The 576,716-nt window shown below is 39.4% G+C and overlaps 4 protein-coding genes across 9 annotated transcripts; 2 read left to right on the forward strand and 2 right to left on the reverse strand.

Moving 5' to 3' along the window:
- Window positions 1-9,887: 9,887 nt before the first annotated feature.
- Window positions 9,888-72,714, forward strand: LOC126482299 (phytanoyl-CoA dioxygenase domain-containing protein 1 homolog). The gene is made up of 5 exons (XM_050106317.1): window positions 9,888-10,020; window positions 54,674-54,817; window positions 63,669-63,933; window positions 69,010-69,255; window positions 72,049-72,714. The coding sequence occupies exons 1-5, from the start codon at window positions 9,997-9,999 to the stop codon at window positions 72,240-72,242; spliced, it is 873 nt and encodes a 290-aa protein (XP_049962274.1). The 5' UTR covers window positions 9,888-9,996; the 3' UTR covers window positions 72,243-72,714.
- On the reverse strand, window positions 53,360-395,811 carry LOC126482298 (transcriptional protein SWT1). 5 transcript variants are annotated; one of them, XM_050106316.1, is made up of 20 exons: window positions 395,592-395,811; window positions 375,568-375,633; window positions 352,129-352,621; window positions 329,287-329,418; window positions 323,350-323,451; window positions 319,620-319,718; window positions 307,368-307,466; window positions 292,747-292,946; window positions 289,861-290,050; window positions 271,552-271,716; window positions 243,795-243,901; window positions 226,193-226,340; window positions 217,505-217,596; window positions 199,212-199,416; window positions 190,517-190,635; window positions 157,651-157,802; window positions 152,105-152,245; window positions 149,808-149,975; window positions 136,581-136,663; window positions 53,360-53,399 (listed from the first exon to the last, which is right to left on the reverse strand). In XM_050106316.1, exons 1-20 carry the CDS (start codon window positions 395,757-395,759, stop codon window positions 53,371-53,373), a joined length of 2,958 nt encoding a protein of 985 aa, XP_049962273.1. In that variant the 5' UTR covers window positions 395,760-395,811; the 3' UTR covers window positions 53,360-53,370. The 5 variants fall into 5 exon arrangements, with proteins under 5 accessions (XP_049962273.1, XP_049962270.1, XP_049962269.1 ...); XM_050106313.1 differs by lacking the exon at window positions 53,360-53,399 and adding an exon at window positions 111,022-113,840; XM_050106312.1 differs by lacking the exon at window positions 53,360-53,399 and adding an exon at window positions 114,435-115,372.
- Window positions 395,812-396,206: 395 nt separating this feature from the next.
- LOC126480986 (uncharacterized) lies at window positions 396,207-472,958 on the forward strand. Of its 2 annotated transcripts, none has more exons than XM_050104425.1 (6): window positions 396,207-396,521; window positions 421,047-421,192; window positions 424,393-424,560; window positions 445,721-445,869; window positions 461,442-461,577; window positions 472,252-472,958. In XM_050104425.1, the coding sequence occupies exons 1-6, from the start codon at window positions 396,335-396,337 to the stop codon at window positions 472,339-472,341; spliced, it is 876 nt and encodes a 291-aa protein (XP_049960382.1). In that variant the 5' UTR covers window positions 396,207-396,334; the 3' UTR covers window positions 472,342-472,958. The 2 variants fall into 2 exon arrangements, with proteins under 2 accessions (XP_049960382.1, XP_049960381.1); XM_050104424.1 differs by lacking the exon at window positions 396,207-396,521 and adding an exon at window positions 419,769-419,973.
- Window positions 472,959-564,133: 91,175 nt separating this feature from the next.
- Window positions 564,134-564,781, reverse strand: LOC126481876 (uncharacterized). The gene has a single exon (XM_050105836.1). It carries the CDS (start codon window positions 564,779-564,781, stop codon window positions 564,134-564,136), a length of 648 nt encoding a protein of 215 aa, XP_049961793.1.
- Window positions 564,782-576,716: the final 11,935 nt, after the last annotated feature.

Raw genomic sequence — 576,716 nt, forward strand, 5'->3', positions numbered from 1 at the left:
TTATTTTTTGGGGCAATTCATCAAGCCAAGTTAAAGTTTTCCGGGCACAAAAATGCGCAGTAAGAGTTATATGTGGTGTGAACTCAAGAACATCTTGCAGAAGCCTGTTTAGGGAACTAGGGATACTAACCACTGCTTCCCAATATATTTATACCTTAATGAAATTTGTCATTAAAAATATATCACTTTTTCAAACCAACAGCTCAATTCATGGAATCAATACTAGAAATAAGAATAATCTTCACAAGGATTTAAAGTCACTTAGTCTTGTACAAAAACGTGTGCATTATTCAGGGACACACATTTTCAATAACTAGCCAGCAGCCATAAAAAGCTTAACAACCAATGATATTCAGTTTAAGAGAAGCCTAAAGGATTTATTGGTGGCCAATTCCTCCCACTCCATTGATGAATTTCTCAGTAGAGCCAACTGATATATATATATATAAAGTACAATATAACTTCTGCACAATTTCAGTGCAGTAATGTGTTCATTGTAAATAAGTGTGTGTGTGTGTGTGTGTGTGTGTGTGTGTGTGTGTGTGTGTAAGTACAATCTAACTTCTGCACCAGTTCAGTGCAGTAATGTGTTCATTGTAAATAAGTATTTAGTAGTTGTATTAACGTTTATTACATTATAAATAAATAAAAAACTTTTTTATTTTAAATTCAGTGCATTAGTATTTGTAAAATGATTCTTTCATATAGCGCTCATTAAAAAATGACGACCATGCCACTTGGGACCTTGTTTGACTTGTAAATATTTGTCATGTTTTGTTGTTTTTCTGACATGTTCCACATCCTGGAGGACCTCCTCACTACGGATCAATCGGAATGAAAGTAAATCTAATCTAATCTAATCTTCTCAAGGACCATTCGCTCCGCAAATGGAATGGGAAGGAAGGGGAAATGAAACTTTGTGTATTAGGTACCCGCCACCACACGCCGTACGTTGACTCGAGTAGAATATCTTCATTGACGAGTTCCGCTTCGAATCGAGCCCCGATGATCAGCGAAGATGTGTCTGGACACAACCCGGACAGTGGTGGGATACTAACCTATAACCCGCCATACGACTCCACAAGCAGGAGTGATGCCCTAGGGTGTCATTTCTTTTCCCAGCAGGACCCCTTTGGTTGTCACCCGCGGCGTCCTTACAGCACAGCGTTACGTTGATGATACTCTACGTCCCGTTGTGTTGCCCTTCATGACAAGCCATCCTGGGCTTACATTTTAGTAAGATAATGCCTGTCTGTATACGATGAGAGTTTCTACTGCTTGTCTTCGTGCTTTACAAACTCTACCCTATAGGCAGGGCCTCCAAACAGTTGGGGATTTTCTGTAGTGTTGGCAGGAGAGCCAACACTGTTTTTCTAGAGGAGGCCGAAATGCACGCGTTTAATTACACGCTGACTGGCGTTAGGTCTGGAACAGGACAATATCTTGAGAATTGCAAATAAAGTAAGTAGTTGATGTAATACTTAACTTTAATCCACAATTGTAGAACATCTCTCGTTACGGTACATGCTTCATAATATTAATTATCAATTGAATACGACGCCTTGCTAGGTCGTAGCAAATGTAGCTGAAGGCTATGCTAACTATCGTCTCGGCAAATGAGAGCGTATTTGTCAGTGAACCATTGCTATGAACGTCGGCTGTACAACTGGGGCCGAGTGCTAGTAAGTCTCTCTAGACCTGCCCTGTGGTGGCGCTCGGTCTGCTATCACTGACAGTGGCGACACGCGGGTCCGACGTATACTAATGGACCGCGGCCGATTTAAAGGCTACCACCTAGCAAGTATGGTGTCTGGCGGTGACACCACATTTTCAATGTCAATAAACTTCACCAGCAGCCGTATACTTAAAGATATTTTATTTCATTCTGAAAGCAACCAGTTTCGCCATTTCATTTTACCAATTTTATTCTGAAAGCAACCAGTTTCGGCATTTCATTTTACCAATTTTATTCTGGAAGCAACCAGTACCGGCATTTCATTTTGCATATTCAGGCCTCATATGGTTTATCCAAATAAACGAACTTCTCGTGTAGCGCCATAAATCACTGGATATCGCTAATTCTAATCGTCATAAAATTGCTTCATACGAAGACGTGACAGCAACTGAGCCCACCTACAGTCCATGCTTTCAGAATAAAATAAAATATATTAAAGTATACGGCTGTTGGTGAAGTTTATTGACATTGAAAATTACTTACCATCCGATGCCCACTGGCCATGATGGACCAGCAGAGGTTTCGGGATTTTGACTATCCAACTCATCAGTTGAACAGATTTTGCTACGATATCCCTCAGGAGGTCATCCAACAACACTGTCAGTCAGTTATAAGCCTTATAACTGCTGGCGTAAGAGCCAGAGTTGGACAAACACATTACTGACTTGCTCAGTTTGTGAAGCTCTTTCTCTGGAATGAATCATTCAATTTTTCTGAAATTGTAATCATTTGTCTGTCTGTACATGTACATCACCTCTACCTATTTCCAATCCATTCGGATAATTCCTTCGTGGTGCGTCGTTCTCTCTCTCTCTCTCTTTTTTCTTTTTTTTTTTTTTTTCGTTGCCTGCTATGTATAATAACAGGATCAAACAGTCTCCACATGTGCATTATGAGTATAGCTGACACGTTACATTAATATAAAGACGTGGCACCAGAACAAATGTGCAATGTTGACTCCGTTATACGAGACTTTTGCACTAAATGAGCTCCACATGTGGACGTAAACATCATAGATTGTTCATGATACACGGTATCTGTATACAAGGAAGAGCCCGTACCGTAGCAGGCAGAAGACTAAACCGATACCATGCGTCAGGGCTTACAAGGAAGACAGTTCTGTCATATGGCTCTGCTGGGGCGTGTTGATTATAGCAGAAACCACTGATCGATTAACAAACTGATAATATAGGTAAGAATGATTTGAATGAATGGCTAACATAAAAAACTATATATGATACAAATCATTTCCCTAAGTGCCACACAGCTGTCTATATGTACTTTGGAAGTGGATGGATGGATGGATGGATATTAGTGTCTAACGTCCCGTCGACAACGAGGTCATTAGAGACGGAGCGCAAGCTCGGGTGAGGGAAGGATGGGGAAGGAAATCGGCCGTGCCCTTTCAAAGGAACCATCCCGGCATTTGCCTGAAGCGATTTAGGGAAATCACGGAAAACCTAAATCAGGATGGCCGGAGACGGGATTGAACCGTCGTCCTCCCGAATGCGAGTCCAGTGTGCTAACCACTTTGGAAGTGGCAATAACATACAAACTATACAGGATGTTTCACAATTCATGTTACACGCTTGAAGAGGCTGTAGAGGAGACTTGATAGATTAAGTTTTAAATAGGAACCGATGTCCGGAAACAACATCCAACGACGCTACAGAGCGTCGAAGTTGTAGGTGCTGGCGCGTGTAAATGTATGTATACATACAGGGTGATTCTATAATGACGCTACAAACTTTCTAGGATGATTGGGAAGGATAAATATATCAATATGAGATAAGGATCCTTGTACCGGAAACGAACAAATCGGAAGTTATAAGCGAAAACCATCCTGACAGAGTGATTCTGTAATGACATTACAAACCTTCTAGGATGATGGAGAAGGATGAATATATCAATTTGAGATAAGGATCCCTCTACCGGAAACGAACAAATCGGGAGTTATAAGCGAAAACCGTCCTGATACCTCTGACAGTGGAATACATGTACTGGTCCTGTTGTTGCGAAGATTGTGCGGTAGGCAACCTTCAGATGTGGTAGCGTGGACCAAAACAAGGTAAAAGTGTCCAGTAAAAGTGAGCTCTAAGGTGCATATCTGATGAACTCTGAGCACTTTCTCATGTTCACTCCTGTGAAACACATTTCCTCTATTGACAATTGAGGACTTCTACAAAAATGCTTTAACATAAATTACTCATATTACTTCACTATTGGGATATAATATTCTAATAAGGAGTTGGATGGCATACGTTTACGCACTTCTAATTTACTCCCAATACTGAATTACCTATAGACCTTCATATTATCCAGCTAATCCTCGGGCTATTCTTTACACATACGTTCACATACTCTCTTTCATAAGACATTTATGTACGGAAGGACATAATTACCTCAATCTGTCTAACGTTGAATGTCAATAGGAGTGATTATCATAGTCACATACGGTAATAAAACATAACTAAGGGCCCCTACACATGTAGACCTCTGGCTACATGCTGCTTGACCCTTAAGGGACTCTGAGTTGTGTCGGCATTTTGCATCAAATTATCGGATAATGTAACATTTACAAGCTCTCTTATCATATTGTGAATCCTAACCTAATACGGGGTGTTCAAAAAGTCTCTCCGCAGTGCCGTATGATTGTTATCCGCGCGTGCCGTATGCCGCAGTGAATATACCGAAATGAAACTCAGTGAAATACAAGTTATTAATTTATTGAATATTCATTTTTACGTACAAATTTTCACATTCAGTGTTGAAAGTGTCCCCCCTGTTGTTGAATATACAATTCAATTCGTCTAACCATGTTTCCAAACACAAGCTGTAACATTTCTTCTGTAACAGAAGCAGTAAAAGTGAATATTGCAGTTTTCAATTCATCGATGGGTTTTGGACGGTTTTTATAGACAGTTGCTTTCAGTGCACCCCAGAAGAAAAAGTCAGGTGGTGTTAGGAAAGGCGATCGTGGAGGCGTGAAATTGTGCCATCACCAAAAACATCAGCAAGCAGTGACATTGAAAAGCGAGCTGTATGCGCGGTTGCACCATCTTGTTGAAAATAACCGTTCAGTATTTCACTTAACACAAGTTCTCCTATGAATGGGTAGGCACTGCGGAGAGACTTTTTGAACACCACGTATGTATCATGCATAAAAAATATATGCCACGTATAAAACATTTTTCGTTTCAAGCAAATAATGATTCTATGCTGGTGACATACGTAGCTGATGTGTGGGCTGGTATTATTTACAGCCTTTCTTTCTTATTAAATAAGAATAATTTTCTCAGAATTACGAGAGGTTTTTCTTATTAAAGGTTTGTTTTGGACGTGTCTTTTGCACACTGTTTCTTAAAATAATGGTGAAAAGCCACTACATGTTTCCCAACGGCTTCTAGAATCCTCTTAACATGGGACAAATTACTTTACAGGGTGATTTTTATTAATGTTTAAAAACCCCCAAATCGACGGGGATGACGCTGAGACAGTTAATTCAATATAAGACACATGGGTCGTTAATTTCGGGAAATGCCCCAAAAATGGATGAGAAATGTTGAACAGTTGAATATATGACGTCACCAAAAAATGTAACTCGCCGACGTGCAGCGGTTAGGCTTGGGTGTGAAGGGATAATTGAGCTTTGCAATATTCGCACTGGAGCAAACGGTGCAAATTTCGAACAGCTTTTGTAAATGAGATGTACTGTAAACGTGGAATAAACAAAATTCTTGTCCTCACTGTAAACAAGGCAAATCCGTTCTTAGTTTGTGTTTCTTTCCTTTTTTTACCCTATTTTTTGTTTACGGACATTACTTAGTAAACGAACCGTAGGTTATTCACTGGTAACGGCGCATTTCGGAAGCTTATACTCATTTGCTTGTGACGCAATACGGTAGGCTTTGTTGTACTGTACCTTGCAATAAACCGGCGGAGACCGGTATACAAAATAATAAATCTTACCTCAAAGTAAACACATAATTGTCTAAAGCAAAAAGCACTACCTGCCAGATCCAAAACGCGAACCCTGAGCTCCACGTGCTGCAGTCGCGCACATGAGCATAGAGAGCTACACCGAAGTGAATGCTTGACTTAGGTTGGAATGATCGGGTGCGACAGACCGATAGGCTCAACCGCCGCACCTGGTGACGTCACATGTTCAACATTGTCTCCCACTTTTGGGCTATTCCCCAACCTTTGCGGTACCATGTGTCCTATGTTGAATTACTTGTCTCAGTGTACTCTACGTCGCTTCGGATGTTTCTAAACGTTAACAAGAACCACCCTGCGGATTTCATGAGAAAATTTATACTTCAGTGTGCCTGTAATTTTCTGTAATGGTATTAATAATAATCTGTAGTTCGTCATATAATGACATGTGTAATAGAGACGTTATGTCCCTTCTAATTCATGAATTTTTGCCGCTGGATAGCACTTTTGTAACTTATTTTAATCCTACATAACTGTTATGTTATCCATTCATTCAAAAAAATTATTTATTACTGCACTTCGTCAAATAATGACATATATAAATTATATTACTGCCGCTTTCAAGGTACTTACAGACCGGTGTGTGGCTCGTAGGAAACTAATTTTAATCATTCATAGTCTTTCTTTAGTTATCCATTCATTCAAATTATTCTTACTATTATTACCATAGATCGTTAATTGAACAGTGGTTTCTGCTATGATCAACACGCCCCAGCAGTGCCATCTGACAGAACTGTCTTCCTTCTAAGCCCTGACGCATGGTGTCGGTTAGTCTTCTGCCTGCTACAATATGGGAACTTCCTTGTTTACGGATACCGTATGCCATGAGCAAACTATGATGTTTACGTTCGCATGTAGAGCTTACTTAGTACGAAAGCCTCGTATAAAGGAGTAAACATTATATATTTGTTCTGGTGCCACGTCTTTAGAATAACATAGCGTGTCAGTTATGTTCATACTATGCACATGAGAAGAATCTTTGATTCAGTTGCTACACATGGCACACGAAGATCACATAAACTTGGGTACGAATTGTAGTCTCAACTCTACTTTTTTATGACGTATTCATACACTGTATTGTATATATATCATCGTGATTTAAATATGCCTTAGAGATAATTTTACATCATTGTTTCATCAGGTTTTATAATAACCAATGCTGCTTAAAGAAAATTATGATGATGTGGCCCAACAACTAGTGATGTACATTAAACAAACAAAAATGTGATATGTCCTTTGTGATAAAACTATTTCATATTAACAGTTTACATAGAATTTTTTTCTTAAATGTATCTGTGTATGTATTACATATCTGAATATGGCTAATTACTGTAGACTAAGCTAGTTAACAATAAAAAAAATATACTTGCGATCTTGACCAATAAAGGATTTTACACTATGTGATCAAAAGTATCCGGACACCCTCCAAATGATACGTTTTTCATTTTAGGTGCATTGTACTGCCACCTACTGCCAGGTACTACATATCAGCGACCTCAGTAGTCATTAGACATCGTCAGAGAGCAGAGTGGGGCGCTCTGCGGAATTGACGGACTTCGAATGTGGTCAGTGATTGGGTGTCACTTGTGTCATACGTCTGTGTGCGAGATTTCCATACTCCTAAACATCCCTAGGTCCACTGTTTCCGATATGATAGTGAAGTGGAAACGTGAAGGGACACGTAAGCACAAAAGCGTACAGGCCGACCTCGTCTGTTCACTGACAGAGACCGCCGACAGTTGAAGAGGGTCATAACGTGTAATAGGCAGACATCTATCCAGATCATCACATAGGAATTTCAAATTGCATCTGGATCCACTGCAAGTACTATGACAGGCGGGAAGGTGAGGAAACTTGGATTTCATGGTCGAGGGGCTGCTCATAAGTCACACATCACGCCAGTAAATGCCAAACGACGCCTCGCTTGGTGTAAGGAGCGTAAACATTGGACGATTGAACAGTGGAAAAACGTTATGTGGAGTGACGAATCAAGGTAGACAGTGTGGCGATCCGATGGCAGGATGCGTGTATGGCGAATGCCCGGTGAACGTCGTCTGCCAGCGTGTGTAGTGCCAGCAGTAAAATTCGGAGGCGGTGGTGTTATGATGTGGTCGTGTTTTTCATGGAGGGGGCTTGCACCCCTTGTTGTTTTGCGCGGCACTATCACAGCATAGGCCTACATTGATGTTTTAAGCACCTCCTTGCTTTCCACTGTTGAACAGCAATTCGGGGATGGCGATTGCATCTTTCAACAAGATCGAGCACCTGTTCATAATGCACTGCCTGTGGCGGAGTGATTACACGACAATAACATCCCTGTAATGGGCTGGCCTGTGCAGAGTCCAGACTTGAGTCCTACAGAACACCTTTGGGTTGTTTTGGAACGCCGACTTCGTGCCAGGCCTCACCGACCGACATCGATTCCTCTTCTCAGTGCATCACTCCGTAAAGAACGAGCTGCCATCCCCCAAGAAACCTTCCAGCAGCTGATTGAACGAATGCCTGCGAGAGTGGAAGCTGTCATCTAAGCTAAGGGTGGGCCAACACCATATTGAATTCCAGCATTACCGATGGAGGGCCCCACGAACTTGTAAGTCATTTTTAGCCAAGTGTCCGGATACTTTTGATCACATAGTTTATCTGACTTTACAACTTCCTTCTATTCCATAGAAGAATTTCTGTTATTTTACCTTGAAAAGATGTTGGCTGGGAATTAATCTCATCTGTTTATGGAAAAAGAAGATTTAGAAAACAGTTTCGGAAATGAAAGTAAGTGGACTCATTCCTCATCATTATAATTTATCGTACACGTGATCCATGCAACATGAAAGTAACTTATTAACTATTTAACTAGCCACTTTTCAGACCTTAACGAAACTTTTTCTCGCTGACAGCGCCTACAAAATGATGAAAGTAAGAGGAATTTTTCGCTTACTACATTCTCGCTGTTCATGCAGTAAAACTTCAGTATCAGGCATTACATTTTAATTTACGAGGAAATTTTGTAAGACACTTGGTCGATAGTTTGCCCTGAAGTAACAGTCTCCCAAGAGCACGCACACATTCGATGTTATCGTCGGGTTTTTTAGTTGAAGGTGTTTCTGTGCGAGGTTTATCTTCAACATGTTCTTGGCTTTCCAAAAATGAGTTGTGCCGGCAAAGAAGTTGTACTCTTGGTAAGTAATGTTCCCCAAAGGCCTATTTCAACTTTTGAAAGGTCACACTCGCGGATTCCCCTAGTTTAACAAATACTTCATTACATAAGCTTGCTCTAAATTCCGCTGTTCCATTTTCGTAACACAAAATTAAAATGCAACTTCATGACGGCGCTCTCAAAAATCACGTGATTACTGTACAGAGCTGAAACTCGGACTGAGCTTCTGGAAGGGATGGACACTCCAGTCTACACAAACAGACGAGCACTGTGTTGTCAGATCACTCGTAGTGTTGTCAGTCTCATTATTTTTCTCACACTCCTTCACTACTAACTATTCGCAACAAATTTTGTAGAAAGTATCCACATATTCCTCTGAATGCACTTGCAAAATTAGATTATTGTACGACGTAGTTCAGTAGACATGACTTTGCACAAAACACTGAGAAGCGACAAAAACTAGCTTTTGATTGAAACGGAGCGCAAATTACCCAGACTATACTCGTGCACTGTTAGATGATGAAAACACTTTGCGACTTCCAACAAACCTTAAGAATAATTTCAAATATTTTGAAAGCTTTATCACTTACTTGATTAACATCAAATATTTAACACATTAAATCATTTGTAAGATAATCAGAATTTGGAATCTGTTTTATACATGAGAATTCGATTCTCTAAAGAATAGGGGATTTATTATTACCACATAATATTACGAAATAGAGAAAGTAAAAAACTTGCGAATTTCTTTGTTTGGGCATCATTAAGGGCACCTTGCCGGCGGTCATACTGACACGTGCACTGAGCAGTAAGCTCCGTGAGCCAGTTATAAAGTAGTGATTCGCCAGATGAAAAATTATGCGGAGGAAGTACGGCGAAGAGCCCTATTTTTTGCCTAGCGTCGATGAATCGTCGCTCTCAACTTCCGCGGGACATCAGCGTTGCGAGAATGCCCCCTGGAGCCCGAGTTTCCCGAAACACCGCTGCGCGGCGCTGGGGTAGAGCGCGGTGTGAAGTTGTGTGGCAGCGCGAGCGCGCCGACTCCCGCCAGTTGCCGATGCACGACGGTTCTCATTGGGTGCCGCAGGTTACATCTGCCTGAGCCTTCACAATGCACGACAGCATACGGACCAAGGTAGGTGCCAAACTCATTGTTGCATCGCGTGGCTCCTTACCTCAGCTTTCTAAATACTTGTTCCCATCCTCGAGTGTGTAACGACCCGATTTCGAAGCAACTGCATTTTATACTGTGTCGTTAAGTTTTAATGAACGGGAAACATCGTATTTCATTCTTTCTGACCGTCAAAGTGAATATTCGAAGATAAACTTTCTTGGATAACGCTACGTGAACAACGGCGATTTGTCGTTTCCGATTCTGTTGGATGCCAGCACCTCTGTTGACAGAACACTATTATGCTTTAGTGTAGACGCGTGTTTCCACAAAAAAATGGTTTTGAAATGAGAAAAAAATTGGTAGTTCTTTCTGCAAAGAGATATAAATTCATCTGACTCAGATTAATTACTTACGTAATAGCAAACTAGTATTAGGGCACTTAATGTACACGTGCTGTGAAATGTTCTATAGACAACACTATGCCATTTTGTGATACTGCCATTTGTTCTTAACATTCTCTTCACGAACCGAGCGTGGGATGTGTGATCATTTCCGTGTCTCCAGCCGATCTGTAATTCCTGAATTTCTCATTTATAATCAGCTGAAATACTGAAACTAATTTTCTGCAACACTGTCAGAATATCTCCAGCATTTTCGTATAGTCATCACGACAGATAGAGATAGTGACCTCCTCTGTAACCTCTCTAACCTATTTTGGGCGTCAGAAACTGGAGCAATATTCCAGCACACATCATACAAGCGTTTTGTAACAGTTATTACCAATGATGAACTGCATGTATTCCAGCATGCTACCAATGATCAGTAGACTGATAGCCTCCTGTGTTTTAACTCCGTACGCTTTCTGTTTTATCTTTAACGTGAGCCTATTGCAACATCAGTGTAAATCACTGGAAAAAGCTATTTTGTGACTGCGTCCCAAACTATATAAAATAATAAGCATTAGGTGTCACGTTGTTTCGACAGTTCATTGTTAGTATATCTGGAGAAATCAGATGGGTGTAACCAGACCAAGAAAGTCTCGTCTGTGTCCTAATACCGTGTGACACTCTCACGAGCTAGTTGAACCACGATCCTTCAGATGAACTGGGTAATTTTCTGGTTTATAAGTAATGTCTTCGGCTAACCGTTCCTGTCGCAACACCTCATAGACAGCGAGAATGCATGGATATCATTCGTGTGATATGTCGCTTTGCGCCAGACAATCCCAAAGACTTTCAGCGCGATTCAAATCTTCTGACTTTGCGTTTTCATAAGTGATTACTGCTGAGTGTTCCTTCTGACAAGCATATTTACAGCCATGTGGACAAGAGAATTGTCATCTTGGAAACTAGGGCTGGTGATGGTAGGGTCCTCATTAGGATGTAGAACGTACGCCAAAACATGGATGTCCATCAGCTGGATGTAGCCATTCTGCTTAAAGGTATCAAACAATCCTTTAGTGCGTAATGAAAATATCACAATGCCTTCATCAGCTTCCACAATACCTTACATCTAATCCTTACAGAAGATTTGGTAAAGGCTAGAAGAACAAAGAACTGTGTTCCATTCACATTTAAGCTGAAATGCGATTCATGCACCTCCAAAGTACAAGGTTTGTGTCTATTCATCGACTGTAAGTGGACACGCTAGGGTGCAGGAGTGAAAACGGTTGGCTTGCGTGTAGTTCCAGTCATGCCCCTGCAATGAAAACATTTCCAATGCGTTCCACCGGAATCCATTCAGGGCGACAGTGACCCCTTATAGCAATTTGTTCTTTATATCGTAGCATTTTTAGCCACGCCAAGAGGAATATGTTAGCGGACCCATTCCTAAGATAATGCTCAAAAATAGACGTGTAAAATCAGGCATTTCCCTTCTAGAATGAGGTTTGTTGTACCCAAAGACAGTCATATCCCTTTACCATTGCGCTTCACGTTACAAACGGCAATTTGTACAGACACTCTACTGTACTAATTATGAATTAAATATAGGTTCGCCTTTTTCCAAGTACACAATTATTATTTTCCTTTCATATCCAAACAAATTTCATCACAACTGTGGCATCTTTAATTGTTTTATCTTTCATTTTTCATTATATAAGTAAATACATATTTTAGTTAGGGTAAGAAATATATTACATCGCATTTTGAAGTTAGCTAAATAACTTATGCATTTTAGCTTTTATTTACATTGCGTGTGCTCTGTGGTGGCAAAACGAAATCAGCTATGTCATCTGCAAACATTAGGACTGTTAGGCTATCGACTGCACTGAATTTTCGTTTATAAACACAGCCTTTAAAATACATATTCCCGTAAAACAGTGCCGTATGTCCCTTTTTAGCCTTAGTGTCGCTGCGTTTGGATTTCCTGCACTGTGGCTGGTTTTTATTTGCCAGCCAAATTGGGCGTCCTCCCTTGGCGCTCGAAACATTTGAACACTGTTCCCGACAGCCGAATCAATTGTGCCCTGTTACACCTTGTTAACTGCACGCGTTTATAATTTGATTCATTGTTTAGACTTTAGAGTATTGCGTATGAACAATTGGTATATTTATTGATGCCACAAATCCAACTGAAATTTAATAGACATTAATGATCTGTGCTTTTGGTGCAATGTTCACCACAGGCTAAAACTGTACACCTTGCCAGGACTCGCACACGGATTCCCTACTTTTGCGTGCTGCGCTCTTCCTACCGTGCGTTTAGAAACTGCAGCAACAACCTAAACAACTATCCCTCGAAAGGTAATCCACAGTTTTGTTTTCAGTCAGTTGCTATTAATTACTGCAGACAATTTGCTTCTAAAACTTTCATACGTATCCGCATATACTTGTAATAAAACCATGGAACGAGGCGGTGAGACACTACACCTGCATTCCGAAGGGCGACAATTTAGATAGCCTGCTGGTCGTTCAGATTTAGGTTTGCACTGGTTTCACTAAGGCAAAAGCCGGGATACTATCTTCTAAAACAATAATTCCCCAATCCTTACTTCTCCACCCATTTCTCTCTATTTTGAGTTTGTCAGGTTTCATTTTTTGTTCACTCCGATATTAATCTGCCACATTCGATGTGTTCTATTTCGATACAGCGAGCCTCGGCTTTGAGCCAACTTAAGACACACTCTCCAGATATACATTAGTGTCCATTAAAATTCCGACGCCATGAAGACGACATGCAAGAAACGTCAAACTGATACGAAGTGCACTACATGCTTGCATTTCAGCGCAACCGCACCAAGTACGTAGACTAACATCATCAACATGCTGGATATAATGAAGGATTACGCAGCAGGTTTCTCATTCAGAAATCGCATTTGAATGTTGTTCTTTGGTGAGGGGATACATAGTGCAAAAAGGAGAGCGACTGCCAGCAAGTGTCACACTTCGACAATTGCAGGGTCTTGACCTATCTAGTATGGTTTATCGTTACGCAGTATTTGCTTCTCACGATGGTTAGAATTGCACGACTGTCATGCGAGCAACGTAGATAGTTTGAGCAACGAAAGGTACGTAGCGACTGGAAAAAAAGCGCAGGTCATTCACAGTTTCAAGAAGGGTCGTAGGACAGATAGACCTGCATCATTGACGTCAGTGTGTTGTAGAATTATGGAACGATTTATGCTCACGTACTATGACGTTTTTGGAGAACGAAAATCCCCTCTATAAAAATCAACACGCATTCTGCAAACAGAGATCTTGCGAAAATTCACTCGCTCTGTTCCTCCACGAGAGCCACAGCGCTTCAGACGTCGGCGCCCAGGTTGGTGCCATGTTCTTCGACTTCAGAAAGGCATTTGACACCGTCCCACACTGCCTTTTAGTGAAAAAATGTACAAGTTTACTGAGAACTGGACGACATTTTCGACTGGATTTAAAACTTTCTTGCAGATAGAACTCAACACGTCTCTCTCAACGGAACAAAATCGACAGATGTAAAAGTAATTTTCGGAATGCCCAAGGAAGCGTTAGTGGACCATTACTGTTTACAGTTTATATAAATTATCTAGTAGAAAGCATCGAAAACTCTTTAACGCTGTTAAATGCAGTTATCTATAACGTCGGAGGAACTGGCAGTTTACCTTGAACATAAATAAATGTAACACATGGCGCATGCATAGGAAAAGAATCCACTACTGTTAAATAGTTGGAAAAGCAGATGCCAGACTGAGATTCGTAGGCAAAATCTTAAGGAAATCTAACTCATCCACTACAGATGTGGCTTACAAGGTGCTGTTCATCAATCTGGGACCCTTACCAAGTAGAACTGATAAAAATGGTTGAGAAGATCCAACGAAGAGTGGCATGTTTCGTCACGGGATCGTTTCGTCGGCGCGAGGACGTTACAGAGATGCTTAACGGACTCCAGTGGCTAATAGTACAAGACATGAGTTGTGCATCAAACATAAGTTTGCTATTCAAATTTCGAGAGAGTATTTTCGGGAAGAGTCGGACAACATATTATTTCCTCCCATATATGTCTCGCGAAATAACCCCAACGAGAAAATTCGAGAAATTAGAGCTAATACAAATGCTTGTCTACAATCATTCTTCCCACTCACCATTCGCGTATGGAACGGAAAGGGGGGATCAGTTGGTTGTACCAAAAGTAATCTCCGCCCCACACCGTCATGTGCCTTGCTGAGTATTCATGTAGATTCAGGGTTTCCATACTCAACTCCATGCAAGAGCTCAACGATACCACGTGACTAGCACCCGAGAAGACATACGTGTTGTTTGTTCGCCCATGCAGGATCGTACAAGGCAGCAGGGATGATACACCGACAGCAATGCGCCAGACAACACTGAACGCAGGGGTGGTACCACAACAATCTTTTCAAACGAGTCTGACAATAGCATCACGATGGATGTATCCATGTATGGAGGTGCTGAGGAAAACGTTACCACGTTTCATTCATCATCGTCATACGAGCTCAGCATCCAGCATGATACTCTGCGATACCATTAGGTTCCTAATACCACTTCTGGTTCGCATAGCTCCTAATTAGGACAGCATGCGTTACACTTGTCAAGGGTGGTGGCTGTGCTGTAGCTTCGAAGTCTCCGTGACATTATCTTTCAACAAGATAACGCAAGACCACATTTTTCCCGTGTTATCCTGACCTAGCTCGATATAGAAGACGTTCTATTGTTACCCTCGCCAACACGTTTTCGAGATCTCTCGCCCACTGAAACCGTCTGGTAATGGGTTGTTGGGCGGTTGACATGCCACTACTCGGTGATCATGACGACTAATCAAATCTGGCACAGGGTTAAAACAGGGCGGAATGAGGTACCTATACCTGTCATCCAAGCTCAGTTCGATCCAGTACCCAGCCGGGTTTTGGCCATTGTTGCTGCCAGAGGTTGCAGCCCTATGTGTTAAATTTCGCACCCTGTACACACTCAAAACACCTAAAACTTTAATCGTGTATTTTTTCTGCTATACTGTAAACACAGAATAAGTAAAATTTCGTTGTTTGCTATCTTTCCTGTTGTTGGTATTTCAATGGCTTGTAGCGCACGTAAGCGAACGTTAACTATGATGTACTCACTGTTGAAATTTCTATTTATTTACTATAAGGAATCGATACACCATGTTCAATATTTAGTGATGGCTAGCGCATACAAAGTATTACGGAACATGTGTAGAATCAAGATAAAGAAGGAATAAGAAAAGGTTAGCACATCATCGAAATGAGAATTAATAAGAAAAAGACAAAATCTATGGTGATAAGTGCAAGATAAGTAAGAACAACTATAAAGCTAGGATAAGAAGATATAGAACAAGTTAGTGCTTTAAGATATAGTGGAAGCATTATCACGGAAGTCATGAGATGCAGTAAGGAGGTAAGAATGGATTTAGTAGTTGCCAAAGTGGCATTTGATAATAAGAGGAGATTTCTATGTGGGAACATGAACAAGGATCTGAGGAAGAGGTTGGCGAGGTATTTTAGGTGTAACGTAGCGTTATACGGAGCCATGACATGGACACTGAGGAAAGAGGAAGAAAGAAGAATAGAAGTATATGAGATGTACGTTTGGAGGAGGATTTAAGGGATAAAATGGGGAGACAAATTGAGAAATGAGGTGTTGGAAAGAGAGAGAAATTTTAAAAGTAATCAGGAAGAGAATACACAAATGGCTACGACATTAGATGGGAAGAGGTTTTCTACTGATTGATGCTGTGGAAGGAACATTGAATGGAAGACGAAGAAGAGGACGCAGAAGATTTCAGATAGTGAATAGTATAAGGCTAGAAAACAATTACAAGACGACGAAGAGGACAGCAAATGACAGGACTGCATGGAAGGCTGTATCTGAAGACTTGGCTTAAGGCCGCGCGCTGTGGCCGCGCGGTTAGAGGCGCTATGTCACGGATTGCGCGGCCCCCCCACCGGAGATTCGAGTCCTCCCTCGGGCATGGGTCTGTGTGTGTTGTTCGTAGCATAAGTTAGTTTAAGTAGTCGTTATATGTCAGTTGTATATTTATCTGGCAGACAACTGTCGAGTGTCTGTGCAGTATAGTGTTGTTTTGGATGATTATGGAAGAGAAATGGAATACGTGGCTGAAATCGGTGACAGCACGTAGCCTGATCCACTTGACTAAGAGTCCAGGCGGACGGTGCGACTGGCTAATCGCCATCATCAATACCATTAGTTTCTCCACCTGTGGGTCCAGAGCTTGCCGTACATTCTGAAAGCTAAAACCGTTTTACGTGTGCACCGTAGGCTGTCAGATTTTTTCAAACAGATGAAACTTTACTGTGTCCAGGTGAAATGAATAGATATCACACATACTGTAATCGTATACAGCTGGATTTTTTTTGAAAGTCAAGTTTATTCAAACTGCATTGGATTCATAGATAATTAACGCGGAGTGCGATTCACTACGTTAAGTGGAGGTCAATCTGATTTTCTCATAATTACTGCACAATGATTTTTTCACGTTGACAACAGCGTCATACCGTGTATCTCAGAATGCTGCTGATTAGGATAGACCGTTTATATACTGAGATTTTAACCAGTCCTGGTATTCGTCCTTACGACTCGCTCAATGTTACATTTGTTTCTGGTCAATCTGTGTCATTGAAGTTCACGTACACCTTAATCCCTTTAGACTCCTCCTCGCATAACCTACACTTCTTAACTTTATCTATGTGGATGCAAGTGTTAATTTCCAGCCATACGTATTAACCAGAAAGTCATCCTTAACGGGAAACGCTGTGCAGTGCTGTTTCCCCAATGAATACACATGAGGTCCTTACTGTTCAGCAGGCGATGTGTTAGTTATACAAGGGCTCCCGAGTCGTATCATCTGACGCACTTCTTATCGAGCCAAGTATAGCCTGAAGACGGACGCGACCTGTCAAGATAATCTCCAGGCCCTGACCCGCCTCAGTGAGTCTATAACAACAGCTCGATTACGAGTGTCAGAAAATTATTGAATGAGGTTTGTTGACTGCTCAGATGTCACGATCGACGTCTATGGTTCCATTCCCCAATAAATTGCTAATATTATCTGTTAATTTAGCTTATGGCGGGACACAGGATATTATTACACATTAAGCAGCAGGTGTAAAACCGTGCTACTAACAACAAATAGATGAAACATAGAACAGAAATAGTCGAAAGAACTCTCGATTAGCGTCAGGGCGTCCTTTGCATGCCTGGATATGATGCTAAGCTACACTCCAGCGAAATATATTCGATGATTTGGATGTCTCGTCGCGATTGCAAAATGGATCGCGCTTTTTTTGTTTGGTTTTTGAGAATCGTAATAGCTGTCTCCCATCTCCACTGAGAGAAATCAAAGTGTTCTGATTTATTGCGCTTGTTTAGATCGGTTTGTACTCATAGTGACGCTTGGAGGATCAATATTTGTCGCCATTTATGGCTGAGATGGATGAGATCGCCAGCGATAACAATAACTCCACACACCGCAATCAGTGCGTCCTTGGTGATATTTTTTTATATGGGCTCTACGCCATGGTCTAGGCATGTTCCTGCACTTAACGTTTTTGTTCCTAATGCTGGAAACATCATCAGATGCTATAAAGACTTAGATCGTAGTTTTAAAGCCAACTGCCTCGCCGCGTAGTTAAGAGCGGTTCTTGTGGGATCGTCGAAGTGGATGGGTGACCGTCCGGGTCTGCCGAGTGCTGTTGGCAAGCAGGGTACATTCAGCCCTTGTGAGACCAACCGAGAAGCTACTTGATTGAGACGCATCGGCTCCGGTATCGAACACTAACAACGACCGGGAGAGCAGTGTGCTGACCACCTGCCACTCTACATCCACATCAAGTAGCGCCTATCATCCGAGGATGACACAGCGGTCGGTCGGTACCGTTGGGCCTTCCGAGTCTTGTTCAGAAGGAGGACTATATTCAAACTCAAATAACTGGCTTAGTCTTTATAGCCTCTGAAATCTCCAACATCTGGAGACGTAACCTTAGGCAGGGAATAACGCTCATACTACAAAAATTATCAAGGGTTTACGTGCTGCCATCGTTGTAAACTAGTAGAACAAAGACTTCAAGCAAAACACTCACTGAACGCTAATACCATTGTCTGTGCCTAGACACATATACCGGTAGTTGCTGTGAGACGTAGAGGCTGTTACTTATCTTAATGTTGCTGCAACCAGGACAACCATGGCACCGTGGGTCAGTTTCAGATGCTCAGAAGTCATTCTCTCAGAGAGAAAACTTAAGTCACTACTTGTATTGTATGTTAACCGGGGACCTAGAAACGACGGAGAGGCTTTGTCCCCGCCGCAGCCGCAGTGGTCCACAACCCTATGACGACTACCGCAGTCCACTTCACCCCTCCGGCGCCCCACAGCGAACCCAGGGTTATTGTGCGGTTCGGCCCCCGGTGGACCCCCCCCCCCCCCCCAGGGAACATCTCATACCGGACGAGCGTAACCCCTATGTTTGCGTGGTAGAGTAATGGTGGTGTACGCGTACGTGGAGAACTTGTTTGCGTAGCAATCGACGACATAGTGTAACTGAGGCGGAATAAGGGGAACCAGCCCGCATTCGCCGAGGCAGATGGAAAACCACTTAAAAACCATCCACAGACTGGCCGGCTCACCGGACCTTGACACAGAACCGCCGGGCGGATTCGTGCCGGGGACCAGGCGCTCCTTCCCGCCCGGAAAGCCGTGCGTTAGACCGCACGGCCAACCGGTCAGGCAAGTCACGACTTACTTGCAATATACTGCAAGTCCAACAAAATGATATCCATCCGATCATTTACCAGAAAACTGCAGCGCTAATTGCAGCACATATATATTGTTTCTTTCACGGTTTCCCCACATGAAGTCCATTTTGCCCGTTGAAAATGTACATTTTCACTTACGTTAGTGCCAAGCCCACCAGGGCAACGAAACAAGTCAATACCAACGCATATTGACCGACGCAGCCTGACGAGTAATATCTCATGTACAAATTAAATACCTCTTTGGTTCAATGTCATTACAAAGTGAACTTCTTATTGGAGTTCAGAGTCGTTCAAAAAATAGTGATTTATTTCAATTATGTATTCATATATTCTGAACTTAGTATACTGCGCTAGCACCAGTTATACCTGACACAAATTTTAACCTGCACAGATAATTAATTCCCAGTGCTGTTACGGATCTGGCTCTGAGCACTATGGGACTTAACTTCTGAGGTCATCAGTCCCCTAGAACTTGGAACTACTTAAACCTAACCAACCTAAGGACATCACATCCATACCCGTAGAGTGCTGCTACGCTCGTTCGCATTCCAGGACGAACCTTTCGGGCTGTAGTGGAGTGTGCGACGTTGTGAAACTTCCTAGCACTGCGGTAAAAATATGTGCCGGGTTCGAGTCGTGTTCTGGCAGTAAGATGTAATCTGCCAGCAAGTTTCAAATTTTGCTACGTTCCTATAAAATAGCTGGACTACGTTTTCGCTGATTTACAGAAAGGTGGCATTTTGTCACAAGAATAACTTTTGGGTCTTTTTTCATTATTTAATGAACGAAACAGTTTAGATCACGCTTTTATCTATGACTGATTTCAGCTGAATTAGGGAACCTTTAGATTTACCTCTAAAATGCAGGACTGATCCTTTTCCCACTTTTCCTCTTCACTGTTGCCTTGGCAATCCTAATGGAGTGTTTTCTTCTGAACGTAGAATTTTATCTGTTGAGACTTTATTTTTGACTTTACTGTGTCTGTTGGGAATGTTTTGTAGGTTCGTTTGTTGTCGAACTGAATCACGTGTCGGAAGAAGAAAGGAAAAGCAAGATCAGGGTTTAACATCTTTTAGACGACGAGACTAAACGCAATCACGAATTGGGAAATGAAATTGGCCGTTTAGTTTAAAAAAGTAACGACTCCACCATTTGTCTTACGAAATTTAGGGAAATGACGGAAACCTTATCACTGTGAATTTTGGATGATTACGGAATGAAATAGAATGACCGTGTTGCATTATTGGCCTGGAGATTGCGTTTGGAGTAGCCTGGTGAGAATCTTTCTAGTTGACGCCAGTGTGCACATAGTGGCGAGCTGATAGACAAGGAACAGAGAACTAAAAAATATTTTAAAAAAATTAAAAAAGAATGAAAGAGAAAATAACTGAAAACTGATAGATGAAGTCACGAATTAACTTGTTATTTCTGTGTCTGTTTCGTGTTTGCTGTATTATTCTGTAATATACACGGTGACTATAATTAAAGTTAAATTTTCAAACCGCTGTAGAAATAACACCACTGGTCAGAATAACGTCAAATTGCAACGGAATATTGTCGGAGAAGGAGAAAAACGTATGACAGAAGAAAAATAAATAGTTACAAAATGTAGCAATAGATGACGCTATAAGCGTCAGAATTTAATAGTGGTCGCCTACAAATGACAGATGAATCAAATTTTGAAACCACTGTAGAAACATGCCTTAGGTGTACGTTTGACGTTAAACAAACTGTACTATTCAGTGTGCATGGGTGTACAAGTGTGATACTGTTAGTTACGTAAGCCCATCCACCACAGCAAGGTCATGTCACATTGGATGGGAAAAATAGGTTTTTAATTGTCCTGAGGCCAAAAACCGCATAAAAAGCATCGATCAAATCAAATCGGATTATTAATTTCCGTGTGACTGGCGCAAAACACGTTCAATATGCTGTCCACCGTTTTCTGCAACAAGTTGAAATCGAGAAACAGCATGTTCCACAACTGATCGAAGTGTTTCCGGGGTCACGTTCAGAATGTGTCGCGCAATGTGTGCCTTCAATGCAGCTAAATTTGCAATCGAAACACTGAACACATCATCTTTCAGATAGCCCACCAGCCAGGATGTCACACAGATTAAGATCAGGTAATCGGTACGGCCAGGCTGTAGGGGAATGGCGGCTGATAATTCTAGCATTCCCGAAATGGCGCTTCAGCAGCTGTTTAATTGGATTTACAACGTGCGGTGATGCGCCATCTTGCCCAAAAATGATCCCATCCATACAGCCACGCTGTTGGAGAGCTGGAATGACATGGTTGCGCAAAAGACATTCATAGCGCTTACCAGTGACGGTGCAGGTAGCAAGACAGGAAGCACCTGTCTCTTCTAAAAAGTATGGCACTATGATAAATGATGCCGTAAACCCGCACCACACAGTGACCTTTTCAGGATGAAGTGGTACTGGTTGATTTGCGTGTGTATTTTCCGTTGCCCATATTCGATAATTCTGTGTATTGACATATCCTGTCAGATGGAAGTGGGCTTCGTCTGTCCACAAAATCTTCCACGGACAATCATTGTCCACTTCTGTGCGAGGGAGGAATTCTAAAGCAAAGGTCTCTCTTGCTGGCAGGTCAACAGGAAGCAACTCGTGTACATGGTAATTTTTGAATGGATAGCAAAGAAGGATGTTTCGTAGGATTTTATGCACCTTGCTCAGGGGTATGTCCAATATTCGTCCAATTCTCCGTGCACTACACGTTTGCACGCCACCACTCGTCTTCTCCTGCATTGCTGTGATCACTGCTTCCATGGACGTCGAATCAATTCGTTTCTTCCCTCTACCAGGTTGAGCACCAAAAGAATCCGTGTTTTCGAATTTCCAAATCATTTTCTCTTAACTCACAGCAGCCATCGTACCAACGCCTTTTTTCAAACCTTTCAGTGTCCGGAACTTCTGCAGAGCGGCGTATGCACAGTCACCATTTTTGTAATACAGTTTTACAAGAAGAGAGCGATTCTACGTTGAGACAGTCATGGCGAACGTCGCAGACGCCAAAGGAGGAAAAGCCGTGTACCCGGCGTGTTTATACCAACTTCAATGGGTCGTGCGCATGACAGTTGTTTTCATTTACGTATTCTGACACATGCAACGCCATCTACTGGTCAATTTTCAAACTATTTTTTTTCTTCTGCCATACGTTTTCCCCTTTCTCTGATAATATTCCGTTGCTATTTGACGTCATTCTGACCAGTGTTCTGACAGCGTTTCGAAAGTTTAACTTTAATTATAATCACCCTGTATTATACAGTGCACTGAACGCTGAGGAAGTGGTGCATCATTGGAAACTGAAGGAACACTGACGGCAATGCGCAATGAAAACAACATAGATCTACGGATTGGTGTAAGGCACGGTTTCTGGCTGTCACCAATGAAGTTGCTGTTTGGAATTTTCCATATGACATTGTCTTCTCAAAGAAGCAGAACTGCGTCGGTGGTTTAAAGGAATTTTTAAGCAGTTACAACGGAAATACAGTAAGCACCGTTGCTGACTCTTTCATACTTTCACACACTGCTAAAACTAAACGCAAAACTATATGTAGCCAAGTAGCTATATGTTCTTGCACACTCGCATAACGTACACCATGTTATTCCTACTCTGTTAGGCGGTTATCTTCGTGCCGGATAGTTCTTTCCGCCTGCCGAATGTAACATGTAATGTTGGACGGAATAAGCGGGGAGCATATTGCGAAAGTTGCTATAAATACGCTGCATTCTGCCTCGAGGAAACGAGGTTGACGCCCCACGGGCTTTTCAAGACGTCTGGTGGCTAGTTGATTAGTTGGTTGGGTCTTTCACTGATCATCTTCAACATACGCACTGACAGGAACACCTGGTGTGTTGGTAGAATGAAATGGTAATATCGACAGTTTTCAGCTGCTAAAAGTGGCAAAACGTAATCATTTGGAATAAACTGTCTATAAAACTGTGCAGCATTGATATAATATCATCACGTAAAAGTAAAATATTGTGAAACAGAAGGCATAACAGATTCAAAGTTTTTATCTAATCTGCCTGACAGAAAGCAGCGGATGTTAGTTCCGTACCGACCATAACAGGCATTCAAAATTTGAAGCAATCAGACGTGGTGAACTTCATGGTTCTATTTTAGGTCTTATGTTTCTGATATACATTAATGACCTCCATTTGAAAATTTTCCCCCTTCTGCAGACGATACAAGTACTGAAATAAAGAAGTATTACCAGCCCCCTTTAACAAAACGGTTCTGGTATGTGAACACTTAGTAACGTTACTGTAGTAAATACAACACCCTGAGCAAGGTCACTTACAGTCAAGTCCGAAACAACATAGCGACTCGATCACAAACTCGGAAACGCTTTATTGGTGATGACAGACCAGTCCTCTTACTGAAGGGGTAACTTGCGAAATATCTGAAAGCATAATTGTATGGTTGGCGGCAATGGGTTTATCATTGCAGTTCTAAATAACTCAGTACATGCGATTCACTAAATGTCATAAAATTCCACAAGCTATAAAAACAGTCTTCTCAAACATCTGAATACAAAGTGTAGAAACTGTTAAGATCGTGGTCTATTTGCAGTCACAATAAAGTAATTGGAAAATCCACTGCTGAAAAATTAATAAAGCATCTTAGTTCATCTACACCCTGAAATGGCGAAAGCCATGGACAGCGATATGCTCTTATTCAGATGGCTGCAGTGTCGCGTAATCGAGGCATAAAGAGCAGTACGTTCGCTGAGCTGTCACTTGTACTCAGGTGATACGTGTGAAAAGGTTTATGACGAGGAGATGGCCGAGCGACGGTAACAATCAGACTTTGAACGCGGAATGGTAGGTAGAGATAGACGCATGGGACAGTCCATTTCGGAAATCGTTAGCGAATTAAATGTTCCGAGATCCTCACTGTCAAGAGCGTGCCTATAATACCAAATTTCAGGCATCACCTCTCGCAACAGACAACACAGTGGCCAACGGCCTTCACTTAACGACCGAGAGCAGCAGAGTTTGCCTAGAGTTTTCAGTGTTAACAGACAAGAAACACTGCGTGCAATAACAGCAGAAATCAATACGGCATGTTCGATGAACATGTCCATTAGAACAGTGCGGCGAAATTTGGCGTTAATGAGCTATGGCAGCAGTAAGAGTGACGCCTCATCGCCTTCAGCGCCTATTCTGGACTCGTGACCATATCGGTTGGATCCTAGACGACTGGCAATCTGTGGGCTGGTCAGCTGAGTCCCTGTTTCGGTTGGTGAGAGCTGATGGCGGCGCGGTCCGCACGAAACCATGGACCTCAGTTGTCAACAGTTGTGGTGGCCGAGTGGTTCTAGGTGCTACAGTCTGGAACTGCGCGACCGCTACGGTCGCAGGTTCGAATCCTGCCTCGGGCATGGATGTGTGTGATGCCTTTAGATTAGTTAGGTTTAAGTAGTTCTAAGTTCTAGGGGACATGACCTCTGAAGTTAAGTCCCGTAGTGCTCAGAGCCATTTGAACCATTTGTCAACAGGGCGCTGGTGGTGGCTCCATAATGGTGTGCTGTCTTTGCGTGGACTGGACTGGGTACTATGGTCAAACTGAGTTATTCATTGACTGGAAATATTTATTTTTGGCTTCTTAGAGAACATCTGCAACCATTCAAGCACTTCAAGTTCCCCAAACAACAATGGATTTTTTGAGGACAGCCATGCGTCATGTCACTGAGCCACAATTGTTCGCGATGGCTTGAACAACATTCGGGCGAATGATCTGATCACCCAGACCGCCCGACAAGAATCTCGCCGAACATTTATAGGAGATCACCGACAGGTCAGTTTGTGCACAAACTCCTGCACCGGCAACACTTTCGCTAGAGTCAGTATGGCTCAATGTATCTGCAGGGGACTTCCAACGACTTGTTGAGTCCATGCCATTTCGAACTGCCGCAGTACACTGGACAAAAGGAGATCCAATATGATATTAGGATCTATCCCCTGAAATTTGTCACAGTGCATTTTCAGCACTCATGACTGCTGCAAAATATAGACGATTTAAAAATGAAGAAACTATTTCATTCTGCATATGTAGATTTACTAACAAGTTATGCAGATAGTATCTTCAGAATACAGAAACATGCTGTAAGAAGTAATGAAGGATTAGCTGCAGAGACCTGTTCAAAAAGCTTTGGATTTTGACAACTATTATATGTACTGAAACTTCTTGGCAGATTAAAACTGTGTGCCGGACCGAAACTCGAACTCGGGACCTTTGACTTCCGCGGGCAAGTGCTTTTGGAAGGTGGGAGACGAGGTACTGGCAGAATTGAAGCTGTGAGGACGGGTCGTGGGTCGTGCGTGGTGCTTGGGGAGCTCAGTCGGTAGAGCACTTTCCCGCAAAAGACAAAGGTCACGAGTTCGAGTCTCGGTCCGGCACACAGTTTTAATATGGCAGGAAGTTTCATATCAGCGCACACCCCACTGCAGAGTGAAAATCTCATTCTGGAATAAATGCACTGCCTGAGAAAAAAGGGAAGGGAAGAAGAAAACGTATTGAAACATCGTGGTGAGATGGTATGTGGTGTTATTTTAGTAATTACAATTTTGAGCCAAATTAAAAAAAATACTTATCAGTATGGCGTTGCACCCGCTCTGGTGTGGGTGAATGCATTGAATCGTTTGGAAAAGGGTGTCGTAAAGCCGTTGCCTCCTCTCCTGAAACAAGCTGGCCCACAACTGTTGTAATTGGTCCTTGACAACCTGGATACTGGTTACTAATATGTTCTATCGGAGGTAATGTGGTGGTAAGTTCCTTTGGGACCAAACTGCTGAGGTCATCGGTCCCTAGGCTTACACATCACTTAATCTAACTTGAACTAACTTACGCTAAGGGCAACACACACACCCATGCCCAATGGAGGACTCGAACCTCCGACGGGCGGAGCCGCGCGAACCGTGGCAAGGCCCCCCTAGACCTCGCGGCTACCCTGCGCGGTCCGGAGGTAACTCTGGGGATCTTGGTGGCCACGGAGGTACCTCAGCATCACGCAGGTAGTTCATTAAGACATGTGCCATGTTGGTACGAGTCCTGTACTATTCAAAAGTGGCATAACGATGCTGTCGCTTTGGAACAAGGGATCCAGCATGTGCATGGCGTACCGTTCTGCCATCAGAGTTATTTCAGCCACATCAGCCGTGGCTTGAAGTCATACCCGATGGTTTCCACACCACGACGGCACGAGTAACACCACTGAGTCTCTTCAAAACGTTGAAAGAATGTGACGTCTCCCCAGGTCGCCTCCATATTCGCCGACGTTGGCCATCCGTGGTGATACAGAAGTGCGACTCGTTGCTGAACACAATGTGACACCATTCATCAGCTGTTAATGTTTCTCGGTCACGATACCGCTCTAAACGCAGCAGTTTGTGCTGTAGTATTAACGACAGCCTACACATTAGACGGTTATTCCTCAGTCTGGCTGTTACTAGTCCCCGACACAGAATGTCGCAAGGAATCCATTACTTGTTCTTGGATGCCAGGCGCACATATAAAGGAGTTACGATGTGCTTGCTGCAGAATACGTCGATCCTCTCTTACAGTGGTCAGATGTGGTCGACCGGAACTTTGGCGACGAATATTCCCACGCAGTCCAGCATCGGAATGGCTTCAGAAGAAAGAGGTCAACAACTGACCAGATATTCGCATTGCGCATGATACTTGAAAAATGTTACAAACATCAAATTAACATACACCAGCTTTATATCGACTTTAAACAAGCCTACAATAGCATCTCAAGAGTGGCATTGCGGAATGTAATGGAAGAGACTGGAATACCTAAGAAGCTCATTAATCTTTCTACGATGACCCTCAGCGAAACCAACTGAAAAGTAAAAATACAGGGAGAAATCTCCAGAGAAGTGGAAGTGAAGAAGAGACTCATTGCTATTCAACCTTTGCCTAGAAAAAGTCATAAGTCAGATAGAGTTAAATAAAGGAGGAATCTTATTTAATCGTGCATTGCAGTACCTAGCCTACGCCGACGATGTGGCATTACTCGCACGAAACACTGCTGTGCTAGGCGAGGCCTATCAACAACTGGAGAAAGATGTAAGGGAACTTGGCCTGATAGTCAATATCGAAAAGACCAATTATATGTCAATGACTAACCAACAAAACCTACCAAATCTCAGGATAGCCGACAGGAAGTTTGAAAAGGTGAGAGGCTTCAAGTACCTTGGGTCGATTATCACCGAGACAAACGACATTGGCAGTGAGGTGAAAGCCAGAATAGTAGCAGGTAACAGATGCTACTTTGCCGCATTACCCATGCTTAGGAGTTCGCTGCTATCACGAAAATCTAAAATCCTCATTTACAAAACAATTATAAGACCAGTTGTTATGTATGGTGCCGAAACGTGGACCATGACTGTAAATGAGGAAAGGATCTTCAGCATTTAGGAGAGAGAGGTGCTACGTAAAATATATGGCCCAATATATGATCAAGAAGGATGGTGCATTCGTACGAATGCAGAACTACAACACCTTTATAAAGAACCTGGCATTATCACTACCATTAAAATAAGAAGACTGCGGTGGGCAGGGCACGTGGACAGAATGGAAGAAGACAGAGCATGTAAGAGGATCTTTGATGGCAAGGATCCAGGCAGACGGCGGAAGGGACGCCCCAGAAAGAGATGGGTGGATGGAGTTGAAGAAGACATGAAAAAGCTGGGTGTCAGAGGATGGAGACGGAAAGCCATGGATCAGACAGAATGGCAGAATATTGTGATGCAGGCCAAGACCCTTCAAGGGCTATAGAGCCGAAGAAAAAGAAAGAAAGAAAGTCCAGCATCAGATCACTTGTCACATCCGAATGCCCCACAGATCTGGATACTGCACAGCTGGTCAAATGGACATTCACAATGACGCCCCTTTCAAAGACTGCAAGGTGCTTATAACGCTGTGTCACATATGAAATCTCAGTATCCCTCAGTGATCACTCAAGATCTGACTTTGTTCGCGCCCCTTATGTATCTTACCAGGCCTGGTAACAACACCAATCACGAACAACACCAACGCATTCTGGCGACAGCTCTACCAGGCACAGGGAACTGCACCTCTAATTATGCACATACCCGCCGATGGTGTGTACGTATACGAAGTTACATTGACATCTGACCGCGTGTATCAGTTTTTTTTTTCTCACGCAGTGTATATATACGGTATCCTCTTGTCATCTCAATTATTTCTCTTCTCTCGTTGTTGTTGTGGTCTTCAGTGCAGAGACTGGTTTGATGCAGCTCTTAATGTTACTCTATCCTGTGCAAGCTTCTTCATCTTCGAGTAACTACTGCAACCGACATCCTTCTGAATCTACTTAGTGTATTCATTTCTTGGTCTCCCTCCACGATTTTTAGCCTCCACGCTTCCCTCAAATAGTAAACCGGTGATCCCTTGCTGCCTCAGAATGTGTCCAACCAATCGATCCCTTTTTCTAGTCAAGTTGTGCCACAAATTCCTCTTCTCCCCAATTCCTTTCAGTACCTCCTCAATAGTTACGTGATCTACCCATCTAATCTTCAGCAGTCTTCTATAGCATCACAACAGCCAGTCCCCGAGCTGATAAAATCTTCCACCTGGTCGGGAATGGAACTCGGATCCCTACATATCAGTGAACCCCGCTGATCACTCATTTACGAGGCGAAATCTTTTTCTGAGAAAATAGTGACAGGCATGAATGTCACACTAGGCTCTGAAACATCTACAATTACTTTAAGCGGTTAACATTTGTACAGAAAAATGTCACATGGGTACACATGTTGTCAACATCCTGCTAGAGCGTATTAAATGCCATGTAGGTAAATCAGTTGGCGTTTTAAGAATCAATTAAATTAAATGGTTCAAATCGCTCTGAGCACTATGGAACTTAACTGCTGAGGTCATCAGTTCCCTAGAACTTAGAACTACTTAAACCTAACTAACCTAAGGACATCACACTCATCCATGCGCGAGGCAGGATTCGAACCTGCAACCGTAGCGGTCGCGCGGTTCCAGACTGTAGCGCCTAGAACCGCTCGGCCAACCCGGCCGGCTCAATTAAATTACTTTCTATTGGACAACTCCCTCTAGTTCATTGAAGGGTTCACGGAGATTCTTAAAATTGATATATCATTTTATTTCATAGTCAACATTACTACTGTAATGGAACGATCTTTCATATTCATAAGTCATTTCATTGAACCGAACTTTTAAAGGATGTATAACTTTTACTAATTTCTGCAGCCCAGAGGCCCCTCTGCGCAAAATCCATGTAACATGACGTAAAATAATAACGCCAGCAGTTTCTGCATTCCCGTTACGGACAAGGAAGTACTAGAGTTAAGTGAAGACAAGCCGGAATGTGTGCCTTTCCGCTTATAAGCTGGGAAGTTTGTTACCTAAAATAAGTTGTCGAGCTACCATTGAGTAGCGCACGGAACATACTTGGTATGCAGATTGTGTTGTGTTTACACGAAGATCAAATGACACAGTCCGAAACTGGTTGCATTAACGAAAACACTTCAGTTGCGGCACTGGTTGAAAATGAAATGGCTCTGAGCACTATGGGACTTAACTGCTGAGATCATCAGTCCCCTAGAACTTAGAACCACTTAAACCTAACTAACCTAAGGACATCACACACATCCATGCCCGAGGCAGGATTCGAACCTGCGACCGTAGCGGTCTCGCGGTTCCAGACTGTAGCACCTAGAACCGCTCGGCCACATCGGCCGGCGCGGCACTGGTGGTTTATTGCAAAGATTGACATAATATCCTCGGAGAAGATCTGCAGTCGTCGTAAAACAGATTTTGTTGTCCGTCTAGACTGCTTTAATTTTTTTGAATCGTCGGTTTCGATTCACATGAGCTATCCTCAGACCTGTAGATTAAACAAGTAATCAGCATATCCTGTACGATATACAACTTTCCTTTCACACCATACTGTCAGGTATAAAATATCGTTTACTGTCAATACACTGAGAGAACAAAAATCACGGGATCGTGATACACACTGAGTATACAGATGGCGCTAGCATCGCGAATACAAGGTATCAAAGGGACATCGCGTACACAAGCTATTTAAGGGAACTGCCTTGTCGGAGCTGTCAGTTGTACTCAGACGATTCATGTGGAAAAGTTTCCAACGTGGTTACGGGTGCAAGACGGGAATAACAGACTTTGAACGCGGAATGGTAGGTGGAGCTAGATACATGGGACATTCCATTTCGGAAATCGTTGGCGAATTCAATATTCCGAGATCCTCAGTATGAACAGTGTGCCGAGAAGAACATACAGGGTTATTACAAATGATTGAAGCGATTTCACAGCTCTACAATAACTTTATTATTTGAGATATTTTCACAATGCTTTGCACACACATACAAAAACTCAAAAAGATTTTTTAGGCATTCACAAATGTTCGATATGTGCCCCTTTAGTGATTCGGCAGACATCAATCCCATAATCAAGTTCCTCCCACACTCGGCGCAGCATGTCCCCATCAATGAGTTCGAAAGCATCGTTGATGCGAGCTCGCAGTTCTGGCACGTTTCTTGGTAGAGAAGGTTTAAACTCTGAATCTTTCACATAACCCCACAGAAAGAAATCGCATGGGGTTAAGTCGGGAGAGCGTGGAGGCCATAACATGAATTTCTGATCATGACCTCCACCACGACTGATCCATCAGTTTTCCAATCTCCTGTTTAAGAAATGCCGAACATCATGATGGAAGTGCGTTGGAGCACCATCCTGTTGAAAGATGAAGTCGGCGCTGTCGGTCTCCATTTGTGGCATGAGCCAATTTTCCAGCATGTCCAGATACACGTGTCCTGTAACGTTTCTTTCGCAGAAGAAAAAGGGGCCGTAAACTTCAAACCGTGAGATTGCACAAAACACGTTAACTTTTGGTGAACTGCGAATTTGCTGCACGATTGCGTGAGGATTCTCTACCGCCCAGATTCGCACATTGTGTCTGTTCACTTCACCATTAAGAAAAAATGTTGCTTCATCACTGAAAACAAGTTTCGCACTGAACGCATCCTCTTCCATGAGCTGTTGCAACCGCGCCGAAAATTCAAAGCGTTTGACTTTGTCATCGGGTGTCAGGGCTTGTAGCAATTGTAAACGGTAAGGCTTCTGCATTAGCCTTTTCCGTAAGATTCTCCAAACCGTCGGCTGTGGTACGTTTAGCTCCCTGCTTGCTTTATTCGTCGACTTCCGCGGGCTACGCGTGAAACTTGCCCACACGCGTTCAACCGTTTCTTCGCTCACTGCAGGCCGACCCGTTGATTTCACCTTACAGAGGCATCCAGAAGCTTTAAACTGCGCGTACCATCGCCGAATGGAGTTAGCAGTTAGTGGATCTTTGTTGAACTTCGTCCTGAAGTGTCGTTGCACTGTTATGACTGACTGATGTGAGTGCATTTCAAGCACGACATACGCTTTCTCGGCTCCTGTCGCCATTTTGTCTCACTGCGCTCTCGAGCGCTCTGGCGGCAGAAACCTGAAGTGCAGCTTCAGCCGAACAAAACTTTATGAGTTCTTCTACGCATCTGTAGTGTGTCGTGACCATATATGTCAATGAATGGAGCTATAGTGAATTTATGAAATCGCTTCAATCATTTGTAATAGCACTGTATTTTAGGCATTACCTCTCACAACGGACAACGCAGTGACCGACGGCCTTCACTTAACGACCTAGAGCAGCGGCGTTTGTATAGAGTTGTCACTGCTAACAGACAGGCAACACTGTGTGAAATAAGCTCGGAAATCGGGGTGGAACGTACGACGAATGTATACATTAGGACAGTGCGACGAATTTTGCCGTTAATGGACTGTGGCAGCAGACGACAAACACGAGTGGCTTTGCTAACAGTACGACATCGCCTGCATAGCCTCTTCTGGACTCGTGACCATATCGGTTAGGCCCTAGACGACTGGAAAACTGTAGCCAGGTCAGATGAGTCCTGATTTCAGTTGGTAAGAGGCGATTGTAGGATTCGAGTGTTTCGCAGATCCCATGAAGCCATGGGCCCAAGTTGTCAACAAGACCTTGTCCAAGCTGGTGGCGGTTCCATAATGGTGTGGGCTGTGTCTGCATGGAATGGACTGGATCCTTTGGTCCAACTGAACCGATGTTTGACTGGAAATGTTTATATTCGGTACTTGGAGTCCATTTGCAGCCTAGTGCATCCTAAACAACGATGGATATTTTATGGATGACAGCACTTAATGTCACCAGGCCAAAATCGTTCGCTATTGGTTTGAAGAACCTTCTGGACAATTCGAACAAATGATTCGGCCATCCATGTCGCCCGACACGAGACATAAAAAAGGTCAGTTCCTGCACAAAATCCTGCACCGGCAAGGCTGCCACAATTATGGGCGGCTATCGAGGCAGCAATGCTAAATATTTCCAACGACTTGTGGAGACCCTGCCACGTCCAGTTCCTGCACTACATCTACATATACATCTACATTTATACTCTGCAAGCCACCCAACGGTGTGTGGCCGAGGGCACTTTACGTGCCACTGTCATTACCTCCCTTTCCTGTTCCAGTCGCGTATGGTTCGCGGGAAGAATGACTGCCGGAAAGCCTCCGTGCGCGCTCGAACCTCTCTAATTTTACATTCGTGATCTCCTCGGGGGGTATAAGTAGGGGGAAGCAATATATTCGATACCTCATCCACAAATGCACCCTCTCGAAACCTCGACAGCAGGCTACACCGCGATGCAGAGCGCCTCTCTTGCAGAGTCTGCCACTTGAGCTTGCTAAACATCTCCGTAACGCTATCACGCTTACCAAATAACCCTGTGACGGAACGCGCCGCTCTTCTTTGGATCTCTTCTATCTCCTCTGTCAACCCGACCTGGTACGGATCCCATACTGATGAGCAATACTCAAGTATAGGTCGAACGAGTGTTTTGTAAGCCACCTCCTTTGTTGATGAACTACATTTTCTAAGGACTCTCCCAATGAATTAATTTTATATGATCATTCCACTTCAAATCGTTCCGTACGCATACTCCCAGATATTTTACAGAAGTAACTGCTACCAGTGTTTGTTCCGCTATCATATGATCATTCAATAAAGGATCCTTCTTTCTATGTATTCGCAATACATTACATTTGTCTATGTTAAGGGTCAGTTGCCACTCCCTGCACCAAATGCCTATCCGTTGCAGATCTTCTTGCATTTCGCTACAATTTTCTAATGTTGCAACTTCTCTGTATACTACAGCATCATCCGCGAAAAGTCGCATGGATGGTTCAAATGGCTCTGAGCACTATGGGACTTAACATCTATGGTCATCAGTCCCCTAGAACTTAGAACTACTTAAACCTAACTAACCTAAGGACATCACACAACACCCAGCCATCACGAGGCAGAGAAAATCCTTGACCCCGCCGGGAATCGAATCCGGGAACCCGGGCGTGGGAAGCGAGAACGCTACCGCACGACCACGAGATGCGGACAAGTCGCATGGAACTTCCGACACTATCTACTAGGTCATTTACATATATTGTGAAAAGCACTACGCTGGGCAAAAGAAGTCCGACACGGTATTAGAAATTATGTCATGACTTTTGTCAACTCAGTGTATATTCCCATTGATAAGCTGCTGAATGCAACTATATTCAAAATATTAATAAAGCAAGTCCAGTTTAATTAGTCGTTATGTAACATCAAGTAAAGTATCGAAACAGTTAATCGTATTGATGGGTTCACAAAGAGGCGTCTAAGCGGGAGTATTTATTACCTCGTTCATATTGACAAATTTCACATTTGTGTGTTTTGCGTCTTTCGTGTATCTGTTCGGTGTGATTACCATGAGTGTTTAGAGAAACACACTGTCAGAAATGAAAATTGTTGTACCATGAAGCGCCAGTTCTGTATGTATCAAGCTTTGTGTATATATTCATCACATAACAAGTATTAAATGGACAAACTTTCATTCCATTTAGACCTGTTGTCCATCATCATCAGTTTGAGATGTGACCCCTATGGGCACGAATATGTCTACTAAATACCACCTTGAGGAATTTCTTGTTATGGCTGACATACTCGTATATGCTGCGTCACTTGAGGAAGATTGCTGGCTGGAGACTGGGATGAAAGTTTATGTCTACCCATCGCGTCTGTGAAATGCTTAATGGGTGATAAGCCAGAGACGATCGCGTCTGTGACATGCTTTATGGGTGATAAACCAGAGACCAGGCATGCCAGTCAAGTATTCATAAATTCCTCAAAACGTGTGTGGTGTGAACTGCATTGGTCTTGCATTATCCTGTTGGAGTATGGTAATTGGTACCCAGGTCATGAACGGTCTGACAACAGGGTTTATCATGAAAGGCTATGGGGGCATGTCGTGAACCGTGCTTGGATAGCTGTCAGTAGAGCATTTCCCGGCGAAACGCTAGTCCGGGTTTGACACACAGTTTTAATCTGCCGGGAAGTTTCAAATCAGCACAGACTCCGCTGCAGAGTCAGAATTCATTTTGGAAGGTTTACCATTCTTACTACGTATTGGCGATCATTTGGCCTCCCTTCAACAATTACGAATCGGTCGTACTGCCATGTCTAATAGCTCCCCAGGAGAGGCGTTGGGCATCAAGATGTAGTTTACTGATAAAATTCCGATAGCGTACGTTCCTATAAGAGTCAGCTAATATGGTGCTGCCAACTACACACATTTCACGGAAAGATCATGAAGGAAAAATTAGGGACATTTGAGCTCTCAAGTATCATTCTTCCCATTTACCATTTGCGACCGTAACAGGAAAGAAAGGGTGGGCATACAAAACGCACCCTCCGCCACATACCAAAATGTGGCTGTCGGAATACACATTTCGTCGAAATCTGGAGAAAAATAACGGTAGTCTTTAACCAACACAGAGAACATGCTAGTTTTATGGGAGGATATGATGTGATGGGCCACATTACAATTGCAAACAATTTTATAGAAAGGGTGTAAACCACGAGTTCGTGTTGGGTCTATGCATGTTGAGAACGCATTTGACACGGTTTAGACAAAATGTAAATCAAAGAATTGATTTCTGTGCGCGTAAATTCATTAAGGAGCTCCTGCAATACCGCTGCGCCTGTGCGCACAAAATTAATACCTTTAATTTAAAAAAAATTAGGGATGATAGCTACACGTAATGAGATCCATTTTTTGCAGCATTTAAAGAGATTTTCAAATCGCAAAACTGCAATGAAAAGGAATATAAACATCAATGGAGAGAGAGAGAGAGAGAGAGAGAGAGAGAGAGAGAGAGAGAGAGAGAGAGAAGTCCGAACACGTGGCATCGCAACTTCGACGTTGTCGGCTGAAGGCTCAGTGTCTCCACCTTTCTAATTCACGATAGTGCAACACCGTACAAGGCTGTGAAACACCCGCATTACTTTAGTTGCAACAAGAAATATGGGAGGAAATAAATAGGATCCTTCCACAGCAGTTACAGTGTTGTCGGAAGGCTCAAACAACTTCTAGTTGGTATGCCCTTTACCACATATGAGGCAGGCACAAAATTTGGTCCTGCTGTTGTTCCTGAGATAGGAGAGTATTCGATGCTCCTGAGACTGTTGTTGTTTCCTGCAGCGCTGTGTTTATCAACACTATATAATTATGCTATAACCTGGCATATACGTATTAGGATGGTCATTATTTTTTTGAATTTCACTTTTCTTCACCAACCCCCCCCCCAGTTCTTTTCCTTTTGTTTTAAGAAGAATTTTAAAACTTATTTTGTTGAAACTGAAGACGAGGAACTCGAGCCGCTGTGGCCGACAACTTGCATCATGCCACTATGTGTTGTTTATTACTCCTTATACGTGCGCTTGACTGCTGTTGGTTGTTAATAGTCCGCTGGAATCTTACATTAATTTCAATTTACGCTGTGTGATATGTCACCTTAAGATTTTTCGTAACCTGTTTAGCATTAACCTAGGAAATGTGTGCCTTCCAAGAAAAAGGAATATTTTTTAAGAAATCTAAATCTTTGCTTAACTTCTTCAACAGTTTCAGTGAACTCGTCACTCCGCTTCAGAGTGAAACTTTCATTTTGGAAATATCCCCCAGGATGTGGCTAAGTCATGTCTCCGGTATATCCTTTCTTCCAGGAGTGCTAATCCCCCACAAGTTTCGCAGGAGAGTTTCTGTGAATTTTGGAAGGTAGAAGATGAGGTACTGACGGAAGTAAAGCTGTGCAGAGCGGCCGTGGATCGTGCTTGGTTAGCTCAATCGGTACAACACATTTATGCCAAAAGCAAAGGTCTTGAGTTCGAGTCTCGGTCCGCCACATAGTTATAATCTACCGGGAAGTTTCATATCAGCGCACATTTCACCGCAGAGTGAAAATTCCATTCTGGTGTATTATAGCGGTCAGACATACGCATTAGTAGGCTTATTTTGCATAAAACTCATTTAGGTTCTAGAATGCGTAATATTGTAGGACGATAAACCAATGTTTCGACCACTTTTCTAGATCCTGATAAAGCCGATTTTCAGCAGAGTTCAAACTCTTGGTGGGTAATATACACCCTGCTGAAGTCTATCTGCGATACAGGGCGAAATAGGCCCTACTGCATCATCATTTTACGATATGACGTGGTTCACAAATAAGAATTTTATAGAAACCTATTCAAGGCGCGAAGCCCGCTAACATAACCGAGCAAAAGTTTCTTATTCGAAAATAACCAAATGTACGGTAATTTAGTGTTGAGCTTAAATGTTGGTACACTGATTAAACAAATAACACATGAGCCAAATAACATTTGAGCAGCAGACACCGAATAATACATCGTCTCGGCAGGACGTGAAGGAAGAAGCAGAGTTGTCCACGACGAATCGCTGGCGTGGTGTCAGCAACTCATGCGCCAGCAGCCAAATGAATGAGATAGCAGCAGCAGTGCACCGCAACGCTGGCGGCTTCGCGTTTTGCAACGATGCTGGCACGTGCCTTGGAGACCAGTCTTAGTCATCAAAGATCGTTAAAATAAAAAAAGCTACAGTTTTCCACGTTGGCTCAGGTGGTATTTTGTTAAATGATAGACTTAAGGTACGTTTACACTGGGATACATGTATCGCGACATGTATGAGCGACATGTCAATTTGACATGTCGCGATACATCACCTCATACAAAAATTCACGGAACTTGTATGCGGACCCTCGAGCTCATACATGTCGCGTATACATTTTGTATATCGCTTTTTGGCCATATACGCGACATGTATGAGCGACATTTGAAGAACTCGCGCATGCGCAGTACTATCATTTCCTGTCGTCTTGTCGACTGCCGCTTATTTCGACGATTAGCGTATGCGTAGTACCAGGCTCTTTGGCGGCTGTTTGAGTTTTGAAGGTGCCGACTGTCGTTTCGACGTTAATGTATCTGCATAAAATATCAAAAAGTGCCATATGCAACATTATTCTTCGTGTTTGCGAGGCCATTGTGCAAGTTTTATCCCAAGAAGTGAAGGTAAAAGTTTTATATATATCAGAGTATGTCATACATTAAATAATTTTTTCATGCATCTGGCACGTATATCAATGTTTTGCTGTTATTCCGGCGGCCTTGCGTGATAATGTTGACAACGGATGCCGACAATCGTGTGTGAGACGTCGGCATTAGCAATCGCGCGACAATGCAAATGTTTTGTCATGAAATCTTCGTTTTACGAGGAATCCCCAGTGGCTAAAAAACGGAGTGTTACTGCCAACTGATCCTCTGGTGGAATCGCTTCCCGAAAGTTTGTGTTGGTTTTGGACACAAGAAGAGCCACAAGTGATAACAAACCGCGGAAATCCTCCATACTCATCCTAACATAATTTCTAAAATATGGCGTTAATTCGCGAGAAACTCTCTGTGCCACCATCTACGCTTCCTCCGCTTTTTCTTCCTATCATCTTCCAAAAGAGCAAGTGTATCAGCACATAAAAATGTGAAAACTTCCAAATCGTCGTCGGAAGCCATCGCACAGTGATACATATCAACCAGTGTAAACGCACGCTCATACATGTATGAGGTTGATACTTGTCAACTCATACAAGTCGCGATACATGTCGCAAAGTCGTATATACATGTATCTCATACATGTGCCGATACAAATCGCAGTGTAAACGCACCTTTACATCAACATTTTCATCGCGTCCTCGTACCCCTAAATGTTGACAATATGGTTCAGCTTTCGACATGATGGGAATGCATTGCTGCTAATTCGGTGACATTTATAGCTATTGTATTTAATGAATTCATTTACAAAAAATTTCCATAACTCAAGGGAAAACCAATAAAACAACAATAAGCCATATACGTATCCAGCGACTGTGGCAGAATTTGTCTACTTTCTATGGCACGTGGCTTGGTACAAATAAAAAATTATAACACGACTCCGGACACTGAATTAGTTTTAGGAAGTAGAATATCTTTGAAGCGTAGAAACGAGATGTCGGTTTAATACAATACTTTGAGACCGCGGCGCGTAATTTAGCGCTCCTTGCGGTGCCACTCTGTACTATTAAGTGCAAAATTTTGGAATTCATTCCGTGGTACCGTAATTTTATAAGCGAAATAGTACATGTATGAATTTGTAAGATACGCTGTTACTGAATATCTTTTCGAAATCATGCCTAACATTTGCACGTCGTGTAACAGCGCACACGAAAGCAACTAAACTACGAATATATCTTTCTTTCGAGTGAGGACTGTTGAAAAAATTATCTGTTAGTGATTTTGTCCCTGTTGAACACCTCGGCTACTTGAAAGGTGCGATAAGCAATAACATCTCCGCTATTAAGTGCCTCCAGATCTGCGACGGCCTTCATTGTATCTCCTGAATAACGAACACTGCTGCAGTTCAAATGGTTCAAATGGCTCTTAGCACTATGCAACTTAACTCCTGAGGTCATCAATCTCCTAGAACTTAGAACTAATTAAACCTAACTAACCTAAGGACATCACACACATCCATGCCCGAGGCAGGATTCGAACCTGCGACCGTAGCGGTCGCTCGGTTCCAGACTGTAGCGCCTAGAACCGCACGGCCACTCCGGCCGGCACTGCAGCAGTCATCCAACCATTACCATGTTGATATTTTATCATTCTGCTCCCGAGTAAAGTTAAGAACACATCCGCAAAACACGGACGGCTCTTGCAGAACCAACTTGCGCTCCAACGTTACTACTCAAGGTCACTTTTATATTGTCAATGAGCTTATACAACGTCTGGTGGGAACGCCTAAATCTCGTCCTGTACTGTGACATCTCCGTTCGCCGTCCAGTGCTGTTGCACGTGAAGCTGCACTACTACTGACGCCGTCTTTCCAGAGCAGAAGGAACTCCCACGTGTTTAACTTTACGTGGACATTTGATTTAGTACATATTTTACGCAAGGTATCGTACTTCCCAAAACACGGCGGAGAGGTGTTCAGTTTGCTTCACTCTGTTCGGGGGGTTGCCTCTCTATAGTGTTCTCTCTCAATAAGTACAAGTAACGAAAATATGATAAGTAATTAGAGGCGGTTAATCCATACAGCACGTGGTAACTCGTGCCATAGGCCCCAACTCGCACAGCTGAGTTTTTCCACTGAAGATTAACCGTAAGCAGTCCGGAAATAAAAACAGTATTGCTGTCTAGGGCTATGTGCGCGCGATCATCCGGTCTACGGACGTTAAAGTAACCTCTGGCGTGCCACAGGGGAGTGTTACGGGACCATTGCTTTTCACAATATACATAAATGACCTAGTAGATAGTGTCGGAAGTTCCATGCGGTTTTTCGTGGATGATGCTGTAGTATACAGAGAAGTTGCAGCATTAGAAAATTGCAGCGAAATGTAGGAAGATCTGCAGCGGATAGGCACTTGGTGCAGGGAGTGGTAACTGACCCTTAACATTGACAAATGTAATGTATTGCGAATACATAGAAAGAAGGATCCTTTATTGTATGATAACATGATAGCGGAACAAACACTGGTAGCAGTTACTTCTGTAAAATATCTGGGAGTATGCGTACGGAACGATTTGAAGTGGAATGATCATATAAAATTAATTGTTGGTAAGGCGGGTGCCAGGTTGAGATTCATCGGGAGAGTCCTTAGAAAATGTAGTCCATCAACAAAGGAGGTGGCTTACAAAACATTTGTTCGGCCTATACTTGAGTATTGCTCATCAGTGTGGGATCCGTACCAGGTCGGGTTGACAGAGGAGATAGAGAAAATCCAAAGGAGAGCGGCTCGTTTCGAGACAGGGTTATTTGGTACGCGCGATAGCGTTACGGAGATGTTTAGCAAACTCAAGTGGCAGACTCTGCAAGAGAGGCGCTCTGCATCGCGGTGTAGCTTGCTGTCCAGGTTTCGAGAGGGCGTGTTTCTGGATGAGGTATCGAATATATTGCTTCCCCCAACTTATACCTCCCGAGGAGATCACGAATGTGATTCGAGCGCGCACGGAGGATTTTCGGCAGTCGTTCTTCCCGCGAACCATACGCGACTGGAACAGGAAAGGGAGATAATGACAGTGGCACGTAAAGTGCCCTCGGCCACACACCGTTGGGTGGCTTGCGGAGTATAAATGTAGATGTAGACGTAATTCAAAAGCGATGGAAATAAAATACCATCGACAATAAATTGTGTCCATTTTCGAACGCTCGTCATTCTACGTCATTTAATAACGTTTTACTTACTATAAATTGGTACGAGAGATTCATCTGTACGTTCTGTTCCACTCTTGTCTACTGTGCATTATTACAAACTTGCGATGCAGTATAGTTGACAGACTATGTGCTTTACAAAGTTAACAAACAACAGCAAAAAATCACTTGTTGATGTAGCTCATAGTACAGTTGGCGAAAGATTATCATTGGCACCTGGCAGAGCCGTTGCTAGTTTCCATCTACAAAGCCAAAGGGCTTCAGGTGAAAACGATAGTCGCCTATAGGGCTACAATTCAGCGGCGTTGCGCGGTTCGTGAGCGTTGCCATAGAAACATATACAAAATCGCACTGTGTGATTAGTTGAGATAGACGCGCAAACCAGGTGCGCCAAACCCATTTCAACTGTCAGAGAGAAATTCTCTCACCCAATTCTGTAGCAGCTAACGTTGTAGGCCGCCAGGTGAAGTCGGACAACGAGAATACTCCGAAAGACTTGACAGCTGTTCGTTTGGTTTAAGCTTAATGATAATCTAGTTCTCTTAGGCCTACTTCTGTTTTATGTTTCTTTCATCTACAGTGTGCCTGTATAATACATTCATCTATCATGTTTCAACGGATCTGTTAAGTCATCTTGATTTAATGTTTAATACATTCAGATACGTCGGTATGCTCATTCACTCCTGCTGAATGTCGTAATGTTAGGTTGTCAGCTTCCAGAGTTAGATCAGGCCCACCTGACAGGTGTCTCATAAGGTTTTGCTGTGCGGCACAGCACTTCAGACTGCGTCACGAAATTTTGTTTTATCCAGAGGTCTAAGCAACATGAGTTTTTAGTATGAAGCATTCTAACGTGAGCTGTAATTACTCGTATTTTCAAGCAATTTTGAGACTACAAGATAGCGCCTGCAACAGCGGTAATTCGAATGATGGTAAAAACTCGGAACAGAGCTTACACTAGTCTTCCAACTCACAGAGTATGTGCCCCAAATTCGAACGACTAGGACCGAATAAAACCTAGGTATTTGACAATATGAAGATTTGTCCAGTCTTCCAGTGCTGTTAACTAATGTGCATACCATCTATTAGTGCTTAAATTGGAGAAATTAAGTTTGATGTTCCCTTCACAAAAGTGCTAGTCTAGGGCTCACTTCTGGAAAAGGAGGGAGGGAATCACAGTTTGATACTGCACCCCCCCCCCCCCCCCCGCCCCCCGCCATTTTCCAAATATAACTTACATTACCATCACTTTTAACGGACCACAAACGCCAAAGATTTTAGAAATTATTTCAATATATTATTATTATATTAAAACATTTCGTATCATTTGTTTGTATCGGTGTTTGATACTATTAGATCAGAAGTACCCTGACATCCTTATCCAATGCGAATTGGCCGCTATATATCAGGTGAAGCGGACCAACACCGACTCAAAGGAAGGCCTCGTCGCTTGTTGGTGACGTCACGTCAGCTAGGCACGGCGAACGCCAGTCTGTTGCAGGCAGAAACGCCTGGGGGTGCTTATCACTATAAATCTCTTATTTTTGGACAAAATGTTTGGCATTGTTTTGGAGTCTGCAGTTTTATTTAGATGAAAGATTTTCTTACTATTGTAAAGCTGCAAATGAAGATCATAGTTCTGTATTACTGTCGAAACAAACGTAGATCAACATGAGAAGATGCTTTGCCCCATTGCAAGCTTCGGAAATTTTACATTCAAGTAACTATATTTACTTGATCCATTTTGTTATCGAATCTTATCCCAACCCCCTTACAATTAACTCGTTTGTTTTATTTATTTTCGTTTGACACCGTCACTGGAAATGTGAACTAATTTACATGTGTAAATGTCCAACTGTTGCCAGTCATTAGATTACAGTCGTTTTCAACGAAAGGAATTCTAAACAGGAAACAAAATAGCTTCATACATCGAAAATACTGCTGAGCTTAAACTTTTTTAAACATGCACATTAGAAAAGATAAATATTCCCCTCTTGCAACTGAAAGGAGAAACTTTATAAGATAAAAAAATTTTATTTGATAAAACAAGTATCTCTCTTTTGCCTCTTCTTCTGTCCCCCACCCCCTCCCCCAGCGCGTACAATCGCAAGATATTTCATTAACCCTCAGTGCTCCTCACCCCATGTCAACCAAGATACCTAAAGAAGAGGACCAATATGTTCACAGTTTCTTGTAAAGGCAACTCAGTGCAAAAGTAACTTCCTCAGATTTACAAATAAGGTAAAGAAGCACGAATGCTGTTGCTGCTGGACCATGAAGTTGTTTTTGTATGTCAGTCCTTCAAACAGGTGGAAATTTAAGTTCAGGAGTACGCTATTTGTTAAGAAGTGTAATGAATTGCACAATTAATTGACTGCAGAAATCTCTCAGAACATTGTGTGTTGGTCAACTACCGCCAATTGTTTCACATTTTCCTGTGTCAGAGAGGGGGACACCACCATTATGAGCATGCCTGCAACAGACCTGGCGTTCGCCGTGCCTAGCTGACGTGACGTCACGAACAAGCGCCGAGGCCTTCCTTTGAGTTGGTGTTGGACGGATCCGCCAGTACGGTAGGAGAGGAGGTGGGGCTTATTGTCTTGTCAGTAGAGAATTTCTAACAGCAGAATGGGTCAAGTAAAAATGTTGTATCGTTTCCACCGACACTCGGAAAAGATAGTCTTTCCGTTATTTTATTTCTTAGTTGAGCATCTGTCCGTTTCTGTTTTGCCTTCCCTCACGTCCTGTGATTTACGGGCTCCAGCTGTGGACCCACGATCGGTGTCAGATTTTCTGGCAGCAGATTTTGTCAACCAGTGAATGGGCATCTTGGCTGGAATGTTTTCTACAGCCAGTCAGGTCGCAAACCAGTTCACGTGGGTTAATCCTCAGGAACGAAACTGTTTTAGTTCAAGTTTGTAATTTTTAAAGTTTCTAGCCATTTTTAAGATTCTCAGTTCCCATGATACTCTGTTCTCCGTAAATCAGCTGAAAAATTTAGAAATTTATGCACTGCTGTGCAAAACTTACAGGCGAGCTAAATACAACAAAAATGGTTCAAATGGCTCTAAGCACTATGGGACTTAACATCTGAGGTCGTCAGTCCACTAGACTTACAACTACCTAAACCTAACTAACCTAAGGACATCACACACATCGATGCCCGAGGTAGGATTCGAACCTACGACCGTAGCAACAGTGCGGTTCCGGACTAAAGCGCCTAGAACCGTTCGGCCACAGTGACCGGCTAGATACAACAACATAACGTATCGGCAACTCGATGGAAATAATTGGAAGTGCTGAAGCATGTTGCCAGACGTCTCCCAGTCGTGCACAGTAAACTGGACGTCACATGCTGGGAGGTCAGCCTGGTTATAGCACCAAATGGGGCTGGCCCCGCATCACAGCGCAGTCGTGAGTACGGTAAAAGACACTGAGTGTCAATCAGCGAAAGCGGGGTGCACTGTCGCGGGATTCTTCATTACAACATGTTCTGGATACAACATCTGGGTGATTTCACATGGGGATGAATTATCGGGAAACTGGAAGAAGGACGAAGTGTGATATTTGTAGCCCAGGAGTTTGGTATTGCTCACAGCTTCGTTTCACATGCGAAGAGGTGGGCAGCCATAGTCAACTATAGAAGCAGAAGACCACTACACCGTGCAAAAGGCAAGAAGGGACACACATCGGACAGAGGGTGCAATTTGCAACCACATTTTAAAAAGACTGCAAGGCACAGAGTCTTACACTCAACAGCAATAAGGGAACTGCAATCGTCTCTTTGCTCGACTACCAATATGTGTTCCATTGACATCTGTACATCGGCGGCACTGTTTGCAATGTTGCCAAGATCGTAGGGACTGGATAAATGAGAAATGGAGCCACATGCTCTTCTCAGACGAGAGCAGATTCAGTCTCAGTAGTGACTCTGGCCATAAGCTCATATGGCGAGAGGTGGAATCATGTAATGCAGCCAGGAACAGTGTCAAACATAATCATTTTTGTAGTGCAGTTGTTATGATGTGGGGAGGCATAATGTTGCAGGGACGTACTGACTTCCAAATCTTTGACCACAATACACTCACCATCAATGTTATTGTAACACTGTACTCCTTCCCTATGTGCATCTTTTCAGTGGTGGATTCGGCCCTGATCTCAATGTTATGGATGACAATGTGCGACCACATCGAACAGCTTAGATGGAGGAGCTCTTGGAATGACAGGGTATTCGGCGAAGGTACTGGCCTCCCTGTTCCCCCAAGTAAAATCCCATCGAACATGCGTGGGATATGCTATGGAGATGTATTACAGCAAGTCCGCATACACCAATGACCATCCGACTGTGGTGGTAGAGGAGTGGAGTGTCTTACCACAAGAACTCTTTACCAGTCTTGTGGCCACTGTGGAAGAACTTTGCAGAGGAAGCATTGCCATTTGTGGTGAACACACATCCTATTAAGAGCCATATCCCATCTTCTGTAATGTCCAAGGGAAAAACGTAATCATCGTGACTTCAGAGTAATTGTTGTCCTCTTATCCTTTAATGAAAGTGTCATTTCTGTTCGTCTCATTGTGTATTTCATTGTTACCTTCTGTACCATATTACAGCAGTTCTTTCTTCAGGGTGTCCCAAAATAATGTATACACTCTTTGAAACTGAACATCTCTTTAATGAAAGGGGTTAGAAATGCAATTTTAGTGGTGTTAGGTGTCTCATGGTCCGTCTTAAGGTGGTGAAGGTTCAAACTGGTGTCCGTCCATCGCAATACACCGTCAACAATGACTTATGACTGAGCGACATGCCAACTTTATTGTTTCCAACGGAATAGCATCACAGACTTGCTCAATTTGCTCTGTAAGATCATCCAGTGTGTGTGATCCCGCAGTGTAAACTGTGTTCTTGAGAATACCCCACAGAAAGAAGTCTAGAGGAGTTAAATCTGGAGATCGAGAGGGATACTCCATACTCCCTCTTTGTCCTATTCATCTGGCGGGGAATGCAAGATTGAGAAATGCCCTTACATCCAAGTGAAAGTGAGATGGCACCCCATCCTGTTGAAAATAACCATCTTCATTTCCAAACACAACACTAAGACCAGGAGTTATCATTTCCAACATTACCAAGTACGAGTCGCCTGTAACAGTGTTGTCAAAGAAGTACGACCCGATTAACACTCTAGAAGACAGACCGCACCAGACTGTTACTCCTGGTAGATTAACGTGCCTTTGCTCGGTTATGTATGGATTCTCCCTGGCCCAGTACACGCAATTATGGCGGTTAATTGGATGGCGCTGAGGTGGGGTGCTGTGGAAGTATACTGATGTCAGACGCTGTGTCAGTCAGGAAGTGGGTGTTGTCTAAAACGTCTGTGACAAAAATGCATCTACCTCCTATTGGGGTAGTCATGGTCAGAAGGCAACTTGTAACACAGTGGGCGAGTGCGTCTACTCCTGCCCACAGGCAGAATTTGGACAATTTTTGTGCCTTGTGCATCATATGTTCAGCGGTATCACCATGCAGCATCAGCATTGTCCAATTCAGCCATGGTTGTTAGTTGTGACAGCTGAACATTGATAGTGCTGGGATGGTTCAGCCATCATGCTGTAGCAATTGTGGTGAACCAATGTTGTGGTGTGGCGTGGTGGTTGTCCTAATACATGTGGGCATATATTCTTTTGGCTAATGTGATCTGTCTTCGGCTGGTTGCTGCTCATGGGCTATCAGCGATGTCTGGACCAGAGTTGGCAACTGTATGAACCAGGTAGCTCACAAAGTGTGAGCATTAATGACCTCTGTGTCAGTCAAGTACCGAAGGTAGCACCATGGTTTTGATGGAGTGCTATCATCAAGGCATGCATCGTACAGCACTTGAGACAGTTTTTGTTCCAGTGGGTGTGTGAGTTTTCTCTGAATTACTCGTTTCAGTGTCTCATGTGTATTGGAGGATGGTGGTGACAGGATGACATCACTTGCTAGTTTGGTGTGCTGACCTCAGTGACACAGCAGAGCGATGAATTTTTCTGAATTGTCTGTAATGTCTTGGCGTGCAAAAAATGTTCAGCTGTAGCAAACCATAACATCATGTCATCTGTGCAGAACGGCGGGAACTTATGTTTGGCCTTGTGAGGAGGCATGGTGTGCTCACACCTTACATGCGTGTCGCATGTTGTGGTATATAGTTGCTGTGCCGTCCGTTGGAAAGTGGCTGTGGTGTGATGGCAACATGGTGCCATGATTGTTTGTCAGTTGCTGCTGCTATGTCTTGATATGAAATGCCGCCTAATGTGAGTCCGTGGAAGCTTGAAATGCAGGATAAGAACCATGGCTGACTGGTGAAATTATGCCGTTGAGGATGGCGCTAGTGGTAATCACCATCAGATGGATGCCGATTGACAATGTGAGAGTGGAAACCCATTATTGTTGTGGTTGTTGTTGTTGTTGTTGTGCATCAGCAGTGTGGTGGTCAGTCAATGGTTTGTCCCTTGAAATTTTCTATACAGTGAGAACTCGTGTTAATGTATACATGGAGCACTGATGTATTGTTCCTATTGTAAAAACTGTATTGTTGCAAATTGTTACTGTCAACACACAATATGCACTAGTAACTTGAGGTTGATCAAAATTTTCACTCTGTCACTAGCCAATGTTGCTTCATACATCCGCGATGCTCGCACCAGTGTATGTCGAATGTTTGGCGAGATGATGTTGTATTAAGTGTCTCATGGATGCGGATGATCATGATCACGAGCATCACTCACGTATTCATGACTCGGGGTATCAGTGTGATGCACTTTCACATTCTAGATGATACAATAATGAATTATTACCAACCTGCATTCTGTACACACAGTTTTATTTCCACTTAGTAAACTACATAGTATCTGTTTGATATGAAAGGTAAAATAGTCCTTCATTCGGATCTCCGGGCGGGGACTACTCAGGAAGACGCCGTTATCAGGAGAAAGAAAAGTGGCGTTCTACGGATCAGAGAATGTCAGATCCCTTAATCGAGCAGGTAGGTTAGAAAATTTAAAAAAGGAAATGGATAGGTTAAAGTTAGATATAGTAGGAACTAGTGAAGTTCAGTGCCAAGAGGAACAAGACTTTTGGTCAGGCGAATACAGGGTTATAAATACAAAATCAAATAGGGGTAATGCAGGAGTTGGTTTTATAATGAATAAAAAAATAGGAGTGGGGTAAGCTACTACAAACAGCATAGTGAATGCCTTATTGTGGCCAAGATAGACACGAAGCCCATGCCTACTACAGTAGTACAAGTTTATATGCCAACTAGCTCTGCAAATGATGAAGAAATTGAAGAAATGTATGATAAAATAAAAGAAATTATTCAGATAGTGAAGGGAGACGAAAATTTAATAGTCATGGATGACTGGAATTCGGTAGTAGGAAAAGGGAGAGAACGAAACATAGTAGGTGAATATGGATTGGGGCTAAAAAATGAAAGAGGAAGCCGCCTGGTAGAATTTTGCACAGAGCACAACTTAATCATAGCTAACACTTGGTTCAAGAATCATAAAAGAAGGTTGTATACACGGAAGAAGCCTGGAGATACTGATAGGTTTCAGATAGTTTATATAATGGTAAGACAGAGATTTAGGAACCAGGTTTTAAATTGTAAGACATTTCCAGGGGCAGATGTGGACTCTGACCACAATCTATTGGTTATGAACTGTAGATTAAAACTGAAGAAAATGCAAAAAGGTGGGAATTTAAGGAGATGGGACCTGGATAAACTGAAAGAACCAGAGGTTGTACAGAGTTTCAGGGAGAGCATAAGGGAACAATTGACAGGAATGGGGGAAAGAAATACAGTAGAAGAAGAATGGGTAGCCTTGAGAGATGAATTAGTGAAGTCAGCAGAGGATCAAGTAGGTAAAAAGACGAGGGCTAGTAGAAATCCTTGGGTAACAGAAGATATATTGAATTTAATTGATGAAAGGAGAAAATATAAAAATGCAGCAAATGAAGTAGGCAAAAGGAATACAAATGTCTCAAAAATGAGATCAACAGGAAGTGCAAAATGGCTAAGCAGGGACGGCTAGAGGACAAATGTAAGGATGTAGAGGGGTAAGATAGATACTGCCTACTGGAAAATTAAAGAGACCTTTGGAGATATGACAACCACTTGCATGAACATCAAGAGCTCAGATGGAAACCAAGTTCTAAGCAATGAAGGGAAAGCAGAAAGGTGGAAGGAGTATATAGAAGGTCTATACAAGGGCGATGTACTTGAGGACAATATTATGGAAATGGAAGAGGATGTAGATGAAGATGAAATGGGGGATACGATACTGCTTAAAGAGTTTGACTGAGCACTGAAAGACCTGAGTCGAAACAAGGCCCCCCGGAGTAGACAACATTCCACTGGAACTACTGACGGCCTTGGGAGAGCCAGTCCTGACAAAACTCTACCATCTGGTGAGTAAGATGTATGAAACAGGCGAAATACCCTCAGATTTCAAGAAGAATATAATAATGCCAATCCTAAAGAAAGCAGGTGTTGACAGATGTGAAAATTACCGAACTATCAGTTTAATAAGTCACAGCTGCAAAATACTAATGCAAATTCTTTACAGAAGAATGGAAAAACTAGTAGAAGCCAACCTCGGGGAAGATCAGTTTGGATTCCGTAGAAATGTTGGAACACGTGAGGTAATACTGACCCTACGACTCATCTTAGAAGCTAGATTAAGGAAGGGCAAACCTTTGTTTCTAGTATTTGTAGACTTAGAGAAAGCTTTTGACAATGTTGACTGGAATACTCTCTTTCAAATTCTGAAGTGGCAGGGGTAAAATACAACGAGCAAAAGGCTATTTACAATATGTACAGAAACCAGATGGCAGTTATAAGAATTGAGGGACATGAAAGGGAAGCAGTGGTTGGGAAGGGAGTGAGACAGGGCTGTAGCCTATCCCCAATGTTATTCAATCTGTATATTCAAGCAGTGAAGGAAACCAAAGAAAAATTCGGAGTAGGTATTAAAATCCATGAAGAAGAAATAAAAACTTTGAGGTTCGCCGATGACATTGTAATTCTGTCAGAGACAGCAAAGGACTTGTAAGAGCAGTTGATCGGAATGGATAGTGTCTTGAAGGGGGGATATAGGATGAACATCAACAAAGACAAAACAAGGATAATGGAATGTAGTCGAATTAAGTCGGGCGATGCTGAGGGAATTAGATTAGGAAATGAGACACTTAAAGTAGTAAAGGAGTTTTGCTATTTGGGGAGCAAAATAACTGATGATGGTCGAAGTAGAGAGGATATAAAATGTAGACTGCCAATGGCAAGGAAAGCGTTTCTGAAGAAGAGAAATTTGTTAACATCGAGTATAGATTTAAGTGTCAGGAAGTCATTTCTGAAAGTATTTGTATGGAGTGTAGCCATGTATGGAAGTGAAACATGGACGATAAATAGTTTGGACAAGAAGAGAATAGAAGATTTGGAAATGTGGTGCTACAGAAGAATGCTGAAGATTAGATGGGTAGATCACATAACTAATGAGGAAGTATTGAATAGGATTGGGGAGAAGAGAAGTTTGCGGCACAACTTGACATGTTCTGAGGCATCAAGGATCACCAATTTAGTATTGGAGGGCAGCGTGGAGGGTAAAAATCATAGAGGGAGACCAAGAGATGAATACACTAAGCAGATTCAGAAGGATGTAGGTTGCGGTAGGTACTGGGAGATGAAGAGGCTTGCACAGGATAGAGTAGCATGGAGAGCTGCATCAAACCAGTCTCAGGACTGAAGACACCAACAACAACAACAACAACAGTGATATTATTGTTCAAAGTCCCCACAAGTCAATAGGGAGAGAAAATATGCTAAATAACCCAACACTCTTTTCTTTATGTCAGCATATGAGAGATATTTATAAGAGCAAAATATAATTGTGAGGGTCTGCTGATAAAAATAATACCTCCAAACTTTTTATGTGAACACTGTTAAAGTGTTTCTACATAAAACAAACTTCATTGACATTCTACATCTTTATTCTTCCTGTCTACAGATTTACTTGTCAACATAGTCCTCCTTGCACACACACGTTTCTTGCATCAAGAGACGTTCTTTGATACCATTACTGTACAATGTTTGACCTTGTTGAGAGCCATAGCATTACCTCTGCTTGCACAGCCTCATCGCTATCAAAGTGAAGTCTTTGCAGGTGTTCATGTTTCAGAAACAGATGAAAATCAGATGGAGTCAAATAACGCTTATGATCAATGACGGTGAACCCTGGGCATCAACTTGTTGCAGATGTCACAGCACTCACGTGTGGTCTGGAATTGTCATGCCGATGGACAGAGTGCTCCATGTATGGTTGAACTCTTTCAATTTGTGCTTTCAGTGTTCTGACGATCTCTTATGCACCAACATATGTTACACACCATCACATTACACACTACAATTTGGAGCCCTCTAGTGGCAGACAGTTGCAGTATGCGTCCGCAAAGCAGTATAGGCGACTCAGTTAGTGGCAGACAGTTGCAGTATGCGTCCGCAAAGCAGTATAGGCGACTCAGTAATATTCATGATATATAATGGCAATAGGAAAATGTTGTCTGTGATACTTGATGATTTTGGCCTCATTCGACTTATCATTGAGGGAACTAAGAAAACTGATGATACAACGACATGCCTGGCAAACCTAAGACCTAACACAATCAAATTTTTTTCTGCAGCACATCTGTTGTGAAACTCAGATCCCATTTCACCATTTGGTTCAGCTTCTAGTGAGTTCCAATTTTAGTCAAATGGAAAGCAAAAATGGGAACAGTTAAAGTATATGGCTTGTATATGATGATAACAACAGTGTCCTCAAGAATGTGAAATAATTTTGACACTGATTTCTATAACTGTTTTTGAAGTCATTTACCCAATAGCGCAGCCCCTACAACAATTATTTCAGGAGACTGCATACATTATATGGGCTATAGAGAAATTATTCTTGCATATTATGTTAAGACCCTATAAAAAGTCCCAAACTAAAGATTGTTTCCAATAACTCAACAAATGATCTAACTGTCTGTTAAAAGTAACTGGAACCTATCAGGCTATATTGTTAGAAAGCTCCAAAATATAAATAACTTAGCTGCTGTGTTATGTTATGTGATAAACAGCTTTAGTGCAAAAAATGACAGATACTGTAGTAATTTCTCCAGTATTCATAATGGCAATCTTAAAATTACCTATCTGAAATCGTAAACATTTTTGATGATGGTTTCACCTCAGTTGGCAAAACTGTCCGCAGTAAATAACAATCTGCATTACAGTTTTGAGGGAAACACAGTGCATGCTATTACTTCGCACAAATTAAAAGGTCTCTGCCCCCCCCCCCTCCTCCTCCTTCTGTTTCTCTCCCTGTATCTTACTCTCCTTCTCCTGCATCTATCTCCTTCTTTACTATGTCTAGATCTAAAGACATTGGAAAATGTACTTGTATGGAATAAATGAACAAAAACAATTGTTATATAAATTAAGAAAGTAATCTCACGTAACTGATAAGTACATAAACAAGACATCGCTAAGCTTTTGGGCGATGTACTTCACAACTACTGGATAGGCCCCCCCCCCTTCCCCCACATTCTCTCTCTCTCTATCTCTATCTCTATCTCCATCTCTGTCTCCCTCCCTCCAGACTGCATTGTAATGCTATTGCAACACCGTCACAATGTGACGTGGCAGAAAACTGTAATACTTCCTGCTTTTAGGCACATCCAAAATTATTAGATCGGTAACAAACACTACTCATATAACAGAGGGGACGAAATATGCACAAAACAACTCAATAAAATTCTCTCTTATAGTCTCCTATTGCGACAAAAGAATCACTCAATGTTTCCTTTCTGTTGCCTTTGAGAACATATTGTCCCTATCAATAGAAAACTGGCTTGCAAAACATTCAAATGGACTAGTGAAAAAGCTTAAGACAGCTTCTATTTTCAGAGAACCCTATAAACAGGTAGTAACAACTTGTAATGCTGTCTGTAGCCTTTTTCAAGACTCAAACTGTAGTGTTCAATACACAAAAATACACAGACAATGATTTTCTGAGTCTTCAACAAGACTGTAAAAGTTATTATGGACAAATAAACCATTATTATTATTATTTTCGATTATTCCCATTTAAGAGAGCATTTGAACTTGAATTCCTGTATGATGATTGTTTATGTTTTTTCTGAGTCCAAATTTTCTTCATGTGTTCACTGTGTTGTTTCTTTCGCTCCGCTGTCCATTTGCATCCTGGTCTCTTCTGTGTTGTGGTGTCAAATTTATGTTTTTTGATGATGTTCCTGAATTCAGTTCTATTTTCTGCATCATTTACTGTTATGTGTGCTTGTCTGAGGTCCTCTTCAACTTCTTTTATCCATTTTGTTTTTCTCCTGCTTGAGTTGATGACTTTAAGAATTCGCTTTGAAATTCTGTTTTCATTCATCCTGTGGATATGTCTGTAGAACTGCAAATAAACCATTATTATTATTATTATTATTATTATTATTATTATTAAGAAACACTATCAATGATAGAGAAATAAACAACAAAAGAGGAAATTTTATAGGAAGACACTTCTAAACCAGGAAGCTCTTGTCACAGTGATTGCTCCAAGTCATTTGTTGTAACGATTTTTTTTAAGCAGCCATAAAAAAGTCTCAGTCCCAACCCTGTTAAAAACCTGTGTAATGCTGATACTTAAATAATTTTCTTGGAAGAAATACACGTAACTACAATATGGTTTTTCCTTCTCCTGAGAGCTATGGAGGTTCCCCTTGCCCCCAGGCTTGGCATTGCTAAGATTATGAAGATGCAAGAAACAAAAAGAAAATTTTGCTGTGGAGGTGGCAGCAGCTACAAGAAATAAGAAATCTATTCCACAACATAAAACCATACACTCATAGACTCTTTTAAAATTAAGGTTAACTCTTCAAAGACAAAGAACACTAAGACTGACTGGGTGTCACATGACTTTAAATTTGTTCATTCTATCATAGGAAGTATTTACAACATGGAACGTTTATTTATTTTCGTTTACTCCATCTTATTGTGTAATTCATTCTCCATTGTCACCTATTTAATAAAATTAACTACTATCTGGACCAGATAGTAAAATCTGGATAACCATTCTTCTGCTTTTGCAGTGTCTTCAGTGTTAGAGACTCAAAGCTGAAATCATTCTTGATTTCATGTATTGACCAACACCTCCAAGCCATGACATCTAAAAACAAGCAGCTCACAGCAGATGGACACACTAAACTTGTCATTCCTTCTTGCAGATTTGCTGTGCCCATGTACCTTACATCACCTGCACATAATAATAAACCATTTGTCTGACAGTATGTTGTCTGAAACTTAACTACTAATAAAACTGTTTATTAAAGGTTACAAACGTCTTTCATAATTTAGAAGGACCAAGGGCATAACCTACAATTTAGACTTTATGCCAATATTCTCATTTCTGTGGTATAAAAAAAATGCATTTTATTTACCTTTTCTATAAAATGTGTTAAATTTTGTTGTTTTACAAACACATATATGCACACAGGCTTGCACATACACCCACGCATGCACGCGCATGTGCATGCGCGAACGTGCACGCGCACGCGCGCGTGCGCGCACAGTTAAATGTAACACATACCACATCAAAATGTTTATAATTTATATTATCACTCAAACATGCAAACTAACAAGCTATTAATTAAATTTTTTAAACACACATCTGCATGCAATTTGCAGTTATTACAAGATGGATATGTCATCCTGGATGATTTCTTGTCTGATGCTGAAGTGAAGGAACTCAAAACTGCGGGAGAAGAGCTTACTGATGATTTACCAGAGGAATCTTCTCGAACAGTTTTCAGTACAACACAACCCAAGCAGGTTAGCAGGTACTTTTGTTTTTCGTATTGTCTTACACTTTTTGTTATGCAATTGAGAGTATGATTTACTGTGTATCCAACATTATTAATATTTAACTTTGAAAACTTGTGTTAAGTCTAGCGTAAACATGGCTATTACAAATGCCATTTCAAATACAGAAAAATCTTTAAACAGTCACTTTCTCACAATCATCTAAATGTTTCAGAGGATTATATCTTCATATTAAGGTACATTTATGTAAAAATTATTTTTAAATGACTTGCTCTTAATCCAGTTGATGATGAAGATGTATTCACCTGAACTGGATAGCAGAAATATAAAATGACAAGTTAAAAATGTTGTCTGATTTCAGTTGAGTTTACATCTAGTTTAAAGGATGGAAATGGGTAATGCAGCAGAATGCAAATTTCAAGTTCAAATAACATTTAGTGTGGTTCCAGAATACAAGTGGATACCTTTCAAAGGAAGATTGAGGTTTTTGGCAAAATCTTTCAGAACAGTCACTTTTAGGTGGTAATGAATGACAATGAAATCTGCTGCATGTTTCATACATCAGGTGTTATCATTGATTTTAGTGTCATATCAAAGAGAGAGCCCTTTCGAGAGTTTGTTTGTTAAGCAAGAGAGCTTACAAGAAAGAAGCATAGGAAGTATATGGAAAGAAAAAGTCTGGAACGGCTACGATGTGACACAGATGACGAATTGCAGCTATCAGAGACTGAACACACAGATGCAAAAAAAAAAAAAAAAAAAAAAAAAAAAAAAAAAAAAAAAAAAAAAAAAAAAAAAAAAAAAAAAAAAAAGGCTCTGAGCACTGTGGGACTTAACTGCTGTGGTCATCAGTCCCCTAGAACTTAGAACTACTTAAACCTGACTAACCTAAGGATATCACACACATCCATGCCCGAGGCAGGATTCGAACCTGCGACCGTAGCGATCACGCGGTTCCAGACTGTAGCTCCTAGAACTACACGGCCACTCCGGCCAGCTGCAAACTGCAGGGCATTAATAATGAACTGCAGGTGTTCAAGATAGAAGCTAAAAACTAAAAACTAATGCGGTGCATGAGGAAATGAGAGGGGAAAAATTGTAAAAATTATGAAGGACTTGGATGATGAAACTTGGCCAAAAAATATTAACTCCCAAAGTAGCCCAAGTGTACATAAAGAAAAGGTAACCAAAATAGAAACAGAGAAGGAAGCTGGAAAGAATAAAAGGAGAGGTAACAAAATTATCTGGCAATTGTTAGAGAAAATCACATTTTGGAGACCATATATATTTATTTAGTTTTCAAATTTATATTTCTTTCTGTATGTAGTCATCAAATGATGGCTTTTACAAACATCATATTTTTACAAAGATATAGTACATATCATATTTGAATACAAAGGTTTAATACATCAAATATGTGACTAAAAAGATTAACATATAATGTACACATAATTATTTCAGTGAATATAGACATTTATTTACAAGAGAAAATTTTAATATTGTTTTAAATGGATCTCCAGTATATGCTCTTACTGATTCTGGCAATTCATTGTACAACATTGAGCCACTATTACATAGACTGCACTCTGTTACATTTAATTATGTTCTTTGTCTGTAATAACTGTTCTTATTTCTTGTATTGTGATTATGTACATTGTAGCATATGACTGTGTTGTCCTGATGGCTTATATAAACAAAGATGATGTGACTTACCAAACGAAAGCGCTGGCAGGTTGATAGACACACAAACAAACACAAACATACACACAAAATTTCAAGCTTTAGCAACCAACGGTTGCTTCATCAGGAAAGAGGGAAGGGGAGGGAATGACGAAAGGATATGGGTTTTAAGGGAGAGGGTAAGGAGTCATTCCAATCCCAGGAGCGGAAAGACTTACCTTAGGGGGAAAAAAGGACAGGTATACACTCACGCACACGCACACACACACACACACACACATATCCATCCGAGATACACAGACACAAGCAGACATTTGTAAAGGCAAAGAGTTTGGGCAGAGATGTCAGTTGAGGCGGAAGTACAGAGGCAAAGATGTTGTTGAAAGACAGGTGAGGTATGAGCGGCGGCAACTTGAAATTAGCGGAGGTTGAGGCCTGGCGAATAACAAGAAGAGAGGATATACTGAAGGGCAAGTTCCCAAGTTCCCTCTCCTCTCTTCTCGTGAGGTATTTATTCTTGATAAGGGCATCACAACAGGACACACACACACACACACACACACACACACACAATGAGTGTAGTGAGATATTTATTCTTGATAAGGGCATCACAATAGGTCTCTCTTATCCCAAATTACATATCAGCCAGTACTGTAGCACCAGTATTCTCTTCAACTGCACATCAGCAGCACAACCACACAGCTTAATTCCATAACTTATAAACATAGAACACTGTTTGTAGTGTTTCATTACACACAATTTTAGATAGTTGGCTAAGCAAATACAATGCACTGCTTATTTTCCTGCACACGTAGTTAACATGATTTTCCCACTGAAGATTGCAATCAAAGTGCAGATAGTCTTCATTGTCTCTAAACAAAATTCCACAAATAGCTCCTTCAAATCTGTGGCACAAGTTGCCTGATGGGAACTACAGTAACTGTCATTTTATAATATTTGCTTTTAGGCCTTGGTTATTAAAATATTTAGTCACCTTATGCATCTTATGTGTTAAAAATACATTAAATACTCCTCATTATCACCATACAACAGTAGAGAGGTGACAAACATCGTCAGCATAAGCATCTTGGGGGACACTGGCATTGACACAACAGATTCCAAACAACCTGATAGATGAAACAAGTATTCAGATCTTTTCTGGTCTGCAGCGTGGTCTGTTAAATAGTACAGGATGCTGTCAATTTTGACAGCATGCCAGAGACCATTCATGTTTATTGACAGGTTTTTTGTGGTCATAGTATCACTTAAGATACTGGAAACTGCCTGGCAGATTCAGACAGTGCATTGGACTGAGACTCGAGCCCATAACATTGCCTTGTCAACCATCTGTGCCAAACTGTAGACCTTAAGGTCAAAATTAATTTCTTTATGTATGCCATCATAGCCGAATGATTAGCGTCACTGCCTCCTGTGCAAAAGGACCCAGGTTCGAGTCCTCTGCAGACTTTTTCGGGGAATGGAGGTCTGGAACAGGTTCCACTCAGCCTCATGAGGCCAGATGAGGTGATGCTTGAACAAGGAACCAACAATGTCACCAGGATTCATCTAGTGACAATAACAGCTGGAGGACTAACAACCTGCTGAGCACATGTCCCATGATCAAAGATCACTCCTCATACTGTCTTGTACACATCAGTTGGCCAGTCAGAACAGGTCCAAGGTCTGTGTTTTATGAATAAAAAAAATCATGATTAAATGTCAATGACTTTAACAGAAGTAGATTTTGACAGATCTCCAGAATCTTGTGCCTTCACCACCATATCAGTAAGAGGGCTTGACTACAAACAATCTGCATGCTCGATGCCGACAATGGCATTGAATATAACAATGAAGGCTTCTGTGCTCATTTTATATGTCAAATCATTTAGACACTTCCTCCTAATATCTCGGTTTTCAAATTACAGAGACATGAGCTGACCCTCCAAGATAATCACCATCCATCCAGTCTAAACTTAAACTTGTGTCTTCTCCTTTTCATTTTCACATTTATCTTCTGCAGCATTCCTCTCCTCACAAGGCCTTGCTGTACTCTCGTTCAGGTTCTAGATCAACCCAAATGTCCACCCCCTTCCCCTTCTTCACATAATCAACCAGTGACACTGAGTGATCGAAGAAAGCTTTGTGAATACCATCTTAATTAGGTCAAGTCTAGTAAATCAATGTGCTGCTCATAACATTCATGATAGTGATAGCAAGCAAAGTAGAAAAATCTCAATGTTAACATTTCAGCTGCCACAACTTACTGTATTCAGGTTAGTTATGTTCATTGCAATAAGTTCCTGATTTTGTGTGTATGTTATACTGAACAGTTCAAAATTTAATGTCAACTATCAACAATAAAAAAATTTATGGGGTTCAATGGCCTGTTGTAAGTCTTCCAATTGGACGCCATTTCAGCAACTTGCATATCCCTAACTGACCCCATAATCCTACTGGGAAAAGGGATTGACAGATTAATGTGAAATCTGAACTACATGCCATTCCTGGTGAATCGTAACATCATTGAGAGGTGAAGGATAGGTTGAAGGCAGAGTAAAAAATTTCTGTGGTTTCTCTGGAATTCAATTCCATAACCTCTGTTTCCAGATGCATGCTTTACCACTAGACCCCTAAATTATGATTTAATTGTTCTTAATCACTCAGGTTGTAGCCATCTCGCTTGATTCTTTTGTTTGTGTGATCTTTGTACATTGAAGATTCCTGGTCAGATGATACCATATATATGTATTTGTCTCACAATTCTTTCACGTAAAATATTTGTCTTTTATTATGAATACCAGAGACTGCACAAACACATAATTTAATTTCAAAAATCTCTTTATTTAGACCTGATAGTGAAAATACAAGTGCTAGGAAAAATTACTCATGAACAAAAGTTCAAATGAAATAGAGATAAGTGAATTGGCCTCTTACTGGCTTCAAAGTCTTGACAACATATCTGAAAAGTGAAAAAAATTTCAAGCCTTCCCACTGATTGTTCCTTCACCTAGATTGGTGAGTAAAGCAGAAGAGTACGTGCATAAGCAATTTGAATATCATATTGTCTCTTTCTTGACACAGGATCTTGAGTGATTTTTGTGCTACTTCTTTACTGGTATCAAAATGGAGGACGACAGAGAGAAGATCAAAATACTAAATTCCATATTCCAAAACTGTTGCACTGAGGAAGACCACAAAGCAGTCCCTCATTTCAACTGCCACATAAGCACCAAACTGTCAGATATTGAGATACATGAGCATGTGGTAGAAAATCATCTAAAAACACCCAAGAGAGGAAAGGCAACTGGATCTGATGGGGTTTTATATGACTCTTGAGGTGTTCCATTGCACTTTGATTTAACGCAGTTTTTGTATTCTTGACCATGAACTTTTGAAAGATTATGCTGTATTTCTTCCCCAATTGTATTATTATTGTAATTAAGAAGCTCAGAATCACAGTTATAACTTCTTTTAAAGAACAAACCATGACGTATCATGAGTAGAATATTCTAATTCTTTTAAAGGACATCCAACATCCATTTGGGTTAATAAACTGTATATTGATAACAAACATGTCCGTATTGAACTTACCACATCAGTAATCTCTGTGAATCACAACAACCCAACACAGCTTATCAACACATAATGAACATTAATAAAAGATTTCATTTGTCTCTTTACATCATGTAATAACCACAGTCCAAAATATTTATATATCATCTCAGCACTTCTGTGCCTCGTCAACAGATGTAGATGATCCTTGGAACCTATATTTTCATACCCAACCAACTATTTCCTCTTGCAAAGCTGCTGCAGTTGCCATCCCATCCTGAAGATATACATCATCCCTCGGCATGACTCACCACATGCAGAGAAAATAACAATTCTGGATGATCTGTGCTCTTACGTATGGTACCTTATTTTATTGGAAAGGCTACCTGTAAAGATGACACATTGAGTTGCAGACAGAGACAACAAAAAGTCTCTTATGATTAAGCTTTGTATTCATGTGTATGAGTCATCAGTATGAAGATGTAGGAATACATTTTGCTCCTCTGTGGTGGTTTGTATCACCACACTCTACATAGAGTTTGAAAGAACTTACTCCTACCGCTAGTCTGTCATATTTCAGTGGAGGGCTGAAGGAACCTTAGTGACTGAAGAAAATTACAGATCATTCTTCTTTTCAAGAAGTCATCAAACAAATACACACACTTACGCAACCTATTCCACTGATGTCAATCTATTGTAGAGTTTTGTGCTCATATACAGGGTGATTCAAAAAGAATACCACAACTTTAGGAATTTAAAACTCTGCAACGACAAAAGGCAGAGCTAAGCACTATCTGTCGGCGAATTAAGGGAGCTATAAAGTTTCATTTAGTTGTACATTTGTTCACTTGATGCACTGTTGACTAGGTGTCAGCGTCAGTTGATGCTAAGATGGTGACAGCTCAACAGAAAGCTTTTTGTGTCATTGAGTACGGCAGAAGTGAATCGACGACAGTTGTTCAGCGTGCATTTCGAACGAAGTATGGTGTTAAACCTCCTGATAGGTGGTGTATTAAACGTTGGTATAAACAGTTTACAGAGAATGGGTGTTTGTGCAAAGGGAAAAGTTCTGGACAGCCGAGAACGAGTGATGAAAATGTAGCACGCATCCAGCAAGCATTTGTTCGCAGCCCAGGAAAATCGACTCGCAGAGCTAGCAGAGAGCTGCAAATTCCACAATCAACTGTATGGAGAGTCCTACGAAAAAGGTTAGTTATGAAACCTTATCCCGAGGCGATGGATCGGCCGCCAGGCAGCCCGTGACAGAGCACTGCATCACTGGCCTCCAAGAAGCCCTGATCTTACCCCCTGCGATTTTTTCTTATGGGGGTATGTTAAGGATATGGTGTTTCGGCCACCTCTCCCAGCCACCATTGATGATTTGAAACGAGAAATAACAGCAGCTATCCAAACTGTTACGCCTGATATGCTACAGAGTGTGTGGAACGAGTTGGAGTATCGGGTTGATATTGCTCGAGTGTCTGGAGGGGGCCATATTGAACATCTCTGAACTTGTTTTTGAGTGAAAAAAAAACCTTTTTAAATACTCTTTGTAATGATGTATAACAGAAGGTTATATTATGTTTCTTTCATTAAATACACATTTTTAAAGTTGTGGTATTCTTTTTGAATCACCCTGTATTATGACCTTTCAGGAGACAAAAATCTGCTAAGTAGGAACAATTGGCATCCACAAGCAATGGTTTTGTGAAACCCACCTCACTCTCTCCATTCTCAAAATACAGAAAGCAGTCAATACCAGCACCCAGGTTAATATATTCCTTGACTTTCAGAAAGTGTTTGATACAATTCTGAAATGTCATCTAATGAACAAAATATGAGTGTAAGGAACATCGCACCAGCTCTGTGACTGGATTTAAGAGTTGCCTGCTAAAAGAACACAGTATGTAATTTTAACCAAGAGAAATTTTCAGACATAAAAGTAGCTTCTGGCTTGCCACAGGAGAGTGTTACAGGACTATTACAGTTGACAAAATATAAAAATTATCTAGTGAATAATGTCATAAGCTCCACGAGGCTGTTTTGCAGATGATGTTGTATATAAAAAAAAGTTGCAATGTTAGAAAACTGGAGTGAAAGGCAGGAAGATCTGCTGCAGATCAACACTTGCTGCCAGATGTAAAGTACTCTGCAAAAATAGTTTAATTACATGATTGCTAAACAATTACTGGAGATAGTCACATATTCCATATTCACTAGAATTACAAATGATTTACAAGAAGTAAAGAATCACACAGTCCAAGAGTAGTCTTCGTCCAAGGCAGTAGTTGTCATCACAGGGCCACTGGCGTAATATGCAGATCATATGGAGAACAAACAAGAACTGCCTTTCCTACTTTTATCAGGCAGCTTGGCCATGGGATCCCACCAGGTGATGCAGCTATTGCCTTGAGGATGTGGCTTCTATTGAGTGTTTGTCTTGAGGTAACCACCTGCAGCTCGCAGCGCCATAAGTGGTGTGGAAGGCAAGGTGGTGGTGGTGGTTAGTGTTATCGTCCCGTCGACAACAAGGTCATTAGAGACGGGGCGCAAGCTCGGGTTAGGGAAGGATTGGGAAGGAAATCGGCCACGCCCTTTCAAAGGAACCATCCCGGCATTTGCCTGAAACGATTTAGGGAAATCACGGAAAACCTAAATCAGGATGGCCAGAGATGGGATGTGGAAGGCAAGTGTGGATCCAATATGCACTGTTGTAATAACTTCCTCTTGCTGTCAGAGTTGTCACATAAGAATGATTTAAAGTGGAGTAACCACATGAAACTAATTGTGGGAAAGGTGAGAGTCACTGGACAAATCCTCAAGAAGAGTAGCCTGGCCATGAAAGAGATTGCTTACAAAAATCTACCAATTACTGAGTATTGCTTTTCAGCCTATGACCACTACCATATAGGATTGATGGAGCAACAAGAAAAGATCCAAGAGGAGTGTTGCCACAGATTCATTTGGTAAGCATGAAAGCATCACAGAGATGCTCATCAAACTTCAATGGTAGGTGCTACAAGAGAGACAACGTGGATCACAAAGAAGTTTACTGTCAAAATTCTGAGATAGTATGTTTCTAAAAGAGTTGGGAAGAATCAATCAATATACTGCTTTCTCCTATACATATCTTGCAAAAAGATCACGAAGGCAAAATTAGAGAGATATGAGCTCACTTAGAAGACTACCAACAATTGTAATTTCTACACACCTTTCAAGATGGGAACAGAAAAGGGGAGGGAAGTGGTACATGGGGTATCCCCACCACATACTGTACGGTGACATGTAGATGTAGAAAGTTTTAACATATTTCCCAATCTCTCCCGTCCTCACTGTTTCTGTTGAGGGAGTCTCAGGTACCAGGGGCTGCAGTTTGACTCCCATCTGTGGGTGATAAAGGAGCTTTTGCCATCTGTCAAGATAGTAAGACAACTTCTAATTGTATTTCTCTAGTTCCAAATAATAGATCAAATGCTTACTGTAATTCTTCACACAAATATGAACATCAAAATGGCAAACAGCTGAAAGCTGTGTAAAAGTGTGTTATTTAATATATGTTCTAAACACTTAAGGCATTACATATTCTAAAATTAACTATAGAATCAAAGTATTTGTTTATCTGTTTCAGAATAAAGATAAGTACTTCCTAGAAAGTTCAGATAAAGTGAGTTATTTCTTTGAAAATGGGGCTGTTGATGAGTCTGGAAAACTGCTAGTGGATGCAAAAGTCTCCCTGAATAAAGTTGGACATGCTCTCCATTTACTGCATCCAACATTTGAGAAGTACACTTTCAGCAATAAAGTGAAAGAAACATGTTGGCAGCTAGGTTTTTCAGAACCTGTTATTGTGCAAAGTATGTACATTTATAAGAACCCTGGTGTTGGTAGTGAAGGTGAGTTGAAAAAAAAAGGATTTAAATATTGTTTAAATTCAGTAAATTTGAAAAATCAGAAATGATTTCAAATGTTTATCTCCTCAGCTGTACACCATAAAAGCAATTTCAGCATTCCTCCATTTCCAGCAATCTAATGAGAAATCACTGAACAAAAGTTCTCACTCACTAACAAATTTTAAAAATATACAAATTGATTAACAGCTCCATGCAAACTAATGAATCAACAGACTTTATTTCACAAACTATCAAACTCCTGCAGTTGAACATTCTTGATTGGAGATCGGTTATCAGTAACAGCCAACAAATCTTTGTAGATTTGTAAAGAGATGTATGAAATGATCAAGTCTATGAAATATGAAAGAAGAATGAAGTGAAAATAGTTACAAGGACACCAAAAGATGGTAGAAAATCCTGACATACACTGAACAAAGGGCAATGATAAAATGAGAGGAAAAATTAGCAAGAGGTGCTTTGCATTCGAGACTAACCTTCATATGAGAAATCTTGTGGTAGTAGGATAACAGGAAAAGGGCATGAAAAGAGAAGGGTGGGGAATTCAAAATGAAGCACATAACAACAGGTAGTTTGAATAAGTAAATTTTCAACCCATATTTTGCAGAAAACAACTCTGTTGAGGAAATAATCCACACACAAAATACCTAAATACATTGGTACTCATACTGGTAACTGGCATGCTCACAACTACATTAACATTTACATCTCACAAGACTGTCATATGTACTTGTGTAGTACAGTCACGTGTGACAGTTGCGTTTGCATGCATGTTGTGTGCGCGTGTGTGTGTGTGTGTGTGTGTGTGTGTGTGTGTGTGTATTGTTGACAAAGGCTATTGGCCGAAAGATTGAAGTGTGAAAATCTTTTTGTTGTGCCTATCTGCCACTCGGCATCTCCACTATATGGTGAGTGGCAACTTTCCTTCTCATAATATTGTCATATGTACTTCTGTATTTTTATTGTTGTAATGCCATGTGTGCCTAGTGAAAATACTATAAAGTTTTTCCAGTGTATACAGTGTACCATCTACTGCATTCTCATTGCGAATTTTGTTTCCCTATACCAGCAAATGAAAGCCTTCTTACTATGGCAATGCTTTTGCACTGTGAAGACTGTAAAGCAAGCATTTAATATGAAGAGGTAAAGTACTTAATACGGAAATAGGGAGGCCTTTGTGGGAGATTATTTTACATAACAGTAAAATCATGTAGATCATGTGTGTTTCTCATACAGAGTAACAGCACTAAAGAAGCAGCTTGACTGCTATCACAGCAAATAAGAAAATACAAACCCTCTGTAAATAGCTGTTAAGCAAATGAATTTCGTTTTCATCAGCTGTGAGACTGTTCAAGAGATGAATCTGATGGCTTAGAAAGTTTCACATATATATAAAAAGCTGCAATAGATTTCAAGATCATATAAAATATCCTTTAAAAGTGTTCTATTTACAGAAGTTCAAAATAGGGAACTTATAATTTTAATCTGGGTGTGATCAAACAATTCACGTCACATAATATACAAGTGTAGATAGTTTTAAAAATGTAACTTCAGTAGGAAGCAGTTAAGTGAAGTTATTTTTGTGAGAATTGAGCAATACAGTCGGAAAGAAAGATTGGAAAGTGAACAGAGGAAAGAACAATACTTAAAAAGTTAAGAGTGAGACTGATGTAAGGTATACATGTGATATGACGCACAACATTGAGAGACTGCACTCATTTCTTCCCTTTTAAATTATATGAAATTAGTTGATTTTCTTTTCTCTTGCAGTGCCAAAGCTAAGTTCTTAAGTCCACACTAGAAAGATTTTGTTTTCTACAAGTCTGGAAATAGTAAATACACAACAAAATATGATAAATGACATTAATGGAGCAAAATTATGATCAGTTGTTTTAAAACATTCAACACTTCTTGTGGCAGTATTTCAAAACTTTAGGCACGGCTTTCTTCACTTCTTTGCATATCGCCTGCTCCAAATATTCACCTGACTTTTGCTATGTAAGTTTGGTGAATCATTCTCTTATGTTAGAGTACTGGAGCACAGTTTATCAACAATTTGACATAAAAATATATTATCTGTGTGTAACAAGGGATGATAAAATAGGCTGGACTAAAATAGAATTCCTAATCTACAAGCATTACTTTCACTCTTCAAAGGCAGGTAAAACTATAAAGGAAATATCAGATATGCCATATATCACAAAATAATAATTAAGGTTAACAAGCACAAATGTTATACAACTAGATTCAAAGGTTCAAATTTAAAAAATACAAGTTAATTCTGTGAAACAGGAAAGAATCACTTGTTCAGCAACAACTATAACAGCACGAGCCAGAGCTACACTAAAAATAGCAGTGGACAGTTCCCATTGTCGATTTCATTTGTTACCAGCATACTGACTCTCTCATTTTTGACAGTTAAAATCAGCTTTTCCTGCCCTTCTAAAACTTTCCTTTGTCTTTGTATGTTTTTTATGTCACTTGTCTGTTATTAAGTTTCTGTTGGGAGAAACACATAAAAAATAACAATGTTTCTAGCCTTCAGAGGCATCAAGAGGAGTAGTAGGTCAAAGATCTCATTAGAGTAAAAAACATCTGCTAACTCTAATTCAGATATGATGGAATGCGGGAACAGAAAAACAAACAAAGAACAATTATTGTAGAAAAAGAAATATAATGGCAAGAGGAAGCAATAACACAGTTGTTGTTGCCTTCTGTCTGACATACTGATTTCACGCAACACCCCAGGATATTCTACACAGTGCAATCTTTTTCATACCTGCATCGCTGCTGTAAATATTCCAGACTACATCCACACGAGCATACTTACTGTATTGTGTATCATTCAGATTTTACTTCTGTATGAGACTGCACTACACACAAATACTTTTACAAAACACTTAAATTCATATTACATGTTAAAACAGTTCTCTTTTTTAGAACTGCTTTTCATGCTACAGCCACAGTCTACATTTAAAAATTTTTCTGCTTCAGCCATCATCAGTTATTTTGCTACGACAATAGCAAAACTCGAAGGAGAGCTTCTGTGAAGTTTGGAAGGTAGAAAATGAGGGACTGGTGGAAGAAAAGCTGTGAGGACAGCTACAAACCTGTCTCACTCAATTTTCAACTGCTGTCATGCTTGGGTAGGTCAGTCAGCAGCACACTCGATTCCAGAAGGCAAAGGTCTCGAGTTCAAATCTCATTCTGGTGCACAGTTTTTATCTGCCAGGTAGTTTCATATCAGTGGATGCTCTTCTGCGGAGTGAAGATTTCATTCTTGAATAGCAAACTTCATCTACTGTTAGTGTCTCATTTTATAACATAATTTCCTCAGTATCATGTGATTTAAGACGATTACAGCATCTTACTTTGCATTTACTTTTGCTGTCTTTTCAGTGCACTGTACATTTGGTTCAACTGATCTTCAAACTCCTTGGCCTTCTCTGACAGAATTATGAATTCATCTGCTAACTTCTAAGTTTTTATTTCTTGTTCCTGTGATTAAGTTCCCTTTACAAATTTCTTTTCAGTTCCCTTTACTGCTTGCTGAATGTACAGACTGAATAACATGGAGGGTTAGGCTACAAACCTGTCTCACTCAATTTTCAACTGTTGTCTCTCTCTCATGTTTTTTGACTCATATTACTGCAGTCTGGTTTCTGTTAAAGTTGAAGACAGTCTTTTGACAACAGTACTACTACTTTCAGAAATTCAGAGAGTGTGTTCCAGTCAATGCATGCAATTAAAGTACAAAAAAAATCAGAATAACTAGGTATCCATGGGAAACATATCTCCTTCAACACCAAATTCATCAACATCTATATGACTATCCTTTCCTAGTGTTTCCTCTGTCATAACTACTTAATCTACATATGCATAAAAATCCCCCTACCCTCAACCAACATAGCACCTGCTTAAAAGAGTCACACACAACCCCTTTGTCACTGGAAACCATTCAGACTTTGGTCATCTCATCCAATTAATCAACCACAGATCCAACTTCCTCAGACAAGTTCTGAAATGAGATTACCTCTCCCCATTATATTGCCCACATAACTCACTGTCGCCTTCCACCACCCTCCTAACCTTCAAAACATCCTTGTACAGCCCTATAACATTCCAGAGCAGTGTATCTACCTCAAGTTCCTAATACTGCAACTGTTCCCGTCGTATGAGCTGTGACACACACCTGCACACCTGCCTACTACTACCTACTTCAACCATACCACAATTGAAAACAAACAACGTTAAAAGTAGGGCAGCATACCACATTACTCATATGATTTGCCAGAAAATATATGTTCACTACACACCTGCCATCAAAGGGGCAGGACATACGATTGGACAAAAATTTAATATTGGTTTTGAGGATGTCCATTCTACAATTGCTTAGCATTCTCCACAGTCTGACAAAAGACCATGAATCCCAGATACATTACACAGACATATGAATCTTCTGACCTGAACTTGAAATTTGATTTGCTCATTCCCTCTTCTCCTCTATAGGTGCTTCGCCTGCTTTCATTTTTCTTCATTTCTTTTCTCTTTTTTCCTTCTTGTTCATGCTGTCATCTTCATTTTTAAAACTTTTTATCCTAAAATTGCATAATTCTTTTCACTTGGTATTCTTTGTCCTTCCTCTAATCCATCGTCCCCTCTTGTTGTCAACCTCTGTTTGCTATCTCTTAACTGAAGATGACAGCTTAGTTACTAATGTACTATCTTTGACCTCCTACTCTCTTTGAGATCTTTACCTTCATCTCTGATATTTTTATGCATATCTGTCAGCATTGCTGAATGTTAAACCTCCTGAAGGTAATAATTTAGACATTTCATGAATTGAATTCATATTTGTCTATCACATGTTTAAGTTTCTGAACATTTTAAATTTCAAGATTTATTTTTGTTTCTATTTGTATTTGTGTTAGCTCTGAACCACAATTATTAGTTACTAAGAGTTATTGTACTACATTCAAATAATTGCTAGTGAATTAAATGAAAAATTCTTATGCAATTGTTATGTCACGTTTCCAGCCAAGAATTTTTTTTTTCTTTAAGTTGTAGCACACCAGGATGCAACATTCCTTCACACTGAACCTACTGAGCTTGTGGGGTTTTGGTTTGCTCTTGATGATGCTACAGTGGAAAATGGTTGTCTGTGGTTTGCACCTGGATCACATCGCAGTGGAGTACACAGACGTCTCATACGAAATCCGGATCCAAATTCAGATGAGCTGTTAATTTTCACAGCACCAGCTCCCCAGTATCAGTCATCAATATTTCAGCCTGTACCAGTCCGTAAAGGTATGGTTCTGTAGTTACCAGTTCTGTCTACTCACTTTTTAAATATCCTAATGATGTTACACACTCATCTTTCCCTCAGATGAAGCAATTTTTAGCATAAAATTTCTGGAATCTAATTATAATCAATTATTCCTAGAAAAAAATGATATAATTATGTCAAAGCAAAGACCAAACTTGTGCTATGGTAATTTAAATAAAAGTAAGCTGACCCGACATTTCATAAAAGGGAAAGAAGAAAATGTGGAGTATGATTCTATTCATTCTTATAAGTAGAGGAATAAAACAATAAATACACAAAAACCATACACCCAGTTGTTAGTTATGTGCATTCCAAGGATGAGGCACGTGTCTCACTTTTAAATCTGTATGCTTACCTCAGAATTACGAAACTCTCTCAATAGTTGTTTGATAACACCAGTGACAAACTTCCAGGCATCCTTATGCAAAGCAAAGTCTTGCTTGAGTTACTTCTTGGATACTTCAAATGTATACATAGTAGAAAATTAAAGATAATTATTGTATAACATAGGGCTTTGACTGATAAATCATCTGTCTTACTGATTTATATGCAAATTACATTACTACAATGTAAGTATGTCTTATTTCACATGGAAAAAGATACTATTCAATAGTATCCTTTCTACATTTCTGTTCACTGTACAGCAGTTACTCTTTCTGTTTTTAGTTGTTGTGACCTTCAGTCTGAAGATTGATGCAGCTCCCTGAGTACCCTGTTGACCAATACCTTCTTTTAGTCAAGTTGTGCCATAAACTTCTGTCTTCCCCAATTTGATTCGTGCATCCTGATTAGTTACTTAATATGCCCATTTAAACTTCTGCATTCTTCTCTAGCCCCACATCTCAGAAGCTCTACATCTGGTTCTTTCAGTTTATCCAGGTCCCATCTCCATAAATTCCTGCCTTTTTGCAGTTTCTTCAGTTTTAATCTGCAGTTCATAACCAATAGATTGTGGTCAGAGTCCACATCTGCCCCTGGAAGTGTCTTACTATTTAAAATCTGGTTCCTAAATCTCTATCTAACCATTATGTAATCAGTCTGAAACATTCCAGTGTCTCCAGGTCTCTTCCATGTATACAATCTTCACTAATGATTCTTAAACCAAGTGCTAGCTATGATTGAATTATCCTCTGTGCAAAATTCTACTAGGTGGCTTCCCCTTTATTCCATTGTCCCAGTTCATATTCACCTACTACTTTTCCTTCTCTTCCTTTTCCTACTATTGAATTACAGCCCCCCCCCCCCCCCCATGATAATCAAGTTTTCGGTTCCATTAACTATCTGAATAATTTCTTTTATCTCATCATCATACATTTCCTCAATCTCCTCATCTGTAGAGCTAGTTGGCATATAAACTTCTACTATTGTGGTGGGTGTGGCTTCATGTCTATCTTGGCAACAATAATGCATTCGCTATGCTGTTCATAGTAGCTTATTCACATTCCTACTTTTTTTACTCATTATTAAACCTACTCCTGCATTACCCCTATTTGATTTCCTATTTATAACCTTGCATTCATCTGACCAGAAGTCCTGTTCCTCCTCCCACTGAACTTCACAAATTCCCGCTATATCTAACTGTAACCTAACCATTTCCCTTTTTAAATTTTCTAAACTACCTGCCCAATTAAGGGATCTGACATTCCACGCTCAGATCTGTAGAATGCTAGTTTTGTTTCTCCTGATGACATCTTCCTGATTAGTCCCCATCCATAACAACTGGGAAGATCCACCTGCTTTGTTGCAGTTTCCACAAAAACGTATGAAAAATTATGTTCATAAACTTCATGGTCATTGGTCACTATAACAATTTGATGTTAACATCCAATTTTATTTAAGAAGACGTTTCATTCTTGAACAGAATTATATGAAAATGTTACGTGGAAACATACAGTAGCATTGCTGTGTCGGTAGTGGTCCATTGGCTTCCTCAAACCTGTGAATCAGTCTATGCAGACAGTAATAGAGATACTTATTGTTTAATATGGGTTATGAAAAAAAATGCATTTCTCACGCATAAAAAGCATTACCAGAAATAAAAGCTATGGTTAGTCCCAGAAAATTTTAATTACAGGGTGGGATCTGGAACATGGGTCTGTCAATGTTTAGTCTCACACATACCCTAGAACCATCAAGTCACATTCAGTAATTTTGTGTTGTAAAGAATCCACAAATGAAAATAACACAACAAAAAATGTACTGTGGCCATTGGCTGCAGAATTACTTTGACAGCAAAGACAGCTAAATTTAGTTTTTGTGATGGATTTTGAAAGCTTAACTTTTCGTTCCTGTGTAACCTTAATTATACTATTTCTGTCAAAGTTCATAAATAACTTCACATGTAATAAAGCTAAGATTGATATGTGTCTGTATCTAAGATGTCTAGGAGATGAACAGTGTCAGACATCACATAGTATTCCTATTACACCATTTTTTTAAAAAAATATTTAAGCAATGATTTGTCCCCTAAAATTGTGCCAAAGTACTAGCAAATGGAATTTTCTCAGGTCTCTATCTTCAAGTGGATAACAATATAAAGAGGAAAAAAGTTAGCATCACCTCCAATTTAATGTCTCATGAGTGCATATATTTTGGCTTTCAAGATCTATTCTAGTTAATAGCAGACATTCAGTACTAATTTGGTCACTTTTACTGTGCATGCAGAGAATCCCCCAAATCAACTTGATAAAATATTGCCAACAGTTTCCTCTGTTCTGCCTTCATTTCATATTGTATGTGTACGAGTACGATGGATATTGTCCTTCTTTTCACAGGAACATGTGTGCTGATCCATGGGCAGGTTGTTCACAAAAGTGAGCACAACAAATCTCAGCATCCTCGGCATGCATATACATTCCACGTATTTGACAAAAAAAGAGCAAAATATTCACCTGAGAACTGGCTGCAGTTGAAAGAAGGATATAACTTCCCTGCCTTATACAAAAGTGCACCAGTCTCGGACGTCTAGACACTGGTTGAAGGTTGATGACACTTACTGTGACAAAAGAAGTCTCCCGAGCAAAAACCAAGTATTGTGCTCATTTCTCCCACCAGCAACAACTGTTCTTAATAGAAATTGTGGATGTTGTACAACGAGAATCAGGTGTAATAATTTTGTTTTGGGCTTTGCTATTAGTCATCTTCTTAATGGACTCAAATAACTTTGTTCAATTATTTTGTAGACACAATGGAACTCTGATATTGTTGTTATAGTTGACGAATGCTGATGATCCAGAGCAGTACCTTATGTTTGTCTGTCTATGTAAAGAAAGGAATTACTGCAAGACATGCCATCTGGTATGACTCAACAATTAAATGCAAAATTCCATTTGATATGAATGGCTGTGTATCTTTCATCTGTGTAAGTGATCTCAGGTGCAAACGTTTCTCTATATTTGTTATTTAACAAACTTTTATTTTAATAAAGAATTAAGATCTGAGTGGTTTTCATTGTACTATAATTATGTGTTGTGTCTCTATTTCTACACTGTGTGTTTTCTCATTTTTTAAATTCAGGAACTTAGATAATTGATAATTGTATCAATTCAGAAAAATTATCTGGATGAACAAAGCAGAAACTGAAGAACAGTTTAGATTTATCATAGGACATATTTGCTATTATTTCTAAGGCCCAAGTGAAATGATGCAGTAGTAAAAACAAAGGAGTCATATTCAAGAGGAGTGAGACTCAAATTCTCAACTGATATTCCTTATTTGGATTGGCTATAGTTTCTTTAAATCATTTCAAATTGATGTTGTGATTATTTATTCAACCTGTTTTTGGTTTCTTTTTCTTCATCGTCCTTGTACAGTATTGATTTGCGCTGTGTTTCTCATTTGTCAGCGAGACTTAATGTCCAATTCTCCTTCCTTTTCTCCTCCTCATTACACAATATTGTGAGACACATCTGGCCCAGCACATGTGAAGATAACTTTAATGTCATATGATGTCTCCCAAGGTATGGAAAGCCCAAACACAGTTTTTCATAGTGCCATTAGTTTCAAACAATTACGTTTTTGCTTGTGAGGGTACAATTATCCATGGCACAAAGTATTACATATGTTTTAACAAATATTCTGTCAAGACTTTTATGGCAGCAATTTCATCAGGCAGATACATTAAGGAATGGAAATGCTGACTATAAATGGAAAAATTCCAAGAGTATTGTAAAAAAACACCGTAGATGCTATGTGAGGAGAGTGTAAGATCAGCTATGGGTTGACAACCACATTAGAAAACTATTCAAAAAAAAAAAAAAAAAAAAAAAAAAAAAAAGAGTGCTTCACCTCAGAATTAAACATATCCAAAGATTCAAAAACAACCAAAAACTGAATTAGAAAAAAATTAACATCATGAAAAACCACACGTGAAGTGTGCAATGAATCAAAAACTTGTGGTAACTACCCTATTAGATGCAGGGATCATACCTAAATGAAGGTGACACATTGATATGACAGTACTGATTTATTGCTCATTATCCAACATACAACACATCCTCGTGGTACAAGGTTCTAGAGTGAACTGACTTCTTCGTAGCCCACCCAGATGCTGCAGTCAGCTGCGTGTGTTCCCTGGTCAGAGGTGCTACTTATGCTGGTGTCCCCTCAGAGCCTCCCTCCCAACACTCACACCCCTCACCCCTTCCTGTAGAGTAGAGCACTGGGGTGCAGGGGGGGCAGGGGGGGGGGGGAGGAGTGCTGGTTGGTGAGTATCATCAAGCAGATGGGTCATACAGAGCAGGACACAGATGGATCATTTCTCGACGATGGTCCAACCTGATAAAAGTGACCAACCATGTCATGGCCAGTTACGAAGCAGAACACGGTTGGTCCAACTCTCATTGTGGACTGACCTGCAGCACTAGTGCTGTACAGATGATACTGTGCCAAAGTTCGAGGAGTTCGATGAGGGTGACTGCACTGAGATTCGCTTGGCACAGGCAGGGATGGGGGCTGGGGTGTCTGAAATGGTGCATCAGGAGGAGGATCTGAAGCTGTCGCTGATGTATTGTGTAGCAGATGTTGTTGTCATTCCATAGGGTCTGTAATAGTGAGTGCTCCATCTGCTGACAAATGAGAAGACATAGCAGTGTAATCTACTTTCCTAGGTAACTGTAATGTGAGTGGGAGTTGTCAAGCTATCTGTCAAGGCAGGCATCCACTATTGGATCACTGTGTACAAGTTTCACATGGATGTTCTCTGTAAGAGTCTCTCATGTTCCATTTGGTGACGACTGGCTCCTCAGAGTCTGAAATAGCTGTCTGCATATCAAGGGGTAATTAACCACGTGGGTCATAGTCTGTTCCTTCTGGGTCCTTATCATATGCAGCTGGGTGTTTGTGCAGAGTCCAGGCTCATTTTAGGATGTTTAATGAGACCATTGTTGCTTTTCCACCGAGCAGGATTTCAAACATATGAGAGTTCATTTTAAATCGTTACACGAGCCTGTGTAGGATGGCTGTAAAGCTGGCTGGATCATATCATCACATAACTCACAGTTACTAAGTTCCTTACGCACAAAAACTTTCGGATTGGTATCCAAGGTAAGAGATGGTAACTTGCAGGGCACGTGAGTGATTCTCCTTATAAGATTTCATGTAGGTCTTTCTTGAATACTATACAAACACTTGGTAGTACCCATGGCAAGGCTTCCATCCACAGTCACACTTGGAACATGAGTCAGGTTTTTAGGGTTCTGTGCTACCACTCCATAAGCCTGTTACTCTGAGTGTGCTGTCATAAGATTACATGAATGGCACAGATGTTGCAGAGTGCCTCGAATAGAGGAGACTCATATTGTCTTCTCTGGTCTGTCATAATGATTTCAGGGGAGCAGAATCAAGCTACCCAAGCAATGATGAACACATATGCTGTTGATTGTACTGTAATGTCCTTACTGGGGACAGCTTCTACCCAACAAGAAACTCTGTCAGTAACTGATAGTAAGTATCTGTAAGCTTCAGATTCGAGAAGGGGGCCAACCAAGACTAGGCAAACATGGAAAAACCCTGCTCATGGTATATCAAAGTGCCTGATTTGATGTTGTGTATGACGGCCAACTTTGCTGTGCCAGCAAGCCAAGCAAGCTTGTGCTCAGCCTCGACAATCACTTTTAATGTTCAGCCAAACAAAATGTTCAGTAATGAGTGGTACTGTTGGCCTAAACCCTCGGTGCACTCCAGATGTTTAACTGTCCAAAAATTGTGCACCACGTGGATGTGAGGACTAGTGGCCAATTTTTGTTTTGAGACCATCGCATAGTATTTGGATGTTAGTACCAGGGTGAAATGCGGCAATGTGCTGTGCACAAATGACCACACTTCAGATACACAATAGTTTTAAGAACTTCATGTGATACCTAAGATTATAAGATGGCTTCAAAAAGAAACCCTGTTGTTGCCAACCAGAGGATGCCGAAGGGTAAAAAAGTGGTTTGTTTGAAAACACTTTAAATTAAAGCAGAGGACCAGAGTAAAATTTGCAGACGACTGTAAATCAAAAGTGTATTTTCACAGAAAGCAACAGGGAAAGTATAAGGTAACATGTGTCTGTTTTAAGGGCAGATATAGTGGCTGACGTCACAAGTGGTTTGGGGAGGGGGATAGGCAGTGGTGACCATTGTGTTAGAGCATAAGTACACATGAACACCCTAACTTCTAATATCTCAGCAGTTTTTTTAATGCTGTTGAACATAATGTAGATGCGGTAATCTCATATACACAGCACAAAATCTACCACACTCTGCTGTATTGCTGCTCCTCTATAAAACTCCTTCATAAGTACACCTTCAATTGTGACCATTTTAAGCTCTTGTGCATGCCCAACTGGCATGACATAATTGCCTCAAATTCACATGGATTTGGTAAACAATGTGCACATTTCATAGCATGCAAAGCTAGCATTTATCACTCCACCAGAGGCTGCCAAAGGGTAAAAAAGTGGTTTGTTTCAAAAAACTTTAAATTAAAGAAGAGGGTCAGAGTAAAATTTGCAGAGGAGTGTAAATCAAAAGTGTATTTCTCCAGAAAGCAACAGGGAAAGTATAAGATAAAATGTGTCTGTCTTAAGGTCAGAGATAGTAGCTGACATCACAAGCGGTTTAGTGGGGGAGAAGGAACGCACAGCTCGCCATTGTTGAGGACTAGTGGTTAGATTGGGCAGCCGTACTGATGGCTGGCAGTTGTGCTCCCGCAAGATTACCAATTAAGCTTTGCTTTTTGGCTAAATCTGCATAAGACTGTGACAAAGTAATGTTCACGTAGGTGGTGAAGTTATTTTGACTGTGAATAAATGTTTATCTTCATATGTGACAATTACTGAGGTATAGATGCAAATGGTTAATTGAGCAAAGCTCAGTGTACACAACACCATGAACACAGGAAGTCAGCTCCTGTGCTTTCTCCTGCTGTTGCAATTCTGTTTTTGTCTTCTGCCAATGATCATTATGACCAATTGGTTACAATCATGCTTATTTTTATGTGGGGTATCAAGTGTAAGCAAAGACTGAGTCCCATGGCATCCGATAATAAAGTTCCTGGTTTTTGAACTAAAAGACCCATGTAGCAGCTGAGTGAATGATATTAAAACGATCACAATTTGGATTAGCATTACTGAGACAACAACCAAAGGTAATTGGTATCCGACAGTGGTCTTAAACCCACATAGATGGGCATAGCCGTCTAACTGCTATCTGGCATGCATACTGTGATTTTGCAACTTGTTGGTAATAAACTGTATCAAAGGATTTTGAGACAAACGAGGCTCTAGAATATAATTACTTTTATCAGAACTGGATTGCATTATTTAGTAGCAATGGAATTCCTCTCCAAAACCTTAGTTCTATGTATTTACTAAGTACAGAATCCACAGGGTGCTGAATAATGTATGAGGGGCTGAACTGCAGGTAAGATTACAGGTCGAGGAAGTGCAGAGGCTGATTACGCTACCACCATGCAGGTAAGTCACAAATAGGATGTGCCACGCACCCCAGTAAATCTACCACTTACCATACCAGACAGTCCAAGGGGTCCAGTACGTTATAAGTTAGGGTTTGCCATTCCACAGAGGGGATGTTACAAGGGCCTGTCAGCCTTTCTATACAGAGGCTGGTGGAATCACTGTTAAGTAAGTCCTTAATGGTCATAGTTCTGGCTCTTCTGAAAGTTTGTTGTAATCTAGTTGTCAAGAAATAATATTGATCAACAACTCAAAACCTGTGACTATGCCATCAGCAGCATGTAAATGACGGACATCTGTCGTATGTTGCACAACAACATCAAGATGACAGAAGTGATGAGGAATATCATATTTTGAGAGGTGCCATATGTTATCTGTGAGTGGCTTGTGATCTGTATAAATAATTATGTACCTTCCTTCAATATCTTCTGTAAAATATCTAACTGCTTCACAGACGGCAAGTAATCCATGATTGGACATGGACCATTTTGACAGCGAGGCCATGAGTTTTTTTTTTTAGAAGAAGCAAAGCAGCTGTGCTTCACCTGCCACAACTTATTGTAAGACCACTCCAATGCCAAAATCGATAGATCAGTTGTGACAGCAAGCTATGCATTGGGTACTGGGTGGACCAAAGTGGTTGCTTTTGCAAGGCAGTCTTTTGCTAGTGTGAATGCTTCTTGCATTTTGTTGCCCCCTCCCCTTGCACATCTGGCCTGGTGAGAGCACCAGTGAATGGGATTGTATCACAGCCACCTGTGGCAGGAGACACCAAAAAAAAATTTACAATGCCTAGACAGTGCTGTAGGTCATGGTAATTCTGGTAGTAACTGCTTCTTGAGTTCTGTTCTTTCTGAGGTAGGTTTGATCCATTTTGCATTTTGTATGTGTCCAAGAAAAGTAACTTCAGGTTATCCTCATTTATGATCACACCTGTGTGCTGCAGGACAACTAGAACTAGTTCAAGATGCCATTCACAAACTCATGGGGTTCCATAAAATACTGGGATATCATCCAGGAAAGCATAACTAAAGTCAAATCTGAAGGGACCTCCATCAACGAACCACTGTCCAGTCTGAGCTGCATGCTTTGGTCCGCAAGGCATGAATAGAAAATGAAAAAGTCCAAACTGTGTGATTACTGTGGTCTTAGAGACATTGTCTTGGTTTATAGGTATTTGGAGGTAAGCTTTTCTGCAGTCGGATCAGAGCGTGGAATGTCAGATCCCTTAATCAGGCAGGTAGGTTAAAAAATTTTAAAAGGGAAATGGATAGGTTGAAGTTAGATATAGTGAGAATTAGTGAAGTTCAGTGACAGGAGGAACAAGACTTCTGGTCAGGTGACTACAGGGTTATAAACACAAAATCAAATAGGGGTAATGCAGGAGTAGGTTTAATAATGAATAGGGAAATAGGAATGCGGGTAAGCTACTACCAATAGCATAGTGAACACATTATTGTGGCCAAGATAGACACGAAGCCCATGCCTACTACAGTAGTACAAGTTTATATGCCAACTAGCTCTGGAGATGATGAAGAAATTGATGAAATGTATGATGAGATAAAAGAAATTATTCAGGTAGTGAAGGGAGACGAAAATTTAATAGTCATGGCTGACTGGAATTCGAGAGTAGGAAAAGGGAGAGAAGGAAACATAGTGGGTGAATATGGATTGGGGAAGAGAAATGAAAGAGGAAGCCATCTGGTAGAATTTTGCACAGAATATAACTTAATCACAGCTAACACTTGGTTCAAGAATCATAAAAGAAGGTTGTATACATGGAAGAATTCTGGAGATACTAGAAGGTATCAGATAGATTATATAATGGTAAGACAGAGATTTAGCAACCAGGTTTTAAATTGTAAGACATTTCCAGGGGCAGATGTGGACTCTGACCACAATCTATTGGTTATGAACTGTAGATTAAAACTGAAGAAATTGCAAAAAGGTGGGAATTTAAGGAGATGGGACCTGGATAAACTGATTAAACCAGAGGTTGTACAGAGTTTCAGGGAGAGCGGAAGGGAACAATTGACAGGAATGGGGGAAAGAAATACAGTAGAAGAAGAATGGGTAGCTCTGAGGGATGAAGTAGTGAAGGCAGCAGAGGATGAAGTAGGTAAAAAGACGAGGGCTAGTAGAAATCCTTGGGTAACAGAAGAAATATTGAATTTAATTGATGAAAGGAGAAAATATAAAAACGCAGTAAATGAAGCAGGCAAAAAGGAATACAAACGTCTCAAAAATGAGATCGACAGGAAGTGCAAAATGGCTAAGCAGGGATGGCTAGAGGACAAATATAAGGATGTAGAGGCTTATATCACTAGGGGTAATATAGATACTGCCTACAGGAAAATTAAAGAGACTTTTGGAGAAAAGAGAGCCACTTGTATGAATATCAAGAGCTCAGATGGAAACCCAGTTCCAAGCAAAGAAGGGAAAGCAGAAAGATGGAAGGAGTATATAGAGGGTCTATACAAGGGCGATGTACTTGAGGACAATGTTATGGAAATGGAAGAGGATGTAGATGAAGATGAAATGGGAGATACGATACTGCGTGAAGAGATTGACAGAGCACTGAAACAAGGCCCCGGGAGTAGACAACATTCCATTGGAACTACTGACGGCCTTGGGAGAGCCAGTCCTGACAAAACTCTACCATCTGGTGAGCAAGATGTATGAGACAGGCGAAATACCCTCAGACTTCAAGAAGAATATAATTATTCCAATCCCAAAGAAAGCAGGTGTTGACAGATGTGAAAATTACCGCACAATCAGTTTAATAAGTCACAGCTGCAAAATACTAATGCGAATTCTTTACAGACGAATGGAAAAACTGGTAGAAGCCAACCTCGGCTAAGATCAGTTCGGATTCCGCAGAAATGTTGGATGACACGAGGCAATACTGACCCTACGACTTATCTTAGAAAATAGATGAAGGAAAGGCAAACCTACATTTCTAGCATTTGTAGACTTAGAGAAAGCTTTTGACAATGTTGACTGGAATACTCTCTTTCGAATTCTAAAGGTGTCAGGGGTAAAATACCGGGAGTGAAAGGCTATTTACAATTTTATAAGAGTCGAGGGGCATGAAAGGGAAGCAGCAGTTGGGAAGGGAGTGAGACAGGGTTGTAGCCTCTCCTCGATGTTATTTAATCTGTATATTGAGCAAGCAGTGAAGGAAACAAAAGAAAAATTTGGTGTAGGTATTAAAATCCGTGGAAAAGAAATAAAAACGTTGAGGTTCGCCGATGACATTGTAATTCTGTCAGAGACAGCAAAGGACTTGGAAGAGCAGTTGAACGGAATGGACAGTGTCTTGAAAGGAGGATATAAGATGAACATCAACAAAAGCAAAACGGGGATAATGGACTGTAGTCAAATTAAGTCGGGTGATGCTGAGGGAATTAGATTAGGAAATGGGACACTTAAAGTAGTAAAGGAGTTTTGCTATTTGGGGAGCAAAATAACTGATGATGGTCGAAGTAGAGAGGATATAAAATGTAGACTGCCAATGGCAAGGAAAGCGTTTCTGAAGAAGAGAAATTTGTTAACATCGAGTATAGGTTTAAATGTCAGGAAGTCGTTTCTGAAAGTATTTGTATGGAGTGTAGCCATGTATGGAAGTGAAACATGGACGATAACTAGTTTGGACAAGAAGAGAATAGAAGCTTTCAAAATGTGGTGCTACAGAAGAATGCTGAAGATTAGATGGGTAGATCACATAACTAATGAGGAGGTATTGAATAGAATTGGGGAGAATAGGAGTTTGTGGCACAACTTGACTAGAAGAAGGGACCTGTTGGTAGGACATGTTCTGAGGCATCAAGGGGTCACAAATTTAGCATTGGAGGGCAGTGTGGAGGGTAAAAATCGTAGAAGGAGACCAAGAGATGAATACACTAAGCAGATTCAGAAGGATATAGGTTGCAGTAAGTAATGGGAGATGAAGAAGCTTGCACAGGATAGAGTAGCATGGAGAGCTGCATCAAACCAGTCTCAAGACTGAAGACAACAACAACAGTAACATGATGCTGAAAATAGTGGTGCCCACTCAAGAGTGTGTAAAGTCTTTAATATTTTGAATTGGATAACTGTTGTGCATCATTCAAGCAATGAGAGTTGTGTAATCACCTCAGTCTCTCATGGAACTGCCCTTTTTCTGTACAAGTATTATTGGGAAAGCCCACGGCCTGTCTGAAGAGTGGAGCATCCCTGGTGGTATTAGTACATTGACTGCCAATTTTGCAGCCCAAAAGAGAGCAGATGCCAGCCAACATTCTTTGTAGCAGAATGGTGGACCAGGTGTCATGAGAAGGTGCATCATACCATCATTGATGGCACATGGTTTAACTTCCATTTGTACCTGGTTGGGGGATGGGATCGTTCACTTATTTGATTCCCTGAGAGATGAGACAGAGTGTGCCTTACTGACCTGTGTTCATTGTGGTGTGCTTGTGGTCATTGACTGTGTAGCTGTGGGTTTTAGCAGCAGTGAGACATGGTTTGCCAGGGTGGGCACAGGGGATGTAGTGGTGACTATGGCTGAGTGAAGTGTGAGCAAAAGATTCTCGCACTGCTTGCATGAATGCATTAGTGAAGCATACACATTGGTTCAGTTATACTCTGCACTAATATAGCACTGCATTGTCAGTGTGGAATGCATCCAATGATTTGCGGGTGTCCAGATAAGGCTGGTTTATTGTCATTAGGTTCTTCATCATTGTAATGTGCTTTGTTAGTGTGTTAGAGTACATGTCATCATCATGCTGATGCCCAACAGGCCATTAAGTAGTTTCTGATGGATAAGGGGCATCAAGCTGAAGGGCACTGGGACGAGTTGTCCTATGTCATGATAATGTGGCACTACATTTTTTAATTCCAGTGAAACGTGAAAGTGCTATAGGAAGTGGACTCCTATCACCTGTTCACTCATGTCAGTAATTAAGAAAGTCCAATGAAATTGTTGATTTGAGCTTAGTTCCAAAGTACAGTTAGTGGTTCAGTGTATGGTGACATATGAATCATTTGTGGTATAAAACTGTAGGGATGTTACACCAGATAGTGTTGCATTTGTGTCCTTCAGTAACATACTGGTGTCTGATCTCACATCAGTGAGGAAGTATTTATACATGCTTCAATCAAATATATAGAGCCTTCCACCAGACAGTGGAGTGGTGAGAAGAGAGGATGGCTCATGTGTTGTGGGCACTGATGGCTTGATGTGTACAGCATGCCAGTGCACCTACTTTGACACATGTTTGGAGTGTAGGTAGTTGCAGGGAGACCAGCAGGTATTGGAAATATCACCACACCGTATGTAGCACCACAATTTGACGGCCTTGAGGTGGTGGTCGCATTTGGTGCATCACTGCCGACTAGAAGAGCAGTGGTGTATGGGTCATGCAGGTCAGTGTCCTGTTTGGGGGTGCCGACATCACTGTCGTGCACTTTCAACACGTCAGAGTGGTTCAGTGTGGATGATGTTCAACTGACATCCAGTGCTGAGTGGTATGTTATTCTCCTCGGCATTGATGGCTTTTTATGCTGTGGCACAAAGAACATTCTGTCGACAAGGTGATAGCTGTGGCAGAAGCTTGACAATCCATGAAGTTCATAACACAGTGTGTAGCATGGGGTTCAGGTCAAGTAGTGTCTAAAGCTGGTGAGACAGCATTTGGCAGTGAGTCGTTCATCACTGTTTCTCTGTTTCAGTCGTTGTTCTGGGATGTGTGACTAGCGTTGTAGCAAGGCGTATTTTACCACTTCATATTTGTTTTATTTATGTGGCAAAAAGATGACATTGTGCCCATGGTTCCGGCTGGAAAGATGACAACTTGGGTTGTGTGCAGAGTCTATAAACTGTAGTATGACCAAGTTGTGTTTGCGCTCATGCTAACCATAAATGGTGACTGTATTTCCTAATGGATTTTGTAATGTGGTTGGCACAGGAGACCTGTCCTGCTGAATCATGAACTGATGTACTTGATGCCAAACTTGCACAAATTCCAGCAGTAGATTGTTGTATAATGACCATCTTTGTGCCATACTGGAGCATACATTGTTTTGTGAAGCAACATCCATGGTAGTATTTGAGCACTGGTGTACAGTTATTAAACTGATGATGCACATCACTCATCCTAATCTGTGGGTCATCATCTTTGGGGGGGGGGGGGGGCAGTAAGCTGAATTGTTACAGCATATTATCACGATAGGGAACAGAACATCTCTCCAATACGTTAAGCGGTTATCACAGTTGTCTCGACCCACCAACGTGGTAGTTTTCCCTCTTAGACGCAGAGGTCATATCAGTAGTGGAGATAAAACATTGATATGCCAGTACTGCTTTATTGCCCATCAACTGACATATACGACATCCACACCCTACAAGGTTCTAAACCAAACTGACTTCTTTGGAGTCCACATGGAGATCGCAGTCAGTCGTATGTGTTCTCTGGTCTGAAGCATCACTCGTGCTGGTGTCCCTGCAAACTATAATGCTGTTTACTGACCTTACATAAAATTTTATGACGTTCAGCCTTATGTTAAATCAGTAAATGCATAAAAGTCATATGTCCAGACACTCAGTGACCACAATACCACTGAAACAAGCCATGACAGAGAGAAAGCTGAAATACTAAATTCCTTTTCCCAAAATTGTAAAATTATGAGACAGAATTTCTGGTCAATACTTATCATCAGTAGGTGAAAATGTCAGTACTGCCAAAAAGACACATACGAAAATGCGTTGAGTATCCTAGCCTTCAGTAAACCACAAATTGACTGTGTATTACTATATTTATTTTCTATATTATCTAGATTTTGGCTTTTACCTTTTATGCCATTATCAAGAACAATGCTAAAAGTTGTTAGACCATTATTATGTCATATCTGTTAAGGCAGTCCAAAGCCAGAAAACAAGTTGCTTCCTCAAGGAGGACAGAGGGTGGGTTGGTGAAGGTAACAAAAATAAGGGCAGCTCCCTCAGACACCAGGACGAGAGGAACCCCTCTGTTGTGAGGATGACCATATAAAACTAATAATAGGAAAAACAGGATAGCAGACTGAGATCAAAGAAATCTCAGGAAGAGTAGTGTGCCCATGAAGGAGGTAGCTTGTTTGACTGTTATTTGAGCACTGCTTGTTGGTCTTGGACCCTTGCCAGATAGGACTGACAGAGGAAGTAGAGAACATTAAATGAAGAGCAGGATGTTCATTAAAGATTTATCCAGTAAGCATGAAAGCATTATGCAGATGCCCATCCAACTACACCAGCAAATATTACAAGAGTGGTGTTGTGCATCATATTGTGGTTTACTATTGAAACCCCAGAAGCATACATTCCTAGAAGAACCAACTAATACCTGTATACCGTTTCCTCCTACAATAATTTCCTAGAACCCCATGAACTTAAAATTGGGGAGATTCATGCTCACACAGAGGCTTGAAAACAGTTGTTCTTGTCAAGCATCATTTGCAACTGGAACATGAAAGAGAAAATGTAGCAGTGGCACAAAAGTACTCTCCACCATGTTAGAGTATGGATGTACATGTAAGAAGTCAAGTTTTCCATATGTTGGTTAACACTGTAAGCTATGTTCTGTTCCTTGTGTCTTTTTTCCCTTGTTTTCTCGTACTGTGAAGCAGACAGAAATCACATGCTGGCAAAACCTACCAGTAGAGTTATCAGCTCAACATAAAATACAGGGAACGAAATCATTGCTTAGGAGGGGACAAACCAATCTTTTGTTATGCTGTGTAAAGTAATAAAATGGGGCACTATTGTACAGGCTATGAATTGTGTTTTGCAGCCAATCTACTGCAATATTTTGTACAGAATATCTTTTGCCTGAACTGGAAAAGAAGATTCATTACAGAACAAGCTGAAAGCCATGGATCAGGGCTGTCAGATAAATGCCATATTTCTTGATTTCCATAAAGGATTTGACTCAATACCACATCTATGCTCATATGGTGTATCGAGCAAAATTTATTACTGGATTGATTATTGTTTGGTTAGAAGGATACAGCATGCTATCTTGAATTGGGGGGAGGAGGGGGGGGGGGGGAGCATTGATAAATGTAGAAGTAACTAAGGGTGTTCTCCAGGGAAGAGTGTCGGGATCCTTTCTGTTCATGAATGACCTCGCAGGCAGCACAGCAAACTCAGACTTTGCACAGATTATGCAATTATCTATAAAGAAATACTGTCTGAAAAATATTCAGTCAGATCTTGATAAGATTTCAAAGTTGTGCAAATATTGGCAACATTAAATATTCAAACAAGCAAAAATTCTGTACTTCACAAAATGAAAAAAAATGTAGTATCCTGTGACTACAGTATCAATGACTCACAGCTGGGAATGGTCAACTCATACAAATACTTGTGTATAACCCCTTGTACAGATATGAAAAGGAGGAATCATATGGGCTCAGTAATGGGTAAAGCAGTTGGCAGATTTCACACAATGGGAAGTCTAAGATGGAATAACTACAATATTATGAAGAGGATAGATTGCTAGTCACCATTTAGAGAAGATGGTGAGTCACAGACAAGCACAATGTTGACATTGTGAACTCTTCTCTTTCTTCTCCTTCTCTCATTTTTCTCCTTCATTTTCATATACACAGAAATCACAGCAGCCAAACATAGCTATCAGAAGAGATATCAGCACAAGATGAGGTACAGAGAATGCAAATCAGTGCCTAAGAGGTAATGAAATAATTTTTATTGTGCTATGTAAAGCGATAAAATGGGGCATCAATGTGCAGGCTATGATTGTGTTCTGTAGAATACTAGGAAAATGCAATCAGCCCACAAAGGAGACTGCTATTTACAACGAAAGCCTTTTTACAAAGTTTCAAGACTAAGTTTTCAATGTTGATTCTAGGAATATACTGCGACTCCCCACATATTGCTCCCTAAAGGGATGTGAGGAAAATATTAGCTTAATTACAGCTTGCACAGATCCATGTAAACAGTCACTCTTTCCACACTCCATATGTGAATAGGATGTGAAGAAGCACTTATAATTGGTAGACTGGGAAATATTCTCTGTCATGCATCTAACTGTGGTTTGCAGTGTGTGGCTGTAGATGTAGGATTTCAAAAGTACTCAATAGGCAATAAAAACAGCAGGAGCTATGGTTGTATAATTCTGTGGTAGCTAATAAAGGCCATCAAATTTAGGGTTGTCAGTGACCTTACCAAAAATTTTGAGCTAAATGTGATTAAAACATTTGAAAATTACATTCTAAGAGTGTAAATCTCTAATTGAAGTCTCATTCACTCTGACTCACATTCACGCATTCACCAACACAAAAACACAATACATAAAACTTGTAGTATAGTCATTGTGTAAAATACACTGTTTAAATATAAGTAAAATGGCTATGCAGTAGATACAATCATAAAAGTGGTGCTGGTAATTGACTAACCACTGAGAGGGGTGAAGGGAGGTGAACTGGGTCTGTCACAATGACAGTATATTAACGTGGTGCCTATTAATGTAAAGGGAAAAAAAAAATCAAACATAATACCAAATATTAAGATACATACTGAATTATATTGTCATTAGATAAGAAAAAGGACACTTTATCTGCTAATCAAGTTGTCATACCATGTAAAACATATTCTGCTAAGATACAGCATGCCAAAATTTGCCACAGGCATCACATATGGTCGGGTGTTCTGACCAGAGGAGAATCTGGCACAATCTTGGACATTATCTTATCTGCATGAACATTAATATTACTTCCTTTGCCACAGGCATCACACATTGTTGGGTGATCTGACCAGAGGAGAATCTCTCACAATCTAGGACATTATCCTATCTGCATGAACATTAATATTACTTCCTCTCATTCCAGTGACCAAAAGGAGAAATGCCACAGCTAAGTCATTTGCTTAAATGACCACAGCTTCTTCCTTAAAACAGTGTGTGATGCCATGTCTCAACAGCAAAGCGACTATGCTTAGTGTGGTGCCACAATATGGAAAATTTTAGCCTTCATGAATGCACACTTAGATGCTTCATCTGCAAAATTATTTCATTGTTACCCAATAGAATGACAGTCCTTTCTCTGCTTCTGCAGATGAAGAAGGGAGTTCTGAGTGTTCCAGACTTGTTTTTCTAATGGATACATGCAATAGGTTGTCTGGTGGGTGTTGCAGGTGGGTAACCTGCAGGTTATTGGCATTGTGCAAATATTAGTATAAAGATACAAAGCTGCACTGTACACAGGACAAACTAAAGTCTGAAGCAGGGTTGTGAACAGCATGTGGTCGGATAGACCAGAGGATGATCCAACTGCTAGCAGACAGTTGAATTAGGACTTCCAGTAGTTTGTCAATCAGTTGCATTTTTCCAAACTGCTAGTGAAATGATGCAATAGCGCTTGCAGTAGTTTGTCAATCTGTCACAATTTGCTACTGATTGGGAGGGATTTGTTTTTTTTTTTTTTTTTTTTTTTTTTTTTTGCAGGGGGGGGGGGGGGGGGGGGGGGAGGAGGAGAGGATGTCTGAAGTATCTCTCGGTGTGCCCAATACTGAACAAACAAAATTGCCTGCCTAGGCTGATTATTGATATTCTAGTTGGTGCCTCATCACTGGATTAAGAGGATTAATCCCCAAATGTGGGTACAGGTGAGTGGAACCAATACCAGTTTGTGCCTGCTTGCGAGGCGAAATGGCTGGCTGGAGCTGGGTCCCATGACAACTTCATTTTTTAATTCGCTTCTACGCGGACCAGCTGTGGCAGTGGAATGTTGAATTCTATTAGCCTTCATAACTCGCAGGAAAGGTCACAATGATATTTCATTTCCACTCATTACCAAGTATAAGATCACTTAATAACATAAGTTAGGGTAAAGAATAAAGTACTCTATACTAGGATGGAAAATATCCAATAGAAAATTTCCAAATAACTGATGCAATCTGAATATAAATATAACTTATAGTTTGATTTCTTTGCAGTTTAGTAGCAGACTTCAAGAGAGTGCAAGGTAACTACACTTGGAATTCCTCCAAAAGGCATGAGGAGAAGTGGCCAAGCCAGCAGCAGGAACATTGATACTGGCAAAAGGTGTATCACTGGAGGGACTTACATGGATTGCTTGAACTTATAGAAGGTTGGCATATGGATACTCTTCTGGCAAAACCAAAAACTAAGATGCAGTTTGAGTCGGCTCAGGACGATGGACCTATCCGCATCTCTAACATCGTGAAGGGGGAGAGACATGTACACAACTGTCAGGCAGTAAAAGTACTGTTTGGATAATAAATATATGAACTAAAATTCTTGTAATAGATTATCCAATTGGGTATAAGATCATCACAGTTGGTGTTAATAAAGGTTTTATAATAAAGTTTGCAATGAAAATTGATATACCTGAAGATACAGGGAGGGTAATGTTTATCAGTAAGGGTAGTTGTCCCTTGTTTGAAAAAGATCATGATGAGGGTCGACTGAGTGCAGAACATGTCACTGGTGGTGGTTACATCTCAGTGGAGCAATAAGCTGAACTGATTGTTTAATTGATGTTGCCAAGCGGAATAAGTACAATTGAGTAGAAAGTTATGAATATAATAGAGGGAAACATTCCACGTAGGAAAAATATATCTAAAAACACAGATGATGTGACTTACCGAATGAAAGTGCTGGCAGGTCGATAGACACACAAACAAACACAAACATACACATGAAATTCAAGCTTTCGCAACAAACTGTTGCCTCATCAGGAAAGAGGGAAGGAGAGGGAAAGACGAAAGGATGTGGGTTTTAAGGGAGAGGGTAAGGAGTCATTCCAATCCCGGGAGCGGAAAGACTTACCTTAGGGGGAAAAAAGGACAGGTATACACTCTCACACACACACACACACATATCCATCCGCACATACACACACACAAGCAGACATTTGTAAAGGCAAAGAGCTTGGGCAGAGATCAAGCTCTTTGCTCTCATAAGCCCATCCTCAGGTGTCGCAACTGTGCTGTGGCCCCGAGCACTGCATCAGATGTGTACTACGCACGGTGTGCTACCTATGAGTGTAGAACAGATGAATTACCCAAAAATATGATGCCATATGAAAGCAGTGAATGAAAATAGACATAGTAGGCTAATTTACTGATATGTTTATCACCAAAATTTGCAATAATATTAATAGCATAAGTAGCTAAACCTAATCATTTCAGCAGATCCTCAATGAGTTTCTTCCAATTCAATTTTTCATTGATGCACACACCCAGAAATTTTGAATATTCTGCCTTAGCAACGGACTTCTGACCAAAGTCTATGTTTATCATTAGTGTTATGCCATTTACTGTACAGAATTGTATATATTGTGTTTTTTCAAAATTTTTTGAGAGTCCATTTGCAGAGAACCACTTAACAATTTTCTGAAAGACATTACTTAAAATTTCCACACCTAATTTTTGTTTGTTGGGTGTGATTATTACACTTGTATCATCAGCAAAAAGAACTAGCTTTGCATCTTCTTGCATGTAGAGTAGCTAGTCATTAAGAACAATAAGGAATCCATGACTGAACCCTGTGGGTCACCATTCTTGGTAAATCCTAGTTAGAGGACTCAGCTGAGTTTTGCAGGCTATCCATACTGTTAATTTCAACCTTCTGCATTCTTCCAGTTAAATATGTATTAGACCATTTGTGCACTATTACACTCATATCCCAAATACCTAAGTTTATCTAGATTTGTACAGGCAAAAGCCTTGGAGAGATCACAAAATATCCCAATGGGTGATATCCAATTATTCAGAGCATTAAATATTTGATTAGTGAAAGCTTACATACCATTTACTGTTGAGAAGCCTTTCTGATAACCAAATTGGAATTTTGTTAGTATTTCATTTTCACAAATATGTGAAGCTGCTCTTGAATACATTACTTGTTCAAAAATTTTAGATAAAGCTGTCACAAATGAGACTGGGCAGTAGCTGTTAGCATCAGACCTATGCCCCTTTTTTATTCAATGGTTTAGCAATAGCATATTTTACTCTATGTTGAAAAATGGCCTGTTTCAGTGAGCTACTGCATATGTAGCTGAGAATTCTACTTATCTGTTACAAACACACTTTTAGTACTCTGCTGGAAATGCCATCAATTCCATGTGAGCTTTTACTCTCGAGTGAATTTATTATTTTCCTAATTTCAGTTTTTTGAAACAGCATAGGTGCTGCCTCTTACATACACAGCTTTCCATTTTCTAATGAATAGCTGGATCCTATTTTTTCTACAACACGTAAAAATGACTATAAAAATAATTCGTACAATTATGTTTCACAGTTTTCTTAGGGAAACTGTTTTCAAATGTACTCACAAAGGTGTGATGAAATAGGTTAAATTTTAAATCAGAATCAGGTTTCCTGTACACCTCATCCCAGACTGACTATTGCAAGCTTTCCCTCAATTTGCAATTGTTAAATTGTTAATTGAATGTGCTATTTTGGAGAACTATTTTCCATTACTGTATGGAGCTACATCATATACTGTAACTAGCTGTGCATCATGATCAGACAGATCATTTTTAATGGGGAAAGTTTTTATCTGATTAAATTTATCTTGCTCTATAAAAACTTTATCTATCAGTGCACTGCTTTCTGTACTATCTGAGTACGGAAATGAATAACTGACATGAAGTTGATAGAACAAACTAATACGTCAAGGTCAAGCTTTCTATTGGACTCTGTCAGAAAACCTACACTGAAATCCCCACAAACAATACTTTGCTTTCCTCTGCCTGATAGATAGCATAACAAGGAATCCAATTTCTTCAAAAATAGCTTAAAATTTCCCAATGGGGATCTATACACAGCTGCAGTTATAAAAGTACCATTATTTAAGCACGCACGCACGCACGCACGCACGCACGCACACACACACACACACACACACACACACACACACACGTTTCTATATGTTACTCTACATGCACTATTTTTTTTAATTTCTAAATTTTTTACACTGAGATAAATTTTAACATGTATGGCAACTCCTCCTCTCTCCACGTGCTGAAATCTTATATCCACCTACATTTACTTTTCCCATATCTGTGACTATATGATGCTCAGACAGGCATAGAATATCTATTCCACCCTCAGTTTCTAAATCTTCTAAACAAACAAGATGATTATCTACTTTGATTTTTAATCCCCTGACATTCAGATGCAATATACTAACATTATTTGTCACTGTACTTTTATGAGAATCTTGTATATTTTAGCATATCTAGCATTTGCCTGTCTGAGCTTCTCGTTAAGCTTAATTTCATTCAATGTTGAATCACTGGACACTGATCTTAGTCACCTATGTTACTCTGAGTAGTAAAATGTCTTCAGGATATCAAAGAAGAAGAAGAAGAAGAAGAAGAAGAAGTGTTTTACATCACCCATTTGAACCGAATAATTTTGATGAGACTTACTTGCAACATGTAATATCATCTCAGTCTTAATAATTTTTAAAGTAAGCAATGAATCTCTACACAATGTCTTTTTCTTATTTTCACTACATTTTTGTGTGTTCTTTTTATTATTGGTATGCATTCACACTTTGCAGAGTTTAATTGTTTTTGCTGGGTGCTACAATAATCTAATTGCATAATAAATGCTCAATAATTAACAAATAAATAATGTAATGTCTGGTTCATTCAATAAATCAGTCGAATTGTAGAACATTATGACAACTTTGACCTGCTAATAGGCTAAATACTAGGTATCCATATATCTTTGGAATGTCCTGAGCCTCTATCATAAGTTATTTGGGCAATTCAGCTCGTAGTGAGAGAACAGTATAGGCACAATCGTGTTATATGTTTACAAAACATCTCTGTGGAGTTCTAAGTGTTTCATTGGGCATTGAAGCTATGCAATGCATGCTTGTAAACATTTCTAAAGTATAATCTTGCAATAATGTCTGACACTTTGCATGTAATGTTTGTACATATGAAGAATGATGTTTCATATGGTGCTTTGTATAATAATTGCCTACACCTGTTTTTCAGTTAATCTGCTGTGGAACTGGGGACCTGAAGAAAGTCACATTCATACTCAGAATTAATTGTCTTTAATAAAAATAAAGTAGTACAGCTGTGTATTGTACGGTGCAATTTTTAACATTCATCAAAGCTGTCCAGCACTGTGTACACAAACTATTTCTTATTCTATGTAGTTTCAACTGAGAGGAATCTGTTACAGATCACCCTATGGAGAACCATTTAAGCTTCAGATATGCATATAAAATATTGTCAAACATCTGAATATTGTATTTTGATACTAATTATTAAGTGAATTACACAGTAGTTGATAAGGAAGTTCTGGTTAGAAGCCAAACAGAAAGCTCATGACTGCATCACATTTAAGTACACATAGTATCCAGACTGTAATTGGTAGGAATATTTTTGTTAACATTGAAATCACTAATTAGTTAAATTCTTTAATGACTACCAATGTAGAATTTATACTTGCCTCACATTCTGTTCATATTGTATGCATTATTTAATCAAAGTTTGCAGTATAGTAGTAAAATACTTGCAACATTGGTTGTAATTAAAGAGAAATTGCAAAAAGGTGGGAGTTTAAGGAGATGGGACTTGGATAAACTGAAAGAACCAGAGTTTGTAGAGACTTTCAGAGAGAGCATTAGGGAACGAATGACAAGAAAACGGAAAGAAATACAGTAGAAGATGAATGGGTAGCTTTGAGAGATGAAATAGTGAAGGCAGCAGAGGATCAAGTATGTAAAAAATCAAGGGCTATTAGAAATCCTTGTGTAACAGAAGAGATACTGAATTTAATTGATGAAAGACGAAAATATAAAAATGCAGTAAATGAAGCAGGCAAAAAGGAATACAAACATCTCAAAAATGAGATTGACAGGAAGTACAAAATGGCTAAGCAGGGATGGCTAGAGGCCAAATGTAAGGATGTAGAGACTTATCTCACTAGGGGTAAGGTAGATACTGCCTACAGGAAAATTAATAGAGACCTTTGGAGAAAAGAGAACCACTTGTATAAATATCAAGAGCTCAGATGGAAAATCAGTTCTAAGCAAAGAAGGGAATGCAGAAAGGTGGAAGTAGCATATAGATGGTCTCCACAAGGGTGTTGTACTTGAGGGCAATATTATGGAAATGGAAGAGCACGTAGGCGAAGATCAAATGGGAGATATGATACTGTGTGAAGAGTTTGACAGAACACTGAAAGACCTGAGTCGAAACAAGGCCCCCGGAGTAGACAACATTCCATTAGAACTACTGATAGTCTTGGGAGAGCCAGCCCTGACAAAACTCTACCATCTGGTGAGCAAGATGTATGAGACAGGCAAAATACCCTCAGACTTCAAGAATAATATAATAACTCCATTACTAAATAAAGCAAGTGTTGACAGGAGTGAAAATTACCAAAATATCAGTTTAATAAGTCACAGCTCCAAATACTGACATAAATTCTTTACAGACGAATGGAGAAACTGGTAGAAGCCAATCTTGGTGAAGATCAGTTTGGATTCCATAGAAATGTTGGAACACGTGAGGCAATACTGACCCTAAGACTTATGTTACCTACATTTCTATCATTTGCAGCTTTAGAGAAAGCTTTCGACAATGTTGACTGGAATACTCTCTTTCAAATTCTGAAGGTGGTAGGGGTCAAATACAGGGTGTGAAACGCTATTTATGATTTGTACAGAAACCAGGTGGCAGTTATAACAGTGGCATGAAAGTGAAGCAGTGGTTGGGAAGGGAGTGAGACAGGGTTGTAGTGTATCACCGATGTTATTCAAGCTGTATAATGAGCAAGCAGTAAGGGAAACAAAAGGAAAATTCAGAGTAGGAATTAAAATCCATGGAGAAGAAATAAAATCTTTGAGGTAAGCCGATGAGCATTTGGAAATGAGCATTTGGCGTCATTGGCTGGGAGGCCCCTTATGGGGCAGGTCCAGCCGCCTTGGTGCAGGTCTTATTACATTCAACGCCACATTGGGCGACCTGCGCGCCGGATGGGGACGAAATGATGATGAAGACAACACAACACCCAGTCCCTGAGCAGAGAAAATCCCCTACCCAGCCGGGAATCGAACCCGGGCCCATAGGACGGCAATCCGTCATGCTGACCACTGAGCTATTGGGGCGGGGGCCGATGACATTGTTATTCTGTCAGAGACAGCAAAGGACCTGCGAGAGCAGTTGAATGGAATGGACAGTGTCTTGAAACGAGGCTATAAGATGAACATCAACAAAAACAAAATGAGGACAATGGAATGTAGTCTAATTAAATCAGGTAATGCTGAGGGAATTAGATTAGGAAATGAGACACTGAAAGCAGTAGATGAGTTTTGCTATTTGGGGAGCAAAATAACTGATGGTTGAAGTAAGGAGGATATAAAATGTAGACTTGCAATGGCAAGGAAAGCGTTTCTGAAGAAGAGAAATTTGTTAACATTGAGTACAGATTTAGGTGTCAGGAAGTCCTTTTCCTCAAAGTATTTGTATGGAGTGTAGCCATGTATGGATGTGAAATGTGGATAATAAATAGTTTAGACAAGAAGAGAACCGAACCTTTCAAAATGTGGTGCTACAGAAGAATGCTGAAGATTAGATGGGTAGATCATGTAACTAATGAGAAGGTACTGAATAGAATTGGGGAGAAGAGGAATTTGTGGCACAACTTGTCTAGAAGGACGACATGTTCTGAGGCATCAAGGGATCACCAATTTAGTATTGGAGGGCAGCGTGGAGGGTAAAAATCGTGGAGGGGGACCAAGAGATAAATACACTAAGGAGCTTCTGAAGGATGTAGGATGCAGTAGTGGAAATGGAGAAACTTGCACAGGATAGAGTAGGGTGGAGAGCTGCATCAAACCAGTCTCTAGACTGAAGACCACAACAACATCATATTACAAATGTAAACTTATACTGATTTCCAGTTATAGCAGTCATTTTGAATGATGTGGCTACTATTAAACGAAAGCATAATAGGTTTCTAACTCCAGTTTATATCACGACAGGCACAACTTATATTTTCCTTATAAATTAATCAAATGTAATTTGCATTGTTAATTTCTGTATGTAATCTTGTTTCATGCTTCTAAATTGTTTATTCCACAAACCACTTACAGATACCCATCAGAAAATAATGCACCTAAATTATACTGTTCACAGTTTATCTCTGTATTAATTTTCTATTAAAGTTTTGTAAATTTGTATCTTAAACAATACTACTGATTGAAACTTCCTGGCAGATTAAAACTGTGTGCCCGACCGAGACTCGAACTCGGGACCTTTGCCTTTCGCGGGCAAGTGCTCTACCAACTGAGCTACCGAAGCACGACTCACGCCCGGTACTCACAGCTTTACTTCTGCCAGTATCTCGTCTCCTACCTTCCAAACTTTACAGAAGCTCTCCTGCGAACCTTGCAGAACTAGCACTCCTGAAAGAAAGGATACTGCGGAGACATAGCTTAGCCACAGCCTGGGGGATGTTACCAGGATGAGATTTTCACTCTGCAGCGGAGTGTGCGCTGATATGAAACTTCCTGGCAGATTAAAACTGTGTGCCCGACCGAGACTTGAACTCGGGACCTTTGCCTTTCGCGGGCAAGTGCTCTACCAACTGAGCTACCGAAGCACGACTAACGCCCAGTACTCACAGCTTTACTTCTGCCAGTATCTCGTCTCCTACCTTCCAAACTTTACAGAAGCTCTCCTGCAAACCTTGCAGAACTAGCACTCCTGAAAGAAAGGACACTGCGGAGTCATGGCTTAGCCACAGCCTGGGGGATATTTCCAGAATGAGATTTTCACTCTGCAGTGGAGTGTGCGCTGATATGAAACTTCCTGGCAGATTAAAACTGTGTGCCCGACCGAGACTCGAATTCAGGACCTTTGCCTTTCGCGGGCAAGTGCTCTACCAACTGAGCTACCGAAGCAAGACTCATGCCCGGTACTCACAGCTTCACTTCTGCCAGTATCTCGTCTCCTACCTTCCAAACTTTACAGAAGCTCTCCTGCGAACCTTGCAGAACTAGTACTCCTGAAAGAAAGGATACTGCGGAGACATGGCTTAGCCACAGCCTGGGGGATGTTTCCAGAATGAGATTTCACTCTGCAGCGGAGTATCTGCTGATATGAAACTTCCTGGCAGATTAAAACTGTGTGCCCAACCGAGACTCTCATTAATGAAATGACATGTGGACAATTGAGTGGATGTTTACTTTGTGCAAGACTGCTGCCTGATATCACAATCCTACAAAAAAGCTAGGTACTTTCATCACTAATGTTTTTCAGTTGGTTTGTTAGGGGTTTTTAGGCTGTGTCTGAAACCTGTGTTAGGATTGTACTTTGTTTCGAAAAGTTTGCGTGTGATGAATTTGTATTTTTTTTTTTTCAAAATGAGCTACAACAATGTAATGATCAAGTAGAGCAACTTCAGTCATCAAATTCAGAGTTAACTATAAGGAAGGAAGAATATAGTGAACATAATTCAAGCAGTATCTGTTCACCGCTTCATGGATTCCATCACCCACATCCATTAAATGATCTTTTTGATCTGTCAACAACACTGCTTGGTGACAAACTGTCAGAACAAAATAACAGTATAAATAAAAATTTCGAGCAAAATGGAATAGGTTTAAAAGAAATAAAGGAATATTTAACACAGATTAATGAAAAAAGTTAACTGTGCTGTTGAGAGACTCGACAAAGCAGAAGCTGAACTAGGTGCTTTTAAACAATTTATTGATATGGAATTGGAAGTAGTGGATAAGAGTGTTACTGTTGCTGAGGAGAGATTAAGAGAAACAGAGGAAATGATAATTAGAGAGTCAGAGCAGGATATCAAGCATATGCATAAATTTTTTAAGTTAAATTCACAGAATTTAGAGGAAAAATTGGAATTAAGTAAAACAGAAATAAGGAAAGAGTTAGTCATTGTAAGTGGAAATGTTGAGGACTGTAACAAGTATATAAATGTAGTTAACTCTGAAGTTAATCAATTAGAAACCAGTTTTTACACTAATAATTGTTTGTTTGGTAATATGTACAATAATGATTTTGAATTATTTCCCGGGAGATCATGAACTCCATCTGGTGGATTTTTCATGTCAAGGCAAACATAGTTTCACACAAAGTATCCTAGATCATCTAAAAGTCAAGTTAGTAACAAAGTTTTTAGATGAAGCAGCTCTGTTCTGGGTTAGGCAGCATGTTAACCCAGACACATCATTTAAAGATTTGGAAAGTTGTTTCTTATTAAACTTTCGTCAGGGACAAGTAACCTAGGATTAAGAGTGAGTTTTCAAATGGTTCCATTAACATAGAAGATAAAATGAGAATGAGGGAGTTCTGTGAGAGACCATTAAGAACATTAGCACATTGGATAAACCACTAGACAAGCTTATTCAGACTGATGCCTTGAAATGTAGATCGCCAATTAGAGTTCAGTGAGGATTGGTTTGAGGGCAAGATGATTCAATGAAGGAATGGGAGCAAGCAGTCTGAAGTGCTTCAGGTGCGAACGCATTCTGCATGCATCTTCCTGTGTCAGACCACATGGAAACACCGGCGACACCATGTCTGTTTCCATGTCGACCTTGGGAATCGGCTCTGGTGGCAGTGCTTACAGTGCTGATAATACTGTCACCAGCGGTTGCTAAGGAGCAGGTGATGGAATCCCTGACAATGGTATTGGAAGCAATAGAGAAACTGGTGACTCGGCCACTGAGGACAGATGCCCTCACCTACGCAGGAGTGGAGAACTGGCAGCACCGGATGATGTGATGCCCAATGTGGACGGGCCTGGAGGTGATGGTGTGACATCAGGGGGCCTCCGGCTGTTCATACAAAGTGAAGCTGATCATGGTGCCTCAAGCACCGGCCATCCTCCCCCGCCACCCCTAGCATCTGTCAATGACAGCTGGAATTCATTTAGAGCAACATCCCAAACTGCATGTCCTGACAGCCATCCCAGCCGGAAGATGCACAGCAAGCTGCATGTGTTGGTGTCCAGGTGGAGGATGCAAGAGGTATAGCAGTCTCCTCAGCTGGCACATATGGAATAGCTCCACCGGGCCCTTCTCGCTCAACAGCGTGAAACAGTATGAGGAGACAAACCGAGCTAAGGCAACGTCAGATGAAGAGTTGGCAACATACATCTTCGTGTGAGTTTTTAATGTCCGCACTTGGTGTTCCACATCACTGTTAAGACTGTGGATGGAACAATGGGGCGAGGAAGTGATGGATACCACCGGAAATGCATAATACCATGAACTCTTGCGATGAAAATTGTGGACCGTTACCATTGTCAGACACTAATGTCGTAAGCAAGCATTTGAGTGGAAAAAATTTGGACCAAGCTATAACAATGGCAGTTTTGAATATGGAAAATGAATTACATTTGGAAAATGAGAATGTATGTCAATGAGCAACAGCCTAAGTGTTGAGAAAAAGGCCAGCAAAATCCACATGAAGATGGTCTCATGCATGTGAAGGCATCGGCCAAGGAGACGATGATGCCCAAGGATCTGCTTGTGTGTCGTACACAGTGAACAGGAGGCAACCAAGCAAACAATGGCACCGCCCAAGCTGGGCCAAAATGTGTTTTGACGGATCAATGCTTTTGAGTGTGATACACCCCAATGATCTGCATGTAATAAACAGAGAACCTCTGAGCAAAGCACTGAGGGAATCACTACCTGAGGGGTCACGTGATTCATGTCTAAAAGCAGAACACCATTCACAACAGAGAATTGATGTTGAAAGAAGATAATTATGGAGGAGGTCAGACGCATGAGAAGACGGTGAATCCGCCTAACCATGTTGTATGAATGTTATACTCCAAAGCTGCAACCTCCATGATCGATGTGCTAGTGAGAGGGAAACCATAAATTGCCTGCTGTATGGTGACATCAATGTGGAAATAAAGCAATTCCTCCTGAACAAATCCCGGGTTCGGACAGGCCAGCAGGAGGGGCATTTGAGTGCTGATTCGTAAGGTGTAAATGAATCTTGTGGTTGTAATGCAAAAGGAAAAGAGCTCAACATCGAATGTGATGTACCACTTTATCTGGTAACGATGCAGAAGGAGTGAAGAAGGAACCCTATGGCTTGTGATCGGTGACCAGGCAGAATTTGGTACTATAGAGAAAAGCACAGCATATACAATGGCCAAAGCTTCCTTTTCTATCTGAGAGTACCTAGTTTGAGCAGGCGTCAGCATTTTTTAGGTGTAACCATGAGGTTGCTTGGAGTGCTTGGAGTCATCGGGATATCCCTGGGCCAGTGCCACCCCTTACCCATGCTGTGAAGTGCCCATCACATAGACCAAGTGGAGGCCTGGTTGGTACATCACTAAGCATGGCACAGATTGCAACATGGTCTTTAAGGGTGGAAAACACACTTTCACAAGCTGTGATCAGCAAAACTGAGTCCCTTTCCACAGCAACACATGTAATGGCTGCATGACTGTTGCTACCTCATGCAAAAATTTATGGTAGTGCAGGACTTTGCCTAGAAAAACCTAAGTTCTTTGACTGATGTAGGATGTGCCAGAGAGACAATAGAAGAAACATGTTGCGGCAAGTGTTTGAGACCCTTGCAAGGAACTTCAAACCCAAGATAAACGATAGAAGGTTGAAAAAAATTGACATTTTTCTAAATTACATTTCAACCTGGCCACTTGGAAGACAGAAAAAAAAGGGTACACAGATTCTGTAAACATTCCTCGTGGAGGCACCGAAAACTGCAATATCGTCCAATTTGTCTGCACACACAATCACAAACACTATAAGTAGCTTCAAAAAATGTTGAAAAATAGTGGTGGTGCTGACAACTCCAAAAGGCAACCGCAAATTTTGGTACAGTCCAAAAGAGGTGTTGACAACCAATATATGGTGTGACTCTGTATCTAAAGGGAGTTGTAAATTGGCATCCAACAAGTAAATTTTTGAGAAATATTGACCACCTGATAGCTTTGCAAAGAATTCATCTGGGCACTGTATTACGTATGTATCCGGTATAGATTGTGCATTCACAGAAACCTTCAAATGACTGCTGAGGCATTACCAGCACAACGGTTTCTGTACTATACCTAAGGCAGTAGGCCACCCATTCTATGACTAAGGGGGCAGACTACTCACTCAATGCAATAGGCTGAACAACACTGGATTCCTGGAGGTGATCTAATTCATCATTGACTTGTTCGCAAAATGTCACTGGAACTGGATGGATCCGGAAAAAACTAGGCTGAGCAGAAGGTTTCATAGTGATGTGGACTTGAAAATTGTTGGCACACCCCAATCCAGGTGAGAACAAAGACGAAAACTTAGAACACAATGTATTTAACTGTGTATATAGCACTTGTTCAGAGACTAATTTCATTCCACCTGAAATGCTAAAACCAAACTACTTAAAAAAAAGTACCTACTCCAAAAAGATTCTCTGTATGTGCATTATCTACAACAAGAAATGTAAGTGACCAAACTATTGATTTGTAGGTCACTGAGGCACAGAATTGGCCAAGAATAGGAATATTGTGTTTATTATAACTTATTAACTTTTGTGACGAGGAAGCAGATGGGAGCCCAAGTCAATATAAGTTTGTGAGTTTAACAAGGTTGCCGCAGCTCCTGTATCCACTTGCATGTGCAGGACTTTACAAACAAATCATAACATCAATGAAAAGCTTGTTTGGCACAACAGAAATAGCCAATACAAGGTTTAGGTCCGTATCAGCCTCAGGATCATTGTACTGAATTTTTGCATTACGAGCAGAAGCAATGTGACCTTTTTCATTGCAATTATGACAGATAGCCCAGTGTTTTGGGCAGTCTGGGCACTCAGGATTAACAAAACAATAAGAGCACAATGGAAGTGTGGAATGCATATGTCGATGTTTACTGCCTTGTTTACTTTGTTGGTGCGGCTGCTGCTGGAAGCGAGGCTGGCCACCTTGATGTGATTGTGTGTGGATCGCCGCAACCATGTCTTCCACCTGAAAACGATCTGAAGCTTGTTGTGGAGGAGAGGGTTGGATTGCTCATACCTCACTCCATGACTCAATTTTGTTAACCGCAGGTTGTGACACCTCGAACTAGTGTGCAATAGTTAAAACCTCAAAGAGGGATGGATTTTCACACAATAGGTTACGCTCTGGCACCTCATGATCCGGAGCTAAACAAATAATAGCATCTCTCACCAGCTGATCAGCATATGGCACATCGGACACGAAATGATGATGATGATGATGACACGGACTCATCGTATGTAGAAAAGGCATCTATGTTTTTAGATATATTTTTCCTACGTGGAATGTTTCCCTCTATTATAACCATATGATTTATGTAATTTTTATAAGAAGTATACTAAAATACAAGTACTCAATGTACCTTGTTTACGTAATTTATTAAAGAACAATAGTATCTGGGAGTGCACTAGTGACTGTCAAGCATATTTTGCTGAAATTAAACACCAGTTATGCAACATTGAGATATTATACAGAACAGATTTGTCTTTACCATTTTATTTGATGACAGATAGCAGTGATTATGGGTTGGGAGTTCATTTATTTAAAGATAATTTAATTAATGGGAATATTGAACACCATTCTATAAGTTTTGCAACTAGAACCTTACAAAAACATGAAAGCACTTACATCATTACAGAATAGGAATTATTAGCTATTGTATGGGGATCCAAGAAATTTCGAATTTATTTAGTTGGGCACAAAGTAATTGTATACACAGACCACAAAGCCTTATGTTATATTCAAAGATCTTAATTATATCATAGTAGAATTATGAGATGGGTAGTATATCTACAATAGTTTGATCACATAGTACAGTGTATCAAAGGAGAACAGAACGTAATTGCAGACCCATTATCTAGACTACTGATGCAGTACGGAAATAGGAATTACAATGGACAAAGTGACAGAAATTTCAGAATCATGTACATTCAAGGTATTACGGGAGAAAAAGAGATAACTAAAATTTGTGAACAGCTAAGGGAAATCAGAATCATGATGATGAAAGGAAGCTGGCAAAAATTTATTTAGGTAGGAGGGGGTTATGATAAAATCAAACAGCACTATTAGGTACATAATGGAATTTTGTTTAGAAGAGACAACCTAGGCTCATATAGCTGGATGGCCAGAACAACATATTGACACCCTTATTAAGTACGTACACCAGAGTTTTGGTCATTGTGGCACCATGCAATAGATTCAGAAAATCCAGGAAATTATCTATTTTAACAACATTAGTAGGTGAGTAAGGAAATGCTTAGTTTCTTGTGACAGATGTCAAAGGGTCAAGACTACAGATCAAACACACACAAGTTTAATGCAAAAAATTACACCACAGAACAACCTAGAACTCATTGGAGCAGATTTATTTGGGCAACTGCCTCTTTCATACGAAGATTACACTTATAATAAAAACAAAGATGAGGTGACTTACCGAACAAAAGCGCTGGCAGGTCGATAGACACACAAACAAACACAAACATACACACAAAATTCAAGGTTTCGCAACAAACTGTTGCCTCATCAGGAAAGAGGGAAGGAGAGGGGAAGACGAAAGGTAGTGGGTTTTAAGGGAGAGGGTAAGGAGTCATTCCAATCCCGGAAGCGGAAAGACTTACCTTAGGGGGAAAAAAGGACAGGTATACACTCGCACACACGCACATATCCATCCACACATACAGACACAAGCAGACATATTTAAAGACATTTTTCCCACGTGGAATGTTTCCTTCCATTATATTGAAGATTACACTTATTTATTTATAATGACAACTAGTAAGAAGATTACTCATAATATTACTCAAGATTACTTTCAAAAGGTAGATACACCAAAAGCTATTTTGTCAGATAGTGGAAGTCAGTCCACATCAAATATTTTGAAAGATTTTGTTAGAGAAAGGAATATCACACACATACTTATTTCTGTTTATTCACCTTCATGTAATCCAACAGAGAGATATATATATATATACGAGGGATGTTGGATGCTTATGTACAAAATATTCTAGCAAAGATCATACTAATTGGTATTCTATCAGTCAGTTTGTAGATATTCTGAACAGTTTACAACATTCTACAACTGGATTCGCGCCCTATGAAGTACACTACAGCAAGAAAACTGCTAATTTATTAAACAAACTGATTAATTATCCTGTTTTGTACAGTGTTGTCTGTGGATGAGAGAGAAGACATGGTTAGGACAAACATGCAATTAAGTCACAGTTAGAGAAAGCAGAGACATGACAGAAACTTGAAAGCTACACAATTTACAGCAGGAGATTTGGTTGGCATTGACAAAAAGGTACGAGAAATCTAAGGCTATAAATAAAGAGATTAAAATTTTTTTGATGTTTTTGTAACACAGTTTCAAATTTTACACATTCCACGTCCTAATGCTTACAGACTAATTTACCCTAAATCTAGGAAACTATTTGGACTCAGGAATATTACACAATTGAAGCCTTAGCACCAGTTATGTGTTTGAAAATTGAAATTGATCCCTCAGGGTGATACACATTCTTTGTGCATTATGCATGTGACTTACACAGGGTCCCAGCCATGTGACATTTGTTTCTTCAGTTACACTTTATCATTGTCACACATCCTCAGACATACATCTACTATTTAAGCATGGACCTAAGATTATGTACATGTATACTTGAATTATTGATTATTTTATCTTGGAGAAGTTTTGCATCAGTTGATTTCAGATTTGTGTTGCATATGAAGTTTACTACTATGATATGCTCTGTGTGTTGTACAAAAGTGTCAAGTTCAGATGCACATTTATGCAGCAAATTACATCACTTTTACACTCTTTATGAAAATATGATGTCTATCATAGCCTACTAGCAGAAAAATATTATGTCTAGGGAAGGATTAACCAGAAATTATATCAGGAAGTTGCTAAGTAAGACCAAATATGAATATAATGCAATCTTTTGAGTTTAGTTGATAAAGCATTTACACTATGAGACTGAAGTTGTAGGAGAGATATACGGGGTGCACATAAAGTCCGGGAACACTTTCAATTATTTATTGCACAAGAACCAAACATTGTACGGGTATCACACATACGTCATTTTGAAGAGAAACCCTGAAAGTATACCACCACAGTGTAGTTTGGTAATTTGCCGATAGTCAGCACTAGTTGCAAACATGGTGAGTTCAGGTACGGAGCAAGCTGTTTCAAGCAATGGACTCCCCGACCACCAGATCTCACTCCGTGTGACTTTTTTCTGTGGGGACCCATTAAAGATCAGGTGTATGTACCATTTCTACCATGTGATGTAGCAGAGCTCTGGGAGAGAATATGGGAAGAGAATGCCACAGTCAAAGATGCCGTCCTAGGACAGGTATGGCAAGAATTCGATAACAGTACTGGTGTCTGCCGTGTCACTCATGGTTCGCATCTAGAATGTTTGTAAGAAAAACTTTCACAGTTTCTGTTCAAAATGCAATATGTATAACATCTGTACAACGTTTAGTTCTTATGCAACAAATAATTGAAAGCGTTGTCAGACTTTATATAAACCCTGTACATATACTTACTTGTTTTCATTATACTTTTCAATGCCCAAGCTGATCTTCCGTGCAGAAACTACACATATAAACAATCATCTCAGCGATTTATGACACGATTTACATAGTATGCTTTGTTGTGATTACTTTGAATCTAGGAGTTGAAATGAGCTAATTTTTCTGAATACTTTTGATACACAGTTTGATTTGGTCAAACATTATGCTGAGCATCTAGCAAACTATTTGTTACACAACACCCTTCATAGAGCCATTTAAGATACAGAAATGCATATAAAATATTGTCAAAATTTAAATATTGCAATTTGGTACTAATTACTATGTGAGTTATACAGCAGTTAATAAGGAAACACTGGTTAGAAGCCAAATAGAAAGCTCATGATTACATCACATTCAAGTATACTTAATATACCAGTGTTTAAGAAGGGTAGTAGGAGTAATCCATCGAACTACAGACGTATATCATTGACGTCGGTTTGCAGTAGGGTTTTGGAGCATATACTGTATTCAAACATTATGAATCACCTCGAAGGGAACGATCTATTGACACGTAATCAGCATGGTTTCAAAAAACATCGTTCTTGTGCAACGCAGCTAGCTCTTTATTCACACGAAGTAATGGCTGCTATCGACAGGGGATCTCAAGTTGATTCTGCATTTCTAGATTTCCGGAAAGCTTTTGACACCGTTCCTCACAAGCGAATTCTAATCAAGCTGCGGGCCTATGGGGTATCATCTCAGTTGTGCGACTGGATTCGTGATTTCCTGTCAGGAAGGTCGCAGTTCGTAGTAACAGACGGCAAATCATCGAGTAAAACTGAAGTGATATCAGGTGTTCCCCAGGGAAGCGCCCTGGGACCTCTGCTGTTCCTGATCTATATAAATGACCTGGGTGACAATCTGAGCAGTTCTCTTAGGTTGTTCGCAGATGATGCTGTAATTTACCGTCTAGTAAGGTCATCCGAAGACCAGTATCAGTTGCAAAGCGATTTAGAAAAGATTGCTGTATGGTGTAGCACGCTAAATAAGGAAAAGTGTGAGGTGATCCACATGAGTTCCAAAAGAAATCTGTTGGAATTCGATTATTCGATAAATATTACAATTCTCAAGGCTGTCAATTCAACTAAGTACCTGGGTGTAAAAATTACGAACAACTTCAGTTGGAAAGACCACATAGATAATATTGTGGGGAAGGTGAGCCAAAGGTTGCGTTTCATTGGCAGGACACTTAGAAGATGCAACAATTCCACTAAAGAGACAGCTTACACTACACTCGTTCGTCCTCTGTTAGAATATTGTTGCGCAGTGTGGGATCCTTACCAGATGGGATTGACGGAGGACATCGAAAGGGTGCAAAAAAGGGCAGCTCGTTTTGCATTATCACGTAATAGGGGAGAGAGTGTGGCAGATATGATACGCGAGTTGGGATGGAAGTCATTAAAGCAAAGATGTTTTTCGTCACGGCGAGATCTATTTACGAAATTTCACTCACCAACTTTCTCTTCCGAATGCGAAAATATTTTGTTGAGCCCAACCTACATAGGTAGGAATGATCATCAAAATAAAATAAGAGAAATCAGAGCTCGAACAGAAAGGTTTAGGTGTTCATTTTTCCCGCGCGCTGTTCGGGAGTGGAATGGTAGGGAGATAGTATGATTGTGGTTCGATGAACCCTCTGCCAAGCACTTAAATGTGAATTGCAGAGTAATCATGTAGATGTAGATATACAGACACTGTAACTGGTAGGAATATTTTTTGTTGACAATGAAGTCACTAATCAGCTAAATTTTTTAATGACTACCAATGTTCACTGGCAATATAATAGTAGAATATGTGAACATTGTTTGTAATTAAAGAGAAATTATGCAGTCTTTTATTACAAATGTAAACACACACTGATTTTCAATTCTAGCAATCATTTTGAACAATGTGGCTACTATTAAATGATACTGTAATTAGTTTCTAACTTCAATTTATATTAGAAAAATGACACAACTTATACTTTGTTTATGTATTAATCAAATGTAATTCACATTGTTAATTTATGTATATTATCTTGTTTCACACTTCTAAATTGTTTAGTTCACACACCACCTACAGATACTCATCAGAGAATAATGTACCTACATTATACTGTTCACAGTTTATCTCTGTATTAATTTTCTACTGTAATTTTGCAAATTTGTATCCTAAACAATACTACTGATTGTTACTAAAAGTATAAATAGCATATTCATTACACAGATTGCAGCCAGTTTTTGGAGTGTCAAGATGTAGTCAGTTTGTAATGCCAAATGTTCACTCCTGCACACCATCTATGCAGTAATAAAATAATTCATTGCAACTCCTGAACTTTCACTGATCAATTTCCCAATGTGGCATGATTGTTACAATTTCTTACTGCAACATATTATGGACAACGGACATCAGCAGCAAAGCAGTTATGAAGATCTAACAGTTGAGTATTAAATTCTACTGCTCTGTTTACATCACTCGAGAACTATATTGACATTTTCATTCTTATTAGTTTCAGTCAACACTTTCAGTACAAGCACACTGAGTTGTGTATCTAATAGAGGAACTTTTTTTTATTATTCATTTTTGGTGAGAGTACTCAATGACATTTCCAAGTGAACATTATTATTTAACAGTTTTAAATGATTGTATTTACTCACATTCCCAGCAATGTTACAAATGTATGCTATAAGGTCTTTGTTGTCCTAACTACCTGTGGATTATGTTCAAAGAGAGCATTTGTAACTGGTATACCATTCTTTTCTCGCTTTTGAACTTCACCAAGGTACACATTATCAGTTTGAGTTATACTGTATTTATGCACCTGTGTTGGAAAGTTAATTGCTGAGAGCAAACTGTAGGAGCCAAATAAGGTTCCCAGGCATAATTCCTATCAGAATGTTAGAAAATCTACCTAGAAATCACTACAGTCTATTGACTGGTTGTTGCTCAGACAGCATAATATGGAATCCAAATGCCTCATAAACAATTCACAATTTCCCAGTGGGTATCTATATACAGTTGAAAATAAAAGAGAACTACTTCTATATGCTGAACTCTAAGAAATTTACTTGTTTCAATGTTTTTGACCTGTGTTCTGTCTTTATATATATGCAACAATGCCTCTTTTTTCTATGTTAGTTCTACATGAGTAAGATGCAAGATTATAATGTGTTTATTTAGCTTCTCTGACCATGTGGTTATGGGGTGTTCAGGTAATTTATTTATTTCTTCACTGTACTCTAAATCTCCCAGACAGACAAGAAGCTCTTGTATTATATTACTCAATCAACTAATATTCAGATGAGATCAACTAACCTTACTTTTTCGTGCATTCTTAAGCATTTTATGGGGTTTCTGTTATTGTAACTTCTTTCATAACAAATGCCTGCATTCTGACTCTAAACTAAAACTGATACTCTCTTGACATCAATAATCACAGGTATCTTGCTTTACATGATAGAACCCCCCCCCCCCCTACACAAACACACACACATTTTATGCAAGAAATCTATCTTTCTCTCCCTTATTGAGGTGTAAGCTATGTCTCTGGTCATACCCATCTCCCAGTTGCAGAACTCAAACTTGTGTCTGCAGTTGCTACACCTATTCCATACATGTTAACCCCAATGCTGCAGTTCCTACTCCTTGGTCCACTTACTATCATCAATTGATCATCTTTATCAAAATCCTTACACACCTTCCTTAAGTTCTCTGTCACATGGCTAAGGCTATAACTTAGCTTTACAACATTTATGCCCTGATCCTAATTTGTTCTGTACCATCCGCCTTACACACCTGCCATGGATACTACCTACCAGCAAGACTCTTTTCTTTCCAGCCTCTTTTGTTACCAAAGCATGCTTCGTTTCTTTGAGAAAAATCTGCTATACCCTACTGTGACCTACAGCTGGCTGAGGCTCTTCCCCTTCTACTTCAGGTAAAATGTCAAACTTATTCGTTACTGGAAGCTTAAATGTAGTTGAAGAAGTAGAAGAGCTATCCCTTTCACCCATTATTTGTTATCTTTGCCCAGTTTCCTCAATATTTTTCTCCCTTGAAACTATCTAGTTCAAATTTCACACAGTGTTAACTCCGCCTGAAATGCACAAATCTTTGCTTCCTGTTCAGCAATTCTCTCGTCTTTTTTCAGAGCCTATAGTTCCATGGAGAGCCTCACTGAGTTCCCATTCAATTTCCTACAGCAATCATCCCAATGGAACAGCAATCCACAATCTTCACATACAGCTACCTGACTGAGTACACTACGGCAACATTAACACTTATCACATGTTTGCAACATAAATTTAACACTTGAGAAAAGAACTAAATCGTTTAACTCAATTTATTGTACAAATTTTCACTTCTTAAAAGCCACAAAAATCAGGCCTACAGATTACCACTTCAGGTGTTTGTTTAACACAAAAAATACGTTGTTTTGCACTTAAAAGAAGAAGTCATGATAAAAACAAGAATTCAGGTAACTGAACTACAAAACCTCAGATCACAAATCCTAAATTACCAAAATGAAAGAGATGTAAAGGAACATACTTTCATATAAAATATGCTTCAAACAATTACTTTTCCCTACTAAAATCGCCTATTTTTGACTAGTAGCACAGAGAAGCTACACACAATCTCAAGCGTCGAGTGTAGAGAGGATATTCATGTTAAGCTCTTTACTTATAACAGTTACAAGGTAGCAGACTACATCAGATGGTAGTGTATTCTTTCTGTAGACTGAATTAAATGGAGAGTGATTTCTATAAATTTTCAAAAAGTTACCACTGTTCCAGATTCCATCCCAATGATACCTTCATGGACCAAATTCTTCTTTTTCGCCACAATAGTAGATGGAGAAATAAATTACAGAAACATGCATAAGTAATTCATTTGATGAATTAAGTTGCATCTTTTCTCTGTAGTTACTATTAATTACTGAATGCAAAGGTTTTTGTCATGTGTCATACTTGTTCTTTATTGACAATAATCATGGATAATAAGCAGATGTTGTAGTGTCATCAAGTTTTCATAGTAAAACATACGGTGGCTCTCGAATTAACTGGTAACTTTTTTTAAATTTGTTCAATAAAAATCTTAGTGGTTATATACTTACCTGGCGTGGCAACTGTTCGAGTTAACTGAAAAAGGGCAAGTGACTCAAGTAAAGAAATTGAGTATAGCTAATGCAGTTAAAGGTGGAAGGTGCAGCATATGTGAGGGGCTAAATTTATATGTATTTTAACTTGGTATTAACCCCGTAGGGAATGAGAGATCACATACTAAATGAGTAAGCTGATTAGAATGAAGCAAGTTATAATTTTAATTTTTAGTTTGATAATATTTGTTTGTTTTGATGCTGTTTGAGTTTCTTCCAGGATACAACATGGCAGTTTGCTGTCCAAGGCAGGAACTGGAATGGTACATCCAGCAGTAATTTAACCAAAGCTGGTCACCAAGCAGAAAATGGCAGATCAAGTCATGAAATATATCCTATCTTTGTCAAAATAAACATTCAACATGGTATTGTGCAAAAACAAATGCTACATGGGTTGAGCTCTTGTTGTGAGCATGTGTAGTTCTTACAGACGAAAGCAGAGTTCAAAATAAACGAAGTTCTTACATAAAGAAGTCTCTCTGTTTCAATACAAAGTATAATGGAAAATAAAGAATCTTATACTTTGTGATAATAATTATTTATGGAGCAACTGAACTGAAGGGATATCACTGAGAGTTCAGCTATATAAACTGAAATTTCAGCTTTTGGCCATCTTCAGTTGAACAATGGTGCAACAGGAAATGCTTATCTTTGGAAGTTTATCTGACAAACATAAAAAAGACCAAAAACTGAACTGTGAACTCTACAATTTGTTTTCACTGCTTCTGATAGTGTCATGAATCAATTCAACTAAGGGTTTTTATCCAATACAAATGCAGATTTTACTACCTTTATATACTTCATTAATCATAATACTATCAAAAAACACATTAGATGGTCATCATAAATAACTGTTAAGTTGAGCAAACTTTTTTCTTGAATTATACACAAAAATATAACACTTCTACAAATTAACAGTGTACCAAAATAGCTTTAGATAAGTAATTATTAGGAGTATGAACATCACAGTTTCTAATACTTTGCAAAAGTGATATTTAACTGTAAGTTCTCTGTACATTATATTAAAAAAAATATTCTATTTCAATATCATTTATTCACATGAAGTAACAAAAGAAATACATATACAGAAATACACTTTCCACAAAATGACTAGCAATTTTATGGTTTGACTGTGGATTCACATATTGGTCCATTTAGAGTTTCTTTGAAGTAACATTTACAATAATTGACATATACACACATTACAAGGTTTGCAGCCTCTAACAAATATCACAGATATATATACTGAAGTGGCCCTACATTCAGTAAATAATACAAAAAATATATTCATGTACACAGTTCATGCAAACAGAACTTTACAGTGTAAACAAGATGTGCAGTTGGCCCTGCTCAGTTGATCACCACAATCAGATGTATTGCTATCATGTCAGGTGGAGTGACAGTTGGAAATACTCTGGGAGATCACATTCAAAGTTGAAGATGCCACTAGTACAAAGCAAGTTAAATGGAAAAATTCTTCACAGTCAAACCTGCAAAGTGGTTGAATACGTCTACCAGTTTATGAACAAAGAAGCTGAGTTACATGCTCCAATGAGACTACAATCCACATTGAAATGAGTAGATGAAGCAACTGGTGTTTCATTTACTTCCATCTGGCAAACCAAGAGAGAACTGGAAAGAGTCCACGCAGATGAATTCTCAACATGTTCGACGCACATAAGTAAATGCCAAAAATATCTTGGAGGCTCAGTCTAGGCAATTTTAATGAACATGTTTGTCTCCACATGGCAAATAATTTCTACATTACAAAGAAAGGAGATCCAATTTAAAGAAAAGGTATACAAAATTAGAGAGTTCAATAAATACCGAAGGAAGTATAAGCACACTTCACAAAATTCTTTGAATTCTAAGATTCGTGTACAAGCAGAATAAAGTCGTATCAGGTAAAAACAAATAACTTACTTGAAAAGTATCAGAGAGTACAGATGTGAGTGTCGTCCAATTGTCTTTGCGGATGAGACATATGTTGACACTTGTTGTACAGGTGGAGTAACAACTCATTATAGGGTGTGCTGAAAATGATTTCCTGGTTAACATAGAAGATAATTCTTTTTCACAAGGACATGCTGAGACACCAGTTATATTCAGTGATCCAAATGAACAAACCAGGCCAGGGTGCTTATAAAACAGACAGTATTTTAATCAAACACAGTCATGCCATATTACGACTTTCTCTGTATCATCCAGAATTAAATCCTATAGTGCTGATATGAGCAAGTATCAAGAACAGTGTTTCTGAACTTAACGTGGCAATCTGAATAGACATATTACTAAAACTTATAAATGAACAAGTTCTTTCACAACAAAATAAGACTGGAAGACACACTGTGAGAGCATAAAGAAAACTGAAGAGCAGTACATTTCAAGTGAATGATTATTGGACTAAACACTGGTGATGATCATACACGTGGGAAGTGATTTGAATAGTGATAGTCACAGTGATAGAAGCAATGATGTTTCCACAGGTAAACATGAAAGTAAATCAACTGACACTGTCAGTCGATATGAAACAGACATGGTTGCAGAAGTTGAAGAAACACAGCCTGGAGCATTTTCTAAATGTGTTCTTACATGTGGCAATAGTGACAGAGAATGATTCATAGTATTAAATCAAAAGATGAAATGTATTACTTGTAATGAACAACTGTTTCTTTAATTACTCAAAAGATTTGTAAATTCCTTCTTAATAGATGAGCTACTGTTTGCTTATGACTGAATAGTATATTTCATATGGATATACTTGTAAAATAAACCCTTTTTACACTTTCCTATGTATAACACTACTGCCTCTAGTCTCACTGCTCATCCGTTGTACCAAAATACTCTTTCCCTCCCTTGATTTCCCCTCTTGTACATATGTGTGTCCTGTGTGCATGAACTGTAGTAAAAAGCAAAACAAAAATGAAAATTTTCCTTTCACAAACAAATATGGTTCTATGTACAGACACACTCAGGTATATACAGGTACAAGAGTCATCAAGTGCATTTTCTCTGGCATTTTGGGAGGTCTTTGCAATGTGTAGATGGAGTCAGCACAAACAAATACTGCACATCACACATTTCATGTGACATCCATTTTCAATAGAAAGGATTTGTTTGTTTCTTGTCACAAGCAAAATTATTTTAAGGCAGAATTTTACATGCTTACTTGACATACCAATCCCAAATTACTCTAGTGTGATATTCATTTTAACAATATTTCATAACAGGGAGAGTAAAACAAAAATAATAAATAGTACTCCAACAGCAACTAAAGTGCTGATGCTGCACGGCACGAGCAGGCAGCACGGAGCATGGTAGAATGTTAATCAAGGCTGGAGTACTGGCAATTCTTAGAATTTTACTGTCCCTGTTGATACATATTGATAAAATGAATATTGCACTAGACTAAGTTGGTACCACTTTAAAAAAAATAACACCTAAAAATCTGATGTAGAAATCATTTTAATGGTAATGGGAAACAAACAGATACTTTCCATAGGCAATAGGCTTCAAGTGAAAGTTTTGTGATAAGCAGTATTTGTTAGAGCTGGCTCCACTACACATTGCAAAAACAAAATTGCAAATATAAGCAAAAATACAACAGAAAGTGAGCCTGATAACTCTTGGGACAGACACTCTGTGTATATAAGACATATGATAAGGATGATACAGACTTACAAGACATACAACAAAAATTTACAACTCTGAGAGTCAATAGCTGCAGGTAAGGAGAGATATTTTACAATTTCAAAGAAATTCAGTCAGGGATATTTATCAGTATCACTGAACTGTTCTTCCATTTCCACATCATCCAGTGAAATGCTGTTATTAGCACTATTATTGTTGGAGAAAGGGATGAGGTCTAAAACAGAGAAATCAGAAAGAAAATTGACAAAATTATAGCAGTACTGCCACACAGCCACAGAATTAGTGTTACTCTTGAAGGTACAACAGCAGGCAGTAGAAGCAGAATTACAAAACTTGTAAATAAATAAGTACATAAAATACAAATAATTTGACATGTTCTAAGTATTAGTGAAATGTGCAAGTGTAGCACGCAAATCACAAAAATTAAATGCGTACAAAAATCTCACTTCTATATGATTTTCCCTGCAGAATACAACATTTATTGGTTAGCAATTTAGATTAATTTTCTAATTCAGCATTTACACGCATTGTACTTTATGTTAGCACTTTTGTTCGTATTCATATGTGATGCTATTTTGTTTTAAATTAAAATAAAATTTTGGTTAAATACTTATATTCACTTGCTCTAACATGTTTGGAAATATGACTGAAAATTGATTGCAGTAATACTAAAGTAACATATAATCTATACAGTGAACAGAAAATAGTGTAAATAAACAGTAAAATTACATTGTTTGTATTGAAGATAGTTTACAAGAATGAATGAATGAACTGGAAAAGAAATGAACACAAGAGTAAAATTGGTGTGGCTGCTTCTAATAAATTAAACAGTTTTCAAATCTGAGCTTCTCAAGTGTCTGAAAAGGAGTGCTTGCAATCAATGCTAGTACTATCAACCCACAGCAGTGTCACAAGGATTTTAAGTACTAAACCATTGAAATACTGAGGGATGTTCAGTGAACAATGAGAGATGCAGAATGGGGCTTAATAGGAAATATAGAAAAACAAACCAATGAGTCAGGGAACAGACCATGGTGGAAGACTTAATTATGACTACAATTAAATTGAAATGTAGGTGGCTAGGGCATGTAGGCAGACAAACAACAGTTTGTACATGTAAGAAGTACTTTGATGATTTCTGAGAGAGGAAAAAAGAATGAAACAGTAACCTAATCATGTGTAGATGATATTATAAAACATGAAGGTGCAACATGAAAGCTTGTAGGGGAAGTCCCTAACACATGAAGCATTATGGAGGAGATCTTTATGAGGCTGTTAACATCACTAAAGAACAATTTGTACAACTTTTTTGCAAGCTTGGAATGTCACCTTAAGCTATGCCAAGATTCAACAAAATTAATCACCTTCTCATTAGTGGAGAGGCAGTTTATTACAAATGTGGATTATGCTCACAACCTGGATTTGCTGCATCCTGTGATCTTGCAACCCGTTTTTAAATTAAGATTGAAAGCACTCATTTTCTGTGCCTCTTGTACCTTGTGCTCCTAACTTGCTCAATAGTATTTTACTATTAACAGTGTCAAAAGCTTTGGACAAGTCTAAAACAATGTCTGCAACACAATCATATCCATCAAGAGCTTTATCAGTCTCTCTTTCATGACCGCTTTATTATTTTTGAGAATGAAGGTAGCAGTGAAAATGGCCTATAGTTTTTAGTGCTTTCAATATTACCTTTCGTTAGAAGGGCAGCACTCGTGTATCCCTTAGGTATCCTGGAAAAAAGCCCTGAAATAAAGGGTTCATTTATTGTGTTTGTTAATTGGGCTTGGATGCTATATACGCACGCACTCAGAATAGAGACAGGAACTTCATCTACACCTGCTGACTTTTTATTTTTTAATTGTTGTACTGAATTCCTAACTCCAAACTCTGTTCTTGGGAACATCATCACTATGCTTGCGGTGTAAGTTGTTGTGGGTGCTGCATGTGTTTTAGGAAGATTTTGCTGCAGCTTCTCCGCAATATCAGAAATAAAAAAATGATCATTAACAAAATTAACAAATTCCTGAGGACATTCTATTACTTTATTCCCATCTCAGATATGTATATTGTTATAAGTGTGTCTGCCTCTTCCAGTTTCTTTTTTTATAACATCCCACGTGATTTTGCTTTCATTTTCTGCGTTGTAACAGTAGCAGTAATAATAATAATAATAATAATAATAATAAAATTAAAGAGACCTTAGGAGACAAGAGAACCACTTGTATGAACATCAAGACCTCAGATGGAAACCCAGTTCTAAGCAAAGAAGGGAAAGCAGAATGGTGGAAGGAGTATATAGAGGATCTTTACAAGGGCTATGTAATTGAGGACAATATTATGGAAATGGAAGAGGATGTAGATGAAGATGAAATGGGAGATACGATACTGCGTGAAGAGTTTGACAGAGCACTAAAAGACCTGAGTCGAAACAAGGCCCACGGAGTAGACAACATTCCATTGGAACTACTGACGGCCTTGGGAGAGCCAGTCCTGACAAAACTCTACCATCTGGTGAGCAAGATGTATGAAACAGGCGAAATACCCTCAGACTTCAAGAAGAATATAATAATTCCAATCCCAAAGAAAGCAGGTGTTGACAGATGTGAAAATTACCGAACAATCAGTTTACAGCTGCAAAATACTAACACAAATTCTTTACAGACGAATGGAAAAACTAGTAGAAGCCGACCTTGGGGAAGATCAGTTTGGATTTCGTAGAAATACTGGAACACTTGAGGCAATACTGACCCTACGACTTATCTTAGAAGAAAGATTAAGGAAAGGCAAACCTACATTTCTAGCATTTGTAGACTTAGAGAAAGCTTTTGACAATGTAGACTGGAATACTCTTTTTCAAATTCTAAAGGTGGCAGGGGTAAAATACAGGGAGCGAAAGGCTATTTACAATTTGTACAGAAACCAGATAGCAGTTATAAGAGTTGAGGGGCATGAAAGGGAAGCAGTGGTTGGGAAGGGAGTAAGACAGGGTTTGTAGCCTCTCCCCGATGTTATTCAATCTGTATATTGAGCAAGCAGTAAAGGAAACAAAAGAAAAATTCGGAGTAGGTATTAAAATCCATGGAGAAGAAATAAAAACTTTGAGGTTCGCCGATGACATTGTAATTCTGTCAGAGACAGCAAAGGACTTGGAAGAGCAGTTGAATGGAATGGACAGTGTCTTGAGAGGAGTATATAAGATGAACATCAACAAAAGCAAAACGAGGATAATGGAATGTAGTAGAATTAAGTCGGGTGATGCTGAGGGAATTAGATTAGGAAATGAGACACTTAAAGTAGTAAAGGAGTTTTGCTATTTGGGGAGCAAAATAACTGATGATGGTCGAAGTAGAGAGGATATAAAATGTAGACTGGCAATGGCAAGGCAAGCATTTCTGAAGAAGAGAAATTTGTTAACATCAAGTATAGATTTAAGTGTCAGGAAGTCGTTTCTGAAAGTATTTGTATGGAGTGTAGCCATGTATGGAAGTGAAACATGGACGATAAATAGTTTGGACAAGAAGAGAATAGAAGCTTTCGAAATGTGGTGCTACAGAAGAATGCTGAAGATTAGATGGGTAGATCACATAACTAATGAGGAAGTTTTGAATAGGATTGGGGAGAAGAGAAGTTTGTGGCACAACTTGACCAGAAGAAGGGATAAGCTGGTAGGGAATATTCTGAGGCATCAAGGGATCACCAATTTAGTATTGGAGGACAGCATGGAGGGTAAAAATCGTAGAGGGAGACCAAGAGATGAATACACTAAGCAGATTCAGAAGGATGTAGGTTGCAGTAGGTACTGGGAGATGAAGAACCTTGCACAGGATAGAGTAGCATGGAGAGCTGCATCAAACCAGTCTCAGGACTGAAGACCACAACAACAACAACAACAACAATAATAATAAAAATAAGAATATAGATTTTACTGTCTTTAGGCCATTACAGCAATTGGCAATGTCAAATGAAGATACAATTTACAATACAGTGTGATAAAGTATTGACTACTGAAATATTTTAGCTTATATTACAGTAAATGTACAGTGGGTCGTCTATTGGATTACTGCATTTTATAGTTGAAGAATTCATTGATGTCATAGAATGGGTGGGCAATTAACCATTCATGCAGCCTTTCTTCGAATGTATGATCAGGAAGATCCTGTATAGCATGGGGCAGCTTATTAAATAGTTTGAGCCCTATGACTTCATAGCTACTTATTGACTTTGATAAACTGTGGTGAGGCATGTATATGTGTTTGAGGCGTCTTGTATTGTAACAATGTACATTTTCTCTACATTTCACATCTTGTAGGTTCTTCTTCGTATAGAATAAGACGTTGTATGCATACAGGTTTATTACTGTCATGATTTTTTGTTCAGTAATAAGGATTTGCAGTGAGCCTTATGTGAAGAATTCGTAATTATTCTAATGGCTTTCTTCTGCAATAAAAGGATTTCATGTATATGACTACAATTACCCCACAAGATAATGCCATAGGATATTATACTTTGGGAAAAATGCAAAATAAGATGCTCTGATGTATGTTTCAGGTACACAATTTCTGAGTTGTCTTAATCAATAAATTACTCTAGATAGCTTACTACTAATGTAGTTTATATGTTGGTCCCAGGATAACTTTTCGTCTAAATATACTCCCAGGAATTTAACAGAACTAGGGTCATCAGATAGTGGCTTGTCTCTTATAGTGAACATTATCTGCTGAGTTTTATTTTCATTTCGCAAGAAACCAATTATCATCATTACTGATAAAAACTTCCTGGAAGGTAAAACTGTGATTATTGGTTGTGGGGTTACCCGAAGTTGGATGTCTACTGTGATCGTCAACCCTCATTAGAGATGCTAAAAGACAACACCTAATGGCAATTTCTTACCATACCTACAGATAAGCTGTACAGTGCTGTTGAAAACAATGTCCCTTGACTACAGGTATTGTTGATGAATGACGGCCGACATGTCAAGTGTTTGTTTTGTTAATTATTGCTTTTGTACCACATTAAGTGCCACCTGATGGTCATTTTGTGCACTTTTTTACTTTCAATAAAACCCCATGTCATTTCACATGAGTGCCAGTTTTTACCTCTGTACCTCCATTATTTCAGACAATATTGAATTTTCAAATGTTAATGGACTTTTGGGTCATCTGTATTTTCCTTAGCTGCTGCAGTAGAATTTGCTACTTTTGGAAGCGTCTCCTCAAAAATTAATGTAAACAATGTGGAGAATATGGAGTACTTTGCATTTACATTGCTTTCTATATACATTTCATCCCTGGTTTGATTTGTCAGTGCCCAAGAAAAAGTATGTATCTTATGATTTGAGACAATCTTTTTGCAGGTCTGCTGTTTTGCCGGTTTCACTAGACAGTCTTTAGCTTTATCACCTATCAGTAATGATCTGAAATGCCCAAGATCTTTTATAAATACTTTACAATTTTCCTTGTCAATATCCTTAAGTATGTGGTCCATAAATAAATGAAAACTTTTTGAAACCCTCTTAGCACTATTTACCATCTGCACCATGACAAAAGAGCTCAAAATGTTTACGAAGTTATTAATAATTTCACCCTCAACAATCGAGTTAACATTCATGTCTACATTTATTATGATGTTTGTTCTGGGGTCTGAAACTCTCTTCAGGACTTCAATTAATTTGTTGAAATAAGCCTCCACATTACCAGCAGTTGAATGTAAACACAAGAATGATTAACTTTCTATATGCATCTAGTGTTGTTACTTCAGTGTCTGCCAATTTAAAATGTTTATCTACACTAAATGTAGGTGAGCTTATCTAGCTTTAAAATGTATGCCATCCCTGGATAGATAGATGATCCGCTCCCCTTTAAGGGGGAGCACATTCATCTGACGATAGCACTACATGCTGCAATTCATTAACTCTACACCAGTACTCTGTAACGCACACTACCGTATTGCTCCAAGACTGTAATTCAACTTCAAGCTGGTATACTTTATTTATAACTGACTGCACATTTTAATGAATGATAGATAATGCTGAGAAAATTTCCATGGTGCTTGTGCAACTTGTGTGTGGTACACATTCTATTTCCCACATACATAGCGCAGAAGTCTCTAAGCTAGTTGAGATACTTTTAAGATAGGGGAGCCTATTGTCATGCTTTATCCTAAAACAGGCATAGTTCTCCTACATGTGATCACAGGTATTTCACAATGGGTAGTCCCACACTCACTCACTATACTCTCACTAATCAACTATACCAACCTCTCCTTTCAAAATTTCAGATGCAGAACATGTGTAGTGTACCTCTATCTCCCGATTTTCCCCTCTGGCAACAGCACAATGTGCGCCCATCAGCAGTTTTCAGTGTCAACTTCAGCTCTTCACTGACATGCCTTGGAGCACTGCCAAGATGATGCTGATAATTCTGCTGAAACAGCTCTGTCTGGCTTACAATGGTGCCACCAGTTAGGGAAGCTCTCTTACTCAGGTCATCACCTATAGTGTATGTCCTGTCTCTAGGCAAGCTGTTCCCCACCCCACTCACTCACTATCACTATGTGGTCATCTTTTGTGAAATCCTTACACAAAGAGCAAAAAAATGCCACCACCTGATCCAGCCCAGCACTAACCCTAAAAATGTTGGTGACTTGATGCTTCTCCCCTAACTACTCCTGTAATTTATATTAAAATTCCGTAAAATTCTCCTGTAATTGATGACCTACACCTCTGCCATGACTGCTACTTGCCTACATTATTCTCTTCTTCCCAACATTAGTGGTATTACCAACCTTCTTAATCATGGGCAAAGTCTGCTGCACATATCCTACCACCTTCAGGATTCTCTCTCCTTGACTATGGCAGCTGAAACCTGTTGCTGGTAGCCACAACAAAACTGTCAGACCACATTCTGCTCCTGTTAGACCTTCAAGCAACTCCCGGTTGCCAACACTGCCTTCACAACTACTTCCCTCATCCTCACCAGCTCTCTGCTAGCTTGACCCAACTATCTTCCTTTCCTGCTCCTCTATTAATCTATTCCTGCTGCAGATATTGTGGTTCCAGGAAAAGGTCTCAGCGATCTCCCCAGAGTTTTCCCTACTACATCCTGCCTCCCCCCCCCTTCAGTGAAACCATTTACTACAGCTCCCAAAATGCATCAGACTACTCTGTTCCTTACAACAGCTTACTCATGATCAAATATTATCCACAGCAATGGAAAAAAAACTTAAATATGAAACACTAATGGAATATTATGTAATGCATTACATTTATTTCAATATAAAAAGAATGTAACAGACGCTAGTGTGTTCAGTTTGTGAGTATCGCAAGTTCAGTGACATCAGATGAGAGGTTGTTCAAAATGGCCAGGCAAATGTAAACAGATGCATGTCAGAAGTCACACCTAAAACCAATTTAAAACAACTCAAGATATCCCGAAACCTTACACAGAGGTGAATATATACAGTTCACTACTAACACTGAGTTCAGTATATACGCAAAAGTCAGATCTATAAATCGAGTATTGGAAGCTCAATGTACCCACAAACCCACAATATGATACACATTAAATACACTGCAAAAGGTATTCAAAATGTGAAAACACACAGGAAAGAACAAAAATACAATAAAAAAAACAATCAAAGGTTTTATAATCATGCTTGTCACTTGCCATCATCTTGTCAAATATGGACAAAAAATTAGTTACCCCAAGGGGACACCATGCTGAAACCATGTAGCACCACCTCTAGCCTTGATAATAGTCTCGCTTCGGTGAGCGAGTCCATAATTTTCTCTGCGTGTGTGATATATAGAGCCGGTGCCACTCGCTATTGATTAGATCTGTTAGGGCTACCAAATTGTGGCGATTTTCATTGGTACATTCCACCCACTCTTTCAAATAATCCCAGATGTTTTCTTTGGAAGTAAGACTGGGTTATTTAGTGGGATAGTCAGGTATACAGTAAATGAAGCAGGCAAAAAGGAATACAAACATCTAAAAAATGAGATCGATAGGAAGTGCAAAATGGCTAAGAAGGGATGACTAGAGGGCAAATGTAAGGATGCAGAGGCTTATCTCACTAGGGGTAAGATAGATACTGCCTACACAAAAATTAAAGAGACCTTTGGAGAAAAGAGAACCACTTGTATGAATATCAAGAGCTCAGATAGAAACCCAGTTCTAAGCAAAGAAGGGAAAGCAGAAAGGTGGAAGGAGTATATAGAGGGTCTATACAAGGGTGATGTTCTTGAGGACAATATTATAGAAATGGAAGAGAATGAAGATGAAATTGGAGATATGATACTGCGTGAAGAGTTTGACAGAGCACTGAAAGACCTGAGTCGAAACAAGGCCCTCGGAGTAGACAACATTCCATTAGAACTACTGAAAGCCTTGGGAGAGCCAGTCCTGTCAAAACTCTACCATCTGGTGAGCAAGATGTATGAGACAGGCGAAATACCCTCAGACTTCAAGAAGAATACAATAATTCCAATCCCAAAGAAAGCAGGTGTTGACAGGTTTGAAAATTACCAAACTATCAGTTTAATAAGTCACAGCTGTGAAATACTAACGCGAATTCTTTACAAACGAATGGAAAAACTGGTAGAAGCCAATCTTGGGGAAAATCAGTTTGAATTCTGTAGAAATGTTGGAACACGTGAGGCAATACTGACCCTACGACTTATCTTAGAAGCTAGATGAAGGAAAGGCAAACCTATGTTTCTAGCATTTGTAGACTTAGAGAAAGCTTTTGACAATGTAGACTGGAATACCTTTTTCAAATTCTGAAGGTGGCAGGGGTAAAATACAGGGAGTGAAAGGCTATTTACAATTTTTACAGAAACCAGATGGCAGTTGATGGCAGCTATAAGAGTCGAGGGGCCATGAAAGGGAAGCAGTGGTTGGGAAGGGAGTGAGACAGGGTTGTAGCCTCTCCCCGATGTTATTCAATCTGTATATTAAGCAGGCAGTAAAGGAAACAAAAGAAAAATTCGGAGAAGAAATAAAAACTTTGAAGTTCGCCGATGACATTGTAATTCTGTCAGAGACAGCAAAGGACTTGGAAGAGCATTTGAATGGAATGGACAGTGTCTTGAAAGGAGGATTACTCTTATACCACTCCTGACAGCAACACTAAGTTTTTCTTTTGTGACATATTTTGATTAGTAATAAATAGACAATAGCTACATGAAATGGCTAATTTCTTATTCATGTCGTATTTCATTACAATTTACGAGGGTTGGCACTTAAATAGTGGCAACTGTTTATTCACAACTGATAGAAAAGAGTTACATGTTTGCACCTGCTACTGTCCTTCAAAGTAGTCGCCAGCGTTGTGTAGAACCATTTGCCAGCGATGTGGAAGGCGTGGTAAACCGTTAGCAGAGCCTGTTCTGTTGATGGTGCGAATGGAGCCGTCTACTGTCTGTCAAATCTCTGCAACAGTTCTGAAGCAAATGCCACGAAGTGGTTCTTTCATCTTTGGAATCAAATCAAAGTCACAAGGACTTAAGTCCGGGGAGTATGGTGGATGGTACAGTACATCCCAGTCCCATCGACCAAACAGAGCAGCCACAGCTTGAGCTGCATGCGCCTGTGCATTGTCATGTAAAATGATGGGTGAGTTGCAAAGAAGTGTCACCGCTTCTTTCACAAAGCTGGTCGCAGGTGATGCTCCAAAAATGAACAGTAATACTGCGCATTGATGGCCTGCTGTGGAGGAACGTGATGTGTTAGGATAACACCATCACAGTCGTACACGAGAATGACCACAAATTTAGACCGCTCCATTCGCACCATCAACAGAACAGGCTCTGCTAACGGTATACTGCACCTTCCACATTGCTGGCAATGGGTTCTACACAATGCTGGTGACTACTTTAAAGGACAGTAACAGGTGCAAACATGTAAGTCTTTTGTATCGGTTGTGAATAAGTAGTTGCCACTATTTAAGTTCCAACTCTCGTATTATTCACGGTATAGCTTTCGGACTGCTGATAGTAACTGTACATTTGGTTCTTTTGGAAACATTTTCTTTAAAGGAATATTCATTATTAATATGTGTGCAAATAGTTTTCTGTTTCTAAATTGGTATAGTTCATTTGAAAGCCATCATTCTCTTTTTTCAACAAATATTTTAATCTATTGTTATTTGCAGTCAAAATTTTGATGTTCTGCAACACTCCAATCTTAAATTGTGATTATTTCCAAAATGCAGTGCCAAAGATCCGTACCCTTGATTTTTCTGATTGCATTAAAACAACTTGTTATATTATTAGTTACTCCAATTAGAATTGTAGACTTAGAGAAAGCTTTTGACAATGTTGACTGGAATACTCTCTTTCAAATTCTGAAGGTGGCAGGGGTAAAATACAGGGAGTGAAAGGCTATTTACAATTTGTACAGAAACCAGATGACAGTTATAAGAGTCGAGGGTCACGAAAGGGAAGCAGTGGTTGGGAAGGAAGTGAGACAGGGTTGTAGCCTATCCCCGACGTTATTCAATCCGTATATTGAGCAAGCAGTAAAGGAAACAAAAGGAAAATTCAGAGTAGGAATCAAAATCCATGGAGAAGAAATAAAAACTTTGAGGTTCGCCGATGACTTTGTTATTCTGTCAGAGACAGCCAAGGACCTGGAAGAGCAGCTGAACGGAATGGACAGTCTCTTGAAAGGAGGATATAAGATGAACATCAACAAAAGCAAAATGAGGATAATGGAATGTAGTCGAATTAAATCGGGTGATGCAATGAGAATTAGATTAGGAAATGAGAGGCTTAAAGTAGTAAATGAGTTTTACTATTCGGGGAGCAAAATAACTGATGATGGTCGAAGTAGAGAGGTTATAAAATGTAGACTGGCAATGGCAAGGAAAGCATTTCTGAAGAAGAGAAATTTGTTAACATCGAGTATAAATTTAAGTGTCAGGAAGTCATTTCTGAAAGTATTTGCATGGAGTGTAGCCATGTATGGAAGTGAAACGTGGACGATAAATAGTTTAGACAAGAAGAGAATAGAAGCTTTCGAAATGTGGCAGTACAGAAGAATGCTGAAGATTAGATGGGTAGATCACGTAACTAATGAGGAGGTATCGAATAGAATTGGAGAGAAGAGAAATTTGTGGCACAACTTGACTAGGAGAAGGGATCAGTTGGTGGGGCATATTCTGAGGCATCAAGGGATCACCAATTTAGTATTGGAGGGCAGGGTGGAGGGTAAAAATCGTAGAGGGAGACCAAGAGATAAATACATTAAACAGATTCAGAAGGATGTAGGTTGCAGTAGGTACTGGGAGATGAAGAAGCTTGCACAGGATAGAGTAGCATGGAGAGTTGCATCAAACCAGTCTCAGGACTGAAGACCACAACAACAACAACAATTTTACTGATAAATTTTCAGAGTCCCCTTTTTATTAACATTACTCTTCCATATTGTGACTGTATCTCATTTAACTTTCCCCTTTTTATTTTATTGTCTAGTGTGTATTTTACCATTAAGTGATTCTTGTATTGTGTGTGTCTATAAATAGGCATACCACATAAAACTACAAGCAGTCAAGGTCTAGCATAGAACTCGTGAGCAATCTAAATTTTTTTAAGTCTCCACATAGTATTCAGCTACTATAGTAACTATGTTACCTAGTCTGTGAGGATCACCTAAAATATAAAGCTACTTAGTTCATGTTTAGCAGTCATTAATATAAGAAGTTTGTATCGAGCTCTCAAAGCGTACAGTCTGTGCCCAAATAATCTACATTAATGTCTTAGTCTGCCATGAAAGAAATTTGTGATATGGTGCTAAGTGGTACAACTTACTGACATGGTAAGAGTATTTAGAATCCTGCCTATTACAAACCTGATGATTATTAAGGAAACACATTGAGTAAATAAATATGAACACATGGAAAATCAACTGATACAGTGCAGTGCACTTTATTTAACAAATGTTCATCAAATACATTAATATTAGGAGGACAATCAATAACGGAAGACCAAGAGACACCTGAGGATTACACCAGATTAGTAAGCTTACAGATGTTGCCACAGGGTGAGGCACAGTGAAAAGAAAAAATGACAATTTTTAAATTATGGGAGTGACAGTGAACTATGTATAAACAGTCCTTAAAGTGTTAAAGGTGGCAACATGTATGAGTGATTCACAGCACAAGAGACGAAAATAATTAGATGATTTGTGAAGTATTTATGAGAAAAGATATAAAAAGTGGGTTCAATGACTATTGACAAGATGAGTGACACAAATGTTTGATAGTAAGGATCAAGGTTTAGAAACCAAAGATGAAAGAAATGCAGTGGAACCTCACTTGACGAGCACCTACCATAACACACAATTTGCATAACAAACACGACAATTTGGAAAAAAAAGACTTGCTTAACGAGCGATGTTTCGTATAACAAGTTACGACAATTTAGTGTGACATCACCAGCCATTCGTGCGTGGCGGCGGAAACGTTCAACAAGATGAACACCTTTCACTGTCGGCAGTGGAGTATGAACAAAGTCTTTAGTATGTACTGCAGTCTGGGTTTAGTTCTCCTTCTGCTTCTTAGTGCAGCTTGTCTTCACAAATTTTTCTAAACTTGTGTTCACATAGCGTTTTTTTGTGCGCAAATTTTAATAACATTTGTAGAAATGTCCCGGAATATAAAGCCGCAAGAAGGTGGCCATAAAGGAAAAAGAATGACCTTAGAAATGAAATGTAAAATCACTGAAAATCGCGAACGTGCTGTGAGCAATGCTGATTTGGCATGCACATACAATCGGTCTATATCAACTATTTGCAATATCCTCACGAATAAGGACAAGGTTAAGGAGATAGAAGATTTGAAGGAAGTGACAAGAGTATCTAAATAACCGTTTTGTATTCTGGACGATGTTGAAAGGTTGTTCTTAAATGGATAAATGAAAAGCAATTGCAAAGTGATATTGCTAACGAGAACTTCATTGGTGAGAAGGCAAGAATGATTTTCACCGACCTCGTTAAGAAGGCGCCAAGATCATCAACGGCTGAAGAAGTGTTTAAGGAAAGCCGTAGCTGGTTCAAGAAGTTTAAGAGAAGAACTGGCATTCACAGCTCTGTGAGGTACAGTGAAGCAACCAGCTCTGACACAAAGGCAGCAGAGAACTTCATCAACAACTTCAAGATGCTTGAAGATTCTGAGGTTATCTGCCGCAACAGGTTTTTAATTGAGAGGAGATCGGTTTATTCTGGAAAAAAATGCTGAAGCATACCTTTATGACAGCAGAGGAGAATGCATTGCTAGGTCACAAGCCAATGAAACACTGTCCCACATTGCTATTCTGTGCCATTGCAACTCGCGATTTGAAAATTAAGCCGTTGCTTGTTTACAATTCAGAAACTGCATAAGCCTTCGAGAAGTGTAAGAGCAGGTGAAATGTGATGTGGAGATCCAACAACAAGGCTTGGTGGCACGTGATCTTTTTTGTGATTGGATTAATGAAGTGGTTGGTACTTCGGTGAGATGAATCTGCCAATCCATGTCTTGCTTGTTACGGACAACGGTCCTGCCCATTCTCCTCGCCTACAAGACCACCTCCTTGAAGAATTTCAATTCATCAAGATACTATTTCTGCCTCCCAACACACCACCATTACACCAGGGGATGGGCCAGCAGATTATTTCTAACTTTAAGAAGCTCTAAAGTAAAGCACCCTTTGAGCATTGCTTTGAGTTGACTGAAGCCACCAATCTCACTCTGAGAGAGTTTTGGAAATATCAGTTCAACACTGTTTCCTGCTTCAATATGATCGAAAATGCATGGTAAGGGGTTAGCAAGAGAACTCTCACTTCTGCTTGCAAGAGGCTGCGGCCAGAGTGCATTGACGAATGTGACACACTTGATGCAATCCTTAAAGCCCAGTGATGGTCTTCCACAAGATCTGTTTGCTCCTGCTATTTTACTGAGTAATGTGCACTGGGGCAGATGGGAGTGGTCCATACGATGCAGATGTCCTAACCACTGCAGGCGACGTTGCTTGAGTGTGGCAGTGATACTTTGTTGTTTTGCAGTTTTCAGAACCATATCATTTGTCACATGATCCTTCCATGATATTCCCAAGATGCTCCATAAGCACCACAGGTGAAAGGTGTTGGGCTTTCATTCCTGTTTGGCATACAATATCCAAGTCTCAGCTCCATACAGGAGAATACTCAGCACACATGATTGATACACAATAATTTTTGTCGACAATGTAAGATGTTTGCTGTTCCATGCACATGTGCGAAACTTTCCGAAAGTGCTGGCAGCCTTTCCTATTTGTGCATTTATCTCGTCATCCAGGGAGAGATCTTCTGCCATTATTGAACCAAGATAGCAGAATTTATCAACTACCTTCAACAAGGAGCCATCCAGTTTGATGACAGGCGGATCCGTGTATCCTTGTGCCACGACAACCATCTTCTTTACATTAATAGACATGGAGAAGAGCTTGCATGCAGTAGAGAATTTATCCACAAGCTCTTGCAGATTGTCTTGAGTACGCGCTACAAATGAAGCATCATCAGCATATAAAAGGCTATTTACAAACAAGTCCTCTTGGAAGTGCTTGGATCTGAGTAGAGAAATGTTGTAGAGCTTCCCATCAGCTCTGGTATACAGATGAATGCCCAGGTTAGTTTCACCAAAAGCGCGGCACTCGCAGTCGAGCAGCCGACCCGAGCGGAACGCTGCTCTCTGCACCTGGCGTAGCTGCCCGCTGATAGCTCCTCGGGGTGGTCTCTAATAAGCTGCAACTGGCGTAGCTGCCAGTGACGCTCTGCTGAGCGGCACGAACCCGCGCAAGCCGCTTAACGCTTTCGGGCGCTAAGTGGCAAGAGCTTCGGCTCAACTTCCTGCAACTTCGGTTGCAAATCTCCCCAGTGGGACTCTCCCGTTCTTTGGTAGGGTAATCTCAGTGTCAGGGGCCCGTTCACGTCGGATAACCCCGCGCACTGTAGGCCGCTCTCTTCAGCCCGCGCTCTCTTGCGCCGCGCATTGCACTCCGCGCAGATAGGTCGTAGGGACACCCCTCTTCTGTAGGAACACGATACACAGCGCTTCTGCTAAAAAGCAAATATTGTAGCTTCGTGAAAAGAGCAAAATTGTCTTGCATCCATCCTTCCCTATCCAAATAAATCCTCCCGAAACAGCAAAGATGTCTGATCTTTCCTGTGCTTCCCCACCACTCACCCGCAGCAAAGCTGCAGCACAAGAGGTGGAAATGCCGGCTACTCCCGCCATCATTTCCGTCCCACTGTCCATCTTCCAAGAGCAGGTTGCCTTGAAGGACAAACAGATCGCGGAACAGCTGGAGCTGATCGCAGAGCTGATGGGCAGTGAAAACACACAGACAGAAACACCCACACCACACACACAGGCACCTGCTGAACAACAGAAGGACATGCCCCCTATTTCACCTCTGGCGGCCCAGGCACCGACGGAACCGGATCCAGAGCCGACAGAGGACACAACAAACACAGATGAAGATGGACCGTGGCAGCAGGTCGGCCCAAGGCGCAAAAAGCAGCCAAATACGCGAACAAGTGAGCCCACAAACTCATGAAGCAACGGCCGAGCGCTGCTGCCAACACCATCTACATCGCGAACAAACAACAATAACAACACAGGGACCAACACAAACCACCCTGCGACTGCAGCAACCACAAATATACAAGCAGTCACGCAGAACACAAACAACACCACAACTGGCTTCCCACCGGTCATCATTCACAACTACAGAGACCTAAGTCTCCTAAACAAGGAATTTAACAATCAGCACAGCCCCACAACATACTACTCTAAGCTCACCGGGGAACATGCCGCACTGTACGTGGCGAACAAGGCAGACTACACAAATCTACTGGACTTTCTCAAAGAAAGGAAGGTAGAACACTTGACGTACAGGACAGTCCTGGAAAAAACACAGCAGTACGTGATAAAGGGGATAGACTCACGAACCCCGACCGACACAGTACACAATGAACTCTCTGCTCTCGGGTGGGAGTGCATTCGGGTAAACCGAATGTCAGAGTTCGGCACAGCAAGACCGTCTCATAACTACATGGCGGAATTGGCCGACATGGCCAAGTCCCGCGACCTGCTGAAGTTAAAGCTATTTCTTCACATGGTCGTCAATGTAGAGGTTTACAACATGCCGCGCACCCCCCAACAATGCCACTACTGCCAGCACTTTGCGCACACGGGTATCAGATGCGGTCTCGCACCCCGCTGCCGCATTTGCGCTGGCGGTCACACGACCCAAGGCTGCAAACTCCCCCATACAACACCTCGCAAGTGCGCCAATTGTGGTGCTGTCCATCCGGCAAACTACAGAGGGTGCATTGCTTACAAAGCAGCTCTGAGGCGCAAAATCGCGAAACATGCGAAACCTACCGCCATCACAGTTCCAAAACCGCCCCCGCACCCAGTAAGAAGTGGAATATCCTTCGCTGGAGTGGTCGCTGGCAGCCCCAGCAGCGCGGGACGGTCAGAGGAGCCCCAGAGCTCAGAACACGCTCGGCAAACACCCCCAGCAACAGACACACAACACCTGACACCAAACCCGCACCGGGCACACAACACGAAACTAGCAACCCCTGAGATCGCAAACTGCAGCCCACCACAGGCTACAGAAAACGCACCTACACAGGGACAACCACAGCGCCAGAGGAGGAGGACGAGGACGAGAAGGAGAAACAGCCGCAGCACGAGGAACACAACCACACCACAACAAGTACACAGACAACAGGACACCAACACTCACGAATACAACCCGGACACCAACTCAACAACCCACATAACACACCCACTCACCACAGAGAATACACAGGCGCCCACAACTGCCACACAAACAGCCGACTCTCAGGCCAGCCCTCACCAAACGCCAACACTGGAACAAGCGGCCGCTAACACGATCAAAAACTCGCAGGCCGACATGACCAACATTACGACAACATTCCAGAGAATAATGGAAACATTATTCCCCGGACGCACGACCACCGAAATAGATTATGGGGTGTGTCTCACAACTCTTCATGCAGTTCATGCCGGGTACGCTCAACTGGACTAGCTTCCAAGCCACTATCACACCGCTTTTTACACTACTACATGGATAATACACCACACCAGCCCCGAAACGCAGACTTAAACACAATCTCACAGATCCTGTTTTGGAATGCCAATGGGATCGCAAGCAAAAAAGCCGAGATGGCCGCGTTCATGGAGCGAAAGGGTATCCGAATCGCTCTTGTGAACGAAACACTGCTTATGCCTCGCAAACAACTAAACTTCCCAGGGTATTGTGTCTATCGTACCGACCGAGCGGATGGCAGGAGGGGGGGTGGCACGGCAATCATCATACACAGAGACATAGAACACACGAACATCGAGCTCCCAGCACTTGAAAGACTAGAGGCTACGGCCGTCAGGGTCAAGTTCAACGGGGCCAACACCACACTGGTGTCACTATACAACCCTCCTAAAAACACAGTAACACGTGATATCAGCACAGTACTCAACATAGCACCGCGGGTAATAGCCACTGGAGACCTCAACGCAAAACACCCTGATTGGAACTCACGAATACGAACCTTCAACAGCAAGAAACTGTACGAACACGCACTAGGCCGAAACTACATTATACTTGGGCCGGACGTTCCCACGTTCGTGCCTACACAGACTCGACATAGGCCAGACGTGTTAGACGTAGCCCTCATAAAGGGCATCACATGCACACTCAACCTAACGGTTGAAAACGATCTGGACTCGGACCACATGCCTGTAATACTGCACATGGAAGAGACACTGCAGGACATCGAACCACGCAGGATGCTTAACTACAAGCGTGCGAATTGGACACTGTTCAAGGAAACGCTTGATAGTCGCATTCCTGACACTCACGAAATTAACAAGACACAGCAAATCGATGAGGCTGTGGAGGCTCTCACAACTGCCGTCCAAGACGCAATGACTGACACCATTCCATTTGCAACACCAAGACAACACTCGACGGCCCTGCCCCAGGAAATCCTGGGCATTATCTCAATGAGGAAACCTCAAGAGATACTGGCAGCGTACCAGGCGCCCGTTCTATAAACTGCACGTCAACAGACTCCAGGGCATAATACGGAATAAAATAGAAACATTCAGAAATGAGCAATGGGGACAGAAACTCGCTGGGCTGGATACCACACGTCCTGGCGTGTGGCAGCTGGCCAGACACTTCACCAGGGAGAAACATTACATTCCCATGTTACAAGGACCAGACGGCCCGGCCTACTCTGCGACAGAAAAGGCAGAGCTTATGGCCACAACACTTGCAGCGTCCTTCATGCCGAATCTGGTTCCTTCAGACCCAGCATTCACACTTGAAACGGACCAGGAGGTTACATGACTTGTAGCCCAGCCCTCGCGCAACGAAATAAGACGTACTAGCACAAATGAAATCACATGGGCTATCAAGCACACCAACGCTAGAAAAGCCCCTGGGCCTGATGGCATTCAAAACCGTGTCCTCCAGGAGTTCACGGATAAAGCCGTAGAATACCTCACACACTTAACGAATGCCATCCTGACACACCAACACTTCCCTGACTTTTGGAAGGCGGCCAAGGTCCTGATGTTCAGGAAGCCAGGGAAAGACCACTCCCTCCCCCAAAATTACCGACCCATCAGTCTGCTGTGTTCGCTCAGCAAGATTGTTGAGAAGGTAATACTGAAACGTATCACTAGGCATTGCATCGCCAACGACACCCTAAGACCGGAGCAATTCGGATTTAGGAATCACCACTCGACAACACAACAACTCCTCCGCGTAGTCGAACATATAACACATGGCTAGAACATGAACAAAGCCACAGGGGCCGTGTTCCTAGACATCGAAAAGGCTTTCGATCGTCTCTGAAACAACGGACTCATACGCAAACTAAGCAAAGCTGGATTCCCAGACGGACTCGTAAGTCTCATACACTCATATCTCACGAACAGATGTTTCAACACTAACGTGCAGGATAAACAATCAACACAACACGGTATCCAAGCTGGAGTACCCCAAGGGAGCATCCTAGGGCCCATCTTGTTTAACCTGTACATTAATGACTTCCCAGCGACACAAAACACGATGTTAGCCGTCTACGCGGATGACACAGCCATCCTCGCGCAAGACTGGAAACCATCGAACATCAATTCACGAATACAGACAGCACTCAGAACAGCTGAGCCTTGGTTGGAGCGATGGCGTGTTAAAGTAAACGTCGACAAGTGCGAAGCAGTTCTGTTCACACGCAGACCGAAACTACTGCGCAAACACCAACACTGTAGACCAATAACACTACATACACGCCCAATACGTTTCCGAGAGAAAGTCAGGTACCTTGGTGTCTGGCTGGACCGGAAACTTACATGGGGGGACCACATCGAATACGTTGCCAACCGAGTGCACGCGAGGCTCAAACAGCTCTACCCAATGCTCAACAAGGAAAGCACACTGAATAGGAGGGTGTCAAGGTCCTTATACATGACACTGATTAGACCTCTGATGACGTACGCAGCTCCCGTCTGGGGATATGCAGCTCCCACACGACTGCGCCGCCTGCAGATCATACAGAACAAGGTGCTACGAATCATTAGCAATGCTCCACGCTACACACGCACCGTGGATCTTCACCATGAATACCGCCTTGATACCCTCAAGGAAGTATTCAAAAAACACGCCACACGACTATGCAGGAACTCGAGACACTCAAACAATCCTTTCATCCTCACTCTGGGAAACTATGATCACAACCACAGGTGGAAACACAAGCGGCCAAAGACACTGCTAGCTAGGGCATAGCCACCTATGGTTAACTAACATACGCAAACAGCGACAAACGTCGGCAAGCCCCTGCATATCAGCAACACTGACTGGCAACTACCAGCTGCTATTAGTGCCGACCAACAGGCCACAGCAGGGACACCGACGAGCTCACCCACAGACGCACAAACAATCTGCCAACATTCCCTCACACTGTGCCTCCGGTATATGACCTATCGGCCACAAGATCGATAACAAACCTAACTGTTGCAGGATGCTGACGCTGAACGAGGACTCTGTACCAGCACCCAGCGCCAGCCGCCGAGCAGCACAAACGCACAACGTCAAGGTATCGACATGCATGATACCCACTACTAACAAAGCCTATCCTTACATAACCTACCGCAGGCAGCAAGACAATTAATTTATATGGGATGGATTGTTTTGCTTAACAGCTGTTTTGTACTGCTCTTGCCGCCCGACCTAACTTTCGCAGAGGTTTTTTTCCCTTGGCACTTTTTTTCCTCTGCCCTTCAAACCGCTACCCTTCGTCAGATTTCGACCAATCTATCTCCAGATGAGTGCATATTAATGGTTAATCCTAACCAGACGTACGCAAACATCGCAATACCCACATCCTGCGACACCTCACTTTAGTGAAAACTAACCCTTATGCAGAGATGGCAGTAGACCTTTTGTGTTGGCCATCATGCCGGTGTGGGCGTGGAGGGGCTCCACCTCTATTTAAAAAAAAAAAAAAAAAAACCAAAAGCAACTTTGGGGAGTTTATAACAGCAGAGGATAATGCATTGCCCAATCACAAGCCAATAAAAGACTGTCTCACATTGCTATTCTGTGCAAATGCAAACAGCAATTTGAAAATTGAACCACTGCATTTTTACCTTTCAGAAAGTCCACAAGCTTTCAAGAAGTGTTAAGTCCAGAATAGCAGGTTAAATGTAATGTTATGTCGTATTTTCACCAAGTGTTGAAGTGTCGGTAGAAACAAATGAATGTAGATAGCTTCCTAGTATAAAAGAATTAGGTATGTATTGGGAATAGTAAGGTACATAATACTGAATGTATAATTTTCTTAGAATAAAAGGTATGAATAAGATAAAACTTTTAGTACTTTTTCCGCATGGAAAGCATTATTGTATTTTGCATTAATTTATATGGGATGGATTGTTTTGCTTAACAGCTGTTTTGTACTACAAGTAAGATTATGGAATGAACTATGCTCGCTATGCGAGATTCCACTGTACTTACTTTGCCTGATAATGATCAGCTTTGCTTTAATTTCATTGTTAAAATGTATAATGTATGTAAATATTATTCACTGTTTCAAAATTTTAGTATAATTAATGATTTGTGGTAAATTGAATGGGCTGACTGTACTATGCATTTTTGTGAGTAATTCTTCTTTTCCATTGGAGTATTTCTAAATTCAGTACCATATTATTATCATAGGCCTGATTTTTCTGAATCCATCTCCCCCCCCCCCCCCCCCCCCCCTGGATCGCGCGCGTCTGTGTGTGTGTGTGTGTGTGTGTGTGTGTGTGTGTGTGTGTGTGTGTGTAACTTACTATGTGGAAAGATATCCTTTGAATGAAACACTCCCTAGCATCCTCAGACATGGGGTGGGGGAGTCAACAACAAGACACACAAAAATTATCAAAAGGAAACCATCTTATTTTGGTTACAGATAGTGAGTACACGTAACAGCACAGTTCACAGCACTTGAGGATGAAGACTGGGTTGGTCATCAGAACACTGTGCTAAAACTGAATCAACAACTCAGCTGTGCACCTGGGAGCACAAAACATATTGGTGTCGTATCAATAATTTTTGCAATTGCTGAGCCAACTGTTGACAGCTGTGATGACATTTAATAAATACGGGTAGGGTTGGCAGCCAGAAGGAGCAAGATGTAAAGCATAGGTCTGGACCACTTAGCCAAAATCCAACGAAACTTGGTACACATATGACTTAACACCTGGAAGAAAGAAATGTTGTGGGATTAGGATAGTCTTAGCAGTAAAAGCTATGTTAGGATTGGTATTTCAGTTCCCCTCACAGTTGTCCCCTCTTTGGCAGCCCCTCTTAGAGGTCTGGATGAGATGCTAATCTGAAATATTTGGCCAATGAAGAAATCATCATGATACTTTTTCAATTTCAGGCATCACTTCCTGCGGATACACATTATTTGTATTTAATTCAATGAAATATATTACCTTCTATTGATTCTTCCACCTAAAGGGCCAGTTTCCTATCCTAAGGGGGTGGTCTCTGTTCCTCTGCAATCTTTGACAAAGCTGTTGGCTGAATGAGGGTGACTCACTATCCCAGACTACTACTTTTATTCAAAATCTACGCTGTGGTTGGTATCCAATCATAGACCTGACACCTTTTTGTTAGTAGCCAATACCATGGTAATTCCAGAGCCAATTTTATTGTCTGAGGTAGGCAATGATGCCTTCAATACCAGACTCGTAATGTGACAAACTGCACAAGGTGATAACAGTGTACATGCAGCTCTGGACAGACGGTCTCTTGCAACTGGTGACTATGATGTCTTCAAATTTATCACGTTCTGTCATCTTCTCTCACAAATATATGAGTGTCTGTCCTCATTGGATATAAAGAAACAACTGAGAAAAAGTCTATTCACATTAAATATAAACTAACAACTGAGGAATATTTTTAAACATACCAGTTCTGACAGCCATGTACCTCATAAGATAGCCCTTCACAATGAATACTTTTAATTTCAATCCTGTGAATTTATCCTACTGAATATAGCGTAACCAAAAATAACAGAGGAATTTACTGATGAAGCACCTATTACAATTTGATGCATTCTTATAATCATGAAAGACAGTATAATAGAAACCATAGACCTCTTTGATTCAATTCACTTAGGTAGGAGCATTAATTTTAATTTAATTAAGTTTGTGAGAAAGGGCACTATATCAGAATACAGCTTCAGCATTGCAATTAACTTTTTCTTCAGGTTTTCGGGTACATGTTTTCTAAATCTCTTCCACAACATGAATACAGAACATATGTGTCTTACTGCCAAATACCCAATTTACCTTTAGGTTTCTCTATAAGCCATGTAGTTTAGAAAATTTTGTTTGTACATACCTTTTTCAGAAAAATGATCAACAGCTTGCCTCATTATAACTCCACAATTATGGAATTGTTCTTTAATTTCCTTAAATATATCACTGTGGGAGAAAAAGAAATAAATTACAATTACAGATTTGATGTAAGACTTTGCAAAAAAATATAATTCAACATGGTCTAAGTCTATGAAATGGATGATAAATCTAGTGCATAAAGTAATTAATTCTATGATCCCAAATAGTTGTCATTTTCCTTACAGCTATAGCAGTTACTTTATAATGAATAATTCGAGGCAAGCTGCAAATACTATAATTAGTACTGTTTCTTCTTTACTACAAGCTTGTTTCAGCTATAGCGCCACTCTCTAGAAAATGTCTAGCTGGAATAGACGTCCATACTGCATTTACCTGAGAATGGTGCTGTAGCCAAAACGTGCTTATAGTAAAGAAAAAACAACACTAATTAAATTATTGCAGCTTTCCTGGAACTATTCATTGTAAACTGTCATTTTATGATGTACTCTACACTGTAGACTGGTCACATCATATTGCTATCAATTTCAGAGTCATGTGAGACATCTTCACACAGCTGTTAGGCGTGCTTGACATAATAAATTCAACACAATACATTTGCTTGATTTCAGCTGGACTCTGTTACAAATACTTGTCAGATCTTGCTCTGCAGCTATCTGTCAGCAAGTCTACTGATACCACAAAAAGTCAGCTCATTAAAACCAGGCCAACTTGAGATGTTTCCTTGGCAGTCAAATGATACAACATATACTCTGACACACACACACACACACACACACACACACACACACACACACACACACAGAATGAGAGAGAGATGGTGGTTGGTTTGTGGGGGGTTGAAGGGACCAGACTACAAAGTCCATCGGTCTCTTTTTCCACGACTAAAAACGCCCACGAAGAAGAAAAAGAACACAGACGACGAGGGACAACACAGAACAAGAAAGTCATAGACAAAGAGCACAAAAGAAGAATTAAAAAACACACAGTGTTACAGTGGTTGGCCAACCACGGTAACAAAAAAGGAAAAGTCAACCACCAAGAGACACACTAAAAACCCCAATCTAAAACCGTAGGCCAAAGGCCAGACTCTACACAAAAAAAGACACAAACCCTCAGATCAAGCGATAAAATCCCCCTGCATGAATAAATCTCAAAACTAAGCCTGCCATGGCAGCATCATCTGTTAAAAGTGCAGGGAGCATATCAGGCAGTGTAAACTGCTGCCAGAGTGCAGTGAAAAGCACACAGTCCAACAGCAACACAGAGGCAGGTCCTCGTGGCGCAATAAATGCCCATGCATCAGCCAGGTATGGCCAATGCGTAGCTGGCAGAGAACAACTTAGTCCTTGCGAGAGGCTCACATGGAGGAGCACCACACACCTGTAGTTTCCTTGATAACCCGAAGTTTGTTGGGTGAAGGCAAGTTGACCCTTCATCACTCCGTGTACCAAGGACCTTCTGCCGCAAAACTGACTAGAAATCGCACTCCAAAAGGCCAATCTCCAGGGCCTGTGCACGGTCAGCCTGTTTGGCCAGCGTGTCACCACATTCATTACCCGGGATGCCAACATGACCCAGGGTCCACATAAAAACCACGAAGCGGCCGCAATGGGCAAGAGTATGGATGGACTCCTGGATAGCCATCACCAGACGAGTGCGAGGAAAACACTGGTTGACAGCTAGTAAATCGCTCAGGGAGTCACTACAGATAACAAAGGACTCACCTGAGCAGGAGCGGATATATTCTAGGGCACAAGAGATGCTATCAGCTCGGCAGTGAAAACACTGCAGCCAGCCGACAATGAGCACTGATCAGAATGATCCCCAAGAGTAATAGCCCATATCATGTAAGAAACAGATTGCCCAATCACGTGGTCTAGCAGGCAACCCTTGTCAGGGAACAGCCACCAGGCGGCAAAAGCGTCACACCCTTACTTGTGGCACCAACCACTAGACGGCACTCCGTTCTGTGAAACATGTGGCAACATCGTCCGAACGCATGCAGCTTTCCACCATTTGGCATCTGTGAAGTACAGCTGTTTCTGACATACTGGTGGTAGTGGATCGAGTCGTCATGCCGAGGGCCTGGGAGTATATCAACTGTGGAAGGAGTAGACAGACAAATCCTGAACTAAAAAGTTCAGATTTCCCGTCAAAGATGAAGAAAGGTTACGGGAGTGGATTTTAAATTCAGGTAAATCAATAAATCAGTTACGAGTAAGAATTAATAAAGAACCCTAAGCATTCGATCCTATCTAAATTTTGTCGATCTTATATTCTGATATAACGTGGCAGCCCTTCCTGTACAAGAATCATATCATACAATTTTTAAATGAAATCTTTGCTGCGATTTGGACTTTTTTAAACTGTTTATTCACTCACTATCGTAATTTTGGCTGTAGAGGCATTTTTGTGTGCAATGTGAAAACTGAAACCAATATAAGATATGGATAACACAATGCAAAGCATAGTGTGGTAACATTTGGTAAACAATTTAAGAAGCATTACCTTACACAACCTTTCCCTTGGTACTTGAAAATGGCTCTAGAGCTGAAATCGCAACAGTGAAATAAATGAATAATAGCCGTCATCTAACTGCTAGGTCATCGGTCCCTCTAAATCCTGGTATATACTAGAGCGAATGAAGTGAACGAGTGTAAAACCTCGTTTACACTGCAGCAAACGAGTATTCATAGATAATTCACCAATGTTCACTGCCATTCGTTTATACTTGTGAACAAGCGTTTATACTGGAATGAAGGGAGGAGAATAGAAGAGAACGAGCATAACATGCAAACTATAGATGCTGCCTATTTTATTTTTTTTTTATCTGTGCGCTAATAATCCTCACACAGCTTTCACTCTAAAACAACACTACTTATAGTAACAGGTCTGCGCGAGTGCGGATATCCCCAGTAATAACTGTGTTGCAGATAAAAGCGTACGTCTGTTGCGAATACTTGCGGGTTATCTTTAAACTGTACAAAGTAAATTTTTAACATAATTATGGTTTGCCATTGTGGCTCTTCAAAGTTGACACCGCCAAAATATACTCCAAAAATACGCTTTCACTTGTATGTTACCGCGTTTGCAGCCCCCTTTCAACAACAATCCAAAATTCATCGTTTTGTGCCACTTTTATATCATTTACGATAAGTTACATGCAAAGTAAAAGAATGTAAATTTGAAATGACTGTCACTGAAATATGTCCAGCATTAATTCGCATCATAAAAGAGTGCGGATTTTGAGAACCTTCTAGTGTTAACCTGCACGTGGAGATCTTTTTTACCACCATAATCCGTATGAGAAGAGCTGTATAGCATGGAAGGCGAGTGTAAAACCTATGTGACTGCAATACAGTCTGCATTTAAACAGTAACTCGCGAGAAATGTTTGTGTGTTACTTTTCATTTATTTCATTTCGCATATGATTGTGAGAAATAAACTTGGTTTGTAGAATTACAGGAGCTAATCTATATCCTTAGATTGAGAACTCGGGAAAAACCACAGCCGATCATGAGCTACAGTCAGCAGTGTGACGAATTCATTTCGCGCTCAGAGCTCTAGCCAAACGCAAATCAGCGTCATTCGCGTCACCGAAGATACAGCGTTGCCAATTCCGCGACATGGACAGGTCAATTAGCATTGTAGCGTCGCCTGCGACATCTGTTGACTGAAGGAAAACTATTTTATCAGTTGCCTGTTCTACTGTAAGGATGGTCAATCTGTTTCTTATGTGATTTGGGGTAATAGTATAACCAACTGGACTAGTAGCCATCGAACCGGCAGTATACGCCACGGCAGATCCATGAAATGCAGCAAGGGTGGAAACAAAGCGGCAGCGTAAGGTCTCAGGAGGGACCGAGTCCTTCGGGCCCTGTGCCAAATCCAGCCGAAGGCATGGGCGGGGCACACACCAGGGGGGGGGATATGAATAGAGAGGTGGAAGAGGGAGAAACTCAAGCCCAGGGAGAAGAGCCCAGACACAAACAGCGATCGTACACCCTGACCAGGACTGCCGTTCTGGAAGATGGACGACAGAACTGGGGAACAGGAGACGGTAATTGGGATGCCCGGGCAAGCTAAAAAGATGTGCAGCATAAGCAGCCAGAAGTCAATGGCGCCAGATCCGCAATGGAGGGACACCAGCCTCCATAAGTATGCTGTTTACGGGGCTTGTGCAGAAAGCTCCAGTTGTGAGTCGGATCCCACAGTGAAGTATGGGGTCAAGCAACGGCAACGCGATGCCGAATCTTAAGCAATGCTCCCATAATTGATATGGGACTGAATCAACATCTGTTACAATCGTAGAAGGGTAGACCAATCGGCACCCCAGCTGGTGTGACTCAAGCAACAAAGAGCATTAAGATGGTGCCAGCACATTTGTTTAAGCTGCCGAATATGAGGTAGCCAAGTCAACTGGGTATCGAAAACCAAGCCCAAAAACCGATGCATCTCCACCACAGCAAGAGGTTCACCATCAAGATAAAGCCGTGGCTCAGGGTGAACAGTGCGATGCCGGCAGAAATGCATAACGCAAGTCTGCCAAAAACTAGAAGCCATGTGTGACGACCCAAGGTTGCGCCCTGTGGATAGCGCCCTATAGCTGCCATTCAGCAACCGCAAAGCCATTGGAGCTATAGTACAGGTAAGAGTCATCAGCATACAAAGAAGCTGATACAGACGTTCCCACAGCTGCAGCTAGCCCATTGATAGCAACTAAAAAGAGGCAACACTCAAGACAGAGCCCTGCGGGACCCCATTCTCCTGGACTTGGGAGGAACTATGGGAGGAACCAGCTTGCAACTTGCAATGTGGTATTGTATGCCTTCCGCATGTCAAAAAAGATGGCAACCAGATGCTGATACGGGCAAAGGCCATACAGATGGCAGACAAGATTATCGGCGGCAGAGCGGTCCTTACAGAACCCATCCTGTGACGGAGCCAGAAGACCCCGAGACTCAAGGAGCCAACTCAACCTCCGGCTCACCATATGTTCAAGCAACTTGCACAAAACGTTGGTGAGGCTAATGGGGCGGTAGCTGTCCACCTCAGTGGGTTCTATCCAGGCTTCAACACTGGCTTTCCCGCCACTGAGACGGGAACTCACCCTCAACCCAGATACAGTTGAAAAGGTCTAGGAGGTGTCGTTGGCAGTCCACCGAGAGGTGTTTGAGCATCTGATAGTGGATGCGATCCAGCCCAGGAGCCGTATCAGGACAAGTGGAGAGGGCACTATGGAATTCCGACTCACTGAATGGAGCATTGTATGATTCAGGGTAACGCGTATGGAATGAAAGGCTCTGAGGTTCCAACCATTCTTTCAGGGAGCGGAAGGCCAGCAGGTAATTTGTAGAAGCAGAACTCTGGGCATAATTCTCTGCTAAGAGGTCTGCAATCATGTCTGATTCAGTACAGACTGCTCCATTCAGGGAAATCCCAAGTAAACTGATAGCCATAGAGTCATCTAATCTTGGCTCAAAACTGTGATGGAGAGGTACGGGTGCCAATGGTGGAGACATACCTTTCCCAGCACTCCAGCTTCCATTGGCAAATAAGGAGTTGGGCTCAGGCACAGAGTCATTCAAATTCAATGAGGTGGTCCAGTGACAGGTGCCACTTATGACGGTGGAGGGCCCGCCTGCGATGGCGAATCGCCTCAGTGATCTCTGATGACCACCAAGGCACAGTCCTCCACCAAGGGGACCCAGAAGAACAGGGAATTGCACATTGCGCTGCAGAAAGGATGCTAGTGGTGACCGCGTGAACCACCACATCAATGGCGTCATGAAAATGAGGCTCAATAGTGGCAATGGAGGCGAACGAGTCCCAGTCAGCCTTATTCAAAGCCCATCTGGGGAGATGCCCAGGTGAGTGACGCTGGAGCAGTGACAAACGGTAGAAGGCCAGGGCTGCAGACCGAAAGGTCGATGGCTGAGTACGTGCCATGCGCCACACTGAAATGTGTGGAGGCACCATCATTTAAAACAGAAAGGTCAAGCTGTGCCAACACTTGCTCAATGACAGTGCTTCGGCCTGTTGCCACCAATCCACCTCACAAAGGGTTACGGGCATTGAAGTCGCCCAGTAACAGGAAAGATGGCGGCAGTTGGGCTATCAGCGCAGCCAATACATGCTATGCGACACCACCATTTGGTGGAAGATAGATACTGCAGATGGTTACAGCCTGCAACATCCACACCCTAACAGCGACAGTCTCTAAAGGAGTTTGAAGAGGCACATGCTCGCTTCAAAGAGAGTTAAGGACGTAGACACAGACTCCACCAGATACTCTCTCATAAGCTGCCCAATTCTTATAATAACCCTGATAGCCACAGAGGGCAGGGGTTCACAACACCAGAAACCAAGTTCCCTGGAGTGCAATGCAAAAGAAAGGGTGAAGGCTGATAAGTTGACGGAGATCAGCATGGTGGTGGGAAAAAACCGCTGCAATTCCACTGGAGAATGACACTGTCCACGGCCGAAAAATGCATGAAGGAACCAAGGAGTCATATTACACCGCTGGGTCACCTGCTGCCACTGATTGAGTACCTGTGAGAGTGACATCCATCGTGTCTGAGGGTTCGGCGAGATCTAGGTACTCAGCGGATGCCAGAATCTCCACCTCATCCTCAGATGCAAAGCTGGTAAGTAGCGGTGGTAGTGGTGGGGGTTCCACTGCAATAACCTTGGTCTTAGGGGCCTTCTTTTTCGACTTTTCTTGCTGATCCTTTGGTTTCTCTGGCTGGGGTGGCTTCACGGATTCAGTTTCCAGGACTGAGGATGGCCATGAAGCCTTACGACCTGTTGCTTCTGGACACTTCAGCCACTGGCGTGCATCAGCCTTCCCACTAGGAGAAACCTGGGAAGGGAGGGACACAAGAGACCCCTTCCAAGCGACACTTCTCCAGCTTAGAAGTGGGAACAGGCATTCCCAATGGTTGGAGGGGGGGGGGGGGGGGAGTGAGGGGGGGGGGGGGGGTTGCTCCCAAAGTAGGTGGTGCAGGAGCAACAGGGAGGGAAGCGCCCCCCACCATCAACGGGGCAGGTGTAGTCTTCCGGCTCTCTGAGAGATGACTGTTGTAGTTGGAGCTGATGGGGCTAGGGTTAGAACAGTGGCAGCGGCAGCATAAGAGGAGGTCATATGAACAGGATGGAGGTGTTTAACCTTCTGCTTAGCCTCAGCGTAGGTCAGTCAGTCCAGGGTCGTATATTCGAAAGATTTCCATCTCTTTTTGTAAAATCCTGCAGTCTGGCCAGCAAGGTGAATGATGCTCTCCACAGTTGACACAGATGGGAGGCTGGGCACATGGAGTATTGGGGTGTGATGGGCATCTGAAATCTTGACATATGAGGCTGGAAGTACAGCGGGAAGACATCTGGTCGAACTTGCAGCACTTAAGGCACCACATTGGGGAAGGGATATACGGCTTGACATCACAGTGGTAGATCATCACCTTGACGTTCTCAGGCAATGTATCACCCTCAAAGGCCAAGATGAAGGCATCAGTGGCAACCCGATTATCGCTTGGACGCCGATGGTAGTGCCGGACGAAATGAATACCTCTTCACTCTAAATTGGCGCACAGCTAATCATCAGACTGCAAAAGAAGGTCCCTGTGGAATATAATACCCTGGATCATATTTAAACTCTTATGGAGCGTGATGGTAACAGAAACATCCCCCAACTTGTCACAAGTGAGTAATGCCCGTGACTGGACAGAGGATGCCGTTTTTATCAAAACTGACCCAGAGCGCATTTTGGACAAGCCCTTCACCTCCCCAAACTTGTCCCCTAAATGCTCTACAAAGAACTGAGGCTTCATCATCATGAAAGACTCCCTCTCAGCTCCCGTACATACTAGGTACCGGGGCGAATAAGCTTCACTGCCAGCTGTAGCCTTTCGTTCATCCCATGGTGTGTCCAGGGGGGGGGGGGGGAGTGTTTGCATTAAATTGAGGCCTCGAATGCTTAAGAGACTGCTGGTGGTTGGCCACCAGCAAGAGATGATGTATCACGCTTCATTGTGGATCATCCGCTCTGATGCCACCCACTACGACTAAGGGCCCTCCCCACAGGCGCCAACCAGACTCAGGGAGGTCCACCTGGCACGATGGCATGGCCACTGCTCGGAGTCCTGATGCCCCTGGGAGATAGGCATCTACTCCTTGGCATACGTGGGGAGTTAACGGTACAGGCATCAGCAGAGCGATCCCTGTGTTGTCAGGGGGCTACAAACAACAGGGTACATGGTGGCTCCACCACAACGGACTGGCTTCCGTGCTGGGTATCAGGTGCAAGGAAGTCCCTGGACATCGTCGGTGCAGAAAGCGACACTGTATATTGCATGGTGGAAAACGCACCCAGGGATGTATCCTCCCCCAAGAGATGGAGCGCTCTTCAAAAAAATTTTGAAATTGGAGGTCAAACCCTACAGGGGACCATCACATAAAAGCCAAAATGTTGGAGACTCCTTTTAGTCGCCTCTTACGACAGGCAGGAATGCCACGGGCCAATTCTAACCCCGAACCTGCAGGTGAGAGAGATAGAGAGATTCATAATAATTTGGTGATTGACTTTTTTCTCACTGTTTAAAACTGCCCTCCCAGCTTAATTTCTGTCAAACCTCTCTTCTACTTATCAAACTTCAAAGAGGACTTCCTGCATACTTCGCTACAGCAACATTCCTAAAATAGTGTTTCATGAAGAAATGACTTAGCACACACTCCAGATTCATTTTGGAAACAACTCTTTGGATGTTAGTTGGAGTTTCACAATATCCTTTTTTCTCAGGAATGCTAGTCCAACTGAAGCTGTAAGAGCGGCCATGATTTGTGTCTGTATAGCTTTGTTGACAAGAGCAGACATACTCGCTATCAAATCGGCAGCCAGAGGGATGAAGAAGATGCCAAGAGCATCAAGTTCTTGGTATTCCTGTTATTGTTAGCAATATAAAAAAGAAGGAGAATTATAACTTATTTTGAGAAAAAAAAAAGCAAGCTTTTAGTCAGTACTGAGATCTTCAAAGGTCAAGAGTAGTAATCTGATCTTGTTATTAAAAGTTAGTTATGACGTTACATGATGCTGCGTGCATTGTGTTCAAATAAATCTTTCACGCATTTTTTGGAATTAATTTGAAGAAAATGGTGTTCTGGTTTTTCTTTAAAATTTTGTGAAGATAATCTATGAAAAAGTGGTAATACTATTTTACAAAACACACTGATAAAGATGGGATTCAATTCGACATTTCAAAAAAGATAGAAGTTATCTTTGGATATTAAAAATCTTATGCAAGAGGGGAAATGGGCTTTGTTAATCTGATTGTGATATGAAATCAGTCTAATGTGATAACTGATACTCAAATATGCTTTAGTTAGAACATTCTAAACGGTTCAATGAAGTGAATGTTTAAGTTTAAATATAATCTGCATTTAATATGAGAGGAGGATATTAAGTATCAGAAACTATATCACTCAACTGTGCAGAATTAATGACCTCTGGTGAAAACAAATTACGTGGTTTATAAATAAAAAGTGCAGCTGTCTGAAATTTCATGATGTAGGCCAATATCTCTTCATTGTGTGAAGAATTTTCAAATCAAAGAGCCAATGTTTACAAAAAATGGATGATACACTAATTGTTTTTTATTAAAAGAAAGATAATGTCACTAACTGAGTTGAGGGATCAAAAGAATACTGCAGTTATGGGTGATCACTGGGTCAGTACAGCAACAGGACAATGAAGGAATTCGGATGTGGCTGATTTCATAATTGGTGTGTGTAAATAACATTATTTACCTGGTACATTACAGAACTAATTCCCACATTCAGAATTTGAAAGCTTGTAAGAACCTAGCGGTATTAAATTACCTTCGGATGTAAGTGAGATATGATCCATATGGTTGTAAATTACAATCTGACAAAGAGTAAGTATGTCATCTTAAGTATGTACTGCTGGCTGAATAAAGAGGATATCCCACATTAAGATCACTACAATACTACTATGAACAACACGTGAATCCAAATCAGGACTGGGTCACTAACTACTTCCCGCTGAGCAATACACACAAGGGCAGGAAAGCATAGTTAAATACTATTGGTGAAGAATTACCGTATTTACTCGAATTTAAGCCGCACTCGAATCTAAGCCGCACCTGAAAAATGAGACTCGAAATCGAGGAAAAAAAATTTTCCCGAATCTAAGCCGCACCTGAAATCTGAGACTCAAAATTCAAGGGGAGAGAAAAGTTTTAGGCCGCACTTCCAAATCGAAACAAAGTTGGTCCATTGTAATACGAGACACAATTTAGGTTGAATGAATGATGATACAGCTGTAGAAGTTTGGTTCGAGTCATAAGCTTAGCAGTTAAGCTTTACCAGGTAGCCGTTGTTATGCGTCAAGCGCTCCATCCGTATTTATACGGGTACCCTTCCTTTTTCACGTGCTTCGTCTGGTTTGAATTGATTGCTTATTTTTCTTTGATCTGACAAGTGCAGTTCTCTTTGTTATAGGTGTTTCCATCACTCAAAGCTGAAAATGCATTACTGTACTGTGTCATGCATTGTTTGTTGCATTCTGAAAATGAGGGTTTATGGCCTGTCGCCGATCGCGGCATGGCTTGCTTTTGTGCACGCTACCGCCGCTTACAATTAAAAAACAAAAGAAAGGAATCGTCTCATTAGTGAAACAATGGCAAGAGACTGCTATTCGTTGCTACTTACACTGCTGCTTTCTTTGATAATTATCAACAAGAACCAAATAATAGACTGCGTATGATAGAAGATGTTCTGAACGAGAATTTAGCGAAAATTTTTTCCGTTTGAAAATCTTTGCAGACGCCTCTTTAGTACATTACATTATGCACAGAAATTAGAGTCATCTTAGATTTAGAAATCTAGTCAATTGCCGTGCTTCATTTCTGACTGTATCACTATTAGGCATAAGAATAATACGAATATAAACATGACATGGTATGTATATTCTTCCGCGTCTGCTGTTGTCTCACTCTAGTTTCGTAGTTTATTAGGCGGACAGGATTTAAATGAGATAGCAGCAAACACGAAAGAATACATGGCAAAATGTTTATATTCGTATTATTCTTATGGTGAAGAGAATACTGCATGTGATTCACAATTCATAAAAGTTCCTATTAGCAACCATTTCTTCTCACAGTTAGGAAAAAATTCAGAAAGCAGAGTTGGCCATATTGACAAATATCCCAAACAGTCTTGCCAGTCGGATTTTCGTAGTACATTGAAATGCTGCTACGTTCGAAGAGGAACAATACGGAATTTGTATTTACTTCGTTGGATAATGTATGAAAATGCAGTGGTCGAAACTCGGGGCGGAGAAAAAAAAGCTCGTCTTCCACATTTTTTTTTATTTATTTACTGATGCAGAGGTTTTGGTGCCAGTATTTGTCTTTGTGCCTGCGAAGCATGCCTGCGTAGCGCTACATATATTCGACGACAGAAGTTAGTTGTGGCGGCACCTACCAACATTTTTCAGAACTTCCGCTTACTTTGCACTCGATTCTAAGCCGCAGGCGGTGTTTTTGATTACAAAAACTGGAAAAAAAGTGCGGCTTAGATTCGAGTAAATACGGTAGCCCTGTCACAGAGCTGCATTACAAGCTCTGCATCATGTTTTGGAGACATCCTTAGGCCAAATAGCTTTAAATGATTTACAGAAACCACAGAAAATCTAAATCTGATTGGCTGGAAGGAGATTTAGACCTCTGTCCTCTTGAATGAAAGTTCAGAGCTTAACTATTTAAGTATATGATCATTGTAGAAGTGGAGATGCCAATCATAAACACCTGGGTCCCTTGACAAGTTACAAAACACTGTAACTCTGAAGACTGGACACACAAGCAAAAATTATTTCTGAGAACTGTCTATATCAACTTTTGGCAGTCCGCAACTATTTTGTGTGCCCCAAACAGCCATAATTTTTTGGTCACTATAAACGGAACAAATATGGCAGAAATTTTAAGTGTTTTCATATAGAACGTAGAGCTCACAACAAACCATTTGGAAAAAGAAGCTAATAATTCCAATGTGACCTGTAGGTAACAGTTTTAACAATTAAGATCCATTTACATTGTTGGTCATAGTACAGTGTGGGCAGCTTCGTTAAGGCTTGCTGAGTGGCATTAAATTATCTCTTATGCGTAGCTACGAAATCCCAAGTCAAAAAAGAGAAAGTGGTCCAACAGTCAGGAAATGAGCTTAGGGGAGCTGAAGTAGGGCTGGTCCACTACTTCTCATAGCAAGGTCCAAATGAAGATGGTTTACAACTGCCTGTCTCCAACCATCAAGCATGTATCTGTCTCATGTGGATGACCGTGATGAGTAAGTGTAAGACGTAGTGTTGGGCTTATGTTGTTTTGGATGAAGGGAAGGAAGAGGGTGAGACCCGGTGATGACACACATGCTACTTCTCTCGATTAACACCAAGGGGGCTATTGGGCTTAACATCCATGACCAATGGACAGATCACTATCAAAAGTGTCACATGCCCTCTTTTCATGAGATACCGCAGAGGTTTGGAATTCAATGCAGGGCATTGGCACAAAAACTGCTGATCAGGAACAGTGCACCACCATCTCTCCTCCCCTTGCCAGCTGAATACTAACAGCAAAAATTTTCCACCACCAGGATTCAAACAAGCTTACCTCTAAGTCTAGTACCGCCACACAGGTGACTTTGGCTAAGGAAACTGATAAAATCCCATTTATTTTGTTCTTGATTTTTGTCTTCTTAAATAAAAATGTTCTTGATTTTTGTCTTCTTAAATAAAATTGTGCTTTACTATTTCTTTCACTAAATTATAATACACATTACATTTTAAGTTAATTTTTGAAACTGTTACTAGCAAAACAAAAAGTTACCAAACTTACTTTCTTTTCAAAACCTTTCATACATGAAGATTGGAAGTATGTGTAACCCACAAGACACTCACTATTTAACAATGCAGCCCACTGGAATGAAATGATTGAGGACCTCTAATCTATACTGGGTGTGATAAGCAACTTCATGCAACACTTTAGCACTATCCCTTCCTGCATGAAGTCCCTAAAACTTTTGAAAAATTGGGCACTCACTGTGCGTCCAATACATTCATTGTTTCATAACAAATATTAAAGGAATGGAAACAGAATAGATATTGTGACTGATGTATTAACTTTAATTAATACCTACAGCTCACCTTGTTTCACTATCTTCAAAGAATGAGAACATATCCTCAATAGTGAACCCCACCTGCTGCCCTGATGAAATTAATCTGTACAGTTCAGAAAAATCTTTGAACATATGGTCCATTACTGGGACCATTTCTGGAGAGTGCATGGCCTGGGCTTCTTTAGCTCCAGCAACACTAAAAATAGAAGAGCATCGCAATTTTTGTACTACATGCCTACAAGAAATTTCATTCACAGTTAAAAAATAAATAAAAATTCAGTATCCAATATTTAATACAGTTGTTTCATTGTGTAATATCACATATCACTTCTTATACAAGGAATTCCATATGAAATAACTATAAACGAAAATGTAAAGTACCATGAAAACATAAAAATATGCGTAACAAAGACTTAATACACCGATGAAAAGAACTACCACCAAGAAGATAATTAATGCACAGTAATGAAATTTTGGGAATACATTTGTCTAGGTAAAATATTTAAGTGATTAACGCAGCAAGATCAGAGGTTAATGTAAGTTCACGGTAAGTACCCCAGGAGCAACAGTGTCCCTAATTTGCTGGGAAGTGGCGGAGCGGTCCCCTACGGCACTGCGTAGGATCCTATGGTCTTGGCGTGCATCCGTGCGTCGCTGCGGTCCGGTCCCAGGTCGACGAGCACGTGCACCTTCCGCCGACCACTGGCGACAACATCGATGTACTGTGGAGACCTCACGCCCCACGTGTTGAGCAATTCGGCGGTACGTCCACCCGGCCTCCCGCATGCCCACTATATGCCCTCGCTCAAAGTCCGTCAACTGCACATACGGTTCACGTCCACGCTGTTGCGGCATGCTACCAGTGTTAAAGACTGCGATGGAGCTCCGTATGCCACGGCAAACTGGCTGACACTGACGGTGCACAAATGCTGCGCAGCTAGCGCCATTCGACGGCCAACACCGCGGTTCCTGGTGTGTCCGCTGTGCCGTGCGTGTGATCATTGCTTGTACAGCCCTCTCGCAGTGTCCGGAGCAAGTATGGTGGGTCTGACACACCGGTGTCAATGTGTTCTTTTTTCCATTTCCAGGAGTGTATATGTCAAAGCTGTGCTCTATGGAACTGCTGGTCAAGTTTTCCGATACATTTCTTAAGGTCCCATGCAACTATACCAACATCAAGAGTGTGTTACAATAGAGGAACGTTTTTCCTTAAAAGTGTTCAACCTATCATTCTAGTGTTGCAGACTGTTTCACTTACTGTGGATTTACAGCCTTTCTTGTTTCAGATTCAACAAGATAATGACACTTGGCCTTGTTACTTTGGCATCATTTTTGCACATACCTTAGTAGCAGGTATTTTGATCATGGTGGCTGGTGTTTCTTACCTGACTGCAGCAGATGAAGCCGAGCTACAGTAATGTAATTCAATCTACGAGCACAGCACCTGTTCTCCAGTTCTCATTTTTTTCCTACTGTTTGGGTTTGAAAATAACCAAGACAAAGATTTACAGTTGAGTATCATTCTTCATCTTTTGATTTTCAATATTTCATCATGCAGTTTGTTCAAGTGAGGATGGCATTTAATAATTTTAACTCTTGTCGGTTTCCAGTTTATTGTACCATTCGACATAGCTAGAATCTGCTTACACCTAAGATTGTGACATATGAGTTTGTGCTGCTAAAGTGAGCCACAGAGGAGGATGATAATCAATTATTCGTGTCAGTAGTTAACAGCTGATTCCACTACCTACTGGTGGTATGGAGCATAACAGACTTAGGAAGACAACTGTAAATTTGTGTCCCCCCCCCCCCCCCCCACTCACAAAAAAAGGGCAAAGTGTGATATGAATGTGAAACTGTCCTCAGAATGGACTGCTTTCACATGTTGACTGCACAGTGGAGCTCTCTCTCAAGAGCTTCCAAAAATTACAACAGTGACTGCAGTCTGCCTGTGTACACACTTGGCTTTAAATACCAGCAGGCTTTATACAAAAATACTTCATATACTTTTGCAAGAGGCTATGAGAATTATTAGTTACAATCTATTATTTATAATGAAGTTCTATTACAGTCCTCTCTCTTGGCCACAATATTGCTACACACACTGATGCTGAATTCCAACTGTGGTATGTTCCATGTATGCAAAATTTTATGACAAAATTAACTTTGTGTATAAGAGAAAGAATCACAGTCACAATTTTCAACTGTTGCATTGACGGTTCAGAACATCACATTCCGGATACCTCGCATACAATCAATTGATGATGGAAGGATATGCTCAAATCTTTCACTGAAGTGGGAGTTACAAAAAATATAATACTTTACCTTTCCATTATTAAATACAGGTTTGATACAGGCCCGTAAAAATATGACACCCATGTTTTTAAATCATCTTCAGAGAGTACTACCTGTAGTCTTGCTTGTACCAAACTCTGGTCATGAGCTATTACCATCCGCAGTTGTTGACTGAAAACAAATTGTGGAAAAAAAAAATCAGTAAAAGTAAACAAGAATAAAGAGACAGACAGTATAAAATATCTGTTAAACAAAAATGAATAAAATTCAAAAAAAGCGCAATAAGATATTTGAATGACTGAGTGTCATGAGCAAAGGGAGTCATGGCAGGACAGGCTAAGAGGGAATCAACAAAGACATCCTGGCAACTGATGGAATTTGAAAATTCAAGAAGTCAAAAATAGCTCATAAGACCAGTCAATGACACAAAGATAACAGGAGCATAGAAGAAAATAGAGGAAAAAATAGCTATCAATGGAGAATGATGAAAGCGGAAAGATGAACAGTTGATGAAATCACAAGAGAAGCTATAAACCATAAGAAAAGTAATCAGAGCAGAAGCTGAAGAAAAATTAGGGTGTACAGAAAAGTAGCAGAAACAAAAGAGAATGTAAAATGGATGTAGACAGTAGCAGAGTGATTAAAGTTGAGGTGGACGGAGGTGGCTCAAATCTAGAACAAGTTTCCACCAATGCCAATCCGGTACTCGCAGAAAGTTCCAAAAATGCCTATATGATGGTGCATACAACAAGGACACAAGATTTTGATTGCACAACATGTTCTGGAGAAGATTACTGCTTGTTATTGTACAGAATCTGCCTGTGCCTTGAAATAAACTAATCAAGAAGTTCATTTCAGCATGTTTTGCACTCAGAAATAGTTCTCATTGACACAAGGACAAGGGTGTTGGTTTACTATCCACGTTTCCACCCCTGTTGCACTTGGAATTATCTTTTGGGGCAATGCATCAAATTAATAAAATTTTTATTCAGCAGAAGCTAGCAGGTAAAATATAGTGTAAAGCAGATAACTGCACATCTTGCAGAGGCTTCTTTTAAAAGCCTGGATTTCTTACACTAATATCTCAGTAAATTTACTCCTTCATGGTATTTGTTAGTGGCAATAAAAATTTGTTTCAACTGAACTGTGATTTACACAATCAAAATACATGATATAAAAATAATTTCATGCATTTCGATTCATTGTTTAGGTTTTAGAATAAAGTTATGGGCTCTGAGGCATCATAAAGTCCCTTTGTACGCAAAACAAGAAAATGGAAATCTCTAAAAAATCAAAAGAAAAAGAAAAAAATAGTTTGTACCCTCTCCCACAAGTTACACAAGTTACCTGGACTAAGGATTGAAAAATCTTGCTAGCAACATAATATGAAGCAATGTTCATTGCAGAGCTGTATGGCAAGTAATAGTGTACTGTAAACAGGCACCTAAGTAGTAAATTATTTTCTTTGACAAATTCCATTGTATTCATGTAAATATCGAGCCGAGAGCATAAGACCAAACAGTAGCTAATTAATGTAACAGAGCAAAGCACAGGTCTTTTTTTCCCCCAAAGTAGAGACATTCCAGCTACTTTACTAGGTTACATTTACATGGCATAAGCACGAACAGTAATATGCAGTACAGTGATAGTCGATTTTTACTGCAGTAATAGATGGATACTGATTTGAATTTTTTACTATATCACTTGGTTAGTTCTACATCTCTGAAAGTTCTGCTTATTGATGGAACTTACTGACCACAATGAACGAATGAATGAATGAACTCGCGTTCAACGAAAGCTTATTTTACATTATGTTACCACAGACATAGACACAGGCAATATGCTTTATGATACAAGTTGCATTATGAGCTACAATCCAAAGATGGCTGTTCAGTAACTGAAACAGATTATCTCACTGATTCTTTATTTTGTGATATAGACAAATAAATTTATAGTGAATTATAAGGGATTACTTGTCTCCTCAATTGAATATGTCATTTCTTACACACAGGACAGCACTGTAAAAAATTATAGATTCAGAAAATTAGCAATGGAAGCATATCAGACAATGTGATCCATAACATTATAAGAATTTAGCGCAATCATCCTTTGTTGGCTTTTACACACAAGATTTTATTGGTAATATGAAGACTCGGAGCCTCAGCAACTAGGATTTGTGGTCAGTTTTGATGCTGTGTCATTATTTAGCAAAGTTTCATTCACAGAGTTCTTGTCCCAGATTGCAAAACAGCTTAACAAACAGATTACAATCTTGTTTCAGCACTTGCTCTCCTCAACTTATCTTTATGAACAAACTGACTGGGTTGCCATCAGAAGTCCCTTGCCTCATTTGCTGGCCAACTTTTTTGTTGAAGATTTTGGGAAAAAAGAATTGGACCCCACATTTAAAGCCTGTCACCTTTAGGAGGTATGTGGATGACAGTTTAGTAGTGTGGCCTGATGTTGTGAGGAAAAACTTCATTAATTCTTGGACCACATGAATTCCAATCATGGGAACATCCCATTCACTATGGAGCTTGAAAAGGATGGATGTCTCCCTTTCCTGGGTCTCTTGCATCTTTGTAAAACCAACAGCACCCTGGGATATGGTGCCTTTCACAAGCTGACACATACAAATCTGTGCCTGCAAGCCGGTCACTGTTATCACCCAGTCTCAAAAACACTTGTACACACGGCACGTATGACTGCTGATTAGGACTATTCACAGGAAGAACATGAACATCTCAAAATTCTTTGAAGATAATGGCTGTTCACCATGGAAGATCCACAAGCCTTTGCAATTTAAACTGGTGGTGACTGCCCCCCACTAAGAAGCTGATTGAGAACAGTTTAAGTTCATGGCATTCCGAACATATTATATTCTTCTAAAATATGTCAGATCCTCTCTAAATATAAAGTCAAGATCATATTTTGCCAGCAACAAAGACAGCCATTCTCAAACACCTCCGAAGAGCTGCTTGACTAAAGAAACATCAGTATTATCAGGATTCTGGTGGAGGGACTGGCAACCTGCTGATGACATGTCCCTTCTAGAAAAATGTTCAAATGTATGTGAAATCTTATGGGACTTAACTGCTACGATCATCAGTCCCTAAGCTTACACACTACTTAACCTAAATTATTCTAAGGACAAACACACACACCCATGCCCAAGGGAGGATTCGAACCTCCGCCGGGACCAGCTGCACGGTCCATGACTGCAGCGCCTAAGACCGACTGCCTTCTAGACAACAACTGGCAAGTCGGAACAGACCTAAGACGTAATCTGTGAGTGGCATTTGTAAACAAACATTTTAAGGTAATGCTGCACCACCTTTGCTACTAATCTTCTACATCTGCCTGTATTTTAAAATGAGATAATGGCAAAATCTTGGTGAATGGGGCAATTTTTGCAATTCTCTCTTTGTTACTACTACAGCTCTGTTCTATCATTACTACACTCCTGGAAATTGAAATAAGAACACCGTGAATTCATTGTCCCAGGAAGGGGAAACTTTATTGACACATTCCTGGGGTCAGATACATCACATGATCACACTGACAGAACCACAGGCACATAGACACAGGCAACAGAGCATGCACAATGTCGCCACTAGTACAGTGCATATCCACCTTTCGCAGCAATGCAGGCTGCTATTCTCCCATGGAGACGATCGTAGAGATGCTGGATGTAGTCCTGTGGAACGGCTTGCCATGCCATTTCCACCTGGCGCCTCAGTTGGACCAGCGTTCGTGCTGGACGTGCAGACCGCGTGAGACGACGCTTCATCCAGTCCCAAACATACTCAATGGGGGACAGATCCGGAGATCTTGCTGGCCAGGGTAGTTGACTTACACCTTCTAGAGCACGTTGGGTGGCACGGGATACATGCGGACGTGCATTGTCCTGTTGGAACAGCAAGTTCCCTTGCCGGTCTAGGAATGGTAGAACGATGGGTTCGATGACGGTTTGGATGTACCGTGCACTATTCAGTGTCCCCTCGACGATCACCAGTGGTGTACGGCCAGTGTAGGAGATTGCTCCCCACACCATGATGCCGGGTGTTGGCCCTGTGTGCCTCGGTCGTATGCAGTCCTGATTGTGGCGCTCACCTGCACGGCGCCAAACACGCATACGACCATCATTGGCACCAAGGCAGAAGCGACTCTCATCGCTGAAGACGACACGTCTGCATTCGTCCCTCCATTCACGCCTGTCGCGACACCACTGGAGGCGGGCTGCACGATGTTGGGGCGTGAGCGGAAGACGGCCTAACGGTGTGCGGGACCGTAGCCCAGCTTCATGGAGACGGTTGCGAATGGTCCTCGCCGATACCCCAGGAGCAACAGTGTCCCTAATTTGCTGGGAAGTGGCGGTGCGGTCCCCTACGGCACTGCGTAGGATCCTACGGTCTTGGCGTGCATCCGTGCGTCGCTGCGGTCCGGTCCCAGGTCGACGGGCACGTGCACCTTCCGCCGACCACTGGCGACAACATCGATGTACTGTGGAGACCTCATGCCCCACGTGTTGAGCAATTCGGCGGTACGTCCACCCGGCCTCCCGCATGCCCACTATACGCCCTCGCTCAAAGTCCGTCAACTGCACATACGGTTCACGTCCACGCTGTCGCGGCATGCTACCAGTGTTAAAGACTGCGATGGAGCTCCGTATGCCACGGCAAACTGGCTGACACTGACGGCGGCGGTGCACAAATGCTGCGCAGCTAGCGCCATTCGACGGCCAACACCGCGGTTCCTGGTGTGTCCGCTGTGCCGTGCGTGTGATCATTGCTTGTATAGCCCTCTCGCAGTGTCCGGAGCAAGTATGGTGGGTCTGACACACCGGTGTCAATGTGTTCTTTTTTCCATTTCCAGGAGTGTATTTATTTTCTGTAAATGTATTTTTATTCTATGTCTATGTATATGTTTTTAATTCTATGAATATGCCAATTTATTCTATATAATGTATTTGACTTGTTCCATGTCCAAGAGGTTAGCTCACACTTACAGATCTATCAAACAATGGAAAGTATAGTTTGGAATGTCAACAGTATTAGGGAAAGGATAGATTGGTACTCACCACGAAGAGATGATATGTTGAGTTGCAGACAGACACAACAAAAAGACTGTTACACACTGAGCTTTCAGCCGAAACCTTATTCCGAAAGAATACACACACACACACACACACACACACACACACACACACACACAAACCGCTCTCTACAGCCACTCTGGGCAAAATCTGGCCTAAAGGTTTGATAGAAAGCTCAATGTGTAACAGTATTTTCATTGTGCCTGTCTGCAGCTCAATATGTCATTTTTATGGTGAGTGGCGACTTATAAATCTAAGCACATGTATACCCATAAACAAGTAAAATAAATAAGAAGAGTATGTATTGCTATTGGACTGGTTAGTGCTGGACTGTGTCTAGGCAGATGTTCAGATTTTCTCAATTTTTGCAGTGTCTTAAGAATTAAAATGTCTTCAACAAATAAATTTATAAAAGGACAATGCTTAGATTATTACATACTACGTATATTCAGAAGTCATTATAAGTGATATCTGAACTTACCAAAGCTCCACTAGAGCAATGCATATCTTTCTAATGTTTTCAACAACAACTAGGTGTTTGGACACGACCCAATCAGGGGATGGTTCACTGAACGTCACAGAATTTTTCAGCTCTGAACGTGAAAATGGATTCTCACAATCACTGATTAAATTCTGAAAGAGACCAATGAACTATTATGTCACACTGATGACAGACATTATAAATTATGGTACCAAAATTTAATAACATACAGCATCTGATAGGTTGGAATTGATTCCAACTTAGAAGTGATGAGAGAATTACATATGTCACAGTAGAACACCAATTAAGGTAATACATTCTGTAAATATTCTATTAAGTAGAAATGCTTTTTTCTTTTATAATATTCCTATAGTATTAATAGCTAAACACATGTTTTGCTATGAAATTTAGAGAAGCATTTGTGCATATCACTGCTCCAGTGGCAAGTGTATGTGGTCTTCACCTGCAGCTTACATCTTTATAGTATTACGTGGTTTGGGTGGAGACATTTTTCAAAATATTGATGAGAGAAATACCTGCTGTAGCAATATTAGCAAATTTATCATGCACTGAGAGTAAGAAAGGGGATACATATTTGTGTAGAGACATACGTGAGCATCAGATCCATAAATTATACAACTGTTGTTCTTACGTGTTGCATCATGGTAACAAGGTTTCCATACACTTTCTTAAGGTCAATACAGGATTGAAAAGTGGTGTATAGAATACAAATAATGGAAGGATCATTCATCATATAGTGACATGTTGAGCAGTTGACAGGCAAGACTGAAATTATTGTTCAGCTTGGAAACAATGTCTTTCCTCAGAGTTGACAGGCAAATAAAACATACACATACACAAACAAGACAACATTATCCCAGCTGGTGATATTTTCTGTGCACTGTAGTCCAGTCAGGTTTAGGCATCTTACAAAACTTGTAACCAATGCTCTTTACCGTATTACATGGTGACTCTAAACTAATGCATTACCTTGTGAAATAGAGCTTTAACTTGTATCCTACTGCTAGTATGGAGTTTCAGTGGCTTCAAAGGTCTCAGCAACACCTCAGGCGTGTTTACACGAAGTATAAGCCTATAGTGCATGGAGGGAGAGCGAGGAGGGTCGGTAGTGGTAAGAACCGTCCAATCACATAATCACCGCATAGGCTTCTCATTAATGTGGTAACATCTGGATACATTATTGTTATCAGTTTCTCCAGTGAGGACACTGACTGATATTTCAAATCTCAGACATCCTCTCATATTGTGGCAATTTTAGGGAAAATAACTGAGGGCCACAGAGAAGACCTACTGAGGCACACATTTATTTCATCAGCCACATTCCTTTCCACATCTCCTTTAAAGTTGTGTGAAAATGTTCTGTTAATAACACTGTGACGCTACACTTGTAAACGATAATGCCAACATTGATGTTATAACACGATCATGTGAAATTACTGAAAGATTCTTAATTTTCTACACAGGTGCTCTTGCTTGAAAGTTATATCAAGACTGAAATGCTCTGAGGACTCTAGTAAGGCCTCCTGGTAATCAGAAGTGAAATTTTTGTGCATTTATGAACAACTTTTGCAGCTACTCAGTATCATATAGGGTCACTTTGTGGTATATTTTTCTGAGTCACTTTAAGTTGGTTCTTCTGTGCTCTGTCTGTGTATCTAGCACTACAAATTTTGCTTTCTCTTTTGAGATTGTACTAGTGTATCACCATGAGATACCTTGCCAGAAGACTCAATAGAACATATGGGATCTGAGCCAGACAAAACAATCAAGTCCGCCAGTCAGTCTCTTTGTCCATTATATATAATGTCCCCTGAGATACCTGGTGTCTACATAGGTCATATACGTCTGTGGACTTCCATGAGTCATGGAATTTCAGAAGGACTGTCTCAAAGATGAGTTACTCTATCATTGTTAAACAAAGTGAATAAATTATGTTAGCAACAATAAAGGAGAATCTTTTGATATGTAATATTACAAAATGCTACTGATAATTTTAGCCATTTGAGCTTATTCTCATAGTGAGTACAGTAACTCTCATAATAAGAAACGTTTGATAATAAAAGAGTAACAAATTATGCTCAACAATTAATGAAGTTGAAGATTTAATGCATATTATCATGGTACATGCTTCTCTAAGCCACATATGTCTTCTACTTTGTGGTTCTCTATTTCTATGCTCCATCTTCCAGATTGAAATTCTATCCCTCCACCAATTGGAGCAGCATTTAAATTTTAAATATTATTCAGAAAACTACTGAATCCCACACTACCAAAGAAGACTACTGCAACTAGACCCCCCCCCCCCCCCCCCCACACACATACACACTGTAACTTTGCACAGCACCTGGACACTGTATGGCAGACCTACTTCTCCTGCAATTTTCTAACCTAGGGGAAAAACCAACCCCACGGTCAGATACTGAGGACCACACAATGCTGACTGACTGCTGTGTAATCCACTGCCATGAGGCATAATTTGGATGCAGCATGAAGTGGCATTGCGTCAGCACACGGCTCTACCACCCATTATTGGCTTCCTAGACCTTGGAGCTGCTGTTTCTCATTAAGTAGCTACTGAATTGGCATCACAAGGTTAAGTGGACTCTGATGCAGTCCTACCATAAAGGAAAAAAACACCAGCAGTACCAGGAATTAAACCTGGATCCTCCACATGGCTGTCAGACACACCGACCACTCAGCTGCAATGGGTGACATAGCTGTTAACCTAGCCTCCAAAACCCCTAAACTGCATAAATGTCAGAAGTATCCACAGACTTATTCTTCTGTCTTGAAACCAAGTCAATTAGGACTAATTAGCAATCCACTCTCCTTCCACGTCAGATATAACCACAGAGTTCACCTTTGGTTTGGAAGCCAAATCATTTAGGACTAATCAGCAAACTGCTCCCCTCCATTTACTACCTCCAGTGGAATCACTTATTTTATGCCTATTTTACTAATCAAAACACACTCAAAAGCCAAAACTAAACCTTTGCTGAACCAGTTTATACATTCACCCAATTACTCTGCCATTCCCATCCATCCTTTCCTTAGCAACCTTCGAAGAATTCCTCAGTTACAATATTGCTTCATAGCTCGTTTCAATTACACCAACCCAAAAAACTGGAAGAACAAACATTCATAGTATCAAAACAGATTCTGCCCTAACAATCTACCCTTACACACAAGGCTCCACCAAAATTGTGATGAACCACAATCATGCCAAGGCAAGGGCAGGTACACGATAGTTAGTATAAGGGGAGGGACTAGATCTGGAGGTATGAAGTATTTTTAATATTTTGGAAGACAAATGTCGACTTGTAAGTAGCCATAAAAAAAATCCAGTTATGACCCACTTAAAAATACCCTGTAATACTGACTTTTAAATCATTTTTTTTAAAAGAAAAAAACACCTGACTACACATTTTTTCCTATGTTGAAGAGCTTAGGTGATTCGGGGGGAGAGGGGGGGGGGGGGGGGGGGAGAGAGCACCCCATCCCCCTCTCCCCCACCCATAGGCATGGGCACATACCTGTCACAAGTTGCATACACTGCTTTGTTTGTGACACTTCTGTTTACTAATATTCCTGTATATCTATTTACTTCTTGAAGTGCATGGTAGCAGGATTTTAAAACTTTCTAGCTTACAAGTACATAACTGTTTCTATTTGGAACTGCCGAGAGTGTTTTGTAATATGCAGTTTAGCAGGTGTGAAGGTAGTCTGCAAAAAGCTGAATTTAAAGGTATCATAGGAATATAGTAATATAAATGAATAAGAAAATAGAAAATAGCAATGCAGGTAAGCTACTATGAACAGCACCATGAATGCATTATTGTAGCCAATATTATGAAAAGGAAAGTTGCTACTCAGCATGTAATGGTGATGCTGAGTCGCAGATAGGCAAAACAAAAAGACTGTCACAAATCAAGATTTTGGCCAGTAAGGTCTTCATCAAAAATAGGACAAACACACACACACACACACACACACACACACACACACACACATGTGCAAAAGCAACTCACACACACACACGACTGCAGTCATGTGTGTGTAAGTTGCATTTGCGCGCGTCTGTGTGTGTGTGTGTGTGTGTGTGTGTGTGTGTGTGGGTGTGTGTGTGATCTATTTTTGATGAAGGCCTTACTGGCCGAAAGCTTTATTTATGACAGTCTTTTTGTTGTGCCTATCTGCGACTCAGCATTTCCACTATATAGTGAGTAGCTACTTTCCTTTTCATAAATTTGTTACATTGCATCCTAGATTTTCCATTGTTTGACTATCGTAGCCAAGATAGACATGAAGCCCACACCCACCACAGTAAAGATTATATGTTAACAAGCTCCACAGATGGTGAAGAAAGACTGAAGAAATGTATTATGGGACAAAATAAATTATTCAGGTAGTTATGGGAGATGGTAATTTAATTGTGATGTGGGACTGGAATTAACCAGTATGAAGAGGAAGAGAAGGAAAAATAGTAGATGAATATTCAATGGGGGTTGAAAGGAGGTTGTGTATGTGGAAGAGATCTGGAGAGTAGCTACTTTCCTTTTCATAAATTTGTTACATTCGATCCTGGATTTTCCATTTACATATACACAACAAGGTTTCAGACTGGTTATGTAACAGGAAGACAGAGATTTTGGAACCAGATTTTGAATTGTAAGACATATCCAGAGGCAGATGTGGACCCTGATCACAATTTTTTGGTTATGTACTGTAGATTAAATCTGAATAAATTGCGAAAAGATAGGAAGTTAAGGAGATGGGACCTGGATAAGTTGAAAGAGAGAGAGAGGGGTTGTTGACAGCTCCAGAGGGAACAATAGGCCACTACAGACTTGCACATGGGTAGCTTTGAGAGGCAGCAGAGGATTGAATAGGTAAAAAGACAAGGCCTGGTAGAAGCTCTTGATAACACGAGGGATATTGAATTTAACTGATGAAAGGAGAAAATATAAAAATGCAGCATATGAAGCGCATGAAAGGGAATACAAACTTCTAAAAAATGAGATTGATAGGAAGTGCAATATTTCCACACAGGGATGGCTAGAGGACAAATGTAAGGATATAAAAGAATATATCACTAGGGGGAAAGATAGATACCACCTACAGGAAAATTTAGAGAGGCTTTCGGAGAAAAGAGAAGCAGCTGTAAGAATATCAAGAGCTCTGTTGAAAAACCAGTCCTAAGCAAAGAAAGGAAATCTGAAAGGGGGAAGAGTATACAGAGGGTCTATACAAAGGAGATGAACTTGAAGGCAATATTATGGAACTGGAAGAGGAAACAGATAGAGATGAGATATACGATACTGCAAGAAGAATTTTACAGACAGCGAAATACCTAAGTCAAAACATGGCCTTGGGAGTAGACGGCATTCCATCAGAACTACTGACAGCCTTAGAAGAGCCGGCCATGACAAAATTCTTCCATCTGGTGTGCATGATGTATGAGACAGGCAAAACACCCTCAAACTTCAAAAAGGACATACTAATTCCAACCCCAAAGAAACTGGGTGTTGACATGTGTGAATATTGCCAAACTATCAGTTTAATAAGTCATGACTGCAAAATACTAACATGAATTTTTTTACAGGAGAATGAAAAACTGGTAGAAGCCAACTGTTGGGAAGATCAGTTTGGATTCCAGGTGAGACAATACTGACCGCACAACTTATCTTACAAACTAGGTTAACGAAAAGCAAACCTACATTAATAGCATTTGTAGACTTAGTGAAAGCTTTCGCCAATGCTGACTGGAGTACTCTCCTTGAAATTCTGAATGTAGCAGGAGTAAAGTACAGGAAGCAAAAGGCTATTTACAGCTTGTACAGAAACCAGGTGACAGTTATGAAGAATCGGGGGGGCATGAGAGGGAAGCAGTGGTTGAGAAGGGAGTGAGACAGGGCTGTAGGCTACTCCCAATGTTATTTAATGTGTAAATTGTTCAAAGAGAAGAAGTAGAAACTTTGAGGTTTGGTGATAACACTGTATTTCTGTCAGAGACGATAAATGACTTGGATGAGCAGTTGAGCAGAATGAAGTATGTTGTAAGGAGTTCATAAGATGAACATCAAAAAAAGCAAAACAAAGATAATGGAATGTAGTCAAAATAAATCAGATGATGCTGAGAGCATCAGATTAGGAAATGAGACATTTGAAGTAGTAGATGAGTTTTGTTATTTCGGCTGCATAATAACTGTCAATGGCCAAAGTAGAGAGGATATAAATGTAAGCTGGCAATGGCAAGAAAAGTGTTTCTGAAGAAGAGAGATTTGTTAACACAGATTACAGATTTAAGTGTTAGGAAGTGTTTTCCGAAAGCATTTGTGTGGGATGTAGCCATGTATGGAAGCAGAACACTGACGATAAATAGTTGAGACAAAAACAGGACAGGGGCTTTTGAAATTTGGTACTACTCAAGAGTGCTGAAGATTAGATGGGTAGATCACATAACTAATGAGGGGATACTGAATGTAAATGGGAAGAAAAGAAATTTGTGGCGCAATCTTACTAGAAGAAAGGATCAGTTGGTACGGCACATTCTGAGACACCAAGGAATCAAGTTTGTAGTAAAAATATTTCTGTTACTGGTCAGTCAGATATATGTATAGTGTTTAATAGCCACTTTCTGAGCATTGCTAGTGAATTAAATAAAAACTTAGTTTCTACAGGGAATCATATAACTCTTTCTAAGAGTGATGTCTGAAGTACTACTCTGTAATACTGACAAGGGGGAGACTGAGTCAATAATTAAATCACTAAGACTAAGGACTCTCATGGATGCGATGGAGTGCTTGACAGAATATTAAAGTACTATGCTGCATATGTTAGCCCTGTACTTAGCCATAATTGTAATTTTTCCTTTAAAATGGTCTGTTTCCTCAACAATTACTCAGTAGTAAAGCCACTTTATAAAAATGGAGAAAGGGATAATATAGACAATTTTAGACCTATTTCCATGCCATCAGTGTTTGCTAAAGTTATTGAAAAGGCCGTGTATGTAAGGATAATAGATTGTTACATTTCATTTAATTTGCTATCAAATGTGCAGTTCAATTTTAGAAGTGGTTTAACAACTGAAAATGCTATATTCTCTTTTCTCTGTGAGGTTCTGGATGGATTAAACAAAAGGTTTCAAATGCTAGGCATCTTTTTTGTGTTAACGAAGGTATTTGATTGTGTTAATCACAAAATATTGCTCCAGAAGTTGGACCATTATGGAATATGGGGAGTAGCTCACAATTTGTTCACTTCTAACTTTAACAACAGACAGTAAAAGGTCATTATCCACAGTGATGAAAAAGCTATGATGTGGGGTGTGAGTGGGGCATGGTGAAATGGGGGTAGCCCAGGGAGGCTTCTCCTGTTCTTTATTTATATAAACGATGTGCCCTCTAATATTAGAGGTGATTCTAAAATATTTCTGTTTGCTAATGACACTAGCTTGGTAGTAAAGGATGTTGTGTGCAACACTGGTACTGTTTCAAACAGTGCAGTTCATGGTCTAAGTTCATGGCTTGTAGAAAATAAACTAACGCTAAAACACAGTAAGACTCAGTTTTTACAGTTTTTAGCACGCAATTCAACAAAACCAGAATTTTTATTTCACAAAATGGGCATGTGGTTAGTGAAACTGAACAGTTCAAATTTCAAAGTTTTCAGATAGATAGTAAACAGTCGTGGAAAGCCCACATTCAGGATCTCGTTCAAAGATTTAATGCTGCCAATTTTACTATTCGAACAGTATCTGAAGTAAGTGATAGTTTGGCATGAAAAGTAGTCTACTTTGCTTATTTTCATTCACTTATGACATATAGTATTATATTTTGGGGTAACTCTTCCCATTCTCAAAGGACATTTTTGGCTCAGAAACAGGTGGTTCAGGCAATAAGTGGTGTAAGTTTGCAAACCTCTTGTTGACCCCCATTCACTAGTTTGACAGTGGCCTCTCAATATATGTATTCTTTACTGCTGTTCTTTGTTAACAATATCAGCTTATTTCCAAGAATTAGCAGCTTTCATTCAGTTAATATCAGGCAGAAATCCAAAACTTCATTTGGATCACACTTCCTTGACTCTTGTGCAGAAAGGTGTAAAGTATACTACTGTATCCATTTTCAGTAAGCCATCACAAGGATTCAAAAATCTTAGGAGTAATCCACACACTTTCAAATTGAAACTGAAGAGTTTCCTCATGCGTCACTCCTTCTATCCTACTGAGGAGTTCCTTGAAAAATTAAGCTGATTCCTGTGTTATATAGTTGATTGCATTTACATAAACTTATGGCTTATCTTTTTTGGGTTCGAAAACATTTTATTTTATGTCATTACATTTTATTTTATCTGTTATTACTTTTATGTTGTAATTTAATGCACTGACACATTCCACCACCTTGGAGATTTGCTCCTCAATTTGGTCCTATGGAACTGGACATGTAAAATAAAATAAATCACCAATATAGAACTGGAGGGAAGTGTGTGTGTATGGGTGGGTGGGTGGGGGTGTAATCGTAGAGGGAGACCAAGAGAAGAATGCAATAAGCAGATTCAGAACGATATAGGTTGCAGCAATTATTTGGATATGGAGATGCTTGCACAGGGTAGAATAGCAGAGAGTGCTGCATCAAACCAGTCTTTGGACAGAAGACCACAATATTAATTGAAAGTAATGGAGTATCAAACTGGTAGAGTTACATTTGAGGTATGATACTGTGTGCAGGTGCAGGGAAAGCTTAGACAGTGAAAGTTGCACTTGCAGTGTTCAGTACTAAAGAAGTAAAGTAATTAACAGAATGCAAGAGAATTGGGACATTCGTAACCCCAATTACTTTTTCATTTGTCCCACCGCAAGTCTTGATATCACTATACAGAGTGATATGACTGTGGACAAAGTAGGAACTGTGCTACACTTTGCAATGAAGTGATTATAACAAATCATTTGTTCATTTATTAGTTACACGTTCGATGCATGACAGCCATGATAAACGTTATGGACTATGAACATAGAACAAATCTGGACTATCTGGGTTAAACAAATAATAATATAAAAAGTAATAATCGGTGAAGTAATTACTATATTTATTGACAGTATGTTTCTGCATGTGTGGTACCTCCCCAAAAAGCTTTTTTTATACACCTAATACACCTCAATACGCACACCTTTAGTGCTGTGGCAGACATCCAATTTACATTCCACTTCTCTTGAAGTGTTTTGCAGCACTGCACACTAACATTTGCGATAGCTGCACAAATGTGATGGCAGAGATCAGGTAGATCATGAACTGATATCTGGTACACTTGACTCTTGATAAACCCCCAAAGAAAAAAAAAATCAAGTGGCGTAATGTACCTCTCCCAATCCAGCGACCTGGGAACTCATGGTTCCAATAAATGCCTCACAAATAGGCATGGTGCGACACTTTGTTGAAAGATCATGTCATAAGAAAGTTGTGGCGCAAGATACTGCTCCAAAATGTCTATATACATTTTCACATTAACTGTATGCTCCACAAAGAAGAATGGGCCTAAGAGGTGGAATCCAAAATTCTCAGGAATGGTGCTGCCATCTGGAAAGTAGGAGTAGTAGAGCTTTGCACCAATAGGTGGTGAGAGATGCATATCTGATGACTCAGTGTGCGGAGTGGCATTTGGCTGGGAGAATGTGTTGTGTGTCTACAGTGATTTCTCTAATATGCTGTGTTTGGTGTGTGGTGATTTTATGATGCATCTGTGGACCTTCGTCAGACCGCATCTGATGATCCAACCTTCTTGACGGACTTCTGCTCCACGAGAGAAAGTGTATAGAATGTCTGCTGTGGAGTCCACATGGCTACCGATGCCTGTTTATGTGAACAAAGCAGTTACATACCTGTGTAAGAGGTACCAACTGCTAAAAGCAAACTCAGTAAACATTTTCAGTTACCATACTTGTGATAGCAAACTAATAATAAATATCTCAAATACATCTCAAGTTATTACATTTTATATCATTATATGTTTTGCCTGGGTAGCCCGTATTTAAAAAAGAATGAAAGAAAGGATGATGAATGAATGATGAAATGACATTTATGTCGTCAGAATTAAACTGTTCATTTGATACAAATCCTAAGAATTCTGAATGTAATTACAGTACAATTTAAGATAATTGTCAGAACCACAAATTAAATCATCTAGTCTGTTAACCATTTGCACTTCAGTGACACGGAAGCAGAACAGCAGCATCCTCATCACAAACTACTTAATTTGCTTTACTCATCCCTGAACCTATCACCTAATGCCATCTCTTTTTCACTCTCACCACCTTCTATTCATGTGTCTGTTAAATGCATTCCAAAATACATAAACCCAATCATCACAGAGAACCAAAATGTGCCAGGTGTCTGAGTTTCCACAATCTTCTGCCCCAGTCACCAACACGTTTGGCCCACCCTTGACAGCAAACCTCACTACATTAAAGACATCAACCCCTTTCTCAGTTACTTCTTCACTGTTCATGCCATGCTGCCACCAGATTCCCTACATCTCTCTGCCATTGCCAGCCATTTCCTTATGCACATGCTCCAAGTTAATGGTCAAGTTACCACTGAGTACTATCTTTTACAACATCCTGCATATTTCAAGCCCTCCATCTAATTTCCTGTATAATAATATCATCATCACCATCATCATCATCATCATCACTATCATCATAACCAGCCAGTACCAAAGAAAGATCTCCTTCAGGCTCCACCATGCATTACAGTCTTCTTCCGCCACATGCACCCACATTGCCTTTTATGTTTTTCAGTTCCATATATCCACCTTCCATTAGGTCATAGCATTTCTTTTCTCATCTCTGTGAATTTAGTAAAGAACTTATTTGATCCATTCACCAGCTATTTAGCTGGCTATAAATTATGGCTCCCTCCATTTAATTTTGATTACCATTATAATTAAGTTTTCTACTCCTGCTGTTTTCTGATACATTTATTTGCTTTCTTGACCCTCCTAGTAATTGTGAATATGCATCTTTCCACTGTTCACTGAGCAACACTCGGTTATTGAATGAGTTAAAGCTGCTAACTAATGGTGACTGTAAACCTTCATGGAAGACAAATTGGAAGTCTTATTTTGAGAAACACCTTTTCAGTATACTGAAAACATCTGAGGCAATTTTTACTCTTCAGTGCAGTTCTTTGGCTGTCCAACTAGTCATCATCATCATCAACTGCCATAAGTACAAAAAATAGAAACAACTTTTATTACTTGCTTGTAAATATGAACTATTTGTTTCTTTGTTGTTGTGATTATACTTTATTATTGTTCATTCCAATTGATTTTCAGTTCTATTTTCAAATTTGTGCTAGTAATCTCTTCCAATTGAGAAACACAAAGAGTACAATATCATCACCGAATTCAGGTGGTTCAGATACGTTCAATTAATAAATATGCCTTCTTTTTTTTCCCTTCTGTTTAAGAACATGAAAAATTCTTCGAGGACTGCTGAGAATAGTTTAGTAGATGGGGCATCATTTTGCTTAACTTCCAGAATGTCATTATTTTCATGATTAATTACATGTTCATGTTCTAGCTTACGAACTTTACACATTTAAAGAGATCACGCTTGAATGCTCTTATCTCTGTTAGTAGCTAAGTTGTTTGATATCTTGTTGTTTTGTTGGTGGTCTTTACTTGGGCTACTGATATGATGCAGTTCTATGTAATAGATGGCCGCCGCCGAGTAAGTGACGCCAGAAACCATTTCCAGAAAGTTAAGTGATTTAGACAGGAATATAATTTGGTTTAACGCCGACAACAAATTAATTACGTGCATTAGTGTATCGTTTAGTCTTGCCATTAAAGGTTTGACTTTTCTTTGCGTATTTTTTCAGAAAACACGAAAAGATCGTAACTTCGCGAAGTCGCGCTTAGGCTTAAATTTTGTAAACGTGTTTGTTTCTTGTTTCACGGTAATTTAACTAGTTTATCGGTAACAAATAAGTAAACTACCGTAAATAGCATATAACTTCATTGTTTTAATACAGGTTTCAGAAAAACAGCGTAACTTTATATCAGAAACTTGCCTACATACATTTGTTTATAGGCTTAATTCTCGTAACGTTTTTGGAGAATCAAAGTTAAAGTATCTCATTTAATTGTCCTTTTTTTTCATTCCATCGAGTGAAATATATAATAAATAGCGTATACCTTCATTGTTTTAATACAGATCTCAGAAAAACAGCGGAATTTTAAATCAGGAACTTGCTTATATACATTTGTGAATAGGCTTAATTCTTGTAACGTCTTTTTTGATTTTCGGTAATTTAATTGATTTATTCTAGCTAAAGTATTATTTTTGCCATGAGTGAGAAGTGCCTGACTTGCCGTAGAATTGTTAGTTCCGGGGTTTGGTGTGATGGATGTAGTAGTTTTTTTCACTGGAGGGACTGCAGTGGCGTGGGTGTTGGGAAAATGGATCAGGCTCATCAGTGGTTATGTAGGATTTGCAGCAGAGATAGGAAGATAGTGGAACAGGAGGGGAAAATTGCTGCCCTTCAGGCTGAGCTAGATCAGGCTAGGGAAGATCTGGACAGGTTAAGGAGGGAGAAGGGCAAAGAGAGGTGGGAAGTGGCAACAGGTAGTAGAAGGAACAGGCCTAGAACTAAGTCTGACAGTTTTGTGGTGAATGTCAAAAATAAGTTTGACCTGTTGCTTCAGTTAGAAACTGATGAGCCTCAAGCAGAGGTAGGTGTAGACAGGACACAACAAACTTTCAATAGGAAATTGAAAAAGAATGTAGAAAAGTCATCAAAAAGGAAGAAAGTTTTGTTGTTAGGCAGTTCTCATGCCAGAGGTGTAGGCCAACTTCTGCAGGAGGAATTAGGACCAGAATACCAGGTCACAAATTTTTTCAAACCAAGTGCTAGTCTGGATCAGGTGACAGAGGATTTAGGTTCACTCTGTAAAGGATTTACCAGGGAAGACACCGTGGTTATTGTGGGAGGGCCAGGGAACAGCATCGACAGAGATCCTGGGTACAGTATAGAGTGTGACCTGGTAAAGATTGCGTCGGCATCGAGACACACCAATGTTGAATTTGTATCTGTCCTGAGACGCTATGACCGGCCTCATTTGGACTCTTCTGTTGGGAGAGTTAATTTGGAGTTGGAACGGCTGCTTGGGTCGGGTGCGGGGGCTCATATTGGTGTGGTTCCTGTTGATTATCTCAGTAGGTGGGACTATACCAGGCATGGCCTACATCTCAACAGGAAAGGGAAGGGGAAACTGGCTGGGGTAATAGCAGGAAATTTAAGGGGGGGAGGCACTGCCATGAATGGTAAAATACCAGTGGTTACAGGTGTTGGAGCAGCACCTTTTTTAGGATAGGTAAGACAGAAAGATGTCAAGTTCTACAAGAGGTCAGGATCGAAACAAATCTTCAGTTTAGGAAAGAAATTAAACAGCACAATTCTAGCACATTTGATCACCAATCACAGCTATCAATTATAAATTCTCACCAATCACCAGAAATTTTATCTCCACCAAGTTGTATCTCAGTCCTAGGTAATTGCATTGATGAATTAAAGTCACCCAACCCAGTTGACATAATCTGCCTCTCTGAACACCATGTGACCACTGGTATAGGAACTAGGCCTAAGCACAATGAGAAACTCAGACAGGAGAGTACTGCAAATGTTAGAATAAGGAAAGGTTCTCATAAAAGTATAATTAAAAATAATGTAAGTATATTTCATCAAAATATTAGGAGTTTAAAGAATAAAGTAGATGAGCTTCTGGTTTGTTTAGAAGATTTAGAAGCTGAGAATGAAATAGATATACTATGCCTGTCTGAGCATCACATTGTTACTGATATGGACAAGGTAAATGTAAGTGGATATAAGCTCTCTGCACATGTAATGAGAGAAAATATGGAGAAAGGAGGAGTTGCCATATATGTCAAAAGTTATCATTGTGCAAAAAGTATAGAAACAAAAAAGTTTTGTGTAGAGAAACGTATAGAAGCATGTGCCTGTGAGCTTAAATTAAATAAAGGCACATTTATAATTGTAACTGTATATAGGTCCCCATCAGGAAATTTTCATCTATTTCTGAAAAATTTGGACTCCTTGTTGTGCTATCTGTCAGACGGGGAAGCAAATTATTATTTGTGGGGACTTCAATGTAGATTCTCTGAAAGAGGGCAATAGGAAAAATGACCTTGAAATATTACTCGGTTCTTTCAATTTGACACCCATTATTGATTTTCCTACTCGGGTGGTAAAGGATAGCAGCTCACTGATAGATAACTTCTTTATAGACCAAGATAAGTTTAACCAGATAAATGCTCAGCCTGTTGAGAATGGTCTTTCTGATCATGGTGCTCAGCTAGTTACAATATATGACATAGCTCCATTCAGCAATACTAAACAGTCCTCCAAAGTAGTACGTTCAATCAACGATTTAACAATTGCAAATTTCAGGGAAAGCCTACAGCAGTTAGACTGGGATGAGGTGTACCGTGAACCTGATGCCAATTTAAAATATAATTTATTTCATGACATTTTTGTAAATGCATTTGAAAACTGCTTCCCCAAGAAAATAGTTAAATATACTCGTAAGAAACCTTGTAACAAACCATGGCTTACTAAGGGTATAAAAATATCTTTTAACCGGAAAAGGGAAATGTATCTGACAGCAAGAAAGAGTAGTGACCCAGAAACTATCAAAAATTATAAAAACTACTGTGTTATATTAAGAAAAGTTATTAAAAAATCCATGAGTATGTGTATCATGTCTGAAATCAGCAACTCTGATAATAAAATTAAAACAATTTGGAATATTATTAAAAGAGAAACAGGTCAACCAAGAGCAGAGGAAGACAGTATTATGATCAAATTGAATGAAAACTTTACGAACAAAAAGTCAGAAGTTGAAAATATTTTTAATAATCATTTTCTAAATGTTGTGGATATAGTAGGATCCAGGTGTTCATTAGAAGATGCTAGGCTGTTAATGGAAGAGGCCATACCTATGCAATTTGATACAATTGAAATCTCACCCACTTCTCCCTCTGAAATTAGGAAAATAATAAACTTGCTTAAAAGCAAAAACTCACATGGAATTGACAGCATTTCCAGCAAAATACTAAAAGCTTGTTCTCAACAGATAAGTAAGATTCTCAGCCACCTGTGTAATAGCTCTCTAGAACAGGGCATTTTCCATGATAGACTGAAATATGCTATTGTTATACCTTTGCATAAAAAGGGGGATAGATCTGATGTCAACAATTACCGTCCAATCTCCCTTCTAACAGCTTTATCCAAAATTTTTGAGAAAGTAATGTATTCAAGAGCAGCTTCACATATCTGTAAAAATGAAGTACTAACAAAATGTCAGTTTGGTTTCCAGAAAGGTTTTTCAACAGAAAATGCCATATATGCTTTCACCAGTCAAATTTTGAATGATCTGAATAACTGAACACCACCCATTGGGATTTTTTGTGATCTCTCAAAGGCTTTTGATTGTGTAAATCATGAAATTCTGCTAGACAAGCTCAAGTATTGTGGCATGAGTGGGACAGTGCACAAATGGTTTAATTCGTACCTAACTGGAAGAGTGCAGAAAGTTGAAATAAGTAGTTCTCGTAACATGCAAAGATCAGCACATTCCTCAGACTGGGGAACTATCAAGAATGGGGTTCCACAAGGGTCAGTCTTGGGTCCTTTGTTGTTGTTATTATATATTAATGACTTGCCATTCTATATTCATGAAGAGGCAAAGTTAGTTCTCTTTGCTGATGATACAAGTATAGTAATCACACCTGACAAACAAGAATTAACTGATGAAATTGTTAATACTGTCTTTCAGAAAATTACTAAGTGGTTCCTTGTAAACAGACTCTCACTGAATTTTGATAAGACACAGTACATACAGTTCCGTACAGGGAATGGTATGACGCCATTAATAAACATAGACCTTAATCAGAAGCATATAGCTAAGGTAGAATATTCCAAATTTTTAGGTGTGTCCATTGATGAGAGATTAAATTGGAAGAAACACATTGATGATCTGCTGAAACGTTTGAGTTCAGCTACTTATGCAATAAGGGTCATTGCATATTTTGGTGATAAACATCTTAGTAAATTAGCTTACTACACCTATTTTCACTCATTGCTTTCATATGGCATCATATTTTGGGGGAATTCATCACTGAGGAATAAAGTATTTATTGCACAAAAGCATGTAATCAGAATAATAGCTGGAGTCCACCCAAGATCATCCTGCAGACATTTATTTAACGATCTAGGGATATTCACAGTAGCTTCTCAGTATGTATACTCTCTTATGAAATTTGTTATTAACAACCTAACCCAATTCAAAAGTAATAGCAGTGTGCATAACTACAATACTAGGAGAAAGGATGATCTTCACTATTCAAGATTAAATCTAACTTTGGCACAGAAAGGGGTGAATTATACTGGCACTAAAGTCTTTGGTCACTTACCAAATAGTATCAAAAGTCTGACAGATAACCAACAAGTATTTAAGAAGAAATTAAAAGAATTTCTGAATGACAACTCCTTCTACTCCATAGAGGAATTTTTAGATATAAATTAAGAAAAAAAAATTTAAAAAATAAAAAATAATTTAAAAAATAAAAATAAAAAATAAAGAAAAACAAAAAACACAAAAAATAAAGTTGTTATATTAACTTAAGTATGTTGTTAAATTAACCTAATTATGTCATGTACTGGAAAATTCGACTCGTTCCACATCATTACGAAATATCGTATTCATGATCCATGGAACTAGTATTAATCTAATCTAATCTAATCTGTATCCTGCGCAAATCTCTTCAGTCCTCTATAACTACTACTGCAATGTACATCCACTTGTAACTGCTTACTGTAGCCAAGATTTGGTCCTAAAAACTAGTGACAGGCTATGTGCTCTTACCTATATCTACAAACCATGCATCAATTAGCTACAGATTAGTGATTACCTATGCTACTGTCTACTGTTAATCTGCATATCCTCATCATACTTATTTAATGCATAAAGGACATTAAATATAACAACAGTAAAAAAACAGCCTATGCACATGAGCAGCATCCTACTATATGTAATCCAATGATGGTACATAAAATTTTCCCTTTGAATATAGTTTGCAGTCACGAGTTAGTGGTTAATGGTGGGAAGGAAACTTAATGAAATCTGCAGTTACTCAGGCAAGCATTGAGGCAAACATGTACCTTGTTGCCTATTAAAAATAATATATATACTGCATTGTGTTTCTTTGTTAAAAGCTTTGTGCAGCAAGACTAAATCTTTGACACATATCACAATGAGCTGCAATTGTTCCTTTTTCAAAGTGAACAATTTTGTGACACAAATTTTATTCACCACACTACACTCCACTTCACTAACACATTAACTATTATTTGGTGCTTTATGATGTATCTTATCAATCTGTCCCTGCTTTGAGTCAAGTTGTGCTACAAATTTCTAAACTACCCATCTAATCTTCTGTACTGTTATCCTCTACATTTTACTTCCATACAAGGATACAATTGAGATAAATACTATCAGAAAGGACTTCCTAACATTTACATTTACATTATATATACAAAATATCTTTATTCAGAAGTACATTTCTTGCTATTTCCTATCTGCATTTTACATTACAGTCAGTCTGCCATCCAAATAGCAAAACCAATCAACTAGTTTTAGTGTCTCATTTACTAACCTAATTTCCTCAATGTTGCCTGATCTAATTCAACTATAGAGTTTGTTATCCTTGCTTTACTTTTGCTGATGTCCATCTTGAAACCTCATTTTAAGACATTAGCCATTTCATCCAACTGCTCCTCTATGTTCTTTGCTGTCTCTGAGAGAATTGCAATGTCATCATCATTTTATTTCTTCTACCTGAACTTAAATCCCTTTCCAAATTTCTTCTTCGTTTCCTTTACTGCTTGCTAAAATGCACAGACTGAATGGCATCGGTGATAGGCTTCAACCTGTCACACTCCTCTATCACTGCCTTTCTTTCATATCCACCAATTCCTAGAACTGCGGTCTGCTTTTTGTACAATTTGTATGTATTTTTCACCTCCTCTACGTAACCCCTGACAACTTCAGAATTTTGAGGAGATTTTTCCAGTTAGTATTGTCAACCACTTTTTCTAAACTTATAGACACTATAACTGTGGGTTTTTCATTCTTTCTTCTATCTTCTAAGATAAATCATACAGTCAGTACTGCCCACATGTACCTATATTTCTCCAGAACTCAAACTGATCCTCCTTTAGTGTGACCTCTACCAGTTGTTCCACTTCTCTGTAAACCGCATGCGTTAGCATTCTGTAACCAGCACTTATTAAACTGACGGTTTAGTAATACACTGTAGTGCCTCGAGAATTTTGGTGTAAGTTCTAGAGACACTCAGCTTTCCTCGGTCTCGAACACCCGATATTTTAAGTACGAGAATGACAAAGTGGAGACGTGTCTACCTCGCCGCTGGTTTTTTGTGTGCGCAGGATGGATGTGTATTGCGAAAATACTGCAATGGTGATGGTCGATCAGCATGCACAAGTGTTTGCAGTGCACGCTATGGAAGCTGTATGTCCAGTACAAGGAGCAAGCATGCTCTATTCTTTGATGGTGTAACAACTGTATTGTTGTGAACAAATGAATTATATACTGAACTAAAGACACTTACATTCAACTTTCTGGTGTTGGACTTGCGAGAAGCAAGAACTGGTTTTATAGGGGTTATTAAACCAAACATATTGTAATTGTATCTGTTAGTATCTAATGGTCCAAGACGGGGTTGACTCACGAGAGTTGAACACTTGTGTGAAACTTGTGAAGTAGTTTTATTGTGGAGATGAAAATATAACAGGGTTGAACAAAAGTATCCTGAGAGTACAGAATCATTTCAAGAGTAGAAAAGAAGGTTATTTTGAAATTCCCTTAACCAGCTATAGTATTTGGAGAAGCAGAGTTTGTGAAGATCGATGCAGCCGTCTGACCCGAGAAGAAAATCGGCTGCACGCAATATGTGAGTCAACTGCGAGAGACGTGTGAGTCTTGCACCCTAGTACCACACTGTCTCCTGTTGTCCAAAAACCGTTAGAACACCTTTCAACACGTGCTGTGGTATCAGGATTACTACAGGCTTCTAGGAGTCTGGTGGTATTTTATCTGTCCTCCAATCATGTGTACTAGGTGGAACAGTTTTTTTGTGGTGAGTTCTCCTGAGGATTTTAATAATTCTGAGGAAATGTAATCTATTCCAGTTGTCATGTTTCAAAGTAGGTCCATCAGTGATCTATCAAATTCTTTTCGCAGAATCATGTCCATCTCTTCCCTTTCATATTCCTCTTCTCTTCTTATAATAACTTTTTCATTCATTTATATAGTCCTTCTACATATTACTTTGACATTTCACCCTTCTTTTCTATGGATGATACTGGCTTGGTATCTGCGGTCTTCCTTTTCATACAGATGCTTCTCTTTTATCCAAAGTGTCTTTATTTTTCTATACTTGCATCTACATTTTCTATTGTGATACATACATCTACAGCTTTGGATTTCCCATTCAATGCTTTGCCTTTTTGCACTCTCCATCATCTCATTTTTTAGACATTTGTATTTCTTTTGCTTGCGTCTTTGCTGAGTTTTAATATTTTACCCTTCCGCCAACTAAATTAAATATCGTGGGTTATCAAAGGATGTCTACTAGGCCTTGTCTTTTTACCTATTTTTTTCCTCAGGTTCCTTTGCTACTTCTTTTGAAGTTAACCTTTCCTCTGTCCATTTCTTTCACCTGTTCCAGACAGTCATTGCCTCAAGCACCTTTTGTAGCTCACAACAACCTCTGGTTGTTTTACCTTATACAAGTCCAGTTTTCTTAATTTCTGGCCTCCCTGCAATTTGCATTTCATATGCAACAAATAACAGTGAGAATCTGCATCTGTCCCTGTAAACGTTTTTCAGGCAACAAACCAGTTCTATAAGTGTCCTCCATGGATACAACCTTCTTTTCCAGCTCTGGAACCAAGTGTTTGGAATAATTAAACCATACTGTGTGCAAAATTTTACCACGCTACTTTCATTCCTTCCTTTAATTTCACACTCTCCCACTATTTTTCTCCTTTTCCTTTTTCTACTAACTCCAGTCCCCCATCACAATTTATTTTTCACCTCACTTAATGCACTAAACAATTCTTTTATCTCAACAAACATTTTTTTCAGTTTTATGAAAAGGACAGATTGCTACTCACCATACAGAGGAGATGCTGAGTCGCACACAGGCACAACAAAAAGACTGCTACAAGTGAGCTTTCGGCCAAAAGGCCATCTTCTAAAGTAATGTGTGTTTGTTGTCTACTTTAGAGGAAGAAAGCTCACGTCTTGCAGTATTTTTGTTGTGCCAGTCCGATACTCGACATCCTTTCATAATCTTGCCATGTTGTTTTCAATCTGTTTACCATTTATGAGTGAGGAAGTGGGTGCCTTAGATGGCTAGCAACAGTGGCAAGGAGAGGGAGGGACTTCCTCTCCTCCTCCACACAGTCCAAAGGTCAAGCCCAGAACATGACTACTCTTGTTCATGCAGCTGACGTAGGTTTATGAAATTGCATAACATAATATTTTGATTCACTTATAATTACATATTTTGTTAGTAGAATTGTGTTAAAGTAAGGAGTACAGGATCTGAGCATCATCAGATAACTAGTTTCCCTGAAAAATGATGTTACATGGATTTTTGCATCCAGCAGGGTTTCAACATGCAGAGTTAAAATCTGGATAATATGGGTAATTGACATAAAAATATTATATATAAATGTACTGCAAAGTTACCTTCCACAATTTTTGAGATTTCAAAGGAAATGTAAATTTTGAAATACAAGTAACAAAAACATAACAGATTATCCCTGATTTAGGCATCAACTACCATAGATACACACAGATAAAAAAAAAGTTTTGCATCACCTCAGTTCCAGAGTTCTGGAACCTGTACAGAAAATTGGAATAGAGATCAACATAATCGTCATTTCTGCCCTTTTTATTGCTCATGAAAACCACACACTTTCATGTTGTACCATGATACAGAAAGACATTCAGAGGTGGTGGTCCAGATTGCTGTATGCACCAGTACCTCTAATACCCAGTAGCACATCCTCTTGCATTGATGCATGCCTGTATTCGTTGTGGCATACTATCCACAAGTTCATCAGGGCACTGTTGGTCTAGATTGTTCCTCTCCTCAACAGCGGCATAGATCCCTCAGAGTGGTTGATGGGTCACGTCATTCATAAACAGCCCTTTTCAATCTATCCCAAACACGTTCAATAGGGTTCATGTCTGGAGAACATGCTGGCCACTCTAGTCGTCTCCTGAACTAAGTCATTCACTATATGTGCATGATGGGGGTGCGAATTATCGTCCATAAAGCCCAATGCTTCACCAATAAGCTGCTGAAATGGTTGCACTGTCAGGATGGCATTCACGTATCATACAGCCATTACAGCACCTTTCATGACCACCACCAGCGTATGTTGGCCCCACATAATGCCACCCTAAAACAGCAGGAACCCCTCACTTTGCTGCACTTGCTGGACAGTGTGTCTAAGGCATTCAGCCTGAGCGGGTTGCCTCCAAACACGTCTCTGACGATTGTCTGGTTGAAAGCACATGCGACACTCATTGGAGAACGTGATGCCACTCCTGAGCGGTCCATTCGGCATGTTGTTGGGCCCATCTATACTGCGCTGCATGGTGTCATGGTTGCAAAGATGGACCTTGCCATGGATGTCAGGAGTGAAGTTGAGCATCATGGAGCCTACTGTGTACAGTTTGAGTCGTGACACGACATCCTGTGGCTGCACGAAAAGCATTATTCAACACGGTGGCGTTGCTGTCAGGGTTTCTCTGAGCCATAATCTGTAGGTAGCAGTCATCCACTGCAGTAGTAGCCACTGGGCAGCCTGAGCAAGGCATGTCATCAACAGTTCCTGTCTCTCTGTATCTCCTCCATGTCCGAACAACATCGCTTTGGTTCACTCTGAGACGCCTGGACACTTCCCTTCCTGGCACAAAGTAACAATGTGGACGCAATCAAACTGCGGCATTGACCATCTAGGTATGGTTGAACTACAGACAACACAAGCTATGTACCTCCTTCTTGGTGGAATGACTGGAACTGATTGGCTGTCGGACCCCCTTCGTCTAACAGGTACTGCTCATGCGTGGTTGCTTACATCTTTGGGCGGGTTTAGTGACATCTCTGAACAGTCAAAGGGACTGTGTCTGTGATCAATATCCACAGTCAACGTCTATCGTCACGAGTTCTGGGAACTGGGGCGTTGCAAAACTTTTTTTGGTCTGTGTAGTTTGCAGTGCCAACCTTCTGTCTACAGAATGATTCTAATGCAACAAGTTACGAAAAAACTGATGCAATTCATGACCAAATGGACAGTGCAGAGAATAAAAATCACACACAGTTAATTTAAAAAAAAAATAACAATGCATTTACTAAGATAAAAAAATGTAATTGAGATGAAATGTTCTTTATAAATGGATCTACAGTTGGAAAAATTAGGGTGTCAATGCAGTCTCAATTGGTAAAGTTATTTGTAATTTAGTAAGCCAATAGGACCCTTTTAGGGTACTGAGAGAGGTGCATTGGCAATTTAGAAATGCTCATTCTCTTTTATGATTGGCGTCGAGGTTACATAAGCAAACCCAGAGCTGCCTCAAGGGTACATTCATTCATTGAGTTTTGTCAAAAGAAAGAGACTATTTTACCTCTGGAATTCTTTATTCAGGATGAGACTATCACCATTAAACAACACAGTAGAACTGCTCCTACTCGGGAAATTTAAGGGTTGTAGTTCTCCTTGCCATCACCTACCCTGCATTACCAATAAAGTGGGGCCATGTTGGCTAATACTACACTGGCAGAGCAATAAATCATCAGACTCTTGACTTTACAACTGCTGAAACACCTGCTGTCCCTCTTCATTACCCATATGTTAGTCTTACTGAAGTAATGTTTTCCCCCCTCTACTGTGGCACCTAGTTTTGTGTTGTGTGGGAGACCTCTCTACTCTAAAAGTGTGTATTCTTTGATTCTTTGTTTTGTTTCTACTTTGACACAGTGTGTTGTTATTGTGTGTCCATGTTGTTATTAAAAGCATATCATTCTTCGAAGTGCAACAAAATGTCATGTTTATTTCTTACAAATATGTGCAACAATATATGCTTAATATTAAACAGGAAAAATATTAAAATGGAAAATTTATTTGGCCACTAATTTTGCAATACTTTTGGAAGCATCTTCTATTTAATATTATAATAACATTTTAACAAAAAATTCAGTTAATATTAAATGTATCCTTAGTTCACCACAGTACATAATGGACTCAAATGCGAATGCTGTGAGAACTATAGTAATCATTCACTGGACTATTTTTTTCTTTTAATAAAGGTATTTTTTAGACAGCAAGATTTGTAGATTATGGCCAATATGACACTTAACGAGGAAAACGAGAGTAGTCCTACAAATATTTGTGATCTGTCAAGAAACTATCATAAAGAAACATTTTCAACATCGTTTAAAGGCTTGTCATTATTAAACTGTATACGATACATGCCAATGTCCATCATTAGCAGAAAGAGATGAAACAGTCAATGCATTTTGACACTGTAAATGGAACAATGCATGGGCAGTTCATGTTGTCTGAATAGCACTTGAAGAGGAACCTGCTATTCATGTATGAAAGACAACTGATAAAAAAAAAAAAAAAAAAAAAAAAAAAAAAAAAAAAAAAAAAAAAAAATTATATCTGGGAAACTCTTTTATCAATGTTTAGACAATCTTCATTGCAATTATTACATAAGCTATTCAACTTTTTCTTTGAAATTAAAAAAAAAAAAAAGGATGACGTCACATCTGTAACAAAACACACGACACTATCTGAAAACATTTTTGATGTCTTATGCAATACAAAGCTTCTTATTGAGAATTTGTGTCCTTTTTACAGTTTACTAGCTACACACAGAAACTCAGGCAGGTAGCACGTTCTACACAAAATCAAAATAGGATGAGAAACAGCGCAGACTGAAGAAATTCACAACAGAGTGTAAGAAGAAAAAGAAGAAAGGAACTTGCTCATGTCTATATTGCAAGACAGTTGAACATATCATTGCAAACTTCTGAAAATGTATGGCTGCATAAAAAATAAAGGAGTCAGCTATCAATAATAGTTTTAGTTCCAATTTAAAAGTAAATGCCAAATAAAACATATTTTTCAGCACTAGCTTGCTAGTTCATATTAATTCTGATAGTGCTGATTCTTGGGTTTCTGATTCTGGCAGGACACACCACATTTCACCAAATGAACAGCATTCTGCTACTTTTGAAAAGTTTCTGATTCCATTGCGTATCTACATCTACATGGGACTGGCGGTGTTAATATTGAAATCAAACAACGGAAATCCAGGATGGAATGTAATAATATTATGAAAAGGAAAGTTGCCACTCATCATACAGCGGACATGTCGAGTCGCAGATCGGCACAACAATAAGACTGTCACAAATAAAGCTTTTGGCCAATGAGGCCTTCATCAAAAATAATCTATACACACACACACGCACACACGCGCACACACACACACACACACACACACACACACACACACACACACACACAGTTACACATGTGACTGCAGTCTCAGGCAACTGAAACCACACTGTGAGCAGCACCACCAGTGCATGATGGGAGTGGTGACTGGGTGGGGTAAGGAGGAGGCTGGGGCAGGGAGGGGGAGAGAGAGTATGATAGGAGTGGTGGACAGTGTAGTGCTGCAGGTTAAACAGAGGGCGGGGGAGAGGTGGGGAGAGGGGAGAGACCGCTCATCACTGCAGATGCGACAACCAGGATGCCCCACTGTGGCTGGTTACTGTGCCCCCACTGAGAGAATTTCTGCTCTCATAGACCAACACCTTCAACCTATTACCTGTAACCTACTCTCCTATATAAAAGATACCAACAATTTCCTCCACCAAATCTCTGCCCAAGACCTTACCACTACTGAACACTACCTTTCCCAATGCCTGACGGATCTCAAATCAACAACCTCCTTCCTAGTCACCACGGCCAACAATATTCTCACCCACAAATACTTCCCTTTTCAAGGCATTACATACAAACAAATCCAGGGTATGGCTATGGGCATCTTCAAGACACCATACTATGCCATGGGTCATCTAGAGGAATCCTTCCTGAACACCCAGAATCCTAAATCCCTAACCTGGTTTGGATTCACTGACGACATCTTTGCGGTCTGGACTGAGGGTGAGGACACACTATCCACATTACTCCAGAACCTCAACAACTTCTTCCCCATTTGCTTCATCTGGTCCAACTCAACCCAGCAAGCCACCTCAAAGATGGCTACATCAGTACCTCTGTCCATATGAAACCTACTAACCACCAGCAATACCTCCACTTCGACAGCTGCCACCTGTTTCATACCAAGAAGTCCCTTCCATACAGTCTAGGCACCCATGGTCATCGCATCTGCAGTGATGAGCGGTCCCTCTCGAAATACGCTAAGGGTCTCACTGAAGCCTCCACAGACCCTAATTATCCTTCCAACCTTGTACAAAAACAAATCTCCCATGCCTTATCTTTCCAGCCTCCCACCACCTCCCAAAGTCACACTGTCCGGCCACAGAGGAGTATTCCCCTTGTAACCCACCCAGGACTGGAGCAACTGAATTACTTTCACTGCCAGGGTTTCAACTACCTCTCATCATGCCCTGAAATGAGAAAGGTCCTGCCCACTATCCTTCCCACCCCTCCTACAGTTGTATTCACTGCCCTCCGAATCTACACAATACACTCGTCCCATACATCCTCCCACCACCACCTACTCCAGTCTGGTCACAAACATCACCTATCCCATCAAAGGCAGGGCTACCTGCGAAACCAGTCATGTAATCTACAAGCTAAGCTGCAACCCATATGCTGCATTCTACTGGGCATGACAATCAACAAGATGACTATCTGCACAAATGGCCACTGACAAACTGTGGCCAAGAAACAAGTGGACCACCCTGTTGCTGAGAATGCTGTCAAACATGACATACTTCACTTCAATGACTGCTTCACAGCCTGTGACACAAGGAATCTTTCCACCAACACCAGCTTTTCTGAATTGCGCAGGTGGGAACTTTCCCCGCAATACATCCTATGTTCTTGTAACCCTCCTGGTCTCAACCTTCATTAGTCATTGTCCTCATCCATCCAGCCCCTTCCTGTTCCCATTCCAGCACTACACAGCTGTCATTCCACCATCACACCCAGTCTTTTTACTTCTCTCCTTTTCCATTACCCCCCCCCCCCCTCCCCTCTCCCCAGCCTTCCATCTAACCTGCAGCACTACACTGTCCGCCACGCCTACCATACTATCTCTCCCCCTCCCCACGCCAGCCTCCTCCTTACCCCCATCCACTTGCCACTCCCATCATGCATTGGTGCTGTTGCTCGCAATGTGGTTTCAGTTGCCTGAGACTGCAGTCGTGTGTGAGAGTTGCTTGTGTGTGTGTGTGTGTGTGTGTGTGTGTGTGTGTGTGTGTGTGTCGTCTATTCTTGATGAAGGCCTTACTGGCTGAGAGCTTTATTTGCGACAGTCCTTTTGATGTGCCTATCTGTGACTAAGCATCTCTGCTATATGGTGAGTATTAATATTGACATATATATATAAACAAGTGGATATCTGCTTTGCTAGATAATGTTCAGTATGTACCTGATGCCAAACACCAACTTTTCACCATTCATCAAGCTGTGCAATGGGGAAATAATGTGGCTTATAATAACAAAGGTGTTATCATTCAAATATATAATGAATCAGTTGCAACAGGGAAACTTGTTCCTTCAATGTACATTATGAACAAGCATGTTTGTCATCCAAATTCAAAAAGGAACATTAACTTAGCAACTTCAGAAGAACAATTATAAGACTGGCATGAGAAACTTGGTCATCAAGACAATAACCATGTGTGAGGCATGCTCTCTTGCTTCTGAATATCAGTTCATCATTTTGTGATGGATGTGTTCTTGACAAATCCCACTGCAAACCATTCAGTCCTTTCAGAGACTGGCCACAAACTGCTGATGAATTGATTAATGCTGATGTTACTGGACAATTTCTGCCAACTCGATAAACAATTTTCATTCTTATGTGATTTTTCAAAGTTGACTGTTCTCGTTTCACTTGGATATACTTAATGCAAAGTAAATCTGAAGTAATCAACAATTTGAAAACATTTTGAAGGTGTGTCCTGCTGGTCATATGGTAAAAGTGTTTCAGTCTGTCAGTGGGGGAAAGTTTAAGTGAAATGTGGTAGCTGCAATACTATGAGACTGTGTAACTTAGTTTCACCTTACATGTCTGGATACATCTGGGCAAAAGTGTGTTGCTGAACAAACAAATCAACAAATACTTGAATTAGCTCACTCCATATCATCACCTAGTGAGTTACCTAAATTATTCGGACCATTTTTCTATTCAATCACACTGGGAAGTCAAATGCTCCAGGTAAAACACCTTTTGAGTTGTGGACTGGTAATGTATTAGACAGATTATGTTTATTTGCCCAAGAAATTTCATTCCAAGTTCTATGACAAAGCTAGACCTTGATATTTTATTGGTTATATGAATGAGAAAGATGGTAATAAAGTGCGTATCACATCAAAACACCATGAAACGTAATCATGCAATGGTGCTTTTCAACCACAAATGTTATCTATGGTTGGGAGTTTGATTAAGCTGGTATTTAAGTCTGTACCTGAAGAAATAGGGGAGGAATGTGACTTGATTAGTAATTCTTGGTCCAAACAGAATTCAAATCTATTATCGATCAAACTGAGATTAGTAATTGAGAATGACTGGATGTTTTATTAAATCATTGTCCAATTTGTAAAACACACCCAGTGAGGTTTAGTGATTACGAATTAGGATGCCAGGCTCACCAGCCTCCAAAAAACAAATGCATTGGTTTGCCTTACAAAAGCAATCCATGAAGAGCTAACACCGACAAACTTTACCAAAGGTATGAAAAGTAGTGACTCCAATAAGTGGTTTAATTCAATGAAAGAAGCAATGAACGTCTTTGAAGCATATTACACCTGGAGTTGGTAAACAGCTTAAAAGTTAATATGTGATTAATAATCGTTGGGTACTTCAGGTAAAATATAAACCTGACCACACTCGTTTGGTTGTTTCTGGTATGTTTCAACACAGAAGACACGACTATGATGAAAATTTTAGTCCACTTTCTTGTTATGACTCTTTTTGTACTTTAACAACAATTGTAGCTGAAGAAACCTACAGGTTTTGTCAATTATAAGTTAGAATTGCATTTCTGTCTGGGGACCTGGACACAGAAATATTTATGACTCAGCCAAGAGGTTTCAGCGTCGGGCCAGGTTATGTTTTTTGTCTTACCAAGCAATCATTATAAGAGATCCCTTATGATCATCATCATCATCATCATCATCATCATCATTATCAGAAGCAGCAGCATCACTGGAAGTTAGGGGAAGTATCGAAGTAAATACAGAGTTTTGTGTTCTGTAAAACACTACAAAAACCTCTCTGCTCTAAATCCATTTAGTTTTTGCTTTGGCACAGTGTATTGTTGTTGTGTGTCCATGTTTCAACAAAAATTGCATCATTTTTAAAAGTGTAATAAAGTGTCATGTTTATTTCTTGCTAGAGATACATTCTTAGTTCATTCACTTCAAGTCTGCGTCTCAACTGATGGAATACAATGTCTGTGTCAATTGCTGCTCCACAACTCATGCCACATGAATTCTTCCCACTAGCACCAACTATTCTGGATAACACAGATGTTAGGCATCCTTTCAACACATCCTTTGCTCCCATAACCCTTCTGGCCTCAATATCTGCTAACCTACTGCCCCCATAACTTCTACCCTAAAGTTTTTTCTTCCTGTTCTGTCACCCTCTACATCATATTCATCATGTGCCACATGGCACCAGCTCCAGTACCCACGTACCGCATGCCTAGCCCATGCACCTACCATCCCTCCCTCCCCCATTTCTAGTCAACAAACATACTGTCTTCCTCTGAAATGCTAGTTACCCATTCTCAACCTCTCTTCATGCCTTCTGGCTCTTTCTCCCTGTACCCTTCCCACCTGACACATTTCCCACCCCACCTTAGTCCACCTACCATCGTAATTTAGTGGCATAGGTGTTGTTTGTGTGTGTGTGTGTGTGTGTGTGTGTGTGTGTGTGTGTGTGTGTCTGAAAGCTAGCACGTTTTCTTTCTCTTTTGTGTGGGTCTGTCGACAACCCAACACTTCTGGTATTTGTTGAGTGCTTTCCTTTACTCCCAAAGTATATATATTGGGATATAAAGTCTTCCACACATAAGTTTTTTTTTTTTTTTTTTTGATAATCCAATTGTTTTAATCATTTAAGTTCACAGTTCTCCCATTTTTGCATTTCATATAGTCTTATAAACATTTTAAAATGGTTCAGTTCAGCATGTTATTTTTTGACTCTCTTATAATTTTCTTGAAACCCGTACCCGTTGCTTTGTTCCACATTCTTTTACTTTTGTTGTTTACCCTCCACATACCTGTAACATTTTTTTGTTGTTTCCATGTTTGAGAAGATAGTTTCCTCTTTGTTTTCTTCTGAAAGAAAGTGTTATGGATGGACCTGCTGTTTTCTTAGCACATTCTGCCTCTATCAAATTTGGTACGCTACTCCATGTTTCCCTCTAATTTCAATCCTACTTCTGGACTGAAATCTCCCACCATCATCTAGTTATTTGATTTTCTATTGTTTATCAGTTTCTGATGCTCTTTGTACAGGTATTCTACCTAAAAGGAGAGCAAATTGTTGCATAAATTCTTCCTTAATCAAGTTATCCTGTATTCAGGTTCCTTATATGTCTGTAATACTGTATTTTATTTTCTTATTTAAATAAAGAATACACCCCAATCTCTCCCCTGCACTGATAATGGTTAAAAATATATTTCCTGGTTTTACTTCTGTTTAACCTTCATTCTATTGCGACGCTTGTGATAACTCTACTGTAAGATTGATACACTTGATATTATTATTTCCTCTTCCATCTCCACTGAACTATCTCTGGGTCATAAAGTTATGCAATTTACTGTCCGTCAATAAAATGTAGAGGAGGCAGCTTGGTTGTCCATTTAACCAAATTTCATACTGCAGGCACATTCACAGAAAAATTTGGGGAAGGTCATAGGTTAAAACCACCGCATATGTTTCCTCACATCACTATTCCATCCAGGTTAGAATACTGATGTCCTAGGATCTCTTTCGTAGCAGTAGGTCCATTGTCAATCTTGCCACGGCACACTAGTAGCTTACCAGAGCAAAAATGACAACAACAACATTAAATCTTAGCAGAGCTATTCTCACACCCCTCTCATCCCAGGCTTCACTGATTTTAAACCTCTGAGATCAGGTTTGCCGTGACCATTCACATGCTGTATAAGTGGAGGTAAGAGACCTTAAGTCAATATTGGTTGTTTGCTGTAAGTTTATATGTGACTCAAATATATGACAGTTACAAACATTGACTCACCATGTGTTCTTTCGTGCATGTAGATGAAGAGCTCTCACATATCGGGTAACCCGCAAGGTGATCCATCAAGATGGTTCCTTTATGTGTAACAGCTGTATAACATGAATGTCTGGATTAGACACAAGAGCCTAACATGTCCGATCCCCTTAATCCCCACTAAAAGTTTAGTCGCTCTGCTCCCAGTACTTAGTAGAGACACCTTTTTGCAACCATTCTTGGTTCATATGAACACCCCTATCCTTGCTCAAAACTACTTCTCCTTTGAAGATAAAACTACAAACAAGTGGGCAAAATGATTAGACATGAAGCTCTCATTAATAATGAGATCATTAGAGGTTAACACATGTTCAGATTGGACAAGGATGGGGCAGGAAATAAACTGCAGCTTATTCAATGAAATGTACCTGGCTTCTGCCTTGGCTGATTTACAGAATCAATGAAAAACCTAAACTGGATGTTCAAACATGGATTTCAACACCATGGATTTCCTTATCTACAAACATGGAGGTGGACCATCCAGCAGAACCCTTACAAGTTGCTCAGAATCCTAAACTTCTCATATAGTTAAGTTTCATATAAGGCCAACCAAGAACAAAGAGTGCCAGAAGTCCATTACTTTCTTGTACCACAGATATAAAGATGTCCTCCTTCCATCTCTGAACGACACCTCTATAGTGATTCTTCTCTTGATAAGGTGAATGTCTCTCTCAAATATCCACAGCTGTTTCCCCTCAATGATGTCTAAAGATAAAATTCCCATGATCTAATACTACAACCACATATTATAGCCAGCCAGAAACAACCACTCCCTCAGTACACAATACCTCCCTGAAACGAAACGACTGTTCCACATCCTCCAGTAGTAAACAACTTTACTTCATTGCATACTAAAATGAAGAGTTGACCACTTGTTGAATTAACATCACTAAATTGTAGTCAAGGGCAAGTTTAATCACAAAATTGTAGAGCATGTTACTTGGCACAACTTGATTGACTTCAATGATACTCCAGTCCCTGTCATACAAATTCTCCTACCTCCTCCTCTCAAAATCAACTTTTCTCAATTGTGAAGATGGAAACTGTCCTTACATACATTATTTGGTCCACAAATTCGCCTCACCTTGAAACTCACTAACACTTTCTCAATCTACCTTTGTGCCCTTCCTAGTCCCCAGTACTGCTCAAATCATATTTCCTGCTGCACTCTTCCCCCTAAAGCTTCTTCCCTAGTACTGTTCAAATCTTATTTCCTACTACACTCTTCCCCCTAAAGCTTCATATGTCTCTTCTTGGTCCCATGATTTTCATACATTGCTTGGCCATGTATACTTTCGCCACTGTTTTCTTAGCTTATCCTTGTGGCCCACTAATCCTCCACTCCCTCCCAAAAGTTCATCCCCATTGCTTTCATGTACAAAATACCATTAAACGTGGCTGCAGTTAGACGAAATTCTCTAGCCCCTCATTTTCACCCCACACCCCTCCCACATTCAACACATTCACTCAGTCCAAGACAACCACCCACACCAGTCAAGTTACAGTATGAGATAGTATCTTTGTGCTGTATGAATATGTCCTAAACAAGAGTGTAAATTCAGAAACTGAGCTACAATATGGAATTTTTTGTTAAAATATGTATCTACTACTCAATGCTTCTCCCATATAGTGTGTTGCCCTTTGATCTTATACTATTGTTACACAATAACTACTGATAGCTTGAAATAATCTATATTGAACTAGCAAGCCACTCAGAGTTCACATGGATAGCATCTATGGCCAGATGACTCGTTTATAATATGTAGTGATATACACAACCCTTCCTCCTGAACCAGTCTATTTATTAGTGAAAAATGTGTCAAAATCCCTACATTAATTCCTGAGATTAGCTCTGGCATACAGACAGAAAAATGTGATGGGGGACTTTAACTTATAATATGTATAAGATGTGGACTAGTCCATGTTGATTAACTCCAGATGAGGCTTCATGCTCCTTCAACAACAGTTCTTTTACACAATGAAAAACATTAACAGCCCGCAATACACTAACCACTAATCTAACATCCTCATAGAGAGAATTGCAGGTAGTATTAAGTGTGCCCAATTAACTAAAATAATTTATTCAATATTTCTAAGAAGTGCCATGAACTACTTATTGACTAGTGTAAGCATAAAGTTGTGACAAAATACCTCTAAATATAACTGTGCTTCTTTTATCAATTTACTGTAGAGTGGTTTCACAAACTCAGAAGTAAGGCGTGCAAATCTGATTGCAATGTTCTTCACATCTTCTATGGATATTCTACAACCTGTTTTGAAAAAAAGACTGAAAATAAGTATAATACTCAATATTTTAAATATTTGTAACAGAAGACGAATATCAATTTATATACTGGTAAAACAGTAACGATTGGAACAAGGTTTCTAGATACACCTTTTTAAAAACACCGTTGTTTCACTAGCTATTGTATTTTTTTAAACAAGACTTTTGACAGGAGAGGAGCAGGAAAAATGATAAGATCTATTGGTTCTGAAGGAAAGCAGAAATTGCTCTAAATAGTGAATATGGAGAGTAAGCTTGTGCAGAAGACTATTCAAATATATCAATTGACAAAGAGCTGAAATCTGAAACTTGTGGCAGATTAAAACTGTGTGCTGGATCGACACTTGAACTAAGGACCTTTGCCTTTTGCGGGCAAGTGCTCTACCATCTGAGCTACCCAAGTACGACTTACAACCCATCCTCACAGTTTCACTTCCACCAGTACCTCGCCTCCTACCTTCCAAACTTCACAGAAGCTCTAATGCTAAATGTTTTGCAGGAGAGCCTCTGTGAAGTTCGAGTCTCGGTCCAGCGCACAATTTTAATCTGCCTGGATGTTCGCTATCAGTGCACACTCTGCTACAGAGTGAAAATTTCATTAAGGGTAGCAGTTTTAATCTTTGCTGTTACCTAACTATAGATGTAGAATAATTTGGTACACCTTTCACATATACACTACTGGCCATTAAAATTGCTACACCACGAAGATGATGTGCTACAGATGCGAAATTTAACCGACAGGAAGAAGATGCTGTGGTATGGAAATGGTTAGCTTTTCAGAGCATTCACACAAGGTTGGCACGGGTGGCGACACCTACAACGTGCTGACATGAGGAAAGTTTCCAACTGATTTCTCATACACAAACAGCAGTTCACCGGCGTTGCCTAGTGAAACATTGTTGTGATGACTTGTGTAAGGAGGAGAAATGCGTACCATCACGTTTCCGACTTTGATAAAGGTCAGATTGTAGCCTATCGCGATTGCGGTTCATCGTATCGCGACATTGCTGCTCGAGTTGGTCGAGATCCAATGACTGTTAGCAGAATATGGAATCGGTGAGTTCAGGAGGGTAATATGGAACGCCGTGCTGGATCCCAACGGCCTCGTATCACTAGCAGTCAAGATGACAGGCATCTTATCCGCATGGCTATAACGGATTGTGCAGGTACGTCTCGATCCCTGAGTCAACAGATGGGGACATTTGCAAGACAACAACCATCTGCATTAACAGTTCGACAATGTTTGCAGCAGCATGGACTATAAGCTAGGAGACCATGGCTGTGGTTACACTTGACGCTGCATCACAGGCAGGAGTGCCTGCGATGGTGTACTCAACAACGAACCTGGGTGCAAGAATGGCAAAATGTCATTTTTTCGGATGAATGCAGGTTCTGTTTACAGCATCATGATGGTCGCATCCGTGTTTGGCGACATCACAGTGAATGCACATTGGAAGTGTGTATTCATCATCACTATACTGGCGCATCACCCGCCGTGATGGTATGGCGTGCCACTGATTACACGTCTCGGTCACCTCTTGTTCGCATTGATGGCACTTAGAACAGTGGACGTTACATTTCAGATGTGTTACGACCCGTGGCTCTACCCTTCATTCGATCCCTGCAAAACCCTACATTTCAGCAGGATAATGTATGACCGCATGTTGCAGGTCCTGTACGGGCCTTTTGGATACAGAAAATGTTCGACTGTTGCCCTGGCCAGCACATTCTCCAGATTTCTCACCAATTGAAAACGTCTGGTCAATGGTGGCCGAGCAACTGGCTCATCACAATATGCCAGTCATTACTCTTGATGAACTGTGGTATCGTGTTGAAGCTGCATGGGCAGTTGCACCTGTACACACCATCCAAGCTCTGTTTGACTCAATGCCCACGCGTATCAAGGCCGTTATTACGGGCAGAGGTGGTTGATCCGGGCACTGATTTCTCACGATCTATGCACCCACATTGCCTGAAAATGTAATCACATGTCAGTTCTAGTATAATATATTTGTCCAATGAACACTCGTTTATCATCTGCATTTCTTCTTGGTGTAGCAATTTTAATGGCCGGTAGTGTATATATCCAAGACTTGAGTAACAATTACTCCATCATTATTAGAAGCTATTTCCCCCACATCATGAACCTCCTGATGGCATTTTTGGAAAAAATGTCATATTGTGTTTACCAGTTCCTTTTTTTTCCCTAAGTTTGTATCTGGCTGCAGACAATTTTCTTAATATTTCAAAGTCCAGAGATTTAAATGTGTTTCAAAATGTAATACTATGTTGGTTCTAATCAATGTGTTCCTAATTTGACAGTCTGTAAAGACGTTCCTCTTCTGACACAATACTATTAATATTTGGATAATGGAAATCCCTAGTGGGAACAGTAATCAAAGTTTAGAATTAGTGATCTCTCATGCCCAGCTGATTGTTATGTGACACAAGGACAACACATATAATTTCAATAGTTTTCAAGCTAACATTCAATAGTTTTCAAGCTAACACTCCTTTTCCCAGTTTAAATACTCATTCTCACACACAAATTGAGACAGAGACCTAAAAAAAATCACCCCTATCTATGACGATGTGCTCCATGGGTGGGTATCTAAGTGGATGTGAGTGGCAGCGTGTGCAAGAAGCAATAGCTCACAATCTACTGAGAGGTTTCTTGTTGTCATAAGTATTTGAGTATCATATATCAATCAGTTACAGATGAGCGGTTACCTAAAGGTAACCACGCCCAAGTATGAGTTTTAGAAATGAGCAGAACAAACATGGATGGAACAATGAATATACTTGCTTGATATTTTCAAAATTTCTTGAACTGTCCTCCTCAATTTCTAAGTTAGTAATTCCACCCCCTACATTAAACTCAGAAGATGGTACACCACTAACAAAAGACGATATCAGAGTTGTCATTATAAAAATCTAAAAAACAATGCAATTGGAGAAGACCTGCTAATAGAACTGCTGAAATCCATGGAGCCATTTACCCTTGGTGACCTTCAATGAGTCATTGGCAACATCTGGAAAACTGATAAAATCCCAAATGAATGGGAAACCGCACTGATCCATCTGCTTAACAGAGTAGATAAGAAGAGACTAACAACCACAGAGGCATGATCCTCCACTCAATTTCTCGATTCATTCTCTTAAGTGTATTTTCAAATAGAGTACAGGAAATCCTGAACAAACAACTAGGTGGATGACAAGAAGGATTTAAAAAAGCTGCTCTGGTCCTGAAAAGATCTTCAACTTTTCTCAGTGCTTCTCAGAACATTATACTACTATTTAAAATGAAAAACATTTCCTATTGTTCCACAAAATTATATCTATTTGGTGACAACTGAATATCACAAACACAGATGAAAATGATGTGCAAATTCCACTAATACTATTTGTAAAGACGACACAAAAATGTCAGAGTGTTTAAATAGGAAATCAGAACATTTTTGACCACATAGAAATAATTGCATTAACTAAAAAAAGAGGGATAAATGAAGCATTTATGTGGAGATACATTTAACAATTAATGAGAAATAAGAAGAATTTACAGCCTGAATCTAGTATTTGTAATGAAAACTCAATTTAACAAAAGAGAATATGGGAACTGAGTGTGATCATTTAATACTAGGATGGCATTTGTGTCTTGTGTTTGTTCATTTGCAGTAAGGTCACTTTCTTCTTTTCTTAATCTCCCACTTCCCTCATGTTCACATAGCATAACAGCAAAGTTCTGCCTAAATGACCAATATACAGTTTCTCATACTGCTTGCAAGTACCAATGGTTGCAATCTGTCTTTACTAATGAACAAAAATTTTTATGTGCTACTGGTATTATAAAATGCAAGTCTGTAGTAGCATGACTTTAACTCTTTTGCAAGGCTGCCTAAAATGTTGCCAATATGAGATTTTGCACCAGGCTTGGTAGCTACTGAGTGACTGCTGTTGGCCAGCATACAGAAGTGGTGTAATTTTATGCCTTTTCTTTTTTTTAGTAGTGTATTACCAATCACAGCAGAGCTATAGCCATTGCTGGATAAAGGAACAGATAAGAGGCAATGCACCAGTGAATGGAAAGCTACATGTCTGCGGCTGTGTGGATGCTGGGAGCTTACAGGGATTACCATATAAGTAGCTATGTTTTTTCTGTAAATGCTAAACAAATGACTTCTTGCATTAATATCTATATTAAGGTCCAATAATGTGGCCTCAGTTGCCTGAGACTGCAGTCATGTGTGTGCGAGCTGTGTTGGCGGGAGTGTGAATGGGTATGTTTGTCATTTAATTTTGACGAAGGCCTTACTAGCCGAAAGCTATATTTGTGACAGTCTTTTTGTTGTGCCTCTGTTATATGGTGAGTAGCAAATTCCTTTTCACAATATTGTTACATTCCATCCTGGATTTTCCGCCATTTCATTAAGATCCAAGAAAGTTATGGAAGAGCCACCCAGCTCTACTGTAAACTGAATTTGCTTATGTTGTGAGTTTAAACGCTGTAGTAATCTATCTAATTGTCAAATAGTACCAGTCCACAAACACAGCAAATTGTCAACATATCTGAATCAGTACTTAATTTTGCAATTCAATGAATTTAATGACTCTTTCTGTAAGAAAATTTGTTCAAAATTGTCCAGAAAAGTTTTTAGTTAATGTAACTATTTCTATGTGACAAAAATATAATATTTTCCTACGAAGACTCTCTGCCATTTTTGTATCTTTTAGACAAAAATATCTGTGTATGTGGCACATCATGTTTATCTGTGCTTGCGACATTCAGTTGCCTCCTGAAGATGGTCTGAGAAGCCAAAAGCCCATTCATGACCAAATAGATACAATTTTGCAAAACATTAAGCAGCATTTTTTTCTTTTTTCATTTTTAATATTACAATCAATAACCTGCCACAAAAAGCTGAGTAACAAGAAAATTACACAGTCTTTCAAAGACTGTACTCAATACAGTGTGCAGAGATACCAATAGCAGGACTTTGGAATCTAAACAAGCTAGTGCATACAGCCACAGAGACCCTACCAAATAAAACTTCCAAGATAAATATCACAGGCCAGGTCTCTTGTCCCTTCAAAATTAAGACTAGAATGAGACAAAGTGATAGCCTTCCTCATTCCTATTAAAAAAACACACTAGTGCAATTTGGAATTCAGATCTGGAGATTGACGGAAAATCTAACCTGCCAGTGGAAAAATTGTCAATTGCCTGGCATTTGCTGATGACCTTGCAGTGTTATAAGAAAACCCAGAAGAAGCAAACATACAAATTAACTTCTTGGGAAAGACTGCAAAGCAAAGAGTACACAATATCTCAGTTAAAAAGACCAAATTTATGACAAATTACTGACATCGTGCAAAATTTATATTCCTGGAAACAAAGATAGGGCATACAGAAGTGGTCAACAAGTTCCAGTACCTCACAGAGTCTATACAGGAGAATGAATTAAAAAACAGCTACTGGGGACTCAAAGCAAGAGCAGAAGTATATTAGGAACAAAGCCCAGATTTGGAAGGGTTTCAAGTAGATCTAAGAGAAGTGGATGAAATGGGACAGAAGAACAAATGAGGCATTATTAGTACACATGAGACAGTATGTGATAACAATGTTATGAAATGCCGTGCATAAAAATGGGATTTTTCTACAGCTCATCTCGGGTTCTGTTGGTGATAGAAAGATAGGGTCAAGGGTTTTGGATAGCCCTTGGGCTAGGGATCATATGCCTACCCAACAGAAGGTTAGTCTTACAGTAACTACCCTACAGTACAGCGTCAAAGTTTGAACGTTACACACTTTCTGCAGCTTAGTCAAACGGAGCACATCAGCTGCATTAGATGTGGCCTATAATGTACCTAAATGGGCTTATGGGGCCACAGCAAACCACAGAAAATTGCTCAAATTTTAGTGGTATGTTCTCTGGGCATTTATTTAGAAGTGTCATCTTCCCGTTTTCAAAAATCTTTATCCATTATTGAGTAACATCCCTAAAACATGGTTTGTAGGTACCAACACTAAGCTGCGGTTTCCAAAACGGCTATACGCAGCAAATGGCTGTCAATTTTGCTATATATTTCTATGACACCAATCTCCAACAACTTTGAAAATTTTCTTTACATCTTTATATGTTTCTGTGATAAAGAAATTCAAAGTTAACCTACTTGTACATGTAACATACACACATAAAACCCGACGTGAGAAGAAAATATAGTTTATTAAGAGACATAGCACAGAGAAATATGCTGTAAATTGTCTCTGTTATCATGAGAAAGTTCTGGGAACCCCATGTTGTAGTAATGAAGCACACACAAAATTTTTGTAGTGTAAAATTCAGTCGGAGGTGTAACGTTATTTGTATTTCACATAAGTACTCTATCAAAATTTTACAGCCTCATAAAGTTCTTTTCATATGAGTGCTGTAGCAGGGAAAAGAAGGTATAAGTGGAAAAATCCTCCTAATGGAGCCCAAAAAAGGTGAATATAGTACCCATCCACTCCTACTTGCTCATTCTCACTCACTCATAGTCCTAAACTCGTTACTGTTATCTCATTGTGTCTCTCGAACTGCCACTGTCTCCTGTCTCACAGCCACAGTCTCCTTCAATCTGTCCAACTACTATTGTCTCCTCTCACCCTGACTGTCTTCCACTTACTTCTACTATCTCATTCATTCATTCCTACTGCTGCTGTCTCTTCTCAGTGACACTAACTCTCTCTTCCATGTCAACAGCATCATATACTCTGTCTCTCATTATCACTGACTCTCACCAACTTCTATTATCTCCTTCTCTTTAGTCCTTTCCATTGATGCTGCCTCCTTTACTCTTTTCCTAGCACTGTTCTGTCACTGTCAACAATGATTCACTGCCATTGTGTTCCTCTCTTCCTCTCACACTACCACTGTCTTCTCCACTCTTTCTATACTACCCATAAACACTGTCTATTATCTTCCGGTAATTATTATTTTTCCATCTCTTTCCCAGTGCCACTGTCTCCTTCTCTCTCAACATTAAAAAGCATGTACACATATGCATCCCAAAATTTTTGGGAAAATTTTTTAAGGTGCTAAGGAAGGTAGAATGAGGTAGCTGGTAACCCACTTTTTGGCCAGAGTCTTTTAAACAGGAGCATACTGGCTTTTTTGTGCTCCAATAGGAGTATTTTTCCGCTGGTAAAGTTATTTCAGTCAACAGTCATAAAATGCTCAGAAAAAGAAATAACACTTAAGGTCTTAAATCAAAAGATAAAAAAACCAAAAACCAAGAAGACAGAAGTCATGGTTATAGACAAGAAGGGAGGTGGAGGTAAGACTGGCATAAAAATAGACAGAGAACAACTTGAGGAAGTAACCAAATTTTGCTATTTCAGTAGCACTGTGGAGGAAAACAACAGATGTTTCAAGGAATTCAAGAGAAAAATGTCAGTGGCCAAGAGTACCTTCTAAAATAAGAACAACCTTCTATTGGACAAGCACATCAGCTTCCAAACTAATAAAATATTTGTAAAGACCTTCATGTGGTATATCCTGACACACAAATGAGCAACGTGGAAACTAGAATTGCAGGAGAAAGCTCACCTCGAAGCTACGGAAATGTGGTTTTGGAGGAGAACTATAAGAACTATCTGGACTGACAGAAAAATGAAAAATATGATCAGTGAGGTGGGATGTTCTTCCCACATGGAGATGAAGAGTACCACTGAAGAGAGGAATCTGTGGATGCAGAGGTATGGCTCACCCTTCTAAAAATAAAAAAGAAGAAGAATACCAACTTTGACTGTCTAGTCATTATCAATAGCCCATAAATACTGCTTGGCTGATGGCTGCATCAGAACATGCTGAGAGTCAACATTTCATTGAGGCTCCTATTAGAAACTCACTTTGCTTGCAATAATAATGAAGTAATATGACGATTCTCAAGAATATAAAATTTATCTCATCATTTTCTACCAAAACTTTTTTATTTAATCAAAAGTCAGTGAGTAGTAATCCAGGTAAACAATGCTGAACTCAGCACATTGAAATTTTTAATTCTATAATCTCATAGCCAGTGTTGTTCGTCTTTACTCTTCTCATACTGTCGCATCCCACAAGATATTTCAAACTGCTTACGTAGAAAATGTAACCTTATTTACACAGGTTAGGCAGAATTTGCAAATATTTGTAATAATGGCTCAGCAGATGCCGAACTCCCACCACTTGCAGATATTTCTGATGAGCTAATCACTAATGAAAGGAACTGCAGTTCAACATGTCAATGCTGACATTATTATTTATAACTGTTATAAAGGCACATCATAAATTATTTTTCTACATATACTCTATGCTAGTACACAATAGCAAGGAAAAGCTATAACCAAAAAGAGAACAATGATGCAGTCTTTTCCATTTTTTAGTTAGAGTGAAAGTATGGAACACTAAAACAATAAGTTCAATTAATTCTGAGTAATTGACACTATATTTAAAAAATGAAACTTACGGATGGAAACACTACAGAAAAAAAAAACTGAGGTGAATGTTAAAGGTCATGCAGAATTTGGTAAACACATATCACCTTGATTTTTTTCATGAGGAGATTCACACAGTTTTTTGAGTTCCTTCACTGTAGCCAAGCTGTTTTTGCTCATTACCAGTCCGAACACAGCCATCCAGTGCTGCATCAGACAGGTAAAAATATCACTGAGAGAAAAAGGTGGCTTCACACAAATAACATCAATCCACTTGTCACCATATGCACTTCCCATTTCTTGCACAATAATCTGTAAAAAATTTATACATAAAAATACAAAAATAGTTTCGGTGCTAATGAGAACAAGAGAAGGAAACAGTGTAAATCTCAAATTCTCTGATCTATACATTTAATGTAGTCAGTCATCATCAAAGGAAGCCATCATTCCTACATTAGCATACATGAATATATAAACAGAGTTTCACAATACCACCAAAAATCTTCCGCTGTTATGCTTAGATGTCATTGGATCATTACAGATGAAAAACCAGTACTTCATTAACTAACATACTCCCTTTGCCATCAGAACAGGCAGGTCTTCTCATTCTGGGGTCTGAGTGACCTGGCCTTCCTCGTTAAGCTTACCCAATGTATCCCTCTCTCCTCCCTATGGAAGGAGCTAATTACTTCTGAAAGCTATGACAGTGTTATGTATTTTCACATGTGCCTGTCAGCAATAATGATATTTCACCTACTGAAGGTAAGTGATGGCTAGCAATTTTGTCTCTATTTTTATTCTTCTCAAGTGAGATTTCCCTCTGATACACTTTATATCATCTCATATTTCTTAAAACAAAATATTCCAATATTATATTTATTCTGTAAAAACATTAACTGTTTCTAACCCCCCCCTTTTTCAAAACTTTACAAGGAGAGGCTCCAGTAGTGGGACTGACTATCTGAAACCAAAAATATGGTTATGTAGGTTAACATCCCAGATACCACATCCTGCAGCCATTCACCCTCGGAGGCCCTTGTTTATGAGTAACTGATGAAAAACATTTCAGAATTTTGCATAACGCTCAGTAGCATTAAATAATTGGTTTCATACATAAGAGGTTGTGGGTTCCAGTCTCGGCAGGTAAATTATTGTTGTTGTTGTGGTCTTCGGTCCTGAGACTGGTTTGACGCAGCTCTCCATGGTACCCTATCCTGTGCAAGCCTTTTCATCTCCCAGTACTTATTGCAACCTACATCCTTCTGAATCTGTTTAGTGTATTCATCTCTTGGTCTCCCTCTACGATTTTTACCCTCCACGCTGCCCTCCAATGCTAAATTTGTGATCCCTTGATGCCTCAGAACATGTCCTACCAATCGGTAGCTTCTTCGTGTCAAGTTGTGCCACAAACTCCTCTTCTTCTCAATTCTATTCAATACCTCCTCATTAGTTATGTGATCTATCCATCTAATCTTCAGCATTCTTCTGTAGCACCACATTTCGAAAGCTTCTATTCTCTTCTTGTCCAAACTATTTATCGTCCATGTTTCACTTCCATACATGGCTACACTCCATACAAATACTTTCAGAAATGACTTCCTGACACTTACATCTACACTCGATGTTAACAAAATTCTCTTCTTCAGAAATACTTTCCTTGCCAATGCCAGTCTACATTTTATATCTTCTCTACTTTGACCATCATCAGTTATTTTGCTCCCCAAATAGCAAAACTCCTTTACTACTTGAAATGTCTCATTTCCTAATCTAATTCCCTCAGCATCAACCAACTTAATTCGACTACATTCCATTACCCTTGTTTTGCTTTTGTTTACGTTCATCTTATATCCTCCTTTCAAGACACTGTCCATTTCGTTCAACTGCTCTTCCAAGTCCTTTGCTGTCTCTGACAGAATTACGATGTCATCGGCGAACCTCAAAGTTTTCATTTCTTCTCCATGGATTTTAATACCTACTTTGAATTTTTCTTTTGTTTCCTTTACTGCTTGCTCAATATACAGATTGAATGACATCAGGGACAGGCTACAACCCTGTCTCACTTCCTTCCCAACCACTGCTTCCCTTTTATGCCCCTCGGCTCTTATAATTGCCATCTGCTTTCTGTACAAATTGTAAATAGCCTTTCCTTCCCTGTATTTTACCCCTGCCACCTTCAGAATTTGAAAGAGAGTATTCCAGTCAACATTGTCAAAAGCTTTTTCTATGTCTACAAATGCTAGAAATGTAGGTTTGCCTTTCCTTAATCTTTCTTCTAAGATAAGTAATAAGGTAAGTATTGTCTCACATGTTCCAATATTTCTATGGAATCCAAACTGATCTTCCCCGAGGTCAGCTTCTACCAGTTTTTCCATTCATCTGTAAAGAACTCGTGTTAGTAATTTGCAGCTGTGAGTTATTACACTGATAGTTCGGTAATTTTCACATCTGTCAACACCTGCTTTCTTTGGGATTGGAATCTGAAGGTATTTCACCTGTCTCATACATCTTGCTCACCAGATGGTAGAGCTTCGTCAGGACTGGCTCTCCCAAGGCCGTCAGTAGTCCTAACGGAATGTTGTCTACTCCCGGGGCCTTGTTTCGACTCAGGTCTTTCAGAGCACTGTCAAACTCTTCACGCAGTATTGTATCTCGCACTTCATCTTCATCTACCTCTTCTTCCATTTCCATAATATTGCCCTAAAGTACACCGCGCTTGTAGAGACCATCTATATGCTACTTCCACCTTTCTGCTTAGAACTGGGTTTCCATCTGAGCTCTTGATATTCATACAAGTCATTCTCTTTTCTCCAAAGGTCTCTGTAATTTTCCTGTAGACAGTATCTATCTTACCCCTGGTGAGATAAGCATCTACATCCTTACATTTGTCCTCTAGCCATCCCTGCTTAGCCATTTTGCACTTCCTGTCGATCTCATTTTTGAGACGTTTGTGTTCCTTTTTGCCAGCTTCGTTTACTGCATTTTTATATTTTCTGCTTTCATCAATTACATTCAATATTTCTTCTGTTACCCAAGGATTTCTACTAGCCCTTGTCTTTTTACCTACTTGATCCTCTGCTGCCTTCACTACTTCATGCCTCAGAGCTACCTATTCTTCTTCTACTGTACTTCTTTCCCCCATCCCTGTCAGTTGTTCCCTTATGCTCTTCCTGAAACTCTGTACAACCTCTGGTTTAGTCAGTTTATCCAGGTCCCATCTCCTTAAATTTCCACCTTTTTGCAGTTTCTACAGTTTTAATCTACAGTTCATAACCAATAGATTGTGGTCAGAGTCCACATCTGCCCCTGGAAATGTCTTAAAATTTCAAACCTGGTTACTAAATCTCTGTCTTATCATTATATAATCTATCTGATACCTTCTAGTATCTCCAGGATTCTTCCATGTATACAACCTTCTTTTATGATTCTTGAACCAAGTGTTAGCTATGATTAAGTTATGCTCTGTGCAAAATTCTACCAGACGGCTTCCTCTTTCATTCCTTACTCCAATTCCATATTCACTTAGTACTTTTCCTTCTCTTCCTTTTCCTACTATCATATTCCAGTCCCGCATGACTATTAAATTTTCATCTCCCTTGACTACCTGAATAATTTCTTTTATCTCATCATCATACATTTCATCAATTCCTTCATCATTTGCAGAGCTAGTTGGCATATAAACTTGTACTACTGTGGTAGGCGTGGGCTTCGTGTCTATCTTGGCCACAATAATGCATTCACTATGCTGTTTGTAGTTGCTTACCCACACTCCTATTTTTTTTATTCATTATTAAACCTACTCCTGCATTACCCCTATTTGGTTTTGTATTTATAACCCTGTATTCACCTGACCAAAAATCTTGTTCCTCCTGCCACCAAACTTGCACTAATTCCCACTATATGTAACTTTAACCTATCCATTTCCCTTTTTAAATTTTCTAACCTACCTGCTCGATTAAGGGATCTGACATTCCACGCTCCACTCCATAGAACGCCAGTTTACTTTCTCCTGATAACGATGTCCCCCTGAGTAGTCCCCACCTGGAGATCTGAATGGGGGACTATTTTACCTCCAGAATATTTTACCCATGAGGACGCCATCATCATTTAACCATAGAGTAAAGCTGCATGCCCTCGGGAAAGTCTATGTAATATACCTATTTGAATGCTATTGAGTGCCACACAAAAGTTCGAAACTTCTCACCCCACAAATGATGCCCCGCCACGGTGAATGGCTGCAGCTTGTGATGCCTGGGATCTTAACCTACATTACTGTACAGATGGTTTCAAAATGTTGATCCCACCACTAAGGACCTCTCCTTGTTACTTATCTTAGATGATCATTCAAGTAAAACTACATTTACAGCAATTGTAGAGTTAATGGTGACTTTTGAAAATTTTGACTGGAACACACTCTTTGACATTCTGAAGGTAGCAGTGACAAAATACAGCAAACAAAGGATTACCTCCTATTTTGTACAGAGACCAAACAGCAGTTATATGAACTGAATCACATGAATAAAAAGCAATAGTTGAGAAGGTACTGAAACAAGATTGCAGGCTATGCCCAATGTTATTCAATCCGTACATTGACCACCTCCTAATGGAAACCAAAGAAAAATTTGAAAAGGGAATTGAAGTTCAAGGAGAAGAAATAAAAATTTAAAAGTTCGACTATGTCACTGTAATTCCATCTAGGACAACAAAGGACTTGAAAGACGTGTTTAATGGAATGGATAGTAAAGTGGGAAGAAAAAAAAAAAAAGTACAGTCTGCTCACCAGAAGAAGAATGAATTCTGAGGGTCAAGAGGGGAATGGAGGAAGCTCCCTCCCTCCACCGACTCCCTTCACATAGGCTGCTGAGGGGTGAGCTGGGAACAAGGCTCGCTCACATCAAGCAATGCTGGCACTATACTTGTGCTCACTTGTATATTTATGTTCGCAGAGGCATTAACAATGGCATCTATTGGCTGCCATACCAGCTCTCAGCTGCTATGTATTCATGGCTAGGAAAGTAACAAAAGCTTTCAGCATTCATAATTGTAATTGATAGTTTCATGTTGAATAATGGTGCTTGCTGCAACTTATCCCATCAGTTCTTATAGACAATTCAAAATTAAAAACCACCAGAAGTAAAACTCATATCATGACAATAACCACTGTTGTTGTTGTTGTTGTGGCTTTAGTCATGTACTGGATCATAGGAAATTCTTTCTTGTTTATCACTCATAAATGGCTGCCCACTAAGGTACAGGGTGACAATTATTGAACTATATGAAATAAAACCGTCATAACTTCTGAAGAGTTTGCTTAAGGATGTTCAAACTGTGTGATTGGCTGCAAGGCATAATGGGAATTAGTATGTGCGTATGGTTTGGTTTAGTGAAGAAGCCCACTTTCATTTGGATAGATTAAACAATAATCAAAATTGGCATATTTGGGGGAATGAGAATCCGCATTCCATAACTGAGAAGTCTCTTCACCCTCAACAGGTGACTGTGTGGTGTGCAGTGTGCAGTCACGGAACAATCAGTGCGATAATCCTTGATGGCACGGTGACTACCAAGCAGTAGGTGGAGGTTTCAGACGATGATTTCATCCCCATTATCCAAAGTGAGCCTGATTTTGAAAAGATGTGGTTCATGCAAAACAGAGCTCGACCCCAACCAAGCAGGAGAGTGTATGATGTCCTGGAGGAGCACTTTGGGGACCACATTCTGGCTCCGGGGTACCCGGAGACCACTTACAGGGGCCTCGATTGGCCGCCATATTTTCCGGATCTGAAAACATGCGCCTCCTTTCTGTGGGGCTACATTAAAGACAAGGTGTAGTACAGCAATAACCCAAAACCATTGCTGATCTGAAAACAGCCATTCAGGAGGTTATCAACAACATTGATGTTCTGACACTTCAGCAGGTCATGCAGAATTCTGCTATTCGTCTGCACCACATCATTGCCAATGATGGCATGCATATCGAACATCTCATAACCTGAATCTGAATATCTGTAGTGATGTTTACATGTTGAATAAAATGTTTGCATGCCTAGTTTGTAATTAATTCACTTTTTCATATAGTTCAATAACTGTCACCCTGTAAATGACTGCAGGATCTGTATTATCTGGGACCATAACATATACAACCATGTAATTGGTTTCAAAATGTCTCCTTGTAAGGGGAACAATACCAGGACAGCTTCAAAGCCTTGTTGAAGTGAATAGTTATAATTGAAATTTACCTCTGTTTGCTGGGAGTTTATGGTGATTTTCTAGGATTATATTGGCAAAATTTCCGAATTCTTCTCGCAATGCTGAAGCTTGCTTTGTATATGTCACTGCTTGTCTCATTGTGCTCTCCTGCTTGTAACATTCACTGGCATTATTAATTATTTTCATTGCTCCACTCTGTAAAGTACTAACATTTGCCCACATCTGACAAGTGGAAAGTGTACCTGGCTCTGCCCTTGATGCACCAGAAACCTTTTCGTCCTTATCAGTAAATATATTAATGCACACTGCAATACAATACAGCACAACAATCACTTCACAAAGGCTACATAAACAAGGTTTTAGATGAGACTGATGATGTTGGCAGTGGACGAATACAAAACATGAGTGGCTGTAGGAGAGAGAATATAAAATGCACACAGGTATTAGCAAGAAAAGTCCTTCTGAAAAGGCAAATCTTTAACACACAGAGTAAATTTAAGTGATAGGAAATGTATTCTGAAAGTATTTGTGTGGAATATAGCTTTGTATGGGAGTGAAATGTGGAAGATCAGTACACACAAGAAGAGCAAAAAAGCTTTCAATATGTGGAGCTACAGAATGATGCTGAAGATTAGATGGAGAACTCAGATAACTAACAAAGAGGTACACAACGGAACTAACAGGGAAAGAAATTCATGGTACAACATGACTAAAATAAGAAATCGGTTGACAGGACACATCTTGAGGCATAAAGGAATAGTCAATTTGGTAATGGAAGGAAGTGTGTTGAGGTAAAAATTGCAGAGGGAGAACAAGCCTTGACAACAGTGTGTAGGTTTAAGCTGATGCAGAGTGCAGTAGTAATGCAGAGATAAAGAAGCTTGTGCAGTATATACTAGTGCAAGAGCGCATATTCCACTTGTCCTCAACCCCCCCCCCCCCCCCCTCCTCCTCCTCCTCCCACCACAGAAAGGAAGAAAGATAGTGTAGTTAGCTGCTTTTCTTTCAAGAAAATGATTTAAAAGTTAGTATTCTGTAGTTTCTTAACAGATTCGGAACTAGTACTTTCTCATGGCTATCTATTTACAAGTTGCCACTTGTCTTCTAATCTGCACAAACCAGTTTTCAGACTGAAGACCACAACAAACAATCAGTTACAATGTAGTTCTATTGAACCACTGGTAAAATTACCTTTCCATTCATACCTCATTTATTTTGAACTAGCTGGGGGTCCCTGGCTTCACTCAGGGACTTGATATGAGATAGTGTGGTAGTTGGAATAAAATGATAAACATGAGGTAAAAAATTTTTGTTGAAAACATATACTTTAACAAGTATTGTAAGTAGTTAGAATAAGACATAAAATTTTATTTTTATTGAAAACATATTCTAACTATTTACGATACTTGTCTATAAACAACATTTTTTATTTTGTCATCTGTGGTATATAAGTACAAATTTTTCGAATTTCCTATTTGAGAGCAATGTGCGTATAGTTGACCCCAAGAGAAGCAGGAGTCTTTGAGGCTGATGCTGGAATATTTTAAAGTTTTTCCTTGAGCTTTGTCAATTCTAAAACTGTAGGCTAATTTTATTGGAAATTTCAGTCTTTTAAATTGGAATGGAAGTTCAGTGGAGATCAGTGGTATTCTGGGGATAAATAGTGTGTGTCCTTTATACTTTCCAGTCATAAGTTAAGCTTTAATGATGTTATTTGATGGCTGTTTCATGATCATCCTTGCTCCATTACATAGTATTGGTGAGTCGAGACTTTTGAGTAGTATGATCAGAGAGCCAATTTTAAGTCAAAGGCAATGTGATGGCATTCATGGTACTTGCAAAGAGTTTAGAAATTCTGTATGGAAATTCACAGTTTCTTCAACATTTGCCATCAATCAATTTGAATATTCTCGCTTCATCGGGAATTTTCTTTTTAAAATTAAAGTTGATTTTGTCGACAATATTGTTTTAGTAGCCAAAATTGCCCATCAAATAGCCAGTCCGGATTGGTATAGTTGTGAATAATCTTTGGATAAATTTGGTCGATGAGTTCGTTTTCAGCAGTGGGTATGCTGCAGAAATCACCGTTGAGTTTAATGAGAAGGGTTTTCTGGTCAGTAGAACATGTGCCTTTGCCTATTTGTAAAAGTTGTTTAGCAAAATGTGCTGCTGTTTTGTTTTATGATAGTTCAATTCTCGTATTTTTTGTTACTCGCAGTGACTGTTTGAGTGGCCTGAGACGTGATTTTTTTAAAGCTTACATTGAACTCGTCTGCTGGTGTTGATTTGGGGATAACTGGAAGTGTTTCTCAAAAAACCCCTGCAATGTGAATAAAGCTTCTCCCATCAGTTCAGCGTTTCCTCGTAAGTCTTGTAATATTCTGTCCATGGCTACCAGTGATTTTTTATGTGCCATTGTGCATTTGTCCCAGAAGATAATTTTAGCTTGCTTTACAAGTTCACGCTATCCAGATTCCTTTGAGATTTTACATACCGGGAATTATTCTTTTGGTATATCCAACAGTAGTAGTGGGGCAGATGGACATTTTGTCCTCCTTCCATAAGTGTGGCTGCAATACCGGATGACGCCAGTGCAAGGGTGATGTGTTGTTTAGCACGTATTTCCACTCACAATAGATTTATTAGAAATGTTTTCCCGGTGCCACCTGGTGCATCCGAGCAAATAACTCTGCCAGTGTTTTGTCGATCCAGTCCAAGATAATGTTGTAAATTTCCTTTTGTTTGTCATTGTGGAGTGGTTTGTTGTGAGCAATCTATTGAAGTCATTTGTTGACATTGTAGATTTTTTCCTTCGCAATTTCAAAGTTTAGCACACTGATAGCATCTTTTCACGACACTTGTGTCCCAAGTTGTACTAAGGTGTGGTTGTTTATTGCTAAATATTTATCTTCTAGGTAAATAAATATATCACTGAGGATGTCTTCAGTGAATTCAATGGTCAGTTCACGATGTGCTTATCAAATTTGGTACAGTACGTCATCACCCATACTCTGTTTGAAGGAGTCCCATAGATGTTTTGGATTCGATGGGTTGCATGTTGTTAGAATTATGGCAAATAAGCCTCTCATTTGTTCAGCTGAGGCTGTGAGTGAGGCTTCTTGTAGTGTTAATTCCCTTGGCTGTCATTCTTCAGTAGTACTAAGCATTGGCATGCTCCTCTGTATGGCTGGTGCAGGTAACCATCAACAGTCTTGTGATCTGTGAAACTTGTTGGTCCCCGCATTTCAAGTAGCAACATCCAGAGATAGAAACATTCAGCGATGTTCGGACGTACGGTGTATACTTGGCCTAGTGCGCCAGTCTTCTTGATTCCTTGATGATCTTCAATTGGAATTCTTTGTTTTCATCATTGAAAGATTTTGCTTGTTTTGTTCCGAATTTAATAGATAGGAATGTCGACATATGGTCATGTTTTCGTGGATGGGTCCATTTGGCACAGTTGGTAAAAAGCTGTTAATGTTGCATTCTGAGGTGGTTCGCTTGCAGTTTTTCTGGCAGTATCTTTTGTGAAGTAAACTCTCTGTCAACCCTCCAAATGTACTGCTAGATGTTGCACAGTTGGTTCACGTTTGTGTATGAGAAAACCAAAAATCCACCATGCTGCTCCTTTAGTGTTGATGTATCTTCCCATATGGTACATGAGGATTTCGTCATTTCTGTTTTGTTCTTTGCTGTCTCTGGTAATTTGAAATACTGCCATGTCACTGCCTTTGCTCACATATTTGCAAACACGTTTGATGGATTTCACTGAACTGCAATATTCTATGTTTATGTGTGCTTGGAACATTTTGGAAAGTGTGTTATATGGTACTACCCATTGATTGTCTATATCCAGTTGCTGCCTTGTATCCGTATTTTAGCTGTGAAGCCTTCGCGTTTGGGTGATCATGATCTATATTTGGGACAGCCATCAACTTGTGTAATCCAAGTATGGTTTCGGGTATTTTTTGTACAATTTCCTTGACACATACATGGTGTATTTGGGTTTAATGGCCCACTAGGTCCATGAATCACATTTTTCACAACTATGTCTTACAGTTCTGGGTCTTCCTGTGAATTGGGAAATTCAGCTTGAACGATTTTGTCGATAACCATGGGATGAATTCTGTCTTGTAGCCACACGAGATTGTGTGAGTGAGGCAGTCCTCATTTTTGCCATTCGGTTGTGTACATTGAGCATCTAACGGTTCCAGAGATGTGGTATTTTGTGATGAATTCAATAAATCTCATTTGGTTTTGTCAGAAAACTCGGGCTATTATGTCATGCTAATGCATAGGGGCTTGTCCTTATCTTAGCTAGTTTTGATTTACGTCCAAGACAAGTTGCATGTGAATGTTTCGAAGAGGTCAGGTTGTCCATATTTTCTGATGTAGGTCACGGCTTCTTCAGTCTCTTTGTGCATGTGTTTCAGACTTCCTATGTATGATGAGGGTAAGATTAACATTGTTCTGAAGTCCTCAATGTTTCCATCATTTTGGATTGTCTCAAAGGTGGATGTATTCTTCCATGTGTAGTTTCTCCTCATTCAGTCTTGTGTAAAGCATCCATTCTACTTCTATTTTTGCATACATATCTACAAGCAATAGTCAGAATAAATGGTGAGTGTTGAGAATGTGATTCTATGTTTCATTGTCTCTGATCATTAAGCGGTAACCAAAGACTCCTTGGAAGTGACTTTTTTTGTTTGTTTCTACACCTGATTCAGGTTGGATTTGTTCCACATTAAAATTATATCCATCCTTTGCGTGCAGAAATATTAATTCGTATTGGAGGGCATCATATTAATGGTGCATCTCTGCAACACATTGTAGCCTTCTCTTCTTCATTGTACAATTATGTCTGGGCTCGTGTTTTCATTGTCCACAATCACAATGGCAACTTCGTCTATATGAAGTGCATTAAACTGATGTTTGTGTTCTCCAGGCGGTCTTTTGTCAACTAAAATTATAACTTTATAGTCATCAGGAATCATTCAGTCTAGTGCTGTTTTGAATACGTGAATCAGCTGATTGTATTTGTGCAAGTTCCTCTGTACATCTTTGACTACTTCTCATCTCAATCTATTGATGTTTGTGCATCACTGATCAATTTATGTTTCTTTATTTCCAATGAAATATACAAGCAGAAATTTATGGTCTTCAATTGGTAGTGGTAGTAATGATGCCCTGTTGTGACAGATATGTCCTTGGATGGAAAAAATGTAATTGATTTTATTTCTGTTAGCACTGATCGAAGTGCGCCGTAATATGTCATTGGAAGCAGGCACTGTACACTTTTCTATTTGATTCTGGAGTTCCCCGGGTCATTAATGGAAAAATTCCTGCAGAGGTGCTTCCAGTGGTGGTAATCAAATTTTTTCATTCATACAACAGATTCCTTGTATTTCTCTACTGAATTTTTTCAGGTTGCAAAACTGGCAGGTGTTACCCATTTTTCCGATTATGATATGTTTGTGTTTGTAACATTCTTTCGTTGGGTCATAATGGAATGCTTCATTTGTTAGGCTGTACTGTTTACTTGTGCTCGTCTGCACTTCTCGTAGGATGATAATTTCAGAGCTGGCTTGACATTTCATTGTTCTTACGTTTCTCTGCTTCTCATGGTGCTCATTGTCGTTCACTAGGAACTTAAACATGCTTTGTGCTCTTTATCTTATTCGTTTTTTGTGTTCTTTTTGTTTTCACCATTTTGCTTCAGAACGAACAAGATCTGCTCCACTTTTATGTTTGAGCAGTGTCTAAAATGAAAATAAAATCAACTTTTTACTAAGAAATACGCTAAGTACACTTTACACACTTTTCGTACTTTATTTTCAATTTATATTCAGTCACTGTACACTTCAACTACTCACACTTCACTGTTTGTTTCTATTAACTCACTGCGCTACTTTTTAGGTTCCTGCCTTCATCACTGATAAGAAACTGATGTCGGAACCTATGACGAGTCTTGTTTTACGTACTCCTACCAATGGGTAGCCCCACCAATGGTGAATTCCAGAACATATAAAAAAGGCTTTAAATGGTCCACAATGTTTCAGAACATTCAACAGTGTTCTGGAATGTTCCACAATGATCTGGAATATTCCGGGATGCTCCCGAACATTCTAGAATCTTCCCATATGTTCCAGACTATTCCCGAACATTCCAAAACATCCTGGATGAATGTGGAACATTCCAGAACATTCTGGAACATTGTGAGTTCCTCTTGAATGTTCTGGAATGTTCTAGAAATTTCTAGAGGGCGAAACTTCCCACCTCTTATATCTTCAAATGCATGCCATTCAGGTAAAAATGGGAATCTTCTTCATGGATGGGAGATAGAGGTCTACCACAGCATATAACTCCCTTGATCATACCTGGCCTTGTTTCTGAGTTTCAGCAGCACGCACACTATACACTTACTTTTATAATAAAATATTGATTTTGATGGCTATTAGTAGACAACATACAAAAAAAGAAGTCTGTAAGAGCTCATTACTAATGGTCTGGAAAAACTGCAAACAAGACCAGCATTCAAACTCAGATATCTGCATTTTGTGTCTGACTGACATACAGCAATGTCATTCCAGCAGGCCTCATTAGTTCTCAATTTCAACCTGCCTCTGAGTTTCTGAGTCCTTTCCAAATTCCAACCCCCTCACAGGATTTCAGCTGACCATGTAGGTGTCTGCATTGTAAAGGAATGCTAAAGAAAATGACTTAACAACAGCCTGAGAAATGTTTCATGACTTAAATGTCCAGAGTGAAAGAGTATTCCATTAATGAGCACTCATAACAATTCAAAACAATATAGGTGGAGGAAAAAATTGCAACACAGTAAATAAATTTGTATTTTGATAAAAAGTTCTTTCACAATGTATAATTGTCAATGAAAGAGGCATATTTTTGCTGGCCATCATGTGTAGCAACGTGCTGAATTTAATTCCATATCTCTCCACGGCAACATGTAAGACAGCTTTGCTGGGTAGGAATGTTAAGGTCATTGATTCCAATGGTGTTTAATCAAAAAGAGATCATCTACTGGCAATGAGTTTTATACCCGCCCTTCTGTCAGCATCATAACTACTATCAATAACAGCGCAGAAACAAAATTGAGCTGTTGAAGTACACATATTAGCTACTGACACAGTACCACCACAAGTGTGACAGGCTAAAATAGAGTATGTAATGTAAGATAACGTGTAGAGCGCTAATAATTTCTCTGGAAGAGGTTCATGCAGACAATCTTATTGCATCCTGTGTGTTATCAAACATGGTACAATGATTTCGATCACTAACTGCCAAATGCAGGTATTAAGTTTGTTTCTAACATCTGTTGAAACTTTAAATTTAATATTTTTGAATTCTAAAAGATCCAAAATCTTAGGGCTTTTTAAAAAAAGAAAAACATGTCATTATCTATACTACTATATGAGGACAAGTCGTCGTTCAACGTTCTCACCAAAAATTTCAAAAAATTCTTTAACCAATTTACTTCAAGCTTTTAAACGGTACTGTAATGAGAGAGAAACCACCACACACACACACACACACACACACACACACACACACACATTTAAACCATTAGACAAATTGCTTCTCTCATACATAATTTTAGACAAACCTTGCATAGTACATCCCCATTATTTTGAAATCAGATAAACCGAAAGCTGACTTAATTCATAATTTCTGTTCAGCCCTAACTAATTACACTGAAAAATCTACTGCTTAAACTGAATTTCAGATAATTCGTTCTGCAAACTAAAATTTGGTCACCACATTAAATGTTCCATATCTTATTCTTCATCTAAACTGGATTCGTGCTGCGTGCTACGGTATTTTCCGTAATGCATTCTACATGATTTTTCACAATAATGTACTGTACTGTAGTTTTGCAACCATGGTCCAATTGCTTGCTTGCTACTCACGTATTACTTTTAAAGGACAGGAAACAAGGGTGGAGGAAAATAGGGGTTGGCCACAGATTGCACACGGCACATGAAACACAACAATCCAGAGAGCTTCCTTTCCCTGTTTGTATGTGAACAGTGAATGTGTCCCCCCCCCCCCCCCCCCCGCCCCCTTCAATTCATGCTGCCGAAACAGAAACGAGCTCATCATGCTCTGACACAAAAAAAAAAGCAGCAAATTCTACATATGGTTGACAGTGGAAAGAAGACTAAAACATAGGTTGCAGAACACCTCCAGATCCCGAAGTCTACTGTCTCAATTATAAGTAGTACAAGACAGAAAATAGTGGCAAGTCTGGCAAGCTGTACATTCAATGGAAATAGAAAACGCACAAGGACAGCCAAAGATGAAAAAGTGGAGGATTCGCTGTTTGAATGATTCCAACACATACGCTCGTAGTAAATTCTGTTGACCGGCTCCACGTTTCAAAAAAAGGCTTGTGAAATTTCCCATAAAGAGCCAATTTCAAGGCTTTGAGTGTTCTAAAGGCTGGCTATGGCATTTGCAGAAGAGGCATAAAATCGTTGCTGTCAGTGTCTGTGGGAGAGCACATAGAGTAAACAACGAAGATGCCAATGAGTGGGCACATGAATTTCAATCCAAGATCTTTCATTTGTATCACCCAAGAGATGTGCTGAATATGGATGAAGCTTGCATTTTCTATAACTTCATGCCTGAAAAAATGCAACATGTTAAGGGCGAAAAATGTCATGGAGAAAAATGCAGCATGGAGAGACTGATGGTGGACTTGAGTTGTAATTCAGATGGTTCTAAGTAGCTCAAACAGTAAGGGTTTGTAAAATACCAAAATTCATGTTGTTTTAAAAATGTTAGTCTATTCAACCTGCCATGTCATTGCGAGAATAACAAAAAAGCTCAGGTGACCAAATCAATCTTCTGTAGCTGGCTCTTGAAAGTTCAACAACAAATGGCAGTGAAGAAGCAAAATATTTTGCTAACTTTGGACTGCAGCTCGACACATCAGTTCAATGACATGCAACTTGTGAACATCAAAATTATCTTCTTACCAGTTAACACCACAAGCCATCTGCAGCTACTGAATGAAGGAATAAACACCTCAATGAAGTGTTATTAGAGACGTCAACTTGTTAAGGCTGCCATCAGTACACTTAAACTACAAGAAACAGTTCCACATAGGAATCTACTATGAGCTATCCGCAACACATCTGCTGCTTGGGACAAAGTTACAACAACCAGCAACTGATAACACCACTGAAACTGAAGAGGAAACTCATGAGCCTGCATCTGAACTTACTCATAAATGTGGATACACCATGGATTCTGCTACTGCTCTTCTACAGGCTTGCACATGGTTGGTGCCCTAGTGTACTGTCAATAAGGAAGGAAGGACACAGACAGATGACAACATCTATGCTGCTGAAGAACCAGTAATCATTTCTGCTGATGATACAGAAGAGTATGATAATGCATGACTGTCATTCTGAGGAGAGACATGAAGATATGACACCAACATCCTGTGCGAAAGTTGCAGCTGCAATAGCTGTTCTTGAGAGATTTTCTGCTGCTTCTGATATCTCCATGGCATTCCAGGCTGCTCGGGGCATGTTATCTTCAGAGAGTGCCCACAACTAATAACAGTCTGACAAACAACAATTACTGATTTTTTCAAATTAATGTACAGAAGTGAAATGTATAATGGATAAGAACTGTTGTAAACTAAAACATGTGTTCTGATTGAAACTTGGTGTGTTAAAGAACAATACAAAAAAATGTTTGTTAAGATTATCATTTGTTGTATGAAAAGCCGCACTAATTCAATGGATACAATATTATTTCACAATATTTATGTAAATGTATCATTTAAAAAAAGATGAAAAACATTTTAACTCATGTACACATACTTTCTCAATTAAACAAATACGATAAATACTATTGTACATATAGAGTGTAGTTATTTTCATTTTTTTCTTGGAGGTCATGAAGATAATGCCCTCTCATTCATTGGTACCCAAAACAAGACAAAAAGAGAAATCAATGGTCATATATTTTTTACAAATACTTTGTTAATTCGACCTTGGTTAAACCAAATTGGCTATTTTTTGGTTCCTTGAAATTCAGTTAAATGATGGTCTGCTAGATATACAACTATACACTGCTTTGTTTTAATATAAAACAGAAAAGTAGTGTTTATGGCTTATTGGCTTATGATAGAATATTACAGTGGAATCTGAACCGTCTGACAGTTTGTAGTCTAACATGTTCACAGATTAAATCTTTGAGAAATACTGTCACTGTTCACAGATTAAATCTATGTGAAACACTTTCATTGAAGGTACTATTCACATAGATCCAGCAGTGGCAGAGGTCTCTCATACCAAGTATACCAATGATTCCACCCAATTTGCCCATTCATTTCATGCAACTTCAGTTTCTAATCAAAGTATCATTGGCAACAGCAATAATTAAGGCTCAAGTTCAGAGAGAGAAGGGGGAGGGGGCGGGAGGAGGAGGTGGACAAAGAGGGGAGCTGGGTGCACTAGCTCTATATAAAGGATGTCTCAAAAGAAATTTTGATGTGTCGAAATAAAATAGAGGTTGAAGTCTATCGATCAAATTTTTATTTATTATTAAACCATAACAGTTTAGGAATTTACTTTTTAACAATAACGACATTTAAATGCAATGGAGCACTCCTATGGGACTCATTTAAACGAAGAACAAAATTTGCATGACGGCTTGGCATGTAGACACTGGGATGACTGCCACTTTGCTATGGATATTTTCTTTCAATTGCTCCACAGAAGTTGGATTATTTTCATAAACATTACATCTGACATATCCCCATAAGAAAAACTCCATGGGGCTCAAATCTGGACTGCATGGGGGCCAATTTATGTCACCCTTCCTGGAAATCAATCTGCCATCTTGCTGACATCATGTTCTTTGGTTATACCCAGGAAAGTTTTGCAATTCAGGTAACAAAAAGTTATTTAAGATAGTCACATAATGTTCTGAATTCACTGTAACTGCATGACCCCTCCTGTCCCTGTAAAAGTACGGGCCAATTATTCCTCAAGCCAACATTGCAGCCCATAGAGTAACTTTTGGTGACTAAAGGGGCTTCTCACGCTTCTGTTTAGAATTCATTGCACTCCAGTAGCAGCAGTTTTGCTTACTGAATGACCGTTTAGGTGAAAATGAGCCTCATCAGAAAGCAAGATGTTGTTAAATGAAGGGCAGTCAGTCACATCATTAAAGAACTGTAGCATACGTCTGGCATTGTAAGGGTTTAATTCTTGCTGGATTTTGTAAGTGTGCAGTTTAACGTCTTTTTCCAGAAATCACCGCAGTGATGATCGATGTGCATTTAAAAACCTGCATGATTACAAATGGAGAGGTTAGACTGATTTACACTCTCCATGGATTCACTCACTCTTGATGACCTCAAGTGCCCAGATTTCAGTTTGGCAAGTGTTGGATCAGTCTCCTCATATGTTTTGATTCATTTCCTGATAATTGTTACACTTGGAGCATCATTTACATTACACAATCCTTGATCACTGCAAAATTTTCTCCACACTGTAGCCACCGAATCACAGTTTTTGTAAAATTCTCGTACACAAAACGCAGTCCGCTCCGGAGAAGCACTCCACGTCAACTGAATTGCTAAAGAACAAGCAAGCGATGAACATAGCCCCCACTCTCCTCTGATTTGTTGTGCATGCACAGAGAGCTCTTCAAATATAAACTTTCTTTTGAGACACACTATACTTTAACATATAAATAAGAATGTTCTCAGTTCATGAGAGAGTTCAACTTCACATGTACCACTACTGTGTTTATATAATAAACATACTTCCAGTATTAAGTGTTAATGATCACTGACAATCCTGCTCTCAATTTTGGCACATAATTCTGGAAACCAAGTAACAATACAACTTTGACATAGAAAGTCCAAATAACATTTTAGAATGCTTATCGAAAAAATTACTGAATCAATAGTACAGATTTTGGGAGTGTTTTGTTACAACAATTAAAATTCAACCAGAATCTCTTTAAAGAAAATCTATAAATTTTAATGCAGTAGTTTTATTAAGTTAGACATTCTTGAAATTAGTGAAAGTGGTCAATAGTATATCTTTGAAACAGCATACATGTGAAGTCAAACCTTAAGGAATAAAACATGATGAAGATGAGATAAGAAACACAAATAAGTTGGCATGGATGGGGAAAATATTACCTTTGAAAGTACTTCTTTTGCACAGTGCATCAGATTTGTGACTAAAATATTAACTTTTACATCAGATTCTTCAAATGATGACTCTCCTGGATCTGAAACAAAACATAAATTTACAAATACAGAAAAGATCATTCTCATGCCATTACACGAACAAAAAGATTTCATAAATCAAAAAGCACCCCATCATTGTCTTTTTAGACCTATTGGCACAGTTTGGATCAACAGTCAAGTAGCACACCAGTACTAGATGAAAATACAGAACAGTAGTTCAGCTACGCTAACTGTTTGAAATTTTCTGGAGTTTTTTGTTATTGTTGTTGTTGTTCTGGTCTTCAGTCCAGAGACTGGTTTGATGCAGCTCTCCATGTTACTCTATCCCCTGCAGGCTTCTTCATTTCCACGTAACTACTGCACCCTACATCCTTATGAATCTGCGTAATGTATTCATCTCTTGGTCTCCCTCTACGATTTTTACCCTCCACGCTGCCCTCCGATACTAAATTGGTGAGCCCTTGATGCTTCAGAGCATGTCGTACCAACCGATCCCTTCTCCTAGACAAGTTGTGCCACAAATTCCTTTTCTCTCCTTTCAGTACCTCCTCATTAGTTACGTGATCTACGCATCTAATCTTCAGCATTCTTTTGTAGCACACCATTTCGAAAGCTTCTATTCTCTTCTTGTCTAAACTATTTATTGTCCACGTTTCACATCCATACATGGCTACACTCCATACAAATGCTATGAGAAAACATTCCTGACACCTAAATTTGTACTCGATGTTAACAAATTTCTCTTCTTCAGAAATGCTTTTCTTGCCTTTACCAGTCTACATTTCATATCTTCCCTACTTTGACCATCATCAGTTATTTTGCTCTCCAAATAACGAAACTCATCTGTTACCTAATCTAATTCCTTCAGCATCACCTGATTTATTTAGACTAAATTCCATTATCCTCATTTTGCTTTTGTTGATGTTCATCTTATAGCCTCCTTTCAAGAACTGCCCATTCCATTCAACTGCTCTTCCAGGTCCTTTGCTATCTCTGACGGAATTACAATGTCATAGGTAAACCTCAAAGCTTTTATTTCTTCTCCATGAATTTTAATTCCCACTCCAAATTTTTCTTTCGTTTCCCTTAGTGCTCAATGTATAGATTGAATAACGTTGGGAACAGGCTACAACCCTGCCTCACTCCCTTCCCAACCACTGCTTCCCTTTCATGCCCCTTGACTCTTACAACTGCCATCTGGTTTCTGTATGTCAAAAGCTTTCTCTAAGTCTACAAATGCTACAAACATAGGTTTGCCTCTCCTTAATCTATCTTCTAAGATAGGTTGTAGGGTCAGTATTGTCTCACGTGTTCCAACATTTCTACAGAATTCAAACTGATCATCCCCAAGATTAGCTTCTACCAGTTTTTCCATTTGTCTGTAAAGAATGTGTGTCAGCATTTCACAGCCGTGACTTATAAAACTGATAGTTTGATAATTTTCACACCTTTCAACACCTGCTTTCTTTGGGATTGGAATTATCATATTCTTCTTGAAGTCTGAGGGTATTTTGCCTGTCTCATGTATCTTGATCACCAGATGGTAGACTTTAGCCTCCCAAGGCTATCAGTAGTTCTAATGGAATGTTGTCTACTCCCAGGGCCTTGTTTCGACTTAGGTCTTCCAATGCTCTGTCAAAGTCTTCATGCAGTATCATATCTCCCACTTCATCTTCACCTACATCCTCTTCCATTTCCATAATATTGCCCTCAAATACATCGCCCCTGTATAGATCCTCTATATACTCCTTCCACCTTTTTGCTTTCCCTTCTTTGCTTAGAACTGGTTTTCCATCTGAGGTCTTGATATTTATACAAGTGGTTCTCTTTTCTTCAAAGGTCTCTTTAATTTTCCTGTAGGTGGTCTAGGGGTAACGTCTTTGATTCATAATCAAAACGTCTTCGGTCCCGGGTTCGATCCCCGCCACTGCCTAAATTTTGATAAATAATCAGCATTGGCGGCCGAAGACTTCCGGCATAAGAAGTCAGCCTCATTCTGCCAACGGCCTTGTCAAAGAGGGCGGAGGAGCGGATAGAGGTTCAGGGCACTCTCTTGTCCTAGGGGTGGGAAACTGCCCCTAAAGGCAGAAGAATCAGCAATGATCAATGACATGAGGATGCAGAAGGCAATGGAAACCACTGCATTAAAGACACGTAACGTGTATCCACAGGACATGTGGCTTGTAATTGAAGGAGTGTCATGATGATCTCTCCATTGGCAATGATTCCAGAATAGTCCCCCATTCGGATCTCCGGGAGGGGACTGCCAAGGGGGAGGTTACCATGAGAAAAAGATTGAATAATCAACGAAAGGATAACGTTCTACGAGTCGGGGCGTGGAATGTCAGAAGCTTGAACGTGGTAGGGAAACTACAAAATCTGAAAAGGGAAATGCAAAGGCTCAATCTAGATATAGTGGGGGTCAGTGAAGTGAAGTGGAAGGAAGACAAGGATTTCTGGTCAGATGAGTATCGGGTAATATCAACAGCAGCAGAAAATGGTATAACAGGTGTAGGATTCGTTATGAATAGGAAGGTAGGGCAGAGGGTGTGTTACTGTGAACAGTTCAGTGACCGGGTTGTTCTAATCATAATCGACAGCAGACCAACACAGACAACGATAGTTCAGGTATACATGCCGACGTCGCAAGCTGAAGATGAACAGATACAGAAAGTGTATGAGGATATTGAAAGGGTAATGCAGTATGTAAAGGGGGACGAAAATCTAATAGTCATGGGCGACTGGAATGCAGTTGTAGGGGAAGGAGTAGAAGAAAAGGTTACAGGAGAATATGGGCTTGGGACAAGGAATGAAAGAGGAGAAAGACTAATTGAGTTCTGTAACAAGTTTCAGCTAGTAATAGCGAATACCCTGTTCAAGAATCACAAGAGGAGGAGGTATACTTGGAAAAGGCCGGGAGATACAGGAAGATTTCAATTAGATTACATCATGGTCAGACAGAGATTCTGAAATCAGATACTGGACTGTAAGGCATACCCAGGAGCAGATATAGACTCAGATCACAATATAGTAGTGATGAAGAGTAGGCTGAAGTTCAAGACATTAGTCAGGAAGAAGTGGGATACGGAAGTACTAAGGAACGACGAGATACGTTTGAAGTTCTCTAATGCTATAGATACAGCAATAAGGAGTAGCACAGTAGGCAGTACAGTTGAAGAGGAATGGACATCTCTAAAAAGGGCCATCCCAGAAGTTGGGAAGGAAAACATAGGTACAAAGAAGGTAGCTGCGAAGAAACCATGGGTAACAGAAGAAATACTTCAGTTGATTGATGAAAGGAGGAAGTACAAACATGTTCCGGGAAAATCAGGAATACAGAAATACAAGTCGCTGAGGAATGAAATAAATAGGAAGTGCAGGGAAGCTAAGACGAAATGGCTGCAGGAAAAATGTGAAGACATCGAAAAAGATATGATTGTCAGAAGGACAGACTCAGCATACAGGAAAGTCAAAACAACCTTTGGTGACATCAAAAGCAACGGTGGTAACATTAAGAGTGCAACGAGAATTCCACTGTTAAATGCAGAGGAGAGAGCAGATAGGTGGAAAGAATACATTGAAAGCCTCTATGAGGGTGAAGATTTGTCTGATGTGATAGAAGAAGAAACAGGAGTCAATTTAAAAGAGATAGGGGATGGATCCAGCATTAGAATTGAAATTTAAAAGAGCTTTGGAGGACTTACGGTCAAATAAGGCAGAAAGGATAGATAACATTCCATAAGAATTTCTAAAATCATTGGGGGAAGTGGCAACAAAACGACTATTCACGTTGGTGTGTAGAATATATGAGTCTGGTGATATACTATCTGACTTTCGGAAAAGCATCATCCACACAATTCCGAAGATGACAAGAGCTGACAAGTGCGAGAATTATCGCACAATCAACTTAACAGCTCATGCATCGAAGCTGCTTACAAGAATAATATACAGAAGAATGGAAAAGAAAATTGAGAATGCGCTAGGTGACGATCAGTTTGGCTTTAGGAAAAGTAAAGGGACGAGAGAGGCAATTCTGACGTTATGGCTAATAATGGAAGCAAGGCTAAAGAAAAATCAAGACACTTTCATAGGATTTGTTGACCTGGAAAAAGCGTTCGACAATATAAAATGGTGCAAGCTGTTCGAGATTCTGAAAAAAGTAGGGGTAAGCTATAGGGAGAGACAGGTCATACACAATATGTACAACAACCAAGAGGGAATAATAAGAGTGGACGATCAAGAACGAAGTGCTCGCATTAAGAAGGGTGTAAGACAAGGCTGTAGCCTTTCGCCGTTACTCTTCAATCTGTACATCGAGGAAGCAATGATGGAAATAAAAGAAAGGTTCAGGAATGGAATTAAAATACAAGGTGAAAGGATACCAATGATACGATTCGCTGATGACATTGCTATCCTGAGTGAAAGTGAAGAAGAATTAAATGATCTGCTGAACGGAATGAACAGTCTAATGAGTACACAGTATGGTTTGAGAGTAAATCGGAGAAAGACGAAGGTAATGAGAAGTAGTAGAAATGAGAACAGCGAGAAACTTAACATCACGATTGATGGTCTCGAAGTCAATGAAGTTAAGGAATTCTGCTACCTAGGCAGTAAAATAACCAATGACGGACGGAGCAAGGAGGACATCAAAAGCAGACTCGCTATGGCAAAAAAAGGCATTTCTGGCCAAGAGAAATCTACTAATATCAAATACCGGCCTTAATTTGAGGAAGAAATTTCTGAGGATGTACGTCTGGAGTACAGCATTGTATGGTAGTGAAACATGGACTGTGGGAAAACCAGAACAGAAGAGAATCGAAGCATTTGAGATGTGGTGCTATAGACGAATGTTGAAAATTAGGTGGACTGATAAAGTAAGGCATGAGGAGGTTCTACGCAGAATCGGAGAGGAAAGGAATATGTGGAAAACACTGATAAGGAGAAGGGACAGGATGATACGACATCTGCTAAGACATGAGGGAATGACTTCCATGGTACTAGAGGGAGCTGTAAAGGGCAAAAACTGTAGAGGAAGACAGAGATTGGAATACATCAAGCAAATAATTGAGGACGTAGGTTGCAAGTCCTACTCTGAGATGAAGAGGTTAGCACAGGAAAGGAATTCGTGGCGGGCCGCATCAAACCAGTCGGTAGACTGATGGAAAAAAAAGGGTGGTATTTGTCTTACCCCTAGTGATGTATGCCTCTATATCCTTACATTTGTTCTCTAGCCATCCCTTTGTTCTCTAGCCTTCCTGTCGATCTCATTTTTGAAACTTTGTATTCATTTTGGTTGCTTCATTTACTGCATTTTTATATTTTCTCCTTTCATCAATTAAATTCAATATTTCTCCTGTTACCCAAGGATTTCTACTAGCCCTCATCTGTTTACCTAATTGCTCCTCTGCTGCCTTCACTATTTCATCTCTCAAAGCTACCCATTCTTCTTCTACTGTATTTCTTTCCTCTGTTCTTGTCAATCGTTCCCTAACACACGATCTGAAACTCTCTACAACTGCTGGTTCTTTCAGTTTATCCAGGTCCCCTCTCCTTAAATTCCCACCTTTTTGCAGTTTCTTCAGTTTTAATCTATAGTTCATAACCAATCGATGTGGTCAGAATCCACACCTGTTCCTGGAAATGTCTTACAATTTAAAACCTGGTTCCTAAATCTCTGTCTTACCATTACATAACATATCTGAAACCTTCCAGCGTATCCAGGCCTCTTCCATGTATACACCCTTCTTGCATGATTCTTAAAACAAGTGTTAGTTATGATTAAGTTATGATATGTGCAAAATTCTACCAGACGGCTTCCTCTTTCATTTCTTACTCCAATTCCATATTCATCTAGTACTTTTCCTTGTCTTCCTTTTCCTACTATCAAATTCCAGTGCCGCATGACTATTAAATTTTCATCTCTCTTCACTATCTGAATAATTTCTTTTATCTCATTATATATTTGTTCAATCTCTTCATCATCTGCGGAGTTAGCTGGCATATAAACCTGTACTACTGTGGTAGGCATGGGCTTCGTGTCTATCTTGGCCACAATAATGCGTTCACTATGCTGTTTGTAGTAGCTTTCCCGCACTCCTATCTTTTTATTCATTATGAAACCTACTGCTGCATTACCCCTATTTGATTTTGTATTTATAATTCTGTATTCACCTCACCAGAAGTCTTGTTTCTCCTGCCACTGAACTTCACTAATACTCACTATATCTAACTTCAACCTATCCATTTTCTAACTCTAACCTACCTGGCCGATTAAGGGACCTGACATTCCACGCCTCAATCCATAGAATGCCAGTTTTGTTTCTCCTGAAAACGACATCCTTCTGAGCAGTCCCCGCCTGGGGATCCGAATGGGGGACTATTTTACCTCTGGAATATTTTACCCAAGAGGACGTCACCTTCATTTAACCACACAGTAAAGCTGCATACCCTCAGGAAAAATTACGGCTGTGGTTTCCCCTTGCTTTCAGCTGTTCGCAGTACCAACACAGCAAGGCCATTTTGGTTAATGTTACAAGGCCAAATCAGTCAACCATCCAGTCACTCATCCAGGCTATTGCCCCTGTAACTACTGAAAAGGCTGCTGCCCCTCTTCAGGAACCACGTTTGCCTGGCCTCTCAACAGATACCCCTCCATTGTGGTTGCACCAACGGTACGGTTATCTGTATCATTGAGGCACGCAAGTCTCTCCACCAACCGCAAGGTCCATGGTTCTGGAGTTTATTGCAATGAAATTCATACCAACAGCTGAAGATGAAATAGTTAGTAAAAATGTTTATAGGCAAGAATAAAACTGTGTAATGAAGGAGCTCATAAATTCGCTATCAGTAGGCATGTATATTCCACATGAGGCAGACCATATATGTGGGGTATGTTGGTGTACAAGAAGAAGGCATCAATGGTCACTAGCAAGCAGTAAACAACTTTGCTGTTGTGTGTTCAGTCACTGTTGATGTTCGCTTGTTCTCATATCACTTTGCACCTGATCATTGCTTACTATCTCTCCGCTTGTGTGTGTGTGTGTGTGTGTGTGTGTGTGTGTGTGTGTGTGTGATCTTTTCTGTGCAGCTCCTTTAATTAGTTGAATAGTGTACAATTGTATGGTGTAGTAAAGTCTTTTATAGCTGGCTTTCCTTCTGCTAATACCTTCACTATGAGGAAGTTTTCTTCTACTGTTAAGTTTATAGGATAGGCTGTGGCTGAATATATATCTGTTTTAGGTTGAGTAATGGTTGTGGGCTATTAATTGGTCAGCAAATGTGCTATGGAGCTGTTACTTTTTACAGCTTTGATGTTTCTGAATATCTAGTATTAAAATTCCTGCATGTTTGTGTGCCTTATGTATACTGACTGACAAGAGTTGCTTGTTAAGTTCGTGCATGTCTAATGTGTTGCTGGTCTGTTGAATTTATCTGTGGGTGTTTCCTGTATTCTCATTTTTTTCTATGTTGCATTTTCTATTCTGTGTCCAATTTGAGATCCCTGTTTCCTTAAAATGAAGTGAGTACAGGTCATTTTGTTTTGTGTCTGGGTTCTTGCTCTGTTGTGTTCTGTGCATGGTCACTATCTGTCATTCAAGTTCTTCTGTGTTGTTGTGAAATATCACATGTGCATGTACCTTGTTCATTCTCTGTCCTTTCACATATTTTTTGGTTTGGTTTCTCTATGATACGGGTATCATAATAAATCTCTATTGCTTTTTGTTTTGATGTATTTAGCTCTTGTGTTTAGTTCTGTTTGTTTGTGGTACTCTGTTTATTCTGTGAAGAATGAATCTGAAGCTTGTTTGCTTCCTTTTTTGTGTTGTAATGGATGGTTTGATAGTGAATGGTGGTGCTTATGGTGTGGGTTCTCTGTATACAGTGAAAACATGTGGCAGTGTTGATGCTACGGTTATAGCACATTAAAACAAAAGAATTTTTATGATCTCATTCATAGCTGTTACTTTTGCAGCAACTTGACTCCCATATAACCTAGCTCGCGAGTCAATGATTATAATTATCACACCAATTATGCACATTTTGTAAACTGTCATGGTATTCTGGAGCAATTGACATCTGCATAACAGTGTCATAAGCCAATACTGAACTTCTGAAGATGACAGATTAACCTGTTGAATCCAGTAAAGTACAAAAAAGTATTTCAATTGTGCAGCTGATGACTAACTTATCACAGATCTAAGTTTGGTGCAAACAGTAAGTTTTGCATAGACAGTGATGAATGGACCACAATTGAAATTTAATGCAACACATTAAGTGGAGTTCTAATATAGGAAAACATTTTTCCCAGAAAATAAAGTGTAAAATCACAAGTACTTCCAATATATCTTGTGGATTAAGATCACAAAACAATTTTAATTTCGGTTTATCTTCCAAGTTTGCTATCATGCACATGTCCGTTCTGTCTGACAGGAAAAATCTGTGTGTGAATTTCAGTCTTACTCTTTAGCTTGAATTTAATCAATTTTTTCACTTGTGATCAACAAAGGCACATTTATATTCATATTATAATAATTGCTTATATGAAAGCATGGAATCTTGTATCAGATATATCTGTATCGTGACAATGCCAATCATAATTATAACAAAACATGACAATACTGATTTCTTTATACTTACTGGAAGTAAGTGTCTTTGCCGCTTCTGGCTTATTTTTATTCTGTTTACTCAATTTTTCTAAGTAATTCTTTAAATCACTTTTGCCAACTGCATCAATTCCATTTACCATACATTTATTCTGCAAATTCTTGTCATCACTAAGCAGCAGCTGAGAAATAAAATTAAATGTACTGTCAGAGTGGTAAAGATTTTCTATTAATTATCATATATTCTTATTAGACATGTAAGAGTGGTGTACTGGAACATCTTTCAATTGTGCAAAACAGGAGGAGCAACAGTAGGTCAATGAATGCAAACAAACCAGTAACTCTGAAAATAATCAATTATTGATAATATAATGTATGTGGATAGATAAAAAAATCTACTCACGAAGTGGCAGCAGGGGAACACACACACACACACACACACACACACACGCACACACGCACACACGCACACACGCACACACGCACACACACAAAAGAGTTTAACTTTTACAAGCTTTCAGAGCGAGTGACTCCTTCTCCTGGCAAAAGAGTTGAAGCGGAAGGAAGAAGGGCGAATCAAGAGGACAAAAGGACTGGAGAGGTTTAGCGAAATGAGTATAGTTCAGAAAAGTCACCCAGAACCCCGAGTCAGGGAAGACTTGCCGGACGTGATGAGAAGGAAAGACTGATTGTTGGGAATGCACCAGATGAGATTTGAAAACCCGAGAGCTTAAAGGTGGAAGATAGGGAAATATGCAAGACAGAGATTACTATTAAAACATAGTGCACGAGTTAAAAAGAGTGACAAGCTAAGTGCATTATATGTAACAGAGGTGGGAGGGTGTGAAATCATCCAAATGTTGTCCCTGGGCCATGTTGTACTGAAGAACAGCTGTCAAATTGTTCTTACCTTTATTGGTGGTCTTTGTTTTATGGGAAACAGGCTGTGGTCCAAAGTATGATTCCTGAATGTTTGGTTTTTCAATGTGGGAGACATCTTCAGAGACTTTAACAACTTAGAAAGCAGTTACAGTCTGAAATGAGCTCAGCAAGCCTATGTGTTTATAAGCATCCTTGCGATAGCTGGTTCATGATGTCATCAAATTACTGTCTATGATCGTGCAGTCACACCAAGTTACGTTATGGAGCTTATAATGGAAAAGAGTTGGTGCTGTTTTATTTAGTATTAAGGCCCACAACTTGTCTAATTTTAATCCCTTTTCTTTTTTGTTAAAGTTGGTTTTGCACTTTTGAATTTCTGTGGCCTGTCTGTACATCTTAACACAGTAGTGATTACATTGTGAGAAAACTACAGTATCAGAGAAAAAAATTTGGTGGTCGCTAGTCTTATTGCATGGCTTGCTGATTTATCCATATTCTACAGAGAACAATTGCTCTTGTGCCCCTACTGAAATTACTAAAAAGCATTAACACCCATCTTGTTCCCTTACTACCAGTGGTTTCTGCCACCACTTTTTTAAAAATATTTGTGGCCTTTGCATGAAGCCACTGGTGCTACTGCAAGACAATGCCACCTAGTGGTACAATGAGGTACTTCTATGACTGTAGTGCACTGTAGCAGTCACTTACAGTGTTCAAAGCAACAGTCCGCACAAAGACTGTGATCCATGACTGAAGGGATTGTGATGTTTTTTCTCTTTTTAGCTATCATACTGAAGTGATCAGTGACTATGAAAGTAAGAATCACACAAGCCATTGTTACAGAAATCTGACTCTGGACTACAGCTTTTAAGAGCAGTTTTGAAATGAAATCACTGGACAGTACATACTTCTGATATGAATTTATTAAATTGTAGGGCCATTTTTGTTTGTTATGTGGACTATAATTTGTTTCAAGTATTATGAGTTCATGGAAGTTTTGAGAAGTGGGAGTGTGTGTAAGAAAAATGCGAAATTACTTTCAAATACATCTCATGAAATGATGGATTGTTGAGAGCTGAATGTCATAGTCCTTTAAAAAAACTGACTGTTCTTGTACTCATTGCTTACTATGATAATACAGGTTAACTTTCCGAAAAATTTTAAAATTATATTCCAATGTTAAACCACTTCCTTAACAATAATTGACTGTTTACTTTTTGCCAGTTCCTTGTTGTATTTATTGCTTACTATAATGACAAAGGCCATTTTCTGGAAAATTAAAAAAAAAATTATATATTATTGGAACTCGGAGAGATAAGGAGCACAAAAACAACTGTCGGCTGGGAAATATGGATAAACCGGCAGTGGCAGATCACACACTGGGGTCAGGGAATCACCAAATTCATTTTTCTAATACTGCAGATTTATCAACATCTGATCACTACTATGCTACAAATTACATAGACATCATAGAAACTAAAAAAAAAAAAACTTTTTACAGAAAAGAAGGACTGAAATTTGTCAATTTGTGAGCCTTAGTATAAAGTATAGTATATAAAACAAACAGTGTGAATCCCTCCCCACTACAAGCTCCATAACATATGTCGGTGCAACTCCACGAACCTAGGCAATGATCTCGTGATATCACGAAATGACCATTGAGTGGCTACTTATAAGGAGTTTGGCTTGCTGAGGTTGTTTGAGAATGTAACTGCTTTCTAGGACATTAAAGCCAATGCAAATGTTTCTGACACTGGAAGATGAGATGTTAGGCAGAGGATTACTGTATTTATCCAATTATAAGAAAACTAAAATAATCAATTAGTGGCAGCAGGTAAATGCACACATAAAATGATTTAAATTTTTACAAGCTTTCAGAGCCAGTGGCTCTTTCTTCTGGCAGAAGAGTTGAAGGGGAAGGAAGAGGGGTGAAGGAAAAGAATGGGAGAGGTTAAGGGAAAGGGGTACAATTTAGAAAAGTCACCCAGAACCTTGGGTCAGGGGAGACTTACCAGATGGGATGAGAAGGAAAGACTTATTTTTGAGGACTCCACCAAACAAGATTTGAAAACCTGAGAGCTTAAAGATGAAAGACACCGTAATATGCAAGACAGAGATCACTACCAAAACATCATGCACAAGTTAACAAGTGTGAAAAGCTAAGTATGTAACAGACGTGGGAGCGTGCACAATGAAAAATAGACAAGCAGAAAATGAAAGACGTAGGGAACCAAAATGGAGTGAAGAAAGGAGTACTTACTGTGAACAAATGCTGAGACGGAAGGCATTAATGTAAATTAAGACCAGGTGGGTGGCAAGACCCAAGGACATGTTGTAGTGCTAGTTCCCACCTGCGGAATTCTGAGAAACTGGTATGAGGGGGAAGAATCCAGATGGTGCATGTAGTGAAACAAGCACTGAGGTCATGACTGTTATGTTGTGCAGCATTCTCTGCAACAGGATATTGTGTGTTGCCAATATATACGCTCTGCCTATGCCCATTCGTCCTGACTGATAACTGGGTGGTAGTCATGCTGCTGTAAAAGCCCAAACAGTGTTTACATTACAGTTGGTATATGTGTCATTTCACAAGTGGAAATGGAAATGAGCGTTTGGCGTCATTGGCCGGGAGGCCCCTCGCGGGGCAGGTCCGGCCGCCATATCGCAGGTCTTATTACATTCGGCGTCACATTGGGCGACCTGCACGCCGGATGGGGATGAAATGATGATGAACACAACACAACACCCAGTCCCTGAGCGGAGAAAATCTCCGACCCAGCCGGGAATCGAACCCGGGCCCAGAGGACGGCAATCCGTCACGCTGACCACTCAGCTACTGGGGCGGACATTTCACAAGTGACTCCCCTTGATAGTATATGTTTTTCCGGTTACAGGAGGGTGCATAGTGCAGGTCTTTCAGTGGGGATGGTCACAGGGGTAGGAGCCACAGGGTACGGAGATGTGTGCAGAAGGAGCATAGGCTCTGACAAGAATATTGCGGAGATTGGGAGGACGATGGAAATCTGTTCTAGGTGTCGTGGGAAAATTTTTAGATAGAATGGATCTCACTTCAGGGCAGGATTTTAATAAATCAAGCCTCTGCCAATGTAGTTGATTGACACATTCCAGATCCGGATAATACTGAATCCCCAATGGTGTGGTCCGAAGCTGTTTCGTGGAGGGACCAGCAGTACCAGAATTGGATGTGATGGCCCAGGAAATCTGCTTTTTAACTAGACTGGTGGGGTAATTACATATGGTGAAGGCTGAGATGAAAATGGTGGTGTATTGCTGTAAAGAGTCTGCATCCGAACAAATATGTTTGCCTCGGATGCCTAGGCTGTATGGAAGGGAACGTTTGATATGGAAAGGATGGCAACTGTCAAAATGTAAGTACTGTTGTTTGTTGATAGGTTTAATGTGGACAGAAATGTGTAGCTGGCCTTCAGTGAGGACGAGATCAACATCAACAAAACTGAATTTAGAACAGGACCATGCGAAATTTAATTGGGAGAAGATATTCAGAGATTCCACGAATTTTAGCAGGTCAGCCTCACCGTGAGTCCATATGGTAAAGATGTCATCAATATCTAAACCATACCATGGGCTGAAGACTTATGGATCCCAGGAAAGCCCCTTCCAAGCGACCCATGAAAAGGTTGGCACAGGAAGGTGCCATCCTTGTTCCCATGGCCATGCTTCTGATATGACTGAATGTCTGCCTTTCAAAGGCAAAGCAGTTGCTGGTAAGTATAATGTTGATTAAGGTGAGTAGACAGGATTTCACAGGTTTGGAATCAGGTGGACACTGACAGAGGAAATGTACAGCAGCAGACAGACTGTGTACATGGGGGATGTTGGTATAGAGGGAGGTGGCATCAATGGTGACAAGTAAGGTGTGTGGTGGGAGTGGGACGGGCACAGATTTCAGACAATCGAGGAAATGGTTGGTATCTTTGATGTCAGAGGGGAATTTTTGTACTATGGGCTCCAGGTGTTGATCAACTAATGCAGATATATGTTTGGTGGGTGCTGTGAAGCCATCAACTATAGGACGGCCAGTATGATTGGGTTTGTAGATCTTAGGAAGAAGGTAAGAGGTAGGGGAGCTTGATTTGGGTGGGGTGAGAAGTTCTATGGATTCAGGTGTTAGTCCTTGTGAGGGGCCTGAGGTTTTAAGGAGACACTGCAGGTCAGTTTGAATCACAGGGATGGGATCTTGATGACAGACGCTGTATGTAGAGGTGTCAGGCAGCTGGTGTAGACCTCCACCAACATATTCCTTTCAGTCAAGTACTACAGTTGTAGATCCTTTGTCTGCTGGGAGGATAATGATGGAGTCATCAGCTTTAAGGGAATGTAGAGCCTGGAGTTCTGCAAAGGACAGGTTGGGGTCATGTTGTTGGGACCTGAGGAAGGGTTGTGAGGCAATGCTAGATGTGAGGAATTCTTGGAAGGCTTCTAAAGGATGATTCTGAGGTAGTGATGGTGGATCAAGTTGGGATTGTGGTCGTAACTATTCAAGGTAGGGTTCAGTATCAGGATTGCTGTTCAAAAGTTTTTGGGATTGGGTTCCGAAGTGATACTTCCAGTTGACATTATGTGAAAAGGGAAGTAGGTCCTTCACAAAAGCAGCATGGTTAAATGAGACCCGTGGATAATACAGATAATTCTGGGGGAGAGAGTCCTTTGGATGAGAGGTTGAGAACACTGTGTTATTGTGACTGGTTTTTGTGATTATGAGTTATTAAAGGTCTGGGAGGCAGCGGTGTAGGCTGTGGGATGTTAAGGAGTTTGGCCAAGCTCGATTTGTAGGAGAGGAGTGGTGGTTCATGGTGTGGCTGTTTGGGGAGCTGAAGAGGGTCAGGAAGGGAAACACCACTGTTGAGGTATTTTAGGAGAAGGGAGGGTAGCTTTATGAGGTGGAGTGTGGCATGTCATTGCAGTCTGGAGTTGGCCTGGCAGATGATACCATCTAAAGAAACATGAGGGGCAGATAACCGCAGGATTTTGTAGAAGGAGAGAAGTCTGGTGGAGTGGAAACTGGCAGATGAGGCATAGAGGTCACAGATTAGTCGGGTAAGTGCAAAAGATTGCTGTATTTGAAACTGTAAAAGAGGCTGGTGTAGAGTAGGATTACAACCAGAAACAGCGACTTTCAATATTAGGACTTTGGGGGTAACTCCAAGGGACAAGCAAGTTTCAGGAAACAGAATGTGGAACCTTAATTTACGTAGTGCAAAATCATGTTTTCATAAAGAATGGATGTAATATGTGATGGGATGCATCGTGGCAAGAGAGAACAGTTTGGAGTGTTGGAAATGGTGGCAGTGGCAAAAAGTATGGCGCAGGGTGGGAAAAGTTAGAAAAACAGAAAAAAGCAGGGAAAAAATTTTGAAACATCAAAAAAAGTCGCACTAATATCATGAGATCAAGCAACAGTTAACAAGAGGCAATGAGTGGGCGGGAACATCTCGCCACAAGAGTGATCTATATGATCCGAAAAAATGATTGGAAAAAAAGCTGATAGGCAAAATCGTGAAAGGAGATGAAATTTTAAAAACTGGCCATATGGTAAAATAAAATCACAGGAGATAACATAAACAACATTGCTTGGCAAATAAGGTAATGTAGGAGACAGCAGTAAAAGTCAATCAGAGCAGTCTGGGGAGAAACAAACACACAAAAATGTGAAAGAATTGTGTATCAATAAGGAAAGTGTAGGGCAAAGAAAGAAATAGCTGTCAAATTTGAAAATAAATCAGCGAGAGATGATCAGGAGAATTCCCTGCAGTATAGTCAACTGCAGGCAAATTTGTAAGTAACAGTGGAATTCTTATACATAAATTTGAAAACAACAATGGGCCTGTCTACATGCACGAGAACTAGTAGTAGAAAAGTTGTAGGGGCAAAGTGTTGATTAATTTGGGTGGTACAGATAAATAAATGATTAAAAAAAAGATCAGAATACTAGCACAGAAGGTAGAAAGCAGATGATAGTTTCAACAAGACGGACGACAACCAAGACTGACAAGAGGGTACATAAGAAGGAAAGATGGCCACATGAGCTAATATAACAATGTTGTTGTTGTTGTGGTCTTCAGTCCTGAGACTGGTTTGATGCAGCTCTCCATGCTATTCTATCCTGTGCAAGCTTTTTCATCTCCCAGTACCTACTGTAACCTACATCCTTCTGAATCTGCTTAGTGTATTCATCTCTTGATCTCCCTCTACGATTTTTACCCTCCATGCTGCCCTCCAATACTAAATTGGTGATCCCTTGATGCCTCAGAACATGTCCTACCAACCGATCCCTTCTTCTGGTCAAGTTGTGCCACAAACTTCTCTTCTACCCAATCCTATTCAATACTTCCTCATTAGTTATGTGATCTACCCATCTAATCTTCAGCATTCTTCTGTAGCACCACATTTCGAAAGCTTCTATTCTCTTCTTGTTTAACTATTTATCGTCCATGTTTCACTTCCATACATGGCTACACTCCATACAAATACTTTCAGAAATGACTTCCTGACACTTAAATCTATACTCGATGTTAACAAATTTCTCTTCTTCAGAAACGCTTTCCTTGCTATTGACAGTCTACATTTTATATCCACTCTACTTCGACCATCATCAGTTATTTTGCTCCCCAAATAGCAAAACTCCTTTACTACTTTAAGTGTCTCATTTCCTAATCTAATTCCCTCAGCATCACCCGATTTAATTAGACAACATTCCATTATCCTTGTTTTGCTTTTGTTGATGTCCATCTTATATCCTCCTTTCAAGACACTGTCCATTCCATTCAACTGCTCTTCCAAGTCCTTTGCTGTCTCTGACAGAATTACAATGTCATCGGCAAACCTCAAAGTTTTTATTTCTTCTCCATGAATTTTAATACCTACACCGAATTTTTCTTTTGTTTCCTTTACTGCTTGCTCAATATACAGATTGAACAACATCGGGGAGAGGCTACAACCCTGTCTTACTCCCTTCCCAACCACCGCTTCCCTTTCATGTCCCTCGACTCTTGTAACTGCCATCTGGTTTCTGTACAAATTGTAAATAGCCTTTCGCTCCCTGTATTTTACCCCTGCCACCTTTAGAATTTGAAAGAGAGTATTCTAGCCAACATTGTCAAAAGCTTTCTCTAAGTCTACAAATGCTAGAAGCGTAGGTTTGCCTTTCCTTAATCTTTCTTCTAAGATAAGTCATAAGGTCAGTATTGCCTCACGTGTTCCAGTGTTTCTACGGAATCCAAACTGATCTTCCCCGAGGTTGGCTTCTACTAGTTTTTCCATTCGCCTGTAAAGAATTCGTGTTAGTATTTTGCAGCTGTGATTTATTAAACTGATAGTTCGGTAATTTTCACATCTGTCAACACCTGCTTTCTTTGGGATTGGAATTATTATATTCTTCTTGAAGTCTGAGGGTATTTCGCCTGTTTCATACATCTTGCTCACCAGATGGTAGAGTTTTGTCAGGACTGGCTCTCCCAGGGCCATCAGTAGTTCCAATGGAATGTTGTCTACTCCGGGGGCCTTGTTACGACTCAGGTCTTTCAGTGCTCTGTCAAACTCTTCACGCAGTATCATATCTCCCATTTCATCTTCATCTACATCCTCTTCCATTTCCATAATGTTGTCCTCAAGTACATCGCCCTTGTATAGACCCTCTATATACTCCTTCCACCTTTCTGCTTTCCCTTCTTTGCTTAGAACTGGGTTTCCATCTGAGCTCTTGATATTCATACAAGTCGTTCTCTTATCTCCAAAGGTCTCTTTAATTTTCCTGTAGGCAGTATCTATCTTACCCCTAGTGAGATAACACTCTACATCCTTACATTTGTCCTCTAGCCATTCCTGCTTAGCCATTTTGCACTTCCTGTCGATCTCATTTTTGAGACGTTTGTATTCCTTTTTGCCTGCTTCATTTACTGCATTTTTATATTTTCTCCTTTCATCAATTAAATTCAATATTTCTTCTGTTACCCAAGGATTTCTACTAGCCTTCGTCTTTTTACCTACTTGATCCTCTGCTGCTTTCACTATTTCATCCCTCAAAGCTACCCATTATTCTTCTACTGTATTTCTTTCCCCCATTCCTGTCAATTGTTCCCTTATGCTCTCCCTGAAACTCTGTACAACCTCTGGTTCTTTCAGTTTATCCAGGTCCCATCTCCTTAAATTCCCACCTTTTTGCAGTTTATTCAGTTTTAATCTACAGGTCATAACCAATAGATTGTGGTCAGAGTCCACATCTGCCCCTGGAAATGTCTTACAATTTAAAACCTGGTTCCTAAATCTCTGTCTTACCATTATATAATCTATCTGATACCTTTTAGTACCTCCAGGGTTCTTCCATGCATACAACCTTCTTTCATGATTCTTAAACCAAGTGTTAGCTATGATTATGTTGTGCTCTGTGCAAAATTCTACCAGGCGGCTTCCTCTTTCATTTCTTAGCCCCAATCCATATTCACCTACTATGTTTCCTTCTCTCCCTTTTCCTACACTCGAATTCCAGTCACCCATGACTATTAAATTTTCGTCTCCCTTCACAATCTGAATAATTTCTTTTATTTCATCATACATTTCTTCAATTTCTTCGTCATCTGCAGAGCTAGTTGGCATATAAACTTGTACTACTGTAGTAGGTGTGGGCTTCGTATCTATCTTGGCCACAATAATGCGTTCACTATGCTGTTTGTAGTAGCTTAACCGCATTCCTATTTTCCTATTCATTATTAAACCTACTCCTGCATTACCCCTATTTGATTTTGTGTTTATAACCCTGTAGTCACCTGACCAGAAGTCTTGTTCCCCCTGCCACTGAACTTCACTAATTCCCACTATATCTAACTTCAACCTATCCATTTCCCTTTTTAAATTTTCTAACCTACCTGCCCGATTAAGGGATCTGACATTCCACGCTCCGATCCGTAGAACGCCAGTTTTCTTTCTCCTGATAACGACATCCTCTTGAGTAGTCCCCGCCCGGAGATCCGAATGGGGGGCTATTTTACCTCCGGAATATTTTACCCAAGAGGACGCCATCATCATTTAATCATACAGTAAAGCCACAAATAATACTAATAATCAATTATTGATAATGTTATATAAACAGATAGATAAAAAATCAGCTCAAAGGATTTAAATTTTTACAGGCTTTCTTAGCCAGTGCCTCCTCCTTCTGGCAGAAGACTTGAGGGGGGAGGAAGAGGGGTAAAGGAAAACGACTCTTGAGGCTTAGGGAAAGGTGTACAGATCGGAAAATCACTCAGAACTCCACGTCAGGGGAGACATACCAGATGGGATAAGAAGGAAAGACTTATAGCTGGGGACTCCACCAGACAAGATTTGAAAACCTGAGAGCTTAAAGGTGAAAGACAGCGTAATAATGCAAGACAGAGATCACTACTAAAACATCATATACGAGTTGATAAGAGTGAAAAACTAAGTGCAGTGTATGTAACAGAGGTGGGAGGGTGGACAGCAAAAAATTGATAACTCAGAAAATGAAAGATGTAGGGAACCAAAATGGAGTGAAGAAAAGAGTACTTACTGTGAACAAATACTGAGACAGAAGGCATTAATGTAAATTAAGGCCAGGTGGGTGGCGAGAACTGAGGACATATTGTAGCGCCAGTTCCCACCTGCAGAGTTCTGAGAAATTGGTGTCTGGGGGAAGAATCCAGATGGTCTTGTAGTGAAGCAAGCACCGAGGTCATGACTGTCATGTTGTGCAACATGCTCTGCAACAGGATATTGTGTGTTGCCAGTGTACATGCTCTGCCTATGCCCATTCATCCTGACTGATAACTGGGTGGTAGTCATGCTGATGCAAAAGACCGAACAATGTTTACATAACAGCTGGTATATGACGTGTCGTTTCACAGGTGGGTCTCCCTTTGTTAGTATATTTTTTGCCGGTTACAGGGCTGCAATAGGTGGTGGTAGGAGGGTGCACAGGACAAGGTTTGCAGCAGGGATGGTCGCAGTGGTAGGCGCCGTAAGGTAGGGAGATGGGTGCCATGTCGAAGTAGCTGATTGATACATTCAAGACCAGGATAATACCAGGTAACAAATGTTGTGCTCCAAGGTTGTTTTTTTGGAGGGATCAGCAGTACCAGGATTGGATGTGATGGCGCGGGAAATTTGCTTTTTACCTAGGCTGTTGGGATAATTATGTCCAGTGAAGGTTGAAGTGAGAGTTGTGATGTATTTATGTAAAGAGTCTATATCCGAACAAATACATTTGCGTTGAATGCCAAGACTGTATGAGAGGGAATGTTTGACATAGAATGTATCAATCAGTTACTTTGACAAGGTCAGGACTTACTAAAATCATGTCCTGAAATGAGATCCATTCTGTCTGTGATTCTGCCCACGACACCTTGAATAGCTTTTCGTCACCCTCCCAATCTCCGCAATATCCTTGTCAGACCCTACGTTCCTTCTGCACCTATGTCCCTACCCTCTGGCTCCTACCCCAGGGACCGTCCATGCCGCAAGACTTGCCCTATAGTCCCTCCTACCACCACCTATCCTAGCCCTGTAACTGGCAAAACATAAACTATCAAAGGGAGAGCAATCAGTTTTCAGTCATGATGAATGGGCGTAGGCAGAGCGTGTATACTGGCAACACACAATATCCTGTTGCAAAGAATGCTGCACAGCGTAACAGTCATGACCTCAGTGCTTGTTTCACTATACGCACCATCTGGATTCTTCCCCCTGACACCAGTTTCTCAGAACTCCGCAGGTGGGAACTAGCACTACAACATGGCCTTGGTTCTCACCACCCACCTGGTCTTAATTTACATTAATGCCTTCTGTCTCAGCATTTGTTCATAGTAAGTACTCCTTTCTTCAATCAATTTTAGTTTCCTACATCTTTCATTTTTCGACTTGTCTATTTTTCGTCGTCCACCCTCCCGCCTCTGTTACATACAATGCACTTAGCTTTTCACTCTTATTAACTCGTGCACGATGTTTTAGTAGTGATCTCTGCCTTGCATATTACCCTGACTTTCACCTTTAAGCTCTCAGGTTTTCAAACCTCGTCTGATGCAGTCCCCAACAACAAGTCTTTCCTTCTCATCCCGTCCGGCAAATCTCCCCTGACCCGGGGCTCTGGGTGACTTTTCTGAACTGTACCCCTTTCCCTAAACCTCTCCCGTTGTTTTCCTTCACCCCTCTTCCTTCCCATTCAACTCTTCTGCCAGAAGAAAGAGCCTCTATCTCTGAAAGCTTGTAAAAAATTTAAATCCTTTTGTGTGTATGTTCACCTGCTATGGCTTGGTGAGTAGATTTTTTATCTAGTCATTTCAGTTATAATGACAAGATTTTTTGCAAAAGTCCCTATTCAGGAAATACTGGGGCATCCTATATCCGCAGACTGCACTCTTGCTACTGGGGTTAACATTATTATGTTGTTTAATATAATATGTAGAAGTTGTCTCTGCATTTACATATGAAGCTTTGGCTATTGCTGTTATGTGCACATTTATTTTGAAGAATTCAGAAGGGCAAGGCACGGCAAAGGATACTCATTTTCAAACAGGCTCAAGATTTCCCAATATGCTGAAATGCTCAGTACAGTATAGACATTGCTCAAACAATCGTGTGAAATTTGACTCACACGGTGCTAGGGTAAGAGATACACTTCAAACTATGAACTAGTCACTATTGCTCTGCTTAAAATTTGATAATGTTGTGAAACACAGGAGGAAGTAGCACTAAATTCTGTCATTTTGCTAGCTGTTGTATTTGAACCATTTTTTGCAATAAAAGTTGCCATATATGTATGGCTACCATGTACAAACATTAATGCTGCTTTTTAAACACTTAACATAAAGCCCCCAAGTATCATGTTTTCATTATTTTGACAGAAATTTAAAATCCCAAGTATACTCCGGCAACTTAGGAAGAGATCTTCAAAAAAAAGAAAACACTGTTTATATCCATTTCAGCACTGATAATCACATGTTCAATTGCTAGAGAGCATCAGGTACTACATTTGTAGCCTGGCTGTCATTTTTTGGTTGAGGTGGTTGCCACTAGATATTGTCTTTACAGCATGCCACTTTGGATACTCGAGAACAAAACGTATGCTTCCAGACTCTCTCCTATATTGTTGTTTAGACAATGCCTTCAAAAAAGCATTACTATAGTGATATTGAGTCTGACAGTGAATTTAGCAGCCCAGAAAGTGAAGAAGAATATAGTGTTATTTCACAAGAGACTGAAAGTGATGACAGTTCATCAATTGAACAACAATCGCTCACCACTAGTATGAGATAAATACATCCACTGTGCTCCAGCCAGCTTCTCAAAAATTTATTTTCATACGAAACTGTTGTGAAATATATGATTAAACTTCCCAGCTACACAAAACTAAAAAATGTCTTCAAGATTCAGGATATTATAGTCAAAGTCCACTGCCTGAGTATACTCTGGATTTTATTATTGGTGATTTTCAAAATTTTGTAACTTGCTATTTTGAGCTTTAAAAGCCGTCTTTATATGTCTATATGTAATTGTAGCTAACACTTGGTTTAAGAATCATGAAAGAAGGTTGTATACATGAAAGAACCCTGGAGATACTAAAAGTTATCAGATAGATTATATGATGGTAAGACAGAGATTTAGGAACCAGGTTTTAAATTGTAAGATATTTCCAGGTGCAGATGTGGACTCTGACCACAATCTATTGGTTATGAACTATAGATTAAAACTGAAGAAACTGCAAAAAGGTGGGAATTTAAGGAGATGGGACCTGGATAAACTGAAAGAACCAGAGGTTGTACAGAGTTTCAGGGAGAGCATAAGGGAACAACTGACAGGAATGGAGGAAAGAAATACGGTAGAAGAAGAATGGGTAACTTTGAGGGATGAAATAGTGAAGGCAGCAGAGGACCAAATAGGTAAAAAGACGAGGGCTAGTAGAAACCCTTCGGTAACAGAAGAAATATTGAATTTAATTGATGAAAGGAGAAAATATAAAAATGCAGTAAATGAAGCAGGCAAAAAGGAATACAAACGTCTCAAAAATGAGATCGACAGGAAGTGCAAAATGGCTAAGCAGGCACGGCCAGAGGACAAATGTAAGGATGTAGAGGCTTATCTCACTAGGGGTAAGATAGATACTACGTATAGGAAAATTAAAGAGACCTTCGGAGAAAGGAGAACCACCTCCATGAATATCAAGAGCTTTGATGGAAACCCAGTTCTAAGCAAAGAAGGGAAAGCAGAAAGGTGGAAGGAGTATACAGAGGGTCTATACAAGGGCGATGTACTTGAGGACAATATTATGGAAATGGACGAGGATGTAGATGAAGAAGAAATGGGAGATACGATACTGCGTGAAGATAATGACAGAGCACTGAAAGACCTGAGTCGAAACAAGGCCCCGGGAGTAGACAACATTCCATTAGAACTACTGACAGCCTTGGGAGAGCCAGTCCTGACAAAACTATACCTTCTGGTGAGCAAGATGTATGAGACAGGTGAAATACCCCCAGATTTCTAGAAGAATATAATAATTCCAATCCCAAAGAAAGCAGGTGTTGACAGATGTGAAAATTACCGAACTATCGGTTTAATAAGTCACAGCTGCAGAATACTAACGTGAATTCTTTACAGACGAATGGAAAAACTGATATAAGCCGACCTTGGGGAAGATCAGTTTGGATTCCGTAGAAATGATGGAACACGTGAGGCAATACTGACCCTACGACTTATCTTAGAAGAAAGATTAAGGAAAGGCAAACCTACGTTTCTAGCATTTGTAGACTTAGAGAAAGCTTTTGACAATGTTGATTGGAATACTCTCTTTCAAATTCTGAAGGTGGCAGGGGTAAAATACAGGGAGCGAAAGGCTATTTACAATTTGTACAGAAACCAGATGGCAGTTACAAGAGTCGAGGGATATGAAAGGGAAGCAGTGGTTGGGAAGGGAGTGAGACAGGGTTGTTGCTTATCCCCTATGTTATTCAATCTGTATATTGAGCAAGCAGTAAAGGAAACAAAAGAAAAGTTCGGAGTAGGAATTAAAATCCATGGAGAAGAAATAAAACCTTTGAGGTTCGCCGAAGACATTGTAATTCTGTCAGAGACAGCAAAGGACTCGGAAGAGCAGTTGAACGAAATGGACAGTATCTTGAAAGGAGGATATAAGATGAACATCAACAAAAGCAAAACTAGGATAATTGAACGTAGTCTAATTAAGTCAGTTGATGCTGAGGGAATTAGATTAGGAAATGAGACGCTTAAAGTAGTAAAGGAGTTTTGTTATTTGGGGAGCAAAATAACTGATGATGGTCGAAGTAGAGAGGATATAAAAAGTAGACTGGCAATGGCAAGGAAAGCATTTCTGACGAAGAGAAATTTGTTAACATCGAGTGTAGATTTAAGTGTCAGGAAGTCGTTTCTGAAAGTATTTGTATGGAGTGTAGCCATGTATGGAAGTGAAACATGGACGATAAATAGTTTAGACAAGAAGAGAATAGAAGCTTCCGAAATGTGGTGCTACAGAAGAATGCTGAAGATTAGATGGGTAGATCACATTACTAATGAGGAGGTATTGAATAGAATTGGGGAGAAGAGGAGCTTGTGGCACAACTTGACTAGAAGAAGGGATCGGTTGGTAGGACATGTTCTGAGACATCGAGGGATCACCAATTTAGTATTGGAGGGCAGCGTGGAGGGTAAAAATCGTAGAGGGAGACCAAGAGATGAATACACTAAGCAGGTTCAGAAGGACGTAGGCTGCAGTAGGTACTGGGAGATGAAGAAGCTTGCACAGGATAGAGTAGCATGGAGTTTGCATCAAACCAGTCTCAGGACTGAAGACCACAACAACAACACATGTAATACCATTCATTGCAGGATGTTTTCATTAATAAAATATATATATATATATATATTTTTTTTTTTTGAAATGTTGTTGTTATGGTCTTCAGTCCTGAGAAATTTGGTCACTGTTCAAGTATTAGAACACTGGATAAAAATGTTACTGTATGACTATAATATTCGGATGAAGCAAGAGTAAAATTAATCCAGCATGAACTGTCTAACAAACAAAATAAATCACATCAAACTGCAATTGTTGTCGTGAGAATAAATTACAGCAGCAAGACCCATCATGGAAATAGTACCAACAGACGTCAGTAGATAGTAGGATGTGCCAAGTTCAAGAATTGGACTGAATCACGATTGCAATCTTTTATTTATGTATTAGTGGCTGTTGTTACATACGACTTGCACACTAAAAGATATTCCAGTCCTGTTTCAAGCACAGCACTACAGAAAGGTTGGACAGGGAATGGTGATACCAGCTTGGCTGAGCATCAGATGAGATCAAGGAGTGGAGTAGTGAGCGGACAGTAAATTACATCATGTTACCAACCATTGGAATCTATATTGCGTACTCTGGCTTTCTCGGAAAATCCACCATATTTAAACTGAATCCATATGTAGCTGAAACTGAAATGACTTTAAAATTCGACAAATACTCAACAACAGTATTCATTTCTGCAGGAGATAGGAAAAGTCTACATAGGGGCCAGTGGCATATTTAAGTGTTTCATGCTTCAATGTTGTTGACACTCACCGGGACATAACGTGAACAAAAGGTGGTGTGTCAGCTGCTGATCCTACCCGCCAATGAAAGAGCAGCATACAGACAATGCGTTTGTAAGCAAGAGAAATTGCAACATTCTCATTTCAGTACAGATGCAAAATCTAATATGTATCTGGATAAAAACAGCTGTGTTCTCAGGTCCCACAGTAACCACAACCTCAAAAATTGCAACATATTCACGAGAAACAGTCAAATATTTACGACAATGACAATATAAATTGCACAACTCTGCTACTGGGATGATGGCTGAAAATAGTGGTACCACAGATGACAGGGTAAGTATGCGAAAAATGTAGAAAAGAAAATGATCAACATAAACCATTTCTTTTTGCGTATTTTATTTCTCCTTGTGTTATCAAAATGTGGACAATCAATAAATGACACAAATTTATAATAGTTTTAATGTTATCTTTTTAGGCAGATATTTTACGTCAATAAAACAGTTTGTAATTTTGATGTGTCAGAATATGTTAAAAATAATTTTTTCTCAGGAAGCCTCTTGAAAGAAATCAGCATAATCTTTTACTCGGATAATTATGGTAAGCCTCATCAATAATGCAAATACTGGCTGTGAAATCTTGTATTCTATGATGTCCTTACCTTTGTGCACAGTATGTATGAAAGTTAAACTATAACAATAATGAGTGAGGACTAACACTGAAAACTTCATCATATTTCAACAGTTTCCCTGTGTTAAGTTTCTCACATTCGGAGAGTGTTGCTGCTCCACAGCTGTTACTGAATTAATGAATATCCACTCCAATTTTTAAAAAGTTCTTTATTTTACTTCATAACTAGATTCAGTTATTATATTGAAGCCATTTTCTACAGGAATCTGAAAATTGTGCTGTCCTGAAGCAATGTCAAATCAGTTTTCTGGTACTTAAAATGGCCTACTATCACCATGGTTTGATCTGCATGGGACATCTACAAAACACATTTACAACCTACTGTTCATGAAGGATACAATTTTGTCTTTCTGGGCTGGAAATAAGTACAATTAGAACAAACCAGAAATGATACACGTACACAAAGGTCTTTAACTGAGATGCACCTTCTACAGCATAATGTAATTCCTGACTAAAACAAACCAACTACTACATATTACCACTTTGCGGCCCAGTCCCATTTGTTGTAGGCAGCACTGAAGAATGCTGTTGTCAGGATTACATAAACCACTAAGAGCATCAGGGCCAGCGTCGGACACGGTCTGTCCTGAAAGTATATACAAAAATTTACTGCTAGTTTTTCTTATTAAAAACATTAACTGGAAATGTCGCATAAACTTTAGTTTCTGAACACAGATATTTAAAACATATAATGCAAAATTTGCTGGCAAAAACACCCAATACACTGAAGTATAAATAATGGAAATATTATGAACATTTATAAATCAACAAAAATATATTTCTGTTGATACAGTAGCACAAAATAATTTAGTGAACTGAGGAGATCATATATGTCCACTAACTGAAAGGTTACTAGTAAAAAAATAGCTTCAGATGATCATAACTGAGCACACACATAATCTTATATGAAACTACTACTTCATTCCAACTTTTCTACATGGGTAGGCTAGCCTCTTACCTCTCAAAGGTTATCCTGTATTGTTTATCTGGGTATCCTCTGTGTCTACAGCAGAATTTTGTAATCAGTCTCATAGACTTCATTAATCTGATGTGTTCTGCCCACTGGCATTTACAGTCTTCTAGTCTATGCTTCAAATTAAAAGTGTAAAACAGTTGTTTTATCATAACATTACAAACTTGATTTCTCAAGATAGGCCCCCTTGGCTTGTTTTTACAATCTCTACTTTGCTGTTCCAAACTTGCTTTACTTTTGACTTGATAAGTAGTGGTGTGGGCCGGGAATATTCCCAGTGGAAGGGAACTTATAAAATGGGAATATTGCTGGGAATACTTCTTTGGACCGGGAAGATTCCCAAAAATTGGGAATTGATGAAAATTTTTAGATGTTTTAACACTTATTAACAGTTAAATAACTTTAAAACTAGGTTAACTAAATAAATTCATACATTTTAATCCAAGCTTTATCATTCCATGTATTAATTCCCTTGCAAATTCCAAGCAAAATATCATTTACCATAAGTCTGGAGGAAAAAATAATTTAACATATTTGCTAGGCATACTATTTTTAGGCAAGTTGAACCCCACATTTCTCTGGATGAAACATAAACTTCCAAAACATTTCTCTGGAGGCATAATTCTCAAAACATTTCTCTGGAGGCATAATTCTCAACAGCTGTCATCTGTAGTATTTTTTAAATTTTCCAAATGAATGACGAGAGGTGTTTCACTTTCAGAATTCAAGACTCCCCATTTCCTGCGATGAATTATGATTTATAAATTTATTTTCCGAAATATCACTATCGCTTTCACTTTCAGAATCATTAATTAATATTTTACCATGTTCAATGTCAATTTAATCACTTGTATTTTCAAGTACATCATAAATCTCGGCCAGTTTATTTGCATAATTTTTCGGTGAAATGCCATTTTCAAAGACTGATGTTTACAAAGCTCACATGAGTTTAAAACAAACTTTACAGACTAAAATACCTCTAACACTGACAGAAAACTTAACTTCCCTGTGTATTTTAGTAACTTTAGTTACTCACTAGATGGCATATCAATATTATAAACTTGGTTTTTCTAAAGGTTGAATATTTCAACGTTGGCAGTTCTAGGAAATGTAAGAGTCGTAAATTTTGATGCTTGGCAGTTCTAGGGCTAATTCTTTGACATTTAAAACATCGACAACCAAAAAATGTGTATTTCAAACAATGAGGTTAAGTCCAGATCCATATAAACCTAAACATAAAACCTACCCAAATATTTTATTTATAATTTAAAATAGAATGTAGGAATACTCAAATTTCAAAAAAAAAAAAAAAAAAAAAAAAAAGGGCTAATGAAGTTGATCATAACCACGGTTTAGGTCTTAAGGGTAAATTAATTAAAATGATCTGTAATAGGGAAATTTAGGTCTTACATGACAAAAGAGGAAATTCCCCCCACCCCCCCTTTGATAACTGCATCACTGCAGAGACAGCCATATTGTTTTTTCAGTTGGTAGTTGTGTTTGCAAGCTAAAGAACCAGTTTCATTAGAACTTTGTGTGAGAGGACTGTGTGAGATTGTAACATTTACGTGGCAAATGAATCAAATAACTTTGAGTAGGCCTGCTTCCTGTTTGTTCATTGTTGTGTTTCCATTCATTGTTGCAAAACGGTCAAGAAAAAAGGAGTAGTCTGGACTTCTTTAATATTAAAGGAAAAGGTGTTGTTTATAAGTATTGTACTCAAGAATACAAGTAAGGTAATTCAGTTAAAATGGAAACGCACATAAAAAATGTATCAAATGCCCTGAAGGATTGAAAAACATTTTCACTGTCAGTAAACCAACACCTAGACCTTCAACCACAAAGGACATCACTCAATGATTAACAGTGGATGCACATTCAAATATAAGGTCAAGCTTTTTTAACCTTGGCTCGTTTAAATTCAGCTACATCTCCTTGCAAGTCACCAACACCACCTCCACCAATGCCTTGGCCAAGTCTCCTATCTGAACACTCTTCTAGTTCGGGATCTGCAACTATACCAATTTACAGTCAAGGTTCATCAAGAGGAACAACCGCATTTTTGGATCGCAAGGAGAACCAAACAAATGTAAGTTCAAATCATTTAAGACCTACTATTCTTTGGTATGAAAATGGGTGGTTTATTGTAGTCTTTTGTGCAGCCTATTATATTAGAGGCCTAAATTGTTTTTGTGATGTTAAACAGTAAAAATGTTGGACGTATTCCATTGTATTAAGAAGGCAAATTACAAACCAACAGCTAAACTGGAAACTTTAGTGATTTTCCTTAACCCTATCAAAAAGATAGATTAGCATCCCCTAGCCTAATTATTTCCCACCATTTAAATACCACAGAAACAAAAGTAGGTTAGCTACAGTTTGTAAAACAAAAGAAGTTTGTAAAACAAAAGTTTGTTAACAAAAGTAGGTTAGTTTTTCGGACTGAACCCTCATGCTAATAGAATATGGCTTTACTTCTCCTTTGACAAATAACTATTTTCACCTTTAGGAGTAGTAGGCCTAGGTTGAAACTGCTCTTTCGAATCTCATAACAGTTTACAATGCAGTGTGTAGTGTGTCTTTTGTAGAATAGAAATATTTTAATTCTGTACACTGTAGGTGTAGCTGTCATATACTGATTATTTTTTTTAATAATTTTTACTTGGGATTTGAAATAAAGTAAAAAGTAGGTTTATGGTTATCTCATTTCTCAAAAGCAATTTGCAGGAGATGCAGAACCAATCCTTAGCTAAAGCAGTTTTTGTAAGCAGATCCCCGTTATCTTTGATAGAGCACCCACAGCATATAGATTTTCTCCAAAAATTGAGACCTGTTACTGTCAAGATTTCAAATGTCTACAACTTATCTTGAGGCTCAGTATAAGAAATGAAAGAAGAAATAACAAAAATAATTCAGTAAACAAAAAAATTACATCTTCAATGTGATGGTTGGAGCAATATCAAGAACGAGTCTATATTTAATTTTGTGATTTCAAAGCCAGAAAGTTTTTTTATTTCAAAATGAGCAAAACCAAGAGACATAATGGCAAATACCTGGAAGAGATCATTAAATCTGTCATCGAGAAGTATGGTCCTGATACGTTTTTGGTGTCTATTGCCGACAATGCTCCAAACATGAAGGCAGCCGTAGCAATCTTGACAGAAAAGTTTCCTCATATAGTACCATTAGGCTGCATTGCTCACCTTCTCCATTTACTGTGTGCTGATGTCTTAGGATGCCAGACTGTTCAAAGTTTCTTTGCAGAGTTGATAACTGCAGTAGCCAGATCGCTTGGCGGGATGACACATCCAAATGAAAACACATAATCTCCTCCCGATCGAACTTAGGATCCGGGCCCACGGGAAGACGGGAAAGAGTGTCGGCATTGGCATGCTGTCCGGTAGGGCGAAAATAAATTTCATAATGGTACTTAGAGGGGAACAAGGCTCAGCGCTGCAGTCTGTGGGCCGCCCTATCCGGAATCTGAGAGGCGGGGCCAAATAACAATATTAATGGCTTATGGTCAGTGATTAACTGAAACTTCATGCCATACAAGAAAGGGTGGAACTTGGTAACAGCGTAGACAATGGCCAAAGCCTCTCTGTCCACCTGGGAGTAATGGGCCTGCACAGGACTAAGAGTTTTAGACGCAAACGTCAGTGGCTGCTCGGAGCCATCCACGTTGCGATGGGCCAGGACTGCCCCCACCCCATACTGCAAAGCATCTGTAGCCAGGACCAGCGGCTTATTGGGGTCAAAAGTAGCCAAACAAGGTGCTGACGTGAGGAGGCCCTTCAACGAGGTGAACGCGCGCAGGCGACCAATCAAAAGGAACACCCTTGCGCAGAAGGCAGTACAGGGGACGGGCTATGGTGGAAGCCATGGGAATGAACCGGTGGTAATAGGCAATCTTGACTAAAAAAGCTTGTAACTTCTTCAGCGAAGCGGGCCGCAGAAGGTCGACGATACCTTGGACCAAACTTCCCAGCGGCTGGATGCCGTGCCGAGAGATGGTGTAGCCCACATACTCAATGGACGGTGGGAAGAAGTTCGACTTACGCAGGTTGCAACGCAGGCCCATGGACCTGAATTTGAGAAAGAGGGTTCGAAGGTTGTGCAAGTGTTCCTTCATGCTGCGGCCTGTGACAATTATGTTCTCCAGGTAATTAATACATTGAGGGATTGTCGATGTGACGTGCTCAAGATAACGCTGAAATATCGCCGGGGCACTGGATATTCCGAAGGCCAACCACTGGTATTGGTAAAGGCCAAATGGGGTGTTGACAACTGCCAGCCTTTTGGAGGCCTCATCAAGTGGTATCTGATGATAAGCCTCCAAAATATTTTCGATTTTGGAAAAATATTGGCTTCTCGCCATGGCGGAGAACAATTCATCAGAACGAGGCTAGGGATAGTTGTCCACCACCAATTGGGAATTAATGGTGGCCTTGAAATCGCCACAAAGATGTAATTTTCCTGAGGGTTTGCTGACAGTAACAAGGGGCAAAGCCCACTCACTAGAAGAAATGGGAAGAATGACCCCGAGGGCTGTCAGCCGGTCTAGCTCTGCTTTTACCTGAGGGCGGAGAGCCAAGGGGATCTGCCTCGTGCGTAGAAAACGCGGGCGAGCCGACACCTTCACGTTAAGTGAGCTTCAAAGTCTGAAACACACCCCAGGCCCTCCTCAAAGATATCCTTAAAGTCAGAGGTCAAAGATTCCAATGATTGATAGGGAACGTCTTCGGAGACCAACTGTATGGTGTCTGCGATAGAAAAACTGAAAGCTTGAAAGGCATCCAATCCAAAAAGGTTAGCGGAGCTCGCATCACTGACAACAATAAAAGTAAGAGGCTGAGTGACTGATCTGTAAGTAACGTCGGTAGTGAATTGACCCAGTAGGGGAATGAACTGTTTACCATAACCGTGGAGACACCGGTAAACTGCCGCGAACGGGGGCGACCCAAGGTCGGAGTACGTTTGTGCATTGAACAAGGAAACTGCCGTGCTGGTATCTACTTGCAGTTGTAATCGGCACGACCGAACCAACACCTCGATAAAGAGTTTGTGTGCCGATGCGGCGGGAGCCTGGCTCGATGAAACTTCCTGAATGTCAACGTCCATGTCCTCTGTACCTGGTTCCTTCGATTCATTTGAGGCTGAGCGGCAAACTTTAGCAATGTGTCCTTTTTTATGACATCTGCTACAAACGGCCCGATGCTGGGGGCACTCCGACCCATCATGATGTACACTCCTGGAAATGGAAAAAAGAACACATTGACACCGGTGTGTCAGACCCACCATACTTGTTCCGGACACTGCGAGAGGGCTGTACAAGCAATGATCACACGCACGGCACAGTGGACACACCAGGAACCGCGGTGTTGGCCGTCGAATGGTGCTAGCTGCGCAGCATTTGTGCACCGCCACCGTCAGTGTCAGCCAGTTTGCCGTGGCATACGGAGCTCCATCGCAGTCTTTAACACTGGTAGCATGCCGCGACAGCGTGGACGTGAACCGTATGTGCAGTTGACGGACTTTGAGCGAGGGCGTATAGTGGGCATGCGGGAGGCCGGGTGGACGTACCGCCGAATTGCTCAACACGTGAGGCGTGAGGTCTCCACAGTACATCGATGTTGTCGCCAGTGGTCGGCGGAAGGTGCACGTGCCCGTCGACCTGAGACCGGACCGCAGCGACGCACGGATGCACGCTAAGACCGTAGGATCCTATGCAGTGCCGTAGGGGACCGCACCGCCACTTCCCAGCAAATTAGGGACACTGTTGCTCCTGGGGTATCGGCGAGGACCATTCGCAACCGTCTCCATTAAGCTGGGCTACGGTCCCGCACACCGTTAGGCCGTCTTCCGCTCACGCCCCAACATCGTGCAGCCCGCCTCCAGTGGTGTCGCGACAGGCGTGAACGGAGGGACGAATGGAGACGTGTCGTCTTCAGCGATGAGAGTCGCTTCTGCCTTGGTGCCAATGATGGTCGTATGGGTGTTTGGCGCCGTGCAAGTGAGCGCCACAATCAGGACTGCATACGACCGAGGCACACAGGGCCAACACCCGGCATCATGGTGTGGAGAGTGATCTCCTACACTGGCCGTACACCACTGGTGATCGTCGAGGGGACACTGAATAGTGCACGGTACATCCAAACCGTCATCGAACCCATCGTTCTACCATTCCTAGACCGGCAAGGGAACTTGCTGTTCCAACAGGACAATGCACATCCGCATGTATCCCGTGCCACCCAACGTGCTCTAGAAGGTGTAAGTCAACTACCCTGGCCAGCAAGATCTCCGGATCTGTCCCCCATTGAGCATGTTTGGGACTGGATGAAGCATCGTCTCACGCGGTCTGCACGTCCAGCACGAACGCTGGTCCAACTGAGGCGCCAGGTGGAAATGGCATGGCAAGCCGTTCCACAGGACTACATCCAGCATCTCTACGATCGTCTCCATGGGAGAATAGCAGCCTGCATTGCTGCGAAAGGTGGATATACACTGTACTAGTGCCGACATTGTGCATGCTCTGTTGCCTGTGTCTATGTGCCTGTGGTTCTGTCAGTGTGATCATGTGATGTATCTGACCCCAGGAATGTGTCAATAAAGTTTCCCCTTCCTGGGACAACGAATTCACGGTGTTCTTATTTCAATTTCCAGGAGTGTATATAGCACGACGCACAGGATGGTAACAGGGGCCGGCAGCTGCAACTCTGTTTATGCGCCGTGCAGGAGCGGCCGTAACACCCGGATTGTACCGCTCGCACGTCGTCCACTCCGGACGCAGTGGACGCGGCTGTGCCGCCCTGAACCGCCGCAACATCGCACCACACTTCCAACTGTTCACCTGCGGCGTGAGAGACTTCATACGATTGAGCAATGGACAGGACTTCCTCAAGGAAAGGGTCTTCCAACTGCAGGGCCCATTGCCAGACCTCCCTATCAGGGGCTGAACGAACAATGACGTCATGCACCATAACGTGGGCATACAACTCTCGCGACTGCTCCGTGACAAAATGACACTTGCGACTAAGACCGTGCAGGGTACGACCCATGCCCGGTAAGACTGATGGGGCTGTTTCTTGCATTGATAGAACTCGACCCAAGCCGCCACAACATGCGTGTGGTGGCGATAATATGAAGACAGCAAGGAACACAATGCGTCAAGAGACATGGACGAGGGTTCCTGCAACAGCGCTAGCCGCCGCAAAACTTGGTACAGCGTGGGAGATATCCAAGACAAGAAAAGAGCATGACATACCTCCGCATCGGCAACATGAAATGCCTGGAAATGCTGCCCAAGGCAGTGCTGGACACTAAAATGGAGGGAAATTTGCTCAACCCTACGAAACAACTAGATGCCATAGGTTTTACATTTGTTTGTGTGGCCATCTTCCGCAGCAGTTGTTAATATCTGTTATTATAGGGTATCTGTCTTGAGCTGACTACAATGTAATTAAAAATAATTACACCAGACGTGTTTCGCTTTTATTTACAAAGCATTCTGTAAATCGGATACACGTGTTTGTACAATTTTTTTTATATTCTTTTAGGTTAAAAACAGTGTTTTCTTTATGAAGTTAGTCTGTAAGCTTCTTACGGTGTTTCTTTACATAGTCTGCACCTTCCCCTCTTGCTACCAACGGTTGATGTCGATAGGCTTCATTTCACATCTGCAGTTTTTGGCATTTTGCATTATTTCCTGCACTGCACTATTTATAATTGACTTTCTTAACTGTTTTTCATTCATCACTGCTATAGTGTTTATGCCTATTTGTTTATTTTCGTTCACATTGTGAGTGTCGCCAACCTATGAAACAATTTTGTGTGTGTGTGTGTGTGTGTGTGTGTGTGTGTGTGTGAGGGAGAGGGAGAGGGAGAGAGGGAGGGGGAGGGGGAGGGGGAGCTAGAGGGGGAGGGGGAGAGAGGGGTGGGGGGGGAGAGAGAGAGAGGGGGGGGGAGGGGGAGCGAGAGGGAGAGGGAGATGGAGAGAGAGTTAGAGAAATTAGCTTGTTGTCCTGTATGTACCGTATTTACTCGAATCTAAGCCGCACTTTTTTCCGGTTTTTGCAATCCAAAAAGCCACCTGCGGCTTAGAATTGAGTGTAAAGTAAGCGGAAGTTCTGAAAAATGTTGGTAGGTGCCGCCACAACTAAGTTCTGCCGTCGAATATAAGTAGCGCTATACAGGCATGCTTTGCAGGCACAAAGACAAATACTGGCACCAAAACCTCTGCGTCAGTATATAAATTAAAAAAAAAAGATGGAAGATGAGCTTTTTTCTCCGCCCCGAGTTTCAACCACCGCGTTTTCATACATTATCCAACGAAGTAAATACAAATTCCGTATTGTTCATCTTCGAATGTAGCAGCATTTCAATGTACTACGAAAATCCGACTGGCAAGACTGTTTGGGACGTTTGTCAATATGGTCAATTCTACGTTCTGAATTTTTTCCCACCTGTGAGAAGAGATGGTTGCTAATAGGAACTTTTATGTATTGTGAATCACATGCAGTATTCTCTTAACCATAAGAATAATACGAATATAAACTTTTTGCCATGTATTGTTTCGTGTTTGCAGCTATCTCTTTTAAATCCAGTCTGCCTAATAAACTACGAAACTTGAGTGAGACAACAGCAAACACGGAAGAATATACATATCATGTCATGTTTATATTCGTATTATTCTTATGCCTAATAGTGGTACAGACAGAAATGAAGTACGGCAATTGACTAGATTTTTAAATCTAAGATGACTCTAATTTGTGCAGAATGTAATGTACCAAAGACGCGTCTGCAAAGATTTTCAAACGGAGAAAATTTTTCGCTAAACTCTCGTTCAGAACATCTTCTATCATACGCAGTCTATTATTTGGTTCTTGTTGATCATTATCGAAAAAAGCAGCAGTGTAGGTAACAACAAATAGCCATCTCTTACCATTGTTTTGCTAATGAGATGATTCCTTTCTTTTGTTTTTTAATTGTAAGCGGCGGTAGCGTGCACAAAAGTAAGCCATGCCGCGAGTGGCAACAGGTAGTAAACACAAAAAAATGGTTCAAATGGCTCAGAGCACTATGGTACTTAACATCTGAGGTCATCAGTCCCCTAGAACTTAGAACTACTTAAATCTAACTAACCTAAGGACATCACACATATCCATGCCCGAGGCAAGATTCGAAACTGCGACCGTTGCGGTCGCGCGGTTCTGGACTGAAGCGCCTAGAACCGCTTGGCCACACCGGCCAGCTCGTAAAAACGCATTATCAGAATGCGACACACAATGCATGACACAGTACAGTAATGCATTTTCAGCTTAGAGTGACGTAAACACCTAAAACAAAGAGAACGGCACTTATCAGATCAAAGAAAAATAAGCAATCAATTCAAACCAGACAAAGCACGTGAAAAAGGAAGGGTATCCGTATAAACACGAACGGAGCGCGTGACGCATAGCAATGGCTACCTGGTAAAGCTTAACTGCTAAGCTTACGACTCGAACCAAAATACTGTAGCTGTATCGTAATTCATTCGACCTAAATTGTCTCTCATATTACAATGGACCAACTTTGTTTCGATTTGGAGGTGCGGCCTAAAACTTTTCTCTCCCCTTGAATTTCGAGTCTCAAATTTCAGGTGCAGCTTAAATTCGGGAAATTTTTTTTTCCTTGATTTTGAGTCTCATTTTTCAGGTGCGGCTTAGATTCGAGTGCGTCTTAGATTCGAGTAAATACAGGTAGACAGAGACATGAGAGTGGTGGTGGTGGTGGTGGTGGTGGTGGTTGGTGTGGTTGGTGTGTGTGTGTGTGTGTGTGTGTGTGTGTGTGTGTGTGTGTGTGTGTGTTTCTTTCTCTCTTTTTTTCGGGGGGTGGGGGGGGGGGGGGGGCAGAAGAATGACAGGGATGGCCTGGACAGTGATTATGGGACAGATCTGGGAGGAAATGGTAGTGGTAAATGGAGCCTGTGGGTATATTTGTACTTTTAATGTTATATTAACTGGTCAATCAATTTAAAGTTTGTCAAGTTGATCTGATCATTTATGGGTTGTTTCTGTTATGGTTTTTTTGGATGTGGTCGTTTTCTTGTAAGGTGAGGTGGTGTTTTTTGTCATTGTTTATCCTTATGATTTCCATGTCTGTGTCTCTGGTTGTAATTTTATGTTGGTGTTGCTGTAAGCTTTCTGCAAAAGTTGTTGAATGATTTGTCGTATACTTCCATGCTCTTGCATATTCTTTGTATCTTGTGTCAAATGTTCTCCTGGTTTGACCTAATGCATTTCAGTTGGTATATTGCTGATTTCTGATACAGATCAGTTTTTCCTGTTGTTTTTTTGGGAAATATTTCCGAATTCGGTGGTTGGTTTGGTGTGTCATTTTTACGCCTTGTTTTTTGAAAATATTGGATACTCTGTGTGTGTATTTGTGGTTGTATTTCATTGTGTACCATCTTTTATTTTCTGTTTCTTTCACACTTTGTGTTGTTTCTATTCTTGTATTTTGTGTCTTTCTTTGTGCGTGATTTTGTCCTTGTGTTGGTGACAGTTGGGTGTTTGTTCTTTTCTCTTTCTAGATTTTATTGTTCGGCTTTGTTACAAAGTTCCCTCTGTATCCATTGTTTGTGGCTATTTGTATTATAGTATTTATTTCTATTTTGTAATTGTCTGTATCTAATGGTACTGTGGTCAGTCTGTGGAGCGTGTATCTAAGTGCTGCCTGCTTTTGAGAATTGGGGTGTTGTGATGTCTCGTGTATAATTGTGTCTGTTGTTGTCGGTTTTCGGTATATGGTAAATGTGTGTTGGTTGTTTTGAATCTTTATGACGATGTCCAAGAAATTTAACTGTCTAATTTGCTCTTTCTCTATTGTAAAATGTATCTTATCATGAACAGAATTTAGTCTGTGTGTAACTGGTCAATTTTATTGTTTGGTTCATCTAGAAGGCACAAGATATCATTCACATATGTAATCCAGTATAGAATGTTGTACCTATTTGGCACTATTTTTTATATATAATCTGGCAACACTGGATTCAAGTTGCAGCAGCAGTGCGCTGATGTGACGAACATGAATAGTGGGGATTCACAAGCTTGCCAATATTGTCTCCCTCCCGCCCTACTATCACAAGTCCAGAATGATTGCCTAGCCTATGACACATCATTGCAGTCTACGGTGCCACTGAACTTGAGCTGAAGGTGATTAGAGTTACCGGTAACAGCACAAAACTTTTGTTAGTATCTAGTTTCAAAATGAAAAAACAAGAAGAAAGTTCAGATGACGAGTTTCAGGGATTTAAAGGTCATATCAGTTTCATAAACTAAGATTTTTTTGTAATCTAATAACAAAAATGGTAAAAATGATACTTTTTTTAAAAAAATTGCTTAAAAAATTAAGGCGTGTCTTACAATCTGTAGCACCTTATAGTCTGTGAAATACAGTATGTCTCTGTTAGGGCTGGATTTTAATGACAAGTTATGTTTTTTTCCTTAACTCTGGAATGATTTTTACAACAATGTATGCATGAATCCAGGTATTGTAGCGTAGAAAAATGTATTTTTGCTGTGCATATAAAGTTGTATTTACACCTTTTATAGTAATACATCATACTTCAGCCAACTTTTGCCAAAAATGCATGTACCTGTCATATCTTTAATAAGGACATAAGAACAAGATGAAAATGTTTCAGGTGATGTTACAAACAAACAAAACATTTATTACAAAGCTTTATTTCTCAGTACAACAGCACACAGGCAGGATAACACTGTTTGGTGCACTGATGTAAGACACTGTCGTGTGGGAGTCAACAACATGCTCTCAGAGCTGACAAAGGTGGCTTCTGATGTAATAAACATTGCACACACTATTCAGTTTAAATAAAAATTCAGTCTGATTCAACATGCTGAAAGTAAAGTTCTCCAACAGCCTGATGTTTCTTCAGGGATCTGTTCATTGTTTTGGATGGAAGTTCTTCAGCACTGACAGAGAAATTTTATTTTGTAAACTATGTGAAATTCAAGTAAGTGCATAAAAGCACCTTAATGGGTGACAACACTGTAACAGCACCAAATAAAACAGTTGTGTGAGGAGGAGTGCTGAAAATGACAACAGACAAATGCTGTTATTTGAGGAGACAAGACCATCTTTAACTGTACATTATTCTTCAAGTATTTGTGTGAGATGATAGTGTCTTGCAATGCCCCACTGGAGAAACTGAAGAATTGGTAAAAGTGACCAGTGGCATACTCACACATTTCGTGCAGCAATGTTGTCAGCACCTGCTGTGAGATATGATGGGAACAAAAGAAGGTGTTTCTGCTGTTTGTGTTACACAGCCAATGAAAGAGCAGCAGGCAGACAATGTGTTTTGAAGTAATACATTTGGAGGAAAGGGTGAAAAACCCTTGCAAACAAGGATTATAAATGTAATTGTTTGAGACACGAAACTGTGCTATTATCTGCAAACCCAGGACAGCATTGCAACCCATGATATACTCGAAAAAAGCAGTGACATACTTCTCTGTTCTGTTTTGCTACACAATTGACCTGTGCAAGCACACAGATTACGTGACTCAAAAATTAAAGCATAGGAGAAAGTAGACGGCTCAATGTTTAGTAACATAACCTGTGGCTCTATTATTAATGCACACTGATCCGTCTACCGTCTCCCATGATTTAATTAAAAAACACTGATCCACTTACTCAATGTGCTTGTGCAGATTGACGATGTAGTCATTTCGTCAAAGATATTAGTGTTTTTGTCTCCCATCGCCAGCAAGGTCATTAGAGACTGAGCACAAGCTTGGATTAGGCAAGGATGGGGAAGGAAATCAGGTGTGCCCTTTCAAAGCAACCATCTGAGCATTTGCTGAAGCGAAATAAGGAAATCATGGAAAACCTAAATCAGGATGGCCACATGAGGGTTTGAAAGCACTTCACAACCACAATCAATACATGTTTGCATCTCTGCAATTAATCCTTGGGACATGGATCAATCAGCAATGTTGCCATGTAAAACTAAATCATTTAACTCAGCCCATTTTATAGCACTCACTACCATAATCACAAAATATTTCTCTCAAAACTCATGAACATACCAAAAAACAGCAAACAAGACAATAGTTTCAATTTTGGTGCTAGAAATACATTGCCTCTCATTTGTTATCTAAAGAATCATCCCATTTGCTATGCAAACTGATGTGTTGCTAACCTATGAGCAGTAAATAAGCACAGCTGTAACTGCTGCTGGCTCTGATCTAGACTTTTGCCAAAAAATCCATGCTTCAGACAGTTCTTGGATAAGTATGTAACATATCCAATTCCAAATGAATCTACATTGAGAAAGAACTATTTCTACATCTGATATGAGGAGGTGCTCAACTAAATACAAATTAGTGTTGCTGATGAAAAGGTACGGGTGTCCGCAGATGAAACCAACAATGTGGGAGGGCATAATGGCACAAATGTTATTGTTGGTGTTCTATAAGTGGCCAGGCCTGGAAAATGTTCCTCCTAACATATGAAGCTTTTGAGAGAGTAAACAATTTGAAAACTGTCATTTTGACAACTCAATGAAGTTACTGTGGATGGTGTGAACAGACATAACATTTTCTGCTATTATCAGATGGTGCTTCATATAAGGCTAAAGCAGCCAAGGAGCTTCAGATTCTCTATCCCAATATGTTGTGCTTCATTTGCCTTGCACATGTGTTACACAGAGTTGCACAAGAGGTGCAATCAAATTTCCCTGCTGTTGCAAATTAATTTACTGTGGCAAGAAAATTTATGTGAAAGCTATGCTACATATGGAGAAATTCAAGGAAAAAGCACCTACACTCCCCCTCCCCCCCTCAGCCCATCCTTACTTATGGTCTTCTTGGCTTAATGATACTAAGTATTACAGTGCCAACTACACCAAAATAAATGCCATCTTCTGTGAGATTGACAGTGCTGAATCAAATGCTATCAAAACTGTGAAAGAAGTCTTTACAAATACCTTGTCTGGAAACTTGGCATACACCAACACCACCTTTTCAGTGGTACCAAAAGCCATCACAATACTGGAAGCTGCTGGTACTTGGCTGTGTGACAACCTGGATATAGTGCAACAAGAGCAGAGTAAGTTAGGATGAGCTTGTGGTCATGTGGCTGAGAAAATGAACAAAACATTGTGAAGTGTTCTCCAGCAGAATGTGCCTGTAAAAAGATCTGTGCACTAAAGCATACAACTACCACCATACCTTAGCAAAAGATCTAGCAGGGAACCAGAGAAAATTCTGGTCTTATGTAAAATCATTAAGAGGGTCTGAAACTTTCATGCAGTCACTCATTGACTAGTGAGGGGTGACAGCAGACGATGGACGAAAAAAAAAAAAAGAGCCAAAGTTTCAAAATTTCATGTTCAGGAAATTGTTCACACAGGAGTATCATACAAACGTACCTGTGTCTGACCATTGCACAGACTCCTGATTCTGTGCTCTGGAACAGTACTTGCCTAACATGTGGATTATTGATGGAAAACACCAACTATGGTTTAACAATGGAATTCTGAAAATGCTGAGGGAGCAAAGGCTGTTGAACTCTTGGTTCAAATAAGAATGCACAAACAACAATAGGCAAAGGTTAGCAGAGATTCCTGAGTCTGTAAAAAGATCTGTGCATAAAGCACACAGCAACTGCCACCATTATATATTATCAAAAGATCTGGGCATGAACCAGAGAAAATTCTGGTCCTATGTAAAATCACTATGTGGCTGTAAGGCTTCCATCCAATTGCTCGTTGGCCAGTCTACCATAACAGTACAAGATAGCGAAAGAAAAGCTGAAGCTACAAAATTTTTCATTTAGGAAATCGTTCACAGAGGAAAATCATATAAACATACTGTCGTTTGACCATTGCGCAGACTAGCAACATAGTAATAGGAATTCCTGGAGTAGACAAACAACTGAAAGTGATGAAAACAAGTAAGTTGCCAAGTCCAGATAGAATCCCAAATTGATTTTACAGAGAGTACTCTATGGTACTGGCCTCTTCCTTAGCATGCATTTATTGCATATCTCTCACACAGCACAAAAGTCACAAGCAAATGGAAGAAAGCTTAGGTGACTCATTTTTCTAAGAAGGGTAAAAGAAGGAACCCACAATATTACAATGTAATATCCTTAACATCGGTTTGCTGCACAGTTCTTCAACATATTCCAAGTTCAATTATAACAAATTTTCTTGAGACCAAAAAGCTTCTGTCCACAAATCAGCATGGTTTTAAAAAGCAGAGCTCATGCAAAACTCAGCTTGCCTTTTTATAACATGATATGATGTGTACGTTGGGTGGTTGGGCAAGTGCAGATTCCATATATTTAGATTTCCAAAAAGCATTTGACATGGTGTCCCATTACAGACCATTAATGAAGGTATGAGCATATGGAATAGGTTCCCAGACATGTACCGTATTTACTCGAATCTAAGTCGCACTTTTTTTCTGGTTTTTGTAATCCAAAACACCGCCTGTGGTTTAGAATCGAGTGCAAAGCAATCGGAAGTTCTTAAAAATGTCGGTAGGTGCCGCCACAGCTTAGTTCTGCCGTCGAATATATGTAGCGCTACACAGACATGCTTTGTAGGCACAAAGATAAATACTGGCGCCAAAACCTCTGCGTCAGTAAATAAATTAAAAAAAAAAAAGGTGGAAGACAAGCTTTTTTTCTCCGCGACGAGTTTCGACCATTGCATTTTCATACATTATCCAACAAAGTAAATACAAATTCCGTATTGTTCATCTTCAAATGTAGCAGCATTTCAATGTACTACGAAAACCCGACTGGCAAGAATGTTTAGGATATTTGTCAATATGGCCAACTCTACGTTCTGGCCTATCTGTGAGAAGAGATGGTTGCTAATAGGAACTTTTATAAATTGTGAATCACATGCAGGATTCTCGTCACCATAAGAACAATACGAATATAAACATTTTGCCATGTATTGTTTCGTGTTTGCTGCTATCTCATTTAAATCCTGTCTGCGTAATAAACCACAAAACTAGAGTGAGACAACAGCAAACGCGGAAGAATATACATATCATGTCATGTTTATATTCATATTATTCTTATGCTAAACAGTGATACAGTCAGAAATGAAGCGAGGCAATTGACTAGATTTTTAAATCTAAGATGACTAATTTCTGTGCAGAATGTAATGTAGTAAAGAGGCGCCTGCAAAGATTTTCAAACGGAGAAAAATTTTCGCTAAACTCTCGTTCAGAACATCTTCTATCATACGTAGTCTATTATTTGGTTCTTGTTGATCTTTATCAAAGAAAGCAGCATTGTAAGTAACAACAAGTAGCAGTCTCTTGCCATTGTTTCGGTAGTGCGACGATTCCTCTCTCTCTCTCTTTTTCTTTTTTTTTTTATTTGTAAGCGGCGGTAGCGCGCACAAAAGCAAGCCATGCCGTGATCGGCGACAGGCCGTAAACACGCAGTATCAGAGTACGACAAACAATGCATGACACAGTACAGTAATGCATTTTCAGCATAGAGTGACGTAAACACCTATAACAAAGAAAACTGCGCTTATCAGATCAAAGAAAAATAAGCAATCAATTCAAACCAGACGAAGCACGTGAAAAAGGAAGGGTACCCGTATAAATACGGACGGAGCGCCTGACGCATAGCAATGGCTACCTGGTAAAGCTTAACTGCTAAGCTTACGACTCGAACCAAACTACTGTAGCTGTATCGTCATTCATTTGACCTAAATTGTCTCATATTACAGTGGACCAACTTTGTTTAGATTTGGAGATGCGGCCTAAAACTTTTCTCTCCCCTTGAATTTTGAGTCTCTAATTTCAGGTGCAGCTTAGATTCGGGAAATTTCTTTTTCCTTGATTTCGAGTCTCATTTTTCAGGTGCGGCTTAGATTCGAGTGCGGCTTAGACTCGAGTAAATACGGTAAGTATTCTTAAGTTCTTAGGTTCTTAAGTAATAGAACCCAGTACAGTGTCCTCAACAGTAAACATTCTTCAGAGTCAAGGGTATCATCAGGAGTGCCCAAGGGAAGTATGATACGGCCATTGTTATTTTCTATCTGCATAATTGACAGGGTGGGCAATAATCTGTGGCTGTTTGTTGATGATGCTTTGGTGTACAGGAAGTTATAGTTGCTGAATGACTATAGGGAGATATATGATGAATTTGACAAAATTCCTAGTTGGTTTGATGAATGACAGCTAGCTCTAAATGTGGAAAAATGTAAGTTAATGCAGACGAGTAGGAAGAACAAAGCTGTAATGTTTGAATATAGCATTAGTAGTGTCCTGACAGACACAATCACATTGTTAAAATATCTGGGCATAACGTTGTAAAGCGATATGAAATGGAATGAGCATATGAGGATTGTGGTCGGGTAGGCAAATTGTCAACTTTGGTTTGCTGAGAGAATTTAGGAAAAGTGTGGTCCATGTGTAAAAGAGACCACATATGGGACACAGGTGTGATCTATTATTGAGTACTGCTTGAAAGTTTGGGATCTGCAGCACATCAGATTTAAGAAAGACACTGAAGCAACTCAGAGGCAGATTGCTAGATTTGTTACTGATAGATCTAAGCAACATGCAAGTACTATGGACATGCTTCGGAAACTCAAATGGGAATCCCTTGAGTGAAGGTGGCATTCCCCACCCACACTCCCTCCCAAGGAACACTACTGAGAAAATTTAGAGAAATGGCATTTGAAGCTGACTGCAGAACAGTTCTACTGCCATCAACATATGCTTCATGTAAGGACCACAGAGATAAGATACAAGAAATCAGTGCTCATACAGAGACATATAGACAATCATTTTCCTCTTGCCCTATTTGCGAGTGAAACAGGAAAAGAAGTGATTAGTAGTGGCACAGAGTACCCACCGCTAAACATCACACAGTGACTTGCAGGATGTATGTAGATGTAGACATACAAGTGTTAACTAATTTGGAATACTTTAAACACATGGTGTGCAGTAGTAAAAACATGGTTTTATTGTTTGTATGGCTGTTATTGTTCTCTGTACTTTCTGGTTTCTTTACCAATCATACGTTGTCATATCAAATATAAGTGCTAGTTTCAAATACTGCAAAAAGTAAGTATTATACTCCAAAAAGTAAGTACCACACACACATTTTGTTCAAAAGAGGATTTTGTATTACATGCTTTATGAAAAAATTAACAAAGATATATTTTACATAAAGTCATATTTTAGTTTTTAAGGTTATATTTATGTAAGTTTTAGGTCATAAAAACTTGCATATTTTGCTGTTTTTAGATCATTGAAATCTGGTCCCTCATCATTATGTTTAAATTCATGATGTAATACCAAATTCTGCAACAAACACAAGAAGTATGAGAGCAGTTATGTGGCACAACTAAGCAGTGGTTTGCTATAAATGTGCATGATGTGCTCTTTTTGAATCAGTGGGGACAAATTTCCCTTTCATAGGACCTGTATAAGTTCTGGTTACTGGTGGAGATAAATAGCTCACAAATTCTGTATAAAAGCAGACTAGGACACCGTCATGCACTTGGTATGATATGGGTGACTGGATAGCCAAATGACTTATTAAAAGTTTGAAGGACTGGCTCAATCCAGATATAAAGAAACGATCACAGTGCTAACTGAAAACGTGTCAACATAGCATGAATAAAACTTGCTTCATGCTAAAGGTGTTTTGATAGAAAATCATATCTGGAGCAATAAAAATAATTCATCATGTATGTCTCTAGTTGAGAAAGGATAATTCTCTGTCAAGTCATGGTTTGGAAATGCAAATTCACCTAAGATACATATACATACATACATACATTAATCCTTGTTCTAAAGATCATGAATAAGACATTTCGTAATGATGTGGAATGTGTCACTTTAACATAAGTTTTCTTTACACAAAATAATTAATTCTTTTTTCAGTTACTACTCCATATCTAAGAATTCATCTATTGAGTAGAAGGAGTTGTCATTCAGAAATTATTTTAATTTGCTTTTAAATGTTGGTTGGCTATCTGTCAGACTTTTAATACTATTTGGCAAATGACCAAAGATTTTTGTGGCAGCGTAATTCACCCCTTTTTGTGCCAAAGTAAGATTTAATACAGAATAGTGGATATTATCCTTTCTTCTAGTGTTGTAGCTATGCACTTCGCTGTTATTTTTGAATTGGGATGGGTTATTAATGACAAATTTCATAAGTGAATATATGTATTGCGAAGATACTGTGAATATCCCAAGTTCCTTAAATAAATGTCTGCAAGGTGATCTTGGGTGGTGTCCAGATATTATTCTGATTACACGCTTTTGTGCAATGAATACTTTCTCTCTTAATGACAAATTGCCCCAAAATACAATGCCATATGAAAGCAGTGAATGAAAATAGGCATATTAGGCTAATTTACTGATTTGTTTATCACCAAAATTTGCAATAACCCTAATAGCATAAGTAGCTGAACCTAACCGTTTAAGCAGATCATCAATGTGTTTCTTCCAATTCAATTTCTCATCAATGCACACACCCAGAAATTCTGAGAATTCTACCTTAGCAACAGACTTCCATTTATAGTCTATATTTATCAATGGTGTTGTGCCATTTACTGTACAGAGATGTATAAACTGTGTTTTCTTAAAATTTAGTGAGAGTCCATTTGCGGAGAACCACTTACTAATTTTCTGAAAGACATTATTTGCAATTTCCTCAGCAGATTCTTGCTTTTTGGGTGTGATTGCTAAACCTGTATCATCAGCAAAAAGAACTAACTTTGCATCTTCATGAATACAGAGTGGCAAGTCATTAATATATCTTAAAAACAATAAGGGACCCAAGACTGAACCCTGTGGGACACCATTATTGATACCTCCCCAGTTAGAGGACTCTGCTGGTTTTTGTAGCCTATCTGTACTGTTAATTTCAACCTTCTGCATTCTTCCAGTTAAGTATGAATTAAACCATTAGAGCAATGTCCCACAATACTTAAGCTTATCAAGAAGAATTTCATGATTCACACAATCAAAAGCCTTTGAGAGATCACAAAATATCCCAATGAGTGATGTTCGGTTATTCACTGCATTTAATATTTGATCAGTGAAAGCATATATAGCATTTTCTGTTGAAAAGCCTTTCTGAAAATAAAACTGACATTTTGTTAGCACTTCAATTTTACAAATATGTGATGTTACTCTTGAATAAATTTTCAAGAATTTTGGATAAAGCTGTCAGAAGTGTGATTGGGGGGGTAGTTGTTAGCATCAGATCTATCCCCTTTTTTATGCAATGGTTTAACAATAGCATATTTCAGTCTATCTGGAAAAATTCCCTGTTTCAGTGAGCTACTAAATATGTGGCTGTGAATCCTACTTATTTGTTGGGAACAAGCTTTTAGTAATCTGTTGGAAATGCCATCAATTCCATGTGAGCTTTTACTTTTGAGTGAATTTATTATTTTCCTGATTTCAGTAAGAGAGGTGGGTTGAATTTCAATTTTATCAAATTGTGTAGGTACTGCCTCTTCCATATACTGCCTTGCATTTTCTAATGAATAGCTGGAACCTATTTTCTCTACAACAATTAAAAATTTGTTATTAAAAATGTTTTCTACTTCTTACTTCTTGTTAACAAACTTTTCATTGTGTTTATATATAAAAACAAAGATGAGGTGACTTACCGAACAAAAGCGCTGGCAGGTCGATAGACACACAAACAAACACAAACATACACACAAAATTCAAGCTTTCGCAACAAACTGTTGCCTCATCAGGAAAGAGGGAAGGAGAGGGGAAGACGAAAGGAAGTGGGTTTTAAGGGAGAGGGTAAGGAGTCATTCCAATCCCGGGAGCGGAAAGACTTACCTTAGGGGGAAAAAAGGACAGGTATACACTCGCACACACGCACATATCCATCCATACATACAGACACAAGCAGACATATTTAAAGACAAAGAGTTTGGGCAGAGATGTCAGTCGAGGCAGAAGTGTAGAGGCAAAGAAGTTGTTGAAAGACAGGTGAGGTATGAGTGGCGGCAACTTGAAATTAGCGGAGATTGAGGCCTGGCGGATGACGAGAAGAGAGGATATACTGAAGGGCAAGTTCCCATCTCCGGAGTTCGGATAGGTTGGTGTTGGTGGGAAGTATCCAGATAACCCGGACGGTGTAACACTGTGCCAAGATGTGCTGGCTGTGCACCAAGGCATGTTTAGCCACAGGGTGATCCTCATTACCAACAAACACTGTCTGCCTCTGTCCATTCATGCGAATGGACAGTTTGTTGCTGGTCATTCCCACATAGAATGCATCACAGTGTAGGCAGGTCAGTTGGTAAATCACGTGGGTGCTTTCACACGTGGCTCTGCCTCTGATCGTGTACACCTTCCGGGTTACAGGACTGGAGTAGGTGGTGGTGGGAGGGTGCATGGGACAGGTTTTGCATCGGGGGCGGTTACAAGGATAGGAGCCAGAGGGTAGGGAAGGTGGTTTGGGGATTTCATAGGGATGAACTAACAGGTTACGAAGGTTAGGTGGACGACGGAAAGACACTCTTGGCGGAGTGGGGAGGATTTCATGAAGGATGGATCTCATTTCAGGGCAGGATTTGAGGAAGTCGTATCCCTGCTGGAGAGCCACATTCAGAGTCTGGTCCAGTCCCGGAAAGTATCCTGTCACAAGTGGGGCACTTTTGTGGTTCTTCTGTGGGGGATTCTGGGTTTGAGGGGACGAGGAAGTGGCTCTGGTTATTTGCTTCTGTACCAGGTGAGGGACTGCGTCAGCTTTCAGACAACACCACATACAAAGTTTGCCAAGGTAACCCCATTCCCGATGTCCAGGCGGAGCTCCAAGGAATCCTCCGAACCTTAGGCCCCCTGCAAAACCTTTCACCTGACTCCATCAACCTCCTGACCCCACCGACACCCCGCACCCCTACCTTCTACCTTCTTCCTAAAATCCACAAACCCAATCATCCCGGCCGCCCCATTGTAGCTGGTTACCAAGCCCCCACAGAACGTATCTCTGCCTATGTAGATCAACACCTTCAACCCATTACATGCAGTCTCCCATCCTTCATCAAGGACACCAATCACTTCCTTGAACGCCTGGAATCCTTACCCAATCTGTTACCTCCGGAAACCATCCTTGTAACCATTGATGCCACGTCCTTATACACAAATATTCCGCACGTCCAGGGCCTCGCTGCGATGGAGCATTTCCTTTCACGCCGATCACCTGCCACCCTACCTAAAACCTCTTTCCTCATCACCTTAGCCAGCTTCATCCTGACCCACAACTTCTTCACTTTTGAGGGCCAGACATACCAACAATTAAAGGGAACAGCCATGGGCACCAGGATGGCCCCCTCGTACGCCAACCTATTCATGGGTCGCTTAGAGGAAGCCTTCTTGGTTACCCAAGTCTGCCAACCCAAAGTTTGGTACAGATTTATTGATGACATCTTCATGATCTGGACTCACAGTGAAGAAGAACTCCAGAATTTCCTCTCCAACCTCAACTCCTTTGGTTCCATCAGTTTCACCTGGTCCTACTCCAAATCCCATGCCACTTTCCTTGACGTTGACCTCCACCTGTCCAATGGCCAACTTCACACGTCCGTCCACATCAAACCCACCAACAAGCAACAGTACCTCCATTATGACAGCTGCCACCCATTCCACATCAAACGGTCCCTTCCCTACAGCCTAGGTCTTCGTGGCAAACGAATCTGCTCCAGTCCGGAATCCCTGAATCATTACACCAACAACCTGAAAACAGCTTTCGCATCCCGCAACTACCCTCCCGACCTGGTACAGAAGCAAATAACCAGAGCCACTTCCTCGTCCCCTCAAACCCAGAATCCCCCACAGAAGAACCACAAAAGTGCCCCACTTGTGACAGGATACTTTCCGGGACTGGACCAGACTCTGAATGTGGCTCTCCAGCAGGGATACGACTTCCTCAAATCCTGCCCTGAAATGAGATCCATCCTTCATGAAATCCTCCCCACTCCGCCAAGAGTGTCTTTCCGCCGTCCACCTAACCTTCGTAACCTGTTAGTTCATCCCTATGAAATCCCCAAACCACCTTCCCTACCCTCTGGCTCCTATCCTTGTAACCGCCCCCGATGCAAAACCTGTCCCATGCACCCTCCCACCACCACCTACTCCAGTCCTGTAACCCGGAAGGTGTACACGATCAGAGGCAGAGCCACGTGTGAAAGCACCCACGTGATTTACCAACTGACCTGCCTACACTGTGATGCATTCTATGTGGGAATGACCAGCAACAAACTGTCCATTCGCATGAATGGACAGAGGCAGACAGTGTTTGTTGGTAATGAGGATCACCCTGTGGCTAAACATGCCTTGGTGCACAGCCAGCACATCTTGGCACAGTGTTACACCGTCCGGGTTATCTGGATACTTCCCACCAACACCAACCTATCCGAACTCCGGAGATGGGAACTTGCCCTTCAGTATATCCTCTCTTCTCGTCATCCGCCAGGCCTCAATCTCCGCTAATTTCAAGTTGCCGCCACTCATACCTCACCTGTCTTTCAACAACTTCTTTGCCTCTACACTTCTGCCTCGACTGACATCTCTGCCCAAACTCTTTGTCTTTAAATATGTCTGCTTGTGTCTGTATGTGTGGATGGATATGTGCGTGTGTGCGAGTGTATACCTGTCCTTTTTTCCCCCTAAGGTAAGTCTTTCCGCTCCCGGGATTGGAATGACTCCTTACCCTCTCCCTTAAAACCCACTTCCTTTCGTCTTCCCCTCTCCTTCCCTCTTTCCTGATGAGGCAACAGTTTGTTGCGAAAGCTTGAATTTTGTGTGTATGTTTGTGTTTGTTTGTGTGTCTATCGACCTGCCAGCGCTTTTGTTTGGTAAGTCACCTCATCTTTGTTTTTATATATAATTTTTCCCATGTGGAATATTTCCTTCCATTATATTTTCATTGTGTTTGATAGAAATACAGTCTTCCTGTGCTCTCGGTTGCCCTGTTTCCCTTTTCACAATGTTCCAAATTGTTTTAATTTTATTGTCAGATGTGCTAATCTCAGACATAATGCATGTACTTCTGGACTTTTTAATAACTTTTCTAAATACAGTGCAGTAATTTTTATAATGTTTCACTCTTTTGGGATCATTACTCCTCCTAGCTATAAGTTACATTTCCCTTTTCTGTGTACAAAATATTTTTATGCCTTTAATAAGCCATGGCTTTTTACATGGTTTCTTACAATTATATTTCACGGGTTTCTTAGGGAAACTGTTTTCAAATATGCTCACAAAGGTGTCATGAAACAGGTTAAATTTTAAATTAGCATCATGTTCCCTGTACACCTTGTCCCCGTCTTAACTGTTGCAAGCTTTCCCTAAAATTTTGGTGTTAAATCATTAACGGAACGCACTATTTTGGAGGACTGTTTTGCGTTACTGTATGCAGCTATATCATATACTGTAACTAGCTGTGCATCATGATCAGACAGACCATTCTTAACAGGAAAAGTTTTTATTTGATTAAATTTATCTTTGTCTATGAAAAAGTTATTTATCAGTGTGCTGCTTTCCTGTACCACCCGAATAGGAAAATCAATAACTGATGTCAAATTGAAAGAACCAAGTAATACTTCAAGGTCAAGCTTTCTATCTGACTCTTTCAGAAAATCTACATTGAAATCCCCACAAACAATAATTTGCTTTCCTTTGTCTGACAGGTAGCACAACAAAGAATCCAAGTTCTTCAAAAATAGTTGAAAATTTCCCAATGGGGACTTATACACAGCTAAAATTATAAAAGTGCCTTTATTTAGTTTAAGCTCACATGCACATGCTTCTAGGTGTTGCTACACACAAAATTTTTTAGTTTCCGAATTTTTTTCACACTATGACTGATTTTAATATATATGGCTACTCCTCCTCTCTCCATAGTGTCTCTACTTACATGTGCTGAAAGCTTATATCCACCTACATTTACCATTTCCATACTCGTGACTGTATGATTTTCAGACAGGCATATTACATCTATTCCACCCTCAGTTTCTGACTCTTCTATACAAACAAGAAGCTCATCTACTTTGTTTTTTTAACCCCCTGATATTCTGATGCAATATATTAACATTATGTTTTAGTGTGCTTTTATGTGAATCTTGTGAAATACTAACATTATTTTTCACTGTACTGTTATGAAAATCTGGTGATATTTTCACATCTCTAGTACCTGCGTGTCTGAAATTTTAATTAAGCTTAATTTCAATCAATGTAGGATGATTGGATACTGATCTTAGCCTAAAAAAGTACTTAGACTTCTCCGTGTTTCCCAGTCATGTGCCCTCAAATTTGTCAGAGAGTGTACCATCATTTGCAAAACACATACTTTTAATGCTGTTCTACATAAAATCAATGAAGACCTCCGTAACAAAGTAGATCTTTTGTACACATTTCCCGAAAACTGTCTTGAGTAGCTTGTTCGGTAGCCCACACGCAATGAAAATGTGCATAGCTACAAACACACTACACTGACAAAAACTCTGTAGCTACAGACAAGCTGGACCTTATCAACAGCATCAGTATACAGACGGGGATTAGTAATCATGATGTCACCATAGTGAGTGTGGTTACAAAAGTTTATAAATCAGTTAAGAAGACTAGTATAGTGTTTCTGTTAGAAAGAATGGTTAAGCAGTTGTTAGTATCTCACTTAGACAATCAACTGACATCATTTAGTTTCAGCGTGATTGATGGTTTGGAATTATGAGCAAAGTTTAAACAGACTGTAAATCATACTCTGGAGAAGTATGTGCCTAGCAAGTGGATTGAGGATGGAAAAAACACACCAACATTTAACAACAAAAGTCACAAAATACTGAGGAAACAAAGGCTGTTGCAGTCTCACTGCAAAAGAGAGCATGGAAATGAAGACAGGCAAAGGTTAGAAGAGATTCATGCGTCTGTAAAAATATCTATGTGAGAAGCATAAAACTACCTCCACTTCCATACCTTAGTGAAAGATCTGGCGATTTGTGCAACAGACAGTAAAAAGACCTATGCACGAAGCCAAGTACCCAAGAAAATTCTGGTCCTATGTAAAATCGTTAAGTGGCCTAAGGCTTCCATCCAGTCATACTCTGGAGAACTATGGGCCTAATAACCAGATTAAGGATGGAAAAGACCTCTATGGTTTAACAATGAAATTCACAAAATGCTGAGGAAACAAAAGGCTGTTGCACCCTCACTTCAAAAGAGAACACACAAATAAAAACAGGCAAAGGCTAGTAGAGATTCATGCATCAGTAAAAGATATATGCATGGAGCATACAACTACCACTACCACCTTACCTTAGCAAAGGTCTGGCCAAGAGCCCAAGAAAATTCTGGCTCTACGTAAAATCATTAAGAGGGTCTAAGGCTTCCATCCAGTCACTTGTTTACCAATCTGGGATGGCAATGGAAGATAGCAAAACGAAAGTTGATGACTTAAACAAAATTTCTAGTTGGTGTGATGAATGGCAGCTAGGTCTAAATGTAGAAAAACATAAGTTAATGCAGATGCGTAGGAAAAACAAACCCATAATGTCCAGATACAGCAATATAGTGTCTTGCTTGACACAGCCATGCCATTCAAAAATCTAGCCATACTGTTGCAAAGTGATATGAAATGGAATGAGCATGTGAGGATTATGGTAAGGAAGATGAATTGGGAGACGTTTGGGAAAGAGTGGTTCCAAGAGGCCATATATAGGACAGTAACGGGACCTGTTCTTGAGTACTGCTCGAGTGTTTGGGATCTGCACCATGCTGGATTAAAGGAAGACATCAAAGCAATTCAGAGGCGGGTTGCAAGATTTGTTACTGGCAGGTTCGAACAGCATGCAAGCCTGATGCTGTGGGAACTCGTATGGGAGTACGTGGAAGGAAGGCAACATTCTTTTCAAGGATTCAAGAAACACTATTAAGAAAATTTGGAGAACCGACATTTGAAACTGGCTGCAGAAAGATTCTACTGCTACAAACATACATTTTGCACAAGGATCATGAGAATAAGAAGAGAAGTTAGAGCTCATAGAGAGGCATATAGATAGTTGCTTTTCCCTTGCTCTATTTGCAAGTGGAGCAGGAAAGGAAACAACTAGTAGAGGTGCAGGGTACACTCCACCATGCACAGTACAGTGGCTTGTGGCATATGTATGTGTACGTAAATGTGTATGTGTATGTATATGTATAGGTATATGTAGAGGTAGACTGAGACAATTGAGTTACCTATGACTCGAGGATGTTTGGTTGAAAAACATTTGTGCAGGAATGTAATGGCCTTCTGAGCTCGTACTGCTGTCATCTTGCTCTTTGTTACATCTCTTCTGTCCTTTAAAATATCCAGTTCATGTAGAACCATCCACGGTATGATGAAAACTGGACAGCCAATTCCTGTCACAAAAGAATTCAATATATTTGAAGATAAATTAAAGTATTCATCTAATGGACAAAATAACATGTGACTTCAATAACTGTTTAATCAATGAATAAATATTTAATATTTTGTTTGTGCACTATTTATTAAGTCTATGGACCACCGTTCGCTATCTGATAACTTTGCTCATAGTTCTCCCAATGGTAAAAGTTATTCAGCACTTTAATTTAAATTTCACTTTTGAAATGTTGCAAAATAAAATATGTTTATAATATAGACTAATACCCAAAATACATAAAAGGACTTTTTGGTTGAAATAGAACAAAATAGGACACTCACAAGGAAAATTACCACAACCACCAGTTGAGAAACAACAATGAACAAATTTGAAAAAAGAAAAAAGACCATTACAACAGAATGCTGTATTAATGCTGAACAAAAGAAAAAAGAATCAATGAACGATCACAACATGAAATAATCCTTTCAAGTTACACCTTTCCTCATTTCTCTAAGAATTCAAAATTTGAAAATGGCAGAGGTATCAAAATGATTATACTTGCAACTATCATTAACCTAAGAATGCTTCAAATAAATTTACCAGGACTGCACTATTTCATCAATGTTGAGCCAAATTTATCTGAGTGGATCTCAGTCCCTCTACTATGATCATAAAAACTAGACAGCATTTACAGTCTTCAAAAGATGATACTGTGACAACCATGGGCTACCATCTATATCCATATACAAAGATGTTCTCCACATTTATGTTTGTAACAAGTAATATTGTGGATATGTAAATTGATGAAATGGAAATCACATCCAATGATCTGACAAAAACTTATATACAAAATATGAAATAAAGGAGCCTATGCTCAAACCAATTCATATGTAATACAGTTTCAAGTCAACATATGGAATTGGTCCCAAATTTTAACCAAATATTTTCAAATTAAGCCACAAGTGCTATAGCTACAGGGAAGAAGGTTCCAGGATAACTATCTATAGTCTAGTTCTGTTTCGATTACAAGAGCAGTAGCAAGAAGATTGTTGAGCCTGTTTTTAGTCAATGTTTAACATGTCTGCCATAATTAGCTGTCAACATGTGCACTTTCAAGAAACAAGTTTACATGTAATCTTGGAAAACACACACAAAACCAAACTCACTTTGTGCTTTTTCTAGAAGTCTTGTTTTTTTGGGAAGTCAGATGTTACCATTAGTACACAGAGATACTCTACAGAGGAGGTCAATATCTTAACTAACAAGGTATCAGTAAGGACTCAGATTTTAAAGAATTAAAGCCCTTTAAAAATTTTGTTAGGAAACTTTTGAAGTGACAGCGTACATAGTGAAAAATTATCATGACACAAAGTGTTCAAAGTCAGAGATGCTGTAACACATGTTATATGGTGTTAGCATGACTGCTAGTGTAGTTTATTCTTGTTTTCCTTGGTTGATATGTTGTAAACAGAGATGTTGTTTATTCACATTTCTGTATGCTATACTTTTTAAACATTGGAAACATTTATTTGTGACCCTGACATGATCATAACTACACCAGTTACAACGTGATTAGTAAGAAACAACTATGCCACGTGACATGATCAAGACTCATCTGTGCTGCCTGATGAGTTTAAGCAACCGCATCGGCTACAGTGTGTGCATAAATCCTACATGCTGTGATATGAACGTGTAATGGCTGTGCACCAATTTCCTACATGAATTATATAGAATGCTAGACTTTACCAATGGCAGCACCACCAACCGCAGATGAGAAGCAAGCAAACACAGTAGTCAGCCACACTGCAGTGCAGCCACCTCCATTCTGCCAACGAAATCTGGTGCTTTGGTTCATGCAGTTGCAGAGCCTTTTTGTGCTAGCATGTATTACACTGACAGGATCAAATACAGTTACTGTGTATTTCCAATATGAAATCTAGTTCAACTGCACTTCATCAACACATCCACATTATGAAATTGGTTGACATGCCATGTGACTATCTATCAAGTGTGTATTACCTATGTGTGAACTGATTGTCACCTAATCAAGCACTATTAGAGCGTTTTAATAAGCCTGACTTGAAAATTAACTTGGTAGTAGCTGCAGAATCCTTAAACACATTTTCAGTTTGAATATAATAAACTTTCTTGAGACAGGGAACCTTATGTCTATGAATCAGCATGGTTTTAGAAAGCATCGTTCCTGTGAAACTCAGCTTGCCATTTTCTCACATGATATACTGTGAACTATTGATGAAGGGCAACAGGCTGATTCCATATTTCTAGATTTCTTGAAAGCATCTGACACGTTGCATCATTGCTGGCTGTTAACAAAGGTACAAGTGTATGGTGTAAGTTCACAGATACACATGTAGCTCAAAGACTTCTTACATAATAGAACACAGTATGTTGTCCTCAACAGCGTGTGTTCATCAGAGACAAGGGTAACCCTAGGAGTGCCGCAGAGAAGTGTGATAGGCCCAGTGTTGTTCTCTGCATATTTAAATGATTTGGTGGACAGAGTGGACAGCAATCTGTGGTTGTTTGCTGATGACGCTGTGATGTATGGCAAGGTGTTGAAGTTGAGTGACTGTAGGAAGATACAACATGACTTAGACAAAATTTCTGATTGGTGTGACAAATAGTAGCTAGCTCTAAGCGAGGAAAAATGTAAGTTAATAGAGATGGGTAGGAAGGACAAACCTGTAATGTTCAGATGCAGTATTAGTAATTTCCTGCTTGTCACAGTCAAGCTGTTTAAATAACTAGGCTTGATGTTGCAAGGTGATATGCAATGGAATGAGCATGTGAGAACTATGGTACGGAAAGCGAATGGTCAACTTTGGTTTATTGGGAGAATTTTAGGGAAGTGTGGTTCACACGTAAAGGAGATGGGATATAGGATGCTGGTGTGGCCTATTCTTGAGTACTGCTTGAGTGTTTGAGATCTGTACCAGGTTGGAATGAAGGAAGACAATGAAGCAATTCAGAGGCAGGTTGCTAGATTTGTTACTGGTATGTTCAAACAACACTTAGATGTTATGGAGATGCTTCAGGAACTCAAATGGGAATCCCTGGAGGGAAGGCAACATTCTTTTCAAGGAACATTATTGAGAAAATTTAGAGAATCAGCATTTAAACCACCAATACACATTGCACATAAGGGCTGAGAAGATAAGAAATGAGAAATTAGGGCCCATATGGAGGCATATAGACAGTCATTTTTCCCTCGCTCTGTTTTTGAGTGGAACACGTGAGGGAGTGACTAGAAGTGGTTCTTGGTACCCTCTGCCACACACCATCCAGTGGCTTGCGGAGTATCTCTATACATGTATATGCATAAACTAGTCTCCAGACTAATATAACGAAACTGCTAGAGAATTACAATACAGAAATACAGTTGCAGGACATTCTAGTCATGCTACCAGACACACACAGGCATACACATTTAAAAATGTACTGACTATGCACATGTTACTGTCAGAAACTGCGAGATTAGGGAAGTTGCTCCAGACAGAACAACTAGATAATCTCACACTGTCGCAGCTGCTACATTGCCTGCAAAAATTAGTGAACAGTGCAGTCAGCAATGACATTCTGAGAAATATTTGGTTGTCACGCCTACCATCAGATGCACAAAAAAATACTCACAATGTGCCCCGGAGAATTGGATGCACTTGCACAGATGGCTGAACATACTGTTGAAATGTATCTATCTGCAAGTACAATCGTGATGGCACACAACCAAATGATACCACTTTGGCAATGTTTGCACTGTTTCAAGCACAGATGGCAGGACTTAAAAGTCCCAGCTTTGCAGGGGAGTATCAGATGACAATGACCCTATCGCTTAGCACAAAGTTGTAGTCACTTGCCATCCACTAAAAAATTATGCCGGTACCATAGATGGTTTGGTACAGAGGTAAGAAAGGAACATAGGAGTGGATGTCTCGGTTTATGTGGCTACCCACTCGCATCACCATAGCCGTGATGATTATCATCTGTCTCGTGCTAACAGCTCCATCATTCAGACATATTGATGGGTAAAATTAGCCCTCAACCTGAGTCTCAGGTGCAGATCTAATTTTCGGTTCATAGTCACCAATGCAGTGCACCTGATACTAGTAGCAGATCTCTTGTCATTTTTTGAGCTGCTCCCAAATGTTCGACACCATCGTCTTCTGGGCATTACGACCAGCCTAAGCAGCCAGGGTCAATTTCATCACAGTGACTGTGCTGAAATATGAATAACAGCAGAATTGCCATACATTATACTTGTTACACTGTTTCCAGAAATTAGACAAGTCATCCACATTTGAGCCAGTGCAAGCCATGCTTGTCTGAGGCAGTCAACATAATATAGTCCACCCCATACCGATAACACCAGGTCCATCGATTCATGTGCAACCACGACATTTGAAACCCAAAAAGTTCAAAACAATGAAACAGAAGTTTGTCTTCATACTGACACAAGGAGTCTGCTGACCACCTAGCAGCAGCTGGGCTTTGCCACTTCTTATAGTGGCAAAGAAAGCTAATGAATGGCACCCCTGGGGGTGATTTTCGTCAACTTAACAGAAAGACTACACCTGACTGATACCCTGTGCTACACATCGAGGACTTCGTGCATAATCTGCATGATAAATATGTCTTCTCTACAATAGATAAAGTGCATGCATGCTACCAAGTACCAGTCACACCAGAAGACATCCCCAAAATGGCTGTGTGTACCCATTTGGACTTTTCAAATTCGCCAGTATTCATTTGGTCTATGTAATTACTCATAAACTATTCAGTGATTTATGGACAAAGTGACTTGCGGCTTTGACGTCTGCTTCATTACATCGATGATGTGTTAATAATGTTCAGTTCAGAGACAGAATATCTAGAACATTTACACTACCTTTTGGACCATCTTCACTTACATGGCTTCCTCATTAACCTGGTGAAGTCTATTTTCAGAACAACAGAGCTGCACTTCCTGGGCCACACAATTAATACCCATGGAATACAGCCTCCACAGGAGAAGATCGAGGCATTAGTCAATTATCCACAGCCATCAACAATATGCAAGTTACATCAATTCCTGGAAGTCACAAATTTTTATCGTCACTTTGTTCGGAATCATGCTCTCTTAGCAGTGCCTTTAAATGGATTCCTATGAAGGGGACATAAATCTGGCGACAAAGGAGAGTGAACTGATGAAGCACAAGCAGCTTTTGATAAACTGAAATTCGCTATCACAGACCCCAGCCTGTTGGCACATCCAGTCCTGCAAGCTCCTCTTGCCCTTATGGTCAACGCTTTCCTGACAGCAGTAGGTGCAGTACTGCAACAACAGATGAATCAATGCTGGCAGCCATTGACATTCTTTAGCAAGAAGCTTTCTCCAGCACAACAAAACTGGTCTATGTACAATTGTGAACCATACGCTATGTATTCCACCATTAAAAAGTTTCAACATGTGCTTGAGGGGCAATAATTTACCCTAGTTACTGACCACAAGCCTCACACATACAAGTTTTGACAAAGGTGTTACAAAGCATTGCCATACCACCTTCATCAATTAGATTACATTGTGAAAATCACAAGCAACATCATACATGTCAACAGAGAAAGGAAACTGCCGGCTGGTGCCCTATCTCGAGTCCAAGAAATGACAAGCATTGTGGATTACGAAGTGGTAACAGCAGCACAACAACTCGATCCAGAGTTACAAGAGATTTTAGCACAACCCACTGATCTACAATGCATATCCCACAACCAACAGCATCTGTATGGATATACTGTGATGTATCAACACCCTTTTTTGACAATTGGTTTCTACCAAAAAACCATCACTTCATTATATCCACGGGTCCATCGCACTACCAAATTGGTCAAACAACCATTCGATCGACTGAGTTTAAGAACAGATTGTCAGATTTATGTGCGGCAATTCACTGCCCATAAGGGCAATAAAATTACTCCACACGTTCATAAGCCTCTCGGTACATTTCTACCACCTCTACATCTACATCTACATCCATACTCCGCAAGCCACCTGACGGTGTGTGGCGGAGGGTACCCTGAGTACCTCTGTCGGTTCTCCCTTCTATTCCAGTCCCGTACTGTTTGTGGAAAGAAGGATTGTCGGTATGCTTCTGTGTGGGCTCTAATCTCTCTGATTTTATCCTCATCGTCTCTTCGCGAGATATACGTAGGAGGGAGCAATATACTGCTTGACTCTTCGGTGAAGGTATGTTCTCGAAACTTTAACAAAAGCCCGTACCGAGCTACTGAGCGTCTCTCCTGCAGAGTCTTCCACTGGAGTTTATCTATCATCTCCGTAACGCTTTCGCGATTACTAAATGATCCTGTAACAAAGCGCGCTGCTCTCCGTTGGATCCTCTCTATCTCTTCTATCAACCCTATCTGGTACGGATCCCACACTGCTGAGCAGTATTCAAGCAGTGGGCGAACAAGCGTACTGTAACCTACTTCCTTTGTTTTCGGATTTGCATTTCCTTAGGATTCTTCAGTCTGGCATCTGCTTTACCGACGATTAACTTTATATGATCATTCCATTTTAAATCACTCCTAATGCGTACTCCCAGATAATTTATGGAATTAACTGCTTCCAGTTGCTGACCTGCTATTTTGTAGCTAAATGATAAGCGATCTATCTTTCTATGTATTCGCAGCACATTACACTTTTCTACATTGAGACTCAATTGCCATTCCCTGCACCATGCGTCAATTCACTGCAGATCCTCCTGCATTTCAGTACAATTTTCCATTGTTACAACCTCTCGATACATCACAGCATCATCTGCAAAAAGCCTCAGTAAACTTCCGATGTCATCCACAAGGTCATTTATGTATATTGTGAATAGCAACGGTCCTATGACACACCCCTGCGGCACACCTGAAATCACTCTTACTTCGGAAGACTTCTCTCCATCGAGAATGACATGCTGCGTTCTGTTATCTAGGAACTCTTCAATCCAATCACACAATTTGTCTGATAGTCCATATGCTCTTACTTTGTTCATTAAGGACTATGGGGAACTGTATCGAACACCTTGCGGAAGTCAAGAAACACGGCATCTACCTGTGAACCAGTGTCTATGGCCCTCTGAGTCTCGTGGACGAATAGCGCGAGCTGGGTTTCACACGACTGTCTTTTTCAAAACCCATGCTGATTCCTACAGAGTAGATTGATAATGCACATTTGGATATAATAGGATATTTACCACTATCTGAGTGGTACATCCTGTCTTACCATAGTAGATCGATTTCTTGATGCTTTCTTTGACACATACAAGGAAATATCTCTCTTGAAATGAATGAGAAAGAAATGCATTGTCTGAAAGATTTAAAATCGATATCAAATTAGCATTCCTAGCTGACATAACTCTGCAGCTCAAAAATCTGAATTTGTCATTGCAGGGCAAAGGGCAGTTAACAGCTGACATGCACGATGAAATTTGAGTGTTCATAGAAAAGTTTTGTTTGTTTGAGAGGTAAATAAGCAATGAAATTTTAACATTCTTCAATTGTGTTTAAAACAACCTCAAGATACCAATTTCGATGCTTACAAAGCCATGATAAAGCAGTTCACCACACCTTTTGAAACAAGGTTCTGATAAGTCACCACTTTCAATACGGAAATGAAATTGTTCAGCACTCCTTTCTCACTTTCACCCGATGATTTTCCACCACCATGACAGTTAGAAGTTACAGACTTGCAAAATTCGACTTTGCTGAAAGACAGATACTACAACATGTGGAATTTGTCATGGTGGTATCATTCATTACTGCAAAAACATTTCTCAAGTTGTAAAATAATGGTGCGCAGTTCATGTACATGTTTGGATCTTCATATTGTTGTGAGCAGCTTTCTCAGCAGTGAAAAGAACAAAAACGAGGGAACAATCTTTTCTTCAGGATGTGACAATGAAGAGCATTCTCCAAATCAACACAGCAAACACTTTGATGCCTGATATTTCTGCTCTCGTTTCGAACAGAAAATGTCGAATTTCAGAACCCAAATAAACATATTAAATTTCTTTTAAAACATTTATTTTTTATTTATTTTGCTAACTTTCTATTTCTCTGAAGTAGCATGACACTTTATTATAGCAGCAAAGAGTATTAGGTTGCCAGTCACATAAGGTGCGGAAGGTAGATCAAAAGGCTCATCATCTGCTGTGCCACTCGCTGCCGTATCATTTGATTGTTAACAACCAGTGGGAATGCTCCACGGAATAGTGGGTGCTCTGCAGCTCAACAGAGAGCTTACAAGCTGAAACAGCTTGGTCTGTACAGAATGCAAAAAGCTCCCCAACAAACGTTAGTCATTCATACAGAGTGACGATTACCGAACTGTATGAAATAAAATTGTCATAACTTCTGAACTGTTTGCATTAGGAAACTCAGACTGCACAGTTGGCCATGAGGCATGATGGGAATTAGTATGCGCATGCATGGTTTGGTTTAGCAACAAAGCCAACATTCATTTGGATGGGTATGTCAATAAACAAAATTGGTGCATTTGGGGGACCGAGAATTCACATTTTGCGATTGAAAAGTCTCTTCACCCTCAATGGGTGACTGTGTGGTGGGCAATGTCCAGTCACGGAATAATCCATGGAATATTCCTCGATAGCAAGGTGTCTACCGAATGGTACGTGAAGGTTTTAGAAGACGATTTCATCCCCATTATCCAAAGTGACCCTGATTTCAAAAACATGGAGTTCATGTAAGATGGATCTCCACCTCATTGAAGCAGGAGTGTGTTTGATGTTCTGGAGGTGCACTTTGAGGACTGTTTTCTGGCTCTGGGGTACACAGAGGACACCAGGATGGGCCTCGACTGGCCACCATATTCTCTGGATCTGAACACAGCCAACTCCTTTTTGTGGAGCTATATTAAAGACAATGTGTACAGCTACAACCCCAAAACCATTGCAGAGCTGAAAACCACCATTCAGGAGGTCATTGACAGCATCAATGTTCCAACACTTCAGCAGGTCATGCAGAATTTTGCTATTCGTCTGCGCCACATCATCACCAATGAAGGCACGCATACTGAACATGTCATAACCTAAATCCGAACATCTGTAGTAATATTTACATGTTGAATAAAGTGTGTGGATGCTGTAGTTTGTAACTAATATTTTTTTCATATAGTTCAATAACTGTCACCCTGTATCGGGAAATTTTCAGAGAATTAAAACAGGCAACAGTTATGCCTCTGCTAAAGAATGTAGGAGACACAAAACTACATGCTCATTTCCTTGCTGTCATCATTCTCAAAAATAGCAGAGTCAGTTATGAAATATGATGATGATGAAGTCCCATACTCCGTGACTGAGCGTAGGGGAACGATCCAGGAAACCCGCATCGCCGTACTCCGCAAGGTCCTAGTGGAGGTGGTTTGCCATAACCTTCCTCTGATTATGAAATATAGTTTAAAGAATACATACAACTTTCTAAGTGTGTCACAGTTTATATTTCTGAAGTGACAGAAGTACAGAACCAGCCATAGTAGAATTTAAAAAAATGGTACTTGGTGCTCCTGACAAGGACAGGTGTGTCAAGGCATAAAGCTTATGCACGACTTTTGATAATGTTAATGATATAATTCTACTAAATAAGTATGAATTATTATACATAATATGTGTAGCTAACAACTGCTTTGGCTAATACCTAACAGATAAGGTACAAAGAACAGAGAAAAACAAATGTCAAATAAGGCTGCACTTCTACCAAAATACATTAATCAGAATGATAAATGCTCCTATCATAGCACAAAAAAGGTGAATATGTCCTGGGCAGAGTTACGGATGTAAAAGAAGGGAAGTAGCTTTTCAACTTATCTGGCAGCTTCAAAGATATTTAAATCAAAACATCTTGACATATTCAAACTTTTTTACTTGTTAGCATTAGCACCCATGTCATGTAAAACAAAGCATTGTGTTAAGCATGATACATTATGTCATCCACCCCTAGGAATAAATCCACCCCCAGAAATTTCATCCCCACCAGAAAACTTTTTTTAGCTATTATTTTTATGCTTTTCATCCACATGATATTATATATTGTTTACTATGGGTTGCGAAACTTCTGGATTTTGCACAGAATCAGACTTTGGCTAACAAACTGCAGGATGTAGGTATGCCAACACCTTGCAGCTAAGAGAGTTCAGTGAGCTGGGACATAGTGTTAACTTGCAAAAAAAGTGCAAATATGTCAAGATGTTTTGATTTAAATGCCATTGAAGCCCTGCCCGATAAGTTCCCTTCTTTTATATTCCCAATTCTCCCCAGGACATATTTTCCTTTCTTGCACTATGATAGGGACATTTTTCATTGTGTTTCCCAACTTTTACTCTACCTTAGTTTTGACAATAGACTGCCACACGTAGGCAACTGATGCAGATTTTCAAGTAGTTAAAGTCCATCCTTCTTGTAGACGTGGCACAGTGGCTGACAATATAAACGATGGAAATGGAACATCATAGCCATGTTTTCAAAGTATTTATTATTCACATGACTAGTTTCAAAATTGAAGAGACCTTTGGAGAAAAGAGAACCACTTACATGAATATCAAGAGCTCAGATGGAAACCCAGTTCTAAGCAAAGAAGGGAAAGCAGAAAGGTGGAAGGAGTATATAGAGGGTCTATACAAGGGCGATGTTCTCGAGGACAATATTATAGAAATGGAAGAGAATGTAGATGAAGATGAAACAGGAGATATGATACTGCGTGAAGAGTTTGACAGAGCACTGAAAGACCTAAGTCGAAACAAGGCCCTGGGAGTAGATAACATTCCATTAGAACTACTGACAGCCTTGGTAGAGCCAGGCCTAACAAAACTCGACCATCTGGTGAGCAAGATGTATGAGACAGGCGAAATACCCTCAGACTTCAAGAAGAATATAATAATAATTCCAGTCCCAAACAAAGCTGGTGTTGACAGATGTGAAAATTACCGAACTATCAGTTTAATAAGCCACGGCTGCAAAATGCTAACACGAATTCTTTACAGACGAATGGAAAAACTGGTAGAAGCTGACCTCGGGGAAGATCAGTTTGGATTCCGTAGAAATGTTGGAACACGTGAGGCAATACTGACCCTACGACTTATCTTAGAAGAAAGATTAAGGAAAGGCAAACCTATGTTTCTAGCATTTGTAGATTTAGAGAAAGCTTTTGACAATGTTGACTGGAATACTCTCCTTCAAATTCTGAAGGTGGCAGGGGTAAAATACAGGGAGCGAAAGGCTATTCACAATTTGTACAGGAACCAGATGGCAGTTATAAGAATCGAGGGGCATGTAAGGGAAGCAGTGGTTGGGAAGTGAGTGAGACAGGGTTGTTGCCTATCCCCGATGTTATTCAATCTGTATATTGAGCAAGCAGTAAAGGAAACAAAAGAAAAATTCGGAGTAGGAATTAAAATCCATGGAGAAGAAATAAAAACTTTGAGGTTCGCCGATGACATTGTAATTCTGTCAGAGACAGCAAAAGACCTGGAAGAGCAGCTGAACGCAATGGACAGTGTCTTGAAAGGAGGATATAAGATGAACATCAACAGAAGCAAAATGAGGATAATGGAATGTAGTCAAATTAAATCGGGTGATGCTGAGGGAATTAGATTAGGAAATGAGAGGCTTAAAGTGGTAAATGAGTTTTGTTATTTGGGGAGCAAAATAACTGATGATGGTCGAAGTAGATAGGATATAAAATGTAGACTGTCAATGGCAAGGAAAGCGTTTCTGAAGAAGAGAAATTTGTTAACATCGAGTATAGATTTAAGTGTCAGGAAGTCGTTTCTGAAAGTATTTGTATGGAGTGTAGCCATGTATGGAAGTGAAACATGGACGATAAATAGTTGAACAAGAAGAGAATAGAAGCTTTCGAAATGTGGTGGTACAGAAGAATGCTGAAGATTAGATGGGTAGATCACGTAACTAATGAGGAGGTATCGAATAGAATTGGAGAGAAGAGAAATTTGTGGCACAACTTGACTAGGAGAAGGGATCGGTTGGTGGGGCATATTCTGAGGCATCAAGGGATCACCAATTTAGTATTGGAGGGCAGGGTGGAGGGTAAAAATCGTAGAGGGAGACCAAGAGATAAATACACTACACAGATTCAGAAGGATGTAAGTTGCAGTAAGTACTGGGAGATGAAGAAGCTTGCACAGGATAGAGTAGCATGCAGAGCTGCATCAAACCAGTCTCAGGACTGAAGACCACAACAACAACAGTTTCAATGCTACATTTGTGTCATCTTCAGGTGCTATTATTAACCAATTAAGTATTCCCAGTCATTGGCTCATGTATCATAGGACCCATACAATAACTAGGTGCTGTGGATTGTAATTCATAAGGAGTGCATACTCGAAATGTTAGTCACCAAGATGTAGATTTTTCTTGACTCTAGTGATGACCAATCAGTTGTAAGTTTTCTATTGTCTTTTGAACCCTGGTGCCTATATCATGCAACAGATAAAGCTTACACAAAACAACAGGATGACCATTAATTAAATGTTTTTCTCTATCTTCTTACAAAATTTGAACTGATTCACACAAGTCTGAAACATGTGGCACACAAATGTATTTACTATCTGAATGACGCTAGGTTTTTGAAAGCAAGTTTCCAATTTTATTCAGGGTGTATACATGGAAAAAAAAAAAAAAATCCCGGATTTTTCCCAGATAAAAATACACTTTCTCCCAGGTGAAAATACACTTTTTCTGTATTAAGTGACAGTATACTTTTCCTTGGAGCAGTAAAACTTATCAATCCTTTGAATGGTTACGGTTTTATACACCAGTGTAGATGTTTTGGAAAGAAAGATCTTCGATATGCAGCAACATGTACACTGCATATTTTCATATTACAGAAGTATAAATTTGAATTCCACCATACACCACGTTACTTTGCGGAGCATTGAAATTGAAATTCCGATGCGCTTTTGTAAGCCAGGCATAGCTTATGTCATGTGATCTCACAGCGGATATTCAGGGAATAGGACACATGATGTAGTCAGCTAATGGTTTAAAGTAATATACATAATACTGCTGCAAGAAAAGCAAAGCTTTCACATATAATATTGGTCCTGAAGATTAATAAGCTGCAAGAAAAGCTAAGCTTTCACATATAATATTGATCTTTTTTGTGCATGTTACACTGTAAGATATATCACACAAAGGTACCAGAAAAATTTTTAATAATGACATAAATGTCTGATCTTCTGGGCTCGAAATTTTTCTAAATGGTCATCCTCAAAGAGCTGATTTTTAAATGAGAGTCAAATGCTCTGCGATTTAAGAAATTCATCATACATTCTCGCACATAGTTCAGCTCACATAAAAGGAAATTTACTTTGAAAGTAATGCTTTTCAAACAACCATTCACAATATTCTCCTGTGACCTGTTAGAGATAGGATCATTTCAGCAGCTGCCAGAGAGCACAGGAAAACAGGCGTCACCGCGCCTGCACAGGTATGACGATGCAGGAAGCCCATATGTTCATAAGTGTAAAACATTATAGGATCTTACATTATGCCATAAACGAAACAAGACATCAGAGGATACTCCAAGAGCTTCAGAATTTCGTGAACCATACTAAAATGCATAATTCGGCTTACAGTGCAGATTCGGATGTAAATTTTCTTGGAGTACCACTACTGTATTATCTCGTGTCTGGTTCTTTATTATGGAATAATGCCATATGTGCTAGAAGATGGAAAGATGCACTTGTGAAATGCAGCAAACAGTTGAAACTAGCCAACAGTGTGGAATTTTCAAATAAATTGGCTGCCAAATTGGCTGCCTCAGCGGAAAAGATTACTAAAAGCCAAATTTCTTTACCAAACCGACAAAAATAACTTCACTGTTCTGAAAGGCAATAAATGCTTGAATGTCAGAAAGGTGGAAATAAAATATGATCAGAAACTAATAACATATTTTAGCCTTCCGTAATTATGTGAATGTATTATAATTGATAGCTCTCAGCCACAGAAATCCGTTTTGTTATCATTTGATGTGAGAGCAATAAATGAAAAGGAAACAGCAAAAATCACTAAACGTAAACTCGGGTCACATGGAGACTATCCACTTCCCCACTGCAACTCAGACTGCTCTGTGCATCAGCACCGGATCAACTATATTTCTGAACCGCGGCAATACTATAAATAGTGGTGTGGTGGCCCTCCCTTCCTCCCTGGAGCATTTGAGGTAAGACACCAGAAATTTTAAACAAAAACAGAGACAGACAGAGAGAGAGAGAGAGAGAGAGAGAGAGAGAGAGATTTGACTTTTCAAAAATATGTTGATTTTATAGTGCACATATTTCTGAAGAGTCTGATATATACAACATGTGTTCGAGGAAATGTAAGATATTTCAGTTTGTGGAATTCAAACGTATAATATTTTGTAATGGTTGCCATCAAAGTATATTCAGGACAGTGGAAATTAAAATATCCTGTGGTGCCTCTCCTGTTCCCATGCGGCCAGTTTGACATCCAGCCCATCAGTCCCCCACCCCCTTCTCTCTCTCACATAAATAAGTAATAATAATAATAATAATAATAATAATAATAATAAATAAATAAATAAAAACTCACAATTAATATTGGATGGGATTATTTGTAACTCGAAGAACAAGAACTCTTCAGAAAATTTGCACTCTTTATTTCCTATTAGCTAATAACCTGCATTTTTTGTGCAACATAAAATTAAATATAAGATACATGAAACCAATAAAGACAAGTAAGAAGCAAGACAGAACACATTTCCTCAATCCTTATGTCCTAGCATTTTTCCCTCTCTAACCTTGCTGCAGCTTCACTTGGCATGCTTTCCTTTCTGCGAAAGACTCTATTACCTCATCAAATTTCTTCAAACGGTTTGCTACACGAAAAAACAAAATGTCGTCATTTAATACTGAAAAAGCCTTTAATACAAATAGTTTTCTGTGTACATGTATTTTGTCACTGTCTGCTATATAAAATGAAATAGGCCTGTCTAATACCGCAGCAATTGTAACACACGTCAAATAAACGAAACTTTTGGCACAAATGCTCACTTTTTTTTAACACGACAATATAATTCATGAAGTATCAATATCAACTGCCTATTAGGCCTGCTATAAGTAAAAAGCTTTACGTTTGGAAATAGTTTCACACTTCATTCACACACTCCAGCTTCTCAAGCATGAGATCAAAAAGTTGTAGTATGAAATTTTGATATAAATTTGGAATCGTTATATTCTTCCATAATTTGTGTGATGTCACTGTTTCTTCTCCTTCCTTGTTCTAACAAACAATCTTGTCATCACTAATTCTGTAACTATTCCTGCCAGTGTCAAAACTTATTCTCCAATTAACTTCACTAACCCTGCCAGAATCACCAGCTTAGTTATCCCACATTTATTGTCTGTTTCGGCATTATTATGTGTTCGTACAACGTGTTTCCCAGGATAGAATTCAGGCGGCTGCTACTGGCGTCTGTACAACTGGCCGTCTAGTATACTGATCGAGCCAAAAATTTTCTATCAAAATTTCATTTTCTTGGGTACACCGAGAAAATAATACATAATATTTCTTGCCTGCTATTCCTGTTAGTCGTTTATTTCCACTCTGGTAGTCTGAATGTATGGGTTTTTCTGGTAATTATAACAACACTGATTATTCACAAACCACATAAACAAACAGTTATTGGTATTCACCTGTTCGGCTTTATTTCACTCAGCTCGTTTAGCCCCACCTCCTTCTGTCTGCAGTAAAGTTTATTTCTAGAGGCGACGGGGATTCCTCTAACAGAGACATGACATCCACTATGCACGCATTCAAAATTAAACTTATGATTCTTTCAGAAATAAACTTAGAATATGTCCAAAACCCAACAGTAATGCGTTTTAATAATTATATGAATAATCAATAAACAATGTGCACTGGATACTAAGAGCTTTGTGAAACAAGGTTTTTCTCCCTCAAGAATATGAATTTGGTGCCCTCCCCATGAAATTGCTGCCCAGGGCAGATACAACGGTTTGCCCTCCAGTGAATCTAGTAGCTTGCGTGTGCCACCCACTTGCAACTGCTCAAACGAATCTAATGCAAACAGTTGGGACGCCACGTTCATCGGAGGCTGAAGCATTGTACAGTCTTCCTAAAGCCTTTGACACATTTTGCTGTTGGCAGATGCTTGTACGAGCACTGTGTTTTGTTGTTGTATAAGGCACACTTCCTTTGCAACTTGAGTTTTATTTTCGTTTTCTTTCTCTCGTTCATATTTTATTGATGCAATATTATTCTGTAGTAGTGAGATAAAATAATATCCTTTGTTAAAGTATTGTTTCTTGCCAGTCAAAATTACAAAAATTTAACCGAAAACTAAAACAAAACAAAAATTCCAGGTCTTTTCCCGGTTTTCTCCTGGATGAAAAAATTCCTGGGTTTTTCCCAGACCGTATACAACTTGTTATTGTAAAAATGCATTTTTTATTTATGTGAATACTTTAAACCATTTTTGCACATTCAATTCATGTAAATATGATTTTTACATGTTACATTTACCTCAACTTTAAACTATCATACCCGAACAACTGATGGGGATTATTGGATTAAAAAAAACTTCTTTTGACTTTATTCATTTACCTTCCTCATTGCAAAGTTTAAACCAATTTGTACTAGCTTAAAGTATAGAAATGGCACACTTCAAAAACCTCCAAGAAAAATGCATCTTTTGCAAGTAATTTGAAACACAGAAGCAGCACACATATAAAAACCTTCAAGAAAAACATGCTTTTTGCATGTAAAATCAGAATAGTGCACATAAAAATGGTGCCATTAGCTGAGCATTAATTTCAGTCCAGTTAACATCTTTTGCAAAATGAATTAATCAATATGCGGAATTTGACTACATGACAGCTCCAGTTCATCATTCAAACCAAACTGTAGCTGCAACATAGCTGCAGTAAGACAGATCTTCAAATGGCTATACAAATGGCCACTAGCCAGGGACAATCAAAAACTTTTTACCCCATGTTCTCAGCTACAATAGGAACTGAGAGCCAAGACCTCCAACCCCCCAACAGCAATTCTATGGGCGGCCTTCTCAAACATATTTGTTACAGCACTTCCGTCCTGAAAGAATATTTCTTGAGGCACTATAGATGTGCCCAATAACGAAAACAAACAAGGGAAAGTTCAGGATGGAATAACATCAATATGGGAAGAATCAAACAATGGAAAATCCAGGATGGAGAGTAACAATATTATGAAAAGGAAAGTTGCTACTCACCATGTAGCGGAGATGCTGTGTCACAGATAGGGGCAACAAAAAGACTGTCACAAATAAAGCTTATGGCCAATAAGGCCTTCATCCACACACACACACACACACACACACACACACACACACACACACACACACACACACGTCTCGTGTGCAAACACAACTCACACACACGACTGCAGTCTCAGGCAACTGAAAAGTGTGGTTTCAGTTCAAATACACTGCGATAGTCATGCAAAGATGAAGAAGCTTTTACAGGATAGTCTGGCATGGAGAGATGCAGCAAATCAGTATTTAGACTGAAGACAATAATGTGTCAACCATCATTTATCTCCAAGTGAAAAGCTGCCTGTCATAACTTTCATTTTTCGTTTGTTTCCATTCAGAAATTTCCATTATCATAATAACTGATTTGACTATGTAATGAGAATATCAGGCCCACAAAAAGATATAATGTTAGAAATGGCAAGTGAGCAAAAAGAAACTGACAGTCCTAGAACATGTAGGATAAACAGCATCAAACACTAGTATATCAATAGCTGAACTTTAGAAAGATGCACCATCTAGCATGAGGTGGTTTTGTATGATTTGTATGCAAGAGACTAAAATGCCGTCAATAAGTTTAAGGAGCGGATTTATTCTAATTGTCAGATGAACAGAAAATTATGGCATATAATTTGGAGCTTATTCATACAGAGTATTCTTATGTCATTTAGCTAACAGTATAAAACATCTTTGACTAGAAAACTATAGTGGTTCTTGTGATATGGCCACTATTCATGCAGTTCTGCTCATCTTTACAATGAACTGATGATTACCTGTTTCTGTTTATACAGTCTGGAACAAAATACAAACTGAAACAAACCTTCTACATTTGTATTGCAAAGCTTGTCAATGGACTGACAGTTGGAGACCAGGACATTGGTGTCCGAAACAATATACAAATTGGATTTTGTATCAGGAAATGAAGATGGTATTATTTCACAAATCATTTCCTCTATTTCTTCAGGGTTCACACCACCTGCCTTATGAATTTCTTCTCGTAATTCTTGAACCTAAAGAGAAACATTACAATCAAATTTCTGCATAAAAAGTAAGTGAATTTTGTAAAACTTCACATAAAAATATACAAAATGAATTTATGACTGATGTCAAAAATAATTAACTTTAGCTGACTTATTTGGCATTACTCTTGCTTTTTGTCTTTTCCTGAGTACTATACGGTAAATATTTTTGCCATCAATTTTAATCAGTTGGGTCCAATTCATTTCATGCACATGCCTCAGTATTAGTGTGATCAAACAGTGAAGAAAAAGCCCTAGAAATACTTTGAACAGTTTGCAAAAGGGATAAGCACAGCTTTTGATGACAGGACAGATGGGATAAATGGATTCCATTCCAAGGAGAGAGACAGTGTCGAGGGGGGGGGGGGGGGGGGGAGCATCCAATCACCCCCTATCACCAAAATTACCACAAACCATATAACAATGCCAACTTTGTAGAGAAACAGGAAAAAGATGAAGAAGAAGAAGAAGATGATGAAGAAATTGTTTCATGAATGAAAACATGCCATTGCAGATCATACACTGATGGTTAAAAATTATTTTGACAATAATAATGTTTCCACAATAGAACGTTCACCTTGATTACCCCTACTGATGGCTATAAGTTTCCACAGCTAAAAATAAAACTTGCATTTCATGAACTCTAAGTAATGAGGGGCAAACATGGTGCACAAATTGAAGATAGTTTTTGATAAAGATTCCAAGACTCTCACAAAAATTGTGCATATACTGAAACTTATATTTGTATGCAAGAAGGAAAGAATATGAAGTAGAACAGGCCTTAAAACATGCAATTATTATGATTCAACTGACTGTGGGTACTTACTGGCTCTAAATACCGTTATAAAAAATTCCAGAACAGAGTACACTTATCATCTAAAAATTAAATAAGCACTTGATGCTTCCTGCTATCAGACATGCTTTGGTAATTAATGTACGTTCTCAGTTGAATAGGTGACCACACACTTTGAGATACAAATGTAGGGTGGAGGTGTAGAGAACTATTTGTCTACCACAAATAGTGTAACGTTATCACAGTTATGACCAAAAGCATGAAGTTATAGTAAAATGGTTGGCAACTGCATATTACCAAAAGATCAAAGCGCACTGCATTACGTGAATGTATCATGACAGCAGACTGGGATTTCACTGAAATAATTTCATTTTGTTGAATTTCACTGATTTCATCCCCATTTATTCCATTCAGTTTGTTTCACTGACTGCAATTCAACTGATTTCACTTACACTGCTTCATACAGTGCAATGAAGTGAAATTGATTCAAATGAAATAAATTATGTTGAAAAATAAGTTTGGTAGAATTGAGTGCATCGTAAAGCAGGAGGGTGTTCCCTGCAACAGGGCATAGGCAGTATTAGACATCTTGGAGAGAAACTGTGTCCGAGTCTACAGTGAATGGCCCACGTATTGATCTATAAGCAAAAATGAGGAAAGGCATCCATTCATAGTACAAAGACACACAAAACATCGTTTCTCTCCCTCATTAAAAACACACACACACGCCCGCGCACACACACACACACACACACACACACACACACACACAGCTGTGGTGCTGACCTGGCAGTCACTGCATATTTATGAGTTGCTTATTGGGCAATGAGCAGAGACAGGAAGGGACATGGTAATTGGAAGGATTAGGAAACTATTGGTTGGTAGGAAACAATGAGACAGAGTTCTCAGTGGCAGTGCAAATCAGGGATTACAGTTTGGTAAAGTTTTCTACGTTGTTATGTGTGTCTCTGCACCATGCATCAATCAGCTGCAGGCGAATGGTTGCTTACCTCATTTTTGTTTATTGTTTCCATCCCAGAATGTCCATTATTATGTTGTTAATCCAGAGATTAATCTCACATAGAACATGTTAATGGCTGTCAAGAGAAAACTGTGAAAATGGAAAAAAATCAAGACTGACTGTGATAATTCCTAAAACTAATAAAAACTAACTTCAGGACAATATCTCTGACAACACATGCCAGATCCCAAATTATGACATCTAAGAAAATCAAATTGCTCATTTAGCCTAAAGGATGACATCAAAACTATAAAAAGATAATACTTCCTAATAATTTTAACACACTAGTATCCAAAAGTTCCTAATTGTTTTTGAATCGTGGAATTTCAGTCAAAATTGAATCTCTCTTCTAATAATCTGCCAACATCTGTACAATGGAAGATAAGAACACAAGAATATATCACTACCACTCCACAAACAATGTACGCAAAGCCATGCACAACTGCGTCAATGGCATCAAAAAAATGTAACTAGTAACAGCCCTTGTTTACATAATAAAATTGGTTCAAATGGACCTAAGCACTATGGTACTTAACATCATAATATTAAAGTTAAAAGTCAACTGAGAAACTGTGCATATTTCATTTGATCATAAAGCTAAGAAGTTTTTATGTTCCTTGTTCTGTTTTACTGCTCTTCAGAATGTGAATTTATTCCTGCTCTTTATTGGTAGAAAGTATTACATACTGTTCACTGTCACATCAAAGCAGCATACATCTATGAAAATCAGACAAAATACCTCAAAATAGTCATTAACGGTTTATGCTATCATCTATGAACATCACAGAAGAGTTACTGAATCCTATCGTAGTTTTATGATTGATGAACTTCTGACTGATTTTCTTATCTGAGCCTTTGATAAAGGATACTCACATCCATTAGCATTTGTTCTTCTGCTTTCAAAAACTCTGCTTCATCATTGGTTCTGTGTGAGTCATGTACAACAACACAAATTGGTTGTTTAGGTTGCACATTCTTGTTCTGATTTCCTTGCAATGTTTTTTGATCTTTTTTCAGTTGGTCCTGTAAAACTTTCAACCGATTAGCAGCTACATTCTTCTTGCGACGTGAACCTACAGAAATATAAGAGGCATAGTAACTAAGCACAAATACATGCTGTAAACAATGCAAAGAGAAATTTGGTAAGAATACTTACAAACTTAGCAAACATTTCACATGAGAACATTCTGATTCAACGTGAATGAACAGCAAACAATTTTGAAATACAGTATAATGGGAAATGCAGAACTGTTCACATTATACACAAAGCCACTGGTACTAAACAGTCACGCAATAAATATGTAAAAAATTCTGTACACTGAATGAAGGCTGGATAAACAAAAATCTGATCATAAATATACAAATTACTGTAGCGATTGCCAGACAGTAAACAATTGCTCTTGTAGCCTTTCTTGTAGAAATATCTTTTGTACATGTATGCTCTTAGCAGCCACAATGATAAAGAGTTGGCAGTTTACTCAGACACAAAAAAAGAAGGCATCCCTTCAAAATTTAACTAAGAGATTAAATAAATGGCACTCTTTTTACACCAAAGTCTATCGTAACAGTTGTGACACTCCGTTTCATGTATGTTGCCCACTATGATAGCAGCATGCCAAGTGGCCAGCAAGTGACACTTCTTAGCGTGGCATCAGATAAGCATGAATACTACCGTTTACAGTGAATTGTAACATAGTTTTTACAATAAGGAGTATACGTAGTGCCATAAAAATTGGCAATAACTAAAAAGTGACACCATATGTGTGATTTTTGAGTTTCTGGGAGGAACAAAACAGTAGATTATAGGACAGTTTATATACGATTCTCTTGTAAGATACTGGTATTTACTGAAAAATGTCATTTTTCCATAACAACAAAAACCTGACCTTTTACAGAAAGTTATCTTATATCTACACAACAATGTGCAGTTTTGTTAGCTACAATTCCAACCAAATCACTGAATGTGGAACTTAGGAAATATGTATGGAACAAAATGAGAGGAAATGATCAACGAAATAGATAATTCTCAGCAGAAGCAAGATTATGTTCTTGCAAATGGAGGGAACAGCCTTTCACCAAACTACAAAAATATGTTTATAATTTTGTCATATGATGATATTTAACAACAGATAACAAGTTGCAGCCTATACAAAATGATGTGATGGTACGTTCAGAACCAAAATGTGTAAAGTGAAACCAAATCCATTAAGTAGTGAAGAAAGACTGCTAAGTGACACTTGAGGAAATAGTACAAGAAACAAATATGTCGTACCATCGCAATTTACAAGCACACATAAGAAGCATAGAAGGACCCATTTTCAGATGGAAAAAAAACTACCTTTGACACGCATGATTATTGTTATGTATGAATGCATGCTTTCGCGGTGATATCTGTTAATAAAACATTCTTGGGTTTCAAGCCGCGTCAAGTGGTATACTGCCCACAAGCTTTCGGCAGAGATCTCCTCTGCCATTGTCAGGTGGATGACTGTTGTGTGGTTGTCATTGCCGTGCTTATATAGCTGCACCATCGCTCGTGACATCATTGATGTTCAGTCCCGCACCATATATAGTAAAGTTTTGGCCACGCGACCGCCAGGCCCCGCTTCAACTCCCTCAACCCCGGATCCCACACTGTACTCAGCTGCAATCCACCGTATCTATTGAAGGTGTTGTCAGAAATTCTAATCTCTATGGCCACGTTTACCCCGCTATCCCAGAATCCATTAGCCCCTTTAATAGTAGACGTCTCATCGAATGCAATTTGGTGTACATTTTCCAGAGCATGTTCTGCTATAGCTGACTTTTCGGGATGGCGCAGATGGTAACACCCTTTCATGTTCTATGCGGCACTGTTCAATAGTGCGGACAGTCTGGCCGACATAGAACTGCCCACATCTACACGGCTTCTTGTAAATTCCTGGCATTCTGAGGTCTAAATCATCTTTCACAGATTTCATTAGTTGCTGGATCTTTGCCAGAGGCCTGAAGATTGTGTCTATTTTATGTCGCTTCAGGAGCCGACTAATCTTCCCTGTTGTCGAACCACAAAACGGTAAGAATGCAACCTCCTTGGTGTCTTCTTCAGAGGTCTTCTTCCTTTGAGGCTTGGATGATACTGCTTGCGAGATCTGTTTGTGTTATAACCGTTTTCATTAAAAACTTTGTGTAAGTGGCTCAATTGTCTTGGCAAGTTTCCAGCCTCTGAAGCAGTTTCAGCTCACTGTGCTAAGGTCCATCAGAACTGACTGTTTCTGTGCTGGGCGATGGAAACTGGTGGCGTGCAGATACTGATCCATGTGAGTGGGCTTGTGGTAAACGCTATGACCTAGAGACCCATTGGGTTTACGGCAGACAAGCACATCCAAGAACGTCAGGGAACCCTCCTTCTCTACTTCCATTGTGAAGTTGATGTGGTAGTGGATGCTGTTGAGTTGCTTCAGGAACTCTTCTAACTTTTCTTGTCCATGTAGCCAAATGACAAAGGTATCGTTGACGTAGCAATAAAAACATCTCGGCTTTGCAGGAGCTGTGTCCATGGCGATGTCTTCGAAATGCTCCATAAAGAGGTTGGCTACTACTGGAGCTAATGGACTTTCCATTGTCAGTTTGGTTAAAATATTCTCCATCATGTAAGAAATATGATGAGTCAGAGTGCACTTAAATAAATCGCTGACATATTGACTGGTGTTGAAAAAGCGGATCGTAAGTTTCCAAGTGATGTGGCTGAGGAAATTCATAGAGAAACGAGCCATATTCTTTTAAAATCCCAACAACCAGCTTCAAACATGACTAGAACTGAACACAGTGGCCTCCCTGCTCTCTGGAATGATCCTCTCACCGTCATCCTACCAGCTGACAAGGGTAATGGAACGAGCCGACTATGGCGCAAAAATCTACATCTACATCTACATCTACATTTATACTCCGCAAGCCACCCAACGGTGTATGGCAGAGGGCACTTTACGTGCCACTGTCATTACCTGCCTTTTCTGTTCCAGTCGCGTATGGTTCGCGGGAAGAACGACTGCCACAAAGCCTCCGTGTGCGCTCAAATCTCTCTAATTTTACATTCGTGATCTCCTCGGACGTATAAGTAGGGGGAAGCAATATATTCGATACCTCATCCAGAAACGCACTCTCTCGAAACCTGGCGAGCAAGCTACACCGCGATGCAGAGCGCCTCTCTTGCAGAGTCTGCCACTTGAGTTTGCTAAACATCTCCGTAACGCTATCACGGTTACCAAATAACCCTGTGACAAAACGCGCCGCTCTTATTTCGATCTTCTCTATCTCCTCTGTCAACCCGATCTGGTACAGATCCCACGCTGATCAGCAATACTCAAGCATAGGTCGAACGAGTGTTTTGTAAGCCACCTCCTTTGTTGATGGACTACATTTTCTAAGGACTCGCCCAATGAATCTCAACCTGGTACCCGCCTTACCAACAATTAATTTTATATGATCATTCCACTTCAAATCGCTCTGCACGCATACTCCCAGATATTTTACAGAAGTAACTGCTACCAGTATCAGACGGATGTTGGAGGAAGACACATACCAAAAATTACCTCGGGACCCAACATCCAGAATAGTGAGGAAGACTTCAGAGCTTCTCAAATGGTCATCGCTAGAGGCGAATACTATTAAGAACCTCGTCCCCAAGGCACCAAGGCACCAAGACCGCCCACGTTCTATGGTCTGCCAAAGGTGCATAAGAAGGACACACCATTGAGGCCGATAGTAAGTACCATCGGATCGCCGACTCATAAACTTACTAAACATCTGGCCACCCTCCTCTCTACGTCCGTTGGATACTGTAGACACCATATAAAGAATACAGCGAACTTCACCAATCGGATTAAAGGTTTGCGACTTGCTGATGGGGATATTATGGTTAGCTTCGATATGGTTTCTTCATTCACATATGTCCCCATGACAGACTCTACTGACTTGCTGTTCCAGCTCTTTGACGACACCATTGTGGATTTATTTAAGCACACTCTGACATCGTCATATTTCTTAAATGATGGAGAATATCTTAACCAAACTGACGGCGTGGCAATGAGAAGTCCATCAGCTCCAGAAGTAGCCAACCTCTTAATGGAGCATTTTGAAGACATCGCCTTGGACAGGGCTCCTGCGAAGCCGAGCTGTTTTTATCGCTATGCCAACGATACCTTCGTCATTTGGCCACATGGACAAGAAAAGTTAGAAGAGTTCTTGGAGCACCTCAACAGCATCCACGACCACATCAACTTCACAATGGAAGTAGAGGAGGAGGGTTCCCTGCCGTTCTTTGACGTGCTTGTCCACCGTAAACCCAATGGGTCTCTACGTCATAGCGTTTACCGCAAGCCCACCCGCACGAATCGGTACCTACACGCCACCAGCTTCCATCACCCAGCACAAACACAATCAGTTCTAAGGACCTCAGTACAACGAGCTGAAACCGTCTCAAGACGCTGAAAACTTTCCAAGAGAATTGAAGAGAATTGAGCCACTTAACGCAAAGTTTTTAAGGAAAACAGTTACAACAACAAACAGATCATCCAAGCCACAGAAGAAGACACCAAGCAGTTTTCATCCTTACCTTTTGTGGTTCGACAACAGGGAAGATTAGTCGGCTCCTGAAGCGACATAAAATAGATACAATCTTCAGGCCTCCGGCAAAGATCCTACAACTAATGAAATCTGTGAAAGACGATGTAGGCCTCAGAACGCCAGGAATTTACAAGATACCGTGTGGATGTGGGCAGTTCGATGTCAGCCAGACTGTTCACACTATTGAACAGCGCCGCATGGAACACGAAAGGTGTTACCATCTGCGATATTTCGAAAAGTCAGCTATAGCAGAACATGCTCTGGAAAACGGACACTGAATTGCTTTCAGTGAGACATCTATTATTAAACAGACTAATGGCTTCTGGGATAGCGCGATAAACGAGGCCATAGAGATTAGAATTTCTGACACCACCTGCAATAGATGTTGGATTGCAGTTGAGTACAGCGTGAGATCCGTTGTTGAGGGAGTTGAAGCGGGCCCGGCAGTCATGCGGCCAAAACATTACTATATATGGTGCAGGACCGAGCACCAGTAACGTCATGAACAACGTCACGGCTATGTAAGCATGGCAATGACAACCACACGACAGTCGTCCACTTGACAATGGCAGAGGAGATCTCTGCCACGTGGGCAGTGAACCACTTGATGCGGCTTGAAACCCAAGAATGTTTTATTAATGATTCTTGTTACTTTATCAATAGACTAGTCATATTTCTATTTGTTTAAGATGAAACCACCAACATGTGAGATCTTGACTATGATGATGATGATGATGATGATGATATCATCATCTTGACTATAGGTTTTAGAAACATCAGATTTTTGTTCAGTGGGCTGTTTGTATGGTAAAAGAAGTATTTCATGCTGAAAAAACCATATACAATGAGAATTGCTTTATAAAAACAACCTGTTATTGTTGTTGTTGTTGTGGTCTTCAGTCCTGAGACTGGTCTGATGCAGCTCTCCATGCTACTCTATCCTGTGCAAGCTTCTTCATCTCCCAGTACCTACTGCAGCCTACATCCTTCTGAATCTGCTTAGTGTATTCATCTCTTGGTCTCCCTCTACGATTTTTGCCCTCCTCATTAGTTATGTGATCTACCCATCTAATCTTCAGCATTCTTCTGTAGCACCACATTTCCAAAGCTTCTATTCTCTTCTTGTCTAAACTATTTATCGTCCATGTTTCACTTCCATACATGGCTACACTCCATACAAATACTTTCAGAAACGACTTCCTGACACTTAAATCTATACTTGATGTTAACAAATTTCTCTTCTTCAGAAACGCTTTCCTTGCCATTTACAGTCTACATTTTATATCTTTTCTACTTCGACCAACATCAATTATTTTGCTCCCCAAATAGCAAAACTGCTTTACTACTTAAGTGTCTCATTTCCTAGTCTAATTCCCTCAGCATCACCCAATTTAATTTGACTACATTGCATTATCCTCGTTTTGCTTTTGTTGATGTTCATCTTATACCCTCCTTTCAAGACACTGTCCATTCCGTTCAACTGCTCTTCCAAGTCCTTTGCTGTCTCTGACAGGATTTTAATACCTACTCCGAAATTTTCTTTTGTTTCCTTTACTGCTTGCTCAATATACAGATTGAATAGCATCGGGGAGCGGCTACAACCCTGTCTCACTCCCTTCCCAACCACTGCTACCCTTTCATGTCCCTCGACTCTTATAACTGCCATCTGCTTTCTGTACAAATTGTAAATAGCCTTTTGCTCCCTGTATTTTACCCCTGCCACCTTTAGAATTTGAAAGAGAGTATTCCAGTCAACATTGTCAAAAGATTTCTCTAAGTCTACAAATGCTAGAAACGTAGGTTTGCCTTTCCTTAATCTTTCTTCTAAGATAAGTCATAGGGTCAGTATTGCCTCACATGTTCCAACATTTCTACGGAATCCAAACTGATCTTCCCCGAGGTCAGCTTCTACCAGTTTTACCATTCGTCTGTAAAGAATTTACGTTAGTATTTTGCAGCTGTGACTTATTAAACTGATAGTTCGGTAATTTTCACATCTGTCAACACCTGCTTTCTTTGGGACTGGAATTATTATATTCTTCTTGAAGTCTGACAGAATTTCGCCTGTCTCATACATCTTGCTCACCAGATGGTAGAGTTTTGTCAGGACTGGCTCTCCCAAGTGCTGTCAGTAGTTCTAATAGAATGTTGTCTACTCCCGGGGCCTTGTTTCGACTTAGGTCTTTCAGTGCTCTGTCAAACTCTTCACGCAGTATCATATCTCCCATTTCATCTTCATCTACCTCATCTTCGATTTCCATGATATTGTCCTCAAGAACATCACCCCTGTATAGACCCTCTATATACTCCTTCCACCTTTTTGCTTTCCCTTCTTTGCTTAGAACTGGGTTTCCATCTGAGCTCTTGATATTCATGTAAGTGGTTCTCTTTTCTCCAAAGGTCTCTTTAATTTTCCTGTAGGCGGTATCTGTCTTACCCCTCGTGAGACAAGCCTCTACATCCTTACATTTGTCCTCTAGCCATCCCTGCTTAGTCATTTTGCACTTCCTGTCGATCTCATTTTTGAGACATTTGTATTCCTTTTTGCCTGCTTCACTTACCGCATTTTTGTATTTTCTCCTTTCATCAATTAAATTCAGTATCTCTTCTGTTACCCAAGGATTTCTGCTAGCCCTCGTCTTTTTACCTACTTGATCCTCTGCTGCCTTCACTATTTCATTCCTCAAAGCTACCCATTCTTCTTCTACTGTAATTCTTTTTCCCATTCCTATCAATTGTTCCCTTAAGCTCTCCCTGAAACTCTGTAAAACCTCTGGTTCTTTTAGTTTATCCAGGTCCTATCTCCTTAAATTACCACCTTCTTGCAGTTTCTTCAGTTTTAATCTACAGTTCATAACCAATAGATTGCGGTCAGAGTCCACATCTGCCCCTGGAAATGTCTTACAATTTAAAATCTGGTTCCTAAATCTCTGTCTTGCCATTATATAATCTATCTAAAACCTTCTAGTATCTCCAGGGTTCTTCCATGTATACAAACTTTCTTTCATGATTCTTGAACCAAGTGTTAGCTATGATTAAGTTATGCTCTGTGCAAAACTCTACCAGGCAGCTTCCTCTTTCATTTCTTAGCCCCAGTACATATTCACCTACTACGTTTCCTTCTCTTCCTTTTCCTACTGTCGAATTCCGGTTATCCCATGACTATTAAACTTTCGTCTCCCTTCACTACCTTAATAATTTCTATTATCTCATCATACATTTAATCAATTTTTTCATCATTTGCAGAGATAGTTGGCATATAAACTTGTACTACTGTGGTAAGTGTAGGCTTCGTGTCTATCTTGGCCACAATAATGCGTTCATTATGCTGTTTGTAGTAGCTTACTCGCACTCCTATTTTTTATTCATTATTAAACCTACTCTTGCATTACCCGTATTTTATTTTGTATTTATAACCCTGTATTCACCTGACCAAAAGTCTTGTTCCTCCTGCCACCAAACTTCGCTAATTCCCACTATATCTAACTTTAACCTGTCCATTTCCCTTTTTAAATTTTCTAACCTACCTGCCCGATTAAGGGATCTGACATTCCACGCTCCGATCTGTAGAACGCCAGTTTTCTTTCTCCTGATAACGACGTCCTCTTGAGTAGTCCCCGCCCGGAGATCCGAATGGGGGACTATTTTACCTCCGGAATATTTTACCCAAAAGGACGCCATCATCATTTAATCATACAGTAAAGCTGCATGCCCTCGGGAAAAAGTTACGGCTGTAGTTTCCCCTTGCTTTCAGCCGTTCGAAGTACCACAACAGCAAGACCATTTTGGTTAGTGTTACAGGGCCAGATCAGTCAATCATCCAGACTGTTGCCCCTGCAACTACTGAAAAGACTGCTGCCCCTCTTCAGGAACCACACGTTTGTCTTGCCTCTCAACAGATACCCCTCCGTTGTGGCTGCACCTACGGTACGGCTATCTGTATCGTTGAGGCATCCAAGCCTCCCCACCAACTGCAAGGTCCATGGTTCATGTGTGGGGGGTGGATGGGTGGGGGTGGGGAGGGGGGGCGGGCAATATGCAAAACCATAAACTAATAGCTACAACAAAGGATGGAGAAATAGAGGTTAATGTCCTGCCAATAAAGTCATTGTAAATGGAGCACATGCTTGTATTGAGGAAGTTAATAAGCTGTGGTCATTTCAAACAAACTATCCCAGCATTTGCTTTAAGTATCTTTGGAAAACCATGGAAAACCTGAATCTGGGTGGCCTGATGGAGATTTGAATTTCTTTCCTTCCAAATGTGAGTTCAGTGTCTTACTATGGCACCGCCTCACTCAGTTACCACTGCAACAGTTAGGAATTAAATATCAGTGCTAACTGTGGTAACATCCTCTGTGTAGAAAGTATCTGTTTCCTTACAAAACAGACTCTTCCCACATATGAAAAAAGAAAACTACTGAATTGGAAACAATTTTCGCCGGCCAAAGTGGCCGTGCGGTTAAAGGCGCTGCAGTCTGGAACCGCAAGACCGCTACGGTCGCAGGTTCGAATCCTGCATCAGGCATGGATGTTTGTGATGTCCTTAGGTTAGTTAGGTTTAACTACTTCTAAGTTCTAGGGGACTAATGACCTCAGCAGTTGAGTCCCATAGTGCTCAGAGCCATTTGAACCATTTTTTGAAACAATTTTCATCAGATAATAAAGTAAAGAGATTTTTCCTCATGCAATGAAAATCTGAGAAGTTAGAAATGTTTCATAGTATAGTTGCAAAATATTCTGATGAGCAACTGCTGATTTTTGCTGTTACAGAAAAGAAAATAATGACAACCAACAACATCAACAGGAGGAATGGATTCATCCCATGTTAACTCATGCAAATTATGGATACTGTTTTTAAATAAATTACAATAAAAGCTATCAAAATTTGTGAACTACTTTATGATGAACATTTTGTCCTATTTTGATGAGTTGTATTTCGCAACGAGGTCATATCTCATAAAGGAAAATAAGTAACTGAGGATCAGTATATCACCAGAGAAAAGACTTATGTGGTTACTTTAAGGAAAATAAAATGTACAACAACATCCTATTTCAGTAGTGACTGACAGTGAAGCAAAGATGGACAGTAGACCGGGAAGGTTTTCTGTTAAATGCGTGTGTAGTACGGCTGTGGCATCAACCACTGTGCAGAAAAGCACCGAACCGCTGTGCAGAACACATTCACAAGATTTTCCTTTAATTTACAACATTTTTTATACTGCTGGATTGTAATACATTTCCACTTTAACCAACACTGTCCTGTACATGAAACACACCATTGTCATACAGTCTACCCTACATGAAATAAATGCTCAATTGGATCTGAATCCTTAAATTGATTGCAGCAATTAAGACAAAACTACTTCATTAAATTATCATTCACAGTGGCACATAAATGATATGGCATCCATAGGCATGTTCCTTCATAAAAGTTGTTGACGCACCATAGTAGATGTCATTCATTCAAAATAAAAAATGGAAAAAAAATGAGGAAGTATAAAAATTTATGGCAAATGTTTAAGTATAGGTTATATATTAGTTTATATATCTTTCAACAACATTGTGAAAAGGATAGTTGCTACTCACCATATAGCGGAGACGCTGAGTCGCAGACAGGCACAAAGAAAGACTGTCAGAAAATCAGCTTTTGGCAACATGGCCTTTACAAATGTCTGCTTGTGTCTGTGTATGTGCGGATATCAAGAGTGTTTTCCGCCGTCCACCTAACCTTCGTAACCTCATAGTTCATCCCTATGAAATCCCCAAACCACCTTCCTTACCCTCTGGCTCCTACCCTTGTAACCGCCCCCGGTGTAAAACCTGTCCAATGCACCCTCCTCCCACCACCACCTACTCCAGTCCTGTAACCCAGAAGGTGTACACGATCAAAGGCAGAGCCACATGTGAAAGCACCCACGTGATTTACCAACTGACCTGCCTACACTGTGAAGCTTTCTATGTGGGAATGACCAGCAACTAACTGTCCATTCGCATGAATGGACACAGGCAGACAGTGTTTATTGGTAATGAGGATCACCCTGTGGCTAAACATGCCTTGGTGCACGGCCAGCACATCTTGGCACAGTGTCACACCGTCCGGGTTATCTGGATACTTCCCACTAACACCAACCTGTCAGAACTCCGGACATGGGAACTTGCCCTTCAGTATATCCTCTCTTCTCGTTATCTACCAGGCCTCAACCTCCGCTAATTTCAAGTTGCCGCCGCTCATACCTCACCTGTCTTTCAACAACATCTTTGCCTCTTTACTTCCGCCTCGACTGACATCTCTGCCCAAACTCTTTGCCTTTACAAATGTCTGCTTGTGTCTGTGTATGTGTGGATGGATATGCGTGTGTGTGCAAGTGTATACCTGTCCTTTTTTCCCCCTAAGGTAAGTCCTTCCGCTCCCGGAATTGGAATGACTCCTTACCCTCTCCCTTAAAACCCACATCCTTTCGTCTTTCCCTCTCCTTCCCTCTTTCCTGATGAAGCAACCGTTTGTTGAAAAGCTTGAATTTTGTGTGTATGTATGTGTGTGTTTGTGTATCTATCGACCTGCCAGCGCTTTCGTATGGTAAGTCACATCATCTTTGTTTTTAGATATATATATATATATATATATATATATATATATATATATATATATATATATATATATATATATATATATATATATATATATATATATATATTCTTTTTCCTTTTTTTGCTCCAGGATTCTTTAGGAACCTTTTTTTATGCTGAGCAGGAAATTACTCTATTTCTATAGTGATATTTGTACCACTATTCGTTTTAACAACTTCTGAACTTCTGCTACAGGGAAGTAATAGTTATTTGTTGTCACATATGCCTAATTAGCACAAAAAAAAACAACAATATGACCTGTTTTGTTTTACAAGATGTGAGAAGTCTACCTTTTTGCATATGGTATTGAATATGCATATGGAGAAATACTAACAAAGCAATGAGATCAGGGTATTCCATTGCTATTGTGAGAGATCTGACTTTAATAACTGAAAAATATATGACATTATCCATAATAATTACGAATTATCTAAGTTTTCTGTTAGTTGCTCCTTGAGCCAATTAATTAAGTTTGGATGATTAATCTTCTCATGAAAATCACTTGTTTCGCTCAGTTTATAAACCATGAGACTGATCAATATGAAACCAAATGAAGTTCCAGCACACAGGCCAATCACTCCTTCATACATTCCCATGTGGACAGCAAAACTTCCTGTAATCATTCCATATTCATCCCTGTTTCATCTAAAACTAAAACTAAACTCCATCCGAACAGGCCTTGGAAGGCCCAATAGTACTGAGTGGCCACCGTGTCATCATCAGCCTACAGGCGTCACTGTATGTGGATATGGAGGGGGCATGTGATTAGCACACTGCTCTCCCGGCTGTATGTCAGTTTATGAGACCGGAGCCGCTACTTCTCAATCCAGTAGCTCCTCAGTTTCCCTCACAAGGGTTGAGTGTACCCCGCTTGCGAACAGCTCTCGGCAGACTGGATGGTCCCCTATCCAAGTGCTAGCCCAGCCTGACAGCACTTAACTTCGTTGTTCTTATGGGAACCAGTGTTATTACTGCAGCAAGGCCGTTGGCCATGTTTCATCTGATGTATCAAAATTGTATGTTCACAATGTCTCTTAAAATCAACATCAAATAACAATGGTGCATTGTTCCATAATACTTCTGCCGCCATTAACTTTCTTATATGAGAAACTAAGAACTCTAAGGGAAGGAGAGATTGCTGCTTACTAAATAGAGAAAACATCGAGTTTAAAAAAAAAAGAATATTCAGCTTTCAGACTAAGTCCTCCATCAGAAATAGAAAACTCATACACAATATAATGAAAAGGATAGACTGCGCCTCATCATACAATGGAGATGTTGAGTTATCTCCACTATATGGTGAGCAGTGCTCTATCCCTCTCATATATCTCTCTTGACCCATTGTAGACACATGACAGGGGCTGGTCAAATATTTACCAAGAAAAATTGCCAAACAGCCACACATTTCACTAACTTATTTTATTTAGGCAACCAGTTTCAGCATTTTCATTATATTGTCATTATTCCATCCTGGATTTTCCACTGTTTAAACTCGCAAACTTTCGCACAAGCACACCACATGCAAAATGACCACTGTGTCTCCGGGATTTTTCATTATGTCTCCCTGCGAATCAATGGCTCCTCTAGGCGGCAAGTAGCAATCTATCCTTTCAATATTGTTGTTATTCAATCCTGGACTTTTCATTGTTGGAAACTAACACCTCTTACACATATTAACACAAAACTATTGCTGTCACTCAACAATACAGCCTCACAAACAGCAACACACAGTTTTGTTACAATGAGCAAATCATTGAACCTTCTTTTTAGAAACCAAACTTTTCTGCACAGGTTAGTTGTTAGTCTCAGTCATTATGGAGCATAAAATATAAATAAATACACAATCTGGTCAAAAGCATTCAGACACCTACTGCTCAACATTAAGGTGGGGTGTATCCACACTTCATCTTTATGGCGGTTTAAAATCTGTTGCAGGCACTTTCAATGATGTATCTGAATGTCTGTGAAGAAATTGCCGCCCATTATTCTTCAAGAGCAAAAACCAGAGAAGGTAGTGATGTTCGACACTGTGACCTGGAGTGAAGTCAACCTTCTACCTCATCCCAAAGGCATTCCACTGGATTCAATTCGGGACTCTGAGCAGGTCAGTCTTTCAGGAATGTTAGTGTCTGCAAACCACTTCCCTACCGGTGCTGCTTTATGACAGGTTGCACTGTCATGCCGATATAATTAAGTTTCATCTCTGAACTGCCCTTTTACTACATGCAGTACCTGTTGCAGTAAATTGTGTGCATATTCTTCTGCATTTAGCATATTCTTAAGTGCAATAAGGAGACCACAGTGGAAACACTGATAAAACTCTCATATTGTAACACCACCTCATCCACACTTCACTGCTGGCACTACACATGATGACTGGTGGTGTTCTCCAGGCATTCGCCAAATTCAAACTATTCCATCAGATTGCTACAGGGTACAGCATAATTCATTATTCCAAATCACTCATTTCCGGTTGTCAACTGTCCAGTGGTGTCTCTCTTTACACCACCTCAAGCATGGCTTAATGCTGGCAACATAAATGGGTAGCTTATGAGGAGCTGATTGACCATTGTACCTTATTGTTTTTAACTTCTTATTCACAGTCATTGTGCTAGCTGGCCTGCTGGTAGCACTCTGGGATTCATGAGTGATTCCTTCTGCTAATTCCATGCAATTTTTTACAACCACCCTGTGCAATGCTCAGCAGGCATTGTCAGTCAGTGCATGATGTCTTCCTGGTCTTGGTTTAGCTGTGGCTATTCCTTTGCATTTCCATTTCACAAAAACATCATCAACAGTCAACGTAAGCAACTTTAGAAGGACTGAAATGTTTCTGATGGATTTGTTATTCAGGTGACATCCAGACACTAGTCCACGTTCAAAGTAACTGAACTATCCTGACTGACCTATTCTGCTGTTACTGCTTCTCTGTTGATAACATAATACTCACCACCTCCTTTTGTACTGGTGGGTCCATTTCTCATGACATCTAGTGGTCAATTGCGCATTACACTGGAGTGTCCAGATGCTTTTGATCAGATAGTGTATGTTATATAAAGTAACAAACAACAAAAATGAATCATAACAATTGTGTTACCAGCCGTACGTGGAATCTGGGATCGACTGTGTTGACCTAAGGTAGCAGAGCATTATGATAGTGGTGAACAAGACAGGAGGCAGAAGCAGCAAACTTCTCTCTTCAGTTTTGAACAACACTAAGCTATTATTCTGCTTTAAATCTTTGGTTACAAAGTTTATTACCTTTTTGAGGTGAAAATTGTTTATATTGTTTGGTACTAATATTCTGCGTGGAAGATACACGACTCCCATCAGAAACAATGTTTCCAGATATGTGACTTCCTGTAACAACAATGGTGGTGGTGATGATAATAATAATAATAATAATAACAATAATAATAACCTGAAAAACATTTTAAATGACACAGTAATATTAAGGATTGTGGCAAACAGTAATTTATTACAATATCACAGTGACTGAAATAGTTTAGAAAATGAAACCTATAATTTTTTTCCATTTTGATGCGTCATAACTGGGACCAGCTGAACAGCTCTGGGATGCAGGTCATTCTCATGAGTCTGTTTCACCCTGCTTTGCTTTAAAGCTGTCTGAGGGTATTCCCTCCTATAATAGGTAACAAGTTAAACTACCTACTGCACCAACACTACATAGAGTTCAATGAATTGATCTTGCAACACTCAACAAAATAATGTCATAAGAGGGAAGCATGAGTTAGCCTGAAGCATAGACACAATTTCACAAGAAGGTGTATTCAGAATGAAAGAGAGCTTATTCAAAAATCTGATAATCAGAAGGTACTCAGTGCCTCGGAAGCATGAAGTTGGGCAATACTACTGCTCAGCTAGGCTTTTTCAGAAGCCAACTAAACACGAAATGCGAAATGAATGAAGTCATCACTACCCAACGGTAACACTCAACTGCTACAACCTGTTGTCTCTTCAAGGGCAGTGGTGCTACTATTGGAGAAGTAATGGCCAGCAGACTCCTACAAACACCCCCTCAAATAAGATACACACTTGCAGACGTAAACAACCATATCGAGATGTGAAAGTGATGCCGAACACTGCGGTTTCCATCAGCTGCAGCACCAGATGAAATATTCAGTTCGCTGCTAACATGTTCTGTGCCATCTCCTGAGTCGGCAGTTGCTGACGATGTCGTCATCATCGACGTAATCAAGGGGCAATAGCCTCCTGCCTGCTGTATCACATCTCTGTACTAAAATGAATAAAAGATTATTGTATACAGGGATGTTTCAATGATGTCTCACCAAGTGGTTCCCGTCATCACCATCTCTACAACCCAAGTTCTAGCGAGGAAGTGAACTACTAACAGCTGATTCCTCCGCCATCCTCAGGTCATATCCCAATCCCAATATTACAACAATGAATCAATCCATAATGGCCACTGTGCACCATGAGATCGAGTGATGCCTGGTGGCATTGCAAGCACATTACATGACAAGGGACATACATAAGCTGAGCAGAGACAAATGAGGAATCCTTCTAGTAATGATACAGACTGCAAATATGGAAATCCACTGACATAAGTGACTTTGACAAAGTGCAGATTATGGGCCAGTGCCTGAGAACGAGCAGCTAGCAAATGACGAATCTGGCCAGCTGTTCACATGTTGTATTATAAGTGGGTTGAAAGATAACACAATTATGAGTAGGTGACAAGGTATCGGATATCCACACCTCATCACAGAACATGGAGGTCGGAGGCTTGTTTCCTCTGTAAAGCAGGATATGCAGAGATCTGTGGCATATCTGAGGACAGCTGTTGAAGACAAAAGTGTTTTGGAGCATTCTGAATTTGGGGCTCTACAGCAAATGATCACTTTATGTTCCCATGCTGACCCAACGACTCATCGATTATGAACGCAGTAGGCATGGAATCATTGAGGCTGGAGCATGGATCAATGTAAATGTGTCACCTGGTCAGATGAATTGCTTTTCTTGTTACACCATGTCAATGGTCATGTCTGGATACCCCATCATCCAGGTGCTTGGCTGCTTGAAACATACACCAGAAGCACAGACACAGGCAGATGTGGTAGTACCATATTTACCTGAGTATAAGACGATCGTTAATGTTAGATGACCCCCCTTTTTAAGAGACCTCTTGAGAAAAATTTATTTTCAACATATTCCAACTAATCAAAATTACAAACTGTTTGACTGACATAAATCATCTGCCAAAACATATCTTTAAAAATTCACAACTACACTGTCACAAATATTTGGCTGTTTCCTCTGAGTATGTTGCTATTTCTGGGGTTGTCATAATGGAGGGACCGGAGAACACAGCTGTTCTTTCTGAATACATATCGGATTTCGCTTCTACACTGATACAAGAATTTTGCAAGATCTCTTGCTTCCAAACATATCACTTGCCTGCTGCTCTCTCATTGGCTGTTTAGAACCGGCTGACATTCCCTTTCATTCCTGCCATGTGTCACGGTGATCGTCTGCAACATTGCAGAAAGAAACAAATAAGTACGCCGCTGGCCCATATTTAGATGTATACTTTCTACTGCAGAAATGAATACTATTGTTGAGCATTTGTCTTCTTTTAAAGCCATTTCAATTCTAACTACAAATGGGTTCAGGCAAACTGCAGTTTAAATGTGGTATATGTTCATAAAAGGCCAAAGTACATGGTGTAGATTCCCTCGGTTGGCAATACGATAAAATTTGTTGCTCACTCATCTCTCCCCTCTCTGCAATCATTTTCGATCTCAACCAAGCTGGTGCCACTGTTCCCCTTCCAAACCTTCAGCTGTGCTGGGCTTGAGCAATTGTGAAAAACAGACTGCAATATCTTCTAGTGTGCTGGTTATCTGGAACACCGCCAACTAGTACATCAATAAAAGATTGCAATTATGATTCAGTCCCATTCTTGAACTTTCGTTCATCCCGCTACCTAGCGACGTCTGTTGGTGCCATCTCCATGACAGATCTTGCCGCTGCAATTTATTCTTGCGATAATAATTACAGTCAGTTTAATACAATTTACTTCTTTTGTTAGACATTTCATCCTGGATTAATTTTACTTCTTGTTTCAACTGATTGTCACAATTATGTTCTAAACCTGATTACAAGCTGGTAACATTCTTACCCATTATTGTAACACACGGCTAGTGACTGAATTTCTCATTTGCAATCCATTTAGTAAATCATTAAAGTCTCTCATACCCAAATAAAATATTGGTCTGGGTTCTGAATCAACTAATGTTTTTTGAAGGTCAATGGTTCCATTTTTGAATGTTCCCTGTACTTAAAAAGTGACATTAATGTTTGTGTAAAGTTGTCCACACATGTTTGAAAGCATTTACTGCAAACTTGTTCAAATACAGGAAGAATTTGTAACATGATACAGTTTAATGCTATTTCCTCCTGTGTTTCCTAAAATCGCCAAATTACAATCAGAGCAATAGACTGTTGTAGGGGCTAGCTCATAATTTCTCAAGTATCTCTTGGACCAGCGCTGTGTGAAACAATGTCAAACATTGATACTGAATTGAGTGCTTTGGCGTATTGGGAAATCTCAAGCCTGTTGGAACACAAGCATTGTTTGCCACGCCCTGCCCTTCCAAATTCGTCAAAATAAATGCGCCCATGACCTCCACAGCCACAGCTTCATCTCATGTAAGATGACCCCTATAAATGTAAGACTATTCGTAAATACTCTAGTAAGCAATGTAAAGATGTTGACCTAAACAGCAATAGTTTAATCTGCGAGTATAAGACGACCTTGTATTTTTTAATGATGAATTTGGGGAAAACCCTCATCTTACAATCAGGGAAATATGGTATTATACTATGGGAGACTTTTACTTGGGTTGCCATGGTATCTGTTGTTGTAATTGAAGCATGTTGATAGCAAGGACTACATGAACATTATCGTGGACCTTCATTCTTGATGTCTTCCCTGACAGCAATGGCATCTGTTACCAGGATAACTGTCCACGTCACAAGGCAAGGATTGTACCACAGTAGTTTGAAGAGCATTATAGTTAAGTCACATTGATGTCTTGGCCACCAAATTCACTTGATCTGAACCCAATGGAACACATATGAGACTCTACCAGGTGACAGCTCCTTGCCCACACAATACCATCCAATAAGTTATGGTAAATACATGACTGTGCATAGGCATATGGTGCCACTTAACTATCAAGGCCTCAATGATTTCATGCAATGGAGAATCGTTACCATTTTTCATTTCAAAGGTGGAAAATGCTGTTATGTAAGTAGTCATAATGTTTTGGCATTGGCTCATCAGTGTAGCTCCTAAATGGCCTGTCATATGTGATGCCTTTATTTTTCTCCATGTGCTAACTGATTGCCACAATTTCCCAAATTCTTTTTCCCTTCAATCAAATTCAAAATTCACCATTTCTAGTTCACCCTGAAGGGCATAAATCTTCCCCATTCTCATGACTCTTTTTACCTTGCATGCAGAATGGGAAAGCTTTCGAGTCTTTTCACAACAATCACCTCAGTGTAATATCAAACGACAACACTCACACAGAGATTAATGTGCGACACTCTAGCAAAGTCAATGAAGTACTGAAGGAAAAAAAGGTTAATGAAATAAAACAATAAGAATCATGTACAACATGAGGTAGGAAAACAAATAACACAAATGAGGCAATTTCTTTAAGTTTGTAATGAGCTGATAATATACAGCACCCAAATTGTAAACAGTTTCAATAATTCTAGTAAATGTTTGAATGATTTATTAGTGAATAGAAGGGCATTCCAGAACAACACGACTAATCTTCAACTACATCACCAAAGTAAGTTATTAGTATTATCATCTCCCTTAACAATAGATTTTCTAATGGCTACCAAGAAACGAATAGTGAAGTCATCAAATTTTGCTAGCTTGAAATTTTTATACAGCAAGTCACTTACCGAGTGAATCCCTTTACAACTGTAATTTCCTAGAGACTTAAGTATGCTGCTATAAAGCTAAGTATGCTGCTATAAAGCACTTTCATAAGAATGAGATAAAATATTAGTAAATAGCTGCCAACTATTTTTACTGTTGTTACCAGCATTTACAAACAAAACTCAGCAAGTCATATACGATATAATTTATGAAAACTTAACACAGACAAACAACCTAAGTGACATATTGTTTATATTTAAAAAATGATTGTCACTTGAAAAGGCTATATATCTTGATTGGTGGCATAGTAGTCAACAAATCAGATATTTTTGCAAGAAGGAATAATTTTAAAACTAGCTACTGCTATTGATTTGTAAACCATGACAACTGCATGTAAAAAGGTCAAACATTATGGATTTAAAAGGAATGTTCACTTAAGAAAGTTATAAAATTATAGGATATAGTTGCTTGCTATGGCTTACCTTCAAGAGGAAAATTCTCAGTACTGTCAATAGATACTTATAAAAGTACAAGAAACTGACATAGTTCACCAAGGTTAAAAAGGAAGGGTGGGTCACTCAGAACTCAAGAGAGACAGACTCACCTACTGTGAGGACGATACCACACCCTTAATCTTCTTTTCTCCTCATACAATACAAAGATCTCTCTCATACTGGAGTCTGAGTGACTTGTCCTTCTTTAATAACCTTCTTCAATGTGTCTTTCCTCCTTCCACAAAGGAGGCATAATGGCTACACAGATAGTTTCTTATACTTATATGTGTGTTTATTGGCAGCAATAAGAAATATGCCTTCTGAAGGTAAGTTCTGCCTTGCCATTCAGTCTCACAGTTTTAAACATGGGTGACACAGCAGGTTGATTGTCTTCATCTCACCTACATCACACAAAGTACCATGCATCACTTCCATGTCCATCACATAGTAGTAAGCACACTTAATTTAAAGCAGTTAGATATAATGTGCATTTCTGAAAAAAAAAAATCTGGTCAGTGGGCAGCTGCAGCAGTATCTAAATCCCGTCTACACGACAATAAAATTACCTGCTTTCAGAATTCTATGTCTGATCATCTACACAAGTTGGCATGACTGCACACTGTGCAAGGAAATGTTCTCTTGCACTTAAGCTATCTTCTTGTTACATGTGCTAGTTTTCTAATGGTATTTTAGCACGCAATGTTAATACAAAGTCCATTGTTCGAGGCCATTCATTCCATACGCTTGTTATATTATACTTCACCTGTCTGCTAAAAATGAAGTCTCAAGCAATCACAATCACAATTTATTACATTGTATGACATATCGGTAATAGAAGTTACATCCTAGAATATTTTCACAACAGAATGTGCAGCCAATGCTGGACAATGGTTGACTACTTTTCTCCACCAAGCCAATCCTTCTCATGGCAACAATCAGTTAAGTTTTACAGCATCAGCTGCTACTTTTACTTCGGTGTCTGTAAATACATTAGTACTGTTGCTGTTTAATTTACTGTAGAAAACATCTAAGATTTAAATTTAGTGAATGAGATACAGTATACATTGAAAGGAAATGCACATTATCACCTGGTTTCAACTTACATTATTGGGGCTTCACAGACATTCAACTGCTCATAAGTGACAGGTATTCAACTAGATTTTATCCTGAATGGCTTATTTTTGAAGTTGCTTGATATGGAATGGAGAAAAACTCAGTGACTACTGCCACTAACTGCTACTATATTAAGCACTTTTGACCTCAAAATGAACTACGTCCCTGTGACTTCTGAAATTTTCCCGGCGTATTTCTTCTTCTAATAATTTCCGGGTATGGAGCCGGACGGGATCCGGCTGCATACCCGGAAATTATTAGAAGAACTACGTCCCTGTTTAGACTTACATTACATACTAGTAGCATTTCTGAACTTTTACAAATACATCAAAATATGGTGATAGGAGCAGATGCTCTAATAAACCAATTAACAAACAAGTTGACACAAAAATTGATCAGGGAGCCAGACACCATTGCAAGATTTCTTCTCCGCTGGTTACTGTTGCTACGTTTTCTCATCAATCAACTCTCAAAGTAACATATTTCATATCTCCCCAGATTTCATCATCCCATCTTTTTCTTGCCGAGAAAGGTGATTTCCCCTTGTGGCACAAAATATAGAAGCTTCAAGGGCCAACACAAGGCATTCATGGTAACAACATAACCTGCTCATCCAAACTGTTTACTCCTCATTAGGTTCACTATGGTTCTATATAAAATTCCTCAAGTTCATATTTATGCTGGATCCATCACTGTGTACCAGACCACAGTTTTCCCCTAAAATCTACCCTTCAGATACGACCAAATGTTTGTACTACAGTTTCTGAGCATTCCATGTTTTACATCCATGTAACAGCATGGATCGCATTATAGAGTCTTCTATGAGGTTTGAATTGTCTCAACGGACTGTGTGGATTCAGAAGTTGGCCTGAGTTCCCATACACAGGCTGTATAAGAAGGAAAACATCTGCTTGCAACACAATAATGCCAACTGTACAACAGCTTTTTGGTTATAGAACTCATTGCAAAATTTGACAGTACTGTCCTACCACATCCATCATACAGTTTGGTAGCATCTTCACACTTCCACCTCTTTGGGTAAATGAAAGATGAATTACATGCCCAACAGCTTTCACACTCTGCTGCTATCATCAAAACAGTAAGACAGTGGTTAACATCAGCTGATTCTCATTTTATGAATATGGTATGCAGGCTCCTGTGGTATGCAGGCTCCTGTTCATGTTGAAAAAAGTGCATAAGAAAACATGATGACTATACGGAAAAGTCACAGTATGTATCTGAAAACTTACTTTCTTAACCATGTTATTCGGCTTTCTGTATCAGCTGTAGTTTCGATGCACAAGTGGGAGGGCTTAGTTTTGAAGGACCAACACTTGTATTTCAGAGAATGTATTTTTATCATATCCTGTGTGAGCACTCATTCCCTCCCATAGTTATGTGTTCTAAGTTCTAGGTTAAGCAGTCCAGTTACAAACAGGGCTGTCAGATTGCTGATATGCCTATGATTGCGGTAGCTTTATAATCATACTCAGAATGGCCAACAGAACTGAGTGAATCTGAACAATCCGAGGTCAAACCAAGATTGATCTCGTATCACCAATCTGATGGACAATGTAGTAGACATAGGAAAAACCAAGTTAAGGACATTAGGCTTCAGAGTGATATGTTTTTGAAATTACTTCAAGCATTGTGTGTCCCTTTTTACATGTTCTCATGACAACTACGTCCCATTTAATTGTCTGTAGAACCTGAAATCAAACTTAAAACTGCACACATTATTTTGGTTAATTTTTAATGGCATTTTGAAGCCTGCTTTCTGGTCATCACACATGGTGTTCGCGCATCTGATGAATAGTCTTACCAGTTTTTACTATGCTAAGACAGAAAATAAGTACAATAGCTGCTCCAGGGAGAACCAGCCAAACAAACCTCCTGCATTTAATTTATAGTGTAAAGACTTCATGACATTGCAGGAAATGTTTGTTGATTCTGGCGTTTCTTCAATTTCCAGGTATAACACTGAATCATCCAGACATACACTGACAGGAAAAAATTGCAACATCAAGGAGGAGTTGTGCGAGATAAAAGAAAGTTGGTAGGCGTGTTTCTACATCTGAAATATGATCTCTATTCAAATTTCATGCCAGTCACATATGAGTGGCTCCGATAGCACCACTATGAGGATGCAAATCAAGATTACTATAATACACACTGTAGCAATACGAGTTTAGTTACCTTTGAGATTGGATTTAGTGAGTTGATGCTAGTCAAAAATACCTTCAAGGTGACACAAACACCATCATCAACACCACACTCAATTTGAATGAGTCATGCAATAGGGCTACAAAAATCTGGATGATCTTTCTGTGATACTGCAGAAAGACTTGGCAGGAACGTAGCCACTGTACATGATTGCTGGCAATGGTGATTACGAGGATTTATAGTTGCAACAAGACCAGGTTCCAGATGGACACATGACACTACCGACAGTGAAGACACTATGTTCGGCGCATGGCTCCCATGCATCGTATTGCATCTGCAGCAGCAATCTGAGCATCAGTTGACACCACAGTGACACAATGAACTATTACGAATCAGTTACTTCAAGGATAGCTCCAAGCCAGATGCCATGAAGTTTATGTTCCACTGACCCCAAACCACCACCTTGTGTGACTTCCATGGTTTCAAGTGAGAGCTCGTTAGAGGGCACGGTGTAGGTCTGTTGATTAGGAGGCGGCCAGCTGAGGGCCTCCAACCAACCTGTCTGCCTGCCAGACACACTAGATCTCCACCTGGAGTTATAGCCTGGGGTGGGATTTTGGATGACAGCAGGAGTACTCTCATGGTCATTTCAGGCACTCTGACTGCAAATTCGTAAGTCACTTTGGTGATTCCACCTTTTGTGCTGCCATTCATGATAACCATTTCAGGGAGTATTTTCCAACACAAAAATGCTCACCCACATGACGCTGTTGTAATCCAACATGTTCTATAGAGTGCTGACATGTTGTCTTGGTCTGCCCAATCATCAAATCTGTCTCCAATCGAGCACATACAGGATACCTTCAGATGACAATTCTAGCATCGTCCGCAAACAGCATTAATTGTTCCTGTATTGACTGACCAAGTGCAACAGGCATGGAACTCCATCCCACAAACTGACACCCAGCAGCTGTACAACACAATGCCTGCATGTTTGCTTACTTGCATTCAACATTCTGGCAGTTACACCGGTTATTACTGTACCACTAGTTCACCATTTTCAAAGGCGGATCTTGTACGCACATTAACCTATGATCTTGAAATGTTAATCACTTTAATACGTTACCCATACAAATCTATTTCAGAAATTTCATTACTCTACATAATTATTTTTTGGTGTTGTGATTTTTTTCTGTCAGTGTATTTACTTGATTCTTATTTTATCATCTCCATGAAATATTCTGAATAATTCTCACTTAAGATATACCAATGTGTCTAGGAAGGTTGTTCCACAAACAAACAGCTACCCTCACCTTTCACAATCTGAACTATGTTGGTGTTTAATATCATATTTCATTAACTTAGTGGTAACAATAATCATCTTCTGAAGTGGTAGATGGTTTAGTTACTGATTCAAATTACACCTGAGAATTAATACATTTTATCATGTGCATTCTTCACATTGAGCTACCAACACTCAGAACAAAACTGAGTAACATATTCCTAAGATAACCTTTTCATCTTGCATCCTTGATTCAATACCTTGTAGGAGTAGTCATAGAAGCCATTTTGGGAATACCAAGTGGTTCACAAAAAAAGACTCTACAGAGATTTTAAATGACCTGTAATAGCACGTATTAAAATTCTGATTATTATTTAAGAATTAATCAACAGGGGAATAATCAGGGAAAGACTGAATGCACTCATTAGTATTCTTCCTCAATGGTTTAAGTGGAGATGGGATACAACTGAAAATGCAGAACTGCACAGTCATTTACATTTGCACATTTGTTTCTCCATCAACTTCCATAAATATCATTCTTATTGTGAATACTCTATTTTATTGCCTTGTCTGTGACATACATAAATTGGTAATTAGGTTTCTTTACACATTTTCACATTTCACAATAATACTGAAAGGCTACCTGTACAATTTTATAAAAACAACGAAAGAAAAACTTTTTTTGTACAAACTGTTTCAGTATTTCTCAAAATTATTTGCTTTAAAATTAATATACTTTTCCATGTGTTCAAATCAGTTCTGGAAACATTTTTTCCACTCTGGTGTTGATACATTAAAAAAGTGGTTTTGTAAGGATTTGACAGCTTTCTGAGGCCATAAAAATTGTTGATCACTAACCACAAATTTTTTATATATAAAAAAGAATAAGTCTTTAGATGATAAATCACGTGAATATGGACAATGAGACATGAATTCAGTGTTTTTTTTCCACCAAGTAACCAGTTATTAGATGTGGTGTGTGATGGTTGGCAGTGTCATGATTAAAAATGATTTTTGGTTATTTGGTCATTTTTCCTGATTTCACTGATGATTGGGGCTGACAATTTGTTTATCGTTCAGCATTAACTCTGCTTTGATCAGTGAAAGAAACAGGCAATCAGTTTTTTAACCACTTTGAAACATCCACATAGTCAACTGCTGCTTAGCTTCCAACTCATATGATTTCATTCAACTTTCTTCTCCTGTTACAATACTGTACATGGATTTCACATTTGCTTGCTCAAATTTTTTGAGCATTTCCTTACACTAACTGAAATGAACCTGTTGTTGAGCTTCGGTCAAATTATGCAGAGTCCATGAGGGCAGTTCTTTTACACAGCTAAATGTTCATGCAAAAGCAAATATACTGCAATCTTTGACATGCCTAAGGATGCCTTTGACTTGCAGTTCTCACGCGTAGACTCTTTTCAATCACGCTGCACACAGCATCAATGTTTTTCAAACAACAACTAATTTTGGCCAATTTTCAGGAAATTCATCACCAAAGAATACACAATCGTGATGAAATTCCGCAAAAAAATTGTAGACATTATTCCTGGGAGATGACTAGTTACCAAAAGTTGAACAAAATGATCTGGGACACTCTTCTTGAATTAAACCTTTACAAAAGTCACTAAAAATCACCCAATGAAAATTTAAACATGAAATTTCCACTCATTCACAACATTGATTTTTTTTTTTTTTTTTTCTCAGAACAATAGCAATATCCAATCTCAATAGCACCATCAAATGAGGAGATTTAAAATTTTAAAAGACAACACTCCAACCTGATCCAACCCCACACCTACAGAGGTTGTTTCACAATCAAAAGTGGTAATTTGGAGACGCTCATTTCACAGTAACTTTTTTTGTCACTAAATTAAACTTCCATTGTAAGCTAACAATGATAACTGCATAGCTGTGTTCTCTCGTGTTTTCTCAGCACATCGCGTGTTCAGCCAAGTTGTTGATTCCATTTTCATGCACAGTATTTAAAGGGCTGAACTGGTCTTCTCCTCAGGTATTGTGAACTGTAAGCACTGCCATGGCTCCACCCGAAAGCATACCATTAAGTGCATTATTTATCAGCATTTTCACCTAAAGTTTAATCACAATGACAGACCTTCTCAAGACTGAATCTGGACACGAAATTGTTATTCTCTCCTCCTCTCATCTTTACATCAAACTTTTCTGGTCCTAAAATAAGCAGGCACTGATTTCTTGCTGCATTTCACACTAGGAAGCTCTCCATCCAGCCCAGATACTGACAGCTGTTGAAACCTAAAGTATTACTATACAAAATAAAGAAACATCCCCACATATGAAACTATTAAAGCCCTAGTGATCAACGGCTGAGGTATTCTCTATAAGGCATTAGAGTTTGATGCAAACATAATAAGAAGTGGAAATCACATAATACTAGGCACAGAAAGCAGGCCAAAAGTGCAAAATTGATAGCAGCGTCATTTCTGGGGAAAATCTAACTGTATATTGACAGGAACATTTTAGGGGCTTATTACCTTGAGGAGGTGAAAATTGTTCACTCCGTTTCGTAGTAATACTGTCTGTGGGAGAGATGACTTTCCTATCAAGAACAGTATTTGCAGCCCTGGCATTTCCTGTTAAAAAAATGAGTTCTATAAGATTAATATAATGTATAGAGAATTAATATATGTGGGAATGAAAACAACAAATACTGCACTCACTTATAACAAGCAGGTGATCATTCATGGTGTATCACAGAGTTTGAAGGCATAATTTAGAAATGAATTTGGAAAAAGTGTCATACTATCATAAAGGATAAAGTGATTGATTTTCTTTACGTAACATAATCACATGAGCGTTTCACAGTACCATAACTGATTTCGGCCAACCAGCAGGTTATCTTCGGACTGTCAATAGATAAAAAGAGGAGACAAAAATCATTATAGAATCTATACAGAGTACAAAACTATTTTTTTATATTGCAAATTAACTTGTGGAAATTGTGTATGAACAAAACAGCTTTGTACAGTAGGGACCAACTGAATGAGGCAGAGTATTTGTTAAGATGCTGACCGCATATTCAGGATAATGGGTGTTTGCTCTCTCCAGTCATCTTGATTTAGGTTTTCCTGAATCTTTTCAGGTTCTGGTAGCAAGGCCATGGCCAACCACCACCCCATCCTTGTAATAATATCCTTACATCCTCTACTTCTACTTCTTCTTCTTCTTCTTCTTCTTCTTCTTCTTCTTCTTCATCCTAGCCTTTTCCCATTTATCTATGGGATCGGCATTGTTTATGCATTTTGGCATATTAGTGACAGCAGGTGGTTGGGTGCCCTTCCTGACGCCACCCGTCCCCATCTGTATGCGTCTAGAATAAAGCAAGTGTTCAGGTGAGAGATCATTTTGTAAAGATTTGCCCATCATGTACTGAGGGGCAATGTGGGAACCAGCCCAGTATTTACCTAGTTGGATGTGGGAAAGCACCTAAAAAGCACAATCAGGCTGGCTGGTCACCGACCCTTATTATTAATCCACTGAACAGATCTGGGGCACACATGCTTCCCCGAATCCCAGAAGCAGTGCATTAATACTCTCAGCTATGCGAGTAAAAAAATAAAAATTAAAAATCAAAAAATCTTTACACACTCATTGGGTGTTTACTTTCGAGCTGTTTACTTTCATTGTATGATGATGACAAATGGGAATCACTATCAGATGATCCTTACTAAAAAACAAATAAAATAAAGTCAGCTAAGAATCTGTCTCCCTAAAGATAAAAAACAGCAAGACTATACTTTATGATACAGGCTGTAAGTGGTGATATAATGTTCACATTACACTGTCAACAATACTAAAGGCAACAGTAGATAGAGGGTAATAGGTGGAGTGAGACCCTCTCTTTGTTTATTCATACTTACCTATATTTACAAAAGGAATAGTTACTTTGACATGATTTGCAATTACATTCATTAGAAAATATTACATGATTTGATATTTTTTGAAAATTTAAAGATAAAGGTTCACAAGGCCCATGGATCCGAAATTAGCCTATTGTGGGACTGAAATGTCTTTCACTCGATGTGTGAAGGTGAACACTAATTTTAATTCTGTAAGAGCTACCAAACACAAAGCTTTCCTTTAAAATTTTGTCTATTTCTTAGTTAATTTTGTATATAGAACAGTCAATATCATTAATGAAAGTTCAAATGTATTTATTCACTTAGCGTAATTTTATTTGTGAGCACATAGTTAGAGTATGTGCAGTGTTCACTTTTACTGACGTTCATCCTTTTCAGTAAACAGAAAATTTCAGCTGTCAATTTTCTTATTCCGTTCTTTGGGGAATTTCTTAGTTGAGTTAACTTCAGTGATGATATTTTGTTGCAAAAAAAGTCTGTTTTTTTAATTATTTTTCATCATGGCTCAAAGCTCAACTTCCTTTGTCAGCTTTTGAATCTAAAAGTTTTTCCTCATAGTCCCCTACTTAATTTCTGCATTATCTTACGTGGAAAATTTTTTATTGCTATAATATGCATGGTGCTCGTAATACTTTTTACCTCTGACGAATACTGAAAACTGTTTACATTTATACCGTTTGGCTATTTCACAAGTCACTTTAATTTTTGCTATAGATTTTTGGGCAGTATCACTATCTAGCTTCTCTCTGAAATTTTATTGCTGTTCCTTCTAAAGCTCTTCTTTGTCACTATTTAAAACAACATTAAATAAAAACTCCGCTGCTTTTGGTTTAACGTACCCACATCATCATTTACTAAAAATCACTCCCCCCGTTCCACCATCCTTCCTTCGCCCTTTTTACAAACACTGAAATTTAAAAATTTAAAAAAAAATCATGTCACATTACTCTACTGAATGTAGCTATAAAATCTTCCGAGGTAGTTATTTTTTTCATGAATATACATGTGTATGAATACACAAAGAGAGGATTTCACTCCTTCTACAAAAACTTGACCTTTGCCTACCGCTGTCTTTAGCATCGTTGACAATAGAAATGTTGAATGATCATAATTTGTACCATATGCCTTCAGGTACAATTTTAGTATTAAAACTTTCTGGCAGATTAAAACTGTGTGCCGGACCGAGACTCGAATTTGGGACCTTTGCCTTTCGCCGCCCCCCCGCCCCAATTGCTCTACCAACTGAGCTACCCAAGCACGACTCACGCCCCGTCCTCACAGCTTTACTTCTGCCAGTACTTCGTCTCCTTCCTTCCAAACTTCTGCAGGAGAACTTCTGTAAAGTTTGGAAGGTTGGAGACGGGGTACTGGCAGAAGTAAAGCTGTGAGGACGGGGCATGAGTCGTGATTGGGTAGCTCAGTTGGTAGAGCACTTGCCTATGAAAGGCAAAGGTCCGGAGTTTCGAGTCTCGGTCTGGACACTGTTTTAATCTGCCAGGAAGTTTCACATCAGCACACACACCGCTGCAGAGTGAAAATCTCATTCTGGAATTTTATTGTTTTTATCGTAAGACATATAGACCTTATAATGCTTTTTGTCTTCTCTTTTATCTACTGATGGTGTGAAAATGACCAATGACTGGCCAAAACTGGTTACAGTATTGTGAAAAACTCCTGTGCTTGTATTGTATAAAATATAAAACAATTGTATCAAAGGAAAATTTGATAAAAAAAAAAAAAAGAGACAGAATTACTGCCCAGTGCTTACCTTCAGGAGATGAAATGTTTAGTACTGCCATTTATGTACAAATCATGACATTATCCTAGATTTTGTAGCTATTAGTTCCATCCTCAATGGATGAAATAGGGATGGTGAGAAGATTAAAATAGAAAAGAAGGTTGCTAAGATCCCAGGATGAGGGGGACCCACCTGTTGGGATACTGTTGTTCCTTCTTTTACTTTTGTGTGCCTGTCAGTAGCAGTAAACTTTCCACCTTCTGAAGGTAAGTATTAACTAGCAATTCTGTCTCTTATTTACTAAAAAATAAAACAATATAGACATGAATTGATCGCAAGAATTTATGGAAAAATAATTTTGATTATTATTCAAATTTTACAAATAACATGTATAAATGATGATTTCAAATACAGAAGAATATTTTCAACATTGAAAACATTTTATAACTAATCACATTCCAATCTCATAATGACAGACTTCCTTGAGTCACATTGTACAATATTTCTTGAAATTTCAAACAAATATTAACAGAACCCATTTTGCCTCACTGTATCTGTAGAAAAAGCTTACATCCCACCCAAAAGACTTGTATGAGGGGCTATTACCTTGAGTTGGCAAAAATTTTTCGCCCTGTTTAACAGTATTACTGCTTGTGGGAGAGCTGGCCTCCCTATCAGTAACCGATGGTTTTGTAGCCCTGGGACTTCCTGTTGAAAAAAAGAGAAAATAGACAGAGGCTGCTTGTAATGTAGAAAACACACATTCAAACAACCACATCTCACACACCCATACATGACAATTGTCTCTGACAATTGTGCCTGATGGGAGAAGTAAGATTTCAATCTTTTTGTTGTGCCTGTCTGTGACCCAACATCTTTTTTCATAACATTGTCATTATTACATTCTGGATTTTCCTTTGTTCATTATCTGGCAGCGTTTCTCGAGCTTGGACAATGATTGGCTGTGTAAGTGTATACTTCCTAAATGATTCCTCTTCAACATGCAAAATAATTTTAATTCAACAAGAGCATTTGATTGTATGGAACATGTAATACTTTTGCATATGTTGGAACATAAATGATTAGGAAAAAAGCTAAACAACAGTTCACTTCGTATCTGGAAAATAGGAAGCAGAAGGTTGTCTTCCAGTGTCTGCAAACAGGGAATAGTTTTGAATCTCAATGGGGTCACAGAAGATGGGAGGGGTAGGGAGCAGGAAGTGTTACAGGATTATGTTGTGATGCCATTGCTATTCTTGGTATATATCAATGATATGCCACTAAGCACGACACATGACTCAAAAATTATTCTCATAGTAACAAGTGTTACTGTATAAGACTTGGAGTATAACATAATTGGTGCAGCTAAGAGGGTAATCAAGGACATCAGGATGCAACTTTCAGAGAACAGATCAGTGCATTAACAGCAAGAAAGCACAATGCATACAGTTTCTGATTGGGGGATTGGTTGTGTCGGGGAAGGAGACCAGACAGCGAGGTCATCGGTCTTATCGGGTTAGGGAAGGACGAGGAAGGAAGTCGGCCGTGCCCTTTGAAAGGAACCATTCCGGTATTTGCCTGGAGCGATTTAGGGAAATCACGGAAAACCTAAATCAGGATGGCCGGACGCAGGATTGAACCGTCGTCCTCCCGAATGCGAGTCCAGTGTCTAACCACTGCGCCACCTCACTCGGTCATACAGTTTCTGACTTGGAAATCTTGTAGAAGTGAAATTTTATTATCCCTAGGTGGTTAAAAAGCCAGTGAAGTTGACCATTTTAAACTCTTAGGACTGAGAGACGATGGATAGCTTTCTTGGAAGTATCACAATTAAAATCTTGTGCAGGAACTGAATGCTGCTGCCTTCACTAGAAGAATAGACCAACTGTCTCTCACACTGAAACATGAAGGCTTGTTTACTTTGCTTACTTTCAGTCTATTATCTCATATGGCGTTATATTTTGGAGCAACTCTACATGCTTGCTTAGAATATCCTTAGCTCAGAAAAGAATGGTCAGCTAATCTGCAATGTCACTATACAAATTTCATGTAAGCCTTTGTTTGAGTGTCTCACAATTCTAAGCCCATCATTGCTGGGATATGTATTGACAATACTGACACATTCAGGAGAAACTGAAAATTCAATCTGCAGACAAAAAATGGAAAAACAATATGCACTCAGATATACTATCTTAAGCACTTGAACAGAAAGGTGTGACTTGTTTAGCCAGTCCAATTTTCTAAAGGCTTCCAGAAGAATTGAAAAATTTGACTGATAAATTCCAAGTATTCAAATCTTAGTTGAAAGTTTTCCTCGTGGCACCCTCCTATTCTGGACAGTAGTTCCTCTGTAATGTGTTATTTATTTGTACACCATCTCACAATTTTTTTACGTCTTATACTGTTTATAAATTTTCTAATCAGTATTATGTGGGCCTACTCACTTGTTCTATGACCAAGTAGCTTCAGCTTGTATAGTCCCACAGAATCTGGTAAATTAATTAAATAATTAATTAATTAATAACCAGTTTTTTATGGGTGACTGGGATATACAGGAAAATAACAGGCATGTCAAATTTCCACAATTATAGAAAGAAACAAGTTTGTTGTCAGTGGAGTTATAATGTGAGGAGTCTTATTACAGTTGGATGGGCATCAGACATATCCATACTTTCAATCATGGATGGAGGAATACTGTTAAGATACGAAGATGATTCACTGCAAACGTGTGGGTGAGTTTTTAAAGGAACAGTTGGTCCACACTTATCTTCAATGTCTGGAATACGAGTCATAGCACACACAGATTAATCTCTCAGAAACGAAGATATCAACCATACTGACTGAGCAATAAAATCCACTGATTCAAATAATGTAGAGCATGTCAAGTACACAATGAGGAGACAAACTGCTGCTCATCAATTATCACCAAGATCTATTCCACAGCTCTGTGTTGCTCCTCCTCAATAATGGAATTAACTGCCAATACAGCCAATACAGCCTATAATATCAATGTCAAACAGTATTTGTCATAGTTTGGTTGTTAACAATGGATGGATTGTAGAGAGCAGAAAATGGTCAGTGCAATATATGTCACCTGGTGAGGAGTGATTTGGGGACAAGAAGTTCCACCTTCACCACACACACTGCTGGACTACACTAGTGGTTTGTACTTTGTACCAAGCATCTACTCTAGCACAAGTAACACAAAGTAATGAATACTTAAGGTGTCGTGGATGTAACAAGTCAAATGTGGCACTTGGGATGCACACAGAATTGTTTCATAACTCCACCACATTGCTATACTGGAGCCGAGGGTGGTTTGAAAAGTCCTCGGAATCACCACGAGAGATCAGCACTAGCGTAACGAGCTGCTGATGTGATATTCATTTGACTGTTGCCTGTAAACACGTGCCACATCAGTGCTCTTGGAAGAGAGCTGTTGAGGTGACTTGGCTCTGTTGTAGTGCCCGCGTAGTGGTTTGCGAAGATGGGAAAAATCGAGATTCGAGCTGTGATTAAGTACTTCGTAAAGAAAGGTATGAAAGCAAAGGACATTCATGCTGATTTCCAGAATACACTGGGGAACTCTGCTCCTTCATATTCAACTGTTGCCAAGTAGACAAATGAATTTAAATTTGGTTGGGAGAGCTTAGATGATGATCCGCACAGTGGTCGGCCAAGATGTGTCACTACTCCAGAAATTATTGCAAAAGTGCACAAAATGGTCATGGAGGATCGCCGATTGAAAGTGCGTGAAATTGCTCACGCTTGCCAGATGTCGTCTGAAAGGGTATATCACATTTTAACTGAAGAATTAGAAATGAAAAAATTATCTGCAAGATGGGTATCACAACTCTTGACGCTGGATCAAAAACAAGTGCCGTTGCCGTGGCAAAATTACATGAACTAAGGTATGAATTGTTGCCACACCCACATTATTCGCCTGATGTGGCTCCATCAGACTTCCATCTCTTCCCATAATTGAAAATTTTTCTTGGTGGATGAAGATTCACTTCAAACGAAGAATTGATAGCCGGAGTTAACAACTGTTTTGCAGGCCTAGAGGAAACTCATTTTCGAGATGGGATCAAGGCACTGAAACATCGTTGGATCAAGTGCATTAATCTACAAGGAGACTACATTGAAAAATTAAAAAAGTTTGAGTGATGTAAGTACTATTTTTCAATTCCATTCTCAGAACTTTTGAAACCACCTGCATATTCTGCACATTGTTACTAATGTAGGTTATGCATTAGTCTTCGGGGTGCACTCAACCTCGTGATGCCAACTGAGGAGGTACTAGATCGAATAGTAGCGGCTACGGTCAAAGAAAACCACCATAACAACTGGGAGAGCAGCGTGCTCACCACACACCCCTCCTATCTGCATCCTCATCTGAGGATGACATGGCGGCTGGATGGTCCTGATTAACCACTTGTGGCCTGACGACAGAGTGCTATTTATGCATTAGTCAATTACAATTATTAGTTCTCCAGTGGTATATGACATACCAAATTAAATATGAAATGTCTTGTTTTATACGCTACTGCAATTGCAAACTTTATAAGGGTTTAGTAATCTATGGTTAAGGAACCATGACAGTGTGGTCTGTTGTTTAACTTCAGGTTCAATCATTACTCATGTGTTCGATAAATCCCATTTCTATAAATCATAGTAGCAAATTTGTGTATGCAGTCGCCATATTGTATGTTTCCTTAAAAAGTCTTCCTCTGAGTTTTTCAAGCATGAATCATTACCACCTTATCCACTTGACTTTCTGCTGCAACAACAGTCCATCAGTAAACAGGAGACATTGTGGGTGCATAATTTGGACATACCAAAATGCTCTTGCACAATTCTTCGTGTTCTTGATCTCTACAAGTGTAATATAATAACCTTCACCCCAATATTGAGAGCACCATTACTGTTTCAAGAAATCCACAGAATCAATTTCCAGCTGTCATCCTGGAAGTCACATTCTCTTCAAAAACACTATAAAACAAAAGGGTTACTCTCCTAAACTGAAAGTTGTTTTACATACAAATCATATGAAACAACTGAACAAAAAGCTATTATGAGAAGCCCATCCAGGAATAAGGTTTGTTAATAACTTTTTCTTTCCTACTGTTTTCATTTGTGACCACAGAGTATCACAACATATTATCCATGGGCACATATTATCTCCTTTAACTAATGATAAAAGTATAGGAATAAAACAAAATTTCAGTTGAATTTATAGTGTAGATAGCTAGCAAAATATTTGGAAACATTAACTGGTTGTTCAAGTCAAATTGATTATCATTCAATTTTGACAAACCTCAGCACACTTGATCCAGCACTTTTCATTGAACTCTAGAAGCTATATAAGAAGAGTTCTCGACCAACGAAACGCAAGAAAAAGAAACTGTTAAGTTTTTGGTACTGCAGATAGATCACAACCTTATGTGGAGAACATACAAAAGGACAGACATACAAAAGGACATCAGTTCAGCTACATTTGCTATATACATCATTACTGCTATACCTGATTTAAAAATGATGGAACTTGCTTATTCTACATATTTCTAGTCAGTGATGTGTTACAGAATTATTTTTTTTATGAGGACTCAATGTACAGAATGCAGAAATATGTTATAAAAATCTCTTTTCTCACTTAATAACAGTAAGATCAAAATAAACCTCTACAAAGACTGATAACATTAGTACAGAAAGGAGTCAGACACATGAATAAAAATGTATTCAACAGCCAACTAAATGTCATATAGATAATGTGGTGGAGTTTAAGACTGAATTAAACAACTTTATGTTGTGTAACTCCCTCTACTCCACTAAAGATAACTTCACAGAAATTCTTGTACAATTAAATTTTATAATAAAATCACACAATAAAAACTCCAGGTAGGAATATCAACAGTGTAGGAAAAGATAAGAGTGTTACTTACTGTAAAGAAAACACATCAAGTTACGGACAGGCACGAGTAAAAGACACTCACATATAGCTCTCGACCACAGCCTTTGTTAGGTAAACACACACACACACACACACACACACACACACACACACACACACACACACAAACACACCCCTCACGCACAAACAATCGTCAACTCCAGCATCTTGGGTCAATAAATTTAATAATTACCATTGGCACAGTAATGCGATAGTCTTTCATAATGTCAAGACATTTCACTATATGAGACTTAAGTAAAATTTATATCTTTGGAAAATTACTTTCATGTTCCAGAGACCCATTTCTGTGGGGTCCATAGAATATGACTAACATAATGTAAAGCAGTGAGATATCTGGTTACCACTGGTCATTCTTTCACATTACAACAATTTATTGCTGTTTGAATTTACTGTTAATCAAACACTGCAAAATGACAGCTGTTACTTGGAACTGGTATTTTCTGACTGTCATTTCAAATGGATACGAAGTTGACTTTAAGAGTGTAGTTGCTTGCTTGATGACAAATGTATAAACATCACATGTAGTAATGTTTTTCATATGATACAGATTAAAAAGTTTTCAAAATACTTACGTTTTTCTGGCAAAGAAGTTGCAGAGATGTTGCTATTTTTTCTTGGTGACAGAGTTTTCTGTTTTTCCAGTACCTTCCTTAAACGAACCAACCTCTGTTCTGCTATACCAGCAACAGAGCCAGTTTTCCTTGCTGAAAAATCAAACTCATTTATTTATGCTCTGTGCCCTCTGCAATTGTGAAACATTACATATACAGGGCTATTACAAATGATTGAAGCGATTTCATAAATTCACTGTAGCTCCATTCATTGACATATGGTCATGACACACTACAGATACGTAGAAAAACTCATAAAGTTTTGTTCGGCTGAAGCCGCACTTCAGGTTTCTGCTCGAGAGTGCAGTGAGACAAAATGGCGACAGGAGCCGAGAGAGCGTATGTCGTGCTTGAAATGCACTCACATCAGTCAGTCATAACAGTGCAACGACACTTCAGGACGAAGTTCAACAAAGATCCACCAACTGCTAACTCCATTCGGCGATGGTATGCGCAGTTTAAAGCTTCTGGATGCCTCTGTAAGGGGAAATCAACGGGTCGGCCTGCAGTGGGCGAAGAAACGGTTGAACGCGGGCGGGCAAGTTTCACGCGTAGCCTGCGGAAGTCGACGAATAAAGCAAGCAGGGAGCTAAACGTACCACGGCCGACCGTTTGGAAAAGGCTAAAGCAGAAGCCTTACCATTTACAATTGCATCAACAATGCTTTCGAACTCATTGATGGGGACATGCTGCGCCGAGTGTGGGAGGAACTTGATTATCGGCTTGATGTCTGCTGAATCACTAAAGGGGCACATATCGAACATTTGTGAATGCCTAAAAAAACGTTTTGAGTTTTTGTATGTGTGTGCAAAGCATTGTGAAAATATCTCAAATAATAAAGTTATTGTAGAGCTGTGAAATTGCTTCAATCATTTGTAATAACCCTGTATAAGGCAATGATTTTTAGCCACTTAGGTGTACAAATTTGTTCAAGGTATTATACAAATTAGAAAAAAGCTGCCACCTTTGATTTGTCTAATTCTTCCTTTGCCAAATAAAACAATTATGATCCCATTCATATATTTGTACAAGACTCACAAGTGCAAAATGCTAACAAGATTACCATGATAATTATTGTTCAGTTAAACTGAATGCACATGAATGTTCTTACTATCAGCTAAAGGGAAGGTTTGAAGTTTTGACCTCAATCTTATGCACAATTGATGCTAATCATATTCTCATCTCATCATCTTCAGCAAGTCTTGTGTAAAACTTACTTTCAGTTTAGAATTGTTTGCTGGACCTACACTAAGATTTTGACACCTCCTCAGCATCAACTTTACCAGTATTTAATTCTTACGTTCAAAATTTCACAGGAGCTCTCCACATAAGTTGCAACACTAGCACTTCTGCAAAAAGGAATATTGTAGAGAAATGGCTTACACACAGCCTGAATGAATCTTCCCCTCTCCATTGAAGAATGAAATGTTTTGGAATTTTCTGGCAAAGTTAAACTGCTTGCTGGACTAGGACCCAAACAGGGCTCCCTGCCTTTCGCAGGCAGTGCTCTAACCAACTGTGGTGTACAGAAAAACTTGTTACTCAGCTTCAGAACTCAACTCTGACAGTAGCTGCCCCCTACAGGATTATTAAGCTATTAGTTTGTATGGGTTACACTATTATCCCCTCTGTAGAGTATTACTTAATATTGATTTTGATATCTACAGCTGTCGCTGATTTCTAAAGGAACCACAAGGAACTTCCAAGTACTTTCTTGGTTGTTCTGTCACAAATGCCTGTTCTGCCAGTTTTATTTCCCCTGATGACAGATACTTCCTTTAGCATAAATTGTGGCACCTTTGGAATGAGATCACAACAGAAACTAGAAATACAATCTGCCATATGAAAGCCTTTCAAATCATAACACGACTAGTGCAATCATCAGTCAAAATACTTGTTTGATGCAGCTCTCCATGCTAGTCTGTCCTGAGCAAGCCTCTTCATCTCTGGCTACTTCATCTCTGGCTAACTACTGAAATTGTTACCCATTTCAACCTGCTTACTGTCAACCCTTGGTCTGCCAGTACAATTTTTATCCCACACACTTCCCAGCACTACCAAACAAACTATATATTAATGCCTCAGTTTGTGTCCTAACATATAATTCATTCTCTTAATCAAGTATTGACATAAATTTGCTTTCTCTTCAATTTGATTTGGTACTTCTTCACCAATTTTCTGGTCTGTTCATTTAATCCTCGGCATTCTTCTATAGCAACGCACATCAAAAGCTTCTGTCCTCTTCTTGTCTGTACTGTTTTCACTGATATTTCACTTCTGTACAAGGTTACAATTCCTAACACTTAAATTTCCAGTAAATGTAACAATTTTCTTTTTCATAAAAGCAACTGTTGCTGTTATCAGCCTGCATATTATATCTTTTCTATTTTGGCCACCATCTGTAGTTTCACTGCCCAAACTTTTAGTGCCTCATTTCCTTTTATAATTCCCTCAGTAATGCCTGATTTCATTTGACTAAATTCCATTGCCTTTGTTTTACTTTTGTTGGCATTCATCTTTTTAAAAAAACTCTTTTCAAGACATTATCATTTTGTGCAAGTAATTGTTTGATTTTCTGTAGTCTATCTCTTAGCAAATATTTAAGCGTACACCAGTTACAAGTGATTGATAAGAGTAAACATGCATGTCGAATTGAGGCATTTTTCGCAATAGTATTTCATGTAACAGCCCATCAACAAGTAAGAGTAAACTGAATCATCTATTGCTGATGATGCAATATTGAACAACCCAGTTCTTAGGACTCATTTCCACCACTGACCAGAGAAAAGACTTATAAAAATACCAGTTTAGTCTCTGAAAGGCAAATACTCTAGGATTTACAGGAGTAATTAGAGGCAGGCTTCGATCACATCAGGCAGTACTACCTCAAGGGAGTTGAAGAGAGACTACACCTGACATAGACAGCCACTTCTAATGCAAGTTCAATAGTCCCTAGCCATGATGACACTGGCAATGGCTGTGACTGAGCAAATATCAGAATTTAAAGACTTCACAATCTTGAGGAAACTTAATCCTGTACTTTTTAAATGTCTAAGACTGAAATACATTTGTGGTAAAGGATCGAATTTCTGTGTATAGAGACACCAATTATCCTATTTCTCAGTCTGTACTGCAATGTCCTTGCTGGATACAAACTTGACTAAAGGTCATACACAATGTGACCAAAAGTATCCAGACACCTGGCTGAAAATGACTTACAAGTTCGTGGTGCCCTCCATCGGTAATGCTGGAATTCAGTATGGTGTTGGCCCACCCTTAGCCTTGATGACAGCTTCCAGTCTCGCAGGCATACGTTCAATCAGCTGCTGAAAGGTTTCTTGTCGAATGGCAGTCCGTTCTTGAGAGAGTGCTGCATTGAGGAAAGGTATTGATGTCAGTTAGTGAGGCATGGCACGAAGTTGGCAATCCAAAACATCCCAAAGGTATTCTATAGGATTCAGGTAAGGACTCAAAATGCAGGCCAGTCCATTACAGGGATGTTATTGTTGTGTAACCACTCCGCCACAGGCCGTGCATTATGAACTGGTCCTCGATTGTGTTGAAAGATGCAATCAACATCCCTGAACTGCTCTTCAACAGTGGGAAGCAAGAAGGTGCTTAAAACATCAATGTAGGCCTGTGATGTGATAGTGCCACGCAAAACAACAAGGGGTGCAAGCCCCATCCATGAAAAACATGACCACACCATAACACCACCATCTCCAAATTTTACTGTTGGCACTACACATGCTGGCAGATTGGCAGATGATGTTCACTGGGCATTGGCCATACCCACACCCTGCCACCAGATCGCCATGTTGTGTACCATGATTCATCACTCCACACAATATTTTTCCACTGTTCAGTCATCCAATGTTTACGCTCCTTACACTAAGTGAGGCGTCATTTGGCATTAACCGGCATGATGTGTGGCTTACAGCAGCCGTTTGACCACGAAATCCAAGATTTATCACCTCCTTCCTGACTGTCATAGTACTTGCAGCAGTGGATCCTGATGCAGCTTGGAATTCCTGTGTGATGGTCTGGATAGATGTCTGCCTATTACACATTACGACCCTCTTCAACTGTCGGTGGTCTGTGTCAGTCAACAGACGAGGTCAGCCTGTACGCTTTTGTGCTGTACGTGTCCCTTCACGTTTCCACTTCGCTATCACATTGGGAACAGTGGATCTAGGAATGTTAAGGAGAGCGCAAATCTCACATACAGACATATGACACAAGTGACACCCAATCAGCTGACCATGTTCGAAGTCTATGAGTTACGCAAAGCGCTCCATTCTGCTCTCTCACGATGTCTAATGACTACTGAGGTCATTGATATGGAGTACCTGGCAGTACGTGGCAGCACAATATGAAATATGTATGTTTTTCGGGGTGTCTGGATATTTTTGATCACATAGTGTATGACCACAACACAGCAGAAAAATCCAGATCTAGCCTTGCTTACAAAACTAATCCATCCTCTTTCCCCTATACAGCAGTCAGAAAACTGCATTTGAACGAAACATGACATGAGTATAAAGCAAGTCAGTAGATATGGCCAAGGCTGGAAATAGACTTGTTTTAAAAGCCATCAGAGCAATTACCTTGGGCAACTGATTCCACAGAACACCCAAGCTTGGACATCTGGTTGAGGAAGAAAAAACAATGCTACTGGATAGCAATGTACCACACACAGTGGTGTAATGGTCAAAGCACTGAATCTATATTTGAAGAGATTGCATTCTGATACCTAAACAGCCAATCTGATTTATGTTATCTGTGGCTTCCCTAAATCACTCCAAGCAATACTGCAATGGTGCCTTTAAGAGACCATGGCAGATTCCCTCCCCAAGTGAACCAGAGCTCCAACACCAAGACTTTACTAACACTACGACATTTAACTGCAAGTGGTACAGACAGTGTAATAAATATCCACATCTCTTGTATAAGGCTGTATTTGTTGATCAGGTTCTGGATAATGGAGGCCAAGAGTGTATAAAATTTGCCTGTGGTGATGATCTTTCTTTTATCGTTTATGCTGTTGTAGTCATCTTTGCACAGTGTTTACATGTAAGTTTGTAAGTAACATATGAGCATTCACATGCACAATTCATAGAATTACAGTATTAAGTAAGTGGTGGTAGGTCAGTAAGGGGGAGAAGGAAGACTGGGGTTTAATGTTCAACCAACAATGATGTCATTACAGTCAGGGCAAAAAACCCATTCAAAACACGGATGAGAAAGAAAATTGGTTATGCCACATTCAAAAGAATCATCCTGGCATTTTCTTTACACAATTTCAAAGCACGAGTTCACAAAAATGCCACCTTGGTAACGCGGTATATTAATATACACTTGGATAAGGCAACTAGTTGGTGATTCAATGTCAAATGGTTAGTGGTACCAACTTGATCATCTCAGATTTTGTGCAGGTTTGGTAAAAAGCCAAACAACAATATAAATATTTCTGGCTCATAAATTTTAATGCTTTGTAAAAGCCAGTAAAAGTTCGTCTATATGTGCCACACATGCACTTTTTTATTTATCCTTTTTAAGTAGTAACTCTAGAGTGTAGCATTGAAAATATATGCTGAGTGATGGAAGAAGGGCGGCAAGTGAGGAAAAATCCTTTTATTAAAGTCTGTGAAAAATATGTTTCATGTCACCATCAGAGACTGTTCAAAACGCCATGCACCTTCACATGCTGGGGGACACATATTTGGCTGACCCATGTGGACGCAGTGGAGATGCAAAGCAAACATCAAAGAACAACTATTACCGAGTGATTACAAGTTAAACTTTCAAACCGCTGTAGAAATAACACCACTGGTCAGAATGACGTCAAATTGTAATGGAACATTATTGGAGAAGGGGGAAAACGTATGGCAGAAGAAAAATAAATAGTTACAAAATGTAGCAATAGATGGCGCTGTAAGCATCATAATTTAATAGTGGTCGACTACAAAAGACAAATGAATCATACAACAATGCCTAAGGTGTACGACTGACGTTAAACAAACTATCGTTAATCCCATCCACTATGGCATAGTCGTATCACATCAGATGGGAAAAATCCATTTTTAATTGTCCTGAGGCCAGAAACCACATATAAAGCATCACTCACATCATAATAATCGAAAAGCACCAGTTCGCTTTTGTTCTACAAATTTACTTTTATTGTTAACCGGTTTTCAGCTTACAAGGCCATCTTCAGACATTTACTGAGTATGATCACCAAAGAAGTTACAATGTTTGCAAACAACATTGGAAGAGAAGTAACACATACAGTAAGTAACATCTTTCACAGCGTGGTGGTAATGCAATGAAAAAGTAAAAATTAAACAGTACATAAATAACAATGGAGTAGACATGAAAACCTTTAGCACAAAATATGAATAGCATGGCTACATAACATAAATTTTATTTTATTAGTTTTGTTTATAAACAGAAACTGTTATGTAGGCACACTATTTGTATTTTGTGCAAAAGATTTTCCTGTCTACTCCATTGTTATTTATGTACTGTTCAATTTTTTCTTTTTCATTGTATTACCACCACACTGTCAAAGATGTTACTTACTGTATGTTTCTACTTCAGTCTAGACATGTTACTTCTCTTCCAATGTTGTTTGCAAACATCGTGACATCTTTGGTGATAATACTCAGTAAAATGTCTGAAGATGCCCTTGTAAGCTGAAAACCGGTTAACAATAAAAGTAAATTTGTAGAATAAAAGCAAACTGGTGCTTTTCATTTATTATAATGTTGTTCTACCAAGAACCCACGGAAAATTCTGTGAACATCACTCACATCAGTTTTTAATTGTCCTGAGGCCAAAACCACATCAAAAGCATCAATCACATTGGTTTTTAATTGTCCTAAGGCCAAAAACCACATAACAAGCATCAATCAAAATCAAATCTGATTATTAACTTCTGTGTGACTGGCACAAAACTTGTTCAATATGCTGTCCAGCGTTTTCTGCAACAAGCTGAAATCAAGAACAGCATGTTCCACAACCAATTGAAGTGATTCTGGGGTTACATTCAGAAGATGTTGCGCAATGCGTGCCTTCAATGCAGCTAAGTTTGCAATCAGAACACTGAACCCAACATCTTTCCGATAGCCCAACAGCCTGAAATCACACAGATTATAATCAGATGATCCGGACAGCCAGGCTGTAGAAAATGGCGGCTGATAAATTTAACATTTCCGAAATGATGCTTCAGCAATGTGCAGAGGTGCACCATCTTGTATAAAAATGATCCCAGCCACACGTCCAAGCTGTTGGAAAGCTGGAATGATGTGGTTGCGCAAAAGACACTCATAGCACTTACCAGTGTCAGTACAGGTAACAGAACCGGAAGTATCTGTCTCTTTGAAAAAATATGGCCCCACGATAAAATGATGCCGTAAACCCGCACCACACAGTGACCTTTTCAGGATGAAGTGGTACTGGTTGATTTGTGTGTGGATTTTCCATTGCCCATATTCAACAATTCTGTGTACTGACATATCCCGTCAAATGGAAGTGGGCTTTGTCTGTCCCCAAAAGCTTCCACGGCCAATCATTGTCCACTTCCATGTGAGAAAGAAATTCTAAAGCAAAGGTTTCTCTTGCTGTCAGGACAACAGGAAGCAACTTGTGGACATGGGTAATTTTGAATGGATAGCAAAGAAGGATGTTTCGTAGAATTTTATGCACCATGCTCATGCGTATGTCTAATTTTCGGGCAATTCCCCATGCACTACTCGTTTGCAGACCATCACTCATCTCCTCTCGCGCTGCTAAGGCCACTGCTTCCACTGACATTGAATCAATTTGTTTCCTCCGTCTACCAGGTTGCACACCAAAAGAACCCTTTTTTTTTGAATTTCCGAAGCATTTTCTCCAGACCCATGGCGGTCATCGGACCAATCCCATTTTTCAAACCCTTCAGCGTCCGGAACTTCTGCAGAGAAACATGTGCACAGTCATCATTCTTGTAATACAACTGTACAAGCCGAACAATCCTCCGTTGAGACAGTCATGGTGAATGTTGCAGACACGAAAGGAGGAAAAGCCATGTACCTGGCATGTTCATACCAACTTCAATGGGTCGTGCACACGACAGGTGTTTTCATTTACATATTCTGACACATACACTGATCAATTTTCACACTATTTTTTTTCTTCTGCCATACGTTTTCCCCCTTCTCTGATAATATTCCATTGCGATTTGACATCATTCTGAATGTTTAACTTTAATTATAATCACCCCGTATGGTCAAAAATTCTTGTCACTGGGTGAGCTTGTGCACAGCTAAGTTTAAAGAGCTTACTCTCTTCACATAGTTGGTTTAGGGAGCTCTCATGTTGTGACGTTGTCGACTAGTAGCTTATTTATGAAACTTTCAAGTTTTAACACTTTTGGGTGGATAGTTTTAAGATATGTGAAGGTGACATTGAAAAAAAAAATTGTTGAAAAAACATATGTCTTTCACACTCTTGCATCACAAAATGGGCATCTATTTCATATAACTATATCTACATACACTTTGCAAACCAATGTGAAGTTCCTTGCAGAGAGCACTCAACATTGTACCACTTCCCATCCCAATGACGTGAAATGCGGCAAGAATGACTGATTAAATGCCTCTATGAATGCTGTAATTGGTCTAATTTTGTTTTCATTTTCCCTAACTTCCACAATACTCTCCAATGAGTCAGATAAAGCTGTAAATATCATGCCATCTTCTATGTTCAACATCCTCTGTTAGTCTTGTTTGGTATGGGTCCCTCCACACTCTTCAGCAATGTTCTAAGATGAGACATGCAAATGATTTGGAATCAGTCTCCTTTGTAGACTCATTGCATTCCCAGTTTCCTGACAATCAACTGAAGTCTGCTACCTGCCTTACACATAACTGCATCTATCCGATTTGCAGCGCACAATTTGACTTTTTTAACATATAAAGGGAGTTGCCAATCTTTGCACCACTCTTGAGACCCTGTTAAGATCCAACTGAACATTTCTGCAGCTTTTTTTAGATCATACTTCATCGTTGATAACTGATTCACCTGCAGTTAGTATGAGATTGCTATTAATATTATTTCGCAGGGCATATAATACAACATAAGCAACAGGGGTCCCAACATACATCGGGGATGCTGGAAGTTACTTGGGATGCTGGGAGTTACTTTTATTTCTGTCAATGATTGTTCACCCGAAGTAACAGGCTGTGTCCTCCCTACCAAGAAATCCTTGAACAGTCACAAATTTTGTTTGATACGCTGGGTATCTGTACTCTTGCTAATAATTGTAGATGTGCTACTGAGTTAAATGCTTTTCAGACATCAAGAAATATTGTCATGTTCCATGGATTTCAGGACATCATGTAAGAAAAAGTGCTAGTTGGATTTTGCATTACCAATGTTTTAAATCTGTGAATCAGTGCAGTTTGGAATGGTGGAGATAACTCTGTTCAAGATATCTCATTATGATAGAGCTCAGAATATAGTCTAAGATTCTATAACAGGTGGATGTCAATGAGATAGAATGGTGGTTTTGTCAATCAGTTCTGCTACCCTTCTTGTAGACAGGTGTGATCTGTGTGTTCTTCCAATCGCTGAGTGCATTTTTTTGTTTGGGGGATCTGTAGTATATCATAGTTACAATGAGAACAAACTCAGTCACAAATTATGCATCGAATCTGATGGGGATTCCATCAGGTCCTAGATCTTGGTTGAATTTTAACAACTTCAGTTGCACCTCAATACCACTGACACAGATATTATTCAGCTTTGCAGTGGTGCAAGAATGAAACTGGAGCAGCAGTTCTGCCTCTTCCATAGTAAAGGAACACTGCTTCCGCTTTGTTAGCCTCAGTTTCAGTTCCTGTATCATTAATGAGTGTCTGAACACTAATGTTGGTGTCTTTGAGATATGCTATGCTGCCCCTTTGTCTATATTACTAAATATGTAAATCTTCCTATATGTTTTAGCTGCCCTTTGTACTCCAGTGTTCATAGTTGCTAAAATTGCCTCATGGTCACTGGCACCAGTTACACCATGGAAATTCTCAAAGAGGTAAGGTATATTTGTTGACATTAGATCTAATATTTCCATCATGAGTGGGCTTCTGAACTACCTGTTCTGAATAATATTCAGAGAACGTCTTTCACAATGTTTTGCAGGATGTTTTGTCACACCCACTACTTACGGAACTGTAATTTTCCCAACTGACTGTAGGATGATTAAAGTCTCTCCCAATGATGGCAGTATGTTTGAGTAACATTCATATCTCTGAACAGATGTTATCTCTTACGTTTTCGGTTACATTTGGAGGTGAGTCTGGTGACTGGTAGAAAGATATAACTACTAGTTTACTATACTTGTGTTAATAACAAATCTTCTCTCCACAAAGTTTGAAATTTCGATAACTGCTTTTTTCTTGGAAGATCTATATTTAACCAGTGTAGTTTCTCATAAAAATTGATATTTTGGATCATCATGTTCAAAGATCAAGCAATTGTTGGAAAGCAGTAGTAAATGTATGCACCAATACAGTATGCCTTGAATAAAAATGAAACATGAGGATTCTTCTGTAATTTTTCCACTTTACACAAGCCACCAACAAATTTTATTTTTGCAGGCTAATTTTCCCACTGTTACTATGAAAAAATGATAGATTTATAAAGTGAAAAAGACCTGCCAAATTGCACTTTTGACAAATTCCTTGTGTGTCTTTATATTTAAGAGGCAGCTGGTGGAAGTGATAAAGACTGCTGGCCTTTCAGGCTGTGTGCAAGCAAAGTTTGCAGTCTATGGCACTGTTCCCAGAGCTGATCGGGGACCTTTCGTTTGGAGGATGAAGAGTTGTACAGTCTGTCTGTAAACCCAAGAGCGAGCAGCGCTTTTGGTGGGGGAAGTGGCCCTTCCCGGAAGAACGCTGTCACCAGCCTACAGGGGCACCCAAAATGTGTGGCCCGTTACCTGTGCAGCGGTGTAGGTCGGCGTGCAGTGATATACGTTGTTTCTGTTCGGGGATCGTAGTTTCCAGTGTCAGTCAATTAACTTTGTACACTAACTGATATACTTAGGTATCCGGAAGTAATGGATAATCGTCCTGCATTGCAAGAAAATGTGCAGAATACGAAGAGGAGGTATCTGCGGAGTAACGAGCGTTCAGTCATCTCTAATGTTATAACCGCATGTGTTAAGGAGGCGACACAAAAAGAACTGTTTGCTAATTTTACCAGTCCCAATCAAAGGGCTGCAATTTAGGCAAACGTCAGTCTCGCCACAACAGGACACATATGGAACACGAAAATAAGCCGCATGGTTTACTGGAATCATCACGAAAGAAAACTAATAATTTGGGGAGGAAACCCATCATTATAGACAGTTTCACAAAGTCGGTCATACGACAAACGATTGAGGATTTTTACATAAACCAAAACCTAGTGCCGACATTATGGAAATTGCTTACTGTTGTGAAACAAAAAATAGATTTTCCTTGGCAGAAAGATGTTTTACAAAAGACACTGCGTGAAATGGTATTTCCCTGGAAAAGATCTGTAAGTAAACGAAAGATTCTGGTAAAGAGATGTAAGTACCTGATCCAAGTGTGGAAATTAAGGGAGCTAGGCAGAAAATTCTTTTACATTGATGAAACTTGGGTGGAAAACAACATTACTTACAGAAAATGTTGGCAGGGCTCTGGCGAATATGGCATCATGGACACTGTTAGCGGAAGCAATAGGACCATACTGGTCAATATTGGATCAAAAGATGGGTTATTACCCAACACACAGTTGATTTATAAACCAGGATGTGCAACAGGATACTACCATGGGCAAATGAACGACGAACATTTTTCAGATTATATATCGACTAAAGCAATTCTGAATCTGCCACCGAACTGTGCTGTTTATTGGAGAACGCTTCACATTACAACAAGGAGCATAATCAAGCTCCAATTAGCTCTTCGAATAAGAGAGAGATGATTTACTGGTTATTAAATAAAGTGGAAGCTGATTCTTCAGTGTAAAAAACAAAATTATTTATTTAATTAAACAACGTAAGCTGGAGGAAAAAGTATTTGAAATTAATAAAATACTTGAAGCTCATGGACACATTGTGCTGCGACTTGCACCATACAACTGTGACTTAAATCCAATTGAAATGGCGAGGGCAAAACTCAAAAATTTCGTCAGAGGAAGAAATATTTTTGGAGATATTTGCATGACGAAGTTGCTACAGTTGGTGAAAGAAGGTATGTAGCCATTTTATGAGCTCCTATTTTTTATTCGAAACTAAATTTTACAGTAACCGAAAAATAGCATATACAAATACTTGTCCCGATTGTTACAGCTTTTGAAACGATAACTCAAGATGACTGGAGTGCATACTGCCTCCACCTGGAGAAACTTGAAAGACAGCACTGGGTTAAGGATGGGCTATTGGGGATATACTAGATGCCATAGTTATTAATTTAGAAAGTAACGACGACAACGACGACAGTGACACTATTGATGATGACCTCTAAAATACGATGTAGTAAACAGGCAATGAATAATTTCTTAAAAATTACATTGTGTGTCCTTTCAAGGGTGACTATGCTCATACGCGATAAATTTTCTTTTGGTAGAAACATACTACATGGTAGTAAAAGTGTTAAACAGTTTTCCAAGACAAATACACCCAAATGTGGTCCAATGCAATAAATACCTTTATCACTAGTTGTAAAAAATCAGTAATAATATAAGAACTTCACAGTAAATTTAATTAACTCTTCGCTAGTAGAATGTGATTCAATACTTAAAACCTTTGATGCTTATGGAACAGTAGCATTTCAATGTATTCTGTCACAAAGTCTCGGAGATGCGTTCACATATTACTTTTTACTTTTGGTAAGAACTTTATTTGTTAATCTACAACAATGTCATCCTCTTCAAAATATTCCCCACTACAAACCATACACTTATGACAGTGCTTTTTCCAATTCCCAAAACACTTTAGGAACTGTTTCCTCGGTATAATTTATAGGTCTCTTAAGTATTCATTTTGAATCTCATCCATGCTTGTAAAAACGCTGTCCTTTAAGGCGTGCTTTGAAATGTTTATACCACTTGTATGCCCTTGGTATACTCAGACTCGCCAAAAGCAATACTGAACATTTCTAAAAATTTGATACACTTTATTCCATTCTTATAACAAAATTTAATACAGAATCTCTAATCTATTTTTATGCAAAACAAATAATCGATGCTGCTACCAAAACACAGAAACCTTTTTGACAACTGACAACAGAGTAAGTACCAAATATGCATAACATTGTACAGATATTTTTCAGACTTGTTCATGAAGACAGGCAAAAAGAGTTATACAACACAAGAAATTATAAATTTCTGGTTACTTTTTAAACACTCTTCGTATTGCAAGAATTGCTAAGTTTCAATGCAGCCCTTCAAAGGAAACTCCTAAGTTTTAGTAGAAACACAAAGTAGGAACAAACTTTAAATTCTACAGATTGACTGCACTATATGGGATTCGCTTTACGAATAGCAATAGAGGAACATACATTGACATGAACAGGCATTCGGTTCTATGTTTGTAATAGAATTCTGACTTCCGTTCTTTGTTAATATTATTTACTCTATAATGTTGTGTTTCGGAAGAAGCTATTGTCTTTTGTAATCCTTATAGTCTTAACGCATTTGTCTAAAAATAAACGCTGCCGGAACGTATCTGTACACGGCATCGCCACAGATTTAAAGTGCATGCCGCGGCAGGGTCAGCACTACGTTGTGAAACAGCCTGTAGAAGCGCCTTGTGACGTAGCTGGGTAGGCAGAGTGGGGACTCGCTCGCTCGCTCTTCAGTTTACCGACAGACTATAGGACTGCCCTTGATAGGTCACGGGAGAGCTACACAAAGGAAGGAGCTACTACAGTTGCAGGGAAAGTCCATGCTCAATAGTGCCGAAACAAAATGACAATGCAATATTAGTTGGAGGTAACTTTACTGTACCGAGTATAGACTGGGGCATCTATGGATTCATTGCATGGGATACAGGGCATTCTTGCAAAGTACTTTGAACACATTTTCCAAAAATCATCTGGAGCAGGTATTTGGAGAGTCCACATGCAAAGCAAATATTTTAGACCTGTAGCTACAAACAGGCCTGACCTTATCAACAGTGCCAGCGTAAAGACAGCAATTAGTGATCATGCACCACAGCACCTTCGCTTACTAAAGTTGATAAATCAATCAAGGAGGCTAAGAGAGCATTTTTGCTAGCAAAAGCAGACAAGCGGTTGTTACCATCCAACTCAGACAATGAACAGACACTATTTAGTTCCTGTATATTGAACGGAGAGCAATTATGGGCAAAGTTTAAACAGACTGTAAATGAAACTGCAGAGGAAACAAAGATTGATGCACTCCCAGTTCAAAAGAGAGTACACAAACGACAACGGGCTGAAGCTAGAAGGGATGCATGCATCTGTAAAAAGATCAATGCATGAAGTATACAACAGCTACCACCATCATACCTCAGCAAAAGATCTTGTCAAGAATTTGAGAAAATTCTGGTTCTACATAAAATATCTAAATGAGTCAAAGGCTGCTATTCATTCACTCATTGACCAATCTGTTACGGCAATAGAAGATTCTAAAAGAATGCTGAAGTTTTAAAATGGTAGTTGATGGTTGGAGATACAAGATCATTGTTACAGGTAGTCTGCAAAAACCAGTTCATAGATATTGGCCACTGATGAATCGTGTACACAATTGGAGATAACCTTCCTCAGCATCAGTTAAGGCCTGACGATGGTACAGAAGCACCAAAACTGGTGGCCATATAATAAATAAGATCATAAGGACAGCTGCAGGTGTTACATAAATGAATGGCCGAAGTCCCTCAAAACTCAATCAGAAGGATGGACATACAAAAACCTTTGAATTTCACATTTAAGAATTTTTTTCATGAAGGAGGATCATAAAAACACACCTTGCACAGACTCCTGTATGGATGACATAGTAATAGGCATTCTTGGCACAGAGAAGCAACTGAAAAGAGCTGAAAACAAATAAGTCACCAGGTCCAGAAGGAACCCCAATTCAGTCTTACAAAGAGTACTCCACAGCATAGGCCCCTTACTTAGCTTGCATTTATCGGGAATCTCTCGTTCAACACAAAATCCCAAACGACTGGAGAAATGTGCAGGTGACTGTTGTATATAAAAAAGGTAAAAGAACAGATCCACAGAATTACAGACCAATATCTTTAACACTGATTTGCTACAGAATTCCTCAACATATTTTCAATTCAAATGTAATAAATTTCCTTGAGACAGAAAAGCTTCTGTCTACAAATCCGTATAATTTTAGAAAGCATCGCACATGCAAGACTCAGCTTGCCCCTTTCTCACATGATATTCTGCAAACCATGGATCAAGAGCCACAGGCAGATGCCACATTCCTAGATTTCTGGAAAGCATTTGACAAGGTGCCCCACTGCAGACTACTGATGAAGGTATGAGCATATGGAACAGGTTTCCAAATATGTGAGTGGCTTGAGGGCATCTTAAATAAGAGAATCCAGTATGTTGTTCTTGATAGCCAACATTCATCAAGAGGGCCACAGGGAAGTGTGATAGGACCAATATTATTCCCTATATACATAAATGATCAGGGTAAGCAGTGGCTGTCTGCTGATGATGTTGCGGTGCACGGGAAGGCGTCGTCATTAAGTGACTGTACAAGGATACAAGATGATTTAGAAAAACAAAATGTAGTTGGTGTCAGACACAAAGCTTAATAATCTGTCAAATGACACCTGCTAGTCATTTTGACCATGGTGAGTGACAGCAGGCAAGAGTTTCAAGTACACAAGAGTGGATAAACTGCCCTGATCATGCTCATCTACTAACAGAGTTGAAAGAAATAACACACACCTTTACTTGTTTTGGAGAAAATTCACATTCTAACTTTGACACAAAGGAGTTGGCCTATTAAACTAAAATCTCAGTAGAATTTTGTATCTCATAGAGGACGGCAAACAATTTGCGGCTTGAAAGTGAGAAAGGTGTGCTCTCAGCACAAAGGAAAAACCAGGGCAAAGTTATTTCTGACAGAATAAAGAATTAAGTACTTGAATTTTTGGAGGATGACAAGGCTCTGCTCTAGAATGGGACTTTGTTTCTGTCTGAAGTGATGGAATAAAATTCAAGAAAATAAATGAATTTTGCTAAGTAATTTGAGGGAAATGTTCACTGCTTTTATAAAATTGTGTGAACTAAGGACAAAATTGTGTCGCTATTGGTTCTTCAATAGGCAATGGCAAGGAAAGCATTTCTGAAGAAGAAAAATTTGTTAACATCGAGTATAGATTTAAATGTCAGGAGGTCGTTTCTGAAAGTATTTGTATGCAGTGTAGCCATGTATGGAAGTGAAACATGGATGATAAATAGTTTAGACAAGAAGAGAATAGAAGCTTTCGAAATGTGGTGCAACAGAAGAATGCTGAAGACTAGATGGGTAGATCTCACAACTAATGAGGAGGTATTGAATAGAATTGGGGAGAAGAGGAGCTTGTGGCACAACTTGACTAGAAGAAGGGATTGGTTGGTAGGACATTTTCTGAGACATCGAGGGATCACCAATTTAGTATTGGAGGGCAGCGTGGAGGGTAAAAATCATAGAGGGAGACCAAGAGATAAATATACTAAGCAGATTCAGAAGGATGTAGGCTGCAGTAGGTACTTGGAGATGAAGAGGCTTGCACAGGATAGAGTAGCATGGAGAGCTGCATCAAACCAGTATCAGGACTGAAGACCACAACAACAACAACAACAACAACAACAACAACAACATTGGTTCTTCAAGTATCCGATCAGTGTGTGTTAACACAATTCATCAAAATGTCACACTGATGCCTGCCAGTAGCATCTCTGACAAAAACTACAAATTTTTTGATATTTTTTATAGTGTGTAATACTGAAACAGAAGCTTACACACTGCATCAATGCAAGTATAGTCCTGGAAGAAATTTACTTGAATCACACCTTACTGATTGGTACAAGTATATTAATTCTGAAAAAAAACTGTAAATACAAACAGTGTATCAAAACAAGCATGCATCATTTGAAACTAAGCAACTTAAAGCAGACAATGGTGTCAGAGAGATGGCTTCAAAAATACCTGACCTAACCATCCACCACTTTGTTTCAAAAAGTCAGAAACAGTATCCGAAAACTGTGAAACAAAAGGGTCAGCTTCATGATGTAATTGTACAGTCAGATTTTCAAAATAATTACACATTTGTTGCTCCAGATGCTATCCAAGATTTTCACTGGGTAAACAATCAAGCCATGGTGCATCTCACTGGTGTATACTTTATTGAAAATGAGCAAATACAATGTCAAAGTTTTTTTGAATAGTTAGTGATAGACTAAGGCATGTTACATTTGCATTCATTTTTTTAAGCCATTGACTACGAAAACTTGTGGTTCTACTGAATTTACTGCAATAAGTGACATCAATGGGTCTGGAGTTCACTACAAAAAATTCCTAAATTTCACCAATCTCTGCCATCAGCCCAAATATTTTGTTGAAAATGGTGAGTGGAACTTTTTTGGGTCAGTTTATGGAAAATTTCCAGTAACTGAATTGGAAGCACTGTAAAACAATTGGTTCAATGAGTTAGCTGACAGCATCCAAAGGAAAACTGAACCATCACACCTTCTGATTTGTACACCTCCTGTGAACAAAAACTGAGAAATATTGAACTCATTTTTGTTGAGATGGTACAAATTGAGTCAGCAAGATCTACTCACGAAGCGTTTCCTTTGACTTCAAAAATTACAAGAACAAGAAAAAAGCATCAACTTTTGCAATTAGTTTGTACAAAATTCAATTGAAAAAGATGTCTGTGGACTTGTAATCAGTTTCCAATACATCCAAACCGAATGATAATCCCTCATAACTCATGGTTCAACACTGTAACAAGAGCAGCATTTGCATGCTGGTGGGAAGGTATCTTTCAGGATAATTCATAACCTTCACCCATCATTGTGGGCTCTTTGATATTGGCATGTTCAGAAAGACGATACTGGATCTAAAAATCAGTATTTTATCAAAAATCTACCAATGCATTCTAAAACACTGCTGCATTGATAATAAAGTTTCCCAGATGCAAGCATTACAAAAGTGGATGAAAAATTTAAAAAGATTATTGTACTATCATCATTTTTCATGAATGTTAGTATTTTGACTTGAGAGCCATAAAGATAGTCAAATATGACATTTGGGAACCTCTTCTAAGAACCCCCAAAGACTTGGGTACCTACATACGAAACCCACACAAGCAACCAATGAGCATACTTGATCACCCAGAAAAAATCTCCTTATCTACATCTGGACTTGCCTGTGTATCGGGAATGGCTCCTTGGTGACAGGATGCTAGTTTTTTGTCACCTGGTAGTTGCAAAAGTCGCTATGGACCAATGGAAGGTTTCAATTTCATTGTGACTGAAAACTACTTTAAACAAATTACTGTTTTACACTGCACATGACACTGACTTGGATGAGAAACTTACAGATCTGCAAAGAAGAAAGTGATCTTGGAAATCTGACATTTTATTTTTAAAAAAATTCTATGAAATAGGAAATTGAGTAACTATATTTAAATATACAGACTTTGCAAAGATGATGAACCTGTCACATTAGAATTAAGATGGGAAGATGGTCTCCAACACATAAGTGTGTCTTTCACAATGTGACACATATGAGGTAAAAACTAGCAGATTAGGAGGACATATATCTCTTTCCTGTGTACTGAGTGAGGTGGAGTTTATTCTGAAGACTGATCTCAGAAATTACTGTAGGGATTTTGACATAGTTTTCACTAATAGACTAAGTCACAACGAACATTTGTGTATAAAATATATAAATATTTTGTACAAATTGGCTGAACTATAACAAATTAAAGTCTCCTGACATGTTTTTCTATTTGTACATGAAGGCTAATCTCAAGAACTACTGGAGGGATTTTCATAAGGTTTTCATTAATAGCTAGACTGAGTCATGATAGATGTTTGTGTGTATCATTTCTAATTATTTTGTGTACATTGGTTGAACTGTGATATGAAAGTCCCTTGCCAGTAAAGCGACTCCTTACCGAAAAGTCGAGGTGTTGAGTTGACAATAGGCACACACAAAAGAAGGAAACTCAACAGCTCTCAGAGTTATCCTTTGACAAGCTAAAGCAAAATGCACAAATATACACACGCACTCTCACATACATGCACACATATCTATGTCCCGACATGGGGCTGGTTAGACTGACAGTGCAAACAATCTTTTGCAGCAGGCTGATTGGTTGTGTTCTGTGGGTAGTGTCAGTTGGGGTAGGTAAACAGAGAGGGACTAGGAGCTGAATTGCTAGTCGCTCAGGGAGAAAGAGGGGGGCGGGGGCAGTTTTTCAGCTATGAATGTGGTAGGGAGGGGTGGCAGATATATGAGCTGGCACAATTGTAGAGGCTGCTGGGAGGGGCATAGGCTGAAGGCAATATGGGGACCTGAATTGGGAGGGGGCAACAGGATGGAGGAAAAGGAAACTGTCGGGTGGAGAGTGTTGAGCAGTGGGTTAGATGAGATTGAGACCAGGATGATTATGGGAGTTGAGGATGTGTTGTAATGATAACTCCTATTTACATAGTTCTAAAAAGTTGGTGATGGAGGGAAGTATCAAGAGTTGCGAGATAGCCAATGAAATTGAGCATGTTGTACTCATAGGCATGTTGTGCCACCATGTGGTAAACTTTCTTCTTGACAACAGTCTGGTGGTGGTCATTCATCCTGGTGGACAGCTGGTTGGTAGTCACACCAAAATAAAAGGCTGTGCAGTCTTTGCAGCAGTGTCTGAATGGCCACAATAAAACTGTTTTCAAGAACAAAGTTTACCAGCCAGTGGTATAACATGCAGCTGAGTACAACATGCTCAATTTCAATGGCTACCTGACAAACCAAGCCATCTTGATACTTCCCTCCACCACCAGCTTCTCTAAATTATGCAGATGGGAGTCATCCTTACAACACATCCTCCGCTCTCATTATCATCCTAGCCTCAATCTCAAATAAAATCTCCTCCTAAGTCATGTCGCTTTCAGTGTATGCCACTTTCCACCGGCTGCTACAATCACGTCCCCCCCCCCCCCCCCCCGTCCCTCCCACCCTCATTCTAGCTATTCTAGCTCGTCAAAGGATAACTGAAAGCTAGCAAGTTTTCCTTCTTTTGTGTGTGCCTATCGACAACTTAACGCTTCTGCTTTTCAGTGAGTGGTCTCTTTTAATCCTAAAGTACTTAAATTCTACAAGAACTTTTCTACAATATTTAGTTACCTGCCAAGTTTTTCTATCTGTACGTGAACGCTAATCTCAGAAACTACTGTAAGGATTTTGATACAGTTTTCACTAATAGACAGACTTATTCTTGGGGAAGGTTCACGTATATAATTTATTACCACTATGCCAGACAAGTCGTCCAGCTGCACATACTTAAGTGCTAACCATGTGAAGCTGGTGTGGATTGTTAGTTAACACTAAGTGTTCATGCTGTTAACATTTATTTTATTATTTTCTTGTAATTTAAATGATTGTATGATGAAGCATGAGTTACTTGCTCATTTACAGGGAAAGAGAACAGGGCCATATAGAGTTTGAAGATTGCCTATACTAAGTACAGAACTTTCTGAGGATGTAGTTGGATATTAAAAAGCAAGTACATCAACCATTAAGATTTATATTGTACTGATTCTTGTCCCTAGTGCTATATTTGACTTTTACATTTGAAGTCATTTTCTGGAGCAAATATTTTTTTGTTAGCCCTATCATCTAATGTCAGTCGCTCTACTCTTACGTTAATACGATAGACATAGGTAATAATTTTGTTACAGCGGCTGTAATAGTTCTTGAGGAACTTTGGTATTTCAAACCGAACTTGGAAGAATTAATTGAACAGTTTAGACAAGCATATAGAGAATTTGCATTTATGCCAAATGGTATAAGGTGTGCGCAGCGTTACTTTGACTTTCGACAGGGTAGATACAGACCTCTATGGTACACATATTAGAGCCTCAATAGTTATCACACAGTCCTTCTCAGACACACAGCCGTAGGCCATCCTAGAAAATGGCCTCACGGTCAGTGAGGTCTCCCTTGCAGGGTAACACCAAATATAGGCTTGTGAACAAGTTGAGTACGGAGAAGAAGAAATGGCAATGCAAATGCAGCTACGAATTATGTTTACATTATCGAGCACAGTGGCTCAATAGGTTATTCTATGTTTTGGACATTGCAGGATGGCGTACCACTTGCGTCCCGCTGTGGGATACAGAAGAGGCATGTATGAAGATGATTCCCGTGGTATACAACAAACCCAAACCAATGAGCATAACACAAATTCTAACACAACGGCAGATGGGGTCGAAGAAGAGACTTCACAACTTGGATCCGACGACGGATGGGACGTGCCGATGTCGCGCTTGCCAGCGTACCTATTCGGAGATGGAGAGTCATTAATGCACAGAGTGCAGCAGGCTTGAAACAGTTGAGATAAAAGTTGCTGGCCTGTTAGCATAGAGGGAAAAGCACATTGGCAACTGTCACAGAGCAAAGGGCCTAGGAATAAGATTCTAAGAATGCTTTAATGGTATGTTTTGGCATGTCTAATTTATAATGAAAATCAGTCATGTTTTATTATTCATTTCAAAAGAAGAAAAATAAATTTGAGTCTAACAACCCATCATCTATGATGTAATTAAAGAAGAAACTTGAGCTTTGATTGGACATCGATAGGGAATGAAACTGTTCATGTCCTTTTGAAAGGAATCATCACAGAATTTGCCTTGATCAATTAATGGAAACTGTGGAAAACCTGAATCTGGATGTCTGAACAGGTCTGGAGCTCACCTCTTCTCACATGGAAAAAAAAAAGAGATCAGGGATTAGCGTCCAGTCTTTGTTATTAAAAGCAAATCACAATCTAAGATTGAGAATGAAATCAGATGTGCCTTTTTGAGGGTACTATCTTTGCATTTGTAATTAACTGAGTCATGGAAACCATAGAAAACAAAAAATGGAAAATCCAGGATGGAATGGAACAACAGATGCTGAGTTGCAGATAGGAATAACAAATGACTGTCAGAAAATAAGCATTCGGCCAACAAGGCTGAAAGTTTATTTTGTGACAGTCTTTTTGTTGTGCCTCTCTGCGACTCAGCATCTCTGCTATATGATGAGAAGCAACTATCCTTTTCATAATATTGTTACAAACCATAGAGAATTAAATTTTGGATGGGCAGACAGGGAACTGAATCTAAGTTCAGTGTTTTACCACTTCACCTCATCACTCAGTTCCTTCTAAATACAAATATAGTGTCATAACCACTGTGCCACCTTAATTGGTGGCTCACTTCAGATAGCAAATGTATTAAGATTAGAAGTCATTCTGAGGAGGTCGATACTGTAATATTAAACACATAATAAACTCAAGTTTACTGTCTACTTCAAGACTAATCAAAAAAATAATTTACAGTAGAGAGTGTTCAAGCATATGTCCTAACTAATTAATACTGGACTATGATTATTCATGAAGAATGTAAAGACATTTAAAGATTCTGCAACAAATTTAATTATGAGTGAAGAGAGAGGAAAAAGGAACAACAAGAACATTCAGATCATACAACTCACTTTCTGGCCAAAGAATCTTTCAGTGCAAAGAAGCTCATGATGCAACAAAGAAACTATTATCACCTTTTTCAGTAAAATTGCTCTGCATTCCACTTTCAGCTGCCTGCGTTGACCCAGAAGCTGTAAATTTATGACTGATTTGGCCAGTATTCAGACCAGAGCTCCTGCTGACACCAGTTTGTTTTTTGGCATTGACTTGATCACAAGAAGCACTTGAATCTTCAGATTCCACCCAACGTCGCTTTAACTTAACTCTGCCAGTTCCTTGCACTTGAGATTTTCCTTGTTCATAATTTATATTGTTTCTACTAATATTAAGCCTGTTGTTCGAACAGCTAGAATTGTCTGATGTTTCATGACTGCCACAAACCGTTTCATCAATTGTCAACTCAGGATATGTAGGCTCTTCTTTCACAAAGCGACCTGTATTTAATGAAGTAGGAACCACCTTAGCCCCAGAAATAGGAGCACATCTTTCATTCGTCATTGTAATAGTCCTCTGTTCATGTGGATTGTCAGGTGACTTGGTATCAGAATTTGTACTCATACATCCAACCTGTGAAATAAGAGCTGTACTGATGTTACTGTATCACAACAGGCATGCATAAATTTAATAACACAAATATTTAATGGTTTTAAACAACAAAAGATTTGATACTGTGAGTTACAGTATTAACATATATGGTATGGAAATATAAAGTAAATAAAAATTATGACTGACACCAGCAAATCTTTTGACGTTAAAAGAAATTATTGATTTTGTGATCACGGATTTTCTACAATGTTTTGTAATGGATAAAACAAAACTAAATTTTTCCTCTTTTATAGATTAAATGTCACATAGACACTTATAACAAATAATACAGATTCATACTACACCGAGAAACAAATCATGGTAAGCACAGTTCTCAGTTAGGGAAATAATTTATTACACAGAAAAAATAAGTTCTACATTAGAAAGCATTTTGTTACTAGAATACAGAATACAAATAGATGTCATGAAGCTCTAAGGCTGTAAAAGAACCTTTGCCAGATATAGTGAGACAGTATTTGAGCTTAAATGAAAAATGTTGTGTTTCAAGAATTGTTGCCATACAGATTTATTTATTAAAAGGTACATTAATATTTTATATGAAACTATACCTACAACAATAGTATTAAAACGAATGAAGTGAAGATGAAGACAAGTGAATCATATTCTAACAAATGAACGTTATTATTTAACTTAATTACATGAATAAAATCTGAACAAATAGTACAATAAAATTAAAAAAGATGACACATTAATTTTATAGAAATAATAACAAAAGTATTTCAACAACTTCATGTGCCTAACAATATTTTTTTTTGAAAATAAATCTTCATGGATGACAGAAAATCTGACTTTTTATTGTACAAATTTATTACTATGTTGACAGGTTTTGTGAAAACTGTAAAAAGGAGAACAATCAACAGAGTTATCATAGTAGTTAATATATCAGATTTGTACTCTGTAGAAATATAGTACAAAATGCCACCTGGCCACCTAGATTCAGGTTTACAGTGATTTCCACAAATTATTTAGAACCTTGCTGATACTTTTTTATATTAAAATGCAAAGAAGAAGAAGATAGATAATTTCCTTCTACATGTTCTCCAATTTGAATTCGTGATCAGCCTCTTACGCTGCTATCATCAGGAGGTCAATTAAATCCTAATCCACCTTTCAACAACAAGAAGGAAGAAATTTATTAAATTTAATCCATGTATGGACTATAACAATATAAAAAGATGTGTCCCAAATGAATATTTGGTAAAGTGCCAAAAATTATCACAAAGCCCCTATACTATGTTCTACTGAACAAAGTAGTTTTTGAATGCATACCACGAGATGTGAGTGGACAAGCACCACAATCTATTTCAAATATATTCAATGTGTGACAAATAATTTCAAATGTATTCAACATGTAACAAGTAAAATGAAAAAGTAGGCAATGGAGAAAATTGTATATGTACAAAAAAGTGCCATGAACACTTTTTATCCAAAGTCTACAAGGTTGCTCCTAGTGTAATAGAGCTTCATAAATGGATTGAAGGAAAGAGAGCACTTAAGACTCTATAATATCATTGATGCAGCAGTTGTTGTCTGTTACCCACAATCTGGAGAAAGTGGATTCACCTACAACATCAATATCAAATAGTAACATTGGTAAACACATCAAATTAATCCACTATAAAGCTGTTTATTCTCTACAAAAAAATTAATCCACTATAATGCTGCATGTTCTCTACAAGATTGAAGTTATTTAATAGTGTATCTTGTGTAATTAGACATGGAGATCAGAAATGGTGTCTGTATTCCATTGGCACCAGGTCAAATGGGAAACCACCTGCATCAGATTTGATTTCTGTGTACCTACTGAGGATGATCCTGCACTACATGGTTTTCTCCTGGACTGTGATTTGAACTTATTTGTTACCTGTTGTCAATGTTTGGCTGGCACACGGACTTGTCTTTCTGCTTAATGCAGTACTATCTTTACTCAAAGTTCAACCAACAGTTGTGTTTTCAGTGACTGAACAGATTGCATATGGGTGCAGCGAAAGTGTGGTTCTTATTCATGTGTTTTCCAGTCAAACCTAAGTGTTCTCCTGTGTGAGTTAGTCAACAAACTTAGATAGAACTGTATCAGCCAATCAGTTTTTACCTCCAGACATTTTTAGTTTTCTGTATTTCCAGGAGAGTCAAAAGCTATTACATTCTGTGATTTATTTGTAAATAATTTATCCTTGATAACACTGGTGTTGTTCAAGAAGCTGATTTAGAACAATACCAATGGCGATTTTTTGGAACTGTAACCCACCCTGTACCAGAATAGGAATTGTCAGGCCATTTTACTATGTGTTTTAACCATGATGGCCAAGTAGTTTTGCAGACTGTAAACAGCAGCTCGAGCAGCAGCATGAGCTCATACAGAAGCTTACAAATCTGGCAGTCTACAACTGCTTCTGGTAATCCCAGAGCACTTGGGAGTGTATCAAAATCACTTATCACTTTATTGTCCAGCAAGGGATATGAAACATCCTGAGGACTTGTCAACTTTTCTATTACTTATAAACCTGCAGCTCTATTATCATGGGGAAAAACTGGCCCCTTTATCTGATCCAGCATTGCTGCCCATTGGTACTATTCACTCACTTTTAAATGAACATCTTTCTACAAAAATGTGGAGGCCACTTGTTTCGAGTTCCTTCAACATTGTTAGACATCATACAGTTATGCGACACAGATCACAGACCTACAAGGCCTGAGCAGAATATGCAAGCTAACTTGTTCTTGTGGACTACCATTTGCAGCATTGTTAATACATGACGTGGGATTTGACTAGCAAGGGACAGTGAAGTATGTGCTCAAACTTTAGGACTTTATGACAGTCATGTCTTTGGCTGATGTTTTTCATATTTCTAACATTTTTGAAAGCTCTCAAACAGCTCAGGTTTACATTTACATGGGCTGTGAGACATCAAAACTGACATCTCAATTGGAAAATGGGGAATGACCTAACCTGTCTGCTGGTAAAATTGCAAAAATGTTGTGTGGTCTAAGTGCCACTGGAGTGGCTCCCACTTAAATATGCAGGAATAAAATGCAATGCCAGAACATTTTTCCATCTGGCCTCAGAGACATTTTCCCAGGCTGCCCAGTTGTCAGTACTGTTTTTCTACACATGATACTAGACGTAGTTGCCCACATCATCATGATGTTTGTCAACTGTGTTTTCAGCAGGGTCACAGAAAGATGTTTGTCAGAGCCAACCAAGCAGTCAGCAGTCAGGTGCACCAAAGCACATAAATGACATCAAAGCTTCAAGGGTACCACCACACTGCCTTACACTGTCAGCAAGGGTTCACCAACTAATGAACTGACTAACTTCATTAGTCATTGTCCTCATCCACCCAGCTCCTTCCCTGTTCCCATTCCAGCGCTACACAGCCCTAATTCCACCACCACACCTAGTCTTTTCATTTCTCTCCTTTTCCTTTACCCCCCTACCCACCTCTCTCACCTGCCCTCCGTCTAACCTGCAGCACTTCACTGGTTGCCACCCCTATCCTATTATCCTTCGCTCTCCCCCACCCAGTTGCCACTCCCATCATACACTGGTGCTACTGCTCGCAATGTGGCCCCAGTTGCCTCATACTGCAGTCATGTGTGTGTGTGTGTGTGTGTGTGTGTGTGTGTGTGTGGTCTATTTTTTATTTTTGACAAAGGCCTTACTGGCCGAAAGCTTTATTTATGAAAGTCTTTTTTTGTGTCTAGCTGCAACTCAGCATCTCCATTATATGGTGAGTAGGAAATTTCCTTCTCATAATATTGTTATATTCCATCCTGGATTTTCCATTGTTCAATACTGGACCATATAGAACTGCAAATAATGTACATGCAAGTGATCAAAATCCTTCTTTTCTTTATAGTACACAGAATCCTCCATGGAAAATGCTTTTGATTTGGATGCACATACAGTCGTTTGGTTTTCTATCTAGTATTTGGTCAACAAAATGCAGAATATTGTTCCATGCACAGACATTGTTTCTTTGTGTCTTGAACATGATTCCTTTTTTTCCCTGGACTGGGAATGATTTCTAATTTTTTTGCCCAGATTACATTAAAACAGTTGGCAGCACTGAAACATTTCAATGCCCACCAAGAGGTATCTGCCTCCAGAAGTTTTTCTTTTAGTGTTTTTCCAGAAAAGTCATGCTCACTTTAAAATTGCCAGGGGGTCTTATGACACCATCTCCAAACCCATCATCTGCATATGCTCGGAGACTCGACTCATCGGTCTCCACTGCTGCCCATTTTACTAAAAATTATCACTTGTATCAGCTGTTACATACAAGTGGGCTATACTAGTGTAGAAAGGAAAATGAAAACAAGAGTTCACAAGTACAAATGAGGACTCTCAACACTGCCACTAACGCATAAAACTGTTGGGCACAACATTTATTATGTACCAAAACAATGGCTAATCAGTTAACACAGAATGTTGTTCTGTTTATACACACATTTATATGTGACTCTTGAAGTTTTCCCGGTGTATCGAATATTCCACAAGATTTCCACAAGATTTTAATTTTAATATTGAAATTTTGCATTTTTCACGCATTCGTTTGCGCTCCATAGATGCAGTAATATTGTAGAGGGCCTTGGAATCGACAGGTGGCGCGCATGCTACGGTAGCTTGCGCATGCATGCCTGCGGCACTTTTACGTATAAATAGAGCGACTTGCACTAGCAATCTCCAGTGTCAAACACTCGCCTGAAGATGGCTGTAAGGTTGTCAGCCGAAATATCGTGGAAAGAAGTCGATGAGATCCGGCTGCAATCCCAAAATCTTGTGGAATACATTTATATGTATTTGTATGAGGGCTGTTTAAAAAAAAAAAAAGTGATCATAATTTTTTTTACAGCTGTAATTTCTCGAACTAGAATTTCATCATATGATAATGTTGGCGATACACAGGTGTACAAAATATTTTGAAATTAATTACAAAGAAAGGTAGACCCAGCACTCCAGTTATTGCTCTTACAGAGAAAAACATCAAGATCATTGCTATCATTGTGAGGGACAATCAACTAATGTCCTTATGAACACTTGCTGAAATACTGAACATTGCATGGGGTGCCACACATAATTCAGTGGCAAAGATAGGTTTGAGCATGGTGGATTCCAAGACTGCTGATACCTGAACAAAAGAACATTCATGTGCACTTGAGTTGATGTTAGAGGAAGACCTAGAGTTTCTTTCAAAAGTAATCACTGCTGATGAAACTTGGTTACATCATTTTGATCCAGAGAGCAAACTGCACGGCTCATTGTAGAAATCCCTTCATCAACGCCTCCTGGAAAGTGGTTGTTTCTGTTGGGAAAGTTATAGTGATCTAATTTTTCAAAACTTATGGAATGGTTTAGTAACATGTTCTAGCTCCACACACATCAGTAATGGACAATACTACAGGGTTTTTCTGAAAACTTTGCAAGTCCATATCAGGTGCCGAAGACCACATATCTAGGAAACAGGCTGGATGCTGCATCACAATAATGGACGTCCACGAATTGCAAATGTTGTTACTGAACACCGTGCAAAAATCAGTGTGAACTGCATCCCTCACCCACCCTACAACCTGGATTTAGCCCTGTATGACTTTTTTCTATTCCATAACCTGAAGAAACTCCTTCACGCAGCACATTTTCCATCATCAGAAGCAGTAGTGAAGGCAATTCTGAAAGACCTTTCGAAGAACTGTTTCAAACATGCTGGAACAAATTCACCGCATCCAAAGGAGATTGTTTTGAGAAGGACCATCAAAATTATGAGGATGAGTGAAGGTATGCTGTCAAAAAAAATTATGATCATTTTTCATTGAACAGCCCTCGTATGTACATATGTATGTACATTTACAAAACTTCTTTGAAGATTGCTGTAAACTTATTTTAATATTTAATCTATACTCAGAAAATGTCTCACAATTAAGTTGACATACACACATTTTCGACAAGTTACCAAATTTGTGACAACAGTACACGGAAATAGGACATGAGACGAAGTGTTTCTCTGAATGTAGATTAAATATTAAATTAAATTTACAGTACTCTTTCAAAAAGTTACTGAAATGAATGGTAGGTTACAACACTCTGTATTGACACAAAAACACAAGTTTCTGTGACCAAAAGAATACACAAACTGATAACCTTGATATACCTGTATATCTTAATAGTCTCATTTCATTAAATCTGTACATAGCAGTCTACCCTATGAAACGATAATGACTGCTAAAAATATGCCTGTTCTTACCTGTGTTGGTTAAAAACTATCTCAGTATCATTTAACAATGCTTACGAGCAATTCGATAAGTCTTGTGTCATTGGTTATTGTGACATTAAGAAGCTCCTGAGAGAGAATGGTCCACCATTTAGCTATTCCTAGGAGACCACCGGACAGGATCATTAAGTTCAAGTTACAAAATATCATAGTATCACTATATCATCTGTATAGTATCAACATTAATTAGCTAAGTCAGAAGTATTTGGCAGACCATTAACTACAAGTCAATAGAATGTCATCCATAACATCAGGGTCCAGGCAAGAGTGACACTTGGTAAAAGCCAAACCTACAGCACTTGCATTCCTCTCACAACTGCCTCCTAAGGCTTGAATACACGGTACACACTTAGCTACATGGGCCTGAAGAGGTACTGTCTTTTCACATTCATAATATGATCCAAAAATGTCAGTTTCTGCCTCTGCATATTTTTCAGTAGTAGCAATTGAGAGGCCCGACAACAATATGTGGTGTTTGTCGCAAGGTCCAGACTTCTCGCGTGCTGTTGAAATTTCAACTAATGCAACAATTGCAATAGGCTCGATGTAGTTTCATGTGAACCGAGTTCGAGTCCTGGTCGAGGCACACATTTTCAACATGTCCCCAATGAAGTATATCAACGCCAGTTTGCAGCTAGGGTGTCCATTTCATTATCATTTCGTTTCTAGCAAAGCTGCATGGTTATCAACGGTAACTGTTCTTTCAGGAACAGATACTACTGTCATATATAGTTAAAATATGGCTTCCCGGCCATTGACCTTCTTGTGCGAACGCACACGCTATGCCCGAACTCGTACTGCACTTGGTAGATTAATCTGCCACGAGTAATGAGTATGATGGGCAAACATCTATTAGGCGCACTATGAATGTAGTGGTATGGACATGTTGGGAATGTGGGTCTCAAAGAGAGCGTGCCAATGGATAAGTCCCTGCAGGCACACTATCCTCTGTGCCCTCAATGGCTCAGATGGATAGAGTGTCTGCCATGTAAGCAGGAGATCCCCGGTTCGAGTCCTGGTCGGGGCACACATTTTCAACATGTCCCCAATGAAGTATATCAATGCGGGTTTGCAGCTAGGGTGTCCATTTCATTATCATTTCCTCTTTAATAGTGTCTGCAATGGAAATTATTTGATTCTTAGCTGAAGTTGCATGAGGTAGTATAGCCTCCACATCAACTTCACTGCCCACTTCAGTTCCTACACGTACAAGTGCTTGGGTTACCTATCTGAAACCTGAGCCATGAACCATACTGAATGGTCTAAGGTCTTCACAGCACGTAATTACCACTGAATCACAAACTGTACACTTGGAGGTCACAGGAACATAATAGTGACATTGCTCTGTGCCCCATTTTCATTTGGTGGAGCACTTTTTTTCTCACAGTGGAGTTGGCATTAACAAGAATACAACAATTTTGTTTGCACTTTGCAAACTATGTACGTGGGCTACAGCATTGAACTTTTTCCAGGCATCAGTCTTACTCTTGTGGAGCACATTTACAACTGTATTCACTGCATCACTTAATTTTTATCTTATTCCATCCAAAATCTCACAAAACACAGCTTCATTAGAGGTCTCTAATCCCAAGAGTAGGCCATTTTCACCCTGACAGTGCCACACTACATCAACAAAATCATGCTCTCAATTTCCATAGTAAGTTACACTTCATCTCACACTCTTGCACGCTTCAGCAAGAAGGAACCAGTCAACAATTATTAGCATGCAACCGCAGCGCCACTGTACTCAGACTGTTCACACATGCGGAACTATAGCTAACCGGTACAGCATTGACATAACAGCAGCACCCTGATTTCTAATGTATTCAAACCCTCTATATTGAACTCACATTAACTGAATAAGAAAATTTACTGCCTTTCAGCATATCATTGTCTCCATGAAGCTCATGGTAGCCTGAGGTGTCATTGGCGAAGCATCAGATTTATTTTGTATCAGTGCACACATACACACACACACTTTGTGGCACATCAGATACAAACTGTGGATGCAGAAAATGGCACAGCAGTAGCAGTGCTTAAGCACTGTGCTACCACTCAACCTGAAGTTTTAAAGCCCATCACTGCTATAAGGATGGGTATCAGTCATCATGGGATGTTTCTTTCCAGACGTCCCCACTGCAGAGCCTACTCTTTGGTACAGGCCTGACATGCACATTGCTGTAAAAGCATTTCGCTGTTCATAGTGCATAATTTTATGGTACAGAGAAAAGAAAAATATGTCAAACATACAGCCTTACAAGCTCTATATTAATGTATTACATCTCTGAGAGTCAAAAAGGAAGCATGGGCTTTCATGCATTTATTACTGTTGGCTGACAATGGAAGACATTTGTAATCCCTCAACCCCCCCACCCCCCACCCCAACCCCCCCCCCACCCCCCACCGCCGCCCAGAATTAGTGGTATAGGTTGCATATGGCTTATATACACCCCGTGATTGCTTATCCAGAAAGCTGCAGTATTTCCTTCCAGCGGTCAGCAAAAAGCAAAACAGCCAACCTAAGAGTCCTTCCAGCAGTTAGCAAATGGCAAAATAGCCAACCTGAGATAAATCACAAAATACAGCATTCAGCTTTAGGACAATATCATCCAAGTTCTGTTTGAATGAATCCCCAATATGTAGAAAAGCTCTGAACCACTGAATTACAAACACTCATCTAGTAACATGTAGTACACTTCAACACCCATACAGTAGTCTTTATGTATTGTGGCTTGACCAAATATGGCACCAAAATTGTTGGAGGAGCTATCCAAATCCATGATTGCTAAATCAATACCCATAACCCAATCCATGATTGCTAAGTAAATACCCATAACCCAATAATATAAGATGGAGGTGGATCCACTATACGTATGTATTGCTCCATGCATCTAAGACATGTTCAAAAAAGTTGAAGTCAGGTAATTTAGGGGCACACTAGCAGCCTAATGTCTGTGTAGTAGTTTTCCCAAAGCATTTTGATGCAATTCCACAAGAACAGTGCATTTTGTTCAATTACTCCTTGGCCCATACCTTCCATGTGCACAGTGTTGTGGAGATGAGTGGAAAATAGTACATGTCATTCCATTAAAAAAAAAAAAAACACCTCAGAACAGGTATGCAAAACTTACTTACATTGATAAACCTGACTGCGTTTTGTGTACAAATTTGTTGTCTGTTTTTAAAGAAAATAACATATCTGCACGAATTAAGATGTATTTTCCAAGCAGCATTAAATCAAATAAATCTCAGCACAAGGTATCTGTCTATGAAATTCAAACGGCTGTATGTAGTAGTTCTCAAGTTGATGGTGTGTATTTTTTGGTCCCAGTAAAATCTTTAACATAGTCCACATTGTTATTGAGTAAAATGAATACACACTTACAGAATATCACAAAAGATTTGCAATGGGCTGAGTTCCAAAGTTAGATGCATTATGGAGACCCTTAAGGAATAGCACTCAGAGCTGGAAAAAAGTTCAACATGTGCTCAGTATGTTTGCATGGGAGAGGTCTCATTCAAGACATGTGGAAGGCCCTGCCTGAGGATAATGAAGGTTCATGGTGCAGTCATCTGAAATTTGTGGGCTCATATCAGAACCAATTACGCCTGTCACTTGGACTTTAAGGCATCTTCACTTCCTATGGAGAGCTGGTAAAAGTTGTGAAGACTACTAGTCTTGCTCATGAAGTGCAAGAAGAGCTTACAATTTGCAGTGTTGTATCCAGAACTGATGAGGGTCCTTTGCCAACTAGATGGTCTCACCCAGAGGCTCCATCAATTCTGTGACAACCTTCATTGCAGACTTCTGAACCGGCATTATGAAGTGGAGAATTGTAGAATTCCTTTTTTAGGTCAGGGGTGCACAACACAGAGGAAGCAAGTAATCAGGTAGCAAAATACATGTGGAGAGCACACTGTTGTTCTCACCCCCCTGCCCCCCACCCCAAGTGAGTGATAGTTTGAGGTCCTTAGAAACTGCTGTGCTCAAATTGTACTAGCAACCAAGAGCTGGATGAAACCTGAAGTAGAAAAGTCCAAAGTATTTAATGAGACACTGCACCTACATTGAACAGACAGGTTAGGCATCATAGGGGGCAAGGTGTCCATTGCAATCCCCAAAAATGTTATGGCCATTGAGTTTTAAACTGAGTCTAAAAACAGTGATGTTATCTGGATGGTAGGTCTAGGTTCACTCAAACTAATCATCAGATGTTTTTAGCAGCCACCCGATCCCATTGTAACAGTTGTCAAGTCATTCAAAGAAAGTTTACACTCAGCAGCCTGGAAGTATCCTGATCATTCGATATTAGTTGGAGACAACTTTAACCCACTGTGTCTACTGTGATGACAACAGATTAACTGCAGGTCATATGGGTAGACAGTCTCGCAAAGTAGTTGTGAATGCTCTCTCCATAAACTGCCATCAGCAACTAGTGCAACAATCCACATGCAATAGAAATTTTTTAGAAATTGTAGCTCAACAAAGCTGACTTTATCAAAAGTTTCAGAACAGAGACAGGGGTTGATGCTCATGATGTCACTGTACCCGTGACGGTTATAAAGTGAATAAATCCATTAAGAAGGAAAGGAGAGTCTTCATGCTGGGATGACTAGAAAAGGAGTCATTAGCATCCTATTTGGACACAGAATGGAAGTCATTTAGTTGCAATATGATGGACATAGAGAAATTTTGTCCGGTCTTTAAACAGATTCTAAATTGTGCTTGAGTGAAGTACATGCTGCATCAGTGGATTATGGATGAACGAGACCCTTCATCATTTAATAACCAAATTTGGAAGATGCTGAGGAAACAGAGATTGCTGTACGTTCAGCTCAAAATAGACATAGAAGTGTCAATAGCAAAACTTAGTAGAAATATGTATGTTTATAAAATTATCTATGTGCAAAGCACACAAAAACCTCTTACTGTCTTATGTTTCAAAAGATCTTTCTGAGAATCCTAGTAAAGTATGGTCCTATGGAAAATCACTTAGTGAGCCGAAAGCTTTTATTCTGTCACTCGTCAACCAGTCTGTTGTGGCAATAGAATACAGCAAAATGGAGGCCAAAATTTTAAGTTTTGCATTTAAAAAATCATTCACACTGAAAGCCAACAGCCATAACATCATTTGAACAGTGCACAAACTCCCATATGGAGGACACAGACAAGGCACTGAAAACAAATTACTCGCTTTGTCCAGGTGAATCCCAATTTGTTTTCATGGCACTGACCCCTTACTTGGCTTGCATTTATAGTAAATCTCTTGCCCTGCGTAAACAGCAAGCGACTGGAAAAAAAGAACAGGGCATTCCAGTATATAAGAAGGTGAAAGAACAGAGCTACAAAATTACACACAAATGTCCTTAACCTCAGTTTGCTGAAGAATTGTTGAGCATATTCACAAGTTCAAACACAATAAATTTCCTTGAAAGAGAAAAGTTCCTGTCCACAAATCAGCATGGATTAAAAAGCACCACTCATGGGAATCTCAGCTTTTCCTTTTCTCGCGTAAGATCTGTCAAACTATGAATGAAAAGCAACAGGCAGATTCCATAGTCCTAGATTTCCAGAAAGGATTTGAGTCAAACCTACACTGAAGACTGTTAACCAAAATGCATGCATAGAGAATCGGTTCTTAGATATGTGAGCGGCCTGAAGAATTTTAAGGTAATAGAAACCAGTATGCTGTCCTTGATGGTAAGTGTCAATCAGAGGTAACGGTATCATCAGGAGCGCCCCAAGGAAGTGTGACAAGACTGCTTGTTCTCTATAAACATAGACAATCTGTCGGACAGGGTAAGCATCAATCTGTAACTAATGATGCTGTAGTAATGGGAACGTTTTGGTGTTGAGTGATTGTAGGAGGATACAGGATGACTTGCACAGAATTTCTATTTGGCGTGACAAATGACATCTAATGCTGAGTGTGCAGAAGTGTGAGTTAATGCAGCTGAATAGGAAAAACAATCCTATAATGCTCAAATATAGTATTAATGGTGTGCTGCTTCACACAGTCACATCAAGTAAATATCCAGCATAATGTTGCAAGGTGACACGAAATAAAATGAGCACATAAGGTTGGTTGTAGGGGCATCGAGTGGTCAACATTGGTTAACTGGGTGAATTCTAGGGCCTGTAAATCATCTATAAAGGAGACCTTGCACAGAACACTTACATGACACACTGTGGAATGCTGCTCGAGTGTTTGGGATTTCCAGCAGGTTAGATTAAAGGAAGAATTCATACTAGAATTTCAGGTATGTGTTGGTAGATTTGTTACCAGTAGGTCTGATCCAGATGTGAGTGTTACAGAAATGGTGTTCTTTATGAAAAATACTACTGGCAAAGTTTAGAGAAGTGGCATTTGTGACACACTGCAGACCAGTCAGTGAAGACTAGTACTACGTATCAGGGATCATAAAAAAGCATATAGACAGTCGTTTCTCCATTTCTCCATCTGGGAGTGAGAAAGGAAACAGAATGACAAGCAATGGTACTATGTACCCTCCACCATGCACAGTATGGCAGCTTGCAGGGCGTGTATGTAGATATAAATCCCATCCCCCAATTACATATACATCACATAATTACTGCAATAATAAAATTAAAATGATTCAGAGATATACAAGCAATCCCAAATTTACTTGCAAGTAAAATATGAGGTGGGACTTTCTATGCTGTTTTACTAAGTACCCTCCATTCCACATCATATAGTGACTTGGTGAGTTCAAACGTAAGTGGCAAAATACTCATGACTTCATTAATGGAGGTATATAGCCCACAAGGAATTGTAGAAGGACTGTTCCTAGTCACAATGTATTTAAATAGCATGGTAGAAAACATTTCTCAGAAGACTGGAAGGTACTGATGACAAGAACTTGATGAAAATATTGCTATCTGGCCCAAAATAAATACAGATGTACCATAAAAAGCATACAAAAATGAAAAGATCCAATATTTTTTCATCAAAATGGTTGGTGATCAGTTGCAATCATCGAATACATACACTATGCGATCAAAAGTATCTGGACACATGGCTGAAAATGACTTACAAGTTCGTGGCGCCCTCCATCGGTAATGCTGGAATTCAAAATGGTGTTGGCCCACCCTTAGTCTTGAAGACACCTTCCACTCTCACAGGCAAACACTCAATCAGGTGCTGAAAGGTTTCTTGGGGAATGGCAGCCCATTCTTCACAGAGTGCTGCATTGAGGAGAGGTATTAATGTCAGTCAGTGAGGCCTGGCACGAAGTCAATGTTCCAAAATATCCCAAAGGTGTTCTATAGGAGTCAGTTCAGGACCCTGAGCAAGCCAGTCCATTACAAGGATGCTATTGTCGTGTAACCACTCCGCCACAGGCCGTGCATTACGAACAGGTGCTTGATCATGTTGAAAGATGCACTCGCCATCCCCGAATTGCTCTTCAACAGTGGGATGTAAGAAGGCGCTTAAAACATCAATGCAGGCCTATGCTGTGATAGTGCCATGCAAAACAACAAGGGGTGCAAACCCCTTGCACGAAAAACACGACCACACCGTAACACCACCACCTCCGAATTTTACTGTTGGAACTACACACGCTGGCAGATGACGTTCACTGGGCATCTGCCATACCCATACCCTGCCACTGGAGCGCTACATTATGTACCATGATTTGTCACTCCACACAATTTTTTACATTGTTCAATCGTTCAATGTTTACACTCCTTACACCAGGCGAGGTGTCGTTTGGCATTTAACGGGATGATGTGTGGCTTATGAGCAGCCGCTTGACCATGAAATCCAAGTTTTCTCACCTCCTGACTGACTGTCATAGTACTTGCAGTGGATCCTGATGTAGTTTGAAATTCCTATGTGATGGTCTGAATAGATGTCCGCCTGTGCACATTGTGACCCTCTTCAACGTCGGCGGTCTCTGTCAGTCAACAGACGAGGTCAGCCTGTACGCTTTTGTGCTGAACGTGTCCCTTCATGTTTCCACTTGACTATCACATCAGAACCAGTGGACCTAGGGTGTTTAGGAGTATGGAAATCTCACATACAGACGTAAGACACAAGTGACACCCAATCAACTGACCACGTTCTAGGTCTGTGAGTTCCGCAGAGCACCCCATTCTGCTTTCTCACGATGTGTAATGACTAGTGAGGTTGCTGATATGGAGTACCTGGCAGTAGGTGGTAGCACAATGCACCTAATATGAAAAATGTATGTTTTTTAGGGGGGTCCGGATACTTTTGATCACAAAGTGTAGTTGTGTACCTGGGATGATAAACAGAAGGCAGAGGCAAAGACTTACTGCAAATATGTTAAGGAAATGTAGTTCACACATGAAGGAGTCTCCTGCGCACAACAAATTGCAAGTACTGTTAATCGATAAAATGCTCCAATTGGAAATACTACAAAAAAGGCACTCTGTGTTCCAAATTGAGTTACTCACAAATCTATAATAGCTAGCATTTCAATATGAGTCAATCTAAACATTGCTATCTACTATGAAGATAAAATTCGAAAAATTCAGGCTTATACAGTCTTGGGACTGAAGACCACCACCTCAACAACAACAACAACAACAACAGCAGCAACAAAGAGAGGTACGTACTCCAATTATTTCTATGTGCCGTCTACGTATGAAATAAGAGCAAGGAAAACTATTGCAATAACAGTATGTAGCCTCCCTCACATAACATAAACAAATGTACAGTTAGCTAGTTATTACTATGTTCCAGGGATCAACTGTATGACCTCCTTCTATGATAGTAGAACAAGTTAGTTTTACAATCATCATACATTTGCTCACAAGGGACATTCACAGATTGGCCCTCTTCTATTTTCCTCATATTTACAGGATGTAAAGATAAATGCCAGGACATCAATTTCCTAAACCAGCATGACAAAATTTTAAGAACATAAAAAAAAAAAAAAAAAACTTGAAAAAAATCACATTTCAAGATCAAAACATTTCCAGTTGCTGTTAAATGAAAAACACTATTACATTACCAACATACTCACCGGTAGGTGAATACAGAGCACAATAGGATTGTAATCATAAAGTTACTAGTTTGAATCTCATTATGAGCACCTTTTTTCTCTTTTATTTAAATTCCATTTTTATTAAGAAACAGAAATATTAATTAACAAATACTGAATCATAATTTTTCAGTAAAAATAACACCTTTTTAACTGTGTGTCATCTGAAAATAAATTAAAATTATATAGACACATGGGAAATACCTTTTTGTTAAATGAAAAAATTATCTACATCTACGATGTGGTTCAAATTCCAGAAATCAATACGGTTTTTATTTTCTATTTGAAGCTTTGCATTTTTGTACTCAATTTTCATTTATTGTGAATACTTGCTTCTTCATAAGAACAGTAACTAAAAATAAAAAGGTTTTATTTTTATTTGAAAATATTATAATTCATTATTTATTAAGTAACATTTTCTTTTGTTAATAAATACAGAATTTTAATGAAAGTAAATACATATTTATAATTCTAGTGAGATTTGAACCAGCAATTCAGCTGAGCTCAGAAATCTTCTAATCTTCAAAAATGACTATTTTTTAGTTTCTGGGAACTGTGTCATACTGCTTTAGGAAATAGTGTCCTGGCACTGAGCTTCACATCTCATAAATACAAAGAAAATAGAAGATGACCAGTCCATAAGGTCTCCTTGTCAGTGAAAAATAGGACACCATGCTATCCATTAACATTATTTCTTAAGCAACAGCTTTTTAACGTACAGTGATTTACATCTCACCATGATCAACTTCCTTTCTCTCTCTCTCTCTCTCTCTCTCTCTCTCTCTCTCTAAAACAACCTACTGCTACCATTACTACTACTAATACCACATATTTACATTTAGAAATCCTGCTATGTAGTGAAAGCAGTTGTCAAACAGAAGTGATTTCAGTTTATATTTAAAATTAATTTTGTTACCTAATAAACTCTGTATGTATGTCACAGGGTAAAGAAGACAATTACTTTTAGGCTGAAAATCTTTCTGTGCCACACTAATATTGTGGCGAGGCATTTACCCTTCTAGTATTACATTTACAAATGTTACTGTTGTTGGAGAATTGCGACTGACTGTTGACAACAAATTGCATAACAGAACAACCATGCTGTGAGACTACTGTCAGCTGTGCCAACAGTTTTATAGAGTGGACACCACATACAAGTATTACCTTTAATACACATATCTGGGCAACTAACACCTTTTCCCCTAAATGACAAGTTATCATAGTCTATGATACCTTAAGATATTAGTGAATGAAAATATTGAAAATTAGTCAATGTTTTGATATTTTCATCACCAAAATCTCATATTATTTATAACAAAAAAGAACTTAAATATTTAAGAAGTCGTGTAATGTGCAACTTCCCGTTCAGGTTCTTGTCACTATAAACACCCAAAAAATTAGGATATTCTGTTACATTTACCAATTTACCCTCATGCATTATTCTAATGGTGCAGTACTTAATTACAAGTTGTGTGTTTTACTTAAATTCTATGACAGTCCATTTGCAAAGAAGCAGTTACTAATTTTTCACATACACACAAATTTTTACACACACAAAGACATGATAGTTTTTGGGTAGCAGATTAGAGATGTGCAAGAATACAATTTCGATGTATGTACTGTTAAGGTCTTGAGGTTTTTGTGCACATATTTGAACTATGTAGACAGCCTAATAGTGGCAGGTGCAGGGTGACACGGATCCACCTACATCCTGTAGCAAAGCTTTGAACATATTGTCTTCCAAGAGGACTATTTAGTCCTCATCTTTGTAGAAAGAAATAGCCCAAAACTGAGTAGTAGTTAACTTGGGACCATGCTGAAGTAAGCTGAGGAACAATGGTGGAGCCATGTCAGATCTAACTAAAAAACTGATGAAATATCAGTTAATAATTTGGGAGTAAAGGAGACCACTCACTGAATAGCAGAAGGGTTGAACTGCTGACAGGCACATAAAAAAGAATGTATGTCTATAATAGGGAAACATTCCACGCGGGAAAAATATATTTAAAAACAAAGATGATGTGACTTACCATACGAAAGCGCTGGCAGTCGATAGAAACACAAACAGACACATACATACACACAAAATTCTAGCTTTCGCAACCAATGGTTGCTTCGTCAGGAAAGAGGGAAGGAGGGGGAAAGACGAAAGGATGTGGGTTTTAAGGGAGAGGGTAAGGAGTCATTCCAATCCCGGGGGCGGAAAGACTTACCTTAGGGGGAAAAAAGGACAGGTATACACTCGCGCACGCACACACATATCCATCCATAGACAACCCAACGCTTCTGCTGTTTAGTGACTGGTCTCATTTACTCCTTCATTACTTACATTCTGCCAGAAGTTTCCTTGCCATAAGTATCATTTAATGATGGATATATGATGGTAGTTGTAGATGTAGCACCTATTTAGAAGCAAATGAAGATAAACATACATGACGAGTTCAGAAACGTAAGTTGAAATATTCCATGGGAGCTGCTTAGCTTGCTGCATTCATTAGTTTGGCACTTAGTGCTATTAATTTCTCTGATTTCTAGTACTTATGATTCTGAAAAATGCTTTCCATTTATTCACTGTATTTGTGCATTATTCCACGTACAACTGATTACAGTTATGGTTGTGTGTCTTCTAAAAAAAATTTGAACTCTACATTACATTACTTTTGGCTTCATATGCTTAACTCAGGCTACAGCATACACAGTCGCTAAATATGAGAATATCTGCTTCCACAAGAAACATCTGAGTGTCTTTCTGCTATTTTTTTCTATTATTGTTCTGGCTCTAAGTATCAGTTTAAAAATAAAACAACTTAAAAATATTATGAGAAGGAAAGTTGCTACTCACCACATAGCGGAGATGCCGAGTCGCGGATAGGAACAACAAAAAGATTTTCACACTTAAAGCTTTTGGCCAATGGCCACTGTCAACAATAAACACACACACACACACACACACCTGCAGTCTCAGGTAACTGAAACCACACCTGCCTGAGACTCTGTGTGTGTGTGTGTGTGTGTGTGTGTGTGTGTGTGTGTACTGCTGACAAAAGCCATTGGCAGAAAGCTTTAAGTGAGAAAATCTTTTTGTTGTGCCTATCTGCGACTCAGCATCTCCACTATATGGTGAGTAGCAACTTTCCTTCTCATAATATTGTTAGATTCCATTCTGAATTTTCCATTGTTTGAAACAACTTAAAAATACAGTTAACGTTAATGATGACACTCTATTTAAAATATTATATCTAACTTAGCACTGAAGACTACAGCTCCCACGATACAATATCACAGTGCATCAGCAGGAAGGACTATTATAGAGTTCAACAGTCAACTGACAGTGAGGTCACCACACATAGAGCACAAGCTCTGGCAGGAAAAGGAAATAACCATATCCTTTTCAAGTGTCCCATCGCGTATTTGCATTCATCAGTTCAAGGAAACTGGGAAACCTAAATCTTGATGGGCAGGCCATTTTTCACACATGCTAGTCCAGTGCCTTAACCACACTGTTATCTTACTCAGTTGCGATGCATCAGAGTGGCCAACTCTACTACGTTACAATTCTGTATGTACAACAGACTCATTTTAAACTGGAAATTATAACAGAATATATGCACAAAATGTAAGTATTTATGACCAAAGCAAATACATACAAAACTTGTATCTCACTACAAAACATTGCAGCACATTTTAAGTGTAATACAATGAAGAAATAACTGACAACTAAAATATTGAGATATTTCACACATATCTTGTACTAGGTGACAGAAGGCCCATTGTTGCCACAGATATTATAGATACTTAGTAAAATATTATGAAAAGGATAGTCGCTACTCACTGTATAGCAGAGATGCCGAGTTGCACATAGGCATAACAAAAAAAGACTATCATAAAATAAGCTTTCGGCCACCAAGGCCTTTGTCAAAAATAAACACCCAAATGCAACTGCCAGAGAATGTGGCCGTGTGTGTGTGTGTGTGTGTGTGTGTGTGTGTGTGTGTGAGTGTGTGGTCTATTTCTGACAAAGGCCTAGTTGGCAGAAAGCTTATTCTGTGACAGTCTTTTTGTTGTGCCTGTCTGTGGCTCAGCGTCTCCGCTATCGCTATATGGTGAGTAGCAACCATCCTTTTCATAATATTCTACATCTACAGCTACATGATTACTCTGCAATTCACATTTAAGTGCTGGTTCATCGAATCACAATCATACTATCTCCCTACCATTCCACTCCCGAACAGCGCGCGGGAAAAACGAACACCTAAACCTTTCTGTTCGAGCTCTGATTTCTCTTATTTTATTCTGATGATCATTCCTACCTATGTAGGTTGGGTTCAACAAAATATTTTCGCATTCGGAAGAAAAAGTTGGTGACTGAAATTTCGAAAATAGATCCCGCCGCAATGAAAAACGTCTTTGCTTTAATGACTTCCATCCCAACTCGTGTATCATATCTGCCACACTCTCTCCCCTATTATGTGATAGTACAAAATGAGCTGCCCTTTTTTGCACCCTTTTGATGTCCTCCGTCAATCCCACCTGGTAAGGATCCCACACCGCGCAGCAATATTCTAACAGAGGACGAACGAGTGTAGTGTAAGCTGTCTCTTTAGTGGACTTGTTGCATCTTCTAAGTGTCCTGCCAATAAAACGCAACCTTTGGCTCACCTTCCCCACAATATTATCTATGTGGTCTTTCCAACTGAAGTTGTTTGTAATTTTAACACCCAGGTACTTAGTTGAATTGACAGCCTTGAGAATTGTACTATTTATCGAGTAATTGAATTCCAACGGATTTCTTTTGGAACTCATGTGGATCACCTCACACTTTTCATTATTTAGCGTCAACTGCCACCTGCCACACCATACAGCAATCTTTTCTAAATCGCTTTGCAACTGATACTGGTCTTCGGATGACCTTACTAGACTGTAAATTACAGCATCATCTGCGAACAACCTAAGAGAACTGCTCAGATTGTCACCCAGGTCATTTATATAGATCAGGAACAGCAGAGGTCCCAGGAACACCTGGTATCACTTCAATTTTACTTGATGATTTGCCGTCTATTACTACGAAGTGCAACCTTCCTGACAGGAAATCACGAATCCAGTCGCACAACTGACACGATACCCCATAGGCCCACAGCTTGATTACAAGTCGCTTGTGAGGAACGGTGTCAAAAGCTTTCCGGAAATCTAGAAATACGGAATCAACTTGAAATCCCCTGTTGATAGCGGCCATTACTTCGTGCGAATGAAGAGCTAGCTGTGTTGCACAAGAACGATGTTTTCTGAAACCATGCTGATTATGTATCAATAGATCATTCCCTTCGAGGTGATTCATAATATTTGAATACAATATATGCTCCAAAACCCTACTGCAAACCGACATCAATGATATAGATCTGTAGTTCGATGGATTACTCCTACTACCCTTCTTAAACACTGGTGCGACCTGCGCAATTTTCCAATCTGTAGGTACAGATCTATCAGTGAGCGAGCAGTTGTATATGATTGCTAAGTAGGGAGCTATTGTATCAGTGTAATCTGAAAGGAACCTAATCGGTATACAATCTGGACCTGAAGACTTGCCCGTATCTAGCGATTTGAGTTGCTTAGCACCCCTAAGGTATCTACTTCTAAGAAACTCATGCTAGCAGCTGTTCGTGTTTCAAATTCTGGAATATTCCATTCATCTTCCCTGGTGAAGGAATTTCGGAAAACTGTGTTCAATAACTCCGCTTTAGCGGCACAGTCCTCGGTAACAGTACCATCGGCACAGCGCAGCGGAGGTATTGACTGCGCCTTGCCGCTTGTGTACTTTACATAAGACCAGAATTTCTTAAAATTTTGTACCAAATTTCGAGACAATGTTTCGTTGTGGAACCTATTAAAGGCATCTCGCATTGAAGTCCATGACAAATTTCGCGTGTCTGTAAATTTTAGCCAATCCATCCTGGATTTTCCATTGTTAGATAGTTACAACAAACATTTTTTCAACAACAAAACTAACACAATTCACACTGTTTCTGTGGGACATTTTGAGGAAAAATGATATATTGTCAATGGAGATTAAGTGATTGACTGACTACCATTTTTCATTTCCTTACAATGATAACAATCATGAAAGGATTTCACAAAGCAGTAAATGATTTCAATCAGCCAGTGGTCATCATCAGACTAAAAACAGATGCTGCAAGTGATGACACAACATTCCTATTGTTACTTTAGGTTCTACAATACAAAGGTACTAATGCTATGTTGGCAAGACAACTGGTTGGTTGGTTGGGGAGAGTGGACCAAACAGCGAGGTCATCGGTCCTATCGGATTAGTGAAGAATGGGGAAGGAAGACGACTATGTCCTTTAAAGGAATCATCCCAGCAGTTGCCTGAAACAATTTAGGCAAATCATAGAAAACCCAAATCAGGATGGTCGGACGTGGGTTTGAACCATATCCTCCTGAATGCGAGTCCAGTGTGCTAACCACTGTACCACCTCACTCAATAAAACAACAGGAATATTATAACTTGCTGCAGATGCATTTAATTTGATAATGACCAATGGCTGATTGAAACTGGCTAATCCATTGTGAAAAGCTTTTTTTGATTGTTTTTGTAAGGAAATAAAAGAAGATAATCTGTGAGACACTATCTATTTGTCACACAGTGCTGAATCCAGCATGTATTGAAAGACAAGACGTTCACTAGACTGTTTCAGTATTTCAAAATACGGAGTGTCTGCAAGTACGGAAGTTTTATCTTTTGATCATTAATACCACAAATATTAGAAAATCTACTCTGTGTACTGAAAAATGCCCACTCAGAAAATTATGAACTCTCGTCATTACTCCCAGTAACTGATTCCCATTCATGACCTCATTGTCACAGCAAAGTATTTTACTTTCAAGTCCTGCTATGCCGATCACATCTATCACTTTCAAATTCACTTAAAAAATTAAGTCACAGGACACAGTTTGCTCAGAGATTCCAAAAGCGTAAGTTCAGTCACCAAATTGGAAAGCTCTCCTGTCTTCATACGCAGCTGCAACTTTGATCTGTGAGCTGCCAGACTTATATCTGAAAGTGTATCTGTCGAGTAAGGATGACTGATGAGTGTGTGAAGTTTTAGTGTTGTACAGGTTTGCCAAGGATTATTTTAGGTTCTTGTTTGTGGTGTTGATGACAATGAGATAGAGAGAATGGAGAGGCCGAAACCTGGTGCTGGTACATGGCCATCTCCTTTCAAATTGCAACAAGGGCATAACAAGTGTAATGCCCTCCTTCAACAAACAGGTGTGTTGTTTCACATACCACGACTTTCAGTCAGCACTATTTTGGAAGCATACTTCTCGTATAGCATTATTCTCTTTTATTACTGGTGCTTTCCTGTATGACAGTCTGGCACATATAGTGTACAGGAAGCTTCACAAAAGTTACCTGATCCATATCTTACAGTTTCTACAACCAAAAGTGCAATGGAAACCACACAATACTGGGACAGTAAGAGAAAATGGAAACCTGCTTGAGCAAAAGGAACAAAGATTGGAAAAGGTCTTTGAACTTTTCTGTAATCTTTGTGATGAGATACAAAAACATTACAATAACAGACTTACTCTCAGTGTCCTACACTCGGGGTCTGTGGGAGAATAACCACTCTCTTCTTCCTGCTTAATTTGCACCTAAAAAGAAAGTGAAGGAGGAAAAAGTTAAATTAAACAGTGATCTGCTTTATAAGATCTGCATATACACTATCTGATCAAAAGTGTCCTGACATCTATTAGTGCAAACATTAATACTGGATGTGTATGCCCTTAGCCTTTACGAGAGCTTAAACTAATCTGCTGAGGTTACTTCCAATGACATATCAGAATGTCTGTAGAGAAATGGTAACCTACACTTCCTCAACTGTCAAAACCAGAGATGGTAATAGGGACACTCGACAAGGCAGTCTATTTCACAAATGTTACTGTCCACAAACCATTGCCTCACAGATGCTACCTTAAGACAAGAGTGCACAGTCATGATAATACAAAAACCACCATTTCTGAATTGCTCCTCTACTGTACGCAATACACACTGCTGTAAAATATCTTCATACCCTAATGCTTTTAGCGTTTTCTGGAGTGCAATAAGGTGACTACAATCTAACCAACCATGAAAAACAGCCTCATACCGTAACATTACCTCCTCCTTATTTCATTTCTGCCACTACACATGGTGGCAGGAAACTTTCTCCACGCATTCATCAAACTCAAAATCTTCCATTGGAATGCAACAGGGTATAGTGTTATTTGACACTATAAAACACTCATTACAGTCATTCACTGGCCAACGGCATCACTCTTTACACCAATGTCGCTTAGCAATGAAAACAGAAAAGTGTAACTTATAAGAAGCTGCTCAACCATTACACCACATCCTTTTTAACTCCCTACACACGGACGTTGTTCTCACTGGATTGCTAGTAGCACTTGGAAATTCTTGACTGGTCTTTACAGCTGATTTCATGTGATTTTTTTACAACCACCCTGCGCAATGCTTGACAGTCCCTATCCATATCTGCCTGGTCTTGGTTTAGCTAAGGTCATTCCTTAGCCACTCCATCAGTCAACCTGAGCAGCTTTAGAAGGGCTGGAATCTCTCTGATAGATTAGTTATTCAGGTGACATCCAACAGCTAAATGACAAGGAAAGTCACTTAGCTCTCCTGAACCACCCATCCTGCTAGTACTGCTTCTCTACTGACAATGCAATCCTTCTCCTCTCCTTTTATATGAATGGGTCTTCCTCTCAACACATCTAGATGTCAATTCTGCATCACATATGAGTGCCTGGATGCTTTGGATTGGATAGTGTAACCCAAGATTAGCATTAACAATATTGAAAACCACAGACAAGCGTGTGTGGAGTATCATTGCTTCCTCCCTTACACATTATTAGGTGTAATTACCTTTCTTACTACAAAATATTACTGTTTGGGCAATATTCCAAGTTTCCTGCAAAGGTTCAATACACTGTCTGTATTTCAAAGAAAAGTTTATTAAGTACATGAGATCAACATGTAATAACAGCTGAATACCATTTTCACATTATGTAAGTTCACAGGTTTCTACAGCCAGCATCAATTTGACTAAAATCCATTTGTGTGTTAGACCACATCATTATAAAACACCAACATACATATATAACTAATTTTAACCGTCTTTGTATAAGTCCACTTCAGTGTGATTAAACGGTGGGATTCTGGGGACATTTTGATTGCTAGGTGACTACTGACACCAGTTCTGGTATGCTACTGGACAGTTCAAATTACAGATGCCTTTGGAAGGGTAGCAGCATGGGAGGCTATTGCATATGCTACTCTGTCAGGATTGGTAGTCAACAATAAATCAGCAGCTTGCACCCTGGGATTGTGTTTTCCCACAGCAAGATGTCGAAGTTGCATGGCAGTTGTCTTGTGGCCACTTGCTTGTAAATGCTGAACCCAGGTACTGTGGATCTGCTGACTGTTGAACAAATGCAGCTCGTTGGACTGGGATTTCTGGCAGCAGACTATAGGTAACTTGTAGCCATCCTCCCTGCTCATGCGGTCAAGACATTATTTCAATAGCCTCTCTTATTTCCTGCTGCTGCATCCACTATTGCTGACCATGTATACAGTGTTCTTGAAAACTGATAGATTGGCCACAGTCCTGGTGATGCTCAGTTACTTGAGATTCCTGTGTTCCCCCAACTGCACATATCAACCATGCTCCAACAAGCTAGTATTAATCAGTCTCTAGTTTCACCACCATTGACTTTGCTGCATTCACACCGAAGTTCGTGAATGCCTGAAGCTTGGAGAATATCTACAGAATCCTTCACAGACCTCATAAGACCCCTGATCTTGTGGACATTGTGGGACATTGGCCTAATTCTTCTGCAAAGCAGCACTGTGCCTTCACAATCACTAATGCCCCTCAAACAGGAAAATGTTCTTCTATTCCTTTGTCTGTTTTATCTTTGCTGTACCTCACAGTTCGCTGCATGTTCTTATTTCCATAACCAAACAACAAAATATTGTCTGGAGCATAACTTTCATGTTACGCCTGATACTGAACAAATCTTTTGCATGCACTCCGAAAAAACCAATCAGAGCTATTTATTCAAAGCTGACTGAGAGCAGTCAAAATCAGACAAGTACACTTCACTGAACTGGAAAAAAGTGAATTGCAATAGTTGACAACACATTATACGAGGGCGGTTCAGAAAGTAACCTCCGATTGGTCACAGTGCGGGTTGTGGGGGGAGTAGCGACGCCATCTGTGCGTTCACGCACTCAACAGGTCAGTCGGCATCAAGCCGTCGTCGAGTGAACGTCGTACCTGCGTTAGTTTAGTTTTTGTGGCAGTTTGAAATGTGTGCTGCAATAGAAAACCCCGCCAAATGTGAAGTGCGTGCTGTCATAAGGTTTTTTACAGCCAAAGGATATTCTGCAGCAGCTATTCATCGTGAGCTTTGTGCCGTGTACGGACCAAGAATTATGAGTGAAGGAGATGTCCGTGAATGGGTACGTTTATTTAAAAGTGGACGAGAAAACGTTCATGATGAAGAGAGGAGTGGTAGACCATCATTGGTGACTGACGAACTCGTTCAGACAGTTGATGCAAAAGTTCGTGAAAATCGACGTTTCTCAATGTCGGAGTTGTCTACTGGTTTTCCACAGATTTCTAAGACTCTCTTGTACGAGATAGTGACAGAAAGACTGGGTTACCGTAAGTTCTGTGCATGATGGGTGCCCAAAATTCTTACCGACCACCACAAAACTCAAAGATTGGCCTCTGCATTAGACTTTCTGTCACGTTATGAGGACGAAGGAGAACCATTGTTAAACAGAATCATGACCGGTGACGAAACCTGGATTAAGTACGTGAACCCTGAGACAAAAGAACAATCAAAGATGTGGGCACATTCAAATTCGCCTACCAAACCAAGAAAAGCCTCGCAAGATTTTTCTGCCAGAAAACTGATGGCAACGGTGTTTTGGGATGTCAAAGGGGTGTTGTTGGTTGAATTCATGGAACGTGGTACGACCATTAATCAAGATGTGTACTGTGAAACAATAAAAAAGTTACGACGGGCTATACAGAACAAACGCCATGGTATGCTGACTTCCGGTATCATTTTTTTGCACGATAACGCCCGTCCTAACTCTGCTCGCAGAACAACGGCCCTTCTTAAGTCCTTCAAGTGGGACGTTATCAACCATCCACCTTACAGCCCAGACCTGGCGCCAAGTGATTATCACCTCTTCATGCATTTGAAGAAATGGCTCGGGTCACAGCGGTTTGATGACGACGAAGAGCTCAAAGATGCGGTCACAGGCTGGCTCCAGGCACAAGCGGGTGATTTTTATGCAGAAGGAATTTCAAAGCTTGTGAAGAGATACGATAAGTGCCTCAATCGCTATGGAGACTATGTAGAAAAATAGTGCAAAGATGTAGTTGTAAGATGTATATATTAAAATATTTTTATTTAACTTGGTGTATTTTTTTAAATCAACCGGAGGTTACTTTCTGAACGGCCCTCGTATCTTGCAAAGGAAAAATTATAGCGGATTGAATGAAATGCTAGAACGTTTTATGGTGATTTGCTTGTGACATAGTACTAGACACATTGGTAGTCGACTTCTTGAATTTAACTGACATGATAGGTTAATTACGGCTTTTTGATGTTCAGTAGTGTAGTTACCTGTGCCATAACTGACAACAGTCTGAGACGAACAAGGTTACAATGCCTAAAATCCAATGATGTTGTTGTTGTTGTTGTTGTTGTTGTTGTTGTTGCTGTCTTCAGTCCAGAGACTGGTGTGATGCAGCTCTCCATGCTACTCTATCCTGTGCAACCTTCTTCATCTCCCAGTACGTATTCATCTCTTGGACTCCCTCTACGATTTTTACCCTCCATGCTGCCCTCCAATACTAAATTGGTGATCCCTTGATGCCTCAGAATATGCCCTACCAACAAATCCCTTCTTCTAGTCAAGTTGTGCCACAAATTTCTCTTCTCTCCAATTCTATTCGATACCTCCTCATTAGTTATGTGATCTACCCATCTAATCTTCAGCATTCTTCTGTAGCACCACATTTCAAAAGCTTCTATTCTCTTCTTGTCTAAACTATTTATTGTCCATGTTTCACTTCAATACTTTCAGAAATGACTTCCTGACACTTAAATCTATACTTGATGTAAACAAATTTCTCTTCTTCAGAAACGCTTTCCTTACCATTGACAGTCTACATTTTATATCCTCTCTACTTCGACCATCATCAGTTATTTTGCTCCCCAAATAGCAAAATTCCTTTACTACTTTAAGACTCTCATTTCCTAATTTAATTCCTGCAGCATCACCCGATTTAATTCGACTACATTCCATTATTCTCGTTTTGCTTTTGTTGATGTTCATCTTATATCCTCCTTTCAAGACACTGTCCATTCCGTTCAGCTGCTCTTCCAGGTCCTTTGCTGCCTCTGACAGAATCACAATGTCATCAGCAAACCTCAAAGCTTATATTTCTTCTCCACGGATTTTAATTCCTACTCCGAATTTTTCTTTTGTTTCCTTTACTGCTTGCTCAATATACAGACTGAATAACATCGGGGACAGGCTACAACCCTGTCTCACTCACTTCCCAGCCACTGCTTCCCTTTCATGCCTCTCGACTCTTATAACTGCCATCTGGTTTCTGTACAAATTGTAAATAGCCTTTCGCTCCCTGTATTTTACCCCTGCCACCTTCAGAATTTGAAAGGGAGTATTCCAGTCAACATTGTCGAAAGCTTTCTCTAAGTCTACAAATGTAGGTTTGCCTTTCCTTAACCTATTTTCTAAGATAAGTCGTAGGTCAGTATTGCCCCACGTGTTCCAACGTTTCTACAGAATCCAAACTGATCTTCCCCGAGGTCAGCTTGTACCAGTTTTTCCATTTGTCTGTAAAGAATTCGTGTTAGTATTCTGCAGCCGTGGCTTATTAAACTGGTAGTTTGGTAATTTTCACATCTGTCAACACCCGCTTGCTTTCGGATTGGAATTATTATATTCTTCTTGAAGTCTGAGAGTATTTCGCCTGTCTCACATTTTTGAAAAATATGTAAAAAATCAGCCAACCAGTTGCATAGGTTTTCTATATACCTTGACCAGGTTTCGTCACCTCTAAGGGTGACTTTATCAGAAGGTAAGGTAATTACCTAAAATGAATATGTCATTTTAGGTAATTACCTTACCTTCTGATGAAGTCACCCTTAGAGGTGACGAAACCTGGTCAAGGTATATAGAAAACCTGGGCAACCAGTTGGCTGATTTTTTACATTTTTTCAAATTTGTGTATACGGTTGCTGAAAACATCAGCCATGTTCAAAGTTGTCTCATACATCTTGCTCACCAGATGGTAGAGTTTTGTCAGGGCTGGCTCTCCCAAGGCTGTCAGTAGTTCTAATGGAACGCTGTCTACTCTCGGGGCCTGGTTTCGACTCAGGCCTTCCAATGATCAGTCAAATTCTTCACGCAGTATCATATCTCCCATTTCATCTTCACCTACGTCCTCTTCCATTTCCATAATATATTGCCCTCAAGTACACCGCCCTTGTAGAGACTGTCTATATACTACTTCCACCTTTCTGCTTTCCCTTCTTTGCTTAGAACTGGGTTTCCATCTGAACTCTTGATATTCATACAAATGGTTCTCTTTTCTCCAAAAGTCTCTTTAATTTTCCTGTAGGCAGTATCTATCTTACCCATAGTGATGTGTGCCTCTACATCCTTACATTTGTTCTCTAGCCATCCCTGCTTCGCCATTTTGCACTTCCCGTCAATCTCATTTTTGAGACGTTTGTATTCCTTTTTGCTTGCTTCATTTACCGCATTTTTATATTTTCTCCTGTCATCAATTAAATTCCATATCTCTTCTGTTACCCAAGGATTTTTATTGGCCCTCGTCTTTTTACCTACTTGATCCTGTGCTACCTTCATTTGTCTCTCAAAGCTACCCATTCTTCTTCTACTGTATTTCTTTCCCCCATTGTTGTCAATCATTCCCTAATGCTCTCCCTGAAGCTCTCTACAACCTCTGATTCTTTCAGTTTATCCAGGTCCCATCTCCTCAAATTCCCACCTTTTTGCAGTTTCTTCAGTTTTAATCTACAGTTCATAACCAATAGATTGTGGTCAGAGACCACATCTGCCCCTGGAAATGTCTTACAATTTAAAACCTGGTTCCTAAATCTCTGTCTTATCATTATATAATCTATCTGATATCTTCTAGTATCTCCAGGATTCTTCCATGTATACAACCTTCTTTTATGATTCTTAAACCAAGTGTTAGCTATAATTAAGCTATGCTCTATGCAAAATTCTACCAGGCGGTTTCCTCTTTCATTTCTTCCCCCCAACCCATATTCACCTACTACGTTTCCTTCTCCCCCTTTTCCTACTATCGAATTCCAGTCACCCATGACTAATAAATTTTTGCCTCCCTTCACGATCTGAATAATTTCTTTTATCTCATCATACATTTCATCAATATCTTCGTCATCTGCGGAACTAGTTGGCATAGAAACTTATACTACTGATGGCAAAAGATGGTCTCTCCCATTTTTTTCTCACATTCACACTTAGTCACACAAATGGTAAAATTGTTAATTTAGATTCTGTAAAAAATAATGTTAAAACATGTATATCCTGCTGAAAAAAGGATAAAACAACTTTTCAGGAAAAATGGCTTGTCTTACTGATTGTTTAGAGTATAAATAAATGAACCGGCCTGGGAACTGCTAAAATTACCCAACTACCAAACCAAGAATTCCAGACATAATACAAGATCTCAAAGCCTATATGACATTTGTCTCATCGTCTGCTAAAATGGACAGCAGATAAGTATCATCATGCATACACATTAATTCTTGCAGATAACAAAATAGCAACCAGCTGCTTATAATAAGGGTATTTAAAATCAAACACTGGAAACTCCAGGTTGGAATGTCAATAACATAAGGAAAATATTGACTGCTACTCACTGTAAGGATGACATGCTGAGTTGCAGACACAACAAAAAGGCAGTTACACATTAGCCATGTTGTAACAGTCTGCAATTCACCACGTCATCTTTAATGGAGCAGCAATGTACCTTTTCCTTACAGCGCTGTTACTGGCTTCAAACAAATAGGTCCATCATCAGATGGCTGTTCACAATAACATACATATCTGTTGTTGTTTACATTAGTTTTCACTTTTATTTCCCCCTCTGCTTAAAATTTCTTGGGGTTGTGGTGCCGCCAAAAATCCACGTCATTACATTGCAATGCTGACTGTCTGTGATCATGTAGTAGTGAAGAATAGATGAAGCACTTATTCTGATATATGCACATAGTGTAAGGCATGCGCATGTGCGCACACGCACACACACGCACACATGCCCGCATGTGCACACACACACACACACACACACACACACACACACACACACACACACACACCAAGTCTAACGATCTTTTGTACTTGTAACACTTCATAATGACTGGTTGTTGTTTTCTTCTTTGCAATAATTAATCTGTATTTCGTACAGATCCAAAATCTCAAAAATTCAGTTTTGGCAAAACAGCAAGCATCATTTACCCTAGACACTAAATCAGCTGTATTCTTCATATGACACACACAGTGACCCATATGTGGAACAAGAAGATAGGTTAGATGTTTTGCTCATCTAGAAGTCACTCACTGAACCATGTTCACAGTGGTCACAGGGACATCATTATCTTGCATGTTTTGGACAATGTGTAAAATGTTACAGGGATAGGCACCTAAATAAAGAGATTTTTTTACCACACACTCTTTCAATGATGACACCTTGAGAAGCTTCAAGTCTCATCATTATTCTTGAAGCTGGCAGTTTCCTATCAGCTGGGAGTCTGTTCACTTCATCAACAGCAAATGAACTTAACAATGTTTCCTTAACTTTGAGGATATTTTCTCATTGAAAGCCTAGTTGTCATCAACACTTTGCCTTCAAACATTTATTAACTGATGACATGGACCTGAAAAATTGGGGGGAATTCTTGCAGCTGCTCAACAGTATTCATGACAGCATTAAGTTCACAATGGAAGTAGAAAAAGCTGGTGTCTTGTCCTCCCTTTAACATATTCATGCACCAAAATTCAATGAATGTACCAGTTAAATGTGTACAGAAAATCCCCACATATAGACCAACATATGTAGACTCTCAAACACTATTAATTGATACATAATTACCCAATTTTGAGGACTCTATAAAAGACGGTAAAAATGACCATAGATCGCTGAAATTTTCCACAAGAACTGAGTCACCTTCGAAAATTCTTCTGTGATAATGGTTACGAACAACAAAATACATCACAGACAATTTTTAGGGAGATCTATTTGCAGGGCATCATCAGGGAAAAAAGAAAAGAGCTTGCATTCTTGCCAGTTTATGGATGAGTAACAAGAAACGTTAGCCAGTTCCAAAAGAAGCACAGCATTACATCTGGATTCAGATCTTCATCAGAAGCATGGAAATTTTGATGTCTGTGAATTGCTGTGCACATATTAAACACTTTGTGACAGAACAATAATACACTGTTTAGACCTCACATACTACACAGCAACGCCAGTAGATCGGATAAGGTATCTGCATCTAATCTACAAAAATAAATCAGTTATTGCAGAAGATGCTTCAGAAAAAGGATACACGATTGTATTGAATGACACTATCCTGACATATGAGTATTATGGAAACACTCTCAACAAGCATGGAGAATTTTGGCTCAGTACAGCTTGGGATTTGGCCATCACGAGGTTGAAAAGATAATGACAGAGGCATGATGAAAACATTGTCTAACTTGGTACTGGACCACACACCTCTGATGTTATGGCCAATAGCACATGTATATAATGATGAAATCACCAACCACATGGCTGTCTGTCAACAGTTGGCAGGAGGCCACAGAGCAGTTGGCTGGAAGCTTTTGGAAATTTAATCACTTGTCATGAAAACAAACAAGAAGATTAATCTCTTGACATCTGCATTTACTGTGTTATTTTTATGGTTTCACATATGGTCTGCCAGAATGGCAGGAAAGTGCCTTCTGCCCCTCTTTCAAAGGAAGTGAGAGATTTCTAGATGGTTGGGACACTTACAACCATCCGATACCTCTGTTGAACATTTTGAGAAGCATTATCACAACTAAACCACAATCTTTAGGAAATTTCATGCAATGGATTGTTGACTTCATTCTGTTCCAAAAGTATCTACATCTAATGCACATTCAGTTGTTCAGTATTGAAACGACAGAAAACCAAACACGAGGTACAAAACCCTTGTTAGACATACAAGACAATTATAATTGAAGCTCTAGTTTCAAAATGCTGTAAAAAAAATAAAAACAACCTACTGTCCAGAATGATGTCAAATTTGAAGGAAGAAATGTTATGGAAACACAAAATACTAAACAAAAATGTTGCCACTTGATGGTGCTGTAAGAGGCAGAATACGCAAAACAAAAGATGTGGGGTACATGGCTGTTCCTCTGTTCGCATCTTATATGCTCATCATGACTATCTCAATGCAGCATCCTGAATTGCTGGTAAAGCCTTTTTTATAAGAAAGGCACCAGCAGCTCTGCAGAAGTTCCAGACACTCAAGGATACAAAAAAGGCATTTATCCAAAGTCTGCCATGGGTCTGGAGAAAACGATTATGAAATTCGAAAATATAGGATCTTTTGAAGTGCAGTATGGCAGAGGGAGGAAAGCAATTTATCCAACATCAGTAAATGTGGCCACAGCACTGGAGGAGGGGTCGAGCGGTGGTGTGCAAACATGCAGTGCACAGGAAATTGCCTGAAATTTGGACATGCCTATGAGTATGGTAGATAAAATTCTATCAAGCATCCTGCATTGCTGTCCCTTTACCCATATTCAAGTGTTGCTTCGCACTGACCTGCCAGTACAACAAACATTTGCTCTAGAATTTCTTGCTCACATGGAAGTGGACAATGAATAAACATGGAACATTCTGTTGACAGATAAAGCCCATCTCCATCTCCAAGGATACTTCAATACACAGAACTGCAGAATATGCGCCATAGAAAACCCACTCACACATCAATCAGTAATGCTTTATTCTGCAAAGTTGACTGTGTGTTGTGGGAAGAAGGCATTGTTTATCGTAAGGCCATATTCTATCGAGGAGATGGATCCTGCAGGTCCTGTTACCTGCACCGTCAGTGGTACACGCTACAGGAGTCTTTGGCGCACCAACATTATTCTAATCCTTCAACAGACTGGATGGGTGGGTACGATCATTTTTATGCAAGCTGGCACTCTTCTGCACATCGCACAGCCAGAAAAGCAGGTGCTGCAGAGGCATTTTGGAAATGCTAGAATTAACAGCTGTCATTTCCCTACAGCTGGGCCATCCAGATCATCTGATCTTGACCTCTGTGACTTCTGGCTGTGGGGTTATCTGAAAAATGTTACCTTCAAAGCTCCAATTACAAATGCTGAATGTGACCCATGGAACATCCCAATCTGTTGTGGAACATGCTGTTTCTTGATTTCAACTTGTGGCATGAAACTGTGGGCAGCATATTGAACAGGTTTTGTGCCAATCTCACCACAGTTGAAAACCAATTTCATTGTTGTTTTTATGCTGGTTTTGGCCTCAGGACAGTTAAAAACTGATTTTCCCCATCCAACGCCATTGTGGATGAGTTTACCTCACTAACAATGGCACGACTGTTGAACGCCGCAGTCATGCACATTGCACAGTATGGTTGGCTTAATGTGCAACTCACACCGTAGCCATCACATTGCAATTCATCTGTCATTTGTAGCTGAACCCTGTTACATTATAATGCTTATAGTGCAATTTAGTGGGAAAACTTTTGTGAAATTTATTTTGTTTCAGTATTTCTCCCTTCTTCAATAATATTCCATACAAATTTGATGTCATTGTGAGCACCAGTTCCTTTTTTACAGTGTTCTGAAACTGAAATTTTAATTATAATCAAGCAGTATAAGATACACAATGATGTGTTTATAGTGTTGACTAAATTTTTAAAGCCAGATGGTAAAATAGTCCTCTGAGGTAAAGTGTAACATCAGTCATTAACTGCTAAAAGAAAGTTTTGCACCTGCTGGATATCTGCAAACACATGTAGGTTTAGATTTACGTGAATGATTCATATTTATCAAACTGAACTCTGATGCTGGCTAACATGCAATACCATGTTCCTCCAAACTCCATGTATTGTCACAGGCTTGGAGCCATCTTTGTATGTTGTCTATAATGTGGTCAAGATGTTGCTGCTCAACCACATCCCACTCTTTGACAGCAATAAGAACAGACTGAATTAAGATGGCGGCTCAGATGAGCGACCCGAGTGCCGAAGATTAATGTTGTCTAAGGTCAATATGACCTATCGATGCCACATGCTTATTGTTTTGTTTTTTGATTGTTATATCCAGAAAGTTAATTTGGTTGTTCTGTTCTCTTTCAATTGTGAATTTTATATTTTTATGTATATTATTGATGTCCGAATGGAGTTTTTCAATTTTTGTTTGTGGTTCATCTATTAAGCAAAGGATGTCATTCATATAACTCAACCAATATAATATGTTGTATTCTTTTGCTATTTTTGTGAAAATGATCTGTTCAATGTGGTTTACAAAAATATTTGCTAAGGCTCCTGAAACTGGGACCCCATTGGTAATCCATCTTTTTGTAAATAAAATTCATTAATGAATTGGAAGTAATTTTGTTCTGTTATGAGCTTTATTAATGTGCGCATTTCCTTAATGTGTTCATCAGGGAGTTGACCACAAGTTTTCAGGTTCTTATCTATGACTTCCATTGTTTCCGGTACTGGTACGTTGGTGAGATGAATTCTTATGTTTTTTTCAATGTATTGTTCTTTGTCTATCAGTACTACTGTGTTCCCCTTGTCTGCTTTTGAAGTGATAACATTTTCATTTTGAAGTTTTCTCCTAAGTTTTCTGAGTGTTGCAGATTCTGTTGTTGTTGTTTTTGTGTTTTTATACTGGTTATTATATTCTGGATTTCTTTTTTTACTAGTTCTCTAGTTAGTCCAATGTTGACACTGCTGTTTTCATTCCCACCTTCCCTTGTCAAAACACTTTCTGCTTCTATAATTAGATTTTCTAAGTAATCTTCATCTATTTCTTAACTTACATTGTATTATAAGCCTTTTCCAACAGCTGTCTTTTTGTACTGTTTAAATGTGTGCCAGTAACGCTCAGAACAAGACAAGGCGAAACGTGTATGGGATAAATAAATTAAGTAGCAGCAGGAAAAGGCAGTTTTATTTACAAAACAAGTATTTATATGCTTGCTGCGGAGGATGGCCACACAAACAAACTTGTGATGTTAATGTAGTTTATTATCAATGTTTGGGTTGTGTTGTAAGCTGAAGTTACTAAGGATAGATTGATTGGTGGGTATCATCGAGTTTGTTCTATGCTATTTCAGTGAGGGTAGGTTTTTAATTACACCAGGATGAGTGAATTTTGGTTTATTGGTATCATGGACATCATTTCAGTGATTCATATAAAGTTAAGTTTCAGATAACAGTTTTGGAGTGATGTGTGATTTTGTGCGAGCTATATAGGTCAAGTGAAATTTCCAAAACCAGTTTATACTATTTACATTTATTGAGGTTTTGAGAATTTTTCTGCATTCTGATTGCTGGATTTTTGCGCAAGTTTTTGTTTTGATTATGTCTTTAATACTAGGAATGACATATGTGCATACATCAATACTTGGCACTGACACGTGGAGGGAACAACAAATCCACCCACATCTGCCAAAGGCCCATTGGTATGCTGAGAAGTGAGCTCCTAAATGCAGCTCACCTGGAGTATGTAATGAGAGAGAGTTTTTGAGGATCATTGTCATATTGAAATTTAACTATGGCTGCCAATGACACACCTTTACAGACTCCACCTCATACCATTGTCATATTGCAACTATGGAGAGCTCCAGGACATTAATAAACACCATCTTCAGCTGCATTCAATGCAGAAGGGAATCCAACTGGCTGATTACATAACTTGTCCCGCTGCACCAAGTGCTTAGTTCTCAGGTATTAATCCACTTGTTTATGAAGAATTTATTTAGACATTTATAAATTACTTTATAAATTTACAATGCACTATAAATTTTACATTTATAAATTACTAGTGGAAATTGTTTTAAAAGTTGGAATTAAACTGTTACCTGTTAAGTTTTAGTATGTGCCACGCGTGTGTGTGTGTGTGTGTGTGTGTGTGTGTGTGTGTGCAAAATCTGAATTGTAATGTAAGAGGCCAATGTATTTGTGTCTGTATTATTTTGTTTTAACTGTCTGTGAAATGCGTTTTCTGGACTATTCAACTTGGAATTTTTAAGACACTGTTTGTTTGGCCTGGCTGTTCAACTGAAGGCCAATAAATAAATAAATATTTAAAAAAGGTCACACACTTCTATCAAGGGCTCTCTTATGTTGAATATTGAAGCTGCAATTATTACTGCACAGTCATCTAACAGCAAACAGGGCAGTATGCCAACAAGGTGTCACATTTGTAGCAGTGAGGCACAATAAATATGCAGGTGAGTTCTCATCCACAGCACTCGTGGCATAATTGATATCCAGGAATCATTTCAACCACAGCAGTGAAAGATTAAGGACACAACGGCCTACAGAAAAGGAAGGAATGGACAGGGGGGGGGGGGGGAGGGGGGAAAGTAATAGTATAACACTAATCAGTATAAGCAGGAGCAACTACTAAGAATGGAATTGAATGCATAACATTCAGTCTCCCCCACCATCCCACCAAAGTGTACAGAGCACTTGCTATCTGGGATCCTTCACAACGTTTTCTGTGAAGAAGCCAAGCTGGCACTTAACAAGCTTTGCTCAGAAAAATGATAAGCACTCTATAACAGGCCACATACCTGCAATCTTTTCAATACATTGGAAGAAGAGAAATGAGTCTGTAATAGAAGGTGGTTTATTTATCTCCAGTTTCATAGACAGATGTTACAACAGCTTTTTAAGTCTGTCAGAAAATTTTCTCTGAGCCACTGACTGATTACAAAAGTAGATGAAGGATAATCCTATCAACCTGGTAAAAGATACGATTGCAGCAAGCAGAATTACTAATTTTTAGTGACCTACCCAATTTTTTAATCTCCTTTGGCTTTGTATACCTGAAACCGGGTCGACAGAAGCGTCCGATCCCACACGCCGGCTTTGACCCATGACGTAAGGGTGTTGTTGTGTGTGACGTCATGCCGACGCGAAGTTTGGTTTGCGAGTGTGGCGTGTTTGTATATGTCGCCATGTTGTGGCTTGTTGTGCTCTCTGGTGGTATGTTCAGGGTTTTCGTTGTTGTGGTATAATGGGGTCAGTTTGCTTTTGCTTATTATCCAGAATTGTTCGAGTGTCAGTTGTGTTTGTAGTGGAGTTTGTTTCAGTGAGTTAACAATATTGTGTAAAGGTTAATTTAAGGTTGTTCGCTGTAAATCGTGTGGTAATTTTAGTAAAATTAATCGGTTGTTGTTTTTGTTCAGGAATGGATATGACGGATAAAATTAACAGTGCGCAGGTCAAATGAAGTGTTCGATCCCAATGCGGGGCTGTGTATTTTGATATTGGTGTCGGGAGATGTTTTTGAGCTATATAGGCCAAGGAAAGTGTTTGATCCTGATTTATGGGATCGGGAGCTGCTGTTGAGCTATATAGCTCAAGGGAAGTGTCCGATTCCAGATATTGTGTTTAGTGGTATTTGTGGAGTTTTGTGATGTTGGTTTCTTTCATCGTTTTGTGTGGTTTTGTATGGGGGTGGGTGTTTAAATTTGTTTATATTTAGTTTGCCCCCATCCAAAAACACCCCATTTCCCGCGCTTGTTCCGTTAGTGTTATTAGGCTTTTTGTGGAAAGTGTGTGTGTTTGTTTTTCGATGTATTTTCGTCCTCAAAATGTGTACGTACTGACTTTATATGTGCCATATTGGAATTGTGGTTTATGGTCGTTTCCGCCATATTTGTGACGTCAGACGGGAGGGATCGGATGCTTCCGTATTTCCCTGAAACCAGTACACAGTGGCAATACAAGGCATGCCTGCAGAAGTAAGACAAATGCATCATAATTTGTTTATTTATAAGTCAGCACAATCTTTACTGCCATTGAGGACGTAATCACAGATTTCAGTGCCCATTAACTCCATTATCCTGATAGAACTATTTTCTCAACATTCAATACCGTATTTAAGATTACTTTTGTTTGTTTCTCATTTAACACACTTAAAAATAGTTTCTGTTTTATTCTGAGTGTGTTTTACTTTTTTAAGGATTAGGGGACATGTTTTGCTTATGATCTATGCCTATATAATAACATGGTGTAGGCCTGCTGAAGGATTTTACAGTTTTGGTTGTTATGGAGTTTTAACTCTTTGACTGCAGCTTGTTCTCTGAATTAAATATAGCCGTAGCTCTCATTTCCCAGTGCAAGGTATTTGCTTCCCAACAATTACCCATCCCTTGTCCTTACTTTTGTTCTATTTAACCTGCGTTTATTTTAGTGGAAAACAAGACCAGAAAGATGTAGAAATGCTTTTGGGAAGAGTTAAACTTTCTGTCTATGTTTGTCTTATTCATAAATCTTTTCGGTTACCTATGATTTCCATCTTTATATTCTGGTGGAGTCATTTTTTTATGATTTTGTTACACATTACTTTTTTTCTCTCATGTAAACCTAACTGGTTAGTAAATTTTATTGTTAACATTTAACCGGCACGGTTAGATGAACTGCATTGACCTCCCTCAAAAGAAAAATAGTCAATGGCTGTTGTATGTATTTTTTACTTCTAGGCACATCAGCTACTCTAGAGATGTTCTTTATCAGTACTACCTGGTAAAAAATCAAACTCATAGTCACTGTCTGTATAACTTCTTGAAACTGTCTCTTGCTGCGGTATAAAGATAAGCTATCATATGATCGTTACTTACAGAACAATACCTTGTAAGTGCACGATTCTACTGTTGGCGTAAATGTGTTCAAGGAGCTGTTCAACACCACATACACGAAACTGATGGGCTTGGGACACATGCCTCCTTTGTTTTCTTTTTCCCATACATAGTTACTCCCCCATTTTCCTTAACTAGTTCTACAGGATCACAACACTAGCTTTATGCATCAAGACATATAATTTTAATTTCAGCAATTTCCATGAGATGTTCTGATAACATATCTACATCTACATTTATACTCCGCAAGCCACCCACCGGTGTGTGGCGGAGGCACTTTACGTGCCACTGTCATTACCTCCCTTTCCTGTTCCAGTCGCGTATGGTTCGCGGGAAGAACGACTGTCTGAAAGCCTCCGTGCGCTCTCTAATCTCTCTAATTTTACATTCGTGATCTCCTCGGGAGGTATAAGTAGGGGGAAGCAATATATTCGATACCTCATCCAGAAACGCACCCTCTCGAAACCTGGCGAGCAAGCTACACCGCGATGCAGAGCGCCTCTCTTGCAGAGTCTGCCACTTGAGTTTATTAAACATCTCCGTAACGCTATCACGGTTACCAAATAACCCTGTGACGAAACGCGCCGCTCTTCTTTGGATCTTCTCTATCTCCTCCGTCAAACCGATCTGGTACGGATCCCACACTGATGAGCAATACTCAAGTATAGGTCGAACGAGTGTTTTGTAAGCCACCTCCTTTGTTGATGGACTACATTTTCTAAGGACTCTCCCAATGAATCTCAACCTGGTACCCGCCTTACCAACAATTAATTTTATATGATCATTACACTTCAAATCGTTCCGCACGCATACTCCCAGATATTTTACAGAAGTAACTGCTACCAGTGTTTGTTCCGCTATCATATAATCATACAGTAAAGGATCCTTCTTTCTATGTATTCGCAATACATTACATTTGTCTATGTTAAGGGTCAGTTGCCACTCCCTGCACCAAGTGCCTATCCGCTGCAGATCTTCCTGCATTTCGCTACAATTTTCTAATGCTGCAACTTCTCTGTATACTACAGCATCATCCGCGAAAAGCCACATGGAACTTCTGACACTATCTACTAGGTCATTTATATATATTGTGAAAAGCAATGGTCCCATAACACTCCCCTGTGGCACGCCAGAGGTTACTTTAACGTCTGTAGACGTCTCTCCATTGATAACAACATGCTGTGTTCTGTTTGCTAAAAACTCTTCAATCCAGCCACAGAGCTGGTCTGATATTCCGTAGGCTCTTACTTTGTTTATCAGGCGACAGTGCGGAACTGTGTCCAACGCCTTCCGGAAGTCAAGAAAAATAGCATCTACCTGGGAGCCTGTATCTAATATTTTCTGGGTATCATGAACAAATAGAGCGAGTTGGGTCTCACACGATCGCTGTTTCCGGAATCCATGTTGATTTCTACATAGTAGATTCTGGGTTTCCAAAAACGACATGATACTCAAGCAAAAAACATGTTCTAAAATTCTACAACAGATCGACGTCAGAGATATAGGTCTATAGTTTTGCGCATCTGCTCGACGACCCTTCTTGAAGACTGGGACTATCTGTGCTCTTTTCCAATCATTTGGAACCCTCCGTTCCTCTAGAGACTTGCGGTACACGGCTGTTAGAAGGGGGGCAAGTTCTTTCGCGTACTCTGTGTAGAATCGAAATGGTATCCCGTCAGGTCCAGTGGACTTTCCTCTATTGAGTGATTCCAGTTGCTTTTCTATTCCTTGGACACTTATTTCGATGTCAGCCATTTTTTCGTTTGTGCGAGGATTAAGAGAAGGAACTGCAGTGCGGTCTTCCTCTGTGAAACAGCTTTGGAAAAAGGTGTTTAGTATTTCAGCTTTACGCATGTCATCCTCTGTTTCAATGCCATCATCATCCCGTAGTGTCTGGATATGCTGTTTCGAGCCACTTACTGATTTAACGTTTAACGTTTAAACTTGGATTGGAGCTCTCTTTGCTTTCGCAGTAGTTTCCTAACTTTGTTGTTGTACCACAGTGGGTTTTTCCCGTCCCTCACAGTTTTACTCGGCACGTACCTGTCTAAAACGCATTTTACGATTGCCTTGAACTTTTTCCATAAACACTCAACATTGTCAGTGTCGGAACAGAAATTTTCGTTTTGATCTGTTAGGTAGTCTGAAATCTGCCTTCTATTACTCTTGCTAAACAGATAAACCTTCCTCCCTTTTTTTATATTCTTATTAACTTCCATATTCAGGGATGCTGCAACGGCCATATGATCACTGATTCCCTGTTCTGTACATACAAAGTCGAAAAGTTCGGGTCTGTTTGTTATCAGTAGGTCCAAGATGTTATCTCCACGAGTCGGTTCTCTGTTTAATTGCTCGAGGTAATTTTCGGATAGTGCACTCAGTATAATGTCACTCTATATTCTGACATTAAATTTGCTCTATTATCTTTATGGGTATTAAAAATTAATTTTTACTACTAAGGTGTCTGTCATCAAAAATGTAATACTTTCATGCTGTGTTACTATTATTGTTATCATTAAGCGACTGGAATGCGGAAATGTCCGATTCCACCCGTCTGCTTTGACCCATGACGTCATCAATATGGCGGAAATGGCTATCCCAAACGTTTCCAATATGGAGCCTTTGACATCACTACATACACACGGCAACAAACACGAAAATATAAATAAGACAATAACATCTCCCTAAAAATATAATCAAACTAACAACCGCGGGAAATTGGGAATTTTGGGGAGGGAACAAGCTAAATATAACAGTAAAAAAATTAAAAAAAACACCACGCTCCCAAAACACACAAAAACGGGCTCTTCCCTTGACCTATATAGGTCAACGGCAGCTGACGATACCACTTCAGACGGGGAAAAACTGTTGAACTACTGAATCTAAGGTTGGTTAATTACGGCCATGTCTTTAGACTGCTTAGGGATGGCTGTTAAGGCTGAAACAGTTGGGCTGTACTGAATACATGCAAATGTGCATAGCCTGTCATGGTATGCGTGATATTCTGGAAAATTGCGAATTTTGCAGAATAATCACTTAAAATTCAAAAACAAGATATGAGAATAACAAAAGGAGTTTGGAATGGGGAATCATCATAATTTAAAATTTTAACTCTTTCAGGATTTTGTATAGAGACTACATGAAAGAATTTTTATAATTTTGATGAAAATGCTAGGGGGATGAAATAGGTATGTTACCCACTGAGGAATACATAAAGTATTCGCAAACCTGCCCCTCTGAGAACACGTGATGTTTGCTACTACGCACTGCGCGTAAAGAATGTTTCGTGTGTGTGTATGTGTGTGTGTGTGTGAGAGAGAGAGAGAGAGAGAGAGAGAGAAGTGGCCAAAGGATGAATAAATAGCGGTATTGTTATTACTGATCAAATAGAAATGTTGCGCCGATTGGCGTGTATCAGTTCTAACCTACAGCCTAGTAACAAAAGATATAGTTACTAAAGACCAATCGCTAAAATAAAATAATAATAAAAGTAATTTGGTTTATTAAGAACGAATGAGTAGTGGCAGTTGTCAAATGAAAAAACATATCACCGATACACACGTCTTCAGCTGGATCAGGAGGTTCCCAAGTCGTAACTCCAGTCCTTAAGTTGAAATAAAAATATTTGTCTGGGTACTTTGCTGAAACATACACTTCCCAGTCATTGTTAAGTCTTTTTACAAACTTTCTCTTCACAACACTCATTGTGTTTTGCAACACAGCACACATATATATTCATAACAAACCACCACCTTGCACACAACGTAAACACAGCTGCTGCCAATCGTACTTCTAAAATTGCAAAGATAAAATACGTCAGCAAACTAATAGATGCCCTAATGAAAAAAATCTCTCTTTGTGTCAGAAATATCGATTGTTTTCGAGGCAAAAACCAAAATTTCGAAATGATTAACAAGATAAGAATCACAAATTATGGATTCGAACAATGGCTGCACGTAAGGACTTTTAACAAGTTAATTATTTTGTCATTATAACTCGAGACAAAAACACGTTTTTAATGTTTATTAAAGACATAAAGTACTGAATTCATACGTACATAAATTATTTCACCAGAACATTAATATTGCCGCTGAACCAATCACGGATAAATACAACTTTTTGGGAGAAACTCAGTTGGCAATTCAAGGGTATTGCCAACTGTGGTATACAGATACATTTTTTCGAAGGGTGTAATTGTTGACATGAGAGAGTAGAGTTCGTGTTCAGTAAATGTGAGACATGTTATGCGAATTTAATTTTGTTGTGGGAAAAAGCTCTCGAAATCACATATAAAATGTCTTACTATGGATTATTCAGGCGATAGTTCTGATGCAGAAACCTTAAGATCTGAATGTATAGCCTCTCAACAAGCAGGAACTGTAGAAAAGCAAACGGAAGATACTAGTGACAAGGCTGTCAAACGTAGGAAGAGGAGTCAGCGATATCGACAGGCTTACCGCGTCGAATGGGAATCACAACCAGATTTCAAAGGTAACGCAACTTGTACAGCTTTGAAAACTTGATTTTGTGTTTACCGCTCCTACTATAATCTTTCTGGTATACTTCTTGATGTAACGTAAAATGCCTAATACTTCATATTCAAGTGTCCATTCATGTTCTCAATACTCGAGATAATTAAAAGTTCCTTTCAAAATTGCATAATCCGTATTCGAGTTAACTGTGAATACTAATGCTTTTCTACAAAGCAGCGATTATATTGTATACCATTGTTGGCATCGGAATGAAATACAGTATGTGAATGTGCTATATATAGTCCGTGAAAACTGACGATGCCTCCTTGTCACAGTATACGGTGGCGTGCGAAATCTGTAAAGCGTCGTGTTGTTTATGAATACTGTTTTTTATTTGCTTCGTCGTTCTTTAGACACACATGTCGTTTAGTCCCAGTTAAACCTTTTCGTATAAAATACATATAAAATTATCTAACATGCATACATAACACGCAACCGAAGCATTTCTTTGACGTATTTTTCGTTTTGTAACTACACATTATGGGCATAATGTAATAAAGCTCCTCACGTCAAAATGCCAATGTCTTGAAGAAGGTAACACTGATCAACGTCAGCAGTTTGTTAACCACTGCTAAGTAAAAGCCCTTTCTAGACTTTTCCAAGTATTATAGTCTTCAGTGACCTTTTGCTCTTGCTCTTGCTCTGAGTCATCTACCGTCCTTACATTAGGCCGTCGCCATTGTCTCTTCGTATTTGTTTCTAGCAACAAACGCCCATGGCCTATATGTGTAGGAAGCAACATGTCCACACCATCTCCTTTCATTTTCATTGCAGTCGTAATTGCATTTTCCACTCCAGTCTTTTTCTTATCTTGATTCATTTGTTATTTAACTGTCGCCCTAAATTACTCTGAGTAACACTCAGTTCCTGAATGGGTTCTACATAACTGAAAACTGGAAATGCATACGTGAAAACTTAGTTTCAAGAACTCCTATTCCGGTCTAACCACTCCAGGCTACTTTCACTCTGCTGTTTATTTCATTCCCTGCCCAACCATTAGATATATTTAGTTTTAACATAATCGATTTTCAAGACTACATTATAACATCATTAATAACATCCTCCATTTGTTGTTGAAGTTTACTTGCAGTACAAGCAAACAATACAATGAAATAGGGATTTGCTCTTCTTCTCTATATAGAGAGGACTCCTAATAAAAGTTTGGTGGTATGCAGTCTCTTCACCTAATACCTCTTTTAACTGTGTACTTTTAGTTTTTGCTGAGGATTGACAGAATCTGTAGAATTAATGCATTTCTTCTTTGATATGCAATCAGATTTTTTTCTCTTGATTCTAAAGCAGTCCATATGAAAATGTAGGTAAAAACCATGGTTCTATTGGACACTGTAAGGTTATGAAACTTCCCTGGCAGACTAAACCTGTGTGCCGGACCAAGACTCAGAAATCGGGACCTTTGCCTTTTGCGGGCAAGTGCTCTACCAACTGAGCTACCAAAGCACGACTCACCCCCCGTCCTCACAGCTTTACTTCTGCCAGTAGCTACCTCTCTCCTACCTTCCAAATTTTACAGAAGCTCTCCTGCGACCTGCCAGGAAAGTTTCATATCAGCACACACGGCACTGCAGAGTGAAAATCTCATTCTGGAGACTGTAAAGTTAATTTGGCAGACAGATAAACAAGCTTTGGAACTTTTGTCTTGGCATTAGAATATTGTTCTCTCTCAAAACGTATAAATAACCATGAAAATCATTGTTTCTACAGTAACTTAACATTTGGTACTAAAGTAAAATGGTTCACTTACTTAGCACTGGAAGAGCAAAGTTATAACTGATTCACATCTCAGCTAAACTTTAAGTATAGCAAATCTTTCATAAAGATTTCACTTAGCTGCAGTTACAGACTGCTTTGAATCAAATCTCTCCAACTTCATCAGTTAATTTTCTTTTGACTTGTGAAGTATTGGTAGACTGTAGTGTTCATAAGGGACCTGCATGTACTTCTATCAAGTTTCAGCTCCATCTGTAACTTTGTGTATGTGTTACAGCCTTTTTCACAAGGGCCACTTTCTTTGGAACCAGAAACAAATGTGTAGAAAAATACTCATGTTTGGCATACTTTGTTAGTGACCTAACCGAGCAAGGGCTTCATAACTTGTCACCTAGGTCTGTTTTGTGCAGGACACAGAAATAACAGATATGAGGATCAGAAATCAATGACAACAACACAACCCCACTTCAAACATAGTGAAAATTTTTGTCCTGACCCATTTTATCCGTATTTTAAGAAGAAATGGGTAGTGAATAAAAGACAACAGAAAAACTTTCATTGTCAGTGCATTGTGTACCTGCCTGTTGGAAAATTATGTACTCCCCTAATAGGTTTATTCAGAGTATTAGTAGCCTCTAAAGTTTTCAGATACATTTGACACCACATCTTAAAATTAACACTAATGTTTTTTAATTGTTTGCACCACTGAAAAGTGTTCATTTAAGTCTATCAAAAACATTTATTTTCCTTTCCCTATTGTTTCAGTTAAAGTTTAAAAATTAATTACATTTGAAAAAAAATAAAGGACTGAAGAATAATAATTATTGTTTTGCTCGATGGCAGTTGTGAATCACATTATGTTGTTTTTTCTCTCCACAAACTGAGGGTGACTCCGGTGCATCTACCTACACATGTCACTTTGGATGTAATTCAGAGGTTTTTGAAAATTCAATTTTAGGTCCATTACTGTTTCAACAAACAATAAAATTTCTTTCAAATTTCACACTAGCATGTGCTTTTTCTTCCACATTTTCCTGTTCTACTTGACTGGGAGAACAGTCTTTTTTGCACACAAATTCAGTTAAATTTTATAACCTTTTCTCTTATTTTTTCTAGAGCCACTTTCCACATGTGCTTTTTGGATGTGTCAATAGTCTTTTTTTCTTCCATCTGTTACTTGCTTGCTGCTATTGCCATTTGTTCTGAAACACAAAATCTTTCATTGTCATTTTAAATAATCCTATCTGGGGAATTAAGATCAAAATTTGAATTGCTTTCTTCATGTGGATCTTTGATTAGCTGGTTGTAATCCAAACTCTTAATACATTGTTTGCTTGCACACAGTTCCCCCAATTCCCTAGCATCAAGTCCACAAGCTACTGCAATTTGCTTGGTAACCTCATCTTTGAAGTTATACATGTTTTGCTGTGTATAGCCTTTTTGTCTGTTGAACCTGTTTGTTGGAATTTCACTGATGATATTACAACAGCTGATGAGTTTCTACTCATATCTTCAGAAATATTTGTCTTGGCGTTTTCATATGGGTGATAAGGAATTAACATCTTTTGAATTTTTATCTTTCATTAGATTTCTGACATTTTTGTATTGTATGATTCTCCCCCATGAACCATGGACCTTGCCGTTGGTAGGGAGGCTTGCGTGCCTCAGCGATACAGATGGTCGTACCGTAGGTGCAACCACAACGGAGGGGTATCTCTTGAGAGGCCAGACAAACATGTGGTTCCTGAAGAGGGGCAGCAGCCTTTTCAGTAGTTGCAGGGGCAACGGTCTGGATGATTGACTGATCTGGTCTTGTAACATTAACCAAAACGGCCTTGCTATGCTGGTACTGCGAACGGCTGAAAGCAAGGGGAAACTACAGCCGTAATTTTTCCCGAGGACATGCAGCTTTACTGTATGATTAAATGATGATGGCGTCCTCTTGGGTAAAATATTCCGGAGGTAAAATAGTCCCCCATTCGGATCTCCGGGCGGGGACTACTCAAGAGGACGTCGTTATCAGGAGAAAGAAAACTGGCGTTCTACGGATCGGAGCGTGGAATGTCAGATCCCTTAATCGGGCAGGTAGGTTAGAAAATTTAAAAAGGGAAATGGATAAGTTAAAATAGATATAGTGGGAATTAGTGAAGTTCGGTGGCAGGAGGAACAAGACTTTTGTTCAGGTGATCAAAGGGTTATAAATACAAAATCAAATAGGGGTAATGCAGGAGTAGGTTTAATAATGAATAAAAAAATAGGAGTGCAGGTTAGCTACTACAAACAGCATAGTGAACGCATTATTGTGGCCAAGATAGACACATAGCCCATGCCTACTACAGTGGTACAAGTTTATATGCCAACTAGCTCTGCAGATGATGAAGAAATTGATGAAATGTATGACGAGATAAAAGAAATTATTCAGGTAGTGAAGGGAGACGAAAATTTAATAGTCATGGGTGACTGGAATTCGTCAGTAGGAAAAGGGAGAGAAGGAAACATAGTAGGTGAATATGGATTGGGGGGAAGAAATGAAGAGGAAGCCGCCTTGTAGAATTTTGCACAGAGCATAACTTAATCATAGCTAACACTTGCTTCAAGAATCATAAAAGAAGGTTGTATACCTGGAAGAATCCTGGAGATACTAAAAGGTATCAGGTAGATTATATAATGGTAAGACAGAGATTTAGGAACCAGGTTTTAAATTGTAAGACATTTCCAGGGGCAGATGTGGACTCTGACCACAATCTATTGGTTATGACCTGTAGATTAAAACTGAAGAAACTGCTAAAAGGTGGGAATTTAAGGAGATGGGACCTGGATAAACTGAAAGAACCAGAGGTTGTACAGAGTTTCAGGGAGAGCATAAGGGAACAATTGACAGGAATGGGGGAAAGAAATACAGTAGAAGAAGAATGGGTAGCTCTGTGGGATGAAGTAGTGAAGGCAGCAGAGGATCAAGTAGGTAAAAAGACGAGGGCTAATAGAAATCCTTGGGTAACAGAAGAAATACTGAATTTAATTGATGAAAGGAGAAAATATAAAAATGCAGTAAATGAAGCAGGCAAAAAGGAATACAAATGTCTAAAAAATGAGATCGACAGGTAGTGCAAAATGGCTAAGCAGGGGTGGCTAGAGGACAAATGTAAGGATGTAGAGGCTTATCTCACTAGGGGTAAGATAGATACTGCCTACAGGAAAATTAAAGAGACCTTTGGAGAACAGAGAACCACTTGTATGAATATCAAGAGCTCAGGTGGCAACCCAGTTCTAAGCAAAGAAGGGAAGGCAGAAAGGTGAAAGGAGTATATAGAGGGTTTATAGAAGGGCGATATACTTGAGGACAATATTATGGAAATGGAAGAGGATGTAGATGAAGATGAAATGGGAGATAAGATACTGCGTGAAGAGTTTGACAGAGCACTGAAAGACCTGAGTCGAAACAAGGCCCCGGGAGTAGACAACATTCCATTAGAACTACTGATGGCCTTGGGAGAGCCAGTCATGACAAAACTCTACCATCTGGTGAGCAAGATGTATGAGACAGGCGAAATACCCACAGACTTAAAGAAGAATATAATAATTCCAATCCCAAAGAAAGCAGGTGTTGACAGATGTGAAAATAACCGAACTATCAGTTTAATAAGTCACAGCTGCAAAATACTAACGCGAATTCTTTACAGACGAATGGAAAAACTGGTAGAAGCAAATCTCGGGGAAGATCAGTTTGGATTCTGTAGAAATGTTGGAACACGTGAGGCAATACTAACCTTACAACGTATCTTAGAAGAAAGATTAAGAAAAGTCAAACCTACGTTCCTAGCATTTGTAGACTTAGAGAAAGCTTTTGACAACGTTAACTGGAATACTCTCTTTCAAATTCTGAAGGTGGCAGGGGTAAAATACAGGGAGCGAAAGGCTATTTACAATTTGTACAGAAAGCAGATGGCAGTTATAAGAGTCGAGGGGCATGAAAGGGAAGCAGTGGTTGGGAAAGGAGTGAGACAGGGTTGTAGCCTCTCCTCGATGTTATTCAATCTGTATATTGAGCAAGCAGTAAAGGAAACAAAAGAAAAATTCCGAGTAGGTATTAAAATTCATGGAGAAGAAGTAAAAACTTTGAGGTTCGCCGATGACATTGTAATTCTGTCGGAGACAGCAAAGGACTTGGAAGAGCGGTTGAACGGAATGGACAGTGTCTTGAAAGGAGGATATATGATGAACATCAACAAAAGCAAAACGAGGGTAATGGAATGTAGTCAAATTAAATCGGGTGATGCTGAGGGGATTAGATTAGGAAATGAGACACTTAAAGTAGTAAAGGAGTTTTGCTATTTAGGGAGTAAAATAACTGATGATGGTCGAAGTAGAGAGGATATAAAATGTAGACTGGCAATGGCAAGGAAAGCGTTTCTGAAGAAGAGAAATTTGTTAACATCGAGTATAGATTTAAGTGTCAGGAAGTCGTTTCTGAAAGTATTTGTATGGAGTGTAGCCATGTGTGGAAGTGAAACATGGACGATAACCAGTTTGGACAAGAAGAGAATAGAAGCTTTCAAAATGTGGTGCTACAGAAGAATGCTGAAGATAAGGTGGGTAGATCACGTAACTAATGAGGATTTATTGAATAGGATTGGGGAGAAGAGAAGTTTGTGGCACAACTTGACTAGAAGAAGGGATTGGTTGGTAGGACATGTTTTGAGGCATCAAGGGATCACAAATTTAGCATTGGAGGGCAGCGTGGAGGGTAAAACTCGTAGAGGGAGACCAAGAGATGAATACACTAAGCAGATTCAGAAGGATGTAGGTTGCAGTAGGTACTGGGAGATGAAGAAGCTTGCACAGGATAGAGTAGCATGGAGAGCTGCATCAAACCAGTATCAGGACTGAAGACCACAACAACAACAACATTATTCTTTTTTTGCCAACAGGGTTGTAACATGATCTAAGTAATAGTTCACACTAGTACATGAGTGGTGTGTCACCATGAAAGCATGTCTGAACATCTCCATGCAAACATAAATTGCTTAGTCCATTAAGCAGCTGTTGTTCTTTGAAACAAAATGTAAGGCCTTTACACAGCTAAATAGCATAATTTATGTTTAATGTTTTCAAAGCTACAATGATTTAATTGAACTTCTCCCCTGCTGACTTGTTAAGATGCTGCAGTTTGGTGTGCCATTTGTGTTCTTGGCAACAATCTTCAACAGTACAGACAGTTTGACCTACGTAAATCATGCCATATTGGCAAGAGATCTGATAGACCCTGAATTTCCATAACCCAACGTCATCCTTGCCACTGCCAAATAGTGCATGTGTTTTAGTTGTCAAGCAGAAGACAGTCTTCATTTGATGTTTCAAAAGAATCCGTCCATCTTCCCTGATAATGTACCACAAAATGGAATAAATACAATGTCTGCATTTTCCTGAGATTTCTCATTTGTTTCCACATGTTGTACAGCCGGTGCAAGATGCAGAGCTTTCTGAATTTGCTACTCTGTGAGTAATTTTTCTGGAGCACTGTCCACAGATATTCATTTTATTAGTTGAAGCTCTCATCGTCGAGGTTTGAGCCGTATGTACCAATGTTTTGAGCATGCTGTTCTTCTGTGCCGAGTGGGTGGTAGTTGTCCGCATGTAAGTATATGTTGGTGTGTGCCTTCTTATGGTACACACTATACTCCAACATGCCATCTGCTCTTCTTTTTACCAGGACATCCAGAAACAGGATCACTCCATCCACTTTAACTACCACAGTAAAATTGATTTTCTAGTTTATGGAATTGAGATGTGTGAGGAAATCTTTCAACTTGTCTCTTGCACGTGGCTATATGATTAAGGTATCATAGACATACCACAAGGGAGAGTTAAGTTTCTGTTGGACTGATTCCAGATCTCCCTCCTCGAAGTGTTCCCTGTACATGTTGGCAATTGGCAATAACTGGTGAGCATGGACTTCACATGGCTACCCTTTCCATCCACTCATAGTAACAATTGCCAAAAAGAAAGTGTTAATGTCAAGACGTGCATTAAAAGATTGGTCATCTCTCTGCCAAATTTCTGGCCAAAAAGTTCCAAAAAGTCTTCTAAATGTATTCTGGTGAAAAGAGAGACTATGTTAAAGCTCATAATGATATCGGAATTACCAAGTCTAAAGTTGTTAAATGCCCAGCAAAATCCGTGGAGTTGCAAATATGATGTGGAGATGTTCCAACATAAGGGCTAAGTGTATCTCCTTGAGGTATTTAGCACATTGGGGCACCAGTGTTGCTTTGTCCCATTGTTAGCACCATTGTTTGCCCTTGCATACTTACTCTCATTTGATCCGCAGGTGAGAGAGCTTCAGTTTGTTGCCCTCTTGGAGTCACCATGCTCTTGCTTGGTTCATGTGTATGGAGGTCCCTTTTAATGGTTTTTAATTGTTTACAAATGAATTGGAAAAACTAATAGAAGTCGACCTCGGGGAAGATCAGTTTGGATTTTCGAGAAATGTAGCAACACATGAGGCAACACTGACTGACTGGCTTCTCTTAAAATATAGGTTAAGGAAAGGCAAACCTACATTTATAGTGTTTGTAGACTTAGAGAAATTTTTCGACAGAGTTGACTGCAAATTTCTGATGGTAGCAGGGGTAAAAGACAGGGAACAAAGGCTGTTTACAACTTGTACAGGTAGCAAACCACGGTTTCATATTCAAGGGCCATGAAAGGGAAGCAGTGGTTGAGAAGGGATTGATACAGGGTTGTAGCCTCAATCTGTATATTGAGCATGCAGTAAAGGAAACCAAAGAAAAATTTGTAGTAGGAATAAATGTGCAGGGAGAAGAAACAAAAATTTTGAGGTTTTCTGATGACATTGTAATTCTGCCGAAGACAGCAAAGGACTTGGAGGAGCAGTTGAATGGAATGGTCAGTGTCTTGAAAAGATGATGTAAGATTAACATCAACATGAGCAAAACAAGAGCAATGGAATGCAAACAAACTAAATCAGGGGATGCGGAGGGAATTAGGTTAGGAAATGAGACACTTAAAGTAGTAATGAGTTTTGCTATTTTGGCAGCAAAAAACTGATGATAGCTGAAGTAGAGAGATATAAAATGCTAACTTTCAATGGCAAGAAAAGTATTTCCGAAGAAGAGAAATTTATTAGCACTGAATATAGATTTAAGTGTTAGAGAGTCTTTTCTCAAAGTATTTGTATGGAGTGTAGCCGTGAACGGAAATGAAATATGATACACAGTTTAGGTAAGAAGAGAGCAGAAGTTTTTGAAATGTTGAAAATTATGTGGATAGATCATGTAACTAATGAGGGGGTACCGAATAGAATTGGGGAGAAAAGAGATTTGCAGAGCAAAAACAGAAGAGGTTTGACTACATTATTAAAATTCTTTCTGAGGTGTGGATAATACAATTTGGACAGAAGGAGAGTGAAAATCAATGTGTTTGAAAGATGAGTCTCATAAAGTGATGACCCATGACAGAGTACTGAGTGCTGTTGCTCACTGGTGAGGTGTGCAACTTGTTATCTATCTCCCAGACAAATGAGTCCATCTTCAGTAAAAGGATGAAAGATCCAGTTTTACAGTTTGTGGGTTTAGTTTACCGTTCTGGAGTGCATGGATTTCCCATGTACAAAAACTGTTGTTGGGTATTCTGATCCAAAAAGTATGTGTATTTGCAAGCTCAACAGTTGCCAACTCTTCAGCAAGTTAATCTTTGTGATGGATTTTATGTGAGAAGCAAAGGATCCAACTGGTTGTACAAATCAGCCTCCAGTAGGGATTGAATTTGAAAATGTCAATGAGGCTGGGAGATATAGTAAGTGCCATCACATATTCTGTTTCTTTTCTCTTCTGGAAGTTCATGAAACTTATTCGGAGCACCGGACGACCACCATTCTCCTGGGTATGAGGTGCTTTCCACCAAACATTTACAGATTGGATTTGATAGCCAAGAAGTCCTCGTGTTATGTGGTTTGCTGGATTATCATGTGCAGAACAATGTCCTTATTGACTAGGAGATATATATGTACGAATTTCTATCCCAGATGAAACTCTTCCATTGATTAGTGGAGGAGGAGGAGGATGTTAGTGTTTAATGTCCCGTCGACAACGAGGTCATTAGAGACGGAGCGCAAGCTCGGGTTAGGGAAGGATGGGGAAGGAAATCGGCCGTGCCCTTTCAAAGGAACCATCCTGGCATTTGCCTGAAACGGTTTAGGGAAATCACGGAAAACCTAAATCAGGATGGCTGGAGACGGGATTGAACCGTCGTCCTCCCGAATGCGCATTGATTAGTATCACTGCATATACAACCAAAGACTACTGTACCATCAGTCCACAACTCTGCCTGAGTAGTGCTGTACCCTGTAGCTGTGTTGAATTTTCTTAGTAGTTATGCTCCTAGAGGTTCGAGATGTTGCAGTTTTAGCTTTTTGTGGTGCAGCCTGTTCTATCTTCGGTCTGTGTGAATCATTGTGTTGCCTTGTAAAACAATGTGGCTGTACGGAGCTCCTGCATGTGCTTGTTCTGAAGTATCACGAAATACAAGAATCGGAACATCATGATTTTTAGTAGAGAGTTATGAATGCTGGGCAACGAAATGAAAATTAGGTGACAGGTCACAAACTTTATCAAGCCAAGTGCATGTCTTAGCCAGGTGGTAGAGGATATAGGTTCCTTGTGCAAGGGTTTCTCAAAGCAGGATCATGTGAAGATAGTGGGTGAAGTGGGAAACAGTATTGATAGGGATCGGGGCTACAGTATTGAGTGTTACCTGGTGAAAATAGCCTCTGCAACGACCCGTACCAATGTTGGGCTGGTGCCTGCTTTCGTGCGGCATGATCAGCCCCAGTTGAACCGCTCTGTCAGGAGGGTAAATATGGAGTTGGATCAGTTGCATAGTGCGGCTACTCTGGCAGACATTGGATTGGTCCCTGTCAAGGCTATTGATAGGGGGTATTTCACAAGGCATGGCCTACACCTCAGTAGGAAAGGGAAGGATAAACTGGCAGTGTTGTTAGCGAATCCATAAGGGGTGACACTAGTACTCATGGATGTACCTCTTTTTTTTAGACTAATATCAGTGTCCAATGAGAAGTTCAGGCAGGCAGGTGCTAAAGAGGTCCAAAACTCACAAGATTCTCACAACAGGAAAGTAAATAATAATGTTACCATATTTAACCAAAATATTGGTGGATTAATAAAAAAAGTAGATTCCCACAAAAGTAAAGTAAAAAATAATGTTACCATTTTTCACCAAAATATTCCGGGATTGAAGAATAAAGTAGATGAGCTCCTGGTTTGTTTTAATGACATTGAATCTGATACTGTAATAGATATACTATGCCTGTCTGAACATCACACTGTGTCTGATATGGAAAAGGTAAATATCAGTGGTTGTAAACTAGCTGCACCAATGAGTAGAGAGAATAAGGTGAGAGGAGGAGTTGCCATATATCTCAAAAGTTATCACTGTGTAAAAAGCTTAGTTTTGTCTAGAGCAACGTATAGAAGCATGTGCCTGTCAACTTAAGGAGGGGCTCTTTTATAATTGTAACAGTATATAGGTCCCCTTCAGGAAACTTTCATTTATTCCTGAAAAACTTGGATGCCTTGTTGTGGTATCTGTCAGATAGGGGAAAGCAAATTATTATTTGTGGGGACTTCAATGTTGATTCACTGAAAGAGTGTAATAGGAAGAATGACCTGGAAGTCTTGCTCGGTTCTTTCAATTTGACATCTGTTATTAATTTTCCTACTCGGGTAGTAAAGGACAGCAGCACATTGGTAGATAACACCTTTATAAACCAAGATAAGTTTAAAAATATAAATTCTTGTGTCCTGTTGAGAATGGCCTTTCTGATAATGGTGCTCAGCTAGTTACATTATATGACATAACTCCATTCAGTATTTCAAAACTACCCTCAAAGTTGTGCGTTCAATTAACGACTCAACAATTAGAAATTTCAGAGAAAATCTTCAGCAGTTAGACTGAGATGAGGTGTACAAGGAACCTGATGATAATTTAAAATATAACTTATTTCATGATACACTTGTAAGAGAATTTGAAAACTGTTTCCCCAAGAAAGTAGTTAAATCTAATCAATAGAAACCATGCAAAAAACCTTGGCTCACTAAAGGAATAAAAATATCTTGTAGCCACAAAAGGGAACTGTATCTAACAACAAGAAAGAGTAATGACCCAGAAACAGCCAGATATTATAAAAACTACTGTGCTACGTTAAGAAAGGTTATTAAAAAGTCCAGAAGCGTGTGCATCATGTCTGAGATTAATACCTCTGATAACAAAATCAAAACAATTTGGAATATTATTACAAGGGAGACAGGGCAACCAAGAGTACACGATGATGGCATTACCATCAAAGTTAATGGAAATTTGACAAGCAACAAGCTGGAAGTCGAAAACATTTTGAATAATCATTTTTTAAATGTTGTACAGGAAATAGGATCTAAATTTCATTAGAAGAAGCAAGGCAGTTAATGGAAGAGGCCTTACCCACACCATTTGATACAATTGAAATTCCACCCACTTCTCGTTCTGAAATTAGGAAGATAAACTCTCTCAAGAATGAAAGCTCATATGGAATTGATGGCATTTCCAGCAAGATAATAAAAGCTTGTTCCCAAGAGTTAAGTAGGATTCTTAGCCACATATGTAATAGCTCCCTGAAGCATGGTGTTTTCCCGGATATACTGAAGTATGCCATTGTTAAGCCACTGCATAAAAAAGGGGTTACGTCTGACATCAAGAACTACCGCCCAATCTCTCTTTTGACTGCCTTATCCAAAATTCTTGAAAATGTAATGTGTTGTAGAGTAGCTTCACAACTCTGTAAAAATAAAGTTTTAACAAAATGTCAGTTTGGTTTCCAGAAAGGTTTTTCAACGGAAAATGCTATATATACTTTCACTAATCAAATATTAAATGCTCTGAGTAACCGGAAGTCACCTGTTGGGATTTTTTGTGATCTCTCAAAGGCTTTTGATTGTGTAAATCATGGAGTACTTCTAGATAAGCTCAAGTACTGTGGTACGAATGGGACAGCACTCAAATGGTTTAAATCATACCTAACTGGAAGAGTGCAGAAAGTTGAAATAAGCAGTTCACATAATATGCAAAAAACTGGTGATTTCTCAAACTGGGGAACAATCAAGAATGGGGTTCCGCAAGGTTCGGTCTTGGGTCCTCTGCTGTTCTTAATATATATTAATGACTTGCCATTGTATATGCACGAAGACGCAAAGCTGATACTTTTTGCCAATGATACAAGTATAGCTATCACACCCAACAGACAAGAATTAACTGGTGAAATTGTAAACGATGTTTTTCAGAAAATCATTAAGTGGTTCTCTGCAAATGGGCTCTCATTAAACTTTGACAAAGTACAGTACATACAGTTCCACACAGTAAATGGAATGACACCATTAATAAATATAGATTTCGATCAGAAATCGGTAGCTAAGGTAGAATATTCAAAATTTCTAGGTGTATGCATTGAGGAGGGGTTGAACTGGAAAAAACACACTGAGGATCTGCTGAAACATTTGGGTTCAGCTACTTATGCTACGAGGGTCATTGCAAATTTTGGCGATATACATCTCAGTAAATTAGCTTACCACGACTAGTTTCATTCTCTGCTTTCGTATGGCATCATATTCTGGGGTAACTCATCATTGAGTAAAAGTGTGTTCATTGCACAAAAGCTTGTAATCGGAATAATTGCTGGAGCTCATCCGAGATCATCCTGCGGACACTTATTTAAAGAGCTAGAGATCTTCACTGTAGCCTCACAGTATATATATTCACTTATGAAATTTGTTATTAACAATCCGAACGAATTCAAAAGTAATAGCACTGTACATGGCTACAACACTAGGAGAAAGGATGATCCTCACTACTCAAGGTTAAATCTAACTTTGGCTCAGAAGGGGGTAAATTATGCTGCCACAAAAGTCTTTGGTCACTTACCTAATAGCATCAAAAGTCTAACAGATAGCCATATAGCATTTAAAAGGAAATTAAAAGAATTTCTTAATGGCAACTCCTTCTACTCATTAGATGAATTTTTGGTTATAGTAAGTGGGTAATTTCCCCAACCCCCACAAAAAAATTAAAAATATTGAGTGTCATGTAGTATTTTTTCTAATGTAATATCTTGTATAGAGACCTTTTATTAACCACACACGTTCCACATCATTACGAAGTGTATTCATGATCTGTGGAACAAGTATTAATCTAATCTAATCTATACACCAACAACTTTAGTCTCTGTATTAATCTCTCCCTTTAGCTCTCCATTTGTCTTACATCTGGTCAGAAGTGGTGACCCATTTCGCCACTTGAAAGTTCTGTCATTTTGTGAGGGCTGTTAGTTCATAATACATAGTAATAGCTTCATTGTTGTTATTTGCACCAAACATAAAGCCATCTGTGAAACTAGTGTTGGCTAGGAACTTGTTCTTTCAGTGTTGCTGAAAACAAGAATAGGCTGCATGTCATGCCAAATGGAAGTCTAGTGAAAATGTAAGCTGCTTTTGTAGTAAGGTAGTTTCCACAATTGTCTTGAAAAACATTATGCCATAGAAATCAAATACTTGTCGACAGTATGTGAGACTAGTTGCAGAAATGCTTGCAGGATGTAATCGGAACTGTAATAGAACAGCAAATATTTCCAGCAGAAGATTCGAGCCTATCTCTGTTGAAATGTTGAGAGAGTGCTCATTGATCTCATGAAAAGACACATCGAAAATGATCCTCCGTTTTACTGTACCTTGTTTCTCCTTCTTAATTGCCAGATGCAGAAGATAACCGATGGTGTAACTTGGGTCTTCAGGAGGAGTGAAGTGAGTTCTTCAGGTTCTTTGTAATGTAGTCCAACATAAGATGGTGGTACATGTCCTTTATTAGGGGTCATCGCTAAGAAGTCTTTGATGTAAATTATGAAGTCTACTTTCCACACTAGACTATCCTGTGCAAGTTGCTTCACCTCTGCATAATTACTGCATCTTCCATCTATTTTAACCTATTTAACATATTCTAGCCTTGGACTCCGTATGTTGAGAAGTTGTGGTTCACACATGATGCGATGTGATCTTGTAGTGAAAGGATGGTGTTGTCATCCTTAAGTTATACTGTATGTGGACTGTTTCATGTAGGGCATCACATGTGGATTGAACATTTAATTTGTATGCCATGTCACATGTGATGTAGTGTGCACATCAAATAAGTGATATAAAGATGTAGCCTACAATGGACAATGTTTTCTTTCACAGTGTGATTGAATTTTATGTGAAGTTGCTTGTTCAATATACTCATCGAATTTATCTTGAACTGTTTGTGATTTTTAAACATCTCTGCTACCTGTACCTGGTCATGTATAACCCTTAGTAGTGGCAACGTCCTGTCTTGTTTTACTACATTCCATATAGCCAATTATGGTGTCAGAACCTGATTTCTGACATACCACACGTGTTCCATGATTTTTTTTTAATAACTTTGCTTAGTAATAACCAAGTAATTTTTGTAGTGTGCAGCTACTGCAGGATCTTTTCTCGATCTTTCCAGCAGATACATTTCCCTTTCCCATTCACAAGAAGCTGTAATCCCTCTAGTGGATGCCTAGAGATGTTAAAATATTTCTTTTTCATAACCACTTTTCTTGCTCTTGCTAAGTCTATACGTTATATCCTCTCTACTTCAACCATCATTAATTATTTTGTTGCCCAAATAGCAAAACTCATCTACTACGCAGTGCACTATTTTCAGTGTCTTATTCCCTCAGCATCAACTGATTTGATTAGACTATGTTCTGTTATTCTTGTTTTACTTTTGTTGATGTTGGTCTTGTACAAAACACCATACAATCTGATCAGCTGCTCTTCCAAATTCTTTGCTGTGTCTTCAATGTCATCAGCAAACCTCAAAAGTTTTTATTTGTTCTCCCTTAACTTCAGTCCCTTTTCCAAATTTCTCCATTGTTTCCTTTATTTATTGCTCATTGTGCAGATTGAGTAACATTGGGGATAGGCTACAACCGTGTCTCATTATCTTCTCAATGATTGCCCCCCCCCTCCCCCCCCCCCCCCCCATCATGTCTCTCAAAGTTTGTAACTGCAGTCTGGTTTCTGTGCCCATTGTAGGCAATCTTCTTTTCTCTGTATATTATCCCTGCTACCGTAATTATTTCAGAGAGTTTTTTCCTGTCAAAGCTGTCAAAAGTCTTCTCTAAATCAGCAAATTCTGTAGATTTAGGCTTACCTTTCTTCAGTCTATCTTCTAAGGTAAGTCATTAGGTTAGTTTCTCCTTGTGTGTTAGTACAGTTCTTCAGAATTCAGTGTGTTCCTCCCTGAAATCAGCCTTTACCAATTTTCCTATTTTTCCGTAAGTAATTAATGTAAATGCAATTTTGTCATATGATGACATGATTGGAGATCGTGGCTGTTATTTGAAGACTAATGTTGATGATATTGGGACAGCAACGAGCCACAAATTTCCTTTCAGTTCCTTTATTCAATGGGTATTGTTGCCGGTTTCAAATCGTTAGGATTCATCTTCAGACAGTTTACACGCTTTCCTCATAACGTGGTGTTTACGTTTCTTGAAAGCATGTATATTTCTCATTACCTGGCGAGGTAAGTTTAATGCAATTTTGACATATGATGACATGGTTGGAGACTGTGGCTGTTATTTGAAGACCAATGTTGATGATATTGGGACAGCAACCAGCCACAAATTTGCTTTCAGTTCCTCTATTCAAATGGTACCGTTACCGGTTTAGAATCATTATGATTCATCTTCAGGCGGTTTACACGCTTTCCTTATAACATGTGGTGTTTACGTTTCTTGAAAGCATGTGTATTTCTCATTACCTGGCGAGGTAAGTTTAATGCAGTTTTGTCATATGATGATATGGTTGGAGACCGTGGCTGTTATTTGAAGACTAATGTTGATGATATTGGGACAGCAACAAGCCACAAATTTACTTTCAGTTCCTTTATTCAATGGGTATTGTTACCGGTTTCGAATCGTTAGGATTCATCTTCAGACGGTTTACACACTTTCCTCATAACATGTGGTGTTTATGTTTCTTGAAAGCATGTATATTTCTCATTACCTGGCGAGATAAGTTTAATGCAAACCATCTGAAGGTGTAACTGTGTAGCAACTGGAATTATTGCAGTCTTCTACAATTCAGAGGGTATTTTGCCTATCTCACCTATCTTGCCCACCTGGTTGAATAGTTTTGTCATGATTGGCTCTCCTCAGAATCTTAATAATTCCAAAGGAATGTCGTCTGCTCCAGGGGTCTTGTTTTGTCTAAGTCTTCTAGTCTTCTGTCAAATTCTTCTTGCAGTATCATAGCTCCCAACTCATCTTCATTAACTTCCTCTTAGCTTTCGATAATATTGTCCTCAAGTTCATCTACGGTAATAAAAAAATAAAGTAATTTATAAGAAACATTCCATATTTAGTCTTTATTCCTTCCAGAAGTTACAATCTGCTGCAAAATATAACAGCCTCATAAATAATTCAGATTAATTTGGGGGGGGGGGGGGGGGGGGAGGCTGTGCTTTGTTTCTGCAGCGCACAGAGCTATCCCTGCTATTCCTGCCCCTTCGCATCCCTCCTCAACCCCACCACCCATCCCAGTAGTTTGCTACTTATGTAAGGTGCACTTTGCTTGTGTGGATGTGTGTGAATTTTCTAATTCAGAAGGACGACTCTGTCTGCGAAAACTTAAATATTTTAGCAGTCTCTTACATTGTCACTGTCTGTCTCCTCTATGTGGTGAGTAGCAGTCTGTTCTTTTTATATTGTTGTTAGCCGTTATGTGTAAGTTTTAATTGTGGAAATTGAGTTAAATTACTAATTTGGTTCCTCATGACAATGGTCAAAATTAAGAGTACATGAAAGAACTTTCTGATGGTCAGCTCCTTGCACTTTGTTGTAGAGTTGCACCCTCTTCAATATGAAGTTAGCGTCTGTGTGCAGCAATAGCTGCCACAGATGACAGTCCATTTGTATTTGGAGAGTGACTGAATAGATATAAACAATGAATAGCATGAACCGATATAATGTCCATCATCTTATTTTTCTGCACTTAGGATCAATAGACACAGTTTTTGCAGTTCTGTAAAAACATGCTTAACCGACTAATTTTCAGTAACTTAGAATGTATATTACACTTCACTGAGTTCCTGGTGATGAATCCAGATTTTCCATGTACAATCTTGTCAGAGGTGAGTGCAGCAACTAGCATTGTACAGTTTATTTACTGAAAGTGGACACAGTGTCATAGGATGTAATCACATATTGATGTCATGGACTACATCTTTGTAAGCCTTTCAAAAGAATCCACATGTGACCAGTAGTGGGCCCGCGTGGGATCTTCTTTCACCAACACAAGATGCCTGGCCCTCTAAAGCCAGGACATAGTCATCTCTGAAACTTCCTGAGGGATTAGAATTGTGCTCAAGACCAGATATTGCACCACATTCTTTCCCTACTATAGACATTACAGATCGAGCTGGGTGCTAATCCTAGCCCAAGGCACAGAGTTAATTTACCAATAAGTTTCATTACAGACTATAGTCTTCTTTGTGAAGAACTCATTATTGCTATATTTTTCTTATTGGGTCCTAAAACCAGAAAGTTCTGCATCTATTTTGCAATCAAGCCTGAACTCGTGATTCTTTTTCTGCTCATGATGGCGAAAAGCGTATGTTGGTGTCATTTTCAAGTCCCTCAGAACTGTGTTTGTCATTTAAGTGTTTCTGAACCGCCTATTATATTTTGGATTGTTCACCAAATGGCTCATGGGGAAGCTCTTTTGCATGGAACTTAAAGGAGATTACTTTGAGATGTTAGCTTGAATTTTGTAAAATTCACCATTTACCTCACTCTGAAACTATCATTGTGATCAGAGTACATAAAGCAGAAATGAAGGGTCATCAGTTTATAGGGTAAAATAAAAGTAATTGTGAGTTTTGAGTAAAGCAAACAGAAATCCAGATGAAGAACAACACCGAGTCATTAGTTTTCAGTTATTTGAATGTTCCATGGATCATTAGTGCGAACTCTCCTCATGTTGTGGAATGAATCAGTTTTACAATTATAAGACACTCTCTCAGTGAATTGCGTTGCAAGTTGCTGATTGTTTACATATTTTTCTATTTACTATGATTTCTACTAAACTATGTTCACTCACTCTCTCTCTCTCTCTCTCTCTCTCTCTCTCTCTCTCTCTCTCCCTCTCGTTGACAGCAAATTTCGTAAGGCAGACTGTGAGGCTATATCAATACTCCAGCTGTTTCAAAAATGTGTATAAGAGTTTTTAGAGTAGTGGTTGCCACTTATTATACTTACAGCTCACTACAGTGGAACAAGCACTTCCTTGCTCAATAATGAGTTACATCAGAATATGATGTGTAAAACATATTGGAAGTCCCATGCCTTTTGGCAGAGCGTAGGGGAACAATGCGGGAGACCCACACCGCCGTACTTATTGAGGTGGTTTGCCATTGCCTTCCTCCGACCGTAATGGATATGAATGATGATGATGATGATGATGATGAAGACAACACAACAAAACCCAATCATCTCGGGTCAGGTGAAAATCCCTGCCCTGCTGGGAATCGAACCTGGGACCTTGTGCTGAGGAAGTGAGAATGCTACTGCGAGACCACGACCTGCGGACTTTACACATATTACTAAATGAAATTAGGGACGTGAGTTAAATATTTGACATTTACATCTTCAAAATCTGATTTATCAAAAATGTAAAAGTAGCAGTGCTTAGACAGTTAAGATGATTCGTCACAAGCTGTCACTTGGAGTCATACACCACAGTCCCTCACACTGTGATGCCAACTTTGACAATAAGTATGCCTACTCTCACATTCCCATGCACTCACGGGCCACTGTCACATCTGAATGTCCCACAAACTTGGATATTACATTCAACCCTCCAATCACAATGAGGCCCCTTTCAAACTCTTGTCAGGCATTGATAACACTGTCTCGCACAAGTACACAGCATCTCCATTTCTGTGCAGTGATCACTCAACATCTGACCCTGTTGAAGCCTTTTGTATACCCTATCAGACTTGGTAACAGCACTATACTTGCACAACACTAATGCACTCTGGTAGCTGTTCTATCTGTCAAAGAGAATTGCTGCTCTAATCATTTACATGCCGTTACCACCATGCATTATTTGTAATTGTGTGGTCAGGTCTTAGCCAGCACAGGATTGCAAGTATTGTTTTTAATCAGAGTTCAAAGGGTATCAATTATTAATTTCCACAAATAATTTATTTGCATTTTCATGTGTTGGAAGCACATCCATTGGACTTCATTATAAGAGACATCACTTACATTTGCATATAACAGAATATAACAGAAACAAGAGCAGCCCAAATATTGACCTCTGTGGTTCATACTCCGTGATTGTTCTCCATTCGACAATGCACTGCGGCCAAAGCGTCTTCCAAGCAGAAGTTAGAGTTCTGTTGGTAACCCTTTCGCACGCCTTTTCGATCGTCTTGACGCCAGCAACGACGTTGAAGTGATATGTCCAAAACTCTCTGAGAATGAAATTGGTAGCCTCAGTCAATTAAAAGCAGTGCATAAGAGTGCTTCAGTGTAGAGTTTCTTAACCCTTTTGGGATGAAAGGCCCATATACGTGGCCCGATGCAGCAGTCGCTATGGGATGCGAGGCCCGTATACGTGGCCCGATTGTCATGTCACACACCCAGCGCCTTATCTAGGGACTGGCTTGGAGGAGTAGCGACATGGGACGGGGCGCATTCTGTTGGGAAAAATGTGAACTACACGCAGAGTGCGGGTGACTGGCACGTGCTCAACCCCTCTCCCCACAGTCTTCCCCTCAGCGATCTACTAATTGGTCACGCTGTTGCTAGGGAGCATGCGTGACACCTGCAGTCATGTTTATGTTTGCGCATCAGTGACTTATTGTCTTCTAAATTAAGTGGTGATTTTGGTGTTAGTGGCTACATAATTATGGCTCGTTTATCTAATAAGGACATTGAGAGTTTGCTGAAAGACAGGAATGAAGATTGGAATGTAGACGATGATGGTGGTGAGAGTGAGTGGTCAGGAAGTAGTACTGATGACCAAAAAGATGGTTAAGAGGAAAATTACGAAGAGGATCAAGAGGGAAATGAAGAAGACAATGAGGAAGATAATGTCCTTGAAGAAAATGAAGAGGATGGTGGTGATTTGAATGACGGCGGTGGCGCGAATAGTGGTGCTCCTCGGGGCAGTGGTGTATGGACAGATATTACAGGAAAAGGGGAGCTTCCTAATGACATCGATTTTTGTGCCACAAAGGGAAAAAATTTCTGAAGCAGTGACAAATTGTCGGAGTTTCCTAGACTTTTTTCCAACTATATTTTTCTGACGAACTTTTGAATGACATTGTAGCCGAGACAAACTGATACGCCCGCAATAAGATTGAAAAAATGAGCCCCTTGAAACCCCGCTCGCAGTGGAAAGGTTGGCATGATGTGACTTTGATAGAAATAAAAGCTTTTTTGGGTCCCATTCTCAGCATGGTGATAAATGAACAAAGTGACATAAAAGCCTACTTTTCTACTGCTTGGACAACAAAGCAGGACTTTTTTGGAGAAGTATTTCTCCATGACCGATTTTTGCAACTTTACTGGCCTTTCACATTTGTCCTCCGGCTCCTCGGGGCTCATCAAAATTAGCTACTCGAGCCAAAAAAGTGAAGAATGTTGCCGATTTCATTGACAGCAAGTGTCGAGAGCACTTTTCTCCAGGAGAAAAAATTGCAGTGGATGAGTCTGCTGTCGGTTTCAAGGGAAGAATTGCGTTCAAGCACTGTAATACTCAGAAACCAACGAAGTGGGGCCTACGAGTCTGCATCCTGGCCGATTCTGAAACAGGATTGGTGGAGGAATTGAAGAAAGAAAAAACTCATCTAACCGGGACAATAATGGCAAACCGAAAAGGTTTACCAGTCAAGGTAATTAACTGATTTCACTAAATATTTTGCAAAATAGAACTGTACAAAATTTACCATTTTATTTTGCTTCCCATGGACGTCCCATAAGAGATAAAATTGTATTTTATATGTTATTTTAAAGCTAAAACTTTAAAGAATAAAATACAACTACTTTTAATATGTCTAATTCAATGCATCATCTCTCAATTTAAAAAAAGTAAAAAAAAAATTAAATTTTTCAATTTCCCCCCCCCCCCTCTCCTTCTATTTTAACACCACTGCCAAGTCAAAAGTCCATGGTATGGAATAATGAAAATAGTATGCCAATAAAGAGCATCCTTTAAGCTTCATTTAATACAAAATACACTGATAAGTCAAAAACTGTAGATTTTATAAGCGACGAAAGAAACCTAAGGGATATGGAACCCGCACAGCACTGCCAAAGTGCTCCGTTTTGGGGAAACGCTCTCCATTCCAAAAGGGTTAAAATTTAGAAGTAATCTGCTAGTCCATCGGCTGGCGTAAGGGAGTGGTGTTGGGAGGCAGAAATAGTATCTTGATGAATTGAAATTCTTCAAGGAGGTGGTCTTGTAGGCCTGAAGAATGGGAAGGAGCATCATTGTCCTCAACAAGGAAGACATGGAGTGGCAGATTCATCTCAAGAAATATTTTTTCACCAAACACTTCATTGATCCAGTCACAAAAAAGATCATGTGTCACCCAAGCCTTGTTGTTGAATCTCCACATCACATTTAATTTGCTCTTCTGGACTTTACACTTCTTGAAGACTCGTGGAGTTTCTGAATGTTATAAAAGTAGTGGTTTAATTTTCAAATCACCACTTGCATTGTCACAGAATAGCAATTCCAGATAGCCTTTCATTGGCTTGCGACCCGGCAATGCAGTCTCCGCTGCGATTATAAACGTAAGCTTCGGCGTTTTTTTTAGAATAAACATGTCTTGTCACAATTAAAAAATCTGTTTTGTCAGACAACCCTGAGAATCTACGAGCATCTTGAAGTTGCTGATGAAGTTCTCTGCTGCCTTTGGGCCACAGCTGGCTGCTTCACTTTGCCTCACAATGATGTTGATACCGGTTCTTCTCTTAAACTTCTCGAGCCACCCACGACTTCCCTTAAACCCTTCTTTGGCTGCTGATGATCCTGGCATCTTCTAATGAGGTCGGCAAAAATCATTCTCGCCTTCTCACAAATGAACTTCTCGTTAATAGGTTCACTTTGCAATTGCTTTTCATTTATCCATATAAGAAGCAACCTTTCAACATCGTCCAGAACATGAAACTGTTGTTTAGATAATCTTGTCACTCCATTTGAAGCATCTGCCTCCTTAATCTTGTCCTTGTTCTTGTGCAAATAATTGATGTAGACTGATTGTATATGCATGTTAAATCAGCAATGCTCAAACTACATTCATGTTTTTCAGTGATTTTACGTTTTATTTCTAAGTTCATTTTCTTTCTCGTATGGTTGTCTTCTTGCAGATTTATCTTTGTGGACATTTCTACGGAGGTTATCAAAATTTGCATACAAAAAAAACATGGCATGAACACAACTGTAGCAAAATGTGTGATCAGAAGCTTCACCAAGATGGAAGCAAAATAAGTGCTGAACCCAGATTGCAGTATTTACTCGTTATGCAAAAGTCCTCATTCAGTGAGTCATTTTTTTATGGTTTGTTTTTACTCATTATGTGATTTGTCCATTATGGGAGGCACTCGTTAAGCAAGGTTCCACTGCATTTCAGTGTCTCTTGTAGGGGTGGTCTGCTGCGGAGCTCCATGTTTAACAATGTAAGATGAACGGTGTGCTCCAAATCTCTTGTGCCTGCACCAGCATTCAGCTCTTTCAGCTGAGGTGCCACATATCACCATCTATCATTCTTTACAGAGCAGACAAGCTCCAAACCCTATGTTCTGTGAAGAATTGTGGACGTCCTACGATTTAGTTCCTAGTGTTAGTTTCGGTATCCTCCTTCCTCTTAGATGTTCACAACAGTAGCATGTGAACATTCACCCAGTTTTGCTGTTTTCGAGATACTCATTCACAGGTTCTGTGTGATAACAATCTGCCCTTTGTCAAAGTCGCTTACCTCAATCGATTTCCCCATTTGCAGCCCATACCTTCACTAGGGTAGTCCCCCATCTGTGGTTGCTTCTCTTATGTACTTTTGTTATTGCTTCACATTCCTGCAATGCCACCAGGCGGCATTCAGTTTCATGGTGGGCAGTGGTCATAATGTTTTGACTTATCAGAGTATATCAGTATATTGTGTACTTTGTGTGTGTTTTTATTGAGGTTACTTATGCAAGCTTTATACTCGTGTAAATGTTTTTTTTTTTTTGGCAACAACAGCAATTCATTTTGATACAGTGCTAATTTGGAGATAAAAATTATGCTTTGTCCCTTCTTGTCTCCTCAATACAGTAAATAATTTAGAACTAGTTCTTTCATTCTCTTCGTAGTTTTTTAGGATCATGTTGTTTTTCTCTGTTGCTGCCTTGATCTCAATTAGTTTTGCTAATCATTGTTGAGTGATCATTTTTGTTACCAGAAGTACTATGTAATTATACTCTTGCCTCCTATTTAAGCTGTTTTTATTTCAGCCACTTCTTGTGAATTTCATAACTAGGTTTTTTTTTCAAATACTTGTATTTGTATACCTTTTTATAAATAGACAACTGTCAGTCTAATCTCATTTACTGTCAGAAGTTAATTCTGCCATTTAGGTTGGCTGAAGAGTGTGCCAGGGGAGCCTAATCGAGCATTTTGCCTCTACTGTAACCGAAGCCTTCATGCTCATTGTTTAAGTCTTTTAAAACATTTATGTACATTAAAGCACACAAGAGCTGCACAGGCCATCGCCCCAGAGCAGGTAGTTTAATTTATATAACCATTAGTCTTATCTACATTTTGGTATTTGTGAAAGAAAATCTAAATTATATGTTACATAAATTATGTTGCTAGCTAAGAATGTGAAGAATAATGTGGCATATTTAAGTCTTTCAGATTCTCCAAAAATGTACTTAAATCATTGGGCTGTATCTGTTAAAAATTAATTTCTATCTAAGACAATTTGAAAGTTGCTGTTGGGTATTTTGGTTAGAAGAGGTGCAACTGACAATCTCAGAAACTAGTCAGTTGTTACTAGATGATGGCCCAATAATCCAAAACACAGTTTACTTTTCACCCTTAAAATTCTGGATTCCTGAGATTGGAATATTTCCTTTCTGCGCCCCTGTGATAATATCACAGAAGAAGTTATAATAGAAAATTCATTTTATCAGGTTCCACCACTTTATAACTGAGATGCCTGTGACAACATTTGAAGCAGTCTTTGGAGGAACACTGATAATATTATAAAATAGTTGATCAAATGTTAACATACGTCCCATGAACTTTTTCATTGCTGTCAGCTCTTTCGTCCTGAATCAGTAGAATTCCAAGAACTATATCAGTGCACACTCCGCTGCAGAGTGAAAATCTCATTCTGGAAACTATGACCACGTTAGCTCTTGCCATCATTAATGATCAAACAATATTTTAAAGGAAGAGCACCATTGTTGACATTATGCACGTTTAGAGGATCCATAAACTGCACTGTACATTGCCTTGTACTGCTTACTGAATTCAAGCCTAACTCTTCCTCTACAGTTTTCACCCCTCCAACACATTTGCCTCCATTCTCAAATTGACAATTCTTTGATACCTCAGGATGTTTCCTATCAACTGATACCTCCTTTTAGTCAAGTTCACCCTAAATTACTTCTCCACCCCCACCTTCGCCTATTAGATTCAGTATCTTCTCAGTAGTTATCCAATCTGCTTATCTAATCTTTAGGGTGTTTCTGTACATTTTAAAACATTCTGTTCGCCTCTTGTCCACATTTCACTTATATATGAAGTTCCATTCTTATACAAATACTTTTATAGACTTCCTAAGGCCGGTATTACACTATCAAATTTCTTTGTCAGATATCTTTGTCAAATGTCGTCCAATATTTGATCAAATCTAGGGCCTCGCTGTAGATTTGATGAAAGAAGTCGCTTGTCTTCTGTTCACTGCAATGTGACTTGTTACCACATGTAGCGCTAGCATCGCTGCATTCTGTCGTCTGTAGTGTTTTTATAAACATTGCCGGTAAATACAATTGGTGTGTGCCGACAACTACAAAATTAATAGAGATGTATGAAGCTGATGAGGTGCTTTACTACGCGAGGCACGCTGAATACAAAAATAGATTACGAAGATTGGAGACCTGACCTGACCTAACCTAACCTAACCCTCTCCTGTAGCACGGAATCGGAGTGTTACAGTGAGCCTGTCTTCTGCAGATGTAGCAGTTCTTAAGTGAATATTATGCTTTGTGATATGAGGATACACTTCATTGAGCACATACAGAAATGTATGCTAATCCATTCTTAAGTAATTGATGTACAACTTGACGTCATCCACTGTAAGCTCATGTAATAAATTAATAAATTTTGTTGAATGCTTTTATCGTGTCATCGTAAAACCCACGGCTTCACTCAGAACACTGTTCAAATGATTCTGGAACACTGCCTGTTAGCCATGTAAATGACCAGTTATTTGGAAATGAAGATGAAAATTGGCAGCTGATGAAAGTCATAATGAGATTGTCCAAGACATGTTAACTACATATGACAGTGAAGAACAATCAGAAATTTTGCCAGTACAGATCGTGCGACATAGTGATGCTGTGAGTGCATTTAACACACAGGTCACGTGGGCTGAGGAAAATGATGTAGAAGCAGCTGATGTTTTAGTTTTAAGGAAGCTGCAAGAGAAAGCTTTAAAAATCTCTTTGTTCTCAAAAAAACATACGAAGATTGATGATTTCATATCATGGGCAAAGCCAATTGATGAACATAAAAATGATTGAAGCAGAAAAAATTAAATTGTTTTTGCTTTTCAGTTAATGTGTTTGTTGCTGTAATATGCGCATAAAGTATTGTTAACATATGATCTGAGTTCTACAGAGTATTTTTGTTTTGTTTTGTGAGTCAATTAAATGTCATAATATTTAAAAAAAAAAAAAAAAAAGACGACCTGCACTTTTCATTGAAAATCCAGCAGTTTCTGTAGGCCCTAATCCGACATATCCCAGTCCCGTATGTGTAGGACTACAGAGACTCTACTGTGGATAAATATTGCAATTCTTGAAGAGTTCGTTGGTGCTTATTAGTGGGGCAGTGCAAATCTAATGATTCAAATTGGTGGTGGGCAATTTGAATACCGGTCTGGTTAGTATAACAGAGGGTTTGCCCCTTTCAGCTCCACCCAAAGTAATGATTCATCATAGACAAACAAGACCTCAGAATGGTAATTTTCTAATGGCTAAACCCAAATACTTGTAGGCAAATGTGACACTTGCGTGTTTTATATCATTCCAACTTTATTTTCTGCCCCCGCCCCCCCTTTTCTCTCTCTCTCTCTCTCTCTCTCTCTCTCTCTCTCTCTCTCTCTCTTTTTCCCTTCATAACATATTATAACCTTCAGGATGACAGTGAAAAAATTTAGACAATATTATGAAACAGATATATGGCTACTCACCATGTAGTGGAGAGGCCGAGTCGCAGATAGGAACAAGAAAAAACTGTCAAACATGTAAGCATTTACATGACCACAGCCTCCAACTGCAGAGGCTGTGGTTGTGTGTGTGCGAGTTGTGTTTGCTTGATTACGTGAGAGAGAGGGTGTGTGTGTGTGTGTGTGTGTGTGTGTGTGTGTGTGTGTGTGTGTGTGTGTAATTCTGGTGAAGGCATTTCTGACCGAAAGCGTACTTTTTTGACTGCCTTGTTGTTCTGCCTATTTGCGACAGCATCTCTGCTATATTGTGAAAAGCAATCTATCCTTCTCATAATATTGTCGTTATTACATGCTGGATTTTCCGTAGTGAAAAAAATTTTCCCACATTTCTTAACTCACACATACTAATTAGGTTCATTGTTTTGCTATTAATAAGTTTCTTGTATTACTATGTTACTTTTTATTCAGAAGTATAGTGTTACTTCATTTGTAAATTAATAGAAATACAATAACTATGTTTTTAGTTCCCATGTGATATTGGTGGAGAGAAAAATACAGAGGCACAACAAAATTTGATTGGTAGTGAAGAAAGTGGAATTGAGGCTGCATGTCAACAAATTATTACCAATAACAGAGTCAGTGTCGAGCAAAATATGTTGAGCACTGAAGGCAGTATTGTAGCTGCTCAGAAGGTAAGTCTTTTACTAAAGTATCAAATGTATTTTATATTGCCACTAACTTGAAACCCTTGTCACTCTTTCATATCTGTTTCTTCAACAGCATTCCCCCTTGCTTTTAAAAATGATTTTCAGCATTATTTTCAAGATCCTAGGATCTTTTTATGTCCTCTACAAAAGGAAGGATCCCGCATAAGCCCCATCCACCATCTCTCTCTCTCTCTCTCTCTCTCTCTCTCTCTCTCTGTCTCATATTACTTGTCTTTATCTGGACTTTCCTATATATTTATGATTAGAAAATAATGTCAACCAAATCAACATGCCACATCATAAATATTGTCAGCAAATTGCAGAGGGGGCAGTACAAGGACAGTAATTTAAAAGCAATTTATAGAATTTTGAGGTGACTTCACACAGAATTTGCAGAATAATTACTCACCTTCCGCAGCTTGTATGGTGGACAAACACTACATTGATAAGATTAAGTAAGGCAAGTACAGAGATACAAAGGCAGTAGTGTTTCCATAGTATCATTTGTAACAGAATAGGAACAAAAATGGAAAGGGGAGAGTTTTAATACTAGTATTTTCTAGCTTTGGCTGTAAACCATGTGAAAGTGAAATCAAAAGTCTGGCAAATTATTATGAAATAACTTTTGTTCAATAGCATGACTGTTTTTAAACATGATTCTTATAAGTTCAAATGCTGGACAATCTGGTAGGGTGACATCTCCAACCAGTGTTCAGTAATCCAAACTTACATTCATGTGAAGTCAACATATCTTTTAAAATCCTACCAATAAGCACAATGACTTGGATGCAATTGCAGGGATTGATAACCCTGATGTTTTAATTATAACTGAATATTAGTATACAAATGAACTAATTAGTATATGTCAACCACTTCCATGATCTTTTTTTCTGCCTTCAGCAGCAAAGAGAAAAGTGATGATAGGATAGCAACTTTTACTGTGAGAGGTAGCAAATATAACATAAAAAGTATTTTTGGCATAGAGAGGGTATAATGGAATCAGCAGCAACTGGGGGAAATGAGAACTTAATCATTATGGGTCTATACAGACCTCCCTGTGGTAGTCTTCTTCTTCTTCTTCTTTTTTTTTTTTTTTTTTTTTCTTTTTTTTTTTTTTTTTTTTTTTTTTTTAAAAAAGAACGGATCTTCAGTCCCCTTTGAAGTACTCCCCACTTGCACTAATACACTTGTCTAATCTTTTGTGATGTTTGACAGAACCTCCATTGTTTTTTTCTCTTCACCTCAGCAAAATGCTTTCCTTTCATATTTCTTTTCACTGGAGGGGAAAAAAAATGTCACATGGGGCAAGGTCAGGTGAGTGTTGGGTGGTGGGGGGGGGGGGGGGAGGTTGAGGAATAGGGGTCATACCATTTCTGGTCAAGAACTGTCGTACAGACAGGGCTGTATAAGCAGGAGCATTGTCATGATGGAAAAACCATTTACCCAACTGCCACAAAATGGCCAATTCTGCTGCACTTGTTGCCTAGTATTTTCAAAGCTTCCAAGGAGAAAGCCTGGTTAACTTTCTGACCATGCAGAACAAGCTCTGCATATACAACTCCTCTCACATGGGGAAAAAACCTCGTTTTAACATTTGGTTTCACTTCACGAGATTTCTTGAGGAAAGGTGAACTTGGAAGTCTTCCACTGCCTTAATTGTTGCTTTGATTCAAGATCGTAAGCATAGCACAAAGTTTTGTCGCCTTTGATAATTTTTTGAAAAAAGATTTGGATCATTTTGAGACTCGTCTTTCAAAGCACAGTATGCTTCCACATGATCCTATTTTTGGTCATCAGTCATGGCATGAATTTGGCAGACACCTTATGGCCATTGAAGGATGGCCAGAATGATGTCTGAAATCAACTGATGTTTCACCATTTTTTAAATGAGAAAACTGCTGAATCACTTGAGTTTTCCTCGTAGCTTTGTCCTTGTATTCTGTTTTTAACATTTCAGGAGTTTCTATTCCACTTTTTCCAAGCAAAAAGCAGAATTTCACCACTGCAAGCTGTTCACAAAAATCAGCCATTGCAAAAGTCAGTCACACAAAACAGTTGTCACTATAAACTCTGCCGAAACTAATCCTGACCTCCTTCAATGACAGCACTTGGCTTACTGTCACTGGAATATTCGCACTTTGTCCTCCTAGCAGCAAAACACAGTACTACGAAAGCTTTGCCCACCAATTTTTTTTTTTTTTTTTTTTAAACCCCGTTCACTGTCTGCTGACGCTAGCTTGAAATTTCTGCTGACGCCAGCTCGAAAAAGCTAATGTTAATGCTAGATCAGTTTAATTTTACTTTCCTGAGAATTGAGCCAACTGGAGAGGTCAGTAGCAGCAAATCGTTTATTGATAGCATTGTAATTAACATGTCTCACTTTGCAGTTTTGAACCTCGCCAGTTTCTGACCTCCAAGCTTTTCAGGGGCTGATAGAAGCTGAAAATCATTATGTCAGCAGCAAAAATAAAAAAGAAAAAAAAAGTCACAAGAAGAACCACCCATGAAGACAATATTTAAAATCACAACAATAGGCTTTTTAGCTGAAAATGCTAGGAAAAGAACTACTTAACTCGCAGTGAATTTGCACCAGATTTTTATTATTGCTTCATTGTCTCATGTCCAGAAATTGCCTTTCCAATAAATGATTGCAAAAAATACAAAATAGTCATTGCATTTTGCAAAAAATACAAAAAAGTCATTGCATGAAGTGAAAACAGTGAGAGAAAAACTCAGACTTTTCCAGTGAGCTGTGCTAAAGTGTGTCATTCTTGATGGATTAAAGGTCGAATTTAACAACTATCATGAATATTACAAAGATCTACTATTATAAGCTAGATGTAAACCCATAGTAATAATCTAGTAACACTGGCATAACTGCTTGGAAACTTATAAGTAGATTTAGTGATTGCAAGGAGAAATCAGCCAGTAATTTACCATCAGCTATAAAGGGATTACCATCAAATGCCAATATCAGATCGTAAATGTTTTTAATGAGTAGTTTTCTTCTGTTGGGAAATTGATCAGTGAACTCTCCAACAATATCCAGTATATGTATAAGCATATTCCTGTTAAAGAAAGCACATGGTTGTCCACTAGCACATTAAAAAGTTTCATAGACAATATGACTGCTGTCATGACCACAGCAGTAAATGATGTAACTGCATTATGTAGTCTTCCAAGCAGTCAGAAAATAGAACAAGTAACTCTGATTTACAAGAAAAGTTATAAATCCACAATTGTAAACTGTCAACCTATTGCAATCTTAACTGAATTTTCTAAAGTAATTGAGAAAGACCAATGACAATCCTGAGTCAGCACAATCTAATCTTTGAAAATCAGAATACGTTATGAAAAACTTGTCATCTTAAAGAGCTGTAGCACATTAGACATGCAAATAGATTCCTCAGCCAGTATGCTGTACAAAAACATTTTTGCTGTAAACATGATTACCAAATTTTGTAAAGATGTGTATGAGCTAAAAACTGTGTATTGTTCATTATTCTCACCAAATTTGAAGTATGTTGTATAAGTATGGAGTGTAGCAATGCAAACTAACCTAATGATATTACTAATGCTGCAGGAAAAAGCTGCCAGAATTACTTGTATGCCCAACACATAGAATCATGTCGGAACCGGTTTGTATAAAGTTATATTACTTGTGAAAACAATAAATTCAAACTTAAACTGTGACTTAAATCAGCATGATACCCAACAAAAATTAAGATATGATGTAAATACCCACAGAACTGGGTTGTATGAAAAAGATGCACTTCCAGCTGGGCTCAAGTTAGCCCATGCTTTATGTAGAAAGCTCACAGCCCTTCCCATTTATAACTTAAAATACCAATTAAAAATAATTGTAATTTAAAATCCATTTTTTCCCTATATGAGTTCCTTTCAAAAATTTAGTACTTTTTGAAAATGTTTTTATGGAGAATAAAATAGCAACCTTAATGGAATATTTTGAAAATAAAATTAAAGCAGTCATGATTGCAATAGAACATTTACTGGATTAGATTAGATTCAGCTTTTTTTCCATAGACCCAAAAATGAGATTATTCTCATTGGTCTGGTACAAGTCAGAAAGAATAACATAAAAAACATAAAACATTTGAATATAATACTCACTACCCTGATCATATATTAGGAGACGGTCAAAATATGTGAATACATTACAGTAAACTGGAACTGCTGATATTTACAGAATTGGTACACTGTCAGAATGAAACATAGTTATGCACTTTTAATAAATTCATCATACACAAAATACCTAATCTTCACTGTTGTAACAAAGGGGTGAGGATGGTGGAGAGTAGGTGAAGGATGTGGGAGGCTAGATTTCAGAGTTGTTGGTCAGTGAGTGCCAAGATTCTTTCAGTGTGAGCACAATAACCAGCTACAATGAGACATCCAGCATCATTGAGTTTGTGGATTTTGGGGAGCATATAGAAGGTGGGTGTGTGGGGTGTCATAATGGCAAGAAGAGAAATGGATTCAGGGGTGAGGTTCTGGGAAGGGCCTAAAGGCTTTATGCAGAGATTGCAGGCTATGTTGGTTTTCTGGGATGGAATCAGTCTGGCACAGTTCACAGGTGGATGAGTCAGACAGTTGGTGTAGGACTCCCACCAGGTAATCACAGCTTCATGCTGACAGCCATGGAACCTTTGTCTGCATGTAGAATGATGAGCTGAGGATCTGTTTTGAGACAGTATATGGCTGTCCTTTTTTCTGTTGAAATGTTGATTTTGTGAGGAACGGACCAGGGGAAGGATGGTGAGGCCAAGTTGGAGGTAAGGAATTCCTGGAGTGTTGCTGATGGTGGTTAGGGGGAGGGGAGAGGATCACAGTTGGATGGTGGTACAAACTGGGAGAGGCAGAGTTTAGTGTTGAGATTAGGTTGACTGTGGTTGGAGGGCCTGGTGGCAGAGAAATGTTTCCATCACAAGGACTTGAAGAAGTAGAGTAGGCCTTTGACAAGTCCAGCATTGTTAAGTTTGAATGTAGAACTGAAAGTGAGGCCTTTGAATAAGAGTGAAACTTATGTGGCTGACAGTGTCAGTGGAAAAGTTAACAACAGTGTTTTGGGGTTGTTTTTTCTCTGGATTTAGCAATGTGTTGAAAGGAAATTTTGGGAGATGGGGAAAGTTGAAAAGATCAGCTAGGCAAGGTCAGGGTGCTGTGAGGGTTCGACAAGGAGGAACATTGTGGGTAGGATAGGGGCTGGATAATAGTGGCATGAGGTGGCAGAATGATGCCATCAGACTGGATATCTTATGTAGGAGATGTCTCAAATACTTTTCCAGATGCTGGAGTGCAAGGAATTTGATTTCAGAGATGTGATGCATGTAGTAGTGATTGCATGGTAGCAGTATGTTGCAGAGGGGGAGAGGTGGTTCTAGGATGTCTGTGCCATGGAGAAATTTTTGCATTACCAGATGTGTGAGGGAAAGAGACAGGCAGAATCTGAAAAGGTGAAGAGGTCATTGTGAAAGGAGGAATGGGAACTAGAGAAAGGAATTTTATGGTAGACCGTTTGAGGGAGGGGGTATTCCATGGTTTAGGCAGCATTTAAGGAACAAGATGTGACAGAGTTTCAGCCCGTGAATGGTATATTTCTCTGAGGTATGGCAGTGGGGAAACAGAAAATGATGCAGGAATGGGCAAATGAAAGTATTAGGTAGATGTGGGACAGTTGGACAACAGGAAAAGATACATAAAATACATATAGATATTCAAAAATATGTAAAAATATACAAAAATGCACATAAAAAAAGGAAAAAAGAACAGAACTAATGAGGTAAGGGAGGATGCAATTTTGGGGTCAGGGAAGAGGGTGGAGGTAGACTGGTTAAATTCACAAGAGCCTGTGGCACAACAGCTAAAACCTCATGTAAAAAAATCTCATATCACTGTTATCCTTTCCACCAAAATCCTCAGCTCCACAGAAGTTTCAGTCCTATCCAAAGACCTCACCTTAAACCCAGATTTAACCATGTTGGGCTTGTCAAAGACTTCCTCTCCTCTTCCCGATCCCTGCCTCTCCCAGTTCATATCACCATCCAACAGAGATATTTCCCCCTCCCACCTAACCACCTTGTTATTTATTTAGCGTATGGCTAATACAGACGTATCATGAAATTACATATACATATGTACATATTGACACACAAGAAACTTAAGTTTGTCTTTACAACTGAATATCCAGTCCTTCAATCCAGCGCACTGCATCTGGAGTTGCTAGCAGGAAGTCCTCTTTGGCGCCGTGATAGGCTCGAATCCTGCATTCACTGACAATGTGGTGAACAGTCTGGTATGGAGCCCCGCAGTCACAAGCTGGATCAGGCAGCTTGTTCCACTTAAAGAGAGCATCCCTGCATTGCCCATGGCTGGTACAGATTCTGTTTAGAGTAGACCACGTCTTGCGTGGTAAGTCGAATCCACTTGGAAGTTTAGCACCTGAGAAGATGTTATGCAGGTGCACATCTGTCACTGCTTCCCACCGACCTTTCCATTCTTCAAGAGGTTTGAAATTCTTAGCAACCATGTCAGCAGCATCGCACAGAGTTGGATGACGTGATTTCAGTCTCTTGCGATTTAAAAGTGGCAGGTCGCTATGCACGGGTAGGTTAGAATTCCTGGAGATCTTGTGGAATTCTCTCATAAGGGCAGTACATCTGCGTAGATCAGGAGGCATTATACCGGTTAACAGTGGAAGCCAATAAACTGGAGTAGATCTGATTGTGCCAGATATTATGCGCATTGTCGTATTCAGCTGGGTATCAACAAGCCTTGTATGATGACTATTCATCCAAACAGGTGCACAATACTCAGCACTTGAGTATACCAAGCCCAGAGCTGAAGTTCGCAGGGTGGTTGCTGAAGATCCCCAGGTAGTTCCGCATAGCTTATGGAGGATGTTGTTTCGAGTCCTCAGCTTTTGAGCTAAGTTAAGAAGGTGTTGTTTGAAGCATAGTGTACGATCCAGGATGACACCAAGATATTTTGGGTTCCAGTTGTGATGAAGAATTCTGCCTCTGAAACTTACCTCCAGTTTTACATTCGCCAACTGGTTATTTAGATGGAAGCAACACACTTCTGTTTTACTCACACTGGGTTGGAGTCTCCAGATTTTGAAGTAATTGTCTAGTGGAGACAGGTCATTGGCTAAAATCTCTTCTGTTGTCTTCATTTCCTGGTGTTTGACGGCTAGAGCCAGGTCATCGACATAGCAGTATTTTCTGGACGAAGTGTCAGGTAGATCAGGTAGATATAGGTTGAACAGTAAGGGTGAGAGAACTGATCCTTGAGGCAATCCCTTGTTCAGCTTCCTCTCCTTACTTATGTTGCTTCCAGTGATTACCTGGAACTTCCGATCACTTAGCATGCTGTTAATCAGTTGAGCCATTGTTCTGCAGGGTATGATGCGGAGAAATTTGTAGATAAGGCCTTCCCTCCACACAGTGTCGAAGGCGGCAGTTAGATCAACAAATGCCACAGATGTTTTCTGCTTCATTTGGTATCCTGACTATGAAGGATGTGAGAGACAATACTTGGTCGCAGCAGCTACGCCCTGGTCTGAAGCCTGCCTGATCAACTGGAACGTTCTCTAAGATAGTGCTACTTATTCTGTTATATATTAGCCTTTCAAAAAGCTTGTAGCAGCAGCTGAGTAGGGAAATGGGGCGATAGTTTTCTACCCTGTTGCTGGGTTTGCCAGGTTTCAGAACAGATATTATCTTCACCTTTTTAAACTCAGATGGAAGTTGACCAGTCAGCAGGATGTCAGTGAAGAATTCTGCCAGCCATTTCGTAGCTTTTCCTCCCATATGGATCAGGAATTCTGGGTGGATACCATCGAATCCAGGTGCCTTAAGAGGTTTGAGGTCCTTCAGTCCAGAGTCAATGTCTGAAACTGTGAAGGGATGGGTATACTCAGATGAGGGAGATGCCTTCTTTTTAAGGTCATGAAGCTGTCGTCTGATATGTCTTGTATGTTTCTTGTCAGGAGGTACTCTTGAGGTGGTAATGATGTGGGAAGCAATTTGGTCTGGTGTTACTTCGGAATTTTTTCTGCATGCTGGTGCACTTCCTCCCAGTTTTCTCAGAAGACTCCATGCTTTCCTGCTCGAGTGGGTAAAGTCCATAATTTTGACTGTTTCTGCCCATTTCTGCCTCCGAGACATGTCCAAGCTGGACAATAGTTCCGTAGCTATCTCTGGGTCACCACTTTGCTGGAAGTATTGGTACAGTGTTTCACTTTCCTCATTCCATCCTGGAACATATTCTTTTCGGTATCCTCTTGGCATACACTTTTTAGCTGTTGCTGTTACTGCACCAATGAAGCGTTGATAGTTATTATGTGATGAAGGTATCCATCGAATGGTCTTATCCAGTTCCGTTGAAAACTTCATCCAGTCGGCTTTCTGGAAATTCCATCGAGCATGCGGAGTTGATCGTATGACAGGAACAGTGCAGCCAATTTGTATTATTACAGGTCTGTGTTGGCTGTGAGGAAAGGCATCTATCACTTTCCTTGTGGTGTTGATGGGAAAGCCAGTTTCGTTGCAGCTGACAAAGCATAAGTCAGGATTTGAATCCTTGTCCCAAGCAGCTGACCTGAAAGTGCCTTGATCTTTGGCATCAAACACTAGATGAATATTATTCTCTTCGATCCATTCTGCAAGCATGCTCCCATTTTCATCATTTTGAGAGTACTTCCAAAGTTCATGGTGACTATTGAAGTCTCCTATGTAAATTGCAGGATGTTCTGCTGTGTGTAGGACAAAATCAGGCCATGTTGTTTTGGGTGGTTTGTAAACATTTGTATTAGTAATGCCGTGCAATTGTATGACAACTGTATGTATATCTGTCTCCACACTTACAGAAATCAGCAAAGCTTCGTTTATGTTGTTACGGACATACGTAGCAATTCCATACACCTCGTGGTAAGTTACACCAAGTGCAGAATATCCAGGAATTCGACCTCGGCTTCGGAATATTTCTTCGCTGGAAACACGAGTTTCTTGAATGGCGACGACATCGATATTGTTGTCCAGCAAAAATTTTGACAGGTAGTCACACTTTGCCCTGCTAATGCTTTCGATATTCAGTTGAAGGAGTCTGATAGTTGGTCCAATGTTTCTTGTTAATGAGCTCTGAAAAGAACTGGATAGTCTGGCTGCCTGTAATCACTGTTGCTCAATTAGCACCACCCAGGAGGCACGTGTAGGGTATTTTAAGGTTAAACCCACGGACGTGAGCAACGCTACCTCCCAACCACCTTGTGATCACCTTCTAGGAATTTCTTACCTCCATCTTGCCCTTACCATCCTTTCTCTGGTCCCTTCCTAAGAACACCAACCTTTCGGCAAAAGAAAGGACAGCCACACACAGCCTGAAAACAGATCATGACTTAAAATACTACCTGCAGACAAAGGTTCCATGACATCATTCTGAATCGCAGTGACTACATGGCAGATAGCTTCCGCCAGTTGTCTGATTCCTCCATCTATAAACTCTGTCAGCATGCCAATTTGCTCCAATCCCAAAGCCCAACATAACCTCGAATCCCTGCTTAAAGCCTCAGGCCCTTCCCAGAACCTCTCCCTTGAACCTATTTCTTTCCTTACACCTATGACGCCCCCACACACCCACCTTCTACATCCTCCTAATAGTTCTGGATGCCCAATTGTAGCTGACAGAATTTCTGTCCTCACTGACCAACTGCCTGACATCAAGCCTCCCACATCAAAGATTTTGACAACTGCCCTCCTTCCCACATCAAAAAATCCCTTCCATACAGCCTGATCACCCAGGGATGGCTTACCTCCAATGACAAGATCTCTCTTGCCCAGTATGCTGAAGGTCTCACTAAGGCCTTCACAGACAAGCACTATCCCCCATACCTAGCCCACAAACAGATTACCCCTGCTATATCCCTACACCCCCCGTCCCCTCCCCTCCCAGTATCCCCAAGAACTATCTGAAATGCAGTGCCCCCTTTGTCACCCAATACCACCCTGAACTGGAACAATTGAACCTCATTCTTTGTCAGGGTTTTGTTTATCTATCATCATGCCCCGAAATTAGGGACATCTTACCCAAAATCCTTCCCACTCTTCCTACAGTGATGTCTTGTCATCTCCTCAGAGCTCTCCTCCCCTCACTCTCATTGTGCACTGCTCTCTGTCAACGCATCCAACAATCTTTTCCCCTTCAATGCTCCTTTCCTTTCCACTCACTGACTCTGGGCCAGGGCACCTTAACCTCATTCCTTCACAACCTGAACACCTCCTCTTCCATCCACTTCACTTGGTCCTCCACAACCCAGCATACCACCTTCCTGGACATTGATCATCTCCTCCCTGATGGTGCCATCCACACCTCTGTCCACATTAAACTCAACAACCACCAGCAGTACCTGCATTTTGTCAGCTGCTACCACTTCCACACCAAAAATTCCCTCACAGACAGCCTGGCTAGCCAGGGATGGTTGATCTACTGAGACGGAAGCTCTCTTATCCGGTATGTTTGAACGTCTCACTAATGCCTTGACAGACAGGAACTATCCCCTAGACCTAGTCCGCAAACAGATTTCGCAAGCCATATCCACACACACCCCCAATCCCCCCACTACCTCCAAGAAACAGCTACCAAGGAGCACACCCTTCATCACACAATACCAGCCTGGATGGGAACAGCTAAACCACATCCTTCATCAGAGCTTTATTTATCTATCATCGTGCCCTGAAATTATGGACAACCTACTCAAAATACTTCCCACCCCTCCTACAGTGGTGTTCCGTCGCCCATCCAGCCACCACAACATCCTAATCCATTCCTATAAAACAGCCAATTCCAGCCGCTCCTTATCACAGGGATCATATCCCAGAGTGAGACACAGATCCAAGACCTGCCCAATCAACCCATACAGCACTTTGTATTTCACTCCTGACACAAGCTTATCTTACCCCATCACAGGCCAGTCCTCTTGTGAAAACAGCCATGTCATGTACCAACTCTGCTGCAATCATTGTTCAGTTTTTATCTTGATGTGACTACCGACCAGCTGTCCACGAGAATGAATGGTCACTACCTTACTGTGGCCAAGAGCAAAGTGGACCACATGCAACATGCAACTGAACATAGCATTCTCATTTTCAAAGACTGCTTCACAATCTGGGCCATATGGATCCTCTCCTCCACCACCAGCTTTTCTGAACTGCACAGACAGGAGTTGTTCTTACAATACATTCTCCACTCCTGAAATCATTCCACCTTCAACTTACAGTAACCCACTGTCCCCACACCCTTCACTTCATCTGTCCTGTCGTCTCCTCAGAATTCCCCTCCCCTCACTATCATTATGCACTACGCACCCAGCGATGTTTTCCCCTTCTCTGCTCCCCCATTCCTGCTCTCCTGTCCACCCCCAATTCTCCACTGCCTTCTGATGCTGCATCTGGCAGCTCTGCTCTGCCACTTCGAGTCCTTGCGAATCCCACCAGGCAGCGCTGTTTCCTCTTCCCCGACCCATACCCTGTTACCCTTTGCACTCCCCTGTCCCAGTCCACATTGTTTCTGCTGTTCACCATGTTTCAGTTGCATTCTGGTCAGAGCAGTCGTGCGTGTGTGTGTGTGTGTGTGTGTGTGTGTGTGTGTGTGTGTGTGTGTGTGTTTTTATTTATTTTTTGAAGAAGACTTTGACTGGAAGGTTGTATGTAAAAGTCTTTTTGTCATGCCTGTTTGCAACTCAACGAATAATCATTGCAGAGACTAACAATCTATCCTTGTCACAATATTTTCAAAATTAAAATAAGTTGTTCCCACGATAGCAGGAAGTTGCTGTGTATGAAGCAGATATCGTGGCTGCACAAATGTCAACTGCTGACTAGGGCAGAGGTGCTATGGGTCAAATATTGAATGTTCCACCCATGTTTATCACATTGCATCATTTAAAGTTAATTGGGCATACAGCAGATAATAGTGTTATTAAAGTAATGTATATGTAGAACAGTTGTACAAAAATTAATTAAAAAAGTTACATGACACACAAATAGTTACTACATCAAGCAGTTTGTCGAACTACATTTAAAAAAATACAGGAGACCTTTCCAGTTGTAATCGGCTGTAAGTGGATGGAGTATACTGTATTGGTATTTTAGGAAAACTCTTAGAGTGTAATTGTAGCAAAGAAACTGGCTGCCATGCAGGATAGAGATGCTGTTGATGTGCATAGAAACCACTGAAGAAAAGTGTGAAGTAACCATCATTACAACTGGCAACTGAAGTGTGTATAACATTAGGTATAAAGCAGTATATTATATAGAAATTATCCGTGTCATGATGAGTGGTAACCTAATATTACATGCACTTCTGTTGCCAGTCATCATGGCACTGCTAATTTCTACGTAATATACGACTTTATACCTAATACTGTATATGCTTCTGTTACCTGTCATCATGATTGTTACTCCATTGAAACCAACAGCACCACATAGCTCTGTATTTGCTATGATTATGTTGCATGAGTTTTTCTTGAAATGCCCACCGAGGGCTACCTAAATACATATAGCTGGGTATTCTCCTGTATTTATTTAAATGTATTTTGACAAACACCTTTACATAGCAGCTATTTATGTAGTGTTATGTAACATTTCTGTTAATTCTTATACAACTGTTTTATGTTTAAATTACCTTAATAATAGTTTTGTGTGTTACTGATGTAATGAAAGAAGTGATGAGCAGAGCATTAGTACTTAATCCTTAGCCCCTCTTTCTTAGTCAAAAGTTGACACTAATACATCCACGGTATGTGCTCTGCTCACAGCCATCACCTACCATCAAGGACATAACTTTTTAATTTTAGTCATATTTTATGTAGCTTACGTTAACTGTTATTATTAGATTTCCCTCTAAATCTATATTGTACTTATTTTTCAGAGCATATGGTCTGAAGACAATTGCTATTTGAGTGAAACTTCACCATTTTGTAATAAAAGTTACATTGCATCAAGAATGTTTTATTTTTAATTTCAAAACAAAACTTTAGTTTGTAACAAAAGTATTAACTGATGTGTTGAGAATAATAATCTGTATTTTCTGAATCTGTTTTATTTCAAGGGTTAATTTCTGATTATTCGATATTGAATAAACATTATTATTATGAAAACTTGAGAACCTTATTATACTTGCCTCAGCATAAATACGGAAATGTATGGTTTACTGGTGTTAAGCAATGATCTTTTTTCTAGGACAGTTACTAACTACACTAACCATTAGTATTCCACGTGCGATCAAGAGAGCTTGACAGACAAGTAAAAGTGTATTTAAGATATTTACATATCCCCACTATATTCTTTTCTGGCTCTTACGGCAATACCACAACACACTTCTGTACTGCATAGGGCCTGACAACGCTATTGGGAACAATGTGTGGGGACATATCAGTAAATGAAACAGAGTATTTTAAATTTGTAGGTATTTATATTGATGATAATCTGACCCGTAAGCCCCTTGTTACAGCTGTCTTGAGTTCTGCAACTGTGCATTGCGGATAGTATCAGATTTTGGAGACATAAATTTCAGGTAGTTCTTTACTAATCATACTCTGATTCACTGATGTCATATGACATTATATTCTTGGGTAACTCATCATAGAGGAACAATATGTTTGTTGCACAGAAGTGTGAAATAGACAATATGTGGTGTACACTCTAGAAGTTCGTGTAGACACATACCTTTCGATGAACTTTTGGACATATTGACAGCAGTCTTGTAGTACATTTACTCCCTTATGAAGTTTGTTGTCAACAGTAACTCACAGTTTGAAAGCAACGGAAACATTTATAATTGTCATACCAAAAAAATAAGTGAATTACATTATCCACAGCCTCAGTGGGGCACAGGTAGGAGTGAGGTATTCAGCCATAAAAATCTTCGATCTTCTGCACAGTGATGCAAAAAATTAATATATAATAAAATTTATTACAAATACTAACTGAAAAGATATGTGCTTCATGGCTCCTCCTACTCCATAGCAGAATTTCTGAGTATGCTATAGTATGATGATGTGATTTTAAGAGAGAAGGAAGGAGAAAGTGTATTACAACTGTTAACTTGTTCAGCATCACAGTGAGTGGTTGCAATTTTGTTGAATGTAACATGCAGATAATTATACGAAACCAAACTAAAAACAGTATATTTTTGTTTTCCTGTATGACTGGACCACCTTGCTTTGGGTAACTAAGATTACATATCAATACTTGAGCAGTATGATTCACTATGTGATAAAAATTATCTGACCACCTGGCTGAAAATGACTTAAAAGATTGTGGCGCCCTCCATCAGTAATGCTGAGATTCAATATTGTGTTGGCCCACCCTTAGTTTTGATGACAGCGTCCACTCCCACAGACATTTGTTCAATCAGGTGCTGGAAGGTTTCTTGGGGAATGGCAGCCCATTCTTCATGGAGTACTGTACTGAGGAGAGGTATTGATGTTGGTTGGTGAGGCCTGGCATGAAGTCAGCGTTCCAAAACATCCCAAAGTTGTACTATAGCATTCAGGTCAGGACTCTATGCAGGCCAGTCCATTACAGGGATGTTATTGTCGTGTAACCCACTCCGTCACAGGCCGTGCATTATGAACAGGTGCTTGATCATGTTGAAAGATGCAGTAGCCATCCCCAAATTGCTCTTCAACAGTGGGAAGCAAGAAAGTGGTTAAAACACCAATGTAGGCCTCCATGAAAAACACGACCACACCATAACATCACCACCTCCGAATTTTACTGTTGGCACCACACACACCGGCAGATGACGCTCACCTGGCATTCACCAAACCCACACCCTGCCATCGGATCGCCACACTGTGTACTGTGATTCGTCACTCCACACAACGTTTTTCCATTGTTCAATCGTCCAATGTTAACGCTGCTTACACGAAGCGAGGCGCGATGTGCCCATGAAATCCAAGTTTTCTCACCTCCTGCCTGACTGTCATAGTCCTTGCAGTGGATCCTGATGCAGTTTGGAATTCCTATGTGATGGTTTGGACAGATGTCTGCCCATTACACATTATGATCCTCTTCAACTGTCGGCGGTCTCTGTCAGTCACCAGACAAGGTCGGCCTGTAAGCTTTTGTGCTGTACATGTCCCTTCACATTTCCACTTGACTATCACATCGGAAACAGTGGACCTAGGTATGCTTAGGAGTGTGGAAACCTTGCATACTGACGTATGACACAAGTGACTCCCAGTCACCTGACCTTGTTCAAAGTCAGTGAGTTCCGCAGAGCGCCCCATTCTGCTCTCTCATGATGTCTAATGGCTACTGAGGTTGCTGATATGGAGTACCTGGCAATACACTTAATATGAAAAATGTATATTTTTTGGGGTGTCCGCATACTTTTGATCACATAGTGTATGAGACTTTATGGCTCTGCATCAGTTGCTGCAGAAGCAGAAGCTATTTTTATTACTTTTTGGCATTCTTTTTGCAGTTATTAGTATTGTTTTGGATACTACAACATGAGTTAACTGTACCCACTTGCAGCACGCACTACAGATAATGCTGTCTATTGTGATGGTATGTAGGGTGCCCAGATGCTGATGTATATAAAAAAAGAGAACAAACAGCTTCAAAAAGGATGACAAAGTTATAAAAAAAGAGGACACACAGAAAAATTCATTCAAATTTAATTTATTTAATAGCAAACATTCCTTAACTTTTATTGGTACTTCTGTGAAGATACAACTTCCTGTAGAGGTGTAGGCTTGCTTAGCAGATAGTTGTAAGAAGATACGCAGGAAAGTTCTTTTTAAAAAATACTGTACCATCAACATACCTTAATATATTCAATGATCAACCTGTTCCTGTCATCAGTCCACTGCATTTGTTTTGTGCATGATATACTGAAAAAGTTGCCAGCAACTTTTAACGATTCAGAATGACAAGCAATAGACTTACTTCCATGGAAATACTTGGCCCATCTTGTACTAGAAAAAAAACCACTAATTCAGGATCATTACTGTTCTGTTTCTGAAACTGCCTAAAATTACAGAATTGGGCAGAACATTTGCACATTCAATTTCAAAAGCTTTACATTAACTTGTAAATAAAAAAGGCTTTTTTCAACATATCTGTAGTTAACCTCTTTTTAAAGAGACATCCATTTGAAACAGGAAAAGTCGTCAAACATACAAAGCTATCATCTTAAATATTCATGGCACGATTGATACAGCTACATAACTTCCTCCATAAAAAGTTTAACTTATTTATCAAAGCCTTTTTATGTTGCAATTTCCAGCTGGTGTTTAACCTTTAGGCAAATGAATTTTTCATTTAATTGGTCCTTTGGCACCTTACATACAGAATCCAAAATTTGAATCACTTCAAGCACAGAATTGTCCTCCTTTTCTAGTTGCAGAATATTTAAATTGAACACAAACATCAATGAATGCAAATGCCATTAGTAGAGTTCATTTAAGTATTCTCAAAAAGCTGAAAGAAAACCTTTGGTGGCTTGCTTTCAGACAGTAAGTAAGATTTCAACAGAAAGATTATCAACTCTGTGCTGAATTGCACTATGCAAAATGTGAGCTAGACATCCCCATTGATTAAATTCTCGTTGTTCAAAGATGTCGTTTTTGTTGTTGTTGTTGTTGTTGTTGTTTTGGTCTTCAGTCCAGAGACTGGTTTGATGCAGCTCTCCATGCCACTCTATCCTGTGCAAGCCTCTTCATCTCCCAGTACCTACTGCAACCTACATCCTTCTGAATCTGTTTAGTGTATTTATCTCTTGGTCTCCCTCCACGATTTTTACCCTCCACACTGCCCTCCAATACTAAATTGGTGATCCCTTGATGCCTCAGAATATGCCCTACCAACCGATCCCTTCTTGTAGTCAAGTTGTGCCACAAATTTCTCTCCAATTCTATTCAATACCTCCTCATTAGTTATGTGATATACCCATCTTATCTTCAGCATTCTTCTGTAGCACCACATTTCGAAAGCTTCTATTCTCTTCTTGTCCAAACTATTTATCGTCCACGTTTCACTTCCGTACATGGCTACACTCCATACAAATACTTTCAGAAACGACTTCGTGACACTTAAATCTGTACTCGATGTTAACAAATTTCTCTTCTTCAGAAACGCTTTCCTTGCCATTGCCAGTCTACATTTTATATCCCCTCTACTTCGACCATCATCAGTTATTTTTGTCCCCAAATTGCAAAACTCATTTACTACTTTAAGCCTCTCATTTCCTAATCTAATTCCCGCAGCATCACCCCACGAAAGGCAAAGGTCCCGAGTTCGAGTCTCGGTCCGGCACACAGGTTTAACCTGCCAGGAAGTTTCATGTTCACTACGCTGTTTGTAGTAGCTTACCCGCATTCCTATTTTTTATTCGTTATTAAACCTACTCCTGCATTACCCCTATTTGATTTTCTATTTATAACCCTGTATTCACCTAACCAAAAGTCTTGTTCCTCCTGCCACCGAACTTCACTAATCCCCACTATATCTAACTTTAACCTATCCATTTCCCTTTTTAAATTTTCTAACCTACCTGCCGCGATTAAGGGATCTGACATTCCACGCTCTGATCCGTAGAATGTCAGTTTTTTTTCTCCTGATAACGACGTCCTCCTGAGTAATCTCCGCCCGGAGATGCGAATGGGGGACTAATTTACCTCTGGAATATTTTACCCAAGAGGACGCCATCATCATTTATCCATACAGTAAAGCTGCATGCCCTCGGGAAAAATTACGGCTGTAGTTTCCCATTGCTTTAAGCCGTTCGCAGTACCAGCACAGCAAGGCCATTTTGGTTAGTGTCACAAGGTCAGATAAGTCAATCATCCAGACTGTTGCCCCCTGCAACTACTGAAAAGGCTGCTGCCCCTCTTCAGGAACCACACATTTGTCTGGCTTCTCAACAGATACCCCTCCATTGTGGTTGCACCTACGGTACGGCTATCTGTATCGCTGAGACACACAAGCCTCCCCACCAACGGCAAGGTCCATGGTTCATGGGGGGAGGAAGATGCCTTTAGTCAACTGTATATATTTTTGTCTTCCTTGTGATTTGTACCCCCAAAGTTTGTGTTAGCATTGTCACTGGTAAATGATACACACTTCTTAGCAATACCCAAATGTTGTAGTGTTTCTGTAATATAATGTGCAACAGTCTTAGATGTTTCATTTGGAGTACATTTTAGATCAATTACTTTTGTTTTTAAACCACAAAGTTTTTAATCAAAATACTAAATAAGAATGAGGAACATTTTTATGTTGCCATGGCTAATTCCATCGGCCGAGACACCAAAACGAGATGTCCCGCTCAAAGCCCACATTGTTACATTCAAGGCATGAGGAGCAATTACATTGTTTATAATGTTTCGTGTTTTTGTTCTGGCTGAAGAGATTTTTTTAGCATCATCTGAATCAAAATAAATTACTTCATCTAATTTTGGCATGCGGTCCATTGACCTGTAGGTAAAATGATGCCTACCATTATGGAATGCTAGTGCTCCTTCTCCAGCAAGAACACAGTCACTTAAAAGGTAAAGTAGATTGGTGTTGCTGAAGTAATATGTTCATCCTAGGCATTGGAGTGCAAGCGTGAAGATTTTTCTTTTGCTTCTGAGTGGTAGTATGATCTTAGATAACTTGGCCACCTAGTGCAAGGAATTTAAAATATTTCAGTGACACATTGACTTGAATTTTGTTTATGTAAATAAATTAAATGATGTTTATGTATGTTATGCAGAACTGGAGAACTTTATGGCCAATTGTTCTCATTCAGTCTTCTGAATATAAACAGATTGAATGACTAAGTACCCATGAAATAAAACCATGACGACAAAAACACTCTGCCGAGGTATTTCTTAAACTTATTGGCCACTGTGATGTAAGTTACAGCTCCACATATTTTACATTCTGCTTTGAATTCAGTTCTCCCTTTCTTGAAGGGAAGGCAAACTATTTGTAAGAAAGAACATCTGAGAATGTACACTTGCATTTAGGCAAACTCACTTGGCTTCAATAAACAGAAAATTACACTCACCCATGAGTACTAAGTATGTGACATGAAACCTATAATGCTAAGCCAAGACAATCGTGAACTGAAAATGCAACACGGAAACTTTAAATAATCAATAGTTGCAGTCACTTATGGATCCATCCATATTAGTAGTGAAAAATCGATAAAATCGGCGAAAGATCAATAGAATGGGAATAACTTCAAATATATATTATTGTGGTCAACTTTGCAATAAAGGAGGACAGTGTAAGAACTCCACCAAGACTCTGGATGAGAGATAAAAAGCAGGACATGTATGGATTTATTCAGATGTCTGGTCACCCTTATGGTGTGTTTCTCTTTTGTTCATGAAGGCTGTGGCCGAAAGCTTTGTGTAAATGTCTTTTAATTATGCCTGCCTGCAACTTAACATGTCTTCTTTACGATAAGTAGCAATCTGTCTGTTTCCTACATTGTTTATATTCCTGTGTGGAGTTTCCATTGTTTGGTGATGTGTCTTTCTGTGACACACAAATAACTTGCAAAAGTTAATCATTTACCTCCCAAAGAAAACGCTGTTGATTTCACTGTTAACTTGGGTGAACAAGGTGGTTATTTGTTTTCCATCTATGCAACTACAGGGTGAGGCAGTGAAACGGCACGATTTCGATAGTGGTTGTCGGGCGCGGAGGGGGGTTGCGAGAGTGGGGGAAGTGACCTTGGGCGTCTAGAGTGGTGGAAGTTTCAGTAGCCAATGCCATGGAGCGTTGGTCGAGTGCGCAACGTGCATATGCCGTAAAGGCATATTACAAAAACGCGGATAGTGTGGTTGGTGCTCAACGCGCCTTTCGTCGTGAATTCAACCTGCCGCCACGGGCTCCCGTGCCATCAAGGAAAGCCATTCTCCTTTGGGTTAAAACCTTTGAAGCTACTGCTAGCACAACAAAGAAAAGAGGCGGCAGCACAAAAACAATCCGGACACCCGAGAACATTAATCGTGTGTGCGAAGCGTTGGGACGAAGTCCGCGAAAATCCGCGAGACGGCACAGCGCAGAACTTGGTCTCAGCAATCGATCAGTAAGACGGATTTTGAAGAGTGACCTTCACTGACACCATATTTAAAAAATGATTGTTTTTAAGTTAAATCTTTAATTTCCACTCTTGTACTTGAGATCCATGTTCAACTATTATGATTTTACTTGTAAATAAATCTTTGGTGGTTTTACAAAATCGTGCCGTTTCACTGCCTCACCCTGTGCTAACAGGTTTTGTTTTCATCTTGTTTGCTTATCTTTACTGAATGTATTTAATCTATTGTAGGGAAAAACAGTATTTGCTGCCACTGAATACGTTTTTCAATACAGTACATAAAATGCATGTATTGTCATAAAATCCATTTTTTAGTGCATATGGTGTCTAAATGATTTGTGCTGTTAGATTTTGTTGTCTTTATCTCAAAGACAATGTTCTCAGATGCTAGAAGTTTTGCATTAATAGTTATTGTAAAGTCTAAAGTTATTTATTTCTCTATAGTTAGGAAATTTTATGGTAAAACTGGGAGACTGTTTTGTAGACCAACATCAGGTGAAGTGTTGTCAAAAGCTCTGCTAGAATAATATCCATGTGATTAATCAGGCTTAACTCCGCTGTTAAGAATGGGTCATAGGTTAGACGCTGTTGACATGACCTTTTAACCCTCAAAGTGATAAAGTTCTTCAAGAGATAGTCTCTCAGTGCAGATATGTCTACAGCCTCAAGACAAGCTGAAGTTGCTGTAGGCCGAATTAAAGTCATACATTCACACTTGAACTCCTCTCCGGTTTGTATTTTCTTATTAAAAGTGTTGCATTTACTAGTGTCCAATAGCTATAGAATTCAGAACATTTACAGCAAATTTAGTCACTGTGTTCACCTTTCAAGGTCTCTCTCTCTCTCTCTCTCTCTCTCTCTCTCTCTCTCTCTCTCTATGTAGATATATATAATCACTAGTTCTTTCTTTACCTCTTTCACCCTAGTGCGCTTCACAGGTGTAGATATCCATTGTGTAAAGGATACCATAAATGAACATTTTATATCAAAGCATAATTAAAAATGTATTTTTTATTTACAGCAAATTGCTGGTTCTGAGATGAGCACTCAAGGTACTAAGAAAGGAATTTCTACCCATGTTCTGGACACTGCCAAAGGAAAACCTGCCAATGGATTGCAGGTCAGCCTTTACCGGTTGATGGGTGGAAAATGGACAATTGTTTCTGAAGGGTAATTTTTACTACATTCATTATGGTAGATGTAATATGTTGTTGGTTTTGTAGGTTTGTAGTATAATGAAGTATCAGATAGATAGACAAAAATATTCTTGTCATATTGCACGTGTAACTAGCTAAAATTGATTCAGTGAAGTGATTAGTTGATAAGAAATTACTTTAGCAAGTTTTGTAGGCTGGAGAATCAATGTAATTCATTTCAGAACTGCCCTTTCATTTAAATCAAAAGAATACTTTATTGTTGAAAGTGTATAAAATTTTAATATACTGTGCTGCACTCAGTCTAATTACCATACCATCCCTAAGAAAGACTTTTAACACAAGCAGTGTGTCCTCAATAGATCACAGAGAAGGCCAACAGAACATACAAACATTGCTAGGTACAGTAGATGTCCTCCTCCATCATTGTTCAAATTTGTTCAGCCATTCAATGGCCACTTCCATAGAAGGGCTGGATTCTGAAGTACCAAGTGCAATTACTTAAGGCATTTAATTCCTACTGAGGTGCACAATTAAATAATTTATTTTTTTTAAAGTGCAGAAATGACCTTATTTCAACTTCAAAGCTAACAGCAGCTGATACCTTATGGAGGCATCCCCTTCACTTTTAATAGTCAACCTTTTTCAGAAGCATATCAACGGACCACAGAAATATTTTTTCAGAATGCTCTTATGTCTTTCATATATAGCTACCAGAAATGAATGATGGCTAGATGACATCCAAAAACAGGCGGAGAAGGGTGGTGGAAATGACTGAAAAAAACGAGTCGGGAAGGGAGAAGTGGTAACTGCACATTCTTATTGTCGAATGCAAATAATATCATAGGCTCAACTAAAATTGTAAATCATTTATTTGTACCATAGACATTTATGTGATACATAAGTGTCTATACTGAGATTTCTGCATTTTCACTAATATGAGTGTTTTAATGTCTCCTACATTATACACTGATAAGCCAACACATTAAGACAGTTTGTTTAACAGCATGTTGGTTGAAGTTTGAAGTACAACAGAGCAGTGATGCTGAGTGACATTGATTCAACATGTCATTGGTAGGTTTCCAGAGGCATGTGGTATCAGAGTCAAAGAACAACTCATGAAATTCCCATAAATTATGAGCTGGTGCTTGCACTCAGCAGCATCCTAAAGGTGTTCCATTGGCTTCAGATCTAGTGAATTTGATGGACAAGGTATCAGCAAGAGTTCACTAGCATGCTCCCCAAACCACTGTAGCATGATCCTGGCCTTGTAACATGGGCTGTTATACTGATGGCAGATACTGTCACGGAGCCTGTGATTTCTACCACAGCTCCCAACAAAACTCAGATGAATTTCTGTCATAGTTTAATATGTCCCGACTGGCATGCACGTGTGGAACAGTGCATGTTTCAAGCAGCCATTCACCTGAGTGAGTGTTATATCCAGGCATCAAGAAATATGTTGTCATCGATCCTTGGTTCGATCTTGAGGATCTCGTGGCTGTTGCAGTCATAATTGACAGTATTGTTGGGTCAGTGTGTGACGTGTTTGCCTACTTTATTTCTTTGTTTGTTGTCCTCAGTGTCGACGTACTGCTTTGATACATTGACTGAAAAATGGGTTGTGGAAGTACAACACTGACTACTTTAAATGATGTAGCCAATAGGTGTACATTCACTGTTCACAACCTGCCCAGTAGTACACAGTTATATGTGGCCAGTGCACTATTGTTTTAACTTTCCATAAGCATCATTAATAGTATGCAGGCAAACCTCCACATACTGCTACACATGTGGAGCAGACACTGTCATTGTTTTAACATACGGCCTAATTGTCAACACTTATTTCACAGTTAAGTTGAAGCATTGTTGTTGTTGTTGTTGTTCTAATCAACACAGGTTTCTGACCTGAAACGAGCCATGGACTGACTGTCTCGGGACCAAAAATTGGGCCCTTATATATCCTCCAATAATAGGTACTGAAACTACACATTGTTTGAAGTTAAATTTACAGAAATTGCAATTAAAACTTAACTCATTAAATTAACTGAATACATCAAAAAATTCAGTCTCTTTAAGAGTTTCTTCTACTACAAGTCTTAGGCCGAATTATTTGTTTAAATCATGAAATTAACAAATATTGTTATGCAGACAATACTTTTGACAAAACTGTTAATTAATTTGGAATTAATTAAGGGCTGGCTTTGCAAACATGTTTTCGAATAGAGCCAAATAAATACTTAAAGAATGCTAGTGTTTCCTCTTCCAAACATTTTTAATTATTATAGAAATTTTATTTGTTTATACACCAACAATTTAAGTTACGAAACAGTCACTGATTTCACCCTATAACAAAAGATACTAACTAGGCATGATTGAATTAAATTAGAAAATCAATTACATTCATAAAACTAAGCACGAAACTAGATCAGGTGCTATATTCTGTAAAACTGGATGCCAACCTTTCTCTTCTATGGAAATGCAGATTATATTCATGTATGTTAATGGTAATTAGTTAAAATTGAAAAAATGAATTTAAGTAGGCAGATGGCAAAACAAGAGGAGAAGTAAAAATATCCCAACTTGCTTTGTCACAAGTGTGGGACCACTTAGGGATTGTTTGCTGCAGAGTGTGCTGAATGCTGTGCTCTGAAACACTTGTGCCTTCACCAACATCGTACTCTGTCATGAGATGTTGCACAGATCACTGCCTAACCTTCTTAATATAGCAGGCAAGCAGTGGTGGTGCATCCATTAAGGCTCTAAGGCTGAGCCTACCCAAAAAATTCAAAACAATTCATCCAAACTGAATTTAATCAGATCTGTTCACATACCCTAATAAATGTTTTCAAATATTGTATGTCTGAGCTTTGTATATGCATCCGTCAGTGTTATAATGCACCACTCCTCTAGCTTTGCAACCAATAGTAGCTCGGAGTTCCATGCTTCTTATGAGCATTCGCAGTAATCCCATTTCTTTCACGTGATGGACTGGGGTTTCTACAGCCTGGATACGGTTTTTAAAAGCTGGTGTTTGATTTGTTTCTACTTCTCACATGCAGGCGGATACACGCATTGGAATGACAAGTCATTCAGCAGTTCCCTAACAACACTACTTTGCATCCTTTACACACTAGCAGCAAGCCAGGTAGAATGAAACACCATAAACTCTTAATTTAAATGTTTACTTAAAACACAAAGAACAAGAAGGCATTCATAATTCATAGAAAATAAATGTGAATGCATCATTGGATGTTGTTCCAAGATGATAGGGAATAGTCTATGTATTTTCATTGTTCCTCAGATTAAAATTTGTATGGTATTGTACTAAACCGGGGACTTAGAAACCATGGAGAGGCTTCGTCCTTCCATAGCCCTCAGTGGTTCACAACTCCATAACAGGCCACAGCAGTCCACCTACCCCATTGCTGCCCCACACCGAACCCAGGGTTATTGTGCGGCTTGGCCCCAGTGGACGCCCACTGAATTTTTAATAGAAAACCCTGCAGTCCTCTCTCGCCTCTCTTTGGAAGATAAACTCCTGGTGAAAGAGTGAAAGCTGATGCCAAGTCTGCCTATTACAAAATCTTATGGAAAATTTGTAAGCTGTTTCCAAACACAATGGTACAATCCCAAACCACAGTTGTGGCAGCATTGTAAGGAACAAACTTTATTGTTATTACTGTGTATTATTTGGAATGGGTAATGATGGTTTGGAATGGCATAAGTGGGGAGAAGGTGAAGAGAGTCTTCAAAATTTCCTTTCAAAAGCTGAAGAGCATGGATGTTCCATTTCACATATAACAGCAGCTGTTAAATACAATCAGCTAGGTACAGTAAGAATTGACCATGCTCTTTCAAAAACAACACGTCTGGAGGCTTTGAATTGTAATGAGAAGGGTGATCAAAAGAGAAGTATTATGGAGAGACTTACTTTGACTGTCTGCTTTTTAGTACAGCAAGATTTAGCTCTTCAAGGTCATGACGAGTCTGAGGTGTCACTAAATAAAGAAAATTATTTAGAACTTTTGGATTTCTTAGTGGAAAAAAAAACCATACATGAAAGATATGTAACATCCGATGGAGTATTTAAAGGCACTTCCTCTGACACACAGAATGAATTAAAAGCTTGTATTATGGATGTTGTTAAAGAACAAATTTCAAGTGAAATTAAAAATATTCCCTTTTATATCAGTACAAGCTGACGAAACAATGGATATCTCAATTAGAAGTCAAATGAGTGTAATTTTTTATTTTGCAAATAACGAATCAGGATAAATACAAGAGAGAAACATAGAGTTTTATGACATATCCAAAGACCGGAATGCACAAGGCATAGCCAGTGTTTAGTTTCAAGTGCTAAACAGTTGGAACATTGAAAAACAAATTAGTATCACAAATATACTGTAGCTGCAGTGCAGTGGTAGGGAAAAATTGTGGTGTCCATTCGGTGTCCATTCATGCACATCAGTTGAACTTGGCCTCCTGCATGCTTAAAAAAAATTTTTTTTTTTTAAATTACACACGCGAAAACTTTTGTAGCAAATCTATCAGGATTTCACGCAATTTTTAACCGTTCCAGCAAAAGAATTGAACTTCTAAGGGAAAGGGGAGCTAAACTACCAAGTCATTATGAAACAAGGTAGAATTTTCATTCACGCAGTGTACAAATCATTAATCTTCACTATACAAACTGAGAACAGTGTTTAATGATGTGAGGAACAATGAAGGGTGGGATGATAATTCTTTTCATCGAGCAGTTGGGCTAAATAGTATACTGGATAATCAAACTTTTCTTTTTCTACTGCAGTTGTACAATACAATTTTCCAGCATACAAGTATTTTGTTGGCCAGCTTGCAAAGTAAAACTGTGGACATAAGATGCTGTAAGCTCAAAATTGAAAACTGCATTAAGACTGTTGAAAGACTAAGATGTGAGGAAATTATTCTGAAATACATAGTGGAAGCTAAGAGCCTTATAAATTATGATGTTTACGCCCAGAAAAGGGACTGGAGGATAGAACTAATATATAAGAAATGTAACGGTGAGTTACTCTGTGTTGTATTTTTATTTATATGAAGGTGTTTAATACTTTTTGTATTTATTTATAACAATTTCTGTAGTCATTTCAATCCTATTAGAAATCTGTAATTGAGGTACTTTTGCAGTGTTTCTATTTCACAAGTCTTTGTTTTAAGATTTTTTCTTGTTTTGAAAATCGTAATCCTCAGCCTACCGTACAAAAATTGCAACACTTCACCACTGCAGGGAAGCCACTGGCCTCCATGATCTGTGATGAGGTGTGAATGTCCAACACATTGTCGCCTTTGTGGTTTCAACGTCATTTTCCAAATGCTCAGTCCCGGGTGCCATGTCATAACATTTTATCCTCTTTCATGACAACAATATGGAAGGGTAAGATTGCTACCCGCAACATAGAGGTGGCGTTGAGTTACAGATGGGTACAAGGAAATGACTGCTAAAATATTAAGCTTATGGACAAAGTCCTTCTCCCGAAATAGATAACGTACATGCACTCTCAGAACCACAACTCACATGCAGCCATTGTCACCAGGTGTCACAGCCCAGGCTAATCTTTCAATCTAGTGACTGAGGTCTGCAATTTTTCAAAGGCATTTTCTTTTTAGTTTAGGAGATGTGTGCAAACTGCCTTCTGTGATTAGAATTTTTGCTTACACTGTGTTGTGGCACTTTCTGCAATGAGTGATTACTCCACGTTGTGAAGTGTGATCTGACATTTTTAGGGTGACCTGTTTCACTTCCAAGTTTCCATAAAGGGGGAAGATGTTTGTGACATGTAGTAGTTGACTAAGTGTCAGGACATCACACTGTATGCGATATTATTACAATGTGTGCAGATGGGAGAACTCCTTGCACGCATCACTGTAGGAAGAGACAACAAGTGAGCATCTCCACCTGCTGTGTGGGGCCATTTGTTGCATTGCATCATGCTTTGAAGGTGTTCAGAAGACAAGGACAAAAAGAAAAAAAGTCACAGTTACAATAGATGGTGTAAGAAATAGCTGTTGAGTTGGCTTATGTTGAGATATACATCTTGTCATGCTTCTTCACATGCTGCATGTGTTAAAGAAGATCTCTTAACCAGCTTAATATATGAAACAATGTTCTGAAAGACAATATTGCTGTAAGAGAAAGTTTTAATGAAGAAGATTTAAAGTTCAGTTGTTTATATCATTCATGTTTCCAGGTAGACAAATAATGCTTTCTTTCAGCTCCCATCCACACTCAAGAAGACAAAGTCTTGTGAAGACTGTTGGAGCATGGTTGGATGGAATTGGCTAGCAGGTCCACCTCGGCAAATATCAAGGGAGGCAACCGAAAGAAATTTTATTAAAAAAAATCTACCGATATCAAACATAAGAGAGTTACAGATTGCACATGGGCAATGTAGCACTGATGCCCCACCACAAACCATCGCAGTTCGATCTCATGATGGTGACCTAGGTGAATAACATGTATTAACAGTACTAAAAAAAGAGAGAAGAAGAAAATTTTATGCAAATTTCGTTGAAATAATTTGGGAAAATCCATGTTGCCAAGGACAACCGATACTAACAACAACAAAAGAAAAAAAGACTAAATGTATGTAGTGTAGAGTAATAAATTGAAGTATAAAAAGAAAAGTAATATCAAATACTACCTAAAAGAAGAATTTAAGACAATTGAATGAAAAAGGAGTTTGAGATTATACTTCGTTGTCCACAGCAACTTGGACAACAACAGTAAATACAACTGTGTTCAAGTCAAACTAGACACTGGAACACTAGTAGGTTTCATCATTTGTCTAAGAAGATTTCCTGTCTTGGGTCAGAGGGCTGCCACTAACTCAGCAGTCCACAACACTGCTACAGCAGGCAATGATTGACACAACGGCAACTAATCTTCACACACTGTCAGCGGCGCAGTTCATAGACATGCTGCATTGGCTACATGTTTGCCACTCACCGGCATCACACTGCAACAACCTGTTTTCATCATTTGGTGAGAATACTCAGACCAGAACGTAGATTTCGTGTCCTGTGTTTATGTTTGAATTGGTGTAGGAAGGCGGATAAGAAGTGTTCGTATTAAAATACTTTTAAATCTAAATATTTATTTTTGGTTATAGTTTTATGCCAGTTCTGACTACGAAGATTGAGGAGTTGATGGCTCTTTTTGAGACTGAAGGAGAGAAACTAAAAATATTAGACAGAGTTAGATGATTTGAAAAGTCAAGGTGAGGAAATGGCAACAAAAGTATACTCCTCAAATGATAAAAATTCTAATATAGAAGCTACCTTATTAAAGGGACCAAAGAAGTACAGACAATATATGTATTAAATACACATAGATTTTGTTTTTGATATATTATAAATTATACTGTCATTTATGGTATTGTTTGGTAACATGTTAGAAACATCTGATAAACGAGGGGTAGAGGAAGGGAAAATGTTCCCTAAAGGAGATCATGTTGTGCTAACATGTAAGTTAAATGTGATAACTTCATACTGTTGTACTCCTTAAAGTTTTAAATAGAGAATATGTTGTGCTAGGAGAGTTTAAAATATTTAAAATAAGAGCAACAATACTTGAGGTAACTCATAGAAGTGAACAGTGTACAGGCATTATTGACTCTCTTAAAATGATCAGTGGTGTGAAATATGGTAATATAAGTAACAAACTCTTAAGTAATACCAGCACTGAGTTACCAAATGAAAAGAAGTACAAGTATGAATGTGAATTTAGAGGAGCATGGGAAGTAACTGTATAGTGACCAAGAGGGGTCAAAAGGTTAAGGAACAGCATCTTCATTTGGATGAATAGCAAAAGAGAGTAGGATGCTTTGCATATTGGTGAGTGTTTGTCATGCAGTGGTTCCTATACAATAAATATGTTGGAGAGTAAAGGGTATGCGACCCATGGAAGGGATAGCCTATGCCTAGAGAGAGAAATTCACAGAAGAAGTGACATGAACTGAAAAGGTCTGTCAACTTGCTTAGTATATGAGATTGGATTATGAGAAAGACGATGTTGTTGTGTGAATGAAGAAGATTCAAAGTTCAGTTGTTTGTCATTCAAGTGGTTTGGAAGATAAATAATGTTCATTTCAGCATCCACCCATGCACAAGAAGACAAAGTACTACGAACACTGTTTTGAGCGCAGTTGAATGGAACTGTCTAGCAGGTCCACCTCAGCATACACAAATAAAGGCTGCTGAAAAGAAATTTTACTAAATAAATCTACTGATATCAAACACAAGATGGTTACAGATACGTACCAGGAAATGTGACACCAATACCACATCAAGAACCATTGGAGTTCCATTTCAGCTGCTTATTCTTGCATGGAAGATACACTCTGGTCCATTAAACCGCCAGGAGTAGGAGACATTGATGTTGACATCTCTATGAAGAAAAAGTCATTAGTTGATGGCCCTGATACAGAAGAGACATTGTAAAGTGCTAATACTGAATAGCTTGGGGCTGTAAGCAACTGTAAAGTGCCCATGTACACATTGTAACATCAGTTGAATACACATTGTGCAAAGAAGAAGAGTTTGAGATCATTCAGTAGTAGCTGGTCTTTTAACTAACTTTTCAGGCTGACACTGGCCTTGCAATGGAGGAAAAGGTGTCTGAACCCAAAATATCTAGGCCACAGTACTTCTACACCTGGTGTCAGGTGCAAGAAGGTGAAATTTTTCAAAGTCATTTTCTTTTTAGTTTAGGAGATGTGTGCAAACTGCCTTCTGTGATTAGAATTTTTGCTTACACTGTGTTGTGGCACTGTGGTGACCATAAAATATACACCCAAACGGACTGTTACAGATATGGTCACATTGCACAGAAACCATTTCAGGGTGTATATGACCTGGGACAACCAGGAGATCCAGGAAAAACCCGGGAATTTTTTCATCTGGGAGAAAACCGGGAAAAACCCAGGATTTTTTTAGAATTCCGGCAATTTTTCATTGTTTTAGTTCTCAGTTGAATTTTCGTAATTTTGACCGGTAAGAACCAATACTCTAACAAAGAATATTACTGTAACCCGCTACTGCAGAATAATACTTCAACAATAAAACGTGAATGAGAGAAAAAAACGAAGATTACTTAAATTTACAAAGGAAAGACCATATACAACAACAACACACAGTGCTCATGCAAGTGCCCGCCAACTGCAAAATGTGTCAAAGGCTTTAGGAAGACCATGCAATGCTTCATAACAGAAAATTGCCTCCGATGAGCGTGAAGTCGCAACTGTTTACATTAGATTTGTTTTAGCAGTTACAAGTGGGCGCATGTGCAGTTGAGTCGCGTTTGAGTAGTAGAGTCTCCCGCTTCTGGCTACAGAAATGTGGCTGTTGGCTGTGCAAGCAGTCGCAGCAAGCAGTTAGATGCTACCGCAAAAAGGGGGCGCCAAATTCATATTCTTAAGGCGGGAAAAAACTTGTTTCACAAAGTGCCTACCATCCAGCGCATGTTTGTCTATCGATTATTAATATGATTTTGAAACGCTTCCCTGTTGGTTTTTGAACATTTTTGAACACTTTTAAGTTGATTTCTGAATGAATCATAAGTTGATTTTTAAATGCATGCATAGTATACGTGATGTCTCTGACAGGAGAATCCTCTTCACATCTAGAAATAAACTTTCTGCAGACAAAAGGGGGTAGGGCTATACGAACTGAGCGGAGTAAAGCCAAACGGATGAATACTACTCACTGTCTGATTATGTGGTTGATTGGGTTTACGAATGATCAGTGTTGTTACAATTACTAGCGAAATCCATAGATTCACACTACCTGAATGGAAATAATTGACTGACAGGAATAACAGGTAAGAAAGATTACGTATTATCTTCTCGGTGTATCCAAGAAAATGAAATTTTGACAGAAAATTTTTGACCAGATCACTACACTAGTAAGGACGAGTAGTGCAGTCCCCGGATGGCAGCCGCTTAAGTTCTATTCTGGGAGTAATGTGTTGTACGAACACGTATAACGCCTAACTGGAAAATAATCGCGGGATAACTAAACCTGTGATTCCGGCAGGGTTAGTGAAGTTAATCGACAAACAAATTTTGACAATGGCACGAATAGCTACAGAATTTGTGATGACAAGATTGTTTGTTACAATGGGGAAGGAGAAGAAATGGGGACATAAAACAAATTATGGAAGAAAAAGACGATTCCAAATTTGTACAAAAAATTTTTAATACTACTTTTCCATCTCGTGCTTGAGAAACTGGTGCGTATGAATGAAATGTGAAACTATTTCCTAACATAAAGCTTTTTGCTTGTAATAGGCCTAATAGGCATTTGATATTGGTACTTACTGAATTATATTCTGTCGTGTTATAAAAATGGGCATTTGTGCCAGAACAGTCTCATTTATTTGCTGTGTGTTACAAAATTGCTACCATATTACAAAGGCCTATTTTGTTTTATCTAGCAGACAGTGACAAAATAGTCTTAATCAGATCGAGAAACCACACCAGTCTTGGGTATTATTTGTGTTAACAGCTTTTTCAGTATTAGACAACGACTTTCCGATTTTTCATGTAGCAAAACGTTTGACGAACTTTGAGGTAATAGATTCTTTCGCAGAAAGGAAAGCGCGCCATGTAAAGCTGTGGCAAGATTAGAGAGGAAAAAAGTGCTATGAACTAAGGATTGAAGAAATGTGTAATTTCTTGCTTATCTCTTGTCTTTATTGGTTTTATGTATTCTATATTTAATTTTATTTCAGACAAAACAGCAAGTTATTAGCTAACAGGCAATAAAGAGTTCAAATTTTCTGAAGAGTTCTTGTTCTCCCGATTACAAATAATCCCATCGGCTATTAATTGTGAGAAAAAAAAAAAAGAGGCCCAGGTCAAACCGGCCGACTGGGAGCAGGAGAGGCACCACAGGACATTTCAATTTCCACTGTCCTGAATATAGTTTGATGGCATCCATTACAAAATATACACGTTTCAATTCCACAGAGCAAAATATAGTGATTTGTGGTAGAAGAATGCTATATGAAGAGGCGTGGCACTGCACTTTGACATACTTAAGACCAAATAATATGTCTTGCATTTCCTCGAACACACGTGTTATGTTTCAGACTTTTCAGAAAGATGTGCACTACAAGATGGACATGTTTTTGAAAATTCGATTTTTTTGGTATTGACCAGGTTCGCAAATATCGTAGATCCGGGGCCGTTGTGCAGAGCAGTCCAAGTTATAGTGGGTAGTCTCCACGTGACCTGTGTTTACATTTAGTGATTTTGCTGTTTCCCCTTCGTTTACTCTCGCATCAAATGACAACAAAATGGATATCTGTGACAGGGAGCTATCAAGTGAATTAAAATACATTCACATAATTGCGGAGGGCTAAAATATGTCATTAGTTTCAGATTTTGTTTTATTTCCCCTTCCTGACAGTCGAGCATTAATCGCCTTGCGGGACAATGAAGTTATTTTTCTCTGTTTGCTAATGAAATTTGACTTTTATTAACCTTTTCTGCAGAGGCAGTCAATGTATTTGAAACGAAATGTTTAATCCTCTAACGGTAAGGTGAAGTTTCCTGACATAAATGGTAAGGTGGGGTTGGATCAGACCCCACCCTCCAAATATCGATTTTTTGGGGTAAAATAAAAAATGAATAATGGGAAAAAGTTTTATTATCAATTAAACGCATATAATATTTGTTGTAACAACAAGTTTTTTTTTTAAATTTCATTTTACAGTCAATAAGTAAGAATATAAAGTACTTTGGAAAAAAATAGGAGCTTGATCACAAAAAAATACTTAATAGAAATATTCTCTATAAAATTATTGAAAACATGGTAAAAATCAATAGATTCAGTCATCAACTGGGAACTTGAGTGCTTTAGAAATTCTAAAGATAGTAACTAAATGAGAAACATCTCTTACTAATTGTAGAAAATAATTATAGTGTCAGCAGTTTCGAAATATAAAGTTCTCCATAATAAATGTCTTTGTACACATAATGTAATAGGAACAAATAATAAATGTATAATGTTATCCTAGAAACGATCACATACAGCCCTGAAAATACGTATTTGGCACAATTTATCACATCTCAGTTTCTTTAAAGTCAGGGCATATAATAACTTTATGCTCCCCACATATAGAACGATTACACTTTACACTTACTACGAAAAGCATTCCCCTTCCTATCTTTTGATCCGTCACAAAAATCACATCTTCTTTTCTTTAGTGGCTGTGCTTAGGCAGGCTTGTCTAATTTGATTGGTTCTTTTTTCAAAAGTTTTCCAATAGACGAATGGAGCTCACGGGGAAGATGTGTGTTATTCAACCTCTTTCCCATAATAGGTTTTGTCAAAGAGAGCACAAGATTTTTGAGAAATGATATACTTGCGTCATTTGAAAAGCTGTCCATTCTGCTATTGCTTTTGGAAATGATAAAACTATTTATAGCAGCGATGTCTTAAATAGCATAAAAGTACCGCATGGGCCATCTTCTCAATTTTCTTTTTGTGGTCCTGCTGTGGCAAAGCATATCTAATACATCGACCCCTCCTTTAGTTAGATTGTAGAACTCCACAATTTCAGGCTTATTTGATTTTTCATTTATCTCTCCAGAGAAGAGCATAGACGATACCAGTAAAACGTTTTTCTTTTTCTTTGGGGTAAATGACACCAAAGTTTTGTCGTCCTGATACATCAATGTTGAAGAGCCTACTGGAGTGGAAAGCAGCATTGATGGTGGTATTTGCGGTTTGTTCCTCCTCAATGTCTTTTGGAGGAGGGCGTCAGTCACCTCCAGTGAGGAGAACCAATTGTCCGCTGAAATGTTTCTATTAGAACCCCTGATAGATTCCGTCAGGCGCAAAACATACTGGGCAGGTAAAGGCAAATCTCCAGGTCTCCTCTTTATTCTGTTGTCCTTTCCAGTATATGGAATGCCACGCAAAAAATATAATGTCCTTGCGTCGCATAGTGACATTATTTTCAACCAATATTTGTCAGGTTTCCATGGAATGGACAGGCACCCCGAAAACTCAAGTCTCATCTACTGTCACATATTCAGATGGACTATAATTTTTTTCACTGTTAAATTCAAACATGTCCCACACTTCTCTGAAAGTCGCAAATTTGTCGTTGATTTTCTGGCCTCTCTGGTGGCTTTATCATCGAAGCGGAGGTTTTCTAGAAGAAATGCAAACCTTTTCTTGCACTTAGTGCAACGGAATACCGGAGGTCCATAGATTGCTGAGAACATCTCATCTACACTGAGCATAGAATTTTTTAGGACACCTTATTTCAACGCTCTCTGTTGGTGAATGAACCCACTGGACCGTATTGTACTTTTGCCTAGATTTCTCAATTTCAAGATTTGCGTACAAAACAATTTTTTCCATAATTTTCGAATCTATAATTAATAAAAATTTTCCAATTCACTAGTGACCCCCCCTTGTTTCCCCACGTGGACCAGGGAGATGAGTAATAATATTTGACGCTGGTGTCCTCGAAAATTTTGAATGGATGGTGTGTTGGTCCATATTGTCTCTAAGTCTTTACTTAGCTCAATATTTCTCTCGTCATCTACATCTGACTGAGAATTATCAAACTCGGCTGCTCCTGCTGCACAGTGAAATACATCATGTCATCAGTATTAGATAATACATCATCCTCGGTTTCTGAACAGTTTTCTGCATCGATATTGTTGCCATCCTCTGACTCAGCCTCCTGTCGGAGAAACTCGTTGTATATCTCCTCAGGAGTTGTAAGGAGTTGATTCGCCATTTTAGTAAGATTCTCGAAGAGAAAATAAAACTTAGATGTAATATAAACATCAATATGGGGTTGATCCTCCCCACAAAAGAAACTAATAAGTGTGACGTAAACAGTAAGGTGGGGTCAGATCCAACCCGAGCGCAGGTAATGTAGGTTTCGGATAGAGAGGGTAGCTGCAGGTCACTCACCAGACTGACGTGGCCTCCTCGGCATTCTCGGGATGACTGGCTGATATGGTAGCTATAACCACAGCGCTCTCAGAAAAGGGAGAGGGGAGTTATAAACAAAACAGATTCGCTGGGTCGGATCCAACCCCAACCTTACCGTTAGAGGGTTAATTCCACAGTACTGGGTAGTTTCAACTGTTCGCTGCATTTCAAGCACACGTTTTCATTTTCTAGCACGTATGGCATTATGCCATAATAAAGAACCAAACGTGATATACAGTACTGGTGCTCCAAGAAAATTTACATTCCGAAAGCCACACTGAAAAGCTTAATATCAGGTCGAGGTCTACTTCATTGGAAATGTGGACATACGAATGTGCACTTTAAGTATGCACTTTAAATGTGCACATTTTAATATGGTTCACGAAATTCCGATGCTCTTGGAGTATCATGTCTTGTTTCTTTTATGTATGATCTTTCAGTGTTTTACACATACGCATATACGGGCTTCCTACATCATGATAGCTCCACAAGCATGATGTTGCTTGTTACCTGCACTCTCTGGCAACTGCTGAAACTAACCTATTTCCAGCAGGTCGCAGGAAAATATTGTGAGTAGTGGTTTGAAAAGTGTTACTTTCAAAGTAAATATCCTTTTACGTAAGTTAACTATATGCAAGAATGTACCTTGAATTTATTAAATCACAGAGCGTTTGACTCTCATTTAAAAATCAACTTTTTGGTGACGAGCCATTTAGAAGAATTTCGAACCCAGAAGATCAGACATTTATGTCATTATCAAAAATTTTACTGGCACATTCACGTGATATATCTTAAAGTGTAATACACGCGAAAAAGATCAACATTATATGCGAAAGCTTAGCTTCTCTTGCAGCTTATTAACCTTAGAGACCAATATTATATGTGAAAGCTTTGCTTGTCTTGTAGCAACACTATGTATATTAATTTAAACTATTAACTTTCCGTGTTCGTGCTACTTAACAGTGATGTTGCTGTTGGCTGACTACATCACGTGTCCTATGCTCTGAATATCCGCTGTCATCGGGTGGCGAGATCATGTGACATGTGCTATGACTGGCTTACAAAAGCGCATCGCAATTCTTTTTCTTTGGGTCTATCTGCGACTTAACACTGCCTCTATTTGGTGACTAACAATTTGTCTTTTCCATATAATTGTTGTTTCATGCAGGACTTTCCATTGTTCCATTTTACCCTATGTCAGGTTTTCTTATGTCAGCAAATTTTCCCGTTTCCAGCCACTATCGTCACCAGAATGATTCCCCATTAGATCGTGTTCTATCTATTTACTTTCCTCACCATGTCAGGTGCCTACAGTGCCAATATGGGGCATTCAGTGTCACAGCAGGGAGTGGTCATAATGTTTTCACGCATGAGTGTAGGTCAGATTTGTTCAACTGCATTCCTTTTCTTTTGTCCATTTTACTTGTTCCAGTGCTTGACTATTGCAAATTTTCTCAGTGTGTTTAAATTAATTTGTGTTTGACATATCATCAGTATGATGCATTTTTTTCTGCCTGTTTCATTAAAACTTACATACTATGTTTTTTAATGTGACTAGAGTACACATTTATCTTTAAACTCTTGCAGATATACTGATGAAGATGGTCGATTCAGTAACTTCCTGCAGGATTTAGAGCTATGTAGTGGACGATATAAACTACATTTTGATGTTGATAGATATTTTGATTCAACAAGCCAGGAGTCACTGTATCCTTTCGTAGAGGTAAGTTTATCAGTTTTATGATTGCATACTTGTTGAAATTTATCTCTTCATCCTACTCCTATTCATTTCCTTTACCTACTCCAATTACTGCCCACCACCATCACCAATGGTACTGGTGGAAGCAGTATTGATTATATTTTCATGGCTGAGGTTAACAGTCATATAACACTTTTTAAAATACGTTGATGTCACCATCAATTGTTAAAATTCTTTATTTACGAAGTATACATTTGCAGTTGTAAATGGTCAAATGCTGAAATTTCAATTGTGGATTTTTTATAATAAAGTGATGATATTCCAGGTTAAGTTCACTGTAATTTTATATTAATATAATTGTTCTTTCATGTCGATTCATGGCACCGCATAGCTCGCGAGCCGATGGTATCAATAGTTTCAGTAGTCCACTACATTACATACACCCCTCGAGATTTCGTGTGAAAGAATTTCGCACGAGATCTCTACAGACATGCAATGCAACGAACTACTGACCTTTCTACACATATACTAACAATTCTCTTCAAATGTCATCTTGTGCCCGCCAATCTTCTCCTCTTGAGTCTCACTCCTCATCTGTCAGGTTGTATATTTATGTACAATGGTAATTATCCTGGAATCGTATGACACTTAATTAATGACACATATTTACAATGGTATCTCACCTAGGATGGTTGTTCTCTGCCAGTCTGGGTTCGATTACGAAATTTGACTTACATATTTACATAAACAAATGTGCAAAGATTTTTAGCAGTTATTATTAATCATAAAATATAAATTTAATAGTTTAAGCATATGGAATTCACATCAATTAAATCTGTATCAGCCTTCTCACGTCAAATTTTTCACCGTGTAATATAAAATAGCTAAAAGTGCGAATCCTGAAGTGACAGTGCAGTGGGAGCATGTTAACCCAGTCATCTTCAGTAGTAACAAACTTTCCTCAAAGATGTGTAATTATTCAAAATCAGAGCTGACAGTGCAATGGGAACATGTTAACCCAGACATCTCTTGTATCAGAGGGTATAAATAATAGTGTAGGTTGCAGCTTGATTTGGTTTGTAGTAGTGGATCACTATTGTTTATAAAGTCCAGTTATTTCTATTAAAGCGTATAAGACAAAATATAACTCCCTAACACATCATTTCTCTAACCTAAAGAATAATGCTTTACGAGGAACAAGAGTGCATCAAAATTACCTAATCCTAACATGTGATAGCTTACAATGTACAAATTGAAGAGAAATAAACTACATCACTATCAATATTTTACAAATTTATGTGTTTATAGTACGTTCTTACACGCTACCCTACATCCTTTATCCATTCAGTCCTGGGATTCTCATAACTTTTCCTCATCAGATCTTGTGTGTATCTACCAACAGATTTCTGTCGAAGTAGCTTAGCAGTAAGTAATTGTGTGGAGATTCTAGGGTCCAACCACACAAACATCTCATTGTGTTCTCATATGTGTAAATCAGAGTATAGTAATTGCTTGGTCAATTCAGTTTTCTATGATATACAACAAAATAGCAAACACATCACTAATCCTAAAATGCAAAGAAATGGTAATCAAACATATATAAAACTCCCCTAAACTTATGGCATAGGTAGTATGTAATGTTATGTAATGTGTAGTTATTTACAGTGTGTAGCATCCTTCTTCTTATTCAAGGTCCATGCTTCACAGACAAAAAAAAATGTATAATGAACAAGTAAAGTGTCAAGTCTTCTTTTCTCTGCCACCAGCACACACCCATCAACCGTTCCATGCCGTAATGACAGAATGTGAGCAATAGTCCAACCTGTACCAATGTCCACAAGGTCGATGCGTCTCCGTGAGAACCACATAGTATTCACAACTTGCCGATACTGGTTTAGCATCACCATATGTGTGTATGAACACCGGTTCACACAAACTTAATTGCAGTTTCCAAACCCTCATACCTCCTGTCGCACAGTTTGCAGTATGAACAGATTACACCAGTCACTTCCTCCAGTAGTCACATAACTATGCCATAGCCCATAAGTCACAACAAAAGTTCACTCCACCAGTGAGAAAATGTGTTTAGTGTGTATGAGTCACCTGTTCCACAAGTATCATACACTGTCCAACAACTCTGAGCTGACCATGCAATTCTCTCCACAACCTTCATATCAGTTCCGGAGAATAATCCCTGTACTCAAATTGTTTCACAAGAATGGCAAATGATACAGCAAATATCACATTTTCAGTGTCTTTGTATAACGTATCATCAGCAAAATTACATCGTTACGACCTCAGCCTGAATATTTCTTATGGTTTCTCACATAGTAATAGGTATTTGAATTGTGTTATCATATTGTATACAAACAAGGTAACATAGAGTTCATACACTACTGGTGCCTTTTCTTCCAAATGTTAATCATGGCATGTAAAATCTTGACAAAGAATAGTTATTCACAACTTGTGACTACAGGATTTCAAATGTTTCAAAATTTTGTTCAAAGGCAATACAATTTTTCAACCTTGCTCTAATGTCATGTGTAAGACTACAGATCAATATATATGTAAGCAGATGATTGGTATATCCATATTTATAAGTTCACAGTAATTGTTAAGTATTATGTTGAGTATACGATTGATTTCAGGTTTCGAATGTCAAGAGTGTACATTTCACTCTCATATAGTTTGTTTCCATTGTCTTTCAGTATTGCTTGTTTCCATTGTCTTTCAGTATTGCTTAAATGTTTGAGTATCACTGATCCATTATCAGTAACAACATACGTTTGAATGAGATGTCTCAGTGGTACAGCAAAAACATCACAACTCTAAAATTTTGGAATATAAAGTAGCATAAAGCTTATAGAAAGTTAATTACAATGTAAAATAGATTCACTAATGAAAAGGTTTACCACTGAAAAATCTCACCTACTGTTATACCTCTCCAATTCAAATGCAATACTTCTGTTAAGTTAGATAATAATAAATTTAAATATCCATTTCCAAATTATATGATGCCTTGTAACACTTGTGAGTGATTGTGGTAACATAAGATGTGCTTCAACACGGACTACGATGTCAATTGACATACTTAGCATTTCATGTACTGTTTGTTATGGCTCAACAAGAAAATACATAATGAGCAAAATGTATATGTGGTTCAAAAGCATAGTTCAGCTAAGTTTATCATACAATTAATATTTATATCCCTGGTTCATAAGTGTACACCTGACCTAGGTGCATAGAGCACATGTCAAACAGAATATGATTAGTGATCAGTTATGACGCCACATCGCTGAATAGTGTGTTTCAAACTTCCACAGTTAACTGAACATGACAAAGTTGTCAAATACTAAGCAATACAATAGTTAAGAGTTCATAAGCATAATCAATAGTGCAAATGTGACACTATGCTAGATTATACAGTAAACATATAAGCTTTCTGCCAGAACACAGATACATAGCACAAGGGTGAATAGATCAGTAAATTTATAAAGTGGGTCGAATGACCTCCAAAAATCAAATATTGCAATAAGTGCATATTAACATAATTATCTGTATTACAATTAAAATGATACTTCCAAAAGCCATGAGCATGAATAAAATCTTTCAAGTTAGCATTCATTATGAAGGACAAGAGCATAAGATATTCATTCTGTAAACCATAAATATGTACAATATTCCAAATTGACTGGCAAAATTCCAGATTAAAACTGTAACCTAAGCTCTGACAGATATGACTGCTGTTCTTTGGTTAAATTCCCTGCTTCTGCAATTTTATTTTCTACTAACCTTTGATAATCCACATCATCAGAAGTCTGCTATCCAAAACAATCTAAATATCCCCCATCATAAGAATAATCTACCCCGTGATTTGATTATGTCTATTACTGCACTTTACACCTCTTATCTTTATCTGTAGGATGCACAAGTATGACAGTTTTGCTTCCCCAGTCAAATCCCATATCCACTTTCACTATCCAGTCCATGCCCAGAATTTTATCTTCACTCAGCTCCGTAATGACAAGATAACCCTGTTCAATGATCACATCTCCAACTTTGAAAGACAAAAGTATCTGACATTTTACTGTTTTACTGAATCTTCCTGTTTCCCCCTTAATTTTAACCCTCTATTTTTGGCAATTCTGCAAACTCGTGGTTTCTATTTACTCTATCTCTTAACTTTTCACTGATTCCTGATATGGGACTCCCTGTGTGTATCAGACAACAACCCGTCCAATCATTAATACAAAATTTTTATATATGGGCTATCTATAATTTCACTCTCCTGTTCATCAACATCCTCATGCAACAAATCATCTTCCATATTTTTAAAATTCAGATCATCATTTTGTTTAATATTAGCCAAACTATTTTCCGTCTTCACGTTATGCAGAAGACAATCAGGATTCTCCTCACAAATATAATTAGACACATTACTTATACCATTCACCATAAGCAATTCTTTACATTTCACATCTACTTTTGCTTTCTCCCACCAAACAGGATAAACCTTCTTGCAAATTTCTAATAATTGCCTCCAAAACATATTATTTTTATTACCCTCGATAAGCCTATTCCACAGTCTACAAATAAGTCTCTGTTCCTTGTTTTCCATGTTAATAATTACCTCCTCATTCTCAACATCTATCCCCTTGATTACTGATGATTTATTGACCACCATGACTGCATCCTGATCCTCTTGTACTGAATAATTGCTTTCATTATTATTACCCTCCTCCCTGATACCCACATCTGCATCATCCTTAACCACAACAAAAACTTTCATCTCACTTCCATAATCCATAACATCTCTACCTTCAACAGCCTCTTCCTCAGAATCCTTCAATACCTCAACACATGACTCAACTTCCCTAACATCAACCACTTCAACATTATCTCTCGCACCATCAACACAATCTTCTTCCTTCAATTTTACAACTCTATTATTCAATACTTGATTCTCATTCTCACTCACAGAACTCTCCACATAATTCAGATCACTATTTGCTACATTTTATCAGAATACATTAATGCATTAATTCCATAAGTATCATAGGTGTCGTTAGTATTATTAACATAGGAACAACCCCCGACATCACCTCTCACAACATTTTCTTCCTCCATAAACAAATTCTTCATTACATTCCCACTGATTTCTGATTCCTCATTACTAATGTGTCTACAATTATTTTTGCTTGCCCCCCTATCACTTATTTGCTGCCAAAATTGTTTATCAAATGGTCTCTTAACAACTTCAGGTGCCCTACTTGTATTAACAATCTGTCTTTTTCCGTAATTATTATGTATATGCCTACTTTGGTTTCTCATAGCCTGATTTCTAAAGTTATATCTGTTCGTCCCAAACTGACAGGCCCTGATCGGGACGGCTCCTAGTTTAACCGCCCTTGCACATTCCCGTCTTGTCTTCTCTCTGAATTTTCCCATTGTCTATTCCCGTTCCCACCATAATTATTGCTTTCCCTGTTCTCATTTCACCTCCAATTGCCATTCTCTTGCCTATTGGAATTTCCCTGATAGTTACCATGTCGATTTTGCTGATAATTTTGATTGTTCCCATTATAATTATTTCGATAATTCCCATGCTCTCTCCTAGAATTATTCCCACTATTGAAATTTTGATTTCACCCCCCCATGATTTTGTTCATAATGATGTCCACTAAACCTTTTGTTTCTCTCCAAAGCCCGAGCTAATTTTTCCACATAATTCAAAAATTGTTCAACAGAGTCGTCTGGCCCATAAACTAAGTCCTACTGAAGTCTGTTTGGTAATCTTTGTCTTAGTGCATCTATTTGTGTTAATTCATCAAAAGGTCTGTCGAAATGTGCCAATTTTCATAACTGTTTCTCGCAAAATTCCTTCATTGTGCCATCTTATTCTTTATAATTAGATCCATCAAGGAAATCACTTTTAATTTTAGCCTGAACTGATTCTGAGAAAAATTTATTCAAAAAGCTTTTTTTCAAATTGACTGTATGTTACATTAGGAGTGGCGGATAAATTCGTCCACGTCAAAGCTTCACCATCAAGAAAATTTTTAATGAACTTAATTTTTACAGTGTCACTCATTTCATGCAAAAAATTGTCACGACAATTTCTAATGGAGTCAACTGGGTGTAATTTTCCGTCCGCTGGAAAATTACGCATGTTAGCACCTGGCCAAAGTCCGTTAAATGAAGTCGCCACTAATTTCATGGCAAAATTATCCCGAATTTCAGTTTATTGTTTCTGTAACCGTGCTACCTCATGCTCATTGTCTGTAATTACAGTGTTACAACAATCTACATTATGCTCAGCAGTCTTTACTTTTTCCGTAACTTTGTTTTCAAGCATTGACAATTTGCCATCGAAATTTTTCGTATGCAAGTCAATTCTGGTAATCATTTCCCCTCTTTTAATTTTTCTTTCATTTGCAAATACTTCGAAATTTTTCGCAGTTTCTTCCGCTTACCGTTTGATTGTTAGTTTGACTTTATTGAGCGTATCTTCTACATCCCCCACCCTATCTTCAATGTTATTTGCACGTTCTTCTAAACTGTTTTTCATTAATTCCATGTCAGATCTGATACCTTCACTTACTTTAAAGAATTTCTGAGCCAATTGGCTATTTTCTTTCACAAGTTTTTCTTCTACGCGTTTTGAATTTTCTAACAATTCGGATTTTAAATCAGACACTTTATTTTCAATTGCATTCTTCAATTCAGAATTTTGTTTTAATAGTAATCGCAACATCGTTGATTTATCTAATTCTTCAACGTCAATTTTTGATCATGTATTCACCATTCCTATACTGGTACTAACATCGCCACTTGCATTCGATTTTGCATCCCCCCCTTGATTGTTTGGAAGATCCTCTGTTATTTTCATTTTAAAGCAAGAAATTTTGAAACTTATTAACCGACAAAATACGTCTAAAAAGGTCAATAATATGAACAAACCAGTATATGCACTTATCTTGTTTTCCGTGTGGTCTCTTGCCCACCGTAAAGTGTAGGCCTAATTTTGTTGTTGCGTAATTGCTTCTGTCCTTTATTAAATGTTATTTGCCTTCTTCATTGGATTCATTGTGCTCTTCCTCTTTATTGGCTGATTTACTGTTACTGTACGTATTGTTACCTGTGAACATAGAACAAGTATCAGTCCAAACAATGCGATTTAAATCCCAGACAAAGAGTCCCCATATGTAATGTTACCTCCCTCGTCCAGGGAACAAATATTAAATATCATCAATTATTTTATATCAAATTATGACACCTGTTCAAAAACCTGTGTGGTCTTCCTGGTTTCAATAGTGGACCACACGTCACTGTCAGTCTGTTGACTCTATTAACAGAGCATGAGAGACTTAAATATTTCACAAGAGAAAATAACTTCACAGTACGAATGTGAAATAATTTAATTACTTTACCTTGAATACTCGTTGTTGCTTACTCATTGTCTAGGGGCAACTTCTGGATTTGTTGTAATTGTTATTACAATGGGTCCTTGGGTTTGTAACATGCTACGTAAGAACTGATACTGTTTAAAGCTTTCCATATTATTTATTTTCGTAATATCATCTTCATAACAATCAGTAGTTCACCAATATAAGCTTTTCCAACATCGTCCGTTTCTCACGACTTCTCAAGACTCACTGTCTCTTAGACTCACCAAAACGTTACAGTCCCTTAGTCTCACCCGGCAAAAACTGTTTCTGCATTAACAATCAAAGACCTTACAATGTACACAGTTTTGCCAACATGAATTGAGCATAGATATTTTATACATCACACGTATACACTTATGAAAACAGTATGAAAATTGAATAGAGTTCTCAAATATTTCTACAGCAATACATAATACGATTGTCGTGCAAATTATTAGTTTTTGTAATAAAATGATAATATTTCAGTTTAAGTTCACTGTAATTTTATATTAATATAATTGTTCTTTCATGTCGATTCACGACACCGCATAGCTCGCCAGTCGATGGTATCGATAGTTTCAGTAGTCCGTTACATTACACCGTGAAAGGCAAATGTTCTGAGTTCGAGTCTTGGTCTGTCATACAGTTTTAATCTGCCAGGAAGTTCCTTACACAGAACTTTGTTTGAAACAGTTTCGACCTGTTTCCAACCGTGACCTACCTCCCCTTCCACCCTGTAATCCCTTGGTAAGCATTCAGTAATCCCTCAGTTCTAACCTGGCATGATCCTCCTTTCCTAAATTCCTCTCTACTGAGTCCAACATCACTCCTATGACATACACAACGATCTGTAATGTGAAAACCAATTCAGACCTCATTATCCTTCTCATGGACAAAGACTCCACCATTATGGTGAGAAATCATAGTGACCCTGTGGCTGAGGGATTCTCTTAACCTTTCGACACCTCTGTATACAGACCTTACGAACATGATTAAATCACAGAAGGCCAGTGCGACCTCCAGCAGGTCCTCAAGGCCTTACGTTCATCCCCAACTCTGACGCCTGAGTCCACCTCCCTCCTCATATCACCAACTCCTTGCACTTATACCTTTTACCTACTACTTGAACTCCACAATCCCAACCCCAAAGGTCTCCCTACAGGTCATCCCTACCACAGGTTTCCTTAGCAGTCATTCATTGTGGCTGGTTAAAAATCTTCCCTCCAAATGAACATCAGCCCACAACCTCACTCCCTACATCCAAGACACTGCTCACTTCCTTCATCACCATTCCACAGAATCTGTCCAGTTACTTCCAGACTCTGTGTTGGTAACTGTAGGTGCAATGTCCTTGTACACCAACAGACTCCATGCCCATGGACTTGCAGCCATGGAGCACTATCGATCCCAGCGTTCTGCTTATACCAACCCTACCACCTCTTTCCTGTCACATCCTGAATCACAATCATTCCCTTTTTAAGGCCAAATTTATAAACAAATCCATGTTACTACATGCATGGTTCCAACCTAAGTTAACTTTTTTTATGTGACACCTGGAGGAATCCTATTTATCCAACATTTAAAAACCCAAGTGTAGTTAAGAATGACTGACGACATTCTCGTGACCTTGACTCTGCTTCACCTGGTCCTCCTCAACCCAATGAGCAACATTCTTAGATGTTGATCTCCACCTTTCAGATAGTCAATAAATATGTGTTTTCATATCAAGTGCACCAACTATCAACATTATCTCCACTTTGACAGCTGTCACCCATCTAAGTCAAAAAGTTACAGCGTTACCACCTGTAGATGTCACATCTGCAGTGGAAATCAGGAGTTGTTCAATGATGTACCCAGCATGTCCATGAACAACTCTCCTGTGGTATCTCCTCCTTCTGCACCTGTAAACTTATTAACCTGCCACCGACCAGCGCTCCTCTGATCACACAATATCACCCTGGAACTTGAAAAGCTGAAGCACGTTCTTCATCAGAGCTCCAACTACATCTTTTCGTGCCCCGAGATGAGGTCTATCCTACCCGAACATTACCCACAGTAGTGTTCTGTCACCCAACCAAGCCAAAGAATATCCTTGTCCATTCCTACTCCAATCCTGCATTATTCTCTTGTGGATGACCCAGGTGCAAGGCCTGTTCTATAAACCGGACGGCCACCTTCTACTTCAGTCCAGTCACAGCCATTACCTACTCAATAAAAGTCAGAGCCATATGTGAAAGCAGCCACATTACATATAAACTATGCTGAAATTATTGTGCAGCATTTTATGCAAGCACGACGAGTAACCAACTGTCGACTCGTATGAATGCCCACCACCAAACTGTGGCCACCCACAATGTTCACCAGCCAATCGCCTAACATTCCGCAGATACAGCAAAAATGACTAACACCTGCTTTACTACCTGTGCCACATCTGCAGTGGAAAGCGGGAGTTGTTATCTCAGAATTCCTTTTGTCTTGTTGGTCAGCCGCTGAGTCAGAGACATCTGATGTTCTCACCAACCACATACGGAAATATATTATGGAATGAAAACTGCATCAGAAACTAATGTTCAAATTGGAGCTGTCGCTTTGAGAGCAGGGAGTTGTACTGTGGCACTTATTACCATGATTGCCCGTTCCAGCTGTGGGCATTGAAATTGTGCAACAGTGTGTGTCCAATGTGTCTTGGAAACAGTTGCTATAGAAGAGAGAAAAGTATAGTCATGTTAAGTAATAAAGAATGGACAAGTGAGTTGTAGAAAAGTAAAAGAAGACAGTAAAAAATGTGAAAGGGTATGAGATGGAAAGAGAGCTGCATCGGGAATATAAAGCAGCAATAGATATTTCTGGTTGGAACAGTACAAAAAGTAAGGAAACATATATCACCATATTTATTCTCTGTGGGCAGTGGACCTCTCTCCAAGATCACTGAATGCATTTTTTTACGTGCCTGCTATCTTTTTGTAAGGCTGCCTGATAATGAATGTCACATCATTAGTTGTCTCATAGTTACTGGGCAATTCAAGCAATGCTTGCCATGACAAGCTGCTTGGATTTGACACTTTATTGACTAGCAGATAGTTTCCATAATCGTAATATTACATTAGTAAACACTTGTGGCTTCTAAATATATGTTGAGATATTTATGTGTCTCAATTGTGTTCCAGTTCTCACCATACATCCTTTTATACATAGTCTGTGTATTTATTGTATTATGCAGACTTGTTTTTTCTTGACATATTATATTTGTTTGTTTGTTTTTCCATCACAGATTGCATTTGACGTTAAGTCGCAACAAGATCATTACCATATACCCCTGCTGTTAAGCCCTTTTGGATACACAACATACCGAGGGAGTTGATAAGAAAATTATAACTTTCTTGGTTTAAATCAGAAGAGACTTTTAATATTACTTCTTGAGTACCATGTGTGTTGTTTAGTTTAAGACTGGAGCATTGTGTTCTGTATATTTTTGTCCCAAATGTAACAGTGTTTAATTTTAAGTATTCATGTAAAGCACAGCTAAAAACAGAAATCTATATATTGTTTGTTTGAGGCATAACATTGATGTTTATTTTATATATCATACATTTATTAAGTTAAACACCTCTTTCAGTAAGAAATCATTAAATTCATGTGGGAATTCAAAATGTAGTATATAGTGTTTGCAGTATAGCACAAAATGTACGTTACTTGAATGTAGGTTCCAAAACATTTAATGTTAATGTACAGTACTTCAGTTTGTACTGTTGCTTAAATGATTCCAAATGTTGTAAATGTCAAAGCCTTTTAGTGTTATTTGTAAACTGTTACGTTTGTTAATGTCATCACAAACTCTAGCAAACTGATGATGGATACCTAATTTCTTATTTTGTTGTAAGAAACTGTAAGATAATAACCTGAAACTTTATTTTGTACCCCTTAATTTTCATCATTGCAATTGATTTATTGTGATAATAAAAGTATTGATGCTTTAAATTATATGTACCTCATTCCACTTTTCATTTAAATTGAAAGTCAAAAATTAAAACAGTGAGCATCAACAATATTGTTGACGAATAATTGATGAGCAGATTTTTAAGAACTGTAGTTGCTTCTTCAAATAACCGGAAATGTTGTGGAAAAAGAGCAGAAGTAAAAAGGGACAAGGTACTACACGAAAAATCCTTATTCCTGAAATAGTATGATTCTCAAATTCTGCTCAGATGTCCATATTTAACACTTTCATGGCTAGGGGCATAAATGTATGCCTGCCGGTTAGAGCACCTGTATAGCTATGGACATATAGGAGTACCTGGCAGGTAGAACATCCACAGGGTTACAGGCTTTTATTTATGTCCAGCAGATAGGGAGGCCTTACAGCTAAGGGCATTCATGTACACTTGGGTATGGAGTAGGTGAATTTGCACAATAGATTGGTGACTCTTTGTTGTCAGAGTTTCAGCCTTCCTGCCAAAGCTGCCATTATCTGCTCTTCTTTGTAATGTTGGGAAATGGTACGGCTTTCATCTACTCCTGGTTCCTTTCTGCTTGTCAGTTGGTCTAATACAATTTGATTTCCTAAGACAAATGACGCAAGCATATATACAGTGGAACTTCGATTTTACATTTTTAGTGATTCTATGTCATAAATTCATAGCCCCTGTGAAAAACCCATAAGATGAATACTGATAATTCCCCGATTTTATGTTTAGTCCTTGTAAGATTTACCTCGATTCTACATTCTTGCCTGATTTCTCACTTGGCTTTGTCCCGTTTTCTTCCAGTTGACATTTAATGTGACTGAACGAGTTCTAAGTGCCACAAAAGACAAAAGGTTTGCATCACAGTTAGTGGTGGATATACAGGAATATTTTAGACCATTGCACAGAGGGAACACATGAGAGAGGAAATGCTGACATAATCCATGATCGTTGTTGCCAATACAACTTGCAATGTTTAGCTTCACTGCATAATTATCATACAACTACTGTTAGATTGTGGCAGCAATGGAACAACAGGACAGTTAATGCAAAGTGTTCCAGATTGGGCCAATACATGATCAAGGAGCCTAGCAGCTAGCTTTTCGTGTTCCACCAACAACACAGTCTCCTCTTTTTGCATGTATTACCGATATGCTGTATTCAGGAACAATATCGATCATCAGCCTTCTAAATTCAAACAGTGAGTCTCGAAGACCTTGCTCGGTCAGAGTCAAGGAAACATTGCCCATTTCTGGTAAGTGAGCTCTTATTGGCTGACGACGTGTTGCATCACCCAACAGCCAGCGCAGCCACCACACCACACACAATAACAAATGTAAAATAAGCTTGCCGGCTGGGTGTGAGAAGAGGTCATGACCCTTCGATGATGGGAGTGCAGGTAGGGGTGAAAGCATTTTGTGAAGTACTGAAAAAAAATCCTTTTCACACAGATCATGTGCTATGGCGGGAATGTCATATAGAAATAGATCAAGGGTTTCGCAATAGCACATTTTAAAGACTTTTGTGTTCAAATCTGACACAACCCAGTTTGCAATCACTACATACACTACTCATGTATATACTTGCTCCACACACTGTGGGTCATAAAAATTGGCAGTGATAGAAGGCATGAAGCAAAACTGTAGCGTCTAAGCTTTCTTCCAAGTTTACATTTTACGTAGTGTCCAGAAATTCAATGAGCCAACTTCTAATAAGCTTGTAATGTCGATTGGGGGAAGTAAAATAATTTTTTTCACTTCTATCTCTCTCATTGAGTCTAAAATAACATTTTGATGGGGCAGAGGATATGAAGCACAGCTCATAAGAAAAGCATTAAACAATAACAGCAATCGCGACAAAGTTTGTCATTAACCAAATGTCCACATTTATGCCCATGGTTTAACCCCTTAGCTGCTGTGTTTTCAGTGTAATTCACCAAGTTCACCAATTTTTGCTTTTTTCTGGGTGACCACAGAGGAAAGATCTCTCAAAAATGTGTTTTTTTATGCATAATTTGTTGTCATAGCCTGTTGGAAAATAGCTCGATTACCTTGTTCACAGATACCAATTTCAATTTTTTTTACAAGTGTTTACTAGTGTTACACACCTTTGCTTGTAGTGATTTTATACAATGTGTAGGAGAGGATTATGATTTTTAATCATATACAGGGTTATTACAAATGATTGAAGCGATTTCACAGCTCTACAATAACTTTATTATTTGAGATATTTTCACAATGCTTTGCACACACATACAAAAACTCAAAAAGTTTTTGTAGGCATTCACAAATGTTCGATATGTGCCCCTTTAGTGATTCGGCAGACATCAAGCCGATAATCAAGTTCCTCCCACACTCGTAGCAGCATGTCCCCATCAATGAGTTCGAAAGCATTGTTGATGCGAGCTCGCAGTTCTGGCACGTTTCTTGGTAGAGGAGGTTTAAACACTGAATCTTTCACATCACTATGCGTGAAACTTGCCCGCACGCGTTCAACCGTTTCTTCGCTCACTGCCGGCCGACCCGTTGATTTCCCCTTGCAGAGGCATCCAGAAGCTTTAAACTGCGCATACCATCGCTGAGTGGAGTTAGCAGTTGGTGGATCTTTGTTGAACTTCGTCCTGAAGTGTCGTTGCACTGTTATGACTGACTGATGTGAGTGCATTTCAAGCACGACATACGCTTTCTCGGTTCCTGTCGCCATTTTGTCTCACTGCGTTGTCGAGCGCTCTGGCGGCAGAAACTTGAAGTGCGGCTTCAGCCGAACAAAACTTTATGAGTTTTTCTACGTATCTGTAGTGTGTCGTGACCATATGTCAATGAATGGAGCTACAGTGAATTTATGAAATCGCTTCAATCATTTGTAATAGCCCTGTATGTCAATTACATATGTCTTTACTTATATTTTGGGGGTTTTAACATTTTCCTCAGTTATGCATTTTCCTTAATGTTGCGTTTTTTGAGTCTGGAGTGCACGAAAACGTAAAATAGAAGGTCCACTGTAATCTCAAGGGTGTAACTTATCCTTACCAACTGACGTATAAGGTGTTGCAAAAGGAGAACAATGCAGCAGATACGTGCAGCTTCTCGGCAACACTTGTTGCTGTGCAGAACAGAAAATGTCACGCGTGACTAGGAAAAGTAATTTGATTTCCTAATCTACAAAGTACATGTGATACAAGCATATATATACAACATGAAAAGGCATGAATTACCCTAAAGACCTGCTATATCAGGTGTTGTAAAAGGCAAACAGTGCAGTTTCTCAGTAACACTCAATGCCGCACGAGAGACAAGACAGGTCAAATTTTTAGTGTCTTCACTAGAAACCTTTCACGTTAAAGCTATATATATCTTGAAATGTATTCGTCCAATGTTAATAAAATTTTAATAAGTTATAGGTACATATATTGGTAGTTGAAATCTCAAGTTACAGAACTTTCCAATCACAAATGACTTTAAGTTCTTATCATTTTTCTAAAATAATGTTAAAACAGCCCAGAATAAACTTATAACTGAAGGTTTGGATTAGTTTGAGTTCCTCATTCGTGGTTATAAGAAATCACAATCACTGTAACCGAACAATGTGATACTGATATTATAAAGGCTATTACTGAAGTGTAGTTGTATGTGAGCTGGAAAGTGTGGTTAGCCTACAGTGGCCGTAGCCTGCAGCTGTTATTGGCCGAGTCAGCTGCCTGCTGGCAAGGCGCACCATAGGTTCATCCCCTTTTGCTGGGAGGGCAGGCAAGATGCTTAGCTGTAGTAGCCACAAAAGGGTTAAAATTTTTGGTATTGAACTTCGTAACAAACTATGATATGTAAATTCTGTGCTTTTAAGTCTGTTCATCCACATTTTACTAAAACATTTTCACATGCCTTTTCATTATAAATTTTTCACTAATAGCTTGGTTATGTGTTGTCGTCTTTAGTCCTAAGCTTTATTTCATGCTGCTTTCCATGTTAGTCTGTCCTGTGCAAGCCTCCTCATATGTGCATAAATATTGCAGTCAACATGTATTTAAACTGCTCACTATGGTCAAGCCATTATGAAATTGACGGTTCCTTGATGCCTTCTTATAGTCAAGTTGTGCCGTAACACACTTTTCTCCTGAATTTGATCCAGTGCCATAAATTAGTTTTCTGATATAAACATCTAATCTTCAGAGTTCTTATGTAGCACCATATTTGTCTGAACTGTTTATCATCCATGTTTCACTTCTGTGCAAGACTAGACTCCAGACAAATACTTTCAGAAAAGAGATGTCAATACTTAAATGTATATTTTCTGTCAAAATATTTATCTTTTTCTGAAACACATTTCTTGCTGTTGGCAAATTGCACTTTATATTCTTTCTACTTTGGCTATCATCAGTTGTGCTGCTGTGGTAGCATTGCATTTTTTAGTTGAATTCCCTCAGCATCATCTGTTTTAATTCAGCTACATTCCAGTACTGTAGTTCTTTTCAAGGCAGTACATGTCGTACAATGGCTTCCCCAAATCCTTAGTCATCTATGACAGAATTACAGTGTCATCTGCAAACCTCAAAAGTTTTATTTCTCTTTACTGTACTTTATTTCCTTTTCCAAATCACTCCTTAGCTTCTTTTATTTATTGTTCAGTAGTATATAGAGATTGTAAAGATGGAAGGTAAAATGCAGCCCTTTCTCATTCTCTTGTCTACTGCTGATTCCTATTCAACTCCTTTGATTCAGCTGCAGTCTGGTTCTGTGCAGGTTGTGGAGTTGTGGATAACATGTTGCTCTTTTGTTTCTGACACTTCCTGTCTTTAGAATTTCAAAGAGTATATTCCAGTTAAAACTGTCAAAAGCTTTCACTAAATGTATAAATACTGTAAATTTTGGTTTGCCTTTCTTCAGTCTATCTTCTAGGATAAGTTGTAGAGGCGGTATTGCCTCCGATAGTCCTACATCTTTCTAGAATCCAAAATGATATTCCTTGAGGTTGACTTCAGCCAGTCATTCCATTCTTCTGTAAATAATTCATGTCAGTACTTTGCAACCATGACATGCTACTGTTGGTCCTGTAGTAATATTACCACATTCAGTTCCTGCCTTCTGTGAAATTAGAATTATTACATTCTTGTTGAAGTCTGAAGGTATTTCGCCAGTCACATACATTTTTCATACATCATGGTTAGTTCTCCCAAGGATCTTAATAATTTTGAGGAGATTGTCTTAGCGTTATATAAGTGACCCGGGAGGAATGGTCAGTATTCAGGGATATTACTGGAATGCTAATTCAAAGCAAAAAAGTCTAATATAGACAGGCTGTAAAATCCTTAACTTAAGAGCAATGAATACTTGCTCAGTAGAAGAGATGTGTTCCATGTTATTGGACATGAACAAGGGTTCATAGCTCTTAAAATAAGTACCTTAGCACCTTCCTTTGTTATTTACACAATAAGACATATTTCTGTCCTTTCCAGTGGACTGATGTTTCTTTCACTGTTAAAAATGCTGTAAGTTAATGAGGAAATCAAAGAAGTTATAGGGATGGAAATTTTCCGTGGCTTGTACATATTACTTGGAAAAGTGAATTGAAGACTAGGCAGGGTGTGTAATGCATCCCAGTATTTTCAATAAGATTGAGACTCGCACGTCTCCAGGAAAATTTAATTCAACCAGATCAATAGAACATCCCAATGTGTTTGGAAAAAATTCAGAACTTAAGAGGAAATGTTTATTTAGCATTCTTCCAAAGCATAATTGTTCGTAAGTCGGCGAGCAACACAATAATCACTGTAGGAACAAAGTATGAAAAGCATAATTAAAAATGGTAATACCAATGTAGTTGTACTTCTACTGTGGGTGGTCAACTTAAATTAATTGGATCGTTGATGCTGAGCAAATGAGTCTGGTGACAGCAGACCGTGTTTTTATGAAATATGATGCAACAAAATTATTTGCAACACATTAAAAGATGTAAATCGGACTTAGACTGTAAGGTTAAACTTTTTCTACATCATGCAAATCGACACAGATGATACGTGAATCAACACCTCACAAAACTAATCTCCTTCCTGTACAACTGATGCTGAAATATAAAAATCTTTATATACCATCACTGAAATGTAGTACCCTAATACTGATATATAAAACATTTACTAAATCAGCCCATCTGGTTATTATTTCTAAAGTTCTTATGAACAAATGTGAGAGATCCTTACACTCTGAAATGCAGTAAGAGACAGACAGAAGATTGGAGGTAATTTGTGCCTCTGTTACTGTGAAAAATGAAGATCAAAAATAGCAGCAAAGGTGGCTGTAGAAACATGGGAATGATAGTATACAATTTTATATTTGCAGAACGACATAATTGATTACAATACCTCCTTGAATAGCTGTGACACTATTTTACAATATTCGAAGAGTCATTCAACTTGGTCGTTTGGGGTTTCCTTCTTATGACATAGAACATAGTAGCACATACGCTGTTAAATTACTGTAGGCGTGAAGTTATGAAAAGTTCCAACCAGTTCGTACACATAATGCATTATTCATGCTGAACACTTGCATTATGAGACAGTTATTGTATACAGTGAAGTGTTTCATCAAACATATCATGTGTCATGTGTTTGTTTGAATGACTGCAACTCAGTTATGCTTTGGACAGTTTAAACCAGCAATTGCCCCCCTGATCTGGACATAGTCAACAGGAAACTGGAGAAGACTACAGTGGGGCCTTCCTTTGTTCAAAAGTTAAGGTGTATAAATTTCACTCTTTCTTCACAAAATTGAAATGGAACAGTTCATTAGAGGTTGTGATGTGATAGTGGGTGAAGGTTGCAGCAGAGGATGACCAGATAGGATGGACTCAAGGGTTTGGTTCAGGCGATGTATTTGACTGAGATAGGATCCATGTGATTGATGAGGTTCTGAATAGGAAAGGTTATCATCAGATCAATAGGTGAGGTATTTGCCCAGACTTGTTTGTTTCAATTGTCGGATCACATGAAACAATTGTACAATTGAATTACTACTATGCAGAGTGAAACCTACACAAGTTACATTCAAAGAGATTTCATTAGCACACAATAACAACAAAAGTTCATGGCAGAGAGGGGAGGTGTGGAGACGAGGCCGCCCACTCCACCACAACCCGCCAAAGCATAACTTTTCATTTGTATACAGCAACCAGCCAATAAAATTCATGATGAACGAGTTCTTGTAGTCAAAGTCATTCCTTCAGTTAATGTGTACAACATACGTATCTTTAGTGTCTCTGTTGTGGGGCAAGTCTCCTTAGTTTCAGGACATATATTTCAATTTAATAGTGACAGTGCACTAAGCATTCTTACCGACAATGAGGAGGGGCCTCCCAGCAAGAGGCAGTTAGAAGAGGGCTTGCCAGCCCTGCACATCGTAACAGTGTATTCCCCTGTGTGTGTGTGTGTGTGTGTGTGTGTGTGTGTGTGAGCAGGTATTGCACACCATTCTCAAATAACACCGTCAATAATCTGTGGCACACCATCAGTAGACGACCCATTGCTGACTACGTCACTGGTAAGTCTTTACTCTGTTGCAAGTTTTGCAGTCCACCATCATGCCCAAAAACAGTAATAGTTTGACTGAGCCACCATTGTCTTTGAAGTGTTCATTACATATATTTACAAGGCAAATTGCCCATCTCGCAGCATAAGGATCGTTGTCATACATTACAATTATTCTCAGTTTATATAGATGTTGACCTGACTACCAAGCTTTCTTGCCTTATATTAGGACCACATTATGGACAGGTTAGGATGACAAAGTGTGTGTGTGTGTAGAATAAAAAATCTAACCATCACACAGAGTATCAGATCAAATCAACACACGAGACGCAGAATAGCAAAGAAACACAAAAGGAAATCAAAGGCTCAAAGCTGAACAAAAGAAACACGTAAAATTGAGGGAAGCTAGGAAACTATATTCATACAAGACCTGCTTGTTTTACTGAAGACTAATGTTCACAAAGTTGTGCAGACTGCTGTATCTCAATCATTTTCTAAAGCTACTTTATACTAACATAAAATATGGAAATGTACAAAGGTATGCATATAAGTGGCATTTTCCATTGTGCCATACAGACCCAATTCTTTCACGGTCAGCTCTCGCTATTCAAGTTACAAATTATACTTATTAACCGCAGTACACTAAATACAAGATATCATATACAACATAGATAAGTTCATTTATTTGTGCAAATTTTTCTTCAGGTCATGGTGTCATACAACCCCTTAATCTTATCAGTTTTAGGGTACGCCAATATTCAAGTTACAAATTATACTTATTAACCGCAGTACACTAAATACAAGATATCATATACAACATAGATAAGTTCATTTATTTGTGCAAATTTTTCTTCAGGTCATGGTGTCATACAACCCCTTAATCTTATCAGTTTTAGGGTACGCCTAAAGATAACTCCCATTACGTAATGTCCTTACAATATTGTATGGACCTATGTACAAAAGTTGCCATTTACAATTTCTCTTTTGAAGAAGCGAATACTTTGGGTCAGTTTTCAGTAGAATATATTCTCCTACCTGATATTCCCAAATCTGTCATAATTTCCTGTCATAATATGCATGCTTGTTCAGTGAGTGAGACTAAAATTTTTCTTACCTTTTCATCCTAGGAACAAGCGTTTCTGTTGGGAAGAGGATTTAGCCACTCATTTTTCTCCTTCACTCTACTTAATGTGTTCAGATGTTGTAATTTGTGTATTGTATATTGAGAGATTGTTTACTACCTGCTCAAACAGTTCTAAGTACTCTGTCCACCTTTCTTGACTGCTATGTGCATAAGTTCTGACAAACCTATTGAATTTTCAAAATGTACATTCACTTGGATATTGTTCAGGATGAAAGTCTGATATTAGTATTGGTTTAATCTTATTTTCTTGTAAAAATGTTTTCCATTTGTGACAGATAAAGCTGGGAGAATTATTTGACAGTGAGGCAGCAGGCTTGCCAACTGTTGGGATATAACTATTTACTATTCTTTTGATGATGGTACTTGTTGCCGTAGTCTTTGTAGCATACGATTTAATGTTCTTGATGAATATATTGTGCTTCAACATACTTAACTCCAGCTCTAGCTGAGGGTAGGGGCTCTGCGAAGTCAATTGCGACAATTTCCAGTGATTCCATTGGTACTTCCGGGTGTAGCTGTATGACAACATTTGCTTGTAGGCTTTACCTTTTGGTATATAAGGCACATTTTTTAGAGTTTCCATATCTGTCTTCCCGTGTTTGGGAAGTAGCAGTATAAGCTGATTTTATTCATATACTTGGATGCACCATAATGACCCACACATTATGTGTGTACACCAGATTAATGCATTCTCACATGTTGTGGGAATGCAGAGACACCATATATCAGAATGAGATTTTCACCCTGCAGCGGAGTGTGTGCTGATATGAAACTTCCTGGCAGATTAAAACTGTGTGCCGACCGAGACTCAAACTCGGAACCTTTGCCAATCGCGGGCAAGTGCTCTACCATCTGAGCTACCCAAGCACGACTCTCGCCCCGTCCTTACAGCTTTACTTCTACCACTATCTCGTCTCCTACTTTCCAAACTTTACAGAAGCTCCCCTGTGAACCTTGCAGAACTAGCACTCCTGAAAGAAAGGATATTGCGGAGACATGGCTTAGCCATAGCCTAGGGGATGTTTCCAGAATGAGATTTCCACTCTGCAGCTAAGCCATGTCTCCGCAATATCCTTTCTCTCAGGAGTGCTAGTTCTGCAAGGTTCGCAGGAGAGCTTCTGTAATGTTTAGAAAGTAGGAGACAAGGTACTGGTAGAAGTAAAGCTGTGAGGACAGGGCGTGAGTCGTGCTTGGGTAGCTCAGATGGTAGAGCACTTGCCCGCGAAAGACAAAGACCCTGAGTTCGAGTCTCAGTCCGGCACACAGTTTTAATTTGCCAGGAAGTTTCACCATATATCAAATCATGGATCACATCTACTAAATAGACAATCATTCTGCAATTGGTAATGTTGTTTTAATTTACCTGTTGGATTTAGTGTAAGTAGTGTTTTAACTTTAAATCATCATGGGTCAGCATCATGTAGATCTGCCACGTGTTTGCACATATCTAAGTAATACTGACAATAGTTGCCATCTTTCATGAGTTGAACACAGTAATCATTAGATTGCTCAATAAACTCTGTGTATTCTAGCAGGCCCCTTGGGGGTTGTGATAGAGCACCTGTGATTAGATTATTTTTACCTGGAATGTGAATGACCTCATTCTATTCTTGAAGAAACAAAAATCAGTTCACTAAGTGCAGGTGAAGCAACAAGTTTGCAGTTACCCTTGCTTCAGAACACTTCTGGAGTGTCTTTACCAGCAAATCCACATGTCCTTGCCAGATGTAAGTGGCTGTTGATATATTTTCTATGTATAATACAACCTTGTCCAGCAGTTCTACATCTATATCTACATACACACTCTGCAAAACACCCCATGGTGCATGGAGGTTCATACAGTACCTGGTGCAGTTTTGAACATGCCTGAACTCATGTTTAGACTGAATGGTAGTACATAAAATTGGATTATTACCATAGCAATGATCTTGATAATTGTTCTCACATCCAAAACCAAACAAACACTCCCATCAGATTTCACTACAGCTAAAAGAGGACTACAACAATTACAATATTATGAGAAGGATAGACTGGTACTCGCCATATAGTGTAGATGTTAAGTCGCAGACAGGCACAACAAAAAAACTGTGAACCAGTAAGCTTTTGGCCAAAAGACCTTCTTCTGAATCAGACAAACACACACACACGTACATTCATGCAAACACAACTTGCATGCACATAACCACTGTCTCTGACTGCCAAGACCAGGGGATACTGTAGGGTGACATGGAAGATTCAATTATTTTCCTCACAAACATTTGTTTGATTTCATTTGTGATGCCTACCCTCTTGGTCCAAACGATAGAATATGAATTGTGACAATAGATCTCATGGGGTAAGAACTCCATATTACACTGGTATGCCCTGATGACACCAGGCTTACTTGCAAAGATGTGTATGTACTTCAGTAACTAATTTCCCAATTCTGCTTGTTGTAGTGCATCAGTGGTAATGGATTCTGCAGTCTTATCTTTCACCAATTTCTTAGTCTCTTGAACCTGACTTCAGTGTGTAGGTGTACTTCTGGTGCATTGTGTTTTGGTCTTAAGCAATTTTACTCATCGAGGCTGGCAGTACTTAGCATGATCCAGTTGTGGATTTTATTAAATCGACAATGATCTTCCAGCTGTCGGTGTTCAAATAACATTGTGCACTTCTTTCATAAGAAATCAATGTCTAAAATGCATTCAACCATTAATTTACTCATAATTAGCAACATGCATTTTATTAATACATTTCCTATTTTCACATCCACCTGAGCCTGCATCTTGACATTTTGTGATTTCAGACCAGTAGCTTCCACCATCTCAATAATTTTTACAATGGGCTTTTATTTCCCCCACGACAGTTCCACATATTGTTGTCATAATGTGTATTATGATTTTGTCAGTGTCTGTTACTTTTGCCATAACATCTGGGATGATACTACTTGTCATTCCTTTTCTTTTTATGCAAATTCCTCTGACCATGACATACATGTTGTGCATTGCATGCAAGAGGCAGTCCCAGCTGTCTTGTCCCGCCATTATTCCAATGGGTGTGCACTGCGGGCGATAGTGGTAGTATGGTTATTATTACTCCTGCTCAATCTAGCAACTTATTGTATGAGGTCCAGAATGGAGTACAGACATTCTCTGATACATTCATTATTTCTCTCAAAGGTCAGGTAGCAGTTTTACCTTTAATATTCCGAGAACATCCCGATGAGATACGGCTCTTCCCAGTAGCTTGTTTTATTGTATTTTTTGAAATACTTGCAGGGGATATCCTGTTTACTACTGAAAGGCTCTTGTTTAAAGACCTCCTTCCAGAGTCTTTTCTGAGCCACACCGAGACCAATACTTTGGTGCAAATGCTCACTTGAATTGTTCGTAATATTGGCAACTCTTTGTAGCACAAAGGCCAACCTCCCCTTGTATGAAGCTTGTGATGAAGTGAATGTGTGGACTTTTCTTGTCTGATGTAAACATTTGAAATTGCCTATGTTTTTGTAGAATTTCATTTAACAGGACAGATGACAACAGTGGTGCTGACCCCACACCCATACAGTATAGGATTAGATGGCACACCTGTGCTATATACACAGTCTCACTGAGCTGTAGTTGTTCAGCAAACAGTTGCTCCAGGATGTAGGGTAGCCCCTTACACACATATTTCAATGCAGTAACTTCAGTAAATCTTGTGCCACAGTCTAAAGATAAATTTGTTATATAAATTTTTGTATCATTATATTGTAAAGTTAAATTTGAGACAGTAGTGGTCAAATTTGTTATCTTGGAAGAAATCTCATTATGTAACTCATCATATGTAGTTGTTATTTCATTATGTATCTCTGTGGACAATTCATTATGCACAGGTGGTATTTCCTTATGCATGGTAGACATTTGTGTTGACAGTTATTTTAGCATTTCACTAAACTACTAAGTCATATGGTGTGTGAATTTAGTATTTAGGTAGTGGTCGGCCTACAAAAGGATCAGTTGTTTTTCCTCTAATACGCAATTCAATTTTGCAAGTTTTGAAGGGTTCACATCATATACAACTGCATTGCTGTTACCATTCTCATCTGTTAATTCCATGTCGGTCTCCATTAACCAATTTCCCAATCTTCAACATAACACTTGAAAATGAATGATTTCATATAGGGCCTATATGAGTCTATGTAAATCAAATTAATATCAGCACACAACTCAGTGAGTACACTGAACAAGAATGTTCTGAATACATCATTTATAAGATACAGCAATCGAGCATTGTTGTCCCATTATGTGTGCTTGAGATGTGATTCCAGTCATCTTGTACAACTGAGCTACTGATTGCAATTTTGTCATATGATGACATGATGGAGACCGTGGCTGTTGTTTGAGGACAAATGTTGATGGCGTTAGGACAGCAGGGGGCTGCTTGCTGTCCTAACACCATCAAAAAAAGCTACTGATTGTTGATGAGATAAGTTACTATCAAAAAACTAAATCGAAAACCAAATTCTAATAATAGAAAAGGAATACTCTGAGCGCAAGCAAGGGGAAAACAGTTGACGCAGCCATCCTTAACCTGTTATTTTTCAGCATTGTGTAAACATTGAATTTTCAATTATTATTCAAGTACCCAGTCTTCTACTTTCTTTTACACAATGGTCATTTTTTAAATTATTTTTCATTGGTTCATTTTATTATTTGGCATTATATTCCATGCATTGTTTGAATGAAACAGAATAAATAATGACTACAATAACACGACACAGCAAAGTTTGTTTTATACAATTCATATATGTAGAATTTATGTTGTCCTTCCACAGTACAGCCAGTGTAATTCACCCCATTATGTGTGGAAAGTAATTTAGAATTTAGACTGAAATACTGACGTAGCATTCGTTTGAAACCTAATTGTTTCGAAATAGACACATTTCACAATGACCACTGCATGAACGAAGTATGAAAAGCATAATTAAAAGTGATAATGCCAATGTAGTATTACATCTACTATGCATGATCAACTTAAATTAATTGAGTTGGTCATTAGAGCACACATTGTTGTTGCCAAGTAGATGTGTTTGCTGATGGAGGGCCTTGTTTGTATGAAATACAATGAAAGAAAAATAATTGCTTCACATTAAAAGATGTAAACTGGACTTCGTTGAACAAAGTTAAACTGTAAGTTTCAATGTTTCCTGTAACATGCAAATCTGCACATAATTATAAGTAGATGAAAAACAAATTGACACGTCACCAAACTAATCTCACTTCCTATGTAAGTGATACTGAAATGCAACAAACACTATATCATTTGAAAGGTAGTAAAATCATATTGATAAATGAGACATTGACTAAATCAGAATTCCCAGTTATTATTTGTAAAGTACTTATGAACAAATACAAGAGATGTTTACACTCTGAAGTGCAGTAAGAGACAAGACAGAAGATAGGAGGCAATTTATGCCTCTCGTATTTTGAAAAATGAACATCTAAAATAACAGCAATGATGGCTGTAGAAATGTGTTTCCAGTAATATACAATTTTATCTTTGCAGAGCAAAATAAATAATTACAGGTGGCATCAATGTCATGTTTATGCCTGAGAAGCAGGGAGGGGAGAAAGTGAAAGCTCACACTTGAATATTCTCACTTGTAGAATGCTGTCACATACCTATATATGAATGCCTTGCATAGAACAACAATTGACGATTAACTGGCACTTTTACTGTACCGCACTCATGCAATGTGGCAACATTTACTCAAAGTGTAATTCACATTTCATCTTAATAAACTACTGGCTTTGATTCTGATGCTTCATTTTATTTGTAAAAGATTTATGTAGTGCATCTTTTTTTGAGCCTATGTCACCTGTTTTTTACATGATGATTCACTTATTCTGGCACCTTTTGAAACCAAATCCCAGGCAAACAATTTTTCTCAATTTCCTTACAATCCTTAAGTCCAACTCTGTGTGATAAGTGCTGTGAAGCTTATCCTTATTGTCAGTGGACAGTGGGTCATAAATTTTATGCACTTCCTTCTTTTTGTAGTTCTTCTTCCTCTCCTTCTTCTTCTCCTTCTTCTTCTTCTTCTTCTTCTTCTTGTCTGATGTTGGAGCTTGAATCCCACTCTGCTAAGCATCGTGTCCCCCCTGCCATAATTTGCACATCATCGACTTACTCAGTTTAAAATTTTGCTTTCATATTCCATTACTTTATCCCACAACACCATCTTTCATGGCTCTTTCTCATTACTAATAAATTTTATTTCTTGTCCATCATATGGAGCATCTTTGTGTAGATTCTGCAACTGTAGTAATGGTTTTGAAGAAAATATCAGCACCAAAAGTTGCTGTTTTCTTTTTATCTTAAACCATAACTGGTTTTGGCACCCAAGGCAATTGTGTACTGATATATGTCATGTGAGCTGAGAGGACACAGTCATCCCATAGGTTTGCTGACATATACCAATAGACAATGGCCTTGGGGGCCAAAACTAGTCGTGGTTCAATAAAAAATTAAATTTTATGCCACTAACAGCATGCTGCTGTGGCTGGCCATGAAGGAAATTCGCACAGTCACTTTTCGTGCTTGGTCTGCAGTGTAACAATGCTCATAACTTTGGACTGAAACATGACTTTTGGAAGTCACATTGACCACTGAGGAAGTGAGATGTTGATCCCAATTCACACAAAAACAACTTGTTTTGACTGCAAAGCTAAATGTAACTGTTGCACCGTACCTCATAGCTGAAACCACCTTATATGAGCAAACAAACAATTTTGCATTGATAAATTGTTTCCAACGTTTTCGTGAACTGTTGACATTCATCCATTAAGATTATCATCCTTCCTTTTCAAGCTTGTTTTACAAAATATGCTGCCTGACAGAAATAGTGAAGCATCTAGGGGATGTATTTGGTTATAAGTGTAACTTCATATGTGCATACACCATTGGTGAATTATGCAAATACTAAGATTTGCAATTTTTTGTGAAAGGAAGAATGGACACCAGTGTGCAATAGTGTTGTCCATATTTAGTTTTGTTACTATGCCTGCTAGACTACATAAGAGACCCCCAATATAAAATCCTTATCCATCATTATCTGCCTTTCTGCAAAATATTTTCTTATTAATTATGAGGAGGCAGAGGTTCCCATATCAGATGTTTCTGTCAGTGATGTTTGCAATGCGCAGAATATTGCTGCAGATAAAGATGCTTTTGTCAGAGAAACTGTGAATGGTAGATTGAAAACTAACGAGGTAAAGTTTGTTGCTATTAATAAGGAAGTTAACCAGATGAACAGTGAACTATGTAATTTACAGTTATGCAGTATGTCTGTAAATGTAGGGTGGCCTGTGACGCAGACATCTAGTGGTAAAACTTTCACAAGTGTAAGCAAATGCCATGCAGTAAATCTTCATGGAGCATGCATGAATTGTTTTGTACAAGATATAAATGAGGAGCAGAAAATTATGTTCATGGAAGAATTGATGGAGGGTTCTGATCAGACCTGGAAAAATATAAGTGCAGATCAAATTTTTTCCCATATCATGTTTGGGCAAATGTTTGTTAACAGAGACTGGCAGCAGTCTAAACAAATCAGGTTTTATAATGTAGTTCTGAATAAACCAAAATGTAGGAAAAGAAGATTCACAGTAAGGAGGTTTTGGCATGAGGAATTAAGAAAATTTGCTCATCTGAAAAGGCTGCATAATTTTAAAATGAATACGGGAGAACAGCTGGGATATAATTTGAAAATCAGGAATTTGTTGCAACTGGGATGTTAATGTGGGTATTGAATCAAGAATAGTTTGTGCATAAATAATGATTTTGTCCAGGCAAATACTACTTTGTGTTGTTCTGTTACTAATAATTAGAAACAATTAAAACTAAATACACTCATACATACCTAAATATGTCTACTTAGCAATATTGCTGCTGCTTTCAATGTTTTATATTTTATTTATGTGAAAACTGAGGCTTTTATGCTGGACTGTACATTGTGGTCTGTAATTCAAAATAGATAATGTTGTGCCATGTACTATCTGCTATGACTGTCTGATAATACTCAATGAGACCTCCTGTGGACACTTAATTTCTGAAGTTCACTTAAAGCAAAAACATTCACATGAAATAAATTAAAAACTATAATTCATATCAAAGGCACATTTTTCGCTCATTCACTCATCGTAATTTTGTCTTTGTGGTACTGACTTTTCTGTCAGTAGTTGGGTTCAGACTTCATTGGATTTAGTGTTATTTGCTGTTTTATTCTGGATACTCAATCCAGCCAATTCATGTTTCACGCCAATGGCTGGAAATTCGGGTCTTCCCTACCATGCGGCCGGAGCATTGGCCTCCATGCCCTTCTGGCTGTCAAATAGTCATGCCAACTCAGCTGTGTCTGTTTTTAATGTCATAACAGGATCTGCACTCGTGCTTCAGTTTTTTTTTTTTTTCCCCCATCACAATCACCAAGATGAACCCTCTCACACTCTACCATACCAGCCCTATGTAGCATCACTGCAATCTTATCCTTAAGTTTGACTACACCAATTTCAAGGTAAGTCATCCCTAATTTCCAGTTTGTATAACCATTATACACACCAGCCTTTAACACATGTACATACATTACTTAAGGTGTTGGCTACAACTACTACTTATATTATCTCTTCTTAATTTAAACTTCCACCTGGTCTATTCAATCATTATCTTAGTTATCCAATTCTTTGATTCCTCTGTCTGTACCTTGATCTGGCTAGTAATGGTAACCAACTCAACTTACAAGTTTGAAGATGGTATCTGTTCTTTCCGACATGTCTGAGAGAACAGATACCATTGGTGATCTTGCAGCTCTCAAAGAATGAAATTACAATGAAATCCAGACCTTTAGCTGCTTGCAGGCGTTGATAAATATCAACAGGGACAGCTGAAAATGTGTGCCCCGACCAGGACTCAATGCCGGGATCTCCTGCTTACATGGTAGACGCTCTATCCGACTGAGCCATTGAGGACACAGAGGATATTGCAACTGCAGGGATTTATCTCTGGCATGCTCTGCATGAGACACACACTTCCAAATTACTATCCACACACTACATTTGTAGTGCCCCTGCCCTCTATACTCATTACTCACGGCAGTCAACCTACTGATTCCTGGAAGAGTTCTGGCAATGGGAGTGCATCTGCACTGAAGAAGATCATTGGGCGGTAAGCCTTATCTACGCACATGTCCGAAAGAACAGATACCATCTTCATCTTCGCTGGATGTATTCCAACCTCTGTCTTCCTCTACAGTGTTTGCCCTCTACAGTTCCTCTAGTGCCATGGAAGTAATTCCCTCATGTCTTAACAGATGTCCTATCATCCTGTCCCTCCTTATCAGTGTTTTCCACACATTCCTTTTCTCTCCGATTCTGTGCAGAACCTCCTCATTCCGTACCTTATCAGTCCACCTATTTTTCAACATTTGTCTGTAGCACCACATCTCAAATGCTTCAATTCTCTTCTGTTTCAGTTTTCCCACAGTCCATGTTTCACTACCATACAATGCTGTACTCCTGACGTACGTTCCCAGAAATTTCTTCCACAAATTAAGGCCTGTATTTGATACTAGTAAACTTCTCTTGGCCAGAAATTCCATTTTTGCCATTGCTAGTCTGCTTCTGATGTCCTGCTTGCTCTGTCCATCATTGGTTATTTTACTGCCTAGGTAGCAGAATTCCTTAATTTCACCTACTTTGTGACCATCAATCTTGATGTTAAGTTTTTCGCTGTTCTCATTTCTACTACTTCTCATTACCTTTGACTTTCTTTGATTTACTCTCAATCCATACTCTGTATTCATTAGATTGTTCATTCCATTCAGCAGATCATGTAATTCTTCTTCACTTTCACTCAGGATAGCAATGTCATCAGCGAATCATATCACTGATATCCTTTCACTTTGAATTTTAATTCCACACCTGAACCTTTCTTTTATTGCTTTCATTGCTTCCTCGATGTACAGATTGAACAGTAGGGGCAAAAGGCTACATCCTTGTCATACACCCTTTTTAATATGAGCACTTCGTTCTTGGTCGTCCACTCTTATTATTCCCTCTTGGCTGTTGTACATTTTATATATGACCCATCTCTCCCTATAGCTTACCCCTACTTTTTTCAGAATTTCGAACATCTTGCACCATTTTACATTGTCAAACATTTTTTCCAGGTCAACAAATCCTATTAACGTGTCTTGATTTTTCTTTAGTCTTGCTTCCATTATTAACCGCAATGTCAGAATTGCCTCTCTCATGTCTTTACCTTTCCTAACGCCAAACTGGTTGTCGTGTAGCGCATCCTCAATTTTCTTTTCCAGTCTTCTGTATATTATTCTTGTAAGCAGCTTGGATGCATGAGCTGTTAATCTGATTGTGTGATAATTCTTGCACTTGTCAGTTCTTGCCATCTTCGGAATTGTGTGGATGATGCTTTTCCGAAAGTCAGATGGTATGTCACCAGACTCTCACATTCTACACACCAAATGTGAATAGTCGTTTTGTGGCAGCTTCCCCCAATGATTTTAGAAATTCTGATGGAATGTTATCTATCCCTTCTGCCTTATTTGATCTTAAGTTATCCAAAGCTCTTTTAAATTCTGATTCTAATACTGGATCCCCTATCTCTTCTAAATTGACTCCTGTTTCTTCTTCTATCACATCAGACAAATCTTACCCCTCATAGAGGCTTTCAATGTATTCTTTCCACCTATCTGCCCTCTCCTCTGCATTTAATAATGGAATTCCCATTGAACTTTTAATGCCATCACCCTTGCTTTTAATGTCACCGAAGGTTGTTTCGACTTTTCTGTATGCTGAGTCTGTCCTTCTGACAATAATTTCTTTTTTGGTGTATTCACATTTTTCCTGCAGCCATTTCATATTAGCTTCCCTGCACTTCCTATTTATTTCATTCCTCAGTGACTTGTATTTCTGTATTCCTGAGTTTCCCAGAACATTTTTATATTTCCTCCTTTCATCGATCAATTGAAGTATTTCTTCTGTTACCCATGGTTTTTTCAGTTATTTTCTTACGTTTTTCTTCCCAACTTCTGTGATGGCCCTCTTTAGAGGTGTCCATTCCTCTTCAACTGTACTGCCTACTGAGCTATTCCCTATTGCTGTATCTATAGCCTTAGAGAACATCAAGCATATCTCATCATTCCTTTGTACTTCCATATCCCACTTCTTTGCATATTGATTCTTCCTGACTAATGTCTTAAACTTCAGCCTACTCCGTATCACTACTATATTGTGATCTGAGTCTATATCTGCTCCTGGGTATGCCTTACAATCCAGTATCTGACTTCGGAATCTCTGTCTCACCATGATGTAATCTAACTGAAATCTTCCCGTAACACCCGGCCTTTTTAACACCCGGCCTTTTCCAAGTATAGCTCCTCCTCTTGTGATTCTTGAACAGAGTATTTGCTATTACTAGCCGAAACTTGTTACAGAACTCAATTAGTCTTTATCCTCTCTCAGTCCTTGTCCCAAGATCATATTCTCCTGTAACCTTTTCTTCTATTCCTTCTCCTACAACTGCATTCAAGTCCCCCATGACTATTAGATTTTCATCTCCCTTCACATGCTGTATTACCTTTTCAATATCCTCATACATGTTCTCTATCTCTTCAGCTTGCGACGTCGGCCTGTATACCTGAACTATCGTTGTCGGTGTTGGTTTGCTGCTGATTCTGATAAGAACAACCCTGTCACTGAACTGTTCACAGTAACACACTCTCTGCCCTGCTTTCCTATTCATCATAAATCCTACTCCCATTATACCATTTTCTACTGCTGTTGATATTACCCTATATTCATCTGACCAGAAATACTTTTCTTCTTTCCACTTCACTTCATTGACCCCTACTATATTTAGATTGAGCCTTTGCATTTCCCTTTTCAGATTTTCTAGCTTCCTCACCGCATTCAAGCTTCTGACATTCCATGCCCCAACTCTTAGAACGTTATCCTTTTGCTGATTATTCAATCTTTTTTCTCATGGTAACCTCCCCCTTCACAGTCCCCTCCCGGAGATACAAATGAGGGACCATTTCAGAATCTTCTGCTAATGGAGAGATCATCATGACACTTCTTCAATTACAGGCCACATGTCCTGTGGATACATGTTACGCATCTCTAATGTAGTGGTTTCCATTGCCTTCTGCATCCTCATGCTGTTGATCATTGCTGATTCTTCCACCTGTGGGGGCAGTTTCCCACTCCTTGGGCAAGAGAGTGTCCTGAATCTCTGTCTGCTCCTCTGCTCTCTTTGACAAGGCTGTAGGCAGAATGAGGGTGACTTCTTATGCCAGAAGTCTTCGGCCACCAATGCTGATTGGTAATCAAAATTTAAGCAGCAGCAGGATTTGAACCCAGGACTGAAGATGTTTTGTTGCGTTTGGTCTGGGCAGACGTCACAAGACATCCATTCAAGTGGATCGTTGATTCTTTGACTCAGTTTTTTTATTACAGAGAGCATGCAGCCCTCTGACCGAACATGCTGAGCTACTGTGCCGGCATCCCTAGACCACTGGTTACATCTAGTCTGCAATTATACAATGGAAACTGTAAAGGTCTTGGCAAAAGTATCTGGACACTTATTAGTGGACATTAACATCAAGTGTGTCCAGTCTTCACCTTTATGGTGGCTTGGACTGTACAGGGAACACTTTCAATGAGGTGTCTGAATGTCTGTGGAGGAATGGCAGCCCATTCTCCTCAAGAGTTGAAATCAGAAAAGATGGTGATGTTGGATGCCGGGGTCTAAAGCGAAGTCATCATTCTAACTCATCCCATAGGTGTTCCTGGAGGTTAGGTATCTGGACAGGCCACACCATTTCAGGAATATTATTGTCTACAAAACAGTGCCTCATAGTTACTGCTTTATGATGGTGCATTATCATGCTGATACAAGCTGTTCCTCACCTGTAAGCAGTGCACAGTGCTGTAAAATGTACTCATATCCTTCCGTATTAAGCATTTTCTTAAAAGCAGTATGGAGACAACATCCTAACTGTGAGAAAAATCTCTCATAACATAACCCCACTCCCTCCATACTTCACTGTTGGCATTACATGAGAGGATAGGTAACATTCTCCAGGCATTTTCCAAACATAAACCCTATAATGTAGCAGGACAGAACAGAATTTAATGAAAACTGTGATTCCAAACATATTGAAGAATGTGATACTATTAAGTGAAGTTTTATGTTAAGTTACATAAATGCAAGAGCTTGAACTATTACGTTGTTGGATTACTGCATTGATGAGAATAAGCCACCTGAAGATTAACTGTGAACAAGTGAGATAAATTGTAATTAATTTACGAAGATACAGAACTAAAAACTAAAAATATGTCAAAAATAATGTAAAAAAAGCCCAGTTTATCATTTGTGGAATTTATATGTACAAAAGTGATAGTGATTAGGATGCAGCCAACTGTAAAGACAGAGGATTTATGTTAGGAGCTAAATTAAAACTTTAATTGTAAATCAATTAATGAAAATTATTAAGAAATTGTTATGGCTGCACGTTACACATAATTTTGATATAATTGTAATATTCTGATATCCTAACTGTTTCAAAAACATTGCAGTGATTTGTAAAGCCAAATTCCATAACCAATTTTGTAAATGTATTGAAATCTTAATTATAAATTCAAATAAGTTTGATCGAAATGATGTATATAATGTAGCTCTACAATTGTTGGTATCTATATAAGGAGGAACAGCAAGCAGTAGACATGGTGCATCAGTCCTACATCATGTTTTAGTGACAAAACCTGTGTCAGTTTTATCTGTGTTGTGATACAATGAATATGTTTTAAAAGTATTTTGACTGTTTCAGCTACATTATTTATCTGATTAACTGGACAACAATTGCTCAACATACAGAAATTGGACCCAGATGTTATTTGAGGTGCAGGAGATGCAACAAATCTGAAACCTCCTGGCAGATTAAAACTGTGTGCCAGACCGAGACTCAAACTCAGGACTTTTGCCTTGTGTGGGCAAGCACTCTACTGACTGAGCTACCCAAGCACGACTCACAACACCTCTCCTCACAGCTTTACTTGTGCAAGTACCTCACCTCCTACCTTCCAAATTTCACAGAAGCTGTCCTGCAAAACTTACAAGATTAGCACTCCCAAAAGAAAGGGTATTGCAGAGACGTGGCTCAGCCACAGCCAGAGGGCTGTTCCCAGAATGAAATTTCACTCTATAGCGGAGTGTGTGCTGAGATGAAACTTCCTGGCAGATTAAAACTGTGTGTTGGACTGATACTCGAACTCAGAACCTTCCACCTTACTTTAGAGCATTGATTACCAGCAAGTTAAGTAACTGAAACATAGCCATAAAAGCCTCTTATATTTTTATGTGATGGAGGAGCTGGGATATGTTGCAAAAAGTCAGGACAGTCATGTTGACAGATTTTGAAGTTCCAGTATCTATTCATCACAAAAATGAAATTTCAAGTAAAATTACAAATTAATGACATGGTCAGTGCAACAACATTATTGACCAAATATGAAATGAAGGGATGACCAAGGAATGTGAAAAACTAAATGGAGAGGGGGGGGGGGGGGGGGGCTGCTAAAATTGAGGCATCAAAAAACGAATAGAGACTTGGGCAGCATAAGTGAAGCATCAAAACTTAATTTAATTAGCAAAATCTATGCTGCAGATACTGCATTAACATAATTGAGGAACAAATTTTTAAATACTAATGTTCAAGTTGCTGAAATAAGAGATCTTAATATAAATTAGTTACATAGTCAGAAAACAAATGAATCGATGCATGGGTTGGTACTGTTGGAGATGAAGTAACTGAATTTAAAATAAATTTTATTGAAACAGTTGGGAAAATTGGTAAAAGTCTTGAAATAATGCACAATGCTATAAAACAAGAAAGCCATATATTCGGGTAGAAATGGGCCATAACATTCAAAATCTTGGATGTGAAATTAATAACTTAGAAATCAGAGCAGGAAGCCAACTTATAGTGATTACTAATAAATTTGCTGAGGTAGGGAAAGTTATAGCTAGCAATGTGGATTCATGCAGTAGTAATATAAGTAATCTTTGTAGAAAAGTAGCTGAATTGGAAAAGAAGTTTTGCTACTAAAAGCTTCAATAGCATCTGTATGGGGATGTGGGGCAATGCACCAATCAAAAGTTTTCCAGGAGATCATAAATACCACACAACTAATTTTTTACAACACTGTCATGATAATTTTATTAGTGGTATGACTGACTTGCTAAAGATAAAGTTTGTAAAAAAAGATTTTGGATGGCGAAACACTCTCTTGGGCTGACCAATATGCTAATACAGATTTGACATACATTAATTTTTGGGAAAGCTTTATAATCAAATTTTGATCAGAAACTGAACAAGCTAGGATCGAAAACGAATTCTTGAATGGAACATGTTCTAGAGAAGTCAACCAGGTTGGAATCCCACTACTGTCTGGGGCACATCCAGACATGTCTTCAACATGGAATCTCATTGACTGGAGTAGGACTGTCTTCAGTGATGAATCCCACTTCGAACTGTGTCCCAATGACCAGCAGAGATGTGTTTTGAGATATCCTAGAAAACGGTAGGATGCCTACCTGACTGTCGTACACCATGCAGCCTGACAACTAGGAGTGATGGTCTGGTGTGCCATTTCTTTTGATAACAGAACTCCTTTGGTTGTCATCCATGGCACCCTTAGAGCACAGTGATATGTTGATGATATTCCATGTCCTGTTTTTTTGCCCTTCATGGCAAACCATCCTAGGCTTTCATTTCAGCAATATAATGCCTGCCTCCACACAATGAGAGTTTCTACTGCTTGTCTTCGATTAGATTAGATTCAGTTTTTTTTCCATAGACCCAAAAAATTGGATGATTCCCGTGGCTGTGGAACGTGTCAGAAAGTATAACATAAAAAAAAATGTAAAACATTTGAATATAACACTCACTACCCTGATCACTTGTCACAACATTGTCACAATACGTGAATATATTACACTAAACTAGGACTACTAATATTTACAAAATAAATACACTGTCAGAATGAATCATAGTTATGCACTATTAATAAATTTATCATGCACAAAATACCTTATCTTGACTATTGTGGCCAAGTGCTGTCAAAACTGAAATCTAACAGACATTTTTATTTAAGCTGACCTAACAGTCTCTCTTAAGATATTCATCTATAGAGTAGAAGGAGCTGCCTATCAAAAAGTCTTTCAAACTCTCTTTAAAACATGTCTGAAATCAAGTTTTTAATGGTTCCTGGTTGGAAATAGAGATATATTACTTGCAACAAATTTCAATAAGGAATAAATATACTGAGAAGTAGTGATTAGGATACAAAGTTCCTTGAACACTTTTCTACGTGATGATCTTGTTACACCACCAATGATTCTTATTACACACTTTTGCGTGCTAAAAACTTTTGCTTGGTTTGATGAGTTGTCCCTGAATATGATCCCGTATGACATAATAGAATGAAAGTAAGCAAAGTATGCAAGTTTTTTTTTATATTTATATCTCCTATGTCTGACATCATTCTCACTGCAAATACAGACTTGCTTAGGTGCTTAAGCAATTCTGTGGTATGCCCTTCCCAACTGAATTTATTATCGATTTGTAAACCCAGAAATTTAACACCGTCAACCTCTTCAATCTGCATGTCTTCATATGTTTCACACACGCTGAAAGGAAATCTCTTACAGGTTCTGAACTGCATTAGTGGGTCTTTTCAAAGATTAATGACAGTGAAATAGCTTTAAACCATTTATTAACATCAGTGAAAATTTGATTAACAGCTATTTCTAAATTTGTACTTGATTTGCTACTTATTGCAACATTTATATCATCTGCAAACCAAACAAACTTAGCATCTGGCAATGTAACAGATGATAGGTCATTAATGTACACAAGAAAAAGCAATGGACCCAAGATGGAACCTTGAGGAACACCACATGTAATTAATTCCCAATCAGATGAAGATTGACTGTTTATGGCACAGGTATTTTGCAATGACACCCTTTGTTTCATGTTAGTTAGATAAGACTCAAACCATTTTGCACCACTGCCGATAACACCGTAATATTCTGATTTACTTAGAATGGTGTGGTTCACACAGTCAAACGCTTTTGACAGATCACAGAAAGTGCCAGTAGCCTCTAAATAATTAAGTACATTCTCACTGTAAGTATAAATAGCTTTCTTTATGTCAGAACCCTTAAGGAATCCAAACTGTGACATGGACAATATAATATTTGCAGTCAGATGCTTAAGGAGATACTTGAACACCACCTTTTCAAATATTTTTGAGAAAGACGGCAAAAGTGAAATTGGTCGATAGTTTGATGGTATCTCTTTATTCAGATTCAGATTCAGATTCTTTATTAGTCATTCAGCATTGTTACATGCAATAGACTTCGTCAGTTCACTTAACCTATTAATTTTACAAAATAAATTTTTACATATTTAAGTTGATATTGCGCATTTCTAAAAATTCTTCTAATGAATAGAATGGATTAGTTAACAAGAAGTTATGAACATTATCTTTAAATAATTTGTCAGGCTTGATTGACCCATTTTTAGACAATTTGTTATATATTTTAATTGCCATATACTTATGACTATTGTTAGTTTTAGCTAATCTATTTTGTGGCAACAGCAGAGAAGTACACGTTCTTGTATAGTAGCCATGCCTTTCATTTGTTACACTTAAGTTAGGTAGTTCAGCAAGTATGTAGTTAACACTGTCAAGAATATATAAGTTAATTACTGTTAAAATTCTATATTTAATGAACAATGGTTTACAATGTGTTCTATTATCTACCTTAGCCATTACTCTGATTGCTTTCTTCTGGATCACCATAATTTCATTTATTTTTCTGCTGTTTCCCCAGAGTATTAACCCATACCTTAAAACAGATTGAAAAAAGGCGAAGTACGCTGTCCTTACGTACTCAAATGTCACACAACACATCAGTCTCTTCAACAAATATATAACTCTTGACAACCTAACCACTATGTGATCAACATGAGAGTTCCATGTTAGACTGTTGTCAAGTACAATACCTAAAAACTTTGCCTTTTGTTTTTCTATTTTTGTAGTCTTTGATAGACTGAACCACATATTCTGGGTCTTTTCCTCATTTAATAGCAGACCATTGGCATTAAACCATGATGTTGCGTTTTCTTTTGCCAATTTCATATCACTTACAAGGTTATCAAGTACATGGTTTACAGATAGAAAAGTTGTGTCATCTGCATACATATATGTCTTTACATCTATATTTCCTGGTAAGTCATTTATGTGTACAAGGAAAAGAAGTGGTCCCAATTTAGATCCCTGTGGCACTCCATGTTGAACCTCGAGTATGTTTGACAGATGACTTCCTGAACTCACCACCTGGTTCCTTTTATTGAGGTATGATTTGATGAGTTTTAAACTTTTATCACATATTCCATAGTACTCAAGTTTAGAGAGCAGAAGTGAGTGGTCAACACAGTCAAAAGCTTTGCTCAGATCACATAAGGTTACCTGTGCGTGCGCATGGTCCTCAAATGCTGCTAGAATGTCTCTGACTAAGAGCTCTATGGCATGTATAGCTGAACTTCCTTTTCTGTAACCAAACTGTGATGCACTTAACATACCATTTAGTTCTAGGTACTCATACATCTGCTTATATATTATGCCTTCAAACACTTTTCCTAGTACTGGAATTAGTGAAATTGGTCTGTAGTTTGCAGGATCTGATTTGACACCCTTCTTAAAGACTGGAGTTACCTTGGATAGCTTGAGAGGATCAGGAAAAAACCCTTCTATGAGACACAGGTTTATAGCATATGTTAATGGTGCTGCAATGTAATGTATGATTTCTTTCAATAGATTGTTTGACATATTAAAAATATCTGTACTGTATGAATTTTTCATTTCTTTGACTATTTTAAGAACTTCATGTTGGCATACCTCTTTGAAGTGTTTCAATGATGATCTGGCCCTATTATGATTTAGGTTTGCTCTCTTCAGATAATCTATACATGTTACATTGGGTTTACTGATCAGCTTTTTGATATCATCAGCACAGCTTACAAAATATTTATTGAATGTATCTGCTGGTATTGGGACTGTCTTGTCGAAGTTTCTGACTTCACCTTTAATAGTATTAATTACTGACCAGGCTGTTTTGCATTGGTTTTTACTATTTCTTATGAAATTTGTGTTGTATCTTAGTTTCGCCAATTGCAACTCTTTCTTATACTGTTTCTTAGTGATTTTTTCGAGGTCCTTAATTTCATTAGAATTGTTTACTTTGGCAAGGCGCTTCAACAGCAGTAGCTTATTTTTTAGATTCTCCAGTTCTTTGGTGTACCAAAATTTACCCTTTCTTGTTTTATGGTATTTCTTTTGAACAAGATGGGCTTTTAAAATATCTGTTAAGTAATTGTGGAATGTTTCATAAACTGTTTGGGCACTGGAATCACAGTTTTGAAATAATTTGTCCCAGTTTGTTATGTTCAGCTGGTGTGTTAGTTTTATGAGATTGTGTTTTGTTAATATTAAGGTATTAGATTTTGTTAACTTTTGTGCAGCCTTGCTCTCATCCCCTTTTATAAAATGTCTTAACTCTACCGTTAACATGGAGTGGTCTGAGAAAACAAATTCCTTTACCTTGGTGGAGTACATATCACGAGCACAGTTGACAAAAGCATTGTCCAAGCACGCTTGTAGTCTTGTTGGTTCTGAATTTACATGATGGAAGTTGTGCTGCCTTAGCATATTCAGTAACTTATTTACACTGGGTTTGTTACATGTTACATCAAAGCTTGAATTAAAGTCTCCCCCAATTACAGTTACATACTGTTTCCATTTCGTTATGTAGCAGAGTACACTGTCTAAATTATCTAAAAAAGTTTTATCATCTGAGTCAGGGGAATGGTAGATACATACTATGATAATTTTCATCATATCACATATGATCCCAGTAATTTCAAAGTGTTTCTCTACACATGCCCAACTAAGATCTAGTTCTCTACACTCTATTTCATTTGAAACATAGATAACAGTACCACCATTGCGGTACTGACATCTGCAAAAACTGTTTCCATATTTATAACCTTCTGGTACATAGTATTGTATTTGTTCCGGTTTAAGCCAATGTTCTGATAGACATAAGAAAGAATACTTATTCTGTGGCAATGACTCCTCCAGAATTTCAACTTTATTTTCAAGACCCTGAATGTTTAAAAATAGGATGTTGTTGTGACTTATCTGTGAATTAGCAGGCTGGTTTTTCACATTTTTATTTTCTTCTTGGCTTGAAACCATAAAAAATTATCACTGAATGACACAGATGTATTTTTCCTTTGGCTCCTCCTTAAGCATTGCTGTGTTGCTGCTCCAGTCGTTGTTGGTTCTGCTGCTGCTGCTGCTTCTGCTGATAATGATGGTGCTGCTGCTGTTTCACTTATTTCTGGTGTTTGTTGTTCTATAACTGCTGTGCCTTTCTGTGAATTGTTAACATTTGGAGTGTTCACTTGCATTAATAAAATTTCACATTTGTCTTGGAGGGGTGTAGCTTCACTGACATCAGATTTCACATTGGATTCTACAGGATACACACACTTCCTGTCCATGAGAGGTATGACTTTTCTATCATCACACTGCACATTTGAGATTTTATTTACAAGTTCTAAAATTTTTGTTACTATTACGTTTTTTCCAAGTACATTTAGATGGGAACCATGTGCTGTGTGAAATCTTTTCCCTAAATTGCTGATGTTCACAAATGTTACATTTTCAAACCGCTTGCAAATATTTTGCATCTCTTTATTTGCAGTTTCAATTTCTTTGTTTACACAGGACCATTCCATCAAGTCGTAACGGTGTGGCACTGAAAAAACAATAACATTTGTTCCTCTCAGCTCATACAGTTTTCTTTTTAGCGAGATTAAGAGATCGTTTTTTTCGTTCCTAGCTATATCATTTGATCCCGCCAGGAAGATGGAAAAGTCCTTTTTGCTCAATGAGGAAATTTTTTCTTGACTCATTGACGTAGCAGCACTGAATTTTGCTCCTGGTTTTATTGTACAGTTAAAACTAAAATTCTGACTACTTGTACGCCGAAATTCAGCGGCTGTATTTCGTCCTTGGCTGTCAGCATACAGTTCAATTTTACCGGTACTTACTGTTCCGAGATTGCCTGTTTCCTGCCTACCTTTGCAGTAAGCGAAGTCTTGTTTGGTACTATTTATTGTGTCTTGTTTGCTAACACATGTCGATATTGTCTCAGTAGAGCAGCTTAGCGGTAGAAGATTTTTCGTGAGCACTTTTGCATATGATCTTTTACTTAACTGCTGCTGAAATATTCCATGTTTTACCTTATTCACAAAGTCGTTTGGTTTTCCACATGGTACACTCGCACTGTTAACTTCACTTTCACAATCCGTAGTCGAAAGTGCTTGAAAGTAATTTTCGTTCACTATATTTATGTTTCTTTCGCCGTTTTCTGTATCTTGTATTATCTGTTTGCGTCTTTTGTACTTCACTTCCGTCCAATTCTCCGACATATTCGTACTTTCATGGCGCGAGTTTTTCATGTTCCGTTCACTTTTTTCTTCTAAAGAGACTTCACATCAGGATACTTTAGCCAGTCTGGAAATGTTCCGCTAGTAAGAGATTGATTACACAAATAACTTGAGATAGAACTCAACTCACATGAGCACCCTTTGATTAGCTTTGTTGATATGTTATCATACTCATTAGAATACTTAGATTTTAGAGATTTTATGGTGGACACTACTTCTTTGTGAGATGTGATTGTCATTTCCATTTTACTGAAGTTATTTTTAAAGACTGGTCTCAGACACTCCATTCCACTGTTCACTGAACCTAATGACCCCAAGCTGTCAGTAACAAAAATTAAGTAATTGTGTAAGAGGTTTGCAACACTAAATGCACTTGTTACCAAGGTCTCATTTATTTTTAGAGCTATCTGTTCCTCTTCCTTTTTGGCCCCACCTGTCTCTGTTGTCGCTATATATCATACGTTTTTATTTTGTTGTCCGATGTAATTACCTTTTTTCTCATAATAAAGCTGCTTCAACTTCTGGATTACTTGCTACAATATTTTGCAGTATTCTCTGTAACACATTACAATGCTAACATGAGATCTGTTCCTAGATAGTAGATACAGTCTCCTTTGTCCCACATGATATCTTTATTCTTTGTGTAATCCATAGTTTATTTTTTTATTTCTGTTTTATTTGAGTTACCTTTAGGGGAAAACAATTTTCAAAAGTGGAGGTAACTTTATTAATTAATGCTTTGTATCTTCCATTTTAGTCAAAGTACTGTAAACATCTATCCAGCTCATGTTTTTTAGCAATTTCCTGAATTTCTCAATTCTTGACTTATTTATTACCTTCCTGTCCTCAGATTTAACAGATTTTTTTATCCTGGCAAGTTTCAACATTTAACACAAGATGCTGCATGTTGTGATCAGACAGCCCGTTTACTATTGGTTTTGTGGTGTGACTTTTTTCCCTAGATTTGTTTACAAAGTTATTATCAATAGCAGTCTTGGAGTATTTACATATCTGAGTTGCAAAGTTCACAGTAGGAATTAAATTGAATGATAGTTATACTGACTGCAATAATTGTTCACTGACAGAGCTTTTCAATAAATCCACGTTAAAATCACCAGCAACCACTATTTCCTAGTTTTTTACTGTGAGATGGGACAACAGAGTTTCCAGATATTTTATGAAGAGGTTAAAATTTCCTGAAGGTGATCTGTATATACCTACTATTATAAAGGACTTATCATGAAATACTAATTCTGTTGCACAATCTTCTACGTGCTGCTCTGAGCAAAATTTATTAATATCAATATTCTTGAAATCAAAACAGTTTCTGACAAATGTGGCAACTCGTCCTCTTTCCATATTATCTCTACAGAAGTGCCAAATCCTACGTTGGCCAACAAGGTTGCCAGATCTCTCCCAGTTGGGACTGTTTGGAACATTATGGGAAGGGCCCTCCAAACAGTTCAGGATCTTGACAATCTAACATGCCATTTGGGTAGAATTTGGCACAATATCCCTCAAGAAGACATATAGTTGAGGCCAAGCTGAATAACAGACTCCTTTTTTTTTTCCTTAGGATGTATTTTGTTCATCATATCCAGTCAATAGTAATGAGAACAGGGAAATTGTTGTAGAAGATGTTGATGGAAAATAGGAAGTGAAATAGATTTATATTATAGAAAATTAGATGGCATGAGTTATGTAGAAGTTGAAGGTAAAGTGTTGGAGGTAGGTATTTATGGGGATAGCAATGAAAGTATTCAGGCAGGCCACAACTGTGATAGAGAGGTACTTGAGAGTAAGATTTTACCAGCTGATATCAGTAAAAGAGTAAATTGCTGTGAGGATGGAAGGGAAGATAAAAAATGTATAAATTACGAAATTTTAAAGGTAGCTTGGGATCATTATGGTAATGAATGTAGTGATAGTAGAATACAAGATACAAATGGAAAGATATGTGAAAGCATGCACCCAGAATCATGGGAAGAGAGACGGAATAATTTTGCGGACTTAGATAAAACTAACACATCTGTGAGTACCACACACATAAAGATAGATGAAATAAAAGATACATGGTTCAAAGAAGTTGAGATGGATCTTTCGTTGGAAGCAGAAAATGAAAATGATAATGATATACAGGGAAGTCCATACATTTGTACTGAAACTGATAACTGGGAATGTAACTGTCTGATTGACATGGGGAGTCCAGTTTGTGAGGTGTCTGAATAATTAAGAGAGAGAATAAAACACAGTACAGATTTTGTTGACTTATCTGTAATAGGGATTAAGATTAGAGGAGCTACTAGAAAATAAACAACTATTACTGTTATTAGAATTAATAACATCCCATTGATCCAGGGTTGTTTTGTGATACTCGATTTAAACAAAGAAATTATGATCATGAAATGGATTCTAAAAGCCAAAGTAGGATTTTATTGGACAAATAAGAAATCAGTACAGAACCAATAAGTGGAATTTCCCCTAAAACCATTGCAAATGGCATGAACAGTACTAATCAAGTCAGGGGTGAAATGCATAGATGATAAGGATACATTGAAGAAGAAGGAGAAGAAGAAGTTAGTTTTTGAACATCGAGCACATTATCATAACTTAGATGAGGCCAAAACAGAAGGTGCAGAGAAACTTAAAAAGAATCAGAAAGAGGATTTAAGGAAAGTTTTATTGATGTACTGTGATGTTTTTAATGAGAAACCAGAAAGAGTGAAGAATTACCAGTGTAAACTCAAGTTAAGACATATGAACCATTTTCCATTAAACCTTAAGGAATACCTATGTCTAGATGGAGACTGCAGAAAGAGAATCGCAAAAGATGAAAAGTTGAGGACGTATAGAAAAGAGTTGCAATGAATACTTGACCATCCTAAAAATGTAGATGAACTATTGCACAAATTTAAAGATTTACCTTACATGACTAGCCCTGATCTTGCCACAGGTTTTCATCAGATATCACTTGAACCAAATTCCAGAAAATAGATCTTGATCTTCTTCTTCTCCTCCTCCTTCTCCTCCTCCTCCTCCTCCTCTTCCTTCTGTATCACTACAGCTCCAGTGAACCTTGGCTTCTTCAGCTATTTTCCTCCATGCTTCATGGTTTCTTGCAGCTCTTTTCCATGCTAGTGAGCTCTTCTAATGCATCAACCATCAACCTTCTTCTACATTTCCCTTTGTGTCTAGCAGCTTGGATCATACCTTCAATTATTTTCTTTGTATTTTATCTTTCACCATGTGTCTATCCATAGTATTCATTATGGTCTGACAAATTTTACTATATCTCTTCCTTGTATTAATGCCTGTGTAGATAAAATAAATCTACTCATCAAGCAGCCAACAGAACACACACATAAAAGAAGGTTATAATTAGGCAAGCTTTCGGAGCTGGTGGCTCTTTCTTTGGGCAGAAGAGTTGAAGGGGAAGGAAGAGGGGTAAAGGAAGAAGACAGAGAGGTCTGGGAAAAGCAGTAGATTTTGGAAAAGTCAATGAGAACCATGGGTGATAGGAGACTTACCAGACAGGGTGAGAAGGAAAGACTGATTGTCATCCATTGCAGTCCCCAACAATCAGTCTTTCCTTCTCATGCTGTCCAGTAAGACTTCCATGACCTGCAGTTCTTGGTGACTTTTTCTAAATCTATTCCTTTTCCTTAACCTCTACATTCTTTTCCTTCCCCATCTTCCTTCCCTTCAACCCTTCTGCCTGAAGAAAGTGCCACTGGCCCCAAAAGCTTACCTAATTATAACCTTCTTTTACATGTGTGTTCTGCTCCTGCTTGGTGAGTATGTTTTTTTGTCTATCCGATTACATTGCATTGTCAAAAATTGATTGTACTCATTGTTGTATTAATGCTTGTAGCTCATTGACATAAACTAGCCTCTAGCCTCCTTCCCCCCTTATTAGGCCATAAATTTTACATAATACTTTTTGCTCAAAGTCTCTTAAAGCATTTTTATCAGCTTCTGACAGCATTTATACCTCTGATACATATGTGGCAACTGGGTGAACTAGGGAGTTATGTATTACGAGTTTTGTTCTTCTGTTAAACAAAGTTCTTTCTGAAGAGTTGTAAATTTTCAAAGTAAGCTCTGTTCCCTGCTTGCATACTTTCCCTTAGAGTCTTTCCAATGCTGTTATCATTTGATATTATGGCTTCCAGGTAACTAAAAACAGAAATCCTTTGAAACATTTTCCATTTATATTAAGGTCTTTAAATGTTCTTTGGCCTCAAAGTGTGACATAACCATGTTTTTTGATCTATTTTCATTTACTATGAGGCGGATTTTTAATTCTTCTGTTTCCATTGCCAGGTTTATTTAATTGTGATGACATTTATTCCTAGTTGTGCAATACAATTCGCATATGCATGTATCTGGCTAGTTTTCTTAAATATAGTGCCTCTTTTTTTATCTTTATCTCGTCCCTATCATTGTCATTTTGATTAGATTTATTAGCTTGGCACATATACCATCTCCTCTCAGCACTCTGTATAGTTAATTGGCTATTTATAGCTGTCAAAAGCTTGCATGAAATCAATGAATAGTAAGTAGAAATCTATATTACATTCATAGAACTTTTCCATCGTACTTTTTAATAACAAATATTTGATCAGTTGTTCCTCTCTCTTGTCTTAAGCCACACTGATATTCCCCAAGTGTGTCTTCTGCACACTTTTGTATCCTTTCATTCAGTACACTTGCAAAGATCTTATAAGTCATGCTTAATAATGTTGTTCCTCTGTAGTTTTCACATTCTGTTCTTTCTCCTTTCTTCCAGTTATCAGGCATAGTTTCAGTCTTCCATACGTTTCATATTAGTGTGCGCAACACTTTTATTACAGCACCTCCACCACTTTTTATTAATTCACAGATTACACTGTCTTCACTGAGGGCTCAATCATTATTCATCTTGTGGGAAATCAGACAAACCTCTTGCAGCTTTGCTTGTTTCTAGCTCCTCTCTTTCTTCCAGAGGTGCAGTCTGTTCTTCTTCTAGATTGTTAGTTAGTGTGTCTTTGAAGTAATCTGCTCAGCTGTCAACTATTTGTTCTTCCTCCCTTATCATTTTCCCATCTTTACTCGAGTGTGACTTTATTTTTGGCTTAAATACTCCTTATGTTGCCTATAGCTTGATAGGACTTCTTTCTTTGACTCTGTTCCTTTAGCTCTTCTAGTTCTTGGAATTTCATCTTAGTCCACTGTCTTTTCCTTCTCTTGCACACTCTGTTAGTTCTTATCCTTAATTTTCTATATTGCTCTGTGTTGTTTCTGGTTTCTCTTTGTAACAATCTCATTCTTGCCCTATTCTTTTCCTCTATTGCTAACCTGTGATCTTCATCAAACCATTCTTGGGATCTTCTGTTTCTTCTCATGCCTATTATTTCTTCTGCAGCATCCTTAATGGTTTTTTCTATTTTGTTCCACCTTTCACCTAGCCATGAAAGCTGTTTACATTTTAATTTGCCCAAGAGATTAGCATAGAGTCTATCTTGATTCATAATTCCAAATCATTTGTTTCCAGTCATCCACTGTCTGGTAGTGTCGCTCTTTACGCCACCTCAAGCATTGCTTAGCATTGACTATAGACATGTGTGGCTTATGAGGAACTTCTGGACCTTTGCACTCCATTCTTTTCAACTACCACACACAGTCATGATGCTACTGGACTGCTGGTGGCACTTTGGACTGATTTCATGTGACTTTTTACAATTGCCCTCCCAATGTTTGACAGTTCCTATCTGTCAGGACATGAGGTGAGCCTGGTCTTGGTTTAGCTGTGGTTGTTCCTTCACATTTACACTTTACAATCACATCACCAACAGTCAAATTGTACAGCTTTGGAAGGCTAGAAGTGTTCTTGATGGAATTATTACTCAGGTGACATCCAGTGACTAGTCCACATTCGAAGTCACAGAGGTCTCCTGACAAACCCATTCTGCTCCTGCTGCTTCTCGACTGATAAAACAATACTCTCCACCTTCTTTTCTTCCTGTAGGTCCACCTCTCATGACATCTAGTGGTCAATTCTGCATAATATAGAGGTGCCCTGATATATTTTAACAGACAGTGTGTAAGCTGATGATACATCTATTGTGACCGTTGACTGTACTCTGGAAGAGGAAAAAAGATAAAACAAATTATGGTTTAAATAGATGAACTACGTTCATGCTGACAGAATTCCTTTAAATGTTATTAAAACTGAAATAGATACTTCTGTATTCATACATCGTTCAAAAAAGTTAATTTGTGTGATTCTTAGAATCTACCAAGACCACAACTGACACGGAACACACACATGGAGCAGCTGTACATCAGATTGTCCCGAGTGATATTCCTGTTGGGTGAATTAAAACTACTAGTTAATAAATAACTATTACCTGAATATGGTCTTTTCATCAATCGACATTTGGTATCATTCTATGGGACCAACGGCCTTGCCACTGTGATAACACCAGTTCCCGTCAGATCACTGAAGTTAAGCGCTGCTGGGATAGGCTAGCACTTGGATGCGTGACCACCCAGTCTGTCAAGTGCTGTTGGCAAGTGTTGGCAGGTGGGGTGCACTCAGCCCTTGTGAGGCAAACTGAGGAGCTACTTGACTGAAAAGTAGTGCCTCCGGTCTAGAAAACTGACATACGGCCGGCAGAGCAGTGTGCTGACCTTAGTTATCATTCTATGGGGCTTCTTGCTTGCTGCACAGCATTTCAATGGTAAAATAAAGCACACAAGCATTACAGTTAGTGCTACATGATGATCATTTTTCAAATGGATGAATACAGTAACATTACATCAATTCTACAACAAAACCTGCCTACTTTCAATAACAATGCATGGGCAGAGTGTGCTGAAGCACTGTCCATTGCTGCCATACCAAAAATAAAAATAATCTAGACATATAATAACCCAGACTGAGTAAATATTAAAATAATTATAAATACATTGTTTATATTGTTAAGAAGCTGTACAGCAAATTAACACTCTCTGTGAGAGACTTTCCCAGTGACAAGGGTGAAGGGCATTTGCAAATATTGTTCAGTTACAAATCTGCATATGAAGTAGAAGAATAGCCGTAAATAAGTTAGTGTGAATGATGTACAAGTACTTCATTTTTGTAAGATGTGTCTCTATTTCCAAAGAGAATGACTATTACGATGTGAAGACTATTTTGTTCAAGAAAAGGACTTATTTATAAACTGTACTGTGGTTATTTGATATATTATGAATTTATCTGAAATGTGTATATATATTTGTTATGATATTGTGTTGCTATGTTCTACATAGCTGGCATTTATCAGGTAGAAATACTGTATGCTGTTTGAGTTTTAATAGAAACAATTTTGAGTGATAAAATTTTTGTGCAATCACAGTTGAATGTATAAGAACCCAATTTGCAGCAAAGATATTTTGGAAGTCTGTGCATTCCAAGATTATTGGAATTCTGAAAAAAAAAAAAAAAATCTCTTGTAATCACTATTGGCTTATGAATTCTCAACAATGAAGTACAGCATATTACTAATCACTGCTAAAAAATAAACTAATGGCTGCCCTTATGGGTGTAATGTTATTAATATGTAGGCAAGTTGTTCAGCCACCTGGAATTGGTAGGAGGTAAGGAAAATTTGTTGTGTGGCTGAACAGTAGCCAGTGGCCTAAGGACGTGGCATGGCCAGTCCAGGACAAGTAACTGTTGCTGGGCAGCCCAAGTATGATGGTGTTCAGTGCTTCACAAGGAACATATAAAACCCAGAACAGGTGGAATCTGGACAACAGGGGCTCACTTAGCTCAAGAACAGACAGTGCACCAGAAATGGAGGAGTGTAAGACCGTCTGAAAAATGGCTACTTACAGTTCTTAGAAATAAATCACAGTTAAATAATAGAACACACATGAATACATGTTCAACATCAGAAAAATGTGGTGCATCCAATGAAACAATAATAATCACATTAACTTAAAAACTACAGAAGTTAATATTTTGAAGTGACTAAATATTTTCACAATGAACCTTAGGAACAACAATTTTGAAACACTTCACACAATTTCAATGAACTCTATCTCACATGACAGCATTGAGCTATAGCTATTATATTTGAATGCTGCATATCTGTAACTATTTTATTTATTGATTTATTATGTTACGTATCTTTTAATTCATGCAAGAGTTTGTCAGAGCATCGTACCCTCCCCAACAACACAGCAACTGCATGCACCATGAATACCTCACTCATATCAAGTCATGCTTGTGTAATTATGACAGTTCTATCAAGCAGATACAAACATTTGTTTAAACAATATGTAACAATATTTTACTGTAATGTAATGTAATTTAAGCCCACTTGTGCAAAAATGCTAGCTTATTTATTATTAACAAACCTTTATTTATATTTATTGTTAATGATCTGAGTGTGACAGAATGTTTATAACATTTCTGTATTTAAATATTGTAGTAATATATTAGTTTAGTGTGAGAAGTGGTCAAGCTGAGTCAAAATCATGTCTGTATAACATAAGTACAATTTATATTTGACGGAGATGGCCTTCAACCAATGGAGAAGAAGACAGAGTAGAACACTACTGGAGTCAAGTGAAGACAGCCACTTTTTGAGTTGGGCGCTCAAGGGAGCAATTCTGGGCACTTTTAAACTAGTTCCTGAAGAAGGCAGACCTGTCTGTGGAATAGTGCGATATTTAGTCTTGTAGGTGATTAATCCTGGGTGGTGAATGGCCACTACAATACTCTAACTTTTGAAGATACATTTACATTTGAGTTGGAAGAAGGCAGACTTGCCTCTGGTAATGCATTTTATCTGATTGTACCGATGATAGACGCCGGGCAGTATATGGGTGGAACCAGTACAGTAATTCAACTCCTGAAAGGACTCTGACTTCCCCAAGATCTGGATGTGCTTCAGTGTATAACGTTAATTTTTCTGCTTGCATTGTGGAATTGAGAATAGACAGAGTATAAGTTGTTAATTTTTATCTCTTGTGTGTTAATTTGCAAGTCATCAACTCTGAACTATTTTGAGCTAGAAAAATATTTTGTGTACTGTGATAACAAAATGGACTTAAGTTTTCTGCACATTTTGGATGATTATTTACCTTGTTGGAGCTGCTACCATGCTTGCAATGCTCTCTGAGCAAGTTTATTGCATTTTATAAGGATATCTTTCTGTCTGTGTTGTAACTGGTTATCGTGAACAAACGTTATTCAACATAGAACCCTTTTTATTATTTGTCCATTTATCTTTAATTAATATTTCTGTTTATTTTATAATTCACAATTCCAGCCAATACAAAGACAGTTTGAGTGCAGGATCACAGCTACAGGTTATTACCTGCAGCGAGTTAGCTGCTGGGCATGAAAAAAAATATGGGTAACTTGATCCTACAACATTATGGAGCTATTGTTTTTAAACAGATCCATTCCAAGCACAGTTACCTAAGGTATGAGCAACATTAGGTAATGTCACAGTTGCGACATTGTCCGGGATATTTGCCTAAAGCATTAGGATTGCAATTGTAATTCTAACACTTTATAATATTCTATGATCTTCAAGAAAGAAACAAATGCTGCGAAAAGGTATGTGGAATTCCAGTCCCCAGCAGCCAGTGGCAGTTACTTCAATGGCAGTGCGAGCAGCAGTGGCAGTCATGGCAACATAGGACAGCGGCGGTGGCTTTGAGTACGCCAGTGTTGGCAACGGCATTGGAATCAGCAGCATCTACACTTTCAGCAGAACAGCAGTAGCAGCCAGCATAACCAATAAGTTAAGAACATGTGCTGGTAGTGTTAATATGTTTAAAACCACTTGGTTACCACAGCAATGGAGCCTACAATGATTAAGCAATCACTCAGTCTGCATGGTTTAGATAATGCTGGTGGAACAGTTAATCCTAAACCTGAATGTAGTAGTATTGATCAAAACTAGACATATTTGTCTTAAGGGAGTTACTGCTATCATTACTTACAAAAATGTGTCCAAATACAATCTCCAGATCGCTTTCCTTTATTGCCATATGACTGGTCGTGGTCCAGCTGCCCGGCTTCAGATTTATTACAGAAATTATTTTAAAATTATAATTGGTGCAAATTATGAGTTGTTTAAAATTTAAGTTTACAAAACTTCAAGATTCTTAAGAAACTGTCCAACATACTTGGAACTGAGTGTATGCTGTCATGATTAATCATTCACTAGCCTACTGCAGCTCTATAATTCTATAATTTTCTTTCTTTCTTTTTTTTTAAAAAAAGGAACCTCATTGGTGCAACACTGAAAATGCCCTCAATTTGTAAAGAGTGGACCAATGTAATTCATAAGAAATGCTCCTAAGTATAGCATGAAGCTTTGGTACGGAATTTACCACATTAAAATATTTTAAAAGAGCTTTATAAAACAATTATCATTTTTTTAAAATTATGTTATAGGGATCCTATCTGGTGCAAAGTTTATAACGTTTGAAAGTGCACTCTGTGGAGTGATGTAAAACATAAAAGATGTTCATAAATGTAAAAATGAAACACCGATGAGGTCATTATTATTATGAGAGCTTTAAAACACCCACAAATATTTTCTCTTCCTTCCATTTCGCGATCATTGAGCCAGTAGCACTCAAAGAGTGCCCTCTATGGACAGAAATAATTCATACATAAATATGTTCCTAACACAACATTAAAAAAATAGGGCTTTTATAGCATCAGAATTTAAAAGAAATGCAGAAAATTTCAAAATTCTCTTCTTTTTCTTTTTTGGCAGTTGTAGAGCTACTACTGCACAAGGTCGAACACACCAGATCAAACACTGCACCACATTGAATTTTCCTCTGCCATGTCCAATTTACTGCAGCCAGAGTGCTGAGCATAGCCACAGCTGATGTTTAGTGGAGTATCCCACCACATTCGAAAGCAAAGGCTATACATACAGTCAATCAGGGTAACTTTGTATCACTTTTTTCCATTTTTTGAAAATACTGTATAAAAAAATAAATTGCACATCAGAACAGATATTGTAACATTTTGCATCTATAGTCATTTGAGTGCTTGGGAAACTAGAAATGTATAATAATTATACCCTATTACAGAGAAATTTCAATTTTAATACTGGTACAAAGTTACACTGTCATTCAGGTTAACTTTAGACCAGTCTTTAAAAAATCAATATTTTCCTATATCTAATTATCTTTGTAACTGTTGTGACAGTGCCACGAGATTTAACAGTGCCGCCATGACAGTACGCGCAAACAGCGATAGAGGCGCTCCGCAACTCAGCTGAGCACGGGAGCGCCACCTAGCTACGAACAGCGCTGGCCGCATGTCACGGCACGGCAGTGGAATAAGAGATACTGAGTTGTTATCATGTAACAAGCTATTGTTTCTAAGTGAGTGTGTTTGAATATCCACGCAATTATTGGTGATTAAAGGTTATAACACTTTTTGGTGACGAGGTCAGATATTTTCACTGCGTTGTGGATTTGTGTGTTCGTGATGGGGCAGACATGGAACAGCTTATGCAAGCACTCATTGAACAACAAACACAGCTGACGGCTGATATTCAGGCACAACAAACACAGCTGACAGCTGCTATTCAGGCATTGTCGACGTCGCCTACTCATCGTCTGTCTTCCTCTTCTCCGCCTCCATTCCCTCCTTACGCTGAAGATTGGGAGGATTATGAGAAGCGTTTGCAGCAACACTTCTTGGCTTTCGGCGTTGTCGACGCTCCTATGTGTAAGTCGTTATTTCTATCTTGGATTTCCCCACGGATCTATCAGCTGCTATCTCAGTTAGCCCCTCTGCGGGAACCTGCCTCTGTCCTTCCAAGAAATGTGTGACTTATTGTCTAACTATTACCGAAAAAACACCCATGTCATTGCCGCCCGTGTGGCGTTCTACCGGTGTCGTAAACAGCCCCATCAATCTTACCGGGCTTGGGCGGCGGAACTACACGATCTGAGTAGGAAATGTCAGTTTGTCACAGACACTCATCATGAGTCTTATGCTGATTCAATGGTTACGGATGCTATTCTACGGCTTGCTCCTGATAAAGAAGTTTGGCAACGTGCCCTACAACTGCCAAACCCGTAGTTGTCGGAAGTTCTAAGCATCGCTCAATCCTTTGAAGTGTCTCACGCTGCTGGCGCGCAAATAGACGCGTGGTGTGATGTAGGCGCTGTACAGTCAACTTTTGACACGGACAATTTGCCTGTTTCACAGGAGAACGAAGATGTGGCGGCAGTTCACTTGTGTAAACAACGTCGCGTTGGGCCGCAACGCTTGCAGCGAAAACAGCAACCACAGAAGCAGGTTCGTTCCGCACTTCCTTCTTGTCCACGTTGTTTCACACAGCATGACAGGGCCGCGTGTCCAAAGGGTTGGGCCACGTGCAATTCATGTAGGAAAAAAGGCCACATTGCTTCTGTGTGTCAGTCCCCTAAAGTTCCTGTCGACAAGGACGAGGCATCGGACATGGATGTTAACTGTGTGCTTTCTCAAACAAATAAGTTGTTTATTACTGTTTGTGTTGTGGGTAAAGACATTCGCATGCAAGTGGACACTGACTCTGCAGTAACTCTCATTAATTATCGTACGTATTTGGAGTTGGGCTCCCCTCCCTTGTCTCCAGTTACGCGAAATATGAGAACTTATAATAAACAGAAAATTCCTATCATTGGGCAGTTTGATGCTTCCACTGCCTACAAGTCTGTTGTTAGGCCCCTCACGTTTTATGTGGTGGATCATGCGGGCACTGAAAACCTGTTCAGTTATGATGCTTTCCAGTTGTTCGGGTTCTCCATTGATGATGATGTGCACCTCATATCTGAGGATATTCCGTATCAACAGCTGGATGGATTGTGTTCTGAATTTACGTCCATGTTCTCTTCTGGTCTGGGTCGTGCCAAGGATTTTGAAGCCCACATCACTCTTAAAACCTACAGCTCGTCCTAAGTTTTTCCGGGCACGCCCTATTCCGGTGGCATTGCGTGCACCTGTCAAGGCTGAGATAGACAGGTTAACAGCTTCAGGGATTCTCCTTCCTGTTACCTCCAGCGAATGGGCATCGCCAATTGTGGTGGTTTCTAAACCAAACGGGAGTCTGCGATTGTGTGGTGATTTTAAAGCCACTGTCAACACTCAGAGCCTCATTGACACTTATCCTCTTCCCCGTCCTGAGGAGTTATTTACCAAGCTCGTTGGGGGTCAGTCCTTTTCCAAACTTGACTTATCGGAGGCGTACCATCAGTTGCCGTTGGATGCTTCTTCCAAGGAATTTCTCGTCATCAACACTCCTTGTGGGTTGTATCAGTACCAACGGTTACCATTTGGAATCGCAAACGCACCGGCCATTTTTCAACGGCTTTTGGAACAGCTCACAGCTTCCGTTCCCGGCTGCATAAACTATCTGGATGACATTGTTGTCACGGGGGCCTCCACTGAGGAGCAACTTCGCAATTTGCATTCACTGTTTCGGGTTTTGCATTCGGCTGGGTTGAGGTGCAATCTGGACAAGTCACAGTTCTTCCAACCCTCCATTATGTATCTTGGTTTCCACTTGTCCCGTGAGGGTATACATCCTCTACGTCTACGGCCATTAATGCTCTACCCTGGCCGTCTACGGTCAAAGAACTTCAGGCGTTTCTAGGCAAGATTGCTTATTATCACAAATTCATTCCATCCGTGGCGGCAGTAGCTCATCCTCTGCATCAACTGTTACGCAAAAACGTCCCTTTCTGTTGGTCCGACGAGTGTGAGCAGGCTTTTGTCCGCCTGAAGGCTCATTTTCGGTCGGTGCCTTGTGTTGCCACATTCCATCCAGGTCAGCACTTGGTTCTGGCGACTGACACGTCACAGTAGGGCCTAGGGGCTGTTCTCGCCCATCGGTAAGAGGATCGGTCGGAACAACCCATCGCATATGCTTCCAAGACCCTCAACGATGCGCAACGGCGTTACTCTCAAATCGAAAAGGAGGCGCTCACTATCATTTATGCTCTAAAAAAGTTCAGCGTTTTTTGTATGGTTCTAAGTTTCACCTCATCACCGACCACAAGCCGCTGGTCTCTCTGTTCAGCCATTGGCGTCGCTTCCGGATAAGGCAGCTCACCGCCTGTAACGTTGGGCCTTATACTTGTCTCGTTTTCACTATGAGATTCACTATCGCCCCACAGCCCAGCATGCCAACACTGACGCATTGTCGCAATTGCCGATGGGCCCCGACCCGGTTTTCGATCGTGATGAACTACTCTGTTTCCACATTGATGAGGAAGAACGTCGTGCGGTCGAGGGTTTTCCACTTACAGGTTCGCAGGTCGCGTCAGCTACTGCGCAGGACCCGGTCCTGCATCAGGTGATCGGTTTTGTTCAACGGGGTTGACCGGACAGGACCAAGGGCCGGGCATCGGATCCCCTTCGCAACTACCATGCCTTGCGCCTTTGTCTGTCTGTTCATGATGGTGTTGTTCTTCTGGCCACAGATGGCGCATCTCCCGGGTCGTGGTGCCAGCCTCTCTTCGCAAAGATGTTCTCAAACTGTTGCATGAAGGCCATTGGGGTATTTCTCGAACTAAGTCCCTGGCCCGCAGGCACGTTTATTGACCCGGTATTGATTCCGACATCGCCCACATGGTTGCTGCGTGTGGTCAGTGTGCTCAACAACTGGCTGCACCTCGTACTATGCCCTCTCCGTGGTCTGATCCAGCGCAGCCATGGGAATGGGTGCACGCTGACTTTGCCGGCCCCCTTCCTCGGTACTTATTGGCTACTGTTGATTGACGCCTTCTCGAAGTTTCCGTTTGTTGTTCGATGTCCGTCGCCTACCACTGCGGCGACGACGCTGGCTTTGTCCAAAATCTTTGCGCTGGAAGGTCTTCCATCCACGATCGTCACGGACAATGGCCCTCAGTTCTCTTCGCGGGCCTTCCGTGATTTTTGTACTGGACAAGGGATTCATCATGTTACAGCACCGCCCTTCCATCCGCAATTGAATGGGGAGGTCGAGCGCCTTGTCCGCACTTTCAAAAGCCAGATGAAAAAATTCCTTAGTGATTTTTCCACAGATGATGCTCTGCTGCAGTTTCTGAGTTATTATCGCTTCACGCCTCTGGGTGACCGCAGCCCTGCTGAACTCTTGCATGGCCGCCAACCGCGCACTCTACTGCACCTGCTTCACCCTGTCAGGCCTTGTGCTGTGTCCCCTAGTGCGGGAAAATTCTCGGTGGGCGGTGACGTGTGGGCACGAGGGTATGGATCTCGCCCTAAATGGATTCCAGGGGTGGTCAAGGCTCTTCGTGGCTGCCGGCTTTGTGAAATACAAACGGACGACAGCATGGTTGTTCGCCATTACGACCAGATGCGCCCACGAGTGGTGGCCACGCCGGTGCCACCACCCCTTCCTTCGCCTCCACCAGCCCGAGAAGCCAGTCCTGTCACTACTGCCGATCTACCGTACGTGTTGATGCAGCCGACGTCGCTACCGCTTCCGAGTACGCCGGAACCGGCCCCAGTTGCGACGCCGCTTTCTCCGGGAGCCATCTCGCTGGAGCACACCCCCAGTTCCATGACACCTATGGATGCTGCTCCGGAGATTTCACCCATCATCTCGTCCAGGAGGCACGTTCCTCACACGAGCTTCCATCCTGGACATTTTCGACCATGTCTCTCTGCGGGGTCTTCTCGGGGCCTCACAAGAGGCCATGGATGTCTCCGCACTGTCAATGTCTCCAAGGAAGTGAGTGTTTTTTTTTTTTTCAAGGGGGGGAAAGTGTTGTGACAGTGCCACGACATTTAACAGTGCCGCCACAACAGTACGCACAAATGGCGATAGAGGCGCTCCGCAACTCGGCTGAGCGCAGGAGCGCCACCTAGCTGCGAACGGCGCCGGCCGCATGTCACGGCACGGCAGTGGAGTAAGAGATACTGAGTTGTTATCATGTAACGAGCTATTGTTTCTAAGTGAGTGTGTTTGAATATCCACGCAATTATTGGTGATTAAAGGTTATAACAGTAACTTTGGACCATGCCTTAAGGAAAGCAGTTGTTAATAAGACATAAAAACAAGCAGGGTTAATTCGCTATAGAGTGTTTATTTTGAAATATCAATGTATTTGTATCCACCTGGCATTGACAATTCTCAAATTAAGTGAAAATAAATGTAGAAAAAACATATTTGTCACAATGAATGGCATGTAATACATATTACAAATAAAAGTGTACACTTTTTTTCGAAAACAGAACACAACACATTCACTAATACTATACAGGAAATAGATTTCCTCAAATATGTTCATCTGGTGAGCACAGGAGGTCTTCGCTGATATGAACCATGCCCCTTTTATTAATATGTTTCATGCAGGATTCATCAATTTTCTTTAATATACTGTCCTTTCTGTACCAAATTGAATCCTCTCTCTCAGGCCACACCCAATATTTTCCTTTTTTAACCATGCAACTTATTCTGAATGTCACACATTTGCCTCGCACCTCTACTGCAGTGACTTATCCAGGATAGCATTTGCCCTCATATACTGCAATGACATAGCCATTTACATGAAAGTCACCTTCAGATGTAGAAGGTTGATTGACCATATCAATTAGTAATTCTTCTTCTACAACCATGTTCGCCTCAGCGATAACAATAGGGCTGTTTACTGTGGGCAGATTACTTCGAATTAAAGTTCTGAGTGTTGCAGAACGAGCTCTTACACCACCTCGTTTTTGGCCCGATCTTGGTCGTGATGTACCACACTACACAAACTCTAACTCAACCCCCCCCCCCCGTTTCATTTTCTTCTCCCTCTATTTGTGATTCTCTTCTCCTTCCATTGTTTCTACTTAGCTCCCTCCCTATTCTCATAAAATGCCCTAACATCTTCTATAGATACACTCTTCCTTGGTTCTATGGGCAACTTGTACTTTTTGACACACTTCACATTCAGATCTGATTTTTCTTATTGTCTCCAAATATTTTTTAAATTCAGCTCCCACACTTCCCATCATAGAAGACTCATTTCTTGCATAATCAGGGGGACATTGTAAGACTCTGTCACAATTTACAGGAGACAGCCCACATTTCTCAAATCCTGTTCACCTAACTGCAAAGTCTTCGCCAGTAGACCACTAAATGTACCCTTTGGAAGACATTGTTTCTTCTTTCCTCCTGGAGTCTTCCTCCATTGAGAAAGAACATCTCTCCAGTTTTTCTTCAGAGAAGAAAAATAAGCCACATCTAGTGGCTGCAGAAGATGTGTTGCATTCGGTGGCAGGCAAATGAACTTAATGTTATTTTGTTCACAAAGCTCCAAAGTTCTGATTGAGATGTGAGAGGAGAGGTTATCTCCAATAATTACTCTCCTTCCTTCTTTCTTTAAGGCAAAAGGGAGGAAGTGAGTTTGAAACCAGTCATCAAATACTCCTTGTTCCATCCATCCACTGTCAGATGAATTCATTTGTGTTCCAGGAGGTGCATTGTAAATCCAGTCAGTCCATTTTTGCTTACCTTTAAAAATAAGCTATGGAGGAAGGAATTCTTCTGCTGCATTCCTACAGAACATCACAACGAAACATGATTTTGATTGATGTATTCTCAATTTTCTCAGGATGTCAACACATTCGACGAAACAAGAGCTTTCCTTTTGCTGGTATGTCATGAAACCCCGTTTCGTCAAAATTGAAAATATTTTCAGCAGGAACACCTATCTTGTCTTTGTATTTCAGAAAGAAAGTACTGATTATGTCCTCATTTATGGCAGCACGCTTCCTTGAAATATTTATTGTAAATTTGTGAGAAACTTCAGAACTATGCCTCTCTAAAAATGCCTTCCTCCATTCCCATCCAGGCATATTATCTGCAAAGCAGCTTACTTTTCTGTTACAGGTGTCAAGATATGACTTAACTATGCACCTCAAGTCAATGATTGATATTGGAACACCCGTGTCACTGACAGTGATACAATGTTGTACAAAATATCTTTCTTCAATCTCGGTAAACACAGTTGGTCTTCCAACTTTACAGCTGTGCTTGTTTTTTAATTTGTTCACAATGGTTTTTCTTGGAATGTTATATTTCCTTGCAGCTTCCCTCTGGCCAATTCTTCCAGTAGTAATTTCTTCTAATATTTTCTGCAGGGTGTCATTCGAGTAACAGGTTTTTGTGCCGTATTTCCTAGTACCTGGTTTTGAAGGTTTCTGCCATCCCATGGTCTGTAGAAGAAAAATATAGTAGGCCTACTCTTATTTAACTTCATGACTGAGTGGATGCTTAGGATGAATATTTTAGTTTATTATTGAGCCTACAGTAATTTTTTAATATTTTACAAACGAGTGACGTAAGAACTTGTTTAATAGTCTACCATAAGTTTCTTTAATTATTGTGATATGAATTTCCGATTTTTTATTCACATAAATGTTAGTATTTGTATGTTGAAGCATCAAAGTCACGTAATTTGTGATATACCAAGTCATTTTCTCAGTTTTAATGTTATAATATCTAGATTTATTAGTCTACTTTCAATTTGGTAAACATTATACCACAATCCTGGTAACTTTGTACCGGTACAATGTTACCCTAAACTGGGCTAGAATCTGCAACTAGCAACTTCACAGAAGCTCCCCTGCAAACGTTGCAGAACATATCAGTGCACACTCCGCTGCAGAGTGACTATTTCATTTTGGGAACATCCCCCAGGCTGTGGCTAAGTCACATCTCCGCAATATTCTTTGTTCCAGGAGTGCTAGTTATGCAAGGTCTGCAGGGGAGCTTCTGTGAAGTTTGGACGGTAAAAAAAATGGAAATGTCGTGTGGCTAGGGCCTCCCGTGGGGTAGACCGTTCGCCTGGTGCAGGTCTTTCGATTTGACGCCACTTCGGCGACCTGCGCGTCGATGGGGATGAAATGATGATGATTAGGACAACACAACACCCAGTCCCTGTGCGGAGAAAATTTCCGACCCAGCCGGGAATCGAACCCGGGCCCTTAGGATTGACAGTCTGTCACGCTGACCACTCAGCTACCGGGGCGGACCTAGGAGATGCAGTGCTGGCGGAATTAAATCTGTGAGGACAGGATGTCAGTCGTGCTTGGGTAGCTCAATTGGTAGAGCACTTGGTCGTGAAAGGGAAAGGTCAAGAGTTCGAGTCTTGGTCCAGCATACAGTTTTAATCTGCCAGGAAGTTTCCTTGTAGTATATTTGAAAATTTTGCCACATCTGTCCTATGTAATACTTGTCATAGTCTATGCACTAGATCTTGTACACTGTTGAGGTATTTATTCTTCTTCGCCACAGTTGGTCTGTGTTGTAATCTATGCACCATTTGGCCTTCATTTTGAAATGCCACTATAATGTTTTTTGGAAAGATATTGCCAGTTCTTTTCCAAACACGCCCTTTGTATATCAAAGTGACAAATTTCTTCGTAACTTTAATCTTGCAGCCCCCCTCTCTTGTACTGGCAAAATTGTTTTTAATTAGATTAAACATACACATTACATCTTGTGTCCTATACTCATTAGTTGTATCAACTTGATTATCAATATCTATTTCTCTTTGTGATTCCTCTTCCTTGAGAAGCAGTTTCAGGGCCCTGTTGTACATTGTATAAAAGTCCAATGTTTATGTTGGGTTGAGTGTCATGAGGTCGCTCCTGTAATACTATCTGAGCGTGTATCCTTTCTAAATACACCAAAAGTGTGCCTTCCTCCATCCATTACTACAGTTAAATCTAAAAAGTTAATTGCTCCATTATCTTCCATTTCTAAAGCAAAGCAAATTTTTGGATGTTGCTTGTTTAAAATGCCCATCGTTTCAACTACTTCTTTCCTCCCTTAAAAGAATAGTATAGAGTCTTCAACACACTGTCTATAATAGGTCATCTTGTCTTTAATATCTGGAAAAAAGTTCAAAAATTTATGCTTAGCGCCATTAAAAAAAATCCTAGCTAAAATTCCCGACAGGGAATGGCCAACCCCTTGCCTTTAGGCGATATTTTTATGAACGACTTTGAGCACAAATTTTTCAGCTCCTTTCCAGAAATTAAAACAACATCTATTACAAATGTGTGTTGACGACTGTAGCCCACTCTTTAAAGGGGAGAAGGAAGAACTGGTCAAAATGATGGGGATTTTAAATGAGCATTATTGAAAAATGCGCTTTGCTTTAGAAATGGAGGATAACAGAGCATTAACTTTGTAGATTTAACTGTGAGAAGAGAGGGAAGAAGTCATGCTTTCAGCGTCATGAGAAAGGATACACACTCAGATAGTACCATACGAGCGACCTCAGCACCCAATCCAACATATAAGAGTCTACTTTTCTGCAATGTGCAACAGGGCCCTGAAACGGCCTCTCACAACTGTGAGATTTCAAAATGAGTTTTAAACTGTTGTAAAATTCAGATTACTGCACTTTCAATGGATAACCATCTTTTCTGACTCATCCGAACTATTTTTAATGATAAACCACTGTCAGTTTTTGAAGCAAATATTTCCTTATATGTGATTTGTGTCGCAGCAGAATGTCTGAACCAGCTGTCTGTCTCTTTAACTAAGAAGTATGAATCCCTTGGCAAAAGTTACTAGCAGCATATGAGACGCCAAATAGCAAAGGACGGCTCATGTACCTAATTAATTGTAAATGCAGAATTTCACCTTTTAGTTTAAAATAAATCCCACTGTAAAACCCCACCATGACAAAACACAGTGTCTGTGCCTATAACAAGAATTTTATTTAAATTCAGCTCTCTTTTACAAGAGCAGCCTTTAAGAGCTTCAATAATGACATGTGCAGCGCATTAGACTAATTGCACAATTTCTATAGACATATCCAGAGCCAAATTTCTTGCAGTAGAACAGTACCTAATCACAATTACTAGTACAGCAATTTTGTTACCGGTTTTTCATTTGTTTCATCTAAAATTAAACTATATCCTTAGCCTCCCATATCACTTACTAACAATTCTTCAAATGTGGTGCTAACCCCTTACTAGCAATTGCTGTGCAGTTTGTATGATGGAGTTTAAGATCAGCTGCTCCATTACTGTCAGAAAAACAATATTTACACACATCGCACAAGTCGTCTATAGTTAGAAATGAATGATGTTCTGCAATAAAAAATGTCAACTGCCCTTCCACCAACTTTGAATCTTGTCTGACTGGTTTGCATGGTATACCATGCTACTGCCTACTACTGAATAGTTTTGCTGCTTTTATATACTTATTTGTTTTAGTATGCCTGGCAAGTAACTCGACTTTGCAATGACATTTGGTGTCACTTCCCTCCACTGACTTTACCCACTTTTTATATCTCTCATCATTTAGCCACTGGCTTCGAAACCGCTGAGAATATTGCGGTTTCAGCCATGATTTCTAGCTTACTTGTAGTATATACTTAATTATAACAGTAAAATCTGTGTGTATTTCCTTCCCGAGAATGTCCACTTGATTGCACCATATGTATTTCACAGGTAACTAACGTATTTGCACAAACACCAACAGATATTGTCTCACTATCCAACTGTCCACCACATTCAAATATTAACTCAATAGCTCTGTCTCCTCGAAACTGACCAGTCTTGGGGATCCCAGTTCAGAGCGGTGGGGGGAACTCTTCGTAACCAACAGACCATGTTACATCACATGAATGCCACTAATCTAATCTCTTCCTTTTCTTAGCTAGCCGCGCGGTCTGCAGCGCCATGCTAAGGTCCGTGCGGCTCCCCCTGGACTGTGGTTATACTTATTAGTTTATAACCAATACATGCGGAGGTGGTGAATATCAACAAGAGCTGATCAACTGAAATTATCATTTAATCATATCTTTTATTTTCAACTGCGCAACATTAAGCGCTATAATACCAGATTTTCCATGGCGCTAATTACATAAATCTGGCACCAGATGCATTTAAAACGCAGCACACATTTGGTACCAAAAGTAACAGGTTGGCTATTCTGATAGGCACCAAGGAGAGTAAATTCTATAGAATTGCACTAACTCTGTAAACGTGAAGCAAGCGACTTTTTCACTCTGACATATTTTTATGAACAACGTTGTGTATAGCAATCGAAATACAAGAGTAAATTTGTGTAACAATCGATAAATGTGTTACCTACATACGCACAAACAGAAACGGAAACGCCGATAGGTCTCAGGCGCTGCAGAGTCATGGAATGTGCGGCTGGTCCCGGCAGAGGTTCGAGTTCTCCCTCGGGCGTGCGTGCGTGTGTGTGTGTGTGTGTGTGTGTGTGTGTGTGTGTGTGTGTGTGTCCTTAGGATAAATTAGGTTAAGTAGTGTGTAAGCTTAGGGACTGATGACCTTAACAGTTCAGTCCCATAAGATTTCACACACATTTGAACATTTTTTGGAAAAATCTGCTGGTACTTTCTACAGGGAAACGCTTTTCCTAAAATAATGTTGATTTAAATATGGACTATTCGTTTTCATGTTTACGCCCACAGAATTTTATGTTTACTGTAGACTTGGCCACTGTTTCTATGTTTCGATACAGTGTATCGATACGTGGAACTGTTTCAGTGTTCCGGAACGGCTGTGGTTCACAGTTTCGAAACAGTGGTGTTTCATTCCGCCCCTATCTCGGATAACCGGACCAGATTCGATCTCGAGCCAGACACAGAAACTGTATCGTTGTTTCAAAATAAGGCTGTTTCAGTCCACCTGTACTGGGAACGGACTGATTGTATCGAAACAGTGATGTTTCATTCCGCTCTGTGTCGGACGAGATTCGGGCTCAGCACAGGTACTGAAACACAACATACCACTTCATGAAACACTTTCAAGAGTGTCTAAATCTTTTTGACAAGCAATAGCATGAAGCTTAAGATATCTGAAAATAAAGCTTCGTTTCTAGCTGACTGTCCTGTTTCGAAATGGCGTAACATGTCCTTTATAAACATTAACCAAACAATAAAACAACGAATACTATTCACATTCAAAATAATGAATATGTGAAAATCATTAAGTTAAATTACACTTTTTTTATAACATACGCTTCTCTGTTCATGTGCAGTACTCATATTAAGAAACGCAAGTAAGCCTACAACATTTTGAATAAAAAAAGGCGTAGAGTGACAGGTATTAGACATATACATAAATCTGATGTAGGTGTCATTGTAAGCAATCTGTTTGACATATCACTGATAGTGTAATGGTGAACGGGAAGGGCTGGGAAGCATGGTGAATTTATAGTAACGGTTCGAAACACCTTGAAAGGCAAAATTTTTCTATTATATTTTGTTATTTATTCGAATTATTTGGCGTTATTTGTGAGTCTATAGTCACTGTGCCTATTACCCACAATGATTCCCTTGCGTGCATGGAAATTAGCAGGATGGGTATATTACCCATACTAACGGAATGTGGGAATCCCAGTAGCATAGCCATTGTTTCTGCAGTTTGCTTCTACCTCCAGTTCCGTTTGTGGTGGTTCTTCTGTCTTCAGCTATGCCTGTCCTCAGCCAATTGAAAAGTATGAAAGTCACACGACACGGAAGCAGCGCATTTGCTTCTGGAAATACGAAACTATCAAGACGCCTAAGTGATAGTTTCATACTTTCTGCGATATGATTATCGCTCTCGCACCTCATTTGTGCTTATATGGACATTCTTACACAGTAGATATTCAAGATGATAAAATGTGTAGGTTTATTAGATTACGAAACACAAACTGTTTCGCTGTTCCGAAACAGCGTACCGAAACATTACATTGTACTGTTTCATTTGTTTCGAAACAATTATGTGTTTCAGTTTGCCCATCTCTAGTTTACTGTATGCAAGTTCACAAAGGATAGTGCAAGGAAAGGCTAGTGGCTTGAGGCTCTATGACGAAATATAACACATCAGTCAAATAAGACACAATGTGTTCAGAGTTTTTCTATAAAATTCACTTCGATTGAACTTCATTGTCATGCAACCTGTTTATATTGAGCTCTCAAAACCTGATTTCGTATACCAATTCCCCAATACTGCTTCTCTGTGATCACGTAAAAATCTGAAAATCGATTCCGGAAATCCGCTTCTGGGAGCCGTTTTTCAAATTCCGCAATCGATTTTCGCTCCCATATAAACGCAACCGGTCTTGGAACGCCATTGAGCTGTTACGTTTCGTCTTGTTTTTAAAAAATTTCGGCTAGTATGGAAGGAGTGGCTTCTTGTACAGTGAAGGATAAATAGAAATTTTAGACTGAAGCTGTTAACACCTCGTCTAACTGAAGAGAAACACCGACTGTGCTGACTAAATCAGAAACTGTAGCAGTCGTTTTTCGGACGCCATATTTAACTGGGCTAGCAAATCCGCTCCAGACCTTAACATGTAAACACGCCAGCGAGAAACAGTTTTGAAATTCGGTTTTCGTCTTTTGGAAGATGTGTCGCATGTAAATGTAGTGATCATGGGTTTACGAAATGAAGCATGTAAGCAGCGTGTTATTAAATGCTATCTGTGGTTGCGTAGTAACTGGCATAAACTGTACTGTTTGCTCTAAATGTGTCATGCTTTCCGAGGATGTGGTGAGGCAGAAATCTAAGACAGCCTAAATTGATGTAATTGAAATGACTATCGATCATATTTATAGTCTTGGTTCCAGAGGTATGCTGAGGTACCCTGTGCATTTGGGAGAATTTTCAAAACTTTTCCCCTCCCTTCCTCCCCAAACAACTACCATCCTGCAAATATTTTCTATGTAGATTAACAACATTCTGTAAGTTATACATTACTGAGAACTATTACATACTGGTAAATTAACTATGTAGATGGAAAATATTACAAACAGCAAATTAAATGCATAACTGTAATAAACAAACCACAAATTGTATGAACCTTCTAAAAAATTGAAAGGAAAGCAAAATCCATTTCTTATATGGTAGTTTATAGTCCCTACTAGTCGTTGGTTTTATTATGATGTAATGTTGAATTGAAAAGTTATATCTGCTTTAAAAATTTCCCTGACTAAGATGGTAATGCCGCCATAGTTGCGTTTCTTTTGATGTTCCTTGGGTTCCCCCCCCCCCCCCCCCCCCCCAATGTGTTTATTTGCTGTGTGTTCACCATTCAATGCACTCCGCTTTGTATCAAGATGTAACATATAGTGAGCCTTTGTATTCCTGTGTCTGAACTTGATTTCCGTAAACTTTAAGGAGTGTAAGGCCAGTAAAATCCCAAAATTCCGTCACAGGTGTTTATTACGTCTTTTGTTTGAAATATGATTTGAGTCGTCTTGAGCATCGGTTTTTGTGCCACGTCTGATGAAGGAATCGAAAGAAGCCTCGTGAAATTCGTAAGATCGAATTTCCAGCTACTTAAATTTCAAATTCTGTATTTGTTCGACACCTATGGCATTCGCTATGTGGTGGATGGCAAGATAACAAAATCTGAGAATTTGATGATGTCTCCTGAAAACTGTGGTAAAAGACAATGCTCAAACCTTATGTTGCATTTTGATCATGATCAAGCACTTGCATATGGAATATTTTATAACATGCACTACTGCTCGCGAAATGTATGAACACCTGTGCATCAGTCACAAACAAATATCCAAAGTGAACAATCTCTCTCACATGAGATACATCCATGAGCATTGACTGAACTCAAGCTATCTAATGTCACGGAATATTGTGAAAATCATGAACATTGCGAGTCAACTCAATGACGTGGGTGAAATTGTGTTGGACGTATTGATCATGGCTAGGACTCTGGAAGACTTCCAACGAAGTTCCATTCCCTAGTCACCACATGGGACAGTGTGCCTGGAAATCAGCAAATGATTCTGAAATTCTAGGAGTGGCTTTTACAGTACAGCTGATGTGGATTAATGTGTAGGTACATGGTAAAAGACCCCTCCCCCCCCCCCCCCAGATATGATAAAGTTAAAATTTACTAAAAAATGAAACAGCGATAACGACAGAATCAAAGACCAACTATAAGCGTCGGCAAATAAATTAGTTATGAATGCTCAGTAAAGCGTAGATAAATGACCATAAAACATCATTCACTTTTTTGTACATGATTTTGTTTCACTCTCTCGTATGTAGAAGTTTGGTTAAGATCTATTGCTTGAGTATGAAGGGCTATGAGTGTTTTGTATTATATGGGTTTTATGTAATGTGTGTTTGCTTCATATTTAATATCATCTTGAGAGGCACTGGTGTTCCCTGGAGTCAGCTGCCTACGTCTGCAATTGAAATGGAGGAAGAGACGTTCACAGTAATATTTTCGTAAAATTAACAGAAGGAAAACTTTCAGAAGACACAAATATATATATATATATATATATATATATATATATATATATATATATATATATATATATATAGCGATGGACACAGAAAAAGAAACGACGCAAGGTAAGGTGAATGAACAATAGCACGATTTTGTACACAAAGAACATTTGATATAAATACGCTGAACTAATATTCTCTTTTCATTGCAAACGAAAGGACAATTACCAATCAATTCCTTTAATTTTTCCTTTTAATTACATTTTTTATTATTGTAATACAAAGTGTAGTGGAAGTGTTAAAGGACAATTTACGCTTCAAAATGGAAAAAAGTACTTTCATGGAACTAATGCGAAGTGAGAGAGCAATTTGGGACCAATGTGACCAGCAGCACAACACAGTGGTCTCAAACCAATTCTCTGGGAAAATATAAGAAACAACTTAATGTGTCAGGTATGTATTTATCCTTCATTAAATACAGTAATGCATTTCAAAATAGCCATGTTGTAGTTTGAAGCTCTAAATTAATGGAACTGCTTGAAAATTAACAACGAAAATTAGGTCTTAATATTTGAACATTGGTTTTGCCATGGAACTGAACCTTGTGGACCACTGAAATAACTCTTGAGCGCTTTTCTGACATCTTGCGAATCACATGTTGGTTGACTAAACATTCTACAATCTTTCGAGATATGGTATTCCTTACTGTGTTCGTTGAAAGCGGTCTGCATTACTGACGTTGATAAACTTCTGTCTTGGTCAATGTATATGTTGTGTAGTACGCAGATGCATTTCACGATCTTCTCAACTTTTTGAGCAATGGCTTTGTACGATATTCTCAATTTTGAGGACATAATACCAAATGCACATTCAGCAGTTCCCCTGGTTCTTGAAAAACGATAAGTGTATATTTTCTCATCAGTTAACTCTCACTTAGGTTTCATAAGATACAGTGTCAGTGGGTAGGCATCATCAGGAAGTAAAACAAAAGGTATGTCAACTGCACTTCCTGAAAAGCTAGCTGGCAAAGGCAATGTTTTTTCGTAGTTTTCAAGAAACTCGTACACACTAGAAGCCAGAAAGGTCCTCCATCACTTTGCTTTCCATGTCCGCTAACGTCAATGAATGTAAATCTACAGGTGTGATTTGTGACACTGTGACAGCTTGCAAAATAACAGAAAAAAGTTTTTGTACTTATAGTACATACTTCGACTCATAGTAGTGCACTTAATCCTAATGTGCTTCCTATCTATACTCCCCACTACATTCGAGAAATTCCAGTTTGCTTCATAGCCATTTGAAATTTATGTCCATTTTTTACCATCTGGTATTGCTAAGTACTCTGCGGAAAGCTTCCCCCAAACAAAATCAATAACTTGGCTGATTATTTTTCCTACAGTTTCGTTGTGCATTCGAAACACTTGTCCAACTGAGCAAAATAACAGACCATTTTCCAAATATCTGAAATGGATGAAAATGTAGCAGTAAGCCCCATTCATATTAATAATGAAAGATAGAAATTTTGTTTTATGATCAAGTATGTGTGAAAATTGGTTTACATCTCTATGTTTTGTTTATAAGTCTGGAGGCTCGAAAGTGTTTGGATTCTATGAGGGACGTGTACAGAATGAAGCTACAGCAATCAAAAGAATTAAAATCTGGAATGCAAACAAAGATCTGAAGTATGTGGACATTCTTTGAAGATATGGATTTTTTGAGAGGCACTGTGATTCCTAGAAAGGAACCTGGAAACTTAGAATCCCAGGAGTCATCTGCTTTCCTGTCTCCAACAAGTGCTTAATGTCACGCTGATAATGCCTCTGAAGATCAATCTTGGTCAGCAGACACGAGCAAGGTCGAAACAGAAGATACAAACGACTGTGACAGCATTTGCACCTAAGAAGAATGCGCCAGTGATGAAGTAAATATGAAAAGTACGAATTTCAGACGAAACCATAAAAACCAAGGAACGATTATGAAACAAAAGCACTGGAACTGGAAGAGCAAATACTACAGTTACTAGAAATGTGCATTGAAAGTGATGATGGGTATTACCATTTCTTAATGAGCCTTTTGTTATCTATAAGAAAACTAAACAAAATGCAAAAAATCGAGTTAAATATGGAGATTCCTGCTGCAGCTGTCAAAAAGGTGAAAGAAAAAGTCAACGAAAAGCAAAATTTTCAAAGTGACAATTTTGTGTCACCATCACAAGGCTATGGAGCTAGCAACACAACTGCTCCAGCAATGGGAAGTGTTGAATAAATGGGGACAATTTCTGCATTGTCAGTAGTGAATGCAGATGAAATGTTGCTGCTATAGAATAAATAATTTTGGCTGTATAATATATGTGCATTGAAGATATCATTAAAACTATTCAAAATTTATGTTTTGTAATTTTTCATTATTTCATTCACATGCTAAGAAGTTTTTTTCTGGCAGTATCTAAGTCTAGCCTTATATGGAAGTGAAACATGGACAATAAACAGTATATTACATCTATGCCATAATCTGACTAAAAGAAAGGGTAGTAGGACTCATCCTGAGAAATGAATGAATATTTAATTTGATAACTGAGAAGAGTGTATAGGGTTATATTGTAGTGGGAGAGTAAGACTAGCCTACAGTAAGCAAGTTGAGGTGGATGTAGATTGTAGCAGTTATTGAGAGATGAAGAGGACTGCACGAGATAGTCTAGCATGGTCATGCAAATATTTGTGCTATTGGACCCATCGCAAATATGTATTGCGTGTTGTCTCATCGTTAATAGTTGTGGAAAAGTAAACAAGACCTGATAACTTTGTAACCCTACATACAATATGTGGAAATTCTCGCAAGGGCTTATAAATGCAGATAAGGTAGAAAAAGCAGACTCGTTTCTACGTAGCTAAACATAAACCAGTAAAAAGATAAACAGTAAAAAGGCGGTCATTTCATCAGAATCACTCATTTTGAAAAATTCTCCAGTAGCAGTGATATGGCATGTGTACAGCACAGGACGCTCAAAGCTGTTGGGTGACATATGGCCGAGAGACGATGGTAGCGCCACAGTCTAAAAAATACAGCCACGAAACTGTCTGGAGTGAAATTTGTTGCCGTTTGACAGCTGGAGCGACGCTAGCGCTTCAAGCGGTAAGTATAGAGTTTGTTTTTAGTTATTTTCTACCTAATTAACGAAATATCTGTTATATTTTAGCGTTCCCTGTGTTAGCAAGTTATCAAGAGGCATGAATTATCGGGAAAGTCGTAAAAACAGACGTATCATATGACTAAATGACATAACCTACAACGCACTTATGAAGAAATACTTTCGAATATGTCTCCATTTCATCTTATTCTGTTGAAAGCAAGAGAATACAAACACATTTCATGCCTGAGAAGTATATATTTCTGCTGTTGTCTGCTGTTATTATCATAAGCTCTTTCCTTGACATTTAAAAAATTTTTTGTGAAGCCCAATGATTCGCCCTTTCTTACATTTCAATCGACTTTTTAATAGACGAATATTTTTGTAAGTGTAATTACTTTTGCTTCAAAAGCAAGTGTGTTAAAGATTCTTGCCGTTTGTGGCCCAGATTTAGCAACAATTGTGGTATTGGTTTCTGCTATATTGGGAATCGGTTTTATTGCTTTTGACGGTTTATTGTCACCTCTGTGTGGTTTTCCCTTAAGCTACAGTTGCGGTAGGTTATTTGATACGTTAAATAAGGTAGGAATTACGTTCCATGTTGGTTTCCTACATTCCACATTCACTGATTTGACTGAAAATGTAGAGAACGAAACTCTGCTTTGTGGGATAGAGATACGACGTCTTTCCGTAACAGGTCTGGTCGTCTGGTATTCACTAGCAATTTTTTGTTGTTAAAAGAAAACGACATTTCTCAGGAAAGAGAATCGTAAATAAACTGTCCTGTAATTCACAGTTTCGTATCTCCCAGAGTCCTTAAGACACTAAATAATGACAAACATGGTGTAAATGTTTCGTTATCGTCGATTGTTATGGTACTACATACACTCTCTATAGTAAGATTTACGTTGCAAATCAATATGAACGTTAGTATTCGCGCTCATCCTGTATCGTATTCGAAAGTGTCGCTTGCTGGCCGCTTGGGACGCTGCTTTTGCTGGTAGTAACAAAACCTAGACGAAGTGTCGCGACTGTTATGTTGGACAGTGGTAGTATAGGCATCACACCTATCTGAGCTGACTTCCGGCTCCAGTTGGGTCGGGTAGTGTCGGGTTAGGCTCTGCTACCTGTGTAAGCCATCTCCCTTCTTTTTTTACCTCCATGAGTAATAGCGTATACAGTATTATTGGCATAACTGAAGAGCAGGTTAGGCTAGAAATATAGCGGCGAGTACAAAGGACGTGTAAACAGCTGTTTATTTACAGATTAAATACTCGTAAGAACTGAGAATACACTGATAAAATTACGTTATCTTCAGAGTTTTGACATTGTGATCAACATATGCGTCGTGTTTGGCTGTAGTTTTTCATATAGCAGACGGAAGATACAAGCATAACTAGAAACAGCTTAGGTATTTTCACTTCAGTAGTGTGTGTAAACCTACATAATTACATGTTTGTCTTATCTGAAATACCGGCAGTATTTAAATAGTTTATGCATATTTTAGAGGCTTAATAATCTAATATTAACAGATTTAGCTTAATGATGTGCTTTTAATCAGGTTTGAGCAACTTAGGATTTTTTTTAGAATATTATGCTCATTATGAAAGTCTCTTATAACTATAATGTGCTAGTTGTCATTGATAACAAGTGTATCTATTAATTTGAGTGTTCTTAAGAAAACACACACACACACACACACACACACAAATATATATATATATATATATATATATATATATATATATATATAAGAATGTAATAGGAAGAATGACCTTGTAGTATTACTCAGTTCTTTCAATTTGAGCTCTGTCATTGATTTTCCTACTCGGATAACAAAGAACAGCAGTACATTGATAGATAACTTTTTTATACACCAAGATTAGTTTATGGACATAAATGCTTATCCTGTTGAGAATGATCTTTCAGATCATGGTGCACAGATAGTTACAGTACATGACATAGTTCCATGCAGTATATCAAATCAGACTTTCAAAGCAGTGCATTCAATTAACAATACAAATATTGCAAACTTTAGGGAAAGCCTACAGCAACTAGATAGGGATGAAGTGTAGAAGGAACCTGATGCAAACTTGAAATATAACTTATTTCACGATACATTTTTAAGGGTATTTGAAAATTGTTTTCCCAAGAAAATAGTTAAACATAATTCCAAGAAAACATATAAAAACCATGGCTAACTAAAGGAATAAGAATATCTTGCAACCATAAAAGAGAACTGTATCTAACAGTAAGAGGGAGTACTGACCCCGAAATTGTTCAATATTATAAAAACTATTGAGCGGTGCTAAGAAAAGTTATTAAAAAGTCCAGATATTGAAAGGGAAACAGGGCAACCAATGGCACAGAAAGACTTTAGTGCCATAAAACTGAATGAAAAGTGTACTAACAAACAATCAGAAATTGAAAATATTTTCAATAATCATTTTTTAAATGTTGTGGAGAAAATAGGATCTAGATCTTCACTAGAAGAGGCAGGGCTACTAATAGAAGAGGCCATACCTGTGCAGTTTGAAACAACTGTAATTCCACCAACCTCTCCCTCTGAAATCAGTAAAATAATATACTCACTGAAAAGTAAAAGCTCTTACGGAATTGATGGCATTTCCAGCAAGGTACTTAAAGCTTGTTCCCCACAGATAAGTAGGATTCTCAGCCACGTATGTAATAGCTCTTTGGAGCAGGGTGTTTTCCCCAATAGACTGAAATATGCCATTGTAAAACCATTGCATAAAAAGGGGGATACATCAGATGTCAACAACTACCGCCCAATCTTTCTTCTGACAGCTCTATCAAAAATTTTTGAGAAAGTGATGTATTCAAGAGTTGCCTCCCATATTTGTAAAAATAAAGTACTAACAAAATGTCAGTTTGATTTTCAGAAAGGCTTTTCAACAGAAAATGCTATATACACTTCCACTGATCAAATATTAAGTGCTCTGAATAACCGGACATTACCCATTGGTATTTTTTGTGATCTCTCAAAGGCCTTTGATTGTGTAAATCATGGAATTCTTTTAGGTAAGCTAAGTCATTATGATTTAAGGGGGGCAGTGCACAAATGTTTTAATTCATACTTAGCTAGAAGAATTCAGAAAGTTGAAATAAATGGTTCTTGTAATGTTAAAACATTAGCTGACTCAAACTGGGGGGGCTATCAAGTACATGGTCCCACAGGGTTCAGTCTTAGGTCCTTTACTGTTCTTGATATACATGAATGACTTACCATTCCACATTGATGAAGATGCATCCAAAAACCAAGAACTAAGTGATGTAATTGTAAATGATGTTTTTCACAAAATTATTCAGTGGTTCTCAGCAAACGGACTCTCTTTAAATTTTGATAAAACGCAGTATATACAGTTCCGTACAGTAAATGGCACAACTCCAGTAATAAATATAGACTTTGAACAGAAGTCTGTAGCTAAGGTAGAATTTTCAAAATTTTTAGGTGTGTCCATTGATGAGAGGTTAAACTGGAAGCAACACATTGGTGGTCTGCTGAAACGTCTGAGTTCAGCTACGTATGCTATTAGGGTTATTGCAAATTTTGGTGATAAGAATCTCAGTAAATTAGCTTACTATGCCTATTTTCATTCACTGCTTTCGTATGGCATCATATTCTGGGGTAATTCATCGTTGAGCAGAAAAGTATCCATTGCTCAAAAACGTGTAATCAGAATAATTGCTGGAGCCCACCCACAGTCATCCTGCAGAAATCTATTTAAGGATCTAGGGATCCTCGCAGTATATCTATTCACTTATGAAATTTGTTGTTAATAATCCAGCCCAGTTCAAAAGTAATAGCAGTGTGCATAGCTATAACACCAGGAGAAAGGATGATCTTCACTACGCAGGGTTAAATCTGACTTTGGCACAGAAAGGGGTAAATTATGCTGCCACAAAAGTCTTTGGTCACCTACCAAACAGCATCAAAAGCCTGACAGATAGCCAACTAACATTTAAAAATAAATTAAAAGAATTTCTAGATGACAACTTCTTGGCTGAATTTTCAGATGTGAATTAAGGGAGGCAAAAAAAAAAAAAAAAACTTAAACATTAGTGTCATGCAACATTTTGTGTAATGTAATATCTTGTACAGACATATTTTATTAACCTGACACGTTCCACATCATTACGACGTGTCGTATTCATGATCTATGGAACAAGTATTAATCTAATCTAATCTATGGCTTACAACGCCATTTCGTTTCAGAAAAATCGTGTTAGGACCACACGCAAACTCACTGACGCCGCCATCTTACCTCATTAACTTCAGGTTTCAGTGAAAGCTACGTCTTTCGCAGACTAGTAATGTATGTCTTTGATGCGGACCAAAGTGCGGTCAAATCAGTCTGTGGTGCAAAGGAAAAACAGGCCATGCATCTCTTTTTCGTCTTGTCTATTTCTTGAAAAATAAATCTGACGTCTTTAATCGTTTCAAGGAATTCAGCATGATGATGTCGAACAGACTGTCCAAAGCTATGAAGTCCTTGAGAAACGGTCGAGATATGGAACACTTGAAGAAGAACATGAAGAGCTATCTCATGAACTGTGGGCTAGCACACGAGACGCCAGCACCAAACACTCATCAACAAAACAGGAAAATAGGAGTCGAAAACAGGTCAGTGAGGTCCACGTCCATTGAGGCAAATATTCCGAAAATTCTGTGGGTACAGGCAGTTAACACCACTGTTTATATATTCAATTGGGCTTAGTCAGAAAGGGAGGAAACAAAATTTCATATGAATCGTGGACAGGTATGAAACCTCAGAGCTCACACATGAGGACTTTCGGAGCAGCATTTGTGCATCTTCATAAAGTGTTCGTGACAAGTTAGACCAAAGACCAAGAAAATGATCATGGCCGGACATCAGGCAGAACCTTGCAATTACAGACTTTTTGATCCAGGGCATAAGACAATCCTCAAATCCCACGACGTGAATTTCAATGAGGGAATCCTGACAAACCACAAACCAACTTCGAAGCAGGACAGTGTCGATTTACAGTTCTTCCCTATTTTGCACTCTAACGCCGAAGAAATGAAGGGGAAGATCCAGATCACGATGTCGGGCCACTAGCTGTAGATGGGAGAAAAATGCAAGGAGAGGGAGATCGAGATCTCGAACAAACACTCAAAGGTTGGCAGCAGTCTTATGGATTACGTGGCAGGAGCCACATTCGCCCCGCAGCCAGATATGATTCGAATTATGTAGACTATCTTGAAGCGAATACTTTCGAAGAGGCAATCTCGGATCCAAACAAAGAAAAATGGAAACGAGAAAGGAAGAGGAACTTGAAGTGCATCAAACGAATGAAACTTGTGTTGACGTGCGAAAAGAGGCCCAAAGGAGAAGAAATTCAAAGTGGCTTTTCAAAAATGTGGAAAATGAAAACAGACCCCCGATATAAAGCTCACCTTGTCACCTGAGGCTTTACTCAACTCTCTGGACTGGGCTACAGCGAAACTTTCTCACCAGTAATGAGAAAAATCTCACTACGCACTTTGCTCGCGATTTCGGCCAAGGAAAATTTTTCAGATGTTGCTATCTGATATAAAAGTCGCGTTTTTATGTGGGAAGCTAAATAAGGAAATTTATATGTCAGTGCCACAAGATGTGATGCTGTAAGAGAACGAATGTATTTGCAAGCTTAAAAAGGCAATTTACAGTTTATAGTAGGATTGCTGTTGTTGGAATCAAATGCTAGGTAAATTCTGGAAGAAGTTCGATTTCAAAGAAAGGACACAGATAAAGGTATTTTCACTGGAAAATTTTGAAATGGTCTAGTCTCCTTGGCTTTGTAGACGATGGGCTGTTGATAGGAAAAAGCAAAGAATCCTTCAAGGTCTTTGTAGAAGAAATGGCGAAAACGTTTGTAATTACTATTTCCAAAGTCAAAGTCTTCTGCAGAATGGAAATGGAGAGAAATGGAGAAGAAAAAATGTCGTTTGTGCATGGGACAGCATATGTCACACGAATCTTGAAATGTTTTGACTGGGAAAATTTGATTCTGTATCTGGTCGAATCCAAATGTGGAATTGTACTCAGCAGCTGAAAATGCCCCAGCTTTAGCGAAATTTCCATTCAGGGGAGCAACTGGTTTATTTTCACTTCTGTCTTTCAAAGTGAATGCAACGAGCAAATACCTGAACAGTTATGATGAGAGTCATTGTCAAGTCATCATACACATTTTCAAGTATGTGCAAATCACAAGAGACTGCGATATATTGACAGCGAGAGCGAAGACAAGACGATTCTCTTCGGATATAGGGACTCGGATCATGTGGGACATACAGAAACAAGGCAATCGACTTCTGGATTCGTTTTTCTGTTGTCAGTTATTTGTTGTCTTGTCCTGCAGCGTCAAAGAAAGGTGACACTGAACACCATAGAAGCGGAGTATGTGGCATGTAGCATAACTGTAGAAGACGCGATATGGCTGCAAACTCTGCTACGTGATTTCGGAATTCAGTGCGATCAAGCAACTCAATACGATATGGATAATCAGGGTGCTATAAGACTCAAGACTCACAGAAAGTCCCGAATTGCATAAGAGATCGTAACACACTCGTAACCAATATCGTTTCGTAAGAGAAAAGTATGAAGGGGGAGCGATCATTAGTGCGTATGGTCCTGCAAAAAACAGTATGCGCACATTTGCACCAAACCATTGAGAAAGTTAAGTCTGCGATGTTACACACAAGCTTGAACATTGTCAGAGATTGATTTTAAGATACTCAAATAGTGGGAGTGTTGAAACTGAAATGTTATATTCGTTTATGAAATCTACATGCTTGTGATACTGATATCGCCAAACTCGCATTTCTTTGCTTTGCTTTGTATTAAGATGTAACAATAGTTATTAATTTTTATTCCAGTGTTTGAATTCATAAACCGTATTACTTATATGGAAATCAGGAACGATGCAGGTACAATATAAATCAGATACCACACAGTGCGGTAGGCATGCACTTTACTGAGTGAATGCACACAGTTGAAAATACACATGACTGTTCACCACGTACGCTAAGAAGAATATGCCACAGACATTGCGCTCACAGCACATCAGTGATGTATACTGCAGTGGATGTGAACAGCACGCTGGAAGGCATTCCAGATATGCTCAATAATGTTCATACCTGTAGAGTTTGGTGGCCAGCGAGAGTGTTTAAACTCAGAAGAGTGTTCCTGGAGTCACTCTGTAGCAATTCTGGACGTGTGAAGTATCGCATTGTCCTGCTGGAATTGCCCAAGTCCGTCAGAATGCTCAATGGACATGAATGGATGCAGGTGACCAGACAGGATGCCTACGTACGTGATACCTGTCAGAGCCGCATCTAGACGAATCAGGGTCCCATATTCCTCGAACTGGATACGCCCCACACCATTGCACTAACTTGAACAGTCACCAGATGACATGCGGGGTCCACAGATTCATGAGGTTGGTTCCATACCCGTACACGTCTATTCGCTCAGTACAATTTTAAACGAGATTCGTCCGACCAGGCAACATGTTTCTAATCATGAACAGTCAAATGACGGTTTCAAGGGCTCACGCAAGGTGTAAAGCTTCGTGTCGCGCAGTCATCAAGGGTACACAAGTGGACCTTTAGCTCTGAAAGCCCATATCGATGATGTTTCATTGAATGGTTCTCACACTGATACTTGTTGATGGACCAGCACTGAAATCTGCAGCAATTTGTGGAAGAGTTGCACTTCTGTCACGTTGAACGATTCTCTTCAGTCGTCGTTGGCCCCGTTCTTGCAGGATCTTTTTCCTACCGCAGCGATGTCAGAGATATGATGTTTTACCGGATTCCTGATATTCACGGTACACTCGTGAAATGGTCGTACGGGAAAATTCTCACTTCATCGCTGCTTCGGAGATGCCGTATCGTGTCCCATCACTCGTGCGCCGACTATAACACCACGTTCAAACTCACTTAAATCTTGATAACCTGCCATTGTAGCAGCAGTAAGTGAACCAACAGCTGCGCCAGACACTTGTCGTTTCATATAGGCGTTGCGGACGGCAGTGCCACATCCTGCCTGTTTACAGATATCTGTATTTGAATACACATGCCTATACCAGTTTCTTTGGCACTTCAATGTATGTGAACTACTGACTTTAATACTAAGCTAAAATCATGATTGAAATATATGTTCCCATCTGAGTAAAATTTCTGGACGAAATTGATAGTGATTAGAGTGATTTAAACGTTCTTAGAACCAGAAAAAAAATGTGTGTGGGCGACAAAGATAGACTTTGTTCCACACGAACTGTAAGCTTTTCATTTTAGTCGTAGTGCTATACAGGGTGTATATAAACGAATATCGGGGTTTTAACGCTTTATAATATTTATTATATTAAACTTAGAGTTATAAAGGATTTGTCAAATGAAAGAGTAACTCAAACAGTTTTATCAAGAACCTTATAAATGTTAAATGTGAGCACCACTTGTCACACGGCACACATCAAGTCTATAGCCGAGTTCTTCCCAAACGTTGATGAGTGTGTCTTCAGTGATTGTAGCAACAGCTGCTTCAATCCGGTTTCTTAATTCAGGGAGGTCTGCTGGTAGCGGAGGCACGTACACACGATCATTGGTGAAGCCCCAAAGGAAAAAATCACATGGCGTTAGGTCGAGTGATTGTAGAGGCCATGCAAAGAGAGCCTAGTCATTGGGCCCCTTGCGGCCTATCCAGCGCTTGGGTAAGGTGAAGTTCAACCAATATAGTGGATTGCGGCAGAACTGTTTGAGTTGCTCTGTCATTTGGCATATAATTTATAACTGTAAGTTTAATGTAATAAATATTATAAAGCGTTAAAACCCCGATATTCATTTATAAACACCCTGTATTGCATCAATGATCAATAAATAATTTTCTTGCTATATTTTCATGTTCCTGTGGCTCAAAACAATCACGGTAGTGCTTGTAATTTGAAAATTTGTTGTTAAATGAGCGGATGGATCTTGTGCTATTTGTACTGTTACCTTTTACAGCTAACACATCTACTAAAATTAAAATGATAGGCTGTTTTGTCAGGATGTAGTCAATGGTTAACGAATAAAATTTATCATCAACAAATTATATTCTCAGCTGCCTGGTTATTAATATTTCTACTTGGAAGCATGTCATATCTAAGTCCATACTCAGCAGTAACTATCAGTTCAGTGGCTTTAAGTAGAGAGGACAAGTTTCACGCAAGTATTTAAGGGGAAATTCTTGTTTTGTTTACAAAAAGATAGGGAATTGCCATGCCTTTTCGTTTCAGAGAATGCCTGTTCACAGTATAGGTAATGCCATCTCCCTTTATTCTAACCTCTTTGATTGGCATGGCACCAGACATCATTAGACGGAACCACAACTGACTGTGCGACACTTGACCATAATGGCACACTACCATTTGCACCTAAACGTTATGTGTGATCTAAATGAATGTATATCAGTCACAGTAAAGATGCTAGCCATGTAGGTTTATGTGTGAAAGGAAAAATGAGAAAGTACCTCTTGTACTTCTTATGACTATATGAGATGAAGAATTCATTTCACATTAACTTTGACTGCCCAAATTTAACGATCTGTCTGTATATGCAACAAACTGCCACATATCTACTGCTGACCCATCATCTTTGGTTTAGGGATTTCTGCAATAAATCACTACCCTCTCGACAAAGGTTCTTTCAGTAAAACTCCATTCCAATCTCTAGATAAGGATGTATAGACTATGTATAGTGTATATCGAAGTTTTAATTTTAGTACTGTGTCAGCTAACTGCGCAGTTGACCTTTAATTCACTCTTGCTGTGAACCACACATTCCATTTGCCAATTCACATTAGACATAAAGGACCATCACATCATATTATCATGAAGTCACTGTTTCTTAAGCCCAGTACTGAGCGGTGAAGGTGAGGTTATGAGATATAAAATGTCAAAGTACAGTATCAGATAGAGGAACTAACAACGATAAAGTTTATTTATTGGTGAAGCATACTTCAAAATAAATGTTCTCCATCATTTTCTTGTGGTGAAGTACCGATAAATGATTTTTGTTTACAAAAATACACAGTCCAGTCACATTAATGTGATCTCTGCCTGTGTGCGATGTCAAATTTCAATAATTCTTTACATATATCATGTGACAACACTAAAAGTGGAGGGTGTGTAAAACATGTTGAGGAGACACGGACAACAGAGGAGTCATTATAATGCAGAAACAAAGAAATTAAGCTGATGTCTGAAAGAGCATAATCATTGACTTTTGGACCAAGGATTGCAGCATTTCCGAAAGCCTAGGCTTGAAAGCCTTTTGTATGCCGCCATGGTTAAAGTTACTGTGCCTGGCAAAATGGCGCTGTCTAAAACTGGCACCAAGGCAACTGTGATGCACCAAGGGGCATAGATGATGGGATGAATAACGGCTGCAGAGATGTGTATGGGTGAATAGACATGTAACTGTTGAGCAACGGCCTGCCCAGATGAACCAAGAGGCTGACTGCAGTTTATCGGCAATGAAGACTGGAATTCGGACGTCAGTGCCGCAACTATATGTCCACTGAGGTGCGAGAGATGGCCTTTTCAGATGAATCACCTTTTGTGCTCAAGTGAACAGGTGATCGTTGGCGTGTATAGCGAGAAACGTCTGAAAGAGTCCAGGCCAGAGAGCATTCCTTGGCTGATCTTGTCATTGTGGAAGGCACAGTGGATCAACACAATTATGCATCTATTTTTAGGGTCCTTGTCCAACTCTATATGCAGTTTGTTTTTCCTTGACACGATGGCATCTACCAGCAGGAGAATGCATAGTGTCACACAGTCTGCAGTGTACTTGAATGATACAAAGAGCACCAAGTTGAGTTTACCGTACCTGTCTGGCCACCAGGTTCGCCAGATTTAAACGCCATCGAGAATGTGTGGGACCACCTAGATTAGGCTGTTAATTTCATCGATCCTCAACCGAGAACCCTAGCCAAGATGCCCACTGCACTGGAGCTAGCACGGCTCCAAATCCCTGTCAGTTCCTACCAGAATCTCATTGCCTCTCTTCCTGCACGTCTTGCAGTGCTCTGGACTGCAAAAGCTCGTTACTCAGGCTCTTGACACGTGGTCACATTAAGGTGACTGGACAAGGTATGTACATACTAACACATCAAACAATATTTTAGGGAATAAATACAGCCTGATTACCTCATCCATTATACTTTTCTGTTACTTAACTAATCACGTCACAATAAACTGTATTTTCCTCTTTCACTAGAGATGACTTTTTCACTTAGATGTGTTATTTAACGAAAATTGCTTGTGCTTCTTATTTTCTTGCTTTCACACAGTGTAGGTGGTAGATCTGTTCTGTTATTGCAAAACGTAAATAATTTTTCATTTCCATATACCTGACCTGCTTACAGAAGATTACACAATGGAAAAAATATCCAAGTCATCATGGAACATTTACAATTTGCCAGGAAAACAAAGCAAAATAAAAAAAATAAAGATACAGAAGTCAGTAAAGGACAAAATCTACTATAACAACATGAGTGTACATGGCAAAAATTAGTTAACGTTCCATTTTAGCAGACGACAACAGCTTTGTTCCTGAGAAACCTTGATGGTGACACGACACATGTCGTGATGGCACATGTGAATTGGCATGAAGGGCAGAAGACTTGTAATGATGTACAGTTTTAGGCATAAAACCTGGCCCAGCCGGCCGCCAGAGAGACGAAGACTAGTTTCACTTCAGACAGTAAATATAGCCGGCTGCCCATCAGAATACTAAGTCCGGCTTTTTGTGTGGAGGAAATGTTGTCACTCTTCATGAGTTACTCTGGTGCTGTATCTGCTCGTGGTCTAGTAATAAGCGTCGTGCAAGCTGGGTATAAAGTCTCGAATTCCATTCCCTATATTTTTAAATACCATTTTCACTGCTTAAGTTATCAGTCTGATTGAACCTTAAAGATAATTCACTTCCTTTGCTAAACCATCTGTAATGGCAAAAACTTCCAGAAACAGTTCTGCCAAAGAGCACGTGGCTGTGTGGAGATCAGAAAAGTTTATGCTAGAGAGTTTCCTCGCCCTACAGCGAGGCCCTGACGCCTAATGCCAGGTGCCGTCCACCAGATGAACACGGCGCGGGGCTATGAGCGTATTTATCAACTGTCATTTTCTTATTTGAAGTTCTAGTGTATGTTTTGCAATTAGGTATTGAATTTTTGATGCTTCAAACTGAAGAACGTCGTTCAAGAGTTCTAAAATTGACTTTCAAGTGGAAAAAGTTCTGACGTGTTCGACATATTATTCGGTTTCGATTTAATAGAGTAGTGAAGGAGCAGAGGCAGCTCTCAATATTTGTATGTGTGTGAGGCGATTTGCTTTGGGCAAAACACGTCACAAAAGGATTTTATCGTTTCAAGAAAGATTGTTCTGGAATTATTAATTAGCCACACTGAGGAAGTCTCGATAGCTGAGATATGTGATGAACTGTATGAGAGGAAATGCGACAATTTAAGCGTTGTGCGACATTTGCATTCAATAGGCAAGGTTCAGAATCTTAGTGAAGGAGTACTCAATGCTCTAATTCAAAGCAACCAAAATAAAACACTAAATATTTCTGCATTTTTGCTTCAATGCCATCAGTGTATACATTGAGCATTCCTATGCAGTAATGATACTGGTAGCGAGCTATAATGCCTTTATGTTAACTTCTTAAAGAATAGATTATCGGCTGAGTCGTAACTAAAGACATGCTCGACTAAAGGTCAGTGTGAATTTACAGGTATTGGCAAAAGTGGTGCTGTGCACTAGAAACTCCTCGGCACGGTTGAGTCCATCGCAGCTAGTAATTCTTGCCAAAAACTGGGACACCTTTCACTTGCAGTATAAGAAAAACGACGGAGAGAAATGCATCACGTGTTGCTACTATACGACAACACATTCAGCTGATTAAAACAGAAACTATCCAAGTGGTTTTTTGGAAAAATCACCTGTCAGGCTGTTATTATTCTACTCCTATTCCATCAAATGTTTAACTTTTCTGCTCCTTATCGGACATCCGCCCAGAAAATTCCTTTCATGGTGAAAATGCACTTTAGTCCTGGTTTGACGACATCCTAATCTCAGAGCGAGTAGGCTTTTACAGACATGGAATCAGTAAACTACCTAAGCATTGTCAGACTGTTCTAGATAATACGAAAATTTTTATTATTGGTTATTGATTGATATTTATTGTTTTGTAGGATAAATTAATGGAAAATGCTGTTAAAATATGTACTGTACTAAAGCAAATGTGATATAACTTACCACAACAACTTTACGACGAAAATCTATTTTAATAAAACATTAAGTGTCTGTAACATGAGTGTGCCTGCACTAAGGTGACAAAAGTCATGGGATACATCCTACTATTGTGTCGGACCTCCTTTTGTGGACATAGTGCAACAACACGACGTGGCATGAACTGAACAAGTTGTTGGAATTCCTCTGCAGAAGTATTGAACTATGCTACCTCTAAAGCCATTCATTATTGCAGAGTTGATGGACAGGTTGGAAATGGCAGCTAAAAATGTAGAGACCCCAAAATTTAAGTGCGAATGCACTTGCAGATGATCAAAACTACTTTAGCTGGAAGCAAATTGAGAAGGATTTGTTAGAAGATGTTTATGAGAAATCGGTTCAGGATAAAATAACTCACCCTATTATAAAAACTCTCAGGAGTAACAGTGTGATGTCTATTTGAAGGTGGCAGTGAAGCAAGTGCTTTGACCCAAGCATTTCATGATTCTATTCTCAGTAAGCGTGAATTAACTGTCATGAAATAAAAAAAATAATAGGTGCTGCTGGAAAAGTTTCTAGACCAGTTCAGCACGAAGCTTTGTTACCTATTGGTATAAGTGACGTAATAATAGACCTTCCTTTTTTAATAGTGCTAGGTTTATTTATCTGCAGATAAATGTTAAATTTATTTTAACATTTATGTTCAATGTTTATGTTTAAAGTTTACATTCAATGTTTATGTTCAATGTTTAAAAAATCCGTAATTTTTTCTCTATATTTACCTTCATTGATTTTTCTTGACATATTTATCGTTGTAAAACCAAATTCATCTTTATTCCAACATTTACTATATATTTCTTTAAATTCAACAAACTTTAAATCACCACCAACAAATTCGTCATAAATATGATTTAAATTTGTATAGAAAGTGTAGAAAATTAAGATTATCTCTCAGCAATTGTTTTGATATTTTTGAATATGTTTGACTTAAATAAAAACAATCTATTCCTTTATGTCTAGTCTGTCTGTTTAGCTGAGTGGTAAAGTGCTTGCCTCCCATTCATGTGGGCCCAGGTTCATGTCCCAGCTGGGTTAGAGATTTCCTCTGCTCGTGGATTGAGTTTTGTGTTGTTCTCATCATCATTTCGTCCTCATCACCAGCAACCAAGTCGCCCAATGTGGCGACCTTCCCGCATGGGGACTCCCAGACAACAATGTCATATGTTCATTTCAGTTTTTCCCTTTAAGTCTTCCTCTAGTAAAATATTCTCTAACTATATCTTGATTTTTCGAGACTGAAATCATCAAAAACTACAGCTAAATTATCTTCACATTCAGCTAACAGAATAATTTCCTCATTATTTTCAATGAAAGTAACAATTTTTTCATTAATTTTATCTTCTATTTTCTCATATCTTTTATAAATTCTTGTTATTTTGGTTGATATAAACTTTTTCAATAAACATACAAGTGATTAATTTTTTCCCATTTTAATCATACAGGAGATAAAATATAATTATCAATCATTAGTGTTGTTTTTCCACAACCAGTTGGCCCTCAAACATTTGGGAAACATTATAATTTTTATTCCTTAAATTCTTTTCTATATAAATAAAACTGAACATGAAAGGTAGCACTGAAAATCTATCATCTGAACTTAATGTTTCTAGTAATGGTTGTTCAGAAGCGTTCACTGGATTATCAGAACTTAAAAAACATAATTCTTATGTTATTTGAAAAACTGAAATTTTACCAACTAAATATGGAGGTAAAGTTTTATTACTTTTAGATGATAAATATAAAATTACGCTTCCAGATCTTTATACTGAAACCCTTACAAATAATGATGATAAGCTAATTACAATTGTAAATTTACATTTTTATTGGGGTAAAAAAACAAATAAAGATTGACATATTCATGTTATTGAATTTGAATAAATTTTTAAAATTATTTGTATTTTTCTTTTAATTAAATTAGAATTTCCTTTACTGTAAATTTTATAAGTTTTTTAAATAAGTCAACTTTGTTGTCCATTTTGTTTTCATTGTATTTGTGTAGCATTTGGTTCAGGAAAACTATGAAATTAGATTCTTGGTTTGCAACCTGCAGTTTTTACTCGGAAATGTTCTTTGCTCCAAAATCGACACGAATATAGAAGTGGTCTTTGCCATTAAATGGCCATCAATAACTGTTACATATTAAACCTAATTATTAACTGTACTTGTTTCTGTGGTCTGTTGGCGTTGTCCTCAGATGATGCAATGAGGCTGACTCATGTTCCAGTCCTGGCATTTTTCGTGTCTTGATTAATTCTCCTGCAGAATTAAACACGGTATTAGAATCACACTTAGGAAAAGCACAAGCATTCAAAGCCACATCTATAACCATCCATAATGATCTCCTTTAATGTGTACTAACCCTGCCAAGATGAAAGTAGAAATTAAATATGGATATAGAGCTTTTGTTGGAATAACTGATGAAAACAATGACATAGCCTATGTTTTGCACATGTACATAGGTACATCATTAATGGCAGACGAGTTGAAAGATTTTGGAACATAACAGCATCAGAAAAGCATAATGCCCAGTCTTTGGCAATATACATTATACAACAGATAAATCACCATTTCGAAAATCGTCCACATAAAACTAATAGCACAAGCATGTGATGATATTGCAATAGTGAGTGCCTAGTGACACAGGAAGCAGACTCTTGCTATGGAAAAACTTTACCGTACTTCATACATTCATTATTATGGTCACTTGTGTAATCTCATTATGCTTAAAGCCACTTCGATAAATAAAAACTTGCCAATATTTTCCACCAAACTCCGGGGACCTTGCAGCAACAGCATTTTCACAAAGAACAGAAATCCTTGATGATAGCATCCGCGATATTTAGTTCCTACTCGTTGGAATTTCCACTCAGGGAGTGTCAATACTGTTTTGGGTTATAGGGGAAGATATTATCAAGCACACAAATGATGTGAACAATGGGAAAAAACTATCTAACAAAAGTACAGTTGCACAAGACTACAGCTTGGTTAAGATTTTGAAGGATAGAAGGTTCATTTTGTGACTCCTGATGTTTCATGAAGTTATGATCTATGTGGATATTTTGTGTACACAGGCACATAGAGGTTATTCACAACATCAGATGACAGTTTTCAACCATGAAATTAGAAACTTTAGTGAGGCAATGTTGAAAATTCAACAGACTGGGGCGAACATCATAAAAGAAAAAGAACTGAAAATGAAGGAATGATGTATGATCTCTTGTGGGTTGCAAAACACTTCTGTGAAGTTATGAGATGAAAGAACGATTCAAATTCACTGGACATCAAGTTGCAGCCTCTCTCTTTCTACCAGAGAAATCCACCACTTATTCTTCCAGTTTTCCAGAAACTTCCTTCAAAGCTGCTGCTTACTGCTATTCTTTTACGGAAGCAAAGAGGAAGCAAAGAAACTCTGAATGGAACTTTTTGTTATTTGAGAGGAGTACAAAAGTATCTGCAGAGATTTAGCTTGCTGGATTGCATAATACCTAATAATCTTTCTGACACATTGAGTGAATCTGTGAAACTCTTAAAAGCGATGACTACAATTATGATGACCATGTCACAACAGAGTGTTGTATTACATCATTGAAACATATCAAAACCTTCTATGAGTTAACGAGCATTTCGCTCTCATTTAAATATATGACTGAATGAGACAGCCTTCCAGGAATTGTGAAACGAATCCTGTATTCCAGGACGGTGTGCCACAAAGAGCGCATATTCGCCACCAGATGGAGAAACTCAGAGGCATCTACTGCGCTAAATGAGGTCAGCATGATCAGGCCTAAGTGCTGTAGTGTGTGAGTGGGACAGACGAGAACCTACATCATAGGGAAAACATGGATAAGTTGTTTGTGCCCAGGGAGGCGTAGCAGTGTTAATTATGGCAAGCCTAAGATCGGCCATAAAGGGAAACATTTATGAAAAATATTTAAATCTGTAGTAATTCATGGCATGAAGCCACAGTAATTTTAACCTACCATCTTTCTTAAACTTTCATGGTGATCCCAATAAACCTGGTATATTGATCATATCCATAATAGTTTAAGATCTACTGTTAAAGTGAAATTAACCAGTTTTGTAACAAAGATCTGAATGCTAAAATCTGAACGCTTTGGTCGATCTTAACGATGGACATTTCATTTTAGAAGAGCATCATTAAAATAATAAATGTTGTGAATATTAACTCTGTAACTTTATTTGTTTAAAAGGTATAGTAAATTTAAATTATCAATATTTTCAGTTAAGTATCAGGCCATCATTTCTCCACACAAAACACATTGAACAATGAAGCATGACACCTTATTGAATCATTCAGTAATGGAATGTCTGTTGTAAGGTTTGGTGCATAATAGTTACTTTTGTTCTTTATTTATTTATCAGAAAGCACATTGGTGCAAGGCAGTAGCTGTGACATTCAAAGTTAAGAAGGAAATTGATTTGGTTTTGTGTGAAAGAATTTAACGTTTATTGTATAATGGATATTATTGTTACTTTATTTAGTATGTGATAGTGGTGAAGCTTTGATTATTTAAATACACTCCTGGAAATTGAAATAAGAACACCGTGAATTCATTGTCCCAGGAAGGGGAAACGTTATTGACACATTCCTGGGGTCAGATACATCACATGATCACACTGACAGAACCACAGGCACATAGACACAGGCAACAGAGCATGCACAATGTCGGCACTAGTACAGTGTATATCCACCTTTCGCAGCAATGCAGGCTACTATTCTCCCATGGAGACGATCGTAGAGATGCTGGATGTAGTCCTGTGGAACGGCTTGCCATGCCATTTCCACCTGGCGCCTCAGTTGGACCAGCGTTCGTGCTGGACGTGCAGACCGCGTGAGACGACGCTTCATCCAGTCCCAAACATGCTCAATGGGGGACAGATCCGGAGATCTTGCTGGCCAGGATAGTTGACTTACACCTTCTAGAGCACGTTGGGTGGCACGGGATACATGCGGACGTGCATTGTCCTGTTGGAACAGCAAGTTCCCTTGCCGGTCTAGGAATGGTAGAACGATGGGTTCGATGACGGTTTGGATGTACCGTGCACTATTCAGTGTCCCCTCGACGATCGCCAGTGGCGTACGGCCAGTGTAGGAGATCGCTCCCCACACCATGATGCCGAGTGTTGGCCCTGTGTGCCTCGGTCGTATGCAGTCCTGATTGTGGCGCTCACCTGCACGGCGCCAAACACGCATACGACCATCATTGGCACCAAGGCAGAAGCTACTCTCATCGCTGAAGACGACACGTCTCCATTCGTCCCTCCATTCACGCCTGTCGCGACACCACTGGAGGCGGGCTGCACGATGTTGGGGCGTGAGCGGAAGACGGCCTAACGGTGTGCGGGACCGTAGCCCAGCTTCATGGAGACGGTTGCGAATGGTCCTCGCCGATACCCCAGCAGCAACAGTGCCCCTAATTTGCTGGGAAGTGGCGGTGCGGTCCCCTACGGCACTGCGTAGGATCCTACGGTCTTGGCGTGCATCCGTGCGTCGCTGCGGTCCGGTCCCAGGTCGACGGGCACGTGCACCTTCCGCCGACCACTGGCGACAACATCGATGTACTGTGGAGACCTCACGCCCCACGTGTTGAGTAATTCGGCGGTACGTCCACCCGGCCTCCCGCATGCCCACTATACGCCCTCGCTCAAAGTCCGTCAACTGCACATACGGTTCACGTCCACGCTGTCGCGGCATGCTACCAGTGTTAAAGACTGCGATGGAGCTCCGTATGCCACGGCAAACTGGCTGACACTGACGGCGGCGGTGCACAAATGCTGCGCAGCTAGCGCCATTCGACGGCCAACACCGCGGTTCCTGGTGTGTCCGCTGTGCCGTGCGTGTGATCATTGCTTGTACAGCCCTCTCGCAGTGTCCGGAGCAAGTATGGTGGGTCTGACACACCGGTGTCAATGTGTTCTTTTTTCCATTTCCAGGAGTGTATGTTAAAATGTAAAATAATGTAGAATAAGTTGTAGCCAATCAGATAGATGGTTTCAGGGAAGGGAACGGCCCTGGTCTCTTGAGCGACGATGTTCGGCATGCAGGAGACGTGACTGGGGATGAGCAAAGGGACAGTGCTGGTGGAGACGCGAAAGCGGACAGTTCTGCTGGAGACACCAAAGTGGGTAATGTTGGTATATACACCAAACGGTACAGTTCAGATTGAGATGTGAAAGTGGACAGTCAGTCTTTATGTGGCTAGGAAGTTAAACGCCTTAGAAAATTTCATGTTGTGTGGTATTGCGGGACTTAAGTATCTGAGTGGTGAGCAGCCGTGTGCATGGTGTGAACTCTAATTTTTCGCGTAGATAACGAGGTGGAATATTGGACTTGTATTTTGCGATGAGACTGTGAGTGCTCGAACTGTGTCAAATAGTTATGTGCTAGAGTGTAACAGTAACTCTAAATAAGACCACTTGCACTATTAGTTTGGTTTCTGAATAAACATTATTCTAAACAAATCGCAACCATGTGGCCTACATCATTATGGGGTGTTAATTTAGTTCCCGATATTATTATTAGTGTTATTATATGTTATATTAACTTTGTATGTTTCATTGTTGTTGTTGTGGTCTTCAGTCTTGAGACTGGTTTCATGCAGCTCTCCATGCTACTCTATCCTGTGAAAGCTTCTTCATCTCCCAGTACCTACTGCAACCTACATCCTTCTGAATCTGTTTAGTGTATTCATCTCTTGGTCTCCCTCTACGATTTTTACCCTCAACGCTGCCCTCCAATACTGAATTGGTGATCCCTTGATGCCTCAGAACATGTCCTACCAACCGATCCCTTCTTCTAGTCACGTTGTGCCACAAACTTCTCCCGAATCCTATTCGATACTTCCTCATTAGTTATGTGATCTACTCATCTAATCTTCAGCATTCTTCTGTAGCACCACATTTCGAAAGCTTCTATTCTCTTCTTGTCCAAACTATTTATCGTCCACGTTTCACTTCCATACATGGCTACACTCCATACAAACACTTTCAGAAACGACTTCCTGACACTTAAAACTATATTCGATGTTAACAAATTTCTCTTCTTCATGAACACTTTCCTTCCTATTTCATTCTACATTTTATATCCTCTCTACTTCGACCATCATCAGTTATTTTGCTCCCTAAATAACAAAACTCCTTTACTACTTTAAGTGTCTCATTTCCTAATCTAATTCCCTCAGGATCACCTGACTTAATTCGACTACATTCCATTATCCTCGTTTTGCTTTTGTTGATGTTCATCTTATGTCCTCCTTTCAAGACACTATCCATTCCAGTCAACTGCTCTTCCAAGTCCTTTGCTGTCTCTGACAGAATTACCTCAAAGTTTTTATTTCTTCTCCATCGATTTTAATACCTACTCCGAATTTTTCTTTTGTTTCCTTTACTGCTTGCTCAATATACAGGTTGAATAACATCGGGGAGAGGCTACAACCCTGTCTCACTCCTTTCCCAACCACTGCTTCCCTTTCATGTCCCTCGACTCTTATAACTGCCATCTGGTTTCTGTACAAATTGTAAATAGCCTTTCGCTCCCTGTATTTTACCCCTGCCACCTTCAGAATTTGAAAGAGAATATTCCAGTCAACATTGTCAAAAGCTTTCTATAAGTCTACAAACAATAGCAATGTGGGTTTGCCTTTCCTTAATCTTTCTTCTAAGATAAGTCGTAGGGTCAGTATCGCCTCACGTATTCCGATATTTCTATGGAATCCAAACTGACCTTCTCGAGGTCGGCTTCTACTAGTTTTTCCATTCGTCTGTAAAGAATGCGTGTTAGTATTTTGCAGCCGTGACTTATTAAACTGATAGTTCGGTAATTTTCACATTTGTCAACACCTGCTTTCTTTGGAATTGGAATTATTATATTTTTCTTGAAGTCTGAGGGTATTTCGCCTGTCTCATACAATTTCGCATACTTGCCATCAGCCAGACGATTTAACCAAAGGGTCACAAGTGTCTAATTTAGGGCGTGTAATGCGACACGTGCAGTTCAACGTCTAGACGAGTTTTAGCCAAAACATCTCGACGAAGAGGAACCGCATGTGAGCCTGAACATCTTTGGAATGTTAGCCCGCACTTCTTACTGAATACTATGGAACAAGGAAAAATATCGGCACTTTCAGTGCGACTACCGAACGAGGTTTCGTTTTAAGAATTTGTGACTTCAAAGAGTGACTGAAAACTTTGTGGATATAAAGGAAATAAGAATGAGATTACTGTTGAAGTAATCACCACCAGAACAAACGACAGAGTTTCAGTTGAACGGCGTTAACGTCAGTGTTGCTCAAAAAGACTGGTAAGGGAGACCCACTACTTTTTCCATGAATAGAGTTGCAATTCATCTTAATTTCTTTTACTCTGTAAAATAATACTTTATTCTGTGTACATGTTTTGATGTTAATTACGAGCAAATGCTGCAGTGACATGAACAAAGGATTTGTTTGTATTACGGTTTACAAAAGGATGAGGAGTGCGCTGATTTTCCTTTTTGTTAATGTTCTGGTCGCATGCCACCACTGCTCAGTGGCATAGAGTTTTGGTATTGAAATCCTTAACAGCCACGTCTTCAAGTCGTAAGCTGTAATCATTTCCGAGTGTGCTCAAGGCACGTATCGGCTGCTATTCTACTCGCTGGTAGTGTAATGAAATGTGGCAAAAACTCAGAACAATTTCGCAGTTCCGTGACGTCGAGTTAATTCCTGGATGGTAAAGGATTATCCTGCTAAATTCACTTGATTTTTACATTTCATTACCATTGAATGATCATTGTTGTTTCCACATAAGATGAGACATAGTGTTATCAATTTATGGTTTTCATTTCAGAAGATTACAACTGATCTCGTCTTTCACGTTGAAATTTGTCTGTCCTAGCCACCACTGGGGCAATAAGTGACAGACATCTACTGAAGCTCCTCGCTGTCTCCGGGCTGTGTAGGCTCGCAGTTCCAGGCTCACTGGAGGTCATATTTTTAGTTGTTCTGTTACAAAGCTACAAGCAGCAACGAGGAAATCATTAAGGAAATGTTAAGAAAACTTCTCCACCAAATATCGTTTCGCTACTTCCAATATCTCAAATATAAGGGCGAAAAACTTAATTTGCTGCACAACCCCTCTTTCCACTTCTGGCGTCATAACTTTTGGTTTTTGTCAACATACTGTTTTATTAATAAAATTCCATTATTTCCGTACTGGTGGAGTATGGCACAGGGCAACTGGTAAACACAGACCGTTTCGAAGCCCCAAGTGAATACATCTTACTAATTCATGCTTGTATACTGTGAGGTGACAGAAGTCATGGTAGAGCGATATGCACATATACATATCGCGTATACAACGCATAAAAGGGCAGTGCACTGACGGAACTGTCACCTGTATTCAAGTGATTCATGTGAAAAAGTTTCCTATATGATTATCGCCTCACTATGGGAATTAAGAGACATTAAATGCAGAATGCCAGTTGGAGCTGGACGCATGGGATATTTCATTTCGGAAATCGTCAGGAAATTCAATATTCCGAGATCCACAATGTCAAGAGTGTGCCGAGAATACCAAATTTCATGCGTTACCTCTCATCACGGACAACTCAGTGGTCGTCGGCTTTGAAATAACAAACGAGAGGGCAACGTTTGTGTGGAACTGCCTGTGCTAACAGACAAGCAACACTGCATGTACGCAGAAATCAATGTGGAACGAACGATGAACGTATCCATTAGGACAGTGCGGTGAAATTTGACATTAATGAGTATGAAAGGAGACGACTGATGCGACTGCCTTTCCTAACAGCACTACATCGCCTGCAGTGCCTCTCCTGGGCCTCTCTCCTGGACCCTAGACGACTGGAAAATTGTGAACTGGGCAGATGAGCCCCGATTTCAGTTGATAAGGGCTGATGGTAGTGTTCGAGTGTAACACAGACCCCACAAAGCCACGGACCCAAGGTGTCAACAAGTAACTGTGGAAGCTTTTGGTGGTGCCATAATGGTGTGGACTGTGTTTACACGGAATGGACTGGGTCCTCTGATGCAATTGCTACTTGGAGAGCATTTTAAGCCATTCATGGACTTCATGTTCCCAAACAATGGAATTCTTATGAATGACGATGTATCTTGCCACTGGACCACAATTGTTTGCAATTGGTCTGAAGAACGTTCTGGACAATTCGTGTGAATTATTTGGCCACCCAGCTCGAAAATCCTGCTCTGGCAACCCTTTCGCAATTATGGACGGCTATAGAGACAGCATAGCCCAATATTTCTGTTGGGGACTTTCAACGACTTGTTGAGTAGATGCCACGTCGAGTTGGTGCATTATGCCAGACAAAAGGAGGTCCGAAACGATATTAGGAGGTATCTGGTAAATTTTGTCACCTTAGTGTAGGAACGCTCATTTTACAGTGCACATTTTAACAGCATTTTCCGTTAACTTATTGAATGTAACAGTGAACGTCGATCAATCACCTACAACAAATTCTCTCACATTATTTAAAATAGTCTGACAATGATCAAGTAAGTTACCGATTCCATCCCAATAGAAACCTACTGGTTCTGAATGTCGTCAGACCAGGTCTGAAGTGCATAGTCGTCAGAAACGAATTTTCTTGACAGATGTTCGATAAGGAGCGGGAGAGTTAAACATTTGGAGCAATAAGATTAGAATAATAACTGACAGACAGATGGTTTTTCCAAACAACCCCTTGGCTAGCTTTTTTTTAATTACCTAAATGTGTTGTCATGTAGTAGTAACACGTGATGCATTTTTGTCTGTCGTTTTTCTTACACCGCAAGTGAAAAGTGTCTCTGTTTTCGGCAAGAATTACTAGCTGCGATGGACACAATCGTGCTGAGGAGTTTCTAGTGCACAGCACCCCGTCTCACCCAATGCATGTAAAATATGTTCACACTGACCTTTAGCCGAGCATATGTCTTTAGTTACGACTCAGTCTTTATTTATTCTTAAGAAGATATCATAAAGGCATTATAACCCGCTAACAGTATCAGTACTGCATATGAATGCTCACTGTATGAACTGATGGCGTTGAAGCAAAAATGCAGAAATATTTAGTGTTTTATTTTGGTTGCTTTGAATTAGAGCATTGAGTGCTCCTACACTAAGATTCTGAACCTTGCCTATTGAATGCAATTGTCGCACAACGCTTAAATGATCGCATTTCATCTCATACAGTTCATCACATATCTCAGCTATCGAGACTTCCTCAACGTAGATAATTAATAATTCCAGAACGATCTTGCTTGAAACAAGAAAATCCTTTTCTGACGTGTTTTGCACAAATAAAGTCGCTCCACATACGTACAAATATTCAGAGATGCCTATTCTCCTTCACTTCTCTGTTAAATCCAAACCGAATGATATGTTGGAAATATCAGACTTCTTTCCTCTAGAGAGTCTATTTTAGAACTCCTGAATTACATTCCTAAGTTCGAAACATCGAAAATCCAGACCCTTTTTCACTTGAGAGTCTATTTCAGAACTCTTGAATTACATTCTTCAGTTTGAGCATCGAAAAACCAATACATAAGTGCAAGCTAAATACTAGAACTTCAAGTAAGAAAATGACAGTTGATACGAGTAAATACACTCATGGTCCCGCTCCGCCTTCACTTGGCAGACGGAGCCTGGCGTTAGGCGTCTGGTGGTGTATGTATGGCTGGCGGCCGCAGTAGAACGAGCAAACTTTTAGAGTGTTAAAGTGTTCTGATCTTGACTTAGCCACAAGCTGCTTGGTGGAATTGTTTCTGGAAGTTTTCGCTATTACAGATGGTTTAGAAAAGGAAGGGAAATATCTTTGAGGTTTAGCAGACTGATAACTTTAGTAATCAAAAGAAATGCGATTTACGATGGCTATTCAGAAAGTAGGGAATGTTTTGGTATTAAAAAAAACAAAGTACTAGAAATACATTTTATTATATACATCTGAAAGAGCGACTGACGTACTACTCTTCCACATAGTCACCAAATACACTGAGGCACTTATCATAGCGGTGGACAAGCTTTGAAAGACCTTCGTCGTAAAATTCTACCACCTGAGTGTTGAGCCAGTGAGTCATGGCCGCCTGGAGTTCCGCGTCGTCATGAAATCGCTGCGTTGTAAGCCAGTTATTCATCTTGGGAAACAAGTGGAAGTCGCTTGGCGCAAGATCGGGGCTGTAAAGCGCATGAGGGAAAATTTCCCATTAGAATGAATTAAGGAGTTCTTTAGTGCGGCTTCCCGTGTGAGGTCGGGCATTATCGTGCAAAAACAAAATTTTGGACGTCAGCTTTCCTGTGCGTTTGTTTTGAACTGCTCTTCTAAGACTGTGCAAACTTTGACAGTTATTGTGAAGTGACAGTTTTCACGAATCGTTTCATCAGCTTTAGCGACAAGATAATCAGTCATAATGCTCAGGCGTCCACTCTTCTCTGCGCCGGCCAGAGTGGCCGAGCGGTTCTAAGCGCTACAGTCTGGAACCGCGCGACCGCTACGGTCGCAGGTTCGAATCCTGCCTCAGCATGGATGTTAGGTTTCAGTAGTTCTAAGTTCTAGGGAACTGATGACCTCAGAAGTTAAGTCCCATAGTTCTCAGAGCCATTTGAGCCATCCACTCTTCTCTTCATCATGAACGTTGGTTCAGCCATTTTTAAACTGAATGCTCCATTTCCGGACAGAACATTCACTCATTACATTGTTTCCGTGCACGTCGCACAGTTCACGATGAATTTCTATAGGTTTCAGGTTTTTCGCCAACCAAAACCGTATCACAGTTCGCACCTCACAACTGGCGGGATTTTCGATTGCGGCGTACATTTCAGATTCGAATATCGAAAAAAACAGACACGCAGAGACGTTCCCGCTGTCACGGATGGATGCCGACTGAGTTGCCAAGCACGCAAATACTAAAATATACGCGATCGCCGCCCGCCTAGCGGAATCAGACGGAAACGTTCCCTTCTTTCTGAATATCCCTCGTGAAAATATAGCGAATGCAGAGGACTCGACTCGAGACTTCACATCCACACTGCACGGCGGTTACTACTTTTCGACCAGCTTTTTATTTTTTTTTTTTATAACAGAGGACAGGCAGACCTCAGACCAAACGTACGAAGCTACCGTGCCAGCACCATTAGACAAAGAGCAGATGCATCAACATAACAGCCCATGAAGAGTGACAGCACTTCTTCCATACATTTACGCATCTTGTAGTGTTACCAAATCGTGCGTGTCGTCGGACTTACAATTCTGTGAGAAGTCCGGTTATATTACTTTTGGCTGCCTTAAGTGGACTCACTACCTGTGGCGACCCCCTACCGACTGGGTTTCTTGTCCAAGGCTGTACATCGTTACAAGTGGTTCTGCCTCCCTTGCTATACTGGTTGTTGCGATACTTTCTCCATTCTTCCAATTCGCACTTGGCGTCACGTCATGTCACGTCCCCTCAGGGTTCCTTGGCAATGAAGCTATGACGCTATCATCATCTGTTAAAGTCGGCAGTTAACCTATTTTCGTCACGTTCACTCATGTTATTATAGTGTATTTTGTGCTTTCCGATCTTCTGTATCTTTATTATTTTACTTTCGTGGCAAATTGCAAATGCTCCATGACGACTTCAATGTTTTTTCTCCGTTGAGTATTACTCTGTAAGCGAGGTCACATATCTGAAAACGAACAGAGCTGACACATACAATGTGTAAAGGCAAGAACATAAGAAGACGAAGCACTTTTTATGAACTAACACTTTTAATTGAAAAAGTCGTCTCTGATGAAGAAGGAAAATACAGTTTTTTTATGATGTCATTCGTTAAGTAAAAAAAGAGTAATAGGTAAATAAACAGGTCTATTTATTGCCTAAAAATATTGTTTGATGTGTTTGTACGTATATACGCTGTCCAATCACATTAATGTGACCACCTGCCTGAACAGCGACCTTATGCAGCACAGACCACTGCGAGACGTGCAAGAAGAATGTCAAGGAGATTCTGGTAGATATCGACAGGGATGTGGAACCATGCTATCTCCAGTTCTGTGGCCAGCTTTGCTAGGTTTCTCAGTTGATGACATGAACAACCCAATCCCTACAGATTATGTACTTAGATATGACGCACTTTCAAGGAGACCATAGTCATAATCGGAAAGTTGGACTGTAATTGTTGATGCAAAATTTTATTTCTTGAGCATTGACTACATTGTGGCCAGTCATTTTAATTTATGTCGAACTATTAGAGGAAAACGGTAGCAGTATAAGTAGCACAAGATCCTTCTGATCATTTAATAACCAAAATGTATGATTTTCATATTGTAAGCACTACCATGATGGTTTTCAGTCACAAGAACATGACAATGTAGTATGCAAATTATTTATTGATCTTTGGTGCAATATAGCTTTACCACTAAAATGAAAGGCTTACACTTAATGTGAAGTAAAATCTATCTTTGTCTCTCTCACATATTTTTTCTGGTTCTAAGAACATTTAGATCATTCTACATAATATTAACTTCATCCAGCAATTTTACACAATTGGGAGCATAGATTTCAGTCCTGATTTGCTTACTATTAAAGTCACTAATGCACATATATTCAGTTACTATGGCTGTAAAAAGAAATTTCAACAACAAATGGGCTATACACTTAAACGATCATTTTTTGTACTACAGACAATACTCCAGTGCTTTGTGAAATTAATGACATAAATATGAAAATCAAAATGTTGGGATGATAGTGGTCACCATTGTCTAAGGTTGTGGTGTATCTCAGTTTGTGTGGCGTTGTCTAGAATTCTGAGGTTCATTTTCTCATACATAACTTCTAATGTCTTTTTGTGGGAGACCCTTGTTCACGTAGAACTAAAATAGCATTACTCTGATCACTATCTCGAATGCTTTTTCATAACCAATAAAAGTGATGAATGTTGGTCTATTGTATTCTCTGCATTTTTCTATTAACTTCGCCATTGTGAACAAACAGCCTCTACATGATCTGCTTTTGCAGAAGCCATTTTGAGCATACATTTTTAGTGGTTTTCATTTTATAAGCGTGAAGCAACAAGAATTAAACATTTAACTTATGTATCATTGTGTACATATACTGACATTTTCTCATCAATAAGTTGTTTTCAGTAATAATCACTGCATACCTGTACCGACATTTTCTCGTTAATAAGTCGTTTTCAATAATACCAAGAAACTTTTGTTTGTTACATATTTTTATTCCTTCTCCATGAAGGAGAATCATATGGACTAGTGCAGAATCATATGGACTAGTGCTTCCTCTCACTGTCATGACAGCATAATATGGCATGCATGGTGAAAAGTTGTGTGTCTTTTAGCTGTGTATATATTCACTCAACAAAGTGTAACTCAACTGCACGATGTTGTACCTAATATACAGGGTGAGTCACCTAACATTACCGCTGGATGTATTTCGTAAACCACATCAAATACTGACGAATCGATTCCACAGACCGAACGTGAGGAGAGGGGCTAGTGTAATTGGTTAATACAAACCATACAAAAATGCACGGAAGTGTGTTTTTTAACACAAACCTACGTTTTTTTAAATGGAACCCCGTTAGTTTTGTTAGCACATCTGAACATATAAACAAATACGTAATCAGTGCCGTTTGTTGCATTGTAAAATGTTAATTACATCCGGAGATATTGTAACCTAAAGTTGACGCTTGAGTACCACTCTTCCGTTGTTCAATCGTGTGTATCAGAGAGCACCGAATTGCGTAGGGATCCAAAGGGAACGGTGATGGACCTTAGGTACAGAAGAGACTGGAACAGCACATTACGTCTACATGCTAACACCTTTTTATTGGTCTTTTTCACTGACGCACATGTACATTACCATGAGGGGTGAGGTACACGTACACACATTGTTTCCGTTTTCAATTACGGAGTGGAATAGAGTGTGTCCCGACATGTCAGGCCAATAGATGTTCAATGTGGTGGCCATCATTTGCTGCACTCAATTGCAATCTCTGGCGTAATGAATGTCGTACACGCCGCAGTACATCTGGTGTAATGTCGCCGCAGGCTGCCACAATACGTTGTTTCATATCCTTTGGGGTTGTAGGCACATTACGGTACACATTTTCCTTTAACGTACCCCACAGAAAGAAGTCCAGAGGTGTAAGATCAAGATAATGGGCTGGCCAATTTATGCGTCCTCCCCGTCCTATGAAACGCCCATCGAACATCCTGTCAAGGGTCAGCCTAGTGTTAATTGCGGAATGTGCAGGTGCACCATCATGCTGATACCACATACGTCGACGCGTTTCCAGTGGGACATTTTCGAGCAACGTTGGCAGATCATTCTGTAGAAACGCGATGTATGTTGCAGCTGTTTGGGCCCCTGCAATGAAGTGAGGACCAATGAGGTGGTCGCCAATGATTCCGCACCATACATTTACAGTCCACGGTCGCTGTCGCTCTACCTGTCTGAGCCAGCGAGGATTGTCCACGGACTAGTAATGCATGTTCTGTAGATTCACTGCCCCGTTGTTTGTGAAACCTGCTTCATCGGTAAACAGGTAGAAATACAACGCATTCTCTGTTAATGCCCATTGACAGAATTGCACTCGATGATTAAAGTCATCACCATGTAATTGCTGATGTAGCAACACATGAAACGGGTGAAAGCGGTGACGATGCAGTATGCGCATGACACTACTTTGACTCAGTCCACCGGCTCTCGCAATGTCCTGTGTACTCATATGTGGGTTCATGGCAACAGCAGCTAACACACCAACTGCTCCCGCTTCTCCTGCGACGGGCCTGTTACGGACCCGTTTGCGTGCTACGACCATACCTGTTGCATACAGTTGGCGGTAAATGTTTTGCAATGTGCGGCACGTTGGGGTACCGTTTTGCATACACCCTGCAGGCTTCAGCTGCATTTCGTCGACACTCGCCATAGATGAGTATCATCTCCGCCTTTTCAGAGTTCGAATACACCATGGTCACGGTTCCTACAACACTACACTATCACAGACGTCTGGTAACACGGTGTACTACAGTTGGTCTGCGTGCGGAGACGAATGCAGAATAACAATAGCAGCAAGCGCTAAATGCGGACACTGCGACAGCTTGACCAAACCACAACAGTGCACTACAGCCACACTCGTAAACACGGTCGTCATCGTAAACATGTCCCTGCAGATGCTGCTCGCCGACCGTGGCCCGTGTTTGTTACAACACGCAACTGAACGTCGGAGGTTTCAAGCGTCAACTTTAGGTTACAATATATCCAGATGTAATTAACATTTTACAATGCAACAAACGGCACTGATTACGTATTTGTTTATATATTCAGATGTGCTAACAAAACTAACGGGGTTCCATTTAGAAAAACGTAGGTTTGTGTTAAAAAACATACTTCCGTGCATTTTTGTATGGTTTGTATTAAACAATTACACTAGCCCCTCTCCTCACGTTCGGTCTGTGGAATCGGTTCGTCAGTATCTGATGTGGTTTACGAAATATATCCAGCGGTAACGTTAGGTGACTCACCCTGTATATCTAATCTGCACCATACCTGTCTTCCACATACATGTTAAGGTTTATGGAATTCAAATTCAAACACTGTAATGAACAAGAAAAACTATTATTACTCTTAATACAAAGAAAAGTTTACTGAATGGCGGACACATAGCGAATTAACAAAGGAACAGCAAAGTTGTCATCAGTATCTTAAGCAGGGAGATTTTGTAAGTGAGTATAACATTTCAGCTTCAACACTCCCTCTATTTGAGTGTCTTAATATCAATTTCTGACAATGTTCAAGCTTGTGTGTAACATCACAAACCTAACTTCCTGAATGGTTTGGTGAAAATGTCCACATACTGTATTTCGCTTGGAACATACTCTTTAATGATCACCCATTCATAGTACTTTTCTCCTATTAAATGAGTACTGAGCAAGGTGGCGCGGTGGTTAGCACACAGGACTTGGGGAGGACAACAGTTCAATCCCGCATCCAGCCACCCTGATTTAAGTTTTCCGCAATTTCCCTAAATCGCTCCAGGCAAATGCCGGAATGGTTCCAATGAAAGGGCACAGCCGACTTCCTTCTCTCTCCTTCCCTACTCTGATGAGACCGATCCTATGAAATGATATCGGATACGAGTGTATTTCGATGTTTTATGAAATAAGGATTTTTTTATGATTCTTATAGCGCTCTGATTATCCACGTCGTTTTTTAGTTGCTTGATCGCACTGCATTCCGAAATCACATAGCAGAGATTGCAGCCATGTCGTGTCTTCCACAGTTATGCTGTATGCCACATATTTCGCTTCTATGGTGTCCAGCCTCATCATTTTTTGACGCTCAGGGGACCAGATAACTGAGGACAGATAACAGAAAAATAAAACCGAAGTCGATGGCCTTGTTTCTGTATGTTCCACATAATCCGAGTCCCTATACTTGAAGATAATCGTATTGTCTTCGCTCTCTGTCAATATATCGAAGTCTTTTGTGCCTTGCACATACTTGATAATGTGTATGATGGCTTGACAATGATTCTCATCATAACTGTTCAAGTATTTGCTCACTCCACCCACTGTGAAATATAGAAAAGAAAGTAAACCAGCTGCTTCCCTGAACGGAAATTTGGCTATAACTAAGGCATTTTCATTGGCTGAGTACAATTTCACATTTGGATTAGCTGGAACAGATACAGAATTCGAATTTTCCAAGTCAAAACATTTCAGGATTTGTGTCACATACGCTGTTTCATGCACAAACAACCTTTTTACTTCTCCATGTCGCTCAATTCCCCTTCTGCTGAAGACTTTCACTTTGGGAACAGTTACTACAAACGTTCTCGCCATTTATTCTTGTAGAACAATTTGAGAACATGGACGAATGCTGTTCTGAAAGTCCTCGTGTGTGGGTTTTGAGGTTTTCTGCCTGACCATAATTCGTATGGTGTTGCGTTTCTTCCCTTTTTTATCAAAGACCCATTCAACATACAAACAGCGGTGTTAACTACCTCCCTCCAGAGAATTCCTGGAACGTTCACCTCACTGAGCATGGACCTTGTAGACTCAATGATGGTCCTGTTTCAGTATTATAACTTCCCATTTCATGGAGAAGTATATGGTACCAGTGTCCCATGTGCTTTCCCACTTTCAATATGATAGCTCTTCATGTTCTTGTTCAAGTATTTCGTCCCTTGATCGTTCTTCAGGGTCTTCATAGTTTTGGAGAGCCTGTTCGACATCATCATGTCAAATTCCTTGAAATGATGAAGAACGTCAGATTTATTTCTCAAGAAATAACTGGTCCACATACACCGCTGTGTATAAAATAGTGCATTTCCAGGTTTCTCCCTTCGATTGTTTTGTTAAAATGTTAATAGTAAGACTTTCCATGTTAACACTATTTATAAAAGAATGTCGCCGCTGCAGACATACTTATTCCCTTGATAAGCCCTGTTTTGATGAAATTCATAATCAGTTTCACATTAATATAACACAGTCTTTCGAGCCATGTTTCGAGGTTATTCATATTCGACAAAATTCACCTCATACTGAGTGTTAGATACAAAAAACATTCTGCAAATATCACCTCAAAACCATTCCTTGTACAAATAGTCAGAAATAAATGGTTCCTTCTTTTTTTGGAAAGGGGGGGGGCATACAGCATATCAATTAGTCTGTCTTCTCAACACCCGTTTACGAGTTTCTTTATTTTAATTGTTTTGATACACTACGCTTCGCGTTTAGCGTTAATCTGCAAGTGAAATTACAATGTTTTGACATTCGCAAATTTCACGAAACCATTCCTGCCGAAAAGTGACGTGCCCCCATTGTTGCTAATCCGGACATCACTTACGAGGTGCGACAATAAAGTAATGAGACTGATGTGAAATAAAATGTTGCTTCAAGTTTAGTGACGTCTCCTTCAAAGTAGTTCCCTTGCGATTGCACACACTTTTTCCAGCGCTTCTGCCATTGGTGGTAACATTTCTGGAACTTATCTTCTGTAATATCCTCCAAGACCCTCGTACAGCTTCTTGGACAACTTGTGTTGTTTGAAAATGGTGTTCCCTGACCACCGTTTTGACTTTTGGCAATAGAAAAAACCATGCAAAGCGATATCTGGTGAATAAGGTGGCTGTAGTAATACTGAAATTTGTTTTGAGGTTAAAAATTGCTGTACTGTCAGAGCAGTATGGGTTGGTGCATTATTGTGATACAGAATCCAATCTTCCTCATACCAAGATCTTCAGTTATTACTAGACGAACTATTTCTCGATTGATGTTCAGTTCTTCTGCAATCATTTTCATGGATAATCTTCGATCAGGTCGCACGAGTTCATGCACCATGTCCAAGTTGACATCCGTCTGTGAGGTTGATGGTCATCCACTGCAGTCTTCATCTTCAACATTCGTTCTGCCTTCACGAAACATTTTATGCCAACGAAAAACTTGAGCTCTTGACACAACCTCCTCTGAAGCTTACCATAGGTTATCGTCGCATTTTCACACAATTTAATGCAAAAAGAAATAGCATACCATTGCGCAATAAAGTGCGGTTACATTTCCGTGACGAGAGACCCAAACACATGTTAACTTATTACAGCACAACTCACGACTGAGCAGTTGCATCGATGTGGCACTAGGCATAGAAGCAGTTTATATATCAAGGTCAAAGATATTGTGCCTATGCAAGCCTGCAGGTTTGCCACATCTTGCAAAGAAAATAAGTCCCATTACTTTATTGTCGCACCTTGTATATCGGCATTCAGCATACTTTCCCAAACCATAAATGCGGAACTCTTTTGTGTGATCCTCCATTGGTAACTTTACTTTACTTTAACTCTATTTTGCATACCATTTTTCTTCTTGTTGGAAAGGCAAGTTCGCAATAGATGGCCTTCCTTCCCACAAGTCCAGCAAGTAAATTTTCGTCTTGAATTCACCTAATTCGGATTCTTCTTCTTCACTGTTGTGTGCTCCTTCTTCCAGCTTTGAGATGAAGTAACTACTAAGACGTTTGACATCTCCTCCAAATCGTTCAATTGGTTTTCTTCGGAGATGAGCCACTCTTGGAGTTTCAGTACCATTTGCTGATAGCCAGGCACAATGTTCTGGGCAGTAACTATGGCGTGGAACTTCGTCGCAGTGCTTCCAAAGATCTTGACCATACCCGCTATGTCCAACTAGTTTTCATCCATGTCTTCCAGTTGACTTGCAGTGTTAAGGATTTTTGCTATATGCCACAACACAGGATAACTAGCGTTCATTCTATATCGGTGGAAGTTTTCTGTGGGAGGTAGTTTGCCCACTTTGAACGTTTGTTTGTGAATTATACACAATTTCTCCCACAGTGTATGAGCTTTAGCACACATTATCGAAAATTTCAGTTGTAAGTATTCGAAATGGTCGAAATAGATCACAAGGTTTGAGTATTGTCTGTTACCACATTTTCTAGAAGAAAACGACAAATCCTCAGATTTGCTAACTGGCCATCCACAATATCGCGAATGCCTTAGGGGTTAGACAAAGTGCAGGTTGGATATTTTTCGCAATGCTTCTTTCGATTTCTTCATCCGTCGTGGCTCAAAAATCGATGCTCGATGTGACTTGAATCACATTTCACACAAAACAGATAATAAACTTCTGCGCTGGAATTTTACAATTAAACTGGATCCACACTCTATTAAGGTTTAGGGAATTTAATTTCAGACATAGGAATACAAAGGAACACCATTTATTACAGCTTACTACAAAGCAAAGTGTATTGAATGGCAGACACACAGGGATTAAATACAATGGGGCTAAACCCAAGGGACATCAAAAGAAATGTACCTGTAGTGCCATCAGTATCTTAGGGAGGGATACTTTAAAAGTGAGAATAACATTTCAGTTTCAACAATACATCATAATAAAAACAGTGTCTTGTAGAGACACCATAAACAACAGTATTTGAAATGGATTTGGTTTTACTTGCAGTTTTATTAGAAAGTATATACAATTTGCAGTTTATTTATTACAGATGCACATTCAATTTATTATTTGCAACATTTTTCATCAACGTATTTCATTCAGCTGTATGTAATATTTTTCAATAATGCTTAATTTTTATTGAATATATTTATGAAATTAAAAAATTTGCTTAATCTCTGTAGAAAAAATTTTCAGAATGGTAGTTGCATGGGGAGAAGAGCAGGCACAGTTTTGAAAATTCTCCCAGAGGCATTAGGTACCTTGGTATGCCTCTGGAACCAAGACTATGAATGTGATAGCCAATCATTTGGTTTACAGCTTTCCTCTTAGATTCCTGTCTCACCACATACTCAGAAATTCACAGATAATATTTAATAACACACCGCTTACATTCCTAGCTTCAAAAACGGATGATGTCACACAAGATGTCACTGGTCAAATTAGATGGGTGTAATTGGGCACTAGAATTCATCACTGTCATTCACGGATAATCTAGCGCTACTTACATTCTGCATGTATGAGAGAAAAGATGAAAAACGTTCGATGTTGTGGTGCAGAAACATGATACTGAAGTTCCATCAAACTCAGCTTTGTGGAAACACTCTGAACATATTGTGCTTTGTTTGACTGAAGTGCCATATTTCATCGCAAAGCCGTGAACAACTAGCTTTTTCTTGCACTGTGTTTTGTGAACCTACAGATTGTAAACATAAAATTCAGAGAGAGAAAACATCGAAACTAATAGTCCATATTGAAACCAAAAATATTATTTTAGTTAAAGCGTTTCCCTGTAGAAAGTACTAGAATACTCTTCCACTTCTGTTTGGGCACATGTAGGTAACAAATTCTCCATTTTTAAACAAATTTACGTTTGTATTTCAGTTGCTACACATGATGTTTTGCTCAGAAAAATATGGCAGAGTGAGTAAATTGCTCGCTTCATGTTTACAGTGTTAGGGCATTTTCGTAGATCAAACCTCCTCAGTGTCAATCAGGGTTGAAAATCTGATGCTTTTAGCACAAAATCTAGTGGTTTTTAAATGCATTTGGTGCCAGATTTATGTAATCAGTGCTATGGTGAAAATCTTGTGTTCTCTCAATTATTAACGCTTAATCTGGTGCTATTGAAAATAAAAGTTGTGATCAAATAGATAATTTGAGTTGACCAGTTCTTATTGAGCTTCACCACTAAAACACATGTTGTTTATAAACTAGTAAGTGTAACTATGGCATAACTTGGTGGGTCTGCTATCTAGCTAAGAAGAGGAACAGATTAGATTACTGGAATTCATTTGATGTAGCAAGGTCAGTTGGTGATGTGGAGTCCTCACTCTGGACTTGGCTTCCCTGAGATTGTTTGGGTAGTTTCGAGGGCGATTCACAGATATTGAGTTAATATGTGGTGGACAGTTGAATAGCGGATAGTTTTTGTCTGTGATTGTGCAAATATGTTAGTTATCTGTGAAAGGCATGTGGTTTGTGAAGTGCAGATTTTTGGGATGGAAATACACAAATGTATAACCTTAATAATTACTTATATACTACTAGTAAGGTACAAATTATGGGCAAACCGTTTTATTCCCAGTGATTCCAAAGCCTGTGGTTAAATGATGAGAGATATAAACAATCGTTAATGTAAGTGGAGGGAAATCTTACTACATGCCATTGCAAATATTGCAAAATTGAGTTATTTCTTGGCTGGGGTATATACAGAGGCATAGTAACACAAATAAGTATATAAAAGCAGCAGAACCATTTGGTAGTAGGTGACAGCATGCTTTATGGTATGGACCAATCAGACAAGAATCGAAGCTGGTGGAAGGGAGATGGCAGTTTTTATTGCAGAACATTGTTCATTTGTAACTGTAGATCACTTGTGTGGTGTGTGAACATCCTGCTTTTCTGATAGTAAAGGAACAGCAAGTCTTAAACTCCATCATGCAAACAGCACATTGCCAGTAATGGGTTAACATCACATTTTAAAGAACTGTTAATAAGTGATTTAAGAGGTCAAGGGTATAGCTTAATTTTGGATGAAACAGATGACATATCTGTAACAAAATTACTAGAAACTGTAACTGGGTACTATTCTACTGCAACAAATTTAACTGTGGATACATGTATAGAAATTGTAGAATTAGACTAATGCAATGCAAATGACATTATTGATGCTATTAAAAGATGACCTTCTAAAAGAGAACTGAATTTAAATAAACTTCTTGCTGTGGGCATAGATAACACATTTTGTCATGGTAGGGATTAAAAATGGGATATACTAAACTGAAAGGTAAAATTCTGCATTTACAATTAATTAGGTGCCATTCTTTGCAACTTGCGCTTTCAAGTGCTGCTAGTGACTTTGACCAAGGAATTTAGAATGCTTTGTTAAAGAGATATATAACTGGTTCTTACATTCTGCTGTGACACAAACCATATGTGAGGAACTGTTTGCTGCAATAAATGATGGTGATTTATCACTATAAACAATTCAGATTTGTCTGATGAGATGGTTATCCATTGAAAGTGCAGTAACCCAAATATTAGAACTATGAAAAGTGGCTGCCGGACCGAGACTCGAACTGGCGAACTTTGCCTTTCGTGGGCAAGTGCTCTACCAACTGAGCTACCCTAGCACGACTCATGACCTGTCCTCACAGCTCCACTTCTGCCAGTACCTCATCTCCTACTTTCCAAACTTCACAGAAGCTCTCCTGCGAACCTTGCACTTTTGGAAGAAAGGATATTCCAGAACACATGTCTTAGCCACAGTCTGGGGAATTTATCTCATCATACAAACTTTAATTCAAAGCTATAATTATTGTCTGTGTTCTCTTTGATTGTCTTCTGTTAAGAAACCATGAAATACCCATAGCCATCTTCTTTGTGCATTTTCCTTGAGTGTGAATGCTAGAAGATAATTTTTAAATAAGCTTTATTTTTCTGTGAAATAATAATTAATTTTATCTTATGTAGTAGTACTAAGCCTGTTCCTGTTTTATTACTAATGTTAATCACTCTGTTTATTTTTCAGCCTTTAAATACACTGGAAGTGTTGTGTTTGGCTACACAATAGATGTGTACCATAAACACACTATCACTGATGCATTTCAATATTTGTAAGTGTATGCTTGCAATCCATGCTCTTAATGAAGTCTGATCACTATTACTATTATTATTACGTAAGTCATTTCCTTGCATTAAAACGTAGTAACACGACTTAACATCACCATGTCTACCACTTATCAGCAACGATCACTGGCTGTGATGCAAGTAAAATCAGTTATGCAGCAAGAAAAATTGATGTTAACTCAACACACCAATTCTATGTCAAACAGCTATATACATTCTTACCATTCTTTTACAGTCTTTAGTACAGTACCTTTCCTTCATCAACGTTTTACCTTCATATTTCAAAATTAAAATAAAATCCACATCCCTTTCCTTTTGGACCAGGCCCACAACATAGACTATTGTATAATGAATAATTGCAGGTAAGGTGATAAGTTTAATTAGGAAAGTTTCTTCTTTACTGCAAGCTTGTTTTGCTATAGCTTTATTCTCAAGTGAACATCTAATTGAAGATGATGTCCATATTGCATCAGTGAGTAAACTATCAACTGCCTTTTTGTTGCTAAATTGCTATGCTAAAATAAGACCTGTTTGTTTAGAATATTTTACTGAAAAATTTTTAACAGCTGATTTGATAGTTTGTTCTCATTGATGCTTTATGTTTACAGTACACTGTGGGGGCAGAGAAAGTAATTCCATAACATACTGAGATATAAAAATGACATAGACATTAGGGATGAATTAGGTGCTGCTCACTATAAATGCCATGACGAAAATAAAGAAATTGTTCAGGCTGCCACACAGGCTACTGTGGCAAAAGCTCATACTAGAATTTTTCTTGATACAGGTGCCACTGTGAATATCATGTCAGCAAATTTATTTAGAAACATTAGTTAAACTATGAGTGTACCTTCTTTCCCCATACAAAGCTGCAAGATTATTGGAGTAGTTGATCGGGTCACGACATGTCAAAATACAGATGCAGGTTGTTGTAGCTATAGGGAGTGGAGCCATAGCCTGCCCATTCCTAATTGTAAATGGTTTAATTGTAGACTGCATTTTTGACATGTAATTTCTGAGGGAGAGGCACACAAAGATCGATTTCTTCACGAGCAACTACTCTCTGAACATCCATGGCGCCAAAATTGCTCTAGATTTAGTAAAAACAAAGGCAAAGAATGGTAAATGCTGGCAAGACATGAGAGTGTAGATTATTAAACGAAAGCTGCGGACAACAGTACAATATCTCTTCATTGTAGTTGGTAAGGTGAACTAAGATAACGCAAAGGACTAGGCCATAGATTCTTCTTTTATTGGCTCCCAACAGCAGGCTAAACTAGAGGATTGACTTTAGAAATACATACACATTTTTGATAATAAATCAGACATTTTTTGTACTAATTAATACCAAATGGAAGTACACTCATGTGGAATTTAGTGCCAAAATACATAGTCCATCCTATGGACAACAAAGGCTCGACTGGAAAATCATAGAGTTCTCACTGCCACCTTATTGCAGTTCTTTATTATTAGTCGCTAAGCCCAGTGATAATGTCTGCCTTGTAGTAGATGCTTGAGCTATAAATCAGATCATTATGCCAGTTCGAACTGGACCCAAAAGTAGCTCTGTGCAAAGACTTTTCCATGAATATGCAATTATGCAACTAACTAACAAACATGTATGGTAGAGCATATTGAAACGATCGAATAAACAGTAAATAACCTGCCGCTGTGTACTACATCATACACACAAGCTGAACCAGTATGTAATGTAGAATGAAATGAATGGGTAGGTCCACTTCCATGGCTTCCCAGTGAAGAATGCCCTTGTGAGGTTAATGTTAGGCAAATTCTGATAGCGCTTACAGAACAAGAACATTTAAGAAAAACTTATTACGACCAGAAGTTAGGTTATGTTGAAATACATCCGGTAGGGCAGAGAATCCACACGAAAATTCACCCAAAATCTTCATTTTTACACTGTAAGATTCATAAATGTTAGCTACTTTACATAAGTCCTTAGAAGATAATCAGGATTCCTCATGAAGATAGGTACTTCTTAACCTATTCTAAAGCCAGCAAAACAAAGGGATTGTACTCCAGCATGATCCTTATCACAAACGGCCAAACTTTCTTGAGCTCATTGCAATTATGTCACTCTTATGGGAAGTTATGTGGAAGCAGACTCAGAGAGAGTAAGAACATTTCTCAGCTGACAACCTCACACATGCACAAAGAATAAAATGTGTAGTAGTATCTGCTTGAAGCAAGCTATATATCCATCTTGTAGTATCAGATAGATCATTATAAAAGTCAGTTGCAGCTTGTATTAGTGCAGTATGCCACATTTGGCACGGAATATTTCAATAATCAGTAGACGTATTTCTTCTGCCCTAGTAGGTTTCAATAATTTGTGGTGAATGATCAGTCAATTACAATTTGTTGTATTTACAATATACAATTACCTGCATCATGAAAGGAGTAATAAGGTCACTTGGTTGATTCGCGGGATCAGACCAAACATGGGGTCATCGCTCCCATAGGATTATTGAAGGCTAGGGAAGCAAAGCAGCTGTGCCCTTTCAAAGGACCCTTCCCACCATTTGCCTGAACCGATTTAGGAAAACCACAGGAAACCTAAATCAGGATGGCCAGACACGGGTTTGAACTGTTGTCCTCCCTAATCCGAGTCCAGTGTGCTAACCACTGTGTCACCTTGCTCGGTAAAGGAGTAATAAGATTTTACATAGTTCTATATATGGTCTGCTCATAAAGCGTAATGGTAACAACAGATTTCTATGTGTATAAAAAGGTAAGAAAACTAATGGCATCATGGTTTTACAATAATGAATCACAGAAGCATCAGACAGGTAAATCATTCAAAACAGTATACAGTAATAGGCATGGGAAGAAACAATGATTGTGTGTGTACACAATGAGCTATAGAAAATTCTAAATCTATTCAAATAAATATTTATGCATGTAAGGAAGGTGACCACACACAAGAAACAAACATAAGAGGACAATGGTGACACATACTGATAAGGAGAACGTGGGTAGGTTCTTGAAATGGCCTGCACGCATAAATAAATACTTCTGATTATATTGGAGAAAGCTGACAGAAAACTGAAAGCTGTGCTATCAACTTTTTATGTAACTCAATAGTTTTTTCGCCGATCTTGGTATCTGTCAGTCTTTCGAGCTGATGAAATAAAGACATCTGTAATTTCACCCTCCTAATATTGTGTTGATTAAGAGTTATAATATGCAGCGATGGCAAGTTTTCATTCTCCAACCCAGGCTACCTACTAATCTCCATATCCCGACGCTATGAGAAAATGGTTCAAATGGCTCTGAGCACTATGGGACTCAACTGCTGAGGTCATTAGTCCCCTAGAACTTAGAACTAGTTAAACCTAACTAACCTAAGGACTTCACAAACATCCATGCCCGAGGCAGGATTCGAACCTGCGACCGTAGCGGTCTTGCGGTTCCAGACTGCAGCGCCTTTAACCGCACGGCCACTTCGGCCGGCAAACTGCATTATTAAATGGACATTTTCAGAGAAGACATCAACATGAAGAGCGAATAGCTGATGCAGCCACTGCACCATTGTTGTACATTGTTGGAAAGATGAGGTAAATATCAAGCCATACAACAGAACTGAAAGCAATTAATTTTCAACCAACGTTCCAGAACTGCTACAACATTTTTTAACCCACGTGCATCCATATTGAAACTGGTACATAATTATTTCTAAACTTGTCTATATTTGTAATTATTGTCTGATCTCCTAAAACATTAATGCAAATATGTGACCTTGAATCTGTGACAATAATAGAATTCTGATTGATAACAAAAAACAGAAATTAATTACTCTTCCTACAAATCATAAAGGAAACAGTTCTCAAGTATCTGATTGCGAGTGTTAACATATTCTTTAACAACTCTGAAAAACTGCTCTACAATACTTCTGTACTACAAAAGACAACTTACCTAATCTTCCCGCTGCAACAGCGTGATCAGCAACATGCTGAAAATATTTCAAAAGCAAAACTGCAATCCATGCAGAGTGCAATGCATGATCATAACAATTGCGATAACTACTGCCATATTTTTTTATATACAAATTGAATAATCAGGAGAAATTTGGTCAACAAGCCTAAAGTGGTGTAAAAAATGAAAGATATCAATAAAGACTTCAATTTACTATATTTGCAATATATTTAAATACTGACCAATTTTTCTTTCTTTTTCTTTCTTGGCTCTACAGCTCATGATGAGCCTTGGCCTCTTCTACAGTTTCCTTCCATTTCTCTCAGTCCTTTTCCAATACTCTCCAGTTTCTATAGCCCATCTTCCTAAGATCTTCGATTACTCCATCTTCCCACCTGGCTCTTGTTCGACCACGTCCTCTCTGCCCTTCTGGTTTTCCTTGTAGTATTCTTTTTGGTACTTCTGTATCATTCATGAGAGCCACATATCCCACCCACCTCAGTCTGGATGATTTCAGTATCCTTCTGATGGGTTGGTCTTTGTATATGACATACAACTCATGCTTGAATCTCCTCCTCTATCTTCCTCTTTCACAGATTGGACCAATAATTCGTCTAAGTACCTTTCTTTCAAATGCATCCAGTATTTCGATATCTTTAGTTGTTAATGCCCAGGTTTCAGAGGTATATATAAGCACTGGTCATATAAGTGTTTTATAGATAGTTAATTTAGTGGTACGATTCAGGAGCCTAGAGGATGGAAGTCTTGTTAGCGCAAAATAGGCTCTGTTGGCTAGTATTGATCTCTGCTTAATTTCGTAGGAGATATCATTTAGATGGGTAACTCTCGAGCCCAGGTACTTGAAATGTTCAACTCTCTCAAATGCATAATTGCCCACTGTGATTTCATTTGGCATATTTTCTCTATGTGCTTTTCCAGCTGCCATATATTTTGTTTTTTTTTCATTAATAATTAACCCAATGTTCTTACTAGCCTCTTTGAGAGCTCTAAATGTCTCTTCCATTGTGTTTTGGGTTCTTGCTACTACATCTATGTCATCTGCATAGGCCAGTATCTGCACTGATTTATAGATCGTTCCCCTATTCCGAAGGTTTGCGTTTCTCATCGCCCTCTCCACGGCAACAATAAAGAGAAGACATGCCAAAGCATCCCCTTGTTGCACTCCTTTTTTAATACTTAGTGTATTGGACATCAATCCATCCTATTCTTACACTACCTTGTGTTTCACTGATTGTCATTCTCACCAGCCTTACCAACTTTCTCGAGATTCCCAGTTAATCTAGAGCTTGATATAACAGATCTCTATTTATGCTATCATAAACTGCTTTGAAATCTATAAAGAGGTGATACGTGCCTACCCTGTATTCATTTTTTGTCCAGGATTTCTCTGAAGGTGAATATTTGATCTATAGTTGACTTCCCAGGGAGAAATCTGCATTGGTACCACCCCATCTCCCTCTGTTTGATTAGGAGGATTCTATCGATTAGTATATTAGAGAATATTTTATATCTCAAATTAAGTAATGTGCTCCCTCTGTAATTGCCACACTTCATCTGATCTCCTTTCATATATATAAGACATATGATACCCTCTTTCCACTGTTCGGGCATTTTCTCCTCTTCCCATATTCTGGTGACCATTTTCAGAATGCTTCGTTCCAGCTCTCTGTCTCATTGCTTAAACAGTTCTGCTGGAATACCATCTGTCCCTGCCACCTTAATGTTT

Source organism: Schistocerca serialis, chromosome 5, assembly GCF_023864345.2.
Source record: "Schistocerca serialis cubense isolate TAMUIC-IGC-003099 chromosome 5, iqSchSeri2.2, whole genome shotgun sequence".
Taxonomy (NCBI): Eukaryota; Metazoa; Arthropoda; class Insecta; order Orthoptera; family Acrididae; genus Schistocerca; species Schistocerca serialis.

Coding starts and splice junctions, on each gene's coding strand:
- LOC126482299 (XM_050106317.1), top strand. CDS start 9,997: ATGCACGACAGCATACGGACCAAG. Junction 10,021..54,673: donor ACGACAGCATACGGACCAAG/GTAGGTGCCAAA, acceptor TGCAATTTGCAG/TTATTACAAGATGGATATGT. Junction 54,818..63,668: donor GTACAACACAACCCAAGCAG/GTTAGCAGGTAC, acceptor TATCTGTTTCAG/AATAAAGATAAGTACTTCCT.
- LOC126482298 (XM_050106312.1), bottom strand. CDS start 395,759: ATGTGTGCTGTGTTGCAAAACACAATGAGTGTTGTGAAGAGAAAGTTT. Junction 190,636..199,211: donor TCCTCATGAAAAAAATCAAG/GTGATATGTGTT, acceptor TTTTCAAAACAG/GTTGTAGAATATCCATAGAA. Junction 115,373..136,580: donor TGATCATTTTTCTGAAAAAG/GTATGTACAAAC, acceptor CCTTTATTTCAG/GGCTTTTTTCCAGGATACCT.
- LOC126480986 (XM_050104424.1), top strand. CDS start 419,784: ATGGTTGTCTTCTTGCAGATTTATCTTTGTGGACATTTCTACGGAGGT. Junction 421,193..424,392: donor AGGCCATCGCCCCAGAGCAG/GTAGTTTAATTT, acceptor CTATGTTTTTAG/TTCCCATGTGATATTGGTGG. Junction 461,578..472,251: donor CACTGTATCCTTTCGTAGAG/GTAAGTTTATCA, acceptor TTTCCATCACAG/ATTGCATTTGACGTTAAGTC.
- LOC126481876 (XM_050105836.1), bottom strand. CDS start 564,781: ATGGCGAGAACGTTTGTAGTAACTGTTCCCAAAGTGAAAGTCTTCAGC.